Source organism: Dendrobates tinctorius, unplaced genomic scaffold (assembly GCF_039654945.1).
Source record: "Dendrobates tinctorius isolate UK_male_01 unplaced genomic scaffold, ASM3965494v1 ptg000214l, whole genome shotgun sequence".
Taxonomy (NCBI): Eukaryota; Metazoa; Chordata; class Amphibia; order Anura; family Dendrobatidae; genus Dendrobates; species Dendrobates tinctorius.
The window spans coordinates 9,101,739-9,670,000 of NW_027361881.1; the positions used below are offsets into that span (position 1 = coordinate 9,101,739).

At 44.1% G+C, this 568,262-nt stretch overlaps 2 protein-coding genes and 2 long non-coding RNA genes across 11 annotated transcripts in view; 3 read left to right on the top strand and 1 right to left on the bottom strand.

Moving 5' to 3' along the window:
* The first annotated feature begins 133,589 nt into the window (after nt 1-133,589).
* Nucleotides 133,590-234,520, top strand: LOC141058798 (uncharacterized). Of its 2 annotated transcripts, none has more exons than XR_012222318.1 (4): nt 133,590-133,710; nt 135,757-135,834; nt 233,963-234,003; nt 234,157-234,520. It is a non-coding gene; the product is annotated as an uncharacterized lncRNA (long non-coding RNA). The 2 variants fall into 2 exon arrangements; XR_012222319.1 differs by lacking the exon at nt 133,590-133,710 and adding an exon at nt 135,254-135,495.
* LOC141058796 (uncharacterized) lies at nt 138,331-140,861 on the top strand. Its single transcript, XM_073555018.1, has 2 exons — nt 138,331-139,784; nt 139,879-140,861. Exons 1-2 carry the CDS (start codon nt 139,148-139,150, stop codon nt 140,859-140,861), a joined length of 1,620 nt encoding a protein of 539 aa, XP_073411119.1. The 5' UTR covers nt 138,331-139,147.
* A 9,142-nt stretch (nt 234,521-243,662) lies between the features above and the next one.
* Nucleotides 243,663-484,230, top strand: LOC141058800 (uncharacterized). Its single transcript, XR_012222320.1, has 3 exons — nt 243,663-243,876; nt 333,695-333,792; nt 483,422-484,230. It is a non-coding gene; the product is annotated as an uncharacterized lncRNA (long non-coding RNA).
* A 28,572-nt stretch (nt 484,231-512,802) lies between these two features.
* Nucleotides 512,803-568,262, bottom strand: part of ZNF536 (zinc finger protein 536) — a 467,918-nt gene continuing 412,458 nt past the window's right edge. For 5 of the 7 annotated variants that reach the window (XM_073555023.1, XM_073555019.1, XM_073555020.1 and 2 more), the window contains 3 exons: nt 538,203-538,355; nt 522,941-524,503; nt 512,803-514,431 (listed from right to left, as the gene is read on the bottom strand). In XM_073555023.1, coding sequence (XP_073411124.1) covers nt 514,394-514,431; nt 522,941-524,503; nt 538,203-538,355 — 1,754 coding nt within the window. In that variant the 3' untranslated portion in view covers nt 512,803-514,393. Of the gene's footprint in view, nt 514,432-522,932; nt 524,504-538,202; nt 538,356-568,262 lie in introns of those variants that run through there. The other 2 variants (XM_073555025.1, XM_073555024.1) reach the window with 2 other exon arrangements.

Sequence of the window (568,262 nt, forward strand, 5' to 3'; positions counted from 1 at the left end):
TATGTTGAAATACTTAGTGGTGCCATTATATTCTTTGTACAGTGCAATGGAATGTGAAAGAGCCAAAAAAAGTAGATAAAAATACATAATTATTGTGTTTTAATTTGGTTTATGTCATTTAGGCTGTGGCTCCATTATAATCATGGCATCAGTCATCATTAAGGTGCCAGATTGTGGACAGACTCCACTGATTCATAATCAGGTCTCCAAAGAAAGTTTCTGTATGTCTGAAGGAAAAACAAAACAGTCATAGAATGGCAATAATGCTAGTGTCAAAACAGCCTTAACCATTTGTGTGTAATAGATATAATACTGTATATATATTGTGAATTTTATATATTTATTTTTTCCTTTCCAGTAACTGAAATTCATCCGGCAATATCCCCTTTTGTAGCAGAAGAGCCATTTTTCTGTACATAAGCAGCTTGCATTTAAGAGTATCCCGCTCATCCATCTTCATTTGAGCAGTAGGTTAAAAAATAAAACTAATGATTGCTATCAGGGAGAAGATGAGCGGCTTCACCACTGAAAAGTAGTTCTGCCACTTTTTCCCAAGGCTGACATTTTTCACTGGTTGGATATGGCTGGATATACTTGTAAACATTATTAAAAATAATAACGTAATGTTTCCTTCCTGTGACTGGCTGGCATTAGCTAGGTATTGCCAATTAGTACTTCCTTGAAGCAATATCAGCCATTTATTTTATTTTGTTTAAAATGCTATTTGTTCTCTAATTTTGCAGCTGTTTTTTGCCAATTAGAGCGTACGGCCGCTCTGTTATTTCATGGGTTGATGAGGTGACTGTCTGTGGGTCATGGTCTAAGAACTAACCTTTCTGATCCTCCCAGCAGATGCTCAGTGCATGGCAGATAGATCGTCATGATCACAGGAATGCATTGGTATAATATAGAAGAAAATTAGGTGAACCATTATATCTCATAGTACTAAAGATATAAATATATTAGTATGCTCATATCTCCATGTATATTGTGCAGCTTTCAGAAACCAGAATCCTAGTACCCATACAAATATAAATAACAATTTACAAATATATACATATATAGAAACATAAACATTCACTCCTCAACATTGAAACTGCATCACCAAAAAGTCGTTGAGTTATGGAAATCACAGGATGATAATTTGCTGATCAGTAACAAGACTATGAAAAAATGTAAACAAAATTTTGAAAACATCTCAGTTTACGCATGATATGCCAAAAAGCACACTTATACGCCTTGTCTATCAGTTAAACTAATTGTTGCCTGAGAAATGCTCTGCCGCACTGAATGCACTTGGGAAAATCATCAAGATCCGCTACTGGCAGCTCCCTTAGCACTTGTCGACCAATGACAGTCCCAGATGTGGGATAGGACACAAGTCCAGAGATGCTGCAGGCCAAGGCAGCATGTTTAGGTACCACAGGCCGCTCACAGTAGAGTGAGCAATATGCAGCCTTTGTATAGTCATGTTGAAAAACAGTTCGTGGGAAAACTTTGGGGAAATTGCCGCACCACTGGTTTCACAACGAAATCAAATGATACAAAGAGCTGTTAGTACACCTTGAATGAAGACTAGAGGTGCACAACTGCTACATATTATGCCACCCCACATCATAATCTGGAGAGTAGACAGGTGTGATTTTCCTTCATGGAGGCCTATTCGCGTTGCTGAAGAGGATAGGCTTTTATGTCAGCCTCATATGTTATACTTTCTGGCTGATAAGGCACTGTAGCCAAGTCTGTCATGTAAGATACGGTCTGGTGATGCACTGTATCTACGCCAATAAGATGTAATACTGTTGGATGACTTGTTGTATCTAAATGTTGAAAGTTTTATCCCCCAACTGATATCTGGCCACTGTGGTTCTAGCATTTTGTAGAACATCATGGTAAGTTCTCAGGCCATTGAACCTTTCAGACCATTTTGCGATAAATGTTTCCTGTTAACTAGGTGCATCTAAGCATATTACATATGGTATGGTCTCACATAAGCACATGGCTTCTCGCTCCTTATCATCAGGTACTACTGATTTACTAATTTCATTAGACAATGCTGTAAATCTCTCATCCATCCATAAATGAATGCCAGGTTAGCAGGCTACATCCGCCTTTACTCAGATTGCATTGCCAATATATAGAGTCTGAAAGATCATTGTGCAGACATCCACTACATTAAATTTCCTATTAAACCCGACAAAACTGAAAAAAGGTTTAAGTTCCAAACTGATGAAAATGATGGGCGCTGTCATTCAAGGGTGGCATAAAAGAATTGCAAAAGAAATAAAGGAACAAGACAATAAAACAACACAGTCTTATGCTCTCTGAGTCTGGAAAGTTTTGTTCCATGGGTAATGCTTATTTTAGGGCTGCAGTAAACAACAATTCTTGTTATTTACTGGTAAAGTGTGAAAATTTTTTATGGAGCCAATAAAGATCGTCTGCTTGCATGTGCTCTTACTGAAAGCCCGGGACAAATATGTTTACTAATGGAAGTCTAACTGAAAGGAGCCATAAATTTGTCACGGGGCGAGATTAATACATTTCGATTTAGCAATGTGGCTCAATAAGTATAAAGGGTACATGGTTGAGTAGCAGAAATTTGCAAAGAATGTTTTAATTTGTGCAGAAATGAAACCTTCCAGTGGCTAAAGGCCAAACATTTATACACTATATTATCAATTCAAGAAGATCTATCAACTTCACACAGGCTGCAGGCAGCAAACTTTGGATAAGAAATTGAAAAACGTCATAAATTTTACAAAAGACATCTGAAGAAAAAGCGTTTAAAAAAAGAACAACATGTTTTACGTTTGGCAGTAAATTGCCATTTACGGATTTGATTAATTTGTCGTGCAAGCAAAAGTCAGCAATATTTTCCAAATTTAAAATGATCAATTCTTAGAATAACCTAATAAGTGAAGCAAATCCGGACTCTATCACTCTGTGAGTAAAACATATGTCTTCACTCTCAAAACAGACACAAAGTATCAAGAGCTCGTGATGGATCGGAATTTATAAAGTAAGCAGACATGGAGGGATTAATGGGCACTTGTTTAGAACATGTCAACGAGAATGATTTGTACGGACAATCAACTGAGAAAGTATAAAAATGACATAAAACAAAAGGACATAGCTGTACTGACCAGACGGGCGGCTTTTTATTGGGGGCTTGTGGGAAACTGACTGGCAAAACAATGACTCCAGAGGCTTTTTATGAATTGTCTTCAGAAGAAATAAAGCATGAATTATACATATGGTATGTACTAAATTCAGTGGCGGATTAAGTGGACTATGGGCCCGGGGCTGTTCATAAAACCTGGGCCCCTGTACCCCACTTCCCAGGAAAACATTTTCTGTCAAAATGTTGTGGCTCTTCTCACAAAAACACTGCATATGCTGATTTTTAGGTATACAAATTGTAACATTTATTAGACCATAAAAACAAAGAAAAATTACTTTTTCTCACAAGAAATTGTATTGTATGGTCAAACAATATAAATAATATTAAATCGGCTGTTCCCAAATTTGGCGCCCCCCCGGGCGGTGAATGGCCTGCTCGGATGCGGGGTCTGGAAAGGAATAAAATGGCCGCGCTTGGGAGGGGGTACCGGCCTGGCCGGCTAGTGGTTAGGGATGTTAATGATTAATCACACAGTCACAGACAGACATTCATTTCTGACACACTGCCTGCGACAGTGCTCCCAGGCAGCACAGACAGTAATGTGCAGGCTCAGCTCCACCTCCTCTGCCCCTGGCCGCAGTATAAGTTACACTTTTATATATATATATATATATATATATATATATATATATATATATATATGTATATAAAACAATACCAAATGGACCAATTCGCAATGTACCCCAGGCGAGTCACCATTTGTAAAATTATGACTCAAAGGGGATCGATAATGGACACTCCCACATAACATGTTAACACAAAAAAATGGAGTGAAAGTCCAAAATATTTTAGAAACGTAAGAAATTTATTATACATAAAAATCGTACTGACAATTATAAACAACATCTACAAGGAAGGAATCAGGTAATATCAGCTGCTAATTGTCCTGTCCATATAATATTAAGTAGAGTTGAGCGACTTTTGGTTTTTTAAGGTCGCGTTTCGTTTCGTGAAACCCGACTTTTCCAAAAGTCGGGTCGAGCAAGATCGTCCGATTATAGGGAAAAGTCGGGGTCGTCCCGAAACACGAAACCCAATGTAAGTCAATGGGGAATAAAAGTCGGCAGTGAGAGGAGGACAGGAAACACACCTACAGTGCCCATTTGAATGCCAAAAGCATCAATTCTTCTTACTTAAGCTTGTCAACCTTAATTAACTTCATAATATAAGTTACGCATAGAGTTGAGCGAAACGGGTCGAAAAAATTCAAAAGTCGCCGACTTTTGGCAAAGTCGGGTTTCATGAAACGAAACCCGACCCTAGGATGAGGTCGGCCACGAGGTCGGCGACTTACGCGCCAAAGTCGCGTTTCAAAAGTTTGTTTTGCGCTCTTTTTCAGCCAATCAGGATCCACAGACACTGTGGGCAACGTGATGACCTAGGCACGGGTCACCACCATCTTTCAGAAGGGCATGCAAGTGATTGGCTTGCTTTGGTGGGCGTCACAGGGGGTATAAAAGGGCATGCACGCCGACCGCCATCTTACTTCTGCCGATCTTAGTATAGGGAGAGGTTGCTGCTGATTCTGTAGGGAGAGCGTTAGGCAGGGAAGAAGACAAAAAAACTGCTTCTGCTGCTAGCGATTTGGCCTGCACAACACACAAGTCACTGTGTGTGCAGTGCAAGGGGAGGCAATATATAGTGGTGTATCAGTGGTGTTGGTTGTTGGGCTGCCTTTTAAGGCTTCCAGACACGCTGGCATTGCTGTTTACCCACTGCTCCGCAAACTGCTTTTTTAAAAGCAATCCAATCTCCCTTATCCTCTAGTCACTTTTGTCACAGCTGTGCCATCGAGCGTGTCACATAGCGCTCAGATATCAGTGGGCCTCACACAATCCACAAGTGTCCAGTGTCCAAAAGTGTGCGCAGAGATTCAAAATCTCCATTATCCTCTCGTCACTTTGGTCACAGGCAGCTGTGCCATCGAGCGTGTCACATAGCGCTCAGATATCAGTGGGCCTCACACAATCCACAAGTGTCCAGTGTCCAAAAGTGTGCGCAGAGATTCAAAATCTCCATTATCCTCTCGTCACTTTGGTCACAGGCAGCTGTGCCATCGAGCGTGTCACATAGCGCTCAGATATCAGTGGGCCTCACACAATCCACAAGTGTCCAGTGTCCAAAAGTGTGCGCAGAGATTCAAAATCTCCATTATCCTCTCGTCACTTTGGTCACAGGCAGCTGTGCCATCGAGCGTGTCACATAGCGCTCAGATATCAGTGGACCTCACACAATCCACAAGTGTCCAGTGTCCAAAAGTGTGCGCAGAGATTCAAAATCTCCATTATCCTCTCGTCACTTTGGTCACAGGCAGCTGTGCCATCGAGCGTGTCACATAGCGCTCAGATATCAGTGGGCCTCACACAATCCACAAGTGTCCAGTGTCCAAAAGTGTGCGCAGAGATTCAAAATCTCCATTATCCTCTCGTCACTTTGGTCACAGGCATCTGTGCCATCGAGCGTGTCACATAGCGCTCAGATATCAGTGGGCCTCACACAATTCACAAGTGTCCAGTGTCCAAAAGTGTGCGCAGAGATTCAAAATCTCCATTATCCTCTCGTCACTTTGGTCACAGGCAGCTGTGCCATCGAGCGTGTCACATAGCGCTCAGATATCAGTGGGCCTCACACAATCCACAAGTGTCCAGTGTCCAAAAGTGTGCGCAGAGATTCAAAATCTCCATTATCCTCTCGTCACTTTGGTCACAGGCAGCTGTGCCATCGAGCGTGTCACATAGCGCTCAGATATCAGTGGGCCTCACACAATCCACAAGTGTCCAGTGTCCAAAAGTGTGCGCAGAGATTCAAAATCTCCATTATCCTCTCGTCACTTTGGTCACAGGCAGCTTTGCCATCGAGCGTGTCACATAGCACTCAGATATCCGTGGGCCTCACACAATCCACAAGTGTCCAGTGTCCAAAAGTGTGCGCAGAGATTCAAAATCTCCATTATCCTCTCGTCACTTTGGTCACAGGCAGCTGTGCCATCGAGCGTGTCACATAGCGCTCAGATATCAGTGGGCCTCACACAATCCACAAGTGTCCAGTGTCCAAAAGTTTGCGCAGAGATTCAAAATCTCCATTATCCTCTCGTCACTTTGGTCACAGGCAGCTGTGCCATCGAGCGTGTCACATAGCGCTCAGATATCAGTGGGCCTCACACAATCCACAAGTGTCCAGTGTCCAAAAGTGTGCGCAGAGATTCAAAATCTCCATTATCCTCTCGTCACTTTGGTCACAGGCAGCTGTGCCATCGAGCGTGTCACATAGCGCTCAGATATCAGTGGGCCTCACACAATCCACAAGTGTCCAGTGTCCAAAAGTGTGCGCAGAGATTCAAAATCTCCATTATCCTCTCGTCACTTTGGTCACAGGCAGCTGTGCCATCGAGCGTGTCACATAGCGCTCAGATATCAGTGGGCCTCACACAATCCACAAGTGTCCAGTGTCCAAAAGTTTGAGCAGAGATTCAAAATCTCCATTATCCTCTCGTCACTTTGGTCACAGGCAGCTGTGCCATCGAGCGTGTCACATAGCGCTCAGATATCAGTGGGCCTCACACAATCCACAAGTGTCCAGTGTCCAAAAGTGTGCGCAGAGATTCAAAATCTCCATTATCCTCTCGTCACTTTGGTCACAGGCAGCTGTGCCATCGAGCGTGTCACATAGCGCTCAGATATCAGTGGGCCTCACACAATCCACAAGTGTCCAGTGTCCAAAAGTTTGCGCAGAGATTCAAAATCTCCATTATCCTCTCGTCACTTTGGTCACAGGCAGCTGTGCCATCGAGCGTGTCACATAGCGCTCAGATATCAGTGGGCCTCACACAATCCACAAGTGTCCAAAAGTGTGCGCAGAGATTCAAAATCTCCATTATCCTCTCGTCACTTTGGTCACAGGCAGCTGTGCCATCGAGCCTGTCACATAGCGCTCAGATATCAGTGGGCCTCACACAATCCACAAGTGTCCAGTGTCCAAAAGTGTGCGCAGAGATTCAAAATCTCCATTATCCTCTCGTCACTTTGGTCACAGGCAGCTGTGCCATCGAGCGTGTCACATAGCGCTCAGATATCAGTGGGCCTCACACAATCCACAAGTGTCCAGTGTCCAAAAGTGTGCGCAGAGATTCAAAATCTCCATTATCCTCTCGTCACTTTGGTCACAGGCAGCTGTGCCATCAAGCCTGTCACATAGCGCTCAGATATCAGTGGGCCTCACACAATCCACAAGTGTCCAGTGTCCAAAAGTGTGCGCAGAGATTCAAAATCTCCATTATCCTCTCGTCACTTTGGTCACAGGCAGCTGTGCCATCGAGCATGTCACATAGCGCTCAGATATCAGTGGGCCTCACACAATCCACAAGTGTCCAGTGTCCAAAAGTGTGCGCAGAGATTCAAAATCTCCATTATCCTCTCGTCACTTTGGTCACAGGCAGCTGTGCCATCGAGCGTGTCACATAGCGCTCAGATATCAGTGGGCCTCACACAATTCACAAGTGTCCAGTGTCCAAAAGTGTGCGCAGAGATTCAAAATCTCCAGTATTCTCTCGTCACTTTGGTCACAGGCAGCTGTGCCATCGAGCGTGTCACATAGCGCTCAGATATCAGTGGGCCTCACACAATTCACAAGTGTCCAGTGTCCAAAAGTGTGCGCAGAGATTCAAAATCTCCATTATCCTCTCGTCACTTTGGTCACAGGCAGCTGTGCCATCGAGCGTGTCACATAGCGCTCAGATATCAGTGGGCCTCACACAATCCACAAGTGTCCAGTGTCCAAAAGTGTGCGCAGAGATTCAAAATCTCCATTATCCTCTCGTCACTTTGGTCACAGGCAGCTTTGCCATCGAGCGTGTCACATAGCGCTCAGATATCAGTGGGCCTCACACAATCCACAAGTGTCCAGTGTCCAAAAGTTTGCGCAGAGATTCAAAATCTCCATTATCCTCTCGTCACTTTGGTCACAGGCAGCTGTGCCATCGAGCGTGTCACATAGCGCTCAGATATCAGTGGGCCTCACACAATCCACAAGTGTCCAGTGTCCAAAAGTGTGCGCAGAGATTCAAAATCTCCATTATCCTCTCGTCACTTTGGTCACAGGCAGCTGTGCCATCGAGCGTGTCACATAGCGCTCAGATATCAGTGGGCCTCACACAATCCACAAGTGTCCAGTGTCCAAAAGTGTGCGCAGAGATTCAAAATCTCCATTATCCTCTCGTCACTTTGGTCACAGGCAGCTGTGCCATCGAGCTTGTCACATAGCGCTCAGATATCAGTGGGCCTCACACAATCCACAAGTGTCCAGTGTCCAAAAGTGTGCGCAGAGATTCAAAATCTCCATTATCCTCTCGTCACTTTGGTCACAGGCAGCTGTGCCATCGAGCGTGTCACATAGCGCTCAGATATCAGTGGGCCTCACACAATTCACAAGTGTCCAGTGTCCAAAAGTGTGCGCAGAGATTCAAAATCTCCATTATTCTCTCGTCACTTTGGTCACAGGCAGCTGTGCCATCGAGCGTGTCACATAGCGCTTAGATATCAGTGGGCCTCACACAATTCACAAGTGTCCAGTGTCCAAAAGTGTGCGCAGAGATTCAAAATCTCCATTATCCTCTCGTCACTTTGGTCACAGGCAGCTGTGCCATCGAGCGTGTCACATAGCACTCAGATATCAGTGGGCCTCACACAATCCACAAGTGTCCAGTGGCCAAAAGTGTGCGCAGAGATTCAAAATCTCCATTATCCTCTCGTCACTTTGGTCAAAGGCAGCTGTGCCATCGAGCGTGTCACATAGCGCTCAGATATCAGTGGGCCTCACACAATCCACAAGTGTCCAGTGTCCAAAAGTGTGCGCAGAGATTCAAAATCTCCATTATCCTCTCGTCACTTTGGTCACAGGCAGCTTTGCCATCGAGCGTGTCACATAGCTCTCAGATATCAGTGGGCCTCACACAATCCACAAGTGTCCAGTGTCCAAAAGTGTGCGCAGAGATTCAAAATCTCCATTATCCTCTCGTCACTTTGGTCACAGGCAGCTGTGCCATCGAGCGTGTCACATAGCGCTCAGATATCAGTGGGCCTCACACAATCCACAAGTGTCCAGTGTCCAAAAGTGTGCGCAGAGATTCAAAATCTCCATTATTCTCTCGTCACTTTGGTCACAGGCAGCTGTGCCATCGAGCGTGTCACATAGCGCTCAGATATCAGTGGGCCTCACACAATTCACAAGTGTCCAGTGTCCAAAAGTGTGCGCAGAGATTCAAAATCTCCATTATCCTCTCGTCACTTTGGTCACAGGCAGCTGTGCCATCGAGCGTGTCACATAGCGCTCAGATATCAGTGGGCCTCACACAATCCACAAGTGTCCAGTGTCCAAAAGTGTGCGCAGAGATTCAAAATCTCCATTATTCTCTCGTCACTTTGGTCACAGGCAGCTGTGCCATCGAGCGTGTCACATAGCGCTCAGATATCAGTGGGCCTCACACAATTCACAAGTGTCCAGTGTCCAAAAGTGTGCGCAGAGATTCAAAATCTCCATTATCCTCTCGTCACTTTGGTCACAGGCAGCTGTGCCATCGAGCGTGTCACATAGCGCTCAGATATCAGTGGGCCTCACACAATCCACAAGTGTCCAGTGTCCAAAAGTGTGCGCAGAGATTCAAAATCTCCATTATCCTCTCGTCACTTTGGTCACAGGCAGCTGTGCCATCGAGCGTGTCACATAGCGCTCAGATATCAGTGGGCCTCACACAATCCACAAGTGTCCAGTGTCCAAAAGTGTGCGCAGAGATTCAAAATCTCCATTATCCTCTCGTCACTTTGGTCACAGGCAGCTTTGCCATCGAGCGTGTCACATAGCGCTCAGATATCAGTGGGCCTCACACAATCCACAAGTGTCCAGTGTCCAAAAGTGTGCGCAGAGATTCAAAATCTCCATTATCCTCTCGTCACTTTGGTCACAGGCAGCTGTGCCATCGAGCGTGTCACATAGCGCTCAGATATCAGTGGGCCTCACACAATCCACAAGTGTCCAGTGTCCAAAAGTTTGCGCAGAGATTCAAAATCTCCATTATCCTCTCGTCACTTTGGTCACAGGCAGCTGTGCCATCGAGCGTGTCACATAGCGCTCAGATATCAGTGGGCCTCACACAATCCACAAGTGTCCAGTGTCCAAAAGTGTGCGCAGAGATTCAAAATCTCCATTATCCTCTCGTCACTTTGGTCACAGGCAGCTGTGCCATCGAGCGTGTCACATAGCGCTCAGATATCAGTGGGCCTCACACAATCCACAAGTGTCCAGTGTCCAAAAGTGTGCGCAGAGATTCAAAATCTCCATTATCCTCTCGTCACTTTGGTCACAGGCAGCTGTGCCATCGAGCGTGTCACATAGCGCTCAGATATCAGTGGGCCTCACACAATCAACAAGTGTCCAGTGTCCAAAAGTGTGCGCAGAGATTCAAAATCTCCATTATCCTCTCGTCACTTTGGTCACAGGCAGCTGTGCCATCGAGCGTGTCACATAGCGCTCAGATATCAGTGGGCCTCACACAATCCACAAGTGTCCAGTGTCCAAAAGTGTGCGCAGAGATTCAAAATCTCCATTATCCTCTCGTCACTTTGGTCACAGGCAGCTGTGCCATCGAGCGTGTCACATAGCGCTCAGATATCAGTGGGCCTCACACAATCCACAAGTGTCCAGTGTCCAAAAGTGTGCGCAGAGATTCAAAATCTCCATTATCCTCTCGTCACTTTGGTCACAGGCAGCTGTGCCATTGAGCGTGTCACATAGCGCTCAGATATCAGTGGGCCTCACACAATCCACAAGTGTCCAGTGTCCAAAAGTGTGCGCAGAGATTCAAAATCTCCATTATCCTCTTGTCACTTTGGTCACAGGCAGCTGTGCCATCGAGCGTGTCACATAGCGCTCAGATATCAGTGGGCCTCACACAATTCACAAGTGTCCAGTGTCCAAAAGTGTGCGCAGAGATTCAAAATCTCCATTATCCTCTCGTCACTTTGGTCACAGGCAGCTGTGCCATCGAGCGTGTCACATAGCGCTCAGATATCAGTGGGCCTCACACAATCCACAAGTGTCCAGTGTCCAAAAGTGTGCGCAGAGATTCAAAATCTCCATTATCCTCTCGTCACTTTGGTCACAGGCAGCTGTGCCATTGAGCGTGTCACATAGCGCTCAGATATCAGTGGGCCTCACACAATCCACAAGTGTCCAGTGTCCAAAAGTGTGCGCAGAGATTCAAAATCTCCATTATCCTCTCGTCACTTTGGTCACAGGCAGCTTTGCCATCGAGCGTGTCACATAGCGCTCAGATATCAGTGGGCCTCACACAATCCACAAGTGTCCAGTGTCCAAAAGTGTGCGCAGAGATTCAAAATCTCCATTATCCTCTCGTCACTTTGGTCACAGGCAGCTGTGCCATCGAGCGTGTCACATAGCGCTCAGATATCAGTGGGCCTCACACAATCCACAAGTGTCCAGTGTCCAAAAGTGTGCGCAGAGATTCAAAATCTCCATTATCCTCTCGTCACTTTGGTCACAGGCAGCTGTGCCATCGAGCGTGTCACATAGCGCTCAGATATCAGTGGGCCTCACACAATCCACAAGTGTCCAGTGTCCAAAAGTGTGCGCAGAGATTCAAAATCTCCATTATCCTCTCGTCACTTTGGTCACAGGCAGCTGTTCCATCGAGCGTGTCACATAGCGCTCAGATTTCAGTGGGCCTCACACAATCCACAAGTGTCCAGTGTCCAAAAGTGTGCGCAGAGATTCAAAATCTCCATTATCCTCTCGTCACTTTGGTCACAGGCAGCTGTGCCATCGAGCGTGTCACATAGCGCTCAGATATCAGTGGGCCTCACACAATTCACAAGTGTCCAGTGTCCAAAAGTGTGCGCAGAGATTCAAAATCTCCATTATTCTCTCGTCACTTTGGTCACAGGCAGCTGTGCCATCGAGCGTGTCACATAGCGCTCAGATATCAGTGGGCCTCACACAATCCACAAGTGTCCAGTGTCCAAAAGTGTGCGCAGAGATTCAAAATCTCCATTATCCTCTCGTCACTTTGGTCACAGGCAGCTGTGCCATCGAGCGTGTCACATAGCGCTCAGATATCAGTGGGCCTCACACAATTCACAAGTGTCCAGTGTCCAAAAGTGTGCGCAGAGATTCAAAATCTCCATTATTCTCTCGTCACTTTGGTCACAGGCAGCTGTGCCATCGAGCGTGTCACATAGCGCTCATATATCAGTGGGCCTCACACAATCCACAAGTGTCCAGTGTCCAAAAGTGTGCGCAGAGATTCAATATCTCCATTATCCTCTCGTCACTTTGGTCACAGGCAGCTGTGCCATCGAGCGTGTCACATAGCGCTCAGATATCAGTGGGCCTCACACAATCCACAAGTGTCCAGTGTCCAAAAGTTTGCGCAGAGATTCAAAATCTCCATTATCCTCTCGTCACTTTGGTCACAGGCAGCTGTGCCATCGAGCGTGTCACATAGCGCTCAGATATCAGTGGGCCTCACACAATCCACAAGTGTCCAGTGTCCAAAAGTGTGCGCAGAGATTCAAAATCTCCATTATCCTCTCGTCACTTTGGTCACAGGCAGCTGTGCCATCGAGCGTGTCACATAGCGCTCAGATATCAGTGGGCCTCACACAATCCACAAGTGTCCAGTGTCCAAAAGTTTGCGCAGAGATTCAAAATCTCCATTATCCTCTCGTCACTTTGGTCACAGGCAGCTGTGCCATCGAGCGTGTCACATAGCGCTCAGATATCATTGGGCCTCACACAATCCACAAGTGTCCAGTGTCCAAAAGTGTGCGCAGAGATTCAAAATCTCCATTATCCTCTCGTCACTTTGGTCACAGGCAGCTGTGCCATCGAGCGTGTCACATAGCGCTCAGATATCAGTGGCCTCACACAATCCACAAGTGTCCAGTGTCCAAAAGTGTGCGCAGAGATTCAAAATCTCCATTATCCTCTCGTCACTTTGGTCACAGGCAGCTGTGCCATCGAGCGTGTCACATAGCGCTCAGATATCAGTGGGCCTCACACAATCCACAAGTGTCCAGTGTCCAAAAGTTTGCGCAGAGATTCAAAATCTCCATTATCCTCTCGTCACTTTGGTCACAGGCAGCTGTGCCATCGAGCGTGTCACATAGCGCTCAGATATCAGTGGGCCTCACACAATCCACAAGTGTCCAGTGTCCAAAAGTGTGCGCAGAGATTCAAAATCTCCATTATCCTCTCGTCACTTTGGTCACAGGCAGCTGTGCCATCGAGCGTGTCACATAGCGCTCAGATATCAGTGGGCCTCACACAATCCACAAGTGTCCAGTGTCCAAAAGTGTGCGCAGAGATTCAAAATCTCCATTATCCTCTCGTCACTTTGGTCACAGGCAGCTGTGCCATCGAGCGTGTCACATAGCGCTCAGATATCAGTGGGCCTCACACAATCCAAAAGTGTCCACTGTCCACAAGTGTGTGCAGAAATTCTAAATCTCCCCGGTCCTATAGACACCTTGTACCTTGTTTTACATTACTATATAGTTTGTTGGATTTTGTCTACATTTCTACCAAAAATGAGGAAGGCTGGTGGAAGAGGCCGTGGAATTGGGCGGGGGTTGGCAGCTGGTAATGATGGTGTTGGTGGTGGATCTGATGGTAGTGGCAAGAGCAAAATAGGACCGAATGCAGGAGGTGCTGACCCTGCGTCATCGTCTGTCTACATAAGGCCTCGAACGCTTAGTTTTCTAGGAGTTGGCAAACCGCTTTTAAAGGCAGAGCATCAGGAAAAAGTTATGTCTTACATTGCTGACTCAGCCTCCAGCTCTATCGCCTCCTCTTCTTCAGTTGTAAAAAGTAAAAGCACTGAGTCGTCATTGGAGGCTCATGTTCATGAACCACACCTTTCCTTGTGTCCTTCACCCCAACCAAGATTGAAGGATGACGCAGGCCATACTACTGATTACTCCATGGAGCTGTTTTCACATACCATGCCTGGATTATCAAGTCAAATGGTGAATTACCCAGGCCAAGATGAATCTGACATGGAGTGCACTGATGCACAGCCGCTGATGGATGATTCTGCTGGTACATTCACTCAGAGCACTACATTGTCCTCGCAGTGTACAGAGCCAGATTTTGACCCTGATGAGACTCAGGTGCCCCTTCCCGCACACTATAACAGAGAAAGGTGCACATGACATAGAAGAGGAGGTGATGGATGACCCAGTTGTTGACCCAGATTGGCATCCATTGGGGGAAGAAGGTGCTGCTTCCAATAGCTCAGATGAGGAGCATCCACAGCAGACATCGACATCGCAACAGCTGTTATCTGGCAGGCCCGGAGCACTCCAAAGACAGGTTCCAAACATCAAAAGAGTTGCTGGACAGCTTGTCCAGAGGGTCAAAAGATCACAGCGTGCTAGGCCGCAAAATGTCTGCCAAAGTAGGAAGAGTGCAGTGTGGCACTTTTTTGAACAAAATCCTCATGATCAGGCCAAGGTTATCTGTAAGAAGTGCGCAAAGACCTTTAGCCGAGGGAAAAATCTGAAAAATTTGAATACCAGTTGCATGCTTAGACATTTAACCAGCATGCACTTGCAAGCGTGGACACAACACCAAACCTCAAGTGCCACATGTGCAACTGATCACAACGAAGGTAGTCAGCAACGCTACATTGTTTCCCCCACTGTAAGCCCACTGGTTAGCACAGCAGCAAATGTTGAGGTGTCGTTGCAAGGCCACAGCAGTCAGGGAATCCCACTGTTATATCAACGAAAGACTGATTCTAGGCCATCAGAAAGAACACCAACTCCATCACCATCATCAACCCTCTCTCAGTCCGCCCTGTCCACCGCTACTTCCACCATATGCAGCTCTCAAGTCCAGCTCACCCTCCCAGACACTATGAGTAGGTCAAGAAAGTACTCAGTCTCTCATCCGCGTACACTGGGTTTGAACGCCCACATTGCCAAACTAATCTCGTTTGAGATGATGCCCTTTCGGTTGGTGGAAAGCACAGCTTTCCGCGAACTCATGGCCTATGCAGTACCACGCTATGACTTACCCAGTCGCCACTTCTTCTCTCGCAAAGCCATCCCAGCCCTCCACCATCATGTGAAAGACCGCATTGTCCATGCACTCAAGCAGTCAGTGAGCGGAAAGGTGCACCTCACAACTGATGCATGGTCCAGTCGGCATGGCCAGGGCCGTTACGTGTCCATCACTGCGCACTGGGTTAATGTGGTGGATGCAGGGTCCACAGGGGACAGCGGTGGTGGGACAGTGCTGCCTAGCCCACGGTATAGGAAACAGTTGGCTGTAGGCGTTCGACCCTCCTCCTCCTCCTCCTCCTCCTCCAGAAGCGAAAGCTCGTCCACAGAGCGCAGTTGTACGAGCACTCCATCTGCAGCTGCCACTGTTGCACACGATGTGTCCCCCTATCGAGCAGCTAGTGGAAAGCGTCAGCAGGCTGTGTTGCAGATGATGTGTTTGGGCGACAGACACACCGCCGAGGTGCTGGCCGAGTACTTGAAGCGACAAACTGAGTCATGGCTGGGCAGTGTACATCTTGAGGCAGGCAAGGTAGTTAGTGATAACGGGCGTAATTTTGTGGCAGCCATAGCCCTTTCAAAACTCAGCCACATACCTTGCTTGGCTCACACCTTGAACCTGGTGGTGCAGTGCTTCCTCAAAAATTATCCGGAGTTAACAGCCCTGCTCCAGAAGGTGCGAAGACTGTGCGCGCACATCCGCCGGTCGCCTGTACACTCCGTTCGTATGCAGAAGCTGCAGCGATTGCTCCACCTTCCCAACCACCGCCTCATTATCGACATTGCAACAAGGTGGAACTCCACCCTGCACATGGTGGAGCGGCTGTGCGAGCAGAGGCAGGCCATAATGCATTTGTGGGAGGATACACGGCCAGGCACTTTGAGAGCAGACATGGAGTTGACAGGCGTGCAGTGGTCGAAGCTGAAAGACCTTTGTAAAGTCCTTCAGTGTTTTGAAGAATGCACACGGCTGGTAAGCGCAGACGACGCCATCCTAAGCATGAGCATCCCACTTATGCGTCTGCTCATGCAAACTTTGACGCACCTTAAGGAGCAGGCGTCTGCAGCCACTGTTGATGAGGAAGAGAGGGAATCCTTGATGACATTCAGCGATTGTCTGCTCAGGGACCTCTCCTGGACGAGGTGGGAGGAAGAAGAGGAGGAGGAGGAGGATGATGGGGATGATTACTTAGGGGAGGAGGATGCATCTCATGGGGCAAGTGAAAATGTTGGCGTGGCAAGGTCTGGTACAGGGTTTGTGCGTGACTGGAGGGATGTGGATTTGCCAGAAAGTGCTCCTCCACCCAGCACTCGCAGTGCATCATTGACACCGGGAACATTGGCCCACATGTCAGATTATGCCTTGCGGATCCTAAAAAGGGACCCCCGCATTGCCAAAATGATGAACGATGACGACTACTGGTTGGCCAGCATCCTGGATCCACGCTATAAAGGCAAATTACAAAACATCATGCCACAGGAGAACCTTGACCTAATATTGGCTAATAAACAAGCAACTCTGGTAAATCGGTTGCTTGAGGCATTCCCAGCACACAGCAGCGGTGATGGTTCTCACACGAGCCGTACGGGCCGGGGGCAGCTTGGCAGAGGTGTTCGTGGTGCACACAGCAGAAGTGGCGTTGGAGACAGGGGTTTCATGACAATGTTGTGGACTGATTTTTCAAATACCGCTCACACAACTGGTAATACTGCATCGATGGAAAGTGACAGGAGACAGCAGTTGTCAACTATGGTTACAAACTACTTTTCCTCCCATATCGATGTTCTCCCACACAGGTCATTCCCCTTTGACTATTGGGCCGCTAAACTGGACACCTGGCCTGAATTGGCCCAATATGCCTTACAGGAGCTCGCTTGCCCAGCTGCAAGTGTGCTATCGGAAAGAGTCTTCAGTGCAGCTGGATCAATCCTGACAGAAAAAAGGACCAGTCTGTCAACCCAAAATGTGGATGATCTAACCTTCATTAAAATGAACCACGCATGGGTTTCCAAGGATTTTGTCCCACCTTCCCCTGATGACACATAGGGTGACAGAAAAATGGCTTGCTTTGGTCCACCTCTTCCTGGTACTTCACCTATTTCGCCTTTTGCATCAGCTGAATGTCCAACATCAACATATGCCACTTTCTAAAACTCCCTAACTGTGCTGCCTCCCCCCCCATGGCCGGGGTCACCACCTAGCGCACGACACCGTGCGAGTGCCGTTGCCCTGGACAGGTGGGTAGGCCGACTCTTGGGCACGGGCACTGGCACAGGGTCCCTCATAGTGCAATCAAGTGTCTCTGACGGTGGTGGTGCACACCCGCCGTCAGACACACCGCTGTACTATGAGGGGCCCAGTGCCAGTACCGACGCCCACGAGTGGGACCCCCTTGCTTGGGCAGGGCCCCAGCATTTGCAATCTTTACCTCTCCCTGCTCCTCCGCTGTGTAATCTGGGCCGTCAAATCCATACTGTGCCTGACACCGTCTGAGCCTGCCTCCTGAGACATATATTTTGAATGTGTACGCTATCCATACATGTTATCCGGGGATACGGTACCCTTTCTAACCTTTGTGCAATCACGTGCAATCCATACTGGGCCTAACACCGTCTGAGCCTGCCTCCTGAGACATATATTTTGAATGTGTACGCTATCCATACATGTTATCCGGGGATACGGTACCCTTTCTAACCTTTGTGCAATCACGTGCAATCCATACTGGGCCTAACACCGTCTGAGCCTGCCTCCTGAGACATATATTTTGAATGTGTACGCTATCCATACATGTTATCCGGGGATACGGTACCCTTTCTAACCTTTGTGCAGTCACGTTCAATCCATACTGGGCCTACCACCGTCAGAGCCTGCCGCCTGAGACATATATTTTGAATGTGTACGCTATCCATACATGTTATCCAGGGATACGGTACCCTTTCTAACCTTTGTGCAATCACGTGCAATCCATACTGGGCCTGACACCGTCTGAGCCTGCCTCCTGAGACATATATTTTGAATGTGTACGCTATCCATACATGTTATCCGGGGATACGGTACCCTTTCTAACCTTTGTGCAATCACGTGCAATCCATACTGGGCCTAACACCGTCTGAGCCTGCCTCCTGAGACATATATTTTGAATGTGTACGCTATCCATACATGTTATCCAGGGATACGGTACCCTTTCTAACCTTTGTGCAATCACGTGCAATCCATACTGGGCGTGAGAACGGCTGGCGAGCTGTTAAGCAAGCTACAGCACCTGTCCAGACAAGTACAGGGATTCCCTAGCGAGGAGACTTATTTGATTGTTTTCAATGTTGGGACAGCAATTTTTGGGGAGCACTATACTCTGGAGAATGATAGATGGGGCCCACCATACACTGGAACATTCCAAAGGTGGACATCAGACACTGGAGCAGCATTTACAGGGCCCATTATACACTAGAGCATTGGAAATGGGGCCCATTATGTTTGGAGCATTATTTGGGCCCATAAGACAGTGGAGCTTCATCCATGGGGACCAACATATACTGTAGCATTATGTGGAGCTCATCATATACTGTTTCAAACATTATATGGGACCAATGATTCTGTATGGAGAAATAGATGGGCCTCGTCATGAGATGTAAAAAGTGAGGTATTTTTAATTGTACTATACCGCTATTTATCTGCCGTATCGGAGCATGATGAGTTGTGGTATGTGTTAAAGGGGCGCTCTTTCGCCCAGGGCACATGAAAACCTGCAGCCAGCCCTCCCCCCCCCACAACTTTAGCCAAATAACCCCCATTTATCAGTGCGTAACTTATATTATGAAGTTAATTAAGGTTGACAAGCTTAAGTAAGAAGAATTGATGCTTTTGGCATTCAAATGGGCACTGTAGGTGTGTTTCCTGTCCTCCTCTCACTGCCGACTTTTATTCCCCATTGACTTACATTGGGTTTCGTGTTTCGGGACGACCCCGACTTTTCCCTATAATCGGACGATCTTGCTTGACCCGACTTTTGGAAAAGTCGGGTTTCACGAAACGAAACGCGACCCTAAAAAACCAAAAGTCGCTCAACTCTAGTTACGCACTGAAAAATGGGGGTTATTTGGCTAAAGTTGTGGGGGGGGAGGGCTGGCTGCAGGTTTTCATGTGCCCTGGGCGAAAGAGCGCCCCTTTAACACATACCACAACTCATCATGCTCCGATACGGCAGATAAATAGCGGTATAGTACAATGAAAAATACCTCACTTTTTACATCTCATGACGAGGCCCATCTATTTCTCCATACAGAATTATTGGTCCCATATAATGTTTGAAACAGTATATGATGAGCTCCACATAATGCTACAGTATATGTTGGTCCCCATGGATGAAGCCCCACTGTCTTATGGGCCCAAATAATGCTCCAAACATAATGGGCCCCATTTCTAATGCTCTAGTGTATAATGGGCCCTGTAAATGCTGCTCCAGTGTCTGATGTCCACCTTTGGAATGTTCCAGTGTATGGTGGGCCCCATCTATCATTCTCCAGAGTATAGTGCTCCCCAAAAATTGCTGTCCCAACATTGAAAACAATCAAATAAGTCTCCTCGCTAGGGAATCCCTGTACTTGTCTGGACAGGTGCTGTAGCTTGCTTAACAGCTCGCCAGCCGTTCTCACGCCCAGTATGGATTGCACATGATTGCACAAAGGTTAGAAAGGGTACCGTATCCCTGGATAACATGTATGGATAGCGTACACATTCAAAATATATGTCTCAGGAGGCAGGCTCAGACGGTGTCAGGCCCAGTATGGATTGCACGTGATTGCACAAAGGTTAGAAAGGGTACCGTATCCCCGGATAACATGTATGGATAGCGTACACATTCAAAATATATGTCTCAGGAGGCAGGCTCAGACGGTGGTAGGCCCAGTATGGATTGCACGTGATTGCACAAAGGTTAGAAAGGGTACCGTATCCCCGGATAACATGTATGGATAGCGTACACATTCAAAATATATGTCTCAGGAGGCAGGCTCAGACGGTGGTAGGCCCAGTATGGATTGCACGTGATTGCACAAAGGTTAGAAAGGGTACCGTATCCCCGGATAACATGTATGGATAGCGTACACATTCAAAATATATGTCTCAGGAGGCAGGCTCAGACGGTGTTAGGCCCAGTATGGATTGCACGTGATTGCACAAAGGTTAGAAAGGGTACCGTATCCCCGGATAACATGTATGGATAGCGTACACATTCAAAATATATGTCTCAGGAGGCAGGCTCAGACGGTGTCAGGCACAGTATGGATTTGACGGCCCAGATTACACAGCGGAGGAGCAGGGAGGTAAAGATTGCAAATGCTGGGGCCCTGCCCAAGCAAGGGGGTCCCACTCGTGGGCGTCGGTACTGGCACTGGGCCCCTCATAGTACAGCGGTGTGTCTGACGGCGGGTGTGCACCACCACCGTCAGAGACACTTGATTGCACTATGAGGGACCCTGTGCCAGTGCCCACGCCCAAGAGTCGGCCTACCCACCTGTCCAGGGCAACGGCACTCGCACGGTGTCATGCGCTAGGTGGTGACCCCGGCCATGGGGGGGGGAGGCAGCACAGTTAGGGAGTTTTAGAAAGTGGCATATGTTGATGTTGGACATTCAGCTGATGCAAAAGGCGAAATAGGTGAAGTACCAGGAAGAGGTGGACCAAAGCAAGCCATTTTTCTGTCACCCTATGTGTCATCAGGGGAAGGTGGGACAAAATCCTTGGAAACCCATGCGTGGTTCATTTTAATGAAGGTTAGATCATCCACATTTTGGGTTGACAGACGGGTCCTTTTTTCTGTCAGGATTGATCCAGCTGCACTGAAGACTCTTTCCGATAGCACACTTGCAGCTGGGCAAGCGAGCTCCTGTAAGGCATATTGGGCCAATTCAGGCCAGGTGTCCAGTTTAGCGGCCCAATAGTCAAAGGGGAATGACCTGTGTGGGAGAACATCGATATGGGAGGAAAAGTAGTTTGTAACCATAGTTGACAACTGCTGTCTCCTGTCACTTTCCATCGATGCAGTATTACCAGTTGTGTGAGCGGTATTTGAAAAATCAGTCCACAACATTGTCATGAAACCCCTGTCTCCAACGCCACTTCTGCTGTGTGCACCACGAACACCTCTGCCAATCTGCCCCCGGCCCGTACGGCTCGTGTGAGAACCATCACCGCTGCTGTGTGCTGGGAATGCCTCAAGCAACCGATTTACCAGAGTTGCTTGTTTATTAGCCAATATTAGGTCAAGGTTCTCCTGTGGCATGATGTTTTGTAATTTGCCTTTATAGCGTGGATCCAGGATGCTGGCCAACCAGTAGTCGTCATCGTTCATCATTTTGGCAATGCGGGGGTCCCTTTTTAGGATCCGCAAGGCATAATCTGACATGTGGGCCAATGTTCCCGGTGTCAATGATGCACTGCGAGTGCTGGGTGGAGGAGCACTTTCTGGCAAATCCACATCCCTCCAGTCACGCACAAACCCTGTACCAGACCTTGCCACGCCAACATTTTCACTTGCCCCACGAGATGCATCCTCCTCCCCTAAGTAATCATCCCCATCATCCTCCTCCTCCTCCTCTTCTTCCTCCACCTCGTCCAGGAGAGGTCCCTGAGCAGACAATGGCTGAATGTCATCAAGGATTCCCTCCTCCTCTTCCTCCTCATCAACATTGGCTGCAGACGCCTGCTCCTTAAGGTGCGTCAAAGTTTGCATGAGCAGACGCATAAGTGGGATGCTCATGCTTAGGATGGCGTCGTCTGCGCTTACCAGCCGTGTTCATTCCTCAAAACACTGAAGGACTTTACAAAGGTCTTTCAGCTTCGACCACTGCACGCCTGTCAACTCCATGTCTGCTCTCAAAGTGCCTGGCCGTGTATCCTCCCACAAATGCATTATGGCCTGCCTCTGCTCGCACAGCCGCTCCACCATGTGCAGGGTGGAGTTCCACCTTGTTGCAATGTCGATAATGAGGCGGTGGTTGGGAAGGTGGAGCAATCGCTGCAGCTTCTGCATACGAACGGAGTGTACAGGCGACCGGCGGATGTGCGCGCACAGTCTTCGCACCTTCTGGAGCAGGGCTGTTAACTCCGGATAATTTTTGAGGAAGCACTGCACCACCAGGTTCAAGGTGTGAGCCAAGCAAGGTATGTGGCTGAGTTTTGAAAGGGCTATGGCTGCCACAAAATTACGCCCGTTATCACTAACTACCTTGCCTGCCTCAAGATGTACACTGCCCAGCCATGACTCAGTTTGTCGCTTCAAGTACTCGGCCAGCACCTCGGCGGTGTGTCTGTCGCCCAAACACATCATCTGCAACACAGCCTGCTGACGCTTTCCACTAGCTGCTCGATAGGGGGACACATCGTGTGCAACAGTGGCAGCTGCAGATGGAGTGCTCGTACGACTGCGCTCTGTGGACGAGCTTTCGCTTCTGGAGGAGGAGGAGGAGGGTTGAACGCCTACAGCCAACTGTTTCCTATACCGTGGGCTAGGCAGCACTGTCCCACCACCGCTGTCCCCTGTGGACCCTGCATCCACCACATTAACCCAGTGCGCAGTGATGGACACGTAACGGCCCTGGCCATGCCGACTGGACCATGCATCAGTTGTGAGGTGCACCTTTCCGCTCACTGACTGCTTGAGTGCATGGACAATGCGGTCTTTCACATGATGGTGGAGGGCTGGGATGGCTTTGCGAGAGAAGAAGTGGCGACTGGGTAGGTCATAGCGTGGTACTGCATAGGCCATGAGTTCGCGGAAAGCTGTGCTTTCCACCAACCGAAAGGGCATCATCTCAAACGAGATTAGTTTGGCAATGTGGGCGTTCAAACCCAGTGTACGCGGATGAGAGACTGAGTACTTTCTTGACCTACTCATAGTGTCTGGGAGGGTGAGCTGGACTTGAGAGCTGCATATGGTGGAAGTAGCGGTGGACAGGGCGGACTGAGAGATGGTTGATGATGGTGATGGAGTTGGTGTTCTTTCTGATGGCCTAGAATCAGTCTTTCGTTGATATAACAGTGGGATTCCCTGACTGCTGTGGCCTTGCAACGACACCTCAACATTTGCTGCTGTGCTAACCAGTGGGCTTACAGTGGGGGAAACAATGTAGCGTTGCTGACTACCTTCGTTGTGATCAGTTGCACATGTGGCACTTGAGGTTTGGTGTTGTGTCCACGCTTGCAAGTGCATGCTGGTTAAATGTCTAAGCATGCAACTGGTATTCAAATTTTTCAGATTTTTCCCTCGGCTAAAGGTCTTTGCGCACTTCTTACAGATAACCTTGGCCTGATCATGAGGATTTTGTTCAAAAAAGTGCCACACTGCACTCTTCCTACTTTGGCAGACATTTTGCGGCCTAGCACGCTGTGATCTTTTGACCCTCTGGACAAGCTGTCCAGCAACTCTTTTGATGTTTGGAACCTGTCTTTGGAGTGCTCCGGGCCTGCCAGATAACAGCTGTTGCGATGTCGATGTCTGCTGTGGATGCTCCTCATCTGAGCTATTGGAAGCAGCACCCTCTTCCCCCAATGGATGCCAATCTGGGTCAACAACTGGGTCATCCATCACCTCCTCTTCTATGTCATGTGCACCTTTCTCTGTGTCACCGTGTATGGTGGTATAGTGTGCGGGAAGGGGCACCCGAGTCTCATCAGGTTCAAAATCTGGCTCTGTACACTGCGAGGACAATGTAGTGCTCTGAGTGAATGTACCAGCAGAATCATCCATCAGCGGCAGTGCATCAGTGCACTCCATGTCAGATTCATCTTGGCCTGGGTAATTCACCATTTGACTTGATAATCCAGGCATGGTATGTGAAAACAGCTCCATGGAGTAATCAGTAGTATGGCCTGCGTCATCCTTCAATCTTGGTTGGGGTGAAGGACACAAGGAAAGGTGTGGTTCATGAACATGAGCCTCCAATGACGACTCAGTGCTTTTACTTTTTACAACTGAAGAAGAGGAGGCGATAGAGCTGGAGGCTGAGTCAGCAATGTAAGACAAAACTTTTTCCTGATGCTCTGCCTTTAAAAGCGGTTTGCCAACTCCTAGAAAACTAAGCGTTCGAGGCCTTATGTAGACAGACGATGACGCAGGGTCAGCACCTCCTGCATTCGGTCCTATTTTGCTCTTGCCACTACCATCAGATCCACCACCAACACCATCATTACCAGCTGCCAACCCCCGCCCAATTCCACGGCCTCTTCCACCAGCCTTCCTCATTTTTGGTAGAAATGTAGACAAAATCCAACAAACTATATAGTAATGTAAAACAAGGTACAAGGTGTCTATAGGACAGGGGAGATTTAGAATTTCTGCACACGCTTGTGGACAGTGGACACTTTTGGATTGTGTGAGGCCCACTGATATCTGAGTGCTATGTGACACGCTCGATGGCACAGCTGCCTGTGACCAAAGTGACGAGAGGATAATGGAGATTTTGAATCTCTGCGCACACTTTTGGACACTGGACACTTGTGGATTGTGTGAGGCCCACTGATATCTGAGCGCTATGTGACACGCTCGATGGCACAGCTGCCTGTGACCAAAGTGACGAGAGGATAATGGAGATTTTGAATCTCTGCGCAAACTTTTGGACACTGGACACTTGTGGATTGTGTGAGGCCCACTGATATCTGAGCGCTATGTGACACGCTCGATGGCACAGCTGCCTGTGACCAAAGTGACGAGAGGATAATGGAGATTTTGAATCTCTGCGCACACTTTTGGACACTAGACACTTGTGGATTGTGTGAGGCCCACTGATATCTGAGCGCTATGTGACACGCTCGATGGCACAGCTGCCTGTGACCAAAGTGACGAGAGGATAATGGAGATTTTGAATCTCTGCGCAAACTTTTGGACACTGGACACTTGTGGATTGTGTGAGGCCCACTGATATCTGAGCGCTATGTGACACGCTCGATGGCACAGCTGCCTGTGACCAAAGTGACGAGAGGATAATGGAGATTTTGAATCTGTGCGCAAACTTTTGGACACTGGACACTTGTGGATTGTGTGAGGCCCACTGATATCTGAGCGCTATGTGACAGGCTCGATGGCACAGCTGCCTGTGACCAAAGTGACGAGAGGATAATGGAGATTTTGAATCTCTGCGCACACTTTTGGACACTGGACACTTGTGGATTGTGTGAGGCCCACTGATATCTGAGCGCTATGTGACACGCTCGATGGCACAGCTGCCTGTGACCAAAGTGACGAGAGGATAATGGAGATTTTGAATCTCTGCGCACACTTTTGGACACTGGACACTTGTGGATTGTGTGAGGCCCACTGATATCTGAGCGCTATGTGACACGCTCGATGGCACAGCTGCCTGTGACCAAAGTGACGAGAGGATAATGGAGATTTTGAATCTCTGCGCACACTTTTGGACACTGGACACTTGTGGATTGTGTGAGGCCCACTGATATCTGAGCGCTATGTGACACGCTCGATGGCACAGCTGCCTGTGACCAAAGTGACGAGAGGATAATGGAGATTTTGAATCTCTGCGCACACTTTTGGACACTGGACACTTGTGGATTGTGTGAGGCCCACTGATATCTGAGCGCTATGTGACACGCTCGATGGCACAGCTGCCTGTGACCAAAGTGACAAGAGGATAATGGAGATTTTGAATCTCTGCGCACACTTTTGGACACTGGACACTTGTGGATTGTGTGAGGCCCACTGATATCTGAGCGCTATGTGACAGGCTCGATGGCACAGCTGCCTGTGACCAAAGTGACGAGAGGATAATGGAGATTTTGAATCTCTGCACACACTTTTGGACACTGGACACTTGTGGATTGTGTGAGGCCCACTGATATCTGAGCGCTATGTGACACGCTCGATGGCACAGCTGCCTGTGACCAAAGTGACGAGAGAATAATGGAGATTTTGAATCTCTGCGCACACTTTTGGACACTGGACACTTGTGGATTGTGTGAGGCCCACTGATATCTGAGCGCTATGTGACACGCTCGATGGCACAGCTGCCTGTGACCAAAGTGACGAGAGGATAATGGAGATTTTGAATCTCTGCGCACACTTTTGGACACTGGACACTTGTGGATTGTGTGAGGCCCACTGATATCTGAGCGCTATGTGACACGCTCGATGGCACAGCTGTGACAAAAGTGACTAGAGGATAAGGGAGATTGGATTGCTTTTAAAAAAGCAGTTTGCGGAGCAGTGGGTAAACAGCAATGCCAGCGTGTCAGGAAGCCTTAAAAGGCAGCCCAACAACCAACACCACTGATACACCACTATATAGCCTCCCCTTGCACTGCACACACAGTGACTTGTGTGTTGTGCAGGCCAAATCGCTAGCAGCAGAAGCAGTTTTTTTGTCTTCTTCCCTGCCTAACGGTCTCCCTACAGAATCAGCAGCAACCTCTCCCTATACTAAGATCGGCAGAAGTAAGATGGCGGTCGGCGTGCACGCCCTTTTATACCCCCTGTGACGCCCACCAAAGCAAGCCAATCACTTGCATGCCCTTCTGAAAGATGGTGGTGACCCGTGCCTAGGTCATCACGTTGCCCACAGTGTCCGTGGATCCTGATTGGCTGAAAAAGAGCGCAAAACAAACTTTTGAAACGAGACTTTGGCGCGTAAGTCGCCGACCTCGTGGCCGACCTCATCCTAGGGTCGGGTTTCGTTTCATGAAACCCGACTTTGCCAAAAGTCGGCGACTTTTGAATTTTTTCGACCCGTTTCGCTCAACTCTAATATTAAGTGAAAAGGAGCCAAGTGCTTCTTGTAATGATGGGCCATAAAACCGGGACACAAAGTGTAGGGAAGAACCCAGGTGCGCACCCTGAGGAACAACCCCGTTATCCCATGCTAAAGTGCTTACCCATCATGTGCTCCAGCCTCCAGGACAAGTGCAGCGCCGCCACGCTGCACTTGCGCTGGTGGCGGCGCTGCACTTGTCCTGGAGCACATAATGGGTAAGCACTTTAGCACGGGATAACGGGGTTGTTCCTCAATTAAATTTCTTACGTTTCTAAAATATTTTGGACTTTCACTCCATTTTTATGTGTTAACATATAAGTTACACTTAGGCTGTGTGCACACGCTACGGATTAGGTGCGGATTCATCCGCGCGGATTTTGTAAAATCCGCAGGTCCAAATACCTGCGGTTTTACCTGCGGATTGCTCTGCGGTTTTGCCCTGCGGTTTTTCATCTCCTCAATAGAGGAGATGGCAAACCGCAGGAGAATCCGCAGAAAGAATTGACATGTCAAAAACCGCTGCGGAAACGCAGCAAAATCCGCAGTGTGTGCACACAGCCTTACACAGGCTGCCTGCGACTGCCTGGCTGCTGTGTGTGTGAGTGACTCTGTGTGACACTGAGGAAGGAAGCCGCCCGCAGGGAGAGCTCAGCAGCTGACTGAGCATGGAGGGAGGCTGGGGAGAGGCAGAGAGCATCCTCCTCCCAAATGGTGAGTGACCTGTGACCCACCTGCGCTAGCCGCTGCCAAAATCTCCTGCTAATACTCAGTCCTCTTCTCTCCTCACTGTGCCTCGGCCGGCCGCCTCCACGCTTCTCTCCCGAGTCCCACAGAACAGAGAGGAGGAATTTCTGCTCCTGCCGTGCCGTGCCGCCCCCACACACGTGCCGCCTGGGGCGGCCCGCCCCCCCGCAACCCCCTTCCTACGCCACTGGGCGGCGGCGGCGGCTCACACAGATGCCGACCGGATTGGCCCCTGCCCTGGGCCCCCAAAAAACCTTGGGCCCGGGGCGACCGCCCCATCCGCCCCTATTAAGATCCGCCACTGACTAAATTTATTGGTTTCGAGAGTAATTCCACCTGTAATTAGGTTTGCTACTACGATATGATTAGGCGGGTTCAAAAAGGAATATAATATTATAGGAATCACCTGGGGGCCCCAAAGAGGATCCCATTTTCCATCTGACATGAGATTGGGTTCAGACGAGCATATGAAAAATCAACTGAGAAAAGTCTGACAATTTTCAACCATATTGTCATCTATATGTCCGTACTTTACGTCCATGTGACATCCGTATTTATACATTAACATTTTAAAATGTGCATGATTAAACACGGTTTTTTAGGTTAATAACTTTTTTAGCACACCAATGTAGGCGAGTCTCATTCCCAAAGCCTACAAAAGTATGCTTTATGGCCATGTGAACATGCATTTATATGCTGCATGTGTACCAACTCAAACCAAGCTCAATTTTTGAGTCTCATTCCCAGAAGAGACTAGTGCATATTGAAATGTTATTCACTCGGATACTCCGTCATCTGAATGACCCTGAAGAACTTGTGCAAATCACTATTGAGTGACAGGTAGCGAAGATGTTAGTTCCATAGAAATGAATGGACACTACTGCATATTAGCTGGTCTCCCTGGAGGGAAGATGTAATCAGAAAATACCTATTATTTAAATAAGTTTTTCTGTTTCGTACTTCTTTTTGCCAATGTTTTCTTCTCTATCACAATCTGTAGTAAAAAAAGAAAAATATAGCAATTTTCTCATTTGGACTTACTTAAATTATGACTTCCTGTTGTTTCAGGGAAACCACATGAACGTTAGCAGCAATTAGCAGATTTTGGCCTTATATTTTGTATTGAAGGATCTAAAGAAATGTCAGGGTCCTGACAGCGCCGGCGTACAGCCTCCGCTAAACAGGGACTCACCCGCACCGGTAGGGACCCCTGGGGACAAGAACAGCCGGAAAATAAAGATGCACAGGACCTGAATGTAGAAGTTTAGCAAGCCGGCACAGGACCTACGGTCATGTGAACGGTCATGTGACTGCAAGGGGGCAGGGCTTAGCATCCTGCTTTCAAAGAAGGTAGAAAACTCAAAGTCAGGCAAAGCGGGGGTCATGCACAGTACAGGCAAGTGAGGTACAAGAGGGATAAACAGAAGGGAGGTCAGACAAAGCCAAAGGTCATACACAAGATATCAGTAAAGTACCAGGGATGAGACAGAACGGATAGTCAGGGCCAAGCAGAGATCAAAAACAAACAGACGTAGAAGGTACCAGGCAGAATCCAAAGCAAAATCCAGAGAACAGACCGAGTCGTACACAAAGAATCAAGCAACCAGAACACAGCACTAACAAACTCAGGGGTCACCACACAATGCCAAGGGCGAAAGTATAACTGACGGGGGATGGGAGCTTCCTGAGGCTATAAGAAGCCTCCCCAGAACCAACGAGAGGCCACCATGATAGGTCCCAGGTGTGCAGGTGAGAGTCTGCACTGAGGTCAGAACATTAACCCCAGCAGTGCCGGTCACCCAGCACTGGTGGTATGACAGTACCCCCCTCTCAACGGGGGGCCTCTGGACCCCCAGGCTTGCCCGGGTATCTAGCAAGAAAAGCCCGAACCAGACGATCCGCATGCATCAACCGGGCCGGCACCCAGGACCTGTCCTCCGGCCCATACCCCTTCCAATAAACTAGGTACTGTACTGACCGCCGTACCAACCTAGAATCTACGATGTGACCAATCTCATATTCCTCATGTCCCTCAACCGAAATCGGAGGAGCAGCGGACTCGGATTCTCCACGGACTGCTTCAAACGGTTTCAGTAGAGATCTATGGAAGATGTTAGGGATCTTGAAAGAGGGTGGAAGGCACAGCCTGTAAGCTACTGGGTTGATTTTTTCCACAATCTCTTGTACGGGCCAATGAATTTGGGGCCCAACTTGGCTGACGGAATCTTTAACTTAATGTTTCGCATGGAGAGCCAAACTTTCTCTCCAACCTGAAACATGGGACCAGGTGTTCGTTTCCTGTCCGTGAAAAATTTATACCTGCCTTGAGACCTAGATATACGCCGCTGGACTTCTGCCCATGTCTCTTTTAACCGCTGAACAGAGTCCTCAGCCCCGGGGCACCCCGTATCCAGACGAGAAAACTCACCAAAATGAGGACTGAACCCATAGTTGATCAAGAAAGGGGACATAGCAGTGGATTGACTCACCCGACTATTGAAGGCAAATTCAGCCAACGGCAGTATATCACACCAGTCACTCTGTCTAGCAGAAGTCAGACATCTGAGGATCTGTTCTAGAGACTGATTAGTGCATTCCGCCTGACCATTACTCTCAGGATGGTATGCAGACGAAAAGGACAGAGATATCCCTAATTTTTTGCAGAAAGCACGCCAAAACTTAGCCACAAACTGCACACCACGATCAGACACCACATTCAGGGGTACCCCATGCAAGCGGACCACATGCTGCACAAACAATCTTGATAAGGTCTCAGCAGAAGGTAATGCGGACAGGGGTACAAAATGAGCCTGCTTTGAAAATCTGTCCACCACTACCCATACTACCGTATTACCCCTGGAAGAGGGAAGATTGGTAATAAAATCCATGGACAGATGGGTCCACGGTCTTTCGGGAACTTCCAAGGGCATCAGCTCCCCCGCCGGCCGGCTATGGGAGCTTTTAGAACGAGCGCAGACCCCACAACCAGAAATGAACTTCTTTATATCAGAACCAAGAGTAGGCCACCAGAAGATCCTAGCCACCGCCAGTCGTGTGGCTGATATAGCAGGGTGAGCACACAACTTGGATTCGTGGAACTCTTGCAAGAGTTTAAGGCGAAGTTGATCTGGGACAAACAACTTGCCCCATGGCTTGGCCGCAGGAGCCAGCGACTGGGCCCCCTCAATTTCCCGTTCCAATTCAGACGAGATCCCTGCTAACACAACCCCAGGGTGCAGGATGGAGGACGGTGGCTCAGGGGCAGACACAGGGTGAAAACTACGAGATAAGGCGTCAGCCTTGACATTCTTTGACCCTGGACGGAATGTAATAGTAAACTGGAGACGAGAAAAAAAAAGTCACCAACGGGCCTGTCTGGGCGTTAATCTTTTAGCAGACTCAATGTATGACAAATTTTTGTGATTGATCAGTGATCACAGTAACCGGGTGACTGGCCCCCTCCAAAAAGTGCCTCCATTCCTCAAACGCCAACTTGACCGCAAGAAGCTCTTTATTGCCTACATCATAATTTCTTTCAGCACCAGAGAACTTCCTGGAAAAGAAAGCACATGGCCTGAGGTTGGTTAGAGTGGCAGACCCTTGGGATAACACTGCCCCCACCCCCACCTCGGAGTCATCCACCTCCACCACAATTGGTTTGGAAGGATCTGGCTGTACCAAGACAGGAGCAGACATAAAACATTTTTTCAGCGTCGCAAAGGCCTCTTTTGCGAGTGAGGACCAATTTCTCACATCCGCACCTTTGCATGTTAGAGAGGTTTGACCACTTGCGAAAACCCCCGGATAAATTTGCGGTAATAATTGGCGAACCCCAAGAAGCGCTGAAGACCTTTAAGATCTCGGGGTTGCACCCAATCCGCAATGGCCTGCACCTTCTTGGGGTCCATGCGAAAACCCTCACCGGATACAATTAATCCCAAAAAAGACAATTCTTGCACACAGATTACACATTTCTCCAATTTGGCATACAGATGATTTTCTCTCAGTCTTTGGAGAACAGTTTGTACGTGTTCCAAATGAGAATGCTTGTCGGAGGAGTATATCAAAATATCATCTAAGTAGATAACGACAAAATGACCAATGAGATCGGAGAATACCACGTTGATGAAATTCTGAAATATGGCAGGGGCGTTGGTAAGACCAAACGGCATGCCTAAATTTTCAAACAGTCCCTCGGTTGTGAGGAACGTGGTTTTCCATTTATCCCCCTCTCGGACCCGTATCAAATTATATGCCCCCCGAAGATCCAGTTTAGAAAACCACTTTGCCCCTGACACCTGGAAATCCTATTCTGACTAATGTGGATGCATTTTTTTCAAGCTTTGGGGTTGTTGTATGATGAACCTAATGCTATTGATCACGCTGAGAAAACCCTACTTGCATTAAACCAGGGTCAGGATTCTGCAGAGTTATACTGTCAAAAATTCCAAAAGTGGGTGGTCCTTACTACATGGAATGATGGTGCCTTAGCAGCTCTCTTTCGGAAGGGTTTATCAGAAACCATAAAAGATGTAATGGTGGGATTTCCTGTTCCCTCCGGTCTTGATGATTCTATGTCATTAGCCATTCAAGTTGATTGGCATTTACGTGAACGTAAAACTACACGAGAGGCGTTGCCGCCTTTTGAACAAACGTCTGAACCCATGCAATGTGATAGGGTTTTGTCTAGGGTGCAACGTCAGGAGTTTAGAAGGTGTAATAAGCTGTGTTTTTTCTGTGGAGATGCCTCTCATACTATTTCTGTCTGTCCTAAACGAGAGAGACGTTTTGCACACACGTTTGCAGTGGGCAGTGTTGTGAGTTCATTTTTCCCTTCACCAGTGAGGTCTGATGAACTCCCTCTTCTGGCGAAGGAAGGTAGTGAGGCTGATTACCAAACAGCTGAGCAGGTAGATGATGATTGGGTCACAGGAACTGATGACTGGATATAAGGCAGCCGACGCCCTGATGCCTTGCTGGTGATTTTCCTGCTGGATTCTTGGAGACCAGTCTGATTTCTGCTTCTCAAAGCTAAGTTTTGCGCTGCCTTTTGTACACTTTAGTTCTGGTTTTGTTTGCCTTGGTTTTTTGGAGTTCAGCCATCCTCGGCCGGGGGTGAGCTGAATTCCATTTTTGTCTCTGATTTGTGGATCTCTGGCTCTGTCTTCAGAATATACCTGAGTGCTGATATAGTCTTTTGAAAGCGACTTCAGGGCCTGTTTCTCCTATCAGTCTGTTGGTACATTTTTGGATAGGGTTTTTTGGGATTGCAGACAGCAGCTTTTCTATCCTGTCCTATTTAGTTAGCTTGGGCCCCATCATTTGCTCAACCTATCTTTCTATCTGTGTTAGTGTTTTTCATCTTGCTTCACAGTCATTTTATGTTGGGGGCTGCCTATTGCTTTGGGGTCTGCTCTGGGGGAGTTTAGATTTCCCCTTTCTGTCTTTAGGCTAATTTAGTTCTCCGGCTCTGATCGAGGGGTCTAGGGCACCGTAGGAACCCCCCACGGCTACTGCTAGTTGTTGTGGATAGGTTCAGGGGTCTGCAATCCGATAGCTGCCAACTTCTCTGGTTTTCTGGACTTAGCTATTATTTTTGTTTTTTCCTCCTTCAGTGACTCATCCATAACAGAATCACCGGCCATACTGCAGATCCTAGGGTAGTCAATAGCAGGAAAGAATTGTAAGAAAAAAAAAAAGGTGTCAGAATTTCTTTGTGTATATTTTTTCCTCTATATCTCTGAGGCCGTAGGGGGAATTTTTTTTTCTCTCAATGGAGATGAAGCAATTGTCTGATCGTGTGGAGCAGCTCGCTGAGGAAGTGCGGCGAATTTCCACCTATCTTACTCATTCACATGCTGCTGAACCAAAGATCCCTACTCCTGATGTGTTTTTTGGGGATCGGTCTAAATTTTTGAATTTCAAGAATAATTGTAAATTATTTTTTGCCTTGAAGCCTAACTCATCGGGGAGCTCCGCGCAGCGGGTTAAAATTGTCATCTCTTTGCTGCGCGGCGATCCCCAGGATTGGGCGTTTTCTTTGAAACCTGATGATCCTATTCTAAATAATGTGGATGCATTTTTTCAAGCCTTGGGGTTGTTGTATGATGAACCTAATGCTATTGAACCGGCTGAAAAGGCCCTGTTGGCATTGAGCCAAGGTCGGGATTCTGCAGAGTTGTACTGTCAAAAATTCCGAAAGTGGGCGGTCCTTACTACCTGGAATGATGATGCCTTGGCAGCTCTCTTTTGGAAAGGTTTGTCAGAAACTGTAAAAGATACTATGGTGGGATTTCCTGTTCCCTCTGGTCTTGACGATTCTATGTCATTAGCCATTCAGGTTGATCGGCGTTTGCGTGAACGCAAGACCGCACGAGAGGTGTTGCCACCCGTTGAACAAATGTCTGAATCTATGCAATGTGATAGAGTTTTGTCCAGGGCGCAACGTCAGGAGTTCAGAAGGCATAATAAGCTGTGTTTTTTTGTGGAGATGCCTCGCATATTATTTCTGTCTGCCCTAAACGAGAGAAACGTTGTGCTCACACGTTTTCTGTGGGTGGTGTTCAACCTAAGTTTCTTCTGGCAATTACTCTGATCTGCTCCCTGTCCACATTTTCCGCCAAGGCTTTTGTGGATTCGGGAGCAGCTCTGAACCTGATGGACTTGGATTTTGCTAAACGTTGTGGATTTCCTATGACGCCTTTGCGGACGTCTATCCCTTTGAGGGGTATTGATGCGACTCCTTTGGCGAAAAATAAACCTCAGTTTTGGACCCAGGTGGTAATGCGGGTCGCCCCAGACCATCAAGAAAATTGCAGATTTTTGGTGTTGCATAATTTGCATGATACCATTGTTCTGGGGTTTCCCTGGTTGCAAATCCATAATCCAGTTTTGGATTGGAAATCTGTGTCTGTGGTGAGTTGGGGTTGTCGGTGTGCCCATAGTGATGCTCCTGTTTTCTCCACCTCTCCCCAGTCGCACGATGTTCCTGACTATTTGGCTGACTTTTATGATGTATTTAGTGAGAATGAGTCTGCGTCTTTGCCTCCTCATATGAGTTATGACTGTGCAATTGAGCTGAGCCCGGGGTGTAAATTTCCCAAGGGTCGGCTTTTCAATTTATATGTACCTGAGCATGAGGCTATGCGATCCTATATTAAGGAGTCATTGGAGAAGGGTCATATTTGACCATCCTCTTCACCCTTAGGTGCTGGGTTTTTTTTGTGGCTAAAAAAGATGGTTCATTAAGGCCTTGTATTGACTATCGTGCCCTCAACAAAATTACTGTTAAATATCAGTATCCGTTACCCCTGATTTCTGATCTATTCTCCAGAGTTAAAGGTGCTTGCTGGTTTACCAGGCTTGACCTCAGGGGGGCGTATAATCTTGTTCGCATTAAGCATGGGGATGAATGGAAGATGGCGTTTAATGCTCCGGAGGGACATTTTGAGTACCTGGTGATGCCTTTTGGGCTCACTAATGCCCCTTCTGTCTTCCAATCCTTCGTGAATGATATTTTCTGAGACTTTGTGGATAAATTTTTGATTATCTATTTGGATGATATTTTGATCTTTTCCAAGGATTGGGACTCCCATGTGGAACATGTTCGGACTGTGTTCCGGATTTTGAGGGAGAATTCCCTGTATGTCAAGGGATCGAAATGTCTTTTTGGGGTACAGAGGATTTCATTTTTGGGATTCATTTTGTCTCCGTCAACTATTGAAATGGACCCGGCCAAGGTACAGGCCATTTATGATTGGGTTCAGCCCACTTCTTTGAAGGCCCTCCAGAAGTTTTTGGGTTTTGCTAATTTTTATCGGAAATTTATAGCTAATTTTTCTAGTATTGCCAAGCCATTGACTGATTTGACTAAGAAGGGTGCTGATGTGCTGAACTGGTCTCCGGAGGCTGTTTCTTCTTTTCAGGAGCTGAAGCGAAGATTCACTTCTGCTCCGGTTCTGCAGCAGCCTGATGTCTCACTCCCGTTTCAGGTAGAGGTGGACGCCTCTGAGATTGGTGCAGGAGCTGTTTTGTCCCAAAAAGATCCTGTGACATCTAAAATGAATCCCTGTGCTTTCTTTTCCCGAAAGTTCTCCCCATCCGAACGTAACTATGATGTGGGGAATCGGGAACTGTTGGCCATGAAATGGGCATTTGAGGAGTGGAGACATTGGTTGGAGGGAGCTAAACACCAGGTCGTGGTCGAATTTGATTTACCTGGAGTCGGCCAAACGCTTGAATCCTAGACAGGCTAGGTGGGCCTTGTTTTTCACACGTTTTGATTTTGTGGTCTCTTTTCTTCCTGGCACTAAGAATGTCAAGGCAGACGCCCTCTCTAGGAGTTTCTTTGCTGATTCTCCTGTGGTGACCAAGCCTGCTACCATCTTAGGCGAGGGGGTAGTTCTTTCTGCCATCTCGCCCGATTTGAGACGTGCTCTGGAAGAGTTTCAGGAGGACAAACCTGAGCGTTGTCCCAGTGGAAAGTTGTATGTTCCTGACCAGTGGAGGAAGAGAGTGATGGCTGAAGTTCATTGCTCTGCATTGGCTGGTCATCCAGGTATTTTTGGTACTAGAGATCTGGTGAGTCGGTCTTTTTGGTGGCCCGCCTTGTCTCGTGATGTCAGGAATTTTGTGCAGTCCTGTGGGACTTGCTCCCGGTCTAAACCTTGTTCTCGCTCTAGTGGGTTATTGATGCCTTTGCCGGTGCCCAAGAGGCCATGGACCCATATTTCAATGGATTTTATCTCTGATATGCCTGTCTCTCAGAGAATGACCGTTATTTGGGTGATTTGTGATAGATTCTCTAAGATGGTCCATCTTGTACCACTCCCTAAGTTGCCATCTTCCTCTGAGTTGGTGCCCTTGTTTTTGCAACAGGTAGTTCGCTTGCACGGGATTCCTGAGAACATTGTGTCTGACAGAGGAGTTCAGTTTGTGTCTAGATTTTGGAGGACTTTCTGTTCCAAGCTGGGAATTCAGTTGTCCTTCTCTGTGTTTCACCCTCAGTCCAAGGGGCAGACGGAGAGAACAAACCAGACTTTGGAGGCGTATTTGAGATGTTTTATTTCGGCTGATCAGGATGCTTGGGTTTCATTTTTGCCCTTGGCCGAATTTGCTTTAAATAATAGAGCTAGTTCTGCCACTTTGATGTCACCTTTTTTTTGTAACTTTGGGTTTCATCCTCGATTTTCTTCAGGGCAGGTGGAGCCTTCTGCCTGCCCAGGTGTTGACACTGTGGTGGAGAGAATGCACCAGATCTGGGACCAAGTGGTGGATAAGTTGTCTCTCTCCCAGGAAAAGGCCCAGCGGTTTTCCAACCGGCATAGGACCATTGGTCCCCAGTTTAAGGTGGGTGATATGGTTTGGTTGTCATCAAAAAATATCGCTATGAAGGTGGCTTCTCCTAAGTTTAAGCCTAGATTTATTGGACCTTACAAGATTTTGGAGATTATTAATCCGGTCTCTTTTCGGTTGGCTCTTCCTGTCACGTTTAAGATTCATAATGTGTTCCATAAGTCCTTGTTGAAGAGGTTTGTTGAACCAGTAGTTCCTGGGGTGGCACCTCCTGACCCTGTGTTCGTTGAAGGTAACATGGAATATGAGGTAGAGAAGATACTGGATTCCCGTCTGGCTAGACGGAGACTCCAGTATTTGGTTAAGTGCAAGGGTTATGGTCAGGAGGATAATTCCTGGGTCTCTGCCTCTGATATTCATGCCGAAAGATTGGTGCGTGCCTTTCATCGGGCTCACCCTGATCGCCCTGGTGGCATGGATGAGGGTTCGGTGACCCCTCCTCAAGGGGGAGGTACTGTTGTGAGTTCATTTTTCCCTTCACCAGTGAGGTCTGATTAACTCCCTCTTCTGGTGAAGGAAGGTAGTGAGGCTGATTACCAAACAGCTGAGCAGGTAGATGATGACTGGGTCACAGGAACTGATGACTGGATATAAGGCAGCCGACGCCCTGCTGCCTTGCCGGTGATTTTCCTGCTGGATTCTTGGAGACCAGTCTGATTTCTGCTTCTCAAAGCTAAGTTTTGCGCTGCCTTTTGTACACTTTAGTTCTGGTTTTGTTTGCTTTGTTTTTTTGGAGTTCAGCCATCCCCGGCTGGGGGTGAGCTGAATTCCATTTTTGTCTCTGATCTGTTGATCTCTGGCTCTGTCTTCAGAATATACCTGAGTGCTGATATAGTCTTTTGAAGCCTAGCGACTTCAGGGCCTGTTTCTCCTATCAGTCTGTTGGTACATTTTTGGATAGGGTTTTTTCGGATTGCAGACAGCAGCTTTTCTATCCTGTCCTATTTAGTTAGCTTGGGCCCCATCATTTGCTCAACCTATCTTTCTATCTGTGTTAGTGTTTTTCATCTTGCTTCACAGTCATTATATGTTGGGGGCTGCCTATTGCTTTGGGGGTCTGCTCTGGGGCAGTTTAGATTTCCCCTTTCTGTCTTTAGGCTAATTTAGTTCTCCGGCTGTGATCGAGGGGTCTAGGGCACCGTAGGAACCCCCCACGGCTACTGCTAGTTGTTGTGGATAGGTTCAGGGGTCTGCAATCCGATAGCTGCCAACTTCTCTGGTTTTCTGGACTTAGCTATTATTTTTGTTTTTTCCTCCTTTGGTGACTCATCCATAACAGGGGACCCTCTTAACAAAGACATAATGACCCCAACCTTCTGACTTTCGTCCCCAGAGGAACGTGGTCTCAAACTAAAAAAGAGTTTGCACCCCTCCATGAAGACCCTGAACTCCTTTTTGCTTCCAGAAAAAAAGTCAGGCAGTTTAACAGGTGGTTCTCGGGACACCAAAACAACATCACTCGCCCCAGCCCCCAGAGACCCAGCAGCTAGAGCTCCCCGCACTGTCTCAGAAACCAGCTGCTGAGAACGAGCCAGAGCTTGCTGCTCCAGAGATAAACCCTGAAACATCTGACTCAGACTTTTCATCTGGTCAGTCAGAGACTGTATGGGATCCATAACTCTCTGCATAAAAACGACCCAAAAAACTTAATGGTCAGTTATAATGTCAGGGTCCAGACAGCGCTGGCATACAGCCTCCGCTAAGCAGGGACTCACCTGCACCGTAGGGACCCCTGGGGACAAGAACAGCCGGAAAATAAAGATGCACAGGACCTGAATGTAGAAGTTTAGCAAGCCGGTACAGGGCCTACGGTCATGCGAACGGTCATGTGACTGCAAGGGGGCGGTGCTTAGCATCCTGCTTTCAAAGAAGGTAGAAAACTCAAAGTCGGGCAAAGCGGGGGTCATGCACAGTACAGGCAAGCAAGGTACAGGAGGGATAAACAGACGGGAGGTCAGACAAAGCCAAAGGTCAAACCCAAGATATCAGTAAAGTACCAGGGATGAGACAGAACGGATAGTCAGGGCCAAGCAGAGATCAAAAACAAACAGACGTAGAAGGTACCAGGCAGAATCCAAAGCAAAGTCCAGAGAACAGACCGAGTCGTGCACAGAGAAACAAGCAACCAGAACACAGCACTAACACACTCAGGGGTCACCACACAATGCCAAAGGCGAAAGTATAACTGACGGGGGATGGGAGCTTCCTGAGGCTATAAGAAGCCTCCCCAGAACCAACGAGAGGCCACCATGATAGGTCCCAGGTGTGCAGGTGAGAGTCTGCACTGAGGTCAGAACATTAACCCCAGCAGTGCCGGTCACCCAGCACTGGTATCATGACAAGAACACTCGCAAAGGTTATTGTGGAAGGAGAAACTGAGCTGTGACATCACCTATAGTGATTGGTGGATCCTGTGTTATTAACTGTGTATAGAGGTGTTATCAGTAATTGTAACCCTGTCTCTGATCACAAGAAGCCTGCTGAACACTTTTCTTTACAGGACAGGAAGTGTAAATATAAAAAAGCCCCAGTGGCCAGTGAGAAAATTGCAAGATTGCTAGATCACCAATTTTTTTTTCAATAAAGATTGTACTACAAATAAACAAAAAGTTGCCAGAATTTATTTTGTACAATGGATATTATTTTCTGACTATAGCTTTCCTTTAAAGCACCACTCCAGTGTTTTATTTTCTAATGTTAACACTGAAGTAGTGTTTTGAATCTAAAGTCCATGCACTCAGTCTCATACTGACCTGCTGCTGTCTTCACCTTCTATCGACACTGATTCTGTTGCTCTCCAGCACTTTGTGATCTACAAGATCTCTCCAGTGTGTCATGGAGTGAGCCGGATTTAACTCTTCAATGCAAGTCTATGAGAGCCTCATTCTGGCGCTCTCATATACTTGCATTGAGAGCTTGTGACTTAAGTTCTGAATTCCAACCAGTCAGAAGATGCAGTCACAAGATGGTGTTGCGGGACCGGAGTGGTGCTGAAAAAATGTGAAGACACTGGAGAGAATGAGGATAAGATCGGGGGCAGGGATCTTACATTAAAAGCACGACTCCAGCGCTGTCAAAAGTAACAAGCAAAAAAAACACTGGAGTGGTGGCTTTAAGGATAACCAGTTTCGCCTAAGCTGCATCCAGGCTATGCCAGCCAAACCCTGCTCCACACCGGTAAAGTTCAAGCACCCCAAAAGGCTCTCTGGATTGGCTAATATCCCTATGTTGAAGAACTCCTTTTTGCTTTGGACATTGCTTTATAGGTCTACAATATAAAAGTCCCAGACAACCCTTTTAAGTGGAATTAACAGCATAGTTTCTTTCCTTCAGAGATCTTGTTTACATACTTTAACTTCCCACTGTCATAAGTACTCTCCTTAAATAGAGCCTTCATCAAGCAGTAATGCTTCTTTCAAAGAGAACTTTAGGAGATAAGGTTCTCATGATTGGCCAAATCTTTAGTATTTAGTTAAAATAAACCCTGGTAATTTTGGGCAACCACATTTTAGAACAATGGTTTATAAACTGTCTATATCTAATTAGTGCTAAAATTCTATAGAAAAGTTCCAGTAGAGAAAAGAAGTTTGATTGATGCAGCGCTCGTCCTCTCCGTGTACATACACATATTTTTATAACGGCCAGAGCACGTTACATCACTTTTATAAGTTCTCTACTGGATGGATAATGTTTATAATGATTTGTTGGACAGTCCACGATTATTGTAAGACAAGTTTTACGCTGGACAAGGTCAGCGTCTGAATCCTGATTATATTTTCCCCCCTGAGCCAGAAAACATTGATTTGTGCAGAGAGTCAACCTTGTCGCCTTTCCTGTTTCGGAAACATGACAACAGTTTGTTCTAAAGAAAAGGAAAAAAAAAAAAGCCACATAAATAAATTACAACTTCACGTCCACACACAAGGTTTCATTTTGTATTTGGCATTTGAATATTAAGAAAAAGACAGATATAATGTTTTCTCCAGCCGACACGACGGATGATTCTGATAATGCTGTCATGTGTAATGGAGCAGAGGCACGCCATTAATCAAAACAGCCGATCAAATAACTAATTTTGCCCATATTCTTTATCGCTGGACAGTAAAAAATGTATTAAAATATCTATGGATCAATAATATACACTTGGGATTCCGTTTACAAGAGGAGATTGTACTTAATGACAGTAACAGCTCATGCTTAAAGAACATTATGTTTTGTAATGTAATCCTGACAAGCAATGCATGAACTTCTGTAGATAAAAAAGCTCTCGCCTGCAGAGCTAACAGTCAGATTTGTAGTTTGCGGGTTGTTAGATTGGACCTTTGAGTCTAAAGGTCGAGTTACATTTAGCGATGCACCAGCAATCCCGACAAAGATACGACCCGGTCAGGATCGCAGGTGCAGCTGCCAAACAGGCAGATCTCACCAGCGACGCAGCGATGCTCGGCGGTCGTTACTTACCTGTCACACGCAGCGATGATGACGTCTTCCGCCTGCGTCCATCATCGGCGCCAGCGGGACGCCAGCGAGAAGAAAACGGCCCAGGATGTTCTCGCGCGATCAGCGATATCCAGCGGGGGGGCCGATCGGAGGTAAGTGTCACATGTAGCGAGAGCGCTAGCGATATCGCTGTTGGGTCACAAAATCAGTGACGCTATAGTGATATCGCAAGCAATATCGCTATGTGTAAAAGGCCCTTAAGGCTTTTAATGGTTGACACCTCAAGAAAGGAATAAAGACCAATATGACTCAGTCGTAAAGGGCTTGTCTGGTCCAAAACAATAAGTCTGAAGTCACTGAGTGTGACTGCAGACTTATGAATTCCCCCAGCCCACGCACCCTGCACTGCGAGGATTCGCCAGTTTCTGAGCCTGGACCGGAGGGCATGTGTGAAGCGAGTACTGGACGGGCTCTGGACAGGATGTACGGTATATATAACTCATACAAACCATCCGCTCCCAGCTTAGAAACCTGCAAATTCCCACAGCGCACAGTGCATGCACTGGGGGGATTCATAATTCTGCAGTAAATACAGAGTGACTGCAGACTTACTGATTTGAACTGGACAACCCCTTTAATTTTAGCTCACCCCTGGAACAGTGGAAATGCTACATCTAAAGCAACCGATCATCAGTGAAGCCATAAGACAAAAGCCTTAAAAACCGTAAGCAGGCCTGTGCCGAACTAACATCTCACAATATGTCTTGTATCTTAGAAAATTGTGGCATTATGGCATCAATTAACTGCACAGTTTCCATCAAACTTATGTGCAACTTGATTTTTGCAAGATCAATGTCTTATCGGTGGGGATGCTGCACCGGGCACCCTGCTGATCAGCTGTTCCCGCTGTCGGTTGCTGCTGGAACTGCTCAGTTACGGAGCTGCACAGCTCCGTTGATGGAATAGTGGCAGAGTACTGCACATCCACCCCCTTTTAAATTTAATAGATGTGCAGTACCCGGCCGTGGCCACTGTACAGTCAACAGAGCTATGCTGTGTAGCTCAGTAACTGAGCAGTTCCAGCCATAACTAACACAACAGGGGTGCCATGTGTCGCACCCCCATTGATCAGATATTGATGATCTATTCTAAAGCGAGAGTCAAGGTACTGTCACACTTAGCGATGCACCAGCGATCCCGACCAGCAATATGACGCCGTCAGGATCGCTGGTGCATCGCTAAGTGGTCGCTAGTGAGCTGCCACACAGACAGATCTCACTAGCGACATCGCTGGGGACTGGGGTCGCTACTTACCTGTCACACCAGGCGATCCTGCGTCCTCCCGCCCGCGTCCACATGTCACTCGTCGTCACAGCAGGAAGCGCCCGACGAGAAACAGTCCAGCCTGTTCTCGCGCGTTCAGCGATAAGCAGCGGGGGAGCGGGTTGTAGGTAAGTATCACACATAGCGATATCGCTAGCAATATCGCTATAACGTCACAAGTTATAGCGATATTGCTAGCGATATCTCTTAGTGTGACATGCCCTTCACACACAGCACTCTTGCAAGCGATATCGCTGCTGAGTCACAACTTTTGTGACGTAACAGAAATCTCACGAGCGAGATCGCTGTGTGTGACAGCGATCAGTGAGCGGCCCTCCTGCCGGTATCGCTGATCGCTGTAAGAAACCTCTGGACATTTTTTTGGTCGCTGGTCTCCCGCTGGCCAGCACGCATCGCTGCGTGTGACAGGCGGGAGACCAGTGATCAGCTGTTAAAAATAGAATTAAAATAAAAAATATTGTTATTCTCACCTTCCGACGTCCCGCGCAGCCTTCCTCTCTCCACGCTCCGGTCCCAGTGATCCTTTGCACGAATGACCGTGAGACTTCACGCTCCCGCGAGACCGTGACGTCTCGTGGTCATTCTCGCAAAGGATTACTGGGACCGGAGCGTGGAGAGAGGCGGGATGGCTGCGCGGGACGTCGGAAGGTGAGAATAACAATATTTTTAATTTTAATTCTATTTTTTTACAGGGATGGCAAGCGATGCCGGGCGCTCGGCATCGCTGTGCTGATCGCTGGTGAAGCTGTCTGTGTGACAGCTCACCAGCGATCACATAGCGACTTACCAGCGATCCTGACACCTTGATATCGGTGTCGGTATCGCTGGTAAGTCGCTATGTGTGACTCCAGCTTAAGGATATGATGAGAAAATAGAGACGGTCTTAGGAAACCTGATGAAGACGGATTCTCCGTCGAAACGCGTTGTGGTTTAACCCCATCTCTTGTCTGAGTCTCTTTCCTGCGCTCCTAAGACTGTTTCCATTTTCTCATTGCTCCTATCCTCCATTGGAGGTTTTCGGCTGGAGCTGCGGTGGAGACCTGACATTTTTGTCTGCCCCTGGGTTGCTTCCTAAGCGCTCCTCTATGACCGCTTATCACTGACTCTTATCCAGCTTAAGGATAGGCCCAGACAACCCCTTTAAACAAACACATCCTAAAATTGAACTAGAACCTCAATTTATACAGCAATCCATTACCATTAGGGCTTAGTCTATCCAAAATAAGATTAAAGATCAGAATGTAGCCCCTGGGGTGATGATCAGTTGATCTCCCTGGGTCCAAATCCAAATTTTCGCTGCAATCAGTGTAGCTCTTTTTTTCAGACAGAAGCCTTGATGACTGCAGCAGCGGAACTCTAGTAGTGCATGGCAGTCATTCAGCTGACTGTAGATTCTTGAAATGCTTTAGTCAAACACAACATGAGCTACATGTATGGAGCCACTCTCTTTTCTGGCTTAGGAGTGAACTGACCTCTATACTGTCCATATATCCTAGGGAAAAAAAAATGTTAATAATCATCTCCATATCAATGCTTAATTGTTCTTTTGCTACATTGATGTCCCTTCACGTAGCAGAAAAGCTTTCTCTCTGTGCCCCCTATTTATCCTATAGTTTCAAAAGTTACAAAAAGGCACAGGTCCATTAAGTTCAACCTAAAACCTAATGTTTTAAATTCTAGGAAGGAAAAAAAAAGAAGAAGCAGATGATAAATTGCCCATGTTAGGCGAAGATTCCTTACCAAATCCACAAATAGCAAACGCACTATGTCCCATCTTTACAATCTAGCACCCATTACCTATGATATATTTTCCAAGAAAGGCATCCATGCCCTCTCGCACATGAGACTTGACAGGTGCCAGATTAAAGGGAATCGGTCACCCCTTTTTTGAGATATCGTATAATGATATCATTCAATTGTGTGTCACGTAAGGATTCTCTTAGTACTTTTGCTTCCCCCTGACCCCGCACCTTTCATGTATAAATACCTTTTTTATATCGGTTCAGATGTATGTAAACTGCCTCTGTCCGGTCCGCTGGGCGGGGCTTATTCACCTGCTCCCTCCCTGTCTTGTTCTACGCATTTCTTCTTGTGTAGAGCAAGACAGGGAGGGGGGAGCAGTTGAATAAGCCCCGCCCATCGGACTGGACCGTGGCAGTTTACATACATCTGAACCGATATAAAAAAGGTATTTATGCATGAAAGGTGCGGAGTCAGGGGGAAGCAAAAGTACTAAGAGAATCCTTATGTGACACACAATTGAATGATATCATTATATGATATCTCAAAAAAGGGGTGACAGTTTCCCTTCATTCAGTATCAATTAATAAAATAGAAAAGTATAAAAATAATAAACCTTCATGAACAATAAATGCAAGGTTAATTTGATGCCATCAAGTGGTTTTCTCATTTTCCAATTGGTGTTCACTCATCTATTTCTGGTCTTGGATAAATCTATATTGTATAGCGGTAATGCGGTAAAAACAAATGCTAAAATGCCGGATTATCAGATGCAGAATAATAAAAATGAATACACAATCTGATTAATCCCTAAACCTGAAAAGAATCGGCTGAGGCTTTATGGGAAAGAAAAATGGCCGCTTACTGCTTTTGAAACATTTGAAAATTACAACTATGGCACTGGAGTAAAAGGCTGCATGGATCTGAAAAAATAAAAAGAAAGCAATTAAGCTTTATTTAATTTTCTGTATCTTTCCACTCTTTAAGTAATGTCTTTCCGTAATGCAGAAGTCCTAGCAGTGAAATTAATGAAGGTCTTCTAGAACAGCACAGCAGCTTGTTATAAAGGGCCCGGCGAGGCCGCGTTTTACAGGTTACTCCCCGGAATGACTCTGGGTTTTTTTTTAACACTAAATAAGTAAAGTTTAATGGTATCCACCGTATAACTGCAGATGAATTCAAAAGTTAAAATTACATTAAAAATGACCTCTATCTATTTTATGTTGATCGTTAACTGAGGATATTTCACACTGGAGATTTGTCATATTAAGGAGAATTGAAATCGCTTATATCAATTAACTATATTATATCTACAGTAATCTCTTCATAGATTACTGAAATACGTTTGATACTTACAAAAGGCAATATAATTCACGTCTAAACAGGTCTGCTGAAAAAAAAAAAAAAAGCAAACAGCCACAACCCACGTTGCCATTTTTTCTCTGCTTTTTCTTTGTAATTAGTTACATCTAGTTTAAATAGTAATTACAAAGGCAGAGATGTAATATAATGGTAATAATAAAAGAGTAATTACAATTCATAGGCCTAAGTCATGAGATGTACGGGTGAATTAAAATATGCAGCCCAAGGATAACCTGTTCAATGTTTAGGCTACGTCAAGCTGGGGCACATTAAGGAATCCAACCTCTCTGCCTTAGTACATTATTTTAAGAATGTAAGTAGTGTTGAGCATTCCGATACCGCAAGTATCGGGTATCGGCCGATACTTGCTGTATCGGAATTCCGATACCGACTTCCGATATTTTTTCAATATCGGAATTCGGCATCGGAATCGGAAGTTCAGTTGATTGACGGCCTGACGTCATCATGATGCGCGGTGTGTGCGCATCATGATGCGCCGTCATTTCGGGCCTTCCGGGGGTCTCTGCCGGCCTGCCGGGGGGCTGTGCCGGCCTGCCGGGGGGCTGTGTGGACTGCCCGGGGTCTGTACCGGCCTGCCGGGGGGCTGTGCCGGCCTGCCGGTGGTCTGTGCACCCTGTGGGGGTCTGTACCGGCCTGCCGGGGGGCTGTGCCGGCCTGCCGGGGGGCTGTGCTGATGTCCGGGGGTCTGTGCAAGCATCGTCCGATGGGACAACAAGTCCCATCTGGCGATGCCTGCTACCATGACAGTGATTGACACATTAGCCAATGATGGGACAGTAGTAGTCCCATCATCCGGCTAATGTGTTAAATGTTAAAAAAAAAAAAAAAAAAAAAAAAATACTACATACATACTACATGCATGCTACATACATACTACATGCTACATACATACTACATATATACTACATGCATGCTACATACATACTACATGCTACATACATACTACATATATACTACATACATACTACATACATACTACATACATACTACATGCTACATACATACTACATGCTACATACATACTACATACATACTACATGCTACATACATACCACATATATACTACATACATACAATACATTCATACAATACATACATAGACATACAGTACATATAACATAGAGTAACATACTTACCAATACTTGTCACATTGTTCCCCGAAGCCATTGTCGTCTACGGAATAAATATTAACATAACAAACCACAAAAATACTCACCCACGATCCGAAGCAGTCCACGAGTGTGTCCCACGACGATCTTGGGTAGAGAACTGCAGCATCAGATGATGCTGCCGTTCTCTACGGGCTGCAGGAATCCAATGACGGAAGGTAGGTATCCTTCCGCACTGTATTCCTCCGCCACTTAAAAAAAAAAAGTCCCTAGTCTCACTTTATGCCATTGCTGTGTGGGAAATTCCCACACAGCAATGGCATAAAGTGAGACTAGGGACTTTTTTTTTTTAAGTGGCGGAGGAATACAGTGCGGAAGGATACCTACCTTCCGTCATTGGATTCCTGCAGCCCGTAGAGAACGGCAGCATCATCTGATGCTGCAGTTCTCTACCCAAGATCGTCGTGGGACACACTCGTGGACTGCTTCGGATCGTGGGTGAGTATTTTTGTGGTTTGTTATGTTAATATTTATTCCGTAGACGACAATGGCTTCGGGGAACAATGTGACAAGTATTGGTAAGTATGTTACTCTATGTTATATGTACTGTATGTCTATGTATGTATTGTATGAATGTATTGTATGTATGTAGTATATATGTGGTATGTATGTAGCATGTAGTATGTATGTAGTATGTATGTAGCATGCATGTAGCATGTAGTATGTATGTAGCATGCATGTAGTATATATGTAGTATGTATGTAGCATGTAGTATGTAGTATGTATGTAGTATGTATGTAGTATGTATGTGGTATGTATGTAGCATGTAGTATGTATGTAGTATGTATGTAGCATGCATGTAGCATGTAGTATGTATGTAGCATGCATGTAGTATATATGTAGTATGTATGTAGTATATATGTGGTATGTATGTAGCATGTAGTATGTATGTAGTATGTATGTAGCATGTAGTATGTATGTAGTATGTATGTAGTATATATGTGGTATGTATGTAGCATGTAGTATGTATGTAGTATGTATGTAGCATGCATGTAGCATGTAGTATGTATGTAGCATGCATGTAGTATATATGTAGTATGTATGTAGCATGTAGTATGTATGTAGCATGTAGTATGTATGTAGTATGTATGTAGTATGTATGTGGTATGTATGTAGCATGTAGTATGTATGTAGCATGCATGTAGTATATATGTAGTATGAATGTAGCATGTATGTAGTATGAATGTAGCATGTATGTAGCATGTATGTAGTATGTATGTAGCATGTATGTAGCATGTAATTTTTTTTTTTTTTTTTTACATTCAACACATTAGCCGGATGATGGGACTACTACTGTCCCATCATTGGCTAATGTGTCAATCACTGTCATGGTAGCAGGCATCGCCCGATGGGACTTGTAGTCCCATCGGACGATGCCTGCACAGACCCCCGGAGCCTGCACAGCCCCCCGGCAGGCCGGCACAGCCCCCCGGCAGGCCGGCACAGCCCCCCGGAGCCGGCACAGCCCCCCGGCAGGCCGGCACAGCCCCCCGGCAGGCCGGCACAGCCCCCCGGAGCCTGCACAGACCACCGGCAGGCCGGCACAGACCACCGGAGCCTGCACAGACCCCCTGGCAGGCCGGCACAGCCCCCCGAAAGGCCCGTACAGACCCCAGAGAGGCTGTACAAGGGCAGGAAAGGGTTTTTCTTATTCCGATACCGGAAGTCCCATAGACTTGAATGGGACTTCCGGTATCGGAATCGGCGATACCGATACTTTTTTTAAAGATCGGCCGATACCATCCGATACGATACTTTGAAGTATCGGACGGTATCGCTCAACTCTAAATGTAAGAGATTAATTACTCCAAATAAACATTTTAGTGGAAATGTACAGTATGGTACAAGATCTTACCTGATACCTTAAAGCGTGCATGTCAATTCATGTGACTTTTATGTGTATAAGATAACTGGATGTGTATTTCCTGAAGGAAGTACAGATAGTGCTTTGAAATGGTGCCTGGGCTGCCCCTTTAAGAGAGACTTGCCTGCTGCCCCTGCAAGACTTTCAACTCAGGATCCGTTTTAACTGTGGGTGCATCTCAGGGGCCACTTTGGCCTGTGGGGCCCCTCAGGGTCTGATTTGGTGGGTGGGGCCCCTCAGGATCCGATTCAGTGGCCTGGGCTCCTCAGGGCTTGAGTTGGTGGACGGGATCCCTCAGGGTCTGATTTTGTGGTCGGGGCCCCTCAGGGTCCGATTTTGTGGGCAGGGCCCCTCAGAGTCCGATTTGGAGACCGGGGTCGATCAGCCTCCGATTTAAAGGCCGGGGTCGATCAGCCTCCGATTTAGAGGCCGGGGTCGATCAGCCTCCGATTTAGAGGCCGGGGTCGATCAGCCTCCGATTTAGAGGCCGGGGTCAATCAGCCTCCGATTTAGAGGCCGGGGTGGCTCAGCCTCCGATTTGGAGCCTGGGGTCACTCAGCTTTCAATTTGGCGTGCCGGCCCTTTAAGACTCACTTTGGTGCGCTGGCCCTTTAAGAATCACCTCCTGTGTGAACAGGTCCCTACCTATTCCATACACCACTCCTTCCTGCCCGAGTCCCTGTGCCTTCCCAGTCAGCTGTGCCCGCCTGCCAGTGTCTCAGCCGTGCCTGCCTGCCAGTGTCTCAGCTGTGCCCATCTGCCAGTGTCTCAGCCATGCCCACCTGCGAGAGTACCAGCTCTGCCTGCCATGCTCACCTGCTTGTCCTAGCTCACCTATTTGGTGTCTTGAGATACTGCATGTAGATCCCATCCCTGGATCACTCCATTCTTCTTTCCATTCAGTTTGCTGCAAAGATCTGGGAACTAGTAAGAGCAGTGGACAGTGCTTTCATAGGCTATAACACTTGGTGAATGTTTTTTCTAGCAATATACGCTCCTGAAGGATGATGGTGGAACTTGATATTCAGATTCAAGGATGATTTTTATTTTTAATTCAAACTAGAACACAACCGGTTTTGACTTCTTAGAGTCTTCCTCAGGTATAATGTCAAGCACCAAGTGTTAAAGCTTATAATCGGGTCAGAAAGCAACACCAGGTAGCGTATAAGTACTAGACGGACTCACGGACATGAGAAATCGGGTTTTGAGATAAAAGAGCAAGCCAAAATTAATTGATATTTTAATTGCCGAAAGGTGCACTAGATAATTCAAATATACAGTATACAGAGTAATATACAGATATTACAGCCAGAAGTACAGAAAAAGGTAGGGTACAGGTATGGGAATGCAGTTAGCTGTATGTGTCACGTTACCGTTCCGTATACCTTGTGGGTCCCAGGGAAGCGCTCAAGTCCACAGGTACCTTCTTAGTTTCTGGTCTGTCTCCATGCGTGATGTGATGCGGCTTCCATGGCAGAACAGTGACTCTGGCTAAAGGTGTGAGGCTAGCTTTTATCTAGAGTTGAGCGACTTTTGGTTTTTTAGGGTCGAGTTTCGTTTCGTGAAACCCGACTTTTCCAAAAGTCGGGTCGAGCAAGATCGGCCGACTATAGGGAAAAGTCGGGGTCGTCCCGAAACACGAAACCCAATGTAAGTCAATGGGGAATAAAAGTCGGCAGTGAGAGGACAGGAAACACACCTACAGTGCCCATTTGAATGCCAAAAGCATCAATTCTTCTTACTTAAGCTTGTCAACCTTAATTAACTTCATAATACTAGTTACGCACTGAAAAACGCACGCTCAGTACCTCAGCAGGACAAAAAAAAAATTGGGATTGCTTTTAAAAAAGCAGTTTGCAGAGCAGTGAGTAAACAGCAATGCAGCCGTCAGGAAGCCTTAGAAGGCAGCCTAACAACCAACACCGCTGATCCAGCAAAATATAGCCTCCCCTTGCACTGCACACACAGTGACTGGTGTGTTGTACAGGCAAAATCGCTAGCAGCAGAAGCAGTTTTTGGTGTCTTCTTACCTGCCTAACGCTCTCCCTACAGAATCAGCAGCAGCAGCTCTCCCTATTCTGAGATCAGCATGAGGAACATGGCGGTCGGCGTGCACGCCCTTTTATACCCCCTGTGACGCCCACCAAAGCAAGCCAATCACTTGCATGCCCTTCTGAAAGATGGTGGTGACCCCTGCCTATGTCATCACGTTGCCCACAGTGTCCGTGGATCCTGATTGGCTGAAAAAGAGCGCAAAACAAACTTTTGAAACACGACTTTGGCACGTAAGTCGCCGAACTCGTGGCCGACCTCATCCTAGGGTCGGGTTTCGTTTCATGAAACCCGACTTTGCCAAAAGTCGGCGACTTTTGAAATTTTTCGACCCGTTTCGCTCAACTCTACTTTTATCCCCTAGCTCGCCCACTCCCATATTCCTTATAGTTCGACTGAAATTTCTTCCCTTGACCTTCTAGCTGAAATAATTCCCAATATCTAGGATGGGTCATAACTTCCTAGTGGACAGTCCAAACGGGACATCTGATGTCTTAACAGGTTCGTTGGGGTTCGACCAATATGGAGAGTTCAAACTTGGGTCAGCTAAGCGGTTCTGGAGAGCAAGCCTCGATAACTCGGTATCTGGGACAGCTAGAGAATGAGGAAACACAGGTGTGTGTATGGAGGGCTCCCAGGATTCTGGTGGTGTATTGGACTCAACCCTGAGATTCACAGTACTCTCATAATTCATCTCTCAATGTGTAGGTGCCCAAATGTCTACACCTTCCAGTGATAGCCTGATTGATGTTGGCCGCCTTGCACAAAAGACAGCAGAGGTCCCAGTTCTGTTCCCCCTTGCCTTAATAAACACGTAGCCTTTAATTCTCTGGCCATATGACATGTTCCTGTTCTTTTGGGAATTTGTGTACTTATCCCATGGGTGGGGGGGGTCACAGTTCCAGGGGCAGAAGGAGATCTCTGGATAATCTATTGGGCCTGAATTAATAAATCCAAAATGGAGTCTCCCTCATCCCTAACAATTTGCCATTAAAAATCCTGTATGTTCTTAAGAATGGTTAATGACAGCCCTTTCTGCTGTTCATCAGCAGTGGCAAATCTTCTAAGGCAGGAGAGCAGCACTTGCAAGCTCTTTGCTATAGAGCTCACAAATGCTGTGGTGAATCTGGCTGGATTACTGGATCCCAGTTTTATTTCCCCTGTGCTCCCCCAGAGCTGAAGGGGCAAAGTTTCCTCTGCTAGCAGCATTGGAAAATGCAGTTTGGGCCAGCAGTTCAACCATTTCAACAGCCAGACTTTCTTCTGCGCTCCTCAAGATTGATCTTGAGAAATCCCCCGTTAGAGAGATTCTCTTTAAGAAAGTCAGTAGCCCTTACTTCTACTAAAAACAAGGCAGTGTCCAGACAGGTTAAAGACATTTGTGCCAATAACAGCATCTTCATCACATTACAATCACATTTACTACTGCACAATTAATAAATTCTAGACTGCATTCACAATTCTGATTGGCGGCAATACAATGGTACCATAACTTGCATGCAGGGCACAATGTCTCTTGCTTAAAACTCTAGACACTGGCCTATATTTTCAGAGAACGCAAGAGCCCCAACTAAATGGAGTTACTACTCTTGATATGTGTTCCTCTATGACTGAGTGAGCATTTCCTTCTTTTCTTCATGCCTGTACTGAATCTGGAGAGGAGAGTGATCAGCCAATGACTGATCATTTCCCAGTTTCTTGTGACTTTTGGAGGATACAGGACATTTTTTAGCCAGTCTGAATTCAACTCAGACTAGAAAGATCAGACTTTATGAGATAATCATCGCATTTTGTTGATTATGCATATTAAAAGATAGGACCTCTGTACTCTATCCCATGGTGGACCTTCACTTTAAGCCACTGAAATGAGCTAAATTAATATATACACTGTATATTGAGGCCTCTTGGTGAAGTAAGCTACAATAACTGTAGATGTAACAGTTTTTTAATACACTTCTGTTTCCCAAAAACAAGGGGGAATCTAATTCTCCTTCACCCCATGGTATATGTAGGCAGTAGAACAAGGTGTTTTATCTTTACCGGGTAGAACACTGTTACATGCAGCCTATGACGGAAATCTATGGTATTTTTGTAAAACACACTAGTTTCTCTAGAATCCTTGCCTCTTTTTTTGTCCTATCCTATCTGCAGGGTATTGACAGCTCTGACAAGACTTTGATTATCTAGTCAGCGGGAGGCTGCAGCTTGTCACTTGTCAGGTGTTAGCAGACAGTCCTGTAGTTGATGAAACAATTGGAAGGAGATAGGCTGAGCATGAGGAATATCAGGGGTCATCAGGCCTGAAATACTCAGCTGTCTCTATGAGGGTTACTATACACCCTCATTAAAAGCTTCGATCAGTCACACAAAGGATGGGCAATGCACCCAAATTTTAGAAGGTGAGAAAACCTGCATGGCGTACATGCAATGTATGAGATAATTGATTATAAAAGGTTGGGAGGAGGGGGTCTAGGCCTCAGATGACAGAAAAAGAATAAATAACAGTTTTAACATTTGAGATATTAAGTGTCATATATGCAAATAAAATAAAGCAAAACCATAAATAATATTATATGATGGCATACAGAAAACACAAAGACTGGAAATTTTATATAAGTTCTATTAACAAATCATGATTTTTGCCTTCTTGGTTGTATAGTACCAGACTACTTTAATATAGATATCATTCACAATAACTGTGCAAATACTTACCGTAGTTTGACTTATGCAGTCTTATACTCCAACCACAACCAAAGCTGCATTCAAAATTAGAAATTATATAAACTAAGCAATGAGATGATGGCAGTGTGAAACAATTATGCTGACTGATCATCTGAGAATCAATCGTGTTGACCCAAAAGTGTTCCACCTCGCTAATAGTTTCTGGAAAACATCTTGTAGGGGCAGTAATCTTCTTTAGAAAACTGTGGCTTTGCACATTAGATGGATATCAGCTGAATCCACTGATTTTGTAGGAACTGGACAGTCCTATAATATTATTTGGGTTATCCTGACTGCCTCTGTACAAGAAATACAAGGGTCAGGCATATTGGATGATTAAGGATATTTTCTGGTCTGTAAGACTTGGGAAACAATGTTATGCTTGCAATTATTGTGAGTGTCAATTTTCATATGGAGTAAAAGTTTTTTAATATTTTCAATCAATAATCAGCTGAAAAATCTTCTATTTGGTATACATGATGGAAGTCAACATTTTTTTTTTCTATATGGTAGTAAGCAGGCATCAGGAGTGTCTATCAGTAGCTTAAGGTTCATTCAGAAGAGATACTAATCGTGAACGAGCATTCGGCTTTTGTAAATATGCCATCAATAACTCAATAAATAAGTAAAATACTTTTTCATTGAGTGATTGAATTGTTCATGCCAATAATAAAATTATCGCTCTCGTCAGCTCATCGCCTACAGGATAAGTGCTGCCAATGAAAATCATTCTATGGCAAAGAATAAAACATGTAACAAGTTCTAGTACATGGACATCAGGTCAGCCGAACTAAATTGATTGCCTGGCATGTATCAACTAGCAATCGACTCTTAATTGGCCCTTATTCACTCTCTCCCAAATTGGCCAAAATTCACTCTCTTACAAATTTAGTTGAGTTGAAAGTTCATGCAAATATGGATCAGGGGAAATAGCAGTCTACCAAACAAACAGCTATGAAAAGTTTATGCGCACCATATGACCCGACATAAACAGTGTAACTCTGGTGATGGCCATCTGTCAAGCAGAACTTCAGAGGCCCATATTGAGTAGAAGCAGTCGTGATCATGTACGCGGTCAAGCTCTCTAGATTAAACAAAATGTAGAGCAGTCACCCATAGCAGTCAATTAGTTTGCACTTTGTATGTTACAAAAGCAAGCTGGATAGGTTTTTTTTTCCATTTTCCTATATTATCTAGTTAATAGGGTCGACCAGGACTAAAATATTGATGACTCATTCTTAGAAGTCATCAATACTTTAGTCCTGTGGCCGCTCATGGTCCAGTCTACGTGGCCAGAACATCACAGCTCCTCACATTTTGATCATTCACAAGTACTGCAGCTCGGATTCTACTTAAATGAATGGGAGCTGAGAACAACCATTATAAAGTTAACAGAGTGGTGGTCTTCTGGGTCTGTACATTGTGCATTTTGGATGGACGCAGCTTGAGTTATCAACTGATAGTGGGTGTTCCGGGTGTTGGACCCCACCATTCTAATATTGACCAGGACAATCAATTTAATACACTCCTAATAATTTATCACTAGTAAAAGGAGGACCTATAGTTTCCTATCCTGTTGGCACTCTGTGCTAGCATATGGTGGTGAGGCTCTGTAATCAGGCTGCTAATGTACACTCCAGCTATCCTGAAACTATCCCTGGGTTTGCAATTGAACATGTCACAATTTTACATGGATTTTTACTGCAAAAAAAAACATTTCTCAATATTGTCAAACTGTAGTTCAGTTAAATGCCAACAGCATGCTATGAGAAGAACTTGCAGTCTTCACTGGCCCCTATCTCCTCCCTCTCATGTCCTGATTCTGCACTGAAGCATTACAATGAAACACTTCACTTGCCCTGGATGATTTTGCACCTCCTATAGATAGAACAACACGACAAAGACAGCGACAACCCTGGCACACCCTGCAAACACGTTTCCTGCAGCGGTGCTCTAGGTGTGCTGAACGTCTATGGAGAAAATCCAATCTACACGAAGATTTCATCCATTATAAGTTCATGCTTAAAACATACAACACTGCCCTTCACCTCTCCAAACAAACCTATTTCAACACCCTCATCACCTCACTGTCCAATAACCCGAAACGTCTCTTTGACACTTTTCATTCCCTGCTCAACCCTAGAGTGCAGGCCCCAACCACGGAGCTCCGAGCTGACGATCTGGCCAATTACTTCAAAGAAAAAATTGACCAGATCCGACAGGAAATTATCTCCCAATCCCCTCATACCATGCACTGTCCTCCCTCCCCCACTGCATCTAGCTCACTCTCTGAGTTTGAACCAGTCACAGAAGAAGAAGTAAGCAGGCTCCTTGCATCTTCTCGCCCAACCACTTGCACCAGTGACCCATTTCCGTCACATCTCCTCCAGTCCCTTTCCCCTGCTGTCACCCCTCACCTAACTAAAATATTTAACCCCTCTCTTCTGGTATCTTTCCCTCCTTATTTAAGCATGCCATCATACATCCACTATTTAAAAACCCATCCCTCGACCAAAACTGTGCCGCTAACTATAGATCTGTCTCTAATCTTCCCTTCATCTCTAAACTCCTGGAACGCCTGGTCCACTCCCATCTGATCCGCTATCTCTCTGATAACTCTCTTCTCGACCCTCTTGAATCCGGTTTCCGCTCTCTACACTCTACTGAAACTGCCCTCACTAAAGTCTCTAATGATCTACTAACAGCTAAATCTAATGGTCACTACTCCATGCTAATTCTCTTGGATCTCTCTGCAGTGTTCGACATGGTGGATCATCAGCTCCTCCTCACTATGCTCTGATCCATCGGCATCAAGGACACCGTTCTCTCCTGGTTTTCCTCCTATCTCTCTGACCGCTCCTTACTGTATCTTTTGCTGGCTCCTCCTCCTCTCACCTTCCCCTTACTGTTGGGGTTCCTCATGGATCGGTTCTAGGCCCCCTCCTCTTCTCCTTGTACACTGCCCCTATTGGTCAAACAATCAGTAGATTTGGTTTCCAGTACCATCTCTATGCTGATGACACCCAATTATACGCTTCTTCTCCTGACATCACGCTAGCCTTTCTAGAAAACACCGGCGATTGTCTAACCATGTGTCTAACATCATGTCCTCACTATATCTGAAACTGAACCTGTCAAAGACTGAACTCCTTGTGTTTCCTCCCTTTACTAATGCACCTATACCCGACACTGCCATTTCCGTGTGTGGTTCCACTATTACTCCCCAGCAACATGCCCGCTGTCTTGGGGTCATACTTGACTCCGAGCTTTCATTCACCCCCCACATCCAATCATTGGCTCGCTCTTGTCATCTGCACCTCAAAAACATTTATAGAATTCGCCCTTTTCTTACCTTTGACTCTGCAAAAATTCTTACTATTTCTCTTATTCTTTCTCGTCTGGACTATTGTAACTCTCTTCTACCAAACTTTCCCACCTCCAATCTGTCTTGAATGCTGCAGCCAGGATCATATTCCTCACCAATCGTTACACCGATGCCTCTACCTTGTGCCAGTCCTTACACTGGCTACCCATCCACTCCAGAATCCAGTACAAACTTATTGCCCTCACCCACAAAGGACTCCATGGCTCAGCACCACCCTACATCTCCTCCCTTGTTTCAGTCTACCACCCTACCCGTGCCCTCCATTCTGCTGATGACCTGAGGTTAGCATCCTCGATAATCAGAACCTCCCACTCCCATCTCCAAGACTATACTTGTGCTGCGCCAATTCTTTGGAATGCACTTCCCAGGTCAATACGAGTAGTCCCCAATCCCTACAATTTTAAGCGTGTCCTGAAAACTCATTTATTCAGACTGGCCTATCACCTCAACACATTAACCTAATCTATCCCTGTGTGGCACATCCAAAAGTTTTACCATAACCATGTTCCCCGTTTCATGTTCTCACATGCTTTATGCATCTATTAGCCCTCTGTGTCCGTACTGTTACACACTTAACATTATGGCTGGTCCAAACAATCAGGGCAATTGTTACCAGCCACCTTTCGTGTCACCCCTTTTTCCCTCATAGATTGTAAGCTTGCGAGCAGGGCCCTCATTCCTCTTGGTATCTGTTATGATCTATGTGATTATTGTTATGCTGTAATGTCTATCGTCTGTACAAGTCCCCTCTGAAATGTAAAGTGCTGCGGAATATGTCGGCGCTATAGAAATAAAATGTATTATTAGTATATTATTATTATTATTATTATTATTATTATTATGATATCCAAGATACAACCATGTGCATTAGCTCTACATCAAAACTGAAGAGGTAAAACTCAGACCACAGTTTTGCAAGGAATATAATGAATTTTAGTAAAAATGTATTTCCTATAACAGAATATTTTTTCTACAGTTTCTATCACAATAATCAGATTCTTAATTTTTCTAGTCAACTGCCTGAACCCAGCATGCTCTAAGAAAAGAACATTTCAGGACAAGTCACTGACCACGAGCATCCAGAATCACACTTAACTCATCGAGCGAGATCCCAGCAGATGAGACCATTACTTGGCAAGGCAATTGAATAGTTCCTACATGTTATTTGCTGGTTTCCAATCAATGATGCAGCATAGATGGATATGTGATTCTGGTGGTGCCATAAATAAAACTCTCTGCAGAGAGTCCAGGGAGGGGGGGATAGAGATGAATGACACAAAGCGATCAATGGGCTATCAGTGATGGTTTCAATCTATTTTATTGTTATTCAAGTCATCATGCAATCTAAAGTATTAAAACAAATGACTGTAAGCTATTGATGTTTTTCTAGACAGTTGATTTACTTCTTTCAAAATGACTGATTAAGGAGTTTATGTTAAGACATAGACCCACGAGTCTTGTTAATGTCCTGACAATATATGCAAAACTGCTGCAGTATCACCTGCCAGTTTATAGTACAGCACATCCTTATAGAAATGGAACAGAAACATGAAAATTTGTAAACTTAAGAATAAGACGTAATTGCATTTACAGAGAATAGCAAAAGATGAGCAGTAATATAGTAGTCATATTCTTAGGCTTCTTTTACACATACCATGTTTTTGCGGCCCCAATAGATTTCTATGGAGCCACAAAATTGGCCCGCAAAAATTTCACGGTGCGCCGTATGGCCGTATTTGCAGCAGTGAAAAAAGATCGAGCCTGCTCAATCTTTTTCACGGCATACAGACACGGCCCCCATTGAAAATCAATGGGGCTGCAAAAACAAAGTTTATTTTTGCGGTGCACCATCACTTCCGGTTTTGCGGAACGACGTTTTTTTTCTCCAATACTTCTTCCACAGAATTGAAAAATGGAGATCCGCAAGTTTTTTGCGGGCCGTTATTGTGGCAGACTGCCTTTTCTGCGGCGATACGGCCCGCAAAAACGGGCCGTAATAGCAGGCCCCAAAAACCCGGTAAGTGTAAAAGAAGCCTTAGACATAGGGAGCAGTATTATGGTAGTTATATTCTTGTACATAGGGAACAGTATTATAGTAGTTATATTCTTGTACATAGGGGCAGTATTATAGTAGTCATATTCTTGTACATAGGGGCAGTATTATAGTAGTTATATTCGTGTACTTAGGGGGCAGTATTATAGTAGTTATATTCTTGTACATAGGGGCAGTATTATAGTAGTTATATTCGTGTACTTAGGGGGCAGTATTATAGTAGTTTTATTCTTGTACATAGGAGCAGTATTATAGTAGTTATATTCTTGTATATAGGGAGTTGTGCTCAAAAGTTTACAGAATTTTTGCTTTCTTGGGCTTTTTCCATAGAATATGAAGGATAACACCAAAACTTTTTTTCCACTCATTTGTGTCAACTTCTGTGCATGTCATCATTCATATTCTCTGAAAAAAGGCCAAGAAAGCAAAATTCTGCTGAGGTATGAAAATTTTTCAGCACAACTGTATTCTTGTACATAGGGGCAGTATTATAGTAGTTATATTCTTGTCTATAGGGAGCAGTATTATAGTATTTATATTCTTGTACATAGGGGCAGTATTATAGTAGTTATATTCTTGTACATAGGGGCAGTATTATAGTAGTTGTATTCTTGTACATAGAGGCAGCATTATAGCAGTTATATTCTTGTACATAGGAGCAGAATTATATTAGTTGTACTCTTGTGCATAGGGGGCAGTATTATAGTAGTTAAATCCTTTGTAGGGATTCACGCTCTCAGGTAGTCTTTATATAGCATTCACACAGGCGCTGGATTCTTGTGTCAAAACAAGGTGACGTTTATTTCCACAGATTACACAGCAATAAAAAAAAAAACATAACCACAAAATCCCTAGCCTTGTCCAGGTGCTAACTAAACAAAACAGACCCTGGCTACTCATACACGGCTGTGGTAGTCCCACTTTGGTCAAACAAAAACCAGTTATTGTCCATAGCAATCACTGATACTTGTGGTTTGGTCCACACAGCATTATATCTCTCCAGTTGCAATACAATCTATTCTGGTCAGCTTACCCCAGCTGACTGACCAAAGTGAACACTTAGGGTACCGTTACACATAGCGACGCTCCAGCGATCCCAACAACGATATGACCTGGTAAGGATCGCAGGTACGTCGCTACATGGTCGCTAGTAAGCTGTCAAACAGGCAGATCTACTCAATGACGCAGCAATGATACGGCGATCCGTATAACGACCTCGGCGGTTGTTGGGACCTTGTCACACAGCAGCTATTCTGACGACTCACGCCTGCGTCCCTGAGTTCTGAGTCGCCCACGAGGTCGCTCGTCGTTGTTATGGCGTGTCAAACACAGCGATGCGTGCTGGCCAGCGGGACACCAACGATCAAAAAATGGTCTGGGACATTCAAGCACTATCAGCGATATCGCAGCGGGGGGCCAGTCGCTGCTATGCGTCACATATAGTGAGATTGCTGGTGAGGTCGCTATGTGTAACGGGGCCTTTAACCTGTTTATATGCAGTCAGACAGGTGAACCTAATCAGATCCTGTAGTGCTAGCCTACCTGGCTTTGCTACATCTTGTACATAGGAGCAGTATTATAGTATATATATTCTTGTACATAGGGGGGGAAGTATTATAGCAGTTATATTCTTGTACATAGAGGCAGTATTATAGTAGTTATATTCTTGTACATAGGGGCAGTATTATAGTAGTTATAGTTTTGTACATAGGGGCATTATAGTAGTTATATTCTTGTACATAGGAGCAGTATTATAGTAGATCTATTCTTGTACTTAGGGGCAGTATTATAGTAGTTATATTCTTGTACATAGGAGCAGTATTATAGTAGTTATATTCTTGTACATAGGGGCAGTATTATAGTAGTTATATTCTTGTACATAGGGGCAGTATTATAGTAGTTATATTCTTCAACATAGGGGCAATATTATAGTAGTTATATTCTTGTACATAGGGGCAGTATTATAGTAGTTATATTCTTGTACATAGGAGCAGTATTATAGTAGTTATATTCTTGTACATAGGGGGCAGTATTCTAGTAGTTATATTTTTGTACATACGGGCATTATAGTAGTCATATTCTTGTACATAGGAGCAGTATTATAGTAGATCTATTCTTGTACTTAGGGGCAGTATTATAGTAGTTATATTCTTGTACATAGGAGCAGTATTATAGTAGTTATATTCTTGTACATAGGGGCAGTATTATAGTAGTTATATTCTTGTACATAGGGGCAGTATTATAGTAGTTATATTCTTCAACATAGGGGCAATATTATAGTAGTTATATTCTTGTACATAGGGGCAGTATTATAGTAGTTATATTCTTGTACATAGGGGCAGTATTATAGTAGTCATATTCTTGTACATAGGAGCAGTATTATAGTAGCCATATTCTTATACATAGGGGCAGTATTATAGTAGATATATTCTTGTACATAGGGGCAGTATTATAGTAGTTATATTCCTGTATATACAGGGTTGTATTATGATTGGGTCACCGAGGAGGAAAGAAAGACCAAGCTAAGCCACAGAAAACCAGAGAGGTTGGTAACTAAGCGGATTGCAGACCCCTGATCCTATCCACACAGCTAGCAGTAGCCGTGGAGCGTACCTACGATGATCCTAGATGCCTCGACACAGCCGGAGAGCTAAATAAGCCTAAAGCAAGAAATGGGAAATTTAAACTGCCCCAGAGCAGACCCCAAAGGAATAGATAGCCCCCAAACATATATTGTCGGTGAGACAAGATGAAAACACAAACGCAGGTAGGAAAATAGACTGAGCAAACAATGGGGCCCACACTAACTAGACAGGAAAGGAAAGACACTGTCTGCAATCATGCAAAAAGCCCTGCAAAAAATGTCCAACACGTCTGATAGAAAAATACTGAAGTCGCACGACTTCGCCCACTATATCAGCACTCTGGTATATTCTGAAAGCAGAGCAAAAAGAGGCCAATCTAATAAGGGACAAAAACAAACTGGCACAAGCAGTAACATATGGATGGAAATTCAGCACAGCTCCAGCCGGAGCTGGCAGACCACACAAAATTGATATAGACAAAACCAGATCAAATGTGAACAATAGCAAAAGAACACTTAGCTGAGCATGCAGGGACTGAGCTGGAAACTAAGACCTCAGGAGGCAGTAAAAAATCACCAGCAGGGATAGAGGGAGTCGGCTGTCTTAAATCCAGTCAGAAACTCCAGATCTCCAATCGTCCTCCCCATTATCAGGTGGCAAGCCTCTGTTAATCAGATCAGCTCCATTACCTCCAGTAACCACCAGAGGGAGCCCAGAAAGAGAACTCGCAACCTCTCTGTCAATATAACCAGCTCCACTAACTTCACTAATAACCAGAGGTAGGTCAGAAAGCAAATTCACAACAGGGTTGTATTATATTATAGTAGTCATATTTTTTAATACCGATGGCAGTATTATAATTGTTATATTTCTTTTTTTAGTGGGCAACAATATAAAATTATATTATTGTCCATACATACATACAAAATCATGGCCAAAAGTGTTGGCACTCTTGAAGATGTTCCAGAAAATGAAGTTCCGTATTTCACCCAGAAAATTTTTGCAATTACACACGTTTTGTTATACACGTTTATTTCCTTTGCGTGCATTTGAACAACACAAAAAAAGAAAAAAAAGGCAAATTGGACAGAATTTCACACAAAAGTACAAAAATAATCCAGACAAAATTGTTGGCAATATTTGGTTACACACCCTTTGGAATAAATAACTGCAATCAATCGCTTCTTATAACCATCAACAAGCTCCTTACACCTCTCAACTGGAAATTTCGACCACTCATATTTTGCAAAATACTATAGGTCTCTCATATTTGAAAGGCGCTGTCATGATCCCAGTGCAGGTTTTTGAGCTGCACACTGGGGGTTAATGTCTGGAGCTCTGTGCAGGTTTTGACCTGCACACTTGGGGTTAATGATTGTGGCCTCTTTCTGGTTCTGGGAGAGCTTCATATACCCCTGGGTAGCTTCAATCCCTGCCAGTTATACTTTTGCCTTTGGCCTAGTGTGCTGACCCCCGTGTGCCTGTTTGTTGCTATAGCTTGTTTATATGGTTCTGACCCGATTCTGTTTCCCGTTGTGAGTTTGCCTGTTGATTCTGTACTGCGTTATTATCTGTGTATGACTCATTGCCTGTGACTTGACTACTCTCTGCTCGCCCCTCTTGTACCTTGCAACTATCTGTGTATGACTCATTGCCTGTGACCTGACTACTCTCTGCTCGCCCCTCTGGTACCTTGCAGCTATCTCTGTGTGTGACTCATTGGCTACGTCCTGACTATTCTCACTGTCTATGCCCCTTGGTAACTTTGTCTCGCAGTTACTCTGCTAGGAATTGTCTTGCAGCTCCTAGCTCTGTGGAGTTTAGGCCACGCCTCTAGCAGTCACGTGCTTCAGGTCCTGCGGGTGTGAAGTACACATCTACTTGGTTGCTGCCCGCTCCACAGGTAGCTTTGAGCACTGTTCGCTTTACTCAGGACACGCGCACTGGCTCAGTGAGCAAGTTCAGTGCGGTGTCTCTGACAGGCGCCTTCTCTCAACAACAATTTTAAGATTTTTTCACAGGTGTTCAGTAGGATTTAAATCCGGACTCAATGCTGTCCACTTGACAACTATCCAGTGCTTTATTTTCATCCATTCCTGGGTGCTTCTTGAAGTGTGTTTGGGGTCATTGTCTTGCTAGAAAATACATGACCTAGGATGCAAACCCAGCTTTCTAACACAGGGCACAACACTGTGACCTAAAATCCTTTGGTAAACTTCAAATTTCATGATGCCTTGCAAATAGTCAGGGCACCCAGTGTCAGTCAGCAAAACATCTCCAAAATATGTTTGAAACACCACCATATTTGACTGTAGGCATGGTGTTTTCTTTGTAGGCCTCATTCAATTTTCAGTCAACAGTAGAATGATGTGCTTTACTAAAAATCCTTATCTTGGTCTCACCTGTCCACAAGACACTTTCTCGGAAGGATTCTGGCTTACTCCCATACATCTTGGCAAATTGAAGTTTAGCTTTATTTATGTCTCTGTGTCAGCAGAGGGGTTCTCCTGGGTTTCCTGCCATAGCATTTAATTTAATTAAAATGTCGAAGGACAGTTTACACTGACACTAATGCACCCTGAGCCTGCAGGGCAGCTTGAATTTTTTTTAACTTTATTTGGGCTGCTTATCCACCATCCGGACTATCCTGCATTGCCACCTTTCATCATTTTTTCTCTGTCGCCCACCTCCAGTGAGATTAGCTACAGTGCCATGGGTTGTAAACTGCTTGATTACAGTGAAGAACAAAAGGGTAACAATGTTTTAAACTTTTGACTTTCATGCTCCATTTCTCACCATCCATTACTGCTTTGATCATGAGACTATCATCACTTTATCGACAATTGGCTATCTCATACATAAATTTGACTTTCAACTATTTAGCATATGATTAGTTATGCATATTCTTGTCATGTGACTGCATTGTTACTATTTTGCTCATTGTGGTAGAAAAAATATTTTTGATCCTGAATACTACAAAATACAACCTGTTCTCACATTCCCTAATAGCCCAGAGTATTATTAGGTTGATTCGCAAGTGAAAGGTCATTGGTTCCAATCGAGAAGCAGCCATGAAGATGATTCCCAAGAAAAGAGAAACTGCATCATCCAACTTATCTTTAGCAGATTCTTGGCCAAGAAAATTGTCACACTGCACCATGTGAGAGTCATGACAGTTGGAATAATACGAAATGAAGTCCGTCCATCCATTCAGAATCCAAAAGGTGGCCATCTAGGCAAAATATTGTGGTCAACAAATCAGCTCCTCCCAAGGTCTATCAGTTCTGGTATGACAAACGCGGCAGTGGAGGTGGCTCGTATGCTTCATAACAGTGAGATCACAGACGTTGATGCAAGCACCGTGCAATGCCCATTACACAAGTCTGGAATGGTGGCCCAAAAAAAGTTGAAGAAGCCTCAACTTTAATATTGTCATAAGAAGCAATTATTTGAGTATGCAAAAAAGTACGAAGTACTAAAGATTTGAAATGGGTGACTTGGCACGATGACATGAAAGTCAATAGACGAGGCTCTGATAGGTGCAAATGGGTCTGAAAGAAACAAGGGAAAAAGTGGTGGAAGCCTGATGATATGGTGTTGTTTCACAGCCAAAGGCATTGGATACTTGACTAGGATTGATAATGGTCTCTATATTGAGCTATATTTGAGTATCCTACAGGATGAGTTACGTTGTACACTCAAGTGCTATGGGTATGAAAAAGATGACGTAGTGTTCCAACATGACAACAACACGAAGCATACGTCGAGATTGACGAAGAAATGGTTCAATGACAATTAAGTAGAGGTGCTGCAATGGCTCCTGCAGTTCCCAGATCTCAACCTAATCAAACACTTGTGGGTAGAATTGAAGAAGAAAAACTGCATACATACCCAAGTGAGTCAGCTAGTATGCACAAACTTTGGGAACATGCAGAAAAGAACGGAGATCAAATTTCCATCTAGACATTTTTAAATCTGATAGAGAGCATGGTCAGAAGAATTCAGGCAGTGTTGAAAGGTGGATTTACAAAACACTAACAAAATAATAACAATTCAAATTTAAGTATGAGATATCGAAGATGATTGTGTATAAAATTATGGCAGTCTCAAGTTCAAAACAGAAGTGGATAGTGAGATATGGACCCTAAAAGTCAAAAGTTCAAAACATTGTTACCCTTTTGCTCTTCACTGTAATTAAGTTTACAACTCATGGCACTGTAGCTAATCTCCCTGGATGTGGACGGCAGAAAAAATTGATGAAAGGTTGCAACGCAAGATAGTCTAGTCTGTATGGTGGATAAGCAGCCCAAATCAAGTTCCAAAGAAATTCAAGCTGTCCTGCAGGCTCAGGATGCATCAGTGTCAGCGCGAACTATCTGTTGACATTTGAATAAAATTAAATTCTATGGCAGGAGACCCAGGAGGACCAATACTGACACAGACATAAACTAGACTGCAATTTGCCAAAATGTAATGTTAACATTTTGTCTTCACTGTATGTTGCGCACCGTGGACAAAGGAACATCAATATTTCTAGAGATAGATTTTGTAACCTTGAGATTGTTGATATTGTTGAATAATTTTTGTTCTCAAGTCCTCAGAGAGTGCTCTTCTCCTCTTTAAATTCTCCATGCTTAGTGTGACAAACACAGACATAAAATGTAAAGATTGAGTCAACTTCTCCCCATTTCATCTAGTTTCAGGTGTGATTTTCATATTCCCCATACCTGTTACTTGGAAATTATGTCCAGTTTACCTTTTATTCTATTTTTTTTTGGCATTGTTCAAATACACACGAAGGAAATAAACATCTGCATAACAAAACATGTGTTATTGCAATAATTCTCTGGGTGAAATACTTCATTTTGCGGAACGAATTCAAGGGGGGGGCAACATTTTCAGTCATGATCATATAATATATATATATATACAGTGGGGCAAAAAAGTATTTAGTCAGTCAGCAATAGTGCAAGTTCCACCACTTAAAAAGATGAGAGGCGGCTGTAATTTACATCATAGGTAGACCTCAACTATGGGAGACAAACTGAGAAAAAAAAATCCAGAAAATCACATTGTCTGTTTTTTTTTCATTTTATTTGCATATTATGGTGGAAAATAAGTATTTGGTCAGAAACAAGCAATCAAGATTTCTGGCTCTCACAGACCTGTAACTTCTTCTTTAAGAGTCTCCTCTTTCCTCCACTCATTACCTGTAGTAATGGCACCTGTTTAAACTTGTTATCAGTATAAAAAGACACCTGTGCACACCCTCAAACAGTCTGACTCCAAACTCCACTCTGGTGAAGACCAAAGAGCTGTCAAAGGACAAGAGAAACAAAATTGTAGCCCTGCACCAGGCTGGGAAGACTGAATCTGCAATAGCCAACCAGCTTGGAGTGAAGAAATCAACTGTGGGAGCAATAATTAGAAAATGGAAGACATACAAGACCACTGATAATCTCCCTCGATCTGGTGCTCCACGCAAAATCCCACCCCGTGGGGTCAGAATGATCACAAGAACGGTGAGCAAAAATCCCCGAACCATGCGGGGGGACCTAGTGAATGAACTGCAGAGAGCTGGGACCAATGTAACAAGGCCTACCATAAGTAACACACTACGCCACCATGGACTCAGATCCTGCAGTGCCAGACGTGTCCCACTGCTTAAGCCTGTACATGTCCGGGCCCGTCTGAAGTTTGCTAGAGAGCATTTGGATGATCCAGAGGAGTTTTGGGAGAATGTCCTATGGTCTGATGAAACCAAACTGGAACTGTTTGGTAGAAACACAACTTGTCGTGTTTGGAGGAAAAAGAATACTGAGTTGCATCCATCAAACACCATACCTACTGTAAAGCATCGTGGTGGAAACATCATGCTTTGGGGCTGTTTCTCTGCAAAGGGGCCAGGACGACTGATCCGGGTACATGAAAGAGTGAATGGGGCCATGTATCGTGAGATTTTGAGTGCAAACCTCCTTCCATCAGCAAGGGCATTGAAGATGAAACGTGGCTGGGTCTTTCAACATGACAATGATCCAAAGCACACCGCCAGGGCAACGAAGGAGTGGCTTCGTAAGAAGCATTTCAAGGTCCTGGAGTGGCCTAGCCAGTCTCCAGATCTCAACCCTATAGAAAACCTTTGGAGGGAGTTGAAAGTCTGTGTTGCCAAGCGAAAAGCCAAAAACATCACTGCTCTAGAGGAGATCTGCATGGAGGAATGGGCCAACATACCAACAACAGTGTGTGGCAACCTTGTGAAGACTTACAGAAAACGTTTGACCTCTGTCATTGCCAACAAAGGATATATCACAAAGTATTGAGATGAAATTTTGTTTCTGACCAAATACTTATTTTCCACCGTAATATGCAACTAAAATGAAAAAAAAACAGACAATGTGATTTTCTGGATTTTTTTTTCTCAGTTTGTCTCCCATAGTTGAGGTCTACCTATGATGTAAATTACAGACGCCTCTCATCTTTTTAAGTGGTGGAACTTGCACTATTGCTGACTGACTAAATACTTTTTTGCCCCACTATATATATATATATATATATATATATATATATATACATACATACCGTATATATATTCACTTGGCTGTTATATATTAATAAATAGGGCTCATTCATGTTTGGTCGCATCCCTTAGTCTACTGGGTGTTGAGATTTGTATTCTGAAATAATAAGTTGTTGAAGAATTGGTGTAGGGAGAGGAAATATATTCTTCAGACCTTCTAATCTGGGTGGCTTAATTTTATTAAGACACTGGTTTTGGTCTCTGCGGTAAATCATTCTCTTTCTGGTTATTGAAGGACCTTTTAGTTTCTTGTACTCACACTTTAAGGGGCCATTTTTTCCTTAGGTCCCAATATTAGTTACCAGTATACTCCTTTGAACCAGGTTTTAGTGGGACCCTGGTTCTCCAAACTTTAAAGACCCCTGACATTTTCCCCTGGACTAGTAAAAGTCTTAATGTTCGGTTAATGAATATTCTCTTCTTTAGTAAAATAAATAAATGGGACCTGTATGTGAATTATGAGGCTTTTTCCTTTTTGTTTAATCCTGTGTAGGAGTGATTTTGCATGTGTCAGCCAGCTTGTTAGTATGGAGGCAAGGAGGAACGAGAATGTCAACCCCACACAATGCTTATGAGCGAGGGAGGTTGTCACAGTCCGAGTGACCTTCAGGTGATCTAGGAAAAGATTTCCATTATTTCCTCTTACTCCTCTCCAACATACAGAACCCTCCTTGAAACATTGCAGGAAATGCCTGGCAAATTAAAGATAGTGGTTATTGAGTCCAAAAATACTCTTGCTGTCGGCAAAATACATTTTTAATTATTTTCTTACTAGCTGTCATTTTACATAAAGCTGCCTGAAATGTCTGAGACAAGCCAAGCAAAAAAAATGCTTCAAACTAAGTGGTATCAAAGATCAAAGGCTGCTCGCCGCATGGTTTTCATACGTGGACTTAAACCAAGCGTTAACCATTGACATGGAAAAAAAAACAACAGTTAGAAGAGTCTATTGTGGCAGTAGGCCTTTAAATTGGAACTTGATTGTGGAGTTGCATGCTATATTAAAGAAATTGTCCAGGGTTAAAAAAAAAAAAAAAAAGTGCGCCTTTTTCTGAAAACAGTGCCACACCTGTCCATAGGTTGCATCTGGTACTGCAGTTCAGTGTAGCAATCCATGAAAGGGTGGTGAGGTTTTTTTTTGCAAAAAGCAGAACATGTGTGTTTGGGATCTATGCAATGGTGGATAACAATTGTTCAAAGTATTTGTCAAAATCTACTCTAAATTGAAAAGGATCAGAGTCTGGGGAAAACACAGAAATAGTACTGTCATTTACCATGGTTCAGAAGGTTCCTAGCAATGGAGTTAGGTAACATAAAAATCTAAGAGGTTATTTTAGAAAAAAAGGGGTTCTATGTATTATATCTAATATATAAAGCTCAATGTGGGTGTGTGTGTATATACGTGTGTGTATGTCCGGGATTGGCATCCGCACCGTCGCAGCTACAGCCACAAAATTTGGCACAGTCACAAGTCTGGACCCCGAGAGCATCATAGGCTATGTTGTGAGGTGAAATTTTAACCCCGCTCGTTCCAATTCACCAAACAATTTTGCCCCTATCTACATAATGGGGAAAAAGTGTATATGTATTGGCATCTGAACCGTTGTAGCTACAGCCACAAAATTTTGCACAGCCACACGTCTGGACCCCGAGAGCATCATAGGCTATGTTGTGAGGTGAAATTTTAACCCCGCATGTTCCAATTCACCAAATAATTTTGCCCCTATCTACATAATGGGGAAAAAGTGAAAGGAAAAGTGTTGGAGGCAAATTGACAGCTGCCAGATGTGAACAAGTGGGACTTAAAGAATGAGAGCGATGGCGCCAAAGAGTATATACCGTACAGTTGCTAAGGTGGGGCCCTGACATGGGATACTCACCACACACGGGGATATGAACACACACACAAAATGCGCCACACACTACCACGTGCTTCAACACATATACCACCCTCAGCACACATTTCACCACACATACACCAACCTCGCCACATAAAATTCAAAACACAAAAGTCGCCACTCAAAACTCACCACGCTATCCCAGAGCTGTATAAAAGATGAAAAATGAGCTGTGATTGGTTGCTATCAGCAACAGTTTTCTTTGTAGACAGTTGTGGTAACTGAGGCCGATTATTCTTATCATTTCTATGGTGTTATCGTCTATTAGATACACGGCTCAGCAGACAGTATCACACAGAACAGGATTAGATACACAGCTCAGCAGTCAGTATCACACAGGATAGGGTTAGATACACGGCTCAGCATACGTTATTACACAGGATAGGATTAGATACACTGCTCAGTGTCAGGAACACCGCACTGCACTTGCTCACTGAGGCAGTGCGCGTGTCCTGAGTACAACAACAGTGCTCAAAGATACCTGTGGAGCAGGGCAGCAGCGGTGATGATGCGTGCTTCAGACTATCAGGACCTGAAGCACGTGACTGCTGGGGGCGTGGCCTAAACTCCACAGAGCTAGGAGCTGCAGGGAGACTCCTAGAAAGGTAACTACGGGACAAGTTACCAAGGGGCATAGACAGGGATGAAAACCAGATCAAGCCGGGGTCAATGCATGAGATAGCAGGACAGTACCAAAGGGTTAACCAGAGCGGATAGTCAGGAGTCCGTATCAATAGATCAGAAAACCAGAACGGGCAATAGACGGTACAAAAGGGGCAAACGGTAACAGAGAAACAATAGCCAAGCCAGGAGGTCAGAACCAGTGAAGACAATAGTACCAAAACGTGAGACAGAGAACAGAGTAAAGGGGGTTTTACACTAAGCGATATCGCTAGCAATATCGCTAAAACGTCACTGGTTTTGTGACGTTATAGCGATATTGCTAGCGACATCGCTATGTGTGATACTTACCTCCGACCGGCTCCCCCGCTGTCCATCGCTGATCTCGCGAGAATGCCCGGCTCCATTTCTCGTCGGGCGCTTCCTGCTGAGACTTCCTGCTGTGTGAGACGAGCGACGCTGGACGCGGGCGGGAGGACGCCAGGATCGCTGTGTGTGAAAGGTGAGTATCGTGCGCTGCGTCGCTGCTGCATCGCTGTGAGATCTTTCTGTATGAAAGCTCACTAGCGATCATTTAGCGATGCACCAGCGATCCTGACCGGGTCGGATCACTGGTCGGATCGCTGGTGCATCGCTAAATGTAAAAGGGCCTTTAGGGGACAGACCGGGTCATACACGGGAATCAAACAAGCAATGCAGTTTACCAGCACACCAGGGGGGGTCAGACACACAGCCAGAATAACAGTATAGCTGACAGGGAATCCTAGTCTGGAGTGAGTATAAATACCCCTCCCAGATCCAAAGGGAGGCCAGCAAAATTAACCCTGAGAAACCAGGACATTAACCATGTCCCAACCATGACACTCAGCAATCAGTATCACACAGGATAGGATTAGATACACGGCTGAGCAGTCAGTAACACATGATAGGATTAGATACACAGCTCAGCAGAAAGTATCACACAAAAGAGGATACTTGGGTTATCGTTTAGTTAATTTGTGTTGCAAATCTGTAGTGTTGAATATATGATGTGAAATGTTTTTATGTGCAATATAATCATAATAATTTGTTATAACTAACCACAGTTGGTTACTATGCCCAGGCAACGCCGGTCTCTTCAGCTAGTTATTAATAAAGACACAGTAATGACCTTCTTATGAAATGGCTGGTAATATGGATTAGTCCAACATGTTGTTCAGTGGTCTTTAGGAATCTGTTTTACCTCTAACCTATTGGTAGGTTTAGATGGTGATTTTAGTTCATACATCCCAATAAACTGTGATTAGAAGATCAATAGACACAATTTTCAAGGTTAGTTACATTAATCTGGAGATTAAATGGTCCTTGCTGTTTAAACCAACTTTTCATAAAGCAATAGGGAATATAAAAAGCTTTGTAATATGTTGCTAGGAGGGTAATACAACCATATTTACTCTCATCCGAGAAAATCGGTCTGATTATGCTAATCATACTCTGATCAGAGTTTAAACCGAGCGTGATCATACTGTGATCCGATTCTCCCGGATGAGAAGATGGAATAAAAAAATCTCTACCTTTTCCATGCAGTCAGGCCACACTCGGATGTCTGTTAACAGGTACGCTGATGCAACATGCGGAAGATGAGGAGACAGTGGTACTTAAACCAACAACTAAGTGGTACTTAAACCAACACCTATTTATTAAATTACACAATTAAAGGGGTACCCTGGGCCAATAAATGGGGTCAATGTAAGGAAACAATGATACAAGGATAAAACAGCAAATTGCAAAAACAGGATATTGACACGATGCAATTTACACACTATAGCTCTATTATTACAGATAAACAACTGTAATAGTCAGTGAGGCCCTAGTCTTAGTAACTTAGCCAAAAGGGCGTCGCTATCACTACCGGGCTTGTCACAGTCGTCACTCTCTAGGTAACATAAAACGTTATATGGGCCTTAATGGGGGGTCGATGATACTATTTGCTAGGCGGCAAATGCCAGATTGGTGAGTTACTCTGCACACTCGTCACGCTGGCTGCCTTCATTCCCTAAAGTACGGCCCCCAGTTTGTACCGTACGTCTACTCTGAAAGTGATGGCTCAAACGAACATCCCTTCACTGTGGCCTAGTTGTCTCTCTTTCGGCCCTGGCTTTGTTTACTCTGCTCAGCTCCCACAGCTTTGGTTTCTCTTGGTTCCTTTACTCAGATCTTGTCAGTTGGGTCTCCACTCGGGTTCGGTCTCTCGGTTCCTTTACTCAGTACTGGTCTCTTGCAATGATGGCTAAAAACCAATTATGCTGCTCACACAACCATCCTGCTACAGGTCCAGGTGCCGGTTCCTCCCCTTCTTGGTCTTCCTGGGCCTTTTATAATTATCAACTGCATCACAGCTGTCATCTAACCTAGCATCTCCTCAAATCTCTTCCCTCAGGACACGTCTACTTGGCTCTTCAGTTCCTATTGATGTAGTTCTCTCTGTCTTCTTCTTTCTTATGTTTTGTCAGCAGATGGTGATGTTGACTTGTAGATAGGGATGAGTGTTATGAATGGGAAACCGAGGAGGAAAAAAAAAAAAGACAACAAGCTAAGTCTCAGAAAACCAGAGAAGTTGGTAACTATGCAGATTGCAGATAACTGATCTTAACCGCACAACTAGCAGCAGTCGTGGAGCGTTCCTACGTTGGTCCTAGACGCCTCGTCACAACCAGAGAACTACATAAGCCTAAAGCAGGAAAAGAGGAAAACTAACTGCCCCAAAGCAGACCCCAAAGGAAAGACAGCCCCCCACATGTATTGACAGTGAAACAAGATGAAAATACAAACAAAGGCAGGAAAATAGGCTGAGCAAACGATGGGGCCCGGCTAACTAAAAAGGACAGAAAAGGAAAGACACTGTCTGCAATCTGCCAAAAAAAACCTACAAAAATATTGTCCAACATCTCTGATAGCAAAATTAACCCTGAAGTCACTAGACTTCTAAACCTATATCAGCACTCTGAAATATTCTGAGACAGAGCAAAAAAGAGGCCAATCTAATAAGGGACAAAAAGCAGATTGGCAAATACTGATTAATAGGAGTGGAATTTCAGCATAGCCCCAGCAGGGGCAGGCTGATTACACAAAAAACTGAATTGACCAACAAGCGCAAGTGTGAACATTAGCAAAAAACAAACTTAACTTGAGAAGACTGGAAGAGAGCTGAAGTCCAAGACCTGAGAAGCAGACGGAATCACCAGCACCCGGATAGAGCGTCGGCTGTCTTATATCCAGTCTGATACTCCAGAGATCCAATCGTTATCTTCCTCATCAGGTGGCAGATCACTACCACTTAAACCAACCGCACTACCTCCTGTCAGCACCAGAGGGAGAACGAAAGGGGAACTCTCAACTGGTGGAGCAGAAAATGAGTTCATGACAGTGCCCCCCCCTTGAGGAGGGGTCACCGAACCCTCATCCATGCCACCAGGCCGATCAGGATGGGCCCGGTGAAAAGCACGAACCAATTTATTGGCATGAATATCAGAAGCAGAGACCCATGAATTATCCTCCTGGACATAACCCTTCCATTTGACCAAATACAGGAGTCTCCGTCTAACCAAACGAGATCCAATATTTTCTCTACCTCATATTCCACATTGCCTTTAACCAATACAGGATCAGGAGGTGCCGCCACAGGAACTACTGGCTCAACAAACCTCTTCAACAGTGACTTGTGAAATACGTTATGGATTTTGAACGTAACTGGAAGAGCCAATCGAAAAGAAACAGGATTAAGAATCTCCAAAATCTTATAAGGTCCAATAAATCTTGGCTTAAATTTTGGAGATGAAATCTTCATAGGAATATTCTTAGACGACAGCCAAACCATATCACCCACTTTAAACCGGGGACCAATGCTCCTACGCCGGTTGGAAAAACGCTGGGCCTTTTCCTGAGAGAGTGACAACTTATCCACCACTTGGTCCCATATCTGCTGCATTCTCACAACCACAGTGTCCACACCTGGGCAGGACGAAGATTCCACTTGCCCTGAAGAGAATCGAGGATGAAACCCAAAGTTACAGAAAAAGGGTGACATCAGAGTGTCAGAACTAGCTCTATTGTTCAGCGCACATTCGACCAAGGGCAAAATGAGACCCAATCATCTTGATCAGCAGATATAAAACATCTTAAATAAGACTCCAGGGTCTGGTTTGTTCTCTCAGTCTGCCCATTGGTCTGGGGATGAAACGCGGAGGAGAAGGATAACTGAATTCCCAGATTGGAACAAAAGGCTTTCCAGAATCTGGAAACAAACTGGACCCCACTATCGGACACAATGTTCTCAGGAATCCCGTGTAACCAAGCCACCTGTTGTAAAAACAAGGTCACCAACTCAGCGGAAGATGGCAACTTTGGGAGTGGTACAAGATGGACCATCTTCGAAAATCTATCACAAATCACCCAGATAACAGTCATTCTCTGAGAGACAGGAAGATCAGAAATAAAATCCATTGAGATATGGGTCCATGGCCTCTTGGGCACCGGCAGGGGCATCAGCAACCCACTAGAACGAGAACAGGGTTTAGACCGAGAACAAGTCCCACAGGACTGTACAAAATTCCTGACATCACGAGATAAGGCGGGCCACCAAAACGACCGACTCACCAAATCTCTGGTACCAAAAATACCCGGATGACCAGCCAATGCGGAGCAATGGACTTCAGACATCACTCTCTTTCTCCACTGGTCAGGAACATACAATCTTCCCATAGGGCAACGCTCAGGCTTATCCTCCTGAAATTCCTCCAGGGCGCATCTCAAATCGGGCGAAATGGCAGAAAGAACTACCCCCTCACCTAGGATAGTAGTAGGTTCGGTCACATTAAGAGAATCAGCAAAGAAACTCCTAGAAAGGGCATCTGCCTTAACATTCTTAGTGCCCGGAAGAAAAGAGACCACAAAATTAAAACGCGTGAAAAACAAGGCCCATCTAGCCTGTCTAGGATTCAAGCGTTTGGCTGACTCCAGATAAATCAGATTCTTGTGATCGGTGAGGACCACAAATTGATGTCTAGCTCCCTCCAACCAATGTCGCCACTCCTCAAATGCCCATTTCATGGCCAACAATTCCCGATTCCCCATGTCATAGTTGCGTTCAGATGGGGAAAACTTTCGAGAAAAGAAGGCACAGGGATTCATCTTAGAAGTCACAGGGTCTTTTTGGGACAACACAGCTCCTGCACCAATCTCAGAAGCGTCCACCTCCACTTGAAATGGAAGTGAGACATCAGGTTGCCGTAAAACTGGAGCTGAAGTAAATCTCTGCTTAAGCTCCTGAAATGCTGAGACAGCCTCAGGAGACCAATTCAGCACATCAGCTCCCTTCTTGGTCAGATCAGTCAGTGGTTTGACAATACTAGAAAAATTACCTATAAATTTATGATAGAAATTAGAAAAACCCAAAAACTTCTGGAGAGCCTTCAAAGAAGTAGGCTGAACCCAATCATAAATGGCCTGTACCTTGGCCGGGTCCATTTCAATAGTCGATGGAGATAAGATAAATCCCAAAAATGAAATCCTCTGTACACCAAAGAGGCACTTCGATCCCTTAACAAACAGGGAATTCTCCCTCAAAATCCGGAACACAGTCCGGACATGTTCCACATGGGAATCCCAATCACTAGAAAAGATCAAAATATCATCCAGATAGATGATCAAAAACTTATCCACAAAGTCTCGGAAAATATCATTCATAAAGGATTGGAAGACAGAAGGGACATTAGAGAGCCCAAAAGGCATCACCAGGTACTCAAAATGTCCCTCCGGAGTATTAAACGGCGTCTTCCATTCATCCCCGTGCTTGATGCATATAAGATTATACGCCCCCTGAGGTCAAGCTTAGTAAACCAGCAGGCACTCTTAACTCTGGAGAATAAATCAGACATCAGAGGTAACGGGTACTGATATCTAACCGTCATCTTGTTAAGGGAACGGTAATCAATACACAGTCTTAATGAACCATCTTTCTTGGTCACAAAAAAAAAACCAGCGCCTAACAGTGACGAGGATGGTCTAATATGACCCTTCTCCAACGACTCCTTAATATAGAATCGCATAGCATCATGTTCGGGTACAGATAAGTTGAAACGCCGACCCTTGGGAAATTTACACCCAGGCATCAACTCAATTGCACAGTCATAACTAATATGAGGAGGCAAAGATGCAGACTTACTCTCACTAAAAACATCAGAGAAATCAGCCAGATAATCAGGAATATCATGAGACTGAGGAGAGGTGGAGAAAACAGGAGTGTCCCTAAGAACACAATGACAACCCCAACTCACCACAGACACAGATTTCCAATCTAAAACTGGGTTATGAGTTTGCAACCAGGGGAACCCCAGAACAATAGTATCATGCAAATTATGCAGCACCAAAAATTTACAATTTTCTTGGTGGTCTGGGGCAACTCGCATTATCACCTGGGATAAAAACTGAGGTTTATTCTCCGCCAAAGGAGTGACATCAATACCCCTCAAAGGAATGGGCATCTGCAGAGGCGTCATGGACAAACCACAACGTTTAGCAAAGTCCAAATCCATCAGATTCAGAGCTGCTCCTGAATCCACAAAAGCCTTAGTGGAAAATGTGGACAAGGAGCAGATCAGAGTAATTGCCAAAAGGAACTTAGGTTGTATACTGCCCACAGCAAATGTGTGTGCAAAACGTTTCTCTCGTTTAGGGCAGACAGAAATAGTATGAGAGGCGTCTCCACAGAAAAAAACACAGCATATTATGCCTTCTAAACTCCCGACGTTGTGCCCTAGACAAAACCCCATCACATTGCATAGATTCAGACATTTGTTCAAAAGGTGGCAGCGCCTCCCATGTAGTTTTACGTTCACGTAAACGCCGATCAACTTGAATGGCTAATGACATAGAGCCATCCAGACCAGAGGGAACAGGAAATCCCACCATAACATCTTTTACGGTCTCTGACAAACCTTTCCGAAAGAGAGCTGCCAATACACTATCATTCCATGTAGTAAGGACCGCCCACTTTTGGAATTTTTGACAGTACAACTCTGAAGGATCCTGACCCTGGTTTAATGCCAACAGGGTTCTCTCAGCTTTGATCAACGGCATTAGGTTCATCATGCAACAACCCCAAGGCCTGAAAAAATGCATCCACATTAGTCAGAATAGGATTTTCAGGTGTCAGAGAAAAAGCCCAATCTTGGGGATCGCCGCGCAGCAAGGAGATGACAATTTTAACCTGCTGCACAGAGCTCCCCAATGAGTTAGGCTTCAAAGCAAGAAATAATTTACAATTATTCTTAAAATTCAGAAATTTAGACCGATCCCCAGAAAACACATCAGGAGTAGGAATCTTGGGTTCAGCAGCATGTGACTGAATAAGGTAGGTGGAAATTCCCTGCACTTCAGCAGCAAGCTGCTCCACACGATCAGACAGTTGCTTAATCTCCATTAGGAAAAAAATCCTCCTACGGCCCCAGAGAAAAAGAGGAAAAAATACATAATAAAAAAAAAAAATTCTGTCACTTTTTTTGTTCCTTTTTTATTTTTTCTTTCGCTAACAATTCTTTCCTGCTTTTGAGTACCCTAGAATCTGCGGTATGGCTGGTGATTTTGTTATGAATGGGAAACCGAGGAGGAAAAAAAAAAAAGACAACAAGCTAAGTCTCAGAAAACCAGAGAAGTTGGTAACTATGCAGATTGCACACTCTGATTCCGTGCTCTGTTTTATACTCAGTTGTGCCTCCTGGCACACACTCGGACCCTGTGCTTTGACTCATACTCAGTTGTGCCTCATGGCACATGCTCTGATCCTGTACTCAGTCTCTTACTCTGTTGTGCCTCCTTGCACACGTACCAATCCTGCGCTCTGTCTTATGCTCAGTTGTGCCCTCTGGCACACACCCTGCTCCTGTTCTCTGTTACACCTCCTGGCACACCTGCTGCTTGACTCAGTGCTCTGACGTGCTCCTTGCACGCATCCTGCTTCACTCACACCCGGACGAAGTCTCTGTATACCACGTGTTCCCGTGTCCACGCTTTACACGTTCCTGCAGACACACTCACCCACTCGTGTCTCCTGTGAGCCGGCTGCCTGGTGCCAGCAGTCGTGGTGCCTCACCTCCTGGGGCTTGCCCCTGACACTCCCTGTATAGGGGGTGGTCTTCACTAGATCAGCTCGCCCTGGGAGGGTTGGTGTCACGACCCAGAGGGTCCACTCCAGGAGTCGTCACACATTCCTTCTTCTTACTTGTATTTTGTTTGTCTATTTATCTATGATATGAACTTACTAATAACATTTATTTATGATATATCTCTCTTTGTGAGTGGTGTGTTTAGTATACTTTGTATTCACTTTTTGGCCTTAAACCTCAGGGCAGTTTTTTGTGCTGCTGCCGTGCTGCATTCACAGCGAATAGCACGCACGGTACTGCACAACTGACACGCAGCCAGCACCGCTGTCTTGTGTAGTGTCTGGGGTGCGTATTCTTGCCTTAAACCTCAGGGCAGTTTTTTGTGCTGCTACCGTGCTGCGTTCACATCATAACAGCAAATAGTACGCACGCACGGTACTGCGCAATTAACACGCAGGCAGCACCACTGTCTTGTGTGGTGTCTGGGCAGCGTATTCTTGCCTTAAACCTCAGGTACAAAAATGTCCAAAAACATACTAATGCGGTAGGGGAACCTTCACCATAAAGGACTTCCCAGCATGCATAAAGAACAGGGGCGTGTGAAATACATAGACCAAAAAGTGGATACAAAGTATCCTGAACACACCACTCAATTCTGTGAACAGGCGATTAAATGGGTATGTGCTCATGTTATATGTGATCACCAGCATAGGGATTTTTTCCTCTATATGGCACTTTGCACTTTACAGACCACGATGGGTCTAGGTGGATATATGCTCATATGCTGATATATTTTTGCACTTTACCATTACCTGTATCCATTCCTTTATTCCTTCCTTTTACTTGTATTTTGTTTGTCTATTTATCTATGATATGAACTTACTAATAACATTTATTTTTTATTTATGATATATCTCTCTTTGTGAGTGGTGTGTTTAGCATACTTTGTATCCACTTTTTGGCCTTAAACCTCAGGGCAGTTTTTTGTGCTGCTGCCGTGCTGCGTTCACAGCGAATAGCACGCACAGTACTGCACAACTGACACGCAGCCAGCACCGCTGTCTTGTGTAGTGTCTGGAGTGCGTATTCTTGCCTTAAACCTCAGGGCAGTTTTTTTGTGCTGCTGCCGTGCTGCGTTCATATAATAACAGAAAATAGTACGCACGCACGGTACTGCACAACTAACACGCAGGCAGCACCACTGTCTTGTGTGGTGCCTGGGCGGCGTATTCTTGCCTTAAACCTCAGGGCAGTTTTTTTGTGCTGCTGTCATGCTGCGTTCACAGCAAATAGCACGCATGGTACTGCACAACTGACACACAGCCAGCACCGTTGTGTGGTGTCTGGGGTGCGTATTCTTGCCTTAAACCTCAGGGCAGTTTTTTTGTGCTGCTGCCGTGCTGCGTTCACATAATAACAGCAAATAGTATGCACGCACGCTACTGCACAACTAACACGCAGGCAGCACCACAGTCTCGTGTGGTATCTGGGCTGCGTATTCTTGCCTTAAACCTCAGGGCAGTTTTTTTGTGCTGCTGCCGTGCTGCATTCACAGCGAACAGCACGCATGGTACTGCATAACTAACACGCAGGCAGCACCACTGTCTTGTGTGGTGTCTGGGCTGCGTATTCTTGCCTTAAACCTCAGGGCAGTTTTTTTGTGCTGCTGCCGTGCTGCGTTCACAGCGAATAGCACGCACGGTACTGCACAACTGGCACGCAGCCAGCACCGCTGTCTTGTGTGGTGTCTGGGGTGCGTATTCTTGCCTTAAACCTCAGGGCAGTTTTTTTGTGCTGCTGCCGTGTTGCGTTCACATAATAACAGCAAATAGTACGTACGCACGCACGGTACTGTACAACTGACACGCAGGCAGCACCGCTGTCTTGTGTGGTGTCTGGGGTGCGTAATCTCACCTTAGACCTCAGGGCAATTGTTTTCTGCTGCTGCGGTGCTGTTTGTAAAACACAAAGTAGTGCTAGGCTGTAGTGCTACCTTCCACAAAGCTCTAACTGCTCCTTGTTCCCCAATATCTGCATCTGAACATCTGCAACTATGGCAGAAAAATCCAAAATTCCTAAAAAGGCTGTTGTGAAGGGACAGGGACGTGGACGTGGGGTCGTTGGTACCCAACAAGGCACAGAGTCTGGGAGATTGAAGAAGGTTGATGCATCTAGCTTCCTGGCAAAATTTCCCTGTCTGGAACATAAACGGGCCTGGAAGCCAGAAGAACAAGAGCATATACTGTCTTGGATGGCTGACAAGGCCTCCACAAAATGTTCCAGCAGCACCCAATCGTCCATGACAAAACAGTCTACTGTCCATACAGATAACGCTGGGTCATCCTATTCTCAACCTGTTCCTAGTTCATCACCCAGTCAGGAGTCACAGGAAACATTTGACCCCAACCTTGGTCACTCCGAGGATTTGTTTGGTCCATTTTCTTTCGTCGCCTCTGGCCTCTCACCGCGCGACATTGAAGAGGAACGTGAGGGGGTATCGCCTGTTGAAGATGGCCAAATATTTGAAACCCCACGTCCATAAGAAAGCCACTTTCATTCACGTGATATACCGGGTGAAGAGGTGGAGGCTGATGATGATGACACACAGTTGTCATCTGTCCAGTCGCCAATATCAACACGGAAGGAGGATGACATGGACAACGAGGTGGTCGATGATGAGACCACCGATCTGACCTGGGCCGTTGGCACGTATAGCCAGCACAGCAGCACAGAGGATGAAGGTGGATACGTAGTACCAACAAAGGCACCAAGGGCTACTAGTTTGAGCAGAGTGCGAAGTGTGTCAACTGTTGCCAGGAGCAATCCCTCTGTGCCCCAAGTCAAGGCAAGGGTGCGTTCAGCCGCTGTCTGGAAATTTTTTTCCGATAGTCCTTCTGAACCAAATGTCATCTGTAGCATCTGCCATAGGAAGCTGAGCAGAGGCCAGGGCAAAGGCAACCAAAGCACCACCAGTATGCGGAAACACATGGCAGCCAAGCACCTTAGTCAGTGGGCTGATCAACAGGGTACCAAATCAGTGTCTGCGACTGCGGGTCAAACCACTGCCATGTCGCCTGTGATCCGACCTCACCAATCTGCTGGGCAGGAAGCAGGTGATCATCATACAGTACCTCTTGCACACAAGCTGCGGTTGCACAGACACAGGCCACAACAAGCTCATCCACTTGTTTGCCCCAGGAAAGCGTCTAATTGTCCGTGCCCCAGATGTATGAAAGGAGGTGTAAATACCAAGCCACGCACCCACAAGCACAAATACTGAACACGCACATTGCCAAGTTGTTAGCCGTGGAGATGTTGCTGTTTAGGCTTGTGGGGACACAGTCTTTCCGTGAACTTTTGGCTGTGGCTGCCCCACGATACTCAGTTCCCAGTCGGCACAATTTTTCCCGGTGTGCTGTCCCTGCGTTACACCAGCACCTCTTAAACAATCTAAAGCATGCTCTCACTAACGCCGTAACAGGGAAGGTCCATCTTACAACAGACACGTGGAGAAGTACTTGTGGCCAGGGACCATACATCTCTGTCACGGCACACTGGCTGAACCTGGTGGAGGGTGGGACAAAGTCTCAAACAGGACCATCAACACATATCCTACCCACGCCACGAATAGCGGGCCCAACCTCAATCAGGGTTTCCGCCTCATCATATACGTCCAGTCTCCCCTCTTCCACCTCCTCCGCCTCGTCATCCTATGCTGAATTACCCTCCACATGACTCCCAAGTTGGGAGCTGTGCAGCAGCGCATAGGCAAGGCGGCAAAATGCTCTGCTGAAGCTGATCTGCTTAGGTGACACACCACACACTGCAGCAGAGCTTTGGCAAGGAATAAAACAACAGACCGATCAGTGGCTCTCCCCACTGCAACTCCAACCTGGTCTGGTTGTCTGTGACAATGGGCGTAACCTGGTGGCGGCTTTAAAGCTCGGGAAGCTGGTACACGTGCCATGCAGGGCTCACGTGCTGAACCTGGTGGTGCAGAAATTTATAAAAACACACCCTGACTTGCCGTACCTACTTGAGAAGGTGCACCGTATTTGCGCCCATTTCCGCCACTCCTCAAGTGCTGTTGCCGGTCTTGCAGTGCTTCAAAAGCAATTTAATTTGCCAAACCACAGACGGATTTACGACATGCCAACACGGTGGAACTCAACATATCATATGTTGGCAAGGGTAAGTGAGCAGCAGAGGGCACTTTCTGAATTCCAGCTTAAACATGCCCGTCACACTAAGACTCAGCCAAGACACAGAACCACTGTTGAGTGGGTGTGGATCGCTGATATTTGTGAGGTGCTTGATAACTTTGAGTGCTGCACCAAGCTTGTGAGCGGGTATCAGGCTATTATCAGCGTAACCATCCCTATGCTATGTACAGTTGTGGCCAAAAGTATTGACACCCCTGCAATTCTGTCTGATAATACTCAGTTTCTTCCTGAAAATGATTGCAATCGCAAATTCTTTGGTATTATTATCTTCATTTAATTTGCCTTAAATGAAAAAACACAAAAGAGAATGAAGCAAAAAGCAAAACATTGATCATTTCACCCAAAACTCCAAAAATGGGCCAGACAAAAGTATTGGCACCCTCAGCCTAATACTTGGTTGCACAACCTTTAGCCAAAATAACTGCGACCAACCGCTTCCGGAAACCATCAATGAGTTTCTTACAATAGTCAGTCAAAGAAAAAAGGAACATCCGGCACTGTCCCTGAGAAAGAAATACCCGCAAAGTCACTTATAACCGCTATCAGTGTGACACCTGTAACCCTTGCTGAACGGGGGCTCTATCCATGTTAAGAAAAAACATGAAATATCATAGTAGAAAAAGACAACAGGATGGCACTCACCGTTCTCTTGAAACGATTCACTTTATTTCATATTAATAAAGCATAGGCAATGGCACGGGAGAAATGCAAAAAGACGGACGACAGCCGTTTCGTGCACAATGCACTTCAACAGTTTCTTACAATGCTCTGCTGCAATTTTGGACCATTCTTCTTTGGCAAACTGCTCCAGGTCCCTGATATTTGAAGGGTGCCTTCTCCAAACTGCCATTTTTAGATCTCTCCACAGGTGTTCTATGGGATTAAGGTCTGGACTCATTGCTGGCCACCTTAGTAGTCTCCAGTGCTTTCTCTGAAACCATTTTCTAGTGCTTTTTGAAGTGTGTTTTGGGTCATTGTCCTGCTGGAAGACCCATGACCTCTGAGGGAGACCCAGCTTTCTCACACTGGGCCCTACATTATGCTGCAAAATTTGTTGGTAGTCTTCAGACTTCATAATGCCATGCACGCGGTCAAGCAGTCCAGTGCCAGAGGCAGCAAAGCAACCCCAAAACATCAGGGAACCTCCGCCATGTTTGACTGTAGGGACCGTGTTCTTTTCTTTGAATGCCTCTTTTTTTCTCCTGTAAACTGTATGTTGATGCCTTTGCCCAAAAAGCTCTACTTTTGTCTCATCTGACCAGAGAACATTCTTCCAAAACATTTTAGGCTTTTTCAGGTAAGTTTTGGCAAACTCCAGCCTGGCTTTTTTATGTCTCGGGGTAAGAAGTGGGGTCTTCCTGGGTCTCCTACCATACAGTCCCTTTTCATTCAGACGCCGACGGATAGTACGGGTTGACACTGTTGTACCTCGGACTGCATGGCAGCTTGAACTTGTTTGGATGTTAGTCGAGGTTCTTTATCCAACATCTGCACAATCTTGCGTTGAAATCTCTTGTCAATTTTTCTTTTCCGTCCACATCTAGGGAGGTTAGCCACAGTGCCATGGGCTTTACACTTCTTGATGACACTGCGTACGGTAGACACAGGAACATTCAGGTCTTTGGAGATGGACTTGTAGCCTTGAGATTGCTCATGCTTCCTCACAATTTGGTTTCTCAAGTCCTCAGACAGTTCTTTGGTCTTCTTTCTTTTCTCCATGCTCAATGTGGTACACACAAGGACACAGGACAGAGGTTGAGTCAACTTTAATCCATGTCAACTGGCTGCAAGTGTGATTTAGTTATTGCCAACACCTGTTAGGTGCCACAGGTAAGTTACAGGTGCTGTTAATTACACAAATTAGAGAAGCATCACATGATTTTTTGAACAGTGTCAATACTTTTGTCCACCCTCTTTTTTATGTTTGGTGTGGAATTATATCCAATTTTGGCTTTAGGACAATTCTTTTTGTGTTTTTTCATTTAAGACAAATTAAATGAAGATAATAATACCAAAGTATATGTGTTTGCAATCATTTTCAGGAAGAAACTGAGTATTATCTGACAGAATTGCAGGGGTGTCAATACTTTTGGCCACAACTGTATGCTGAAAAAAATCGCTGCAGAATCAAAGAATGGAATCTTTGCGTGCCCTGCAGCTGGGTATGGAGCAAGATTTCACAATATCATCAGGTAACATTGGGGGATGAAGAGGATGATGAAAATGAGGAGGGAGAGGACTTCTTTTTCAGTGGTACCGAGGGGACACGTCATGCTACAGAGGGGAATCCAAACCCCAGCTTCATGTCTGTCCAGCATGGGTGGGCTGAAGAGGAGGAGGTGGAGGATGGGTATTGTTCTTCCTTCAAGGGTCACAGAAAATTTGCCTCTGTACAGCTTGGCACACATGGCACACTTCATATCTGACTGTCTGTGCCAAGACCCTCGTGTAATCCACATTTTCAATAGCAACCTATACTGGTTGGCCACCTTTCTAGACCCACGGTACAAGGACAAATTTCCTTCGCTACTGTTGCAGTCACTAAGGGGTTTCACAATGGAATCCTTCAAGAAGGCCGTTGTCGATAATTTGATGGCAACAGCAACCTCAAACACCACTGCTAGCAGAGATACCAGCTCTGTGCAACAGCATGCATTAATGGGGATACACCAAGGAGGTCCAAAAGAGGTGGTGGTAAAATGTCCACAAACTGGGCCATCTTCAATAAACCGGTTCACCACCAAGGACTAGCTGCAACAGTAGCAATGTCAAGGAGGGAGAAGTTGAACTAGATGGTCAACGACTAAGTGACCATACCTGCGTCCTTCCTGATGCTTCTGTACCGTTTAATTACTGGGTATCCAAGCTGCATAGTTGGCCCGATCTCTCCTTCTATGCCTTGGAGGTGCTGGCCTGCCCTGTTGCTAGTTTGATGTCAGAGCGTGTTTTCAGTGCTGCTGGGGCAATCATCACAGATACACGCACACAGTTGACTACAGAGAATGCAGACAGGCTGACACTGATAAAAATTTAACAAGGACTGGATTTCGCAACAGTATTTAAGCCCTCCAGATGACAGTATCCGAACCTAAAGTCACCCAACACGTTTTTTTTAAAAAATTGGTGATCACATCCATCCCATTCCCTTCCCATACAAGCCCCTTTTCTTCTTCTTACACATGTTTTCAAAACCTGCTTCTGACACATGCACCTCATGGTCAATAAGCTAAAAACAATGTTAATTAATATTTCCCATCGGAGGCACTTGTGATGAGAGTGAGACCCTTCTAACTTCATCAACCATGCTATCATGCCCCTTGGGCTAATTTTTGGAGACACTATTGCTATGCCTGGACACTGGGCACGGCCACCTCTATGCTAGTAGTCCGACTCCTAGTTTCATCATAATTGTTTGGCCCTTCAGACCTGCCTTGCTTCTTCATCAACCATGATACAGCCCCTTGGGCTAATTTTTGGAGACACTATTGCTATGCCTGGACACTGGGCACGGCCACCTCTATGCTAGTAGTCCAACTCCTAGCTTCATCATAATTGTTAGGCCCTTCAGACCTGCCTTGCTTCCTTCTTCAACCCTAGGGCTAATGTTTTGAAAACACTAAATCTATGCCTACACATTGGGCAGTGGCACAGCAAGGACAGTAGTCCAAGCTTTATAATTGTGAATCCCTTGTGAAGATGATGATGATGATGATGGGTGGCTTCTTCCTGCGTTAACCATAACACAGCCCCTACCCCTAGGGCAGATTGCTCTCCTTACCCCACTTACACACTTAGGTGTCAGTAGATTGCCTCCATCATCACTCACTCTTACGGTACTTTTTCTGATATATCACTGGCACTGCGTAAGTGGCGTACAAGTCCTGCTCTTCCAGCAAAAACCAAAGGACTTAAAATAGTGTTTGTAGATTCTAGTGAAGCAGTGGTGTAAAAACAATCGTGCAGCCCTTGACCAAGTGCCCCATGTTATATACATTTGTTTACAGCATACATTGTTTAACATTTACACGTTTTTTAGCGCTTTCCTCAGTCCGCTTTGAAGGGTCCAGCAGACAATTACTCGCATTTTCCATTGACTATCATTGGACTCGCTATTTGTACCGAATACCCAAGTATTAGGGTATACTCGGTACGAGTATAGCAAGTCCGAATACTTCAGTACTCGCTCATCCCTACTTGTAGACTCTCGATTTAGGCATTAATGTGTGTATATTCTCACTCATTCATCTCCTTACATATATTCCAAATGAGACTTGATTTTTTTGATGGACCCATCGACTTGCATGGCCAAGTGTGATCTGATTTAACGATGCAACTTGTGCAAGCTGCAATTTTCTCATCAGGCAGACTTAGTCCGGGGAAAAAAATTAGACATGTGCATGACCCTGTAGAATAAAATTGGTCCGAGTGCAATCCGATGTTTTGTTAGTCTCTCTTGGACTGAAAATATGGTCGTCTACAGGAGCCAAAAAGAGAGAAAGAGAAACAAACTAACAGTGAAGTTGCTATTTACTAGTAAGTGTTTGCATTCCCCAATGCTAGGTTCACGTTTAGACTATTTAGTACTACTGATAAAATTGTTCTCCATGCTATTGCGAATTCTGAACATGTACTACATAGAGGCATGAATCCTTTGTGTCTGTGTGTGCTGTGTATGGGAGACATCACAGCAGCTAGTCTCTATCCACTATCTTGGAGAAAACTGAAAACTAGAAAGAGAGCTTGCTGAGGAGAAAACTAGTAGAAAATATAAATGGCCAGAAATGGTGTTCTGACCCTCATGTACATGGCAGTTAATTCTGTAATTTTACCTGAAATAAAAAGAACACTAACTGCTGTGACCTAAAATTTGCGGTAAATCAAGATTGTAGAGCAATTTAGTGTTCAGCTGATAATTTTCCTATCGATAGGGCCAAAGATACACATCTAAGGACATTATCAAACCCCCATCTTTAAAGGTTACTCATATATACGGTAACTATTTCCAGATACCATTTCAGTTTAGCTCATGGGATGAACACAGCTAGAAATATTTTCTAATACATAATCCAGTCTGCTCTTGTGTAGAACAGAAATTTGTACAAACAGGGTGCAACAATCAATGAGGAGGAGATCTGACTGTTTGGAGAACCTTGGTTTGTTTGTTAGAAATCAATGTCCAACATTTAAATTGATATAATTGTTATAATTGACTGTTAATTAATTCCCATGGCAGGGAACTTTCTCGGCCTATACTGTTTACAAGTATCCTATCCTGTAGAGATGAATAATTTATAGTGTGTTCTGATGACTGCGATGCAAGGATGTCTGTGCAACATAGTGCATGGTGGATGATAAAACAGTTAACCCCTACAGTCCTGGGAACTTGTACTGCCAACTATAAAAACAAGAGGTCTTTAAAAACTAAAGTCATTTTCTTGTTTCCTGATAGGATATGCTTCATAGGTCATTTACTTATTTTTTTTTTCCATTTTCTCTTCCAAAATAATATAGTATAAATATTTATGTACGCAGGTTAATTAAAAAATACATATTACCAGGGATTTTGCTTGCATATTGAGTTTATTAGGTTTATTGTCATGCTCAGTCATGTGGCTGACATTTTTATTATCCTAATGAATGAGAGACATGAGATAATAATGCGTTCAATTCAGCCAGTCAAAAGAATGGAAAAAAATTGCAGCTCATTGTGAGATTATAACCTTGTTGATCAAACCTGCGTTGTTGCTAATATTCCAGTTAATAAGGAACCAAATCATTTCATCACTGTTTTATTGACGTTAATATTTTATTGTTTTGCATGGGTCTTTATGATGGGGGGTACATACAGCAATAAGCACTTTTGCCTTACAAATATCCAGTTAGCAGTAAGTAAAAGATTGCTTCTGCTGGGGATGCTGGCCTTTTCCCTCCACCGATATCTACTGATCGATAAAATAAAAGGAGTAATGAGCAAGTGGCTTTTTTATGATGCCTGTTTGTAACCTTTAGCTTTCCATTAAGGAGGGAAAACATTGCTGGAGTATGGAGATAATAAATGATATGGCTGGCACAGGTATGAAAGCATTTTGGTTTGAAAAATGACGTATCTGCATGTAATGAGAGTGATATATAAAAACCTTCTGTTCATTGCAAACTATGGAAAGTGTATGTATCCTTTTAGTTCCATGTTCCTTTAAGGGAATGACCGAGGTGTGCTATTATTGGTACTGTGTATTTCAACATACACTGTAGATGGTCTGTTGCATCATACATATGTTCTTATTTTGCAGAACCTGCATAAAGACCGTTTTTGTTGACCTATTGTGACATCTGAATTGGTGCCTGCCTTTCCTGTTGTGAGTTCATTTTCCCCTTCACCGTCGATGTCTGATGAACTCCCTCTTCTGGTGAAGGAAGGTAGTGAGGCTGATTACCAAACACCTGAACTGGTAGATGATGACTGGGTAACCGGAGCTTCTGACTGGATATAAGGCAGCCGACGCCCTTCTGAGTCGCTGGTGATTTCTCTGCTGGATTCTTGGAGACCAGTCGGATTCCTGCTTCCCAAAGATAAGTTTTTGCTCTGCTATTGAACTTATTAGTTTTGTTTTGTTTACTTTGTTTTTTGGAGTTCAGCCATCCCTGGTCGGGGGTGTGTTGAGTTCCATTTTTGTCTCTGATCAGTTTGTCTCTTTGCTTTGTCTTCAGAATTTACCTGAGTGCTGATATAGTCATTTTGAAGTCCTAGCGACTTCAGGGCCTGTTTTTCCTATCAGACGGTTGGGACATTTTTTGGTAGGGTTTTTTACGGATTACAGACAGCAGCTTTTCTATCCTGTCCTTTTTAGTTAGCTTGGGCCCCATCGTTTTCTCAACCTATCTTTCTATCTGTGTTAGTGTTTTCATCTTGCTTCACCGTCATTATATGTGGGGGGCTGCCTATTGCTTTGGGGTCTGCTCTGGGGCAGTTTAGATTTCCCCTTTCTTTCTTTAGGCCTATTTAGTTCTCCGGCTGTGATCGAGGGGTCTAGGGCATCGTAGGAACCCCCCACGGCTACTGTTAGTTGTTGTGGATAGGATCAGGGGTCTGCAATCCGATAGCTACCAACCTCTCCGGTTTTCTGGACTTAGCTTGTATTTTTGTTTTTCCTCCTTCGGTGACTCATTCATAACACTTTCTTATATCTGTTTCTGTCACCAGACGGCGCACGCTGTAACAACCTTGCTGGCGTCACTGCATGGCCTCCCATTCCCCGCACACCAACTTACTTTCTGCTTCAAGCCATGCTGTGAAATCTGTCTGTTGCCAGCCCTGAGCTCCATGTGCTATGCCTCTTGTTTTCCTGCTTGCTCTCCATGTTTCCTGACTGTGTGTATAGGGGGGCGGCGCCTGAACTCTCTGGTTCTTATGCAGTCTGGGTGCACCTGGGTAATCTGTCCCTGACCAATCACCTGGAGCCCTTGACTATTTAGTTTCACCACTCCCACTGAAACATTGCCTGTGCAATGTCTAAACTCAGTTAGCTCCTTGCTGCTGAACTAGCCAGGCCCTGTTCTGTGTATCTCCTTCTCTGTAGGAATACTCTGTCTCGCTTTGTACCTTGTCCACCTGCCAGGAGGCAGAATATCCTGGCCCTTGAGTCTTGTTCCCTGTACCTTGTCCGTACTCTGTCTGCCTGCCAGGAGACAGAATATCCTGGTCCTTGTGTCTTTGTCCCTGTGTCTCTGTCTGAACTCAGTCTTACCTCTGTCTGTCAGTCTCCTTGTTTGTGGTTCCTTCCTTGCTGTGTTTTTCCTTGTGTCCTCCCTGTCTGTGCATCTGCACTCTCGCAGCTTTATCTGTGTTCCGCACTCCTGCGGCTCCGCCTGCTCCGCACTCCTGCGGCTCCGCCTGTTCCGCTCTCCTGCGGCTCCGCCTGTTCCGCTCTCCTGCGGCTCCGCCTGCTCCGCACTCCTGGGGCTCCGCCTCCTCCGCACTCCTGCGGCTCCGCCTGCTCCGCACTCCTGCGGCTCCCCACTCCTGCGGCTCTGCCGGCTCCACACTCCTGCGAATCTGCCTACCTGCATCTCCTGTGTGAACAGGTCCAAACCTGTTCTCTCATATACCACACCTTCCTGCCTATATCCATACCTGCATCTCCTGTGTGAACAGGTCCAAACCTGTTCTCTCATATACCACACCTTCCTGCCTATATCCATACCTGCATCTCCTGTGTGAACAGGTCCAAACCTGTTCTCTCATGTACCACACCTTCCTGCCTATATCCATACCTGCATCTCCTGTGTGAACAGGTCCAAACCTGTTCTCTCATATACCACACCTTCCTGCCTATATCCATACCTGCATCTCCTGTGTGAACAGGTCCCAACCTGTTCTCTCATATACCACTCCTGCTTGCCCTGTGTCTCCAAGCCGTGTCCGCTTGCCCTGTGTCTCCAAGCCGTGTCCAGTGTCTCCAAGCCGTGCCCGCTTGCCCAGTGTCTCCAAGCCGTGTCCGCTTGCCCAGTGTCTCCAAGCCGTGTCCAGTGTCTCCAAGCCGTGCCCGCTTGCCCAGTGTCTCCAAGCCGTGCCCGCTTGCCCAGTGTCTCCAAGGCATGCCCGCTTGCCCAGTGTCTCCAAGCCGTGTCTCCAAGCCGTGCCTGCCTGCCAGTGTACCAAGCCGTGCCTGCTTGCCCAGTGTCTCAGCCTGCTTGTCACTCGCACCTGTACAGGTGTCCTGTTCCCGAGTGGGATCAGCAGCCACAGCCAGACACCACCCTGGAGTGGCACCCGGCAGCTACCTGCCGCACAAGCCTGACCTCACCTTCAGAGGCTCCAGTGAAGACCAAGGTAGCTGTCGCAGTCACGCCCCTTCCAGGGTAGTCTGGTCTGTGGCACAGTGGGGCCACAACCCCCGGCTCGTGCCACTCAGCCACACGCTCTCGTTGCAGGTGATGTAGGGCGACAGTTCTAGTTTTGTGTCGTCTGGGGCTTGAAGTCCCAATCACACTGGGAAACAGAGTTAACTGCTGTGTGGTTTGAGTATAGGTGCAAGCTATTTAAGATCCTGAAATCTTGCTGACCACTGACAGTTATAATCTGACCTGTTTCTGTGTAACTTGTTCCTTGCTATTCTCTCAGTGGATAGTCTTGATTTTTGGCCTCTGCTTGCTTTTTGATTATTCTCATTTTTAACGGTTTTGTCCCTGCACCAACTTCCTGATTCTGACCCAGCTACCAGATTATTCTTTTGCTTCTGGTTCCCTCTTCCAGACAGAAGCCCTTCCATGGAAGCAATCCAGTGGACCCTGTTTAAGTCCAGATCCCTGTACAGGGGGATAAATGGTGAAGGCCGGTGGTGTTCCTCTAAAATCTGCCAGACAGAGTGGCTCGCACCAAGTCTGTCCGAGGTAGCCTTTTTGAGCCTGTGACTTTTGACAAATTTAACACCCATGTATTGTTCTCAGATGACTAAAAAGCTTCTGGGGGACAATCAAATAGGGAGGCAATTTGTCCTACCTAAACCAAGGAAAAGCCTGGTGCTGACCAATGTGCCAGAGCATGGCAAGACCAAAATGCATCAGTGTACTTGTAGGAGGACTAAAGGGAAATTGTCAATAGGTAAAGATTGGCACTATTAAAGGGTGCGTAGAGTCTACCACATGTGGCGCTACACAGGGGAACAGTTGTGTTGAGCAATTCATGAAACAGGACTGTGGTCACTGGGACTGGAAACTGGTCTCTGTGATGAAGCAAAAAATCAATGGATAGGTTGCTGGACTGGAACAATTGGAGAAATAAAACAGAAATTTTGAGCAGAGTGTTCATGCGTTTAAAGGAGTAGGAAGTTATAGTGGCCATCTTACTAATGGTCATGGTGATACATCAGGCCTGTTTCACACTTCAGTTTTTGACGTCAATCAAAATCCGCCACTTTTAGAAAAAAACGGATCCGCCCATTTTTTCCCCCATAGACTTGCATTAGCGGCGGATTTTGACTGATGTTCGTCTGTCAGATCCATTTTTTGACGGATCGGTGAAAATTTCAGCGTGTCCCGGGCGGAAGAGACGGACGATGCAACTTTTTTTGCAGCGACGGTCTGCTATTTTATTGTGCGCATGCCTGGCTGATTTCTCCTGACGAGCATATTAACCCTAAATACTGTTCTGGAAGCGGCGGAAAAAAATCTCTCTCTCTCCCTCCCGGACTGCGGTTCCTTTAAATTTCGCCCACATGCCGACTCCAGCGGATCCGTGCACAACACGGATCCAGTGACGACCGTTTGACCCACAACGGCAGCAGATCTGTTTTTAACAGCTCTGGCGGATTTGGCCTTCCGTCAAGAAACCGAAATGTGTGCTAGTATTTTATCAGTCAGCATTAGATTAAGTTCAGATCTTCCTGTATAGAAATCTGAATCAATCCTCCTACAACAATTAAAAGGATTTAGTATAAGAATCCAGAAATCAGACACAAAACTAGTAAGAATCTTAACAACTTTTTAGATTACAACAGCAAGCCTCATAGGGTTGTTATGAGTTTTGCAGAATTTGTTATTATTATTGCTATTACTGTTGTTTTTGTTAAACTGTAGCAATAAACACCTTAACATGTGACACAAATATTACACTTCATTTAAATATATATTTACGGGTATCTTCAGTTCAGAAAAGGATAATCCGGACTCCCAACTGGATTTATTTTTACCTCTTGATTTTCTTTTTGTCGCGTTATTTATTTACAGCTCACTCAACTACTTTTTTTTTCTCCATGTAAACTCTACCCCATCATTCTTTTCTTACATAAATGATATATTCAAAGATCCAGCAATTTCACATTCTCGGAGCCATCACTGAGAACTGACTTTCAATCAATCTGACAGCTATGTCAGTGGCCTCAGGATTTCTGGCTGATTGACAGCACGCAGATGGTGGACGTATGAAGCTGTCACTCCAGTTGATGTTCGTCTTTGAGCTGTGTGCAATCACAGTTAAGGAAGAATTGCAGCCCAAGGTGATCTCTCTTGTTTCATTAAAAGACTTTTTAAGTCGTCTCACTGATGGCCGTGTCAGAAACTTGCCAAAAGGCCACTAAACTGAACAAAAAAAACCTAAATTACTCTGCCCTTAAGAGAAGAAACACTAAATGTGAAGTTCATTGGTAAGAAACTTCACGGAAAATAAGCAAAGTCTTTGGGTAATACAGACAGATCGGCTAAAAGTTATTTTTCCTGCTCCATGTACAAGACTGGCCTCAATGTACAAAACTGGCCACAAAGCTCAGTCAACACGCTCCAGGCAGTATGAAGCAACACAACTTTTATAGGCTTCGAGATCTTATTTAATAACTGGTCTACAAGAAAAAGATATTGGTTCAAACAGGGTTACAGAGAATGTAATGAAAAACAGAAACCCAAACCAAAAAATACAGCGGATGTTAAAACTCAAGGATGGATTAATAATATACCAATTAAAAAGAAAGTTGAGGATCTCTAAGCTAATAGTAGGATACGTTCTACACAAGTATAAACAATATATGGACACCTATGGGGGGGTCTTTTAATGAAAATTAAATGCATGAATGATTGGTTTAAAAAAAAAATTACAAATATGGTTTCAGAAAAAAAAACAAACATTGGCTACTAGAGGACTCTGTGCATAACTGTACAAAGAAATCTACAGAATGAGTTACCAATGGATGAATTAGTCAGAGAGATTATTCCTGGTGGACAGGTCTATAACCCTTATAACTTTTGTCCTGAACCATCTTCTCAACGTTTAAGTAAGAAAACAACATACAAACCCAAAAGTGTCCATGTGTTATGCTTGAGTAGCAACTCATTCAGCGTAATAGGTAAAGCTAAAAACGGCAACTGACCTTTCCAGTTCCCGCACAGACTAGAGATCCTCCTGACCATGCAGTCCCTAGTGGGTTCTGCATGTGCTGAGATAGCCATAACCACAGATTAGAAGATGGCAACTTGGACTCATGCTGCCTGAAAGGCCGTAGAGTGCTTCACGTACCTCCTTAAGAACCAGAGGGCAAAGCAGAGTGTGAATTACCAAGAGAAGGGAAAGTGTGCTGAAAGGGGAAAGATTCCACAGCAAGTAGAATAACCATGAAAAACAAAATAAAGTATAATGTATGTACTGTTAGAGAATATGCCACCTACTTCCTAAAAAGAAACAGAAGATAGGTGCAGAGTCAGCGTCGGACTGGAACACCTTGGGCCCACCAGAGAAAATCATTCTTGGGGCCCACTATGTAGCTGCATAGAGTTAAATACCAGACCACCAATTATGCGGTAAAACACGCTAATATCCGGGTATAATATAAGGTTGTACATGTCTTAATTATGTAGCAGGAGTTGGGGTAGCCCCCTCATAGAATATAAAGCAGCCCCCTCACATAGTATAATGCAGCCATCTCATAGAATATAATACTGCCCCCCTCATAGGGTATAATACTGCCCCCCTCATAGGGAATAATGCACCCCCTCATAGGGAATAATGCACCCCCTCATAGGGTATAATACTGCCCCCCCCTCATAGGGTATAATACTGCCCCCCTCATAGGGAATAATGCACCCCCTCATAGGGTATAATACTGCCCCCCTCATAGGGTATAATACTGCCTCCTCATAGGGTATAATGCTGCCCCCTCATAGGGTATAATACTGCCCCCCTCATAGGGAATAATGCACCCCCTCATAGGGTATAATGCTGCCCCCCTCATAGGGTATAATACTGCCTCCTCATAGGGTATAATGCTGCCCCCTCATAGGGTATAATACTGCCCCCCTCATAGGAAATAATGCACCCCCTCATAGGGTATAATACTGCCTCCTCATAGGGTATAATGCTGCCCCCTCATAGGGTATAATACTGCCCCCCTCATAGGGAATAATGCACCCCCTCATAGGGTATAATGCTGCCCCCCTCATAGGGTATAATACTGCCTCCTCATAGGGTATAATGCTGCCCCCTCATAGGGTATAATACTGCCCCCCTCATAGGGAATAATGCACCCCCTCATAGGGTATAATACTGCCTCCTCATAGGGTATAATGCTGCCCCCTCATAGGGTATAATGCTGCCCCCCTCATAGGGTATAATACTGCCCCCCTCATAGGGAATAATGCACCCCCTCATAGGGTATAATGCTGCCCCCCTCATAGGGTATAATACTGCCTCCTCATAGGGTATAATGCTGCCCCCTCATAGGGTATAATACTGCCCCCCTCATAGGGAATAATGCACCCCCTCATAGGGTATAATACTGCCTCCTCATAGGGTATAATGCTGCCCCCTCATAGGGAATAATGCTGCCCCCTCATAGGGTATAATACTGCCCCCCTCATAGGGAATAATGCACCCCCTCATAGGGTATAATGCTATATAGATATACTGTATAGATATAGAGTTAGATAGATATAGATAGAAAGATAGATTTAGAAATAGATAGATATAGAGATAGATAGTAGATAATGGATAGAAAGTAGATAATGGATAGATATAGATAGAAAGATTCATAGAGATAGATAGAGATAGATAGAGATAGATATAAAGATAGATATAGAAAGAAATATAGATAGATAGATCGATAGGTAGATAGATATAGAGATAGATAGAAAATAGATAATGGATAGATAGATATAGAGATAGATAGCTATAGATAGAAAGATATAGAGATAGATATATAGATAGAGATACATAATAGATAGAGATAGATAATAGATAGAGATATACAGATATAATAATAATAATATAGACATATATAGATAGATATAGAGATAAATATATATAGATAGATGGCTATAAATAAAAATAGATATAGAGATATATATATAGAGATAGATAGATAGATATAGAGATAATAGATATAGAGATAGATAGATAGATATAGAGATAGATATAGAGATAATAGCTAGATCTAGAGATATGTATAGAGATAGATATAGAGTTAGAAAGATAGACAGATATAGAGAGATATAGAGATAGAGATAGCTAGATAGATAGATGGATAGATAGATATAGATAATAGAGATAATAGATAGATATAGAGATAGATGGATAGATCAATAGATAGATAGATAAAGAGAGAGAGATAGAGATAGATAGATAATGAGATATAGAGATAGATACAGAGATATAGTGTTAGATAGAAAGATAGATATAGAGATAGATAGATATAGAGATAGATAGATATAGAGATAGATATGGATATAGAGATAGATAGATAGATAGATAGATATAGAGATAGATAGATATAGAGATAATATATAGATAGATAGATATAGAGATAATATATAGATAGCTATAGAGAGAGAGATATAGAGATAGATATAGAGATAGATAGGTAGATAGATATAGAGATAATAGATAGATATAGAGATAGATAGATATAGATATAAAGATAGATAGAGATAGAGAGAGCGGTAGATAGAGAGAGAGAGATATAGAGAGAGATAGATACAGAGATCGATAAATAGATAGAGAGATAGATATAGATAATAGATAGAGATAGATAAAGATAGATAATAAATATAGAGATAACAGATAGATATAGAGATAGAGTAAGATAGAAAGATATAGAGATAGGTAGATATAGATAATAGAGATAGCTAGATAGATAGACATAATAGATAGATATAGATATAGATAGATATAGAGATAGATAGCAAGATAGATATAGAGATAGATGTAGAGATAGAAAGATAGATATAGAGATAGAGCGATAGATAGATAGAGATAGATAATAGAGATAAATAGATAGATAGATAGAGAAAGATAGATAGATATAGAGATAGATATAGAGATAGAAAGATAGAAAGATATACAGAGAGATAGATATAGAGATAGAGATAAATAGATAGATATAGAGAGAGATATAGAGAGAAATAGATATAGATATAGAGATAATAGATATATATAGAGATAGATAGATAGATATAGATATAGAGAGAGATAGATACAGAGAAAAGATATAGAGATAAATAGATAGAGAAAGATAGATAGATATATAGATATAGAGATAGAAAGATATAGAGATAGAGCGATAGATAGATATACGGGGAGATAGATATAGAGATAGATAGATAGATATATAGATAGATAGCTATAGAGAGATATAGAGATAGAGCGATAGATAGCGAGAGATATAGATATAGAGATAGATAGATACAGAGAAAAGATATAGAGATAGATAACGGATAGATAAATAGATAGATAGGTATAGAGATAGATAGATATAGATATTAGATAGAGATATATATAGATAAAGATAGATAGATATAGATGGTAGCTAGATAGATAATAAATATAGAGATAATAGATATAGAGATAGATAGAGTAAGATAGATAGATATAGAGATAGATAGATAGATAGATAGATAGATAGACATAATAGAAAGATATAGTGATAGATAGATAGATAGATAGATAGATATAAAGATAGAGCGATAGATAGAGATAGAAATAGATAGATATAGATAATAGATAGAGATAGAGATAGATAGATATAGATAATAGATAGAGATAGAAAGATAGATATAAGAGAGATAGAGAGAGAGATATATATATAGAGATAGATAGATAGAGACAGATAGAGAGAGTGAGAGAGATATATATAAAAAAAAACAAAACACAATACTCACCTCTCCTCCTCGCTCCCACTCTGATCCCGGCTTCAGTGTCAGGAGCTGCCCCCTCTGCCAGACACACAGCGGGTGCGCGATGTAGTGACGTCATCGCCCACTGGCTGTGAGTCAGGAGCAGAGAGGACTGAGGGCGGCGCCGGCCCTGATGCAGAGCAGCTTACTGGGCTGGGGGCGGGGCCTCTGGGGGTGGAGACTGTGAAATGAGATTCACTGCTTCGCAGTGAATATTCATTTCTCTTTAGCAGCGGGGACAGGGGCTCCTGACACCCGCTGCTGCTCCGCTGGCAGGGGCCCCCATAGCAGCTGCATGGTGTGCGACACACCACTGGCTGGGGGCCCCTGGAGCAGCGGGGGCCCTAGGCAACTGCTGGCCCTGTATGCCAGCAGGTGCCAGGGCCCACCAGATGCCAGGGCCCACCGGAGAATCCTCCGGTTCTCCGGTGGGCCAGTCCGACGCTGTGCAGAGTAAAGAACAAAAACAGCAATGAGACAAACCCTAGCTGGAGTTTCACTGACTGTCATTAAACTACAGCAGACGGGCTGGACTTCCAAATGAAACTATCACCAGCAGTGAACTCCAACTAGCAGGGGGACAGAATATAAGCCGCACCTGAAAGGTGATAGGGCAGACAAATGAAAACAACTGTGTTATGGTAAACAGACTGAAGCCAGTAAGAATTGCAGAACCTAAGATGAGCTACACCAGAGCTGTGACCCCTTTATATTCAGGATCAATAGGGATCCCAAAGATTGTACTGATCACTGAACGTAAAGGGATTACAAAACCTAGCGCTATCAAAATGGCAGAAAGATCCCTGAAAGCATCACAGTATTGAGATATATATGATTCTACGTGGTTACACACAGCTTGTGTGTGCCAAAATCTACGTAGTAGTTAATCCACTAATATTGTGGAATATATAATTCAGGTCAACACCATGTGACACCTCTCATTTTTATTACAGAACAGAGACCTTAAAAAATGTTCTATTTTTCAATTGAAGATAAACTTATGTTAATTAAAAAAAACTAGAAAAACTATTTTATCCCAGCAATATTATTTTTATATTCAGGTCATCAGGCTTACTAAAGCTACAAGGGTTAAGTGGCAACTAGATTATGTCTTGCAAATTGTATTTTCATAATTTAAATAACGGATGATGAGATTTATTCCTTTTATCAACCGTCTATGTAACCAAACACAAAGCAGATCTCTCTAGGCTGTAAGAAATGTCTCAATACCGGTATTAATTAAATATTTTTTTTTCCATTCATGTGCATTAATGGCAACCAGGCTTCCACAGAGAATGGTGATTATTACAGACAGCAAAGGAGACATAAATTTCCTGATAATGAAAATGTCAATTGGGTAAGAGTCTATCACAGTGCATGCTGATAAGTACGACCTTTCCCTCTGTCTACAATCTAAGTCATGTTTCAAAAAGAGTAACATGTAAGGTTAAGTCTTCATATTTATGATGGGGTTTGAAACAAAAGCCTTTAAATGACAGATATCACATTCATCGTACCTTGGTTTGGCATTGAAACTTCCTCCTTAAAACTTACAAGGTCAAAAACAGTCAATAATTTCCATGTCTTTCATTCACAATGGCCAGAAATCAACAGCTGTCATATTGAGCAGAGTGTTCTACAAAAACATTGGGGCACCATTACTGTGACACAAGAGCATAAAAATGACCATGTTTGTTTTAATAATTGATTTGTCTTCTTCTGTTATATTCTTATGAAGTCGAATAGGTGTTCCATGGTGACAAAAAATCTTGCTGCCATTTGTGCCTGTCATCCAGCTCTTATGTCTGACAAGTTATGTTGTTTAAATGTATGGTGATGGGGATATATTTCTACACCAGTTACAGTTAGTTGCATTTTCACCCTTGGGGGGAAGACAGTCATCCTACTTAGAGAAAGACCCATTCAATTTGCTGTTGTCCTTATTAAATGACAAGGACTAGAATCTGCAAATATGATCTTCACAAGTGCCACAAAGAAAATAGGATACGCTGCAGGATGAGTCTCGGTGGTCTATTTCAAGGGGACCTTTCTGCCTTGACAGATTACAGGATGTGCAGGTTTCGAACTGTTGCGTGAATGTGCTCAGATAAGGTGTTAACAGAGTAACAGAGGTGCTAACAGAGTATCTTCGGCTTACTCAAATAATATGTTCGTGTTCCCGAGCCTGCACGTCTCGCGGTTGTTCGACAGCCGCAACACATGCAGGGATTGCCAAACAGGCAATCCCTGTATCTGCTTTACGGCTGTCGAACAGCCGTAAGACATGCAGCTGCGGCGACTCGAACATAGTATTACAGCACTCTGAAGAGACTCTGTTAGCACCCTAGCATGCTCGGATAACACTTTCTCCAAGCACATTCACGCAAAACTAGGTTTCAGCTCTCTGATAGCTACATGGATACGCACAGGCACAGGGTTTTTAGAATTAAAACAGTAAAGTTTATTGTCCTTCATAAAGTTTACAACTCCAAAATGAAAACAGCCTTTCTTTAGAACAAATAAATGACAAAACAGTCCTTTCTCTGGGTAAGGCAAAGTAAATAATATGGTCTCACCAATGTGGTATTACAAAAACCAGCTCTGCTTTTCTCCAGCCTTAGCACACTACTACCTGAGCTAGACCAAGTGCTTTTTATTAGGCCAGTAAGACCAAGACTGAAATATGGGAGCAACCTTTCCCACCCAGGCTCTTTTGGTTGTTCCTAAATCTTGAAACGAAAATCCAGACAAAAATAAAACCATATCAGTAACGCAAACCTGCCATCCAGGGCTATTAAGTATATGAAAATAATGACCGTTACACAAACAGTGTAGCACAGACTATGATTTCCTCATCCCAACCTCTCCTCTACTGATGAAATTCAGAATATATTCCTGACTTTCCTACAGTTTATTCAGAACACCAGCAATGCTACGGAGGAGGAGCAAGGGATCAGTATGCAAGTAAAAATGTTTATTTTTGTATATAGACCAAACCGTGGCAGTTTTTTTTTAATTTGGTCAATAATCCCTTTAAGGCAAATAGCTGTGCTTCTTCTCCATGTTTTATACAAAATATGCAATAATAATTCACAAGTTATTTATGCGTTTTTCCAGGCTTCTAATTAAAGTCTATATGAAAAAAAACTTGCACCATTTTCCAGTGTCTTTACCAGCACAGTATACTATACATAAACCTTCATGAAATTTGGTCCACTTTGGTTTAGCTGTTAAACACGGCAAATCTTCCACACAAAAAATACAACGGGCATTTTGTAGCATTTACACTACACAGGAATGTGGCCTAACTGTGACAGAGATCTTTTCGCCTTTGCACCTCACTATAGCCAGTTCAATCGGTTGTGACCTAGAGATCCACATTCTGGGGTGAATGTAACTTTTTGAGTAAAGAAAGTATGACATTTTTTGAGGCATGGGAATAACATGGAGTCCAGAAAAAATTAATTTACGTAAATTTAAGTTTCCATATCTAATTTAGGAATATTGATTTAGTTATGGATATTAAGATAAATTGTGGCTGAAAAAGCCCACTAAACATCAATGGATTATGCCTAAACCCAGGTCAAAAAAGGCAAATAAAACTAGAAAATGTAACACGTACAACTTGACTGTTATGTGCACATATCTAATTTTATTTAGAGTGATCTCGCACTGACAAAGCCGCAATATTTCAGCTTGAAGTTTAAGAATGCCATGTTTCTTTCTGGGTAAACTGCGATTTCCGATGTTGAGCGCTAAAAGGTTGAGTTCATAGGAGTAGTTAAATTATTCAAATTCTTTTCTAATCTAGCGTTCAGTCGCAAACAGAATGCTGAAGGCACAATGCATTTTCTATTCAGCGCAGATTAAACTACGCGATTTTATACTTTCATTAAAAAGACATAACAATGTGTGGGATTGAGGATGAACAGACCCTGATTTCAGTGCTTGAGAAAATAAAGACTCACATAAATTCTTGTTGTAAAACTTGAAATTGTTCTCTCACTATTCCTCCGAAAAAGTATAATTTTTACAAATGATACCTATAAATTCATCCCACGTGGAAGTATGCATAACATACTGCCTAATATATAAAAGGCATCTGAGAGTAGATGGGGAGGGGGGAGACTAAACCTCTCTGCTGGAGTAATAGAAAATTGGGTTTTTACTCAATGGTAAAGGTTTTATTTCATAGAACACCAGGCAAATGGAAAACAATGAGTGGCCCACAGCGCTACTGTGAGTGCAAACTCACCACTGATACTCACCCTGTACATTAGCCACCCACTGTAGAGATGCAAGGAGACTTATAAAATGTGTATGTAGCATGGGCTCACATGTCGCATCACGGATTACTGTACACCTGATGCACATGTGCTGTGTCACAAGGTACGCAAATATTGGACGCAATTTATTTATTTTTTTCAAACTGGCATATTTTGAACATCTTTTAGCCAAAAAAAAAGAAAACACGACAGATAACATCATTGTAAAATGGTCGTTTACAGTAAAATGTTTTGTCGAAAAGCGCTCCATCACTAATGGTAAACCCAACCTCAAACTGCAGCTCCAAGTCAAGTTAATGCATTGCATTTATTGCACCTTTTAAGCGTTACAGAATATAGTATCATATTAAACATTATTGCTGCTCATATTGACCTATGAATGTTATTTTTAAAGGTCAACAATTTTGAATTGCAAAAAAAGATCTTGAAAGATTGAAACCTAAAATTGTGGGTAGTTAAAACAAGATGCACATATGCTATTTCAAGCAACCGCATAGGATAACATTAGTGTCAATAAAGCACAACATCTAATAACCTTTAAACTATGAATATTGCTGCAGAGTATTGGGCTTAAAGGGTTCTTCCCGTCTTCAAAAATGGGTATTGTCAGATAGAGACTGGACTGTAAAAACTAGCACTTTTGCAATTTACTGCTTATTCAAATTTGCAGTCGTTCTTGAGATATTAATACTTTTCTTTTGTTCACAACTTATTGCCTAGGAGGCCATCCATCGCTACTGTCTAGCTTATAAGCACTACTCTGAAGCAGACTGGGATTAGGGGGTAAGAGCGTGCCAATCAGATACAAGAGTCCAAACAACAGACAGTGCACATATGTACGGGTCCAGCGTATTCAGAATAAAGATATCCTAATAGGATTGAGTCAGTATATCAACAGTAAAGTCTGGATTATCAATTTCGTCACAATGACATGTACCAACTACATCCTGGGGAGTGATAGGTACTAAAAAGAAAAAAAATAGTGTAATGAACAACTTAAGTTCATGAGACAAGGCCTCTTGTCATTTTTTATAGTACTCTTTATTGGATCACATTATGTTGGAACCCATTTACTGCATGGGCCACTAAACATTTATAATCATATCTTGTTTCCTTTCTCCCATTGTATTTTCAGTATCTGGCCCATCTTTGATGTGATTACAGACTTTGAGGGGTGTTTATTTTTCTTGACCAGTCTTCATATAGTATCATTGTGAAAAGAAAAGGGGGAGACAGGGCGCTTCCAATGCGTAGGTCTGTATGGAAAGTAGATGAGTGCACAGCAAGTGTTAGGCTCACCTGATAGGGTTGTGAGAGTCACAACACCTATAATCGCATAAAACAGCTGCAGCAGTCTGCACGAGGTCCAAGGACTTGGTACAAAGAGAAGGCTGGTAGAGCAATAAGAGACTGCGCTGCTGTGGTAGAGTTCAAGGTATCTTTATTGCCAACGCGTTTCCTGAGCCAGTCCCAGCTCACTTCATCAGGGCCTTCTCTTTATAGTATCATTGTGGCATTTTATTGTCAAGGATGATTTAGCTAATAATTTTGTTACACTTCTGTATTTACGTCCATTTTATTTTTATACAAATATATTGGCATGTTTTGCTTAGTGTTACATATTTGTCTATGCAATATCTAATAAGAAAGGAGACAGAGGGATACGGTGTGGACATTGCTAGCAACTCCCCACAACATCCAACTGGTGCGACAAAGGCTTCCCTGACTCCCTGCCCTGAATCTGGTCTTTATGTGTCACACACGTACCTAGTAATTGTCATGATCACCAGAGAAGTGACATCACTTTCCCCTCCTTTTTTAAACACTCACGGAGTCTTAAGGTACTGTCACACTTAGCGATGTACCAGCGTTCCCGACCAGCGATATGACACGGTCAGGATCGCTGGTACATCGCTAAGTGGTCGCTAGTGAGCTGCCACATAGGCAGTTCTCACCAGCAACATTGCAGGGGTCGGGGGTCGCTACTTACGTCTCAGACGAGGCGATGAAGACGTCCTCCCGCCCGCGTCGCTCGCCGGCACAGCAGGAAGCCCCAGCAGGAAGCTGACGACGAGAAACAGCCCAGGACGTTCTCGCGCGATCAGCGATAACCAGCGGGGGAGCGGTCAGAGGTAAGTATCACACATAGCGATATCGCTATAACGTCACAAAAACCAGTGACGTTATTGCGATATTGCTAGCGATATCGCTTAGTGTGACAGGCTCTTTAGGACGCGCGCTGTGTTCCATTAATCCTTTCCGCAACCACAGGAGTGATATAACGTGAACTACCAGCGGCAACCATTTTTTATTCCTCTTCTCCACATGGTGAATGTCCAAGTTATGAGAGGAAATGCGTTGGAGCGATGGCCTGATAAGTTATAGCTTAATTTCCCACTGGGGATTTTGGTATCTCTTACTATTGTCTTCTGGCCTGAGAGGTCAGTTATATTAGTGTTTCTAATTGGGGAAATATTTAGTTTTTTTCCATTGTTCTTAGTATCTGCTCACTGGGAAATTCTTTCTAATATCTAAAGCTAATTTTGATTGGATCTCTCTCGATTTGATGTCTAGTGAATACTTGTTTTTTTATTTTTGACAGTGTCATTTTGATGTAGTTGACACCAGACCCGGACTGGCCCACTTGAGTACAGGAGAATCCCCCGGTAGGCCCCTGTGAAGGAGTGATAATAAGTAATGCCATTACACTTGATTCAGAATTTGCAGAAAAGGTGGGGACCTAGTGAATGACCTGCACAGAGCTGGGACCACCGTAACAAAGGCTACCAGCAGTAACACACTACGCCGCCAGAGACTCAGATCCTGCAGTGCCAGACGTGTCCCCCTGCTTAAGCCAGTACATGTCCGGGCCTGTCTGAAGTTTGCTAGAGAGCATTTGGATTATCCAGAAGAGTATTGGGAGAATGTCATATGGTCGGATGAAACCAAAGTAGAACTGTTTGCTAGAAACAAAACTTGTCGTGTTTGGAGGAGACAGAATGCTGAGTTGCATCCAAAGAACACCATACCTACAAAGCATGGGGGTGGCAACATCATGCTTTGGGGCTCTTTCTCTGCAAAGGGATCAGGACGACTGATCCGTGTACATGAACGAATGAATGGGGCCATGTATAGTGAGATTTTGAGTGCAAACCTCCTTCCATTAGCAAGGGCATTGAAGATGAAATGTGGATGGGTCTTTCAGCATGATAATAATCCCAAGTACACTGCCAGGGCAACAAAGGAGTGGCTTCATAAGAAACATATTGTGGTGTAGTGACCACTGTGTCCACTAGGGGTCGCTGTGTGGGTGTCCCAGGAGAGAGGATGAGTGGCAGGATGTTGAATGACCGTTATGTATCTCAAGGTGGGTAGCCTTGGGATGGAAGCTTGAACATGTGTGTTGGTCAGCAGAGGTACTGCTGAGCTTCTGTTACACTGTGTCAGGGAAAGCGTTCCAGGTAGCTGGTGAGACGGGCAGACCCAGCTACCTACGAATCCACCCAGGGGTGTGTATAGAACGCCATAATAAAGAATGTATGAATGCTTGTAGGACATGTGATGAGGTCATAGCCATGTGACCCGGTGGGCGTGGCTACGGACCATATAAGGTGGCCAGGGTAGGTCACATGAGTGAATGCTTGGACCTGGTTGGTCCATATGGAAGGTCTCACCTGGCTGATGTGCTGAGTGCACGTGGAGACGCTGTGAGTAATGACTGCAAGTGTCTGACAGTTCCCAGGGAGAGAGAATGAACGTCTGAAGTATGAAGCAGCTATGAGGTATCCCTGCCATGGGGTGAACATTGTATAACCTGTGTGACCACAGGGTTAACAGAGGGAAGCTCTGTTATGGACGCCATGCTGTTTAATATGAACTTTCAGTTGCATATGGCTTTGGTTTATATTGCATAATAAACCGAATGGACTGAGTTTATGTTGAGAAACCTGTGCCGAACATGGTTTTCTACAGCAAAGCGAGAGTCCCCAACACATGTAACAAGTGCTACCTTACAATATGAAGGTCCTGGAGTGGCATAGCCAGTCTCCAGATCTTAACCCATAGAAAACCTTTGGAGGGATTTGAAAATCCATGTTGCCCTGCGACAGGAACAAGACATCACTGCTCTAGAGGAGATCTGCATGGAGGAATGGGCCAACATACCACCAACAGTGTGTGCCAACCGTGTGAAGACTTACAGAAAATGGTTAACCTCTGTCATTGCCAACAAAGGATATATAACAAAATATTGAGATGAACTTTTGTTAATGACCAAATACTTATTTTCCACCATAATTTGACAAATAAATCTTGCCAAATCAGACAAGGTGATTTTCTGGATTTGTTTTTTTTTTCATTTTGACTCTCATAGTTGTGGTCTACCTATGATGTCAATTACAGGCCTCTCTCATCTTTTTAAGTGGGAGAACGTGCACAATTGGTGGCTGACTAAATACTTTTTTCCACACTGTAATTGAGATTCATAGTGAATTAAATTTGGGGGAACATTCAGCTAATTCAAATTTCATACAGTTCAATCATCTTTACTGCTAAACCTTTTCTAGTTGTAGGTCAACAATTTTGTAGCCCCTGAGAACCAATTCAAGAGAGTTGATGAGCTTTTCCAACCTAGTCAAGATAAGAAACACTCAGTCCAAGGATTCAAAGGGGCGGGGAAGTAAAGATTTATTTTTGCTATTGGTCATGCCAAAATAGACTGCTATTGTAGAGACATGTACATCTTTAACTATATTAAGTAATATTTATTTCTGTATAGTTTAAAAAATTTCATACCTTTAATGTATTTAAAACAGCAAGAGTGGATAACTTGCTTAGATATTTTTCTTTTAAACTACTTAATAGATGAAGAATTTCCTATGTCTAATGAACTACACACAGTTGTAATTGCATATGTTATCCACACGAAGAAAGAAGTCACCGAAATAAGAAACTACTTATGAGCAATGACAATTTCAATTTCTTAAATGAGACACCACCCCATAAAATAAAAGATATTGGAAATAACTCTACGTCTGTAGTGTGGAATGATCCTCAGGTCATCTGTAATGTATTCCAAATTTGCTTGAAACAGAACAGTTGAGTTAACCTATGCTGCATAAATCCGCAGGGGCACTTTCCATGATACAATTTAATAAAATTGGTCTATGCATTATATTGCACTGTCATAACTTATAGAGGGACTAGTGTGTGCGATTCAGCGGATGGCTGCAGACTCTTCCAGTACAAAAGAATGATGTCATTTTCTCCACTCTTACAAAATATTATTCCTTATACTTTCAAAGGGCGATTTCATAGAAAAGTTTCTGAGGTTCAAAGTTTTGTATTTGCATTTTCCGTTTCTTTAATTCCATGTCTATGCAGAAGATTCAAAGGTTTACATACCTCGGCAGAATTTTTGCTTTCTTGGCCTGTTTTCAGAGAATATGAATGATGACACCAAAACTTTTTCTCTAATTATGGTTAGTGGTTGGGTGAAACCATTTATTGTCAAGCTACTGTGTTTTCTGTTTTTAAATCATAATGACAATTCAAAACATCCAAATGACCCTGATTAAAAGTTTACATGCCCTGGTGATTTTGGCCTGATAACATGTACAAAAGTTGAAACAAGTGGGTTTTGGTGTTATTCATATTCTCTGAAAAAAAGGCCAAGAAAGCAAAAATTCTGCCGGGGTATGTAAACTTTTGAGCACAACTGTAAATGTAAACTACTGATAAAACACATGCACATTGATGAAAGAACTACAGTAATACCGCACGTCACAGCAAATGACAAACTCTTCTTTGATTAGTCAACCAAATACTACAAGCATAAATCTAAGGCTATGTACCCACGCTAGCGTTTTTAAATGCTCCGGAATCGCATCCCCTTTCCCAGAAAACGTGCGTCTTTTTCCGCGCGATTCTTGCGCGGCTTTTACCAAAAAGCCGTGCGTTTTTGAAGCATTTTTTGACACGCATTTTCTGGGAACATTGGGGGAATGCTAAAAACGCTCAGCTATGCGGAAATTAATGAGCATGCTGCGTTTTTAGCCGCTAAGCGATTCCTGAGCGGTTAAAAACGCATGCATTGGCACAAAAAGCCAAAAATGCATGCAAATTAATTGGAAGCATCTTGTAAGCATTTCTGCAGCGTCTGATCCGGCACAAACGCTGCGGAAACACATACAAAAACGCAACGTGGGCATACAGCTTAAATATAATATAGCAATAATATTCAGTGGACGGATAGATATTATGTTATGATAGTTGACATGTGATCACTCAGGGTACCATCACTGGGACCCCCAGCTATCATGAGGGGTTTTTTGTCTGTTGTTGGAAAAAAAAGTGGCTGCCATGCACACATCTTTGTAACGTTGGTGGGTGTGGATCCAATGTGCCACTATCCGCACTTACCCTGGAGGGGAGTGACTAAGTGGCATCCTGGTCTTCACTAGCCCCTCTGATGCTGAGGATAAGCTTTGACTGCAGGATAGTTACCAGGTGCCACTCCAGGGCAGTGTCTGAACCTGCAACAGATATGCAAGGTATAGAGTGGCAAAACAGAAATGTAGTCAGATGGTCTGAGGTTGGGACAGGTAGCACAGGTTCACAAACAAAGCCGGGATCAAGAACAGAGAGATCAGATTAGACGAGTAGACAAGCCGGGTCTATAACAGAAGACTAAACAAAGGTACACCTCAGCAATAAGCTAGAGACAAAAGACACTAGAACCTAAGCTCAAACAAGGTGTGAAGGGCGGCGATGCCTGATAAATTCCTACAGGGTCTGGCTGTGCCCCCTATTGCCAAATTGAGATTAAGGATATGCAGAAGTGCTGCATGAGGATAAGCAGAGCGTCGAATACAGTGAGTAAGCCAGCCCTGGGAATATTGCTACATCACTAAATGTCTATGGGACTGATTCACAAGAGCCAAGAATAATATTAAGCTGTGTGTTGGTCATTCAGGCATTGAATGGAGCAATAGTGTGCATACATGGCTAACAGAATAGGGACGCACATTCTAGTATTCAGTAGGGACAACCTGAAGATGTATTGTGCTATTATTTTTGAAAGAAGATATCCATGTTTTTTCTCATCATAGACAATCCGTTTCAGACTGCACATACACATCAGTTGTAGGCAGAGATGAGAGACCCTGATCCAGCAACTAAGTCAGTATTTCATGTCCACTGGTCACCTCCCACCTGTCGGCATATGCAACTCCTCTTTTGATTACCTGGCATGTGATCACATTGTGTGTGTCACACAACAACAATGATGTCGCACAAGGTCGGCCAACCAAAAGATGCTGGCATGTATGAGGTGTCTTGTAAAGCTCCTGTCAAATGGCCATGAAATTCTGACGTACCTGGCGACTGGACCAGAGTCCGAGGAATAGATTTTCTCATCTTTAGTTGTTCATGTGCATGAATCCTTTACATGGAGTGCTTATGTAAGAAGATGGACCAGACCGGGGATACCTCTCTTGCGCTGTTACGGAACTGTCAGGGCTGTCACCATTGCTGTCTGGGGGAAAGCCTTCTCACCCAAACCGACCTTTGAACTTGACAGCAGGGGGCCTGACGAAGATAAAAGAGCCTGGATGTAGGAAAGGAGAGGCAGACATGGCGGGAAGACAGAGCGCGTGGCAGGGGAAGTTTGGTGCTCCGTCCTCTGAGCATCGGGACAGTGCCAGGCTTGCGCTATAGATTCCCTGCGGCCAGGTACAGTGACTTTGAACAGAGATCTGCCCTGTGCCTGTTGGCTCCTGCTACCAAAGGTGCCAAACGTTCTGGGCCAGTTGTTACTGCGTGCGTGTCGACTAAGACAGACCAGGTAACTCAACTAGAACTGTGTCCGTCCTTACCCGTACACTAACACTACCGCCGAACTCAGTCACGCTCTGACAAGTGTGACAGACTACACTGCACTCTGCACGACAAATCCTGGACCCTGGAGTCTGCACAAGTCAGCAAGGACTCTTCGCCACCGCCGGGAACCAGATCCTCAACTTCTTCAGGATGACACCAGATTCATCACGCGCCAGTTGCGTAGGCGCCACCGTTGTAACTTAATACTCTGCAGTCAGGAAGCCGTCGGACTGATATGTTAACCCTTCATGAACAGTTGCTTTACTTATTACGATTGTTACTTCACTCCGCACCTGTACTGTGCTAATATCACTTGACATACCTCCATTTAATCATTACCTCCCTGCGTGGAATATTCCCCTGTTAATAAATCTGTTAACTCTAGCTCTGCCTCCTGTCCGTCACTGCATCCAGTAACCTGCTCACACTTACAGTAAAGCAAGGATTTCAGTCAGTATGCTGTTCGTACACTTGACATACAGCACACTGATCCAATAATAACCTGTATGCCTTTGCACACCAGCTATTTTTTTCACAGTGACTTATGGTCTGTGTGGAAAAAAATAAAATAACTGGATGCACTAGTTAATGCAAATGCAGGCATCTCCTGCACCCGTCTACTATGCTGACAAGCACATGGAGCTGCACAGAGAGCAAGTCACCTCCACAATATGCAGACGAGACTGGCCCAGTTTTCTCATATGGCCATCTGAAACTGGCCTTAGGGAGCCGTAACAAATTTGTGGTTCTGTAGGGCACCATACGCTACTCTAGAAGCCATATTTCTAGGAAAGAATAACTCGTAAAACAAGCCATCACATTCTGTATGAATCCTTAAAAAGAAAAAAAAAACATACATACACACACAGTATATATATATATATATATATATATATATATATATATATATATATATATATATATATATAAAATCAGGGGCATACAGTGATATAGTACAGTATGCAGCCATAGATTTCTTTGGGTACCATATTACAGAACTATACCATGGCAGTGTACACAAGCACTTAGAGACGCAAAATAATGCAACAAACCATTGGACAGCTTGGTGGTAATATCTCTGCATGTATCCCTCCGGCACGTGCAGATTCCCATATTATGCATCAAGGATAGATAGACAATAATTAACATAATAAAATCTCAGCATGATGCCCAGGTGAGAAAAAAAAAGTGAAATTGGAATTTGCTCAGATTTAATGTACGGCATTTCTGTGCCTTGTTTTAATTCCTTATCTTTACAATTCCTGTACCTAATTAAGTCTTGCTCTAGACGTTCATCTTGTCTGGAAAAAAATAAATCTATTGCTGGTGTATAAACAGTGACATCCGCTGGACGGTCGTCCCCTTGTGGGCAATATCCATCCCCATCTCCAGTCATATGTTGAGCACATCTGGAATCTAAAAGGGTCAGGATCTATTGTAATACCACACTGTCTCATCCTTCTGTCTCTTTGATGATCAACAGATAGACATTGAGGGCGATCCAGCCTCCTTTCTGCTCCATCGAGCCCTTCTTATTTCCTAGGCCTTGATTACGCAGACCAGGCCATTTAGAAATCTATGTATCATTATTCTGAGCTCATATATAAAACATCAGCAGTATGGCGATATAATATTTTCATATCCGACTCACAAAAGAATGTTGCGGCCAAGTCTCGCAAAAAAAAAAAAATGCTGTAAATGTAAGCCTTAATAAGTCTTGTTCCGTTGAAAGGAAATAAAACCTGAGTATTAATGAGGTATAATTATATATTTAAAATCTTTTTCCCTTGTGCAGTATATAGGATTAATGCCAGTAAACTCATAAACTGCAGCATTCTAGTCCATTACATCTGCAATGATTAGAGATAGTTTGAACATCTGGCATATAATCTGTGATAGAAAACAGCATTCCACTCTTTTAATGGACGTCTGGAGGCTACACGTATCTGGTTTTATCTTTTTTCTTTTAACTCTTTATACAGAGGAAGGATTGAGCTCTCTGGTCGGCTTTTGTTTTGTGGGTTTATTTTTTTTTTTTACGAGCTGCTGCATCTTGATATACAGAGAGTGGAGGCTGGTTGTTTTTTTGGGTATATTTTAGAGTAAATTTCAAATGAATCCCAAGGGAACCATAGATGTAGTCATGAAAAAATTTATTTCTAAGCCTATTGTGTAGTGCTGCAGTTTTTAGGTTCCCAGAAAGTCCCCAGTCTCTGCATTTCTCAAGACTGTACACCTACTCCAGCAGCTGTGACAAGGCTTGGAGGGAAACCAGAAGGATAAGAGAGAGACACTGTATCCCTCATTGTGTGGGCTGAACTGATGTGTTTCATTCAAACACAAAGTTACATCTAGAAAAGATCGATCTGTGAGTCATTTAGGAGGTGAGGTTACTGGAAACTCATGGGTCCCAGCGCTTCAGCCCCTTGTCTGCTTCATTACCATAATTTTGGCAAATGATAAAAATGACAGATGTTCATGCGGCAACTAGTATACATCAACAATGCTGTAGAAGTGGCTAATATACAAAACAGGACAATGCAGGGGTTGCTATCTAGCACACTGTGAAGACAGGTGGCAGCAAACAAGTTCAAGTCTTTTCGTTAGCACAAAACACAAAGCCTAGTGTAAGGGCTAAACTCACACAGAGGGATATAGATGACATACAAAGCATGGCTGCCTGATGGAAGGAATTAAAGTTTAAAACCAGTTGTTAAGTACAATGTAAAAGATGGGAGCTCAGTCTAAAGGCTAATGTAATGCACACGACCTATAGTAGTCTGGTGGCCACAAGAATGAAGCACAATAACAGAACACTACAAAGTATGGTAAACAGGGTCTAGTTTAAGAAGTTCTAGAACCCCAACAAACAACACTATATATCTAAGCTTCCAGGTATGACTCGGGAGTTTTGTGATGTACTATATTTGAAAGAAGTATTGAACCCGTCACCAATTTTCTAAGTAAATATATTTCTAAAGGTGCTATTGACATTAAATTCTGTGTGTGTATGTACTTTATTTATTAAAACTATGTTCTTTTCCTTTCCAGATTATGGCCCCAACAGTGCCAACCCTCAGTAGTTTAGAAATTCTTCTGTAACAAATGCCATTAGTATGATTTGCAACAATAAGGTTGTTAAGGTGTTGAGACAGCTCCATGGTTTTACCCATCATAAGATGTTTCTTGTGTGGCACCTTGGTAATAAAACAACTTTTTATACGCCATCAGTTGAACCAGATGATACTGCTATTATTTTTCACTAAGTGGAAGGATTGCTTTCTGATTACTGATAGTTTTCAGCTGGTGTCATTACTTTTCCGGACTTTTAATACTGCTCTTTCTTCAGGTGTTCAATACTATTTCCCTCTGTCACTTCTCATTATTACACAAAATTTAGGGACAACTACATTTTGATTTCTTTACCAAATGTATTGGATGGGTGGTTACTGACATCTGGTGAAAAATTAATGTCAATAGCACATTTAGAAATATTTACATGTAGAAAATTGGCAACATGTTTAACTTACCTCGCCCAGAGTGTATTTTGTTTACACTTATCTTCGTTAAATTTAGATTGTTGAGTCTCGTCTCTAACTTAAAATGCTGTGTAATAACTAGTTTTTGGTTAAGGCTATATGCACACTGTGCGGATTCTGCTGCGGATCCGCAGCGTTTCAGGCTCTGCGGGTCCGCAGCAGATTTAGGTGCGTTGTACAGTACCATTGTTTTCAATGGTAATGTGAAAAACGCTGTGCACATGCTGCGGAATCTGCTGCGGAATCTGCTGCAGTTTCACACCTTCTCCATTGTAGAGGTGTGAAACCGCAGGGCTAAACCGCAGGTAAACCGCAGGTCTTTTGACCTGCGGATTTACCTGCGGATTTTCCGAAATCCTCAGGGATAAATCCGCAGCACCTAAATCTACGTGTGCACATAGCCTTAGGTATTGCTGTGTCCTAATGCTCTGAGCGGTTGCACCACAAGCACCGGTTTACAACACCACAATCTAAAAAAAACTGATAACAAGAACTAGTGAATAAATTATAGCTTTGAGCATAACGAGTTCCAGGATTCTGATCCAGTGGCTAGGCAGGTAGTCTGTGGCCCCTGGATCAGAGCCCTGCAAACCTCCTCCTTTCTTCAACCATGATATCACAGCAGTCCTACTAATCAGAAAAGCTTTTGTGGATGCTGGCAGACAGAAGGAGGTTTCTAAAGATCTGGTCCAGCACCACTGAGCATCAACGTGGCAGCCGTAACAGGGTCCTGTGAATTCTTTTCCTCATCTCTAATAGACGGAATTTAATGGCACAACAGATTTAGTAGATAGGTTGAAAAAAAAGCCACAGGTCCATCTAGTTTAAACTTTTTCCTTTCTAAAACCAATTTACTGATTATTATACTTTTATCTATTTCTAAAGAATCAACATACCCCAATAATTGTGAATGCAACTGAATATTCCCCAAAGAGAAATGCTTTTGAAATACAATATATTTGTTTTTATATTGACTCGACCAAGAGAAAAAAAAAACACTCTGCAAAATGATAATCATGTTTCCTGTGCAGTAATTAACTTCTGATAAGGACACATTAATTATATCGAGTGATGAGAGTTTGGGGATATTACACGGCTTCACATGGGTATGTAATATAATTTATCACAAATCACAGAGCAATAGGTAATTATATTTGAACATAACAATACCTCCAGTGTATGAAGAGGCGAAACACAGCAGAAGACCTGGGCGCTAAACAAACAGTTTACAATCCAATTTGTAGTGAGCGCAGACTATGGAGGAAACATGGGGCATTACTTTATTTTATTAGAGCACCAAGTTGAATGCACGTGATTCAAAACGACTAATCTACTTTCATCACATAAGCGTTATTTTCTGAATACTTCAGTAAATGACGTGTTTCATTTTTATCTTGACTTTGCTTGTGATGTAATAGTTGGTCAAATATTCCATGTGTACATATGGTCAAACAGCAGTATACAATCCTATAAGATGGCACATGGAGCCCCACGAGTTGATATTAGGAATCCATTGTACTGCCATATAGATGCGCGGCAATCTACCCTAGACGTAAACCATAAAGTAGTCAAAACCATAAAAAGGTCATGCGAGACAATACGGTGACAATTATGTTGAGTCTCACTTTTAGAGAACATATTCTCCCGACCCCGTCCCCTGCCATTCTACTGAACAGAAGTTGCAGTACAGTAAGGGTACAGGTAAAATGTCTTGGATGTGTTTATGGTACTCGATTTACACGAGGATTATAGAATCATAGAATCATAGAATCGTAGCGTTGGAAGGGACCTCCTGGGCCATCTGGTCCAACCCCCTGCTCAAAGCAGGATTCGCTAAATCATCCCAGTCAGATGTCTGTCCAGCCTCTGTTATTATCACCATTGTCATTCAATAACAGCAATACGAGGCTTTTCTGGATGATCACTACAGGCCGGTGTTCATAGGATCTCTCATGACAAACTATCAGCACCTGTCATGTGCAGGGAAAAATGCAGGCTCCGCTCCGGAGCCTGAATCAAATGCAGAGAACCTTGGACGGACTTATACATACAAGGTCGTAAAGGGGTTGAACTACGTTCTTGTCCGACACTTTAGCGTTTCAGGCTCAATAATTGGCTGAAATCGTGCAGCCAGTATTGGATACATGATCAGACTTTGATCAGAGTGTGGTCAGAATGTCATCTGAATGGAAAAGAAAAAATAAAGTTTCTCCACCTTCTCCTTTCTGACAGTCCATGAAAATCAGACTGAGTACGGACCAATTTTTTCACAGACCCACAGACTTGCATTTCCTATTTTGATCCAACACGCAGATCAAAATTGGCCATGTACCTGCGATTTTGCATGGACCACTCGGTCTTCAATAAATCACGAATATGTGAATGGCCCCATAGACTATCACAGGTATGAGTGCCTTACGTGCAAACCACGGATATCACACGTGCAAGCATATCGGACGTCTGAACGAGGCCTGATGGACAGAGCAACCTAGAATGATATAAGTGAATAGGATATAATACAAGGCAAATTATTCACTATGATATAACCCAACAAATAAATACAAGAAAGAAGAGAAAGGTAAATACTTAGAGATGCCACGGAGGATGAGTAGAGGGAAAAAAAGCCCCACCTGCCTCGCTAATGAGCACACCAGCTTCCTCAGAATAAATGAAAATATTCATTTATTTGCAAAGGTTGTATATTTCATATTTCATTTATAGAAATGTGTCCAGTTAAATGGCTCTTTAGGCGACTGTGACATGTAAAATACAAAGCTTACACGTTTCAGGGTTGAGAATCCATTTTTTTTAAAAATTCAGAGTATATTGTTCTGGAAGCGGCTTTGTTGACAAGTTTTTGCTCTTGTATAAAACACAGCTAAATAGAATAGAAATATACAGCACTAGACATGGGGTGCATGATGTGTTGTACTCGTCACGCTTCGAGTATTTGACTACGGGGTAATGATCCTATTGTCAAATTTGTATTTTGAGAACACAGTTTTAGGTATTCCTCTATACTTACGCCTCTGAGTTGTGCTAGCTCTACAGCTATGCAAGAGTCGGAAACAAAGAAAAAAAATAATTGGATATAAAAATGAAACTGAATGTAAATGTCCATTCAAATGCAGACCCAAGTAGAGAAAACGACTTGAGATTTCATTAATTAATACATCACCAGATTCCAGCACAAAAATACCATGTCTAGTTATCTGGCGTCTCAGATGCAGAACACGGGCTCATTAGTCTTATGTACATCAAGCAAGAAATGCTATTTATTATTTTTAAAATAATGATTTGCTTTATGTTAAGCATGCGGCTATGTAACATGGTTCCTAAAATTGTGAGGAAAAAACCCCCCATATAATTGCAAATTTACCATAAGTAAAAAAAAAACAAAACAACAACAAAAATGAAAACAAAACAAGACAGGAGCAAAATTCAATACAGTTATATGCCGCAATTATAAGACAAGGATTCTACAATGCGTAAATTCAGATCATGTACATGGATGCTCCCGGCAAACCCCAGAGAAAAAAGATTGAGTATGCTAAATTTCAACATGCCTGTACCCTTCTTCTTGGACTATGCCCCACGGTTAGTAATCTGCAGCGCTTTGGACACAGCACATGTCTGCTGCGTCCATAGCGCTGATGGCTTTTGAACGCTGGTCATTACGCATGTGTTCACTGAACCGCGCGGAATTACCGTGTCCAATACATTGTACAGGTGTATTTTATCTTGCGGAGACTCGCGTCTCCCCAAGATAAATTGACATTTGCGGTCTGGAAAAACGCACCGCATGTCCGTCTCCGCAGGGAAGCCGCGGGCGTCGGTGCATGTGTAAGGGGGGTAAGATATGATGTCTCTTACGTTTCCCTTCCCTCGTACTGTCTTCCAGTTTCTAATGTTTATAGATGTGTTTTTGTGATTATTGTCTACGGTACTGCTACATGCATAACGATGTATTACCGCTCCTTAGTTATGGTATTGCCACTTGAATGTGTTACCATTGTATAGATAATTGTATATATTCCCTCATGTTTTTGTAAGATAATATTGCATGTATATTATGTGCCATTTGTGTATGAACGGTTAAGGAAAGTTAGTGCATCCTTTATTGGGATATTAGAGGAGGGCACTTTGAGTATATAGTTTCCCCCATAGGTTGGGCAGTTCTAATTATGTTGCGGGCCACTAGGTGGAGGTATAGTAGGTTCATAGAGGGTTAATTGTAGGTGGGGCTGCCCAGAGTAAGGTTAGTGAGGAAGGGTGGTTTAGTCAGACGGGGCCAGGGCGCCCAAGAGTTCACATGGGCTATAGGCCCAGACAGCTTGGCAGTCACGTAACGTTAAGTTGTTATTTCCCATATTACCTACAGCCACTGCAGGTCTTAGCAGTGGGTCAGAACAGGAAAAGGAAGATGTGGCGCCTTACCGCCTGGGCCAATGCTTTTAGGGCAGAAGTTGGCTGGACTAAGGAGATGAAAGGAGTTGGCACTTCAACGAGATCGGTACAAGAGGGCCAGATGTTTCACCGGGTGTCACCACATGTAGTGATTGATGAATTCATGTCTGGGGTGAAACAGGCTGAAGGAAATGTCATTGTAGTGAGGTCAGACCTGGAAAGAACTGGGAAGCAGTCTAGTACAGTCCGGTCCGGGCGTGTACTGCACAGAAGTGACAGCAAGCAAGGGAAAGATCAGAAAGCAAGAGAATGTGATGCTGTACCAACTGTGGATGTAACGTGTGAAATGCTATGTAAAGAAAGTATTAAAGTTGTCTCGGACTGTGTCTCCATTGATGTGCCTAGAAGAGGGACCGTTATGGCCTGGGAAGTGCCCGGATGAAGATGTATCTAGAGATGCAGGTATGCCGAGGGCCATAGCATTGTTTCATGTAGGGGAAGGGCTGGACGCAGCTGCCATCAGACTACAGGTCACGACTAGGGTCCTGGCCCTCCCTTACACATGCATAGTGGAGATGGGATTTCTTGAAATCCCATCCACTATGCTGTAACATCTGGACGCTGCGGGTTGGACGCTGCAGATGTACGCAGCATCCAACCCGCAACGTTTACTGACCGTGGGAACATACCCTCACAAGAGATAAGCAGCTGCTAGTGGTATCCCTAATATTTGACAATTTTGGTAAATTTAGACATGTCCGAAAAGAGGCATGTTTTACAAAAAACCTGCCCAAAAAATTAACATTACCTCTCAGTTTGGGCAGTCCTAAGGAGTGAAGCTGTAATAGCACTATTTTAGCAACTGTGATGTCGGCAGGAATGGTGGTAAGAATAGAGGGGATAGGGGTGTTCGACAGTAGTTTATTCCTTTCTTCATGTTGAAAGCTAGCTGAGCCATATTTGCACTCGGAGTGGTACATAGGGGAACAGGAGCATCCGCCGGTGGGTCCCCATGAAGGAATAGGCTCTCCACTTCACTGATACGAAAAGTAGTTGGCACAATACATTTGTTTTGCTTTGTTCAGAAAAGAGCATCAACTCAAAATTCAATTAACAAACTAGTAGTTAAATTTGGAAATGAGAGTAATGTGATATTTGCATGTAGATGAACAGTGGAGCACCAGAGTCAATGTTTCTTGTGGGCCCATGGCACCCCAGTCAGACGCTGTGTTTTTGAGGATGTTGAATTCTTAACTGTCAGTTTATAATGCAATTATAATGCAATTTCAATCAAGCAGTTTATGTATAATTTAATTCACGCAACTTTACTATAGCACAGATTCAGAGTGACATTTACTTTTTCCTGTTGGGCTGGCCCTATAAAAAGGGCCTCTTACACCTAATGGAAATTCCAGCCCTGATAATGCCACCATTCCTAAATCATCTTCTCAAATCTGCTCCTTTTTTCTTCTTACTCTATGCCAATATGGTCACAACAACATAGTGGGACTCAATGGCAAATAAACTTTTACTGATGGAAGAAGTACAAAACTTCTTTGGTAGTGTTGATGTCCCTTTCTTTGTCTGGATCAGTGATGGTCTCTCTATCAAACCATAAAAATCTCAAAAACTACACTTTTTTTCCTTTTCCCAACAAGGCGGTTGCAGTTCCTCCTTTTTCACTCAAAAAACTGCATATCATACATGAAACAGATCTTTTTTTACATGTGGTAGTCCAATCTGCGTTCCCTAGGACTGCTTTAAAAAAAAAAAAAAAAAAAAGATGCATGAAAACAAACCATTCTGCCAAGACAGTCCTCAATTAGTTCCACCTGGTGGACATTAGCAGTACTGCAGAAATTATATCACAGGACAAAATGTGACAATTTCGTACACAGTATGTTTTAGGGTATGTGCACACGTTGTGGATTCTGCTGCGAATCCGCAGCAGATTTGCAGCAGTTCCGCAGGCATTGTACAGTACAATGCAAAGCAATGGGATTTCAAAACCGCAGTGCAGATGCTGCAGATTTTTCCACGCGGATTTAAATCCACAGCATGTCAATTCTTTCTGCGGATTCCGCAGGGGTTTTGCACCTGTTCCATTGTCCAGGTTTCAAACCGCAGGCAAATCCGCAGATAAACCGCAGGTCACTTTATCTACGGTTTTACCTGCAAATCCGCGCAGAAAAAATCCGCAGCTGAATCCGCACTGTGTGCACTCACCCTTATTGCTTTTTCATTACATTTTCAAAGCTGTTAAAAGTGTAACTTTAGCATGATACTCATTATGTTAAATGTCAAATTAAAGTTGCCACACCTGTACCCACACATTATATACATTAATATATTTTTTCCACCCACACCATCAAGATCCCAATGGTCCTTACCAAACAACACTGTCTCAACCAGAAAAACAGCAGGTCACCTGACCGCCTAATGATAACATCACTACAGATGACGTGACTAAGGCCTCTTTCACACTCCAGTTTTTTACAATCAGTCACAATCCGCCAGGTTTTGAAAAAAAACGGATCCTCAATTTTTTTTTGCTGTCCGTTGCATCCGTTTTTTTTGAGGATCCGCCAAAAGTTGCTGTCCATCACCATCCTCAAAGATTTCAAAACGGAGCTTGTAACGTTTTTTTCTCTGGCGCATCCTCCAGTCAGTCTCTCTCTCTCTCTCTCTCGGTTCGGATCCGCTTGTCTGACTTTTTGGCGGATTTGAACTGATGCAAAAAACTGAAGTGTGAAAGAGGCCTTAGGTCATATGGAATGACATTACTACCACCATCCTCCCGTCATCGACTGTCAACAAGTAGCGTAGAAAAGGATTTTTTTTATATAGTAAAAAAAAAAATGAACATACCATAAAAAACACTTCTAAGTAAAATAATATGGGCCCAGATTCATCATTTGAATTTTTTTTTATTTTAAGGTCACTTTTCTGTATCTGTCTTGTGGTATTTGTTAAGTTTTCTTGATCCAAATTTCTCAACATACGGAAAAAAAATCTAAAACCAGGAGTAGGCGCTTCCACCGAGATGGATAGGGACTCCAAATAATACAGAAATAAAGCATGGAATAAAAAAATGGATTGACTTGCTCCTAAAATATATTTTTATTAAAAACCAATATGGTTAAAGGGAACCTGTCACCTCTTTTGGCTACTATAAGATGCGGCCAAAGCCTTTCAGGGCTTATCTACAGCATTCTATAATGCTATAGATAAGCACCCAGGACCGACCTGAAAGATAAGAAAAATAAGTTTTATTATACTCACCGGGGGGGTGGGGTGGGTTCTGCGCATGCATACTTCTATGCCCTGTTGAGGGCAGAGCAAAGTACTGCACTGCACAGGCGCTGGGTCTCTCTGACCTTTCCCGGGGCCTGTGCACTGTAGTACTTGCTCTGCCCTCAACAGGGCAGAGAAGTGCGTCTGAGAACGAGTGGGATGCCGGGGAGCGATGATGCAAGCAGGAGGACGGCATCGCAAGAAGATGGGAGTCGCCGGACCCGGACCTGCGACACGCATCGGACCGCTCCCCGGGTGAGTATAATAAAACTTTTTTTTTTATCTTTCAGGTCGGACTGGGGGCTTATTTACAGCATTATAGAATGCTGTAGATAAGCCCTGAAAGGCAGTGGCCACATCTTATAGCGGCCAAAAGAGGTGACAGGTTCCCTTCGAAAACACAACGCGTTTTGTCTGACATGCCTTCATCAAGTATCATTCTTCAAAGTAACGCCTGTGGTTTATTAATTTTACACAAATTCAAGAATGATCTTTCTTTTGTAATAATTATTTTATTAGACTTTTTTTTTTTAACTGCACATAGATTCATGTTACAAAATGATTTGAGTAAAAAGTTCAGATGTACATAAGGCCCAATTCATCACTGCATTTTTTGACATTTTTTTTTCAGTTGCAGGTACCAGGTCAAAAGGTGCTTCTAGAATAGCAGATTTAATCAAATTACCCAAAAAGTACCAGGAGAAAAAAATAAAATAAAATAAAAACGTATTCAAAAACACAACACGTTACGGTTGTACACAGCCTTCTTCAGGTGTCTTTTTTGGAGGATCATGCAACTTTTTGCTCTAAAAAACGTTGAAGATAAAAATAAAGATTATTTTTTACTGTGCTCATGTAATTTTAATTATTTGGTGTTGAAACAGCAACACATACCATAAGACAAAAAAGAAAAGTGATTAAAAAAAACAAACAAAAAAACAAAAACATGATGAATTTAGAGCCATAAAATTACTATTTCCACTAAAGTTTTTCGACTTTTTTAAAAGTTGCACAAGAATAAAAAAAAAAAAAATCTGCAAACCACAAAACTCGCGAATAATAGCAAAACTTTTAAGAGAAAAAAACAGTCAAACATAAAATAGACTTTAAAAAATGAACAAATGTAAAGAAGAGTAATGAACTAATGAAAAACAGGTAAAAACTAGCGATGAGCAAACGTGCTCGGATAAGGTGGTATCTTAGCATGCTCGGGTGCTAACTGAGTGTCTTTGGTGTGTTAGAAACATGGATTTTTGTGAGTACTCACCGTAAAATCCTTTTCTCCGAGACACTCATTGGGGGACACAGAGACTGTGGGTGTATGCTACTGCCGTCTGGAGGCCGACACTAAGTATACAAAAAACAAGTTAGCTCCTCCTCCGCCACATACACCCTCGCCCCGATAGCGGGCGGAAACCAGTTTAGTGCAAAAGCAGTAGGAGAACATAAAAGCGAATTAGCCTTACCACAGAAAATCATATGTCTGAAAAAAGGACCACCCAATAATAAACCAAGAATTACACTAATCAAATAAACAAGAGTCAACTGGCTATTAGGGTGGGTGCTGTGTCCCCCAATGAGCGTCTCGGAGAAAAGGATTTTACGGTGAGTACTCACAAAAATCCATGTTTCTCCTTCGTCTCATTGGGGGACACAGAGACTGTGGGACGTCCTAAAGCAGTCCCTGGGTGGGAGGACAACTCACCGATCCAAACCGCATGCCCCCCTATTTAAAGGTGTGCCACTGCTGCCTGGAGAATTTTCCTACCCAGGCTCGCATCTGACGAGGCCTGAGTATGCACATTATAATGTTTCAAAAACGTGTGCAGGCTTGATCAGGCTGCTGCTTTGCATACTTGCTCTGCCGAAGCCTGGTGCCGAAGTGCCCAAGAGGCGCCCACTGCCCGAGTAGAGTGCGCCCCTATCCCTGTTGGAATCGGTGCGCCTCTAATACGGTAAGCCTCCTGAATAGTTAGGCGAATCCATCTGGCTATGGTCGACCGTGAGGCTGCGAGCCCCTTCCTGCGCCCTTCGGGAATCACAAACAACGAGTCTGTCTGGTGAAAAGGTGCTGTCCTTGACACATACCTCCTGAGGGCCCTTACTAGGTCCAACGTGTGGAGCGCCTTTTCCACTCTGTGTACTGGAGCTGGACAAAACGAAGGCAAAACAATGTCCTCATTAATATGGAAAGAGGACACAACCTTCGGCAGAAATGGCGGAGGTGGTCTAAGGACTACCTTATCCTTAAAAAAAGTCAGAAACGGAGCTCTACAAGATAGGGCTGCCAACTCAGAGACCCGCCTAATGGAAGTTATGGCTACCAAAAATACGACCTTTCTGGAAAGGTATGACAATGAGACTTCTTGCAATGGCTCAAAAGGAGTTTCCTGCAAGACACCCAGAACCAGGTTAAGGTCCCAAGCGTCTATGGGCGCCCGAAAGGGGGGCACCAAATGAGAGACCCCCTGAATAAATGTCTTGACCTGCATATTGGTAGCGATCTTTCGCTGGAAAAGGACAGACAAGGCCGATATCTGCCTCCTCAGGGAACTCGGGGCCAAACCTGCGTCTAGGCCTGACTGCAAAAAAGCCAGGATGTTGGGAACCGAGAAGGACAAAGGCGCAACCCCCGTGCTCTCGACACCAGAGAAAGAAAACCTTCCAAGTGTTATGATAAACCCTCGTCGAGGCCGGCTTCCGGGCGCTAACCATTATAGCAACCACCTCACGCCCAAACCCCGCCTGGGTCAGAATCCAAGATTCAACGGCCATGCCGTCAAACACAGGGCCCCTAAGGTCAGGTGGCAGATCGGCCCCTGAGACAGTAAGTCTGGCCGTTCCGGTAGATGCTACGGCACGTCTGTGAGGAGCTGTACTAGATCCGCGTACCAAGCTCGACGGGGCCAGTCTGGGGCCAGTAGAATTGCCGGGACCCTCTCTGTCTTGATCTTTCTGATGACCCTCGGGAGAAGCGGCAGAGGAGGAAACAGGTATGGGAGCCGAAACTGGTTCCACGGAAGGACCAATGCGTCCACTGCGATTGCTCGCGGGTCCTGGGACCGAGCGACAAACATGCCCACTTTGGCGTTCTCCCTGGAGGCCATCAGATCCATGTCCGGAGTCCCCCACCGTTGGCAAATCTGCTGGAAGACCTCGGGGTGCAGGGACCATTCCCCGGCCACGACACCCTGCCGACTTAGGAAATCTGCTGCCCAATTTTCCACGCCTGGTATGTGAACTGCTGAGATTACCGAGTGGTGCCTCTCGGCCCAACGGAGTACATGCTCTATCTCGCGCATGGCTGCCCTGCCGCGCGTGCCTCCCTGGTGATTCACGTACGCCACTGCCGTGGCGTTGTCTGACTGAACCCGGACTGGGCGTCCTGCTAGCCAGTGCTGAAAATGTTGCAACGCCAACCGCACCGCTCGAATCTCCAACAAGTTGATTGGGAGACGAGCTTCTTGGGGCGACCACTGCCCCTGGGCCATGTGATGGCGAAACACCGCTCCCCAACCGAGAAGACTCGCGTCGGTCGTGATCACCAACCATTGGTCTGGGGGAAAGTGTTCCCCTGAAGAAGAGAGGAGTCGCGCGACCACCACTGAAGTGCTCATCGGACTTGAGAGGACAACCTGCACTGATGACCGAGGGAGAACGGACTCCTGTCTCAAGCTGTCAAGAGAGCGTGCTGCAGGGGACGAAGATGAAATTGAGCAAACGGAATCGCTTCTATTGCCGCTACCATCCTCCCTAGAACCCTCATCCCGTATCGAATAGTGTGAGGGCCTGGTTGTTGAAGACTCCGAACTCCCTGCCGGAGCACCCGAGCCTTGTCCTGAGGGAGAATTACCAACCCTCGGGAAGTGTCGAAAATCATCCCTAGGAATAGAATCCTCTGAGCTGGGGTAAGGGATGACTTCTTCCCGTTGATCAACCATACTAGGCGAGATAGGGTATCCAGCGTGATGCTGACATTTTCCTCGCACGCCCGAAAAGACGGACCCTTTACCAAGAGGTCGTCTAAGTACGGCAAAACCATTATGCCCCGAGAATGAAGAATGGCCATGATGACCGCTATTACCTTCGTGAATATCCTGGGAGCCGTGGCTAACCCGAACGGCAGAGCCACAAATTGGAAATGCCGACCATCTATTGCAAACCGAAGGAACTTTTGATGCGGGGGGAAAAATAGGGATGTGCAGGTAGGCATCCTGGACATCGATTGAGGCCAAATATTCTCCCTACTCCATGGCCGATATCACTGACCGGAGGGATTCCATCCGAAAGTGCCTGACTCTGATGAACCTGTTCAGGAGCTTTAGGTCCAGAACCGGTCTCACTGTTCCGTCCTTCTTGGGGACCGCGAACAGATTGGAATAAAATCCCTGAGTCCTTTCACCCTCTGGTACCGGGACAATGACCCCGTTGCATTGAAGACTCCTGATGGCCCCTAGCAACGCCTCTGCCTGGGATTCCGATTTGGGAAGCCGGGAAGGAAAAAATCGTCTTGGAGGATGTCCGATAAACTTTATTTTGTACCCGGATTAGACTAATTCCGCCACCCATGCGTCGTGTGCCACCTTGACCCAGACGTGGCGGAACCTGAGCAGACGTCCGCCTACTCTGCTGTCTTCGGGTACCTGATGCCTCGCGTCATTTTGCTGAGGGCCTCTGGAACCTGGCCCCCCTTGACCTGGGCGGTCAGCCCCGCATCCTACCCAGCGGGTTGGCTTTATACGTGACCTGACGCTCTCTGTCTTGGTTGTAGCGAGCTGGGGTGGCAGAACTGGCTCCTGTTGCCCATCCGGGAGTGCGAAATGCTCGAAAGCGCGCCTGCGGTTGACGAAAAGGCAGTCTAATCTTCTGCTGTGGGAGAAAAATGCTCTTTCCCCCTGTGGCATCCGAAATGAGTTTGTCTAATCCCTCTCCAAATAGTCGGTTACCCTGATACGGCAGGGAAGTTAACGATTTCTTAGAAATTGAATCAGCCCGCTATAGGCTTAGCCACAAGGCTCTCATAATGGCGACAGCGTTTGCCGCCGCTAGTGCCGCGCAATTAGCTGCATCCAAGGATGCATTAATTAGATAGTCACCCGCCATCGCGATCTGATTTGCTATCTCAGACACCTCTATCGGCAAGTCTCTATCCTGTAGGACTCTATTCAAAGACTCTGACCATGACATCATGGCTTTGGCCACCCATGTTGCCGCAAATGAAGGCAAAAGCGCTGACCCCGATGCCTCATACACCGAGCGTGCTAAACCTTCTATGAGCCGATCCGTGGGGTCCTTAATGGAAGAACCACTAGGCACTGACAACACTGATCTTGAGGCCAGGCGTGACACTGGGGGATCCACAATCGGAGATTCCGCCCATCTCTTACAGAGCTCTGGTGCAAACGGGTATCTCGTCTCTAGCGTTCTTTGTCCTGAAAAATGCTTGTCTGGACGTTCCCTGTGCCGCTGCACCATGTCTTCGAACTCTGGATGAGTGCTAAACACTTTATGTGGTCGCCTGGCCTTTTTAAAAGATATTTTATGCCCTGCGGTTAGGGAGACATCCTCCTCAATACCCAGAGTCTGATTGACAGCTTCAATGACACTGTCTACCGTTTCCCGACACCCCGGGGTATCCAGGTCCAAGGATTCCTGCATGTCCTCATCCGAACTCTGCTCGCTCCCAGAAAATGGTGACGGTGAGCGAGACGCCGCACTCACGGATGCCGAAGCACCGGAGGGGCCCGGAGACGCCATATGGGTTTTCTCCCTGTACGTCTGCTTAGAGAGAGTGTGGCGCCTGCAGGCCGGCGGCCCTTGTGAGGTGGATGAACCCTCCCAAACAGGCGAGCAGTCATCTCTACCCCTATCCGGGGCCTGAAGGGTCTCAATCGCCTTCGTAAGCGAAGCCATAGACCGAGAAAGTGATAACGCCCATTCCGGGGGATCCGGACCTCTGGGCTCCGTTGGGAGGGGAGGGGAGGGCTCCTGGGCGCGTTCGGAACTACAGGCTTCACATAACTTAATAGACTGCGCTCGCGGGAACACAACCCCACAGGAAACGCATGCGGTATAAAAGGACGTGTGCTTTTTCCCTTTCCCAGACATACTGCTGAAAAAGGCCAATTTTCTCACTCTCCCTTTTTTTTTTTTTCTAAGGCTTAAGGGAAAATGAGGAGAAGGAGGGTAACCTGCCCTAGTGTGGCTCCGGGACGGGGGTGGCACTTACCCAGCTCCTCGTGTCTCCCCGCGCTCCTGATTCTGGCTGTTACTTCCTCTCTGGGTAGGCTGCGAATGCTGGCCTACCCTGTTCTGAAGCCGGGGCCTCAATTTTATCCAGCGCCCGCCCCGGACGTGGGGGCGGCGCCAGATATGACGTCACTTCGGGGGGGCGGGCCTTCCCCCCCGCGGCCTAGGCCGAAGCCGCGGGCTAAATTTGGACACTGCCCGCCCGCCCGTGCATGGGCGCGCCATCCTGGCGATCCCGCCGGTACCCCCCTGAAGCACTCTCCCTGCCACCGCTGGCATCTCCCCTGGCGCGGGATCTCCACGCATACCGGCTACAGGTGAGGGAGGAAGGAGGGAAGAGGAGGGGGAGAAGGGAGGACGGAGGGAAATGGCTGCTGATCACAGTCCTATGCAAACTCTGCGGCTCCAGCACCTGAGTTGCTGGGGCATACGGACTGCGCTGACCTGCTCTTTCCCTAAGCAGGCGCTAGCCTGGAGCCTCTCGCTGCCCAGGGGCCCTCCCCACATGTCCATACCTGCCCTGAGGTCATGAGGTATCCATCTTTGGACGGTGCACGCACCCTAGCTCCGTCCGCCTTGTGTGGGCGAGGAGAGGGACTGTCCGCCGCCACGCAGCACTGCCGTCATGCGTTGGTGGAGCAGTGGGGGCCGCACAGACTAGTCTTGTGCCTCTGTGCAAGCCCATGGTTTCGATACCTAGGGGTGGACAGGGCTAAGTCTGGCATAATGTCCCACGTCGTAGGAGAGGAAACGTGGAGGGACACTCGCACGTGGTTGCCCGTTGCTGGTTTGGGGAAATTGGATCCTTTCAATAGGATGCGTTGCCCCTGTCTTATCTTCACAAAATAAAAAAGAAAAATAGATGTCTGGGGAAAAGTCCCAGAGATGTCCCTCGGTGCGGGAAAGGATACGCGGAGGCGATACTCGCACGTGCTCGCCCGATGATGGTTTGGGGAGATCGGACCCTTTCAATAGGGTCTGTCACCCCTGTCTCCTCTTTATAGCGAGAAAAAAATTTAAAAAAAAAATAGTCTGGAGAGATCCAGACTGCGTGTGCCTCCATCAGACACTAAGCAAAAACTGGTTTCCGCCCGCTATCGGGGCGAGGGGTGTATGCGGCGGAGGAGGAGCTAACTTGTTTTTTGAATACTTAGTGTCGGCCTCCAGACGGCAGTAGCATACACCCACAGTCTCTGTGTCCCCCAATGAGACGAAGGAGAAAAATATGGTCGAGTCCCTGCGGTTGCATGTTTGACAGCCGCAACACATGAATGGAGGACCTAACAAACCGCAAATCCCTGCATGTGTTGCCGTTGTCGAACATCTGTGGGACATGCAGGCACGGGGACTTGAACATATTATTCGAGCACGCCGAAGACCCTCGGTTTGTACCCGAGCATGCTCAGATAACACCTTATCCTAGCACGTACGCTCATTACTAGTTGAAACTAGACAAAAAAGGTACCGATACAATAACGAATCGTATGCTTGGATTTTGACGTGGTTTTATATGGATGAGCGCCTTTTCTGGTGCAATTTTGATGAGTTTTTTTCTTACGTGATTTTTCGATGCTTTTTAGGGTATGTGTACATGTTGCGGATTTGGCTGCGGATCCGCAGCGGATTTGGCTCTGTGGATGCGCAGCAGTTTTCCATGCGGTATACAGTACCATGTAACCCTATGGAAAACCAAATCCGCTGTGCACATGCTGCGGAAAATTCCACGCAGATTTGCTGCGGTTTATTTTCCGGGGCACGTCAATTCTTTGTGTGGAATCCGCAGCGTTTTTACATCTCTTCCATTATAGGAATCCGCAGGTGTAAAAACGCAGGCGAAATCAGCACAAAATCTGCATTAAATCTGCACTAAATCCGCAGGTAAAATATAAGACGATTTACCTGCGGATTCAGCCAAATCCGTGCGAAACATTCCACAGCCAAATCAGCAACGCGTACACATCCCCTTAATCATAATTTGTGTTTTGTTTTTTTTTGCAGTGTTTCCTCAGAAAAAAAAAAAAACTTTGACAAACCACTGCAAAAATGTGTGTTTTATGTGCAAGATATGCTCAAAAGAATCGACATGATGCCTTCTTATACAACATACTCAAAACGCAAGGCACTATGGACGTGTTTTCTTAGTCAAATTAACAAAAAACTTATTAGAAGTTAATTTGAAGTGTTTTGGCTTTAAAAAAAAAAAAATCCACAGCAAAAATCAAGTAAAAAACTTTTATGTGAACAAAAGCAAAGCATTTTTGCGTGTTTTTTATGAATCCAAATAAAAAATACTTCAAAATGCTCCGTGTGAACATAGCATTACAAAACCTCAATTTTTCTAGTTTTTTTTAAGCATTTTTGTCTCTTTTTATGAATTTACATAAAAAAACACTTGAAAAAGCTTTGTGTGAATATACCATTACAAAACCACAATTTTCTAGATTTTTTAAGCATTTTTTTTTGTGTTTTTTATGAACCCACATTAAAAAAAAACTGAAAAAAGCTCCGTGTGAACATACCATTACAAAACCACAATTTTTCTGTTTTTTTTAAAGGATTTTTTTGTTTTTTTCTATGAATCCAAATAAAAAAATAAAACACTTAAAAAAAACTGTGTGAACATACCGTTACAAAACCACGCTTTTTTAAGGCTTTTTTAGGCTTTAGGGAAAAAAAAAAAAAACATAGATTTTATAGTGTAATACATATTATGTGACTTACATTGGTTTTCTCTCACGTCCTCATAGGATCCCACACGTTCATGTCAGCAATATTCTCTGTAATTGGGAAAATTTTAAAAATTACCTCAATATTATATCAATATTATGTCAAAAATATTTTTTTACCTCAGGTCATTGAGTTTTGATATAATGTTCCCTTCATTTTACCTCAGAATTGAAGCTCGAGCCTGACAGGAATTCATCCAGCATCAAAAGGGGCAAGCGTGACCAATAACAACCAATCAGATTCTAGATGTTATTCTGTTGCATGGTAGGAAAATTAATGATGAATTCTGATTGGTTGCTATGTGCTATTTATACACATTCTGTGGTAATAGTACCTACATACAAAAGAACTGCCAGCCACAGCAACCAATCGAAGAACAGCTTTCCTTTCATTTAGAGCTGTGGAAAAATGAATGCCGTGCTGTCATTGGTTGCTGTGGGCAGTGTAAGAACCTCTTCTCTGGGTGAGACTGAGACCGAGAAGATGTCTGTAGCCACCAGTCCACTAGTTAAGTATAGCTATAATTTCCTTACACATGAGGCTGGGACTTGTAGTTTACCCTCACATACAGCAGACTACTTAAGAGGGCTGCAGCTGTATCGGCATATGTTAAATGGGTGCCTGACCACAGCATGCATCACCCATAGTCTTCTGTGTTAATGTATACAGCAGAATATATATATATATATATATATATATATATATATATATACACACACACACACATACATACATTAGATAAATATATATATTTTTTTTTTTTACTATATGCCGCCATCATTTGCAGTTGCACTGATTAAAAAATAAAGCGAAAAGTAATAAAAATACATTAAAAAATAATAATTACACCCATTTTTTCCTCTAAAAAAATAAGTAGGTTAAATATATATACACTGTACATATACACTATATATATATATATATATATATATATATATATATATATATATATTTATTAAGGTCTGGCCTATCAAAAATATAAAATTACTTAACCTATGAGGTAAAAAAAATTGCTGGTTGTCAGTCACTGTTCCTCTACCCTACAAATCCAATAAAACCATCATATTTATCCCATAAATGGCATCAATAAGATTGTCAGCTCATCATGCAAAAAAACAAGCCCTCACATGGCTCCATCTAAGGCCAGTTTCACACGTCCAGATAATTCTGGTACCGGAGCTGTCCGTGTGGATACGTAGGCCATCCGTGTGCTGGAAAAATTAGTTTCAATGTTAACCCTTTGACTTTTAAAAACGCACACGGACAGCATCCGTGTGCGGTACGTGTTTACACGGACCCATTGACTTGTATGGGTCCGTGTGATCCGTGCTGTTGCACAAAAACGGACATGTCAGCGTGTTTTGAACACGGACACACGGTCCGTGAAAACACGCTGACATCTGCATTAGACTGGGTCCACGTGTGTCAGTGTCTCCGGTACATGAGAAAACCGTCACTACACGTACCGGAGACACTGACGTGTGAAACCGGCCTAAGGAAAAATAACAAAGTTGGGGGCAATAATGGTGTCACAAGCCAAAATGTATAATATATATATATATATATATATATATATATATATATATATATATATATATATATATATTTTACAATACTCACAATTGTTTTAACCACTAAAATAATAATAAAAATTCCATAAAAGACCCAAGTTTGGTATTGCCGCAATTGGACCGACCGGGAGGATCACGTTACCAGGTCATTGATACCGCATAATGAATGTCGTTGAAAGGAAACCCCCCAAAAAATGTAAAAATGTTGAAACTGCGGGTTTTTTTCCACATCACTTGGATTTTTTTCCCCCATTTTCCAGCATATTATATTGTAAAATGAATGGTGCCATTCCAAACTACAACTCGTCCTGCAAATAAAAACAACAACAATTCCTTTATGGGGATGAAAAAAATAAAAGGGGAAGATAAAAAAAAAGCGCAAAAATGAAAATTTTGTATGTTACCTTAGGGGGTTAAAAATGAATATGAGGACAAAGAGAAAAAAAAAAAGCGCCACCAATCCTAAAAAAAATTACACATCTGTAATATAGACTTCACAATATTACCCAAGCCTGGTGCTCATGAGGCATGCTGACTGCTGAGACTTGTAGTTCCACTTGCATAAGGGTTCTGCACGGTTTTAGGTAGAATTTTACAGACAATACGCAAATGTTTTCTATATGGGCCACCGCCATGTCCCAATCCAGGGCTTGTGGCCATTGCTGATCCGACCTCGGCTGCTCCTGTCTGGTACTGACACTCAGTTGGTTGCAATATTACTGACACCTGTATGGAGGTTTTTGCAGTTTGCTTGGTTGTGTTGTGGAGATGAGGAGTCTGTTCCTCCTGCACTGAAGTAAGTGCTCCATCCATCATATAATGCATGGAAAACCTTCAGAAATATTGTGCCCTATTGGCCAAGAAGAGAAACCTAGTGATGTTTCATTTAGCACCATACAGACGGTCATTTTATTCCTCCATGCAACCACTCTAAATGTGTATGGACTCCGACCATACAGAGACTTATTGACACTCATCATTGCAGTTTTTCCGCTTTTCTGTAGTAATTTGATCCTTTTTAGTGGCTTTAGTATTTGCGTCTTAGGCCGGGATCACACTTGCGTGCGCAATGCGAGAAACTCGCGCATCAATACCCAGCACTGCCGCCTGCACTCGGGACCGGAGTGTGCGGCTACATGTATTTCTATACAGCCGCACACTCCGGTCTCGAGTGCCGGCGGCATTGCCGGGTATTGATGCCAGAGACTCGCATCACAGTCGCAAGTATGACCCCGGCCAAACAGCCGAAGTCCAACCTGGGCACATTATTACACCCGATATCGGAAAGGGGTTACGGTAAATAACTTTAATTTTTTGGTGTTGAAAAGTCGCAAGAAAACAGTTAAAAGCAAAAATAGTTTTTTTTTGTTATTTTGCACCAGATTCATGAACCGCGTGCACCACTTTAAAAAAAATTGGCGCAAAACACATTAGTGATCTTTTGCATATTGCTTGTTGCGGTGCATTCAGTGAGACCCCGTTCACCAGCATTACACTGTAATGTAGGAGCGTCATAAAGCGATCATTGTCCATGTGGCTAAAATCACTGTGTAGCCGTAGCCTAAGGGGAGGGTCACATGATCAATTTTCTTGCATCCAAAAAAATCGGTCCGATAATGCTACTCACTATGAACAGACTCTGATCTGAGTAGGATATGATTTTCTGGGATGAGAAGACAAAAAAAAATCCATCTGCTCCATTCTGTCTGTCTGTGAAAATCAAACTGCACTCGGATGTACGATTTTTTATTTTTTTACATGGACACGAATGTCTGGGTGCAATCCAATAATTATAAGATGCAAGTCGGGCATGCTATGATTTTTTTTCCCTGTGTCCGAGGAAATAATCAGATATCTTCCTGACTGCATAGAATAACATGGGGACTTGTGCTATCTATCAAAATAACGGATAGCACTTGACCAATTCTTACGGTTGTGTGCATGAGCCCTAAGAGTAAATTTCCAGGCTGCAAATTTTGCTGCATTCATTTTGTATTTCAAAGAATGGGATAGTTGCAGTACTTTCAGCAACAAAATCCACAGCATGTAAATTCAACTTTATAGTTGTAGACTTCAGTTTTTTGTGCAGGTGGTATTTTCTAATGCACACCCATATTAATTCAGCTAGTTACACTGGTACAGAAGAGACTGAGACTTTCCCTTAGAACTAGAGTTTGAGCGACTTTGGTCGGATCGGGTTTCATGAAACAAAATTTGTTTCAGGTGAAACTGGTCCGACTAGGGCAAAAAAAGTCGGAGTTTCGTCCGAAACCCGACCCCAATGCAAGTCAATGGGAAATAAAAGTCTGCATTGAGCGGATGACATTCATCCACTCAATGCCGACTTTAATTCCCCATTGACTTGCATTGGGGTCGGGTTTCAAACGAAACTCCGACTTTTTTTGCCCTAGTCGGACCAGTTTCACCTGAAACAAATTTTGTTTCATGAAACCCGATCCGACCGAAGTTGCTCAACTCTACTAGAACATTTTGTCTGGCCAGGTTATGAAGATATGCTAATGCCCTGATACCATCGGGGAACACTGTAGCGAGTTTGGAGGACTGGCGCTGGCCAAAAAAGGTAAATATACAATTTTTTTTTTCCCTTTTATCGCACTCTCAACCCATTGAGAATAACTTTTGAAGTAGGGTACAATCCATGTAACTCATTTAACTCATTCTGCTGCTAACAATAGATCATGCAGCACAAAGGGAAACCTTACAAAATATTTAACGTAAACTATTTTTTGTCAACACATTTATTTACCGTAAGTAAAAAAAAAAATTAAAATGTCATGTTAAGTGAAGAAAGTAATTAATCTTTATTTTTTTCCAATTACAGTCAGTCTTTTTTTCTCACTGGTACCAGAGGATGGTGACATTCACAAACTTCCTCAGAAGTGGCAGAGTCCATGCCAAGGTAGGCGATATCATTATGGGATCGAACACCACACTCCATTTGTGTATTTTGACATTTTGTTAGTTGGACCCTCATTGTTTGTCATGAAAATGCAGGATGCAAAAGGAAAGTATAGATAGCATGTATTTGTATTATAATATCTTGCGTGTCTATATATTGTAAGGTGACGGAGGGACAGGTCCTGATATGTATCACCATGGTTCTTAGCCTCAGTGATGTGAATCATGGAAAAAAAAAGCCCCAGCACTGATAGTGCTGAGGGTTTTTTTTAATAGTCCAGGTTTTAGTAATGACCAGAAGAGCTGGGTAGGACTGTTCATTCCCATATCTCCACTCCGGGGCCTATTTAACCACTCTACCTCTAGAAATTTTCAGGGTTTTTTTCCCCGCTTCCTTCTTCAAAGAGCCGTAACTTTTTTTTTTTTTTGCGCCAATATAGCCATATGAGGGCTTGTTGTTTGTGGGACAAGTTGTACTTTTGAAATACACCATTGATTTTCCCATATAGTGTACTGGAAAATAAGAAAAAAATCCCAAGTGCAGTAAAACTGTAAGGCTGGTGTCACATTAACCAGCGCAAAATACGGTCAGTATTTTACATGCGTAATACGGATGACAGACCCCTAAATAGTGCTCCGTATGTCATCCGTAATCAAGGTGTAGTCGCGTATTTTGCGCATGTCAGCATCCGTATGCAATCCGTATGGCGAGATTTTCTCGCAGGCTTGCAAAATGGACATATAATGGAGCCCTATGACAGGGTTTCTAAAAGACACCGGGTGCGTATTTCTCGCAAGTCACATGTGTGGTCCGTGTGTAATCCGTATTTTTTGCGCACCCATAGACTTGCATTGGCGTACTACGGGCGTAGTACGCTGACAATCGCAGCATGCTGCGAGTGGCACGGAGCGTAGGATACTGAGGAGAAATATACGGCTGGTGCGAGTGACCCCATAGAAAATCATTTGTCCGTGTCTAATGCGTGCTTTTTGCGCCTCTCACTCTCCCGTATTCCTCGCCAGTATGACTCTGGCCTAAAACAAAGTGCAGTTGTTTTTCGGGTTATTTATTTACCATTGTTCACTGTTAGGAGTCGGGTTCCTGCGTCTGCTCTGCAGGAATCCAGACCCTTACATTCTGCGGTCTCTTGCTCTTTATCTACCGCAGAGGAGATTGCCTTGCAGCAAATCTCTCCAGGGGCTAAGTCTCTCTGTCCTCCTACTGAGCATGCTCATGAGACGGTTTCCCATTGGAGATCGGGAGTCATGTGCTCAGGTCCTGCTCCAGATCTCATCTCGGAGATCGGGAAGCTTCCGGAAGGTCCCGGCTGCTATAATAAGCGCGCATGGCTATTCCGCCATGTGCTAGTATAGACTATACTGCTATGTGTGTATGGTGACGGATATATGATTCTGGTGACTGACTTATTATGAAACCCCTTCCCTCTGATTTTACGCATGTGGTTAGGGAATTAGTTCAGTAGTCTGCGCCAGTCTGTGGCAAGCCTTGGGCCACTGTGCACACCGCACCTCTGCGCTAGCGTCCGACATAGCGCCTGCTTTGTAGCTGTGTCGTCCAGCGGCAGTGTCGTGCGCCGCGCTGCATCCCTTCTTGGCATTCGCAGTAGCGACGCCGCACACACGGTAGGTCTAGATGGACGCAGCCCCTCTGTCTTAGTTCCTGCTCCTGTGACCTTATACCGTGTGTGCATTTACCTGAGGCCTGTGACTCTTAACAGGCTCAGCGTTTTTGCATGTTTATGTTGCGGCGCCTCTGTGTGTGAACAGAGCCCGCTCTGCGCACTTTGGGTGAAGTTGAACCCGTGCGCATTATATTGCCATATTTTGCTTGTCTGCCATTACTCAGCAGCCGTTGTAACACCTACTGCACGGTGGACCCTGAGCGGCGAACGCCCTTTATTATTTTTATTTAGTGCGTTCCGCCGTTCCTAACAGTTCACTATTTGGTAAAGCTAACCTGGCAATATGATTCCCCAGGTCAGTGCGAGTATGCAGATACCAAATATATTTAGTTTATTTTTTATTTAAATGGTGAAAAAAAGTTTATATGTAAAAAAGTTCTTGCGTTTGTCCACATTTTCTGAGACCTGTGACTTCTCCATTTTTACTCTTCGCCACGACAGCACCCACTGGAGGTATCGGATCCGCCCATTTGGAACAGGAAACCCTACAGGAAAGATAAAAGGGGCGGTCCGCCTTTCCTCCTCAGTTTTGGTTTCCTGTTCCAAATGGAGCAGGATCCTGCAGGATCTTACCTGGACCATGCATCCGCCTGTGCGGTCTCTTCGGGAACGGCAGGGGCTGCGGTCCGGAAGCAGCGTCGGGGGAGACTCCGTTTGACGGCTCCCCCCTCGTCTGGTGGCATAGTGGTAATGGCCGGGTCCGGGGAGGGCCGCCCGGTCTTACCAGGGAGCGGGCCGGTCTGGCATCCGGGGGATCCCCCCCCCATCGGTGGGGGTATAGCGTGGATGGTGAGGCCATGAGCGCGCAAGCCGCGCGTGTCAGTAGCGGTGGCGCGGGAGCGGGCCGGCGCCCGACGCTCCTATACCCCGGAAGTAATGGTTGAACTTCCGGGGTAAGATGGCGATGACGCGGCGCATGCGCCCTGTGACAGGGCGACTTCCGGGGGTACGATAAGTGTATAGATAAAACAGCGCTGCAGCGCTGCAACGTTGGAACCATGTCGTCCCCCGCAGAGTCGCAGACCCCAGCAGGGGATTCAGCTGGGGGCAACTCCACCAGGGACCGCAGCGCCAGGACAGAGACTGCCCGCAGGAGCGAGGCAGCAGAAACCCGATCCAAACCGTCTCAGCCATCCGAACCGGTATTAAGCTTCACTGGGTGAGTGTGCAAAGTATATGCTCTACCTATTAAGCTAACCTCCTCTCCTCCCCCCCCTCCCCCCTCTCTTTACCTTTGACCTCCCACTTCAGTCAAAGAAAAAAGGAAAAACAAAACATAAAGAATGCGCATTATGTTCAGAGCCTCTCCCTGACTCCTACCCCAAAAAACTCTGCAAACAATGCATTAAAGAGACCAGGCAGGGGTCGACGATATCTTCTAAGGATATCCGAGCCATAATTAGGGAGGAAATACAAGCCATCAACCGCGCCAGCACTCCCGCAGAGTCCAGTCATAGAAAACAGGTCATTGTTAGTTCAGAATCAGAGGAAGAACAGGAGTTAAACTCAGGCTCCGCATCCACGTCCTCATCATCATCCTCGGAGGTGGAAGGACGCGCATGTTTTCCACTGGACAGCGTAGATAACCTGGTAAAAGCGGTTAGAAATACTATGGGGTGTGAAGAGGAAAGGGGAGCCCAGACCGCGCAGGACATTATGTTTGCGGGATTGGCAGAGAAAAAGAGGAGATCATTTCCAGTGATACCGGCAATTAAAGATCTCATCAAAAGGGACTGGGAAAAACACGACCAGAGGGGTTTTCTCCCATCCGCTTCAAAACGGAAGTACCCATTCACTGATGAAGATCTATTAAAATGGACTAAAATACCAAAGGTGGACGCTGTCATATCCTCCACTTCCAAACAGACCTCGATCCCGGTCGAGGACGCAGGATTGTTAGCAGACCCATTGGACCGAAAGGCTGAATCTTCGCTCAAAAGGTCCTGGGAATCCACCACCGGGGTATTCAAACCCGCAATAGCCAGCACATGTACTGCTAGGTCAATGCTGGTATGGCTAGATCAATTAGACCAGCAGATTGAGCAAAGAGTGTCAAGGGAGAAACTGCGTGCAGCCATCCCGTTGATAAGAGGGGCAGCTGCCTTTATGGCAGACGCTTCAGCGGACACCCTAAGACTGGCAGCAAGGTCGGCAGCCCTGGTGAATAACGCCAGACGCGCGCTGTGGATAAAGAGCTGGAAAGGGGATGCACAGTCAAAATCCAAAATTAGTGCAACCCCATGCGAGGGTGAGTTCCTCTTCGGAAAAGCCTTAGACGAAATTCTCGCCAAGGCAAAAGAAAGGAAAAAGGCCTTCAGTGATTCTCCCATTCCGTTTTATAGGAAAACCTTTAAGAGACGGCCATTCGGGAGAAGAAGACAATCGGACAGAACGAATAGATGGGCCACGAAAGACGAAAAGCAGAAGGGTACCATCTTCAGAGGGCCAACATATAGGAGAGATAAAAATTAAAAGTTTAGACCCACCAGTTGGGGGTAGATTAAAATTTTTTTTTACCAAGTGGGAACAAATTACGTTAAACCCATGGATTTTGAACATAATCAAGGAAGGAATAAAGATTGAATTCCTTCGGATCCGCTATGAGTTCTTTATTATAACTCGCCTTAATTCCTCACTTCAGCAAAAGGCTCTCGAAGACGAGATTCGAGTCCTGCTAGCTAAAAAAGTTTTAGTTGATGTCCCTGAGGAACAACAGGGTAGAGGCTTTTACTCTCCCCTGTTTTTGGTGTCTAAACCAGACGGTACATTTAGAACCATTATTAATTTAAAGAAGCTAAATTCATTTATGAAAAATTATAAGTTCAAAATGGAATCAATTAGATCCACTATAAAGCTTCTTTTCCCAAATTGCGTAATGGCAGGGATTGATTTAAAAGATGCTTATTATCATCTCCCTATACACAACAGATTCCAGAAATACCTAAGAGTCGCAGTGGAAGTCGAGGGAAGGATTCATCATTTCCAATACGCGGCAATGCCCTTCGGGCTTTCCACGGCACCAAGAATATTTACCAAGGTGATGGCAGAAGTGATGGCCTACCTTCGCCAAAAGGACACACTAATTGTGCCATATCTAGACGACTTCCTAGTAATTGGGAATTCAGTCAAACAATGTACTGAACGCGTGACTGACGCAATCTCCTCTTTTCAGAGCCTTGGCTGGATCATCCATATCCAAAAGTCCAGACTCGATCCGCAATCTCTCCAGACATTTCTAGGATTTCAACTAGATTCCTTGACCCAGAGATGTCTACTACCCCAGGTAAAAATCATCCTCACAAAAAATACAAGCAGCTATAGATAAACCACGTGTATCCTTAAGAGGAGCAATGTCACTATTAGGATCACTAAATTCTTGCACCCCGGCAGTCCGGTGGGCCCAGTACCATGTCCGTACGCTACAACACCAGATCCTCCAGGAGGATAAGCGACATAGTGGTCATTTACAGAGCAAAATAACCCTGTCACAAGAAGTCTTGACTTCCCTAGAGTGGTGGTTAGACGATGACCATTTATGTTCAGGAGTTCCATGGGTTATAGTTCCATCCTGTATCGTAACCACCGATGCCAGTCCCCAGGGCTGGGGAGCCCACATGGAGAATGGGTTTTATCAGGGAAGGTGGAGTAAAGAGGAATGTGATTACTCATCTAATTTAAAAGAACTGACTGCAGTGTTCTATGCTCTATACAACTTCCTTCCGCAGCTCCAACAGAAGCATGTAAGGATCCTGTCGGACAATACCACCACAGTGGCATATATAAACAGACAAGGAGGAACTCGATCAGAGACTCTGATGTCTTCAGCGGCAAGAATTTTAAACTTAGCAGAAAACTATTTTTTGTCCCTCTCGGCCCTTCATATCAGAGGCGAGAGCAATCAAAAGGCAGACTTCCTAAGCCGTCACACTCTACGACAAGGAGAGTGGTGCCTCAATCGGAAGGTCTTCAGGGACATAGTAGCCGCATGGGGACAACCCGAGGTGGATCTTTTCGCCACAAGGGAGAACAGGCAGATAAAAACATTTGCCTCCCTATCTCCGTCAGATCACCCAGACATACTGGACGCCTTTCTAGTTCCATGGAATTTCAACCTGGCGTATGCGTTCCCTCCATTGATCCTCCTACCTCAAGTAATTCGGAAGATCAGAGACGACAAAGCAAGAATAATCTTAATAGCACCGTTCTGGCCAAAAAGACCGTGGTTTTCGTGGCTGCAGATTATGTCAATAACAGATCCTTGGATCCTTCCGACTACCAATCTACTCTCCCAAGGCCCCTTTTTCCACCCTCAAGTGCTCAGCTTGCACTTGACGGCGTGGAATTTGAGAGGCAGTTATTGAGGACAAGAGGATTCTCGGAGTCCTTAATTACTACACTACTACAAAGTAGAAAACAGTCCACAACCCAAATTTACACTAGAATATGGAAAAAATGTCTTCAATTCCATACAGTACCTCATACAGCAGAAGTTCCGATAATCCCAATCTTGGAATTTCTGCAGAAGGGGAAAGACTTAGGCTTAGCAGTAAATACACTGAGAGTACAAATATCGGCATTAGGAGCACTATATGGCCATAATATAGCAGGCAACAAGTGGATAACTCGTTTTATTACAGCATGTGAACGAATAGCTCCAATCCACATACCCTCCGTCCCTACATGGGATCTAAATCTGGTCTTAGACGCCCTAACGGTAGACCCCTTTGAGCCGATCGACACAATACCCTTCAAATACTTAGCACTTAAAATGGCCCTCTTAGTATCACTAACCTCAGCTAGGAGAGTGGGTGATATCCAAGCCTTGTCAATAGATCCACCTTTTTTCCAAGAATACCAAGACAGATTAGTATTAAAACCAGACCCTGCCTACCTGCCAAAAGTGGCAACAAAATACCATAGATCTCAGGAGATACTCCTCCCAACCTTCTATAAAAATCCCTTTACTCCGGAAGAGCAGAAGTTCCATACTCTGGACGTTAAAAGAACTGTCCTAAAATGTATTGAGAGGTCCAACAGTTGGAGGCAGAGTAGGGCCCTATTTGTTTCATTTCAGGGCTGTAAGAAGGGGTATGGAGTCACGAAGAGCACCATTTCCCGGTGGATCAGAGAGGCCATTCGTTTAGCCTACTCCGCAAAAAACGAAGATCCTCCAGGGAACATCAGGGCGCATTCCACCAGGGCAATGGCAACCTCTTGGGCGGAAAAGGGAGATGTTCCGATTGAAACTATATGTAAGGCGGCAGTTTGGTCATCCCCTTCTACCTTCTATAAGCACTACAGACTTGATCTTTCATCAACCTCTGACTTAAGCTTTGGCAGGACTATCCTTGGCACGGTGGTCCCACCCAGGTGATGGTCTCTGGAATCTCTCCAGTGGGTGCTGTCGTGGCGAAGAGTAAAAAGCCGGATTACTTACCGGTAATGCTCTTTTAATGAGTCCACGACAGCACCCGCTCACTTCCCCCCCTAAGGATATCAATAGTTAAAGTATATTAACCAAATAATGGATAAGAAAGATGTTAAAATAAGAGAACATTGCCTAATCCTTGGCGGTCCTTCTGGTACTCTGAAACGTAAAACTGAGGAGGAAAGGCGGACCGCCCCTTTTATCTTTCCTGTAGGGTTTCCTGTTCCAAATGGGCGGATCCGATACCTCCAGTGGGTGCTGTCGTGGACTCATTAAAAGAGCATTACCGGTAAGTAATCCGGCTTTTTCAAGATCTGGGGCTGGGTGAGGGCTCATTTTTTTGAGCCATGAGCTGATGTTTTTATTGATAACATTTTGGGGTAGATACAATGTTTTAATTGTCTTTAATTGCAATGTTGTGGTGGCTGAAAAAACCTAAATTTGAAGGTTTTTTTTTTTTCTTTTCGCAGTTTACTGATCTGATTAATTTACTTTATATTGATATTTGTGAACACAGCGACTGTCTATTCTTTTAAAAATTGTTTTATTTTCAATGGGGCAGAAGGTGGTTGATTTGAACTCTTGTGTTGTTTTTTTTTTTTTAATATTTTTATACACTTTTTTTTCCACTTTTTACTTTATTTAATAGCCCCTTTAGGAAACCTGAAGCTGCGATCGTCCAATCACCTGTGCTATACATGGCAGAGTTTCAGCACTGCTATGTATAGCTAAGATCACCGTCTCCTATGAATGCCGGTCACAAGCTGGCGTTCAAAGGAGATTCACAATGACCGGCACGGGGGTCTTCTGCAGACCCTCGACTGTTATGACAATCCATTGGCACTTCCTGATCATGTGACAGGAGCTGATGGGCGGGATTTGTGATGCGCTTCTGGCATGTTAAATCCAGCTGTTAGAGAGTGGGACAGTGGGATTTAACTGGTTACCAGTCATGGGTGGAAATCCACCCAGAGCTGTTAAAGGGGCATGACAGCTGGTTAAATCTGTTTGTTTGCTGTAGGTTTATAACCTGCGATAAACCTTTTCGTTTGCCATGAAGACTTTGCACCTGTGTGTATCGATGCCAGAAAGCGAGGATCCCTACTAATATATACAGGTGCGTCTCACAAAATTTCAATATCATACAAGTGTTATTTATTTATTTGCAAAAAGTGAAACTCATGTATTATTTATTTTTACATCAATTACTGCATCAATGCAGAGTGGCATGGAGGCGATCAGCCTGTGGCATTGCTGAGGGGTTATGGAAGCCCAGGTTGCCTTGATAGCAGCCCAGCTCGTCTGCATTGTTGAGTCTGGTGTCTTTCATCTTCCTCTTGACAATAACCAATAGATTCCCAAAGGGATTAAGGTGAGGCGAGTTTGCTGGCTGATCAAACACAGTGATACTGTTTTTAAACCAGGTATTGTTACTTTTGGCAGTGTGAACAGGTACCAAATCCTGCTGGAGAATGAAATTTCCATCTCCAAAAAGCTTGTCGGCAGAGGGAAGCATGGAGTGGTCTAAAATGTCCTAGTAGACGGCTGCGCTGACTTTGGTCTTGATAAAACACAGTGGAGCTACACCAGCAGATGACATGGCTCCCCAAACCATCACTGATTGTGGAGACTTCACACCAGACCTCCAGCAGCTTGGATTGTGGCCTCTCCACTCTTCCTCCAGACTCTGGGACCGCGATTTCCAAATAAAATTCAAAATTTTCTTTCATCTGAAAACAACACCTTGGATCACTGAGCAACAATCCAGTTCTTTTTCTTCTTGGCCTGGGTAAGACGCTTCTGACAATTGTAGCCCATGTCCTGGATACGTCTGTGTGTGGTGGCTCTTGAAGCAATGACTCCAGCAGCATTCCACTCCTTGTGAATCTCCCCCCAATGTCCTTTTATTAACAATCCTTTCCAGGCTGCGGTTATCCCGGTGGCTTGTGCACCTTTTTCTATCACACATTTTACTTCCACTCAACTTTCCATTAATATGCTTGGATGCAGAACTCTGTGAACAGCCGGCTTCTTTAGCAATGACCTTTTGTAGCTTCCCCGCCTTGTGGTGTGTGTCCATTAACAGAAATATAATTTATATATAATATATGAGCTTCACTTTTTGTATTGAAGAACTGAAATAAATTAACTTTCTAATTTAGTGAGAAGCACCTGTATGTATACTTATATTGTGGTAGAATAGCTCACTCGGCTGCACGCAAAGGTAGTCAATGGAACACTGCGCCTTTAAGTATGCACTTGGTTTATAAGTACAGCATAAACCAAGGTTTTAAGCACAAAAATAAACACGGCCCTCTGGGCAAAACAAAATGTTAGCACTATGTGCAGTCCTTACACTAGTGGGGATCAACCCACTCAGGGTTATCAATGTCCTTGAAAAAGCACTATGGACACAAACACTCTCCTGGAGTCTTCCTCTCCAGGCCCTCAACAGCCTAGACCAGGGGCGGGCTGGGCCAGGTGGCAGAGAGGCATTTGCCCCCCCGGGCCGGATAATTAGTATCAGACAGGGCTGCGCCGCTTGCCCGCCCAGCAGCCGCACCGTGTACATACATGATTGAAAAAAACATGACCGCGGCCCATGGTAGTGGAGAGGAGAGTGAGCGGCCGGCCACACACAGAGCAGACACAGCGCGGGGCAGGACTCAGTCACTGCACTGACTGCAGGCTGAGACCGCGTTGCCATGGCAGCCGGCGGCACGCTGGGATTGGAGCAGTAGTGTAGCTCTCTAATCTCTTCTGTGCAAAGGACCTGTGATGAGGTCACAGGAGGGGTGGAGTCAGGGGTCACATGATGAGGGCCCTCAGTGACTGCAGGACGCTGCTGTGCTGCTTGTCATCCTGTAGAATGAGGTAAAGTTTGTGTGTGGGGTGAGGAGAGGTTTACAGGGTGGAAGTAGCAGAGCCGCGTGTGTACAGGGTGTATGGAGCGGAGCTGCGTGTGCGCGAGGTGTATGGAGCGGAGCCGCGTGTGCGCGAGGTGTATGGAGCGGAGCCATATGTATACAGAGCAGAGTCGTGTGTATGAGGGGTACGGAGCAGAGATGCGTTTGTACAAGGTGTACGGAGCGGAGCCACGTGTGTACGAGGTGTACGGAGCGGAGCCACGTGTGTACGAGGTGTACGGAGTGGAGCCACGTGTGTACGCGGTGTACAGAGCGGAGCCACGTGTGTACGAGGTGTACAGAGTGGAGCCATGTGTACGCGGTGTACAGAGCAGAGGCGCGTGTGTACGAGGCTGAGCCGTGTGTGTATGTATGGGGTGTGCGGAGTGGAGCCGCGTGCGTACGGAGCGGAGCCATGTGTATGGGTTGTCCGGAGCCACGTATGTACGGGGTTTATGAATTGGAGCCGTGTGTGTACGGAGCAGAGTAGAGCTATGTGTGTACCAGGTGGATCCGCATGTGTATGGAGCGGAGCCGCCTGTGTACGAGGTGTACGGAGTAGAGCCGCATGTGTACGAGGTTTACAGAGTGAAGCCGTGTGTGTATGAGTCATAGAAAGCGGAACGTGTGTGTATGAGAAGTGCGGAGCCATGTGTGTACAAGGTGTCTAGTGGGGAGCATTTATACCTCCCAACCATTCCAGATCCAGCGGGACAGTCCCGATTTTGAGAGAGAATCTTCCCCGGCTGGGAGCTTTTCCCATGGACACAGGAGTACACGGCGGAGTCCCGAGGAACACTTTAAAATTTGCACGTGATGTTCCACGGAAATGACGTGCTAGAAGCTGACCAGAAATTAGGTAATTTCGGGAGGAGATTGTGACGGAACCATGGAGGCACTTCAGGGAATGCTTCAGATCCATCACTGTGTCCTCCGACAGCGCGGACAGCGGGGATGTCGGCCATGACATGTCCTGCATCGGGAGGCTCAAGTGGGCATTACGATGGGAGCTGGGCTGTTATAGTATCTTTATAGAATCTTTCTTTATCTTTCTGTTTCTTTCTCTCTCAGTTCTTTCTTTCTCTCTCTAATCTTTCTTTTTTCTTTCTCTCTCTGTTTCTTTCTCTGTTCTTTCTTGCTTTCCCCTCTTCCTTTCTCTCTCTGTTCTTTTTTTTTTCCCCTTTCTCTCTCTAATCTTTCTTTATTTCTTTCTTTGTCTCTCTAATCTTTCTTTTTTATTTCTCTCTCTGTTCTCTTTCTTTCCCATCTTCTTTTCTCTCGCTCTGTTCTTTCATTCGCTCTGTTCTTTCTTTCTTTACCCTCTTTCTTTCTTTTTTCTCTGTTCGTTCTTTCTCTCTCTCTCTGTTCTTTCTTTCCTTTCTTTCTCTCTCCACATTTTAGAGGGTCACATCCCCATTTTAGATAGTCATATCTACATTTTAGAGGGTCACATCACAATGTGGATGTGACCCTCCATAATGTGGATGTGACCCTCCATAATGTGGATGTGACCCTCCATAATGTGGATGTGACCCTCCATAATGTGGATGTGACCCTCCATAATGTGGATGTGACCCTCCATAACAGGGGTGGGCAATTAATTTTCCTGAGGGGCCACATGAGAGACCATGACTGTCGTGGAGGGCCGAACCAATAGGCCAAAATTAATTCTTCTCAATATTAGCATTGATATTTTATAATTATTATATTATTGATAATTTTATTAATATTAATTGTATCAGAATTGTATATTGAGCAGAATTAAGAATGCCAACACCCCCTTATATATCGTTTGAACCCGAGCACAGCCCCTTCAGTATATTGTATGAGTGCCCCCAACAGCCCCTTATATGCGGCATGAGACCCACACAGCCTCCCCATATACTGCATGAGACCCACACAGCCTCCCCATATACTGCATGAGACCCACACAGCCTCCCCATATATATACTGCATGAGCCCCACACATCCTCCCTATATACACCATGTGCAGCACCACCACCATATCACCCCCTCATGTCACCCCAGGTGTGCAGCACCATGTCGTCACCCACCCCAGGTGTGCAGCACCATGTTGTCAACCCCATAGCCTCCCCATGCCCACCCAAATGGCCCATACACATAAGGAAAAAAACACTACATACTCTCTTCGTCCTGTTCCCTGTCACAGTGCTTCTCTCCCTTCCTCCGGTTCGTGTGCTTTCACACCTCAAATAATGCGAAGAAAACAAGTTCATAATCATTTCGAAATAACAATACTAATGTTTTACCTCAGGAAGAGTTCAGAAATCAATATTTTGTGGAATAACCATGATTTCCAGGACGTCCACCTGACAGCACTATGGAGGACGTCCTCCTCCTCCTTACAGGGACAGGAAAGCACACGAGAGGTTAAAAGGCCATGTCCCACCCCCTTTCCCTCAGTGTTTTTCCTGTCCCTGCACGGAGGGACACGCGAGAGCTTACCGGAGGGGCCCAGGGGATCGTGCGGCCGGTCCAATCCTTCCCCTGTCAAGAGGTCCCGGGGCCGAAACTTCCCGGTGGGGAGTCCCTCGGCTCCAAAGGCCAGGAGCAGGACGACGCTCCTGGAAGGAGCCGTTCCTCCCGGTGGGGGGGCTCTCGGCTCCAGGACGGGTCGGCTCCCCGCAGGCGGCTGGCCGTGCGGGCACCGACAGAAGTGGGCGCAATAGGCCGCGGCGGGCCGAGTACCCGCAGGACGATGCCGACGGCTGGGCAGTGGAGGCCGGAGCGCCATAGCAGGAATGGAGGCGGCTCCCTGCACGCGCCGAGCGCGGTCGCGCGCAGATGCCCGGCAGGAAGTGGAGGCGCGGCTTACCAGCGTCACATCCGGTGACGTCAGACGCCGGTTTCAAATCCAAGGCGCACGCGCTCCTGGACCAAAGCGTTCTCCAGAGTCGTCACAGGTCGTTCCAGGCTGTGTGACTGCATCGGACGCCAGGGGATGGAAGGCAACACTGCATCTGGTGGAGGGGTAAGTGCGCATAGCGCAGACCACCCTCCCCACCCGTCCCCACAGCCCAGATCTGATGAGGTGCCCCTTATGTTATCAGGAAAAGGGAACCCCGGCTGAGTCCCCCTCGGGGAAGGACCCGGCGAAAGCCACCTCCAAATCAGTCAGATGTCCGGTGTGCAGAGTAAAGCTGCCAGACACCTATAGCAAGACCCTATGCGGTCCCTGTACCTCCAGGGTCATAGGCGAGGAACAGCCATCTCTACTTTCCGAAATGAGGTCGCTGATAAGGGAAGAGATTCAGGCCTCTACAACCCGGCGTCGATCCCCCAGCCCTGGGCCAGGTCGCAAGCGTCCGAGGTGGGAACCAGTCCCAGTATCAGAGGCGAGCCCTAGCGAGGAATCCGATTTCCGGGACTCAGATCAGGAGGAAGAAGGCGAGATCCTGGGGGATAGTCAGGAGCAGAACAGAAAGTACCTATTCAGACTGGAGGATACGGACGAGCTGGTACACACGGTCAGAAATACCATGCAGATGGAAGAAGTCCTTAAGCCACAGTCCAGACAGGACTTAATGTTTGGAGGACTGGTGTCCCGCAAACAGGTGGTGTTCCCTGTGAGCGAGCACATCAAAGCAATGATCCTGGAGGAGTGGAAAGAAGCAGAGCGTCGGTTGACACTCTCCCGAAACTTTAAAAATAGACTGCCCTTCGATCCCGAGGAAACTCGGGCGTGGGAAGAAGTCCCTAAGATCGACGTCCCGGTCGCCAAGGTTACTAAGAAGTCGGCTATCCCAGCCGAGGACTCATCCGGTCTTCGAGACCCGATGGATAGAAAGGCGGACGTCTTGTTAAAAAGAGCATGGGAGACGTCGGCGGCCCTGATTAGAGCCAACATAGCAGCCACCTCGGTGGCTAGGTCTATGTTCCTGTGGTTGGGGCAGTTGGAAGAACACCTAACCAACAAGACCCCGAGGTCAGAGATACTAGCATCTCTTCCTCTCTTGAAATCAGCCACGGCGTTCCTGTCGGATACGTCGGCGGAATCAGTTAGGTTTGCGGCCAGAAACAGCTCCCTCTCTAATGCGGCCCGGAGAGCAGTCTGGCTTAGATCCTGGTCGGGGGATAACTTTGCCTTAGAAGGGTTATGTGCCATCCCTTTCTCGGGTCTGAGGGTGTTTGGTCCAGCCCTGGATAATATCCTTGAGCTGGTGTCCGATAAGAATAAGGGATTCCCGGAAGAAAAGCCCAGGCGGTCCCAGTCCTTTCGGAGAGGCTCCTTCTTCAGAGGACAGTCAGAGTTTAGGGGCCGGGCGAGGTCTAATAGAAGCTCCTACAAAGGCTCCTTCAGCCAAAGTGGGAGGAACAGAGGTCCCCCATTTGCATCGACATCTAGATCGAGGAGACAATGACGCCATAGGCATTGGGGGGAGACTTCGCCACTTTGCAGCAAACTGGTCACGAGTCACCAACAATCAGTGGGTCCTCAGAACCATCAGAGAAGGTTACAGGATAGAGCTCTATTCTCCTCCCCCCGACAGATATATTGCCCCCACTGTCGTCCAGGAGGACTCCGCAATGTGGTCGGATCTTCAGGACATGTTAGACTCAGGGGTCATAATACCAGTTTCACCGTCAGAAAGAGGGAAAGGGCACTACTCTTCCCTGTTTGCAATCACAAAGAAATCCGGCGAGGCCCGCACCATCATAAACCTGAAGCCACTAAATGCTTGGGTCAGATACAGGAGGTTCCGGATGGAATCAATCCGATCCGCAATTCCTCTGATAGACAGGGACGCAGTTATGTGCACCCTAGACCTAAAAAAGGCATACTATCAGGTTCCTATTCATCCCTCATCCCAAGGCCTACTAAGGTTCGCGATCAGTTCACCAGCCCGGACCTGCCATTTCCAGTTCCAGGGTCTTCCATTCGGGCTGGCCTCAGCTCCCAGGATCTTTACAAAGCTGGTGGTAGAGGTGGTGGCCTACCTGAGAGATCAGGGTATTGTGATTGTGCCATACCTGGACGACTTCTTACTGGTGGCAAGATCCAAAGAAGCGCTCATCCGAGACAGGATCCGAACAACTACTGTGATGGAGTTCCTGGGCTGGGTGATCAACTGGGAGAAGTCGGACCTCACACCAGACACCAGAAAGGTATTCCTGGGAGTCCTCCTAGACTCAGCCGACAGAATATCCTGGCTACCCGAGCAGAAGCAGAAGTCCATTCAGGCCAGAACCAGAGGCCTGTTGAAGCATCAATGCTCCATAAGGGAAGCAATGGAGGTCCTGGGCCTCATGACGGCCTGCATCCAGTGTGTCCGTTGGGCCCAATTCCACTCGCGGTTGTTACAAAGAGAGATTCTCGCGAGGTGGGACAGGAGTCAGGCGTCGCTAGACAAACCCCTAAGGCTCTCAGGACGAGTAAAGGAGTCCCTTCGCTGGTGGTTACAGGCCAGGAACCTTCAGGTGGGCGTGCATTGGACAACCTCTCCATACGTGGTAGTCACCACAGACGCAAGTGCGTGGGGATGGGGAGCCCACATAGAAGGGAAGATCTTCCAGGGGAAGTGGCCAGCAAGCATCAAGGCCAGATCCTCCAATTTCAAGGAACTCTTCGCGGTCTGGGAAGCGTTGCGGAGAAACCGGTCGGTACTAAAGAGTCGTCATGTTCGCATTTTATCCGACAATACAACGACAGTGGCATTCCTGAAACACCAAGGAGGAACCAGACATCAACCACTACAGGCACTGGCGGAAAAGATATTCACATGGGCAGAACGGACAGTTCGATCCGTGACCGCGGTACATCTAGAGGGTTCCCAAAACGAAGTGGCAGACTACCTGAGCAGACAACAGATCCACCCGACAGAGTGGGAATTGAACGTAGAGATCTTCGACCAGCTTTGTCAGCGCTGGGGGAACCCCAGTATAGATCTCTTCGCAAGCCGGAAGAACTCGAAGGTTCCCAGATTCTACTCCCTAAATCCGATGGACCATCCAGAGGGCGTAGACGCCCTGAGTCAGACTTGGGGAGAATCCCTCTCTTATGCGTTCCCACCACTGGCCCTCATACCGGCAGTGCTCAGAAAGATCCGCCAGGACCACGCAAGAGTGATATTGATAGTGCCATACTGGCCGAGGAGAAGCTGGTTTTCCCTTCTGGGAGCCATGGCAGTAGAAGATCCAGTCGAGCTGCCCTTGTGGGAGAACATCATCCACCAGGGCCCGATCCACCACCCGGACCCAGCAAGACTCCATTTATCGGCTTGGATCCTGAGAGGGACATCCTGAAGGCAAAAGGATTGTCGGAGCAGGTCATATCCACCCTACAGGCCAGCATTAAGCCGGTGACGTCGGCAATTTATCTTGCTGCAGATGGTGTCACTGTGCATCGGTCAACAATACAGCGCATGCATAACGCCTTTTTGTATGACCAAACAACTCAATCTTTGTTTCATCAGTCCACAGGACCTTCTTCCACAATGTAACTGGCTTGTCCAAATGTGCTTTTGCAGACCTCAGGCGACTCTGTTTGTGGCGTGCTTGCAGAAACGGCTTCTTTCGCATCACTCTCCCATACAGCTTCTCCTTGTGCAAAGTGCGCTGTATTGATGACCGATGCACAGTGACACCATCTGCAGCAAGATGATGCTGCAGGTCTTTGGAGGTGGTCTGTGGATTGTCCTTGACTGTTCTCACCATTCTTCTTCTCTGCCTTTCTGATATTTTTCTTGGCCTGCCACTTCTGGGCTTAACAAGAACTGTACCTGTGTTCTTCCATTTCCTTACTATGTTCCTCACAGTGGAAACTGACAGGTTAAATCTCTGAGACAGCTTTTTGTATCCTTCCCCTGAAAAGCTATGTTGAATAATCTTTGTTTTCAGATCATTTGAGAGTTGTTTTGAGGAGCCCATGATGCCACTCTTCATAGGAGAATCAAATTGGAGAACTACTTGCAAGTGGCCACTTTAAATACCTTTTCTCATGATTTGATACACCTGGCTATGAAGTTCAAAGCTCAATGAGGTTACAAAACCAATTTAGTGCTTCAGGAAGTCAGTAAAAAGTAGTTAGGAGTGTTCAAATCAAGAAAATGATAAGGGTGCCCATACTTTTGCATCGGTCAAATTTTGTTTAAATGCAGATTGCACATTTTCTGTTAGTACAATAAACCTCATTTGAATCCAGAAATATAACTGAGTCCATCAGTTATTAGATATATGAAACTGAAATACCTGTTGCAAAAATCAAAATTGTTATAAAGAAAAAAGGTTAACATTAATAGGGGTGCCCAAACTTTTACATATGACTGTATGTTATGGAATTTTCTATAACTTTTCAATATGCAGTGTTTCCGGTACATACTCACCTGAAGTACTGCCACATAGGTCAGGGTAACACATTTCCAAGTATACCTACTCAGTCATCATCCAGCTTAGTTGCAGCAAATATATATATTATACAAATAAAGCATTCCAAGTACCGAGAATTACATGTTTAAAAGTAGTTTCTTCATCGGCACAGAGTATTTCAGGAGTGTAGTATACTAATGTAATGAAGGGCATTGATTTGCACTGCCATGCATGATGTTATTAAGGATGTGGCTGCATGTCATAGAGTAAGAGTTGAACAATAATACTTAAAAAAAAAAAAAAAAAAAAGTGACTCTAGCAGCACAGAGTATTTCAGCAGAAGACTGTGCTGACTTAACACACTGATCTCTCCACTCATGGTATTGAAGGCTCATTATAACCGTGGTGGGGGGGGGGGCATAATCAAGATGTGAGAGGAGAATAGAGACAAGTGAGGGATGACAGGCTATAGAAGCAGCAGGGTTCTCAGCAACACAGAGTATTTCAGAAGTCTTTGAACCCTTCCTGGGATAATTGGTCTGTTCTCTGATGTGTTGGTAGTGAGGACAGGGCTGCATGTGATTGGGGCAGGGTTATGATATTGGGATACGTCATACATGGATTATTGCCGTCACAGCTATTTATTCAGTATGTATACAGCTGTGAATAATATACATATTATCTGCCATGAGGACACAGCGGGGGCCACACTAGTGACATGTGATGAGCCGCGAGCTCGGCTTATGTCAGGATTCATTCTCATGTTCTGAGATTGAGGGATAACAGCGGCGATCGGAGGATGCTACGAGCACACTACCTGCGTCTCTGTGGAAATTATCACACATCTTGGACTGGCACCTACATTCTACACTTGGCTAAATGCTGCCGAAAATGTTCTGACCTTTGTGAACTGCACTTGATAATTGATTATGGCATGTATCACTGACCAGCAGAGCCATCACACAGCTGTCACCATCCATGAACAGCCCGACATCTGAGAACGTTTGGAGGAAAGTGATTTCCGGACTGATGCTTCTTCGCTAGGAAAATATTATTGAGTGTTGTATGTTGGATGATACAGAACAATTGGTACCCGTACTTTCAGACTTCTACATTTAGACAATTTGCAAATCACTTAATTTTTGAATAATGTTGTCTTAATGTGGCATGCGTAACACTCAGTATATGAATGCGATGCAAAGGAAGCGAGTTATTTTTTGGAATCTTGGGGAAATCTTACTCAAGGTGACCATTAATTATAATTCTTTACAGCAGAGGGGAGGTAATGGTTTACAGGCACACAGCTATGACACAGTTCTGAGCTGAATTTGATCACAGATGTTTTATTCATGCTTCTTTTCATCACACAGAAACACATCTTTTCAAGTAATGCTTCATCAAAATATATTGAAGTGTCTTCACAGATAACTTCTCTTCACAAGTTTCTTAACTTAAGCAGAACTGTACCTTCCTCATGCAGTGAGGTGGGGCGGGGGTTGAGTACAGTGCTGTAGCTCTCTCACTTTTATCTTGAGGTAATAAAGATTCTCCTGGCTGTCCTGACTGCTTCTATGATTATAGCATTTGCTTTCCAGAAAGAACTGGTCTGTATAGCTTGTCTAATTTCAGTTTGAGTGGACACTCTTTGTGCAAGGAGGAACAGGAGGAGCACTGCCAGAGCCCTGCAAAATGACCTAGAGCAGGCCACAAATGTGCATGTGTCTGCACAAACGTTTAGAAACCAAACTCCATGAGGATGGTCTGAGGACCCGACGTCCACAGATGGGGGTTGTGCTCACAGCCTAACACCATGCAGGACGCTTGGCAATTGCCACAGAACACCAGGATTGGCAAATTTGCCACTGGCGCTATGTGCTCTTCACAGAGGAAAGCAGGTTCACACTGAGCACATGTGACAGACGTGACAGAGTCTGGAGACGCCGTGGAGAGCGATCTGCTGCCTGCAGCATCCTTCAGCATGACCGGTTTGGCAGTGGGTCAGTAATGGTGTGAGGTGGCATTTCTTTGGAGGGCTGCACAGCCCTCCATGTGCTCGCCAGAGGTAGCCTGACTGCCATTAGGTACTGAGATGAGATCCTCAGACCCCTTGTGAGACCATATGCTGGTGCGGTTGGCCCTGGGTTCCTCCTAATGCAGGACAATGCCAGACCTCATGTGGCTGGAGTGTGTCAGCAGTTGCTGCAAGATGAAGGCATTGAATTCTATGGACTGGCCCGCCCATTCCCCAGACCTCTATCCGATTGTGCACATCTGGGACATCATGTCTCGCTCCATCCACCAACGTCATATTGCACCACAGATTGTCCAGGAGTTGGCGGATGCTTTAGTCCAGGTCTGGGAGGAGATCCCTCAGGAGACCATCCGCCACCTCATTAGGAGCATGCCCAGGCGTTGTAGGGAGGTCATACAGGCATGTGGAGGCCACACACACTACTGAGCATCATTTTGACTTGTTTTAAGGACATTATATTCCACTTTAATTTTGTGTGTGACTCCAAATCCAGGCCTCCATTGGTTAATAAATTTGATTTCCATTGATGATTTTTGTGTGATTTTGTTGTCAGCAAATTCAACTTTGTACAGCACAAAGTATTCAATGAGAATATTTCATTCATTCAGATCTAGGATGTGTTATTTGAGTGTTCCCTTTATTTTTTTGAGCAGTGTATTTCATGATAGTGGTAAAAAAAAATTTCAATATGACTTGTGTTTGTTTCTGAAAAAAAAAACAGATATTTGGCGAAAAATTCAAACTTCAAATTCAAAATATTAATTTTTATGCCCTTACATCAGAGCATTATGTCACACAAAATAGTTAAATAACATTTCACACATGTCTACTTTGCATCAGCACAATTTTTTAAACATAATTTTTTTGCAAGGAAGTTAGAAGGGTTAAAAGTTGACCAGTGATTTCTCATTTTTCCAACAAAATTTTCAAAAACATTTTTTAGGGGCTACATCACATTTTCATAGAATCGTAGAGTTGGAAGGGACCTCCTGGGCCATCTGGTCCAACCCCCTGCTCAAAGCAGGATTCGCTAAATCATCCCAGTCAGATGTCTGTCCAGCCTCTGTTTGAAGACTTCCATTGAAGGAGAACTCACCACTTCTCGTGGCAGCCTGTTCCACTCATTGATCACTCTAACTGTCAAAAAGTTTTTTCTAATATCTAATCTGTGTCTCCTCCCATTCAGTTTCATCCCATTGCTTCTAGTCTTTCCTTGTGCAAATGAGAATAAAGTTGATCCTTCTACAATGTGTCAGCCCTTGAGATATTTGTAGACAGCTATTAAGTCTCCTCTCAGTCTTCTCTTTTGCAAACTAAACATTCCCAAATCCTGCAACCTTTCCTCATAAGACAGGGTTTGCAGACCGGTGACCATTCTGGTCGCTCTTTTCTGAACTTGCTCCAGTTTGTTGATGTCTTTTTTAAAATGTGGTGCCCAAAACTGGACACAATATTCCAGATGAGGTCTGACCAAAGAGGAGTAGAGGGAAATAATGACTTCACATGATCTAGACTGTATGCTTCTGTTAATACATCCTAGAATTGCATTTGCCTTTTTTGCTGCTGCATCACACTGTTGACTCATATTCAGTCTGTGATCTATTAGTATACCCAAGTCTTTTTCACATGTGCTGTCACTTAGCCCTATTCCTCCCATTCTATATATGCTTTTTTCATTTTTATTGCCCAGATGTAGTACTTTGCATTTCTCCCTGTTAAAAACCATTCTGTTAGTTGCTGCCCACTTCTCCAGTTTATTTAAATCTTTTTGAATCCTCTCTCTCTCTCTTCTATAGTATTAGCTATCCCTCCTAGCTTTGTGTCATCAGCAAATTTAATAATCAGTTTACCCTCAATTCCTTCATCTAAATCGTTGATAAAGATGTTGAACAATACAGGGCCCAGGACAGAGCCCTGTGGTACCCCACTTGAGACATTCTTCCAACTGGATGTGCAGCCATTTACGACCACTCTTTGGGTCCGATCACTAAGCCAGTTATGAATCCACCTAACAGTTGCCTTGTCCATTCCATACTTATTCATTTTTTCAATAAGGATTGTATGAGAGACTTTGTCAAATGCTTTGCTGAAGTCAAGATACACTATATCTACAGCATTTCCTTGATCCACCCAATCAGTGATACCGTCATAGAAGGAAATTAAGTTAGTCTGACATGACTTATTAGTTAGAAACCCATGCTGACTCTGTTTAATCACTTCATTCTTATCCAGGTATTGACATACATGTTGTTTAATAATTTGTTCAAAGATCTTTCCTGGTATAGAAGTCAGACTCACCGGCCTATAGTTGCCTGGGTCCACCTTCTTCCCCTTTTTGAAGATAGGAACAACATTTGCTCTTCTCCAGTCTTCTGGCACTTCTCCTGTTCTCCAAGAATTTTCAAAGATTATGGAGAGGGGTTCAAAAATTTCTTCTGCTATCTCCTTCAGTACTCTGGGGTGTAATTCATCTGGACCTGGAGACTTGAATTCATTTAGGTTAGCTAAGTGTTTCCTCACTATCTTTCTGTTTATAGATATCCTGGATTCTTCTATTCCCTTAATAGGACAGTGAATAACAGTTGATGTTACATTTCCTTTCTGAGAGAAAACAGATGCAAAATAGGAATTTAAAAGTTCCGCCTTCTCAACATCCTGTCTTACCATTTCATCATTTTCATCCTGTAAAAATCCTATAGCATCTTTAACTTTTCTTTTACTTTTGACATACCCCCAAAATCCTTTATTATTGCTTTTGACATCTCTTGCAAGCCTCAATTCATTTTCAGCTTTAGATAATCTGATTTGTGTCCTGCAGGTTCTGCAGACAGCATTATATTCTTCTTTAGATATGCCTTCCTCTTTCCATTTTATAAACATTTTTTTTCTTCCTTTTTAGCATGTTCTTAAGTTCTGTGTTCATCCATCCTGGTTTCCTTAAATGCTTCCTATTCTTCCCTCTTTTCGGAATTGTTAACAACTGTGCTTTGAGAATTTCATTTTTCAAGATTTCCCATCCTTCCTGGACATTTTTGTCTTTAAGGATATCCAGCCATTGGATCCCTCCAATTCTCTTTCTGAATCCCTTAAAATCTGCCTTTCTGAAATCTAACCTTGACGTCTGAGTCTTCACAGGTCTTCCGCCTCTAGTTATCCAAAATTCTAAAATAGCATGGTCGCTACCTCCTAGGGTCCCAGCCACTTTTACCTCCTCAACCATTTCCTCCCTGTTTATAAGGATTAGATCCAAGGTAGCAGTTCCCCTTGTTTTTTCCCTTACCTTTTGGAAGATAAAGTTGTCGGCAAGAGAGGATAAGAATTTCCTTGACTTCTTAGTTTTGCCTGAGAGAGATTCCCAACAAATGTCTGGATAGTTGAAATCTCCCATGACAACTATGTCATATTTTTTGGAGAACTTGGCCATTTGATGCATAAAGAGTTCATCCATATCTTCAGCTTGCACAGGCGGCCTGTAGTAAATGCCTACAATAGTGTCCTTTCCATTGTTCTGTCCTTGTATTCTTACCCAAACAGTTTCCACAGAACTCCCAGTCTCTGAAGCTTCAATCTCTGTGCAGATATACGCATTTCTAACATACAATGCGACACCCCCTCCTCGTTTATCAAGTCTGTTTCTTGCAAATAAGTTGTATCCTTCTAGTCTTGTATTCCAATCATGTGTATTGTCCTACCAAGTTTCAGTGATTCCAATGACATCATATTTCTTTTCCTGTGTTAGTAGTTCCAATTCTCCTTGTTTGTTGCCCATGCTTTGTGCATTAGTATAGAAACATTTTAGTTTGTGATTGTTTTCTCTTTCTCCAATATTTTTATTAATTAGATTCTTTCGTCTTTGTTCTTCCTTTCCACTTCTAATAGCAGAGTTCTCAATAGCATTTGTCAGGTGTTTGGCTTTTTCTGGTCTTTTGCTTCCCTTCCCATGTTGCTCTAGTTTAAAGCTCTCCTTACAAGTGTAGCAAGGCGACTTCCAAATACATGCTTTCCAGTCTTCGTAAGGTGCACCCCATCTCTAGCAAGTAGTCCATCGAATAAGTAGTTCACTCCGTGATCCAGAAATCCAAATAGTTGCTGACGGCACCATCGACGTAGCCAGTTGTTTACCTGCAGAATCTTATTCCACCTCCTTGTTCCATGGCCATCCACTGGGAGGATGGAAGAGAAGACCACCTGCGCTCCCAGTTCTTTCACTTTCTTGCCTAAGTCTTCAAAGTCTCTGCAGATGGTTTCCAGGTCGTTTCTTGCGGTGTCATTTGTCCCCACATGTAGTAGCAGGAATGGGTAGTCATCTGTAGGTCTGAAGAGTCCTGATATCCTGTCAGACACATCTTTAATTTTTGCACCTGGAAGACAGCACATTTCTCTTGACGTTATATCCGGTCTGCAGATAGCGGCCTCTGTTCCTCTCAACAGGGAATCCCCCATGACCACCACTCTCCGTTTCTTCTTCACAACATTTTTCTTTCTCCATCCAGGAGGACTCTGAAGGCATACAAGGTTGCTGTTTGTTGGCAAAGTCTTATCCTGATGTATTTCTTCATCGTTTTCCTGCGTGAGAGCCTGGTACTGGTTTCTGAGCAGTATGGGTGCTGACTGCCTCCTGATCCTCCTGCTTCTCTGGGTCACATGTCTCCATTCCTCTGTTTCTTCAGGTGCACTTCGAATTTCTTCTTTTTCTGTAACATGAAGAGATAATTCTGCTCTGTCCAAGAACTCTTCACCTTCCTTAATGATCTTCAACGTAGCTAACCTCTCTTCGAGATTTTGCAACTTTTCCTCCAACAGGGACACAAGCTTGCATTTGTGGCATGTGAATTTTGGCTTTTCCACTGGTAAATCTGTGAACATGTAGCAAGAAATGCAGCTCACCAAATGGCTCCTGGCCTCTTCCAGCTTGAGATTTCTTAAACGATGAAAGATGAGCCAAAATCTTCCCCTGGTTTTTCCGATTTCCTCTTTTCAGCTGCAACGGCCAAAACCCAGTGATCGTTGAGCTCGCGGAGAATCTTCACTTATCCCAGAAGGCACTGGGAATATGCAAATGATCTCCTCAAGACTCTTCCCCTGGTTTTCCGATTTCCTCTTTTCAGCTGCAACGGCCAAAACCCAGTGATCGTTGAGCTCGCGGAGACTCTTCACTTATCCCAGAAGGCACTGGGAATATGCAAATGATCTCCTCAAGACTCTTCCCCTGGTTTTGAGTTTGAATTTTAAGTGACTTTGAGGTGTCTATATGACAGAAAATACCCCAAATTAACACAATTCTAAAAACTGCACCCCTCAAGGTGTTAAAAGCCACATTAAGGAAGTTTATTAACCCTTCAGGTATTTTGCAATGTGGAAGGAAAAAATGAACACTTTAACTTTTCTTTTTTTTTACAAAAATGTTATTTTAGCTCCAATTTTTTATTTTTACAAGGGTAACAGGAGAGATTTTGCCATACAATTTGTTGTGCAGTTTCTCCTAAGTACACCGATACCCCTTATGTGGGAAAACTACTGTTTGGGCTCACGGCAGAGCTTGAAAGAGAAGCGGCCTTTTGACTTTTTGAACGCAAAATTTGCTTGAATCATTAGCGGATGCCATGTCCTTTTTGGAGAGCCCCTCATGCCCAGGGCTGCCACCAGGGCATAACTGCCCTTACTGCTGTATGGGGCATGGTGAGCAGAAGGTAAGAGCGGGAGTTTGGACCCAGTCCAGGCCCCCTTTCTTGTTTTTCTACTCCCCAGTGTATCATGTGCCAATGGCGGTGTACTTCTTGGCACAGGGAGGCTTGGACCTCTCACGGCCGTCAAAATGGCCATGCAGCTCCAAGGGAATCCCTTCACCTCCTCTATGACGCGCTGCTGATGGCGTGTATGTGATGACATCATCGCGTATGCGCCATTATGTAAGAACGCAAGGATGCCAGTACAGAAGTGGAGCTGCTGGGGATCCTATGAGAGTTAAGTATTTAAAACTTTTTTTAAGAGTATTAATTAAATGGTCTTGAGGAACAGCAAGAGATGAATTGGGAGTGGTGTGTCTGGAGAGCGAATGATTAATTGAAAGTGCGAGGGCAGAACAAATGACGTATTGGGAGATGGTGGAAGCAAATGATAAATTGGGAGTGGGGGCGAATGACGAATTGGAAGTGGAGGGATGGGGAGAGCAAATGATGAATTGGGGGTGGGAGAGAGTAAATGATGAACAGAAGATGGGAGAGAGAGGACATGACAATTTATTGGGAAAGAGGGGTTCATGTAAATAAAATGAATCGGGGGAGCTGGAGGTGCAGAGTGGGGGCATTGAGGATGACATAGTGTGACTGGTAATGAATTGGGGGAAATAGTCCAGGTGCTCCTGTATATACTGTAGAGTCACTGATGATGATTGTTTTACCTATACACTATATACAGAGCTCATTGTTCTTGTGTATGTCACTGGTGATCACTATTTTATCTGTACACTGACACTATAAACAGAGCTCCTTTGTCTATTGGCACTTATGGTAATATTAGTATTGTGTTTTTTTTATTAATGATCAGTATTGTAGAAATCGGTCACTTTGTGGTGGTAATATGTGGTCTGGTCATGGTGTAGTGGTGTTTCTCTTTTGTATGTGTTAATATTCAGTCACTATGTGGTGGTAATATGTGGTCTGGTCATAGTGTGACAGTAGTTCTCCCTTGTATGTAGTGTTATTGGTCATTTAAAAAAAAATGTATGTGGCACATTCCCTTAAAGAAAAATAAACTAAAAATATACCTAAAAAAGTATTGGGTATTTTAAGACATATTTAGTAGGTAGAGTACAGTAGAGTAAGACCCGGCCTAAAAAGTCTAACTTGTCGTGGTGGGGGCTTAAAAAAATCTTTTGGCCAAAGCTGATGGCTATGTATGTGATCTGGAGTTCAATGAGAATTGTTAGTTTGTGATTGGTGAGGGTGTGGTGCAGAAGAGGGGGCGATGGTATTGTGGAGGCGGAGCTGGGGTGGAGACTGGATGGAATCTTAAAGGGGTCCAAAAATGTTGCCAGTGTGCAGCTCTGAAATTCCTAGTGGCAGCCCTGTATGTGCCTAAACAGTGGAAAATTCCCCATAAGTGACCTCATTTTGGAAATTAGACCCCTTCAGGAATGTATCTATATGTGTAGTGAGCTGTTACGAATGGGTCACTGAGGAGTAAAACAAGACCCAGCCAAGTCAAAGAATTGTCTTCTGCCTTGTTTTCCTGGCACCGCTGGAGTGGCAGCCTGTTACAGTAGCTCCTTCTTTGCTCTCCTTTTTTCTATTTTCTATTTTTCCTTTCTCTTTTTTTTTTTTATTGTTACTCCAAAGGGACATTGCACTATGGAGAACCATAAGAGGACCTGGACCTTTGATGGACTTTTTACCTCATTTTTACTTGGATCTATTGTGTTGGGAAATCCAGGAACTGAACAAGACCCTATTGTCTACTCCAGAGAAGCTATACTGCTGCTTAGGGATACAGCAAGGCAGCATGCTGCTAATAGACCAGAGGACATTCCACCAGAAATAAGGAAGACTAAGAGAAGAGGTTGCAGAGCTGGAGCCCTCAGTAAAGCTAGAAGAAGGCGCTATAGACCTGCTCTTCCCTCCGTCATTATGGGCAATGTGAGATCACTCGGGAATAAGATGGACGAACTGTCGGCGCTGACCAGACATCATCGGGAATTAAGGGAGAGCAGCATGTTGCTGTTTACAGAGACCTGGCTCACCGAAGGTACTCCGGACACTGTTGTCTCGCTGGATGGCTTTAAACTCATTCGCGCGGACAGGACAAGGGAGAGCGGTAAGAGGAAAGGCGGAGGGCTGGCGATATTTGTGAATGATAGATGGTGTGACTCTAGGCACATCGTGGTCAAAGAGCAAACATGCTGTAAGGACATTGAGCTATTAGCTGTGGGCATGAGACCTTTTTATTTACCGAGGGAACTATCGCATGTAATCATGATAGCTGCATATGTCCCTCCTTCTGCGAAAGCTGATGCCGCCACTGAGGTCCTACAATCCACAGTGAGCGTGATGCAGTCCCTTCACCCCCAAGCACTCCTTCTGGTTCGGGAGACTTCAATCATGTGTCTCCAGCATCCATACTACCCAGTTGCACACAGTATGTTACCTGCCTCACTAGAGACAACAAAACATTGGACTTGTTCTTTGCCAATGTGAGAGGGGCATATGCCTCGTCAGCCCTACCGCCCCTTGGAAGATCGGATCACAACCTTGTGCACCTCCAACCCGTGTACAAGCCACTTGTACAGAGAGAACCTGCTGTCACTCGCACAGTAAGGATATGGACTGAGGAGAGTGATGATGCTCTGAGAGACTGCTTTGAAACAACCACTTGGGAAGTGCTGCAAGATTCCTATGGTGATGACATGGATGGTCTCACACACTGTATAACGGACTACATTAATTTCTGTGTAGACAACATGGTAACCACAAAAGTAGTGAGGTGCTTCTCTAACAACAAACCATGGATCAGCCCCGGAATAAAGGCTCTTCTCAAAGAGAAGAAGTTGGCCTTCAGATCAGGTGACCAGGGCAGGCTGAGAGAGGTTCAGAAGGATCTGAAGTATCTAATCAGGCAGGGAAAGGCTAATTATAAGAGAAGGATTGAACTGAAATTGTCACAGAAAAGGATCCATGAAGTCTGGGAGGGTCTGAAGTCTATATCTGGGCATAGACAGACTGTCTCCAGGATGGTTGTAGATAAAGAGGGGCTTAATGAACTTAATCTATTCTTTAACAGATTTAATCACACACTGGCTGCTCCTGCCCCTGCATACCATTCACACCTCTCTGCTACAATAACCTCACCCCCTGCTGCAACTTGTCAACTGAGCCAGGGTCTGTTCTTCACAAGTACCCAGGTTGCAAAAGAACTGAAAAAGATCAAAGTTTTGAAGGCTGCAGGTCCTGACGGCATCAGTGCAAGGCTAATCAAAACCTGAAGGCACCAGCTGAGTGAGATCATTACATATCTGTTCAATATGAGCATGAGAATGAGTATAGTACCACAATAGTACCACAACTGTGGAAATTATAGTGTGTGGTACCAGTTCCGAAGAAACCTTATCCGAAAGACCTTAATGACTATAGACCTGTAGCATTGACATCACACCTGATGAAGGTATTAGAGAGATTGGTTCTCACACGTCTCCGTCCTCTAGTGAACTCGGATATGGACCCTCTCCAGTTTGCCTACAGGCCGGGCATTGGTGTGGATGATGCCATTATCCACCTTCTAGATAGGACTCTCTCTCACCTGGAGAAACCTGGGAACACTGTGAGAATAATGTTCTTCCATTTCTCTAGTGCTTTTAACACCATACAGCCAGGTCTACTGAGAGACAAGCTGGGCCTTGTTGGTGTGGACCTCCAACTCTCCACCTGGATCCTTAACTAACTCACGAACCGACCTCAGTTTGTAAAGGTTCGGGACAGTGTCAGACACGGTGATCTGCAATACAGGGGCACCTCAAGGTACAGTTCTTGCCCCTTTTCTCTTCACACTGTACACTGCGGATTTTAGGTGCAACTCGTCTAGCTGCTACTTGCAGAAGTATTCTGATGACTCTGCAATAGTAGGCCTCATCACAGGAGGAGATGAAAGAGAGTACAGAGATACTAACCAAGCTTTTGTGGAGTGGTGTCAGAGGAACCACCTTAGGATTAATTCCGGGAAGACCAAGGAATTGGTGGTGGACTTTCGCAAGGGCAAAAATCCACCAGTAGTTGTGAACATTCAGGGAAATGACATTGAGATAGTCGACACCTATAAGTACCTTGGTGTGATCCTCAATAATAAGCTTGACTGGGCCCATCACTTGGATGCAGTGTACAAGAAGGGCCAAAGCAGGCTTTATCTGCTCAGAAGGCTGAGAGCCTTCGGAGTTAGAGGGGCACTCCTTGCATCCTTCTTCAGCTCTGTTGTGGCATCAGTCATCTTCTTTGGTGTGGCGTGCTGGGGTAGTGGCATATCAACCAGGGACAGGAATAGGCTGGACTAACTGATTAGAAGGGCCAGCTCTGTCCTGGGATGCCCCCTTGACCCAGTTCAGGAAGTAGGCGACAGGAGGATACTGGCCAAGGTGAGCTACATGGTGCAGAATGATTCCCATCCCATGCATGAGACCGTGACAAAGATGTGCAGTACTGTCAGTGACCGGCTACTTCATCCTAAATGTGAGAGGGAGCGCTATCGAAAGTCCTTCCTTCCTGCTGCAGTTAGGCTGTATAACCAGCACTGTCCAAAACGGAGAACGACCCAAACAGAGAACTGATAGATCCAAAGTTGTGACAGTGCGGTTACATTTTTTTTTTTTTTTTTTTTGTATATGTACCTACCTACTGTCTATGTAATGCCTTTATGCATCTGTATCTGTACTTGTTCCTGCCTTGCTGCTGTAATGCTCTGAATTTCCCCATGGTGGGACGATTAAAGGATTATCTTATCTTAAAACCAGAGAGATTGGTAACTACGCTGATTGCAGACCCCTGATCCTAACTACACAACTAACAGCAGCCGTGGAGCGTACCTACGATGATTCTAGACGCCTCGTCGTCACAGCCGGAGGACTAAATAAGCCTAAAGCAAGAAAAGGGAAAATCTAAAACTGCCCCAAAGCAGACCCCAAAGGAACAGACAGCCCCCACACATGTATTGATGGTGAGACAAGATGAAAACACGAACACAGGTAGGAAAATAGGCTGAGCAAATGATGGGGGCCCACACTAGCTAGAAAGGACAGGAAAGGAAAAATACTGTATGCAATCACGCCAAAAAACCCTGCAAAAATATCCAACACTTCTGATAGCAAAAAATACCCTTAAGTCACTAGACTTCTCCCACTATATCTGCACTCTGGCATATTCTGAGAACAGAGCAAAAAGAGGCCAATCTAATAAGGGACAAAAAGCAAACTGGCACATACAGTGACATAAGAGTGGAAATTCAGCACAGCCCCAGCCGGGCCTGGCTGATCACACAAAAAACTGAATAGACCAAACCAAATCAAATGTGAACATTAGCAAAGACAACTTGGCTTGAGAAGACAGGAACTGAGCTGGAGATTAAGACCTCAGGAGGCAGGAAAAAATCTCCAGCATGGGAATAGGGAGTCGGCCATCTTAAATCCAGTCTGAGACTCCAGATGTCCACTCCTCCTCCTCATTATCAGGTGGCAGGTCTCTGTTAATTAGATCAGCTTCACTACCTCCTGCCACCACCAGAGGGAGCCCGGAAAGAGAACTCACAACTCCTCTGTCAGCACAACCAGCTCCCTCACCAGAAACCAGAGGCAGCCCAGAAAATGAGTTCACAACAGTGAGCACCTTAAACCCCCTATGTGCTTCACAGAAGTTTATGACTTTACTCTGTGAAAATAAAAAAAGCTCATTTTTCCCCAAAAAATGTTATGCAAGCCTTATTTCTCTAGCAACCTTCCACGACAGCATAGGAGGATGTCTCCACACCCTAATGGAGGACAGGAAGCACGAGAGGTTAAAAGGTCCCACCCACCTCCCTCTCACCAGTGACTTTCCTGTCCCCCATGGAGCATGGAGAGGTCTGGTATGCTGTGTGGGCCGGCTGCCGCAGCGTACCTGAAAGATCCAAAAGCCGGGCAGTGGTGGTTGGTGGCGCTGCCTCCCCTCCTCCGATCTGCTCCCGTCTTCTCCTGAACTCGGGACCGTTCCTGGCCCTCCCGCGCTCCCCTATGGTGAGTAATGCGGGCCAGTGATCCCTGACCGGAGGCCTCCCGCAGCTCTCCGGTCTCTCCTCCTGCGCGTGCTGTGCGATACCCGGAAGTGACGTCATGCGCGGGTCATTTACGGGGTATGTGGAGGTCGAGCTGTCATGGCGGCCCCCATCCAGATGCAGGCACGTGGAGCTCGCCAGGACCTGCTGTTCCTGCTCCGGGACCCGGGGAGGAGGAGGGGGAATGAAAAATGACTGCGCTGAGGGCGGGGTTAACCTGTTATTACCCCGCCGGAAGACGCTGACAGGTAAGATAAAATCCCCTGTTAGCATGGACGGTTCTTCCTGCCCTGCGTCTGCAGAGCCCAGCGCTGCCCCAGCCACAGTAAGTGTCCCGGGGTGGGTCCTAGTGGTGCGGTCCAGGGTATAGGTCCTCCAAATACTTCTCCCCCTTGTTCCATAGGGAGAAAAGTCTGCCCATAAGAACACCAATACATCCAGCAAGTCGGCCAAATGTGCCATATGCAGCACAAAACTTCCCTCAAATTGGGAGAAGAAGCTATGTCAAGCTTGCACGGATAAGGTGGTTAGGGCTGAGCACCCGTCATTGATCGACGAAATCTGCAGCTTGGTTACCCATCAGGTTCAAACCTCTTTAGCTGCCCTGCCCCCCCCCTCCACCACCTCCACTCACTAAGATTGTGGGCTCACCACCCGCAAAGAAACGGAAAATTCAGATAGAGGATTCGGAGTCCGAATCAGAAAGATCATACAATTCGGGATCCGAGAATTGGGAACAACCAGGAACCTCTAGGTCAGCCGACACTAGGAAGTACCTCCTTTCCACGGAATATGTGGAGGAGCTGGTCTGTGCAGTACGTGCCACTATGGGCCTAGAGGACGAACCCGTCACGCAGACAGCACAGGATCGCATGTTCGGTGGATATGAGGGGCCTAAACGAACAGGTTTTCAAGTTCACAGGAGCGTAGCAGATATGATTTCCCAGGAATGGGAGTATCCAGAAAAACGCTACTCGGCCCCTTCAGAACTCCGACATAGATTTCCCCTGGAGGGAGAAGAATTTAAATGGGACATCTCGAAAGTTGATGTCCAGGTGGCAAGGGTGTTAAAAAAGACGGTTCTGTTATTTGATGCATCCCAGCGTAGAGACCCGATGGACCGTAAAGCAGAAAGCCTCCTAAGAAAAGCCTTGGAAACCTCGGCCTTTGCTTTAAAATCAGGAATCGCGTCCACTTGTGTCTCTAGATCCCTCTTCCAATGGATTGAGGAGCTAGAGAGCCATATTTCTTGTGGTACCTCAAGGAGTGACCTCCTTAACTCCCTTCCTATCTTGCAGAGAGCTACGGGTTTCCTGGCAGATGTATCAATGGATATGATCCGTGCCTCTGCCAGGGCTATGGTCCAGTAAAATTCCGCCAGGCGGGCCCTCTGGCTTAAAACGTGGAGCGGGGACATTACATCCAAAGTTAAACTCTGCTCTTTACCCTTCAAAGGCGAACATGTCTTCGGCCTGGCCTTAGATGACATTCTAGAAAAGGCCACAGATAATAAGAAGATGCTTCCAGAGCAGAGGACCACAAGAAAGCATCTTTTTCGAGCCCCCCAGAGTCAGTCATCCCAACCGCGAGGAAAGGGAAAGACTGGAAGATGGAGCTACGCTAAAGGGAGAGGAAGGAACATCCTGGTCCCCAAGCAGCAGCAGCCACAAGAAAAACAATGACTCGACCCCGGTCGGGGGAAGGCTTTCGAGGTTTTTTCTTGCTTGGCAGTTGATTTCCAACAGCCCCTGGGTCCTCAGTGTGATCAGAGAGGGCCTACTGCTAGAGCTCGAATCCTCCCCCCCACGGGGTATAAGAGTTACCTCCCTACCACCTCGGGAGACCCCAGCACTAAAATCCGGCATTCGCCTTCTTCTACTTTTAAATGACATCTCTCGGGTCCCTGTGGAGGAACAAGGAAGGGGGCATTATTCCAGATTGCTCCTAGTAAAAAAGCCCACAGGGGAGGCAAGAATAATAAATCTGAAGGGCCTCAACCGACACATTGCATACCGCAAATTCAAGATGGAGTCAGTAAAGACAGCCATTCCTCTGATAGGGCCGTCTTACTTCATGGCAACCATAGATCTGAAGGATGCTTATTTCCACATCCCCATACATCCTTCCCACAGGAAGTATCTGAGGTTTGCGATTCGTCAGGGTCCGAAAGTCAAGCACTTTCAATACAATGTGCTTCCCTTCGGAATATCCTCTGCCCCTCGAGTGTTTTCCAAAATTATGACAGAAGCCGTGTCATACATCAGAAGCCGGGGTATATGTATTGTACCTAACCTGGATGACCTACTGATAATAGGGTCCTCCTACCAGACCCTGGAAGAGCAGGTAGCTCAGACTCTGGACATTCTCCTATCATTGGGGTGGATCCCAAATATAAAGAAATCATAAATTCAACCCTCTCAGGAGGTAAAATTCTTAGGAATCCTACTAGATTCAAAGAATCAAATGTCCTTCCTCCCGGAGGAATATCAGAGATCCATAATGTCAAGAGTCTCAGATTTCAGGTGACAGAGGTCCCCGGCCCTCAGGTCAGCCATGTCCATACTAGGGTTAATGACCTCCTGCATCCAGTCAGTGCCCTGGGCGCAGGCCCACTCCTGAACACTCCAGTTCCATATCTTAAGAAACTGGAGCAGGGATCACACCTGCCTGAACAAAAGAGTCCAGACCCCAGTAATAGTGAGGGCTTTGCTAGCATGGTGGATGGACCGCAAAAACCTGTGCAGGGGAATCAACTGGTCCCAGATCCCCTTGGTTACGGTAATGACAGACGCCAGCGAAAAAGGCTGGGGAGCGATAGTGTCTCGACAGCCATTCCAAGGGTTATGGAGCCAGAAAATGAGTGCAAGATCCTCAAACTTCAGGGAGCTGAAAGCAGTGGAGGAAGCTCTCCTGGCAGCAAGACACCTGGTCCAAGACCAACATATCAGAGTCTACTCGGACAAACAGTGGCACATCTCAGGCACCAGGGCGGCACAAGATCCAGCAACCTGGAGGGTCTCTCAGGCCGAATATTTTGCTGGGCCGAAAGACACCTCTGTTCCCTGACGGCGGTCCACCTGAAGGATACTGCCAATCTTCAGGCAGATTTCCTGAGCAGAAAAGGCATCCAGCCCGGCGAGTGGACCCTGAATGGAAGAATCTTTCAAACACTAGTCAGCAGGTGGGGCCTCCCAGAGGTGGACCTACTAGCCTCAGGAGAGAATGCTCAAGTGAGAGACTACTTCTCCCTGAACCCCAGGGACAGATTCCTGGGAGTGGACGCCTTCGCCCACAAGTGGAGGTTCCATCTAGCATATGCCTTCCCGCCAGTTCCAATCCTTGCTGCAACCCTGAGGAAAATCCGGGAGGATCAAACCCCGACCATCTTAGTAGCTCCGCTATGGCCAAAGAGGAGCTGGTATTCGCTAATCACAGGACGGGCCACTCATCCTACCGATAGAAGACGGCCTTCTCTTGCAGAGCCCTCTATATCACCCATCACCCTCCAGGGAATGAGGTTAGTGGCCTGGTTTTTGAAGCCCAGATCTTGAGGGCCAAGGGGCTATCAGAGGCGGTAATTAAAACCCTCCAGAAATCTCGGAAGCCGGTCACCATTGCCATATATAATAAAATATGGAAAAAGTTCTCCTCATGGTGTCTGCCAGACCTGCCCGACCCAGAGAACCCTAACATTTCCCGTATCCTAGATTTCTTACAGAGGGGGCTGGAATTGGTCTAAAACCTAGCACACTAAAAGTACAAGTATCAGCATTAAGCTCTATGTTTGACTGTGACTTGGCTAACCACAGGTGGATAAGAAGATTCATGACATCAGCCGCTAGGCTGCATCCAAAAAAACTAGTTTCTGTTCCGCCATGGGATTTGAATGTGGTACTTACGGGACTCACTCAATCACCCTTTGAGCCTCTGTCATCCTGTACTTCTCAGCTCCTCACCTATAAAGTTGCCTTCCTTATAGCAATAACCACAGCAAGGCGAGTAGGAGAACTCCAAGCTCTCTGTCAGGGAACCCTACCTAACATTTAGAGACGATTCCATAGTTCTCTCCCTTGATCCATCTTTTCTACCAAAGGTTGTGTCTGACTTTCATAGGTCTCAGAATATAATTCTTCCTTCATTCTGTCAGAACCCAGCAAACCTCAAAGAGGAGTTGTTCCACATGCTAGACGTAAAACGCATAATTCTCCACTACTTGGAGTGTACCAAATCCTATAGAATCGACCACAACCTATTTGTCCATACCTCTGGTCTAAACAAAGGAAAGAAAACACCATTGCCAATTGGATTAAAAAGGCTATCTCTGAAGCATACCTGGCCCAAAACATCACTCCCCCTGTAGGGATCAAAGCGCATTCAACACGATCTACCTCTACTTCATGGGCTGAGAGGGCAGGCGCATCTTCCGAGCAGATTTGTAAGGCAGCAACCTGGTCCTCCTTACATACCTTTACTAAACACTATAGATTAGACCTTGTGTCCAACAAGGATTTAGTCTTTGACCGAAAAGTTCTTCAGGCTGTTGTCCCCCACCTAGTGTAGTATAGGTTGTTATGCCTCCTATGCTGTCGTGGAAGCTTGCTAGAGAAAATAGAATTAGACTTATCGGTAATTTGGTTTCTAGAAACCTTCCACGAAACCACTATTTCCCTCCCTGCATTCTTGGACAAATTCTGAGTCTTAAGGTAACCGGAGCTATGGTAATCAGTTATAAGTCACTGGTGAGAGGGAGGTGGGTGGGACCTTTTAACCTCTCGTGCTTCCTGTCCCCCATTAGGGCATGGAGACATCCTCCTATGCTGTCGTGGAAGGTTTCTAGAAACCGAATTACCGGTAAGTTTAATTCTAATTTTTTTATTTTCCCAAGGGTAACAAGAGAAATTGCACCATACAATTTGTTTTGCAATTTCTCCTGAGTATACATACCCTATATATGGGAAAAAAATACAGTTTGGGCGCACGGCAGGGCATAGAAAGAAGGTAATGTCATTTTAGAACGCAAACTTTGATGGAATGGTGTGAGGGTGTCATGTCACATTTGGAGAGCCCCTGATGTGCCTAAGCAGTGGAACCCCTCACAAGTGACCTCATTGTGGAAACTAGACCGCAAGGAATTTATCTAGACTTGTGATGAGCACCTTGAATCCAAATTTTACAACCTTGATCTGTGAAAATTAAAAAAAAGCTTCCCACAAAACTGTTTTTAGCCCTAATTTTTTCATGAGGATAGCAGGAGAAATGGACCCCAAAATTTGTTGTTCAATTTCTTCTGAGTACACCGATAGCTTATATGTGCTCGAAAACTAGTTTTGAGGCACAGTGCAAGAAGCGCCGTATTGGAGTTCAGATTTTGCTGGAATGGTTTGAGGGTACCATGTCATATGGCAGAGCCCCTGAGGTGCCAGAACATCAGAAACCCCCCCCCCCCCCATATATGACCTCAATTTACAAACTACATCCCCCATTAAATTCAGCTAGGGGTGCAGTTATCATATTGACAGTACATGTGCCTCACAGAATTTTATACCATTGGGCAGTGAAGAAAAAATAATTACATTTTTACCACTAAAATGTTTTGGCCCCAAGTTTTTATTTTTTTAAGGGATAATAAGAAAAAATGCACCTCTCAGTTTGTTGTAAAAATTTCTCCTGAGTACACCAATACCATACATGTAAAAGGGAAATATATTTCAGGCACACTGCAAAGCTCAGAAGGGAAAGACTCCATATTATAGTGCAGATTTCACTGTTATGGTGCCAGGACCCACTGGGAGAGCCCCTGAAGTGGCAGAACACCTGATAAGTGACGTCATTTTCCAAACTACACCTCTTTATGAATTAATCTAGGGGATCAGTGATTATATTGACATCACAGGTGTGTCACAGAATTTTATACCATTGGGCAGTGAAGAAAAAATAATTACGTTTTTACCACCAAAATTGGGTTTTAGCCCCAGATTTTACATTTTCACACAAGAAGTAGGTAAAAATGGCACCATAATTTGGAAATAACCTTTATGTGGCTGCACAGTACTGCTTAGACACAAGCCGAGACTAAGGCGGGATGGAGCACTATTTGTCTCCTGGAGCTCAGATTTACCTAGAATAGTTTGTGGACTCCTCCCTCAAGTAACCCCTTTTTGGAAATTATGCCCCTTTGGGAATTTATCTACACGTGAAGTAACCATTTTAACTCCATGGGTGTTTTCCAGGAACAAGAATCTGTGGATGTTGCTAAGTGAAAATTGCTAATTGCAGTGCCCAGTATTTTATAGTGCCCAGTACATTGTAGTGCACAGCTCATGCTTCTGGAGACAATGACCTGTAAATTTGGTGGACTCACAGCTACAGAAATGTCAAACATGTGGACTCTAAATGTGGTTTAGGCACACTGGGGCTCAGGAGGAATGGGGGGGATTTGGTTTTGGGAGCTCAGAATTTGCTGATTTTCTTTTGGGGGGCAAGAAGTCATTTAGCTTTTCCAGGACCTTTGCGCTACTAGTAACGTGGAAACCCCTTATATTTCCACTGACAGATGAGGGACCTGAGAGGGGACTTTGTGTTGTGGATTGATTTGAATCTTTTATTGGGAACACATTTATCCATCACTCTAAAACTTAAATCTGTGTTTCCATCTAAATCTCCGAGTGACGTGATTCATGACGACATAGGGTCACCATGTGAACAATTGGACCACTGTTTAACCCTCTAAATACTCTGATCAATATTGATTGCGGCATTTAGAAGGCAGCCTTCCCTCTACCTACCTTGTAAATGCTATGATTGATATCGATCAGCGAATTTAGGGGGTCAATCAGTGTCGAGTGTCAGGTGTGAGAATCGCTGAACACCCGGTGGCGATTGTGTGAGCACAGCTCCTGTGTGCGCAAAATCGCATTGATGTATCCATATGTCGAAGGTCGGTAAATACATACCGTATGGATACGTCCAAGGCCATGAAGGGATTAAAGGGAATGTCCTTTCCAGATGAGTTTTCAGCAGTCTTCTTCTCTTCAGAGACAAGAATACAATGACTTAGGCTGTGTGCACACGCTGCGGATTAGGTGCGGATTCATCCGCGCGGATTTTGTAAAATCCGCAGGTTAAACCGCAGGTCAAAATACCTGCGGTTTTACCTGCGGATTGCTCTGCGGTTTTGCCCTGCGGTTTTTCATCTCCTCAATGGAGGAGATGGCAAACCGCAGGGGAATCTGCAGAAAGAATTGACAAGTCAATTCTTTCTGCGGATTGAAAACCGCAGATAATCCGCGCTGAAAATTCCGCACCATCTGCATTGCGGTTTTTGATTCCCATAGGGAATCATGCTACTGTACAGCGCAGCAAAAACTGCTGCGGGTCCGCAGCGGCCAAAACCGCTGCGGAACCGCAGCAAAATCCGCAGCGTGTGCACACAGCCTAACACCTCTGTATCACAGCTGATGACCCAGGAGCCATCAATCACAATAGGCGAGATCAAACCTCACCTTCTTTCACATTGACCTTTGCACACTCTCATTAGATGCCTCAATATAAAAGATAAGTCATTTCTGCTAATGTACATGTGAATTTTCTGAAAGAGTACCTAAAAAGTTGAATTGGTGAGTGTTAAAATTGTTTAATATAGTTTGTGGTTATAAATAAAAAATGCCGCGTGAAAAAGAACTTGATTTATACAATAAGCCATTTTCTAATGACACATTCCCTTAAATTTCCAAATAGTCACTTTTGTACTGGTTTTGCAGCTACATTAGTAAGTGTGGCGCCCCTAAGGCTCAGTCGCCACAGAGGTACTGCACCTTCTCCTAAGGTGTGGTGCCCCACCATCCAGGTAAGGTGGGAACTCCTTGCCACACTCCAACATCTGCATCCCAAACACAGGATAGTTCAGCAGAGGACCAGATTGCGGCTCAATGCTTAGTGGGTAGCAGAGCACCTTTCGTGGATCCTTGCTTCGTAACACGAGATGTGCTGGGAGGTGGGTGGAGTTAGTATAAAAGAAGGGGAAAGATAGGATTTAGAGGTCAGTTGAGTCTTAGAGGAGTCTGACAGAAGGTCGGCGGAGTAGGAAGCCACTCAGTGAGGAGTGGGGGATCCCTGGAAGAAGGGATGGAGGAAGGAGTACTGCAGCTGCCTCAGTGACCTGAGCCAGCTGGCACGGGAAAGGAAAGAGGAGAGACGTAGAACTGTAACCTGCATTTCCATAAGAGAGAGAAAGACAAGTACGGAAAGAAGAGGAGAGAGAACAGAGAGGAGTGGGTTGGATAGGAACCCTGCCTATAGGTTCTCAGCGCAAGGCCGGGGCCCAGTCCCCAAGGTTGTATGGACACTTATGGTTCTGCAGCAGACACCGGTGGAGTAGTTGGCTGTAAATGCACTACTCCCATCAAAGACTTGGGATGCAACAGCAAACGAATAGAGAGCCGGGATTCAGGAGAAGGGAGTCCCCGAAGCAGGCTACAGCTGTCTGTCATACAAGTAGAGTTGTTAGGAACATCTGACAGGAGGAACTTCAGGGAACCACGGTACTGGAGTTCTTCACATTAAAAGGCGCAATAGAGGAGTCGTTCAGGAAAGTCACATGTTGGTGGGGTGCTGGCAGGGAGAGTCCTATCTCGCCTGGAGGTTGGCTGGGCCTCTGCCCCGGAGGACATGGTACTGAAGCGGGCACCTGTGTGCACTACGAACTGTGAGTAAAGCTTTGATACTGCAAGCTCTGGTGTCCTCCATTCATTCATCACTAACACCTTCAGCTCCGCTACATCTGGGTACCAACATCTATACCCGTCTGCGCCTCTCCTCATCCATTGCACCCACACTGCCCTGGGACTACAGCTCCACCTGTGGGGAGCTATACCATCTTTGCTGCATCACACCATCAGTCCCAGTGGATCTGCAAGCAGCGTTGGCTTACCATCTTACTTGCCAAACACCACGGGTGGCAAAATTGGGTCGCCCTCCCAGAGCGGTGGGGTACTCGGTACCGGGCCGGTGTCAGGGGGATGAGGTGTCACAGCAGTGGTGACCCGGTCTGTAGCCCTGGGCGCCCAATATCAATGGTTGTTTTTGTTGTTTAATGTAATAGTAGTTCGTTACGCCACCTCTGTATGGCAGACAGCTGTAGCCTCTCTCTGGGACTCCCTTCTCCGGAGTCCTAGCTCTCTATTCAGTTGCTGTTGTGCCCCAAGTCTTAAATGGGAGTAGTGCATTTACAGCCAACTACTCCACCAGTGTCTGCTGCAGAACCATAAGTGTCCATACAACCTCGGGGACTGGGCCCCGGCCTTGCGCTGAGAACCTATAGGCAGGGTTCCTATCCAACCCACTCCTCCTCTCTGTTCTCTCTCCTCTTCGTTCCGTACTTGTCTTTCTCTCTTTTCTGGAAATGCAGGTTACAGTTCTACGTCTCCCCACCTTTCTTACTTTCCCGTGCCAGCTGGCTCAGGTCACTGAGGCAGCTGCAGCACTCCTTCCTCCATCCCTTCTTTCAGGGATCCCCCACTCCTCACTGAGTGGCTTCCTACTCCGCCGACCTTCTGTCAGACTCCTCTAAGACTCAACTGACCTCTAAATCCTATCTTTTACTCTTCGCCACGACAGCACCCACTTGGAGAGAGGGATCCGCCCATAGGAACAGGAAACCTACAGAGATAAAAGAGGGCGGTCCGCCTCTCCTCCTCAGTTGGTTTCCTGTTCCTATCGGAACCACAGGATCTCTACAGAAGACATACCTGGGCCAAGGAACCGCCTGTGCAGTGTCTGTGCGAACGGCAGGGGTTCCGGTCCAGAAGCAGCGTCGGGGGAGTGCTGGAATCCGGCTCCCCCCTCGTCTGAGACGGTGGCAGCGCAAAAAGAAACACCGGTACCGGGTGGAGCCGACCGGGGGTTTTCTTATATGGATACACGTCACCGGGATCTTGGAGGCAGCCATCCCGGTCCGTGTGGGAGTGCGGAGCCGAGATAGAGAAGCTATCTCTGGCGTTCTGAAACAGCGAGGACGCAGGTACAGCGCTGGGAAGAGGTAAGGAGGAACTTCCGGGTTACCGGAGGTTCCTCAGCGTACAGCGCATGCGCGGTCTTTCACAGCCGCGCGATACCAGCAGAGGAGCACTCCCCGCCCCCTCCAGGAAAAAAAAAAAAGGGACATGATTTAATATAGCGGCGCCGGACGGTGTTTCCAGGCCGGGCGCAGGCTAAATGAATGCACCGGAAGCAGGCGCACCTGGCAGGGGGAGGTACCAGGTATTGAAGGGTGGCATAAAAAACCGAGGGGGATAGTGATAGAGCGTGCAGACATGTCTTCCCCAAGACAGGACACCGCATTCCCAGGCAGGTGATACAGCGGCAGCAGAACGGCGAGGCTCCTCGGATAGGAGCCACAGAAGTCATGCCAAAAGAACCCCTTCTCAGCCTCCTGAACCGGTACCTACAGCTTCTCTGGGTGAGTGGACGACTCTCTGCCTATCAAGCTGTTAAAGAATCTCTCTCTCTCTCTCTCTCTCTCGCTCTCCCTCTCTCTCTCTCCTCTGCTATGTCCACCATAGGCTAAAAGGAAGGAAAAATCAAAAAACAAGGAATGTGCCCTCTGTACACGTCCTTTACCGGACTCTTATACAAAGAGGCTGTGCAAAAAATGCATTTCTGAAAATACAAAACAGGCTTCAACATCAGCCACAGATATTAGGGCTATAATAAGGGAGGAACTACAGGCCCTAACCCAGTCTAGCGGCATATCTAAGAAAACTAAGGCTAACAAACCAACGGCAGTTAGCTTAGATACAGATGAAGACGAAGCAGTAGTCTCTGACAGCTCCAATACGTCTACATCATCCTCTTCCTCTGATGTGGAGGGTCGTTCATATTTTCCGTTAGAGAACATGGACAACTTGGTGAAATCTGTAAGAAACACCATGGGTTGCACAGACACTAAGGAGCCGCAAACGACCCAAGAGATTATGTTTGCGGGATTGACAGATAGGAGGAGGAGGGTTTTTCCCGTTATACCGGCAATAAAGGCCTTAGTGAAAAAGGAATGGGAGAAGCAGGATCAGAGAGGTTATCTTCCCTCGGCTTCAAAAAGCGACGAGGAATTGTTAACGTGGTCTAAGGTCCCGAAGGTCGACGCGGCAGTTGCCTCAGCCTCAAAGCAGTCGGCCTTACCAGTAGAAGACGCAGGGATTCTAAAAGACCCACTGGACCGGAAAGCGGATGCCTCACTAAAGAGAGCATGGGAGGCAGCCACGGGCACGTTTAAGCCGGCAATAGCCAGTACGTGCACAGCTCGCTCTATGCTGGTCTGGATTGATCAGCTAGACCAACAAGTGGAACAAAAAGTCTCCAGAGACAAGCTACGAGCAGCCATACCACTGATTCGTGGCGCAGCGGCATACATAGCAGACGCATCAGCCGATTCACTACGCATGGCAGCCAGAACAGCAGGCTTGCTTAATAACGCCAGACGAAGCCTATGGCTTAAAAGCTGGAGAAGTGACACCCAATCCAAGGCAAAGCTCTGTGCCATACCTTGTGAGGGTGAGTTTTTGTTTGGAAAAGCGTTGGACGAAATCCTTGCTAAAGCAAAAGAAAGGAAAAAAGGGTTCCCTAACCCCTCTCTCCCATTTTATAGGAGAGCGTTCAGGAGACGACCATTTGGTAGGGGAAGAACAGCAGAGAATCAGAACCGCTGGGCCACGAAAGAAGGAAAAGGTGCTATGTTTAGGGGATCCTCCTTCCGCAGAGATCGGAGCTAAAGAACCAGTCCCTCCAGTAGGAGGGAGACTAAAATTTTTCCTTCAGGAATGGGAGAAAATCACGACCAGCCCTTGGGTCCTGGGCATTATTAGAGAAGGACTAAAATTAGAGTTCCATCATGTGCCCCGTAACTCAGTGATCGTAACATCCCTTAACTCCCCAGTCCAACAGCGGGCCTTAGAGACTGAAATTTTCAGTCTTCTGGACAAAAAAGTCTTGGTCCAGGTGCCAAAAGGACAGGAAGGGAGAGGATTTTACTCCCCTCTCTTTCTGATACCTAAACCCAATGGCTCCTTCAGGACGATAATTAACCTGAAGAAACTGAATACTTTTGTAATAAATCATAAATTTAAGATGGAGTCTATTAGATCCGCAATTAAGCTCCTTTTTCCCAATTGTATGATGGCAGGCCTGGATCTGAAAGATGCCTATTATCATCTTCCCATCCATTACAGATTTCAGAAATACCTCAGAGTGGCGGTCTTCCTCGAGGGCACCATAAAACACCTTCAGTTCACAGCCATGCCATTCGGCCTTTCCATCGCTCCAAGAGTCTTTACAAAGGTGATGCTGGAAGTGATGGCTTTCTTACGCCAGAAGGACACGCTGATAGTACCCTATTTGGATGATTTTTTGATAATAGGTAACTCAACTAAACAATGAACGAGTGGCTGATGCAATCTTATCCCTACAGGCTCTTGGTTGGGTAATAAATTTCAAGAAATCCAGGATCGAACCACAATCAGTTCAGTCCTTCCTGGGTCTTCAGCTAGACTCCATAAGCCAAAAATGTATGCTACCACAGGTAAAGATTACAACTATTAAAACGAAGGTCAGATTAGCGATAAACGAACCACACATGTCGTTAAGGGATGCAATGTCCCTCCTGGGGTCCCTTACTTCCTGCATCCTGGCTGTTCGGTGGGCCCAATTCCATACAAGAGATTTACAGCATCAAATCCTCTTGGAGGAGATTCAGGACCAGGGGAATTTAAGTAAAAAAATCACTTTATCTCAGATAGTCCTAACCTCCCTAACATGGTGGCTAGACGAGAATAACTTATCGGGAGGAGTACCATGGGTAGTAACACCCTCCCGTATAATTACTACTGACGCCAGCCCCACAGGATGGGGAGCCCACATGGGAAGCACCTTCACCCAAGGCTTATGGGATATAAGGGAAGAGCACGATTCATCAAACTTGAAAGAGTTAAAAGCAGTGGGTCATGCATTATATCATTTTCTCCCACAGTTACAAGGAGAGAACGTAAGAATCCTGTCAGACAACACCACAGTGGTCGCATATTTGAACAGGCAAGGCGGGACTCGATCAGTCGCATTAATGTCTTCCGCAAGGAAGATCTTGTCTTTAGCCGAAAAACATTTTTCATCTCTCTCAGCCCTCCACATAAGAGGAGAAGACAATGCGGAAGTGGATTTTCTAAGCCGCCACACACTGCGGCAAGGAGAGTGGTGCCTGAGTCGGCAAATATTCACAAACATCGTGTCACTATAGGCCTTCCCCAGATAGATCTCTTCGCCACCAGGAAAAACAAACAAGTGTGAAGATTCGCCTCTCTGAATGTGACAGACAGCCCAGAAATCCTGGATGCCCTCCAGGCCCCATGGCGGTTCAAACTGGCATATGCCTTCCCCCCAATCATACTACTACCGCAGGTGATCAGGAAGATCAGGGCAGAGAAGGCACGAATAATCTTAATAGCACCATTCTGGCCCAGGAGACCGTGGTTTTCATGCCTGCGGGCAATGTCAGTGACCGACCCTTGGGTGCTTCCTTCAACCCCCAGGCTACTCTCGCAGGGGCCATTCTTCCATCCTCAAGTGGACGATCTCCACTTGACGGCTTGGAACTTGAAAGGGAAATGTTGAGGGCAAGAGGTTTTTCGGAAGGGCTAGTCAACACTCTCCTACAATGTCGGAAATTGTCTACAACAAAAATTTACACCAGGGTGTGGAGAAAATTCCTAGAGTTTCACACAGCCCCTGATTCTAGAGAAATTCCAATAACAGCAATCCTAGAATTTCTACAAAAGGGAAAAAATTTAGGACTATCTGTTAACACTCTAAAAGTCCAGGTGTCGGCTCTAGGGGCCCTCTATAGTTATAATGTGGCAGGGAATAGATGGATTACCAGATTTATCTTGGCCTGTGAGCAGAGCGAACCGGTACACATACCTAGGGTCCCTCCTTGGGACTTGAATTTGGTGCTGGAGGCCCTTACACGTGCTCCGTTTGAACCATTAGACTCAATATCCCTTAAACACCTATCTCTCAAAACAGTACTGCTAGTTGCACTAACCTCAGCCAGAAGGGTTAGCGACATACAAGCACTATCGATAGAACCCCCTTTCCTATTAACATTCCAGGATCAGCTAATATTAAAACCAGACCCCTCATACTTACCAAAGGTAGCAGGGAAGTTCCATAGATCACAAGAAATCCACCTCCCCTCATTTTTTAGTAACCCTTCTACTCCAGAGGAAGAGAAATTTCATACGCTAGATGTTAGAAGAGCAGTATTACAATACATCGAGAGATCTAGCAGCTGGAGGAAGAGTAGGGCTCTATTTATTTCCTTCTAGGGCCAAAAGAAGGGATATGAGGTCACAAGGGGTACCCTGTCACGATGGATCAGAGATGCGATCAGCCTGGCATACTCCGCAAGCAATGAAGATCCCCCGGAAGGTATCAAGGCACACTCCACCAGAGCAATGGCTTCTTCTTGGGCAGAGAGGGGAGATGTCGCAATCGAGTCTATATGTAAGGCTGCTACTTGGTCAACGCCCTCTACCTTTTATAACCACTATAGACTGGAGTTATCATGCTCATCCGACCTAACCTTTGGTAGAGCGGTCCTCGGCACGGTGGTCCCTCCCAGGTGAAGGTCTCTGAAAGTCTCTCCAAGTGGGTGCTGTCGTGGCGAAGAGTAAAAAGCAGGATTACTTACCGGTAATGCTCTTTTAATGAGTCCACGACAGCACCCGTTCACTAACCCTCCCTAGAAGTTAACATAATAAATATATATATATATATATATATATATATATATATATATATATATATATATATATATATATATATACATACACCATCTTAGTTATAGAAATAGAATGAGCATATAGAATAATATAATGGCCTAATAATTGGCGGTCCTCCGGGTACTCTGAAATCCAACTGAGGAGGAGAGGCGGACCGCCCTCTTTTATCTCTGTAGGTTTCCTGTTCCTATGGGCGGATCCCTCTCTCCAAGTGGGTGCTGTCGTGGACTCATTAAAAGAGCATTACCGGTAACCCGGCTTTTCCCCTTCTTTTATACTAACTCCACCCACCTCCCAGCACATCTCGGAGAAGGTGCAGTACCTCTGTGGCGACTGAACCTCAGGGGCGGCACATAAGCAATATAGGGAATTGATTTGAAAGGTGGCGTCGTATGACAGACCCAAGTCACGTGTCTTCGGTGTAACCCATTCTACTCATAATATTTGTCTATGGCGATTGGATGTCTTGGTATTTGCTTCTGCTAGCAATGGGTATAACTGAGATGGTGGAACCTACTTCTTAGAAGGTGTCCCCCATACTGCGGATCTTGTAGTCTTCTGTATGTGCTGTATATTGAGTCGTGAAGTTATACCCTTTATAGACTTATACCTCAGGGCATTAGATCTTTCTCTTCTAGTTCATTTTTCTTGCCCAGAGCCTAGTAGTAAATATACAGCAATGAATGAGATAATTAGCAAAATTTTGATCAAAACCTCTTCAGCCCGAATCTTTTTTTTTTTTCTATGCATGGTTACATTGCAATGCCTATTATATGCATATTACCCATTAAACAAAATGTATAGCCAAGTCATCATTTTTATACTCCAGCCATAAATTTTAAAGTACGAGATTTCTTTTTTAATTCCCATGCTAAAAAATTTATCAGAACGAAATGATGAGCATAAAACTGGTAACAAGCCAATCAAAAAAGTGACTCAATGGAATGTGTAATTACCAAAAAAGTGATTATTTTGATAAAAGCTAAAGCCGGTTATAACTATTAAATCCTCAAACTTCTTTTATGCTGTTAAAGTTTACCTCTCGGTCATAAACATCACGACACTAAAATATGTTTCTGTTTTAGCAATTGATTGACATTAGAAGGTGAAAAGGAAATGTTTCCTCCTTATGTGCTTGCAGCTATAACCATTCATAAATTGCAATAAATTCCTTTATCAAGGTCCCTAAAAAGAAATTCTAATACATATTGATGTCATATTGTTATGGTGAAGGTAGGAGAGTGACAACCATTTTGGGAACCACAATGTGGTTCACAAAATGACCATATCTACTGTATATTAAAAAAAAAAAAAAAAAAAAAGGGTCACCTTGCCGTGGTTGATGGGCTTACATGAATTGGCCAATTTGTGCACTAAGAACCTTCATTTTCATCTTACTGTAAGTTTTAAAAAAATTTTTTGAAAAAAATATTTTTTAGGTTTATTATCCAAATTGAATGGTTTTAATGTGTTTCTGTGTTTTCACATGGCCTAGATTCATGCACAGGTGCTGCTGTATTCTTTTTGTCTCTACTGTATAGTAAACTGTACCAGTCACAAAAAAAAAATCAGATCTGGTATTCGGCATCTTCTCATCTGCTTGTAATTCTTTGAAAAAAAGGAAGAGTTAGGGTCCCGTTTCACTTGTGACGATGATCAATGAGTGGAACAGGCTGCCATGAGAGGTGGTGAGCTCTCCCTCAATGGCAGTCTTTGAACAGAGGCTGCACAGTCATCTGTCTGAGATTGTTTTGTGAATCCTTCATTGAGCAGGGGGTTGGACATGATGTCTTTTGAGTAGAGATGAGCGAATTTGTTCGAATTTTGTCCCCCAAATCTGATCTTGACATGTCTTATGATCGGTTCCGGTAATTTCTACTCTCATTGACTCTAACATTCGGCTGTGTTCGACGAATATTGCAAAAACAATATTCGATTCCGATTGTATTCGGAACCGAATCTGAACAAATTCGCTCATCTCTACTCTTGAGGTCCTTTCCAATGCTAGCATTCTATTATTCAGTGTTACTTTGCATCTCCAGGTGTACCAATTTCTGTTGCCTCTTCTTTTGTGACCAACCTCAAAAACACCATAGTACTACCATGCAACCTTAACTTTTTTGATTTGGGAGGCAAGATTGCCAGCAATTTTGATTTTCTTGGCCATTGCCATAATTTTTAAGTATATATACTGTCTGTGAAAAAGGTTGTCTGAAGCGCCCAAAGCAGATGATCAAATTTCCTCAGCTAGCCCCAATCTTGTTGAAGACAATGTCCTCAACTTCCATCCCCGTGTCAAGCTCAATTGGACTTCCGATGCTCTTTCCAGTGATGGAGTATTAATTAAGTATCCATTAAGCACAGTCTTTGGGTAAAGCTTGTTTCCGGGTCGTTTCTGTGTGCTTTAGATGGTATTTTGAAGATTTGCTTACTTCTCCAGGAGTCTGGGAATTCTCCCCTTTTCCCTAGGAGTTTTGTCAAGTATGGTCATGCCATTATTTTACTCTGAAAGACACCATAGCCGCATATTTATAGGAAAATGCTTGGCATAGAAATGAATGGAGGGTGCCACCCATCTGCAGCCACCATTCCATCACTATTGACATGGGAGATGATGGAGCCTCAGTCTATCAGACTTTGACATATCCCATTGATATGCGATAAGTAGTCTAGGTGGGATAACCACTTTAAGGCAAATGGATGCAGCATAGTCTTATGGGGTACGGCTTTCTTTGCCTTTTTTTGGAAGATGAACATTGTCACGTACATCGAGCCCTGCAAAATCCATTGTGTGCCTATACCCCAGCAGTTTCTACTGTGTAAATAACACTGTGTATGCAGACTGTGCTGCATGAAATATAATGCACTATACATTTACTTATGGCTAACAATCTGAGAAAGATTGCTTTTTCAGCGCCGCTGTGTTTCCTTGCACAGAGCGAGTCGGCTCCATACCATTATGCGAAGATCTTTTTTCATTTGGTTGGTCACACTTGAACTATACTTAGCAAATTGATAAGGTTCCACTGTTAAACTTTATTATCAGTGACACGAGCCTATGACACTTTATAAAAAGAATAATCCAGAACAATCTCTAGGTAATTAACACCTAGATAAACAAGCATAAATTTCGATATTGCCTTTATTTGGACTAGCACTCAAATATGCGTGAACCATGCTTTTTTTAATTAAAAGATAAATCCATATGACACTTTGCCTCAAACTTAATTATTCAGCATAGTATAATAAAAAAGAGAGCCCATTAAACGTGTCTTGTTCCGTGTGCCTGTATTAACAGAAAACAGTTCAGTCTGGGTCATTTACATTTCCTCCGCCTTTAGAAGGTGCACATCTAGCAACACCAACAGGTAAATAGCAGCACGGCTTGTAAAAATCCCTTCCCTCTGCTGCTGCTTTCTTTCTCTATTTTTTACCATCCCCTTGGATATTTCTGAATATTATGACTATTCTGGCGTTTCCTGCTTGTGCGAAAGCTTAGGAAATAATGAAATACAGAGCAATTTCACTAGTGTTTACACAGCAGCCGCTCGACATTGGCCAACAGCCAAGACTCAGTGGATTGAATGGAAGTCGGATCTCCCACAGCAAAGGCAAAAATTGTGACTAAAATCCAACACAAACCTTGTAATATCCTACAAATGTGTTGCAAAAAAATGACCTGATATAGTCGGGTATAACTATTCAAAAATATAAGGCATATAGGCTTAAAGTTTGCTTTTGAATTCTCCTTGAGATCGTAATGAGTGTTGGAACTTTTGGCGTTGTCACACCAACTTGCTACTTTGCGCCCATTTAGTCAAGTGTTTGAACAATGCCCTTATGAAGTATCGAGACATAAAGTCTGAAAGGAACTAGCGAGCCATATGCCTTTTTATTTTTTTTATGTTGCATCTGACTGATCTGAAATAATTGTGAACCGGTTCCTACACCACTGAAAGGGGTAGTTATTGATTCTGTATGCTCCAATCTTGAAAAAGAGGTTGTTGAGGCTTAGGGGGAGGCCCCTGCTGCCTGTCTGTTGTGGAAACTGTTTGTACCTGTGAATCTCTGTCTGAGAGTTTTTAGTGAATGATTTAGTCTTGAAAGGACATCCCACAAATAAAGCCACCACAGATCTTCTTACTTAGCGTTTTTAGTGGTCAGGGGTACATCAGAATGTCTGGGACTATGTAGCAATATCAAATACTGGGCACACTCATTGATGTTGATGTGAGAAAAATAAATTTAAATTTTTATATATACAGTAGCCACTAGTAACAAACGTTTCGGTCAAGTGAGACCTTCATCAGTGTACTGCAAAGGAAACATAAATTCATAATAAAAAAAGTGCTCAAAATACATAATAACCAAAGAATATACAAATTCATATAATAAAGATAGGTCAGGGTGCGATTTATAATAATCAATAATTGTAGAGGCAATCCAAATTACATATATCCATATCATATTTTCAAACGACCTGGAAACCATCTGCAGAGGCTTTGAAGACTTAGGCAAGAAAGTGAAAGAACTGGGAGCACAGGTGGTCTTCTCTTCCATCCTCCCAGTGGATGGCCATGGAACGAGGAGGTGGAATAAGATTCTGCAGGTGAACAACTGGCTACGTCGATGGTGCCGTCAGCAACGATTTGGATTTCTGGATCACGGAGTGAATTACTTTTATGATGGACTACTTGCTAGAGATGGGGTGCACCTTACGAAGACTGGAAAGCATGTATTTGGAAGTCACCTTGCTACACTTGTAAGGAGAGCTTTAAACTAGAACAACATGGGAAGGGAAGCAAAAGACCAGAAAAAGCCATACACCTGACAAATGCTATTGAGAACTCTGCTATTAGAAGTGGAAAGGAAGAACAAAGACGAAATAATCTAATTAATAAAAATATTGGAGAAAGAGAAACCAATCACAAACTAAAATGTTTCTATACTAATGCACAAAGCATGGGCAACAAACAAGGAGAATTGGAACTACTAACACAGGAAAAGAAATATGATGTCATTGGAATCACTGAAACTTGGTGGGACAATACACATGATTGGAATACAAGACTAGAAGGATACAACTTATTTGCAAGAAACAGACTTGATAAACGAGGAGGGGGTGTCGCATTGTATGTTAGAAACGCGTATATCTGCACAGAGATTGAAGCTTCAGAGACTGGGAGTTCTGTGGAAACTGTTTGGGTAAGAATACAAGGACAGAACAATGGAAAGGACACCATTGTAGGCATTTACTACAGGCCGCCTGTGCAAGCTGAAGATATGGATGAACTCTTTATGCATCAAATGGCCAAGTTCTCCAAAAAATATGACATAGTTGTCATGGGAGATTTCAACTATCCAGACATTTGTTGGGAATCTCTCTCAGGCAAAACTAACAGGTCAAGGAAATTCTTATCCTCTCTTGCTGACAACTTTATCTTCCAAAAGGTAAGGGAGAAAACAAGGGGAACTGCTACCTTGGATCTAATCCTTATAAACAGGGAGGAAATGGTTGAGGAGGTAAAAGTGGCTGGGACCCTAGGAGGTAGCGACCATGCTTTTTTAGAATTTTGGATAACTAGAGGAGGAAGACCTGTGAAGACTCAGACGTCAAGGTTAGATTTCAGAAAGGCAGATTTTAAGGGATTCAGAAAGCGAATTGGAGGGATCCAATGGCTGGATATCCTTAAAGACAAAAATGTCCAGGAAGGATGGGAAATCTTGAAAAATGAAATTCTCAAAGCACAGTTGTTAACAATTCCGAAAAGAGGGAAGAATAGGAAGCATTTAAGGAAACCAGGATGGATGAACACAGAACTTAAGCACATGCTAAAAAGGAAGAAAAAAATGTTTATAAAATGGAAAGAGGGAGGCATATCTAAAGAAGAATATAATGCTGTCTGCAGAACCTGCAGGGCACAAATCATATTATCTAAAGCTGAAAATGAATTGAGGCTTGCAAGAGATGTCAAAAGCAATAATAAAGGATTTTGGGGATATGTCAAAAGTAAAAGAAAAGTCAAAGATGCAATAGGATTTTTACAGGATGAAAATGATGAAATGGTAAGACAGGATGTTGAGAAGGCTGAACTTTTAAATTCCTATTTGGCATCTGTTTTCTCTCAGAAAGGAAATGTAACATCAACTGTTCTTCACTGTCCTATTAAGGGAATAGAAGAATCCAGGATATCTATAAACAGAAAGATAGTGAGGAAACACTTAGCTAACCTAAATGAATTCAAGTCTCCAGGTCCAGATGAATTACACCCCAGAGTACTGAAGGAGATAGCAGAAGAAATTTTTGAACCCCTCTCCATAATCTTTGAAAATTCTTGGAGAACAGGAGAAGTGCCAGAAGACTGGAGAAGAGCAAATGTTGTTCCTATCTTCAAAAAGGGGAAGAAGGTGGACCCAGGCAACTATAGGCCGGTGAGTCTGACTTCTATACCAGGAAAGATCTTAGAACAAATTATTAAACAACATGTATGTCAATACCTGGATAAGAATGAAGTGATTAAACAGAGTCAGCATGGGTTTGTAACTAATAAGTCATGTCAGACTAACTTAATTTCCTTCTATGACGGTATCACTGATTGGGTGGATCAAGGAAATGCTGTAGATATAGTATATTTTGACTTCAGCAAAGCATTTGACAAAGTCTCTCATACAATCCTTATTGAAAAAATGAATAAGTATGGAATGGACAAGGCAACTGTTAGGTGGATTCATAACTGGCTTAGTGATCGGACCCAAAGAGTGGTCGTAAATGGCTGCACATCCAGTTGGAAGAATGTCTCAAGTGGGGTACCACAGGGCTCTGTCCTGGGCCCTGTATTGTTCAACATCTTTATCAACGATTTAGATGAAGGAATTGAGGGCAAACTGATTAAATTTGCTGATGACACAAAGCTAGGAGGGATAGCTAATACTAGAGAAGAGTATTATTTCCCTCTACTCCTCTTTGGTCAGACCTCATCTGGAATATTGTGTCCAGTTTTGGGCACCACATTTTAAAAAAGACATCAACAAACTGGAGCAAGTTCAGAAAAGAGCGACCAGAATGGTGACCGGTCTGCAAACCCTGTCTTATGAGGAAAGGTTGCAGGATTTGGGAATGCTTAGTTTGCAAAAGAGAAGACTGAGAGGAGACTTAATAGCTGTCTACAAATATCTAAAGGGCTGTCACATTGTAGAAGGATCAACTTTATTCTCATTTGCACAAGGAAAGACTAGAAGCAATGGGATGAAACTGAATGGGAGGAGACACAGATTAGATATTAGAAAAAACTTTTTGACAGAGTGATCAATGAGTGGAACAGGCTGCCACGAGAAGTGGTGAGTTCTCCTTCAATGGAAGTCTTCAAACAGAGGCTGGACAGACATCTGACTGGGATGATTTAGCGAATCCTGCCTTGAGCAGGGGGTTGGACCAGATGGCCCAGGAGGTCCCTTCCAACTCTACGATTCTATGATTCTAAATGCCGTGCCAACGTACCTAGGGTGAATGCAAATTCGTGTGAAATCTCACATAAGATATCGCAGTGATAGAGGGGAAATCTGTGGCAAAAAGAGGGCATAAGTTGCTTGACTATAGTAAAAAATCAATATTGTAATTATATAGGTGGTATTCTACCACCTATATACTTACCTTACTGATTTTTTACTATATACCACCTATATACTTACCTTATTGGTTTTTTACTTTATACCACCTATATACTTATTGATTTTTTACTATAGTCAAGCAACTTATGACCTCTTTCTGCCACAGATTACCCCTCTATCACTGAGATATCTTATGTGAGATTTCACATGAATTTGCATTCACCCTAGGTACGTTGGCACGGCATTTGAGAATATGATATGGATATATGTAATTTTGATTGCCTCTACAATGATTGATTATTATAAATCGCACCCTGACCTAACTTTATAATATATAGATTTATATATACTTTGGTTATTATGTATTTTGAGCACTTTTTTATTATGAATTTGTTTCTTTTGCAGTACACTGATGAAGGGCTTACTTGACCGAAACGTTTGTTACTAGTGGCTACTGTATGTATAAAAATTAAAATTTATTTTTCCCATATCAAAATCAATGATATTTATACTTGAGGTTTGGGAACCTACTGCTGGCACCTTTCTTCACATTGGCTGTGCTAACATCTATCTGGATTTGGACTATGTAGCCACCTGCAGTGTCTGTGCATCTTGTAAAACCTCTCATTCTCGTCCGTCTGGGTCTCTCCATCGATTGGCGATTCACCGGACTCATTTATTGGTCGATTTTATCACTGATCTACCCGTGTCGGCAGGTAATACTGTAATTTTGGTGGTGATGGACAGATTCAGTGAAATGTCACATTTTATTGCACTACCCACTTTACCTAACGCCAAGACCTTTTCGCAAATCTTCATCAGAGATTATAAAATTACGTGGGATCCATACCAATATTGTTTGACCAAGGGGTCTATTTCCAAATTTTGGAAGGCGTTTTGCACCCTCTTGGGAATCCATCTGTTGTTCTCTTCAGCAATCCACCTGCAGTCTAATGGGCTAACTGAACGGGTTAACCAGAATCTTGAGACTTATCTTAGGTGTTTTGTGCCTGAGAATCAGGAGGATTGGGTTACCTACTTACCTCTTGCTGAATTTGCGGTAAATAATCGTTGTCATGAGTCTTACAGGTAAGTCTCCGTTTTTCAGGACATACAGGTTTGTTTTGTAAGGGGTTCCAATGGATTGTAACGAATAAGAAAATGCTCACACAAGAATTGAATTTACTTAAATTGATTTGCTTAGTAAATGATAAGATTAAATAAAAAACAATATAAAACTATAAATACATATGCATCAATCAGAAACAAACATTATTCATACGTTACATTATTCAGATAAACGTCGACCAGTCATCCTCCAGGAGCCAAAAGAGTGAGCACATGTGTCCTGGTTCTTTTAATGTCCAGCTAAAAGGTGCGTCCAGCCCCACCATGTGGGGAATGATGTCACAAGTCTATTGTCCATTGGCTATAAACACATCCCCTCAATACCTGTTTTACCAGTACATAATACAGGAAGCTAGAGGAGGGGGCCTCATGTGTGCCACATGGCAGAAATACAGCAAGCTGGAGGAGGGGCTTCGGAGCACATGTGGGGGAATTATATATATATATATATATATATATATATATATATATATATATGTGTGTAAAATAATTAATTGGAGTGTTGAAACCATTAAAAATAACTTGTACTATACATTCCACCCCGTATGACTGTGAATTTCACTTTCCCACAGTGCAGGTTGTGTCTTGTGTGTAGACTGAAGATGTCCAATTGAGCGATGAGACTGAGCCCAGATGCTGCTAAAGCGTCACCAGCGTGAATAAGGCCCTGAACAGTGGCAGCAATAGAAGATGAAGGTACTCTTATGCTCAGCCATGGAAACCTGCACTCCCCTCACCCATTGCTTTGGAGAAACGATGGGTTAATGTCATGAAGGGCAGGGACAGATTGCTCTTTAGAGTCTGTTCTTTTGCCAACCAGGGAAAGTAGTGAAGTCACCCCAAAATGATGAGGGCATAATACTCCCCGTGCTTCCCTGCAACAGAGACCCATTTAAAAATTGCAGTCAAGAAGATCCGAAGAAAGAAGATTTCTACAGACATTTGATATTTCAGCACCTGCTGGTAAAGTGTTGTTTTTGTTTTGATTTTCTCCATTTTAAGCCCAGTATGTTGTTTTTTACCAAAGCGGTTTTTTATTAGTAGCATATATATATAAATTTATATATAGGAACAATGCAATAAATGATAAATGGTATAGTTTAGTGGCAGGTTAATTAATTAAAGTGATTGAAACCAGGGGTGGAATGTATAGTACAAGTTATTTTTAATGGTTTCAACACTCCAATTAATTATTTTACTAATACATATATATCTATATATAATTCCCCCACATGTGCTCCGAAGCCCCTCCTCCAGCTTGCTGTATTTCTGCCATGTGGCACACATGAGGCCCCCTCCTCTAGCTTTCTGTATTATGTACTGGTAAAACGGGTATTGAGGGGATGTGTTAATAGCCAATGGACAATAGACTTGTGACATCATTCCCCACATGGTGGGGCTGGACACACTTTTTAGCTGGACATTAAAAGAACCAGGACACATGTACTCAGGCTCTTTTGTCTCCTGGAGGATGAGTGGTCGACGTCTATCTGAATAATGTAACGTATGAATAATGTTTGTTTCTGATTGATGCATATGTATTTATAGTTTTATATTGTTATTTAATCTTATCATTTATTAAGTAAATCAATTTACGTAAACTCAATTCTTGTGTGAGCATTTTCTTATTCATTACAATCCATTGGAACCCCTTATAAAACAGGGTTCCATCCTCAGTGTCAAGTACCCTCTTCTCAGCACGTGACTTGGGGTTGCGCCTGCAAGGGTTAATATGGACGCTGGTTTCCAAGGTAAACAGCGGGTTTCCAAGAGCCGCGCGGCTCTTAGATACCCGCTGTTTACATTGGAAACCAGCGTCCAGCTTCCAGCGTCGCTGATCGCTGGTCTCTCGCTGCCACACGCAGCGATGCATGCTGGCCAGCGGGAGACCAACGATCAAACGGCCCAGGACGATGGAGCGCGATCAGCGATACCCGGCAGGGAGGTCGGTCGCTGATCCCCGTCACACACAGCGATCTCGCTGGCGAGATCGCTGTGTGTGACTGGGCCTTAAGGGGTGTGAAATGTTACCACTGTGTGGTTCTCCATAAAGCCCCCTGCTGAGATTGGAGACAGGAGACTGCCTTCTCCGGATAACATGAGGTCATGACCTGTGTGGAGAGCTGCAGTGTAAGGACAGATGTTAATTTACTGCTGGTCATACATATACATATTTCACTACTGTACACACAGTTAAGCTCGTTTAATAGGAATCATTCTTCTGGAATACCTGAAGAGGAACGATTTTCATCATCTATTATGTCTGTGTGGCAAGGGGTTCTTGATAATTTGAGGAAGATGGGGTCCAAATATAAGTGTGGCTGATCGGAGATGTTTGTTGGGTCTGGACTTGTGAGGGTGACTTGGTGTGGTTGTCCTCAAGGAACATTAAGTTGAAGGTTCCCTCTTGGAAACTGGGTACGAGATTCATCGTTCCTTATAAGATTGTGCCTGTCGCCAATCCCATAGCATTCCGCCTTGCTTTGCTGCCCATTTTTAGAATCCATTATGTGTTTCATCGTTTGCTACACAAAAAATATGTTGCATCCTTTGTACCATCACCACTACCGCCATCTCCAGTCATTGTGGATTGAAATTTGGAATTTCAAATAACCAAGATCATTGATTCTCGCTTAGTTCATTGGTCGCTTCAGTATCTGGTACACAGGAAGTGATACAGTCCTGAAGAAAGGATGTGAGCAGAGGTGTATCTAGGCTTTCTGGCACCTGGGGCAAGAATTCGGTTCGGCGCCCCCCCCCCCCCAAGCACACATGCGATTTGCACACTTAGTCATGTACCGACGAGGTGCTCTCCCTATTGCTCTCAATGTTCAGTGAAAAACTGAGAGAAGCAGGAAAAGAAGCTCGTGGTCACAGGACCATAAGTATGAATATCGCATATGAGTGAAGTGTCCATGTGATGACTGCTGGAACCTGCAGAGCTGAATCCTGACATTGCAGCTTCTGAATTCTCACAACTAATGCACTGCACACATTTAGGATTCTCCCTTGCCGATGTACAGTCATGTCAGCACAAGTATGTGATTTGTATACTTCTGGCCACATTCTGACTAGACATGTCTGACCTCGCTCAGTTCATTTTCATTGAGTGAGGCCACACATGTCTAGTCATCACGTGACTGCATGTATGTAAATTACCGGCATGAGAGATCCTGATAGCATTCAGTGAGCACTGTGAGAATTCAGAAGTCTGCCGTCACATAGAATGACTGCAGACTCAGCACAAAACTTGGACAACCCCTTTAATGTTCCTAACATAAATTAAAAAATGAGAATTAGTCAGTATCATAAATATTATTTACATCCAGGTACCTTATAGATGACGTAGTCTCTGGAGTCTTTCTCCTCCTTTTCTTCATCTTGTCCAGACCCCATGATGAGTTTTCTCATCCACAGCCATCTCTGCAGACTTCCCTGCAAACTTCCATCTTCTCCGGTCTTCTGCAGCAAATCTCCACACGATACCCTCAAAGATAGAAGTGTCATTATAATGCTCCTAAATAAAAATATATGCAGTACACTGAGCCCCTGAATAAATAATTGCCCCTCACTATATTCCCTGCACAAAATATGACCCCACACTGTCCCTCTTATGGTACATGCTCTTTACACTGACCTCTTCTTTCCATACTGGCCCCTCTACACACTGTCCTTTCACATTGTGTCTCCCCTATAGTGCCCACTCACTATACTGTACTGTGTCATCACACTCCCCCTCCTTGGTATACTGTCCCCTCCTGGCTGTACCCTTACACTGTCTCACCATGCTATTCCCCCACTACTCGGTCTGTATTCTGTGCCCACTCACTTTTCTCCCCCGATACTGTCGCCTCATACTATTCCCCTCCCTCATACTGTCTCACATCCTCCTGTTCACCATACTGTCTCTTCGTGTATTTATCCCCTATAGAGTTGAGCGAAACGGGGCGGTCAAATTCAAAAGTCGACGACTTACGGTGAAGTCGGGTTTCCCCGAGCGAAACCCAACCATAGCGTGAGGTCGGCCATGCAGTCGCTGACCCGAGCGCCAAAGTTGGATTTCCCAGAATGCTTGCACGTGACTTTTTTTCAACCACTGAGCAAGGACGTACACTGTGGGCAACGAGATGACGTGCAGCGTCCAGGGAGAGAGAGTTTTCGCGCACTTTAAAAAAGCGGTCCGGCATGTAGGTGTGTTTACTGTCCTCCACTCCCTGCCGACTTTGCTTCCCCCATTGACTTGCATTGGGTTTCGTGTTTCAGTCGGACCTTCAACTTTTCACGATAGTCGGCCGATTTCGTTCGACTTGACTTTTGAGAAAGTCGGCTTTCATTAAACCTGACTTGACCCTAAAAAAGGCAAAGTCGCTCATCTCTAATTCCCTACTTTCTATACTGTCTGCTCACACATACCCCCACTCTGTCTGCACACATCCATCACCCTCACTCCCGTACTCTGTCCACATACATTTTTCACATCACTACTCATACTGTCTCCACATACATTCCCCTGTTCGCTCCCCATTACTGTCTGCACCCATCCCCACTCACCATACTGTGCCTGCACCCATCCTCCTATACTGTTTCCTCATACATGCCCCCCATTCTGCCATACTGTTTCCTCATATATGTCCTGCATCTCCCCCTTTGCTCCTCATTTTGTGTCCTCAAATCTCCCCACACACATTAAATCCCCCCTTTCCCCACACAGCCCATCATCTCCCCCACATCACTCCTTCTCAACACAGCCCCTCATTACCCCCTAATCCCCACACAGCACCTCATCATCCCCCTAATCCCCACACAGCACCTCATCATCCCCCTAATCCCCACACAGCGCCTCATCATCCCCCTAATCCACACACAGCGCCTCATCATCCCCCTAATCCCCACACAGCACCTCATTATCCTCCAAATCCCCACACAGCACCTCATCATCCTCCTAATCCTCACGCAGCACCTCATCATCCTCCTAATCCCCACGCAGCACCTCATCATCCCCCTAATCCCCACGCAGCACCTCATCATCCCCCTAATCCCCACGCAGCACCTCATCATCCCCCCTAATCCCCACGCAGCACCTCATCATCCCCCCTAATCCCCACACAGCACCTCATCATCCCCCCTAATCCCCACACAGCACCTCATCATCCCCCCTAATCCCCACACAGCACCTCATCATCCCCCCTAATCCACACACAGCACCTCATCATCCTCCTCATCACCCAATTCTCCACACAGACCCTCATCATCCTCCCATTCCCCACACAGCACCTCATCATAATTTTCCCTATGCAGCCCCACTCAAGCAACAGCAACCCCTTTCCAAAATCCATCCTCAGAGTACTCGCACTGAGTCTTGGGTCCTCATTCCCATTTGTACAAGGGGCCATGGTGCAACCCCTCGGTCTTCTCCTCACACAGCTCCAGCCCCTCGGTCTTCTCCTCACACAGCTCCATGATGTAGCTCCCTCATTTCCTGCATCTCCAGCAGCCTAGCTCAGCTTCCTGCTATCGGAGCTTCACTGGACTGAAGGAGGCCCTGCCCCTTCCGGTAACATCATAACTCTATTCTGGGAGCCGAGGCACAGCAGCTTTCTGTGTGGGCTGTCAGCTTGACAGCCGACATACAGAACACCCGACTCCAGGTCTGGGGGGCAGCAGATCAGCCGCCGGGGGAGGCACTGCAGACCACCGCATTAGGTGGCCCGACTGCGCCCCCTGTCGGCTGCGCCTGTGGCAAATGCCCCAGCTGCCCCCCCCTAGATACACCTCTGGATGTGAGTACCAGCATCTGACGTCCATGCGGCCAGGCTGATAGGGTCTTTTCATGTGGCACACCCCAATAAACCCGGTTCTGAGGTTCCAGGGGACCTTTGTTGAAGGGGAATAATGTCACAGGTTTACTGCGACAGAGCGGCGCCAGAAGACCAGAGCGTCTAATTTCTCCTACTCCTGCACTGAATAGAAGCACTTCATCTTCATATTAAACGGTATAAATTTTTTTTTGCAGGGCATTAGTTAATCTGCTCAGTTGAGAGCCCCTGGGTTAGCTGTGCACTGTTAGCCAATCCTATCGTCTATATAAACTGAGCCCTGGTTTGCACTCATTGTCAGAGTTAGCTTATGTTGCATGGCTGGAGGTTGTTTGTGGTTGTTATTGAAGAAGGCATTTGGTGGATTTATCTGTGACTGTTGCTAGTTTTTGAGTATGTGATATTTCCCTTTCTTCTTGTTTGGTTTTACCCCATACCCCACTCCCAGGTGTTTACCTTTGTTGTTAATTTGTGTATATTTTTATGTTTGATATTTTCCTTTATCCCTATTCGCATTACCTTGTTAGTGTGGTTGCTGTATTATGGTACACTACTACTCCCCCATTCCCTGGGTGGGGGAAGGGTACAGACTGAGGGCGGATTCAGGAACACAGGCAAGGTACGTGTGCGCCTTCAACTTCTGTGCGCCACCGGCAGAAATATTACTTGAGTACATTTCTCTCATAACTTTTGCTACCTTGGTGGTGTGAATGATAATAAATTAGTTGGTTACACTTGTTCACACCCTAGGTGGCTAAGCTGCACTTTGGTGGTATAACAAAAACACCAAAAGTTGAAAATATTTTTGACCACCTTTAAGCTGTGCAAACATTTTGAGACATTTCAAAGTGTTTTACGCTGGAATTTTGGCAAAAATAGTATGCCCAACTTTTTTGCCTGGCCCCCCAAAGAAGGCTAGCAACTGGATAAGTTATTTTCAAACCGTTGAAGTCTATGGAAAATGGATCATAATGGATGGTCATCCATTTTGTCATCAGTTATCTTTTCCGTTTTGTTAGTACAAACACTAGTGAAAACGGATCCGTTAAAAAAAAGATTAAAATGGATGCAAAATGTAAACCAAAGTGTCAATTTAAAATGGATCCGTTCAAACGCAGAAATTTTTAGTTTCTATTTTGCATCCGTTTTTGCTCCATTTTATAAGAGATCCAGTTTTGTTTTTAGTACTCGATCCATTACAAATGGATAATGACTAGACATGTGAAAAGAGCCTTAGACCCTTGTCCCAATAATCTCTCAAAAAATGATATTTTTAGTAAATGTCGTAAATTTTTAAAAGAAAATATTTGATTTTTCAAGTAGCTCCTTTAATTACTGAAATCTCTAATGGTATGTGCACACTAGGGTGACCGCAAAAAATCGATGTCGGAATTTTGTCCGTCTGGACCCCACAAAACGATTACCCTTTCCAGATATTGAGAGAGCCAAAATTTGAGCTCGATCAAACGACGTTAACCCGTGCCGCTCGTCGCTCAAAGTTTGAAAAAATCCAAATTGAGGTATTTTAAGATTTAGGTATTTTGCATAGTCTGTTAGACGATAAAGAATGTGACAACAACATTGCAGAAATAGCCCTGACCAAATTTTCGAACCATTTGTGGTATTTGAATGCAGAGTTGGTGGGATTATCGTTTTTTGATCCCACCATTACAGACAATGAAAAGTTGTTAATGGCTAATAAATTGCTCAGTAGCACAGATGAACCATCAGAGCACGCTAACCTACATGAGATGATAATTTTACATAGTTATCTAATCTATTCTAGAGCTTTTGTTAAAGTAGTTTTTGAAACGTCAGAATATAATGCTCGGCATTTGCTTACAACTTGCAGGACATATTGCTTTTGTTCTTCATCTTTTGTCAGAAGGTCGTTAAAGTCGGTTACTTCCTACCTCTTTTAATTTTTCTTTCCTAACTTTTGGCTTTACAACCCTAGCGTGCTCTGATGGTTCATCTGTGCTACTGAGGAATTTATTAGCCATTAACAACTTTTCATTGTCTGTAATGGTGGGATCAAAAAACGATAATCCCACCAACTCTGCATTCAAATACCACAAATGGTTCGAAAATTTGGTCAGGGCTATTTCTGCAATGTTGTTGTCACATTCTTTATAGTCTAACAGACTATGCAAAATACCTAAATCTTAAAATACCTCAATTTGGATTTTTTCAAACTTTGAGCGACGAGCGGCACGGGTTAACGTCGTTTGATCGAGCTCAAATTTTGGCTATCGCAATATCTGGAAAGGGGAATTGTTTTGTGGGGTCCAGACGGACAAAATTCTGACATTTTTTCCCCCCCATATGAGATCCGGTCACCCTAGTGTACACGGATTAACCAATGTAAAATGAAAAACGCTGTGCACATGCTGCGGATTTTTCCGCACAGATTTGTTTTGACACCTGCTCCATTATAGAAATCCGCAGGTGTAAAACGCAGGGGAAATTCGCACAAAATCTGCACTAAATCCACAGGTAATTTTACCTGCGGATTTAGCAAAATCCGAACTGAAAAATCCGAAGCAGAATCTTCAATGTGTGCACATACCCTAAACAACGGTAATACCACAAATAAAAGTTCTGTTCGGAACGGTCAGTAAGTAATAAAACTGTTGTTTGTGTTTCGTCTTCAGAGGTAGAGGTTTTATTGTGTAAACCACAGAATAAACTGTACTGCTTCAAAGACATTTTATTCTAATAAGAGAAAATAAAACAGTCATTGCTGGAAAAAAAAAAAATTTAATACTTTTTGTACCAGAATAAAGTTATGTCAACTGATGTATCTCTTAATAAATAATGACCAAGAATAAAGTTAAATACAAAGTCTTCTACTCGTTACAAGCATAGCAACAGATGCCTCTACTCTATCATTCTCCGATATTCTCCAAGATGGGAAAAAATGTTCATTTCTCTGCGTAGGAATGTAGACAATATTATTCTGACCAGAACTACAGACAACAGGCATTACAGAGGGAAAAACATGACATGTTTATATATGAAGAGCATGATAATGTTCAGAAACTGACAATGTATCACTGCCGCTGTCACTTGCCGGGACTACAATTTACAAATGATCTTCTGAAAAAATAATAAAAAATAAAAAAAAGGAAGCTTGTCGAACCAGAATGTGGGGACTGCAAGAACAATTACACGGGGGGCCGTAGCACTGGACTATGGGCTCAACGTACACGCACGTCACAAGTAACAGATTTATCCAGTGTCGCAAACAAAATTATTGCCTGTCATCTGAAAATTTTCAAAAGACACAAAAATACTGAAGTCGATAAAAAGTGCAAAAAATTGAATTTTTTTTTACATTTTGTTTAATTTTTTCCTTTTTCTTTTGTTAATATATTGAAGGCAGCGGCACAAACACACAAAGCAAGCGACTGACGTTGTCACCAAACACAATAGTGCACTTAAAATCCTAAAGCTTACTACAATAATTTAGAAAAAAAATTATTTTAATCCTTTTTTTTTTTAGGATTTCTGCATTTTTTTTTTTTCCACAACTCGATATAAGTAAGGCAGTGAGAACTATCGTAGAAGATAAAAATAAAAAATGAAACAGAGTAAGCAGCTTGCTCTATGTGAAGCGAGTCCATTACATTATGACCTCCCTGAAGAAAAAAAAAAAAAAAAAAAATTCACTAGGGTGTCTTTTCTTTCAGGCAGTGTATGTAAATTGTACTCTTCAATCTCCTGAGATATGTTTCCAGTCTCAGAGCAGAGCATACAGAATTCTATTTACATTGATTGCAGCTCAGTACTTTTGCAAAACTGCTTTAGGCAGAGTTAAAACTTTTGTTTTGTTTTTTTTTCTGTTTTTTTATTTTATTTATTTTTTAAGGCTGTTGGGATGAACACCCTGCTCTCAGCCTTCTTGAGAAAACTCTGTTCTACCGAGTCATCTCTTTATTATTATTTTCAAGACATTCCTGCAGTAGTTCTAACAGTTTTAATACAAAGCACCAGTTCTGTTTGTCTTACCAAAGAGCGTAATTAAAATCTGAAGAGCTGCGACTGAATCCTTTTAATTAAAATGTAACAATAAGAAACTAGAATAAATATAACAGAAGAAGGAAAAAAAAAAAAAAAAGACGAACAATGAAACAAAACAAACTAAAATTTTGAAAAAATATGAACTATTTTTGAACAATGCCGAACGTTCCGCTAGAAACTTAAAACTTTTTTTTTTTTTTTTAACATAGCTTCGGATTATGTCTGAACCAATTTTGACTCTTTCCGTAAGTTTTATTTTTAAATAAAAGAAAACAAAAGTAAAATATTTCTTTAATAATCGTGACCGGTCTATTAAAAATATAAAACAAAAACTTTTTAGAAATTAAAAAAAAAAAAAAATGAATGCAAAGTGCTGGAAAAGGCCAGTGGATTATACTGCGTGCACTGCATTTGGTTGTATACTATGGATTCTGCGAATCTTCAGGATTATTTGTTTGGTTGAATCTGAAGAGACACAGAAAATGGAATATTATTTTTTTTTTTCCTTTCCAATATACTGTAGGTCAGTCGTGACCTCAGCTTGTGGGCTGTCTTAGATTTCTCTTACAGTGCGGTTGCAACACCACTTCAATTGATTTCTTCCCTGTAATGACAGCTCCAGTCAGACTGGCACCATGGCAATCTACCAACTCATCTCATTACTATGCTCGGATAATGACAGAAGCTGGTGTCATATTATAAAGGTGTTTTCGACGATGAAAACACAGTGCCGCTCCCTTTTCTCTCTCTCTCTCTTCTTCAAGGCAGCGTTGAATCATTTAGACAGTATCATTTTTCTGATAAAAGCATTTTGCACTGGACAAACATTACTCAAAAAGTCTTATGATGCCATAGCAGTCCTCTGGTTACATATACAATCCAAATTACAAGGCTTGGAAGTTTTTTGTTGCTAGTTAACAGTCCCGCAGCCGTTTCGTAAAAGGCGGGGGAGCGGGTTTGTAGGTTGTGACATTCAAAATCTCTTGAACGTGTTCGAGGTTTCCCATCCGACAATGGTAAGAGGTCCAACACAAAAAGTCATATTGCAACATACAGGTCGACTTGATTCCACAGGTTAATCCTGAGGTTTACTGCCTTCTGCTGAAAGTTGCGTAGAACTCCCAGGTTTGGGAGGTACAAGTTCTTCAGAATTCCCAGTAGTCTCTGTTAGTTCAACCCTGGAGCGCTTGAACCTTCTGTCTGGGTATTGACTGTTGTCGAAAGGCATTCGATGGACACAAAGAACATGAGTCTTCAGGTTTCCCTTTTGAGAGGCACTGTATGGGCAGTATCTGCACTGAAAAGGCCGATGACCTGTGGGAAGAAACAAAATAAATATACTTAATTTAACAATATGTATAGATTTACATTGTACCTGTCATTTTCAAAATAAGCTGTTGTGTGGGTACTTGAGTAATAAGTGTCTCTGGCCATTATAGTTTCCCATACAAGCTCTATTTCTTATTTTCAGTTGTCTCCCAGCTAGTGAATAGAGGCTAACCGCTATAATCTTCTCTCATACACTGACACGCAGACATGAGGGATTCTTTCTTGCCAATCTCTATATAGAAAATGTTAAAACGAAGCATGGAGGACATTATTCAGCAGGAAGGAGCAATTTAGCTGTGAATCCCAGCTCTTAAACACTTGATAAAAAGCAGGTGTGTGTCTGTGCCTGCAGCTCTTTCCTCTCCACAGACTTCAATAGGCAGCTATAGCCTGCTCCCTCAGTGAACTGGCAGTCCATCTTGTTTTGAACAAGGTGGATTCAGTATTCAGTCAGTATTTTACATCAGTATTTGTAAGCCAAAATCAGTAGATGAAAAATGCAAAAGTGGTACATTTGTTTCTGTTAGTTTTCCTCTGATTGCTCCACTCCTGATTTTGGCTTACAAATTCGGATGTAAAATGCCGACCAAATGCCGAATGCCAGAATGTGTGCCTTAAAGAGAGAATTATGATTTTTTTCAAGGCAAGGGAGTGAAAAAGTGACTCATAAGTGGAGAAATAAGTATATTTATATGATAAAATATTGAAAAGGAAACTGGAGTATCGGGATGAAATGAATGCAAATCCTAGAGAGCATATAAAATCCATGCAGATGTTACTTCTATATAAATAAGATGGTTACTCCTGAGGAAGTACTCATGAAACGTGCGTCGGGGCTGAGGGGAGCGCGAACATACCCTGCTGCAGTCCACAGCATGTTCATTCCACCCTATCACCCATAAGTAATGTAAAAATCTTTTATATAGCATTATGTCAGTCTCCGTATTGATCTCATAACAGCCACTGGGCTTGTATAAGGGGAGAAATTAAAATCCATACGTATATATGCACTTTCACCTTAAATTTAAAATATATATATATATGGAATTTCACTTTAAATACATTCATTCTTAGACTGGCTAATGCTATAATCCTAAAAATATGTACCATGGCATGATTGGTTGTTCTTTTTTTTCTAGTTGGGTCAGATCCTTACAATAAGCAGATACAGTATATTCAGGGGAATTATACCCCCCTATTTGGAGGTAATTATGATATAGTTCTTTCAGACCCAGTATAGTGTTTTGAACAAATGGATGCATAATATTATTGGTACTATGTGCAGGGGTTATTTACTGTACAGTCCCTCACACAAGAGGCACTAGTTTTATGAAATATGTTGTTTTTTCTTTAAAAATAATTTTGTTAATAAAATATATTAGTTTTTAAATAAATCCCATTGTGGTCACTTCTGATTGCCTGCTCCCCTAAATTTAAAGTATGTATGGGTAGAGATGAGCGAATTTGTTCGGATTCGGTTCCGAATACAATCGGCATCGAATATTGTTTTTGCAATATTCATCGAACACAGCCGAACATCAGACATACATTTGGCACGAATAGTGTTCAAATATGGCACGAACATGTCAAAATCAGATTCGGAGACAAAAACTTAACAAATTCGCTCATCTCTACATATGGGCAACTATTTGATTTCAATTTCTGCTTGTGGTACTATATCAAAGGACACAACTTTCTTGATCTTATAGATGCACCTCTTAGGCTAGTTTCACAGTTTGGCGCGCATGCGTCCTTTTGACGGTGCGCCGACCTGCGCCAAACGCAACCTGCTGCAGTTTGGTTGCACTCGGCGCACCGTCAAAAAGGCGCATGCGCCGCCAAACGCATACTGCACACGGCCTGCACCCCCAGTGATAAAGATAGGGGACGCATGCAGCGTCATGCGCCAATAGGCGGAGCTACCGGCGGAGACGCGGCAGGGGGCGGGGCTTAGCGGCGGCCGTGCACAGGCCGTCGCTGCGCTCAAAAGCGCTAGTGTGAAACTAGCCTAAGTTAGATTATAACTTCGGATGTCAGTGTGGCAAGACAGCATTGCTAACCACTCCACCCCTCTGATAGGCATTGTTTTTATTTATAAGCTGGATCTCATGAACATGGCAAAAAATAATGATCTCTATGTTATGACTATGTGATTCCCACACTTTACTTTGCATACGGATGCGAAACCTGGATGATAAAGTAACAAGACAGAAGAAGAATGGATGCCTTGGAAATGTGGTGCTGGAGAAGGAAGTTATCAATACCATGGATGGCAAGAAGATCAAACGAATCAAGTTTGAAACAAATGAACCAGACATGACACTTGAAGAAAGTATCACCAAGCTACGACTTGCCTACTTTAGATACATCGTACGAAGAGAGCAATCGATGGAGAAGGAGATCATGGACGGAAGACTAGAAGGAACAAGACAAAGAGGAAGACCAGCCACTCGATGGTTTGATACAATCACGATAATGGCAGAGAAGACCTGGTGGACCTATCTAGGCCCAAGATCGATCTTCCAACAGAGCCTTCATCCAGGAAGGTGCCATGGCTCGAGATTGAGCTGAAGACCTCTAATAATAATAATTATAATAATATGGAGGTATACTTCCAGGGTTTGGCACCATGTAGCAGAACACTTTGCATCATTTACAAAAATGAAAACTTAGTCCGGCTACTCCAAACATGTGCCCAGTATATCCCACCGTGTGTGGTGCATTTGGGGTCAACTCGCTACAAGTTAGACACAAGTTATAAGGGAAATCCTACAATAAAATGCCTCATTTGGAAAGTCTTTCCTGTATCATTAGCAATCACATAAGATCTAGAACATAAGCAAATGTCTGATAACGACATGAATACAGATGAGGAACATTTTCTGAAAGAGTCCCCCGAGTGAGCCTGATCCAAAACAATTTCACCTGACAGCCCTATTTAGAAAATGGGGCACAATGCTAATTACAAAGACATCGTCAGTTTCTTAAATGAGAAATAGGAAACAATACTTTGCACTGATTTTTAATAAGACACAAGAGATTTTCTCGAATAAGCCTCAAGGTCCAGTAAAATGCTAAAGACATCAAGACATACCTTATTAAAATGTCAGGCATTTCTACTGGGCTATACAGACATGATTCTAAGGAAGGAAATATGCCAGCTCTTGTTGGATACATATCATGCGATAATGCAGCAAGTTGGCCTAAGTCTTTGTGATATGGTACCCTGGAAGAATGTCCCTGTCACATCAAGCTGACCATAATGGACATTGGTAAAGGCATTAGATACTTTGCACATGTCAATGAGTTTCTGCTGCATTTAGCGGGCATATTATTTCCTATGCAGACTCCTGGTCGGCCCAATCAAAATGTATTCCAGAGGCTTTAATGGAGGCTTTACAGTGAATGTCCAACCCTTTGCAATTTTTTGGGGCATTCAAAATTGATTATTCTCTGAGAATTCCTGAGGTCGGAGCACTGTCTGCCCAAGTCAGCAGATATCTGCAGATGCATCAGGGGCTGGTGAAGGATGCTGCGGATAGTTGAGATAGCTTTTGGGGTTCCAAGACCAAAATTTGCATCCGCTAAACTTGTCAATTTCAGTGGAGGCTGTCAACCATCTAATGTGTATGAGGGGTCTCAACTCTCCCAAACAGCAGTTTCCAAAGGAAGATTGTGCATGTTGGATTTCAATATGCCCAATCTTTTACTTTTCATTCAGGCAGTGTTCTATTACCCTGTCCCATTGAGAAAGGAAGGATTAACATTTGGTCAACTTCAAACCAATTTTTCTGGGCTACTGAATGATAAACAGCACTTAAAAATGTATTCTTCTGGTAACCACATTGTGCAAAACAATCTGTCAAGTTTGAGGACTAGTTTGATAAATGCAGTGCCATATTGGCTACAGCTGTAATGAAGTTTTTTCTGATAAAACAATATAATCAGACAATTTAAACTACTAATTCATAATCCCGACTTCAAGCAAAAGCAGAAAAGTATTCCTGGCACTCTAAGGCTAGATGCAGACGATCGTGTATTCTCTCATCCAAGAACATCGGGTGGATTATGCGAATGTCCCTCTGATCAGAGTCTGATCATAGTATCATCATGCGTTCCGATGTTTTCTACAAGCACATTGATTTACATTGCTGAGTGTGATCAGAATATAACTGGGACATGCAGTGATTTCTTTCCTCGGATTGGACTGGCCCGGGTAAAAAAATCAGACGTGCACGGCCCCATAGAATATCATTCATCCAGGTGCGATCCAATGTTTTGCAAGATCGCACTTGTATAAGGGGGTGGCGTTTCTATGGACAGTAGAGACAATTTGCCACTTTAAGAGACAGCACCCCCTTGGCTAGAGCAATGGGACATTCGGCTCTCCCCTGCAATAAGACTGTTTTGTTTTATTCTGCCAGCAATGGAGAGGGGAGGGGCTGTCTTCCTGTGTGTTCTGAGCTGAGAGTCTGAATCCACTGTTTCTAAGAGCAGGCTCGGGATCTTCACACAAGGACAAGGCCACGTTGCACAGAGCTTCCAGGAGGACATCGCATCATTTGCAGAGAACTGCAGGGGGCCCCCGGGAAGGAACTGAGACCCCAACGTTACTGTAAGTGTTAACCCCGTGTGCGCACATGTTAGGGAATAGGATAGACTGCAATAGATAGAGCACGGTAGCCGTGCGGCTGGAGTAGCAGAGGCCAGATAGGCTACAGTTAGAGTAGCAGCATACTGTACTTTATTGTGTTGTTTTGCCTTTTGGAGAAAATACACTGATCTGTAATAGTTGGTGCACCATGCTATTTGACGACCCAGCTAGAGAATATCACTTTTGTATATTGTTTTATGTCATTGCATACCTCTGCTTACACCCTCTTAACACTGCATTCCTTGCCTGTAAATAAATTAACCCTTTGATGTTTGCACCTCATCTTGCATACTGTAGTCTCCCTGCACTATGGTGGTCTCTCGGCCATCTCTTCACTTGGACCAGGAATATGGCTGTATGCACGAGTCCTTACTTTGCTATAAAAGCATTGTTAAAATTGTGATCTTCAAGTGTTGATTTTAGGGGACTGCTGCACAGGATGGTTGGTGGTTAGTGGGGAGTGGTCTTTAGAATACACATTATCTATTTGGACTGCTTTAGGTCTTCCTAGATTTAAAAGGGGTTTTCCAGCTTCTTCAAATGTATTTTATTCCTTGATGTATAATGTAATTTTCCAATATACTTTTCTCTTATTTCTTGACTTTCCTCTATAAGTCAGAACACATAGCCAATCTGTAAAACGAGCTGTTGTCCTGGGAGTCTTGGTCCTTTGACTACGCCCCGCCCAAACGTTAGTTCCTATCCTGAATACATTCCTCTGTATTCCGCTTCCCATTAATGACCTGGTTTGTTTACCTATCCCGTCTGACCTCTCTGCTCCTGACCTTGGCTGTGTTTACTGATCATCTGCAGCCTGCCCCCACGTCAGACCACCTAACTACGCCTCTGTCTCGGCCCTCTGCACCTCGCACCTGTGCCTCTGACTTTACTGTCAGCTGCTGCAGACTCGGGGACTGCCATGGAATAGTGCATGGTGATTACCGGCGGCAAAGTCTATCCTCAAGTCTATCCTCAACATCAGAGGCTGTAGTGAGTGGGTTAGTCACTTAGTTACACCCCTCCAAGGTAAGTCCGGCCATTGGCACAGTGGGTCCACACCCACCAACATTACACCAATTACATGATACAAACCTGCCTTAGTCGTTTCTATTTAAAGGGTTATTCACCTAATCATAGAGGTGCAGATTGTTAAGGGTCTGACCTTTGTGATCCCAAGAATGGGGCTCTAAAATGCCTCACTGGACTGGAGGGGTGACCAGACTTGTGCGCTACCACATCATCTATATGGGACGTCTGAGCACTTTCTCTGGCAGTCCCATAAAGAATGAATTGAGCCCCAGCCTGAGTGGACACTTCAGAGCCCTGTAAGTCATCACCTATTCTTTTGATAGGTGAAAACTTTTAATAAAGGGGATAACTCTTTAATTAATTTCTGTATAAATTATTTTTTTAATACATCAAAATTAATAATCCCAAATAATCCTTTCAATGGTTCTAATATATAACACTGTAAAAGAAAAGAAAACAGACTATCTAGGCCACCATATTACCCACTTTTTAAATATATATATATATAATATATATTCTAAAACTGAGGTTTTCCCAACAGCTGTCTTGTTAATTGAAAGTTTTTAAAGTTAATTACCTTGAGAAATTTTGATCCGTCAGACAGCGTGTCAAGATGTATCAGACACATTATAGCCAAGATATGACACCATTCGTGGTGCCAATACTGCTCTCCAGCTCTGTTTTGAAAACAGTTATGGTGACAACCATTTATACAGTGCTAATTAGGTTTGTATTGGCTTAAATAATGATTTATGCAAGCACTCATGTTGAAGTTGGCATGTTATCACCATGTAAAAGGCTGTCTGCATGATGGGGCTCAATGAAAAATAGAATTAAAAGTGCAATATTTTATAAAATGCACCAATGTATAGAATGGATATTACAGCACTTTATACAATTTTTAAAGATTTTGGTGAACTTTTAACCAGGCTCCTAGAGGGTTGGGCTTACACTGGAGGAGTTTAATGCCCAGTGATTGGAGTTTAACTCCACCCCATCCACTGGTCACACTTTCTAATAAAGAGAATTTGATAGTTTAGCATCATCATTTTGGATGCTAATACTATAATAAAAACTGTGATCAGTGTCTGCCCAAATCATGTTGCTTCATGTACTTTGTGGCAGCTGACTCTCTTCTATTTCTAAGTAAACTTTGCATTTTGCCATCAATGTGAGTAAACTGGAGGAAAGAATAAAAGCCATTCAACCTGGCACTATACATTTGTCATGTATAGTTACCCAACTTTTGTGCCCTCTGTTTGGCTCTCGAAATCTCCTTTGCTGAGACTGGTTTTCCAATTGTAGATGACTGCTGCAATGGCATGGAGGAATGCATGGGTAATTTTAAACCACGGCACAGGAAAGGTAGAAGAGACCATTTCTGACCTTCCATTGCTCTCCCCATATCACTACAGTAGACAATCTCAACAGGAGAGGCTGTGGGAGGCAAACTGAGGGCAACGGACAGTGTGACTATACAAGACAAATGTATAGTCACTTCTGAGTGACAGGGTGGAGGGTCACCTTAACAGTAGATTCCTATAGATCTGATACAGCAATACAAGTATACACTCACTGGCCACTTTATTAGGTACACCTGTCCAACTGTGTGTTAAGACTTAATTTCTAATCAGCCAATCACATGGCGGCAACTCAGTGCATTTAGGCATGTAGACATGGTCAAGACAATCTCCTGCAGTTCAAACCGAGCATCAGTATGGGGAAGAAAGGTGATTTGAGTGCCTTTGAATGTGGCATGATTGTTGGTGCCAGAAGGGCTGGTCTGAGTATTTCAGAAACTGCTGATCTACTGGGATTTTCACGCACAACCATCTCTAGGGTTTACAGAGAATAGTCCGAAAAAGAAAAAAAATCCAGTGAGCGGCAGTTCTGTGGCCGGAAATGCCTTGTTGATGCCAGAGGTCAGAGGAGAATGGGCAGACTGGTTCGAGCTGATAGAAAGGCAACAGTGACTCAAATTGCCACCCGTTACAACCAAGGTAGGCAGAAGAGCATCTCTGAACGCACAGTGCGTCGAACTTTGAGGCAGATGGGCTACAGCAGCAGAAGACCACACCGGGTACCACTCCTCTCAGCTAAGAACAGGAAACTGAGGCTACAATTTGCACAAGCTCATCGAAATTGGACAGTAGAAGATTGGAAAAACGTTGCCTGGTCTGATGAGTCTCGATTTCTGCTGCGACATTCGGATGGTAGGGTCAGAATTTGGCGTAAACAACATGAAAGCATGGATCCATCCTGCCTTGTATCAACGGTTCAGGCTGGTGGTGGTGGTGTCATGGTGTGGGGAATTTTTTCTTGGCACTCTTTGGGCCCCTTGGTACCAATTGAGCATCGTTGCAACGCCACAGCCTACCTGAGTATTGTTGCTGACCATGTCCATCCCTTTATGACCACAATGTACCCAACATCTGATGGCTACTTTCAGCAGGATAATGCGCCATGTCATAAAGCTCGAATCATCTCAGATTGGTTTCTTGAACATGACAATGAGTTCACTGTACTCAAATGGCCTCCTCAGTCACCAGATCTCAATCCAATAGAGCATCTTTGGGATGTGGTGGAACGGGAGATTCGCATCAGGGATGTGCAGCCGACAAATCTGCGCCAACTGTGTGATGCCATCATGTCAATATGGTCCAAAATCTCTGAGGAATGCTTCCAGCACCTTGTTGAATCTCTGCCACGAAGAATTGAGGCAGTTCTGAAGGCAAAAGGGGGTCCAACCCGTTACTAGCATGGTGTACCTAATAAAGTGGCCAGTGAGTGTATATCTTGAGCAGTTTAACCAGGCTCTTCAATCCTATGTCACTATTTAAGGTGGTGGTATTGTCCTTAATGGATTAGGAAGCTGGAGCCAATCAATTAATGCCACTTTGTGGTGTAAATTATGGTGATTGTCAGGTACGCTTAGCTGCACCCTATCCCACCAGAGCTCTTCCCACTTCCCTAAAAGTAGGTGGAACTGACCAGGTCTGGCGTAAAAATGGCAAAAGTCTCAATTTTTACCCAACTAAATGTTTGAGACATTTCAAGCAATTTTATGACAGGATACTGACTGTCAAAAACTGTTTGATGAATTGGCGTTACCCTGAAAGTCCCTTCAAAATGTGGCATTTTGCTTTATTTTTCGTTAATAAGTAACTGTATTTTTACAAAAATATTGCATGTTTTTTCAAATCTAACATTTTAGCCACATCATAAATAATGTTGAAACCTTAAAAATTTACTCTTCACGCCAAAAAATTCCTCCTAATAGGTCTGTTTTCTTTGCTAACGTCCCCTCCCCCACCCAGTGATCATTGCATCTTAACCTCAGGGCTCTCAGCCACCTCCGACTATAGAGACTCTCTGAGTAATTCACGCACGGTCCATTTGTTTTATTGCCAAATTATTCCTGATGATTCCAAGTCTGTAATGATGTAACATATAGGAAATTTCGGACTGACGGCGGATGGAGTCAGTGCAGATCATAATAACTATTCCTCCGTACCTATTAAAGAGAGATTACAGACTAGAGCACACGGGGCAGGCTCACAACTGCAAATAATTACTTATATTAATGATTAAACAATGTAAATAAGGCAACCCCCTGACAAGGGAATTTGGAAGAAGTGAAATAAAATCCCTTTATGGAAGGTTAACATTTCGAGCTCCTCTATGTCTGGGATCAGTAGAATAGATAATGTCAGGATTTTCTATATAATCCTATTAGTCAGGCATCCTTGGATAATGTCAAGTGTAATACATTCTAATGTAAAACCTTAAGACATGAATCTAACTCTGTGGTACGTACATAGTGCAGCTAGCTACTTTTGATGGTTGGGTATGTCCGATATGAAGGACCATAACCATAATTCAACCATCGTAGTCGGTGAAAATTATTTCCAAAGCTAAAAACACTTAAGGACAACAGGTATACGAAGATTGTAGAAAGTAATAAAGTATCTGTAGGACATAGAAAATATGTTTGAAATGTTTGACCCCCAGCTTTTGGGTACCTGGAGCTCCAATACATCGTCCAAAATGGCCATCAATGGCTAAGAAAGGGAGGAACAGAGAGTAGGCCCAATTTTTGGGCTGTATTGCTCTCTACGAGAGTTAAGGGAATCACCATGTTAAATGGAAAAAATACCTTCAAGACAACCACTTTGTATGTGCATTATCAGTGTTGTAGAGTTGACATCCTCTTCTCGGGAAGCTCCATTGATGACCTAGCTACAGTAGACATGGCAAGGCAGTATTATAGGTTCATCCATTGTTTGAACAGTGGGTGTGTAAGGCCTAATTTAGATAGCTATAACCCAATGCATTTTATTTCACCCATATTACCAACACAAGTCCCAGTCCAGTGAGTGTTTATGACTTGAACTAGTAGACAGTATCCTAGAGATCAAGACTCTCAACCAGGCCATGACTTTTGAATGCTAAAATGCTCCTGTATTATGGTCCGCTAAATGGGGTCTAATACTAAATGTCTACTTCAATTTCCAAATGGAACTTACCTATATATTAATTACTTATTGATGAGGGGGCTTCATTTTTGGATCCAATTAGTAAACTCCTTTTGAAAGATCATGAACATGGTTGATTTGTTTCCAAAACATCACCACATTTTTCTACTGCTCACCCTACAAAACCTACAAAACCTACAAAAGACAAAATGAAAAAAACCCTGCTATATTTAAATAAGTAAAAGCAAAAGTGCATTTAAATCATACAGAGTTCTTAGTAATACTGTATTTGATCAAACATAGCATAAAAGCCGTCCCACCATCGACAAGGTGACTCTATGGTCGGAGCGGTCCTACACTGTCTAGTATTAATAACCTTATCATGTGTCAAAGTTGACATCAGTGTGAATAATACTAGACAGTGTAGGACCGCCCCGACCACAGAGTCACCTTGTCGATGGTGGGACGGCTTTTATGCTATGTTTGATCAAATACAGTATTACTAAGAAGTCTGTATGATTTAAATGCACTTTTACTTTTTACTTATTTAATTATAGCAGGGGTTTTTTCATTTTGTCTTTTGTATGCTTTTTGGCCATATGAACATGCATTTATATGCTGCATGTGTACCAACTCAAACCAAGCTCAAATTTTTGTGTTTTTACTGCTCACCCTAAAATAGTGACGGGGACGGGCCATGACACCAATGTACTTTCACAGTTTAGCCTCATTGACTACAAAGGAGTCGACTTACAATACCAAAGTGAAGAAGCCTGGAGAAACACGGTCATGGAGAATAATAGGGTGCGAGGTTGAGGTTGCGTGAAACACAACTACTGTAGTAGCTCAGAAATGTCAACTGCTGCAAGCCCAAGATGGAAATCCGACGAATAACAGTAATAGATTTAAGTGGGTTGACTGTGCTGCTGATGATGACCAAAAGAACAATCCAGGAGACTAAAGATTTTTTTATGCCGTTCATTAACAACGTGTTTTAAAGTATCTGACTTCTTTATCAGGAAAAGGCACTTGAGGTTTTTCTGATGAAGAAGTTTGATAATAAACCGCATCGGAAATTCTTCAGTCTCCTGGTTCACCTATTTGTCATCATCAGCAGCGCAGTTAACCCACTTCTTTCCAGTACTGCTCTTCGTCAGACCTGCAATGCCAGACGCAACCAATGGACAGGTATAGTGCTGTTTCTTGAAGAAAGCAGCTATGTTTTTGTAATCTTGTACAAGCCCGTGATAATTACAGCACAGTTGCACATTTTTAGTGTGAGTTTTTGGTTTGTAGGTTTTCGATTTTCTTTTTTTTTTTTTTGTTAATTTGACTATAGAGAAGATTTCCTACCATTGTTCAGTCTTGTAGGTCAAATAGATAACATTTCTGCAGACACTGAAGAAGTTGTGTCTATCGGCAGTAAAGTGTCAGATTCCCGGTGGCTCGGTCACGCAAGATACAAATTGGTTCCATCCTCTCCAGTTTGCGGACAGCTGTACTCCTGTGTGGCACTTGCAGTTTATGATGTTTCACTGGACATATTTTATATTAAGTCATAAAAGAACGTTCTTCCATTCTCTCCTTGCCTCTCGCTCTTTTTTTCTACACCCACCAAGATATTCTCTAAATTGAAAGGTGTCAAGTTTTTTTTTTTTTTTGCCTTCCCGCCGCATCATCTAGAATGAATGGCTGAGAAGATGACAGATGTTCACAAACGGCCGCAATGAGGCATGCCAATGCTCCAGTCTAATCCATTCATTTCACCACCGTCACATAAACCAAAACAAATGGGCGCAGGCTACTATTATCTGGGAATACGGCAGGATCTACTTTGTTTCATTATTTACTTCGATGATCGTTGTCTTTTAGTAGGGTGACGATGATAAGACGGTTTAACCTCTTTACCGCCGAGGATTCAATAATTGTGATTTGTCCTGTCTGTCGCTTTCAACAGCGGAGGGTAAATGATTCATGAAGAATAGGGATGATGATGCTGAGAAATAATGGTTTCTTTCAAACGCTATCATTATTTGTAGATTGGATCCTAAATTTGTGGCTTTATTTTTCTGCATCCTTTAATGTGAATGAGGATGAATTTCAGTATCAGACACAAACAATGGCTAAGAACACTGCTGTTTTTGGGGAATAATAGCAGATATTATTTTTCTAATGCCATACAAACGCTTTGACTTGAAATTATACTGGTTTTCAGTTAACACTCAGGACCTGGCGCTTAAGTCTAGTTCGAAATCTCTAGGGCAACAAGGTGGCTCAGTGGTTAGTATGGTTTGTTTGCACCACTTTTACGTGGGTCTCCTCCTAAACTCCAAAAATATGTATAGGGAATTTAGATTGTGAGCCCCAATGGGACAGTGATGATAATGTCTGGAAAGCGCTGTTGAATTTGATGGCCAAGGGAGTAACTATAGTAGGTGCAGGGGCTATAGTCGCACCCAGATCCTAGAGAGGCCCAAGGTCCTTTTGGGCCATACATAAGGCCAATATTTTTAAAGACTTGTGATAGGTTGGGGCCCAGTTAGTGATTTTGCAAGGGGGCCCACGAGTTTCAAGTTACGCCATTAATGGCACAGAAAATAAATACTGAGCACATTCTATGAGGTGACGTGCTTATGATAGCGACTGTACAGTAGTACCAAAATATGTTTCTGTAGTGTGCAGAGCATGATAGAGGCTTTCATGTGGAAGAATGTGGATTTCTAACTTGTGGACACTTAAAAGAAAATGATCAGAAATGTTTAAAATCATAAACTAAATAAGACCAATGCCCTGCTGACAATGTTTTGATGTTTCCTGGGTCTCCCGTTGGTCTCTGTACTTTTTGCTCTGTCGTGATAGACACATGACCTATGCAGCCAAATACTGCTCCGATAAAGCAGGGTGTACAGTCGCCGATACTATACTTTCTTCTGTGTCTTGGCAGACATGTGACTACTGTAGCCAATCATTTGCTGTATTAGTGATATAATGGTGTTGGTTAGACTTATGAAGGCTCCAGGAGCATCAAAACAGTAACTACATGGAATTGGTAAGATGAGAATTATTTTTTTTACTATTTTACGCCATGTGTTAACGAAAGGTGTTAAACAGTGATGTACTGACGTAAATTGGGTGCATTCAAGCAAATTATTCAAATCACCAAAATATCTCATGGTTGTCAGCAGACGCCGCAAGTGATCTCCCCTACTTTTGGCTTCATATTGAGCTTCCACAGCTTCGGAGTCAGATTTAGACCGGTTTCACACATTTGATTTATATAATCTGAGTATCGACCACGATGTCCTATATAAGGCTGTTGAGTTATTAATATTATTATCATCATTTATTTATATAGCACCATTGGTTCCATGGTGCTGTACACGAGAAGGGGCTACGTACAAATTACAGATATCACTTACAGTAAACAAACTAACAATCACAGACTGATACAGAGGGGAGAGGACCCTGCCTTTGTGGGCTTACATTCTACAGGATGGTGGGGAAGGAGACAGTAGGTTGGGGGGGTTGCAGCAGCTTCGGTGTTGGTGAGGCGGTAGCTCTGGTAGTGGCAAGGAGGCAGTGGTGTCATTGAAGGCTGTAGGCTTTCTTTGTGTTAGAAGACCCTTGGCCCATCTGGGCTTTGCACTGTGTGAGTTTGGGTTAGCAGACCCTTGGCCTGTCTGGGAATGTAGTTTGTGAGTTTGGGTTAGCAGACCCTTTGGCCTTATGATCATGGAGTATGTGAGTTTGGGTTAGCAGACCCAGGGTCCGTCTGGGCATGCAGTGTGTGAGTTTGGGGTAGCAGACCCTTGGCCCATATGGGCTTTGTAGTGTGTGTTTTGTTGTAGCAGACCCTTGGCCCATCTGGGCTTTGTAGTCTGTGAATGGTAGAAGTGTGAGTCCAACCAAACGTACAGTTTTGTACTGCTCCAAACCAACCTTGACCTTTATCAGGCAGACTGGTAGTATCATACTAATCCACATCTGCTAGAAATCACTGCACCATGATAGACAATGCCATCATGCAAACCCAAAAGTTGCAGCAGAATTCCGGACTCATTTTGTGTAAATAAAAGTGCCGAAAAGAAAAAAAATCTTTTCTCTTTTAACTTTTTCCCCCCTTCATAAATGAAATCTTATATGAATCCTACAACTCTCTCTACGCCTTTAACGTGCCGCAGTCATAAACCATAGCATCTCTTTAATTCTGTGATTTTGGTGATAAACACCAACGAAATTGCAAATCTGCATATGAAAAAATATAGACAGGAAACATTAAGTTTTAAAAAAATAATTAAACCTATCGTTTCTGTAAGTATATTTCCTCTGTAATTACTAACCCCATGGTGTGCCTGCACGCCATAAATACGGGAGGATATAAAAAGTAACATGTTTAACCGCGACTTTAATGAGATCTAAAACACTTTTATTGCAGAGGCTTGGAACTTGGTGACGTCGCTGAAAGGGTTAATGCTGTTGCAGAGCTTTCCGCTAAAGGGGTTAATTAATCCGCTCGGAGCGAAGCTTCTCAAACTGTCTCTTATGTGCAATCGTCTCATTTGATTCCTAATCTCACTTTTTTTTTTTTAGGCTAATAGGTAATGCATTTTTAATGGCAAATAAAATGGCAAATATCATAAAAGCTTTTAACGGCCTTTAGTCCCTCCTCCTTTTTATATGTGATTTTAACTGAACAGCCGCCTGCATGAAATATAAAGAGTTTGACGATGATGCATCCTTTCATGTCGAAAAAGCAGATCATTCCGACATATTGCTCGGACGCTCGATTTAAAGTATAGTAGGGAAAAGTTCACGCTCTTTATTTCTGCCGCAGACGTCATCCTGCTCGCCAGCGATCCTGCTGCACGCGCTCATCCTAACACTGCAGTGGCGTACATATTAATTCCATAAATAAGTAGTTTTAATTAAGGTGTCTAGATGCAGGACTATTATAGAAACTGGAAACCAGGAATCCATGAGGAGAGAATTCTGGCTCAAATGGTACATTACCCTGTCTGCGAAGGGGCAGCCTTTTGGCTTATTTATAAAGCACCCTTGCAGTTCTTCTTTGGGAGATAAGTCATTTAATTTGTAGTGTTGTTTTGCCTCTGGCAGGTAAAAGGCTAGCTGCAACATGGCTGGCGAATCACTAGGGGAACCAAGGCTAAGGGTAACTACCTGGTGGTGTAGAATGGATGGTCAGGCAATATCTACTTAAAGGGAATCTGTCAGATTTTTTTCTACCTCATCTGAAAGCATGATGTAGGCAAAGAAAATCTGAATCCAACGATGTATCACTTAGTTTACTGGGTACAGCAACTCTGACACAGTCAGAACTTTTAGATTTGGCATGAAGCAGAGCTGAGAAAGCTAACCCCTCCCACATCAGACTAGGTATGCACAAAGTTTATAGACAGTAAGCTGCTTATCACAGAATGGGGCGTTGCCAGATTAATCCGACAATGTTAATCTTTTAGTGATAAATCCTTCACAATTAGTAAACAGCATGCACCTTGACAAGTGACATATCCCTGAATTTTGTGTTGCAGCCTCTATTTCCTGCTGTATTCAGATTAGATAGCAAAAACCTGCGGACAGAGACCCTTTAAACAAATTGGAAACAAAAAGAATTGCCTAGAACAGGAAAAAGGTGTGTTTTTCTATATTTTTTTTAATGTGGGTCATATCTGCCAATGAACTGTTTAAGGTACTGCAGTTCAGACCCATTCCCCTTAAAGGGAAACTGTCACCCCTTTTTTGAGATATCATATAATGATATCATTCAATTGTGCATCACATAAGGATTCTCTTAGTACATTTGCTTCCCCCTGACCCCGCACCTTTCATGCATAAATACCTTTTTAATATCGGTTCAGATGTATGTAAACTGCCGCTGTCCAGTCCGCTGGGCGGGGCTTATAAACCTGCTCCCCCCTCCCTGTCTTGCTCTACGCATTTCTTCTTGTGTAGAGCAAGACAGGGGGGGGGAGCAGGTGAATAAGCCCCACCCATCGGATCGGACCGTGGCAGTTTACATACATCTGAACAGATATAAAAAAGGTATTTATGCATGAAAGGTGCGGGGTCAGGGGGAAGCAAAATTACTAAGAGAATCCTTATGTGACACACAATTGAATGATATCATTATATGATATCTCAAAAAAGGGGTGACAGATTCCCTTTAAGACGAATCTGTCACTAGGTTTTTTCCAACTAATCAGAGTGCAGTATAACGTACATACAGAGACCCTGATTATAGCAATGTGTCCCTTACTATCAGTAGAAGATTATCACTAGAGTACTAGTAAACCTGCTGCTATCTAGTCCTCCATATTCATGAGCTTTGTATAACCCTGTCCAGAGCTCTAATTGGTAGCTTGCTGCCTATGTACAGTGTACAAAGAAGCCTGCCAATCAGTGTTGTGGGCGGGGTTATACAGAGCTCAGCATTCTGAGACCGGTACATCTGCAACAGATAAAGCAGTTTTTATTCAAAACTACAGCACCCAGTAAAGTATGAGATACAACATTGGAATCAGAGTCTCTGCCCCTACATTATGGGGTAGCAAAAACTTGGTGACAGATTCCATTAAATGGGAATGACCTGCAATACCACACACTGGCAATAGACAGAAATGATAGGGTTTTCAGGAAACAGTCAGACATTTTGTTGTAATCCCCTTTGGAGGACCTAACACTTATGAATTCACCAAACAGCAGAGTTTCTACTTCCCCGATATGGTAACCTTCCATGGACCGATACAAATATCAGTAGATATAAAACAGCAATCACCTGCAAACTTGATATTAACTGGGAACAAAAACTTTTCATCTGTTTTTGCTCCATTTGTAATGATTCCAGTTTGTTTTCATACTAGACATGTGAATCGAGACACAATGTGGCTATATTATGTGTTTGACAACACAGTACATGGTGTGATTCTGCACACTGTGACAATTCTAAAAAGATGCAGTGTGCGTTTGATTCTTAACTGGTTAAGAAAAAAGTTTTTATAATGACTCCACATAGGAATGAAAGGTATGTACAGATTGAATATGTTGTACGCTCTTACTAATGCCTTATATAAACAGTCTCATACTTAAGCCATGATAAATGGCTTCCTCACTTTGAAATACTTTGCTGTACTATCTACAAGCTTCTTGTGTGGATGTGTTTTTGCATTTGAAGTACAAGAAAAATTGATTTGCAAATATGGTGTTAGTAAATCCACTTACTTTTGTGTAGAAAGCTACTATATCTGAGCAGTGTCATGAAATACCATACACAGTCTTGAATCATAATTGCAAATTACAGAAATAAAAGTCACTACTATAATACTGCTCCTATGTACAAGAATATAACTACTATAATACTGCCCCTATGTACAAGAATATAACTACTATAACAATGCCACTATGTACAAGACTGTAACTACTATAATACTGCCCTCTATGTACAAGAATATAACTACTATAGTACTGCCCCCTATGTACAAGAATATAACTACTATAATACTGCCCCTATGTACAAGAATATAACTACTATAATACTGCTCCCTATGTACAAGAATATAACTACTATAATACTGCCCCCTATGTACAGGAATATAACTACTATAATACTGCCCCTAAGTACAAGAATATAACAACAATAATACTGCTCCTATGTACAAGAATATAACTACTATAATACTGCTCCTATGTACAAGAATATAACTACTATAATACTGCTCCCATGTACAAGAATATAACTACAATAATACTGCTCCTATGTACAAGAATATAACTACTATAATACTGCTCCTATGTACAAGAATATAACTACTATAATACTGCCCCCTATGTACAAGAATATAACTACTATAATACTGCCTCTTTGTACAAGAATATAACTACTATAATACTGCCTCTATGTACAAGAATATAACTACTATAATACTGCCTCTATGTACAAGAATATAACTACTATAATACTGCCTCTATGTACAAGAATATAACTACTATAATACTGCCTCTATGTACAAGAATATAACTACTATAATCTGCCCCTATGTACAAGAATATAACTACTATAGTACTGCCCCCTATATACAAGAATATAACTACTATAATACAGCCCCCCATGTACAAGAATATAACTACTATAATATTGCCTCTATGTACAAGAATATAACTACTATAATACTGCTCCTATGTACAAGAATATAACTACTATAATACTGCCCCTATGTACAAGAATATAACTACTATAATACTGCCCCTGTTTACAAGAATATAGGGTAACTACTATAATACTGCTCCTATGTACAAGAATATAACTACTATAATACTGCTCCTATGTACAAGAATATAACTACTATAATACTGCCCCCTATGTACAAGAATATAACTACTATAATACTGCCCCTATGTACAAGAATATAACTACTATAATACTGCCCCTATGTACAAGAATATAACTACTATAATACTGCCCCTATGTACAAGAATATAACTACTATAATACTGCCCCCTATATACAAGAATATAACTACTATAATACTGCTCCTATATACAAGAATATAACTACTATAATACTGCCCCCTATGTACAAGAATATAACTACTATAATACTGCCCCCTATGTACAAGAATATAACTACTATAATACTGCTCCCTATGTACAAGAATATAACTACTATAATACTGCTCCTATATAATGTGAAGAATGTGAAGGAAAACAGTAACATAGTTAGTTAATGCCAGAATTGTGTAGGAAATAAAAGTAACATTTTAATGGACTAACAATATAGAGATTTTATCTTACAAGTGGATGTACCATTTTTCCTTCAGTTCTTAATTGTATACTACAGGTCAGATGTTGAAACGGGACACACAAACATTTAAAACAGAGCATTTGACATCCTGATAAGTTCAATAAAAGTAGAGAATTAATTCCTGCCTATCAGAATGTGTGTGCGTCTCCCTCATTCCTATTACTTGATAACATGTCCTTTTTTTGCCTTTTATGAACATTATACGTTTCTCCCCTTTGGTCTCTGACTGGCGGCCGGAGGTTGATTCCTAAATGGTTAACATAAATGATCACAGGCAATGACTTCCTAAGAGCGCGACCCCATGACATATTAGGATGTTAATGCATCAGCTCAGGTAACCTTTCCTCCTGTAATGTGTGCACTGGGAGTGAGAGGAAGGAGAGGCTTGTACTCGGCTCCATGACCGAGCTCTCCACAGCTGTGTAGCATTATTCATAACAACTTATAAAAAAAACACACACACACACACACGAGAAGAAAAAAAAAAAAGCGAGACGTGTTGAATTTCGCCTATGGCGGAATAACGTTACAATTACTGGCCCTTCAGGCTAAAACAATAAAGGCATATAGGAAAATTGGAGATTTCCCCCTTAAAGCTTCACAACAAACCTCAGCAAAACCACATGACTGCCTCGCACCATATCCCTGGTGTGTTCAACGCAGCTTTGGCAGAAGATCAAAATTACACTTATATAAATTCCATCTGATGCCAGAGCTACCATCTGTGAGCAAAACTGCTTCACCTCCGTCTGCACACAAAGCCACTCTCCCATAGACAAGGGGAAAGGAGGGAGAAAAAAAAATTTGATTAATTTGCAGAATGCTCCTGATTCGCTCATATTTTATTATAACTGCTCATCAGCACATGACAAATTCCCAACACTCGGCATAGGAGCCCGACCGGTTTCAGCAGTTTTTTTTTGAGCCGGCACCTGACAGGCTGCAGAGCCACTAATGACTTTCAGATGCTTACAAACAGTAATTCTATCTTCAGAATGAAGAAGGAAAAAAAATACATAAAGAAAAAAAGAAAAGACTAGAGTTATGGTCAATCTTACTCACCGGCGGCAAAGCAGACAGGCTTTTAACTCTTTCTGGTAAACTGGGTCTTGCAAGACATGCGATTATTAATAGGAACACCCATGGGAGATGTGATTGCACTGTGCTATTAGTACTAACAGGCGTTATCTAGATAGTCATACACAAGCTCGGTCTGGCCCATTGGAGAACAGGAAAATTCACCGGTAGGCCCCTGTGAAGGCGTTCCAATTAGTGAAGAACGAACGTGCTCGGATAACATGTAATCCGCACATGTTCGGGTGTTATCCAAGTATCTTCGGTGTGCTTGAATAATATGTTCAAGACCCATCGGCTGCATGATTCGTGGCTGTTAGACAGTCGCAACACATGCAGGGATTGCATGTTTGTTAGGGAATCCCCACATGTGTTGTGGCTGTCGAACAGCTGAAAAACATAGAGCTGCGGGGACTCGATCATATTATTTGAGCACGCCCAAAATACTCGGAAAACATGTTATCCGAGCACGTTCACTCATTACTAGTGCTAATGAGTAGATATTTTTGCATTTAACTGAACACTGGGCCCCAAGAATCAATGTTCCTGTCTGGCCTTTGCCAATCCAGTCTGACCCTGGTCATACTATAGGGAACATGGTAGATACATTGTATTACATTGGATGACACATAAAGATAATGTTTCCTGCGGTTCCATTAATTGCTAAATTTACTGGATTAGATGGGATGTGAATTATTAGACTACGTCAGATTAGGGCTTGTCCACATGGACCATTGAAGTATCCAATGTTGAATAGAGAGTACTTGAATGAATACTGGTCCAATAACTCCAAAGGGTTAATCAATATGTTGAATTTTTCTCATAAGCCATCAGTCAGTGTAGAAAAAAATAGCAGCATGCACTACATTTGGTCAGATTTGGCTCAATGGGAGGCTAGCATCCCCTGTTTAAAGTCAGTGGGGGAAATTGCAAAATTTGTTGCAAGTAGAATTTGCAGTTCATTTTCCGTTTTTGTTTTTTTTCCTGTTTTACACAATATTTACAACTTTTTCAAAAAGTTTGTGGGGTGTAGTAAAGGGGACATTGCCCCCTACTTACTATAATCTCTGCCAGAAAACTGGTGGACATTGTGGCTGAAATCTACATCTACACCAGCAGATGAGTTCATTTTATGGCATACTGACAGCCCAAAGATGCACCACATTTACTAAGAGGCGTGCGCCTGGCAAACTACTTACTCTAGGGGAGAATTTATTTCTGAAGGCTGTAAAATTTAGGATGATGCACAAAATCTATGATGGCAGTAATATAATGTACAAAGAATTACCCCTCCATAAATCACTGATTTCTGGAAAATAATGAAAAAGACTGACTTAATTGTGCAGAATGTTGCACTTTTTTTGCCTGGTATGGTGCCTGTTGTCATGGTGGAGACCTGAGGGGAGAACCAATATAGTAAATGGGGTACTACAGGTGCCCTTTGTGTCCAACATACGAGGGATTTGACCCTAGTGATGTTCAATCATGTAAGTGATAGAGGAGGAAGCCTAGGAGACCACGGACGGTTCATACTGCTCTTGAGAGGCCAACACTAGTGAAGAGAAAAATTATTATTGTGCAGTCTCCAGCAATTTTACCATCTTTGGTGGAGATTGAGGCGAGGACTATCAGTACACTTTACGTTCTGTTCACACCTGCCATGTTCATATCTGTTTTAATTTCTCCTTCATAGGAATAGAAAGGGATAATGACAGCAGTGCAAGATCCTCACCCTATTCTGTTACTTTACTGGATAAAATAGCACAGCATGCTTTGTTATTTTGTCCAATGCTTTTGACGTAGGCTTCTAAATGATCGGATTATTAAAAACAAAAAGGTAATTTCTGCAGCTACTTACTAGCATCATCACATAAGAGGACAGGTCACTGCTGCCCACAAGATAAGCACACACTTCTGCTACTGGTTTGAAATGTCCCAATATCTGATTGGTCAGAGGTTCACTCTAGCCACACCCACATTTAAAGCACAGAACACCCACCTACTATTAAAACCCCACCCTCCTTTAAAGCACAGAACTGACAGGAAGTGAAGACTTATGTCAAAAGTTCAATCAAACAGACTAATAAACCAAAAAACATTGTCAATATATATATACAGCCTTTCCCCATGATAAAATATCCCCAGTTATATTTATATAACCTGCACATTATTGATCTTTCCATCGCATTGTAGTTAAAATAGAATTATGCTGTGCAGCAGAATTATGCCCACAAGACAATGAATACGCCGAACCTCTGGTGTCCACGCTGAGACAGGCAGAGCGCCCTGACAATTATCCTGTAACATAAACACTTGGCCAGCGGGTGCAATAATGCTGGTGACATCGATGCAGCAGATAATGGCGGAAAGTTAAGGTGACCCAGCTTGCCCTTTTAAAGCTCAACATGTGAAGATTTATGCATTTTTCATGTTTCCCAAATTAAAGCAGCCCCATGACCGCAGCACGAGAGAAGTTTCCACTCTCTCCTCCGAGACATTCATAAAATGTGAACTAACTAATGGCATGCAAACCACCACAATAAATATCACACTGCTGTCTACTAATGTATAGTATCGATTAAAAACATATATAGGTGTATATGTGTGTCTGTGTGTGTGTGTGTGTGTGTGTGTGTATGTGTAATATATATATATTAGTACTGTGCATAAACTTTAAGTGGATGTGGAAAAAACCTGCAAAGTAAAAATGCTTGAAAAGAAATAGAAGTGTGCAATACTTAGGGTTTTGTTAACTGATAAAAATAAAGTGTATGAACAAAAGATAAATTTAGCTTGTATTATTATTTGGTGTGACCGCGTATTTTCTTCTGAACACTTGAACAAAGTCAGTGATTCTTGTAGGACTACAGTCAGGTGTATAAGTAACCAAGTATACCAAATAAGTGATAATAATCATCATTTTAAGGTATAGATTGAAACACCTTTATTAACGGAGACAGAAATAGTTGTGGAGGAGGCTTGAAACTGGGTGAGACATAGCCGAACTCTGCTACGAAGTTGAGGTAGTTGAAGACATTTTCTTGTCACAGGTCATACACTCTGGCAAGACTGCTCACAGCAACAAGACGCAAGGTAGTTATACTGCATCAGCAAAGTATTTCCCAGGCAAAGATTTTAAAGGAATCTGGGTTTCATGATATACTGTTCATGTATTGAAGAATCCCCAAGAAATAGACAACAGTAAGAACCGTACAGTGGTTGATCAAGGAATCTTTATGCATCCGATGAAAGTCACAACGTAGTTACTTCATTCAAAATCGGAAGATGTCCAGCAGTGACATCAGCTCAGAACTGGCAACGACCAGTGGGACCTGGCTACACCCATCTACTGTTCTGAGATGTCTGGCCAGAAGTGGTCTTCATGAAAGAAATTACAACCAAAAAAACAGACCTTCAGTATGGACTAAATTATGCACAAAAACATAGGAACCAGGGGTGCAGAAGCCTGACCGCAGGTGCTCTAGACTGATGAGTCAAAATGTAAAATACTTGGCTATAACAGAAGGCAGCTTGTTGGTGAAGGGCTAGAGAGTGCCACAATAATGAGAGTACAGTGAATCATGCAGGAACATTGATGCATGGTGGAGGGGCCTGCAAGTTTGGGGCTTCTTTTCAGCAAATGGAGTTGGGGATTTGGACATACCGCAGGATTAATGATATTCTCAATGCTGAGAAATACAAGGAGATAATGGACTATCATGCAATATGTTCAGGGAGGCATTTCATTGGTTCGAATTTTATTCTGCAGCAGGACAACAACCCCAAACATATCATTGAAAACAATCCTCAGTGTAAAGAAGAACAAGAGAACTTGGAAGTGATGATCCGGCCTCCATAGAGCCCTGATCTCACATCATCCATTCTGTCTGGCATCACATGAAGAGACAGGTGGATCCGCACAAGCCTTATACATAGAAGATCTGGGATCAGTTCTCCAAGATGTTTGGAACAACCTTCTGCCAAGTTCCTTCAAAAATTTTTCAGCTGAGAAGCGTACCTAGAAGAACTGATGAATGCGACAGAGGAACACCAAATACTTGAGGATTTAGATTTGTCTTTTGTTCATTCTCTTTGCATTGTATTAATTTATAAAAAAAATTAAACTATAAACACTTTTATTTTAAAGCATTCTTACTTTGCAGCATTTTTTCCACACCAGCCTAAAATGTAGCACAACACTGTTGACACTGTGTGTAGTCCATACTACATTTTCACTTAACATGTCATAGGTACAGGTGTCAATTTTCAAGGGGCTGAAATGCTCCATTGAGTGCTTTCCTCCAAAACGAAAGCCTGAGGATTTTTTCTGTGCACACATTTAGTCCCTCACTTAATTGTTAAATCATTTTGGGGTTGGGATATACCATAATGACTACTGGTGTGATATTAAATAAATAGACTTAAGTTGGGCCAATTTTAGGTAACCAACCCTTTGAGGAGCCTAAGTAATGCTCCTTCACCAAAAAGTCATTTCAACGTTCATAATTATGTTATAGGGGAATCAGCCTGAAAATCATGTCAGTTTTTTCTCCTAGAAAGGATGGAAAAGCAAGAAGTTAAATTAGCACTATTCCAAATTGTAGGAAAGAGCATAAAGGGTTATCACCATCTTCATAGATGGGTGTTGTCAGAAAGTGCCTGTAAAAACAAGCACTTTTGCAATTTACTGCTTATTAAAATTTGAAGCCTTTCTAGAGAAGTTAACACTTTTTTTGATGCAGGCTCTGGTGCTAAGCCCGCATTTTTCCCAACCCATGACAGCTGATCTGATCAGCTGTCATGTGCCTCTAACAGCCGCAGGTGGATCCACGATCCACCCGTGGCTGTTAACATGTTAAATGCCGCTGTCAATCACTGCAGAAGACCCTCATACTTGTCATTGCACAGTTCCTATGGATGATGGCCAGTGGTTGGCTTTCATAAGAAATGATGAGTTCTGCAACACATAGCAGGGCTGAAGCACAACGACTGGATGAGTGGAGCTTCAAGTCTCCTTAAGAGACTATTGAAGCGAGTAAAATGTAAAACAAAATATATAAAGGTTCAAATAGCCCCCTTCTTTGCCCCATTCAAAATAAAACAATAAGGGTATGTTCCCACGGTCAGTAAACGCTGAAGGTAGGACGCTACTTTCATCCGCAGCGTCCAGATGTTACAGCATAGTGGATGGGATTTCATTAAATCCCATTCTACTATGCGTACAGGGACGCCGCCGGCTTTCCTGCGTACACGCACATGCGACCCGTCTTTCCCGACCATAGCATATCTATTTATCTTGTGGAGATGCTCAGTCTCCACAAGATAAGTTAAAGTCACCCATACAATGTATAGAACGCTGTGATTCTGCATGGTTCAATGAACACATGCGGAATCACCTGCGTTCAAAAGCCGGAAGCACTTTGGACGGAGTGGACATGTGCTGCGTCCAAAGTGCTGCCTAATACTGACCTTGGGAACATACCCTAAGGGTATGTGCACACGATCAGGAATGGCTCAGTATTTGTTCAGGATTTGACGCAGGTGAAATCTGCACCAATTCTGCATCTTAGGTCACTGGCAGGTTACCTACGTTTTTGATGTGTTTTTTTACATGCATTTTTTATGCATTTTTGATGTGTTTTTTTCATTGCATGTGTTTTTTTGTCACTTGAAATTAAGCTAATTGAAAGTTGACTTCTGGGATGGAAAAAAGTGATTTCCTGTTTGCAGATATATTGGGGTATGTTCCCACGGTCAGTAAACACTGCGGTTTGGACGCTGCGTACGTCTGCAGCTTCAAACCCGCAGCATCCAGCTGCTATAGCACAGTGGATGGGATTTCAAGAAATCCCATGCCCACTATGCCTGCACCAATGCCCGCAGCTCACCCGCAGAGACGGACATGTGGCGCGTCTTTCCAGACCATCGGGGAGATAACCCTGTCCCCGATGGTAAAGTGCACAGCTCATCGCAAGAACTACAGTTAGAACTTCCGGCTAAAACAAGGTACACCTTTTATGTAAATTAGTACACATGCATAGTAAGCTGCGTTCCCACACTTAATATGCATGTGACTAGAAAGACAATGTGGTTTTACTGCATCTAATGATAGTGAATGGGTAATTTATGCAGCGGAGACGGAGCGTCTCCGCTACATAAATTGACATGCTGCGGTCTGTAAAGACGCGCCGCATGTCCGTTTCCGCAAGTTAGCCGGAGGCGTCTGTGCACGTGTAGTGGGCATGGGATTTCAAGAAATCCCATCCACTATGCTGTAACATCTGGCCACTGCAGGTTTGACGCTGCGGTGGCACGGAGCAGCCAACCCGCAGCATTTACTGACCGTGGAAACATACCCTAAAAGAATACACATTTGGTATCGCTAATGGCACGATTTTGTACTGTATTTTCTTACAAACTTGGTATTTTTTTCTCATCACTTTCAGAAAAAAGAACCTAGACCTGTTTGGTATCTGGAAACTCAGAATGACCCTGAGAATCATAATGTCAGGTCAATTTTAGCATTTAGTGAACATAGTAAAAAGAGATGGTAGAATTGCACTTTTTTCCCCATTTTCCAGTACACTACATGGTAAAATCAATGGGGTAGTTCAAAAGTACAATTAGTCCTGCAAAAAACAAGCCCTTGATAGGCCATATTGATGGAACAATTTAAAAAATGTATGTCTCTGGGAAGAACGGGGAGCAAAAAAACAAAAACGCAAAATTGGAAAATCGCAAAGTCGTGAAAGGGTTAATTATAGTAGGTACAGAATCTAAAAGATGCCCAAAGTCTAATATTCTAAATGATATGTGGTAGGTGAGGGTTGCGGAGTCTGGTTACTGATTTTGCACTGGGGCCCAAGAAGCTCATCTTATACCTATGACTGATGGTGTGGTGGTTAGTATCACTTCTAGTATGGGGCATCTTTTAGATAGTTATCAAAGCTTAAGTAGCAGTAATATGTCAATTTCTATTTTTCACTAGGTACAAGGACTCATATGGTCGATTGACATATTTATAATTGAGAACTTTTCAGTTTTTTTTTGGCCCCAAAATGTTCCAAATTTTGGCTTGAAATTTTAAAGAAAAAACAATCCCAGAAAAATTAAAACAATATTGTTGTCATCTCGGAAATGGAACTTTTACAACTCTGATGCAATCACTGAGCACTGTAAAGACTCTTTTCTCTTATTTCTTGTTTCCAAGCAAAAAAGGCAAAAACGGCCCTGAATACTCCTAACCGGTTTCCTTCCGCCCTTCTCCAATACTTAAGACTCTTCTTTATTTTCCAATAGTCACATCTGGCCTAAGATCCTGCTTTCCTGGGCGCTCTTTCTTGTGCTCCAATGCCTGTTTCACATAACCATTTTTTTTTTTCGGGAGCGAGAAAAAAGATTTCCAAAAAAGCACATCGGTCTACATCTGAAAATTCACAGAAGGAACAGGCAATAAACTGTGATGCGCCATCTGTCCGTAGACAATAATCTGCGTGTTCTCAATGCTTACAAATTACTTAGCAGGCAGCCCAACCAAATTATCGAGCCCCTTAAATAGAGCGGCAATTTCGGAACAGGAACCTTTTTTTTTTTTTTTTTCTTTTGATGTCCATTTATGTTTTACAAATCTCTTAAATTGATGGGTGTTTCTCAATGACAAAGTAAGAGTGCAGGACGCTTTCTTTTTGTAATTTTTTACGAGCTAGATTTAGTGCGCAGTTATGGTAGAATTGACTTCCCACCTGAGAGCCTTAACGGAGAATCTTCACCTCCCACCGTAACCTGTAATCACAGTCGCCAAAGGTGCGAACGTTGTTTCACATTTACTGCGTAAAAGAAACAGCCTTTTTTTTTTGTCTCCAGATTATTCTTTCCAATGTAAGCCGTAAATAGACAAATAAAACTGCAGGCAGGATGGAAAGCGATAAAAAGAAATTCCAACATAGTAGTAACCGAGGCTCGCTTAACAGGCGCTTAGACCCAATTTCACTTAGAGTAAAAAAAAAGAAGAGTATATATCTACGATTGTTCTCTATGCTTTAAAAGCAATCAGAATTTATTTTGGGATATGAAATTTTACACCCACATATTCTAAAGCAGAGATTTAGAAAACACAGCTTGAAAAAAAAAAATCGAAAGAGAAGCTTTATTTTTACGTACGTTTTGCCAAAGGCCATAAATACCTGTTGTGTGTGGTTTATTCAGCTGTGTGTATTTACATACTTAAAGAAACACTCCAGGAAAAACTGATACTGCTTTTAAATAATGTAGGTGTAAGGCGATGGACATATTTAACTCACGTTCCCCCCCCTTGAAAAAATGTTAATTATCGTAGTGTATAATGCGAATTGTGATGTATGTTAAATATGTTAATAATGTTCATAATGAGAACTGCCTGACAGTAGGGATAGTGAGAGTTAATGTTTGGGACTAGCCCAGAGTGGGAGTATGTAGAGTGAAGGGAAAGTGACAGTTTCCTGTCAAGAATACTGGGCCTGGAGTGCTTAGAGAAAGGAGCTAAGGTGCAATGTGAGCAGTGCCGCATTTTTGGGTGACCAAGTAAGAGACCGAAAGGAAGAGAGAGAGAGATTTGGAGCAGAAGTGATGAGAGACTGAGTAATTTTTCAGAGATGGGACCTAGCAGAGTATGCCTTGCACTAAGACCCAGAGTTTATAACTCCTGAAGGTATCGGACCTAGACAGGACTGAGTACGTGAAATGACTAGAGCGCCCCGCTTAGGAGTTCCAGAGTGTCAGCACTAGAGAAGATAATTACCATCCACAGTGGCCCCATAAATCCCCTAATGGGAAAGGAGACACGGAACCGCGGGTGGAGTTTAGGACTCTTGAAAAGCTGAACTGTAGTGTTGAGCTGGATTGTGGTGAAGTAATGGGAAACGGTGAATATAGAGGACAAGTAAAGATAAAAGTGAAAACAAAGGACAAGAAAGAGAAGAGAGGAAGGAATTTGTGTGAGAAAAATGCTCTTTGAGCTGAAAGAAATATCCATCAAGATATGTGCACGCTATCTCCTGTATACTCGTATAATCCTTTCCCAGTTATCGTTGAGTAAAAAGCTTATCTTTAACTGGTGGTATTCCTTGTTGAACTGCCAAACACCCGGTCCTGGCAATTCAGAGACTGTTTCATGCGGTCTGCACAGGGGTAGCGCCCTCACAGCACAAGTTCACACACCCAACCAAGACCTCAACTTTCATATAACCTTCTGAGTAGCAAGAGATGAGTACCTTGCCCACAGCTACCGCCCCGCATCACGTTACTTTGGGACTTGGGGGTGGAGCATGACCCAATGATTTGTCCCTTTGGTGTTACATTTCTACTTCATGCTCCTCCAACTTACACCCGACTTCTGTGTTATCAAAGATCTGTATCCTATGTGGAATACCATAGTTTTTTCAGCCTTTACTACATTTAGAAGACCTCGGTAAAGTAAAGTGCATTCTAATAGATACAATGCAAAAAATATTAAAGACAGTCTAGGTTCCACCATTCAATTACATTTGCAGCATTTTTTGTTAATGGCTCTCTAAGATTGGGAAAAGGTAGGTTTTATTCTAATCATGTTATATGGGCAGTGCCTTGACCATTGTGGAGGCAATACTTTTTTTCATCTGCAGAATCGGGCACCCATTGGCCTCTTGTTATGGGTTTAGTTTGAGCTGCTTGCTCCAGGCACACACCACAGTACACCATAGTCCAAGGATTTCCTTAGTTATATTCCACAAAATGTGGTATTTTTGGCCTACTAGAAATTATTTACATGGTCATCATAAACTTCCCATGAATTAGTAAAAAAACCTCCGCTACTTGCAGATATCCATCCCTTTTTAGCAGGTGCACGGACTCCGCTTTCTAGCACACCAATTCTCATATTCAAAGTATCAACTTTTATTCCCACATTCAGCCTCGATTGTTCTTGATGCTTCAGCTTTACTATAACTTTGTCACGGGGTTACCGCGGCATTGTGGAGCCAGAGGACCGCAGTGTCTGATTGCATCTACTCCGGCGTGGAGAAGAATCACTTCTCCATCATATTGAATATGTTTATTTCTTCTGGCAGAACAGGGGTTAATCGGCCATGTTGGAAATCCCTGTGCTCGGTTAGCTGCTCCTTTTTCCTTATAATCTGGGCTCTATTATTAATCCTCATCAGAGCTAGCTTTGTTCCTGCATGGCTAACGGAGGGAAGGGAGTTGGTATGAGAAGGAGAGTTGGAGGAGTTATTAGTGACTATTGCTTGGTTTGTACACGCGGTAATTCCTTATCCTTCTCTATTTTAATTTTTTTTCCCTTCCTGCACACCCTGGTGGATTCCTCTGTTATATGTGAGTCAATATTTTGTATGCCTGAAATTTTCTGTTAACTCTTGTCTGTGTTGCCTTGTTTGTCGGGTTGGTGTACTAAGGTGCACAGTAGCACTCCCTCTTCCCTGGGTGGGGGAAGAGAACAGACGGAGGGATAACTTAAGAGATAAGGCAAGGGCGGAGGCCCCAGCATCTTCGCCAGCTGAAGAATAACGGGGAGCAGGGTGAGCTAGGGCGCCCCCTAGTGTTAGGGACAGGAAAAGAGCCCCTGGTCCTGGGTCACCCAACAGCTGTGTCGTGACAAAACTTCAATAAAACAACAAATTCATATCTAACATTTTTCAATCACTTGATGCCATGAATAAGCACATGTAATAATTAGCAATGCGTTCGATACAGATTTAAAGCTGAAGCAACGAGTATGATTTTGGCCGTGTGCTTTATTAAAGTTTGCAATTCCATCATAAACTGACCATCTTGAGATAGGTTTGCCATCTTCTGTACCAAGCTATAGTTGGGTCCCATTATTACGTCAGAATTTAGGTCTGTCAAAAGGTGAGACCATACAACTCGTGAACAGTGTATGCATAGCTAGATGGACTGAAAACTAGAATAGTGTCCTTTTGTCCATTGGATCAGTGAGGACCCAGTGGGCACAGATCACATTTTTATAGTTTGTCTAGTAGGCATGCCAAAGATATAAAACTCCTCCCGTACAAATCTACTCTTGGCCAAACTGAAGAAGAAGAGTTGAAGTTGCCATTTTCCTTACCCAATTGCAGTCCTGATGTGGACTGGAGCTCTGTGATTTTTGGTAACTTGGCAGCCAAGATCATCAATTCTAACTATTTCTAATTGATGGCCAATAATTAGTCATGTTCTTTCCCAACTGCCAAAATACAGTCAACATGATTTGCCATCATTTTGGGATTTCCCACCAGTAGTTGGTTCTCTTTAGCTTGTAATCGATCAGATGTTAGACCAGCACAACCACAGTGGTGACTTATCTTTTCATTTTCATGGTCGTGTATGTTGATCATGCTATGGACCACAACCGACAGCTGGCAACTGGTTTCCACCTTATGTCTACAGTAAACTTTAGAGGAAGATACATCAAGGTCCAGAGAAGGTTTAACTGTGTCTTCTCTCCCCACAGCGTCGTGGTGCCGAATGTTGCAATCTTAAAAATTGGTGCACAAATGCATGATTAACGTCAATGTTTAATTGAGGTGAATTTTTTCCAGTTTATTAGATTAAAAAAAAAATGAAATTGCGTTGAGTTCAGTATTTTATCTGTGGCTTTAGAAGACTGATGTTGAAAGAAGCTGGATATCAAACTGATAGACAGCTGCGCGAACCTCAACAAAACGCTGTTATTTGTTTGCGACACTTAGATGGAACCGACTCAATGTACAAAACACTTTCTGTCTTTTTCTTTTCTCTTGTGAAGTTCCAAAAGACTCTTATAATCTTCGGTTCAGGTCTAAACCTTTTAAGCAAGTAAAAATAGACTATGGGTCTATGAAGTATTGGGCTTTGAAACATCTTTCTTGCGCGGAGAAAAGGGCATCGAGCAGACGGAAGACAAAATGTCAAATGACAATAATCCATTTGTTAAAATACCATGACAGGTTCACTATATACATGTTTCCACCATATGTCCGACAGAAATAGCTGTCTGCAGGAGTGGAATCAGCACGTTTGTGGAGACGTGCAGAGCGATGCCCGGGCGGATTTCATTTTGTTTTTGTAAAAGCTTAGAGAAAAAAAATGTATAAAAGAAGGAAATGATCTTGAATAAACCCATAAAGGAACAGATTGTTTAAAGGCATTTTTTTGTCTTTCTAGCTCATAAAGGACATCAAATGCTGTTATAAAGCAGACTTCAGGTAAAGATAACACAAATATGTTCTTAAGCAAGCCCGCCATTAAAGTTTTTATCCTCAAATAAATTGTAATCATCATATTACATAGCACTGTGTACTTACAATTGCTCATTTTGCCTTTCTACCCAGCTAAATCTCCGCTTTACTCCGTTATAGGTAATAACAGGAAGTCTATTGTACCTGCCTTTATCATCCCCCTCTTCAACTCCTGATACAGCTACTCCGTTCCTCCCACTGCCCAGGACTTTTGCAATGACTTATGACTCATACTGGGAAAACTGACCTCCTGTTTCTATGTAGAGTATAGAAAGATTGAGCTTGTCAGTTTTTAATCACCTGATGTAATAAACCTAATGGAAAAGAGAAGAATTAGCTTGGTAGAAAGGCAAAATGAGCAACTGTAAGTGCCCAGTGCTGAATAATATGATGACTGCAATATATTAAGAAGATAAACATTTTGATGGGAGAAGGAGGAGTGCTTCTTTAAAGGGCTTTTCCCCAATAAATACCGTATTCATTTTGCTATGTTCTAATATCTTATAAATAGGAGCTGGCCACAGACATGACATATTTATCTGCAGATCATTAGTGGATCTATAAATGTGGCAACCTCCAACTGGATGGCTGCGGCATGCTACAGAGATATCGTAACGCAATGGCCAATTAAAATGATTTGGAAAGGAAGGAGTATGAGAGAAGTGTAGAGCGCTACACCATTACCGTACTGTGATGATGCCGGCTAAATTTGGTAAAATTTGATAACTATCTCTACAGTCTTTTTGTGGTCAAACACACAAGATTATTTGCTGATGCAACTAAAATAAGTGTGACCTACCAATGATCTAAGGATAAATATCTCCGTTGTACAGGCAGGATTAATCCAAGGAAACGTCTCAAGGTGACCATATACATTAGATAATTGATGGCCAACTGCTCATTCTGTAAAAATGCTACAAACTAATATTTCGAAAAAGTTTTTATCTATATTGGCTGGACTATCTGTATTCGGTCTACCGTGCATCGTTACAAGTAAGTGCCATGGATCAAACCAAGCCTCTGAATTACATGAGCGTTTTTTCCTCTTACCGTTTCTTCGATTGCTCAGTTACCCTGTAGCTGTTCCTCGGGAAACCTTCATGCACATTCTTGCTAATTTTGCTGAGCATACATATTTTCCCAATATGAAGAGGAGAATTAACCACTACAAGACGACTCTGGGAGGTGATTTTACTGAAAACAATGGACTGGACATGCTGAAATCCAGCTGCCCGATACCTTTGACGTCTCTAGATGGCGAGGGGAGAATAACACCTTACACATTACATGGTCTCGTAGTCAGGCCGAAACGAGGAATGTATCCAACATATGTATGCTTTAAATCATTACCTTCTGCCCAGGATTTTGGTCTTTGTTAATTTTACATGCTGTTGCAGATTTTTGCTGAATTATCAGGCCTCCTGGATTTCAGATATAAGGAATTTTGCTGTAAATTAAGGACTACTGTAGATGAATTTTTCCAATGTGCTGTACTGCAGTCAATGACACACAAGCAGATGTGCTATAATAGGTATATATAGGATAGACGCCACATGTGCCCTGTGGCATCTAAAAACCTATTAATTAGTCCCCCATTGGCCTCTACAGTAAATACAGTCTTGATGGCACATCATTAAAAAGGATACGCAGGAAAACCAAAACCCCTAGTCTATGCATCTACATTCTTTCCTAATGAAATAAATGCCAGGACTGAGCGGCGTTTAATTTAACATAACATCGTAAAAGTCACTTTAGGATGAAAACCTTTTTAAAACGGAAAACTAAAGAAATTGTAGTGGTTAATATCCTGTATCTAGGGTATCTCCTGAGCCAGTTGGCTACCGGCACCTTACCACAGAACTTTCTAAGGTTTGAGAATTCCTGGAAGCAACTGATACCTTCTACTGCCAACAACATAGTTATGGTTTTCATCAATTCAAGCTAATGCGCACCAAATCGTGTCTTACATGATGGTCGGGATCTCTTTCCAGTTTTACATTATTCTTGAAATATTAAGTTCAAAGGTTCCAGAATGAAAAATTTAAATTTCAGGCTCCAGAAGTCCAGCAAGACAAGAAAATGTAGAAGCAGATGTTTGCTTAGTTTACATTGAAAAGGTCCGCAACTTTTAAGATGTCCACCTGCTGTCGATCTATCTAAAATCTAAAAACCCATCACAGACAGTGTAATGTTATAAAAACACACATGTGACATGCACAAATGTGAACACGCCGATCAGACAATGCTCACACCACCCACTAACTGAGCTACAACAAGAAAACACAGAATGACAGATTTACAAAAATACTCTGCAATAAAAAAATGGCAGTAATCAGCAAGTGCTGGATAACAAATACAGGGTATTTAGTCGATACGTTTTTTTGCGCAAAAAATGTACACCAAGCTGCTCCACCATGTTAAGGTAACCCCTATTGAAGCAGTCCCTATCTAATGTATTAAAAACCTGAACATGTGAACAGTGTCTAATATGAACAGGATTCAGACAGGCCGCTCCCTAGTATGGGCTTGTGGTCTGAGACAGCTCTTATGTGCATGTCACATGAGAGGGGTGGGTTCTCCCAAACCATGGGACCAGACCCCACCCCTCTCTTGTGTGATGTGCACATAAGAGCTCTCTCAGACCACAAGCCCATACTTGGGAGCGGCCTGTCTGAATCCTGTTCATATTAGACACTGTTCACATGTTCAGGTTTTTAATACATTAGATAGGGACTGCTTCAATAGGGGTTACCTTGACGTGGTGGAGCAGCTTGGTGTACATTTTTTTGCGCAAAAAAAGTATCGACTAAATACCCTGTATTTGTTATCCAGCACTTGCTGATTACTGCCATTTTTTATTGCAGAGTATTTTTGCAAATCTGTCATTCTGTGTTTTCTTGTTGTATCTCAGTGTAATGTTATAGCAGGCATAGCTAATGATATGGTGGAGTACCGGGTGCCAGGGTAGGCAACAACAAGTCATTTTGTTCTGGCTAGTTTATTTATGGACATATCTAATCTTGCCCCCGAGTTTTAAAAACCTAGAAACATCTCACATACCACTGTTTGTTTCAGTCATTATCTTGGGGTCTACGACTTTTAGAATTATTTGAAGGGGTTGCTCCTGTTTGCTTTTCTACAAAAAGTCTTGTCTTTGGGCCGTGTGAAGAATTGCAACTCACTTGTATTCAAGTGAATGGAACTGACACAAGGACAAAAATGTTTTCGGTTTGCTCTTAAACTCCCTTTTTTTTGCTGTTGCTGTTTTTTGTAGCCCCTTTAAATAAAAATTCTGTGCATCTGAGTTGAACTGGCTGACAATCAATATGGACATCATCGGAGAAGTTGTCCCTTAGTTTTCCAATACCTTGAGTACAAGAAATTCAGCTCTACAAAGCTAGGCATATCTAAGATTAAATAGTAGCCATTATGGTTTGTCCCGCAGACTTTTGAGAAACGGCTAAAGATAATATTTTACCAATGAGAGAGGACGAGCACTTGAAGATACTACTGGAGAAATAAAATCCGAAGAGATCTCTTTGCAGAGCACGTCAATATAAGGAGATAATATATTACTCATAATGTGCATTCTTTGATCTGTTGGTGACCGGGCTGCGATGCTGCCTACAATTAATTTACCTTTTGCTAAACCTTCGGAAGGAATGCATGTCCTTGAATTCACACTGAACAGTGACGGTGATTATTCCTAATAAAGGACTCCACCGTCTTCCTCTCCATGTTGAACTGAAAGGACTTCATCAACAGCCGGTGCTTTGGTAAACCGCTTCAACACGACACATTTCTTAATAAAGTTCACTTATCCTCTTGTGTCAAAAAATGAGGAATGTCTTGAGACAGCAATGCTAAACATCATACATTAAAGGCTGCAAAGCTTAAAGAAGTATTCCAAGTAAAAAAATAATTTTGCCAATGTGAGAGTAAGAGAGAGAGGCATTTGTAGTTTAGCCTCCTTGCCTCTTTTTTTTTGTCTTCAGCTCAAGGGTAAAATTGGCCATATCTTCATTAGATAGTAGATCATAAAGAGAGGGGAAGTATGTAGGACAATGTGCTTAGGACTGTTGCCATATGTCATGTGTTTTCCATAAACACAACCACCACAATGATTTGGGAATGATTGTCAGCAACTGGCAATGTTTGATGCTGAGCCTTTGCCGAGAGGAGAGCAGTCTATGTGAGAAAGGGGGCCATGGGGAGCAGTCTGTGACAAAGGGCAATGGGGAGCAGTCTGTGTGAGAATGGGGGCGATGGGGGGCAGTCTGTGTGAGAAAGGGGGCCATAGAGAGCAGTCTGTGTGAGAAAGGGGGTCATGAGGAGCAATTTGTGAGAATGGCGTCAATGGGGGGCAGTCTGTGTGAGAATGGGGGCCATGGGGGGCAGTCTGTGTGAGAAAGGGGGCCATAGGGAGCAGCCTGTGTGAGAAAGGGGGTCATGAGCAATTTGTGAGAATGGCATCCATGGGGGGCAGTCTGTGTGAGAATGGGGGCCATGGGGAGCAGTCTGTGTGAAAAATGGGGACCATGTGAAGCAGTCTGTGTAAGAATGGGGGCCATGGGGAGCAGTGTGTGTGAGAAAAGGGGCAATGGGGAGCAGTCTGTGTTAGGGGGCCAAGTGGATCAATGTTTGTTAATAAGGTGGCCATGGGGAGCAATATGTGTGAGAAAGGAAGTCATGGGGAGCAGTCTGTTTGACCAAAGGGTCATGGGTAGCAGTTTGTGTGAGAAAGGGGCTCACGAGGAGCAAACGGTGTGAGAACGGGGGTCATGTGTAGCAGTTTGTCTTAGAAGGGGTGCCATAGGTAGCAGTATGTATGAAAAAGTAGGCCAAGGAGCGCAGTCTGCAGGAAAGAGGAACACGGGGAGCAGTCTGCACAATAGAAGGGGACAATAAGAAGCAATTTGTGCAAGAGCGGAGGGTAGTGTGGAACTGTCTGTTTGAGAGATGGAGGCCATGCAAGAGATGTCTGTGAAAGGGTGGAATGAAGAGCATCTTGTGGAAAGGAAGAGGAGGCATGAAGAGCATTCGGTAAGAGATATAGGCATGAGGAGCAGTCTATTTAAGAGGAAAGGGTATGGATAACAGTGAGAGTGAGACCTCATGAGTAGCCGGCGGTTAGAAAGAGATGTTGTAGTCAGATAACAATATGCTTTTTGTTAAAATGGTTTCTAAATTCAGATATTTTTTCCCTCTGTAAATATGCAGTCCTATAGAAAATATTTTTTTTTTACATATTTATGGAGGATGCCGTTGATCCTATTAAAGAAGGTGCTGTAGAACCTCCACAGACTAGGTGGCAGTGGGCGTAGTTGGAGGCTAGGCTTAAAGTAAAAAATAATCTGCTGCTGTACACATTGAATTGGGCTGTAATTTTTCCTTGCTCTGAAAGTTGGCTGGCATACTATTATATAATACGGAATGTAAATATTGATAATTCTTTCAGCGCTGGTGAGAAGTCACTTCTGATGTGTTGATTCTTATAAGCTACAATGCACAACACCAGAAATAATTGATCATACAGGACCACCAGCACTGGACACAACAGCAGAATATTCTGAGGGAAAGACAGCAGAGCACCAGGGGGAAGCATAACAAGTATATTTCAGGAATTTCTACACACAGATATTTTTTATTAATTTATGCCTATAAAATATGTTGTTTTTTTTTTATATTATGTAATACTGCATTAACTCCTTCAGAAAAATCTTTCAGTGAACAGAACCACACAAAAAAAAGATCAACTGAAGCAAACACAGATTCAGTTGCTAAGTTTGCATTCCAACAGGGTCCGACATATTGGTGCAAGCTGTGCAACCATATAGGGACCCAAGAGGTAAGGGGGCCATAAAAGCAGGAGACGGTCTGTAAAAATTAATAAAGCAGCGCTTCCTAGTTTAAGCGATGTGCTGGGATCGTGCAAACATCCCTAGTTCTCATGATGGTGTATATAGCTATTTATACAATATGTTATATATTTGTGTGTTACTGGTGTTTTGTACATTCACTGTTAAGTAGAGAAAGTGAGTTACCCTGGGTCGGCCACTAGATGGGGGTATAATGCTAAAGGGGAGTATTACCTCAGATTGGCCACTAGATGGGGCATAGAGACCATAGTTCTGTATGTAGTATAGTAGACATAAGGGAACCATGGTGTAGATGGTTAAATATAGGAGGGGCACAGTGGGATAAGTTAGGAGGGACTTCCTGATAGCAGGCAGTCGGGACGTGGGCGCCCATTAGCTCAGGAGGGCTGGCTTGCCCTGGGCAACACAGTGTCTCACAACGTTCAGCTCAAGCCAAAGGCCCAGCATATAATATCCGTGACCAGGATTATTACAAAGGGAACTACAACAGCAGTACTGGCAGCACAGTATACATGGGTCTGTAGTTGCTAGTGAAGACTAAGCAGTATGGGCACATCTCTTAACATGTGGCAGCTTATCTCGTGGGCTGATGCCCTCAGAGCTGGGGCGAAATGGCTGAGAAAACACCCGACTGGAGTGTGGCTGGGCACTGAAGATGCTGTGGGACCGTTCGGCACAGCCCGCCCCGGAAGTGGTCTTAGTGACAGAGAGAGAGGGAAAGGGACAGAAGAGAAGTTGTATGTTGAGAACCCTGATGATGATGGAAAGAATATGAATATGCTGTATACAAGTCTCAGTAAAGTTGCTACGTTTAAAGTTGAACTGGACTGTGACTCCGTTATTTCTCAAGTGGAACCTGAAGTCCTCCAGAAATGTACAGAGGACCCTGATGGAGCTGTGGAAGGCGCTGCAGGTATGCTGAGTGATGGTCAGAGCGTTTGTGATGGGAGGCCAAGGCACACTGTTGCAGATGTTGGTGGCCACGACTGCAGCCCTGTCCGTCCCTCACACTAGTGCAATTACTTCAAAATTAGTTTGTAACCACAGGCTGGTACCAAGCCACCACAGAGTTGGTCTCTTTGGTGCAAAGTAGCAGAATCCAGTGATGTAGCAGTGCTGGGTATGTCAAGATCCACAGGATAACAATATAGCAGAACTGAGTATGTAAAAATCCACAGAGTAACACTATAGCAGAGCTGGGTATGTCAGGAGCCAGAGTGATAACGTGGCAGAGAAACGTGTTGTATGCCGAGTATGTTAGGGGGCACAGCATAGTCAGAGCGGAGTAGTGGCAGACCCCAACTACCTAAGTTTTCAGGTGGTATCTCGCCACCTGATAAGCAATAAGCGACTTGGGTGAGTGATATCACAGAAGAGCATCAGATTGCCATGTCAACCTGTCGTGCAGACAGCCGATGCCTGTAGAGGGAGGATGGATGTCTTGTCACTAGATCCAGAAGACATGAGCAACAATACCTCAAATTTTTGCCCGTTTCTTAGGGGTTTTTTTTAGACTTTTAAGTAATATTTTAATAATAAAATACTCTTTGGATTTACATCCTGCTGGATCCACCTTGTATTTTATCCAAGTCTTTCATCCATTGATCAGTATTTTCTTCTGGACTTTGTTAGGCATAAAAGCAATCTCACAATCGCGTGTTAAAAAGAGCATAATATATTTAAATATACTATAAAAAAACTTTCTGTAAATCCCCCGGCTGTGCCCTGTGTACATTTGCGGGATTATAGTTTACCTACCTCTAAGCTGAAGGGCCTATTTGTCTGCTTTAAGTGAAATCACTCAATTCTCAAAAGTCAGTGGAGGACTTTGGACGGGGGGGAGGGTGGAGAGAGGCCACTTCAAATAAGTTCCATTAATCAAAAGGCACAGTCTAATGTAAGTAATACTTTACAATTAGAGTAGACAAGATGGAAGCAAAAACCATCTATCTCTCTTACACCACACGATCATCGATTCATAATCAGAAGACTGGGAGTCTCACAAAGATGCATTTACAGGGCTGGGGGGAGGCGAAAGGTGGGGGGGATTGGTCTGAGCTGGAGATAATGAACACAAGGAGAGGGAGCAGGCGCTGGGGGCTGCGAAAAGATGACAGATTGGTTCAATGGTGACGGATGACATACAGATGAGTACTGATACCTGACAGGCAGGCGAGTGATGACTGCAGCCCTTTTCTACCATTATGATCCTCAATTATCTCAGTAAGGACTAAAGAGGGGAGGAAAAAATAAAAGGATTGGCGCAGCCCAGTCGCTCAGTCCTGACCCCCCACCCCTCCAGAAAAGACAGAACTGTGCCAGCCTGAATTTCTTTAATTTTTTTTTTTTTTTTTACAGTTTTATTACCATTTTGCCAGTCGTTTACATTTTCCTTCCTGATCACAATATTCATGTATTGGAAAAGAACGGGGGGGGGGATGAGAATATTGTAAAATTGCAAAGTACGTCCATCTGTTTTGCAATAAAATTCTTAATCTTCAGGGAGAGGGGGTAGGGGGTGTTTGGATTGTATTTTTTTTTTTTAAAGGAGGTGGGGTGGGGGTCTTTTTATTTTTTCTTCTACTGCCACCTCTAGGAAAAAGGAAAGTTGCCAAGATAAATCTACTCTTTGAATTACCTCATTTTGGAGTCTATTCTTCTTTCCACAAGCAGGAATTAGAAGTTCGGAAGTGACTCAGCCTGTTTAATGATTCGCCTGTGAGGATGAAATCTGGGGGTAAAATCAGTCCACATTTTACAGGCTGCTTTTTTTTTTGTTTTGTTTTTTTTCTTAAGACCACAGGAAACTTTATAAATGGGATATTTTCTGTCCTGAACAATAATACTATTTTCTCAGCGCCCACAATATTTTCATTACTCAACAGAGACCGCGCTCCAAATGTTTAACCCTGCAAAGGAGGAGAGATGAGGAAACGAGAGGGAAGTGCAGACCTAACAGAGACAAGGCAGATGTCATAGTTGTGAATGGGAAAACGTTGCCATTCACATTTATCTGAACCTGACTCTCAAGTCGCTGATGTATACGAGTGCACTGATGGCCAAATTAGTCACCAACTACTCCTGCCGGCGATCTAGCTGATCTACGTCAACAGAGCAGCTCTTCTTCTTCTGGGCTGCTGTGTCGACAGGAAGTGACTATTGATGTCATGGTGGCAGCCGGCTCTCCACAGTCAGCAGTCATGCTCTGTCAACAGAGCAGAGCAAATGAGATGTCACTGCTCTGTTGAAGCGACGTCAAAAGAAGTCGCTAAGTCGTTGGCAGGAGTAGCCCGTGACCACTCTGTCCCAGCAGAGATCAGAGCACAACAGGCAGGTACCGGCAGAGGTTAGAGAACAACAGGCAGGTACCGGTTGAGATCAAAGCACAACAAGCAGGTACCTGCCATGATCAGAGCACAACAGGCAGGTACCGGCGTAGAGCAGAGAACAACAGACAAGTACCGACAGAGATCAGAGCAAACAGGCAGGTAGTTAGCAACCACCTTCCTGTTAGTTCTTAGACCCATAGTAAAAAATTACATAGTCCTGGATAACCCCTTTAAGGAGAAAGAAGGTGAAGCATGACACAGACCTGAGATTTCTGATTTCGGAATAAATTCTTGGACTTCTGTGCGCTAACAGATAAAATCACTAATCCAGTATTTTGGAGAAAGATTAATCCATTTATTTCCCAACGCGTTTCGAAATGTATACCATTTCTTCTTCAGGGGATGACATATATGTCATCCCCTGAAGAAGAAATGGTATACATTTCGAAACGCGTTGGGAAATAAATGGATTAATCTTTCTCCAAAATACTGGATTAGTGATTTTATCTGTTAGCGCACAGAAGTCCAAGAATTTATTCCGAAATCAGATGTTGAAGCGGCCACAGAGTTGACCTTTGGACGTGCAGCAAGCAGATTACTGATCCTACATGCCTTAATCTCTCCTAAAAAGGGTGAGTAAATTTTAATTTACTTTTTCTACAATAACCCGGATAAGACCCTATTGCGCTTTTTCTGTTCCTTCAGCTATATCACAGACCTGAGATTAACACCAAGACTCTGTCATTAGACTCTACACATTAATTTTGTGTAGTTCAACATTAAGCATAATGATCCAAATATATTAGTAAATGATTGTATATTTATAATCCATGTCACTTTTTTTCTGGGAAGGATGCAGGAATGATAGTACATATGTATGGAGATGGATATATTGCCTGCTTTCCTCTTTTAAGACATGAGTACTGTTATGATGCATAAAGTGTATAGTTGTAGTGTATAATGTGAATGGTGATATGCATTATTAGTGACGGTGTTGTAGTTTGCCCGACAGCAAGGAGAGTTGGTTAATGGTCGGAACTAGCCCAGAGTGTGGGAGTCTGAGGTGAAGGGACTGAGACTATTCCTGTCAGGACGTCAGATAGGGCCCAGTGTGCGTCAGAAGCAGACCTAAAGACCTAAAGTCTGGACAAGACAGTGGCTAGTGTGAACTGGAGTAAAGAAAAAAAGGGAAAACTGCCAGGAGGACAGAATGATCAAATGGAGACGGGTCTTGGAAAAGGACGACTAGCAGAATGGCTACAAGTTTGTAACTCGGAGAGGTAAAGGGTCAGGACAGGACAGAGAATAAGAGAAGAGGAGAGTGCCCCAAGCAGGAGTTCCAAGGTGTCAATAGCAGAGAAGCCAAGTGTCAGCCATATTGGCAAACTAGTTCCATTGAGGGGAAAGAAGACGCAAAATCGCGGGTTGAGCATAGGACTGTCCCTAACTGGACTGTAGTACTGAGCTGGCTTGTGGTGAAGGAAAGTGATACAAACGTGTAATGAGAAAGGAACTGAGACTGTGTGTGAAAATGTTTCACATTGTGAAGGAAACATTCATAAAATTGTGTTCTTGCTACCTACCGTGCAAAACTCCCACAATGTTATCATTAAGTAAATAGTTTATTTTCAACTGATGGTCTCCCTCTTTGAAATTCTCAACATCTAATCCTGGCCAACCAAAGTCATTTGTAACATGTGGCAAGTGACGGTGTAGTGCCCCCTCAGCACAAGTCCACACACCCAGCCAGGACCACACCTTCATGCAACGTGCCTGGGTGTAAGAGAGGAGTACCTCGCCCACAGCTCCCACCCTGCGCGAAGTTACACATAGACCCCGTAATCATGCCATTCTTACAATGACATATACATCAATGCTTCTTCTGTATGCGTCTATAGGAAAAAAACTTTTGGAAGTTTTGGTCTCCAGGAGGTTAGTAGTGTGCTCAGGAGAATTGTCAAGCCCTCTGGGAGGGCCCAACATTTTGTGAAATGTCAATATAATAATGATCAAACTAGTAATAAAAAAAAGTATAAATTAAAGGCAGTGGATACTGCAGTTGGCTCATTTACTACCATAAAAGCCATAGTTATTAGGATCCAGTTCACTGAAAATTACATCAAAGCCCCAAAAAATCACAGTAAAAAAACATATTTATACCTGGTCACAATACTAATATTTTGCAGGATGCAGCAGACAACTGCCGCACCAACCATGCAGCGATTGACATCTTGTACAAGCCTTATCTATGCACATCTCTAATACTAATCATCCACCTTCCTCATGGAGGATAGTGGTGTGAGCGGTTGTTTATCAGTATTTTGCACTTGTGCTATCTCCTCTTTCTGCTCATTCTTGAGTCATGGCGACTTAATGGATGAATGATCTATAGGAAGAATGAGTGTGATGCTAGTCACTACTCATGGACTAGCCATGAGGCAGAGTGGTCAAGAGGTCCAAGGTCAAAAACCAGGAAGGTACATCAAAGACAGAGGGGTGAGACAAACGATAGGAAGGGGCAAAGTCCGGGGTCCGGTAATGAAGGTCAGAATACGTCAAAGGCAAAAGGGGTTATATAAACGAGTAGTTGAAAGGCAAATCCAAGGTCCGGCAACCAAAGATCAGAATTCAGAGCACAGAGTAAGCGCACCACTGAGCCGAAACTACAATTGGCACTGCTCTAATATTATTGCCAGTTAAATATCCTGGCAATTATCTCTAAAGGAAGACGCCTGGAGTAAACCCAAACTTAACAATGACAACCTGACGCCCCTGCTATCCATAGGGCGGCTGAGCTGTCACTCACAGCGTCCCTAGGTTACAGTGAGTGGTGGAATCATGACATTAATATTGTACAAGGTTCACCAGGGTCTTCTCTGCCATTGTCTTGATAGTATCAACACATCGGTTAGTGGTCTTCCTCTTCGCCTTGAGTTATTAGGATCCGCTTAAAATCATTTTATGATGCACAAATACAGGGTAATGTATCAGTATTAGTGTTGAGCATTCCGATACCGCAAGTATCGGGTATCGGCCGATACTTGCTGTATCGGAATTCCGATACCGACTTCCGATATTTTTTCAATATCGGAATTCGGCATCGGAATCGGAAGTTCAGTTGATTGACGGCCTGACGTCATCATGATGCGCGGTGTGTGCGCATCATGATGCGCCGTCATTTCGGGCCTTCCGGGGGTCTCTGCCGGCCTGCCGGGGGGCTGTGCCGGCCTGCCGGGGGGCTGTGTGGACTGCCCGGGGTCTGTACCGGCCTGCCGGGGGGCTGTGCACCCTGTGGGGGTCTGTACCGGCCTGCCGGGGGGCTGTGCCGGCCTGCCGGGGGGCTGTGCTGATGTCCGGGGGTCTGTGCAAGCATCGTCCGATGGGACTACAAGTCCCATCGGGCGATGCCTGCTACCATGACAGTGATTGACACATTAGCCAATGATGGGACAGTAGTAGTCCCATCATCCGGCTAATGTGTTAAATGTTAAAAAAAAAAAAAAAATACTACATACATACTACATGCTACATACATACTACATATATACTACATACATACTACATACATGCTACATACATACTACATGCATGCTACATACATACTACATATATACTACATACATACTACATACATACTGCATGCTACATACATACTACATACATACTACATACATACTACATGCATGCTACATATATACTACATGCTACATACATACCACATACATACTACATGCATGCTACATATATACTACATGCTACATACATACCACATACATACTACATACATGCTACATATATACTACATGCTACATACATACCACATACATACTACATACATGCTACATACATACTACATACATACTACATGCATGCTACATACATACTACATACATACTACATGCATGCTACATACATACTACATATATACTACATGCATGCTACATACATACTACATGCTACATACATACTACATATATACTACATACATACTACATATATACTACATACATACTACATACATACCACATATATACTACATACATACTACATGCATGCTACATACATACTACATGCTACATACATACCACATACATACTACATACATGCTACATATATACTACATGCATGCTACATACATACTACATATATACTACATGCATGCTACATACATACTACATGCTACATGCATGCTACATACATACTACATACATACTACATGCTACATACATACCACATATATACTACATACATACAATACATTCATACAATACATACATAGACATACAGTACATATAACATAGAGTAACATACTTACCAATACTTGTCACATTGTTCCCCGAAGCCATTGTCTTTCCGGAATAAATATTAACATAACAAACCACAAAAATACTCACCCACGATCCGAAGCAGTCCACGAGTGTGTCCCACGACGATCTTGGGTAGAGAACTGCAGCATCAGATGATGCTGCCGTTCTCTACGGGCTGCAGGAATCCAATGACGGAAGGTAGGTATCCTTCCGCACTGTATTCCTCCGCCACTTAAAAAAAAAAAAGTCCCTAGTCTCACTTTATGCCATTGCTGTGTGGGAAATTCCCACACAGCAATGGCATAAAGTGAGACTAGGGACTTTTTTTTTTTTAAGTGGCGGAGGAATACAGTGCGGAAGGATACCTACCTTCCGTCATTGGATTCCTGCAGCCCGTAGAGAACGGCAGCAACAGCTGATGCTGCAGTTCTCTACCCAAGATCGTCGTGGGACACACTCGTGGACTGCTTCGGATCGTGGGTGAGTATTTTTGTGGTTTGTTATGTTAATATTTATTCCGTAGACGACAATGGCTTCGGGGAACAATGTGACAAGTATTGGTAAGTATGTTACTCTATGTTATATGTACTGTATGTCTATGTATGTATTGTATGAATGTATTGTATGTATGTAGTATATATGTGGTATGTATGTAGCATGTAGTATGTATGTAGTATGTATGTAGCATGCATGTAGCATGCAGTATGTATGTAGCATGCATGTAGTATATATGTAGTATGTATGTAGCATGCATGTAGTATATATGTAGCATGTATGTGGTATGTATGTAGCATGTAGTATGTATGTAGCATGCATGTAGTATGTATGTAGCATGTATGTAGTATATATGTAGTATGTATGTAGTATGTATGTAGCATGTAGTATGTATGTAGCATGCATGTAGTATATATGTAGTATGTATGTAGCATGCATGTAGTATATATGTAGTATGTATGTGGTATGTATGTAGCATGTAGTATGTATGTAGCATGCATGTAGTATATATGTAGTATGTATGTAGCATGTAGTATGCAGTATGTATGTAGCATGCATGTAGTATATATGTAGTATGTATGTTGCATGTAGTATGAATGTAGCATGTATGTAGTATGTAGTATGAATGTAGCATGTATGTAGTATGCATGTTGTATGTATGTAGCATGTAATTTTTTTTTTTATTTTTTTTTTACATTTAACACATTAGCCGGATGATGGGACTACTACTGTCCCATCATTGGCTAATGTGTCAATCACTGTCATGGTAGCAGGCATCGCCCGATGGGACTCGTAGTCCCATCGGACGATGCCTGCACAGACCCCCGGAGCCTGCACAGACCACCGGCAGGCCGGCACAGCCCCCCGGCAGGCCGGCACAGCCCCCCGGCAGGCCGGCACAGCCCCCCGGCAGGCCGGCACAGCCCCCCGGAGCCTGCACAGTCCCCCGGCAGGCCGGCACAGCCCCCCGGCAGGCCGGCACAGCCCCCCGGCAGGCCGGCACAGCCCCCCGGAGCCTGCACAGACCACCGGCAGGCCGGCACAGACCACCGGAGCCTGCACAGACCCCCTGGCAGGCCGGCACAGCCCCCCGAAAGGCCCGTACAGACCCCAGAGAGGCTGTACAAGGGCAGGAAAGGGTTTTTCTTATTCCGATACCGGAAGTCCCATAGACTTGAATGGGACTTCCGGTATCGGAATCGGCGATACCGATACTTTTTTTAAAGATCGGCCGATACCATCCGATACGATACTTTGAAGTATCGGATGGTATCGCTCAACTCTAATCAGTATGTATGTTGGTAAAATTGGTTTGAAAGACCAGCTCACCCACGTCTGACCTCACTGCACCTCAGACTCGGATCCGACCCTGCCCTGGCCGCACAGCAGTAATAAAATTGGTTATGATTAAGGGCGTCTAGCCAGAAACGCATAAACAATGTTCTGTTGTCTGAACAGCACTCAATAAATCACCAGAGCACTTCAGCTGGATCATTTCTTCTTTTATTAATGTTGGTAAAATAGTTGTACGGGTGATACTTAAAAAAAAAAAAAAAAAAACTTCATGTACAAGTAGGATATTTTCATCTTTCACATCTCAACAATATGTCTGGCCATGCCTCTTAAAAAAAGTTGAATTCCTGTGTAGATCGTAGCACTGAGGTCAAAGTTTGAATCAACCATTTGCATTTTTCCTTTTTACCAGATTGGAAGGAGTCATAATTTCTGGTATTTACTGTATATTTCTTTCATTCTGTAAGTCCCTGTGCACACAGCCATATTTGGGGTCTAGTACAGTGGTACTGATTTAAATGGATCCTTGCCTACCTCTATAAACCATAATGGAGATTATTATCATGGAGAAAAAAAATGAAGAATATTTTCAACATATTCCTAGGATGCCATACAATATACAGAGCATTCCCCACAAGTCCCTGTGATCTGTGATTTTGGATCCTACATCAAAAAACAATGCGTTCAATATTGCACACTACATCTACCTGTAAAGGATTAATAAAACCCAGAAATCACTCAAAAAACAAAATTAATGGAAACATCAGGATTTTTCATGTTTTGTAGAGAGAGGAAAGTGTTAAAAACGTCTTCCTGTTGTTTACAGAACCGTAATTTCTAGACCCAGATCCCACTACTCATTACCAGAGCAAGTTTACACAGTTATCACTTACTTATAGGACAAATGCGCAGTGTAAACCCCTGTGTTTTACTGGTTACATTGATTGATTGATGATGTTCCACTAGGTATGGGAGACAACTGGGGATTAGCAAACTGCTGAACACTACTATATAGAGACTGCAGCAGCTGAACCGATCAGCATGGCAGAGACCAGAGCTCATCACTACGCTCCATGGCCTCAGTGGCCCCAGTCATGTTGACAGTAATTTACAAGTTAAAGAGCAATTCCATTCACAGCTGATATTATCATCAATGATACAGTAAATAGGTCTACGCCACTCGGTATAAAAGCAAAGTTAGCGAACACTCCATTCTCTAATTATAGATCTTACTACTATCATGCATCAGGGTGGAGCTTAGGTTTACCTTCTGCTAGGCTAGGAATGTGGGAACTGTTTTGAAAGCATAACTACTATAGTACTATCTCTTATGTAAAATAATCTAAATATAGCAATACTGGTCTTATGAAAAGGAATATAACTATTAAAATACTTCATCCAGTGCACAAGAATATATCCACCATAGTACTGCCCCTATGTACAGGAATATAACTACTATAGTACTGCCCCCTATGTACAAGAAAATAACTACTATAATACTGCTCCTATGTACAAGAATATAACTACTATAATACTGCCTCCTATGTACAAGAATATAACTACTATAATACTGCCCCCTATATATAAGAATATAACTACTATAATACTGCCCCTATGTACAAGAATATAACTACTATAATACTGCCCCTATGTACAAGAATATAACTACTATAATACTGCTCCTATGTACAAGAATATAACTACTATAATACTGCTCCTATGTACAAGAATATAACTACTATAATACTGCCCCCTGTGTACAAGAATATAACTACTATAATACTGCTTCCTATGTACAAGAATATAACTACTATAATACTGCTTCCTATGTACAAGAATATAACTACTATAATACTGCCCCCTATGAACAAGAATATAACTACTATAATACTGCTCCCTATGTACAAGAATATAACTACTATAATACTGCCCCCTGTGTACAAGAATATAACTACTATAATACTGCCCCCTATGTACAAGAATATAACTACTATAATACTAGTAGCAAAAAAGGCAAAAAACACACCGGCGCTGCAAATGCACAGTCAATTGATATGCTGCTGGCACACCTGGCAAATTAAGTGTGCTATCTGCCACTGGAAAAAACAACTACAACGAAACTGAAGGTGGCCGCGCTTATACCGCTGTGTAATGAATGTATCACTCAAACTGAAAGTAGCAGTCAAACTGAAAACAGGCACTACTCACTGTTGCGAAGACTAGTTATAGCTGATCATGTCGATCTTGTGTTCACAATAATTGGAAAGGAAAAATTCTTGAACTGAAGCAAAAACGGGGAGCGTCCTCCCGTTTGCAAAAAGGAACAGCTCCCCGCAAGAGAGCGCGTCCCCCTGGCGGCAGACAGCCACGGCCGATGGCGCCGCCGAACAGTAGCGTGGTGAGCAGGGGGAGTGACTGGTGGGGGGCGTGAATTGTGGGTGGTGACGTCACCGTGCAAGAACCAATCCTGACGCATTTCGGGGAAGCCGTCCCCCTTCCTCAAAGGTATGGAACATACACTGCCACCCACACTCTATATACCCCCGCCTGCAAAAGAAAATGACGCACACTTAACCCATTATGTGGCGCAACCTCCTTAAACTAAATACTAAATACATAAAAAGCTGAACTTTATTCAAACAAAAACTAATGAATGGGACAATTAATTACAAAAATGCTTATAAACAGTTGTGATAAAAATAAAAATAAAACAAACTCCACCCCCCAAAATATTTTGATTGGTTGTTGTAATTCCAACAATAAATAATAAATGATATCCAAAGAGACGGTCCTTCTTATCTACAAGGATACTTATTTATGTGGGTCACAAAGCATAAAGTTCGATTTCATGATTAAGCCCATTTGGCACCAAACTATCCAATGTAAAAATCCACCTGGATTCGACCCTCGACATACTCTTAATAAAGTCACCACCCCTCGGATTTTTTCGGACCTTTTGAATGCCAAAAAAAGTGGACCCCACACATGTCTTGCCATGTTTCTCCACAAAATGGCGAGACAGTGGATGTCCTAAAAATCCCTTAGAGATATTGTTCAAATGTTCTTTTATTCTCTCTTTAAGTTTTCTTTTTGTACGACCAACATAGAACTTATTGCAGGGGCATTTTACTATATAAATAATCCCCGTAGAGTGGCATGTTAAATTGTCCCTAATATGGAACATCTCAGTTTTATCCATATTCCAAAAAGTGGTCTGCGTGATTCTCTTGCTTTTCACCTGCACACAACATGAACAATTACCACACGGGGTAAAGCCCCCAATAATGTTGGAATATTTCCCATTTAATGTGTTACTACCATTTAATAAACCTTTCTTCTGGGTGGGTGCTAGCAAATTGCCAATATTTTGAGCCCTTCTATAAACAAACCTGGGTTTCTCAGGTAAAAGCTCACCTACCAATTTATCTCTCTTTAAAATAGGCCAATATTTCTGGATGATCTTAGTAAAAGCTCTAGGATTATTATGAAATTGAGTGATAAAGGGTAATTTACCAATCTCTTGTTTAATATTCGGAATACCCAAGGCCTGTTTCTCTCCATTGATCAACCTGCTCCTAGAAGCAGATTTTGCTACATGTCTAGCTCGATCTACAATGGATACATCATACCCTTTCTCCACAAATTGAGCTTGTAAAAAACTGGCTTCAATATCAAAATCACTATCTTTAGTACAATTGCGTCTAATGCGCATGAATTGGCTCTTTGGGATGTTTGAAAGCCACAAAGGGAGATGACAACTGTTCATATGAATATAACTATTACAGTCCACATCCTTATGATAACATTTAGTATAAATGGAGTTATTTTCCACAAAAATATTAAGATCCAAAAAATTGATATTAGTGAGACTAATACTAGAAGTAAATTCTAAACCAAATGAATTATCATTAATCTCCTTCAAAAAGGAGTCTAAACTGGTCTGGGACCCCTGCCAAATGAAGAGCACATCATCAATGAAGCGCCGCCAATAAATTAATCCCTCTCTCAAATGGTCATTGTAAAAAATATTGGACTCCTCCCACCTTCCAACAAATAAATTTGCATAACTTGGGGCAAATTTTGTACCCATGGCCGTGCCCCAAGTCTGCAAATAGAACTGATTGCAATAAATAAAATAATTATGTTTTAAAATGAATCTCATACTATCTACTATAAATGATATTTGAAGGGGGTTAAGAATTTTGGATTTATGAAGAAAATACTTAGCAGCATCACACCCTTTTTCTTGATTAATAACAGTGTACAAGGACTTGATATCCAGAGTACCCAAAAAACAATTAGGAGCCCACTTCACCAATTCCAAGCTTTTTATAGTATCTCTGGTGTTCTTTTTAATAAGCCGGAAGCCCAGACACACAAAGTTGTAGATGCGTGTCTACATATTCCGACAGATTTGCAGTAAGACAATTGATCCCAGAGACTATCGGTCTTCCTGGTGGATGGCTGGGATTTTTGTGGTTCTTAGGGATATGATAAAAAACCGCTAAACTCGGTGTCCTATTATTAATAAAACAAAATTCTTTTTTATTTAAAATACCCAAAGCTTTGCCTCTTTGGGCTAAAACATCCAGTTTTTTGACAAAATGAGAAGTGGGGTCACCAAATAATTTTTTGTACGTGATATTGTCACTGAGAAGTCTTAATGACTCCTCATGATACTCTTTGCGATCCAAAACTACAATGCCTCCCCTTTGTCCGCCCCTTGAATGACAATATCATTGTTATCTTGAAGGCTAATTAAGGCCCTCTTTTCTTCTCCAGAAAGATTCTGAGGAGCAAATCTACGGTTCCTGTTCTTTATTTTTCTAATATCCATAGAGACCAGTGTCTCAAATGTATAAAAAGCATTAGAATACTCACTGATGGGATTGAACACTGAAGGATTTGCTAATGATGTATGAATGTACTTACTAGGGGCCGAGCCAGATGGATGGAAGCCGGCCATTTGTTTTTTTTAAAAAATATTTTTTAAAAGCCAAATTCCGAAGAAATTTTTTCATGCTCACATATAAGTTAAACGGGACAGGCTCAGTGGTTGGAGCAAATTTTAAACCTTTTTGGAGGAGGGCTTTTTCTTTAGAAGACAAAATGTGTGAACTGAGATTAAAATTTTTTTGACTGTGACCACTTATGTTCGTTTTCTTTTTGGTGAGTTTCCTCCCTCCTCTCTTACCACGCTTGACTTTGTATTTCGGACCTGAAAAAAATTTGAATTGATTTTGGAGGTACCTCCCTTTTTAGAAAACATTGATCCTTTATTCAAATTCTTTAAAGGTTGAGTTTTCTTGCTCCCATTACCCAGATTCCTAGATACCACATTTTTAGAATTCAAAAATCTTGAAAATGGTCTTTGTGTTGAAGTGTTATGATTCACAGAATTCCTCACAAGAAAATAACTACTATAATGCTGCCCCTATGTACAAGAATATAACTACTATAATACTGCTCCTATGTACAAGAATATAACTACTGTGACGTTTCTGGAGCGGACAACGTCCAAGAGTGGATCCTCTGGATCGCGGATCTGGAGCCCCTGGGCAGAGCGCACCAGGTGATAACCGACCCCTATACAGGGATCGTTAGGGGCAGGACCTCAGGGGTCAGAACCGCGACAGCCGGAACCAAGAGGGACGGCTCAAGGACAGATAAGGATACAGACGGACTGGAATGCAGGACAGAGACTAGGGTACCTGAGCAGAGGGTACCGGAGGAGGAGGGATACCAAAAGGGCAGCAGGAGGAAGGCACGGAAGGTGAGGAAAGGCAGGCGTAGAGAACCCAGAAGCAGGAATAACAACGGGCGGATAGAGGATGGGAACCAGCAAGACAGGGACCAGGCAAGACAGTTCTTTGGTCTTCTTTCTTTTCTCCATGCTCAATGTGGTACACACAAGGACACAGGACAGAGGATGAGTTAATTTTAATCCATGTCAACTGGCTGCAAGTGTGATTTACTTATTGCCAACACCTGTTAGGTGCCACAGGTAAGTTACAGGTACTGTTAATTACACAAATTAGAGAAGCATCACATGATTTTTCGAACAGTGCCAATACTTTTGTCCACCCTCTTTTTTATGTTTGGTGTGGAATTATATCCAATTTGGCTTTAGGACAATTCTTTTTGTGTTTTTTCATTTAAGACAAATTAAATGAAGATAATAATACCAAAGAATTTGTGTTTGCTATCATTTTCAGGAAGAAACTGAGTATTATCTGACAAAATTGCAGGGGTGTCAATACTTTTGGCCACAACTGTAACTACTACAATACTGCCCCTATGTACAAGAATATAACTACTATAATACTGCTCCTATGTACAAGAAAATAACTACTATAATACTGCCCCTATGTACAAGAATATGACTACTATAATACTCCCCCCTATGTACAAGAATATAACTACTATAATACTGCCCCTATGTGCAAAAATATAACTACTATAATACTGCCCCTATGTACAAGAATATGACTACTATAATACTCCCCCTATGTATAAGAATATGACTACTATAATACTGCCCCTATGTACAAGAATATGACTACTATATCACTGCACCTATGTACAAGAATATAACTACTATAATACTGCCCCCTATGTACAAGAATATAACTACTATAATACTCCCCCTATGTACAAGAATATAACTACTATAATACTGCTCCTATGTACAAGAATATAACTACTATAATACTGCCCCTATGTGCAAAAATATAACTACTATAATACTGCCCCTATGTACAAGAATATGACTACTATAATACTCCCCCCATGTACAAGAATATAACTACTTCAATACTGCCCCATGTACAAGAATGACTACTATAATACTGCTCCTATGTACAAGAATATAGCTACTATAATACTGCCCCTATGTACAAGAATATAACTACTATAATACTGCCCCTATGTACAAGAATATAACTACTATAATACTGCCCCTATGTACAAGAATATAACTACTATAATACTGCCCCTATGTGCAAAAATATAGCTACTATAATACTGCCCCTATGTACAAGAATATGACTACTATAATACACCCCCCCATGTACAAGAATATAACTACTATAATACTGCCCCTATGTACAAGAATATGAGAAAGGAATAGAAGAATCCAGGATACCTATAAACAGAAAGATAGTGAGGAAACACTTAGCTAACCTAAATTAATTCAAGTCTCCAGGTCCAGATGAATTACACCCCAGAGTACTGGAGATAGCAGAAGAAATTTTTGAACCCCTCTCCATAATCTTTGAAAATTCTTGGAGAACAGGAGAAGTCCCAGAAGACTGGAGAAGAGCAAACGTTGTTCCTATCTTCAAAAAGGGGAAGAAGGTGGACCCAGGCAACTATAGGCCGGTGAGTCTGACTTCTATACCAGGAAAGATCTTTGAACAAATAATTAAACAACATGTATGTCAGTACCTGGATAAGAACGAAGTGATTAAACAGAGTCAGCATGGGCTTGTAACTAATAAGTCATGTCAGACTAACTTAATTTCCTTCTATGACGGAATCACTGATTGGGTGGATCAAGGAAATGCTGTAGATATAGTATATCTTGACTTCAGCAAAGCATTTGACAAAGTATCTCATACAATCCTTATTGAAAAAATGGCTAAGTATGGAATGGACAAGGCAACTGTTAGGTGGATTCATAACTGGCTTAGTGATCGAACCCAAAGAGTGGTCGTAAATGGCTGCACATCCAGTTGGAAGAATGTCTCAAGTGGGGTACCACAGGGCTCTGTCCTGGGCCCTGTATTGTTCAACATCTTTATCAACGATTTAGATGAGGGAATTGAGGGTAAACTGCTTAGATTTGCTGATGACACAAAGCTAGGAGGGATAGCTAATACTAGAGAAGAGAGAGAGAGGATTCAAAAAGATATAAATAAACTGGAGCAGTGGGCAGCAACTAACAGAATGGTTTTTAACAGGGAAAAATGCAAAGTACTACATCTGGGCAATAAAAATGAAAAAAGCATGTACAGAATGGGAGGAATAGGGCTAAGCAACAGCACATGTGAAAAAGACTTGGGTATACTAATAGATCACAGACTGAATATGAGTCAACAGTGTGATGCAGCAGCAAAAAAGGCAAATGCAATTCTAGGATGTATTAACAGAAGCATACAGTCTAGATCACGTGAAGTCATTTCCCTCTACTCCTCTTTGGTCAGACCTCATCTGGAATATTGTGTCCAGTTTTGGGCACCACATTTTAAAAAAGACATCAACAAACTGGAGCAAGTTCAGGAAAGAGCGACCAGAATGGTGACGGGTCTGCAAACCCTGTCTTATGAGGAAAGGTTGCAGGATTTGGGAATGTTTAGTTTGCAAAAGAGAAGACTGAGAGGAGACTTAATAGCTGTCTACAAATATCTAAAGGGCTGTTACATTGTAGAAGGATCAACTTTATTCTCATTTGCACAAGGAAAGACTAGAAGCAATGGGATGAAACTGAATGGGAGGAGACAGATTAGATATTAGAAAAAACTTTTTGACAGAGTTATCAATGAGTGGAACAGGCTGCCACGAGAAGTAGTGAGTTCTCCTTCAATGGAAGTCTTCAAACAGAGGCTGGACAGACATCTGACTGGGATGATTTAGCGAATCCTGCTTTGAGCAGGGGGTTGCACCATATGGCCCAGGAGGTCCCTAACAATTCTACGATTCTATGACTACTATAATACTGCTCCTATGTACAAGAATATAGCTACTATAATACTGCCCTATGTACAAGAATATAACTACTATAATACTGCCCCTATGTGCAAGAATATAACTACTATAATACTGCCCCTATGTACAAGAATATAACTACAATAATACTGCCTCTATATACAAAAATATAACTACTACAGTATAATACTGCTTCTATATACAAGAATATGACTACTATTATACTGCCCTATGTACACGAATATAACTACTATAATACTGCTCCTATGTCCAACAATATAACTACTATAATACTGCCCCTATGTGCAAAAATATAACTACTATAATACTGCCCCTATGTACAAGAATATGACTACTATAATACTCCCCCCATGTACAAGAATATAACTACTATAATACTGCCCCTATGTACAAGAATATGACTACTATAATACTGCTCCTATGTACAAGAATATAGCTACTATAATACTGCCACTATGTACAAGAATATAACTACTATAATACTGCCCCTATGTACAAGAATATGACTACTATAATACTGCCCCTATGTACAAGAATATGACTACTACAATACTGCCCTATGTACAAGAATATAACCACTATAATACTTCTCCTATGTACAAGAATATAACTACTATAATACTGCTCCCTATGTACAAGAATATAACTACAATAATACTGCCCCTTTATACAAGAATATAACTTGAATAATAGTCCCTCCCTATGTAAAGAGAATATGATCCTACTTATTGATTCTTTCCAGGTAGAAACATATTTTATTGTTTGAAAATACCAAAGTTTAACATATCTAATGTATTGCGGGTGAAATAAGCATTGAACACGTCACCAATTAATTAAGGAAATATATTTCTAGTGATGCTATTGACATGAAATTCTCACCAGATGTTGGTAACTCACATAGACAAAAAAAATAAAATCATAGATGTCCATAAATTATGTTTAATAATGAGAAATGACACAGGAAAAAATATTCAACACGTGAAGAGAGGTGCAAAAAGCCTTGGAAAGTCCATGACACCAGCTGAAAGGTATGTGTAATTAGAAAGCAATCCTGCTACTTATTAAAAAAATTAGCTGGTTCAGCTGATGGCCTGTAAAAAGGTGTCTCATTACTAAGGTAAAACCAATAAGCTATCTCAAGACCTTCTCAACCTTATTGTTGCAAAACATACTGGTGGCATTAACAGAGTGTTTTTACTCAAGGTTCCAGTGAGCACTGTTGGGGTGATAATCCAGAAGAGGAAAGAACATAATTTCACCATAAACTGGCCATGACTAGGTGTTTTCCACAAGATTTTAGACAGAGGAGTGAAAATAATTATCAGAAAAGTTATCCAAGAGTCAATCTGTAGAGACCTACAGAAAGTCCTGGAATCAGCAGGTACAATTGTTTCAAAGAAAACTATATGTAAAGCACGCAACCTCAATGGCCGGTATGCACGCTCACCACGCAAGACTCCATTGCTAAGCAAAATGCATGTTCAAGCACAAAGAAACTTTGCTCCACAACATTTAGACAAGCCTATAAAATACTGGTAGAATATAGTCTGATCAGATGAGACCAATTTTGAAATCTTTGGATGCCATAATGCACATCATGTTTGGAGGCCAAAAGGCACTGCGTACCACCCCAAAAACACCATAACAACAGTAAAGTTTGAAGGTGGGAATGTTATGGTGTGGGGATGTTTTTCAGCATACGGCACTGGCGAACTTTATGTAATTCACGGAAGGATGAATGGACAAATGTCTTGATAAAAGTCTGCTGCCATCCACGAGGATGATGAAGGTGAAATGAGGGTGGACAATGATGCCAAGCACAAAGCCAAATAAACTCTCAATTGGTTTCAGAGAAAAAAAATAAAGCTGCTAGAATGGCTGAGCCGAACACTGGACCTGGATCCAATAGAAAATGTATGGAAGAAAGTAAAGCTCAGAGTTCACAGAAGTAGCAAACGGATGTCTGACGAGTGTTTTAGTGGAAAAATGGGCCAAAATCTTACCTGAGCAATGCCTGCGACTAGCTTCTCCATACAGGAGGCGTCTTGAAGTTTCATCATCAACAAAGGCTTTTGTACAAAGTATTAAATAAATATCAGTAAGCGTGTTTAACAATCTTTCCCTATGTCATTTGTCATTATTACACATAATTTGTGGACCTCTATGGTGATGTATTTGCTTGTGTGGATAGGATGGGTAGTTACCAACATCTAGTGATAATTTCATGTCAATAGCACTGTTTGAAATATACTTAGAAAATTCATGACATGTTCAATACTTATTTCATCCGCTGTATGTAGTATCCAGGTGTACATTTTTATTATGTTTAACATCTCAGACCAAATATTTCAGGATAGGTCAGGTTTAGAGACAAGTTAAGGAAAAACATCTTTACTAATTTAATAATTGATAACAAAGTTCCAAGCCCGATTCTACATCTAAATATTCATCTTAATTCGTATTTTTGATCTTTAATTTTATTATTGAGCAACTCCAGGGCTATTGGTCAATCCATGAGGTTAATGTATCTGAAAGCTGAATATGTGACGGTCACTTGACCCAGGATACACCGCCTCCAGTAGGGCGAATTTAAATAATATAACGTGCAGCTGGATACACCGCCTCCAGCAGGGCGAATTTAAATAATAAAGGGAAACACCAGGGAAACCGATACAATGGAGGGCCCTGCTATAGGGAACGGGGATGTGGAGACCTCCTTGTTGTGAGTTCATTTTCCCCTCCGTCACTGAGGCCTGGTGAACTCCCTATTCTAGTGAAGGAAGGTAGTGAGCCTGATTTATCAGGCAACTGGGACTGATGAGGACGATTGGCTGAGTGGAGTCACTGACTGGATTTAGGGCAGCCTACGCCCTTTCTGCCCTGCGGGTGATTTCTCTGTGGACTCTTGGACACCAGTCTGATTCCTGCTCTCCTAAAGCTAAGTTTTCTGTTTTGCCTTTTTGCATTTAAGATTTGTTTTTGTTTTTCTTGCTTTTTGGATTCTGCCACTCCCTGCTGGAGTGTGCAGTGTTCCGTTAGCTCTGTCTTCTGAAAGTACCTGAGTGCTGATTTAGTTTTTGAAGCTTAGTTGCTTCAGGGCCATTTTTATATCAGCTTTTTGGCTTTTGTCTCTGATAGGGTTTTGGCAGATTGCAGACAGCAGCCTTCCTATCCGTTCCTATCTAGGTAGTTTTTGGGCCCCGTCTTTGCTCAGCCTGTCTCTCTGTCTGTGTGTGTTTTCATCTTGCTTCACTGTCATTATATGTGGGGGGATGCCTATTGCTTTGGGGTCTGCTCTGGGGCAGTTAGATTTCCCCTTTCCTTCTTTAGGCCTATGTATCTCTCCGGCTGTGATCGAGGGGTCTAGGTCATCGTAGGAACCCCCCACGGCTACTGCTAGTTGTGTTGATAGGTTCAGGGGTCTGCAATCTGATAGTTGCCAACTTCTCTGGTTTTCTGGACTTAGCTAGCATTTCTGTTTTTGCCTCCTACGGTGACTCAATCATAACACCTCCTGCACTCCCCTGAGTCAGTGTCTCTACACTCCTGACGATCCCTATGCAGGTTCCGCACCTGGCGATGAGCAGGATACCTAAAAACCCTAGCTCGCCCTGCACCTAGCCCTTTCTAGTGAAATGGATGGTGCAGAAACTAATCCCACCACTGCACTGAAACACACAAAAGGAAAGGTACAAACAGGGATAACACCACTTAGCTTTGCTCTGTTGCTCTTGCTCCCAGCAACAGAGTACGACATCCGAATTCAGCTTCCACCTGAAGCTACTACACCAGAGCTCTGACTGAGCTGCAAGGAACTCCTCTCAATAGCGCCTTTCTTCACCAGACTTGGTTGGAAATGACCAATATCACCAACAGTGTGTGAGAGCACATGACACACCTTTTATAGTTAAGCCAGAGGAATCACACCTGTTAGTGATTCTCGTGTAATAACGCTAACCACCGCCGGGGGCAAACTACAACAAGACACCACTGTGTAATGACCCTAATGGCCACCGGGGGCAAAACTAACTTTAAGCAACCAGCTTAAAGAAGAAAAAAAGGTTACAAGTGCCTTTATCTGTCACAATCCAGCATGGATCATGACAGAATATTTAAGAAAGTATAAATAAGGTTTTGCCTTTTTTAGGAGAAAATCTTTTCATCTGTCTAAGTGAGAATAACCAAACAACACAAAGAAGAAAAATACATTTCTGTCATTTAAAAAATATATATATTAGTGACCGATATAGCCACTATTGTTTACAAGAACAGTCATAAGCTCCTTGGACTCAGTTAATTTCTTAATCTGTTTATGGTCAACTTTTTGGGCATTATAATCCACAGCCCCAGAAACTGCTTTCTGGGGTGACTGTTTTCCTTCACCATAAATCTCCCGTTTAAGGAAGGATCCACAAGTTCGCAATACGTTTAGGTCGGGAGATGAAGGGCCGTCTTATTATTCTTTCATCCTTTAGGTCTTCACTGGTTATCAAAGGAGTGATAAAGCATTGTACTGTATACAATTCACAGACTTTTTCCGGCTACACTGCTTGAAGAAAGTGTCTTCTAAAAACTGTCAGCAGGTTTGTGAGTTGATTTTGAGTCCGTTTTCAACCCAAAAAGCCCCAATTAGCTCCTCTTTAACAATACTAGCCCACAGCAGTATGCACCTCCCATCGTGCTGGTGTCTGAGTGTTAGTGGAGGAAAATACTCGTTAGTGATCTGACCCATGTATCTGGTCTGTCAAGAGTCACTCTCATCTCATCAGTCCATAAAACTTTTGATAAACCTGTTTTGAGATATTTCTTTGCCCAGTCTAGGTGTTTTCACTTCTGTGTCTTGCTCAGTGGTGGTCCGGCTCAGCCTCCTCACTTTGGCCGTGTCTCTGAGCACTGAACACCTTGTACTTCTGTGTCTAGCTCAGTGGCTTAGCCTCCTCACCTTGGCAGTGTCTGAGCAATGAACCCCTTGTCTTTTGTGTCTCGCTCAGTGGTGGTCAGGCTCAGCCTCCTCACCTCGGCCGTGTATATGAGCACTGAACACCTTGTACTTCTCTTTCTTGCTCAATGGTGGTCGGGCTCAGCCTCCTCACCTTGGCCGTGTCTCTGAGCACCTTGTACTTCTGTGTCTTGCTCAATGGTGGTCGGGCTTAGTCTCCTCACCTTGACCGTGTCTCTGAGCACCTTGTACTTCTGTGTCTTGCTCAGTGGTGGTCGGGCTTAGCCTCCTCACCTCAGCCGTGTCTCTGAGCACCTTGTACTTCTGTGTCTTGCTCAGTGGTGGTCGGGCTTAGCCTCCTCACCTCAGCCATGTCTCTGAGCACTGAGCACCTTGTACTTATGTGTCTTGCTCAGTGGTGGTCGGTCTCAGTCTCCTCACCTCGGCCGTGTCTCTGAGCACTAAACACCTTGTACATCTCTGTCTTCCTCAGTAGTGGTCAGGCTCAGGCTCCTCACCTTGGCCTTGTCTCTGAGCACTGAACACCTTGCACCTTGTCCGTGTCTCTGAGCACTACCTACAGAAGTACACATCACCTGATCTGCTTTATCCAATAAGCATTGATGTCTAGACAGCTCGAAGGTGGAAAATCTGCGTAAAAATTATGATATACAGTATATGGTAAAAAAAAATGTAAACAGCTTCAATGTAGTCATATCAGTCTCCATGGCTACAGAAAACAAACCGTGTAATCTGATATTAAAGTATTTTTCTTATTTTAGTCAAATTCTTGCAAATTGTAAGATTTTTCTATGGCTTGTGCATGTTTATCCCCAAAAATAGCAATCTTTCCCTTCTACGGGTGAGTTCACACAGGGGGTTTTTTTTGTGTTTTTTTTACCTGCAGGTAAACCGCGAGGTACATGATGTGAATTTTTTTGTTTTTTGTAATGCGTTTTTAGCTGCGTTTTACCTTTTTGGTGTTCATTTGAATGGGTGGAAACCGGTGCAAACACACTAAAAGAACTGACATGATGCCGTAATAAAAAAAAATAACCACAGATCTAAAAAAAAAAAAATGCCAGGAAAACAAATGTTGCAGATGAGATTTGAGAAATCTCATTTATTTTGCTGCTGCTGTAAAACGCTGCATTTTCTTTTTATCACGGAAAAAAAAATGCAGCAAAAAACGCAACATGTGAATATACCCTTACTGTTAATATCATTACCTTTGGAGCGCAGACCTTTCATTACCGCAGACTGTTCAGTTTCACATTACTTCTAAACTAAAAATAAAATACTTTCAAATAATTTTGCAAATCAGTGTTGAAGTACGCTCCGCTCCTGAAATACTCTGTGCTGCTGTAGCCGCTTTCTCCCCCTTGAAGCCGACAGTTTGCAACATCCCTATTATCTGTATTCCCTTTTTCACATGTAATACTGTTTCTGCCGATGCCTTTCACAACACGTCCTGCGGTTGTTAACATTACTGTGAAGATTACAGTATTATTTTATTTTTACGTTTTCCTCCTTTTTGTTACTTTTGATATTTCTTCTCTTTACACTGTTGTTAACACTGTGTGTCAGATCAAAATTCTGTTATACTGATTATATTTTTCTTTATTGGCTCAATTTGTAAGCCTGAATAATGAAAGCAAATATTATTTTTATTTACTCTCCCTCTCTCTCGATAAAGATATAAATATATATGCATTTTTTTTTTCTTTTTTACAAGATAGAACTTAAATAATAAAAAATTATTAGGAAATGAATCCCTCTAATCGACATTATAAATTGCAAGCATCAGAATAAAAACATTGCCACTTTAAGAACATTTTTCTCTATTAATAATTAATTTATTTTTTTTCACAATTATCTCATTCTTCTACAATTGTTTATAAGTTTAATTAAGTTAAAATTAATGTTTAAATTAAAAATGTAAATAATTTTAAATATTCCGCTTTGCGTATAGTGATAGTATTTTGTAAACCTATATTTAAAAAAATAAATAAATGCTTATTTGTGCACATATATGTGTAAATTCATATTTCCCTTATCTACCAACAAATTGAACACATCTTATACATTTTATATATTTTTAGATATATTTAATTTTTAAATTAAATATATAAAAAATAATATATAAAAATTATATATATATATATATATATATAAAATATATATAAAAATAATATATAAAAATGATATATAAAAAATATATACAAAAATATATAAAACATTTTTTTAAGAAGTGCATATTTTTGAAAAAAATGAAAAATAAATAAAATTGTATATTTAAAAGAAATTTATTTTTATTCTTGCTCCTCGCTGTTTTTTTTTATTACATTAGTAAATAGAAAGAAAAAAAAAACACACCAAGTTTTAAATGAATTCAATCCTAAGTAATAAATATACTTTATCGTATTTCACAGTAACAGATTCAGAATTTTCCTACAATGAAAAATCACATTAATTTCAATATTCTCTCTCTAGGTAGTGATCTAAAAAAAATGAAAGATTTAAATAATCATAAACACAAATATCAGACACAAAATCTATAAAAAGGCTCATTGAAATGTAAATTACTTAAAAGCTGTTTACCAATTCATGTATAATAATGTCAAAATTGTCATTTTTCACATCATTCGATATTAAACTCGACCATTGTTCAAAGTTGGGGAATTCTACGTCTCATCAACATATGCAATGGAGTCGTACAGAGAATTTTTTTTCTGTTTTTATTTATTTTATTTTTTAAATCTTGCATTTATTTGAATTTAATATTTGGAAAAAAAAATGGTCTTCGGCGCCATCTAGAGTTTGAATGGAGGAATGCCAGCTGAGCCTGGATGAGAAAAAATGGAGTGCAGCTGAATAATTGAATGAGAGGGCAAGTTCAATCAGGGGTCACCATCTGCCTGACTAGGAACTGTTGGCGCATTTCAACTAAGCCTCAGTCGCATCATAAACACGCTTATCATGGCTCCGAAAATAAAATAAAATCACTCTTACAATAATCTAATTATAAAGGATAAAGAAAGTAGCCATGGATACAGGATGAAGTTGACAAAATTAGTGAGATATTGGAAGATGTATCAGCGCACAGACGGAGAGGCAATGAACACACAACGATGACATTAAAACCTCATAGACGCTCTGTCTATTCTTAACCCTGGTAATGGGCCCAGTTAATGGTCTGTTTGTTAAGGAGACTTGGGAGGCTCAATATAAAGGACCAACGTAGAAGACAACGGCCGGACATTAATCCTAATTACACGTTACTTGATATGGCTGTGTGTGGCAGTCCAGGGGCTAATTTCACATTTCAAATGCAGATGTAAATATAAATCCTAATTTTTATGTGGCCATTTCTTTCCATTAAGCACCTAGTGGTACGTTTTATCAGTTCTGCTAAATTTCAACTCTCACAATATGTTAGGACATCAAGAAATATCTATCTATCTAGTATCTATCGATTATTTATCTTATCTATTTATCAATTATATATCTAGCTATTATCTATCTATTATCTAAGTATTATTATTTATTTATATAGCGCCATTGGTTCCATGGTGCTGTACATGGGAAGGGGTTACATACAAATTACAGATATCACTTACAGTAAACAAACTAACAATGACAGACTGATACAGAGGGGAGAGAGGACCCTGCCCTTTCGGGCTTACATGCTACAGGATGGTGGGGAAGGAGACAGTAGGTTGGTGGGTTGCAGCAGTTCCGGTGTTGGTTGAGGTGATATCACCGGTAGTGGTGAGAGAGAAGGCGGTAGCGGGGTCATTGCAGGCTGTAAGCTTTCTTGAAGAGGTGGGTTTTCAGGTTCCGTCTTAAGGATCCAAATGTGGTTGATAGTCAGACTTGTTAGGGCAAAGAATTCCAGAGGATAGAGGCTATTCGAGAGAAGTCTTGGAGGCGGTTGGGTGAGGAGCGAATTAGTGTGGAGGAGAGTAGGAGGTCTTGGGAGGACCAGAGATTACATGAGGGAAGGTATCGGGAGATTAGTTCAGAGACATATGGGGGAGACAGGTTGTAGATGGCCTTCTAAGTATCTATCTATTATCTATCATCTATCTAGTATTTTCTATTATCTATCTATCATCTATAATCCATATATCTAGGATCTATCTATTTATCTAATATCTATTATCTGTCTATTATCTATTTATTATCTATCTAGTATCTATCAATCATCTATTATCTATCATCTATCTATATATTATCTATCTATTATCTATCTAGTATCTATATTATCTATCTATCGCTCTCATATCTATATCTGTCTATGCACTGGAAGGTCTCCTCGTTTCCTAATAGCCTCTTTTCAGCACCTTTTGAGAATCTCATTAATCTCAAGCAAAGGCAATGGCTTTCCAGGTGTAGTTCTGTGGGTCTGGGTCTTGCGGCCATGCTTCAGTCATTTCATGGCCATGTAAAATCAGCCTTAAACGGTGGATTGTTGGATGGAAAGTAGAAGAACCATGTGAAAGGCTAGCCTAACCAAAAATAGGCATTAGACCTACTGGTAATTGTTTCCAGGAGTCCATCCTGACAGCACCAGGGAGGACATCCCTCGCCTCCTTGCAGGGACAGGAAGAGCACACAAGAGGTTGAAAACAGTCTCCACCCCCATTCCCTCAGTGTTTTTCCAAGTACCACACCGTGGATGATGCAACTGAACACTTTATTTATAGAATCATATTACGACATATGACATTATTTCGGGAAGGGAACTATCCGTGCTGCCAGGATGGACTCCTGGAAACATAATTACCGGTAGTCTAATGCCTATTTTCCAGGACAGCACCAGGGAGAATACCAAAGTATCCCCTTAGGGTGGGATGACTGCCTGGAGAACCATTCTCCCGAAAGCAGTCTGTTGATTAGATAATACATCTAATTTGTAATGTTTACAGAATGTGTCCAACCTGGACCAGGTTGCGGCCCTACAGATTTGGTTTACTGAAGCCCCTGCCCTTTCTGCCCAGGAAACTGATCATGCTCGTGTTGAGTGAGCTTTTAACCCTTCTGGGGGAGGAACCCCCTGAGAGACGTAGGCTAAACTGATTAGCGATGTTATCCATCTCGCGATGGAGGCTTTTAGGGCTTTCCTCCTTTTGTTTTTCCCCCCAAAGAGTAGAAATAGGTTATGGTCCTGTCTCCAACCCTGCGTGGTCTTGATGTAATCAATAACTGCCTAGCGTACATCTAATTCGTGCAGGGCCCTTTCTTTGTCATTTGAGGGGTTCTCGCAAAAGGAAGGCAAAATTATTTCCTGGTTTAAGTTCTGGACTGACACAACTTTGGGCAAAAAGGTGGGGTCCAGTCTTATGATTAAACGATCCTCCCAGATTCAGAGATATGGGTCTCGGATAGATAGCACCTGTATCTCACTTATCCGTTTCGCGGTGGTGATCGCCACTAAAAATGCTACCTTCATGGTTCGATGTGAAATGTGCATCTCCTGGCTCTGGATAAAGAGATCTAAGCAAAGGGACCACTGGACAAGACTAAGATCCCATGGGGGGACTGACCTCCTGATTGTGGGACGTAACCTCTGAATTGCCCTGATAAATCTTATTACCCGGGCATGGGAGGCCAAGGGGTAATCAAGAAAGGCGCTTAATGCCGAGATCTGGACATCCAGCATGCTAGGCCTAAGTCCTTTATTAAAGCCTGCCTGAAGGAAATCTAGTATCTTTGGGATGTCTGGTTTTCCTTCCGCTGAGTCGGGCCTGCCACAATCTAGACAGAATCTTTTCCAAATTTTGTGGTGTATCACAGAAGTTACGGGCTTTCTGCTGGCCTGAATAGTCGATATGACCTGGTCTGACAGGCCTCGAGCCCTCAGGATCTGCCTTTCAGGATCCAGGCTGACAGGTGATGTCTTCCCTCTGTGGAAGCAGAAGTGGTCAATCTTCTGCCATAATCCCCAGGAGTGGAAACCAGCTCCTTTTTGGCCAATAAGGTGCTATCAGTAGCACTCTTGCCTGATCCTCCTGAATCTTCCTGAGGATGGCTGGAATGAGGGCTATCGGGGGAAATGCGTATGAGAGAGTCTGCTCCCACTTCTGGCTTAGGGCGTCTACCCCTTCTGGATTGTCCAGCGGATTCAGAGAGAAAAACCTGTACGTCTTGGTATTCTTTCTGGTTGCGAAGAGGTCTATGTGCGGACTTCCCCCAGTGCTGGCATAGGTTTTGGAAAATCTCTGTTCAGCTCCCACTCCATGGGACAGATCTTCTGTCTGATTAAATAATCTGCCACCGTATTTTGTGATCCTTCGAGATGGACGGCTGTTACTGACAGAACCGTATTTTCTACCCAGGAAAAAATCTTTTTTGCCAGGTCCTGGAGTGCCCAATGCCTTGTTCCTCCTTGATGCCGGAGGAAGGATACTGCCGTCACATTGTCTGATAGAATCTTGAGGTGTTGGTTTTTTAGTCGGTCCTGATTTCTTCTTCGGGCCTCCCATGTGGCATAAAGTTCCTAGTAGTTGGAGGACGTGGACCGCATGTTTGCCAGCCATTCTCCCTGAAGAATTCTGCCTTCTAGATGAGCTCCCCCAGCCCCATTTGCTGGCGTCTGTAGTGATTATGACGCATGGGGAGGTGATCCAGGGGACACCTTTCCTTAGGTTTTGTCGCTGCACCCACCACACCAGAGATCTTTTTACTGCTGGAGATAAGGCCATTTTCTTGTCTAGGGAGGTCTGGTGACGATCCCAGGCGGCAAGTACTTCTTTTGGAAGGGTTCTCGAATGGAACTGTGCCCATCGGACACAAGGGATGCAGGATGTCATGAGGCCCAGAACGCGCATTGCTGCTCTGATGGAAACGCGGCCTTTTTAAAGTTCCTTCATGCTGTCTCGTATCTTTGTCTGTTTCTGGTGGTAAGAAGGAAGTTCTGCTTCTGGAGTCCAGTAGTACTCCCAAAAAAAATTTCCTTTTTTCTGGTACTAGGTCCGATTTTTCTGTTTATGATCCAGCCCAGGAACTCTAGAACCTCTACTGTCTTCTCCTTGTGCCACCGCAGTTCCTCTGTTGATCTCGTCACCAGGAGGAAGTCGTCTAGGTATGGAATGATGATCATTCCCCGATTTCTTAGGAACGCCACCACTTCCGCAATTAGCTTCTTAAAGATTCGAGGCGCCGAGGCCAGACCAAACAGAAGACACTGAAATTGAAAGTGGCAGGTCCGATTCTGAAGTCTTACTGCAAACCTCAGGAATCTGTGACATTGGGTGAATTGTTACCTGATAGTAGGCACTTTTCAGGTCCAGGGTACACATCAGGGCATTCTTGTCTATCAGATGAACTGTGGATCTGATTGACTCCATTCGGAATTTTTTGTATGTTACCCAGGCATTTAAGGGTTTCAGGTTTATAATTGTACGTGATTCTCCGGATGGCTTCGCGATGGCAAATAGGGACGAATAGTTGCCAGCCCCAATTTCAGCGCGGGGAATCGGAATTATCACCCCAGAGTTTGCCAGTTCTGTCACGTCGACCCGCATCTGGGAGTAGTCTTTTATTCTGCGGGGAGAAATGGACCTTTCGGGGGGAGGGGATGAAAATTCTACTTGGCAACCCTCTGCTATTGTTCTCAGTACCCACTGATTTTTTGTGATCTGAGACCACTGGGAACTGATTCTCTGAGTCGACTCCCTATGTTGGTATAGTCATGTTCTTCTGAATCTAGTGCGAGATCCAGAAGGGGGGGTTCTAGATCTTCCAGCTCTAGAGTGGGTGATACCGTAGGAACCCCTCTGAGAGCTCCCCTGGTATCTATAGTACTGCTGTCTTCTATATCCCCCGGGTCTACGAAAGGGCTGGTCCCTAGGTTTCTTTTCCTCTGGGAACCCTTTCTTTACATCAGTTGCTTTTTCTAATATATCGTCTAATGCTGGGCCAAAGACTTTTAACCCAGAGAAGGGAAGGGCACAGAGCTTGTTTTTAGAGGCTCTGTCACCCATCCAGGTCTTTAACCAGATGGCTCTGTGTGCCGAATTTGACAAAGAGCCATTCCGGGCAGAAATTCTAACGGATTCTGCCGATGCATCGGCTAGGAAGGCTGTGGCTGACTTCATTATCGGAAGTGAATCTATAATTTCCTCCCTTGGGGTTTTATTAGTTAAGTGTTCCTCTAACTGCCCCAACCATAAACACATAGACCTTGCTACCGAAGTAGCTGCTACGTTTGTTTTAATTAAGGCTGCTGATGTTTCCCAGGCCCGCTGTCATGGTTTGAACAGGGTTCTTGCACTGCAATCACAGGGTTAAGTGTTCGTGGCCTCTTTCTGGATCTGGGAGGGGTATTTATACTCACTCTTTACCAGGGTTCTCTGTCAGCTATAATGTCAGGAACACCGCACTGCACTTGCTCACTGTGTCAGTGCGGGTGTCCTGAGTACAAAGACAGTACTCACAGATACATGTGGAGCAGGGCAGCAGCGGTGACTATGCGTGCTTCAGAGTATCAGGACCTGAAGCACATGACTGCTGGGGGCGTGGCCTAAGCTCCACAGATCTAGGAGCTGCAGGGAAACTCCTAGAAAGGTAACTACGGGGCAATGTTACCAAGGGGCATAGACAGAGACAGAAACCAGACGAAGCCAGGGTCAAAGCACCAGATAGCAATACAGTACCACGGGGTTTAGACAGAAAGGATAGTCAGGACGTAGCAATAGGTCAGAAAACCAGAACGGGCAATAGACGGTACAATAGGGACAAACTGTAACGGAGTAACGATAGCCAAGCCAGGAGGTCAGAACCGGAGAAGACAGTAGTACCAAAGCGAGAGACGGAGTACAGAGTGAGGGAACAGGCCGGGTCATACACGGGAATCAAACAAGCAACGCAGAATACACGCACACCAGGGGTCAGACACACCAGAACAACAGTATAGCTGACAGAGAACCCTGGTAAAGAGTGAGTATAAATACCCCTCCCAGATCCAGAAAGAGGCCATGAACACTTAACCCTGTGAGTGCAGGGCAAGAACCCTGTTCAAACCATGACAGTACCCCCCTCTTAATGGGGGGCCACTGGACCCCCAGGCTTGTCTGGGTATCTGGCGTGGAAAGCCCGCACCAGACGATCGGCATGCACCGAACTGGCCGGAACCCATGACCGATGCTCCAGAGAGTACCCCTTCCAGTGTATCAGATACTGGAGTCTCCGGCGCACCCACCGGGAGTCAACAATGCGCCCTACTTCATACTCCAGCTGCCCCTCTACCAGCACTGGCAGAGCATTTGATGAGGGATCCTCTCTCACCGTCCCAACAGGCTCTAACAGGGACCTGTGGAAGACATTAGAAATTTTAAAGGAGGTGGGCAGCTGCAGTCGGTAGGCTACTGGGTTAACAACCTCCACAACTTTGTATGGGCCAATAAACTTGGGGCCCAGCTTTATAGAAGGTATCCTAAGCTTGATATTGCGGGTGGATAGCCACACCTTCTCCCCTACTGCAAATGCTGGACCTGGCCCCCTCCTCCTGTCAGCAAACCGCTTATAGTTTTCCTGGGCCTTGGAAATATTCCTCTGAACCTCCCTCCAAAGAATTCTAAGACGTTGTGTCACATCCTCAGCACCAGGACAACCTGAATCCATACGGGAAAACTCTCCAAAATGTGGGTTAAAGCCATAGTTGACCTGAAAAGGAGACTTCCCAGTAGACTGACTCACACGACCGTTGAATGCAAACTTTGCCATGGGCAATACCTCACACCAGTCCTCCTGCCTGGAAGAGGCCAAGCATCTCAGAATCTGCTCCAACGATTGGTTCGTGCGCTCCGTCTGTCCATTAGACTCTGGGTGGTAGGCAGAGGAGAAGGACAACGAAATCCCCAGCTTTTTGCAAAAAGCCCTCCAGAACCTGGCTACAAACTGTACCCCTCTGTCTGACACCACATTCATAGGCACTCCATGTAACCTAATTATATGCTGCATAAATAAGCGGGCCAGGGTTTCAGCAGATGGTAACGCGGGGAGAGGTACAAAGTGAGCTTGTTTTGAAAACCTATCCACCACCACCCATATCACCGAGTTGCCCCTGGAAGGGGGAAGATTTGTGATAAAATCCATGGACAAATGTGTCCATGGTCTATCCGGAATTGGCAAAGGCACCAATTCCCCGGCCGGCCGGACCTGAGAGCTTTTAGAACGAGCGCACACCCCACATGCAGTCACAAACTTTTTAATATCTGTTACCATAGAGGGCCACCAGAAATCCCTCGCAATTGCCCCCCGGGTAGCTGCAATCCCAGGATGAGCACTCAACACAGAATCATGAAATTCCTGCATAAGTCCGAGACGGAAACGTTCCGGTACAAACAATTTACCAGGGGGTTTACCACCAGGAGCCCGAGCCTGGGCCTCCAAAATCCCTCTCTGTAACTCAGATGAGATTTCGGCCACCACTACTCCTGGCTGAAGAATGGAGGAGGGAGGTTCTGGAGGGGACACCGAATCAAAGCTTCGGGATAAGGCATCAGCCTTGATGTTTTTAGATCCCGGGCGGAATGTGATGGTAAACTGAAAACGAGAAAAAAAAAGTGCCCACCGAGCCTGTCTGGGGGTCAGTCTCTTGGCAGACTCGATATAGGCCAAATTTTTGTGATCAGTGAATGCCTCCATGCTTCAAAAGCCAACTTTACCGCCAACAACTCTCTATTGCTGACATCGTAATTTCTCTCAGCAGAGGAAAATTTTTTAGAGAAGAAGGCACAAGGCCTCAGGTTAGTAAGGGTAGGAGGGCCCTGAGACAAAACTGCCCCCACCCCCACTTCCGAGGCGTCAACCTCCACGACAAAAGGTCTTGACGGGTCGGGTTGTACCAATACAGGGGCTGAAGAAAAGCACTTTTTTAATGTCATGAAAGAGTTTTTTGCAGCTACAGACCAATTTTTTACATCAGCTCCCTTGAGAGTGAGGTCCGTTAGAGGCTTTACCACCTGCGAAAAGCCCTTAATAAATTTCCTATAAAAGTTGGCAAAGCCCAAAAATCGTTGCAACCCTTTCAAGTCATGAGGTTGCACCCACTCCGTAACAGCCTGGACTTTCTTAGGATCCATGCGGAACCCCTCTCCTGACACAATCAACCCCAGAAAGGATACTTCTTGCATGAAAAATGAGCATTTTTCTAGCTTGGCATACAAATGATTCTCCCTCAGTCTCATGAGAACCATCCGCAAATGGTGCAAGTGAGATTGACTGTCCACCGAGTACACCAGAATGTCATCCAAATAGATAACCACAAAACGACCGATTAAATCAGAGAAAATTACATTAATAAAATTCTGAAAAACAGCAGGAGCGTTGGTGAGACCAAAGGGCATAACCAAGTTTTCGAACAGCCCTTCAGTCGTCAGGAATGCTGTTTTCCATTCGTCCCCTTCACGGACTATTATAAGGTTATATGCCCCACGTAAATCCAGTTTAGAGAACCACTTGGCCCCGGTGAGTTGGTTACATAAATCAGGAATTAGGGGGAGAGGGTATGTATTTTTCACAGTAATTTTGTTTAATTCCCGAAAGTCGAGGCACGGCCGCAAACCACCATCTTTTTTCTTAACAAAAAAGAAACCCGCTGCCACAGGTGAAACAGAAGGCCTAATATGCCCTTTGCGGAGACTCTCAGTAATGTACTCCTTCATGGCTAGACGTTCGGGCCCGGACAAATTGAACAGGCGAGCCTTGGGTAACTTGGCTCCAGGGACTAGATTAATGGCACAATCAAAGGGTCTATGTGGTGGTAGCGCCTCAGCCTCACTTTCAGAAAATACGTCTTGAAAATCTTTCAGGCACTCCGGAATACCTTCCAGATCGACAGACGACACTGACACAGATTTTACTGGGGTGACAAGGGTTGTCAAGTTACAACATAGACCATTAGCCATACAACCCCACTGAATGATCTCCCCTGTGACCCAGTCAATAGTAGGATTGTGACGTTGAAGCCAAGGCATACCCAGTATCAGTCCAGCCGGCAGATTATTTATGACAAAACATCTTAATTTTTCCACGTGAGTGGAACCCACTTTCAGAGAAAAGGTATCAGTCATGAAACAAATTCCCTCCTGGGTGATAGGAAAAGAATCAATTGCCACGATTTTAACAGGATCTTTTAACCTGACTGTCCCTATCTTATGAAAAGTCACAACTTTGGCATCGATCAGATTAATAGAAGAACCACAGTCAACAAAGACAGTAGTACCAAAGCGAGAGACGGAGTACAGAGTGAGGGAACAGGCCGGGTCATACACGGGAATCAAACAAGCAACGCAGAATACACGCACACCAGGGGTCAGACACACCAGAACAACAGTATAGCTGACAGAGAACCCTGGTAAAGAGTGAGTATAAATACCCCTCCCAGATCCAGAAAGAGGCCACGAACACTTAACCCTGTGAGTGCAGGGCAAGAACCCTGTTCAAACCATGACACCCGCCTTAGTAGGTTATCCGCCTTCCTATCCATGGGGTCCCTCAGACTAGGCACATCCTCAAAGGGGATCACTGTTTTCTTGGCCACTTTTGCCACTGGGACATCAATTTTGGGAACTACCTCCCATTCTTTAATGTCCTCGGGGTCTAAGGGGAGACGTCTCTTAAAGTCCCGAGATATCACGAGACGCTTTTGAAGGGTTTTGATCTTTATCTCTCAACGGGAGATCTTTAGATATACCGGATGGTAGCCAGATTGATAGCGTGTTGCCCGGGCAAGGTGACAGATCGACACAGAGACAGAGTATGTATCTGCAAGATGCCACGCTACGCCTGGCCAATTTTAATCAGGTCAAGCTGAAAAGAGGTTAATACTGGTGTTGGTTATACAACATCCTGTTATTACTCTCATTAACCTGTCTTACTAAGGGTTCATAGCCCCTTTATCTACCTATTTCGAGGACTTTCGTACTCATTAGGGCTACGTGGATCTGCTGATGCATGAATCATAAGTGTCATAGAGGTGAGAGCACAGAATAACAGGATCAGGAGAGAGATGATTTCTTCTTTGTCAGCTAATATCATATAAGTATGGAGTGTGAGACCCTAAGAATGTATGAAGGGACCCCACAGAATCATGGTTTCCCTATCACTTTTCCGCCTTCTCCCATTCCTCCAGGACCATGGCTCGCACATGGTCCTTCACTGGGAATACTACTTTCCTCTGTGCCCTAAGGCCCCCGAACATCATGTCCTGTTTGGACTGAGACTTCTGGACCTCCTCAATCTGCATTGTGTCTCTGACCGCATGTACCAGATTGTCTGCATCATCTGAGGAAAAGAGGTATCTTTTCCCATACTCTGGATCGCTAGTGCCCAGCTCACCTTCTTCCTGATCCGACTCCGAAGAGTAGGAACCTTCCTCTGAACTAGGCTCCATCTCTTGTCTGGTTCACTTAGCACTGGGGCCTGGACTGGCTGGCTTTGGCTGGGACAGGGTGGCCACGGAAGCCTGGACCTCCTCTTGAATCAGCGATCTCATCTCCGATAGGAGGGACGGCTGTTCGCCCTTCATTACTTTGGCCGTACAGGTGTCGCACAGCAACTTCTTGTGCTTGCTGGGGAGCTTAACCCTGCATACGGGACACTTATTGGGCTTCTCTGGGTCTTTCTCCGCCTGCTTGGTCGTGGGAGTGGGCGCTGTCGGTTGTGCCTTTTCCTGCATAGTGCAAGAGAGGGACAGTCAGGCTCTAATCTGGGCAGTCCGGGTCTCGGTCGGTCGGTCTGCGCTATGCGCATTTACCCCATCCGGGTCGATTCTGCCCTGATTCTCCATCCTTGCTGTGAGCCTCTGCGAGGTCAGGACAGACGGGTGCTGCCTGTCTCGCTGATGCCGTGCTCTGCTCCTTCAGAGCGCCCGCCGGCGGCCTGTATTTCCGGCGCTCTGACATCACCGGAAGTGCGCCATGGTCTCTGCACGCGACTTCCGGTCCCCGCGCTTCTGCCGGCGTTGGAGCTGAGAGCCTACGCTGCGGGAAGAAGCAGCTCTACCCAGGGGGCTCGTCACTCCCCTGGTCTCTGCGGCTGAGGGACCCCCACCCAGGAGGGTTTCAGCGCCGGGGCCGGTTCACCAGAGGAAGGATTGGCAGGGCCGCCCGATCCCCCTGGACCCCTCCGGTAAGCCGACTCCTCTTGTGCGTCCCTCCGTGCAGGGACAGGAAGAAAACACTGAGGGAATGGGGGTGGAGACTGTTTTTAACCTCTTGTGTGCTCTTCCTGTAAGGAGGCGAGGGACGTCCTCCCTGGTGCTGTCAGGAGGGACGTCCTGGAAAGCGCTGTTCTGTCTCTCCATCTTGTACTGTACATTTGCTTTGACACTTTGTAGTAATCCATACTTCTTGTCACCCACTATTCACTGATACAATTACAGATAAGAACTTCTATGTACCGGTGGTGGTTTTTTTTATGAAAGTTAGGGATAAGGTGTCTTATAGGAAAAGCTATGGCCTCTATGTCATGATTAAAGGGACACTGTCATGTAAAAAAAAACATTAACTTGCAGATATGTGGTTAATCTGCAGGTTAATAGCGTTTTGAAGCTGCCCGCACCGATAGCCCCGCTGCCAGGAGGAAATAAAGCTTATTTGGTATACTCGGGCTTTCAGTCATAAGGGTGGGCTGGCGCAGCTTCAATCGCCAGTGAGCGGCAGCTGCTACTTTGCCCCCGGCACTGACGGACTGCTGCATGTAATCTGATCCCTCAGTGAGCTGACAGTCAGTATTTTCTTGAACAGACTGGATTTTAGCAGTTTCTCAGAGTGAATGATGAGTTCAGGAGGAACGGGGAAGAGAAGAGGCTCATACGTGGAGAAAATAGCAGATTTGACTGATGAAATATATGATAAAGGTTCTTATATTCGCTTCTATTATTGATTTATAAAAAGTTTGACAAAATAACCAGGACAACTAGAGCATTTTATGATATCCAAGTAAATTTTCCTCTTTATTTGTACTACCTTCTAATAAATGAATCATCCTGAAAACAGAGAAAACATTTCATTTCTAGATCTGAGAATTATTTATTTTCAAGCATGACAAAATATATATATTTTTTATTCTTCTCTTAATTTTAAACAAAACGGATTTCTGAAAACATTGTTTTTAGAATAAACTTTGCGGGATATATTCCCTAATTACCTCCGGAAATGTAATAAAGTTCTCCAAAAATTTATTAAAAATCATATTTAAAGCTTTCTCATAAAAGCCACGTTCAGAGGAGACACATTCGAATCCTCTAAGGCTCCTTTATTGAGGAAAATATTAATATTTGCTCAGCCTCTAAATTGGAATAAAATTACAAAGAGGCATAGATATCCTATATCACATTTTATAAACGAGTTGGAAATGTGAGCGCAAACACGGCAACGGATTGGAGGCAACGTAAATAATCGGGTTACAATGATTTTTAATCGCATTTCCTTACGATCTTCATTTATTAAGTGCATCTATGGGAAAACGCTTACAGAGCCGCAGCCGGAATGAAGATATTGATAAGGCGGCTGAACTCTTCCAATAAACAATTAGCTCACCTGTTTGTTAATGGGGTTTGGTTGTAACCGTTGTGTCTTAGACGGGCGCTGATTAAATGATCCTGGCGCACATGGGAAATTGGTTGTTTTCTCTGATCACTGTTTGACCAGGAACAGGTTGATGAAAGTCATTTGTCCTTTTTTGCTATGATCTATATTTTCTTACTAAATTATTAAGGGATATTTTACAGTTTTTAAGATATATAATATTATTGTTTTTTTCAATGGCAGTTAGACAGGGCAGGAGACAGGTAAGACACATAAATAAATCTCTTCCCTGCACATTTGGGCAACCCCAAATATTTACCATATTCATTTGTATAATTTATATCCTGGCCGCTGCATTTACACACATCCACCACCCTGGTATTAACTCTCTACACTTCGTCCATATCGGCCCCTCGCTCCTTTCCTCTCCTATATATAGCACTCACGCTCTTTTCACATTGCTAAATTGCACAGATCCATTCAGTCCCACCATTCAACATCAGAGACGCTCTCACAAATCACTTAACCATCTGCTCACTCTTTCTATCCTCCTTCTCCTAGTCGCAGGAGACATTGCTCCCAACCCTCGTCCCCCATGTTATAGAAAGTCAAACCCCCCCAACTGCTACACTCAGAAACCCCTCTAATCTTATTAATGTTCCCTGCATGCCTTCTGTCTCTCTTAATTGTGCACTTTGGAATTCTCGCTCAGTGTGTAACAAACTCTCCTTCACTCATGACTTTTTCCTTTCTAATTCCCTTAACCTCCTGGCTCTTACTGAAACCTGGATCCAGCAGTCAGACACTACCGCTGCTGCTGCTCTTTCATACGGGGGACTACACTTCTCTCATACCCCAATATCAGACAATAGAGCAAGTGGAGGCGTTTGTCTGCTCCTATCATCAAAATGTACCTTTCAGGTTATCCCTCAAGTACCGTCACTTGTCTTTCCTTCTTTTGAGGTCCATGCCGTCAGACTCTACACCCCCTTCTTCATGCGAGTGGCGGTGGTGTGTCGTCCTCCCGGCCCCTCCCATCAGTTCCTGGATCATTTTGCCACTTGGCTTCCACATTTTCTCTCCTGTGACATCCCTACCTTCATCATGGGCAATTTCAACATCCCCATTGCTCTTCCCCTCTCCCCATCTGCTACTCACCTTTTATCTCTAACCTCCTCGTTTGGCCTTTTGCAGCTTACTAATTCTCCAACGCATGAAGACGGGAACTCCCTCGACTTGATCTTCTCTCAGCTTTGTGCAGTGGATGATTTTGCAAACTCCCCTCTCCCACTCTCTGACCACAACCTTCTTTCATTCTCTATCAAGAACTGCCAGGCTGCTCAGGTCACCCCCACTGTCCATATTTATAGAAAGATACAGGCCATTAACACCCAGAAACTTATGAAGAACTTGCAGTCTTCATTGGCCCCTATCTCCTCCCTCTCATGTCCTGATTCTGCATTGAAGCATTACAATGAAACACTTCAAAGTGCCCTGGATGAATTTGCTCCTGCTATACATAGAACACCACAACACAGACGGCGACAACCCTGGCACACCCTGCAAACACGTTTCCTGCAGCGGTGCTCCAGGTGCGCCGAACGTCTGTGGAGAAAATCCAACCTACCCAAAGATTTCATCCATTATAAGTTTATGCTTCGGACATACAACACTGCCCTTTACCTCTCAAAACAAACCTATTTCAACACCCTCATCACTTCACTGTCCAATAACCCTAAACATCTCTTTGACACTTTTCATTCTCTACTCAACCCAAGAGTACAGGCCCCTACCACGGAGCTTCGAGCTGACCAATTACTTCAAAGAAAAAATTGACCAGATCCGACAGGAAATTATCTCCCAATCACCTCATACCATGCACTGTCCTCCCTCCCCCACTGCATCTAGCTCACGCTCTGACTTTGAACCAGTCACAGAAGAAGAAGTAAGCAGGCTCCTTGCATCTTCCGGCCCAACCACTTGCACCAGTGACCCATTTCCATCACATCTACTCCAGATCCTTTCCCCTGCTGTCACCCCTCACCTAACTAAAATATTTAACCTCTCTCTCTCTTCTGGTATCTTTCCCTCCTCATTTAAGCATGCCATTATACATCCACTACTTAAAAAACCATCCCTCGACCAAAACTGTGCAGCTAACTATAGACCTGTCTCTAATCTTCCCTTTATCTCTAAACTCCTGGAACGCCTGGTCCACTTCCGTTTTATCCGCTATCTCTCAGAAAACTCTCTTCTCGACCCTCTCCTATCCGGTTTCCGCTCTTTACATTCTACTGAAACTGCCCTCACTAAAGTCTCTAAAAATCTACTAACAGCTAAAGCAAATGGTCATTACTCCATGCTAATTCTCTTGGATCTCTCTGCAGCATTTGACACTGTGGATCATCAGCTCCTCCTCACTATGCTCTGTTCCATTGGCCTCAAGGACACCGTTCTCTCCTGGTTCTCCTCCTATCTCTCTGACCGCTCCTTTACTGTATCTTTTGCTGGCTCCTCCTCCTCTCATCTTCCCCTTACTGTTGGGGTTCCTCAAGGATCAGTCCTAGGCCCCCTCCTCTTCTCTTTGTATACTGTCCCTATTGGTCAAACAATCAGTAGATTTGGTTTCCAGTACCATCTCTATGCTGACGACACCCAATTATACGCTTCTTCTCCTGACATCACGCCAGCCTTTCTAGAAAACACCGGTAATTGTCTAAACGCTGTGTCTAACATCATGTCCTCACTATATCTGAAACTGAACCTGTCAAAGACTGAACTCCTTGTGTTTCCTCCCGCAACTAATGTACCTATACCCGACATTGCCATTTCCATGTGTGGTTCTTCTATTACTCCCCAGCAACATGCCCACTGTCTTGGGGTCATACTTGACTCCGAGCTTTCCTTTGTCCCCCACATCCGATCACTGGCTCACTCTTGTTAGCTGCTCCTCAAAAACATTTCTAGAATTCGACCTTTTCTTACTTTTGACTCAGCATAAACTCTGACTGTTTCTCTTCATTCTCGTCTCGACTATTGTAACTCCCTTCTAATCGGTCTCCCTCTTACCAAACTCTCCCCCCTCCAATCTGTCTTGAATGCAGCTGCCAGGATCATATTCCTCGCCAATCGTTACACCGATGCCTCTACCTTGTGCCAGTCATTACACTGGCTACCCATCCACTCCAGAATCCAGTAAAAACTTATTACCCTCACCCACAAAGCTCTTCATTGCTTAGCACCACCCTACATCTCCTCCCTTGTTTCATTATACCATCCTACCCGTGCCCTCCGTTCTGCTGATGACCTGAGGTTAGCATCCTCAATAATTAGAACCTCCCACTCCCGTCTTCAAGACTATACACGTGCTGCGCCAATTCTTTGGAATGCACTTCCCAGGTCAATACGATTAGTCCCCAATCCCCACAATTTTAAGCGTGCCCTGAAAACTCATTTATTCAAACTGGCCTATCGCCTCAACACATTAACCTAATCTATCCCTATGTGGCACAGCCAAAAGTTTTTTACCATATCCAGTTCCCACATACTTTATGCATCCATTAGCCCTCTGTGTCTGTACTGTTACACACTTAACATTATGGCTGGTCCATACAATCAGGGCAACTGTTAACACCCACCTTTCGTGTCTTCCCTTTTTTCCTCATAGATTGTAAGCTTGCGAGCAGGGCCCTCATTCCTCTTGGTATCTGTTATGATCTATGTGATTATTGTTATGCTGTAATGTATATTGTCTGTACAAGTCCCCTCTTAAATGTAAAGTGCTGCGGAATATGTCAGCGCTATAGAAATAAAATTTATTATTAATGCTGGGTGGCAGCACTGAGCATGTTCTGTATCCCTTTAAAGGGGTTGTCAACTCCTCAGACAACCTCTTATGAATGTCTGTTTCCCCTTAGTAATTTTATACTCTCCTCCGGTGCTGTTGCCTTTCTATCGGTGTTGACACTAGCCTTCCAGGGGCTCACGTGACAATATGTCATACGATCCCTGCGGCCAATCAGCGCTGGCTTCACTCTTCCCTTCTTCGGACAAATGAAGACATGCTAAGTAAGAGCTGAGAAGGCAGCACGGTAGCTCAGTGGTTAGCACTGTACAGTGGTTAGCACTGCACGGTGGCTTAGTGGTTAGCACGGCTGCCTTGCAGCCCTGGGGTCCTGCAAGGAGTTTGTATGTTTTCCCCATGTTTGCTCGGTTTTCCTCCGGGTTCTTCAGTTTCCTTCCACACTCCAAAGACATACTGATAGGGAATTTTAATTGTGAGCCCCAATGGGGACAGTGCCGATAATGTATGTAAAGTGCTGTACAATTAATGGTGCTATATCAGTGAATAAAATAAATAAATAATATATGGATTACGTCCGTAGGAGAGGTGACGGTAATCGTCATCTGCTGCATAACTACAGTCCTCTTAATGCCCCTATGGACAGGGTCGGACTTGCCCACAGTAGAACCGGAGAATCCATGGGTGGGCCCCAGTGCCGGAGTGAGCCACTTACTTCCCTACATGAGAAACGCTTGGCCCAATACATTTACATTATGTAAAGACCAAAGCAGCATCTCCTCATTCATTCAACAAGCTACCTAGTTTATTATTTTATAGAAACCGAGGTACATTTGTGAGAGTAATGTAATACAGTATATGCATGTAGCTGAGGAGTGTGCCTCCAGAGTAAAGGTTACTGGTGGGTCCTTGTCACCCCAGTCCGACACTGTCTATGGATATTTGACTAGGCTAAAAAGCGCCGATATCTACGGGTTTGGCTCATGGTCTAATGTTTGCTGGCTCCTGGCAGATGATTGTCAACAGAGTTAAGGATCCGGCATGCCCAGTTTCAGACTACCAGTCCTTACGCTCACTTCAAGATATGCTGCCATCAAAGATGTCTAGTAGAGAGCACAAGAGTGTTCAGCAGGGTGATCGTACCGGTGTGTGGCAGAGTCTGGCGAGATAGCCACCGGCCAATAGTTCAGACGACAGATATCTAATGTATTCGGGGGCTTTAGGCTAACTGTAAATATCTCAGATCTGCCTTTATGAAATCCATTATTTACACGAAGATGCATGGAGAAATCCGAGACTGACGCACATTTCTACCTTGGATATGCCGGTGATGTGTCCACTATCATTCAGAAGGGTCCATGTGAGGCTTTTCCATGAGGAATTTGCAAAAAATAATATACAGTGGGGCAAAAAAGTATTTAGTCAGTCAGCAATAGTGCAAGTTCCACCACTTAAAAAGATGAGAGGCGTCTGTAATTTACATCATAGGTAGACCTCAACTATGGGAGACAAACTGAGAAAAAAAAATCCAGAAAATCACATTGTCTGTTTTTTTTTCATTTTATTTGCATATTATGGTGGAAAATAAGTATTTGGTCAGAAACAAAATTTCATCTCAATACTTTGTGATATATCCTTTGTTGGCAATGACAGAGGTCAAACGTTTTCTGTAAGTCTTCACAAGGTTGCCACACACTGTTGTTGGTATGTTGGCCCATTCCTCCATGCAGATCTCCTCTAGAGCAGTGATGTTTTTGGCTTTTCGCTTGGCAACACGGACTTTCAACTCCCTCCAAAGGTTTTCTATAGGGTTGAGATCTGGAGACTGGCTAGGCCACTCCAGGACCTTGAAATGCTTCTTACGAAGCCACTCCTTCGTTGCCCTGGCGGTGTGCTTTGGATCATTGTCATGTTGAAAGACCCAACCACGTTTCATCTTCAATGCCCTTGCTGATGGATGGAGGTTTGCACTCAAAATCTCACGATACATGGCCCCATTCATTCTTTCATGTACCCGGATCAGTCGTCCTGGCCCCTTTGCAGAGAAACAGCCCCAAAGCATGATGTTTCCACCACCATGCTTTACAGTAGGTATGGTGTTTGATGGATGCAACTCAGTATTCTTTTTCCTCCAAACACGACAAGTTGTGTTTCTACCAAACAGTTCCAGTTTGGTTTCATCAGACCATAGGACATTCTCCCAAAACTTCTCTGGATCATCCAAATGCTCTCTAGCAAACTTCAGACGGGCCCGGACATGTACAGGCTTAAGCAGTGGGACACGTCTGGCACTGCAGGATCTGAGTCCATGGTGGCGTAGTGTGTTACTTATGGTAGGCCTTGTTACATTGGTCCCAGCTCTCTGCAGTTCATTCACTAGGTCCCCCCGCGTGGTTCTGGGATTTTTGCTCACCGTTCTTGTGATCATTCTGACCCCACGGGGTGGGATTTTGCGTGGAGCACCAGATCGAGGGAGATTATCAGTGGTCTTGTATGTCTTCCATTTTCTAATTATTGCTCCCACAGTTGATTTCTTCACTCCAAGCTGGTTGGCTATTGCAGATTCAGTCTTCCCAGCCGGGTGCAGGGCTACAATTTTGTTTCTGGTGTCCTTTGACAGCTCTTTGGTCTTCACCATAGTGGAGTTTGGAGTCAGACTGTTTGAGGGTGTGCACAGGTGTCTTTTTATACTGATAACAAGTTTAAACAGGTGCCATTACTACAGGTAATGAGTGGAGGAAAGAGGAGACTCTTAAAGAAGAAGTTACAGGTCTGTGAGAGCCAGAAATCTTGATTGCTTGTTTCTGACCAAATACTTATTTTCCACCATAATATGCAAATAAAATGAAAAAAAAACAGACAATGTGATTTTCTGGATTTTTTTTTCTCAGTTTGTCTCCCATAGTTGAGGTCTACCTATGATGTAAATTACAGACGCCTCTCATCTTTTTAAGTGGTGGAACTTGCACTATTGCTGACTGACTAAATACTTTTTTGCCCCACTGTATGTGCTCATCATTCTAAATTTTTACCCCAAACCAGACAAAGATCTGCCAGATTTTTTCTTCGCATGTGAAAGCAGTTGCATCAATCCAATTTTATGTTCTGGCTGTGGAATGTTAGCAGATTTTATCACGATTTGAGTATGAATTCTGGTGTAGCTGGTGAACATAGAATTAGATTGCATCCTTTTGTGGATACTATTTGGCCCCTAGTATTGTGGAATTTGCTTTGCTATGTAATTACTTGCATCAGTCCCTGTTACCCTTGCTAGATTTGTTGTTCCATTTCAAAAAACTTTTCTTTGTAGATTCAGTTCGTTGGAAAACCAGAAAGATTGCCCTTCTTCCTCTCTGGGGTCCAACTCTGTTTTTCCACTGGTCTGTGTTGTTTGACTGCAGCGGTGATGCAATGGCAACAGTGCTGAGCTCCGTGGCTTGTGCCTTCTTCACTGGCAAAGCCACTCAGCTCAAAGATTGGCTGCAGCTGTGACGTCACCACTGCAGCCAAACAGACCGGGGCATAGAGCTGGGCCTCAAGAGGTTAAGTAAAGAACAGTTTGTCATTTTACAATGAACTGAACCCATGGAGAAAGGCTTTCTGACCATAGTCGTAGCTTTTCTTTCATTCACCTTTGTTTTACAATGGAGCAGTTATATTTTTCAGCGATACAAAATTTTCAAAAATTTTTGGGATTGTTCCTTAACGACCAAGCCATTTTGTAGGTTAAAGACCAGGCCTTAATTTTGAAATCGGACCATTGTCACTTTATGTGCTTATAACTCTGGAACGCTTCAACGGATCCTGTTGATGACTTTTTTTTTTCGTGACATATTGTACTTCATGTTAGTGGTAAAATTTCTTCGATATGACTTGCGTTTATTTATGGAAAAAACAGAAATATGGCAAAAAAATTTAAATTTTGCAATTTTCAAAATTTTAATTTTTATGCCCTTAAATCCAAGAGATATGTCACAAAAAATAGTCAATAAATAAAATTTCCCACATGTTTACTTTACATTAGCACAATTTTGGAAACAAATTTTTTTTTTGTTAGGAAGTTATAAGGGTTAAAACTTTACCAGCGATTTATCATTTTTACAACAAAATTTACAAAACCATTTTTTAACAGACCACATCACATTTGAAGTCACTTTGAGGGGTCTATATGACAGAAAATACCCATAAGTGACACCATTCTAAAAACTGCACCCCTCAAGGTGTTCAAAACCACATTCAAGAAGTTTATTAACCCTTTAGGTACTTCACAAGAATTGAAGCAATGTGGAAGGAAAAAATGAACATTTAACTTTTTCACCCAAATTTATCTTTGAATACAATTTTTTTTATTTTGTCAAGGGTTTCAGGAGAAAATGAACAACAATATTTGTTGTGCAATTTCTCCTGAGTGCACTGATACCCCATGTCTGAAGGAAGACCAATCTTTAGGCGCACAACAGTGCTCAGAATGGAAGGAGCATCATTTGAGATTTTGAATGTCAAATTGGCTGCAATCGCGTTTGGAGAGCCCCTGATGTGCCTAAACAGTGGAAACCCCACACAAGTGACCCCATTTTGGAAACTAGACCCCCCCAAGGAACTTATCTAAATGTGTGGTGAGCACTTTGAACCCCCAAGGGCATCACAGAAGGTTATAATGTAGAGCCGTAAAATTAAAAAATCATATTTTGTCCACAAAAATGATCTTTTCACCCCCAATTTTTATTTTCCCAAGGGTAACAGGACCCCAAGAGTTTTTGTGCAATTTGTCCTGAGTATGCTGATGCCCCATTTGTGGGGGTAAACCACTATTTGGGCGCATGGCAGAGCTCGGAAGGGAAGCAGCGCCATTTGACTTTTTTGGCTGGAATTGAGATCGGACGCCATGTCGCATTTGGAGAGCCCCTGATGTGCCTAAACAGTGAAAACCCCACACAAGTGACACCATTTTGGAAACTAGATCCCCTAAAGAGCTCATCTACATGTGCGGTGAGAACTTTGAACCCCCAAGTGCTTCACAGAGGTTTATAACATAGAGCCGTGAAAATAAAATAATCATATTTTTTCCACAAAAATGATCTTTTTGCCTCAAAATTTTTATTTTCACAAGGGTAACAGGAAAAACAGGATCCCAAAAGTTGTTGTGCAATTTGTCCTGAGTACGCTGATATTCCATATGTGGGGTGGAAACACTATTTGGGCGCATGGCAGAGCTCAGAAGGGAAGGAGCGCTGTTTTGGAATGCAGACTTTGATGGAATGGTCTGCGGGCGTCATGTTGCATTTGCAGAGCCCCTGATGTACCTAAACAGTGGAAACCCCCCACAAGTAACATCATTTTGGAGACTAGACCCCCAAGGAGCTTATCTAGATGTGTGTTGAGCACTTTGAACCCCCAAGTGCTTCACAGCAGTTTATAACGTAGGGCCGTGAAAATAAAGAAAAAATCATATTTTTTTTCCACAAAAATGATCTTTATTTTCACAAGGGTAACAGGACCCCAAAAGTTGTTGTGCAATTTGTCCTGATTAAGCTGATACCCCATATGTGGGGGTAAACCACTGTGATCGCCTTACTGCGATCCTTGGGAGGCAGAATGCACAAATCCACAAAAGGTGAAGAATTGGTTTTATTTTTTTACGCCATTCCTCGTGCGGTATTAGTGATTAGGCAACTTTATTCCTCGGGTCGGTGCGATTACAGTGACACCAGATTTATACCTTTTTTCATGTTTAGCTTCTGTCACACACTAAAAGACGCTGTTTTTTGGAAGAATTTTTTGTAAGAAATTTTTCCATCGCCGTATTTTGAGAGCTATAATTTTTCTATATTCCATCCGACAGAGTCATGTGCAGGCTTGTTTTTTTCTAGACAAGCTGACGTTTTTATTGGTACCATTTTGAGGCACATAACTTTTTTTGATCGCTTTCTATTCCGATTTTTGTGGAGGCAGAATGAACAAAAATCAGCAATTCAGGAATAGTTTTTTTTATTTCATCGTTCCGCGTGTGTTAAAATTAGTGTGGCAGCTTTATTCTTCAGGTCACTACGATTACAGCGATACCTCATTTATATTGTCAGAAAACAGGTGAGTTCCAGCAGGATGCACAAGAAATATTGTTCACTTAAAAAAAAACTTTTATTGATTATCATAAAAATATGAACAAATATGATGTTCAATGCAAAAATAGCACTAGCAGCACAACACATGTAGCAGCATAATCCTACGCGTTTCGACTCTAGGTCTTAATCATATTTGTTCATATTTTTATGATAATCAATCCAAGTTATTTTTTAAGTGAACAAGATTTCCTGTGGATCCTGCTGGAACTCACCTGTTTTCTGATTATCTCTTCTGAGGCTGCCCAGCCCAGTCCGTGCAGGATCAAGCACTTGGAACTACAGCAAATATGGGTGAGCTGATGAACTTTTTATTTTTCCTCATTTATATTGTGTTTTTATGCTTTGGTGTTTTCTACACAATAAAAACTTTTATCGAAAAAATAATTATTTTTGCATCCCTTTATTCTGTGAGCTATAACTTTTATTTTTCTGCTGAATGGCGGCTTGTTTTTTGCGGGACAAGATGACGTTTTCAGCTGTACCATATTTATTAATATCTGTCTTTTTGATCGCGTGTTATTGCACTTTTTCCAAGTGGTATGATGATACCACTTGGAAAAAGTATAATTTGCTACTTTTTTGTGTTTTTTTTTATGGTGTTCACTGAAGGGGTTAACTAGGGTGACACTTTTATAGATGGGATTTTTACGGACGTGGTGATACCAAACGTGTATTTTTTGTTTATTTTTATTTTTTTTACATAAAAATGTGTATTTTTAGGGGGCTTTTTAGGGTTTTTTTTTATTTTAATATTTCTTTGCATATTTTTTTTTTTTAATTTTTTTTTCCTAGTCCCTTTATGGGACTTTCACTTTCATTTCAGGTATAATACATTGCAGTGCTCCAGCATTGCATTGTGTTATTCCTTATGCTGAAAGCTGCTGACACCATGCTATGAGCATGGTCTCAGCAGCTTTCCGTAGCCGAATGACCCGGAGGTTGTCATGACAACCCACGGGTCATCATGGCACAGGTCGGGCCCCGCAATTACATCACGGGGACGCCGACCTGAGGCAGAGGGAGCCCCCGACCCTCTGCCTCCTCCCCCGAACGCTCCGATCGCGCTAGATCATAGCACTTAGGGGGTTAACAGCCAGGGGCGACGGGGGCGCCGCTCCTGGCTGTCAGTGCAGGCAGCTCAGCCACTGCAGCGCTGAGCTCCTGCACTGATCAATCACAGCGCTTGGGGTGCAGGACCGACTGCAAGGGTCCCTGCACCCCTTGCCATGCCTCTCAGCTGTCTATAACAGCTGTCGGCACTGAACTGTTACTGCGTGTTTACATGCAGTGACAGTTCAAAGGCATGACGTGCACAGTCCGTCCTGGTGCAGTAAGTTACAACCGCCCATGACTGACTGTGCACGTCAATGGACATTAAGAGGTTAACTATATTTTATGTTGTTTGTTACCCGAGTACTAACCGTATGAATGAATCTTTTAAGCTATTATGGTCATATGAATAGTTATTCGTCTTTGTGATGAATTTGCAATATTACCATATTACATACATAATGGCTTTTTTTAAGGACGTGCTTGCTTCTATTTCTTTTTTAGATTTGACGTTTAAAAACATTTGCTACATAACATTTATCCCATAGGGTGAAAAATTTCCTCCAGGAAACATTAATTTTTTTTCCAGTTCTTATTTTTTCCCTGTAACTGGACCAGTTTTATGAGCCATAGTTACAGGGATATACATCATTTCACTTTGCCAGAAGTCACTTGTAGGCTGATCTGAGTTTGGCAAGACTTAGGGTCTGTGCTATACCTGGAAGACCCTCACACATAATTAGCCCCAACTTTGCTAACGATTGAGACAACTTTTTGCTTGGCGGTTTAATATTCTCAGCACGGCCATGGATGGTGGGTCACAGTCGCTAATGACAGTCACTGGAGTGTCTGCTTGTGTCAGTCTTCACTGTGTTTCTGGCATTCTATTCACAATCCACAATGAACTGCGCCTTTATGGGGAGCCCAGCAGAACCCAGTAACAGATGGGAAAAACAAAAAATATATAGAGCAATTACAATAAAATGTATAGGGATTCTGAGTAAATGTTTCTATGGCTGTAATCTCCCGGAGCATCACTTTAAGGTGCATGGAGAGGTCTCCTTCTCCCCCATATTGAGCTATTTGCTTGCTCTATAGACAAAAAGCTAAGTCAAATTAATATCCCGGTATGAACGATGCTAGTAAAATCTGATCTAGCATCCTAAAATTTGATTAATAAGTGTACACTTAATGTATGCAAATGTATCGACCTTTGTCTGTAATCAGGACTGCTGACCACAAAGTACGGTCAGTGGCAAGCAACTAAATATACAGCATGTCATAAGCAAATCAGCCAGTCAGCACATTGATGGGAAAGCTGATATTATATCCTCAGCTTTCATCTGTCTGCAACGCTCAGGTTGTCTGGATGTGTAAAGGTAAAGAATATAGGATTTGGGGGAGATGGCTCACCTTATGGAGACTAGCCGATTATGGAGTCTTATTGGCAATGCTCCATGGGAAAACCGTGCAAATTATCTCTAGAAGGAAAGAAAACTAAATCCCTACTGCCACCTACTGGAGGTTGCTGCCTTCTAAGTCCATGTCTGACCTTATAATGAGTCCTGTAACATATATAGGGATTATTCATGAGCGAACATGCTCGGGTGCTAATCGAGTGTCGTCGGCGTGCTTGAAAAATATGTTCAAGTCCCCGCAGTTGCATGTATTGTGGCTGTTCAACAGTTGCAACACATGTGGGGATTGCCTGTTTGTTAGGCAATCACTGCATGTGTTGTGTCCAATAACCGCAATACATGCAACTGCGGAAACTCGAACATATTTTTCAAGCACGCCGACGGCATCTAGTTAGCATGCTCAGATAACATCTTGTCCAAGCACGTTCGCCCATCACTAGTAGGGATAGCTGTTTAGGGGTAGATGGTTTTCTGGCCTGACACATAACCTTGATCATACTGTGAAGTTTGTTAAAGGGTCAGACTTTGACCTATAGGGCAACTTATTATAGTTGGGTGGATCGATTCATGGGACTCCGGGCAACAGCTCAGTAGTCTATGCCCACTGGATGGGAAGCTTGCAAATCTCTCACCTTTCGGGATCCACAGCACGGCTCTTGATTAACCGGACCTGAGCAACGTCCTCATTGCAGCATGACACACGGATGATGTTCCGCTAGCTGCTCAAAAACCGCATCGGGGATCCCGGAAAGTAAGAGATTTGCAGAGCTCTCACCCAGCGGTGACAGAGTAATGATATAGCCAATGGACCGGAGTCCTGCAAATCCATCCACCCAAGTCTAGTATCTTGTCTTTGCACATATTTTTTTTCCTTCCATGGGGTGGCTAGTTAGCCTAGGAAAACTATTTTTAGAACACTCTGCAAAAGTTTTATGTAGATGTGGAAAAAAAATGGGGCTCATGATTAAGGGAGCTTGGTCTCCAGAAACGCGTCCATCTGACTACTTGTAAGTTGTCACGCTGATGTTTTATTCTCTCTTTGGAATGTGTCCGTGGTGAATAAAACTTTGCTTTTCACTACGCTGATGAGCTGGACATTCTACTTCATTTAGACAGCAGTGAAGCATAGTGGAGGGTCCTGCATATTCATATCAATGAGTTGCCTGTATAATGCAGGACAGCCCATGTCCATGGCGCTGCAGCCAATCGGTGATCTCAGCAACTCGTGCCATTGACTGGAGGAGAGCCACTGAGCTCAGTTACAGGCTGCAAACATGACATCAGAGTTGCAAACTATAGCCGACAACAAGGGCAGGAACTGAGATTTAGTGCTGGACCCGGGGAGGGTGAGGTCTGTTCAATTTGTTTTTTCAAAGCAAGCTGCATTTTCCAAAACCGAAAAAATCACGTTTAAAGCATACCTGTCAATTCAGGTGACTTCTCAGAATAAATGGTCTTGTGGTTGTAAGTAGGAAATAACACTATTACTGGCCTTATGTTTTGCCTTTTCCCCAGTGAATCTCTACTTTTTTTTCCTTTTTCTCTGAGCTAGTGGGTGAAGAATTGCTGCTATGATAACTCTTGCACATATTACACATAGAAAAAAAGATATTGCTCTTCTGTCTGTAGCACAAGTTCAGAAATAGAAGCATTGGGGACATTCTACAAAGGTACTAAGCAGTGTAGATGTAAATCCAGCTCTGCGGTGAGATAAACACTTGCTAGAAAGCTGCAGTAGGGATTTATTTGTCTCTGCCTTTCTTTGCCCTTCCTTCCTTCCTTCTCCTTTAGATGCCGTAGTAATCTAACATTGTAGTGAGCTGCTAGTCTGTCTTACGTACTTTGGCCAACAGTTTTTCAGAGTTAATAATGAGTTCAGAAGGGAAGATAAGTGGCTCATAAGTGGAGAAAGAAGCATATTCGTCTGATAAGATATATTACAAAGTTTATAACGCACCTTTGTATTATTGATTTATGCAAAGTTTGTTGAAGCCGCAGTGACAACGTCAGTGACTGTCATTTACTAACATTATGCATATTCTGATGAGATACTTAGTAGCCGATCCACTGATGTCACAGCAGCTCTGTAAAGCTGAACATGTGGAAAAATAATTGGATTTCTTTTTTCTTTGCACGGTTGTAAATGAAGGTCTGCTTAGCAATAAATGACATATTATACCTTTTATATGTCCTTTTTTTCATTGCTTTTAATATTAATACAGAGAGAGGAGGGGTGTCTTGGGTCCCTAATACAGTTCACTGTACAATGGATCCTTATCAGGAGCCCCATTCTAGGTAACGGGAGCATCCAGGATGTGTCTATGTAAGCAGGAGCTATTTAAAACACACATTGAATTACGCATTATTTAATTTAGCACTGCGGCAATGCAGGGTGGACATCTCATAGCAGCGCTCTTTAAGATGCACGCGACCTTTCCCTTTCTTCCGCCCAAAACTTAATTTTGGTGATTAATGAAATAACCTCCCAAGCATTAATCTGCCTATATGAAGGATTCAAATGAGGAATTATTGACAGCTGATAGCCTAGAAATGTCGAGATTAAGCACATTTTCTCATCTGTCCATCCGAATGTTGGAAAATCTATTGATTGGAATATGACATTGTGTAGAAAGTATCATAAATCTAAACTCCATTAGATTAACAGTGGCATTCAATTAACATAAAATGATATTCTAAGGAAAGGCAGTGCCTGCTGATCCATACTCTGTATACTCATGTATGCTGCTTTATCGTGTCGCTTTGGGGTTGGGCTGCAGCTACTACTTCACTACCAAATTATATTTATTACCCCTAAACTCTATCTGCCAAAGTATTCCTCGGTCTGTGGATCCTACATTCACACCATGGATTCTTCTGCACATTGCAGGCACATGATTGGCTTGCAGAATGTGGTCCTGGGCAGGGGCGAACATATCATTGATGCAACATGGGCTCAAGAGCACCTACTTTCACCTGGAAATAAGCAAGCAACTTCTGTCACCAACATAAATAGGGGCCCATAAACTGTTGTTGCACATGGGCTCTTTTCTGTCTGAGACAGGGCAATTGGCTTCTTATAAACAGAGAGATGGTGAGGGAACATTTAGCTAATTTAAATGAATTTAAATCTCTTGGTCCAGATGAATTACATCCTAGGGTACTGAAAGAGTTAGCAGAGGAAATTGCAGAACCATTAGCCAGAATATTTGACAAATCCTGCAGGACAGGAGAAGTCCCAAAAGACTGGAGAAGAGCATATGTTGTCCCTAGCTTCAAAAAAGGACAGAAGATGGAGGCAAGAAATAACGGGTCAGAGAGCCTTAGGGCCCCGTCACACATAGCGACTCACCAGTGATCCCAACAATGATATCAACTTGTCAGGATTGCTGGTGAGTCGCTACATGATCGCTGGTGAGCTATCAAACAGACAGCTTCACCAGCGATCAGCACCAGCGACGCCGAGCGCACGGCGTCGCTGTGTACTTTAGTTACCAGCGTGCTGATGTAGGGAGCTGGTAGCTAAAGGTACACATTGGGTTTCTAAGGGGCGTGCATCACTTAGAAACCCGATGTGTACCCTGGTTACCAGCTCCCTGCATCAGTGCGCTGGTAACTAAGGTACACATCGGGTTTCTAAGCACCGCCCGGTGCTTAGAAACCCTGTTTACCTTAGTTACCAGCGCGCTGATCGCTGGTCTCCCGCCTGTCATACGCAGCGATGCGTGCTGGCCAGCGGGAGACCAGCGATCAAGAAAATGTCCTGGCTATTCCAGGACGATCAGCGATAACCGGCAGGGGGGCCGGTCGCTGGTCAGTGTCACACACAGCGATCTCGCTGGTGAGATCGCTGTTACGTCACAAAATTTGTGACTCAGCAGCTATCTCGCTAGCAAGATCGCTGTGTGTGATGGTGGCTTTACTTCTATACCAGGAAAGATCTTTGATCAAATGACTAAACAGAATTTCCTTCTATGATGGAATCACTGACTGGATGGATCAGAGAAATGCGGTAGACATAAAAGGTCTCAACTTCAGCAAAGCATTTGATAAAGCATTTGGGAAAGTATCTCCTTATTGAAAAAAGTGGTACTAAATATCTGCACTTCCAATTGGAAGAGTGTTTCAAGTGGGGTACCACAAGGCTCTGTCCTGGCCCCAGTGTTGTTAAACAATTTTATAAATGATCTAGAAAAGGGAATTGAAGGTAAACTAATCAAATTTGCAGACACTGCAAAACTAGGAGGAATAGCTAACATTAGAGAAGAAAGAGAGGATTCAGAAGGATCTAGAGAAGCTTGAACAATGGGCAGCGACTAATAGAATGGTATTTAACAGGGAGAAATGCAAGACTTTACATCTGGGCAAGAAAAATGAAAATTACATCTACAGAATGGGAGGAATAGAACTAAGTACATGTGAACAAGACTTGGGTATACTAATAGATCACAGACTGCACGTCCGTCAACAGTATAATGCAGCAGCAAAAAAGGTAAAAGCAGTTCTAGGATGTATTAAGAGAAGCACAGAGTCTAGATCACAAGAAGTAATTATCACCCTCTACTCCTCCTTGGTCAGGCCTCATCTGGAATCCTGTGTCCAGTTCTGGGCACTACATTTTAAAAAAATAGATTGAAAAACTGGAGCAAGTTCAGAGAAGAGCTACCAGGATGGTGAGCGGACTGCAAAGTATGTCCTAAGAGGAACGATTAAAGGATCTTGGGAATGTTTAGCTTGCAAAAAATAAGGTGAAGAGGAGACTTAATGGCTGTCTACAAATATCTGAACCGCTGCCACAGTGTAAAGGGATCATCATTATTCTCATATGCACAAGGAAAGACTAGAAGCAATGGAATGAAACTGAAAGGAGAAGATACAGATTAGATCATGGAAAAACTTTTTGACAGTGAGGGTGATCAATGAGTGGAACAGGCGGCCACAAGAGGTGGTGAGTTCTCCTTCAATGGAAGTCTTCAAACAGAGACTGGACAGACATCTGTCTGAGATGGTTTAGTGAGTCCTGCATTGAGCAGGGGGTTGAGCACTATGACCCTGGAGGTCCCTTCCAACTGTAACATTCTAGGATTCTATGAAACCCAGCCCATCACCAGGTCAAAAGTGGTCAATTTTTGTTCTTTTATTCCCATTATTATCCTCAGCAATCAGTTTTTCTGTTGGGCTTTAATAAGAGGCAGAGCTCACAGGATCCTCCGGGACAGAGGTGTCAAGATCTTTAGGGCATGCATTAAGGTAGCTCTGCCTAATTACCTTGAAAGAAAAAACCCCTTGGTAAAGACTATAAAAGTCTATTCTAAATAAAAGGCCACTGGAACCAGAACTAAAAAAGAAATAAAAAAAAAAAAAACCTGAATACTCAGGGGAGAAGAGGGTGTAAAATGAGAGCAAAAATGGCCATTTTTGACCAACTGACAGGTCCTCTTTTAATATTTCTGGAGATAATGACCATACATGCTGGATAATTCTCTGTGTAGGGGGGTTGCACAGCAAATCCTTGATGTCAGTCAGAGGAAAGGGGGATTGACATGTTGGATTACAGCATGCACCATAACATATTTTTGGATGATAAGCGGTGCTCTATTTCTCTAGAAGACCGGTATCACCTTGTTCATATAACAGTATAAACCTGCATGCATGAATCAGCTGCTCATGTACCTAAACCCCGACTCTCCGACGTTTATTGTCCAAGGCACTACTACTGCAGTCTGTGTATTATTATACACTACCGTTAAAAAGTTTTGGGGTCACTTAGAAATTTACTTATTTTTGAAAGAAAAGCACAGTATTTTCTTATGAAACTAACATTAAATGATTCAGAAATGCACTCTAGATCTATACATTGTTAATGTGGTAAATCACTATTCTAGCTGCAAACATCTGGTTTGTAATGCAATATCTTCATAGGTATATAGAGGCCCATTTCCAACAACCATCACTCCAGTGCTCTTATGGTACTTTGTGTTTGCTAACTGTGTAAGAAGGCTAATGAATGGTTAGAATACCCTTGAAAACCCTTGTGCAAGTATGTTAGCACAGCTGAAAACAGTTTGGCTGATTAGAGAAGCTATAAACCTGACCTTCCTTTGAGCTAGTTGAGAATCTGGTGCATTACATTTGTTGGTTCCATTAAACTTTTAAAATGGCCAGAAAAAAAGAACTTTCGTGTGAAACTCGACAGTCTATTCTTGTTCTTAGAAATGAAGGCTATTCCATGTGAGAAATTGCCAAGAAACTGAAGATTTCCTACAACAGTGTGTACTACTCCCTTCAGAGGAGAGCACAAACAGGCTCTAACCAGAGTAGAAAGAGCAGTGGGAGGCCCCGCTGCACAACTGAGCAACAAGACAAGTACATTAGAGTCTGTAGTTTGAGAAATCGACGCCTCACAGGTCCTCAACTGGCAGCTTCATTAAATAGTACACGCAAAACGCCAGTGTCAACATCTACAGTGAAGAGGCGACTCCGGGATGCTGGCTTTCAGGGCAGAGAAGCAAAGAAAAAGCCATATCTGAGACTGGCTAATAAAAGGAAAAGATTAATATGGGTAAAAGAACACAGACATTGAACAGAGGAAGATAGGTAAAAAGTGTTTGGAAAAAGTTTGAGGTGTTTGGATCACACAGAAGAACATTTGTGAGACGCAGAACAACTGAAAAGATGCTGGAAGAGTGCCTGATGCCATCTGTCAAGCATGGTGGAGGTAATGTGATGGTCTGGGGTTGCTTTGGTGCTGGTAAAGTGGGAGATTTGTACAAGGTAAAAGGGATTTTGAATAAGGAAGGCATTTTGCAACACCATACCATACCCTGTGGACAGCGCTTGTTTGGAGCCAATTTCATCCTACAACAGGACAATGACCCAAAGCACATCTCCAAATTATGCAAGAACTATTTAGGGAAGAAGCAGGCAGCTGGTATTCTATCTGTAATGGAGTGGCCAGCACAGTCACCAGATCTCAACCCCATTGAGCTGTTGTGGGAGCAGCTTGACTGTATGGTACGCAAAAAGTGCCCATCAAGCCAAACCAACTTGTGGGAGGGCTTCTGGAAATATGGGGTGAAATTTCTCCAGATTACGTCAGCAAATTAACTCCTAGAATGCCAAAGGTCTGCAATGCTGGAATTGCTGCAAGGAGAGCATTCTGTGATGAAAGCAAAGTCTGAAAATTATTATTTCGAATAAAAATCTTTTTTTCTAACCTTGTCAATGTCTGGACGAGATTTTACATTCATTTGGCAACTCATTTGATTAATAAAAGTATGAGTTTTCATAGAAAACACAAAATTGTCTGGGTGACCCCAAACTTTTGAACGGTAGTGTATATACTGTGCACACAAAGGAGACCCACCGTAATCTGACAATCATGACCAAGGATTAGGGTACATACCCAATGTCTGCTTCCCCCTCACCTCCCAGATGACACCATAAAGTGTAAAAACTCAACATATTTCATTTTCCAGTGTATGTGTGTGTATATAGAAATATCACTATTTTTACTCTAGTCAGCAGCAATAAATATATTACTACTAATATTATAGTTTTCATCCAAGATAAGACAATCAGGATTATAGGTTACGTCATTATTTTACTAGTTTCTGCTTCCACTTATTTTATGGTCGCAGAGCTCCCTCTTGTGGTAGAAAATGATATCTACACAGTTTGTTGTTGGGTGGATTTTCTTTGCTGTTGTTTTAGTTATTTAAAAAATATACTGTATATTTTGTGCGTCAAATGAAAATCAGATAGAAGTTATAATATAATGAACAAATACCAAATGAACCAAATAACTAATCAAGAATTAAGTTGTCATATAGTGAAGACTGGGGACATGCAGTTTGCATTTAATGAAAGATGGTTAGTTTGCACATTTTCTCAAAAGGAAGAAAACTGATGCAATTGTTAGGGCTTAAAAATAATCTGAAAAGTCTATGGGTATTATGGATTACAGACAGCCATGTAAATAAGGACTGATTACGTTTTATAATGATATATATCATCCAGGTTATAAGCTCAGAACAAAAGTTTAGGGGGAAACCAAGTGTACATATGAAGCAATGCAAGCTGCATAATTTATTTTGACCCCTTCCTTAATGTAGCAGCTCCATACCCACCAAAGCCCATATGACTAGATTAGTATATAGTGCTAGTTTTCTACCCTTCCTATATTTATACCTATACTAACAGTTACTCTTTTTAGGCTCCTTCTCCTTGTTTGCTAGTGCCATAGTCCTATGACGTAAATGAGGCCTTTCAGGTTTCCACATCAAAAAGTAAAGAAGTCAGAACATAAGGCGTGACTACAAGCACTTCCAAAAGACTTAAAACTTCCCACTGAGATGTGTCCGAAGTTTCGATCTGTGTTGGTTCACATGCTGATACCTCCAATTTCCCAAACTATAGACTTCCTCTTCACTTCAAGAGAAGAGCGGTGAACTTAATCCCCACCACTTAAAACATCCGATATGTCAAAAGTTTTCTGAAACTTTTCTGCACTGTAAAGCTTCGATCTCATTTGTGGAGAATCAATCACTCATGTTCACGATTAGTAATATCTTATATACAATATGCAGATAATTGTATATTATCGCCTCATATAAAATCAGTAATGGAGTCTGTAACTGTCACATTCTGTTTATATAAATGGTTGGCTTTTTTTGGGACGCAGGGAATATGAGCCAGCTCCGGCTGCAGGGTTATTATTGATATCACTATAGTTACACCCCTGACACTGATCTGTAGTTCTTTGCTGCAGTGATTCTCTGCAGGCCGTAATTGTTTCCAATTAAATGAATGGGAGTTACAGAAATTGAAATTACCGATCTTTTGCACACAGTGACGTAACTAGAGTCTGATGGGCACCGGTGCAAGATTTGGACCTTGTGAAATGTTGGTCAGATGTATGGGCACTTGTAGCGTTCTAAATTCTATAAGGACATACAAGTTGCACCTCCTCACCTATTAATGTCCCCCATCTTGGGCTCCTTTCTAGTATTTATGTCCCTCATCCTGGTATACATGTCCCCTATCCTAATATACATATGTCCCTGATCCTGGCCCCATCCTGATATATATATGTCCCCCATCCTGGTATATATGCCCCCCATCCTGGTATATATGATCCCCTTCCTGGGCCCAATTGGTATACAGTGGGGAAAAAAAGTATTTAGTCAGTCAGCAATAGTGCAAGTTCCACCACTTAAAAAGATGAGAGGCGTCTGTAATTTACATCATAGGTAGACCTCAACTATGGGAGACAAACTGAGAAAAAAAAATCCAGAAAATCACATTGTCTGTTTTTTTTTCATTTTATTTGCATATTATGGTGGAAAATAAGTATTTGGTCAGAAACAAAATTTCATCTCAATACTTTGTGATATATATTTTGTTGGCATTGACAGAGGTCAAACGTTTTCTGTAAGTCTTCACAAGGTTGCCACACACTGTTGTTGGTATGTTGGCCCATTCCTCCATGCAGATCTCCTCTAGAGCAGTGATGTTTTTGGCTTTTCGCTTGGCAACACGGACTTTCAACTCCCTCCAAAGGTTTTCTATAGGGTTGAGATCTGGAGACTGGCTAGGCCACTCCAGGACCTTGAAATGCTTCTTACGAAGCCACTCCTTCGTTGCCCTGGCGGTGTGCTTTGGATCATTGTCATGTTGAAAGACCCAGCCACGTTTCATCTTCAATGCCCTTGCTGATGGAAGGAGGTTTGCACTCAAAATCTCACGATACATGGCCCCATTCATTCTTTCATGTACCCGGATCAGTCGTCCTGGCCCCTTTGCAGAGAAACAGCCCCAAAGCATGATGTTTCCACCACCATGCTTTACAGTAGGTATGGTGTTTGATGGATGCAACTCAGTATTCTTTTTCCTCCAAACACGACAAGCTGTGTTTCTACCAAACAGTTCCAGTTTGGTTTCATCAGACCATAGGACATTCTCCCAAAACTCCTCTGGATCATCCAAATGCTCTCTAGCAAACTTCAGATGGGCCCGGACATGTACAGGCTTAAGCAGTGGGACACGTCTGGCACTGCAGGATCGGAGTCCATGGTGGCGTAGTGTGTTACTTATGGTAGGCCTTGTTACATTGGTCCCAGCTCTCTGCAGTTCATTCACTAGGTCCCCCCGCGTGGTTCTGGGATTTTTGCTCACCGTTCTTTTGATCATTCTGACCCCACGGGGTGGGATTTTGCGTGGAGCACCAGATCGAGGGAGATTATCAGTGGTCTTGTATGTCTTCCATTTTCTAATTATTGCTCCCACAGTTGATTTCTTCACTCCAAGCTGGTTGGCTATTGCAGATTCAGTCTTCCCAGCCTGGTGCAGGGCTACAATTTTGTTTCTGGTGTCCTTTGACAGCTCTTTGGTCTTCACCATAGTGGAGTTTGGAGTCAGACTGTTTGAGGGTGTGCACAGATGTCTTTTTATGCTGATAACAAGTTTAAACAGGTGGCATTACTACAGGTAATGAGTGGAGGAAAGAGGAGACTCTTAAAGAAGAAGTTACAGGTCTGTGAGAGCCAGAAATCTTGATTGCTTGTTTCTGACCAAATACTTATTTTCCACCATAATATGCAAATAAAATGAAAAAAAACCAGACAATGTGATTTTCTGGATTTTTTTTTCTCAGTTTGTCTCCCATAGTTGAGGTCTACCTATGATGTAAATTACAGATGCCTCTCATCTTTTTAAGTGGTGGAACTTGCACTATTGCTGACTGACTAAATACTTTTTTTCCCCACTGTATATAACCCCCATCCTGGTATATGTCCTTTTTCCTGGGTCCCGTCCTGATATATACAGTATATATACAGCTCTGGCAAAAACTAAGAGACCACTTTCAAATGTTAAGTTTGTCTGATTTTCCTCTTTATAGGTATATTTTTGAGTAAAATGTAAATTGCTCTTTTAGTCAAAAAAACTTCAGTGCTTTCAGACCTCAAATACTGCAAAGAAAAAAACAAGTTCATAATCATTTAGAAACAACAATACTAATGTTTTAACTCTGGAAGGGTTCAGAAATCCATATTTTGTGGAATAACTATGATTTTTAATCACAGCTTTCATGTGTCTTGTCTGCTTGCCACCAATCTTTCACACTGCTTCTGGCGCAAAAATTTAAGCTGTTTTTCTTTGTTTGATGGCTTGTGACTATCCATCTTCCTCTTGATTACATTCCAGAGGTTTTCAATGGGGTTCAGGTCTGGAGATTGGGCTGCCCATGACAGGGTTTTGATGTGGTGGTCTCTTAATTTTTGCCAGAGCTGTATATCCCCCATCCTGGCATATATGTCGCTTATATTGGGCCCCATCCTGTTCTATATGTCCTTGATCCTGGTATATATGTCCCTTATCTTGGGACCCATCCTGGTATTTATACACTGCTCAAAAAAATAAAGGGAACACTAAAATACCACATCCTAGATATCTCTGAATTAAATATTCCAGTTTCAAATTTTTATTCATTGCATAGTGAAATGTGTTCAGAACAATAAAACATAACAATTATCAATGTATATCAAAATGAATATCCAATGGATGTCTGGATTTGGAATGATACTCAAAATCTAAGTGGAAAATCAAATTACAGGCTGATCCAACTTCAGTGGAAATGCGTCATGACAAGGAAAAGATGCTCAGCATTGTGTGTGGCCTCCAAGTGCCTGTATGACCTCCCTACTGTACAACGCCTGGGCTTGCTCCTGATGAGGCAGCGGATGGTCTCCTGAGTGATCGCCTTCAAGACCTGGACTAAAGCATCCACCAACTCCTGGACAGTCTGTGGTGCAACGTGACGTTGGTGGATGGAGCAAGACATGATGTCCCAGATGTACTCAGCCGGATTCAGATCTGGGGAATGGGCGGGCCAATTCATAGCTTCAATGCCCTCATCTTGCAGGAACTGCTGACACACTCCAGCCACATGAGGTCTGGCATTGTCCTGCATTAGGAGGAACCCAGGGCCAACCGCACCAGCATATGGTCTCACAAGGGGTCTGAGGATCTCATCTCGGTACCTAATGGCAGTCAGGCTACCTTTGGCGAGCATATAGAGGGCTGTGCGGCCCTCCAAAGAAATGCCACCCCACACCATTACTGACCCACTGCCAAACCGTTCATGCTGAAGGATGTTGCAGGCAGCAGATCACTCTCCACAGTGTCTCCAGACTCTGTCACGTCTTTCACATGTGTTCAGTGTGAACCTGCTTTCATCTATGAAGGGCACAGGGCGCCAGTGGGAATTTGCCAATCCTGGTGTTCTGTGGCAAATGCCAAGCGTCCTGCATGGCGTTGGGCTGTGAGCACAACCCACATCTGTGGTCTTTTGGGCCCTCAGACGATCCTCATTGAGTCGGTTTCTTACCGTTTGTGCAGACACATGCACATTTGAGGCCTATTGGAGGTCATTTTGCAGGGCTCTGGCAGTGCTCCTCCTGTTCCACCTTGCACAAAGGCTGAGGTAGCTGTCCTTCTGCTGGGTTGTTGCCCTCCTACGGCCCCCTCCACATCTCCTGGTGTACTGGCCTATCTCCTGGTAGCGCCTCCAGCCTCTGGACACTACGCTGACAGACACAGCAAACCTCCTTGCCACAGCTCGCATTGATGTGCCATCCTGGATGAGCTGCACTACCTGAGCCACTTGTGTGGGTTGTAGAGTCCGTCTCATGCTACCACGAGTGTGAAAGCACAACCAACATTCAAGTGACCAAAACATCAGCCAGAAAGCATTGGTACTGAGATGTGGTCTGTGGTCCCCACCTGCAGAACCACTCCTTTATTGAGGGTATCTAGATAATTGCCAATAATTTCCATCTGTTGTCTATTCCATTTGCACAACAGAATGTGAAATTGATTGTCAATCAGTGTTGCTTCCTAAGTGGACAGTTTGATTTCACAGAAGTTTGATTTACTTGGAGTTATATTCTGTTGTTTAAGTGTTCCCTTTATTTTTTTGAGCAGTGTATATATACCCCATGGTATAGATATCCCTTATTTTGCTGCTGATATTTAATTCATAGAAAAAAAAAAAATGATTCTACTCACCTTCCCTCCGCTCCCCCACCGCGTGATGTCTTCTTCTGAAGCCGGCAGCTGACTTTAGTGTGCAAGCAATGGGAGCACATGACATCACTTTTATGCGCACCAGTCATGTGCACGCCGACGTCAGCTGCTGGCCTCTGATTGGCCGGCAGTGTGTATTGCAGTGCATGAACTTGACTGGTATCTGCGCTGTAATACACTTCAGCTGAATGTGCGTCCGAGGATGCACATCCAATTGATGTTTGCGCTAGTGTCGGTGGGCCCCTTACCATCGTGGTAAACGCTGCAGTAATTCACATGCATCGTGATCATGTTGGCTTTACTGAATAATTTGCAATCAAGTGAAGAAAAAGCAGACCAGGTCCGGCCCATAATTGTCATATGCATCAGTGTTCCCTACACATTTATACTGATCAACAGTATATGAATCTAACAGGATATATTATCTACGGAGATATTGGGGAGACTCGGTTGCTGGGGCAGATGCTTACACATATCGGTCCGCTGACATCAATAACATGTATATCCTATACTGAGGTTGGTGATACATATTATATATAATGTTTACAAAATATAAGGTTTTTTTCTTTTAACGAGTGATGTGGCAGCCTCATGTTATATACTGGTGAGACTCCCATTATCATGACTTTATCATTACTAAGGACTACACATTGCTAGGCGGCTCGGCACATACTTTGCTTCCCCTGTCAATCACCCGACAGCTAACTCCGATTCCACCATTCATGCTGTCTGAATAGATGTCATTTCTATGGTGGGAAACAGGATAAGCAGTGACCGGACGCTGCAACATGAAGCACGACTGGATGAAATCGAATCTATTTTGTATCAATTGATGATAGTTTGTAAGACTAAACAAAAATGTTGCTAACATGCTGTATCATCCTCACACTGGGCACAGACTGTTCTGAATGCAGAAATAAATTGCCGAAACATCTCCCAACAGAGTATCACAAAATCATGTTTGTTTTTTTAAAAGCTGGTTATCTTGCATCATTCATCTCAAGACAAAGAAAGGAAAGAGACATCTGTACTGTCTGTAGGTGAGATGACAGTGTAAGAATGTCCCAAGTGACCACGTTCCTGAAACCTGTCTGTTGCTTTTATGGCCTCCTAGCATGGTTCTCTCTTCTGTTTACCTCCCTTTTTTGTACTTCTCTGTCCTCCTTTTAACCTGCTTTTGCCAGAGTTCTATGGCTCTACCCTTCCTGCATGTGGAAGGATCTTGCTTCACATGCTGGGAAGCAGATGTACAGAATCAGTCTGTCTTATCACTATATTACCCCATGTCTTCTAGGGGCATGCAGGCTGCTGTCAATAGACTGCCAGTATGAGGGAAGAAGGATAATGGGATCTGTAGTCCTTTACATTGGTAATCCCATCCACAGCCAAAAAATTTACTTTATGGCACAGAGATGGGCATAATAATGTGGAAAATAATTCGTTCTAAGCTGTTGTAACCTCTGGGTTCTTGATAAATTGCTTCATCTAGGGAGCTATGTGTCATGACTCTGTTGTTGGGTGTTCCGGTACCAGGGGGCTCCTTCCCTGTGCCTACTGCTAGGGGTGCCCTAGCTCGCCCTGTTCCCTGGATTACTTCTGATAGTGAAGATGACGGGGCCACGTACCTTGCCTTAGTTCCTGAATCCGCCCTCAGTCTGTACCTTTCCCCCCCACCCAGGGAAGAGGGGAGTAGTAGTGTACTGTAGTATACCAACCAGACTAACAAAGTCATAAGAAAGGGATAAAGGAAAATATCAATCATGCAAATAAACTCACACAAACAACAGAGGTAAATACCAGAGAGTGGAGGATGGGGTTAAACCAAAGTAGGAGAAGAAAAGGAATTATTACACTTTCCAAACAACAACCAACAACAACCTCCAGCCATGCAGCATAAGCTACTCTGACAATGAGTGCTAGCCAGGGCCTAGATTATATAGGAGATGGGAGTGGATAACCGTGCACAGCTGAGAGCCTTAATGCAGGAATGCTTCCAGGAGAACTCAACTGAGCAGATTAACCTTTGCACTGCTAAAAGAAATTTGCACGGTTTAATATGAAAGTGAAGTGCTTCTAGTCAGTGCAGGAGTAGGAGAAATCAGACGCTGCAGTCTTCTAGCTCCTTTCTGTTGCGATGACACTGTGAATTGAGCAAGTGGTAGATACTGGGCACGAACCATTGCTGCACTTTCATGATAATTAAGTAATATATTACATTTCCTTCTCATTTTACACCACAGAAAGATTTTATTGCTGTTGGGGGTCTATGGAAGTAACATGTAGACTGAACTGTGGGACAATTCCAGTGTCGGACTGGATTCTCAAAGGCCCACCAGTAACAGTGATTCTTGGATCTCACTGTTCAACGACATTCTCTTCCTAGTGCACAAATTTACTTTTGCTTCTGTGTAATGGCTAGCTTGCTTATTCACAGGGGCCCACCGGAGGATTCTCCTGTTCTCCAGTGGGCCAGTCCAACCCTATGCATTTGCCCAAAGGCCTGCCCTTTGGTCCACAGAGATAAAAGGGAGTCCGTATTAGACCTGAGGTCCGACTATTCATCACTCAGATCAAAGCAAATCTCGCGGATCTGCCTCATTTTTGCTTCTTGCATATTTAGTTGTTTTGTTTTTTTTTCTCATTTCTGTCCCTTATCTGTGCTGAAATACAAATTCCCACATGCATTGAATCATGTACTAGACTTGTGCTGAAACAGCTGTAGTATAAAGCATAGTGGACACAGCAGCAGACCCATGCCGGTGTTGGGACAGAAGGAATACTTGGCAAAAGATCTAACCCCGGCACACTACAAAAATATGAAGAGAGAACTTGTTGCTTTTAGAGTTTTATTAATTTGTCTTGTGCAAAATAGAGTGGTTTCCAAACAACGTTTCGGCTCAGGCACGAGCCTTCGTCAGGAAATCAATCATACAGAGAGCTGTAGCTGGCATGTTACTGCCACCTGTGTCCTTATTTGTGATCGCTTCAGTGTGGAGGCAGGGAGGCTCGCTCTATTTTGCACAAGACAAATTAATAAAACTCTAAAAGCAAAAAGTTCTCTACTCATATTTTTGGAATGTGCCGGGGGTTAGATCTTTTGTCTTGTCTTAAAGGGAACCTGTCACCCCCTCCAGGTGTTTTTAACTAAAAGAGCCACCTTGTGCAGCACTAATGCTGCATTCTGTCAAGGTGGCTCTTTTATTTGGCGTCCCTTCCACCTCAGAAAGAAGCATTTTTAAAATTTGTCACTCATACCTGAAGCTTGTCTGGGGGACAGGTCTTTCCCCTCGTACACAGACACCTCACATCCATAAGTCATTTCCTCTTGGCGCCGCTCCCGCAGCGGTCACTTATTTTCCTGGCGCCTGCACTGTTATTTTTTTTCTTGGGCATGCGCAGTTAGCGCTGCCCGTCCGCTGACATCACATGATGTCTTCCTTATCACCCCTGCGTGGACGCGCGGCCCGAGATCCCGACCCGCAGTGTGAATAAATCAGAAGAGACTGCGGGGTGGGATCTAGGGCCGCGTGTCCACGCAGGTGCGATAAGAAAGACATCATGTGATGTCAGTGGACGGGCAGTGCTAACTGCGCATGCCCAAGAAAAAAAATAGCGCAGTCGCCAGGAAAATAAATGGCCGCTGCGGAGGTGGCGCCAAGAGGAAATGACTGATGGATGTGAGGTGTCTGTGTCCGGGGGGAAAGACCTGCCCCCTGGACAAACTTCCGGTATGAGTGACAAATCTTAAAAATGCTTCTTTCTGCGGTGGAAAGGGCGCCAAATAAAAGAGCCACCTTGACAGAATGCAGCATTAGTGCTGCACAAGGTGGCTCTTTTAGTTAAAACCGCCTGGAGGGGGTGACAGGTTCCCTTTAAGGCCCCGTTACACACAACGATATTGTGAACGATATTGTTGCAACGTCACCAGTTTGGTGACGTTGCAGCGATGTCGAAACGACATTGTTGTGTGTGACACATAGCAACGATCAACGATCAGTTAGCTGTCGTTAATCGTTGCCTAATGATCTGGGCCATAAATCTATCGTTGGTCTACCACTGGGCAGCACACATCGCTGCGTGTGACAGCGAGAGACCAATGATCAGCGAGCTCCCAGCGCCATACAACAGACGCTGCGAGCTGGTATCCAGAGTAAACAGCAGGTAACTAAGCGCCGCACGGCGCTTAGATACCCGCTATTTACCCTGGATACCAGCGTGCTCTCTGGTCCTGATCGGGTATCCAGGGTAAACAGCGAGTAACTAAGAGCCGTGCGGCGCTTAGTTACCCGCTGTTTACCCTGGATACCTGCGTGCTCGTTGGTCCTGATCGCTGGTGAGTCTGCTTAAGTGACAGCTCACCAGCGATCAGCTAACTATGTCCCAGCGATCCCACCCACGTCGGGTCGTGGGTGGGATCACTGGGACATTGAAGCGTGTAACGGGACCCTTACTGTTTTATCCCTGAGCACCTAACAGTGGTCGAGCTTGATCCTATCCACTTTTAGAAGGAATACTTTGGGCTCCAGTAGACAGTGCAGCAAAACTATGGTCAACTATTATAGCTCAGATCAAAGGCTAAATAGCAGTAAATTGGCAAGACCGGAAAAACCTACAGAGCAGCAATGGACAAAAGTAGTGATCCATATTAGGACCAGTGTTGGCAGCCCATCTTAAAGGGGTTGTCCAGAACTGATGGCAGCTCATCAATATCAGATTGATAGGGTTCGACATCGAACAGCACAGCTCCTGCTTACACTGTCTAGTGGTCCTTCTCTGGTTCTGCAGCTCAGAGCACACTCTCATCAATAGGAGCTCAACTGCAGTACCCAAGATTGGCCACTGCACGGAGTGATGCTATACTAGCTCTGTATATAGTATACATCCAGCTGTAGTACCCAAGATTGGCCACTGCACAGAGCAGTGCTATACCAGCTCTGCATATAGTATACATTCAGCTGCACCACCCAAGATTGGCCACAGCACAGAGCAGTGCTATACCAGCTCTGTATATAGTATACATCTAGCTGCACCACCCAAGATTGGCCACTGCATGGAGCTGTGCTATACCAGCTCTGTATATAGTATACATCCAGCTGCAGTGAACAGCACTTTCAAGGGTGTACTGGGTGTCGGACCCCCATCATTCTGATATTTCTTTATTGTAAAGCTTGGTCATGAATAGCTAAGCCTAATACAGCCCCTTTAAGTGACAAACCCCTACAAGTACACTAACACACTCTTTATTTTCTTTGCAACACTCCAGCTTATGTTGGCGCTACGAACATGATTGCGCTGCTGTAGTTATTATCCTTTACACTGAAACCTAAAACTTTCCTAAATGACCATAAATGATGAAACTCATCAGGATGAGGCCTCGGGAACAACATAAAGTTTAACAACCGCTTTGTCCCTCCCCCTCCCTTGCGCGATCAGCAGAAGACGGTCATCAGCGGGGAGGCGTTGCTGCAAGCGCCGAAGTTAATCCCAACCTCTAATACTTCTGTTCCCATTTAAAGCATAGCACTTGCACAAGCTTCACGCTCCCCATGTTAACTATAGTATAACAATAACCTCATTTGTTGGACACAGATGACACAAAAAAAAACAAAAATAGGTTTGAAAAGCTTCAAAAGGACGACGTAATCATGTGCAGGCTTTTGGCTTAATCAGGATAAACTATACGTCCAATCCTACAAGACTATAGTCTAAGCTTTCACCCCAGCTGAGCTATTTGGAAAGATATTGGCCAGACCACAAAAACCATTTTGGTCAATAGTCTGCTGTTCTCCTCTCTCCAGGCAACGCGTTTCGGAGCCTCCTCTACCGAGCTTTATTCCTGTACTCATCAAACTCTTTCTCCCCCTCCCAAATCTCATCGCTTCCCCCTTCCAAAAAAAAAAAAAAAGAATCACAATATAAAGAATTTACAAGTTAAAAATAACCCCCCTGCACAGCACCGGCTATTGTCGCCCGCTTACGTGCAATCCAAGAGCTATTGTTGCTTAACATTTTCAACATTAATAGAAGTAACCTAGCTCGGAGCCGGGGAGTCACATACTGTTTCTTTGGCATGTCTAAACGTTAGGCCCATCTGTCAACGTGGCATCGTGCCCATCATCAAGGTGGTTTTATTTTCCTCTGGGCAAAGGTGCCAAACAAAGATGGATTAAAAAGAAAGGACCATGTTCTTTTCAGGGGGAGGGAGAGAGAAATATTAAAAAAAGATGAAAATATAAAAATAGCCAGAGGTTATTACAGTTCATGATTTATATAAAACACCTTTATATCGCTCGTTGCGAGGACCTGATGGGATACAATGTAACGAGACGCAGGGGTTTTTTTTATTTTGTAATTTTGATTTTTGGAGCAGTCACGTTGGCTGGGGATCAAACTCTTACAAATTACAGTACGGGGATTGGAGTTCAGATGAATGGAAGGATATGCTCGACGAGCAATGCTGCAGAATATTGTGATGCCACACAAGTAAAATCTCCTTCCATATTCAATTATCGTTATTTTGATATTTAGTGCTATCATTTCTTAGCTGCAGCAGTTTTTGGAAACGCTGATTAACATCTAATGGTTGCGACGTGCTGCCACTTGGCTTTCCCAGAACCCTCAATGGAATTTCTGACTTGTTACACTTCCATTTATATTCCACCTAAGCCCAGGTGGGACCACAAAAGAGGCTGGGCTTACAAAAAAAAAGACACCCAAAATGGCCATTTTGGGGGACATACCCACACATTTTGGAAGGGCGTTCCTGATCGTTTCTGAACACAAGACTTAAATCCTGTTTTTTGCATTTCTATACCCCTTGTTGACAACCCAACCAAGTGTCCTGAGAGCCCATAGCAAACATGGAAAAGGAAAGGACCAGTCAGACTATATGTGTGTGAAAATCTCCAACAGGGCTCCATACCTGTCGGGTTATTTTTTTTATATTGCTACTAGTCGTGAGCGAACGTGCTCGGATGAGGTGTTAGCTGAGCATGCTCGGGTGCTAACAGAGTGGTTTGGGCGTGCTAGAAAAATATATCCCCACGCCTGCGCGTCTTGCGGCTGTTTGACAGCTGCAACACATGCAAGGATTGCCTAACAATCAAGCAATCCATGCATGTGTTGCTGATGTCAAACAGCCGCAAGACACGCAGGCGCGGGGACTTGAACTTATTTTTTTAGCACACCAAAGTCACTACGTTAGCACCCGAGCATGCTTGGATAACACCTCATACGAGCAAGTTCGCTCATCACTAATTGCTACATCAATGGGTAGACTTGCCCTCTAAGGCCGGTTTCACATTAGCGCTTTTTCAGCGCGCGCACGGCCGGGGGTAGCTCCGCCCCCGAGCCGGCTCTCTGCCCGGCGTGCCCGCCCCTTGCTTGTAGCGCCGCCTACTAGCGGACAGCGGCGCCTGCGATCGGCGCACCCTATCTTTAGCATAGGGTGCGCAGATCGTGCGCAGGCCGTGCGCTAGTTGCGCTTTGACCTGCGCTGCGCACTTTTGACGGTGCGCCGTGCGCGCCAAAATCAAACTTTTCGGATTTTGGCGCGCACGGCGCACTGTCAAAAGTGCGCAGCGCAGGTCAAAGCGCAACTAGCGCACGGCCTGCGCACGATCTGCGCACCCTATGCTAAAGATAGGGTGCGCCGATCGCAGGCGCCGCTGTCCGCTAGTAGGCGGCGCTACAAGCAAGGGGCGGGCACGCCGGGCAGAGAGCCGGCTCGGGGGCGGAGCTACCCCCGGCCGTGCGCGCGCTGAAAAAGCGCTAATGTGAAACCGGCCTAAGAGTCTGGGAGAGACCCCTCTGCCATATAAGAAGATGCCATAGTAAATGTGGGGGAAACCTAGATTGTACTCTGAGAATTGTGAGGCATGTATTCAAGCTCCTTGTAAAAAAAATATTTCCATTATTCCAGATAAATATTAAAAATTACATCCAAGGTGAAAGGATGGGAAGCCACTCATTTTGAATGTACTCCAATGTTCTTTGTCTAGCTTTGTCAAAGAACGATGGCATACGTTTGAAACGCGTGGCTTTCCATCCCTTCACCTTGGATGTAATTTTTTATATTTATATGGAATAGTGAAAATATTTTTTACCAGGAGCTCAAAATGTTCATGTTTACCACACGAAGGGTCAGATCATGCTTTCCGTGCATACTGGACTACAATCACTGGTGAGCTTGCCTACGTCTCCTTTCTATTTTCCAGTTTTAAAAAGGACCCGCCACCAAGACAAAAGTGCCAGTTTTTGCTCTTCGTTTATTTCCACTACTCCTTTCAGGATGCTTTTGTTGTTTTTTTTTGTTTTTGTTTTTTGTTTTTTTTTAAATCCATCATGCGGTTCCATAAATGTGGGCTATTTTACTTAGCGCTTAGTTTTATGGTCTTTACCTTGGGGGCGGTGCTCGCAGGGTAATATCACAGAGCACACTAAAGTCATGCCCCCAAGGAACCTGGTAATCCACACCCCTTTGTAAAGAACATAAAAATGACCGATAATTAAAAAGACATATATCTATGGAACCGCATGGAGCAGGGGAAATCCAAGAAGCAAAAATTGTCCTCTTTTATCCTGGTGACAGATCCACTTAAACCTCGGACCATGTTACTTCATAAGTGGGGAAATTTGCCTTTGAGAGTCTGTGTAGCACCCCCTTAGATGTCCAAACTGGTTGTTCCACAGCTTTTCTGGAATAAGGCTGGTTTCACATTTGCGTTTTTTTCGCGGTATTTTAGCGCTAAATAGTGCATGCGTTTTTTTTTCCTATACTTTGCATGGGATGCGCTTATGTGCGCATACACATGCGTTTGTACGCGTTTTTCCGCGCATGCGTTTTTTTGCGGTATGCGCTCGGGCGCACAAAATGCAACCTGTTGCATTTTTTGGGCGTCCGACTTGCCTCAAAAAAACGCATGCGCGCGCAATGCGTTTTTTTACAGCAAGACACCCATTATAAGTCTATGGTGAGCATATGTGCGCATTGGCATGCTTATGTATGCGTTTTTTTGCACATGCGGTTTTTTTTTACCATTAGTTTAGACAATGGAATTTAGGGGTTTGGGTTAAGTTAGGGTTAGTTAAGGGGGTTTAGGGTTAGGGTCAGGGTCAGGGTTAGGGTTAGGATCAGGGTATGGTTTGGTTAAGGGTTAGGGTTAGGGTCAGGGTTAGGGTTAGGATCAGGGTATGGTTTGGTTAAGGGTTGGGGTTAGGGTTAGGGTTAGGGTATGGTTTGGTTAAGGGTTAGGGTCAGGGTCAAGGTTAGGGTTAGGATCAGGGTATGGTTTGGTTAAGGGTTAGGGTTAGGGTCAGGGTTAGGGTATGGTTTGGTTAAGGGTTAGGGTTAGGGTCAGGGTCAAGGTTAGGGTTAGGATCAGGGTATGGTTTGGTTAAGGGTTAGGGTTAGGGTCAGGGTTAGGGTTAGGGTATGGTTTGGTTAAGGGTTAGGGTTAGGGTATGGTTTGGTTAAGGGTTAGGGTCAGGGTTAGGGTTAGGGTTGGGGTTAGGGTTAGGGTATGGTTTGGTTAAGGGTTAGGGTCAGGGTTAGGGTTAGGGTATGGTTTGGTTAAGGGTTAGGGTTAGGGTCAGGGTCAAGGTTAGGGTTAGGATCAGGGTATGGTTTGGTTAAGGGTTAGGGTTAGGGTATGGTTTGGTTAAGGGTTAGGGTTAGGGTCAGGGTCAAGGTTAGGGTTAGGATCAGGGTATGGTTTGGTTAAGGGTTAGGGTTAGGGTCAGGGTTAGGGTTAGTAAAGTCATGGTTTGGGTTAGTGTGAGGGGCCACCTAATGTTTGGAAAAAACGCAAACGCGGTAAAAACGCACTAAAAACGCATACAAACGCATAAAAACGCTGCGTTTTTTTCATGCATGCTCATAAAAATGCTTGAAAAAAACGCAGCAGTTGTATGCTTTTGTATGCGTTTTTTCAATGCGTTTTTTTGCGGGAAAAACGCGCTGCAAAAAAAAGCAAGTGTGAAACTAGCCTAAGATACTTGAAAAACCTTGAAAAGAAGGAGAAAACTGAAAAGGAAATTGCCTGATAAAGAAAGTGATCACCTCTTGTCCAACTTGGGTGTGTGTAGACCCTCACAACTCTGATCAGGATCGTCTGGACTATCGGAGACTGGATTTCTAGTCTTTATCATGTGGTGCCCCTGAGGCTCAGTCGCCACAGAGGTACTGCACCTCCGGCTGACGTGTGGTACCCCACCATCCAGGTAAGTTGGAGGCTCCTGACCACGCTCCAACACCTGCATCCCACACAACACGATAGTTCAGCAAAGCCACATTACGGCTCCCTGCTTGAAGTGTAGCAGAGCACCTTTGGTGGCTCCCTGCTTGGAATACGAAACGTGCTGGGAGGCGGGTGGAGTTAGAATATATAAAAGAGCTGGAAGGTTTAGGATTAGAGGTCGGTCAGTGGAGAGGAGTGAGGAAAGACGATCCCTGGGAGAGGGATGGAGGAAGGAGGTGCTGCAGCAGCAAATCTCAGTGACCTGGGTCTGCTGGTACAGGAAAGGAAAGCAGGAGAAAGACATTGAACTGAAACCTGATCTATCATAAGAAGGAAAGACTAGTACGGAACAGAGGAGTAAAAGGGAACAGAGGACGTGGGTTAGAGGAAGAACCCTGCCTAGAAGTTCTAAGTGCAAGGCCGGCGCCCGGTCCCCGAGGTTGTATGGGTACTAATGGTCCTACAGCAGACACCGGTGGAGTAGTGGGCTGTAAATGCACTACTCCCATCTAAGACTTGGAGGCACAACAGCAACATTGATAGTGAGCCGGGACTCAGGAGTAAGGAGTCCCCGAAGCAGGCTACAGCTGTCTGCCGTACAAGTAGCGTTCTTGGGAACATCTGTCAGGAGCCACTCCAGTGTAACTCAGTACTGGGAGTACTTCACCCTTAAAGGCGCTATAAGAGGAGACGTTCAGAAAGGCACATGTTGGCGGAGTGTTGGAAGGGAGCATTCCATCTGGCCTGGAGGTTGATTGAGTCCCTGACCCGGAGGACACAGCACGGAGGCCGGCACCTGTGTGTACTACAGACTGTGAGTAAAGCTTTGGAACTACAAGCCTGGTGTCCTCCATTCATTCTTGTGCCAACGCACCTAGCATCGCTACATCTGGGTACCAGCTTCTTCACCGCTTGTGCCTCTCCTCTACCCCTACATCTACACTGCCCTGGGACTACAGCTCCACCTGTGGGGAGCTTCACCATCTTGGCTGCAACACACCACCAGCCCCAGAGGATCTGCACTCAGCGTCGGCTCAACATCTCACTTGCCGAACACCACAGGTGGCGTCACGAACTATTCCATTAACTACTTTCCACCATTCAATCTCCCCTAATACTTGGGCGCCCAGGGCCACGGACCGGGTCACCACTGCTGTGACACATACCGCCGACACCGGCCCGGTACCGAGTACCCCAAGGCCCTTGGAGGGTGACCCAATCCCATGAAGCCTCAGTAATGCTTGGGTGCAGACAGGGAATTATCTAGGTTCAGGGTAATATTTATAGCACCCTAATCCAGAGGAATTAACCAGATTCAAGTTCCTGAAAGTTTAAAGGGAGAGAAAATCCAATGTCATGTGACCTGCAAACTAAACTTTTAGAGTTTTTTCTTGGGAGCGGAGTGAGGGGAAGATGTACATAATGTCTGATGATATTACTTTAATCATAAATTATTTGCTATGTGTTGTTTGCTCTGTTCACCCCAGTCTACTAGTGTGCAGTAATGCGGAATTCACACCAATCCTATATATTCAAGGATGTGTGAATGGCTAGAACATTGTGCCAGTGCAGTCCATACAGACCCGTTACTGTGTCTGAATATTACTGCGTGGTTGGACCTATTGCTTCAATTTTTCACTTTCTAGCTATATATCATACCGTTTTGCGTTTACAGATGGTTTACAACTGGACACGTTTACGTGCGGTGTAGGACGCAAAATAAATTTCCAAAATAAATGTAAAGGTATTTTCGAGTTTTAGCATGTCAACATCCATAGACTAGCAGAGGGTCAAAACCTTTCTCTGCTCTAGTGGTTGTAAGGAAACTGGCATATTGCCCACGTTCCCCTTTAAAAACACAAGTACTCTTATGGGGAATAATGTGATTTGTGACATGTCATTATTGATAATGCTGTGTTCTACCCGACAATAGAGAAAGTTAGGGTTAATGTTTGGGACAGACCCAGAGTGGGATAGGTTAAGGTGAAGGGACAGAGACAGTTTCCTGTCAGGAGTTTAGAAAAGGCCTAGCTTGCAGTTAGAGCAGACCAAGAGTCTGGACGGCGAGCAGAGCTGCGTGATGGGGATGCCCTGAAATGAGAGGAGACAGACATTAGATAGCGAGATCTGGATTAAAGAGGAAGGAAAACTGAAAGAAGGACAGAATGATTGATCAGAGACAGGTCCTGTCTGGCTGTATGGCACCGAGTTTGCAAGTCAGAGAGGTATCCGGATAGGACGGAACAGGAAATGTGAGATGAAGAGAGTGCCCCAGGCGGGAGTTACAGGGCATCAGAAGCAGAGAAGCTAAGTAACGGCCATACTGGCAAACTGATTACTTTAAAAGGAAGAGAGGATGCAGAGCCGCAGTTTGAGAAATGGGACTTTCACTAACTGGACTGTAGCATCGTGATGGGTTGTGGTAAAGGAAACAGGACTAGTTGAGGCAGCAACAAGTCATTTTGGAAAAAGTAAAGAGACTGTATGTGAAAATGCTCTGTGTTGTAAAGGAAGCGTTTGTGAAGTTAAGCAACTGCTATCTATTGTCCATGGCTCCCAACAAGAGTCTGTTTAGTAAAAGACTGTTTATTTTGGACTGGTGGTCTCCCTCATTGAACTGTCCAACACCTGGTCCTGGCCATCCCAAGTCATCGGTAGCACGCGGCCTGCAAGGGACTAGTGTCCTCATAGACGACTCCGACACACCCAGCCAGGACCCCCGTCTTCATGTATTGTGCACAGGGCTGTTGAGGTGGAGTCGGAGTCTGAACCCATTTTGGTGGAGTCAGAGTTGGTGTTATAGAAATTGAGTAGTTGGAGGTTTGGCTTACCGACTCCAAAGCCCTGGTATGAGGGAGTCGGAGTCATGGAAATTGAGGAGTTGGAGTTGGAGGTTTGGCTTACCGACTCCACAGCCCTGATTGTGCAGGGCATGAAAGACAAGTACCTTGCCCACTGCTACCACCCTGCACCTACTTACACTGTGTCTCTCCGTAACCGCTGCGACCTCTGCTTACAGGCTGCAGCGGTGACACCACAACTACAGTGCATATCAGTGCTGCAGCCAATCACTGAGCTCAGCCGCACGACCAATGTAGACGACACAAGCAGCTGAGGTCAGCTATTGGCTGCAGCTGTGATGTGCTCAGTAATCAAGGCGCCATTGCTGAAGCCTGTAAACTGAGACTAGAGCAGCGGAGAGCCGCCTCTGGAGCAAGGAAAAGGAGCTTTTGCCCTCTCGCTCCTCCCCCACAAAAAAAGGTATCTTCTCAGATCATGTAGAACCAATTCTGCGCTGCAAATCCGCACTTAGTGAAAGGCAATCAGGATCTGTACAAGGCTCCAAATTTTTGTGGATTTTCACTTTTTTTTGCAAAGCATAGGGTGAACTCTGCTGTGAATATACAGATTCTGCCATCAATTCTGGAGATCTCTCTATAGTCAGGAGCTTCATTATTTATTATTTTTTCATCCCTCTGTTTTGTATACCTGGCCCTTCCAGAACCAGCGCTGCCATCCTCCTTCCAAACCGAGACCCCGAAGCCTGTATTTCAGATTTAAACACCCATGAAGGAATCTTGTCGCTGGCGTGTAGTGGAATCATAATTTGTACTAATGGGGCTCTCAATTAACACGCGATTAAGTAATTATGGCTATCAAAGATTTAATTTAATAATTTAAGACAGGTCACGGATTCCGCATCCTACAAACCGTTCGTGATTTTCATTTTTTTTTTTTTTTTGCTCTACCTCGGACACTCTCGTCAATTTCTCTGGTGCCTTGGCAAACAAATTATTCTTCTCTGGGAAAAAAAAAAAAGCTTTTTATAAGCTGTACCAGGCCTTTTGCTGGACAGCTATGACTAACAAAAACAGCTGCAGATTTTAAAGGGCAGGAGCTGAGATGATGCTTTAAAGATAGCATTTTAATATTGTTTGTGTTATGGGGAGATAGAAGGCCCGGCGACTTATTTTTTGAATTAACCATGAACTTAAATGAACTCCGGGTGCTTACGACGAGCTTTTACCATATAATACATTTTGCAGCTGCTGAAATACAGAATTTCTCTTTTGAAAGCTGTTTATTACAGATCCCGACCAAAAAAAATAAAAAAATCTCAAATGATATTGGCATCCAAACCTAACCATATGTTCATTTGACCTAGGATACATAAACCTGTTGTTTAATCCAGAGAAAGGATTACAGTCCTATTTTTTTTATTTTTTTTTTAGTACGTTCCTTTCATATGGAAATGTCTTTTTCGCTGCACAGATTCGTATTTAATGATACAAACATAAAAAAAAATAAGAAAAATAAAAAAAACATTTCTTCATGTTTTTTAATTTCATCTCGGTGAATGTATAGGTTTTGCTGAGTGTCTACAAGCATACATTAATGTTAATTTCATCAATCTCTTTTGTATTGTGTTAATGTCACAATCTGCTCCCGGATCTTGCCAAGTTTCTTAACTGTCATGTTAATTCCGAGACCTATTCTGCGCTCTTTGACATTTCAGGACAGAACATGGCAGTAAAAATAGATTAAAAACAGCTTAGATGTATTATAAAATCCAGAACTTTGCAGATGGTGGCATTAGATTTGCAGAATAAAAAAAAACACACACACACATACACCAAGCAGCTTGGTACAATATAATAACACAGTAGTCCATTGATTTCTAGAGTAAATATCTCAAAGGCAGTAAAAATCATTATGGTCTGAGCAAACTGACGAGAAACAGCAAAGAGATCAGAGGTGGAGGTGGGGGGGACCAAATTAATTTACCAGATATTGCCAGTCATAACTTATATTAATATCATTGTTAAAGTCATCACTTGTTTTACAATATAGGTTTCATTGAATTTATGTATATTTTATTTTGTATCTTGCATCTATCAAATGTCAAAAAGTAATAAGATAAAGGACATAAAATAGTCAGCTAGTAACAAAAGTTGCACTATAAATATAATACTCCCACCTATGCATAAAAGTATAACTACTATAGTACTCCCCCTATGTACAAGAATATAACTACTATAATACTGCCCCTATGTGCAAGAATATAACTACTATAATACTGCCCCTATGTACAAGAATATATCTACTATAATACTGCTCCTATGTACAAGAATATAACTACTATTACACTGCTCCCTATATACAAGAATATAACTACTATAATACTGCCCCCTATGTACAAGAATATAACTACTATAATACTGCCCCCTATGTACAAGAATATATCTACTATAATACTGCTCCCTATGTACAAGAATATAACTACTATAATACTGCCCCTATGTACAAGAATATAACTACTATAATACTGCTCCTATGTACAAGAATATAACTACTATAATACTGCCCCTATGTACAAGAATATAACTACTATAATACTGCTCCTATGTACAAGAATATAACTACTATAATACTGCCCCTATGTACAAGAATACAACTACTATAATACTGCCCCCTATGTACAAGAATATATCTACTATAATACTGCCTCTATGTACAAGAATATAACTACTATAATACTGCCCCTATGTACAAGAATATATCTACTATAATACTGCTCCTATGTACAAGAATATAACTACTATAATACTGCCCCTATGTACAAGAATATAACTACTATAATACTGCTCCTATGTACAAGAATATAACTACTATTACACTGCTCCCTATATACAAGAATATAACTACTATAATACTGCCCCCATGTACAAGAATATAACTACTATAATACTGCCCCCTATGTACAAGAATATATCTACTATAATACTGCTCCCTATGTACAAGAATATAACTACTATAATACTGCTCCTATGTACAAGAATATAACTACTATAATACTGCCCCTATGTACAAGAATATAACTACTATAATACTGCCCCTATGTACAAGAATATAACTACTATAATACTGCTCCTATATACAAGAATATAACTACTATAATACTGCCCCTATGTACAAGAATATAACTACTATAATACTTGTGACGGACTCAGCTTCTGCTGAGACGATTTTTTGAGTGGACCCTCTGGGTCGTGGCACCCACCCACCGAGGGCGAGCTGACCTTGTGAGGAACCACCCCCTATACAAGGAGTGTCAGGGGCAAGGCCAAGGGGGTGAGCCACCACGACTGCTGGGACCAGACGGCCGGCTCAGGGGGACACTAGTGAGTGTCTAACAACAGGAATGAGCAGGATGCAAAACATAAAGCGAGGTCACTGGGTTTCTTCAATAAACGTGGTTTCAAGCTTTGGAAGGCATAAACCGTGAAACACAGCAAAGTGCATGCAGGGGCACGCCAAATGTTCAAGACATAACACGTGCTAGAAAACATACCAGGGTCCAAGGCAGGGTACGTGCTAGGAGACACACCAGGGTTTCAAGGCAGGAGGCCTGCTAGGAGACACGCCAGAGTTCAAGAGAGATGTGTGCTAGGAGACACGCCAGAGTAGAAGAGAGGAGGCCTGCTAGGAGACACGCCAGAGTTCTAGAGAGATGCGTGCTAGGAGACACGCCAGAGTTGAAGAGAGGATGCGTGATAGGGGACACGCCAGAGTCCAAGACAGGGTGTGTGCTAGAAGACACGCCAGGGTCCAAGGCAGGGTGCGATGGCATCGGACTCCTGGCAACGACCGACAGGATCCAGGCATCAGGCTGCGGAAATCCGCTCCGGACATCAGGCCGCAGTCATCTGGTTCTGGACCTCTGGCAGTGGTCGGCAGGATTCGGGAATCCGGCAGGCAAGCCAGGGTTCAAGGCAGGGTGCATGCTAGGAGCCACGTCAGGGTTCGAGGCAGGGTGCGTGCTAGGAGCCACGCCAGGGTTCGAGGCAGGGTGCGTGCTAGGAGCCACGCCAGGGTTCAAGGCAGGGTGCGTGCTAGGAGCCACGCCAGGGTTCGAGGCAGGGTGCGTGCTAGGAGCCATGCCAGGGTTCGAGGCAGGGTGCGTGCTAGGAGCCACTCCAGGGTTCGAGGCAGGGTGCGTGCTAGGAGCCACGCCAGGGTTCGAGGCAGGGTGCGTGCTAGGAGCTACGCCAGGGTTCGAGGCAGGGTGCGAGCTAGGAGCCACGACAGGGTTCAAGGCTGGAGACACGCCTCACTGGCCAGTGCACACGGCTGAGACACAAGCAAGCGGCACGACTAAGGCACAGGAGGCGGGCAAGGGGCAATCTTGTCACGTATGCCTGTCCTGTGTGACATGACCCAAAGGCCGGTAACTAAAACAAGACTGACACGTGACACTGTCCTGTGTGACGCGACCAACAGGTGGGTACTGAAACAACAAGACAAGTGGAAGGGAATACCAGACAGGACAAGGAAAAGACAAAGCAAGAAGCGGAACCTAGGCAGAAGCACAGAGCGGGGTCAGAGAGAGTACAGGAAAAGAGAGTGTGCCAGGAGGCACCACAAAGCAAGGCAGAATACAGAGCTAGCAGTGGATCGTAGGTTGAAGCCTAGAGCCGGGTCAAGGAAGAACCTTGAGACTAGCCTGGAAATGTGCTTGAGAAGCACCATAGCTCAGAGCAGGAATGGTGTGTGTGCCAGGAGGCACAACAGAGCACCTGGCAGAGAACAGGGCTAGCAGCGGAGAGTAGGCCGAAGCCCAGAGCCGGGTCAAGGAAGAACCTTGAGACTAGCCTGGAAATGTGCTTGAGAAGCACCATAGGTCAGAGCAGGAATGGTGCGTGTGCCAGGAGGCACAACAGAGCACCAAGCAGAGCAAAGGCAAGACATGGCAAAGCAGGCAAAGGCAGAGAACACAGGAAGGACTACAAGTCAAAGCATAGCAAAAGCAAGACATGGCAAAACGGGCAAGGCAGAGAACACAGGAAGGACTACAAGTCAAAGCATGACAGAGACAAAACATGGCACAAAGGACAACACAAGACATGGCACAGGACAAGAGGAAGAATACAAGCACAGAGCGTGTGCAGAGATGCACGACAGGGCAGAGTGCAGGGGCACAGAATACGGGGAGCGACCGAGCAGACCAAGCAGCCATGCAGGGAAGCAACACGGTAATCAGGCCCCGACCATGGGAAGGGGTGGTCTGATATAGGGCATTAGCACCTGCACTTCTGGGTCAGGACCAGGAGGGGACTTCCGGTTCAGTTCCTCCAGGATCATAGAGAGCATTGCTAGATCAGACTGGGCTGGACCATAGAGAAGGTCACATGATCAGGGGCTCCAGAAACACAGAGAGGACTGCTGCATCAGACAGCGCTGGAAAGGTCACATGATCAGGGTCTTCAGGAACACAGAGGATTGCCGCAGGCAGAGCAGAGACAGCTGGTCACACAGCCACGGCATGCAGCCACGAGGTGAGGTGCGCATGCACACTGCTCCAGGCATCTTGCAGCACAACAGTCACGAGGTGCATGTGCACACTGCTCCAGGGATCTTGCAGCATAAGACATGAGAGACCTCCAGGGCGCCTGCAGAGACCCGGCACTGGGGCAACGCGGCATGACAGGCATGGCAGGCATGACAATACTGCTCCTATGTACAAGAATATAAATACTATAATACTGCCCCCTATGTACAAGAATATAGCTACTATAATACTGTTCCCTATGTACAAGAATATAACTACTATAATACTGCCCCTATGTAGAAGAATATAACTACTATAATACTGCTCCTTATGTACAAGAATATAATTACTATAATACTGCTCCTATGTACAAGAATATAACTACTATGATACTGCCCCCTATGTACAGAAATATATCTACTATAATACTGCCCCCTATGTACAAGAACATAACTACCATACTATAATACTGTCCCTATGTACAAGACTTTAGCTACTATTACTGCTCCTATGTACAACAATATAACTACTATAATACTTCCTCTATGTGCAAGAAAAAAAAACTACTACATTACTGCCCGTATGTACAAGAACATAACTACTATAATACTGCTCCCTATATACAAGAATATAACTACTATAATACTCCTCCTATGTACAAGAATATAACTACTATAATACTGCTGCTTTGTACAAGAATATAACAACTATAATACTGTCCCTATATACAAGAATATAACTACCATACTATAATACTGCGCCTATGTACAAGAATATAACTACTATAATACTGCTCCTATGTACAATAATATAACTACTATAATACTGCTCCTATGTACAAGAATATAACTACTACAATAATGCTCCTATGTACAAGAATATAACTACTATAATAATGCTCCTATGTACAAGAATATAACTACTACAATAATGCTCCTATGTACAAGAATATAACTACTATAATACTTCTCCTATGTACAAGAATATAACTACTATAATACTGCCCCTATGTACAAGAATATAACTACTATAATACTTCTCCCTATGTACAAGAATATAACTACTATAATACTGCTCCTGTGTACAAGAATATAACTACTATAATACTGCGCCTATGTACAAGAATATAACTACTATAATACTGCTCCTATGTACAAGAATATAACTACTATAATACTGCTCCTTTGTACAAGAATATAACTACTATAATACTGCTCCTTTGTACAAGAATATAACTACTATAATAATGCTCCTGTGTACAAGAATATAACTTCTATAATACTGCCCCTTATGTACAAGAATATAACTACTATAATACTGCTCCCATGTACAAGAGTATAACTACTATAATACTGCCCCTATGTACAAGAATAAAACTACTATAATACTGCCCCTATGTACAAGAATATAACTACTATAATACTGCCCCTATGTACAAGAATATAACTACTATAATACTGCTCCTTTGTACAAGAATATAACTACTATAATAATGCTCCTGTGTACAAGAATATAACTTCTATAATACTGCCCCTTATGTACAAGAATATAACTACTATAATACTGCTCCCATGTACAAGAGTATAACCACTATAATACTGCCCCTATGTACAAGAATAAAACTACTATAATACTGCCCCTATGTACAAGAATATAACTACTATAATACTGCTCCTTTGTACAAGAATATAACTACTATAATAATGCTCCTGTTTACAAGAATATAACTTCTATAATACTGCCCCTTATGTACAAGAATATAACTACTATAATACTGCTCCCATGTACAAGAGTATAACTACTATAATACTGCCCCTATGTACAAGAATAAAACTACTATAATACTGCCCTTGGCAAAAATTATGCAATCACCGGCCTTGGAGGATGTTCATTCAGTTGCTTAATTTTGTAGAAAAAAAAGCAGATCACAGACATGGCACAAAACTAAAATCATTTCAAATGGCAACTTTCTGGCTTTAAGAAACACTAAAAGAAATCAAGAATAAAATGTGGTTGACAGTAATTCTTACTTTTTTAAACCAAGCATAGGGGAAAAATTATGGAGTCACTCAATTCTGAGGGAAAAAATTATGGAATCACCCTGTAAATTTTCATTCCCAAAACTAACACCTGCATCAAATTAGATCTGCTCGTTAGTCTGCATCTAAAAAGGAGTGATCACACCTTGGAGAGCTGTTGCACCAAGTGGACTGACATGATTCTTGGCTCCAACATGAGAGATGTCAATTGAAACAAAGGAGAGGATTATCAAACTCTTAAAAGAGGGCAAATCACGCAATGTTGCAAAAGATGTTGGTTGTTCACAGTCAGCTGTGTCTAAAATCTGGACCAAATACAAACAACATGGAAGGTTGTTAAAGGCAAACATACTGGTATACCAAGGAAGACATCAAAGCATCAAGACCGGAAACTTAAAGCAATATGTTTCCAAAACAGGAAATGCAAAACAAAACAAATGAAGAACGAATGGGAGGAAACTCGAGTCAACGTCTGTGACCGAACTGTAAGAAACCGCCTAAAGGAAATGGGATTTACATACAGAAAAGCTAAACGAAAGCCATCATTAACAACTAAACAGAGAAAAACAAGGTTACAATGGGCTAAGGAAAAGCAATCGTGGACTGTGGATGACTGGATGAAAGTCATATTCAGTGATTAATCGCGAATCTGCATTGGGCAAGGTGATGATGCTGGAACTTTTGTTTGGTGCCGTTCCAATGAGATTTATAAAGATGACTTCCTGAAGAGAACATGCAAATTTTCACAGTCATTGATGATATGGGGCTGCATGTCAGGTAAAGGCACTGGGGAGATGGCTGTCATTACATCTTCAATAAATACACAAGTTTATGTTGATATTTTGGACACTCTTCTTATCCCATCAATTGAAAGGATGTTTGGGGATGATGAAATCATTTTTCAAGATGATAATGCATCTTGAAATTATGAAATTATCATTAGAATTAGAAGAATTAGAAGAATTAGAATTATAATTATAATTAGAATTATCATTAGAATTTTGGATAACTAGAGGCGGAAGACCTGTGAAGACTCAGACGTCAAGGTTAGATTTCAGAAAGGCAGATTTTAAGGGATTCAGAAAGATAATTGGAGGGATCCAATGGCTGGATATCCTTAAAGACAAAAATGTCCAGGAAGGATGGGAAATCTTGAAAAATGAAATTCTCAAAGCACAGTTGTTAACAATTCCGAAAAGAGGGAAGAATAGGAAGCATTTAAGGAAATCAGGATGGGTGAACACAGAACTTAAGCACATGCTAAAAAGGAAGAAAAAAATGTTTATAAAATGGAAAGAGGGAGGCATATCTAAAGAAGAATATAATGCTGTCTGCAGAACCTGCAGGGCACAAATCAGATTATCTAAAGCTGAAAATGAATTGAGGCTTGCAAGAGATGTCAAAAGCAATAATAAAGGATTTTGGGGATATGTCAAAAGTAAAAGAAAAGTCAAAGATGCTATAGGATTTTTACAGGATGAAAATGATGAAATGGTAAGACAGGATGTTGAGAAGGCTGAACTTTTAAATTCCTATTTTGCATCTGTTTTCTCTCAGAAAGGAAATGTAACACCAACTGTTATTCACTGTCCTATTAAGGGAATAGAAGAATCCAGGATATCTATAAACAGAAAGATAGTGAGGAAACACTTAGCTAACCTAAATGAATTCAAGTCTCCAGGTCCAGATGAATTACACCCCAGAGTACTGAAGGAGATAGCAGAAGAAATTTTTGAACCCCTCTCCATAATCTTTGAAAATTCTTGGAGAACAGGAGAAGTCCCAGAAGACTGGAGAAGAGCAAATGTTGTTCCTATCTTCAAAAAGGGGAAGAAGGTGGACCCAGGCAACTATAGGCCGGTGAGTCTGACTTCTATACCAGGAAAGATCTTTGAACAAATTATTAAACAACATGTATGTCAATACCTGGATAAGAATGAAGTGATCAAACAGAGTCAGCATGGGTTTGTAACTAATAAGTCATGTCAGACTAACTTAATTTCCTTCTATGACGGTATCACTGATTGGGTGGATCAAGGAAATGCTGTAGATATAGTATATCTTGACTTCAGCAAAGCATTTGACAAAGTCTCTCATACAATCCTTATTGAAAAAATGACTAAGTATGGAATGGACAAGGCAACTGTTAGGTGGGTTCATAACTGGCTTAGTGATCGGACCCAAAGAGTGGTCGTAAATGGCTGCACATCCAGTTGGAAGAATGTCTCAAGTGGGGTACCACAGGGCTCTGTCCTGGGCCCTGTATTGTTCAACATCTTTATCAACGATTTAGATGAAGGAATTGAGGGTAATCTGATTAAATTTGCTGATGACACAAAGCTAGGAGGGATAGCTAATACTAGAGAAGAGAGAGAGAGGATTCAAAAAGATTTAAATAAACTGGAGAAGTGGGCAGCAACTAACAGAATGGTTTTTAACAGGGAGAAATGCAAAGTACTACATCTGGGCAATAAAAATGAAAAAAGCATATATAGAATGGGAGGAATAGGGCTAAGTGACAGCACATGTGAAAAAGACTTGGGTATACTAATAGATCACAGACTGAATATGAGTCAACAGTGTGATGCAGCAGCAAAAAAGGCAAATGCAATTCTAGGATGTATTAACAGAAGCATACAGTCTAGATCACGTGAAGTCATTATTTCCCTCTACTCCTCTTTGGTCAGACCTCATCTGGAATATTGTGTCCAGTTTTGGGCACCACATTTTAAAAAAGACATCAACAAACTGGAGCAAGTTCTTAAAAGAGCGACCAGAATGGTGACCGGTCTGCAAACCCTGTCTTATGAGGAAAGGTTGCAGGATTTGGGAATGTTTAGTTTGCAAAAGAGAAGACTGAGAGGAGACTTAATAGCTGTCTACAAATATCTAAAGGGCTGTCACATTGTAGAAGGATCAACTTTATTCTCATTTGCACAAGGAAAGACTAGAAGCAATGGGATGAAACTGAATGGGAGGAGACACAGATTAGATATTAGAAAAAACTTTTTGACAGTGTGATCAATGAGTGGAACAGGCTGCCACGAGAAGTGGTGAGTTCTCCTTCAATGGAAGTCTTCAAACAGAGGCTGGACAGACATCTGACTGGGATGATTTAGCGAATCCTGCTTTGAGCAGGGGGTTGGACCAGATGGCCCAGGAGGTCCCTTCCAACTCTACGATTCTATGATTCTATGATTCTGCCATAGAGCAAAAACTGTGCAAACATTCCTTGAAAAAAGACACATAAGGTCAATGTCATGGCCTGCAAATAGTCCGGATCTCAATCCAATGGAAAATCTTTGGTGGACGTTGAAGAAAATGGTCCATGACAAGGCCCCCAACCTGCAAAGCTGATCTGGCAACAGCAATCAGAGAAAGTTGGAGCCAGATTGATAATAAAGTGTGCTCTGTGACACTCATTAAGTCCATGTCTCAGAGACTGCAAGCTGTTAGAAAAGAGATGGTGCAACAAATACTAGTGATGTGTTGGAGTGTTTTTTTGATTGTTTGTTTTTCATGATTCCATAATTTTTTCCCTCAGAACTGAGTGATTCCATAATTTTTCCCAAATGCTTGGTTTAATAAAAGTAACCATTACTGACAACCACATTTTTTGCTCTTGATTTCTTTTAGTGTTTATTAAAACTAGAAAGTTGCCATTTGAAATGGCTTTAGTTTTGTGCCATGTCTGTGATCTGCTTTTTTTCTACAAAATTAAACAACTGAATGAACATCCTCCAAGGCCGGTGATTACATAATTTTTGCCAGGGGTTGCACTGCTCCCTATGTACAAAAATAAAACTACTATAATACTGGCCCTATGTACAAGAATATAACTACTATAATACTGCCCCTATGTACAAAAATAAAACTACTATAATACTGCCCCCTATGTACAAGAATATAACTACTATAATACTGCTCCCTATGTACAAAAATAAAACTACTATAATACTACCCCTATGTACAAGAATATAACTACTATAATACGGCCCCTATGTACAAAAATAAAATTACTATAATACTGCCCCCTATGTACAAGAATATAACTACTATAATACTGCCTCCTATGTACAAGAATATAACTGCTATAATACTGCTCCTATGTACAAGAATATAACTACTATAATACTGCCCCTATGTACAAGAATAGAACTACTATAATACTGCTCCTATGTACAAGAATATAACTACTATAATACTGCTCCTATGTACAAGAATATAACTACTATAATACTGCCCCCTATGTACAAGAATATAACTACTATAATACTGCCCCCTATGTACAAGAATATAACTACTATAATACTGCTCCCTATGTACAAAAATAAAACTACTATAATACTGGCCCTATGTACAAGAATATAACTACTATAATACTGCCCCTATGTACAAAAATAAAACTACTATAATACTGCCCCCTATGTACAAGAATATAACTACTATAATACTGCTCCCTATGTACAAAAATAAAACTACTATAATACTACCCCTATGTACAAGAATATAACTACTATAATACTGCCCCTATGTACAAAAATAAAACTACTATAATACTGCCCCCTATGTACAAGAATATAACTACTATAATACTGCTCCCTATGTACAAGAATATAACTACTATAATACTGCTCCTTATGTACAAGAATATAACTACTATAATACTGCTCCCTATGTACAAGAATATAACTACTATAATACTGCCCCTATGTACAAGAATATAACTACTATAATACTGCTCCTTATGTACAAGAATACAACTACTATAATACTGCTCCTTATGTACAAGAATATAACTACTATAAAACTGCCCCTATGTACAAGAATATAACTACTATAATACTGCTCCCTATGTACAAGAATATAACTACTATAATACTGCCCCTATGTACAAGAATATAACTACTATAATACTGCTCCTTATGTACAAGAATATAACTACTATAATACTGCTCCTTATGTACAAGAATATAACTACTATAATACTGCTCCTATATACAAGAATATAACTACTATAATACTGCTCCTATGTACAAGAATATAACTACTATAATACTGCCCCTATGTACAAGAATATAACTACTATAATACTGCTCCTATGTACAAGAATATAACTACTATAATACTGCTCCTATGTACAAGAATATAACTACTATAATACTGCTCTTATGTACAAGAAAATACCTACTATAATACTGCCCCCTGTGTACATGGAGCGCCCGTCAGGGCCGTGGGGCACTCGGTACCGGGCCGCTTCTTAAATAGGCAGTGTCACAGCGGCGGTGACCTGGTCCGTGGCCCGAGGCATCCAATAAAAAGGGAATATTTACAAGGGATGATAAAGAGTTTTTGTAATAAGTGTTTGTGACGCCACCTGTGGTTTCTGGTCAGGAGTGACCAGCTCTGCGGTGCAGATCCTTTGGGACTGATGGTGTGATGCAACAGATTCGGAATAGCTCTCCACAGGCAGAGTTGTTGTCCCAGGGCAGATGCTTGCAATTAAAGGTGTTATGTTTGCTGATGGTAGATGTAGCAGTACTGAGTAAGTGTTAAAGCAAGAATTCAGAGGACACAGTTGGGTGCAGTTCCAAAGCTTTACTCACATTCTGTCTGCAGTACAGATGCCCGCTTGGTACCATGTCCTTCAGGTGAGGTACTCAGTCAACTCCCAGGCAGGGAGTACACCTTTCCAGCACTCCCTTCAGTATATGCCTTTCCTGACCATCTCACTGTGCTGCCTTCTCGCCTCTTCTTACGCAACACCTCACAGTTAGTGTCCCAAGACAGCAGCTGCGGACCTTGTCGGATAACGTGCTCAGTTCATTTCCTTGCTCCCTTTTGGCTGTCTTTCCGGCGAAGATAACTGTGGTTAGTGGCTGTGGCCCCTAAAGTTGCCACAGCTGTCGGCTTTCTAGCTGAGTCCTGTTGTCCACTAGGCTAGGGGCCGAGACCCTTCTGCGACCGGATCCCTCCACCTGACAGCCGTCAGCATGGAACGAGCCCCACGGGTGGACTACGCCCAGCCCGTGCCTCTGGGTTCCCTTCCCTCTACAGGGAGCTTCCTTCAGTATCTACTCCATCCAGCAGCTCCTCCCAACCAGGAGCTGCTCTATCTACATCCTTACATTTCTCCCCCTAAGGGAGAACTGCTCCTGACTTCCTTACAATTCTCCCGCTCTAACCCTCAAGCTCCACCCACCTCCCAACACCCTTTCCTATCCAGCAGGGATGAGATTATCCTCCCTTAGGGTCCATCCAGGGTGCCCTGCTGTACTAAGTGTGTGTTGGATGTAGGTGTAAAAGTGCAGTCAGGTGCCTCCACCTTACCTGGGAAGTGGGACACCACATCTCTGGTTGAGGTGCAGTACCTCTGTGGCGACTGAACTCTCAGGGGTGCCACATACAAGAATATAACTGCTATAATACTGCTCCTATGTACAAGAGTAGAACGATTCTTCATATATACTGTATATATAGTGATATATTTTGTATACATTTATACAGATTAAATAGGAAGCATGAAACAGTTTATATGTAAGCAAAAAGGCAGATTACATTTTAGAATGCATACTATAAAAATGAGAGAGACTTTATTCCATCCTGTAGCATGTAAACCCGAAAGGGCAGGGTCCTCTCCCCTCTGTATCAGTCTGTCATTGTTAGTTTGTTTACTGTAAGTGACATCTGTAATTTGTATGTAACCCCTTCTCATGTACAGCACCATGGAAGCAATGGCGCTTTATAAATAAATAATAATTTATATCATTATTTGCATTTTTTTTCATTCCAAAATAATAAAAATAAATATATAGTTCTTTCTTTAAATCCTTTCATATAAAACTGTTTAAAAAAAAAAGATTTTTAAGGTTCCTTTGGGGAAAATCAGAAGTTCAAGTTTTCAATTTCAGTTGCTTTTTTAATTATCTTAAAATCTTTGGGGGGGGTTTCTCAAAAAATTGCAAATTCCCAACCATTGGTTGGATGCTCACATCAGCTGCCAAGCCAAACCCTGCTTTTTTATGATATTTTTATTCCCATTACTTCCCCAGCTCTGTTCCCACACTTTAGACAGCTTGTCACAGCAGCTTAAATACAAGTGTACGGCGACGAGGAAATGCCATTCAGTCCCAATTCATCTCCTAATATTCTATGTTGAAATGATAATTGGTAGGGTCTTCATTGGGAATGGAAAAAAAAAGGGAAAAAGAAACAAAAGTTCATTTCAGTCACCGACGGCATTATCTCTGGTGATGTGTTCAAATGAACAGATACATTAAAAAAAAAAAAAAAAAGCCTGTGCTATATATCCCCCATCTGCTGGAGCCGGCCGTCCACAATTCTTTTCAGCTGACATAATCCAGATTGATTCGTTCAGCAGATAAAATTCAGAACCCTTCTGCCCTTTATAGGCGCAACATAATACTGCTCTTTATTCTGTAACAATGTAGCATAATGGGATCAGAATGTACAAGATGACTGTACTTAAATGACTGTGACATACAAGGTCCTAACACAAATCGTGGTTTACAAGAAAAAAAAAAGTAATTATTAAAATTTTCCTTCGCTAACAAGGTCTAAAAATCCGAACTTTTTAAAGGATCTGATCACTCTGGATAGAGTAAAAGAAAAGCAAAGTAACTGCAAACTTCAGACTTAAATACTGTGAACGACATTAATATTGCAAGTCAGATCCAACATGAATGGATAAGATTTACAAATACTCTTAGGGAGTTCTGAGTCAATAGGACAGGGGGTGCACCTATTTTCAACCGGCTCCCCACCATTATTAGCCAAGTAGGCAGAGGGATAGGGCATCTTTATGCACTACGTGGATAGATCATTCACCTGATTAAGAGATGTGAAATACTTCATTTCTCCTGGGGTGGCGCTGCAGTTAGATTAAACATTCCGTATCAGGTTCAATCACAGATCTTCGCTGAAAACTGGCGCTCTCGGTTGTGTGATTACATGTGATCAGCTTTTTCCAAAAATGTCCAAAGCAAAAAAAAAAATTCAAACTGTGAGTTTAAAGAGGTTTTCATGAAACTGCAAGTTATCGTCCCCTGGTGGCGCATAGATTGGGGCCAACTTGCGGATCCCGAGAACAGTGCTCTGGAGTCCCAAGTACAGGGCTATACAGAGCGCTGTCCTGTATGCTCGACCTCCGCTTCATTCATTGTCTATTGAGCTGTTGGAGAAACCCAAGCACAGAATTTTTCTGTTTCCTGCAGTGCCATAGACAATGAATGGAGTGGGAGCCAAGAATTCACACCTCCACTCAATTGAAAATAGGGGGGTCTCACTGGTCACCCCCCCCCGCCATCAGTAAGTTATTACCTATCATGTAGATAGAGAATAATGTTTGAATTTGGGAAAACTCGTTTAACTTTTAAAACTAAAAAGCAGAGAACCCTATTTTTTCCACAAACCACATATAGGGCGGGCTGTACGGAAGTTTGGACACCTGTTACTGAAGCTCTATGGAAACGGGGCAGCCATGACTCCGTTACCAGAGATTGAGTCCCTCCAAGTAGTAAGGGTCTTGTAGCTATACCGTCATGTCATATCCCTCGGGTATGCCGTCTACCTATGATCAATGGGGGTCCGGCCTCTGGACCAATGTACTCATTTTAAGTTTTTCCTAAAAAACCGCACTCCCAATCACATGGCTAGGAACCGCAGCTCACCCTACTAACTGCACAGTGGGTGGATGGTTCACCACCGTGATGGGGGAATGCACTGCTAAACCAATAATGTGGCCTCATCCATTTTTGGATCAGGTATTTGAGGGGGGTCTGTTGGTCCTAGAATGGCTGTTTTTATTTGATGGAAATACCTTTATTATTGAAAGCTTACAGCTTAATAAATATTCTACAGAAACGAGGTAGACCCTATTAATGACATGCATCCAGTATTGGCCAAAGGACAAAGTTCTTGTACACTTTGGCCACCTTTAAAATGGATGTGCCTCTTCTAAAGAAACACGATTTATACAGGCATCTAGTCACCTGTAGAGGTCGGTCTGGATTGGTGGCTGATTTCTGTATCCTTTCTATTGTCTTTTAGACCTTTCTCCGACATCACAGCTTGTGGAGCTGCAAGCTTTGTTTAATGGCTGTTTCCTGTGAAGTTGCGCTGTTTTTGCCAAGCCCAAAAAGAGAAAGGTAGGATTTTATTTTGGGGGACAAAATATCTCTTTTTTAATTTTAGATTCCCATTCAATTTAAATTGGCAGCCAGCTACAGAAAATCGGAATCTGTTGGTGGATTTTGCACAGCGCACCACAGACCTCAATACGACGGCTGCTACGATTGTCATCCAGTGTTCACACCATACACTTCTTTTACACTCACGTTTCTGCTTGCCATCAGGAATTGGAAACCTTTATGTTTACATCTAGAGTTATTTAATCCATATATTTGTATCCAGCCAGGACGACAATGCTCCAGGAGTCGGAGAATCCTTATTCTGTCCTTATACATTTTACCTGTTGCTCAGCTCACAGGGGATTGAGCAGACTGAATAAAACTGTAACAAATCCTCAGCTGTGAGAGGATTTTAGCTCTGTACAGGTTTCCAACTGTACTGGGCCCATTTACTAAAATTCATCTTGAGAATTGGGAAGGATAGACGTTAAGCGTCCCATGAAGTTACAGAACTTGTCCAATACTCAAGGATCACTCGCATAAAACTGGAAAACTTTTAGAGAAGTTTCCTAGATGCGGTATGGATATTATATCAGGGTTGTGGAAGGGGTTAAGGGGCATGTAATAGTATACAGACATTCCTAGAGTTAAAAAAAAATAGCCCCAAAGAAATTGCACTCAACAAAGACCTGCTTTTATCCCTTTCCTTGGTCCACAGATGAGAATTAAGAAATAGCTGAGGACTAATCCTTTTGGAGTAGCTCTCTGCTATTCAGGCCATGGCAAATCATACATTCTTTTTGTGACAGGGCTTGAGTGACATTTGATCAGACAAACCCCAGTTTCAATGGAGACGCACAATGTTCAAAAACACACAGAGCAGATTGCCAGGTAGAACACTGTGCGGCCGGCAAGGGTCTTAGAGCCGCTGAATGCAACTTTTCATGTTAAGACACAAACTAGCAGCGACTCGGTGACACTGTGACTGCTCTCTCACAGAATCCCCGGCTCAAAAGACGCAACATGCAGAAATGTGTTTGTGTGTTTTCCGTCAGGCCAATCTCTCTCTTTCTTGGACGCAAGAAATATTAGAACAAGCGTCAATTCATGTAAAAATTTTGAAGGGGCGTATAATCATCAAAAAGGAACTGGAACAAAGGGACGGTTGTGCGACTCGCAGGGACAAAAGTTTAACAATGCTGGAAAGTCTGTCATAGGAATTATGCCGATCGAGGATGGGACATGTGAAACGTGGTGGCCATCACAAAGACCGTCGTCCCAGGGAATACTGGGCCAGAAGTGTAACATAGAACACAGTATTACAAGGGCAGATCTTGTTTGGTTTGTTGACATAGTGAAATTCTGTTCATACATCATCAAGTGTGAGGGCAGAATGGAGAAATTGTACATTTCTGGATGCTTTAAAGAGGATCTATCACGTGACATAAATGCATACTTGGTTACCTGGTATAAATGCCTTTCTTCTCTTGAATCCAGCACTGCCTTTCTATTTATTCCTGCACCGCTCCATTCCTGAGATATGGCGCCCTTTTCCCCATCTCGTCTTCTTAGCCTATTGGGCATAGTTCTCAGCAAGACTCCCATAAGGCTGGGGTCGCATGAGCATAGATTCTCTCATCCGAGAGAATCGGGTCCAATATGCTAATGAGACACTGATCAACTCCGCTCCGAGTGTGATCTGAGTGTCAATGTAGTGTGATCCCAGTGTCAGCATAGTGTCATCGAGTGTCAACGTAGCGTGATCCATGTGTCAGAATTGTCTGATCCAGGTGTCAGCATAGTGTGATCCGATTGTCAGCGTAGTGTCATCGAGTGTCAACGTAGCGTGATCCAAGTGTCGGCATAGTGTGATCCAAGTGTCAGCGTAGTCTGATCCAAATGTCATCACAGTGTGATCCGAGTGTCAGCGTAGTGTCATCGAGTGTTGGCATAGTGTGATTCGAGTATCAGCGCAGTGTGATCCCATTGTCGGCATAGTGTGATTCAAGTGTCGGCGTAGTGTGATCCATATGCCAGAGTAGTTTGATCCGCATGTCAGCATAGTTAGATCATAGTGTGATCCAAGTGTCAGCATAGTGTGATTCTCTCAGATAAAAGAATTGAAGCACACTTTGAGGAGAAGATGGAGAACAAAATTTCCCCATCTTCTACATTGTGAGTGCACAAAAATCAGAGTGCACTTGGATATTATCAGCGTGCAGTCTGATGATTTCCACGCACCCAATGGGTGAGTGTTGTCCGATATATGCGTCAAATTACACTACGCTGTGATGGTTTTCTCACGCCGAATCGGTATGTGGAAAAAAAACATTGATCACCACTGCCCATTACATGTCATTGGTCTGTGTGCTATCCAATAAAAAAAAATCAGATAGCACCCGTCCGATTAATAAGGAGGTGTGAGCGAGCAGTAAAGAACACTTTAGGACCACAGCCACTAGGATAACAAGACAAGATTTCATATAGGGAAGAGGGGGGCAATATCTCATTTAAAGAGAAACAATGCCAAATCCAGCATAACAGAGGCATTTACACAACGTAGGGGGAAAAAAAATGATTTTTGGCAAATGACAGGTCCTCTTTAAAGGGTGTGTCCACTTTTGGCCTGAGTTTTGCTCATTTAAAGAAATATAAAGTATTATGCTGGGGCCTCAGATTCTAAACAAAATATCTGCTGAATATGGAGAACAAGCAGATTTCTGAATACAGTTTCTATGTGTAACAAAAGAAAGTCATTAATAGCTATGGACCCATTTTACATATCTTCGTGGTGACCTTAAGTTCATAAAGTTGCTCTAAGTGTCGTTCTGCAATCTTTATCCTTTCATTTTAAGATTTCATGATGTGCAGTTTGCATCCTGCCTCTAGTGTCAGACTTTTCTCATGCGGATCGCTCTCTCCCAGTAATACATGCTGGATGTAAGTTCTGTGTGATTAAAATGCTGTTGTCTTCACTAGTTCCCATTCATCAGCACAGCTTCATTCCTGGAATGATTGACTCTCCCCAGTTACAGCCTCTTTTCTTTGCCTTCCCTGACGTTTCCTCATTCTTCACACTCTGATTTGTGCCCAGCCCTCTTCTTCCCTGCTCTTATATCCAAAACTGAGAGAATGGAGGAGGCGGAGAGTAGAGACATCCTTCAAAGCCAGGAGCAGAATTACACTTCTCAATATTGAAATTGCAACAAAAGAAAGGTAAAGTCATGGAATTATGGAATCACCGGATGAATAGAAATGTTAATGATCTGCAATTCCTACAAAAAAAGTCCGGTCTTCGGCTACATGTCTGCAGTCACTCTGTGCACACAGCACAAATCTAGTTGGTGTGTGATCGCATATATGCAAATTACATAGTTTAGGTCACGCGCCCGCCTCCGGCACTGGATAATCCTCAATGCGTGCAGTGTGCGCGATGTGAGGATTCACAAATCTGCAGCCGCATAGAGTGACTGCAGACTTGCCACCCTAAAGGGCCCGTTACACATAGCGATATCGCTAGCAATATCGCTGTAACGTCACTGGTTTTGTGACGCAGCAGCGATATTGCTAGCGATATCGCTACATGTGATACTTACCCCCGACCGGCTCCCCCGCTGGTTATTGCTGATCGTGCGAGAACGGCCTGGACCATTTCTCGTCGGGCGCTTCCTGTGGCGACGAGCGACGCGTGGACGTGGGCGGGAGGACGTCAGGATCGCCTCGTCTGACAGGTAAGTAGCGACCCCCGACTCCTGCTATGTCGCTGGTGAGATCTGCCTGTGTAGCAGCTCACTAGCGACCACTTAGCGATGCACCAGCGATCCATATCGTTGTCGGGATCGCTGGTGCATTGCTTAGTGTAACGGTACCCTAAGGCCGGACAACCCCTTTAATGGTAGTTTGAGGAATTTTTTGATGCGCTCAATGCACATGGGCAAATCATCAAGATCTGCTGCTGGCAGCCCCCTGTGCAAATGCTGACCAATGACATCCTAGGAGTGCTCGAAGGAAATAAGTCTCTACATATTAAAAAAAAAAAACTGACCAGCACCTACCAACAGAATAAAGCAAGTGTGAACAGGTTCTAGCTGCAATGATTCCATAATATCCAATCAAAAGAATACAGAAGCCTCTGCAAATGCTGCAAGATGTGAGATGTATACAAACATGTAAACTACACTACAGCTATATAGAATATACTGATAAAATGAGGGTAATTGCCGCACAAAGTGGCCTGTTCATGTGTGCCCACCAGCCACTACATAGATGCTGAGTGCCGCTGTATTCTTGGGTATGTGTATATTTGTAACAGTATTATACAATATCGATACAGTAACAGAAATAAAGTATATAAGCCATGGCACTGCGCGCAGCCTTCACCCGACTCTGCTATATGTCTCAATACAGGCTAAATATATAACTAGATAGTCACGTAATCTATTGTGAAAACCAATAAATGCGCGCTTGATGGAAATTTGTCCACTACTTACATTTTTTTTTCAGTAAGATTAAAAAAAAACAAAAAACTGCTAAAGCCGTATTATCCCATCAGTGCGAAAGAATAGACAAGGTGATAATATAGTTGTGTTAAAGCCTCCCTGTATTTACTCATGTGTGAAACAGTTATGTCTGGTCACATAATTGGCACAGTTCTGCGGAATATTTCACATTTTATAATGAACATTAAAAGAGTTTGTGGATCATTACTTTATATGAGTTTCAAAGTTATTACATAAAAACCCAACAGGAAGGGTTATAAATTACTTCATCTGCAAGCCTGGACTTGGTAAACAGAGTTCGGGCTCCACAGCCCAGCGGGCAGATGCCAGGCAATAGGTAATAGACTTTAATATACTGCAAAAAAGGGGAAAAAAATCTTAAGATGTTTGTGCCATTTCCCTGAAAGGACTCTCCATAACTGGCTAATGCATCGCCTATCCTTGCGGGTCACTGGGGAACCAACTGCTCGGACAATCACCACCAATCCTGAGCACCAAATTCTGAAATTCTCCACCACAATGGTGCGCTGGCCCACAGTGGGCGCGACGAAGTCATCTGCGGGTATCTGCGCCTGCTATAGAGGAGAAAATGTTAATGTGTTAGAGAAAATCATTGAACATTATTACAGGATGCACCAAGGAGGGGGGATATTATACCAGGATGGGGGACATTATTACTGGTAAGGACCCAAGATAAGGGACATTATTTCAGGATGGAGGAAATTGCACCAGAAAGGGGCCCAGGATGGGTAACACATATAACTGGAAGCAGCCAGGATGGGGACATTGTACTAGGATGGGTGACATTGTTACTGAAAGTTGCCCATGAATGATGGAGGACATTATTACTGTAAGGGGCGTAAGACGGGTGACATATATTACTGGAAGGGGCCAGGATGGGGACATTACATCAAGATGGGGGACATTTTTAATGGAAAGGACCCAGGATGGGGTGCATAATGTCAGGAAGGGGATCATGATAAGGGACATTAAAGCATTATTACCGGAAGGGACCCAGGATGGAGGACATTATACCAATGAAGGAGCCAACGATGGGTGACATTAGTACAGGATGAGGGACGTTATTACATTATGTGGAGGACAACACGATAGGATTTAGAACACTGCAAGGGCCCATACATCAGACCAACATGCAGGTAGTGTCCGAGGTCCAAATTTTGCACCAGGGCCCATCAGACTCCAGATACACCATTGTCTCCTGACATGTATGTTTTCCTAATTACGGTACTCATATACCCCATTAAAAAAATTCATTTTTGGGCTAACACTGTGTTTTTCTGTTCCTCTGTTTTTCCTCCTGGAAATGTATGAGTTTAATTGACAAGTGGGTGTTACCATTCCCTTTGTCAAAGGGGTATGTTCCTACACTGTCTGCATGATTGGCCATTATCAGACTGTGCAGAGTCACAACTACAACTCGTAATGCCAAATGACCAATTATTCCTATATTTCTGGGAAGAATAATAGAGGAATGTATTAATGCAGAATCATAAGACAAGCTGTTCCAGAATTAGAATTTCAAGGAGAATATATCAGGAGTGGCATCTAGTCTAATTATAACCTTTAGACTGCCAGCAGCCACCACTAGGGGGAGCCACTGTTTTTTACATTTGCGTAGTGTGTAGTAATGGGTGATAATTTGGCCATTTTACTCTGTCTACACAGCAGATTTGGAACTGTGACCGATATAAAACTAAATTAAGACATTTATCAGAACAGTTTTGGTCCCTTTTAGATATAATAAGCAAAAGGGTTAGATATTCACATCAAAGCTCAACAAAAGCCGGAGCAGAGAAGGCATATTACTCCACAGTGAAATGCGACAATTCTAACAATTTCCAGCAATAAACGGGAAAACAAAAGATTCTGTTACTTCTGCCGAGAATACAATGCCCTTTGATTTAGCCGGAGCTTTAAACTCAAGTGTTGTTTTTTTGTTTTTTTTTCTTCCTCTTCTGTTCTGTTTTTTTTCTTTTTTGTTAGCAGCCCATCAATTATAGTTTTTATACTGAAACACGTAAGGAAAGCTAAGTATGAAAAAAAAAAAGAAGCTTTAACAAATGTATAAAGTAAAACAAACGTTGAATATGATATAATCGCTATAAAGAGATCACGGTAAAATGTAGTTGATGACAGTGGTTTTTAGTTATTGCGGAGAAGGGGATTGCTGGTGCGGGGTGACATTTCCTAGGCAATGGCTGCGCTGGTTCATAATTAGGTGGTAATTATATTGATACAGATGTGGGTGCCACATGCAACATTAAAGGTTACGTTGAAATGCGAGCCGGAACTTATTTCTTTTGTTGTTCTTTATTTCCCTTTCTTATGTATTGTTAAGGGCGTATCATTGGTACAACATGCACTTTTGGGGCCACCACTACCTCCAAAGCAGGTGGGATTGTGCATTATTAGGACCTATTTGATTGCAAAGGTCCCACATGTTGTTCTTACACAGGGGCCCTTTTTCTGTCTGTGTCCGCCAGTGATACAATCCATAGGGGAAGCCCACATGGGGCACTTGCAGAGGATGTGCCAAATCCTAGTCCTGGTTGACTCCAAGGGGTGAGGAAGTTGCACAAGGATCATTGGAAAGAGGTTGATTGGGGAATCAAACAACCCGGGTAGCAAAATAAACCATCAAGAAGTACTCGGCTTTGTAGTTTTCTTTTTTTCCCCCCATCTCTTCTGATATTGTCGGAGGGTGCTTATCTTGTATTCTTCTCTAGTTGCGACTAACGTAAATGGTATTGGTACCTTCAAAAAACAATACAAACTTTGTAACCATGTCAGGTTACATAAAGCACCTAGTATAGTCTATAGAGGGATTAGAGTTTATCTATCCAAGATGGTTAAGTAAATCCTGCATTCACCAGGGGGTTGGACACGATGACCCTGGAGGTCCCTTCCAACTCTAACATTCTATGATTCTATGAAAAGGGACTGAGGAGCAGAGGGAGAGACACAGACAGATTGTGCTGAGCTTTCTAACAAGTCTTTCGACTCACCCCAGAGGTGGATTCACATCTACACTGATCACTACTGCCGTATAATGTCCTCCATACTGTTGCTGATTGTCTTTGTGGCTAAGTAATAAGAAGCAGGACACTTCTTCACGTTCTACACAGTGTATGGGAGACATCATAACAGCTTCTCTCCATCCACTAGCTCAGACTCCAATGCAAATTCAGACACTCCTGAGGGGAAAACTGGTGAAAACACGCACTAGAATGAATCATATAATGGCCAGAGATAGTTTTCGCTCTCATGTACACACACGACAGCTTATTGTAAAAAGTGACTTGAAAGTATTCTTTCTGTTTCAAGTATCAGAACACAGCTTGAAGATGGAGGGATTAGTGTTCTCCAGCAGCACAGAGTGTTTAAGGGGAACACTGTGTTGGTCTTTGTGGGGAACAGTGGTCTGTTCTTTTATGTAAAAAATGTTATTTAGGACAGGGTTGCATTTTAAGTCATAAACCGAGAGGTGAGTAATAGCAGGAGATAGGATGGGTCCACAGCAGAACAAAGTATTTCAGGACAGAAGCGTGTTTATCTTGGGATAACAGAGAACTGCGTGTAACTTGGACAGAACTATGAAAAGAAAAGTGAGTTACATAGTGAAAAAATCAGCATCTCCAGCTGCACAGAGTATTTCAGAAGGGAACCCACTCCTCCTGTGGTAGGTTAAAGGCTAAGATTTACATAAAGAAAGGATCAGGGACCCCCAGCGCAAAGAGAATTGTACGGGGTGGTCACTGTCTGAGAGTTATATAGTGAAAGAGTCGGGGTCCACCTAACAACAGAGTATTTCAGGAAAGGGGTGAGCTCCTCTTTTGGAAAGTTACAGTCTAACGGTTACACTTTAATCCTTTTTTACACCTCTCTGAACTGACAGATATGAATATTTTTACTAAAAAAAAAATCTTCTTAATGCATTATATAGCAGATACCAGGCAGAAATTTCTGATAATATCTCTGCTATAATTTGGATGCATCCATTTACCCTCCCCCTGTGTCTCGCCCTGCACTCCTGAAATGGGATCAATCACTTGAAATTCTATTAAAAATATTATTTTCTTCACAACACTCCAGGTTCCCCCCATCTGTGCTGCCCGCATCTGACTGACTGCTCATTTGCTGCTTGATAAATCTTGAGTATTCTACAGAAGTCTCACTTGTGAATTGACGTGAGGAAAACACTGTTTTTGGCCTCCGTTTACGCCGCTTCCCCCGCGCTGAAGGACGGTAAAAGATCTGCAAGTTACTTAAAGAGGCAATTGCCAAAGTGACTTATTCTTGAGAATTAGAATATTTTCCATTCTGATGTACAAATGTAATATTCACGTCTGTGACTTCCATCTCCATGAAAAGGTTCCACACTTGGAAGGCAATAACAAAAACAGGCAATTGGTACCGTTTGTTTTTAATGTCTGCCGCCTGCAAACGACCCGTCTAGTGTTTTATCTGATGGCGAGTGCAATCCCAAGTACAATGTGGTTTTCATATCAAACTTAGATTGGTTTCCTCCATCATATTCCACCATGAGCATAACTATTACAGCGATGATTATTGGGGCCGTCCCCGGACATTACACTAATCACAGTGTGTCCTGAGGCTGAGACCCCCACTGTAATTTAGGGGGGAACCCAGCTGCACTAAGTGTCAAACTCCATATGGGAAATTGGGTATTACATAGCTATCAGTAAAATGCCCGGACATGCACGATACCTCAGAGAGGAAGGTTCTCTTTGTAGAGATAAACTGAAAAAGTTTTCAGCTGGAAAACCTTTAGCGCTCCGAGTACAGTATTTCTATCACTGGCGAACACAGACAGAAGGGGGCACCTGTCCAAGAACAGTATATGAGCCCAATAATTCATAAGAATGCAAAATTCCACCTGCTTTGGAGCTGGTTGTGGCCCCCTTACCTTTTGGGACCCTGTGTGGTCACCCCAATGATATGTCCTCCCCTGATCTCCGTAGGTTCCCATGGAGAGTAAAGGCACAGCCACCTCTGCCCACCAAGGATTCTGCAGCATCGGTGGTCTTAGTGATCAAACTTTTATGTTAAATCTATAAGTAGGGTCTACAAGACGACCTATCAAGGGGCCACAATAACACCCCATTAAAGTCCATGTGATCAGGATTGGGGTAAGTATTGGCATTTTGTATTTTACACAGCTGCTGATACTCACCAGAAACATTTTTTCATGCGCAATTAGCAGACAATAAGTAGCAAGATACATATTTTTGCAGCAAATTTTTTTTCCCCCCCCCCGATTCCAAAAAATGTGAACTGGATTCTGAAAATCCCATTCAGATACATGGATTAGGACTTCATGCCGGTTCTGGCGTGGAATTCGGATGAATAAGCGTTTTGTGCACGCACCCTTACACAAACCCTTTCGGAGCATGTGGATGTAATAGAGGGGTTCTCAGGTTTGGATTAGGACAGTGCCCCCTCTCAAGGATCCTAGCCAAGTACCTACAGGAGAAACGATGGATCTCACGACTGCAGCAGATGATTTCGGAGGGTCCAGACAGTAGGACAGTCCACCACCACCAGCCCATTGTTGGGGGATGACGGTCTCGAAGCTTCACAACCCATATAAAGATGATGTACTATGAATAATCTAAATGATTCATAATTAATCAATGGCTACTGATAATCTCTTCCTACTGTCATGGATTTCAGAAGGAGGAAAAGTATTCTTCTTTTTGATTTGACTTAATTTACTTCTTCACCATTCCCAAAGTTCCTCCATAGAAAACAAACCGCAGATCCAAAGGCAAAGGGGATTCTCCATAGAGCGAGTCCTCCCTACTCAAGTCATTGGGGGAAGACTTGGAATCAGAAGGTTACGGTTTAGCAGCACCTTAGACTTTTGGTCCTTTGGTCTCCAGAGCTTTAAATTTCCTCTTCTGAGAGAGACAATACAGGGGGACTCTTGTGCAACCTATTGGAGGCAGCAATCCTAAAAGTCAATATTGAAACTTTAAAGGGCGCCCCACATTACTTAGAATAGGAAGTCCTATGGCAAGGCCTTTTAAAGGGTCAATATTGATTTATAGGCTCTCGAGTCTCTGTCCTCTTCCTCTCTGAAGACGCTACTTACATATTCCAATTCCTAGGGGAGCATTGTAAGTAGAAACTATAACTTAATACAACTTTCGTTTTGTGATCTGTATAAAATAGAAAGTTGGGTACTATATGTGGAAATCGCTCCCCGTGTCAACATCTTTCGTCCTTGCATCTCCATAGCTTTAGTTTTGAAATGAATCTGAACTCGGTATGATCATTCTGGCGCCGGCAGTCGGTTTTTTACTCCTGCGGGTTTGCGCCTCTAGGTGGCGCTCCGGTCGCACAACTTTGTCTCTTCCCAAGTACAATGAAAACATTAATTTGCTATGAGATAATTTTTGACGTAGATGTAAAATGGTGCCCATTCGAACTCAGTAATGAAGCATGGTGCATTTCTACTGCTCCTAATTTGACTAGTTAAATGACTCCATTACGTGTCTAACAGACAGAAGCAAATAATTTCTGGTCAGTTGATGCTCAGTTATCCATGTTATTTTCCTCTTAAAATAAAAGTCTGTTCCCCTCAGTTTCTTTGTCTTTATCATTAATACAATTAAGGCAGAGGATGCAGGATACAATGTATATGTATAATGTGTGTGTGTGTATATATATATATATAATGAGAGCCCCTTTGCCACACATTATATGCTGGTTTACCGTCTGATCAATCTCTTATATGTTATGAGACATTTTGCCATTAGGAGCCAATTTGATAAAAAAAAGCTGGATCCCATCATATCCTAATATTGTAGAGACCATCGCTCGGATCCATATTGTAGCATCAGTTCTATTACATTTACTTTGAAAATGTCATAAGGCAATTTACTTACCACTAAGAAATAATAATTATTGCCATTATGCTCCATAAATGTTTCTTTCCCTTCCTGAAACAAGCAGCGATACAATGTATCATTTTACACACATCGCAGGCATATTAGGGGGGCACAGCTGTTTTCGTCCTTCTCTTAAGAGCCATGTGATTAAGTTAAGGGATATCGGATAATCTGAGGCTCTCGTTCTATTGGTTTTCCCGCAGACACAGCGGCTTTTAAGTTTTAAGTTCATGTAATGACATAGTTTATGAATCTGCCGCTAATTATTCCCGAACACCTGTGGTCTGGCCTCTTTAAATGCATAATAAAATAAGAAAATGGCTGCGAGTACTCATCTGCCTAAGTATGATAATGTGTCTGTACGTCTACACACATGCAACGCCGTGTGTCCCACATGAAATATTGATGGAGTCCTAAGCAGACAGACAAGGATACAGACAGATTCATGGATGGATGGACAAATAGATGGAAATTTGATATATACAGAGAGAGAGGGAGAAAAGAAGAGCAACGAGAAAGAAAGATATGTAGATATATGAGAGAGACATGCAATAGATTCATATCTATGAGGATAGATCACAAGAGAGAGAAAGATAGATATGAGAGAGAGAAATGGAACATATAGATAATAGATGATAGATAATAGATCATAGATAATAGATGGATAGTAGTAGGGTAGAAAGATTGATAATAGATAGAGATAGGTAGATAATAGAGAGATAGAGAGGTGGATAGATAGATATGATAGATAATGATAGAGCGATAGATAATGATAGATGGATAGAAATGAGATATAGAATAGTTAGAAATTAGATAGATATGACTTGGAAAAATGGATAACAAATGAAAAACGTAGGCAGCACTCCAATAGTAACCAAAGCCAACGGACTTTATTTAGCCCATGCTGTGTGGCAACGTTTTTTGGTCCATTGCAGTGAGCCCTACCTTTTCAATTTTTATATAACCTGGCAAAATCTGGATATTTTGTTTGTAAGGCATGTGTACCCATCATTTGTTAAATGTGCTGTTCCATTTTTTTTTTATCATTTTTAGGTAGATGCTAGATACTACTTGCCATGTGAGAGGCATTTTTGATAAAAAAAAAATTAAGTTAGGGTCACATTAAAGAGAGGTCACCTTGTTGTGGCTGGTGGGCACACATGAATTGCCCTATTTCTGCCATAACTACCTCAGTTTTATTAATATTGTTGTTGGCATTATTGCTGTTTTATGTATTAGTTCATGTATTGGAAGTTTGCATATATCTTGGCGCACACAGCGGCTGCGGCGCTCTCAGGTCTGTATATATTGCGGTCACAGCAGCTCGCACCTGATCACAGTAGCTTCTTTCTATTAAGAGGTACTGGTCGGTTTTCGGGGGGATTTTTGTGGACAGATAGTGTAAAGATGAAATAAATACAGATATGAGATCTACATAGAGCGATATAAGATGCAAATATTGTAATAGAGAATCAAGAAATGCATATGTGCTGTATGGATAGAATAGAAAGATACAGAGAACCAGTAATAAGACCTCCATATATAAATACATGCACATATTAGATAGATATGAGAGATATATACAGAGCATATAGAGCTAAAGATTTACAACAGATAGGTTTGGATATTAGATATGAAGAGGTGAATATGAGAGATAATCTGCAGTAGATAGAAGCTATAGACACATATGATTCGGATTTATGAGAGAAACAGGTGTAATAGACTTATATATGAGCGTTATATAGATGTGTGATAGGTATGACGCAGGACTCAGAGATACAATTTTCATATATAAAGATCAGAAACCTGATACATTGGAATAAATAGTTTATAAACTTTCTTTACATAGTCCTCCATGAGTTATTATTACAATGTGTGCAATATTGTGACACTAGATATAAAACCTCACTACTAGGCGCCATCTCACCTGAGCTTGTGTCACAGCATAGAACGTCCTGCATGACAGCAGCCACATCGACCATGAGAAAAGATTGACTAGAAATACTCATTGACTTCTATGGGAGAGTGTTAAAGGCATGGTTTGTGACTTGTGCAGTGGTCGAGGGTGAGCGTCACTAGTGTGTGGAAGGTGTCACTAATGTGGGAGTGGGCTTTGGATATCCCTAGTGTCAAAGGATGGGCCTTAGATGTCCTTACTGTGGGGTAATGGGGGGTAGGGTGTGCTGAATCTCCTTACTGATTGGGGTGCTGGATCTCCCTACTGTTTGGGGTGCTGGATCTCTCTACTGATTGGGGTGCTGGATCTTCCTACTGTTTACGGTGCTGGATCTCCATACTGTTTGAGGTGTTGGATCTCTCTACTGTTTGAGGTGTTGGATCTCTCTACTGTTTTGGGTGTTGGATGTCATTACTGTGGGAGTGAGCTATGGATATCCCTAGTGTGGGAGTATGGGCACTGGATTTCTCTACTAGGGGATAGGGAAGGGTGCTGGATCTCCCTACTGTTTGGGGTGCTGGAAGTCCCTACTGTTTGGGGTGCTGGTTCTCCCTACTGTTTGGGGTGCTGGATCTCCCTATTTTTGAGGTGCTGGATCTCCCTTCTATTTTGGGTGCTGGATGTCATTACTGTGGGAGTGGGCTATGGACATCCCTAGTGTGAGAGTATGGGCACTGGATTTCTCTACTAGTGGGTAGGGAAGGCTGCTGGATCCCCCAACTGTTTGGTATGCTTAATCTCCCTACTGTTTGGGGTGCTGGATCTCCCTACTGTTTGGAGTGCTGGTTCTCCCTACTGTTTGGAGTGCTGAATCTCCCTACTGTTTGGAGCTTTGAATCGCCCTACTTTTTGGGGTATTGGATCTCTCTACTGTTTGAGGTGCTGGATCTCCCTACTGATTGGGGTGCTGGATCTCCCTACTGATGGAGGTGCTTGATCTCCCTACTGATCTCCCTACTGATTGGGGTGCTGGATCTCCCTACTGTTTCGTGTGCTGGATCTCCCTACTGTTTGAGGTGCTGGACCTACTTACTAATTGGGCTGCTGGATCTCCCTACTGTTTGGGCTGCTGTATTTCCCTACTGTTTGGGGTGCTGGATCTCCCTAATGTTTCATGTGCTGGATCTCACTTCTGATTGGGGTGCTGGATCTCCCTACTGTTTGGGGTGCTGGATCTCTCTACTGTTTGGGGTGCTGGATCTCCCTACTGTTTGGGGTGCTGGATCTCTCTACTGTTTGAGGTGCTGGATCTCTCTACTGTTTGAGGTGCTGGATCTTCCTACTGATGGAGGTGCTGGATCTCCCTACTGTTTGGATTGCTGGATCTCCATACTGTTTGGGCTGCTGGATCTCCCTACTGTTTACCGTGCTTGATCTCCATACTGTTTGAGGTGCTGGATCTCTCTACTGTTTTAGGTGCTGGATGTCGTTACTGTGAGAGTGAGCTATGGACATCCCTAGTGTGATGGGCACTGGATTTCTCTACTAGGGGATAGGGATGGGTGCTGGATCTCCCTACTGTTTGGGGTGCTGGATCTCCCTACTGTTTGGGGTGCTGGATCTCCCTACTGTTTGGGGTGCTGGATCTCCGTACTGTTTGGGGTGCTGGTTCTCCCTACTGTTTAGGATGCTGGTTCTCCCTACTTTTTAGGGTGCTGGATCTCCCTACTTTTTGAGGTGCTGGATCTCCCTACTATTTTGGGTGCTGGATGTCATTACTGTGGGAGTGGGCTATGGACATCCCTAGTATGGGCACTGGATTTCTCTACTAGGGGGTAGGGAAGGCTGCTGGATCTCCCTACTGTTTGGTATGCTTAATCTCCCTACCGTTTGGGGTGCTGGATCTCCCTACTGTTTGGAGTGCTGGATCTCTTTACTGTTTGCGGTGTTTGATCTCCCTACTTTTTGGGGTGTTGGATCTCCCTACTTTTTGGGGTGTTGGATCTCCCTACTGTTTGGGGTGCTGGATCTCCCTACTGATTGGGGTGCTGGATCTCCCTACTGATTGAGGTGCTGGATCTCCCTTCTATTTTGGGTGCTGGATGTTATTACTATGGGAGTGGGCTACGGACATTCCTAGTGTGAGAGTATGGGCACTGGATTTCTCTACTAGGGGGTAGGGAAGGCGGCTGGATCTCTCCCTATTGTTTTGGGTGCTGTATTTACCTACTGTTTGGAGTACTGGATCTCCCTACTCTTTGGGGTGTAGGATCTCCCTACTCTTTGGGGTGCTGGATGTTATTACTGTGGGATGGTGCTGGATGCTCCTACTGTGGGAGTGAGCTATGGACATCCCTAGTGTGGGAGCTTGGTGTGCTTGATCTCACTACTGTTTGTGGTGGGGAGCCGAATCTCCCTACTGTTTGGAGTGCTGGTTCTCCCTACTGTTTGAGGTGTTGGATCTTCCTACTTTTTGGGGTGTTGGATCTCCCGACTTTTTGGGGGTATTAGATCTCCCTACTGATTGGGGTGTTGGATCTCCCTACTGACTGGGGTGCTGGATCTCCCTATTGTTTGGAGTGCTGGATGTCATTACTGTGGGAGTGGGCAAAGGACATCCCTAGTGTGGGAGTATGGGCACTGGATTTCTCTACAAGGGGGTGCTGGATGTCACTACTGTAGGTGGTGTTAGTTGTTCTTAACGTGGTGATGGCTGTGAATACTCCCAGAGTAAGGGTGAGTAGTGCCAGATCTCACTACTCTGGGTGATGCTGAATGTCCCTAATTTTGTGACTTGTGAGGTCTCTGGATATCCCATCGTGTGTGTGTGTGTGTTGGATGTCTCCACTGTAGTGAGAGATATCTCATTGACTCATACTGGTTGTCTCTACTGTGGGGAGGGCTTTGGATGTCCCAAGCGTGGGGGTGCTGGATGTCACTGCCATGGGCAAAGAGATGTTGGATGTCCCTACTGTAGCTGGTACTGGATGTTGAATATCACTACCATGAGGGGTAGTTGCTGGATATCTCTACCTGTGCAGGAGAGCAATGCTGGATGTCAGTACTGGGGGTTAATGGGGACAGGTGGTTGGATGTCACAAATATGGGGAATGGGGCACTGGATGTGGCTCACAACCATTTCTCATAGTTGAATATTGTTCTCAAGGTAAGAAAAATTGGGGTTGGGGACCAGTGATATGAATAATCTGTAATTAAGACTATCCTGGAAGAAAGCAGGCTCGGCACTGGAGAGCTGGGAATCACAAATGCTGCTAATTATAATACAAATGGGGTTCAGGAAGGGGTTAACACTCCATACTTCTGTCTATGCACCTGTATTGGCTGGAATTAAATCATCCTCCACTTAATATTCTCAATTCCATAAATACTCATTGCACAAATGGATAAAGCGGCGGCCATTTATTTTACTCTGATACACATTTATGCTTTTGAATCCCAGGCACTAAATTTAAACCCGAGCATAAAGACTTTCTGACTTAGTAAGTGAAATCGGAAGTAAATCACAAGTGCATACAAGACACAAAATAACAAGGACTTAATTATGACCACTGCAGGGTAAGAGAATCATTAAACTGTGCGGGGTGCAAGGACTATCTCAGCTGCTGCAGGCTGCGCTGAAGAGAGCCGACAAAATGACCCTGAGCTCGGGAAGTCTTATTCCGCACCTGAGAGCTACTTGGCAGCTTTTCTTTAGTGCACCATCTGAATATCGTATTATTCCTCAACAGCAGGACCAGGCAACCTGTGATGCCAGCTGTTGTCGAACCACAACTCCCAGCATGTTCTGTGAACCAACACACACCCAAACCTTTCAGAAGTAAATTGATTTTCTCCTTGCAGATTATCCTTGTTATAAATGTCTCGTATAGAATTATCACATCTATATATGTCGATTTATCTTGCTATCCATCACAGATCTATCTAATCAATTAAATCTGTCCATCTAGCCATTTCATGTCTGGCTGTCTGCATACCTACTGCAGTATTTCTCTATATAGACCGTGTGTGTGTGTGTGTGTGTGTGTGTGTGTGTGTGTGTGTGTGTGTGTGTGTGTGTGTGTGTGTGTAAATAATGTATCTACAGTTAGGTCTAGAAATATTTGAACAGTGACACAAGCTTTGGCATTTTAGCTGTTTACTAAAACATATTCAAGATCCAGTTCTATAATCAATATGGGCTTAAAGTGACGACTTTTTGCTTTAATTTAAAGGTATTCATATCCTGATTTGAGTAAGGGATTAGTATTTACATCTCTTTAATATGTAGCTGCCTCTTTAAAAAGGGACCAAAAGTAATTGGACAATTAGCTCAAAAGCTCGCTAATGGGCTATGCCTTCATTAATCTATCATCAATTAAGCAGGTAAAAGGTCTAAATCTGATTCCAATTGTGACATTTGCAATTGAAAGCTGCTGCTGTGAACCCACAACATGCTGTCAAAGGAGCTCTCAATAGAAGAGAAACATATAAACAGACCATCATTAGGCTGAAAAAAAAAAAAAAAATCCATCAGAGAGAAAGAAGAAATATTAGGAGCGGCCAAATCAATAGTTTGGTACATTCTGAAAAATGAGAGTGCACTGGTGAGCATGGGAACTCAAAAAGGCCTGGACGTCGACGGAAGACAGTGGTGGGTGACAGCAGAATCCTTTCCATGGTGAAATAAAAACTCTTCAGAACATCCACCCAAGTGAAGAAAACTCTCCAGGAAGTCGGTGTCGCAGTTTCTAACTCTATCACAAAGAGAAGACTTCATAAGAGCAGATGCAAAATGGTTGCCACAAGGTGCAAACCGTTAATCAGCCTTAAAAATAGAAAGGCCAGATCAGACTTTGCCAAAAAAACATCTACAGAAGCCTTCCAGTTTTGGAAAAGCAACACTAAGATCAACCTGTACCAGAATGATAGGAACAAGAAAGTAAGGAGAAGGCTCATGGTCCAAAGCACAGCACATCCTACGAAATAGATGGTGGAGTTGGTTTGATTGCACAGGCATGCATGGCTTCCAATGGCACCAAGTCACTAGTGGTTTTTAATGATATGACTGAAGACAGAAGCAGCTGGATGAATCCTGTGTGCACAGGGTGATACATTCTGGTCAGATTCAACCAAATTCAGTAAAGCTGATTGAATGACCCTTCACAAGACAGATGGACAATTACCCAAGACATCCAAGCAAAGAAGTGGAATATTCTGCAATGTCCGAGTCCTCACCAGATCTCAGCCCCATCGAGCTGCATTTCACAGGCTGAAGATAAAACTTAAAGCAGAAAGAGCCACAAACAAGCAACAACTGAAGTCACTGCAGTGAAGGCTGCAAAGCCTCTGACCGGAGGAGACCAGCGATGGTGACGGCCATGGCCTCCAGACTTCAGGCCATCATTACTGCAAAGCCTCATACCGGAGGACACCAGTGATGGTGACAGCCATGGCCTCCAGACTTCAGGCCATCATTGCTGCAAAGCCTCATACCGGAGGACACCAGTGATGGTGACAGCCATGGCCTCCAGACTTAAGGCCATCATTGCTGCAAAGCCTCATACCGGAGGACACCAGTGATGGTGACAGCCATGGCCTCCAGACTTCAGGCCATCATTGCTGCAAAGCCTCATACCGGAGGACACCAGTGATGGTGACAGCCATGGCCTCCAGACTTAAGGCCATCATTGCTGCAAAGCCTCATACCGGAGGACACCAGTGATGGTGACAGCCATGGCCTCCAGACTTAAGGCCATCATTGCTGCAAAGCCTCATACCGGAGGACACCAGTGATGGTGACAGCCATGGCCTCCAGACTTCAGGCCATCGTTGCTGCAAAGCCTCATACCTAAGGACACCAGTAATGGTGACGGACATGGCCTCCAAACTTGAGGTTGTTATTGTCTGCAAAGAATTCTCTACAAAGTGTTAAAAATGAACATTTTATTTATGGTATATAATTTTTTAGCCCCTGAAATGAGGAGGCTTTGTAGAAAAACGGTTGCAATTCCTAAATGTTTCACGGGAGTTTTTTCTTCAGCCCTTTTAATTAAACCTGAAACTAAACTTCAATTGCATCTCAGTTGCTTAATTTTTTTAAAATAAAAAATAGTGGCCTGCAGAGCTGAAATCATGAGGATTAGGTCACTGGCCAAATATTTCTGGATCTAACTGTACTTCACCATCAAAAGGTGTCCTGTGTCTGACAGATGGGTAAAGCCTAAAGGGGTTATCTATCCCTTTCTTTTATTGTAGGTGTGGTCTGAGCGTGCTACGAAAAGGGGCGGAAAACCTGTCAAATAAAAAATGTTGTCCCTGATCTAGAGCAGTAAGAACTGAGCAGAGGGATGTATAATATTATTGGCTAAGATTCAGCCTAACTTTTAGCTTATTGACCTAAACCTCTGCTCTTTCTATGGTTAGGAGTCCACTGGGTGGTCCTATTGACAACCATAACCTTATACCAAGAAGGTTGAGATAGGACCGCCTACTTGACTCCTAAGTGTAGAAAAAGCAGTGCTTTAGATCAATAAAATGCAAGTTTTGTAAAATTGAGTCTTTCCCATTAAATCTATATATTAATCTGCTCAGTTCCTCCACTTTACATTTTCAATGTGACAGGTTCCCTTTAACACCAGGTTATGTGTATGGATAGGAGTCAGTAGGTCAGATTTACAAATGTGTTCACACCCAGACCTTGGTGGAAAAATGCACAAAAATTTGGCTCGTTTTGGCCACGCAATGCTTAAACCAATATAGACAATCTGTGCGGCTCATGTGTTATGGGCGCCTGGCCCAAAAAGGCACTTACTGTACATTCAGTTATTATTGTGTTAGTTTGACGACTGAAGGCGGCATTATTTTATTTTATTTTTTTTTCATTAGTGAAAGGGTTAAACAGAATATTTCTAGAATAAAAATGTGGAAGTAATAATACCTGTCCGTATTTTCTCTTGAACGCCGGTCACTGAGAACCATCTGCCGGTGAGAGAGAACCAGTTACCATGTTGTAGAATAGGGTGATACACCGTAATACTAAATGTCACACAATATGTTACATACGGGAGACCCCCCAGTACTGAGCTGGTGCACGGCGGGGTAATATTTACACTAACAAGTTTGGCGTGTTTGTAGTGCGGATATGACCCGAGATGATAGACGAGCATATTGGAACCACGTAACAACGTTTTTATTTTTAACACCACAACATGTGACGGTACCATGTGTCAGGGAAGGTCACATCTGTACGTTACATGCTAGAACTCGTCTGACATATGATGAGAGAACGTAAATATCACCAGATCCGTGAGACGGCAGAACGTACAAGTAGTTTCCATGGAAGATTGTCACGCAGAAACACTGACACTATCCGTGAATGGAGCTTGTGCCTGGATATAATGATTACCATGTCTTTTCAGGATGGAGGAGATATCATACTTTAGTATTTTATTTAAAAAAAAAAAATCACAAGAAAAGAAAGTTGGGAAATCTCGAGCGGTTTTCCAATTTCCCACAGTATTGATTGTTCCTGCTACGGAAATCCAAGGTTTCCCAACAGAACATTGCCTGATAACTCTGCCACCGTCCTTGTTTTCTTATCATAGTGCATGGATAGGGGTTCAGCTTTATCAATAGGACTGATCGGTGCCTAAACAGCCCCACAGACAGGAAACTTGGATGTTCTGACACATTTCTGTTATAGCCAGCAGGAGTTTTTTTCAATAATTTGTGCCACAATAACTCGCTGATCAGTAAGATATGGGGGCTCATGATCCTGTCACGGGTTTTCTAGCCATCCTTTATCGGACCTTTTTTCATAGGTACTGTTTCACTCAATACTGGGAGGATCCCACAAGACCTGCCATCTACTGGGTGCACCCCCACAAACCCTCCTGTACTTTGGATACTCCCTATAAGACCTGCCATATACTGGATGCACCCCACAAAACCCTGCTGTCCTCTGGGTACACCTTATAAGACCTGCCATCTACTGGATGCACCCCACAAACCGTCCTGTACTCTGGGTAGACCATATACTGGATGCACCCCACAAACCCTGCCATACTATGGGTACACCCTGTAACACCTACCCAATACTGGATGCACCCCACAAACCCTGCCGTCCTCTGGTTACACCCTATAAGACCTGCCATCTACTGGATGAACCCCAGAAACCATCCTGTACTCTGGATACATCCTATAAGACCTGCCATCTACTGGATGCACCCCACAAACCCTCTTGTACTCTGGGTACACCCTATAAGACCTGCCATCTACTGGATGCACCCCACAAACCCTCTTGTACTCTGGGTACACCCTATAAGACCTGCCATCTACTGGATGACTCCCATAAACCCTTCTGTACTCTGGATACATCCTATAAGACCTGCCATCTACTGGATGCACCCCACAAACCCTCTTGTACTCTGGGTACACCCTATAAGACCTGCCATCTACTGGATGACTCCCACAAACCCTTCTGTACTCTGGATACATCCTATAAGACCTGCCATCTACTGGATGCACCCCACAAACCCTCTTGTACTCTGGGTACACCCTATAAGATGTGTCATCTATTGGATGCACCCCCAAACCCTTCCTTTCTCTGGGTACACCCTATAAGACCTGCCAGCTACTGGATGCACCCCACTAACATTGACATACTCTAGGTACACCCTATAAGACCTGCCATCTACTCAGTGCATCCCACAAGACCGTTCATATATAGGGTGCACTTCGCAAGACTGACCATATTCTGAGAACATCCCACACGTCCATCCTTATATTGGAAGTACCCCACAAGCCTTGTCATAGCCTTGGAACACCCACAAAATCTGCTGCAAACCAGGAACAGCCTTCAAACTCTGAAAACGTTACCAAACCCTACGCATTCGGAGATTGCCCCGAGAAACTGCCATATGCTGGGGAATTACCCACAACGCCTGCAAACCAGGTACAGACCAGATGACCCGCTGTACAGGAGATGCTCTGTCCCAGACGCCTAGACTTCGCCGTGTGGCCGCTATTACAGTCTCTCAGATTTTTACTCTTGCACATTTTTCTTGCTGTCAACAGATAAACTTTAACATCTGACTCACTCTCTGCCCAATAAATCCCACCCCTGACTGGTCCCATTTTATCACTGTATAATTAGTGGTATTTACTTTACTTTCCTGATCAGCACACCACTTCTTCCATGATGAAATTGGTGGTCATAGTAGAGAAAAGCTGTAAATGAATTAGTGGACCAGAGAGAGTCCTTAAAGGAATTTTCCAGCTTTAAAAAACCCTCTTCCCCCGACTGCAGTTTGTCTTAAAAAGAAACAAACTGACTTTACTCGCCCTCCCCAGGTCCAGCGCTGAGTCTCCACCGCTACTTCCAAAGCCTTTTCTTGTGTGCAGCGCTGACATCACATCGACGGCGCTGGGGTCAAATACTCAGCTGAGTGGCTCTTGAAGGGTTTGTGCTGATAACTTGGGGTCAGCAATTGAGCTCAGATATTGGCTGTAGCGTGGTCAGACAATATCAGACACCGGAAGATGCAGCGGAGACTCTGCACTGGACCCAGGGAGGGTGAGTAAGGCTCAGACTTTTTTTTTTTAATTTTTTTTATATATATATGCAAACTGCATCTGATTTTCCAATACTGAAAATGCTCGTAAACTTTTCTTTTTTTTTCACAATATTTTTTGCATTTTAAATACGCAAAGCAAATAATCAGGGATCATAATCAGTAGTAGATTTTTTATTGAAGTAGCATTCCCCTTATCTCTAAATGACCTTATTGGAATGACGAAGAATGTTCTGTGTGAAATGAAAAACAAAAAAAAAACTGCCAGGTGTGTATACACCCTAACATATATTATGATGATTTTTCTTATTTTATCATAATTTCACTTGAGAATTCACACACACACAAGAAAAAAATCTAAATATGAGTTAGTTTCTAGGCTCTTTACATATCCTCCAGGCATGCAAGAGGTTAATGATTCGCCAGTAATGCAGAGCACAGAAAATATGTTTCTGTCATCAGTAACACTTCCATATAAGAGTTACAATTCAATTCAGCTGCTGCCAAAAAAATATTAATATGCTTTAAAAAAAAAACCTACGTACTGTTTCCATTAGAATTCTATAACTATGTAACAGAGATCTGCAGGGATTTCTACTTATTTTTCCAAAAGCAAGAGGCAGCAAAACAAAAGTTACAGCGAGAAAGCTTCCGTCTTGGTTCTTCTGATTGGGTTTATCAAAACTGATCCGAGCCAGACCCCCCACAGCAATCCGAATCTGGAAAAGCGTGCAAGTGCTCCAAGGCCGACCCACCGATAATACGATGATCTATACTTCTGCTCTGCTAATATGTGGAAATTGGTCTGGGTGGTGGAATCACTGTGCCGTGGCCCAAGGAAAGCCTGGCGGGGCAGAACTACGTGCCTCTCCAAGTCCAACCTCAGATACTCAGTGGCTGATGACACGGTGAAACGAGGTGCTACACCAGGACTGACCTCGGGTGGATGGCAGCTGACCCCCAAGGGACTGGAGGCTGGGATGGCGGACTGGGAAAGTCCAGACAGGTTCAGGTGGAACACTAGCAGGCACAACTGACACACGGACTGATACTGGCAGACACAACATGCGTCTTTGTTCAAAGGTGCCGGAGGGCACAGGCAAGCAGGCGAGCGCGGCTGATAGGCAGGTGGGCATGGCTGATAGGCAGGCGGGCACAGCTGAAGAGCATGACAGGTATACAGGATACTAGAACTAGGACCTGAGAACTAGCAAGTGTGTTAGACATGAAAACAATGTTGCTCATGCACCTCCATCCCGGAGTAGGTGCCTGAAATAGTAGGAGTCCTCCAGCAATTGGCTGGGGACATTTTACAATAGCACGTGTGGCCCTTTTAAGAGAGGGGAAGCTTGCGTGCACACCCTAAGCACAGTGCACGAGGATCTGCGCACAGTACGCGCACCCCGGGCAGCCGCTGGAGCCAGAAGGAGGATACAGAGTGGGACGGGGGGCCGCAGTGGTGATTAAAACGGCGTATTTGCCAGGGAAGGGGGAAAGAAGGCAGAGACACCGGAGCTACAATATCCTTTGCACCCATAAACGTGACTTGAGACATTAATAGGACTGGCTATCTGTGAGGGTGGACAGCACTTATGTAATTTTATACACCAATCTGATTCCTTTAAAAAATAATTTTTATCTACTGGTTAATCCCTTTGAGGTGAAACATAGCTTGGCCTTCTTTTTATCTTTTTTTTTTTTTTTTTATCTTTTTCACCCTCTGTTTTTACTTCTGATGTCTGTACTCTGATTTTTCCCCTGACTTTAATTCCATGTATCATACTTCAAATTGACTGTATGCATATTGATATACACATGGTCCTCACACCTAGTCTTATCTGCCCATCCTGTCCTACCTCTTTCTTCAACTCTGATGCTAGTCAAATGTCCCATTAACTGCAGTCTGTTAATTGCCCCCTGCTGTGAACCTTCCTCCAGCCCCTTCTCCTCCCTCCCTCACTCACCTGGCTTCATTTCATGGACATTTGAATGGTATAAGTTGAAGAGAGCAGGTCAGATATGACCTTGGTCAGATGTGACATCATTTGAAGTGTTAGATGAGAAATATACCAGAAATAGTGCAGAAATCGGTCAGACCGTAAGACTAACCACTGCTTTCTTACTTGCTTTTTTTTTTACCCTGCTCTTCAACCATGCTCACATTTGCCATCACCGTTTTTGCTCCACTAATCTTCACTCTCCTTCGCTATCCCCAAACCCCTGCAACCTTGAACCAAATAACAATCTCCCCCTCTCTCTTACCCCCCACCTCGCTTCATCTGCAGACATACTCCTTAACCTCAGACCTCTCCTACTAAAATAAAATACAAGACGATCACTCTCCTTCACCCACCTGCTTTCCCTTTCTCTGCTTCTTCTCACTGCTGGTGACATATCCCCCAATCCTGCCCCCCCCTGCCTCATACATCCCACTAATCCTCACCCCTATCTTTCTCACACTAAAGGGGGTTTTACACTAAGCGATATCGCTAGCAATATCGCTAAAACGTCACTGGTTTTGTGACGTTATAGCGATATTGCTAGCGATATCGCTATGTGTGATACTTACCTCCGACCGGCTCCCCCGCTGTCCATCGCTGATCGCGCGAGAATGTCCGGGTCCATTTCTCGTCGGGCGCTTCCTGCTGAGACTTCCTGCTGTGACGACGAGCGACGCGTGGAGGCGGGCGGGAGGACGTCAGGATCGCTGTGTGTGAAAGGTGAGTATCGTGCGCTGCGTCGCTGCTGCATCGCTGTGAGATCTTTCTGTATGAAAGCTCACTAGCGATCCTGACCGGGTCGGATCGCTGGTCGGATCGCTGGTGCATCGCTAAATGTAAAAGGGCCTTTAGAGAAACTACTGCAATCCCTCAAACTTAAAACCTGGGCCACTGACCCCCTCCCTCCCGCACCCTCTTTCTGGAGCACTTTGGAATGCTCGCTCCATCTGCAACAAGCTCCACGTGATCCACGACCTCTTTACCTCCCGCACACTTTCCTTCCTGGCCCTCACTGAGACCTGGCTGACACCCCCTGACACGGCCTCCCCGGCCGCACTGAGTTATGGCGGCCTCCAGTTTACCCACACTCCTCGCCCTGGCAACAGACAAGGTGGAGGAGTGGGTTTCCTCCTTTCTAAAAACTGCTCATTCAACCCTATCCAACCCCCCCACACTCCCTTATCCTCCCTTCTTTCAAGGTTCACTCTGTCCGTATTTACTCTCCCTCTAATCTCCAAATGGCTGTCATATACCGACCACCGGGCTCAGCCACTGCCTTCATCGACCAATTCTCCACCTGGCTCCTCCACTTTCTCTCTTCTGACATCCCCACCATCATCATGGGGGACTTCAACATCCCCATTGACACCCACCAGCCTCCAAACTCCTGTCACTTACCTCATCCTTTGGACTTACTCAGTGGTCCTCCACAGCCACCCACACAGATGGACATACATTAGACCTCATCTCCACCTGCCTCTGTTCCCTATCTAATCTCACAACCTCTCCCTTCCCCCTATCTGACCACCATCTACTCACCTTCTCATCCTTGTCCTCCTCACCTGCCCCCCATGTCCAGCCACTAGCACATCCTCGCAGAAACCTCGCACACCTAGACATCCACAGACTCTCAGACTCTCTTCTACCTCTGTCCTCCATATCTTCACTCCACAACACGGACAGTGCCACGGCTTTCTACAACGCCACCCTCACATCAGCCATAGACTCAGTCGCTCCTCTCATGCATGGCAAAGTGCGACAAACCAATAGGCAACCCTGGCACAACAACCTCACCAAAAAACTTCGACAAACATCCATGGTCGCGGAGCAGCGTTGGTAGAAAACAAGCCTGCCAGACGACTTCACTGCTTTCAAACAAGCTACACTTGCCTTTAAATCATCCCTCACCTCTGCTAAACAGACCTATTTCACAAACCTTGTATCTTCATTATCCCACAACCTAAAACAACTGTTCAGTACATTTAACTCTCTCCTCCGCCCACCACTGCCACCGCCAACTCCCCTCATCTCTGCTGAGGACTTTGCCACCTACTTCAAAAACAAAATCGCCCAAACAAGGCAAACCTTTACAGTTCCACCACCCCAACCGCTCCACATACCAGACCTCTGCCCTTCCCTAATAACCTCCCTCTCCGACATCACTGAAGGAGAGCTTACTCATCTCCTTTCCAAATCACACCTCACCACCTGTGCACTTGACCCCATCCCTTCCCATCTGCTCCCCAACCTCACTAACATGATCATTCCAGCCCTAGCCCATCTCTTCAACCAATCCCGAACTTGTGGTACCTTCCCCTCTGCCTTCAAACATGCCACCATCACACCCATCCTCAAAAAATCAAACCTTGACCCAACTGCTATGTCCAGCTATCGCCCCATATCACTGCTCCCGTTTGCTTCCAAACTCCTCGAACAGCATGTCCATGCTCAACTTTCCTCCCACCTCTCATCTATCTCCCTCCTTGACATCCTGCAATCTGGCTTCCGCCCCCACCACTCCACTGAAACTGCCCTGACCAAAATTACTAATGACTTACTCACAGCCAAAGCTAACAGACAGTTCTCCATCCTCCTCCTTCTTGACCTGTCCTCTGCCTTTGACACAGTTGACCATTGCCTACTGCTACAGATTCTTTCTTCCCTTGGCATAAAAGACCTTGCCCTGTCTTGGATTTCCTCATACCTTTCTGACCGCACATTCAGCGTTTCCTACTCCCACACTACCTCCTCATCCCGCCCCCTCTCTGTTGGAGTCCCCCAAGGCTCTGTCCTGGGTCCCCTACTTTTTTCCATCTATACTCTTGGCCTAGGACAACTCATAAAGTCCCTTGGCTTCCAGTACCACCTGTATGCAGATGACACTCAGATCTACCTCTCTGCTGTCCAGAATCCCGGAGTGTCTATCAGCCATATCCTCCTTTTTCACCTCTCGCTTCCTAAAACTCAACGTAGACAAAACTGAACTCATTATCTTTCCTCCATCTCACGTATCTTCCCTACCCGATCTATCTATTATGGTAAATGGCATCACGCTCTCTCCCGCACCTGAAATCCGCTGCCTCGGAGTAACTGCCCTGTCCTTCAAACCACACGTCCAAACACTTGCCACCTCCTGTCGCCTCCAACTCAACCAACTCAAAAATATTTCCAGAATCCGTCCCTTCCTCTGTCCTCAATCTACTAAAACTCTTGTACATGCCCTCATCATCTCCCACCTTGACTACTGCAACACTCTCCTCTGTGGCCACCCTGCCAACTCTTGCACCACTCCAGTCTGTCCTCAATTCTGCTGCCCGACTAATCCACCTCTCGCCTCGCTACTCCCCTGTCTCTCCCCTCTGCAAATCCCTCCATTGGCTCCCAATTCCCCAACGAATCCAATTCAAACTACTAACACTAACCTACAAACCCATCCACAACCTTTCCCCTCCCTATAGCTCTGAACTAATCTCCCAATATCTTCCCTCACGTAATCTTCGATCCTCCCAAGACCTCCTACTCTCCTCCACACTTATTCGTTCCTCACACAACCGCCTCCAAGATTTCTCCCGAATATCCCCTATCCTCTGGAATACCATGCCTCAACACGATTATCCACCACCCTCGGATCCTTCAAACGGAACCTGAAAACCCATCTTTTCAGGAAAGCTTACAGCCTGCAATAACCATTCTGCCGCTGTACCCCCGACCTTCTGTCTCTTCCCCGCTATCCCGTAGAATGTAAGTTCGCAAGGACAGGGTCCTCTCCCCTCTGTACCAGTCCGTTATTGTAAATTTGTTTACTGTTAATGATATCTATAACTTTGTATGTAACGATATCTATAACTTTGTATGTAACACCCCCCTTCCCATGTACAGCACCATGGAATTAATGGCACTATATAAATAAATAATAATAATAATAATCCCATGTCATGCTGCTCTAGTCTGATATTCAAATACCCAGGCAAAATGAAGATTAGCTTTTTGCCACAACCCATCATCAGGACACTCCGGAAGCCTTGGTTACATCCCTGGAACCCCAGAAGGGATGGTCTGTATGACTTTGAATTGTAAGAAAGCAGGAGGTAACATTACTGAGATGGATGGGTCCGGGATTTAGGAGCGACCAAAAGAGCCTGGGTAGGAGAAGTTGCTCCCATACTCCCATCCGGGTCTTACAAGTCTAATAACAGCTGTGTTAGCTCAGCAGAGTGAGTAGTGCTGCAGCTGAACAGAGGCGTTTGTTGGTGAGAGTGTTTAAACCCACTTGAGCTGCTACTACCTGTGATACCAAGATTGGTGAGACCATTACAGTTACTTTGTGCTGAATAGAGGACTGTTTGTCATTTGTGAAGATCTGAGTTTGCGGGTTGTAATAATCACCTAGGCAGGTTAACAATGGAACAATTTTTTATTACTTACATTCATGGTCTTACAGCAATTCCGGGTAAATGATCACAATGCAATCTCCCAAGTCCACAAGATCCCATCGTGGGGCCAATAGTTCATGGATGGATGCATGAGACTGGTGACTGACTCATTAAGACTCCTCTCCCTTGGATACGCATGTTATAGGGCTATAGAGTTAGAGTCAGCGCCTGTCAGTGGCTTGGTCTGCACCATGGTGCTTCCTCGTCTCAGCACCACATGGTGCCGTCCAGCTCTGGGAACCTTCAGTATCGCATTTAGCGGCTGCATCCGCCAGTGCGACGCCGTGCGCGAGTCTAGCGCTTTCCTCCCTTGTCCGGGTGGTTAGTGGCATCCGCCAGAGCGGTGCAGTTCGCATATAGTGCGCTTTATTTAGTAATTTAGGTTCTTCCTGGCACCACAGTTGCGTTGCTGAGCACTAGTGTGGCTAGAGGGTCTCTAACCCAGTGTCTCAGGGGTAGAGTCCTGTGTCTATACACCAGTGCTCACACTCCCGTGCTCTGTGAGCATAAACAGGCTGCGGCATTTGTGCTTGGCGGTCGGGCGGCTCTGTGAGGTAACAGAGTCCACCTCTGTACACACTAGGTGGAGTTAACCCCGTGTGTTCCAAAATTGTACCGCCATATAACATCCGCCATTACCGAGCAGCAGTTACCATCTCTGCACGGTGGACCCCGGGCTGCGAACGCACCTTATACCTTCTTTATTACTTGGTGCGTTCCGCCATACCGTAACACTTGGGACTGCATATGAAACCCCAAGTGCCAACAGCTCCGCTGGTTCTACTATCCCCATCCACACATTGTGAATAGTGGATGGGAGAACAATGGCTTGAGGCCCCTGAGACACTAACGAGAGTAATGGAATGATTGCTTTCCTTGATTATCAATCTTGGGTCAGGCCTTATGTCCATTATGCACAAGATCCAGCCTGCACACTGCACACTGAATGGAAACATTGGTTCCTGAGGCTGAATTGACGAGCAAGCAAATCTCTAATAAAACACAGAAAGCAAATCTCTAAAAGAACACAACAATAAGATTGACGTAACCAGTGCTTTGCGCTGGAAAGTCTGCATCCCTTAGAGCCGTGGATTCGGTTTACATCCATTGGACCAATAACTTTAGAACAAGGCCAATATCTCACATTATGCATTTGGGCTGAAGAAAGGCTGTTTTCAGTTTTTAAAGTTATAAGGTTTATAAAGGGCAACAGACTTTATGCTGTTTTGATATAAATACCCTGTGACTGTGCGTATCCAAGCGACTACCAAGAGCTGAAACCCCTACAGAATATATAATTTGATGTTTTCTGCCTACATTTGTATTGATAAATGTGTCCTTGCGGATCGAGGCTCAAAATGCCTCAATGATGCCATTAAATTATTGCAGACCTGCTAATACATGTAACTGGACCAACCCAAACCAGGCTTGTCATATTTCTACATATAATCGGCTACATTTGAGGTTTCCATTCCTCCTGAAGATAAAGTTAATTTAGTTACAGTTCTAAACTGCAGAAATCACATTTTCCAGCACTTACAAGGACATTAGAGACGTGATCATTGTGTCTGGATTCGGCTGCATCAGTCAGAGAGTCCTGGCAAAGCACATGTCAATAAGGACACATTAGTGGCTGTCAGATACAAGCTTTTTGCGGTGTCCAGTTCTCATGGGTGGAAGAAATACACAAGATACATATAGCGCAGGTTATGTCAATAATTACTAAGGAGTATCCTAGGATCCAAAATGGAGGGCAAAGGATAGCAAAGCTAAAGCACTGGGGACGCTTATCCATTGGTGTCTTTGGAGATATTTGCCATCAGACAAAGTGAAAGGTGATACTGATAATTTAACAGGAAATGACAAAGTATCATGGTTGCCTTTTCAAAAAAACGGAATAAATCAAGTACCTTTGCTATATATCTGTCCAGAGAAATATGCTTCTTTCTCCCTTTATAAGCCACTTCTCCTCCTCCCCCTGCCTCCTGAACTCATTCAATCTGAAAAACTATTAAAATCTCTCCTGCTCAAAAACAAGATTGACAGCTGCTCACTGAGGGATCTGATTACAGCTGCCAATTGAAGTCAATGCAGAAAGGAAAGGAGAGGAGAAGGTCAAAGACGCACCTAGATGGTGGTGGTGTTGCTTTCTAGTGCGTGGTTCTCTCACCCCAATTATGGATTCCCATCTACACTGCTCAGTAACTGCTGTATAATGTCCTCCATGCTGCTGCAACTGCTTTTTAGTAAGTATTTTATCTCACCCCAGTGCTAGATTAACAGCTACGCTGTTGAATATTGGAGTACAGTGTCTTTCACGCTGTTGCTGCTTCTGGACACATGCTACATAGGGACAGGAGAGCAGGAATACCATGTCTGGGGGTGCTGTCTACTGGAAACATTAGAGCAGCTTGTTTCCACCCACTAGCTCAAAGACAACTGAAAATTAGCAATGTAGACTGCAGATGGGAAACTGGTGAAAAATGCAGGATACAAAATACCTATTGGCCAGGAATAGTGTTATTCTTCCTGTACCTGCACAGGAGGCTTAGCGTCTCCTTAAATGAGTCAAGTATAAATGACTCCACGTCTTCCCTTTTGGAACGATGCGTTTTCTGCTGGGGTCATTGGCATTTTTAAGTAATTTGTTTTGGACAATGTTCACTGACTATCTTCTATGGAATTCATTGTCTTGATAACTCATGTAAGAACTCACCATTGTATGTATTTTTTCCCCTGCAAAATCAATGGGAATGTAATGGCACAAAAAAGCCAGAAATAGGAAAATGTATAAAAGGTAGCAATTCCTCCGACACCTGCTGACTGCTGGGAGCAGCATTCTTTAAAACCCTATTTACCTATATGGGACATACTCGTTCAATATCGTGAACCCCACCAACATAGGGATGTCCTAATACCAACCAGGGAATGCCCATTGTAATGCGAGGGCTCATATTCTCTGCCATTTTTTGGTCCAGTTTGCTGGACTGTAACATGAGGATTGGCCAGGACATAAGACCCCAGTATAACCGTGCCAAAATCTCCCTGTGTTCTCTTATATTTCCTTCTTCTAAACTCCTCACATTTCATCATTTCTCGACATTTCTTTAATCAAAAATCTGCGGCGTAATTGAACATTAATTGCCAAAAATTAAAATTCAAATGAGTTCTTGGCTTTGTGCTTTGGGGTGACGTTACCTGCTAAAAGCGGCATGTTCTCCATGATAAATACTTTTTAAATAATGCTTATTTCTACCTTGCCGCAGCCGTGCCAGGGGCTGCCAGCTTCTCTATAGATGCACGCGCCTGTCCAAGGTCTATACGTTGCAGCCCGTCTGTTTTTGCACCTTCGTCACGCTCAGTAAACAGTCTCCACCTTTAATTCCTAGGAATTAGCAAGACAAAATGTAATTTTCAAGTCTTGTTCTCCATCATGATATGTTTCTCTTTCAGAACACGGCGCTGTCATATTTTCCTACTGTGCCAGCTGTTCGTGTTCCTGCCACCATAGCAACCGCTGTGAGTTGGTTGAGTGTAGTGCCAGCCAATTGGGCACCTGTGCTAGCCCGCACCCCCTACACCCCCTCCACCTGCCGAACCTGCTAGTCCTTTCTAACGCTTTTCTTTTATTTAGGTGTGATGAGTATATCGGGTGTACTGGGTAGATTTGCCCCCCGATAACATCAGGAACCCTGCAATATGCAGCTGTGGTGGCGAGACTGGCTATCTCCCGGGCAGAGGAGCTATCCGAAAAGGTCAGCCAGGATTAAATGCACCACAGTGGCCACGGAGGAGCCCCCAATAAGGGGGTAGGGCTTTGTTCAAATCTAAATGTCATGAAGGACGGACGGCTGAGATCACAGCTCCGCTGCTTGTATAGGCTGCTGATATTAATGTAGCGATCAAAACATCATCTGCCTCAATGTAGCAGCCTTCCAACCTATCGATTTACCACTGAAGCCATGTTTTATAGGAGACGGATGTCAAGAAAAGTTTATGCACTCTGCTATGATCTGGGGAGACAGGGTATATAGTAGATAATACATATATACTGTGCGGATATAGAGATATATGGCAGACGGACGAGTGATGTATAGTGTGACTACATCATAGAGGCAGAAGAATGTAACCGCTATGAGGCCGCAGGAATGTGGGAGCCCGAATAAGGTTTTAATAGGATGTGTACATGGGATTCCCTCTTCAAAGAGCCACTGGAGTAAACTGATAAGGGTGCGTTCACATTGCGCTTGGGGACACGCTCGGTGGTCCCATCGAGGCATACATTCGGATCCCCACAAAACAGGATCTGGACATAAGCACTGACAGAGCCATAGGCTGCAACGGTGGCGGCAGAGTGAATGTGCGCTATGACTTACATTATTTTTGGGATTGTACACCTGCGGAAGGCAGACACTCAAACAGTCTACTACCTCTGAGCGTCCGCCTCCAGTAGGTGTACACACTCGAAAATTATGCACGTCTGAGCTCACGTTCACGCTGTCTGCACCATATTGCTATGTGCCCATGTTCCAAATGAAGCAGCGTTTTGGACACAGCATGTTTTCGCTGCATCCAAAATACTGACTTCTATTGAACGCAGGTACATCTGCATGTGTTCACTGAACCGTGCACATTTACCAAGTTCAATACATTCTATTTATGTAATTTCTGTTGCGGTGACTAGTGTCTGTACAAGAAAAATTGACATTCTGCGTTCATGAAAGAAGCGCCCCATGTCCGAGGGTGAGCTGCAGGTGCACATAGTCACATAGTGGACATGGGATTTCTAGAAATCCCATTCACTATGCTGTAACATCTGGCCTCTACGGCTTTGATGCTGCATAAATACACAAAGTCAAAACCGCAGTAATTCCTGAATGTGGGAACGTACCCTTCAAGTCTGTGGCCCCATCGTTTTGGGGGGCATGGGGGCAACGTATGCCCCTACGTGGCCACCCAACATGTAACTAAGCGCAATGTGGAAGTACCTTAAGGGCCAAATTTTCTCAGGTCATATCCGCAACATATTACTGAAGAGGTAAAGTAATGGAGATTTACAAATTGACCCATGCGCTGCCATTTTATTTTTTTGTTACAAGCAAATAACAAGTGCTTTAAAATTTTCAAAATACCATTGTGGATTTTCAGCAAGGATTTCACCCATTTCAATGTACATTAACGGGTGAAATCGGCTGCAGATCCACATACAAAAATCACACCTGACAATTTTTCAGATGGTGGGGATCCTCCTCGACATTCTTAGACGGATTGGATCCTCCTCGACATTATTAGATGGTTGGGATCCTTCTCGACATTATTAGATGGTTGAGATACTCCTCGACATTCTTAGATGTTTGGGATCCTCCTCGACATTCTTAGATGGTTGGGATCCTCCTCAACATTATTAGATGGTAGGGATCCTCCTCGACATTCTTAGATGGTAGGGATCCTCCTCGACATTCTTAGATAGTTGGGATCCTCCTCGACATTATTAGATGATTAAGATCCTCCTCAACATTCTTAGATGGTTGGGATCCTCCTCAACATTATTAGATGGTAGGGATCCTCCTCGACATTCTTAGATAGTTGGGATTCTTCTCAACATTCTTAGATGGTTGGGATCCTCCTCAACATTATTAGATGCTAGGGATCCTCCTCGACATTCTTAGATGGTTTGGGATCCTCCTCGACATTATTAGATGGTTGGGATCCTCCTCGACATTATTAGATGGTTGAGATACTCCTCGACATTCTTAGATGTTTGAGATCCTCTTTAACATTATTAGATGGTTGGGATTCTCCTCGACATTATTAGATGGTTGGGATCCTCCTCGACATTATTAGATGGTTGAGATACTCCTCGACATTCTTAGATGTTTGGGATCCTCCTCGACATTATTAGCTGGTTGGGATCCTCCTCGACATTATTAGATGATTAAGATCCTCCTCAACATTCTTAGATGGTTGGGATCCTCCTCAACATTATTAGATGGTAGGGATCCTCCTCGACATTCTTAGATAGTTGGGATTCTTCTCAACATTCTTAGATGGTTGGGATCCTCCTCAACATTCTTAGATGCTAGGGATCCTCCTCGACATTCTTAGATGGTTGGGATCCTCCTCGACATTATTAGATGGTTGGGATCCTCCTCGACATTATTAGATGGTTGGGATCCTCAACGACATTATTAGATGGTTGGGATCCTCTTCGACATTATTAGATGGTTGGGATGCTCCTAGACATTATTAAATTGTTGGCAGGTAATAGTGGACACCCATAATGTTAGCAAAAAAAAGTGTGCCTAAGAGATTATCTTAAGGGTCATGGAAAGAATATAGGGGTAAAGAAGCCCTCATCTTGGGGTTAGGGGGTCCAGACATGATTGAAGTTTTTCTAGTAAATTTGGGAATCATTGCAAACCCCAAAAGTATTTAATTGCCTGAGATCAAGTAGAGTATTAAGCCCTTTGTGATGGCATTTTGTCAAGCCTTGCCCCTGGTAATGCCATGCACGTCCCCCTCTGCAGGCATGTATAGATTGCTTATTTCATGTCAACTGCACTACAGGGAAAATAATAATTGTGCTCTTCTAATGAGCTACAAACTCATCCCTGCTTCACCTTACCACCATGCTCTATCTGTAAATACAGGAGCTATAGACCATACGTGTCCGATTGTGTTGGCTGCATCTTATGGTAACAGTTGTGTGCTAGCCGCTGCCCTATCTTGTTGACCACAACATACAAATATATTTAATAGAGCTGCGTCTATTCGTGCACAATGAGCTTGTTATCTATAGTTTTTGACGGGGCTGCAGATAAAGTTGCAGAATTTAGTAAGTTAATGCAAAACAAAAGAAACAGTTCAATGGCAAATCCGTCTCTGCTTCATATGTTGGGTTCTATGTATAGCTTGTACAGTAAATGCATTAGTTACGCCATCTACTCCACATGCTGTCCATTAGGAATGCTTCTCTGAAGAGGTTAATAGTGTATGGCAAGGATTTTATTCTTTCTGTATGGGAATGTTGTCAAGTGTACCCATGGGTCATCAGACACTTACAAAAACAGGTTCATTCACAATGATCATTCATGCATGTAGTCTGGGACACAGACCATAAGATGCAGCCACGTGACCTCCTCGCTATAGACGCTGAGCCCTAAGTAACACTAAAACACCCACAGCACCAGAGGATGATTGTGCGGCATGAGTGTGCCAGCTGTACATACATACTGCTCGAAAGTTTGTCAACCATTCAAATGTCCCATATTGTTGCATAAATTTGACCTAAAACTACATCAGATTTTCAAAGAAGTCCTAAATGCAGATAAAGACCCAAATCAAACAAATAAGGTAAAAATGTTAGACGTCATTTTTAGAGGAAAATTATCCAGTATCACATGTTTGTGAAGCTTTAGAATAGCAGATCATTTGCAGGAAAAATTAGGCTGGTTATTTAAATCAATGGGATGACAATTAGGTGTGAGTGGGCGACTGTTGGGTGGGCAGGATGGAGACGTATTGGGGGGCAGGATGGAGACATGGGAGGGCAGGATGGAAACATGGGGGAGGCAGGATTGAGCCAGATGGGGGTCAGAATGGAAACATATGGGGTCAGGATGAGAGGACATATTTTGGGAGCATGATGGAGACATATGGGGGGGCAGGATGGAGACACATATGGGGGCTAGGATGGGAAGACACATGGGACCAGGATGGGAGAACATATGGGGCCAGGATGGGAGGACATATGGGGCCAGGATGGAGACACATGGGGCCATGATGGGAGGACATATGGGAGCAGGATGGAGACACATGGGACCAGGATTGAGACACATGGGGGCCAGGATAGAAGACATTATTACAAAAAAGTGTCAGGATGTGGGACATTATTACTATATGGGCTAATTAAGGGATATTATTACTACTGCAATGTGTTTTATTTTTGTGGATACTGTTTTCAGTGGGGGGGTGGGCTGTTAATGTGCAGGATGACACTGACACTTTTTTTCTTCATCTTGCGTAGTGTAGAAGTTGTGGAAAAATTGGGGAATGTTCTCTAGATAACTGTTATTTTCTGCAGAGATGACTCCTGGCTGGAAGAAATGATAGCAGTCTGAACTGCATGAAAAAGGAAAGTAAAGATGAATATCTTCAACTAGAGAGGTCAGTTGAAAGTCAGTGTGTTACTTGTACACTTGCACTATATGCTATATACAGAGCTCCAGTGTATGTCACCGGTGATCCCTGTATTACTTGTACACTGACAGTATATACAGAGCTCTTTTGTATAATGCCACTGGTGATCACTGTATTATCTGTACACTGACACTATATACAGAGCTCCTGTGTATAATGTCACTGGTGATCACTATATTATCTGTACACTATACATTATATACAGAGCTCCTGTGCATAATCTCACTGGTGATCACTGTATTACCTGTACACCATACACTATACAGAGCTCCTGCATGTAATGTCACCAGTGATCCTTGTATTACCTGTACACTGACACTATATAAAGCGCTCCTGTCAGTGGTGATCACTGGATTATACACTATATACAGAGCTCCTGTGTATAATGTCACCGGTGATCCCTGTATTACCTGTACACTATACATTATATATAGAGCTCCTGTGCATAATGTCACTGGTGATCACTGTATTACCTGTAGAATATACACTATACAGAGCTCCTGCATATAATGTCCTTGGTGATCCCTGTATGACCTGTACACTGACACTATATACAGAGCTCCTGTGTATAATGTCACCGGTGATCCCTGTATTACCTGTACACTATTCATCATACACAGTGCTCCTGTGTATAATGTCACTGGTGATCACTGTATTATCTATACACTATACAGAGCTCCTGCATATAATATCACCGATGATCCCTGTATTACCTGTACACTATACATTATGCACAGTGGTTGTAATATGTGATCTGGTCATGGTGTGGCGGGATTCGTTCCTTGTATGTGGTATTATTCGGTCTCTATGGGTAGTAATATGTGATCTGGTCATGGTGTGGTGACATTTTTCCATGTATGTGAGATTATTCGGTCACTATGTGGTGGTAATATGTGGTCTGGTCATGGTGTGACGGTATTTGTCCCTTGTATGCGGTGGTATTGGTCATTTTAGAAAATGTATGTGACTCATTCCCTTAAAGAAAAATATACCTAAAAAGAGTAATGGGTATTTTAACAAATGTTTAATAGGCTAGAATAGAGTAGGGCCCTGCCAGAGGAGTCTACCTTGTCGTGGTGGCGGCTTTAAAAAATCTTTTGGCCAAAACAAAAGCTGCTGGCTATGTATGTGATATGGTGTTCGATGGGAACTGTTAATGTGTGATTGGTGAGGACGTGGTTTTAAAGTAGAGTTTTTCCTAGAGTGGGCCGTGGGACTATGGAAGTTTGGCGGGGTTGAGGCGAAGCTGGTGTGGAGCCTGGGTGGAGTCTCAAAGGGACTCAAAAATTTTGCCAGTATGGGGCCCTGAAATTCCTGGTGGCAGCCCTGTATACAAAAGGGGAGCCAGTTATACCATCAAACTCTGTATCACTATAGAGAAAGTGTATATAACTTATACCAGCTGTGCATACATATGGTTGGTGTCAATGTGATGTCATTAGAGTTGAGCGATACCGTCCGATACTTCAAAGTATCGTATCGGATGGTATCGGACGATCTTTAAAAAAAGTATCGGTATCGCCGATTCCGATACCGGAAGTCCCATTCAAGTCTATGGGACTTCCGGTATCGGAATAAGAAAAACCCTTTCCTGCCCTTGTACAGCCTCTCTGGGGTCTGTACGGGCCTTTCGGGGGGCTGTGCCGGCCTGCCAGGGGGTCTGTGCAGGCTCCGGTGGTCTGTGCCGGCCTGCCGGTGGTCTGTGCAGGCTCCGGGGGGCTGTGCCGGCCTGCCGGGGGGCTGTGCCGGCCTGCCGGGGGGCTGTGCCGGCCTGCCGGTGGTCTGTGCAGGCTCCGGGGGTCTGTGCAGGCATCGTCCGATGGGACTACAAGTCCCATCGGGCGATGCCTGCTACCATGACAGTGATTGACACATTAGCCAATGATGGGACAGTAGTAGTCCCATCATCCGGCTAATGTGTTAAATGTAAAAAAAAAAAAAAAAATTACATGCTACATACATACAACATGCATACTACATACATGCTACATTCATACTACATAAATACTACATGCAACATACATACTACATATATACTACATGCATGCTACATACATACTGCATGCTACATACATACCACATATATACTACATACATACTACATGCATGCTACATGCATGCTACATGCTACATACATAACACATACATACTACATGCTACATACTACATATATACTACATGCATGCTACATACTACATGCTACATACATACTACATATATACTACATGCATGCTACATACATACTACATACATACTACATACATACTACATGCTACATACATACTACATATATACTACATACATACTACATACATACTACATGCATGCTACATGTAGCATGCATGTAGTATGTATGTAGCATGCATGTAGTATGTATGTAGCATGTATGTAGTATGTATGTAGTATATATGTAGTATGTATGTAGCATGCATGTAGTATGTATGTAGTATTTTTTTATTTTTTTTTTAACATTTAACACATTAGCCGGATGATGGGACTACTACTGTCCCATCATTGGCTAATGTGTCAATCACTGTCATGGTAGCAGGCATCGCCCGATGGGACTTGTAGTCCCATCGGACGATGCTTGCACAGACCCCCGGACATCAGCACAGCCCCCCGGCAGGCCGGTACAGACCCCCACAGGGTGCACAGACCACCGGCAGGCCGGCACAGCCCCCCGGCAGGCCGGTACAGACCCCCACAGGGTGCACAGACCACCGGCAGGCCGGCACAGCCCCCCGGCAGGCCGGTACAGACCCCCACAGGGTGCACAGACCACCGGCAGGCCGGCACAGCCCCCCGGCAGGCCGGTACAGACCCCGGGCAGTCCACACAGCCCCCCGGCAGGCCGGCACAGCCCCCCGGCAGGCCGGCAGAGACCCCCGGAAGGCCCGAAATGACGGCGCATCATGATGCGCACACACCGCGCATCATGATGACGTCAGTCTGTCAATCAACTTTGAACTTCCGATTCCGATGCCGAATTCCGATATTGAAAAAATATCGGAAGTCGGTATCGGAATTCCGATACAGCAGGTATCGGAATGCTCAACACTAGATGTCATGCACTGTAGGCACAGTGTCTGCCCTGTCCTAGAAGCCCCCACTTGGATGATATGCACCCCCTTTCGAATTGCAGCCAATTAACTCATCTATATCATCAATAGAGCAACAGTAAAACAGTAATTATCTGTGTGGTGGCTGTTACCGACCTGGATTTCACTGTCGAAATGTACATTTATTGTCACGGCACGCGTAATTTCAGCTGTTGAAAACACAAGTAGAAAGCCTTTGTTTATGGCGCCTGGTTCAGTGTGAATTAATTTCAAGGTTACTGGCGCCTTTTTGTCATCTCTCTATTACCAAAATAAATTTGGTTTTAATTATCTTGCTTATTTTCTAGAAATGCACCAACCCGGAGTGATAAATGTCACGTTCCAGAGCCGTAATTCTACATTTAGTCTTTATTCCTGCCTCTCACCTAGCAGTCGTATTCCCAGAACACATAACTATGCTATTATCCACATAGACTCATCTGTTTAGCCTTAAGGCTTCCTTAAACTATGCTTGATCAGAAAAAACGGATTGCTGGCAGCCACCATGGCATATGCAGCGGCGATATGCATCACTTGAATGTATTTTAAGGCGTTCTCGGCAATAAATTCATCTTGGAATTTGCTTACATGAGAATGTCTTGTGAAGAACGTATGTGCTGTAACAGAACTACAAAATAGGCAAAAGATGAATGTGACTCATTCTGAATATCAGAGTACATCAACTTTTACACACCAAAATATAATTTATACACAAATATTCTATGTATTGTAGCAAGTGAATTCACTGTAAAGTACACATTTTCTTAAACTACAGAGCTGCACTTACTATTTTGCTGCTGCAGTCACTACATTACTGATTCTGTACAGATCCTGAGTTACATCCTGTATTATACTCCAGAGCGGCACTCACTATTCTGCTGGTGCAATCACTGTGTACATACATTACATTACTGATCCTGAGTTACATCCTGTAGTATACTCCAGAGCTGCACTCACTATTCTGCTGGTGCAGTCACTGTGTACATACATTACATTACTGATCCTGAGTTACATCCTGTATTATACCCCAGAGCTGCACTCACTATTCTGCTGGTGCAATCACTGTGGACATACATTACATTACTGATCCTGAGTTACATCCTGTATTATACTCCAGAGCCGCACTCACTATTCTGCAGGTGCAGTCACTGTGTACATACATTACATTACTGATCCTGAGTTACATCCTGTATTATACTCCAGAGCTGCACTCACTATTCTGCTGGTGCAGTCACTGTGTACATACATTACATTACTGATCCTGAGTTACATCCTGTATTATACCCCAGAGCTGCACTCACTATTCTGCTGGTGCAGTCACTGTGTACATACATTACTGAGCCCGAGTTACATCCTGTATTATACTCCAGAGCTGCACTCACTATTCTACAGGTGCAGTCACTGTGTACATACATTACATTACTGATCCTGACTTACATCCTGTATTATGCCCCAGAGCTGCACTCACTATTCTGCTGGTGCAGTCACTGTGCACATACATTACTGATCCTGTACTGATCCTGAGTTACATCCTGTATTATACTCTACAGCTGCAATCACTATTCTGCTGGTGTAGTTGTGGGAGAGAGGGTCCCCGCCGAGTGTCTGGGTCGGAACCAAGGGTACCGTCACCTGGGTTCCGGGGGCAACTGTTTCCGGGGGACAGAGGACAGAGTTAAGGGATGGACCGTGGAGACTGACAGGTGGGCTGGGGGAGGAACCAATATAAAAGGGGCGGGAAACGCGAGTCACAGTGAGTCGTCAGAACGAGAAAGAAGGAGCAGGAGATCGTGGGGGCGACTGAGAGCCAGAGCGACTTACCAGAGCCAGGAAGGAGGCCAGAGACAGGAGAGATACTCCCCCTGGTCATCAGTGGGATGGCGCCGAGACGACCGTCCGAGGACCACTGCCCCGCGTCGACCAGCGGCCACCGCCACCTTCCTCCAGCCCGCGGCTGCGGCCTGCCCGCGGTCACACGTGGCCGTTGCCGCCTCGCTCCTGCCCGCGGCTGTGGCCTGACCGCGGACACCAGCGGCTGCTGCCGCCTCACTTCAGCCCGAGGCTGCGGCCTGTCTCCCGCCGCCCGCAGCCGCCCCGCTTCTACCCGTGGCCGCGGCTAGTTCTGTTCCATCGGTGGCCACCACTGTCCCGCTCCAGCCCGCGGCAAGGGCCGGGCTGTTGCCGCGGGTCCTCCGTTGCAGTCGCTGGCTGCGCAGGTGGCCTGCCAGCCGCCACCCCGCATTGCCGCTGCTTGACCCTATTCGGGGGCTGCGGCCCACCTGTCCAAGGACTCCTCCTGAGCCTGTTGTGCCCCTGCTTCACCGAAGCGTTGGAACGCTCGAAGACTACAAAAGATCTTCAGCGGCTGGGCCCAGCGGCTGCTACGCAGAGGAACTATCATCCAGGACACCGAGGGACGTAGAGCCGGTTAAGTGACACTGTATAGTTAAGGACTTGTAGTCGGCCATACCGCGGCCCTATAGTGACCCGCTCTGCTGGACTTAGTCGTGTTCTTAGATTTCCGTGTTGGCTTGTATTGAGTCCCTGCAAGGACAATTCCTGTTATTTGTTTGGTTGCTTAGACTACCCCTGCGGATAGTTACCTATAAAAGTTATTACTATAAACACCAGACCGTCTCGCGTCTCGTCACGGCATCCTGCATACCTGCTTTACCACATTGTCACTGTGTACATTGTCACGGGTCAGTAGGGGGAAAACAGGAGATGTGGAACCTGGGCCCCTGAACTGCCCCTCAGGCTAAGGGGGTGCCCTGACTTTCCTTAACTTGGGGGTACACTTGATGGTAGTGAGGCCCAAGTGCTCGACCTGTCCCTATCTCCTATTTAGACCTGAGCTAAACCCCCAACCCCCTCCCCAGGAGGTGAGACAGGGAAAACGTGTACTGCACCAAATAACAAACAAGGAAAGATAAGACAGACACCTAGGGGTAAAATAAACTAAAAAACAAGACTTAAGGGCCCGTCACACTAAGCGATACCGCTAGCAATATCGCTATAACATCACTGGTTTTGTGACGCAGCAACGATATTGCTAGCGATATCGCCAAGTGTGATACTTACCTCCGACCGGCTCCCCCGCTGGTTATCGCTGATCGGGCGAGAACGGCCTGGGCTGTTTCTCGTCGTCAGCTTCCTGCTGGGCTTCCTGCTGTGGCAACGAGCGACGTGTGGATGCGAGCGGGAGGATGTCTTCATCGCCTCGTCTGACAGGTAAGTAGCGACCGACGACAGCTGCTATGTCGCTGGTGAGATCTGCCTGTTTGGCAGCTCACTAGCAACCACTTAGTGATGCACCAGCGATCCTGACCGGGTCATATCGTTGTCGGGATCGCTGGTGCATCGCTTAGTGTGACAGTACCTTTAGCTTCTCTCTGCTGCTAATGCTCCGAGCAGCAGAGTAAGGCACCAGAACAAGGGGATAGCTGGACCCCACTGCAACACAGCCTGCTCCTGAGCCCAGCTTGGTTGGTGTCCAAATGAATAATATCATCAACAGTGGGTTGCAACACCTGATGACCCTTTATAGGAAGGAGGGAGTGGTCTCACCTGCTGACTGACTAAACATGTAGTAAAACCAGTGGCCACCGGGGGGGAGAACCCAGCAGCAGACTCACCAAACTTGTAGTAACACCAACAGCCACCGGGGGCAAAAGCCCATATTAATCCCCGAGGGCCAGAAAGGAAAAAGGTTTATATAAGAGAGTCCAGACTCTGACACAGATCCAAAAACGGATCGTGACATACACACATTACATTACTGATCCTGAGTTACATCCTGTATTATACTCCATAGCTGCACTCACTATTCTGCTGGTGCAGTCACTGTGTACATACATTACAATACTGATCCTGAGTTACATCCTGTATTATACTCCAGAGCTGCACTCACTATTCTGCTGGTGCAGTCACTGTGTACATACATTACTGAGCCCGAGTTACATCCTGTATTATACTCCAGAGCTGCACTCACTATTCTACAGGTGCAGTCACTGTGTACATACATTACATTACTGATCCTGACTTACATCCTGTATTATGCCCCAGAGCTGCACTCACTATTCTGCTGGTGCAGTCACTGTGCACATACATTACTGATCCTGTACTGATCCTGAGTTACATCCTGTATTATACTCTACAGCTGCAATCACTATTCTGCTGGTGTAGTTGTGGGAGAGAGGGTCCCCGCCGAGTGTCTGGGTCGGAACCAAGGGTACCGTCACCTGGGTTCCGGGGGCAACTGTTTCCGGGGGACAGAGGACAGAGTTAAGGGATGGACCGTGGAGACTGACAGGTGGGCTGGGGGAGGAACCAATATAAAAGGGGCGGGAAACGCGAGTCACAGTGAGTCGTCAGAACGAGAAAGAAGGAGCAGGAGATCGTGGGGGCGACTGAGAGCCAGAGCGACTTACCAGAGCCAGGAAGGAGGCCAGAGACAGGAGAGATACTCCCCCTGGTCATCAGTGGGATGGCGCCGAGACGACCGTCCGAGGACCACTGCCCCGCGTCGACCAGCGGCCACCGCCACCTTCCTCCAGCCCGCGGCTGCGGCCTGCCCGCGGTCACACGTGGCCGTTGCCGCCTCGCTCCTGCCCGCGGCTGTGGCCTGACCGCGGACACCAGCGGCTGCTGCCGCCTCACTTCAGCCCGAGGCTGCGGCCTGTCTCCCGCCGCCCGCAGCCGCCCCGCTTCTACCCGTGGCCGCGGCTAGTTCTGTTCCATCGGTGGCCACCACTGTCCCGCTCCAGCCCGCGGCAAGGGCCGGGCTGTTGCCGCGGGTCCTCCGTTGCAGTCGCTGGCTGCGCAGGTGGCCTGCCAGCCGCCACCCCGCATTGCCGCTGCTTGACCCTATTCGGGGGCTGCGGCCCACCTGTCCAAGGACTCCTCCTGAGCCTGTTGTGCCCCTGCTTCACCGAAGCGTTGGAACGCTCGAAGACTACGAAAGATCTTCAGCGGCTGGGCCCAGCGGCTGCTACGCAGAGGAACTATCATCCAGGACACCGAGGGACGTAGAGCCGGTTAAGTGACACTGTATAGTTAAGGACTTGTAGTCGGCCATACCGCGGCCCTATAGTGACCCGCTCTGCTGGACTTAGTCGTGTTCTTAGATTTCCGTGTTGGCTTGTATTGAGTCCCTGCAAGGACAATTCCTGTTATTTGTTTGGTTGCTTAGACTACCCCTGCGGATAGTTACCTATAAAAGTTATTACTATAAACACCAGACCGTCTCGCGTCTCGTCACGGCATCCTGCATACCTGCTTTACCACATTGTCACTGTGTACATTGTCACGGGTCAGTAGGGGGAAAACAGGAGATGTGGAACCTGGGCCCCTGAACTGCCCCTCAGGCTAAGGGGGTGCCCTGACTTTCCTTAACTTGGGGGTACACTTGATGGTAGTGAGGCCCAAGTGCTCGACCTGTCCCTATCTCCTATTTAGACCTGAGCTAAACCCCCAACCCCCTCCCCAGGAGGTGAGACAGGGAAAACGTGTACTGCACCAAATAACAAACAAGGAAAGATAAGACAGACACCTAGGGGTAAAATAAACTAAAAAACAAGACTTAAGGGCCCGTCACACTAAGCGATACCGCTAGCAATATCGCTATAACATCACTGGTTTTGTGACGCAGCAACGATATTGCTAGCGATATTGCCAAGTGTGATACTTACCTCCGACCGGCTCCCCCGCTGGTTATCGCTGATCGCGCGAGAACGGCCTGGGCTGTTTCTCGTCGTCAGCTTCCTGCTGGGCTTCCTGCTGTGGCAACGAGCGACGTGTGGATGCGAGCGGGAGGATGTCTTCATCGCCTCGTCTGACAGGTAAGTAGCGACCGACGACAGCTGCTATGTCGCTGGTGAGATCTGCCTGTTTGGCAGCTCACTAGCAACCACTTAGTGATGCACCAGCGATCCTGACCGGGTCATATCGTTGTCGGGATCGCTGGTGCATCGCTTAGTGTGACAGTACCTTTAGCTTCTCTCTGCTGCTAATGCTCCGAGCAGCAGAGTAAGGCACCAGAACAAGGGGATAGCTGGACCCCACTGCAACACAGCCTGCTCCTGAGCCCAGCTTGGTTGGTGTCCAAATGAATAATATCATCAACAGTGGGTTGCAACACCTGATGACCCTTTATAGGAAGGAGGGAGTGGTCACACCTGCTGACTGACTAAACATGTAGTAAAACCAGTGGCCACCGGGGGGGAGAACCCAGCAGCAGACTCACCAAACTTGTAGTAACACCAACAGCCACCGGGGGCAAAAGCCCATATTAATCCCCGAGGGCCAGAAAGGAAAAAGGTTTATATAAGAGAGTCCAGACTCTGACACAGATCCAAAAACGGATCGTGACATACACACATTACATTACTGATCCTGAGTTACATCCTGTATTATACTCCATAGCTGCACTCACTATTCTGCTGGTGCAGTCACTGTGTACATACATTACAATACTGATCCTGAGTTACATCCTGTATTATACTCCAGAGCTGCACTCACTATTCTGCTGGTGCAGTCACTGTGTACATACATTACTGATCCTGAGTTACATCCTGTATTATACCCCAGAGCTGCACTCACTATTCTGCTGGTGGAGTCTCTGTGTACATACTTTACATTACTGATCCTGAGTTACATCCTGTATTATACTCCAGAGCTGCACTCACTATTCTGCTGGTGCAGTCACTGTGTACATACATTACATTACTGATCCTGAGTTACATCCTGTATTATGCTCCAGAGCTGCACTCACTATTCTGCTGCTGCAGTCACTGTGTACATACATTACAATACTGATCCTGAGTTACATCCTGTATTATACTCCAGAGCTGCACTCACTATTCTGCTGGTGCAGTCACTGTGTACATACATTATGTTACTGATCCTGAGTTACATCCTGTAATATACTCCAGAGCTGCACTCACTATTCTGCTGGTGCAGTCACTGTGTACATATATTATATTACTGATCCTGAGTTACATCCTGTATTATACTCCAGAGCTGCACTCACTATTCTGTTGGTGCAGTCACTGTGCACATACATTTTTTTTTGTCATGCACTGATATTGTCTTGTAGTCTGTATTCTTCTCCAGCGATACACCTGATTATTTTCCAAACTTCAGAGCTGAAATTTTCCAGCATTCTCTGCTTCTTTTGATAACTGTCTTCTGGAAAGTGAATAGTTCCTGCTGTAAAGGCTACGGTCAACAAAAGGTGGTAAAAATAATTTAATGTTGACTGTTTCCTCTGAAAACCAGCAGCATGCAGCTCTGGAGTATAATACAAGCTGTAATACTGAACTAGGGCTTGATAAATATAGCAGCAATGTATTTCTAGATTTTGACCTCATGCACTTTGCTGTATGATTGATCCCTGGTGATAAATTTGCAGCATGGCGCCCATTTCCCCCTATAGCCTCATGGTTACCGGTACATGTCCCCGCCATGTTATTCATGCAGCTTCCCGATATACAGAGGTGCGAGTTTGATGTAAGTGACTCCTACTAACCATAATGGCTGCAGACCTATGTATTGGAATATACCTCATTCCTGCTGTGAATCCCCCACATTAGGTCCATAGTCTTGTCTACGTCTGCTAGGCACACAAGCTGCCACCAGGGAAACGTAGCCCGCTTTCTGTTCAACCTCATTAGTTTTGCTGACTGGATTCTCGCTGTGCCAAGTGCTTACAATTAAGTTTTTGAAAGCACAACTGGTGAGTGGATGGTAAGATTTCCTCTTTTTTTTCCGTATTATGCCATCCAAGAACCATTTGTCCATCAATTTTGAAAATGAATAGTGATGTTTTCCTTTTTTCAGCAAAATTGCAACATTTCCCAGTAATTAAATTGCTGAAAATATCCCCCATTCTTTTACCGCCAACAGAATGAAAGCTTTGTATGAGATGTCACGCTTAACGTAAAGTTTTTGTAGGATGCAGAAAAGTGGTGCTTATCGTCTTTTTACTGCTGGGGGAAAAAAATTCTGCCCGCAGGTCTGTGGCAAAGAAAGGGTTAAATAGGAATATTTGGCAGCCTGCAGGAAAATACTGTAATGGGGGTAGTTTGCTCCCTGTCTCTGATTTTGTTCTCTCATACCCTTTCAAACATTTTTTAGTATTTGATCACTTTCATGTAGTTTCTTTGCTTTCCCACAGCTCTTTTAGTTGCCAAAATTATTTCTATCACTTCAATTTCTGCAAATGTTCTTAAAAACATAACTTCATATGTGGAAAGATTCTCTTGGGGTATGATAAGTTATATGATTATTGCACACTAGAGGTGTGCCCGATGCTACCACATCGGGAGGTAAGTGTGTGTGTGTATGTGAGTATGTATGTGAATACGTGTGTGTGTACGTGTATGTGAGTATGTGGGTACGTGTGTATGTGAGTGTGTGGGTACGTGTGTGTATGTGAATACGTTTATGTGAGTGTGTGTGTGTACAGTATGTGAATACGAGTGTGTGTGTATGTGAGTACGTGTGTGTATGTGAATACGTGTATGTGAGTATGTGTGTGTGTATGTGAATACGTGTACATGTGTGTATGTGAGTATGTGGGTACATGTGTGTGTACGTGTATGTGGGTACGTGTGTATGTGAGTACGTGTGTGTGTATGTGAATACGTGTACGTGTGTGTATGTGAGTGTATATGTGAGTATGTGGGTACGTGTGTGTGTACGTGTATGTGAGTATGTGGGTACGTGTGTATGTGAGTACGTGTGTGTGTATGTGAATACGTTTATGTGAGTGTGTGGGTACGTGTGTATGTGAGTACGTTTATGTGAGTGTGTGGGTACGTGTGTATGTGAGTACGTGTATGTGAGTATGTGGGTACGTGTGTATGTGAGTACGTGTGTGTGTATGTGAATACGTTTATGTGAGTGTGTGGGTACGTGTGTAAGTGAGTACGTTTATGTGAGTGTGTGTGTATGTGAGTACGTGTATGTGAGTATGTGGGTACGTGTGTATGTGAGTACGTGTATGTAAGTATGTGGGTACGTGTGTATGTGAGTACGTTTATGTGAGTGTGTGGGTACGTGTGTATGTGAGTATGTGTATGTGAGTATGTGGGTACGTGTGTATGTGAGTACGTGTATGTGAGTGTGTGGGTACGTGTGTGTATGTGAATACGTTTATGTGAGTGTGTGTGTGTACAGTATGTGAATACGAGTGTGTGTGTATGTGAGTACGTGTATGTGAGTATGTGTGTGTGTATGTGAATACGTGTACGTGTGTGTATGTGGGTACGTGTGTGTGTATGTGAATACGTGTACGTGTGTGTATGTGAGTATGTGGGTACGTGTGTGTACGTGTATGTGAGTATGTGGGTACGTGTGTATGTGAGTACGTGTGTGTGTATGTGAATACGTTTATGTGAGTGTGTGTACAGCATGTGAATACGTGTGTGTATGTGGGTACGTGTGTATGTGAATACGTGTGTGCGTGGGTATGTGAGTACAGGCGGCGGTGGGGGGGGTTCAGCGGCGGCAGGTCCAGCGGTGGGGGGGGTCGTGGCAGCTGCCACCCGGCAGGAAAGACCGCTGCTTGCGGCCTGTGCACAGGCCGCAAGCTGCTGTCTTTCCTGGCGGCTGTGAAGGAGGTGGGTGGGCAGGCAGCAGCTGGGGGGGTCCATCGACTGCAGGTCCTTAGGCGGGGGGGTCCATCGGCTGCGGGTTCGGCAGCGGGGGGGTCCCGTCGGTGTCCCGCTGGTGGTCCTGGTACCACCAGCGGGCGCCATATTGGAACACCCATCACTGGGGTATTTCAATATGGCGGTTGGCATACTTCCGGTCGGCGTGGTCAATTGTGGGATTCGGGGACATCCAAACGGAAGTGGATGACAGACAAGTTAAGGTAATTATATATATATATATAGAGAGAGAGAGAGAGAGAAAGTCACCTTTTAAATACTTACACTGATCTTTATGTACATCCTGTATTATACTCTAGAGCTGCGCTCACTATTCTGCTGCTGCAGTCACTGTGTGCATACATTACATTACTGATCCTGAGTTACATCCTGTATTATACTCCAGAGCTGCACTCACTATTCTCCTGGCGCAGTCACTGTGTACATACATCACATTACTGATCCTGAGTTACATCCTGTATTATACTCCAGAGCTGCACTCACTATTCTGCTGGTGCAGTCACTGTGTACATACATTACATTACTGATCCTGAGATACATCCTCTATTATACCCAAGAGCTGCACTCACTATTCTGCTGGTGCTGTCACTGTGTACATTGCATTACTGATCCTGAGTTACATCCTGTATTATACTCCAGAGCTGCACTTACTATTCTCCTGGTGCAGTCACTGTGTACATACATCACATTACTGATCCTGAGTTACATCCTGTATTATACTCCAGAGCTGCACTCACTATTCTGCTGGTGCAGTCACTGTGTACATGCATTACATTACTGATCCTGAGTTACATCCTGTATTATACTCCAGAGCTGCACTCACTATTCTGCTGGTGCAGTCACTGTGTACATACATTACATTACTGATCCTGAGTTACATCCTGTATTATACCCAAGAGCTGCACTCACTATTCTGCTGGTGCAGTCACTGTGTGGCGCCCCTGAGGCTCAGTCGCCACAGAGGTACTGCACCTTTCTCTCTCCTAAGGTGTGGTGCCCCACCACCCAGGTAAGTTGGGGGCTCCTGACCACGCTCCAACGCTCGCACCCCATACAACAGGGTAGTTCTGCACAACCACATTGCGGCTCAGTGCTTAGAGAGTAGCAGAGCACCTTTGGTGGTTCCCTGCTTGGAACACTGGATGTGCTGGGAGGTGGGTGGAGTTAAGATACATGAAAGAGTGGGAAAGTGTAGGAGGACAGGTCAGTCTGACAGAAGGTCAGTCGGATAGGAAGTCACTCAGACAGGAGTGAGGATCCCTGGAAGAAGGGATGGAGGAAGAAGTGCTGCAGCTGCCTCAGTGATCTGAGCCAGCTGGCACGGGAAAGGAAAAGAAGGAGAAAGACGTAGAACTGAAACCTAAGCTTCCATAAGAAAGAGAGACAAGTACGGAACGAAGGAGTAGAGAGAACAGAGAGGACGTGGGTTAGAAGAGGAACCCTGCCTATAGGTTCTCAGCGTAAGGCCGGGGCCCGGTCCCCGAGGTTGTATGGACACTTATGGTTCTGCAGCAGACACCGTTGGAGTAGTGGACTGTAAATGCACTACTCCCATCTAAGACTTGATGGCACAACAGCAATACGTATAGAGAGCCGGGACTCAGGAATAAAGAGTCCCCGAAGAAGGCTACAGCTGTCTGCCGTACAAGTAGAGTTATTGGGAACATCAGTCAGGAGGAACTCCAGCGTATCACGGTACTGGAGATCTTCACAATTAAAGGCGCTATAGAGGAGACGTTCAGGAAAGGCACATAAGTTGGCAGAGTGTGGAGGGGAGCTTTCCATCTTGCCTGGAGGTTGACTGAGTCCCTGACTCGGAGGACACGGCACAGAAGCGGGCACTACTGACTGTGAGTAAAGCGTTGGAACTGCATGCCCTGGTATCCTCCATTCCTTCCTGCGTCCGTCTGCCTGACATTGCTACATCCCCCGCGCCGGACACTACACCACCTAAGTGTCCCCACATCTACACTGCCCTGGGACATCAGCCCTGCCTGTGGAGGGCTATACCATCATTGCTGCAGCACACCATCTGTCCCAGAGGATCTGTCTGCAGCATCGGCTTAACACCTCCCTTGCCGAGCACCACAGGTGGCGTCACAAACTATTCCACCATTAACACATCGCCTTTACTTGGGCGCCCAGGGCCACGATCCGGGTCACCGCTGCTGTGACACATCCCGCTGACACCGGCCCGGTACCAAGTACCCCGCAGCCCTGGGAGGGCGACCCAACTGTGTACATTACTGATCCTGAGTTACATCCTGTATTATTCTCCAGAGCTGCACTCAGTATTCTGCTGGTGCAGTCACTGTGCACATACAATACATTACTGATCCTGAGTTACATCCTGTATTATACCCCAGAGCTGCACTCACTATTCTGCTGGTGCAGTCACTGTGTACATTACATTACTGATCCTGAGTTACATCCTGTATTATACTCCAGAGCTGAACTCACTATTCTGCTGGTGCAGTCACTGTGTACATACATTACATTACTGATCCTGAGTTACATCCTGTATTATACTCCAGAGCTGCACTCACTATTCTGCTGGAGCAGTCACTGTGTGCATACTTTACATTACTGATCCCGAGTTACCTCCTGTATTATACTCCAAAGCTGCACTCACTATTCTGCTGGTGCAGTCACTGTGTACATACATTACATTACTGATCCTGAGTTACATCCTGTATTATACTCCAGAGCTGCACTCACTATTCTGCTGGTGCAGTCACTGTGTACATACATTACTGATCTTGAGTTACATCCTGTTTATACCCCAGAGCTGCACTCACTATTCTGCTGGTGCAGTCACTGTGTACATACATTACATTACTGATCCCGAGTTACATCCTGTATTATACCCCAGAGCGGCACTCACTATTCTACTGGTGCAGTCACTGTGTACATACATTACATTACTGATCCTGAGTTACATCCTGTATTATACTCCAGAGCTGCACTCACTATTCTGCTGGTGCAGTCACTGTGTGCATACATTACATTACTGATCCTGTGTTACATCCTGTATTATACTCCAGAGCTGCACTCACTATTCTGCTGGTGCAGTCACTGTGTACATACATTACTGATCCTGAGTTACATCCTGTATTATACTCCAGAGCTGCACTCACTATTCTGCTGGTGCAGTCACTGTGTACATACATTACTGATCCTGAGTTACCTCCTGTATTATACCCCAGAGATGCACTCACTATTCTGCTGGTGAAATTACTATAAATGTATGTAAAGTAAGTGTGGTTTGTAAGGAAACACATAATATGTGATGATGACTGTGGCTTCCTAGAATGTAGATCACCCTGCACAGAAACTGCATTTCATTGGGGACTTGACTTTCAGGGAATTGCTTTACAGAAGAGCTGCACTATAATTTCAGCTGGAGTTACCAAGTAACTTAATCCTGTATCAGTGCAATGTGAATAAAAGCAGTTAGTCCTATCCAGCCATAGAGTTGGCTGCGCAGTGAGAATCCTGTATATATGATGGGATGATAATTACTTTGCCTTTTTTGTATAGTTTGTATATTGTATGTAGTTTCATCACTCACATTAAGAGAAAATTTCCAAAGTTTATTTATAGAAGCATCCGCACATAAAGATACAACATTAAACAGATGTGTCTGCACATTGTATAATGGAGTCAATTAGCCACAATGTATCAAAGACGATGGAAGGAGGAGGCTGCAGCCCTGCCCTAGTGAGGAAGGACCAAGTCATGGATGATCCATAGGCTACACAAAGCATAATGAATGTCTGAGGTCAGAAGAGGACCCATGCAAGGTCACGTAGATTGCAGGTCATAGCAGACTTTATATAAAGTTTCTGTTTAGTTTCAGCTCTTTACTTATAGGCTTTATACACTTTTCTTTAGCTCTCTGATCATCCAGAATATTTGACAGTCCAGCTGCGATCAGCTCCTGTCTGTGCCAAATTAAAGGTGATGTCTTATGAGAAAAACTTCAGCTCTGATATCGGCCACACGGTTGACCGGCGCTGGTGTCTCCAGTGGTAAATATTTGCAGGGATCATAAGGATAAATCCACAAGTTGCAAAGCAGAATCCAGAGAAAAGTCGATAATGCGTCGTAAAGATTTGCCTCTGTAGATTTTCCTGTCAATTTCTAACAAAAAATTGCAGAAATATTTGCAAGAATAGATTGCTGCAGGATTTGATTGCAGATTTTTATTTTTTCCTATTGACGTCAATGGAGAAAATCTGCATTGTACCTGTGCACTATCAGCAACAGAAATTGACACAATGCAGAATTTACAATCCAAACCGCGTTTCAGTATCCACAAGGAAAGAGCTTGCAATATGTGAATATGTCCCCTACTAAGGTGTGTGCAAAGAGGTGGTCTTTACCCTTAAAGATTACCTATAATTTCCATTCACTTTCTTATGGACACAATAGCCTTAACTGTTGTGTGTGAACATGAATAACAACACTAATTACAGCCATTGTCTCTGAAGGAGTGGGTGGCTACTAGCTGCTCAGATGTCTCACAGAGACATGAGGGATTCTTGCTCTCAAATCTCTATGTAGCATTTGTTCAGAAGCAGCAGCATGGAGGATATTATCCAGTAGTACTGAGCAGTGTAGTTATGAATCCAGCTCTGTGGTGACACATAACACTTCAATATTCATTTTGTGCTGTTGCACCCTGGTAAGATTTTTTTTTCAAGCTGCCTTTACCTTTTTTCTACATTGGAAATCACTGAGGTCACTCACATGCCCAATTTGTGATGAAGTTGTGTCACCATGGAGGCTGAGTCTTCATCTGTGTGGTAATTATTAGGACCGTTAACAGAAACAGTTAACAAAAACTAAAAACAATGCAATCTCTATGTAGCATTTGTGTCGAAGCATCCTAATTATGTAAATTGTCTCTTCAGAGAGGAAGAGGACTAGAACTCTAGTGCCACCTATTGGAAGTAGCAATCCTAAAAGTCAATGTCGGCCTTTAACGAGCCTTGTTACATGACTTAGGATAAAAGCCAAGCCAGAATCTCAATTTGCAGTCACTGTGTTTCAGGGTACTGCCCCTGGTCAGTGCAAAGTGTGAGATCTGATTTGGCTGTCTGAGAGGCGTCTGACCAGTATCCTAGAAGTATAATTTCTCCTTGCGGAGAATGACATGCTAAGCATGTCGAGATGAGGAGACTTAAAGCCGCAATGGTCCTCTGGGAAATATGTTAATTATGCAAATTGTCTCTTCAGAGAGGAAGAGGATTAGAACTCTAGTGCCACTGTCATGTCGGACACTGTTCACACCAGGGTGTCCGGCAGACAGCGGTAATACCCTGTTGGGTATTCTGTTCCAGTCGGGATAGGGTTAACCATGTTGTTATGCTGGCTGAGGGCTGGGCCACGCCCTTGGTCTTTAAATAGTTCGTCCTGACTATGGGCGTCGCCGACTACAGCTTTTGCCTAGTGCTAGCAATACCGGTCAGCAGTGGTGGTGTTGGAGCGTCTGATATCTGGTGCAGTATATCCCTCAGTGGTTCTTTCTCCAATCTGTTATATATATATATTTGGTTGCCCTTGCACATTATTGTATTCCCTTGTGTATTAACTGTGTGGTGTTTCTTTTACCCCTGTCCATACGTATTTGTGTTGTCTGGTGTCTGGTCCCCTCACTGGGTGGAGGGTGGTGGGTTCAGCTTAGGGCTGGACAGGAGACAGGGACAGGGTGGAGGCTCTGGCAGGCACACCTTCAGTGCAAACCCTGGGTAGAGGGACAGATAGGGTTCCCCTAGTCTGAGGGACATCGCAGGGGTCCCGGGGTTTTTGCCTAAAGTAACTTAGGCATACCATGACATTATAGTCGGCCCAAATAATAAAGTGAGAAAAAAAAAAAAAAAGAAACAAAAAAAAAAAAAAGAGGTATAGATAGGGAATATAGGGGTTACTTACTATGGATCCTATACTTTCCCTAACCAAGCAGCTGGAGGCTCTTTCCATACAGGTCACTGAACTTAGGGGGGCGGTCCAGCAACAAGGCCTGTCAGCTCCTGCAGTACCTGCTGAGGCTGCAGCCAGGGCAGCTGAGCCCAAGTTTCCCCTTCCGGAACGATTTGCTGGTGATCGTGGTAAGTTCACGGTGTTTCGTGAGTCATGCAAATTGTATTTCCGTATGCGTCCACATTCCTCAGGTAATGAGGATCAACGCGTGGGCTTGGTGATTTCTTTGCTGAGTGGTGACCCACAGGCTTGGGCCTTTTCACTCCCTTCTGACTCACCGGCATTTGAATCTGTAGATTTTTTTTTCTCTGCTCTGGGTTTGATCTATGACGATCCGGATAGATTAAACTTAGCAGAGTCTAAGATACGCTCACTGCTACAGGGTGATCGACCAGCTGAGGATTACTGCAAGGAATTCCGGCGCTGGGCGGTGGACACGCAGTGGAATGACCCTGCGCTTAGAAGTCAATTTTTGCATGGGGTTTCTGGAAGGGTTAAACAGACTCTCCTAATGTACGAGACTCCCGCCTCTCTGGAGGCTGCGATGGCACTTGTAGTACGCATAGACCGACGTCTCCGTCAGGGGGCGCTGGTTTCGTTGCCTCCTGGAGGTGGGGGAGTGGTCGGTGAGGTTGCCGCGGGTGAATCCGTGGAACCCATGCAGATCGCTGGTATAGCACAGTCACCGAGTAACAAGCCTAAACGTCCTTGGCACAGAAGGCAGGGGCTCTGTTTTTTTTTGTGGCAAAGGAGGACATTTTATTAACGCTTGCCCCCTGGTACCTAAGAAGGGCGCACCGGCGGAAAACTGATAGGCTCAGAGGGTTTGGAGGAGTCTAGTCTGAGCCTTTGTGTATCCTCCGTCATGGTTTCCCAGTGTATGCTCCCTGCTAGGGTAGCACTTGGGGGGCAAATGCTCTCTATTACAGTGTTTGTTGATAGTGGCTCAGCTGCCAATCTCATTGATGAGAAGTTCGCGCATACAGCGGGATTTCCGGTGGAGAAATTGCCGAACCCCATCCGGGTGGTTACCATCAATGCTTCCCCGTTGTCTCAAGGGGAGATCACAGAGTGTGTGTTGGATATACAACTCCACATTGGAGTATTACACTCAGAGCGGGTAACTTGTAAGGTGCTTAGTAACTTACCGGCTCAGATGGTTCTGGGCTTTCCATGGTTGTCAATGCATAATCCTGTTATTGATTGGAAGAACCAGGACATAATTCAGTGGAGCAGGGAGTGTCAGGAGAAGTGCCTGGCTACATGTATTTCCGCTTTGACCCCCAGTATCCCGGAGCCGTTGCTGGACTATGCGGATGTATTTTCTGAGAAGGGTTGTTCAGAACTACCACCGCATCGCCCCTATGACTGTGCTATTAGGTTGAAACCAGGGGCCAAGTTACCTAAAGCTAGAATGTTTAATATCTCAGGTCCCGAGAGGCTAGCTCTCAAGGAATACATTGCAGATAGCCTGAGCAAGGGTCATATTAGACCTTCCTCTTCTCCTCTGGCTGCTGGTTTCTTCTTTGTTAAAAAGAAGGATGGCGGTTTACGCCCGTGTCTGGATTTCAGAGAACTCAACCAGATTACGGTCCGTGATCCTTACCCTATGCCACTTATACCCGATTTATTCAACCAAGTGGTTGGTGCCAGGTGGTTCTCCAAACTGGACCTCAGGGGGGCGTACAATCTTATAAGAGTCCGTCAGGGGGATGAGTGGAAGACGGCGTTCAATACCCCTGAGGGTCACTTTGAGAGTTTGGTAATGCCGTTTGGGTTGACTATGGCACCGGCGGTCTTTCAACACTTCATTAATGATGTCTTCTCTCAGCTGTTGGGGAGGTTCGTTATAATTTATCTTGACGACATCCTCATTTTCTCTCGCGACCATGATACACATATAGAGCATGTTAGACAGGTTCTGCAGTTGCTCAGAGAGAACAGGCTCTATGTCAAGCTTGAAAAATGTGTGTTTTTCGTACAGGAGCTACCGTTCTTGGGTTATATAATCTCCGCCTCAGGTTTTAAGATGGACACCGCAAAGGTGCAGGCGGTACTACATTGGGATCGGCCTGATAATCTTAAGGCGCTTCAGCGATTTCTTGGCTTCTCCAATTACTATAGGAAATTTATTAAGAACTTCTCTATGATTGCCAAACCACTGACTGACATGACTAAGAAGGGTACCGACTTTTCTGACTGGTCTGAGCCTGCGGTACAGGCGTTTGAATTCCTCAAGAATAGTTTTGCCTCAGCACCCATTCTGGTGCAGCCCGATGTCTCCTTACCGTTTGTCGTGGAGGTGGATGCGTCGGAGGTTGGAGTGGGGGCTGTACTGTCTCAGGGCCCTTCTTGGGCCAAGTTGCATCCGTGTGCCTTCTTCTCCAAGAAGCTGTCGCCTGCGGAGCGTAATTATGATATTGGCAACAGGGAATTATTGGCCATCAAATTGGCATTTGAGGAGTGGCGACACTTCTTGGAGGGGGCTGTTCATCAGATTACTGTGATAACCGACCATAAGAATTTGCTTTATTTAGAATCTGCTAAGCGCCTGTCCTCCAGACAGGCTCGCTGGGCATTATTCTTCACCCGGTTCAACTTCATTGTTACCTATCGACCTGGGTCGAAAAATGTTAAGGCAGACGCTTTATCCAGGTGTTTTCCTGGGGGAGAGTTATGTGAAGAGCCGGTGCCTATTCTCCAAAAGGGTGTGGTGGTATCTGCCATCACGACAGAGATTGAGGCAGAGATTGCGGAGGCTCAGGAGGTGGTACCGCCGGGGTTGCCTGCTAATAAATCCTTTGTGCCGCTACATCTACGCTCTAGAGTGTTGGGCGAACATCACGACACGGTACTGGCAGGTCATCCAGGGGTTAAGAGCACTCTGGAACTGGTATCGCGTCGTTTTTGGTGGCCTAAAATCCGGCAGGATGTGGCCTCATATGTGGCTGCCTGTACCACGTGCGCACGGGCCAAGACTCCTCGTTCCCATCCCGCTGGTAGCTTGCAGCCTCTCGGGGTGCCCAGTAAGCCATGGACTGAGATTTCCATGGATTTTATTACTGACTTGCCCGCCTCGGCAGGGAACTCGGTTATTTTGGTAATTGTTGATAGGTTCTCCAAAATGTCACATTTCGTTGCTTTACCGTCTTTGCCCAATGCTAAGACTCTTGCTCAGATATTTATTCGCGAGGTGGTCAGATTTCATGGTGTCCCGTCTGACATTGTGTCTGATCGAGGTACGCAGTTTGTGGCAAAATTTTGGAGAGCTTTTTGTTCTCGCCTTGGAATCAAATTATCTTATTCATCGGCTTTCCACCCTCAGTCGAATGGACAGACTGAGCGGATGAACCAAAACCTGGAGCAATACTTGCGCTGCTTTATTTCCGACAATCAGGAAGAGTGGTCAGCGTTTCTTCCTCTGGCAGAATTCGCAATAAACAACCATTGCCAGGAATCGTCTGGGGAATCTCCTTTTTTTTGTGTGTATGGTCAACATCCTCAATTTTGCACCTTGCGTCAGGGGTGCTCAGTTGGCGTCCCTGAGGAGGACCAGTTGGGAGCTCAATTGTCGTCTGTTTGGAGGAGAGTCAAGCAGCGCTTGTTGAAGGTGGTTCCAGGTACAAACGGGTGGCTGACTGCAGACGTGTGCCAGGTCCGGACCTGTGTGTCGGTGATTGGGTGTGGTTATCTACTAGGAACATTAAGCTCAAGATACCGTCACTTAAGTTGGGTCCCAGGTTCATTGGCCCATTTAGAATCTCCGCAGTGATCAACCCGGTGGCATTTCGTTTGGAGTTGCCGGCTGTGTATAAGATTCATAATGTATTTCACAAAGTATTGCTAAAGAAGGTCGTGGGTTTGGTGGATGGTTCCCCCGGGCCACCACCTCCCGTCTTGGTGGATGGCGCGTTGGAATTTGAGGTGTCCAAAGTGGTGGACTCTAGGGTTGTGCGTCGCACTCTACAGTACCTGGTCCACTGGCGTGGCTATGGTCCTGAGGAGAGGACATGGGTGCCGGCCTCTGACATTCATGCTGATCGACTGGTTACTATGTTCCATCGTCGCCATCCGGACAAGCCAGGTCCTCGACATGGTGAGGTTCCGGAGGTCCCTCGTAGAAGGCGGGGTACTGTCATGTCGGACACTGTTCACACCAGGGTGTCCGGCAGACAGCGGTAATACCCTGTTGGGTATTCTGTTCCAGTCGGGATAGGGTTAACCATGTTGTCATGCTGGCTGAGGGCTGGGCCACGCCCTTGGTCTTTAAATAGTTCGTCCTGACTATGGGCGTCGCCGACTATAGCTTTTGCCTAGTGCTAGCAATACCGGTCAGCAGTGGTGGTGTTGGAGCGTCTGATATCTGGTGCAGTATATCCCTCAGTGGTTCTTTCTCCAATCTGTTATATATATATTTGGTTGCCCTTGCACATTATTGTATTCCCTTGTGTATTAACTGTGTGGTGTTTCTTTTACCCCTGTCCATACGTATTTGTGGGGTCTGGTGTCTGGTCCCCTCACTGGGTGGAGGGTGGTGAGTTCAGCTTAGGGCTGGACAGGAGACAGGGACAGGGTGGAGGCTCAGGCAGGCACACCTTCAGTGCAAACCCTGGGTAGAGGGACAGATAGGGTTCCCCTAGTCTGAGGGACATCGCAGGGGTCCCGGGGTTTTTGCCTAAAGTAACTTAGGCATACCATGACAGCCACCTATTGGAAGTAGCAATCCTAAAAGTCAATGTCGACCCTTTAACGAGCCTTGTTACATGATTTAGGATAAAAGCCAAGCCAGAATTTCAATTTGCAGACACTGTGTTTTGGGGTACTGTCCCTCATCAGTGCAAAGTGTGAGATCTGGTTTGGCTGTGTGACAGGCGTCTGACCAATATCCAGAAGCATCAGCATGGAAGACATTTCTACAACAGTACTGAGCAGTGTAGTTGTGAATCCAGCTCTGTGGAGACACAAAACACTTAAATATTTATTAAATATACAAAAAAACCTATAAACAATGCAATTAGATAGATAACATATGTGATCCCACTGTTCTGCTTCCTATTGTTCTGCCCACTGCATTGTAAGTTCTTATCCCGCTGTCCCATGTATTATTGCTACTGGAGTCCGATTCAGCAGTTTTCTGTAAACCTGACAAGTTTCTGAACCACAGGCGTTGCCAGCATTTCCTCATTTTTGCCAACTGAATTGCAAGGGAACAGCTTGTATCTCAATGAAAACCAATGGACGGAACAAATTGCATTAAATTATGTAGAAATGGGACTGTGGACGGCTATCAAACACCCGAGAAGACAGCGAGGTTCATCCTGACAAATATAAGGATGCCAGGTAAGGTGGTGGAGACGGGGAGACTGATTTTAAGGTGATGACGTCTTGGGTAGACATTCTTCAGGGGTCAGGGCTTGCTCCGAGTAGTTTTCCAGCAGTGCCAGGATCGTGTCTATGTAATGATGCAGAATGAAGAGTTACCCAACCACACACATGGGTAAATGTAAATGGAGAGGGTGCCAAGTGCATTCTATTTGTACCGTCCTCTTGTATGCCAGTCACATGCCAAAAATATTGACATCGACAAAGTGTAGATGAGACTATGAATGTATTTTTGACCCTCAGTGCAAAGTTGTCAATTGGTCTATATATGTTTCTATATCACTCAGCAGAGTTAATGTAATTTTTCTGTAATAGGATAGCAGCTTTACAGTGTGCATCTAAAAACCCAACATTTATGTGGAATAAAATCTTACAGAAAAGATTATTAAATTGCAAAATAAAAGTTCCTACAGGTCTTGCATATTCCAATCACACTTGTGGTTGAACAGTCCTCCCTTAACTAATTTTGGACTGCCCAAATACTATAGTCCAGGCAGTCCACACACTACTCTTCACTGACGCTCTTAAACATCAATGTAGCGTAAGCAGCTTGCAGAAATTGGGCAGCAGTGGGAGTAGGGAGCTTTATGTCAGACACAGCCAGACTCCCCACAGAGAAGATAAATATGGTTTGTCTTCTCGATGGTAGTATTTGCAAGCTGAAGCTGTGCTTGTGTGCACAGATTAGGATGCACTGACAGTGCTTCCTCCTCCAGACCCAAAGGTCTTGTGATTGCTGGGGGTAGGGAGGGAGCAGGAGCTCCACAATCCATGAAGTTCCTGTCAACTCTGCTATGCAGGCAGGAAGTTGAAGCTCCACTGTAAGGATAGGTGCAGACAGCCGTATAATTTTTCATCTGACAGATTCAGGACAATTATGCAAATGACACTCTGATCAGTGTGTGAGCATAGTGGACTCTAATTCTCTTGGATGAGGAGAAGGTTGGGAAAAAAATTGTCTATTTTCTCCATTCTGTGAGAGAGTGGAAATCTGGCTGCACTCAGATGTCATCCGAGTGCAGTCCAATGTTTTCAATGCACTAATTGATTTGCATGGCCGAGTGCAATCCAAATATATGATCAAACTAGGAATGCAGTGATTTTGTTCCTATGACAGAGACTGAAAAAAAATCGGAGATGTGTGTGGCCGCAAATATTCGTCCACATGTGATCCAATGTTTCGTTGGACTGAAAATGGACTCATCTTCTCTTGCCTTTACTATGAAAATTTGTTGTAAAAGGGGAAGTCGGCAATAAAAATATTGTATTAATATATGTTATAATACCTTTCACGAGTCTTTTATGAGCTTTTGGGGGAACATAGTGTGCAAAATAAATTAAAAATAAACAAAAGTTAAAATAAAATAAAAAAATAAGAAAACAAACAAAAAACACAAAAACTTCCAGTCTGAATCGTTTTCTGTACCTCGCCTCCATAAAAATGTTTTGTATATCAAAATATTTTCTACCAAAAGGGAACGCAATTTTAAGTGTGTTTAGCGGCCCTTTGTAATTGTAACAACAAATTACATTTCTTCCCAATATCAGCTCCCCCCCCAAAAAGAAATATAAAAATGACATATTCAAAAAAAAAGCCCCAAATTATTTGCATTATGTGAAGGAGAAAATATCTTCGAGTCAATAAAATTGGATGCAATGTACGGAATGGGGGGAAAATGGCCCAGTCCTGAACTGTTTGCGTATGGACCCCATCAGGGAATATTTTTTTTTTTACTTTAAATGCATGCAGTTTTAGGCTAAAAACAAACAAACATGTTTGCTGTTGGGATTTATTAAAAATATTGCACTGTTAGGATTTTCTAGGCTCTCTTTTTTCCCAGCAAATTGCTGGCTGTGCATTAAGGGAACTCATTCTGATGAGGATGTCTGTGGGTTTTCACTTCTCTTTTTCCAAACTCCTCTGTGTTCATTTATGAACAGAGACCACATAAAAGTTGAGCTAAAATTTGATGTGGTCATAAATCAACCAAGAGGAGCTTAGAAAAGGTCAGATAAAGCAGCTACAAATGTCCAATCAGAACGGGTTCACTGACTGATTCTTAGTCAACTCATTCTGCAGCCAGCATTGTACAGGGAAACAGAAGCCCAATTTAATATACACTGCTCAAAAAAATAAAGGGAACACGTTAACAACAGAATATAACTCCAAGTAAATCAAACTTCTGTGAAATCATACTGTCCACTTAGGAAGCAACACTGATTGACAATCAATTTCACATGCTGTTGTGCAAATGGAATAGACAATAGATGGAAATTATTAGCAATTATCAAGACACCCTCAAAAAAGGAGTGGTTCTGCAGGTGGGGACCACAGACCACATCTCAGTACCAATGCTTTCTGGCTGATGTTTTGGTCACTTTTGAATGTTGGTTGTTCTTTCACACTAGTGGTAGTATAAGATGGACTCTACAACCCACACAAGTGGCTCAGGTAGTGCAGCTCATCCAGGATGGCACATCAATGCGAGCTGTGGCAAGAAGGTTTGCTGTGTCTGTCAGCGTAGTGTTCAGAGGCTGGAGGCGCTACCAGGAGACAGGCCAGTACACCAGATGTGGAGGGGGCCGTAGGAGGGCAACAACCCAGCAGCAGGACCGTTACCTCAGCCTTTGTGCAAGGAGGAACAGGAGGAGCACTGCCAGAGCCCTGCAAAATGACCTCCAGCAGGCCACAAATGTGCATGTGTCTGCACAAACGGTTAGAAACAGACTCCATGAGGATGGTCTGAGGGTCCGCCATCCACAGATGGTGGTTGTGCTCACAGCCCAACACCATGCAGGACACTTGGCATTTGTCACAGAACACCAGGATTGGCAAATTCACCACTGGCACCCTGTGCTCTTCACAGATGAAAGCAGGTTCACACTGAGCACATGTGGCAGACATGACAGAGTCTGGAGACACCGTGGAGACCATTTTGGCAGTGGGTCAGTAATGGTGTGGGTTGGCATTTCTTTGGAGGGCCGCACGGTGTTGGGCTGTGAGCACAAACCCCCATCTGTGGACGTTGGGCCCTCAGACCATCCTCATGGAGTCGGTTTCTAACCGTTTGTGCAGATACATGCACATTTGTGGCCTGCTGGAGGTCATTTTGCAGGGCTCTGGTAGTGCTCCTCCTATTCCTCCTTGCACAAAGGCGGAGGTAGCGGTCCTGCTGCTGGGGTGTTGCCCTCCTACGGTCCCCTCCATATCTCCGGGTGTACTAGCCTGTCTCCTGGTAGTGCCTCCAGCCTCTGGACACTACGCTGAAAGACACAGCAAACCTTATTGCCACAGCTCGCATTGATGTGCCATCCTGGATGAGCTGCACTACCTGAGCCACTTGTATGGGTTGTAGAGTCTGTCTCATGCTACCACGAGTGTGAAAGCGCAACCAACATTCAAAAATGACCAAAACATCAGCCAAAAAGCATTGGTAAGGAGATGTGGTCTGTGGTCCCCACCTGTAGGACCACTCCTGTATTGAGGGTGTCTTGACAATTGCCAATAATTTCCATCTGTTGTCTATTCCATTTGCACAACAGCATGTGATATTGATTGTCAATCAGTGTTGCTTCCTAACTGGACAGTTTGATTTCACAGAAGTTTGGTTTACTTGGAGTCATATTCTGTTGTATAAGTATTCCCTTTATTTTTTTGAGCAGTGTGTGTGTGTGTGTGTGTGTGTGTGTGTATATAATATATATGTTTAGTAAAAAAATGAGACATTAAACAATATCATCTGTAGCTATAATCTCTCCACCTCAATTCATTAATCGCAAAATCTTTCCAATCGTGTTAAAGTCACTCAACATTTCAAGATCTCTTCTTGCTATTCATAAATAATAAAAAAAATATTTTTTACACTGAAACAAAGCCTATGCTGAGTATTTTTTTTTACATTGCTATCCAGTGTAGAAACACCTTTGCCTGGACTCCATACACTGATACACTGTAGCAAACAATTAAAGTATCTCCGATATTTAAGTATCTAGACTGTATATCATCGCAGCAAACAATCCCAGCTGTTCTGACTTTCAGTCTCTGGGTTTGTTCCTATTTACTAACCATAAGCAGAGATATGAATGTAATGGCCAAAAAGTCTATTAGAAGGTTGCAGAGATTTCCATCACACAATGTATACGCCACGTTTATCACATTTATGGATAAAATACATGGGGTGGCGCAACCCTTTAAGATCATCAGACACAGATCTTTTACGTCCCACTCGGTTCTTATTTCTCTGGATCTTGTGAACTATTTTGACAACTTTAAATAGCGAGATTCCTATTCCCTCACATCTCAAAGCGCACATCAAAACACTGTGTTCTCAGGAGCGCACCGCGATCTGGGGGGCGTAATTGTCTCACTGCATGCGTGCGAGCAGATAGCTTAAAAAGAAACAGAATTACGCTTCATTCCTAAATATGTCGCATTCACCGCAGGTGTACACAGACAGCGACAGGCTCCATGTGACGTCATGCAGGATAAAAGGGAAAAAGTGTGACTGGGTAAAAGGACAACGTGATCCTCAACCACAGCGGAGAGTCATCAGGGGGTGGAAAAAAATAAAAATAAACTCTTTTAAAAGGTCTTTAACAAATAAGTCATATGAAGAAATGTACTGGGACACATGTCCTAATCGTTGACTCTAGGTTTTTTTTAACTAAGTCCCATTGGCACAGATGTATCACATCCAACCCCCATCCTCAGAATATAACATCCGGCCCCCCATCCTCAGAGTATAACATCCGGCCCCCCATCCTCAGAGTATAACATCCGGCCCCTCATCCTCAGAGTATAACATCCGGCCCCTCATCCTCAGTGTATAACATCCAACACCCATCCTCAGAGTATAACATCCGGCCCCTCATCCTCAGAGTATAACATCCGGCCCCTCATCCTCAGAGTATAACATCCGGCCCCTCATCCTCAGAGTATAACATCCGGCCCCTCATCCTCAGAGTATAACATCCAACCCCCATCCTCAGAGTATAACATCCGGCCCCTCATCCTCAGTGTATAACATCCAACCCCCATCCTCAGAGTATAACATCCGGCCCCCCATCCTCAGTGTATAACATCCAGCCCCTCATCCTTAGTGTATAACATCCAGCCATTCGCCCTCCAGTATATAACACCAGCCCCCCATCCTCAGTGTATAACACCCGGCTATTCGGCCCTTCGCCCTATGGTGTATACCATCCAGACAGCCATCCTCTGTGTATAACATCTGTTCCTCTGCACCCAAGTGTATAACACAGGCCTTTCATTGCCTGGTGTATAACATCCGGCCCCCCACCATGCCGTCTCCTTTTAATAACATGTGACAGATTGGACGGTGGTCCAGTGCTCACTGATATCGGCACTGTCTTGTGATAGAAGCCACCGGGGGTAACAAGTCCGTTAATGACATTTCTTCCTCCTGAATCTTCCCCCATCACTTGTGTGTGATATTATAGAGAAGTGCAACTCAGCCATGAAGTGGAGACCCCATATCGTTATAGAGTGGGGGGCCGAGTGCTAAGGAGCAGAGGGTAGAAAAGTCACCAACGCTCTGCTGACCCCATAACTGCAGAGTTCAGACCTCCTCTGGTATCAGCACAAACACTGCGCCCCCCCGCCAGCAGCCTCATGGTCGAGCAGCCGTATATCACCAAGCACAATGCCGAGCATCGGATGCAGTGTTGTAAAACACTTACAAATGCTTTTCTGGATGGATTGGCAGAAATTTCCACAGACACCTTTAAAATCTTGTAGAAAATCATTACAAGGGAGTAGGAGCTGTAAAGAGGGGCATGTTGACAGCCTGCAGCCAATTACTGATCTCAGCAGTTCTATGTGATGTCAGAGCTAAATACCAGGGACAATGGCGGAGGCTCAGTGCTGGACCCTGGGTGGGGGAGTAAAGCCCAATCTGTTGCCAGTGAAGTGGATTTCTGAGCCCGGAAAACAATTTTAATGCCTATTGGATGTTGAATGAGAGATCAAAAAAGCTCCTGTACGTGGAGTATGGAGGGGGCACAATAGTAACTCACACGTTGGAGGCTGGGTCATTCCATATGTACGGGCAGAACCTTGCTTCCTGCACCATGGGGTCCTCATGCCACCATTACAGATCTTTCATCCTCTGGAAGTAAACAATGACATTTCTTATCAATGACTAGAAGCCAAGTTTTTAAAACTGTGAATAAAAGATATCTTCTGCAATTTTCTTTATTACCTTTCTGACTACATAAACTAGTACTGCCCCTTTAAGTAATTATCTAATCATTGCAAACAATAATATGTGAGTAGTGTGATTCCAAAAACCGACACATAAATCGGAGACTGTTGCCCTGTGATAGGGATGAATGACAGCAGGGACTTGTCTGTGTTGGACAGAGGTCAGGCCCTGGTTTTATGTTATCAGTATGAAATGCAAGTTTTTATGGGGAGTGAAACAAAACCCGAAATCTGGTGCAATGAAAAACTGATGTCGCTACGTTCCTGGGATGGTTTTATTGGGAGAAAGGGGCAGAAATAATGATTCTGTTACAACGTAATGGCCATAGATGACAGAGTATTGCAAACAACGGTCATACATTTTCATTATTGTTTTCAACACTTTCAGGATCTCTGCTTGTTGTCAGTGGGATCATCATGTGTTCCCCCGGAGACCCCGGCCATACACACCGAAAACTGAGTCTGCTGTAAGGCTCTGTTCACACGTTGCGTTTTTTAATGCAAATTTTAAGCTGCATTTTACAGTATAAGCAAAAGCTGTGAGATTTCCGAAATCTCATGCACACTTTGTTTTTTTTTTTCTGACTGAATTTGAAAACTGCAGCGTGTCGCCTTCTTTCAGCGATTTTGCAGCATTTTTTCACACATAGAAGCACATAGGTAAGTGCTGGATTTTTGTGCAAAAACCTCAGGAAGTTGCATCATGTGTTTTGGGGGGGCACTAACCTTTATCAGCATGCACAAGAGTCAATAAATACACAGCAAAACACCTGCTGTTTATAAGCAGCGTCTTTACTGCCAAGAGAGCAGGTTTTGCCAGCAGCAAAAACGCAACATGTGAACATAGCCGATGTGAGACTGGACTACAGACTGATACATTTTACTGCTCTGATGCATTGTAACAAACATCTCAGGACAGAAGTGAGATTTATTATCTCATCAGAGACCCCCCCGACAAACCACTAATATTATGGTGAAAACTATGGCCGGTCAGACTGACCTTCCAGCAGCAGGGAATATGCAGCATTATATGGGGACCATTCATTGATGGTGCGAGACTCTTACACAGAGCGGATCTTGACACCCCCAACAACATCTGTTTGTTTTTTGGAGGGTGCAAACCATGCAGAATGCCCTAAAATATTTAAACAAAGTTTATTCACCTTACTGATTCCCTTCTAAAGTTGCCCACATCTCACTGCTTCTTAATATGGCTGGACGAGCATGTGACCACTGCAGCCAATCACTGGCCAGAGCGGTGCCCAAACTGTCAAAACGGTCTCAAACCCCAATGGAGCCACTGACCGTAGGCTGAAACAAAATGTGAACGTAGCCTAATGATGCCGAAAATGACCATAAAACTGAGGGGATAGAACCAGTGGTGACCATTTCTGGCTGAAGATTTACTGGATACATTGGAAAAGTTTTTGCTTCTTCAAACCCTCATAAACAAAAAAATTTAAAGTTTTGCTGTCGCCCCCTCTCCCCCAATCTAGCCATGAAGTGAAAGCCTGTCCCACGCGTTTCAGAAAAAGACAAAAAGTCCTGATTATACGAGTTTGCCTGAGAAGCCCGGATTGACTCGGTTGGAGGGAAAAGTATAATTTTCCCCTCGTGTTTTGACTGTAGGGAGATTGATAAAAAGTTGAATGTTTTTCAAAAATGGCTGAGTCAACAAGAAAACCCCTCTCCGACTCCGCAGCGAGACTGCCGCTGCATTGTGCGGCGTAGCGACGCTGTCAACAAAGAATACTAGTATCTGACAAGATGCTATTTTTACAGGTCGGCTCCATCCGTTAGCGTGTCACCAGCGCAAATCGGAGCGGCGCAGCTTTTCTTCTAAAACACAATGGAAAATGAAGAGTTGGCAATTTGCAGCCCCTCCCCCGCCCTCCGCGCGCTGCCCTTTGTCGTCACTCACTGGAACATATTTGATCTTTCACTAAATTGTCTTTTATTTAAATGGCGGCCCAAAATAGCATCGGCGGTGCGAGAGACACGATGTCCCATAGACAGTTCTTATCTGAGCCCTGATGGGAATTCAGCGATGAAGCCATCGCTAAGAATACATTCTCCTCGACATATGATGTCTATGCCGAGATGGTGGAAAAACAAAAAAACACAAGAAGTGGAAATTACGACCTGTTTTCCTGCAAAATATTTATTGAATATATCCATAATTCCGCCGACCTTCTTCTACCTCCCCCACCTTGTTAACTACCGCCGAGCCCCCGGAATGGTCTGTCTAGTATATTAAAACTTTCTACAGTATCCTAACGCACATATAAAGCTCCAGAATCACTTGTCACTATGCATTTGCAATCATAATTGTTTTTTTCCCTGACTTCAATACAAGGAGCAGTCTTCAGCGGCCACCTGAATATGGTATCCAGCCTCAGACAATAGCAGGGATGGGGGATGCAGGCGAGTGGACGCAATATAATTTATTATCTGTCAGCATCCATGAACTGGATTGTATCTCCCCGAAGAAAATATAAACTGTGATTTCGATACAACTTGGTTAATTTGTCAGTAAAGGAGAGAGCGCCACATGTAGCTGGGTATATTCCTGTGACAACCCGGGCTGGGGAGGTGCAGCCCCTGAAGGTTACTACTTTACCGAACAGTCTGAGTAAAAGTGTCGGCTAGAGCAAGGAATGAGGGGCCAACAATGACACGGGTATAAAGGACCACGAGGACAGAAACCCTGTGTCATGATTTCCCCGTATACAGTTCTGGAGTATAACACAAGATCAATAATGTAATGTATGTACACAGTGACTGCACCAGCAGAATACTGAGTGCAGCTCTGGAGTATAATACAGTCATGGCCAAAAGTTTTGAGAATGACACAAATATATTTTCACATGATCTGCTGGCCTCTGGTTTTTATGTGTGTTTGTCAGATGTTTTTATCACATACAGAAATATAATTGCAATCATATTATGAGTAACAAAAGGTTATATTGACAGTTAGAATGAGTTAATGCAGCAAGTCAATATTTGCAGTGTTGACCCTTCTTCTTCAGGACCTCAGCAATTCTCCCTGGCATGCTCTCAATCAACTTCTGGATCAAATCCTGACTGATAGCAGTCCATTCTTGCAAAATCAATGCTTTTATTTTGTCTGAATTTGAAGGTTTTTGTTTGTCCACCCGTCTCTTGATGATTGACCACAAGTTCTCAATAGGATTAAGATCTGGGGAGTTTCCAGGCCATGGTCCCAAAATCTCTCTGTTTTGCTCCCTGAGCCATTTAGTTATCACCTTTGCTTTATGGCAAGGTGCTCCATCATGTTGAAAAAGGCATTGTTGATCGCCAAACTGCTCTTGGACGGTTGGGAGAAGTTGCTCTTGGAGGACATTCTGGTACCATTCTTTATTCATGGCTGTGTTTTTAGGCAAGACTGAGAGAGAGAGCCCATTCCCTTGGCTGAGATGCAACCCCACACATGAATGGTTTCAGGATGTTTGACAGTTGGCATGAGACAAGACTGGGTGGTAGCGCTCACCTGGTCTTCTCCGAATAAGCCGTTTTCCAGATGTCCCAAACAATCGAAAAGGGGATTCATCAGAGAAAATGACTTTACCCCAGTCCTCAGCAGTCCACTCGCTGTACCTCTTGCAGAATATCAGTCTGTCCATGATGTTTTTCCTGGAGAGAAGTGGCTTCTTTGCTGCCCTCCTTGAGACCAGGCCTTGCTCCAAGAGTCTCCGCCTCACAGTGCGTGCAGATGCACTCATACCTGCCTGCTGCCATTCCTGAGCAAGCTCTGCACTCTGGTAGCCCGATCCCGCAGCTGAAACACTTTTAAGAGATGGTCCTGGAGCTTGCTGGTCTTTCTTGGGCGCCCTGGAGCCTTTTTGGCAACAAGGGAACCTCTCTCATTGAAGTTCTTGATGATGCGATAGATTGTTGACTGAGGTGCAATCTTTCTAGCTGCGATACTCTTCCCTGTTAGGCCATTTTTGTGCAGTGCAATGATGACTGCACGTGTTTCTTTAGAGATAACCATGGTTAACAGAAGAGAAGCAATGATGCCAAGCACCAGCCTCCTTTTAAAGTGTCCAGTGGTGTCATTCTTACTTAATCTTGACAGATTGATCTCCAGCCCTGTCCTCATCAACACCCACACCTGTGTTAATGGAGCAATCACTGAAACGATGTTAGCTGGTCCTTTTAAGGCAGGGCTGCAATGATGTTGAAATGTGTTTTGGGGGATAAAGTTAATTTTCTAGGCAAATATTGACTTTGCAAGTAATTGCTGTTAAGCTGATAACTCTTTATAACATTCTGGAGTATATGCAAATTGCCATTAGAAAAAAATGAAGCAGTAGACTTTGTAAAAATTAATATTTGTGTCATTCTCAAAACTTTTGGCCATGACTGTACAGGAGGTAACTCAGGATCAGTAATGTAATGTATGTACACAGTGACTGCACCAGCAGAATAGTGAGTGCAGCTCTGGAGAATAATACAGGATGTAACTCAGGATCAGTAATGTAATGTATGTACACAGTGACTGCACCAGCAGAATAGTGAGTGCAGCTCTGGAGAATAATACAGGAGGTAACTCAGGATCAGTAATGTAATGTATGTACACAGTGACTGCACCAGCAGAATAGTGAGTGCAGCTCTGGAGTATAATACAGGATGTAACTCAGGAGCAGTAATGTATGTACACAGTGACTGCACCAGCAGAATAGTGAGTGCAGCTCTGGGGTATAATACAGGAGGTAACTCAGGATCAGTAATGTATGTACACAGTGACTGCACCAGCAGAATAGTGAGTGCAGCTCTGGGGTATAATACAGGATGTAACTCAGGATCAGTAATGTAATGTATGTACACAGCGACTGCACCAGCAGAATAGTGAGTGCAGCTCTGGAGTATAATACAGGATGTAACTCAGGATCAGTAATGTAATGTATGTACACAGTGACTGCACCAGCAGAATAGTGAGTGCAGCTCTGGAGTATAATACAGGATGTAACTCAGGATCAGTAATGTAATGTATGTACACAGTGACTGCACCAGCAGAATAGTGAGTGCAGCTCTGGAGTATAATACAGGATGTAACTCAGGATCAGTAATGTAATGTATGTGCACAGTGACTGCACCAGCAGAATAGTGAGTGCAGCTCTGGAGTATACTACAGGATGTAACTCAGGATCAGTAATGTAATGTATGTACACAGTGATTGCACCAGCAGAATAGTGAGTGCAGCTCTGGAGAATAATACAGGAGGTAACTCAGGATCAGTAATGTAATGTATGTACACAGTGACTGCACCAGCAGAATAGTGAGTGCAGCTCTGGAGTATAATACAGGATGTAACTCAGGAGCAGTAATGTATGTACACAGTGACTGCACCAGCAGAATAGTGACTGCACCTCTGGGGTATAATACAGGAGGTAACTCAGGATCAGTAATGTATGTACACAGTGACTGCACCAGCAGAAAAGTGAGTGCAGCTCTGGGGTATAATACAGGATGTAACTCAGGATCAGTAATGTAATGTATGTACACAGCGACTGCACCAGCAGAATAGTGAGTGCAGCTCTGGAGTATAATACAGGATGTAACTCAGGATCAGTAATGTAATGTATGTACACAGTGACTGCACCAGCAGAATAGTGAGTGCAGCTCTGGAGTATAATACAGGATGTAACTCAGGATCAGTAATGTAATGTATGTGCACAGTGACTGCACCAGCAGAATAGTGAGTGCAGCTCTGGAGTATAATACAGGATGTAACTCAGGATCAGTAATGTAATGTCTGTACACAGTGACTGCACCAGCAGCATACTGAGTGCAGCTCTGTACACACCCAGGAAGAGGAGGAGCGTCACAGCTGAGCCTCTGCAGGCTGGGGTTTTGCTAAGCTCCTGGGAAGGGAGGTTTTCCTGCAAGGACTTTCCATCTGCCCCCTTCCCGGGAAAGCGGACTCTACCTGGGACTGAGCGCCAGGGCTGTGCCCCTGGCTCCCACCCTCCGGCAAGCCAGCTGGGGGTGGGGGGCCTCATCCACCACCAGGAGGCCCAAGGCACAGCCAGCCAGTCCCAGGGATGGGGAAAAAGCGGACCCCAGGGGGCCGCAAGGCTCCAGGGTCCGGGACCCCCGAAGTGAAGGCTGTGGTGGGCCCTTCCCCCGGAGGTGCAGCAGCCGGCAGAGGTGAGGCGGGGCCCCCCCTTAACATCTGGGGCTCCAAGGTTGCGGGAGAGCCAGCTACCACCTACGCCTCCCGCATTCATGCCCACCTCTCCGAGTACGAGGAGGCCGGCAAGCAGCTCAGGAGTCTCCGGGGGGAGTTGGAGGGAGCCCGGGTCATCAGTAAAAACAGGCTCCCTGCCTCAAAGAGAGCGGAGGTCACCGCCACAGTAAAGCGGCTGAAAGGGGAGATTCGGGCCCTGGAGGACCGGCGAAGTACCATCATGGCCGGCAGCGGCCCCTTCCAGGAAAAGCTGCAGAACGAGGACCGGTTCAGGGCCATGGCCGGTGGGTCTCCTGGGGGGTCAGGAGTCCCCATCCAGGTGGAGGAAAGCGAAGAGGAGGAAGAGCAAGATGGCGCCCACACCACACCCGGGCCGCCTCCACCTGAAGACCTGGCGGACACCAGCGTGAGCCAGGTAACATGCAGCGAGATAGCCCCTGAGCAGGTGGCCCTCCCGCTGGACTCCAGTAACGCGGAGGAAAGCGGGAGCGAGGGGGAGGATGGAGGGAGCGGGAGTAGTTCTGAGGGGGGCTGCCTCATCCTTAAACAAGTACGGCAGACTGAATCCCCAGCACGGTTTGGCACGCTGTTGTTTGGGTATGAAGTCTGCCCGGAGGATGAGGCAACCGGGAAGAGGAGAAACAGGAGGCGCAGGCGTAAGGCCTCTGAAGGCGTGGAGGAACAACTGGTTTTTGCTCCTCTTCCCGGGGCCCCTCTGTCCCGCTGTGTGGAACCCGCTACCCACCCCGGCTCGGGCCCTGTGGTGGGTCCGCAGCGAGGGAGCGGGGAGAGAGATGACTGTTGTGACCTGACTGTCGCATCTGGTGACAGTTCAGACCAGGGCAGCGACATGGAGGTCGGTGCTGGTTGTGGTGTTGGTGGTGGTGTCCAGGCTCAGCCCTCGGTGGCAGGGGGGGCTGGCCTGGCACCAGGCAAAGTTGGTAAAGCCAGGGCCGCACCTCCGGCGGCGAGTGCTGGGGCTTCTGGACCCCCCACGTACGGATCCGCTAAGTCTGGATCGCTAGTGGGGGTCCAGAAGCCTAGGAAGGGCGAACAGAACATCAAGCAGCAGCTGAGGCGGTGCAAAGTGCTGGTCGCTCCCATGTCGGCGCCTGTGGTGAGAGCGGGGTCTCCGGCACGTCGACCCAAAAAGGGGTCCGTGCAGGGGGCTCCGCCGCCGCTGGGCGACGAGGGGGAGTGGCCGGCCTTGCCCGTCTCAAGTGGTGGGCATAGGGTGGCGGCGGTGGTCCGTGAGGGGGGCGTGGCCTCCCCGAGTGTTGCCCGGCCTGCAAAGGCTGCGGCGTGCGGGGGGGGCATGTCCTCCTCAGCCGTCGTCCCACCCGCTGCGTCTGCGTCGCCCGGGGGGGGGGCGTGGCCTCGCAAGGGGTCGCTGCTCTGCCCGTGGTGGCTGTGACTGGCGGGGGGGGCGTGGCCTCAGCGGTCGCGGCTCCGCCCGCTGTGCTCGCGTCACCCGGGGGGGCCGTGGCCTCGCAGGGGGCCGCGGCTCTGCCTGGGGTGGCTGCGACCGGCGGGGGGGGCGTGGCCGCTGCGGGCCCGCTGCCCTCTGTCCCACCCACCCTTCTAAGTAATGCTGTGCTGCCCCCAAAAGCTGGCGGAGAGTTGTCGGGGTCCCCGGCCCACCTACCTTCATCTGGGGGTGCGGGGACTCTGGCGCTCCCTGGCAAGCCGGCGGCGGGGGTGAAGAAAAGTGCAGGGCAGGGAGCGGTGCCAGTGGCCGTCCCTGCCCAGAGCAAGGAAACCTTAGAAAAAGGAAAAAAAATGGAGCTGAAACCAGGAGCTGCTGTTGCTCCTAGGCCCAGCCAGGGCAGGGTGCATGATGTCATCTGCACTGAGGCATTTAAAGGGGCAGCAGCGCTCCTGGACAGGAGCTGGAGTAGCTCCCAGCAAGAGAGCTCAGGGCCCCCAGCAGGCAAAGAGAGGAACTGCACTGGTTCGGGAAATGTAAATAATGTAAATAATGTTGCTATGTTCACCAATTGTGCAAGTGAGAGTGAGTACGAAAGTGGAGTGGACATATTTGAGGAGATGTTTGCTGAAGTGAATGGTGATATGAGTGACATGGATGAAGGAGTGAGTGCTACTGTGAATGTGGGTGAGTGTGCTGGAGTGAATGCTGGGGTGAATGCAAATAATAAGAGTGAATGGGAGAGTGAGTGGGAGGACGAATGAGGGTGCTGGCACAAGTGGTGGTAGTGGTGGGAGGGCTGGCCCGTCTGCCCCCCTGGCCGCAAGACCCCAACATAGTTATGCGGGGGCCGCGGCTGGGGGTCGGGGTGGTCCTCGGGGTGGTCCTGGGGGGGTCTCCTCGCCTCCGGGCTCCAGGGACGGCGCTTTGCACCACCGTTTCCTGGAGGCCCTCAAAAAAGGAGAAAGGTCGATAGTGGTAGAGGGGAGGACAGTGGACTTGTCTTTCTGGATAGAGAGACACGGCCTTGCTGCCTTCCAAAACCAAAGGGAGGGAGGGACTGTTTGGTCTCTCCCCACAGCCGGGCAGGGGCCGCAAAGGAGGAATGTTGTCCGTCTTAGGTGGGGGGGCAGTGAAGCTTGTCCACCTAGGAGCAAGGTGGTGGAGCTCCTCCTTAAGATGGGCTTTGGGGCGAATGACATCTTTGCCCTGATACATCCTTCGGCGTCCCGCTTCTTCGACGTCAGCTTTGTGCGGCCAGAGGGGCTTGAGCTCTTCTGGTCTAACTATGAGCTGGTGCGGGAAGAGCCCGGATGGCGAGACTTCGTTGCGCAAGCGGTGTCTCGCCAAAATTCCGTCAAGCGAGTGACCGTGGTCACTTGTAACGAGTCACTTGCCGGCATGGACATTATGACGTGGCTTTCCCGTTACGGGGAAGTCACCGAGGTCCCCAAAAAGAACAGGGACGAATTCGGCATCTGGTCGGGGGGCTGGACCTTCATGGTTAAACTGAAGGTTTCCGGCGGCACGGTCACCCACATCCCTTCCTCGGCGTTCCTGGGAAGGGACAGGATCCTGGTCTTCTACCAGGGGCAACCGAAGGTCTGCCACAAGTGCGGCGACCCCACTCACTTCAGCGCTAGCTGCAAGGTACAGAAATGTGCCTTGTGTGGTGGGGTAGGTCATCTGGCCGCCTCGTGTAAGGACATTCGGTGTCACTTGTGTGGTGACCTAGGTCACCCTCTCAGCCGCTGCCCTCGCTCCTTTTCTAATGCCGCTGCAGGCCCGGTGGGAGGAGTCCGTGAGGGAGAAACCTCTGGCGGCGCTCCTGCAGCTGTGGCAGGTGGTGGCGGAGGGGAAGGGGCTGAGGGACCGGTGAGGAAGGGCAATGCCAAGGTGAGGGGCCCCGCGTATGTGCGGAGGCAAGAAAAACGCCATGGGGGTGGGGGGCAGGTGAAGTCTCGGGCAACCGGGTCGATGCCTGCTCCTCCCTCCAGGCCCGTGGCAAAAGCCTCTGAGGTCCTGAGGGAGAGTGTGGTGAGAGAGGAGATCAGGAGGATGGAGAGGGAGGATAAAGCGGCTGACTCGGACGGGTCCTCACAGTATGAAAGTGTTGATGAGGAGGTCCAGGAGCAGCCTACAGCAGCGGGTGGCAAAAGTAAACGTGCCAATCGTAACAAATCGGGGGGGAAGAAGGCTGGCAAGCCTTCAAAATCTCCCCCGCCCCCGACCACCAGGGTGCGCACGGAAGGGCCCGCTGACCCCCCTCTGATTGATCTCTCCAACCGGTTCAGCGTCCTCGGAGGCTCGGATGATGGGCCGCAAGACGAGGATGCTGGGCCGGGGGTACCACCGGAGGGTCCTTCGGGGGATGGTGGGGTCCGTCCCTCAGGGGGCAGTGTTCCTCCTGGGGGGGGACAGACCTGGAACCCGGGGGCGAGGACACCGGGGGGGGTGGGATGGACACAACGGGAGCTTCCCTGAAAAGGAAGGTGTCCGACCCCTCCCCAGGTGGAGGTGATAGCAGTGGTAAGAAGTTGGCCATCCAACTTGATCACCCATGATGGCGGAACTCGCCCCGTTGACGCTGGCATCTATTAATGTTGCCAGCATAAAGTCAGATGCGGCTCGTTTCACGGCCTTTGATTTTTTTCTCCCGGATTGAGGCAGAAATTTTATTCTTGCAAGAGACCAGACTAACAGACATGGGGGCCATCTATAAAGCACGGAGGGAGTGGAGGTGCGGGCCCTCATACTGGTCTCTTGCGGCCGAGCCGTATAGCGGGGTGGCAGTCCTTTTTAAGACTGCAGCTGTTGAATGCCGACGGGTTACTGAGTTGGAAATGGGGAGGTGCCTGATCCTAGATGTCTTCATGAGGGGACAAGAGCTCCGGCTCATCAACATCTACGGCCCGCAGTCCAAGTGGGACCGCAAATGTCTCTTCCTGAGGATCAAGCCCTTTCTTTTTACGAGCCGACAGGTGGTCTTCGGTGGGGACTTCAACACCATTACGAGGTCCCGTGACCGGGGGGGTCCCGGAGATCGCCTGGCTTATGATAGCGTTGCGTTGAATAGCATAGCCAGCGAAGCTCGCCTGGTGGATGTCCACATCCGGCACACCCCAGGTCACGGAGGTTTCACCTACCATAGGGGTAGCTGTAGGTCTAGAATAGACAGGTTTTTTTTGAAGGAGGACGCCATCTTTTCTGCTGTGTCCGCCGTTGAGGTGGAGTTCTCCGATCACTGTCTAATTTTCTTTTCTCTGAATGTTGCAGAGACTCATCGGATGGGAAGAGGGCTGTGGAAGCTCAATTCGTCCCTGCAGGAAGAAGCGGAGGTGAGACAATCCTTCGAGGACTTTCTTCAGAGCCAGGTACTGCTGTTGGATCTCTGTAGTAGTAAGTCAGAGTGGTGGGAGATCTTCAAAAAGCGGGTGGCGGGGTTCTTCCGTCAGCTCTCGAGCCTCAGGAGTCTGAACAGGCACCGCTTGTACCAGGCCCTGGGGAGGAAACTCGAGCAGCTTGTCTCGACTGGAGGTGACCGTGAGGAAATCTCCAGAGTGAAATCTTTGCTCAAGAGGTGTCAGTATGATAGACACACATCTTTAGTTTTTGAGAGGGACTTCGGGAAGTACCGCTCACCCGACCCTTACAGAAACTGTAAGATGTCAGTGAATTGTAAGATGGTGACAGGACTGATCGACAGTACGGGGTCCCTGAACAGATCCAAATCAGGGATCCTGGAGGTGGTCAGATCCTTCTACTCACACCTCTTGGAAAAGAAGGATCTGGATCGAGACAGGATGTCGGCTTTCCTGGCTGAAACCGTCCCTGAGCCAGGGGGTGATCCCTCTCTTGGTGTTTTGGCAGAGGAAATCAGGGAAGAGGAAGTGAGACTGGCCATTGATGGGCTTCGGCCCAAGAAATCGCCAGGTCCGGATGGCTTAACATCCGAGTTCTGTAAGACTTTTAGGGACTCCTTGGTCCCCCTCTTGACAGGGGTATTTAATGAGTGTCTCTCCTCGGGCACTCTTCCCGACTCAATGAGGAAGTCAGCCCTCATTATTCTGTCAAAGGGTAAGGATCCGTCCCGTATCGAGAATTGGCGTCCCATAGCGCTTCTCGATACGGACCGGAAGGTTCTGGCCAAGGTGCTGTTTAATCGGCTGGTGAAGTTTGCACCCCGGCTCCTTTCAGGGGCCCAGCATTGCTCTGTTCCGGGCCGCAGTACTTTTAGTGCTGTGCTCGGTGACCGAGAGGCAGTGGAGCAGGGTAGGGCAGGTCACTGGAGGGGGTACTTGCTGTCATTAGATCAAGCGAAAGCCTTTGACCGGGTCAACCACGAGTACCTCTGGTCCGTCCTTTTGAGGTATGGTCTGCCTGGGAGGTTTGTAAAATGGTTAGAGATCTTGTACCAAGGGGCTGAGACTTTTCCGCTGGTGAACGGTTGGTCAGGTCGCCCTTTTGAGGTGGGTTCTGGGGTCCGTCAGGGCTGTCCGCTGAGCCCGCTTTTATACGTGTTCGCGATCGATCCCTTCCTAAGGAGGGTAGATCGTGGACCGTTGGCGGGAGTCGGGATGGACCAGGCGGGCTCTGGGTCCTCTCTGAGGGTGGTGGCGTATGCCGATGATGTTTCCCTTTTCGTGTCCTCGAGAAGGGAGGCGGATTGGGTCATGTCGGAGGTAGTGCGCTACTCGGAGGCATCCGGGTCCATGATCAACCGGGATAAGTGTGAAAGTCTCTGGCTGGGAGGGGGAGATCCCAGGTTTGTTCTCCCGGACACCCTTCCAGGGCCCCAGGCCACCGCCAAAAATCTAGGCATCGAATTTGGCCCCGGGGATTACCCCCAGCAAAATTGGGAGGGCAGACTTAAGATCGCTGCCCAAAAGGTGGACCAATGGAAGGGTTGGTCTTTAACCCTGAGGGAAAGGGTTGCCCTGGCTAAAGGCTTTCTGCTACCTTTATTAATATACCTGGGCAGTGTGTGCATCTTGCCGGAACCTCTCTGGACACGGGTCTATAGCCTGTTCTTCCAATTGTTATGGGGGAATAGGCTTAACCTAATCAAGAGGGAGGTTACATACCGTACGAGGAGACTAGGCGGGTTGGGTATGGTAAACCCGGTGGTGTTTCTAGTAAACACCTTTCTTAAGACTAACATCTCCAACCTCTGGCTAGAGAGGGCTCCTCCGTGGGTAGTCTCCTGCAAGGGTTGGCTTTGGCCTTTCTTCCAGGAATGGGAGACAGGAGGGCAGGTGAAGGACCTACGCACACCTCATGGGCATCTCCCGGCTTACGCTACCCCGGTTCTGAAGGTGATCCGCCGGTGGGGTCTGGGAATGTGGGAAATCAGGACCATGTCGAGGCAATGCCTTGACAGGAGGGTCCTGTTGACCCATTTCCAGAAGCCCCTGGCCCTTAAGGATTGCCCAGGCCGGGATCTGGAGGTCGGGCTGGGGCTTTTAAATTCTAAGCGGATCCCCATGAAGTTTTGGGACTTGACCTGGCGTTGCTTCCACGGGAGGCTGTATGTAAAGGATAACCTGAAGTGCAGGAAATCCGATGATCGGGGTTGTCCCCGTGAGGAGTGTGGCGACGTGCTGGAAAGCATGGAGCACTTCCTGCTTCAGTGTCCCTTTAATGCAGAGGTGTACAACAGGGTGGGTGCTTCCATACGTTGGCCGCGGCTGGCGTCCCTCTCCTACGCTGAGTGGGTTTATGGAGCGTTCAGATCCCTGGGTGGCCGGGACCCGTGCACTTTATTTCTAGTCAGTGTAGTGGTTAGGTTCTACACTTGGAATGCACGGTGCCTAGTTTCGACGCGGAAAAAAACCCTCCCAAGGGATGAGGTGGTAGGAAACATCTTGGGTGACCTGGTGAAGGTCCGTTCTTTGGAGTTCGAAAGGTTGGGTGTGAGGAAGGCCTCTTGGCTTTGGAGAGGCCTCTCCTTTTAAAAACGCACTCAAGGGAGAGCTAGCTCCGTGTGAATGAGGGTAGGGATAGCATAAGTTTCACTGGGTGTGCTAGGGACAGAAGTAGGGGCAGATAGGGACAGGGAGGGACAGGCACTGAGGGACAGATAGAGTTAGTTATGTTAAGTTAGGTGGAGTAGGGACAGGAAGGGACAGATAGGGACAGTTTCTTTAGGCAAAGAAGCAGGGACAGTCTTAGTTGTTGAGGGACAGGGTGAATGAGTTAGTGAGGGACGGGGCCTTGAGAACTCCTTTTCCTGGTGGTGGGCTAAAGCATGCCACTCTAGACTTTTGTTTTGGAAACATAGAGCATTAATGGATATTGGGCTTGCAGGCACTGATCTTGGGTCTGCAAAGGAAAGTGTGTGGTGGCAAGCCAAAACAAATATGGTAATAATGTTATGTGGTGTATATGTAGATATATATTGTATATTTGTATTTTTGTGTATTATACATACTTTCTTTTGTTTTAGTTAGGAGTGCATGGGAGGGTGTAGTGAGGTTGGGAGGGGGGTGAATGGGGGGTGAGAATGGGAAAAGAGGACCTTTATCTGAAGGGAAAGTGGATGGACAAATCGTGGAAAGGAAAAGAAGAATGGACCACGTGGTAAATAGCATAGGTTTTGGGTGGAGCCGGGTGAGGGTTTTCCTCTTGGAGCATAAACTGTTTTTGCCAAGAGATAGATGTGATAGGCCATGAACATTGATGGACCTTGTGTGTTTCGTGTAATGGGCCATGGACTTTTGGACCTTGGGTGTGGTGGGGGGATGATAAATAAAAAAAAAAAAAAAGGAAAAAAAATTATTAAAATTTAAAAAAAAAAAAAAAAAATTTTCGTAGAGGTGTTAGGCTGGTGCTGGGGTTTTGCCAGTATAAGTGGCTATGGTTTTTTTTAAGGCAGAAGGGCCGGAATATGTTTTTTTTTTCTTTATTACTTGTATATAGGTATGGGTGCAAAGCGCGAATGGAGTGTGAAAGGGTGTGCGTAGGGGATGAATGTGTTACATAGGGGTTTCTTTATTTCAAGTTGTATAGGGGTGGAGGGATCCTGCTGGGGCCCTCTAGGCTGGAAAGCCTGGGGGATCAGGTAAAATTGCGAGGTTTGCACAAATATTTATGTCGGGAGCATTGTTTGTCTGCTATGTATTGTGTTTTGTATTATGTAGTCTGTTATGTATTGTGTTTTGATACTTTTATAATAAAAAAGAGCTACAGGATGTAACTCAGGAGCAGTAATGTATGTACACAGTGACTGCACCAGCAGAATAGTGAGTGCAGCTCTGGGGTATAATACAGGAGGTAACTCAGGATCAGTAATGTATGTACACAGTGACTGCACCAGCAGAAAAGTGAGTGCAGCTCTGGGGTATAATACAGGATGTAACTCAGGATCAGTAATGTAATGTATGTACACAGCGACTGCACCAGCAGAATAGTGAGTGCAGCTCTGGAGTATAATACAGGATGTAACTCAGGATCAGTAATGTAATGTATGTACACAGTGACTGCACCAGCAGAATAGTGAGTGCAGCTCTGGAGTATAATACAGGATGTAACTCAGGATCAGTAATGTAATGTATGTACACAGTGACTGCACCAGCAGAATAGTGAGTGCAGCTCTGGAGTATAATACAGGATGTAACTCAGGATCAGTAATGTAATGTATGTGCACAGTGACTGCACCAGCAGAATAGTGAGTGCAGCTCTGGAGTATAATACAGGATGTAACTCAGGATCAGTAATGTAATGTCTGTACACAGTGACTGCACCAGCAGCATACTGAGTGCAGCTCTGTACACACCCAGGAAGAGGAGGAGCGTCACAGCTGAGCGTCTGCAGGCTGGGGTTTTGCTAAGCTCCTGGGAAGGGAGGTTTTCCTGCAAGGACTTTCCATCTGCCCCCTTCCCGGGAAAGAGGACTCTACCTGGGACTGAGCGCCAGGGCTGTGCCCCTGGCTCCCACCCTCCGGCAAGCCAGCTGGGGGTGGGGGGCCTCATCCACCACCAGGAGGCCCAAGGCACAGCCAGCCAGTCCCAGGGATGGGGAAAAAGCGGACCCCAGGGGGCCGCAAGGCTCCAGGGTCCGGGACCCCCGAAGTGAAGGCTGTGGTGGGCCCTTCCCCCGGAGGTGCAGCAGCCGGCAGAGGTGAGGCGGGGCCCCCCCTTAACATCTGGGGCTCCAAGGTTGCGGGAGAGCCAGCTACCACCTACGCCTCCCGCATTCATGCCCACCTCTCCGAGTACGAGGAGGCCGGCAAGCAGCTCAGGAGTCTCCGGGGGGAGTTGGAGGGAGCCCGGGTCATCAGTAAAAACAGGCTCCCTGCCTCAAAGAGAGCGGAGGTCACCGCCACAGTAAAGCGGCTGAAAGGGGAGATTCGGGCCCTGGAGGACCAGCGAAGTACCATCATGGCCGGCAGCGGCCCCTTCCAGGAAAAGCTGCAGAACGAGGACCGGTTCAGGGCCATGGCCGGTGGGTCTCCTGGGGGGTCAGGAGTCCCCATCCAGGTGGAGGAAAGCGAAGAGGAGGAAGAGCAAGATGGCGCCCACACCACACCCGGGCCGCCTCCACCTGAAGACCTGGCGGACACCAGCGTGAGCCAGGTAACATGCAGCGAGATAGCCCCTGAGCAGGTGGCCCTCCCGCTGGACTCCAGTAACGCGGAGGAAAGCGGGAGCGAGGGGGAGGATGGAGGGAGCGGGAATAGTTCTGAGGGGGGCTGCCTCATCCTTAAACAAGTACGGCAGACTAAATCCCCAGCACGGTTTGGCACGCTGTTGTTTGGGTATGAAGTCTGCCCGGAGGATGAGGCAACTGGGAAGAGGAGAAACAGGAGGCGCAGGCGTAAGGCCTCTGAAGGCGTGGAGGAACAACTGGTTTTTGCTCCTCTTCCCGGGGCCCCTCTGTCCCGCTGTGTGGAACCCGCTACCCACCCCGGCTCGGGCCCTGTGGTGGGTCCGCAGCGAGGGAGCGGGGAGAGAGATGACTGTTGTGACCTGACTGTCGCATCTGGTGACAGTTCAGACCAGGGCAGCGACATGGAGGTCGGTGCTGGTTGTGGTGTTGGTGGTGGTGTCCAGGCTCAGCCCTCGGTGGCAGGGGGGGCTGGCCTGGCACCAGGTAAAGTTGGTAAAGCCAGGGCCGCACCTCCGGCGGCGAGTGCTGGGGCTTCTGGACCCCCCACGTACGGATCCGCTAAGTCTGGATCGCTAGTGGGGGTCCAGAAGCCTAGGAAGGGCGAACAGAACATCAAGCAGCAGCTGAGGCGGTGCAAAGTGCTGGTCGCTCCCATGTCGGCGCCTGTGGTGAGAGCGGGGTCTCCGGCACGTCGACCCAAAAAGGGGTCCGTGCAGGGGGCTCCGCCGCCGCTGGGCGACGAGGGGGAGTGGCCGGCCTTGCCCGTCTCAAGTGGTGGGCATAGGGTGGCGGCGGTGGTCCGTGAGGGGGGCGTGGCCTCCCCGAGTGTTGCCCGGCCTGCAAAGGCTGCGGCTTGCAGGGGGGCATGTCCTCCTCGGCCGTCGTCCCACCTGCTGCGTCTGCGTCGCCCGGGGGGGCGTGGCCTCGCAAGGGGTCGCTGCTCTGCCCGTGGTGGCTGTGACTGGTGGGGGGGCGTGGCCTCAGCGGTCGCGGCTCCGCCCGTTGTGCTCGCGTCACCCGGGGGGGCCATGGCCTCGCAGGGGGCCGTGGCTCTGCCTGGGATGGCTGCGACCGGTGGGGGGGCGTGGCCATGGCGGGCCCGCTGCCCTCTGTCCCACCCACCCTTCCAAGTAATGCTGTGCTGCCCCAAAAGCTGGCGGGGAGTTGTCGGGGTCCCCGGCCCACCTACCTTCATCTGAGGGTGCGGGGACTCTGGCGCTCCCTGGCAAGCCGGCGGCGGCGGTGAAGAAAAGTGCAGGGCAGGGAGCGGTGCCAGAGGCCGTCCCTGCCCAGAGTAATGAAACCTCAGTAAAAGGAAAAAAAATGGAGCTGAAACCAGGAGCTGCTGTTGCTCCTAGGCCCAGCCAGGTCAGTGTGCATGATGTCATCTGCACTGAGGCATTTAAAGGGGCAGCGGCGCTCCTGGACAGGAGCTGGAGTAGCTCCCAGCAAGAGAGCTCAGGGCCCCCAGCAGGCAAAGAGAGGAACTGCACAGGTTCAGGAAATGTAAATAATGTAAAAAATGTAAATAATTTTGCTATGTACACCAATTGTGCGAGTGAGAGTGAGTACGAAAGCGGAGTGGACATATTTGAGGAGATGTTTGCTGAAGTGAATGGTGACATGAGTGACATGGATGAGGGAGTGAGTGCTACTGTGAATGTGGGTGAAAGTGCTGGGGTGAATGCAAATAATAAAAGAGTGAATGGGAGGACGAATGAGGGTGCTGGCACAAGTGGTGGTAGTGGTGGGAGGGCTGGCCCATCTGCCACTCCGGCCGCGAGACCTCAACGCAATTATGCGGGGGCCGCGGCTGGGGGTCGGGGTGGTCCTGGGGGGTCTCCTCGCCTCCGGGCTCCAGGGACGGCGTTTCGTTTCCTAGAGGCTCTCAAAAGGGGAGATAGATCAATAGTGGTAGAGGGGAGGACAGTGGACTTGTCTTTCTGGATAGAGAGACACGGCCTTGCCGCCTTCCAAAATCAAAGGGAGGGAGGGACTGTTTGGTCTCTCCCCACAGCCGGGCAGGGGCCGCCAAGAAGGAATGTGGTCCGTCTTAGGTGGGGGGGCAGTGAAGCTTGTCCACCTAGGAGCAAGGTGGTGGAGCTCCTCCTTAAGATGGGCTTCGGGGCGAATGACATCTTTGCCCTGATACATCCTTCGGCGTCCCGCTTCTTCGACGTCAGCTTCGTGCGGCCCGAGGGGCTTGAGCTCTTCTGGTCGAATTACGAGCTGGTGCGAGAAGAGCCCGGATGGCGAGACTTCGTGGCTCAAGCGGTGTCTCGCCAAAATTCCGTCAAGCGAGTGACCGTGGTTACATGTAAAGAGTCACTCGCAGGCGTGGACATCATGACATGGCTTTCCCGTTACGGGGAGGTCACCGAGGTCCCAAAAAAGAACAGGGACGAATTCGGCATCTGGTCGGGGGGCTGGACTTTCATGGTTAAATTGAAGGTTTCTGGCGGCACGGTCACCCACATCCCTTCCTCGGCTTTCCTGGGAAGGGACAGGATCCTGGTCTTCTACCAGGGGCAACCGAAGGTCTGCCACAGGTGCGGCGACCCCACCCACTTCAGCGCCAACTGCAAGGTGCAGAAATGTGCCTTGTGTGGTGGGGTGGGTCATCTGGCCGCCTTGTGTAAGGATATTCGGTGCCACCTGTGTGGTGACCTAGGTCACCCTCTCAGCCGCTGCCCTCGCTCTTTCTCTAATGCCGCCGCAGGCCCGGTGGGGGGAGACCGTGGGGGGGCAACCCCCGGTGGCGCTTCTTCTGCTGTGACAGGTGGTGGCGGAGGAGGAAGGGCTGAGGGGCCAGTGAGGAAGGGCAATGCTGCAAGGGGCCCCGCGTACCAGCGGAGGCAGGAAAAGCGCCAGGGTGGTAGGGGACAGGTGGAGCCTCGGGCAACCGGGGTGATGCCTGCTCCTCCCTCCAGGCCCGTGGCCAAAGCCTCTGAGGCCCTGGGGGAGAGAGTGGTGAGTGAGGAGATCAGGAGGATGGAGAGAGAGGAGAAAGCCGCTGACTCAGACGACTCCTCTCGTTATGAAAGTGTCGACGAGGATGTCAGAGAGCAGCCTACAGCATCAGGTGGCAAAACCAGGCGTGCCAAGTGCAAAACGGGGGGGAAGAAGGCTGACAAGCCTTCAAAGTCTTCCCCGCCCCCGACCACCAGGGTGCACACGGAAGGGCCCGCTGACCCCCCTCTGATCAGACTCTCCAACCGGTTCAGCGCCCTCGGAGGTTCAGATGATGAGCCGCCAGACGAGGGTGCTGGGCCGGGGGCAACACTGGAGGGTCCTTCAGGGGATGGCGGAGTCCGTCCCTCAGGGGGCACTGTTCCTCCTGAGGGGGGGACAGACCTGGAACCCGGGGGCGAGGACACCGGGGGGGGTGGGATGGACACGTCGGGAGCTTCCCTGAAAAGGAAGGTGTCTGACCCCTCCCCAGGTGGAGGTGATAGCGGGGCAGGAAAGAAACTGGCCATCCAACTCGATCACCCATGATGGCTGAACTCGCCCCGTTGACGCTGGCGTCCATTAATGTCGCCAGCATTAAGTCAGATGCGGTTCACTTCACGGCCTTTGATTTTTTTCTCCCGGATTGAGGCAGAAATTTTATTCTTGCAAGAGACCAGACTAACGGCCATCTATAAAGCACGGAGGGAGTGGAGGTGCGGGCCCTCATACTGGTCTCTTGCGGCCGAGCCGTATAGCGGGGTGGCAGTCCTTTTTAAGACTGCAGCTGTTGAATGCCGACGGGTTACTGAGTTGGAAATGGGGAGGTGCCTGATCCTAGATGTCTTCATGAGGGGACAAGAGCTCCGGCTCATCAACATCTATGGCCCACAATCCAAGTGGGACCGCAAATGTCTCTTCCTGAGGATCAAGCCCTTTCTTTTTACGAGCCGGCAGGTGGTCTTCGGTGGGGACTTCAACACCATTACGAGGTCCCGTGACCGGGGGGGTCCCGGAGATCGCCTGGCTTATGATAGCGTCGCGTTGAATAGCATAGCCAGCGAAGCTCGCCCGGTGGATGTCCACATCCGGCACACCCCAGGTCACGGGGGTTTCACCTACCATAGGAGTAGCAGCAGGTTTAGAATAGACAGGTTTTTTTTGAAGGAGGACGCCATCTTTTCTGCTGTGTCCGCAGTTGAGGTGGAGTTCTCCGACAACTGTTTAATTTTCTTTTCTCTGAATGTTGCAGAGACTCATCGGATGGGAAGAGGGCTGTGGAAGCTCAATTCGTCCCTGCTGGAAGAAGCGGAGGTGAGACAATCCTTCGAGGATTTTCTTCAGAGCCAGGTACCGCTGTTGGATCTCTGTAGTAGTAAGTCAGAGTGGTGGGAGATCTTCAAAAAGCGGGCGGCGGGGTTCTTCCGTCAGCTCTCGAGCCTCAGGAGTCTGAACAGGCACCGCTTGTACCAGGCCCTGGGGAGGAAACTCGAGCAGCTTGTCTCGACTGGAGGTGACCGTGAGGAAATCTCCAGAGTGAAATCTTTGCTCAAGAGAGGTGTCAGTATGATAGACACACATCTTTAGTTTTTGAGAGGGACTTCGGGAAGTACCGCTCGCCCGACCCTTACAGAAACTGTAAGATGTCAGTGAATTGTAAGATGGTGACAGAACTGATCGACAGTACGGGGTCCCTGAACAGATCCAAATCAGGGATCCTGGAGGTGGTCAGATCCTTCTACTCACACCTCTTGGAAAAGAAGGATCTGGATCGGGACAGGATGTCGGCTTTCCTGGCTGAAACCGTCCCTGAGCCAGGGGGTGATCCCTCTCTTGGTGTTTTGGCAGAAGAAATCAGGGAAGAGGAAGTGAGACTGGCCATTGATGGGCTTCGGCCCAAGAAATCGCCAGGTCCGGATGGCTTAACATCCGAGTTCTATAAGACTTTTAGGGACTCCTTGGTCCCCCTCTTGACAGGGGTATTTAATGAGTGTCTCTCCTCGGGCACTCTTCCCGACTCAATGAGGAAGTCAGCCCTCATTATTCTGTCAAAGGGTAAGGATCCGTCCCGTATTGAGAATTGGCGTCCCATAGCGCTTCTCGATACGGACCGGAAGGTTCTGGCCAAGGTGCTGTTTAATCGGCTGGTGAAGTTTGCACCCCGGCTCCTTTCAGGGGCCCAGCATTGCTCTGTTCCAGGCCGCAGTACTTTTAGTGCTGTGCTCAGTGTCCGAGAGGCAGTGGAGCAGGGTAGGGCAGGTCACTGGGGGGGGTACTTGCTGTCATTAGATCAAGCGAAAGCCTTTGACCGGGTCAACCACGAGTACCTCTGGTCCGTTCTTTTGAGGTATGGTCTGCCTGGGAGGTTTGTAAAATGGTTAGAGATCTTGTACCAAGGGGCTGAGACTTTTCCGCTGGTGAACGGTTGGTCAGGTCGCCCTTTTGAGGTGGGTTCTGGGGTCCGTCAGGGCTGTCCGCTGAGCCCGCTTTTATACGTGTTTGCGATCGATCCCTTCCTAAGGAGGGTAGATCGTGGACCGTTGGCGGAAGTCGGGATGGACCAGGCGGGCTCTGGGTCCTCTCTGAGGGTGGTGGCATATGCTGATGATGTTTCCCTTTTCGTGTCCTCGAGAGGGGAGGCGGATTGGGTCATGTCGGAGGTAGTGCGCTACTCGGAGGCATCCGGGTCCATGATCAACCGGGATAAGTGTGAAAGTCTCTGGCTGGGAGGGGGAGATCCCAGGTTTGATCTCCCGGACACTCTTCCAGGGCCCCAGGCCACCGCCAAAATTCTAGGCATCGAATTTGGCCCCGGGGATTACCCCCAGCAAAATTGGGAGGGCAGACTTAAGATCGCCGCCCAAAAGGTGGACCAATGGAAGGGTTGGTCTTTAACCCTGAGGGAAAGGGTTGCCCTGGCTAAAGGCTTTCTGCTACCTTTATTAATATACCTGGGCAGTGTGTGCATCTTGCCGGAACCTCTCTGGACACAGGTCTATAGCCTGTTCTTCCAATTGTTATGGGAGAATAGGCTTAACCTAATCAAGAGGGAGGTTACATACCGTACGAGGAGACTAGGCGGGTTGGGTATGGTCAACCCGGTGGTGTTTCTAGTAAACACCTTTCTTAAGACTAACATCTCCAACCTCTGGCTAGAGAGGGCTCCTCCGTGGGTAGTCTCCTGCAAGGGTTGGCTTTGGCCTTTCTTCCAGGAATGGGAGACAGGAGGGCAGTTGAAGGACCTACGCACACCTCATGGGCATCTCCCGGCTTACGCTACCCCGGTTCTGAAGGTGATCCGCCGGTGGGGTCTGGGAATGTGGGAGATCAGGACCATGTCGAGGCAATGCCTTGACAGGAGGGTCCTGTTGACCCATTTCCAGAAGCCCCTGGCCCTTAAGGATTGCCCAGGCCGGGATCTGGAGGTCGGGCTGGGGCTTTTAAATTCTAAGCGGATCCCCATGAAGTTTTGGGACTTGACCTGGCGTTGCTTCCACGGGAGGCTGTATGTAAAGGATAACCTGAAGTGCAGGAAATCCGATGATCGGGGTTGTCCCCGTGAGGAGTGTGGCGACGTGCTGGAAAGCATGGAGCACTTCCTGCTTCAGTGTCCCTTTAATGCAGAGGTGTACAACAGGGTAGGTGCTTCCATACGTTGGCCGCGGCTGGCGTCCCTCTCCTACGCTGAGTGGGCCTATGGAGCGTTCAGATCCCTGGGTGGCCGGGACCCGTGCACTTTATTACTAGTCAGTGTAGTGGTTAGGTTCTACACTTGGAATGCACGGTGCCTAGTTTCGACGCGGAAAAAAACCCTCCCAAGGGATGAGGTGGTAGGAAACATCTTGGGCGACCTGGTGAAGGTCCGTTCTTTGGAGTTCGAAAGGTTGGGTGTGAGGAAGGCCTCTTGGCTTTGGAGAGGCCTCTCCTTTTAAAAACGCACTCAAGGGAGAGCTAGCTCCGTGTGAATGAGGGTAGGGATAGCATAAGTTTCACTGGGTGTGTTAGGGACAGAAGTAGGGGCAGATAGGGACAGGGAGGGACAGGCACTGAGGGACAGATAGAGAGTTAGTTATGTTAAGTTAGGTGGAGTAGGGACAGGAAGGGACAGATAGGGACAGTTTCTTTAGGGACAGAAGCAGGGACAGTCTTAGTTGTTAAGGGACAGGGTGAATGAGTTAGTGAGGGACGGGGCCTCGAGAACTCCTTTTCCTGGTGGTGGGCTAAAAGCATGCCACTCTAGTCTTTTGTTTTGGAAACATAGAGCATTAATGATATTGGGCTTGCAGGCACTGAACTTGGGCCTGTAAGAAACGTTTTGAAGGGTATGGTGTATTTAGTGTTATATTGCATTATGTATTGTATTGTATTGTATGTTATTATGTGCTGTGTATGTGTTATTATTTTCTTTTAGTTAGAGGGGTTGGGAGGGGGGTGAATGGGGGAGGTGAGAATGGATAAATCAAAGGACCCCAAGTCAAGGGAAGTGGCAAGTGGAGATATACCATGGACCATGGAGGAAAAAGGCATGCTGGAGCACATCGGAGGCAAATGGTGGAGGGTTTTTTTTTCTTGAGGGGCATAAAACTTTCGTGCTCCTCAAGTAGATGTGATAGGCCACGAACTGTTATGGACCTTGTGGAGTGATAGGCCATGGACGTATATGGACCTGTGGTGAGGAAAAAAGGTGGGGGGAAAAAATTAAAAAAAAAAAAAATTATAAAAAAAAAATCTATAATAAAAAAAAAATTAAAAAAAAAAAAAAGGATAGGGGTGGTAAGCTCGGTGGCGGTTCTTTTTGCCAAGTTAATGGCTAAGGCTAGTTTTGAGGCAGTATGGGCCGGAAGTATTTCTTTAGTTATTTGTATATAGGTATGGGTGGGAAACGTGAATGGGGTGTGAACGGGTATGCATGAGGATGAATGGATTATATCTGGGGTTTTTTATTTTTATTTTTTATTTTTTAAATTGTATAGTGTTGTTGGAGAGTTCCTGCTGGGGGCCTTCCAAGCTGGAAAGCTTGAGGACCACAAAGGACATTGCAAGTTTTGCACAGGCGTTGTATGTTTCTGTATGGTTTTGTCTTGTTTTTTAGTTCTGGAATGTTGTTTTTGTCTGTCTTATGTATTATGTATTGTGTTTTTGATATTTTTATAATAAAAGAGATACAGGATGTAACTCAGGATCAGTAATGTAATGTATGTACACAGTGACTGCACCAGCAGAATAGTGAGTGCAGCTCTGGGGTATAATACAGGAGGTAACTCAGGATGAGTAATGTAATGTATGTACACACTGACTCCACCAGCAGAATAGTGAGTGCAGCTCTGGAGTATAATACACGAGGTAACTCAGGATCAGTAATGTATGTACACAGTGACTGCACCAGCAGAATAGTGAGTGCAGCTCTGCGGTATAATACAGGATGTAACTCAGGATCAGTAATGTAATGTATGCACACAGTGACTGCACCAGCAGAATAGTGAGTGCAGCTCTGGGGTATAATACAGGATGTAACTCAGGATCAGTAATGTAATGTATGTACACAGTGACTGCACCAGCAGAATAGTGAGTGCAGCTCTGAAGTATAATACAGGATGTAACTCAGGATCAGTAATGTAATGTATGTACACAGTGACTGCACCAGCAGAATAGTGAATGCAGCTCTGGAGTATAATACAGGATGTAACTCGGGATCAGTAATGTAATGTATGTACACAGTGATTGCACCAGCAGAATAGTGAGTGCAGCTCTGGGGTATAATACAGGATGTAACTCAGGATCAGTAATGTAATGTATGTACACAGTGATTGCACCAGCAGAATAGTGAGTGCAGCTCTGGAGTATAATACAGGATGTAACTCAGGATCAGTAATGTAATGTATGCACACAGTGACTGCACCAGCAGGATACTGAGTGCAGCTCTGGACACACCCCAGAAGAGGAGGAGCGTCGCAGCTGAGCCTCTGCAGGCTGGGGTTTTGCTAAGCTCCTGGGAAGGGAGGTTTTTTTTCCTGCAAGGACTTTCCATCTGCCCCCTTCCCAGGAAAGAGGACTCTCCCTGGGACTGAGCGCCGGGGCTGTGCCCCTGGCTCCCACCCTCCGGCAAGCCAGCTGGGGGTGGGGGGCCTCATCCACCACCAGGAGGCCCAAGGCACAGCCAGACAGTCCCAGGGATGGGGGAAAAGCGGACCCCAGGGGGCCGCAAGGCTCCAGGGTCCGGGACCCCCGAAGTGAAGGCTGTGGAGGGCCCTTCCCCCGGAGGTGCAGCAGCCGGCAGAGGTGAGGCGGGGCCCCCCCTTAACATCTGGGGCTCCAAGGTTGCGGGAGAGCCAGCTACCACCTACGCCTCCCGCATTCATGCCCACCTCTCCGAGTACGAGGAGGCCGGCAAGCAGCTCAGGAGTCTCCGGGGGGAGTTGGAGGGAGCCCGGGTCATCAGTAAAAACAGGCTCCCTGCCTCAAAGAGAGCGGAGGTCACCGCCACGGTCAAGCGGCTGAAAGGGGAGATTCGGGCCCTGGAGGACCGGCGAAGTACCATCATGGCCGGCAGCGGCCCCTTCCAGGAGAAGCTGCAGAACGAGGACCGGTTCAGGGCCATGGCCGGTGGGTCTCCTGGGGGGTCAGGAGTCCCCATCCAGGTGGAGGAAAGCGAGGAGGAGGAAGAGCAAGATGGCGCCCACACCACATCCGGGCCAACTCCACCTGAAGACCTGGCGGACACCAGCGTGAGTCAGGTAACATGCAGCGGGATAGCCCCCAAGCAGGTGGCCCTCCCGCTGGACTCCAGTAACGTGGAGGAAAGCGGGAGCGAGGGGGAGGATGGAGGGAGCGGGAGTAGTTCTGAGGGGGGGCTGCCTCATCCTTAAACAAGTACGGCAGACTGAATCCCCAGCACGGTTTGGCACGCTGTTGTTTGGGTATGAGGTCTGCCCGGAGGATGAGGCAACCGGGAGGAGGAGAGACAGGAGGCGCAGGCGTAAGGCCTCTGAAGGCGTGGAGGAACAACTGGTTTTTGCTCCTCTTCCCGGGGCCCCTCTGTCCCGCTGTGTGGAACCCGCTACCCACCCCGGCTCGGGCCCTGTGGTGGGTCCGCAGCGAGGGAGCGGGGAGAGAGATGACTGTTGTGACCTGACTGTCGCATCTGGTGACAGTTCAGACCAGAGCAGTGACATGGAGGTCGGTGCTGGTTGTGGTGTTGGTGGTGGTGTCCAGGCTCAGCCCTCGGTGGCAGGGGGGCCTGGCCTGGCACCAGGTAAAATTGGTACAGCCAGGGCCGCACCTCCGGCGGCGAGTGCTGGGGCTTCTGGGCCCCCCACGTACGGATCCGTTAGGTCTGGATCGCTGGTGGGGGTCCAGAAGCCAAGAAAGGGCGATCCAGCAATTAAATCGCAGCTCAAGCGGTGCAAGGTATTGGTAGCTCCCCTATCGGCGCCCGCGGTGAGAGCGGGGTCTCCGGCACGTCGACCCAAAAAGGGGTCCGTGCAGGGGGCTCCGCCACCATTGGGTGACGAGGGGGAGTGGCCGGCCTTGCCCGTGTCGAGCGGTGGGCACAGGATGGCGGCGGTGGTCCGTGAGGGGGGCGAGGCCTCCCCGAGTGTTGCCCGGCCTGCAAAGGCTGCGGCATGCGGCGGGGGAGTGTCCTCCTCGGCCATAGTCCCACCCGCTACGTCCGTGTCACCCGGGGGGGCGTGGCCTCGCAAGGGGCTGCTGCTCTGCCCGTGGTGGCTGTGGCTGGCGGGGGGGAATGGCCTCGGCGGTCGTGGCTCCGCCCACTGTGCTTGCGTCACCCGGGGGGGCTTGGCCTCGCAAGAGGTCACTGCCCAGCCTGGAGTGACTGCGACCGGCGGGGGGGGCGTGGCCACGGCGGGCCCGCTGCCCTCTGTCCCACCCACCCTTCCCAGCAATGTAGCACGGCCCCCAGAAACTGGTGGGAAGTTGTCGGGGTCCCCGGCCCTCCTACCGTCATCTGGGGGTGCGGGGGCTCCGGCTCTTCCTGGGATACCAGTGGCGGGGGCGGAGAGAGGAGATGCAGGGCAGGGAGCGGTGCCAGTGGCGGTCCCTGCCCAGAGAGTACAGACAGGAAAGGACGACTGTGGTGCTTGGGACAAAAGAAAAAAAAATGAGCTGGGGAAACCAGGAGCTGCTGCTCCCAGGCCCAGCCAGAGTAACATGCAGGTTAACATGGAGGCCCTTAAAGGAGCAGCAGCACTCCTGGCCAGCAGCACTGTCCAGGCCAGACCAGGAGCACCGGGCAGCCAGAGAGGGCCCCCAGCAGGTGGGAGGGAGAACTGCGGGGAAAAAAGTGGCAATATTGTAAATATTAATGCTAAGGTAATTTATGTAAATAATGCAAGCACCATTTGTGTGAGTGATAGTGAGTATGAGAGTGGCGTGGATATTTTTGAAGAGATGTTTGCAGAGGTGAATGGAGATATGAGTGACATGGATGAGGGAGTGAGTGCGGGTGTGAATGGGTCTGAAAGTGCTGGAATAAATGCCAATAATAAGAGTGAATGGGAGAGTGAGTGGGGGCGGATAAATGAGGGTGCAAGTACAACTGGTGGTGGGAGGGCTGGCCCGTCTGCCCCCCCGGCCGCAAGACCCCAACATAGTTATGCGGGGGCCGTGGCTGGGGGTCGGGGTGGTCCTCGGGGTGGTCCTGGGGGGGTCTCCTCGCCTCCGGGCTCCAGGGACGGCGCTTTGCACCACCGTTTCTTGGAGGCCCTCAAAAAAGGAGAAAGGTCGATAGTGGTAGAGGGGAGGACAGTAGACTTGTCTTTCTGGATAGAGAGACACGGCCTTGCTGCCTTCCAAAACCAAAGGGAGGGAGGGACTGTTTGGTCTCTCCCCACAGCTGGGCAGGGGCCGCAAAGGAGGAATGTGGTCCGTCTTAGGTGGGGGGGCAGTGAAGCTTGTCCACCTAGGAGCAAGGTGGTGGAGCTCCTCCTTAAGATGGGCTTCGGGGCGAATGACATCTTTGCCCTGATACATCCTTCGGCGTCCCGCTTCTTCGACGTCAGCTTTGTGCGGCCAGAGGGGCTTGAGCTCTTCTGGTCTAACTATGAGCTGGTGCGGGAAGAGCCCGGATGGCGAGACTTCGTTGCGCAAGCGGTGTCTCGCCAAAATTCCGTCAAGCGAGTGACCGTGGTCACTTGTAACGAGTCACTTGCCGGCGTGGACATTATGACGTGGCTTTCCCGTTACGGGGAAGTCACCGAGGTCCCCAAAAAGAACAGGGACGAATTCGGCATCTGGTCGGGGGGCTGGACCTTCATGGCTAAATTGAAGGTTTCCGGCGGCACGGTCACCCACATCCCTTCCTCGGCGTTCCTGGGAAGGGACAGGATCCTGGTCTTCTACCAGGGGCAACCGAAGGTCTGCCACAAGTGCGGCGACCCCACTCACTTCAGCGCTAGCTGCAAGGTACAGAAATGTGCCTTGTGTGGTGGGGTAGGTCATCTGGCCGCCTCGTGTAAAGACATTCGGTGTCACCTGTGTGGTGACCTAGGTCACCCTCTCAGCCGCTGCCCTCGCTCCTTTTCTAATGCCGCTGCAGGCCCGGCGGGAGGAGTCCGTGAGGGAGAAACCTCTGGCGGTGCTCCTGCAGCTGTGGCAGGTGGTGGCGGAGGGGAAGGGGCTGAGGGACCGGTGAGGAAGGGCAATGCCAAGGTGAGGGGCCCCGCGTACGTGCGGAGGCAAGAAAAACGCCATGGGGGTGGGGGGCAGGTGAAGTCTCGGGCAACCGGGTCGATGCCTGCTCCTCCCTCCAGGCCCACGGCAAAAGCCTCTGAGGTCCTGAGGGAGAGTGTGGTGAGAGAGGAGATCAGGAGGATGGAGAGGGAGGATAAAGCGGCTGACTCGGACGGGTCCTCACAGTATGAAAGTGTTGATCAGGAGGTTCAGGGGCAGCCTACAGCAGCGGGTGGCAAAAGCAAACGTGCCAATCGTAACAAATCGGGGGGGAAGAAGGCTGGAAAGCCTTCAAAATCTCCCCCGCCCCCGACCACCAGGGTGCGCACGGAAGGGCCCGCTGACCCCCCTCTGATTGATCTCTCCAACCGGTTCAGCGTCCTCGGAGGCTCGGATGATGGGCCGCAAGACGAGGATGCTGGGCCGGGGGTACCACCGGAGGGTCCTTCGGGGGATGGTGGGGTCCGTCCCTCAGGGGGCAGTGTTCCTCCTGGGGGGGGGACAGACCTGGAACCTGGGGGCGAGGACACCGGGGGGGGTGGGATGGACACAACAGGAGCTTCCCTGAAAAGGAAGGTGTCCGACCCCTCCCCAGGTGGAGGTGATAGCAGTGGTAAGAAGTTGGCCATCCAACTTGATCACCCATGATGGCGGAACTCGCCCCGTTGACGCTGGCATCTATTAATGTTGCCAGCATAAAGTCAGATGCGGCTCGCTTCACGGCCTTTGATTTTTTCTCCCGAATTGAGGCAGAAATTTTATTCTTGCAAGAGACCAGACTAACAGACTTGGGGGCCATCTATAAAGCACGGAGGGAGTGGAGGTGCGGGCCCTCATACTGGTCTCTTGCGGCCGAGCCGTATAGCAGGGTGGCAGTCCTTTTTAAGACTGCAGCTGTTGAATGCCGACGGGTTACTGAGTTGGAAATGGGGAGGTGCCTGATCCTAGATGTCTTCATGAGGGGACAAGAGCTCCGGCTCATCAACATCTACGGCCCGCAGTCCAAGTGGGACCGCAAATGTCTCTTCCTGAGGATCAAGCCCTTTCTTTTTACGAGCCGGCAGGTGGTCTTCGGTGGGGACTTCAACACCATTATGAGGTCCCGTGACCGGGGGGGTCCCGGAGATCGCCTGGCTTATGATAGCGTCGCGTTGAATAGCATAGCCAGTGAAGCTCGCTTGGTGGATGTCCACATCCGGCACACCCCAGGTCACTGGGGTTTCACCTACCATAGGGGTAGCAGTAGGTATAGAATAGACAGGTTTTTTTTGAAGGAGGACGCCATCTTTTCTGCTGTGTCCGCCGTTGAGGTGGAGTTCTCCTATCACTGTCTAATTTTCTTTTCTCTGAATGTTGCAGAGACGCCTCGGATGGGAAGAGGGCTGTGGAAGCTCAATTCGTCCCTGCTGGAAGAAGCGGAGGTGAGACAATCCTTCGAGGATTTTCTTCAGAGCCAGGTACCGCTGTTGGATCTCTGTAGTAGTAAGTCAGAGTGGTGGGAGATCTTCAAAAAGCGGGTGGCGGGGTTCTTCCGTCAGCTCTCGAGCCTCAGGAGTCTGAACAGGCACCGCTTGTACCAGGCCCTGGGGAGGAAACTCGAGCAGCTTGTCTCGACTGGAGGTGACCGTGAGGAAATCTCCAGAGTGAAATCTTTACTCAAGAGGTGTCAGTATGATAGACACACATCTTTGGTTTTTGAGAGGGACTTCGGGAAGTACCGCTCGCCCGACCCTTACAGAAACTGTAAGATGTCAGTGAATTGTAAGATGGTGACAGGACTGATCGACAGTACGGGGTCCCTGAACAGATCCAAATCAGGGATCCTGGAGGTGGTCAGATCCTTCTACTCACACCTCTTGGAAAAGAAGGATCTGGATCGGGACAGGATGTCGGCTTTCCTGGCTGAAACCGTCCCTGAGCCAGGGGGTGATCCCTCTCTTGGTGTTTTGGCAGAAGAAATCAGGGAAGAGGAAGTGAGACTGGCCATTGATGGGCTTCGGCCCAAGAAATCGCCAGGTCCGGATGGCTTAACATCCGAGTTCTATAAGATTTTTAGGGACTCCTTGGTCCCCCTCTTGACAGGGGTATTTAATGAGTGTCTCTCCTCGGGCACTCTTCCCGACTCAATGAGGAAGTCAGCCCTCATTATTCTGTCAAAGGGTAAGGATCCGTCCCGTATTGAGAATTGGCGTCCCATAGCGCTTCTCGATACGGACCGGAAGGTTCTGGCCAAGGTGCTGTTTAATCGGCTGGTGAAGTTTGCACCCCAGCTCCTTTCAGGGGACCAGCATTGCTCTGTACCAGGCCGCAGTACTTTTAGTGCTGTGCTCGGTGTCCGAGAGGCAGTGGAGCAGGGTAGGGCAGGTCACTGGAAGGGGTACTTGCTGTCATTAGATCAAGCGAAAGCCTTTGACCGGGTCAACCACGAGTACCTCTGGTCCGTCCTTTTGAGGTATGGTCTGCCTGGGAGGTTTGTAAAATGGTTAGAGATCTTGTACCAAGGGGCTGAGACTTTTCCGCTGGTGAACGGTTGGTCAGGTCGCCCTTTTGAGGTGGGTTCTGGGGTCCGTCAGGGCTGTCCGCTGAGCCCGCTTTTATACGCGTTCGCGATCGATCCCTTCCTAAGAAGGGTAGATCGTGGACCGTTGGCGGGAGTCAGGATGGACCAGGCGGGCTCTGGGTCCTCTCTGAGGGTGGTGGCGTACACCGATGTTGTTTCCCTTTTCGTGTCCTCAAGAGGGGAGGTGGATTGGGTCATGTCGGAGGTAGTGCGCTACTCGGAGGCATCCGGGTCCATGATCAACCGGGATAAGTGTGAATGTCTCTGGCTGGGAGGGGGAGATCCCAGGTTTGATCTCCCGGACACCCTTCCAGGGCCCCAGGCCACCGCCAAAATTCTAGGCATCGAATTTGGCCCCGGGGATTACCCCCAGCAAAATTGGGAGGGCAGACTTAAGATCGCCGCCCAAAAGGTGGACCAATGGAAGCGTTGGTCTTTAACCCTGAGGGAAAGGGTTGACCTGGCTAAAGGCTTTCTGCTACCTTTATTAATATACCTGGGCAGTGTGTGCATCTTGCCGGAACCTCTCTGGACACGGGTCTATAGCCTGTTCTTCCAATTGTTATGGGAGAATAGGCTTAACCTAATCAAGAGGGAGGTTACATACCGTACGAGGAGACTAGGCGGGTTGGGTATGGTCAACCCGGTGGTGTTTCTAGTAAACACCTTTCTTAAGACTAACATCTCCAACCTCTGGCTAGAGAGGGCTCCTCCGTGGGTAGTCTCCTGCAAGGGTTGGCTTTGGCCTTTCTTCCAGGAATGGGAGACAGGAGGACAGGTGAAAGACCTACGCACACCTTATGGGCATCTGCCGGCTTACGCTACCCCGGTTCTGAAGGTGATCCGCCGGTGGGGTCTGGGAATGTGGGAAATCAGGACCATGTCAAGGCAATGCCTTGACAGGAGGGTCCTGTTGACCCATTTCCAGAAGCCCCTGGCCCTTAAGGATTGCCCAGGCCGGGATCTGGAGGTCGGGCTGGGGCTTTTAAATTCTAAGCGGATTCCCATGAAGTTTTGGGACTTGACCTGGCGTTGCTTCCACGGGAGGCTGTATGTAAAGGATAACCTGAAGTGCAGGAAATCCGATGATCGGGGTTGTCCCCGTGAGGAGTGTGGCGACGTGCTGGAAAGCATGGAGCACTTCCTGCTTCAGTGTCCCTTTAATGCAGAGGTGTACAACAGGGTGGGTGCTTCCATACGTTGGCCGCGGCTGGCGTCCCTCTCCTACGCTGAGTGGGTTTATGGAGCGTTCAGATCCCTGGGTGGCCGGGACCCGTGCACTTTATTCCTAGTCAGTGTAGTGGTTAGGTTCTACACTTGGAATGCATGGTGCCTAGTTTCGACGCGGAAAAAAACCCTCCCAAGGGATGAGGTGGTAGGAAACATCTTGGGTGACCTGGTGAAGGTCCGTTCTTTGGAGTTCGAAAGGTTGGGTGTGAGGAAGGCCTCTTGGCTTTGGAGAGGCCTCTCCTTTTAAAAACGCACTCAAGGGAGAGCTAGCTCCGTGTGAATGAGGGTAGGGATAGCATAAGTTTCACTGGGTGTGCTAGGGACAGAAGTAGGGGCAGATAGGGACAGGGAGGGACAGGCACTGAGGGACAGATAGAGAGTTAGTTATGTTAAGTTAGGTGGAGTAGGGACAGGAAGGGACAGATAGGGACAGTTTCTTTAGGGACAGAAGCAGGGACAGTCTTAGTTGTTGAGGGACAGGGTGAATGAGTTAGTGAGGGACGGGGCCTCGAGAACTCCTTTTCCTGGTGGTGGGCTAAAGCATGCCACTCTAGTCTTTTGTTTTGGAAACATAGAGCATTAATGGATATTGGGCTTGCAGGCACTGATCTTGGGTCTGCAAAGCAAAGTGTGTGGTGGCAAGCCAAAACAAATATGGTAATAATGTTATGTGGTGTATATGTAGATATATATTGTATATTTGTATTATTTTTGTGTATTATACATACTTTCTTTTGTTTTAGTTAGGAGTGCATGGGAGGGTGTAGTGAGGTTGGGAGGGGGGTGAATGGGGGGTGAGAATGGGAAATGAGGACCTTTATCCGAAGGGAAAGTGGATGGACAAATCGTGGAAAGGAAAAGAAGAATGGACCACGTGGTAAATAGCATAGGTTTTGGGTGGAGCCGGGTGAGGGTTTTCCTCTTGGAGCATAAACTGTTGTTGCCAAGAGATAGATGTGATAGGCCATGAACATTGATGGACCTTGTGTGTTTCGTGTAATGGACCATGGACTTTTGGACCTTGGGTGTGGTGGGGGGATGATAAATAAAAAAAAGAAAAAAAAAATTATTAAAATTTAACCCCTTACCTACAATTGACGTAATATTCCGTCCATGTGACCATGGACCTAATTACCATGGACGGAATATTACGTCATCGCGATCAGCGGCGCCCACGTGGTGAGCGCCGCTGATCGTGGCCGAGTGTCAGCTAATTATCATAGCTGACACCCGGCACAATGTGTCAGGGGCGGTCACGGACCGCCCCCGACACGTTAACCCCTTGCACACCGCGATCAAACGCGATCGCGGTGTACCGGGGGTTAAAGGGAAGCATCGGCAGGGAGGGGGCTCCCTCTGTGCTTCCCTGAGCCCCCCACGGCAGCGCAATGTGCAGCGCTGCTGCGGGGGACTCCTTTCCTCCAGGCCCCCGAATCCAAGATGGCGACGGGGGCCTTCGGGGGACTGAGGAAGCTGGCTTCCTCAGTGCCTGCAAAGCGCAGGCATGAGGAAGTCTGCAGCAGTGCCTGTGACAGATCGCTGATCTGTCACAGTGATCTGTGATGTGACAGATCAGCGATCTGTCACAGGACAGTGATGTCCCACCTGGGACAAGGTAATAAAGTGTAAAAAAAAAAAAGTGTTAAAAATAATTTAAAAAAAATCGCTAAATAAATTAGTAAAAAAAAAAAAAAAAAAAATATTCCCCAATAAATCCATTTTTTCAAAATGAAAAAAAACAAAAACAATAAAAGTACACATATTTGGTATCACCGCGTCCGTAATGACCTGCCCTATAAAACTGTCCCATTAGTTAACCCCTTTAGCAAACCCCTTAAAAAATAAAAATAAAAAACAAAGCAAAAAATAATGATTTATTATCATACCACCGAACAAAAAGTGCAATAACGCGCGATCAAAAAGACGCATATAAATATCCATGGTACCGCTGAAAACGTCATCTTGTCCCGCAAAAAACGAGCTGCCATACAGCATCATCCGCAAAAAAATAAAAAAGTTATAGCTCGCAGAATAAAGCGAAGCAAAAATAATTATTTTTTATATAAAATTGTTTTCATTGCAAAAAACCAACAAAACATAAAAAACGACCTAAATGAGGTATCGCTGTAACCGTACTGACCCGAAGAATAAAACCGCTTTATCAATTTTACCGCACGCGGAACTGTGTAAACGCACCCCCCCCAAAAGAAATTCATGAAACGCTGGTTTTTGTTCATTCTGCGTCCCAAAAATCGAAATAAAAAGCGATCAAAAAATGTCACGTGCCCGAAAATGGTACCAATAAAAACGTCAACTCGTCCCGCAAAAAATAAGACCTCACATGACTCGGTGGGTCAAAATACGGAAAAATTATAGCTCTCAATATGTGGTGATGCAAAAACTATTTTTACAATAAAAAGCGTCTTTTAGGGTGCGACAGCTGCCAAACATAAAAACCGCCATAAATCGTAAATCAAACCCCCCGTTATCACCCCCTTAGTTAGGGAAAAATAATAAAACTAAAAGAAAATGTATTTATTTCCATTTTCCCGCTAGGGTTAGGGTTAGGGTAGGGTTAGGGTTAGGGCTAGGGTTAGGGCTAGGGTTAGGGCTAGGGTTAGGGCTAGGGCTCAGATTAGGGTTAGGGGTGTGTTGAGGTTAGGGTTGGAGTTATAATTGGGGGGTTTCCACTGTTTGGGCACATCAGGTGCTCTCCAAAGGCAACATGGCTTCTGATCTCAATTCCAGCCAATTCTGCGTTGAAAAAGTCAAATGGTGCTCCTTCCCTTCCAAGCTCTGCCATGCGCCCAAACAGTGTTTTACCCCCACATGTAGGGTATCAGCCTACTCAGGAGAAATTGGACCCCAAAAGTTGTTTTGTAATTTGTCCTGTTACCCTTAGGAAAATAAAAAATTGGGGGCAAAAATATAATTTTGCGGAAAAAAATTTTTTTTTTTATTTTCACGCCCAGGTGTTATAAACTTCTGTGAAGCACTTGGGGGTTCAAAGTGCTCTCCACACATCTAGATAAGCTCCGTGGGGGGTCTAGTTTCCAAAATGGGGTCACTTGTGGGGAGTTTCAATAGTTTAGGTACATCAGGGGCTCTCCAAACGCATATGACACCCGCAGACCAATCCATCAAAGTCTGCATTCCAAAACGTCACTACTTCCCTTCCGAGCCCCGACGTGTCCTCATACAGTAGTTTTCTCCCACATATGAGGTATCAGCGTACTCAGGACAAATTGGACAACAACTTTTGGGTCCAATTTCTCCTGTTACCCTTGGGAAAATAAAAAAAATTGGGGACTAATTGATCATGTTTGTGGAAAAAATACGATTTTTTTATTTTCATGCCTGGGCATTATAAACTTCTGTGAAGCCCTTGGGGGTTCAAAGTGCTCACCACACATCTAGATAAGTTCCTCAGGGGGTCTAGTTTCCAAAATGGGATCATTTGTGGGGGGTTTCCACTGTTTAGGTACATTAGGGGCTCTCCAAAGGCAACATGACACCCGCAGACCATTCCATCAAAGTCTGCATTCCAAAACGTCACTACTTCCCTTCCGAGCCCCGACGTGTCCTCATACAGAAGTTTTCTCCCACATATGGGGTGTCAGCATACTCAGGACAAATTGGACAACAACTTTTGGGGTCCAATTTCTCCTGTTACCCTTGGGAAAATAAAAAAATGGGGACTAAAAGATGATGTTTGTGGAAAAAATACGATTTTTTTATTTTCACGCCCGGACGTTATAAACTTCAGTGAAGCACTGGGGGGTTCAAAGTGCTCACCACACATCTAGATAAGTTCCTTGGGGGGTCTAGTTTCCAAAATGGTGTCATTTGTGGGGGGTTTCTACTGTTTTGGTACATCAGAGGCTTTCCTAACGCGACATGGTGTCCGATCTCAATTCCAGCCAAAAACGTCAAATGGCGCTGCTTCCCTTCCGAGCTCTGCCATGCGCCCAAATAGTGGTTTACCCCCACATGTGGGGTATCAGCGTACTCAGGATAAATTGCACAATATCTTTTAGGGTCCTGTTACTTTTGGAAAAATAAGAATTGAGGGTGAAAAGATCATTTTTTTGGAAAAAATATGATTTTTTAATTGTACTGCTGTACGTTATAAACTTCTGTGAAGCCCTTGGGGGTTCAAAGTTCTCACCACACATCTAGATAAGTTCCTTGGGGGGTCTAGATTCCAAAATGGTGTCATTTGTGGGGGGTTTCCACTGTTTTGGTACATCAGGGGTTTTCCAATCGCGACATGGTGTCCGATCTCAAATCTAGCCAAAAACGTCAAATGGCGCTGCTTCCCTTCCGAGCTCTGCTATGCGCCCAAATCGTCATTTACACCCACATGTGGGGTATCAGCGTACTCAGGACAAATTGCACAATAACTTTTGCAGTCCAATTTCTCCTGTTACCCTTGGTAAAATAAAGAAAATTGAACCTGAAGTATTTTTTTTGTGAAAAAAAGTTAAATGTTCATTTTTTTTTTAATATTCAAAAAATTCCTGTGACGCACCTAAAGGGTTAATAAACTTCTTGAATGTGGTTTTAAGCATCTTAAGGGGTGCAGTTTTTAGAATGGTGTCACTTTTGGGTATTTTCTATCATATAGACCCCTCAAAGTGGCTTTAAATGTGAAGTGGTCCCTAAAAATAAAATGGTGTTGCAAAAATGAGAAATCGCTGGTCAATTTTTAACCCTTATAACTTCCTAACAAAAAAAAATTTTGGTTCCAAAATTGTGCTGATGTAAAGTAAGCATGTGGGAAATGTTATGTATTAAGTTTGTTGTGTGCCGTATCGCTGTGATTTAAGGGCATAAAAATTCAAAGTTGGAAAATTGCGAAATTTTCAACATTTTTGACAAATTTCCGTTTTTTTCACAAATAAACGCAAGTTATTTGAATGCAATTTTACCACTAACATGAAGTACAATATGTCACGAGAAAACAATGTCAGAATCACCGGGATCCATGGAAGCGTTTCAGAGTTATGACCTCATAAAGGGACAGTGGTCAGAATTGTAAAAACTGGCCCGGGAGTTAACGTGCAAACCACCCTTGGTAGTGAAGGGGTTAAAAAAAAAAAAAAAAAAATTTCGTAGAGGTGTTAGGCTGGTGCTGGGGTTTTGCCAGTATAAGTGGCTATGGTTTTTTTTTTTTAAGGGCAGAAGGGCCGGAATATGTTTTTTTTTCTCTATTACTTGTATATAGGTATGGGTGCAAAGTGCGAATGGAGTGTGAAAGGGTGTGCGTAGGGGATGAATGTGTTACATCGGGGTTTCTTTATTTCAAGTTGTATAGGGGTGGAGGGATCCTGCTGGGGCCCTCTAGGCTGGAAAGCCTGGGGGATCAGGTAAAATTGTGAGGTTTGCACAAATATTTATGTCGGGAACATTGTTTGTCTGCTATGTATTGTGTTTTGTATTATGTAGTCTGTTATGTATTGTGTTTTGATACTTTTATAATAAAAAAGAGCTACAGGATGTAACTCAGGATCAGTAATGTAATGTATGTACACAGTGACTGCACCAGCAGAATAGTGAGTGCAGCTCTGGAGTATAATACAGGAGGTAACTCAGGATCAGTAATGTAATGTATGTACACAGTGACTGCACCAGCAGAATAGTTTGTGCAGATCAGGGGTATAATACAGGATGTAACTCAGGATCAGTAATGTAATGTATGTACACAGTGACTGCACCAGCAGAATAGTGAGTGCAGCTCTGGGGTATAATGCAGGATGTAACTCAGGATCAGTAATGTAATGTATGTACACAGTGACTGCACCAGCAGAATAGTGAGTGCAGCTCAGGGGTATAATACAGGATGTAACTCAGGATCAGTAATGTAATGTATGTACACAGTGACTGCACCAGCAGAATAGTGAGTGCAGCTCTGGAGGATAATACAGGATGTAACTCAGGATCAGTAATGTAATGTATGTACACAGTGACTGCACCAGCAGAATAGTGAATGCAGCTCTGGGGTATAATACAGGATGTAACTCAGGATCAGTAATGTAATGGATGTACACAGTGACTGCACCAGCATAATAGTGAGTGCAGCTCTGGGGTATAATACAGGATGTAACTCAGGAGCAGTAATGTATGTACACAGTGACTGCACCAGCAGAATAGTGAGTGCAGCTCTGCGGTATAATACAAGATGTAACTCAGGATCAGTAATGTAATGTATGCACACAGTGACTGCACCAGCAGAATAGTGAGTGCAGCTCTGGGGTATAATACAGGATGTAACTCAGGATCAGTAATGTAATGTATGTACACAGTGACTGCACCAGCAGAATAGTGAGTGCAGCTCTGCGGTATAATACAAGATGTAACTCAGGATCAGTAATGTAATGTATGCACACAGTGACTGCACCAGCAGAATAGTGAGTGCAGCTCTGGGGTATAATACAGGATGTAACTCAGGATCAGTAATGTAATGTATGTACACAGTGACTGCACTAGCAGAATAGTGAGTGCAGCTCTGAAGTATAATACAGGATGTAACAACTCAGGATCAGTAATGTAATGTATGTACACAGTGACTGCACCAGCAGAATAGTGAGTGCAGCTCTGGAGTATAATACAGGATGTAACTCAGGATCAGTAATGTAATGTATGTACACAGTGACTGCACCAGCAGAATAGTGAGTGCAGCTCTGGGGTATAATACAGGATATTACGCAGGATCAGTAATGTAATGTATGTACACAGTGACTGCACCAGCAGAATAGTGACTGCAGCTCTTCTCAGCTGCTGCTCATTGTGGCGATTGTGGGTGCGGTCGACACTGATCCTGCTGTGTGTTCCTGAGCTCCAGAGAACCAACACCTCTTCACCCAGGCACCTGCTCTCTCTCTTACCCAGGGAGGAGTGGGTTTCCTGGGATGAGTGAAGGAGCCAAGTCCCAGGCTTTTGTTTCCCGGTCCAGGCCGGTGGGGAACAGAAGAAACCAACAACCGGCCTGCACATCAGAGGACTCGGGGGTGAGACGCTCCACCAGGAGTTGCAGCAATGTGGCTCCTACTCCCCCCCCCCCCCCAAGTCTGCAGAGACCCAGAGAAGCCACAAGGCTTCCAACATGGAGGAGAAGCCTGCTAGCAGTGTGCAAGATGGCGGTCCTTCCGGAGGAAAGCTGTGTGCTCACGGAGGTAAGGCAGGCCTCACGGAGGAAGGTTGGGGGCTGCAAAAAACAAACTAGTCTGTGTCCACCTATGCCTCCCGGGTCATGAGCCACCTCCGTGAATAAGAAGAGGCGAGTAAGACCATCAGGAGGCTCCGGGAGGAGCTGCGCTGCACAAGCGCCAAAGCTGCAGGTTCCTCCAGAACCAGGAAGACCCAACTCCAGGTGGAGGTAAAGCAACTGAAGCTTAAAATTAATGAGCTGGAGGTGAGGAAAGCGTTCCTAAGAGAAAAAATCAGACCATTTAAAGAAAAACGAATAAATGAGGACAGATTTAGAGAAATGGCTGATAACAGAGAGCAAAGGCAGAAGGGGCTGCAGCCTGAGAGCCAGGTGGATAATGATGATGACGAGGAGGATGACCAGCAGAAAGCACCACCTGGTAGCCTGCAAAGTCACCTGCAGGCCTTGTGCAAAGAGCTCCCTGCCGGACGGGCGACATTGGCATCTGGTCGCAGTTCTGCTGGCTCTGGGGAGGACAGTGACAACAGCGGCCAGGGAGGGGCTCTAATGGCGGAGATCAAGCTCCTGGAGTCCCCAGTGTGCCTTCAGAACTTCCATCTTGGTGATGATTTACCAGAGGAGGCACCTGGGGACCAGAAGAAAAAGGTAAAGAATAACAAGCTGAAGCTCCAGGAAGCGGTGAGTTTTGTATATGCCCCCCTCCCTGTACCCCCTGAGTCAGCTGCAGGGTCAGCTCGCTGCATAAGCCCCGTTGCTCAGCCCGGGTTCTGCTGTGGATCCGGTGCAAAGGCGCGGGGAGAGTACAGAGCTTGGTAGTGAGGCGCAGAGCTCCGTCTCTGCTTGTAGTAACGGGGACGTAGCAGCAGGTGCATCAACCGAGAGTCTGGACAGTGAGGGCGGCCTGGCGGCAGGTATACGGTTAGGCCACAAAGCTGTGGTGCGCTCCTCAGTGGGAGGGGGGAGCGGCCCAGTGTCAGGGGCAGCTCCGGTAGCCTCGGCGCACCTGAATACTGTTGCCGCTGATCACTTAGTTGAGAAGCGGCTGCAGTGTGAGGGGGCTGTTGGGGCTGGGCGTTCCAATCCTCCCAAGATCCTGTTCTGCATTGGCGCTGCTGGTCAGCAAGATCCTGATGTAAAGGATCAGCGGCGCCTCACAGCAGCAAAAGTTCAGCGGCGCCTAATGAAGCAAAGAATCTTACCAACTGATGATGCGGAGGGAACCCGTAAGTCCGGGGGTGAGGTCTCCTCCAGTTCTGTGGAGGAGACTGAGCCCCTTGTGCCTGATGATGCGGAGGTCAAAATGCCACCACCTGTTGTCACTGGTCCAGCAGGAGTGAATGTGGTTGGAGGTGTGGATGAGGAAATTTCTTTGTCTAGTGGTGTGGTTGCTGGTTTGGTGGAGAGTGAGGGTGTTATGGAGGTGGGTAATAGTGATACTTTTGGTGTTGAGGTGGTCACTGGTCCGGTTGCCCCCCTGGTGGTGGCAGTACCCGTTAGTAGTTATGCCGCTGTCACCTCCGGGGGAAATAGGGCGTCCTCCTCGTCTCTGGGCTCTGGGGACGGCATGTTGCAGCGGCGTCTCCTGGAGGTTCTAAAGAAGGGGGAGAGATCAGTAATGGTAGAGGGTCGAGAGGTTGATCTATCCTTCTGGATAGAGAGGCATGGCCTCGGGGCCTTCCGAGAGCAAAATGGGGTAAATACAGTGTGGTCCCTTCCGACAGCCGGGCCAGGTAGTGTGCGTAGGAATGTGGTCCGTCTTCGGTGGAGGGGCAGTAATGCGTGTCCTCCAAGGTCTAAGGTTGTGGAGCTCCTGCTGAAGATGGGCTTCAAGGCTGTTGACATCTACGCCTTGATACATCCCTATTCCACGCCTGAGTTTAATGTTAGCTTTGTTCGGCCAGAGGGGCTTGAGCTCTTCTGGTTGAATTATGAGTTGGCAAAAAATGAGCCCGGCTGGCGAGACTTTGCCATCCAGGCGGTGTCTCGCCAAAATCAAGTCAAGAAAGTGACCGTGATGACTTGTAACGAGTCGCTTTCTTGTTATGACATCATGACGTGGCTTGGCACATATGGAGAAGTGGTGGAAATGCCAAAGAATAACCGCGATGAGTATGGTATCTGGTTAGGGGCCTGGACGTTTATGGTAAAACTTAAGCGTTCAGGTGGTATGGTTGCCCACATTCCATCATCTGCCTTCCTGGGTAGAGATCGTATCCAGGTCTTCTACCAGGGGCAGCCGAAGCTCGGTCACAAGTGCGGCAACCCCACACACTTCAGTGCAAACTGCACTGTGCAGAAATGTGCATTGTGTGGGGCTATCGGCCATCTTGCTGCATCTTGTGTGGAGATTAGGTGCCACCTGTGTGGTGACTTAGGTCACCCATTCAGCCGTTGTCCTCGCTCCTTCGCTAATGCAGTCGTGACCCTGGTGGGAGAAAGCCGTGAGACTGATTCTGCTGGGGAAGGGACTAGCAGGGGTAAGGGAGCTGAGGGGCCAAGGAGGAAAAGCAATAAAAAGACGCCTGCCCAGCTGAGGCGTCTAGACAAGCGCAGACAGGAGAGGGAGCTGGGCTAGCCCCGAGCTACTGCGGTGACCCCTGTCCTGGATGCCAGTCTTGCTGCTGAGGCCCCGAGGGATGATGAGTTGGATGAGGAGGTCAGGAGGATCCACAGGGAGGAAACTGCCACTGCCTCCGAATCCTCCCATTATGAAAGTATGGATGAGGATAATAGGCAGTGGCTAGAGAACAAGCGTAAGCTCGGCACCAAAAATAAGAGAAAGAAGGGAGATAAAACATCTTCTCCCACTCTGACCAAGGTACCTAAGGAAGGAAAAACTGACTCCCCTCTGGTTGGTCTTTCTAACTGGTTCCAAGCCCTTGAGAACATCTCTTCCTCCGAGGAGGAAGCTGAGGGTGAGGTTCCGGCTTCGGCGGAGCTTACAGGGGGTGCCGAGTCTCCTTCTTCTGGGAATGTAAGGTCCCTGGAGGGAGGGACTGGCCCAGAGTCCGGAGACGAGGACGACAAAAAGAAAAATCAAGTGGGAATGGACACCTGTGTGTCATTAAAGAGGGGGAAGGATTCCTCCTCTGAGGCAGAGGATAAGGGGAGTGGGAAGAAGAAAGCCATCTAACTCAATCACCAATGATGGCGGTACCCACTGCGTTGACGCTGGCGTCCATTAATGTCGCCAGCATAAAGTCAAATACAGCCAGATTTGCAGCCTTTGATTTTCTCAGCCGTGTTGAAGCTGACATTTTCTTTTTGCAAGAGACCAGACTGCCAAACATGGCAGATGTGTTCAAAGCCAAGAGGGAGAGGAGACTCGGGCCCTCCTATTGGTCTCTTGCGGCCGAGCCGTATAGTGGAGTGGAGGTCCTTTTTACCGCACCGGTGGAATGACGACGGGTTATTGAGTTAGAAATGGGGAGGTGCCTGATCTTAGATGTCCTCATGAAGGGACAAGAGCTCCGGCTTATTAACATCTATGGTCCCCAATCTAAATAGAACCGGAAGTGTCACTTTATGAGGATCAAGCCCTACCTTTTTACAAGTCGGCAGGTTGCCTTTGGAGGGGACTTCAATACTGTCACGAGGCCCCGAGATAGTGGAGGTTCCAGAGACAAGCTGACTTATGATAGCGTCGCCCTTAATTGTATAGCTAGTGAGGCTCGCCTGGTGGATGTCCACATTCGGCACACCCCAGGCCACGAGGGGTTCACCTATCATAGAGGTAACTGTAGGTCCAGAATAGATAGGTTTTATTTAAAGGAGGAAGCTGTCTCTTCAGCAGTGTCTGTTGTTGAGGTGGAGTTCTCCGACCACTGTTTAATTTTGTTTTCTCTGAATGTTACTGAGACCCTCCGGATGGGAAGAGGCTTTTGGAGGCTCAATTCATCTCTCTTGGAAGAAGCGGATATAAGACAGTCCTTTGAGGATTTTCTTCAGAGCCAGGTACCCTTACTGGATCTTTGTAGTAGTAAGTTAGAGTGGTGGGAAATGTTCAAGAAAAGGGTGGCGAGATTCTTCCGCCAGCTCTCGAGCCTCAGGAGTCTGAACAGGTACCGCCTGTATCAGGGTCTGAGGAGGAAACTCGAGCATCTTGTCTCAACTGGAGTTAGCCACGAGGAAATCTCCAGAGTGAAATCTTTGCTCATGAGGTGTCAGTACGATAGACACGCATCTTTGGTTTTTGAGAGGGATTACGGGAAGTATCGCTCGCCCGACCCTTACAGAAACTGCAAGATGTCAGTGAATAGTAAAGTGGTTACAGGACTGGTCGACACTACGGGGTCCCAGAGGCGATCCAGATCAGGGATCCTGGAGGTTGTCAGATCCTTCTACTCTCACCTCTCGGGGAAGAGGGATCTTAATTTGGATAAGATGTCGGCTTTTCTGGCTGAAGCTGTTCCCGAACCAGGGGTAGACCCCTCTCTTGACGTTTTGACAGAGATGATCAGGGAAGAGGAAGTTAAGTTGGCGATTGAAGGGCTTGCCCCAAAAAAAATCGCCCGGTCCAGATGGCTTAACATCTGAGTTTTATAAGATCTTTAAGGACGCTTTAGTTCCCCTCTTGACTGAGGTATTCAATGAGTGTCTTTCCTCGGGCACTCTGCCAAAGTCAATGAGGAGGTCTGCCCTGATCATCTTGTCAAAGGGTAAGGACCCATCGTGCATTGAGAATTGGCGTCCCATAGCGGTTCTCAATGCAGACAGGAAGGTTCTGGCAAAGGTGCTGTTTAATCGGCTGGTGAAATTTGCACCCCGACTCCTTTCGGGGCCCAGCATTGCTCTGTTCCAGGTCGCAGCACATTTAGTGCTGTGCTCGGTGTCCGGGAGGCGGTGGAGCAAGGTAGGGCTGGACACTGGAAGGGGTACGTGCTGTCACTGGACCAGGCAAAAGCATTTGATCGGGTTAATCATGAGTACCTCTGGTCTGTCCTTCTGAGATAAAGCCTGCCAGGGGGGTTTGTTGATTGGCTTAAAACCTTGTATGGTGAGGCAGAGAGTTTCCCGCTTGTGAACGGTTGGATTGGCAGCTCTTTTGAGGTTGGATCTGGTGTTCGCCAGGGTTGTCCCTTGAGCCCGCTGCTGTACGTGTTTGCGATTGACCCACTTCTTAGGAGGGTGGAGCGTGGACCGTTGGCCGGGATCGGGATGGACCAGGCAGCACCAGAAGCCACTCTGAGGGTGGTGGCGTATGCCGATGATGTCACTGTTTTTGTTTCCTCTCATGAGGAGGCAAGGTGTCTGATGTCAGAGGTAGATCGCTACTCGGAGGCAACCGTGTCCAAGATCAACCGGGATAAGTGTGAGAGTCTCTGGCTGGGAGGAGGAGATCCTGGTTTTGATCTCCCGGACACCCTTCCAGGACCCAAAGTCTCTGCAAAAGTCCTTGGCATCGAATTTGGCCAGGGGGATTACCCCAAACAAAATTGGGACAGCAGGCCAGAGATTGCCACTCAGAAGGTGAACCAATGGAAGGGTTGGTCTTTGACCCTCAGGGAAAGGGTAAACCTGATCAAAACTTACCTGCTCCCTTTACTGATTTATCTGGGCCGTGTGTGCATCTTTCGGAAGTCTCTCTGGACTCGGGTCTACAGTTTGTTCTTCCAACTGTTATGGGGGAATAGACTGAACCTGGTCAAGAGGGAGGTTACTTAACGTACGAGACTAGGAGGGTTGGGTATGGTCAACCCTGTGGTATTCCTTGTGGATACCTTCATTAAGATCAATATTGCAAACCTCTGGGAAGAGAGGGCTCCTCCGTGGGTATTGTCCTGTAGGGGATGGTTTCAGCCTTTCTTCCAGGAATGGGAGACAGGAGGGCAAGTGAAGGATCTTCGCACACCACATGGACATCTTCCAGCTTACGCTATCTTGGTTCTGAAGGTAATTCGCCGGTGGGGTCTGGGAATGTGGGAGATCAGGACTCTGCCAAGGAAACTCCTTGACAATAGGGTTCCTTGACAAGAGGGTTCTGTTGACCAATTTCCAGAGGCCTTTGGTGCTCAGGGATTGCCCAAGTCGGGACCTTGGGGTGGGTTTGCATTTTTTGAATTCTATCAGGATCCCCTTGAAGTTTTGGGGCTTGGCGCTGCTTCCATGGGAAACTGTGTGTGAGGGACAATCTGAAGTGTAGGAGCTCTGAGGACAGGAACTGTCCTCCGGAGCATTGTGGTACCGTGCTGGAAAGCATCGACCATTTCCTGCTTCATTGTCCCTTTAACACAGAGGTGTACAACAGGGTGGGCTCCTCCATTGGCTGGTCTCGCCTGGCCGGTCTCTCCAATGTGGAGTGGGCCTATGGAGCATTCAGAGACCTTGGTGGCTGGGACCGCTGCACATTATTTCTAGTCAGCGCAGTGGTTAGGTATTACACGTGGAGCGCACGGTGCTTAGTATCGACGCAACGGAAAATCCTCCCAGTGGACGATGTGTTTAGGACCATACTCGGTGAACTGGTGAAGGTGCGCTCTCTGGAGTATGAGACTGGGCACACGCAGGGCCACTCTCTGGAGGGGCTTTTATTTTAGTGTGCCCTAGTTTGGTCATCTCCTTTCTTGGTGGTGGGCTGCCGCTGACACTGTAGATTTTTGTTTTGTGATCGGTATACAGTGATGTTGGGCTTTGTCATTTGTGGGTGTTGTAGTGTTTATATCTGTATATAGGGATATAGATTTGGGTGTAGGTGTTAGGTTGGGTGGTGGGAAAAGGGGGGAGGTGGGTTTATCTTGTGGGACTATGGGACACTGGAGTGTTTGGGGAAACATTGGCACTGCCTGATCTGGCCTGTGGACGTTGGACATGGACTGAGGCATGAGACGCAGGACCAGCTCTCAGGTCAGTGCGGGGGTTGGCAATAGTGGGCTTGTGTGTGGGGTGTTTAGTTTAGTCTTGTATATATTTGTATAGTTTGTGGTTATTTTATTTAAAAAAAAAAAAAAAGTATGTATACAATTTTTGTTTGCTATTCTTTATTTTATTTTATTAGTTTGTTGGTGACCGGACCAGAAGGTGTAAGTACTTAATATTAGTTATTATTCTGTATATACGTATAATATGTGTGACAGGAGAGAATGAGCGGCCGGACCAGTGTTCTGGCTGATATTCCTGTTATGTTTCTGTTATTATTATTGTTATGTTTTTCATTTTTATAATAAAAGATCTACAGGATGTTACTCAGGATCAGTAATGTAATGTATGTACACAGTGACTGCACCAGCAGAATAGTGAGTGCAGCTCTGGGGTATAATACAGGAGGTAACTGAAGATCAGTAATGTATGTACACAGTGACTGCACCAGCAGAATAGTGAGTGCAGCTCTGGGGTATAATGCAGGAGGTAACTCGGGATCAGTAATTTAATGTATGTACACAGTGACTGCACCGGCAGACTAGTGAGTGCAGCTCTGGAGCATAATACAGGAGGTAACTCAGGATCAGTAATGTATGTACACAGTGACTGCAGCAGCAGAATAGTGAGTGCAGCTCTGGGGTATAATACAGGAGGTAACTCAGGATCAGTAATGTAATGTATGTACACAGTTACTGCACCAGCAGAATAGTGAGTGCAGCTCTGGGGTATAATACAGGAGGTAACTCAGGATCAGTAATGTATATACACAGTGACTGTACCAGCAGAATAGTGAGTGCAGCTCTGGAGCATAATACAGGAGGTAACTCAGGATCAGTAATGTAATGTATGTACACAGTGACTGCAGCAGCAGAATAGTGAGTGCAGCTCTGGGGTATAATACAGGATGTAACTCAGGATCAGTAATGTAATGTATGTACACAGTGACTGCACCAGCAGAATAATGAGTGCAGCTCTGGGGTACAATATAGGATGTAACTCTGGATCTGTAATGTATGTACACAGTGACTGCACCAGCAGACTAGTGAGTGCAGCTCTGGAGCATAATACAGGAGGTAACTCAGGATCAGTAATGTAATGTATGTACACAGTGACTGCACCAGCAGAATAGTGAGTGCAGCTCTGGAGTATAATACAGGATGTAACTCAGGATCAGTAATGTATGTACACAGTGACTGCACCAGCAGAATAGTGAGTGCAGCTCTGGAGTATAATACAGGATGTAACTCAGGATCAGTAATGTAATGTATGTACACAGTAACTGCACCAGCAGAATAGTGAGTGCAGCTCTGGGGTATAATACAGGATGTAACTCAGGATCAGTAATGTAATGTATGTACACAGTATCTGCACCAGCAGAATAGTGAGTGCAGCTCTGGGGTATAATACAGGATGTAACTCTGGATCTGTAATGTATGTACACAGTGACTGCACCAGCAGACTAGTGAGTGCAGCTCTGGAGCATAATACAGGAGGTAACTCAGGATCAGTAATGTATGTACACAGTGACTGCACCAGCAGAATAGTGAGTGCAGCTCTGGAGTATAATACAGGATGTAACTCAGGATCAGTAATGTAATGTATGTACACAGTGACTGCACCAGCAGAATAGTGAGTGCAGCTCTGGGGTATAATACAGGATGTAACTCAGGATCAGTAATGTAATGTATGTACACAGTAACTGCACCAGCAGAATAGTGAGTGCAGCTCTGGGGTATAATACAGGATGTAACTCTGGATCTGTAATGTATGTACACAGTGACTGCACCAGCAGACTAGTGAGTGCAGCTCTGGAGCATAATACAGGAGGTAACTCAGGATCAGTAATGTAATGTATGTATACAGTGACTGCACCAGCAGAATAGTGAGTGCAGCTCTGGAGTATAATACAGGATGTAACTCAGGATCAGTAATGTATGTACACAGTGACTGCACCAGCAGAATAGTGAGTGCAGCTCTGGAGTATAATACAGGATGTAACTCAGGATCAGTAATGTAATGTATGTACACAGTAACTGCACCAGCAGAATAGTGAGTGCAGCTCTGGGGTATAATACAGGATGTAACTCAGGATCAGTAATGTAATGTATGTACACAGTGACTGCACCAGCAGAATAGTGAGTGCAGCTCTGGAGTATAATACAGGATGTAACTCTGGATCAGTGCAGGGTAAGTTATGTAATGTATGTATGTCCAAGTCCCATGTCCTTCCTTATAAGACTTGTGGTGTTCTGCCACATGCAGCCCGTGTCCTGTCGCCAGGCCCTTATTCTCCAGCACAGGATCTGACTCTTCAGGATGTTTTGCTGATTATTGAAGCTGTTGTATTTGGCTGTGGGGATGGGGGAGCTGCTGATAATGACATCGCTGGACAAACATCTATTTCATCATTTTATAGCTTAGCTTTATAGAGTGATAAAAATAAACCATCTGTCTTCGGCTGTACCAAGGCAAAAAAGGGGGTCTTTGTGCGCTCCTAATGAATATAAACACATAGGGATATTATAAAGGGACGGAGATGCCGAGTACAAAGAACATGTCATAAGCCTCGTGCAGTAAGTTGCATTCTGTCCCGTTCTGTGCATCCTGCAGCAATAAGTGACCCATTATAGCTAGAAATTCCCTCCAGACCTTGCATTTCTCATCTCCTTTTATATCTGCGCTCACATCCACCTGACGCCCCTCTGTGTCTTTATGCCCACAGCAAAAAAGCTGTAAAAAGCCAGAAAGTCCCTCTCTTAGGATCAGCAGGTAATGTATTAGACATAATTAATTAGCACATCACATACTTCAATACACAATGTTCAGACAGACTTGTAATCACCGAATCTTTATAGAAGCTGATTTCATGATGCATCGGCCTCCCCGGACTAGTTAAGGATGTATAGAATGCACAGGCTGTTAGCGGGGTGGAAATGTATCATTGCAGCTATAGGGAAAGGTGATCTGCCTGCATTTCTTTGTCTTTTTTTAATAATCTCACTAATTAGGTTTTGCAATTAAAGGAACAGAACTAGAAACTTTATTCTTATCACTGAATGCTCACTCTTAACACCATTCCAAAAAAGTCTAGAATTCTGTGCAGATTAATTTATATATTATCTTTTGTAGCAAACAGAACTCCAATTTAATGATACAGAGCTCCAAATACTGAGAAAAGTGTTACCTGATGAAATTCTTTCTGCCTACTGCTACCACTAGGGGGAGCTCACTGCATACATTGAATACGATGATTAAAATATTCGTCAGTATGCTCCCTCTACTGGCCACTGTATATTAGGGGCTCTGTCCGATTGGAGGGCAGCACTGCTCGTAATAGCACTTAGATTGATATTGTTTGCTGCCACAGATCTTACACGAGGGCCCAGTAGCTTCTTAGACCTGTCCCTTTCTTTGCATCTAGTTAAAGGGATTGTTATTAACATACTTGTATTACCAAAGGTGCCTCAAACATCAGATCTTAGAATTGGTCATCTTCCCAGCAGGACTACTTCTGGCTTGTGGTCAAGACGAGATTGAGTTTCCTGTGTTATCAGTGCTGATTGGAGGAGGCAGGCTGACCACTCATTTCAGTAGCTAAGCCAGCCTCCTCCTCTGTCTATACATCGGCTGTAACACAGGAGGGGGCTAACTCCACTATTGAAATGATACAGTCACATAGCTCACTTTATACATTGCTCCAGTCCAATGCCAGCCCGCAAAAAACTCACCTGTGTCAAACCCAAGTTGAATGGGACCTTGAAGTACCCCACTGACGATGTCGGACTGGGATGCCAAGGGACCAACAGTAACCAAGTCCAGGGCTCCATTTTTCAGCTACATGCAAATGTGACATTATCCTCAATCACAAATAACAATGAACTGGATACATTGATAAATGAACACGACGCTGCCTTTGTCTGGACATAGTAATTTAAGCTTACTGTGCCAAGTCCTGCTCATATCAGAGGGTGGTCGGTCACTCTTGCACAGCGCCCACCCCCGAAGGATTCTCATGTTTTCCCATGGGCCAGTCCAAACTTGCTCACTGCTATCTGATTAGGACATCTTTGATAATATAAGTATTATGGAACAGTTTTATTTTATTTCTTAACTAGAAAAATATCTAAACACCCCTTTCAATGGGTTAACCGGGGTGTTATGAATGAGTCAACGGAGGAGGTGAAAACAAAAATACAAGCTAAGTCCAGAAAACCGGAGAGGTTGGTAGCTATCGGATTGCAGACCCCTGATCCTATACACCACAACTAACAGTAGCCGTGGGGGGTTCCTACGGTGCCCTAGACCCCTCGTCACAGCCGGAGAACTACATAAGCCTAAAGAAGGAAAGGGGAAATCTAAACTGCCCCAGAGCAGACCCCAAAGCAATAGACAGCCCCAAAACATGTATTGTCAGTGAAAAACAGATGAAAACACAAACACAGACAGAAAGACAGGCTGAGCAAACGATGGGGCCCAACTAACTAGATAGGACAGGACAGAAAAGATGCTGTCTGCAATCCGCAAAAAACCCTACCAAAAATGTCTCATCCGTCTGATAGGGAAAAAGGCCCTGAAGTCGCTAGACTTCAAAATCACTATATCAGCACTCAGGTATATTCTGAAAACAGACCAAAGAGATCAACTGATCAGAGACAAAAATGGAATTCAGCCAGTCCCAACCAGGACTGGCTGAATACAAACACTAAGGAAACCAGACAAAATCTCATGGAATAATAGCAGGGCAAAAACTTAGCTTTTAGTAGGCAGGAACTAAGCTGGATGCAAGAGCTCAGAGCAGAAAGGATCACCAGCAGCCCTGCAGGGCGTCGGCTGCCTTATATCCACTCAGAAATTCCAGATGTCCAATCACACTCCGCCTGTTCAGATGACAGGTTCTTCCCATCCCAATCAATTTCACTACCTCTCTTCACCAGCAGAGGGAGTTCATCAGACATCAAAGGTGAAGGGGAGAATGAACTCACAACACCGGGGTCTTTTACTATCGCATCAGCAAACGAGAGGCAATGCAAGATGGCGTCTATTGGCGCCTGTGAGGCATCATGCAGAAATCCTATTCTATCTACCAGAACACGTGCATGGTATCTGGCGATCGGCTGATGGAAATGATGTGCGCAGCAATTCTTACCTTCTGAGGCAGCAGTGAGGGGCACTGAGAAGCTCTGATTGGTCATCACTAGTGATAAGCGAACGTGCTGGGATAAGCTGCTATCCGAGCATTCTCAGGTGATTACCGAGTAACTTCGGCGTGCTTGAATACTATGTTCGAGTCGCCGCGGCTGCATGTCTCGCGGCTGTTTGACACCACAACACATGCAGGGGTTACCTCTTTGTTAGTCAATCCCTGCATATGTTGCGGCTGTCGAACAGCTGCAAGACATACAGCTGCGGAGTCTCAAACATATTTTTCGAGCACGCCGAAGACACTCTGTTATCACCTGAGCATGTTCGGATAGCACCTTATTCCAGCACGTGCACTCATCACTTAATGTATCTGTATTCTGTCCCCAAAGTTTTGGTAAAAAAAAATGTCAGTGAAACTGAAGACATCGGGCATCTTCATTTTATGTTAGAAATCTCACAGTGCTCAGTAAATTATAAAATATAAAAAGTTAAAATTCCGGCTAAGGCCACTGTCTTTTCACCCCCATTACCAGAAAATGACCTAATAAAAGGCAGGCTAATGAGGCATTATTAAAAATGCAATGAGCTATATTTTGGGCTAATCTTGGTCCACTTTCAAGGGGTGAGATAGGATATGTCTGTTTAAATAGAATTAATCGTTTCAAACAGATGAAGGACGATAAATAAATAGAAAATGTCGAAATACGACTTAAAATAGAAACTTCTGAAGAGATGGATGTTTCCATTCTGAACACAGAAAACCGGACAGTTCTAACTTATCTGGGTGAAAATTAGGAAAGATATTCTGGACTCCATGAGAAATTCAATTTACAGCTGACGATTCAGAGGCAGTGATGTCACCGGACCCTCGTTTTAGTGATTCTCTGCTCACAAATTTTTGCATAAAATATACACATGAATAGAATGGGTGCAGGAATATGACCATGGCTGGAAGTAGATTTGTTGCAACAGTTACATCCCACAAAAACAATACGAATAGTGTAAAATTGGGGAAAAAAAGTCTTGTGTCTCAAGTTGAACATAACAGTAGTCGCCTGGTTCAAAGTGATAGGTTATTCCCAAATTTCTTGTGCTGCAGATATAAACCCAGGCCCCCGGTACTGAAGATATAAACTCAGGACCCTGTAGCTGCAGATATAAACCCAGGTGTCACGGGGTTACTGCGCGATAGAGGAGCCAGAAGACTTCAGCATCTTATTTCTCCAACTCCTGCACTGAAAAGAAGCACTTCACCTTCTTTTTAAACAGTGTAAAATTCATTCTTTCAGTACAGGGGTTAATCGGCCATGTTGAGTCCTCTGGGAGCAAGGGAACTCAGCTGAGCATAGTTAGACACTCTTATCTGCTATATAATCTGGGTCCTGACTGACACTCATTGTCAGAGATAGTGTCACGGGGCAGTAGTGGGAAAACTGAACTGCCCCTAAGACTAAGGGGGTGCCCTGACTTTCCTTAACTTGGGGGTACACTTAAAGGTAGTGAGGCCCAAGTCTCTGACCTGTCCCTATCTCTTGTTCAGCCCTGAGCTAAACACCCAACCCCCTCCCCAGGAGGTGAGATAGGGAATAAAGTAAATTGCACCAAAAACCAGGGAAAATGAAGCAGACACCACGGGGTTAAAGCAACTAAAAATCCAAACTTAGCTTTATCTGCTGCCAATGCTCCAAGCAGCAGAGAAAGGCACCTGATCAGCATCCAGCAGCAACTCCACTGCTCCAGATAAGCTGAACCCCCTCTCCACCAGGTAGGTTCAGTCTTCACCAAGGTTGGTTAGCAAATGACCAATATTACCAGCAGGGAGCAGCAGCAGCTGATGTCCTTTTATAGGAAGGAGGGGGGAAGTCACCACCTGCTGACTAATTAAACATGTAGTAACACCAGCGGCCACCAGGGGCAAAAACCCAGCAGCCGACCAACTACAGTTGTAGTAACACCAGCGTCCACCGTGGGCAAAAACCCAGCAGCCGACCAACTACAGTTGTAGTAACACCAGCGGCCACCGGGTGCAAAACTCCATATTAACCCCCCGGGGCCAGAAAGGAAAAAGGTTTATACAAGAGAGTCCAGACTCTGACACAGATCCAAAAATGGATCGTGACAGCTAGCTTTTGCTGCATACCTGGGAGGTTAGAAGTTGGTGGTTATATGAGAAGGCGTTTGGTGGGTTTATCTGTGACTATTGCTTTGTTTGACATCACGAAACAATCACTGACCTCAGGGAGACCAGTCAAAGAAAACACTGCGGCAGCCGGCAAAGGCGCTCAATCAGTGAAATCTTAGGTGCAATGCTCCCTGGGAAATAAGAATATGCAAATATATATATGATTGAGCGCCTTTGCTGGCTGCCGCAGTGTTTTCTTTGACTGGTCTCCCTGAGGTCAGTGATTGTTTTGTGATGTTGGGCTACTAGGCATTGCTCCCACCTAGCCAGAATCCTACTCCACACTGATGAGGGGCAACACCCCGAAACAGCTGTCTGTGGATGGATACCTGGCCTTGGTATTTCCCTTATATCTGTAAACTCGTAAAGAGCTGGATATTGACTTAAAGGGCCACTTAATATGGTGGTAATGGTGGTTTCCGAAAGGAGCCACCCCTTGGCTGGGTCCTTCCCTGGAGGAAGATCTGGCTAGTCCCGTGTTTGAGACTCTTGAATGAGGCTCCACGGACTTTATTTGCATATTGCTTTGTTTTATAATTCCCTTTCCTTTTCCTACCTTGGTTTTTCCCCATCATCCACTCCCCGATGCATTCTTCTGTTATATGTGAGTATATTTGTATGTCTGCTAGTTTCCCCTGTTCGTATTAACCTTGTTCGTCTGGTTGGTATACTATGGTGCACAACTAGTCTTCTCTTCCCTGGGTGGAGGAAGGGTACAGACGGAGGGTGGATTCAGGAGATAAGGCAAGGTATTCACCTTCAGAAGTAACTCAGGGAACAGAGTGAGCTAGGGTGCCCCCTAGTGTTAGGGACAGGGGTCCCGGGTCACCCAATAACAGAATTGTAACACCAGGTGCCTGGTACTGCAGATATAAGCCCAGGAGCCCATTAGTGTAGATATAAACCCAGGACCCCAATGCTGTTCACTGAGGCCAGGACAGAGCCTTGTGGACCCCCCACTTGAAACACTCTTCCAATTGGATGTGAAACTATTTATCACCACTCTTTGAGTACGATCAGGGAGCCAGTTATAAATTCACCTAACCGTAGCCTTGTCCATTCCATACCTGGTCATTTTTTCAATAAGGATAGTATAAGATACTTTATTAAATGATTTGCTGAAGTCGAGATATACTATATCTACAGCATTTCCCTGAGCCACCAATATCTACTATCCAATGTTTTATTCCCGAGAAAGCCACATTTTTCTTAATATGTAAATGAGCTGCTGAGATCTGTGGGCAGAACACAGATATGCATGACAATTTGCCTCTAGAGCTTAGGTTAAATGAATGGGGGCATCACCTGTGTGAGACAAGTAGATCAGGAGAGCAGACTGTCAGTCATTACCTGTCTCACACAGGTAACGCCCCTTTTCATTTAACATTATCTCTGGAGGCAGATTTCCAGTGAGATCTCTGTCCTGTCCACAGATCTTAACAACTCATTTATATATTAAAAAAAAAAAACCTGTGGATTTCTCAGGAGTAAATGTTGGATCACAGATAGCAAGGTATCATTATATTCGACTTTCTATGACCTATATGCCCATATAGATGGATTAGGAGGGTTGATCCTTTGACAGAATCCCTTTAATGACTGAGGGGACCCAAATGCTTTCTCTCTGCATCACTCATTTGGTGGAATCCACTCATTAACTCTTCTGCTCAAATTGGTCAGTGAAATGGATTATTTGTCATCTTTCCTTACTGGTCCTCTTTCCACATGAACAGCGCCACCTTGGACTCCAGGTTGTGCCTGGTATAGCCCCATGCATTTCAAAATATCATCTTTGTAAACTGATGTCCTTTAGTAACATTAGGTCAAATCATACGAGAGAGGGCGGAAGTGTTATGCTTCGAATATCATGAAAAAATCTTTTCAAACTCAAATGGAAATTCTTGTATGGAAATTAAAAATGTAAGGTATATTGTAAACAATGTATATCTGGGAAAAAAAAAATCACAAAAAAATGTACAAAGCCGAAATAAAATTCCTTTGAGTGAATCTGGAACACTAACGCCCCAGTGAATAATAGCGCTTCCCGCTGTCATGTTTAAATAAAGGTTATTAGATTCAAGGACAACTTTGTTTCTTTTTTAAGTGTCAGAACACGTACGTTTTCCAAGACAATGATACTTTAATTTAAATATGTATAAATATTCAGGTGCTTGCCAAACCAGCGCGGCTCCATTGTAATTTTCGCTTATATAATGAGCATGACAACACAAGTTTGCAAAGCGAGGAGATCTCAAAAACTTCACACTTTTCATAGCAAAAGCTTCACGTCTAATCTCCCGCATTATTTAAATACAGTGTATAGACGCTACGCCGGGAAATATAACACTCGGATATTAGCCGGGGTTCCAGTGTAGTCAAGGCAACGATTCCTGGGCCAATGCGAACACATAAATATTTGTATTATATTTATCCTGTAAAATAAATGTTGATATTGGGCGACTAGTGATGTCATCGCTGATGTACCGGGAAGCGCTCTGACTCCCCTGTATCCTGCGTTCAGGTTTCGCCATGTGACTTTGTGTTCCAGAATGGAAGTATGGAGGTGATAAAAATCCATTATAACTATGGGAACCTCATATCAATAAAACCCTGGGTACAGTGAAGAGTCAGCAGTAGATGAATTTAAAGGGATGTTCCAGAAATTGGGTCAGCTACAAGATTAAAAGTGATGGCGAGAGACGTCATTCGGATAGCGGTTGACCAGGCAGTATTACATTGTCAGAAGCTTCTCCACCAAAGCTCCTTGGCAGGAAAGTCTTCTCCAATCCTACAACACTCTGGGCAACGTGTGCTATCTACTCTCACCCTATATTCACATGAATAACTTTTTTCTTGAAGTTACAGCTTAAGAACTGCAAAAAATCCGATGTAATCTCCTTATGACAATCCTACCTACTTATATAGGTGTGCCATCCACTCCATTGGTGCAACCTGGTGGCCTAGAAGATCAGGCGGCCCACTGCTCCCTCCACAGTAGGTGGAATTGGGCATTGGAGCTATTGGATGGCAGTGGGCCCATATACTGTTCTGACACAGGTCTCTAACATCTGTGTCCGCTCCCGATCTGCTGTTCAACTGTTTGAAGTCCATAGGCTTGCAGATTGGTAAAACTGAGCTTTTACTTATCCTCCTTGGGTTCAACAATGCTTCTCCGCGCTTTTTTGATTGGCTGCAGTGCTGATATAACTACAATGCTTGTAACCACTGCAGCCAATCACTGGACTCAATGACTTATGCCATCTACATCAGTTATTGGCCGCAGCGGTTAAGAGCAGCAAATCGACGGCAGAATTAGTGTTTAAATGTATACCATGAATTTAGCTGTTGATGAACTGCAGAAAGAATTTACTCCTATGTCCCTATGGGAACCTTTACTGCTTTTGTAGGAAAGTTTTCTGGTGTCCTGCAGATTTCTAACCAATTAGACCATCCATTCTGAACTAGAATTGGTCTTCAAATTAACACAATAACTTCTGAGTCCGGTTACTGCTCACCAAGTGCACAACATCTACCCCATGTCCCTATGACAACCCTTCCTGCTTGATCGTTGTGTGCATTCAATAAACCAACTCGAATCCCATAGATCTGTGTGGCGAGGGTGCATACATGTTCAGTTTTTGTCTGCATATTTGGGTGCAGAACGGGATTCAAGGGTCTCGATTTTATCTATCTCTATGGGACCCCCACCCATAAGACATTTAGCCTGTCCTACTGAAGACATTTGTTAAAACAAAATAAAGTTAACGTTATGAAGAAAGGACTGCGAGAGTTAATCATGATGAGGGGGTCAAACATTTTATGATTCCCCCCCCTAAACAAGCATGGTTTTCTTTTCAGATTCCTATGACTTAGCCCAAGCTCTTATCAACCCATTGTTATCCCAGGAATGTATGGGCCGTATACAAGTCCATGACTATACAATGCACAAGTCATGGAGATCTCGCATTGTGCAGAAAATGTGCTCGACAATAGAGCAGTGTTCTTACCAACAGGAATATTTATGGCCGCTTCCATTACAGATATTATCCACAGAAGAATCTGCAATTAATAGGAAGGGCCCATTATGAAAAGGGGAATCCTATAGACTGTATTTCCCTGGTTTTAGATCATTGTATCCAGCTATAAGACGATCCATAGAGGAGTGTCATCGATGATGTTGTATGTACAGAGACCTGTAGATATGTCCGGCAAAATACTCAAGTAATAGCAACAGTCCTAACGACACCCGGCACTCACATCTTCATAACAGAATACGCTTTAATGATCCAGTAAAGTAAAAGGCATAAAAAATGTTGAACGCAACAGCACAAAAATTATAAAGGCAGAAAATAAATATCCGCTGCGCTCTAAGGCGACATGTTTCAGACCTACATTGGTTTTTGTCAAGCCTTAACAAAGGACCGTGTAGGTCTGAAACATGTCGCCTGGGAGCGCAGCGGATATTTATTTTCTGCCTTTTAATTTTTGTGCTGTTGCGTTCAAAATTTTTTATGCCTTTTACTTTACTGGATCATTAAAGCATTTTAACACTTAGCCTTTTTTTAGTCAAAATAAATATATTTGCTGACACTCCTTTAATTGACGAGAGATAAGGAAAATTCCACAATTTAGCACAAATTTATTGCAAGTTATACCGTATTTTGTAAGGTTTTTTTTTTTGTTTTTTTTAGCACAGTTTACACCAAAAAGTGCCACAGACTGGAAGGTGTGAGTTACTGGCTCCTAAACAGTACCTGGGTGTCTTCTAGGACCAGCTGTAACATATGAGCAGCACTATATGTAAGCAGTGTGAAGAAAGAAAGACACATGGTAGCCGCACAGACACGTCACCTTGCTTCCCTTAGTATAGCCCATAGGATTTTTTTTTATAGCTGTAACTCACGGGAAGATTTGTTATCATTTTTGGTCCCATACAACTACACCTCTATGAGCCAAAATATGGCGTTTCCTTCTTTGCAAAAGCTTGACAATTGCATCTTGATACATTTTGAAACATTGTCACCTGTTCTTTCCATCTTCTTTCTGTCATTCCTGGGAGAAACTTCTGTCAAAAGGAAGAAATTCTAATTTATGAAAAATGAAATCGCCAAACGGCGAGAATTTAAAAGTCCCTGTAGGTGGCGCGGACCCAGAGGAGGCTCCAATCACGGTGCGATCCGTGAGATTTGTCTGTGAGGAATGTGTCAAAATGAACATATGCCTGACAGAAGTATTTGTTTCACCACTGAGAGAAGACTACAGATTTCTTTTTACATAATTAGAACTCGATACATAAGAAAGATTATGTCTCCTCTGTAGGATACCCAAGATGCACAAATTGCTTCCCGCACTGCGCGTAAGGCAGAGAGTAAATACACAGATGAAATTGGGAGTTCTGGTTCAGAAATTGTAGACTACAGGCAGGGAAATTCTTGGCGCGCTTTATTACAGTGCACTCGATATGAAGCTAGTGGGCGTCTGTCAGATGGGGCTGGAGTGAAAAAGATCTCACAGACTCCACAAAAGCTTCACACAATTTACAGGAAAATGTTGTTTAAAACTGAAAAAAATGCACCGAATGAGATATGACGGCTCTAGGAGTCGCAGATCCAGATTCTTGAGTCCTTGTGGCAATGTAAGATAGTTCACCTATATGTGCATAACATGTGAAGCTCAAAGCAAAAATCCACCCTCAGGTATATAAAGCCCTCCATATACACAATCTATAGGAGAGAGCTGCCCACAATCACTGCTTCATTCAAAAGAAGGACATTGGACCCCTATTCTTGAGATGAGTGGCAGTGCCAATGATAGGATCTAAATCGGACTGGCCGACAGGTAAGCAGGAGAATTCTCTGGTAGGCCACTGTGAAAGAGTGCTAAGATTCTTAGCCTAAGAAGTAGTTATATTACACTTGATACCTTTTTCTGCAAATTGTGAATTATCTGAACATTCTTGAGAGAAGTGGCGGTGCCAATGCTAGGATCTGAATCGGACTGGCCGACAGGTAAGCAGGAGAATTCTCTGGTAGGCCACTGTGAAAGAGTGCTAAGATTCTTAGCCTAAGAAGTAGTTATATTACACTTGATACCTTTTTCTGCAAATTGTGAATTATCTGAACATTCTTGAGAGAAGTGGCAGTGCCAATGCTAGGATCAGAATCGGACTGGCCGACAGGGAAGCCGGAGATTCCTCCGGAAGGCCACTGTGAAAGAGAGCTAAAAAGTAGATACATTTTTATGCAAATTGTGACTTATCTAATCATTTATTTAAACAAGCTAGCCAAATTAATATTACATAGAAGCAAAAGTACATTTTTGTACTAGGGTCATGGTATTTTTGCATGTAGCTAAACAGTGGACCCCAATAATCGATGTTAAGGCACCGTCACACACAGCGAGATCGCCAGTGATATCGCTGTGTGTGATATGGATCAGCGACCGGCCCCCCTGATCGCGCTGGAACGTCCTGGGCCGTTTTTTGATCGTTGGTCTCCCACTGGCCAGCGCGCATCGCTGCGTGCGGCAGCGAGAGACCAGCAATCAGCGACGCTGGACACTGGTTTCCAATGTAAACAGCAGGTATCTAAGAGCCGCGCGTGTTATGAATGAGTCACCGAAGGAGGAAAAAACAAAAATACAAGCTAAGTCCAGAAAACCGGAGAGGTTGGTAGCTATCGGATTGCAGACCCCTGATCCTATCCACAACAACTAACAGTAGCCGTGGGGGTTCCTACGATGCCCTAGACCCCTCAAACACAGCCGGAGAACTAAATAGGCCTAAAGAAAGAAAGGGGAAATCTAAACTGCCCCAGAGCAGACCCCAAAGCAAAAGGCAGCCCCCAACATATAATGATGGTGAAGCAAGATGAAAACACTAACACAGATAGAAAGATAGGTTGAGCAAACGATGGGGCCCAAGCTAAATGAAAAGGACAGGATAGAAAAGCTGCTGTCTGCAATCCATAAAAAACCCTAACAAAAAATGTCCCAACCGTCTGAAAGGAAAAACAGGCCCTGAAGTCGCTAGGACTTCAAAAAGACTATATCAGCACTCAGGTAAATTCTGAAGACAGAGCAAAGAGACAAACTGATCAGAGACAAAAATGGAACTCAGCACACCCCCGACCGGGGATGGCTGAACTCCAAAAAACAAGGTAAACAAAACTAATAAGTTCAATAGCAGAGCAAAAACTTATCTTTGGGAAGCAGGAATCAGACTGGTCTCCAAGAATCCAGCAGAGAAATTACCAGCGACTCAGAAGGGCGTCGGCTGCCTTATATCCAGTCAGAATTTCCTGTTACCCAGTCATCATCTACCAGATCAGGTGTTTGGTAATCAGCCTCACTACCTTCCTTTACCAGAAGAGGGAGTTCATCAGACATCGATGGTGAAGGGGAAAATGAACTCACAACAGTACCTCCCCTTGAGGAGGGGTCACCGAACCCTCATCCACGCCACCAGGGCGATCAGGATGGGCCCGATGAAAGGCACGAACCAATCTTTCGGCATGAATATCGGATGCAGGGACCCAAGAATTATCCTCCTGGCCATAACCCTTCCATTTAACCAAATACTGGAGTCTCTGTCTAGCCAGGCGAGAATCCAGTATCTTCTCAACCTCATATTCCACATTACCTTCAACCAATACCGGGTCAGGAGGTGCCACCACAGGAACTACTGGCTCAACAAACCTCTTTAACAGAGACTTATGAAACACGTTATGGATCTTAAATGTAACAGGAAGAGCCAATCGAAAAGAGACTGGATTAAGAATCTCCAAAATCTTGTAAGGTCCAATAAATCTAGGTTTAAACTTTGGAGAAGCCACCTTCATAGCGATATTCTTTGATGACAACCAAACCATATCACCCACCTTAAACTGGGGACCAATGGTCCTATGCCGGTTGGAGAACCGCTGGGCCTTTTCCTGGGAGAGAGACAACTTATCCACCACCCAGATCTGGTGCATTCTCTCCACCACAGTGTCAACACCTGGGCAGGCAGAAGGCTCCACCTGCCCTGAAGAGAATCGAGGATGAAACCCAAAGTTACAAAAAAGGTGACATCAAAGTGGCAGAACTAGCTCTATTATTTAAAGCAAATTCGGCCAATGGCAAAAATGAAACCCAATCATCCTGATCAGCAGAAATAAAACATCTCAAATACGACTCCAAAGTCTGGTTTGTTCTCTCCGTCTGCCCATTGGTCTGAGGGTGAAACGCAGAGGAGAAGGACAACTGAATTCCCAGCTTGGAACAGAAAGTCCTCCAAAATCTAGACACAAACTGAACTCCTCTGTCAGATACAATGTTCTCAGGAATCCCGTGCAAGCGAACTACCTGTTGCAAAAAAAAGGGCACCAACTCTGAGGAAGATGGCAACTTAGGGAGTGGTACAAGATGGACCATCTTAGAGAATCTATCACAAATCACCCAAATAACAGTCATTCTCTGAGAGACAGGCATATCAGAGATAAAATCCATTGAAATATGGGTCCATGGCCTCCTAGGCACCGGCAAAGGCATCAACAACCCACTAGAGCGAGAACAAGGTTTAGACCGAGAGCAAGTCCCACAGGACTGCACCAAATTCCTGACATCACGAGACAAGGCGGGCCACCAAAAAGACCGACTCACCAAAGCTCTAGTACCAAAAATGCCTGGATGACCAGCCAATGCAGAGCAATGAACTTCAGACATCACTCTCTTCCTCCACTGGTCAGGAACATTCAATTTTCCAATGGGACAACGCTCAGGTTTGTCCTCCTGAAACTCTTCCAGAGCACGTCTCAAATCAGGCAAGATGGCAGAAAGAACTACCCCCTCACCTAAGATGGTAGCAGGCTTGGTCACAACAGGAGAATCAGCAAAGAAACTCCTAGAGAGGGCGTCTGCCTTGACATTCTTAGTGCCCGGAAGAAAAGAGACCACAAAATCAAAATGTGTGAAAAACAAGGCCCACCTAGCCTGTCTAGGATTCAAGCGTTTGGCCGACTCCAGGTAAATCAAATTTTTGTGGTCAGTAAGGACCACGACTTGATGTTTAGCTCCCTCCAACCAATGTCTCCACTCCTCAAATGCCCATTTCATGGCTAACAGTTCCCGATTCCCCACATCATAGTTACGTTCGGATGGGGAGAACTTTCGGGAAAAGAAAGCACAGGGACTCATTTTAGATGTTACAGGATCTTTTTGGGACAAAACAGCTCCTGCACCAATCTCAGAAGCGTCCACCTCTACCTGAAACGGGAGTGAGACTTCAGGTTGCTGCAAAACCGGAGCAGAAGTGAACCTTCACTTCAGCTCCTGAAAGGAAGAAACATCCTCCGGAGACCAAATCAGCACATCAGCACCCTTCTTAGTCAGATCAGTCAATGGTTTGGCAATACCAGAAAAATTAGCTATAAATTTACGATAAAAATTAGCAAAACCCAAAAACTTCTGGAGGGCCTTCAAAGAAGTGGGCTGAACCCAATCATAAATGGCCTGTACCTTGGCCGGGTCCATTTCAATAGTTGACGGAGACAAAATAAATCCCAAAAATGAAATCCTCTGTACCCCAAAAAGGCATTTCGATCCTTTGACATACAGGGAATTCTCCCTCAAAATCCGGAACACAGACCGAATATGTTCCACATGAGAGTCCCAATCCTTGGAAAAGATCAAAATATCATCTAGATAGATGATCAAAAATTTATCCACCAAGTCTCGGAAAATATCATTCATGAAGCACTGGAAGACAGAAGGGGCATTAGTGAGCCCAAAAGGCATCACCAGGTACTCAAAATGTCCCTCCGGAGTATTAAACGTCGTCTTCCATTCATCCCCATGCTTAATGCGAATAAGATTATACGCCCCCCTGAGGTCAAGCTTTGTAAACCAGCAAGCACCTTTAACTCTGGAGAATAGATCAGAAATCAGGGGTAACGGATACTGATATTTAACAGTAATTTTGTTGAGGGAACGATAGTCAATACAAGGCCTTAATGACCCATCTTTCTTAGCCACGAAAAAAAACCAGCACCTAAGGGTGAAGAGGATGGTCTAATATGAACCTTGTCCAATGACTCCTTAATATAGGATCGCATAGCCTCGTGCTCGGGTACAGATAAATTGAAAAGTCGACCCTTGGGAAATTTACACCCAGGGCTCAGCTCAATTGCACAGTCATAACTCCTATGAGGAGGCAAAGACGCAGACTCATTCTCACTAAATACATCATAATAATCAGCCAAATAGTCAGGAACATCATGCGACTGGGGAGAGGTGGAGAAAACATCACTAAGGGCACACCGACAACCCCAACTCACCACAGACACAGATTTCCAATCCAAAACTGGATTATGGATTTGCAACCAAGGAAACCCCAGAACAATGGTATCATGCAAATTATGCAACACCAAAAATCTGCAATTTTCTTGATGGTCTGGGGCGACCCGCATTACCACCTGGGTCCAAAACTGAGGTTTATTCTTCGCCAAAGGAGTAGCATCAATACCCCTCAAAGGGATAGGCGTCTGCAGAGGTGTCATAGGAAATCCACAATGTTTAGCAAAATCCAAGTCCATCAGGTTCAGAGCTGCTCCCGAATCCACAAAAGCCTTAGCGGAAAATGTGGACAGGGAGCAGATCAGAGTAATTGCCAGAAGAAACTTAGGTTGAACACCACCCACAGCAAATGTGTGTGCAAAATGTTTCTCTCGTTTAGGGCAGACAGAAATAATATGCGAGGCATCACCACAGAAGAAACACAGCTTATTACGCCTTCTGAACTCCTGACGTTGCGCCCTAGACAAAACTCTATCACATTGCATAGGTTCAGACATTTGTTCAACAGGTGGCAACACCTCTCGTACGGTTTTGCGTTCACGCAAACGCCGATCAACCTGAATGGCTAATGACATAGAATTGTCAAGACCAGAGGGAACAGGAAATCCCACCATAGTATCTTTTACGGTTTCTGACAAACCCTTCCGAAAGAGAGCTGCCAAGGCACCATCATTCCAGGTAGTAAGGACCGCCCACTTTCGGAATTTTTGACAGTACAATTCTGCAGAATCCCGACCCTGGCTCAATGCCAACAGGGCCTTTTCAGCCTGATCAATAGCATTAGGTTCATCATACAACAACCCCAAGGCTTGAAAAAATGCGTTCACCTTAGTAAGAAAAGGATCATCAGGTTTCAAAGAAAACGCCCAATCCTGGGGATCGCCGCGCAGCAAAGAGATGACAATTTTAACCTGCTGCGCGGAGCTCCCCGATGAGTTAGACTTCAAGGCAAAAAATAATTTACAATTATTCTTAAAATTCAAAAATATAGACCGATCCCAAAAAAACACATCAGGAGTAGAGATCTTTGGTTCAGCAGCATGTGAATGAGCAAGATAGGTGGAAATTCCCCGCACTTCAGCAGTGAGCTGCTCCACACGATCAGACAATTGCTTCATCTCCATTGAGAAAGAAAAAAAAAATTCCCCCTACGGCCTCAGAGACATAGAGGAAAAAATATACACAAAAAAAAAAATTTCTGACAAACTTTTTTTTTTTTTTTTTTTTTTTACAATTCTTTCCTGCTATTGAGTACCCTAGGATCTGCGGTATGGCTGGTGATTCTGTTATGAATGAGTCACCGAAGGAGGAAAAAACAAAAATACAAGCTAAGTCCAGAAAACCGGAGAGGTTGGTAGCTATCGGATTGCAAACCCCTGATCCTATCCACAACAACTAACAGTAGCCGTGGGGGGTTCCTACGATGCCCTAGACTCCTCGAACACAGCCGGAGAACTAAATAGGCCTAAAGAAAGAAAGGGGAAATCTAAACTGCCCCAGAGCAGACCCCAAAGCAAAAGGCAGCCCCCAACATATAATGACGGTGAAGCAAGATGAAAACACTAACACAGATAGAAAGATAGGTTGAGCAAACGATGGGGCACAAGCTAACTAAAAAGGACAGGAAAGAAAAGCTGCTGTCTGCAATCCATAAAAAACCCTACCAAAAAATGTCCCAACCGTCTGATAGGAAAAACAGGCTAACTACATAGGACAGGATAGAAAAGCTGCTGTCTGTAATCCGCCAAAACCCTATCAAAACAAGAGCCAACAGCTGATAGGGAAAAAAGCCCTGAAGACGCTAGGACTTCAAAAAGACTATATCAGCACTCAGGTAAATTCTGAAGACAGAGCAAAGAGACAAACTGATCAGAGACAAAAATGGAACTCAGCACACCCCCGACCGGGGATGGCTGAACTCCAAAAAACAAGGTAAACAAAACAAAACTAATAAGTTCAATAGCAGAGCAACAACTTATCTTTGGGAAGCAGGAATCAGACTGGTCTCCAAGAATCCAGCAGAGAAATCACCAGCAACTCAGAAGGGCGTCGGCTGCCTTATATCCAGTCAGAATTTCCTGTTACCCAGTCATCATCTACCAGATCAGGTGTTTGGTAATCAGCCTCACTACCTTCCTTCACTAGAAGAGGGAGTTCATCAGACATCGACGGTGAAGGGGAAAATGAACTCACAACACGCGCGGCTCTTAGATATCCGCTGTTTACATTGGAAACCAGCTTGCTCGTTGTTCCTGATCGCTGGTGGGTCTGTCTATGTGACAGCTCACCAGCGATCAGCTAACTATGTCCCAGCGATCGTTGGTGGGATCGCTGGGACATTGATACGTGTAACGGGGCCTTTACTGGTGGGACTTTGCCAATCTAGTCCAACACTAGCTGGGACCCTCAGCCGTCAGACATTATCTTGCCAGACTGCCTATTGCTGGTTTCCAGATATTTTATGTTGCATAGGGCAGGCCCAGAGGTTTATTTGCAGGATGTCTGATCCCTGAGGAACCCAATGCTGGTAGTTTTACTTGGAGGGTGTCCTGATGATTACAACTGTCAAGCTTGTCAATCATAGGAATGGTCCCACTTGTACACAGAGTGATTAATGTTAATAACTGTAACTTCTTTAAGACAGAATATAACTGAATCCTTAAAGGGATGTTTCAGACTTCAGTTATAACTGACATATTTACGATAATTATGCCAGAGTCTGACCTAAATGAGAGCTGAAATCATAGCAGGTTTAGCTTATCCATACGTGGTTCTCACGCTTCCAAGATGACACGTATCTATTAAAGAAGTTGTCCAAGACATTGATGGACTATCTGTAGGACAGATCATTAATATCAGACTGGTGGGGATCTAACCAATTGGCACCAGACAAAAATAGTGTGTGGAACCAGAAAAGCACAGCTCCGTATACAGTGTAGTGGCTATTCTTGGGTACTGCAGCTCAATTCCTATAGAAGTGAGTGCTATCTGAGCCGCAGTACAGTGATCAGACCTATCCTTCTCAGAGTCCAACACCTTCAATTTTCATAATAAATTTGGCACATTTTAACCCCTTAACGACCAGGGGTATTTCCGTTTTTTGCATTTTTATTTTTTGCTCCCCTTCTTCCCAGAGCCATAACTTTTTTTTTTTTTTATTTGTTGGTCAATATGGCCACGTAAGGGCTTCTCTTTTGCGGGACGAGTTGTACTTTTGAACGACACCATTGGTTTTAGCATGTCATGTACTCAAAAACGGGGGGGAAAAAATCCAAGTGCGGTGAAATTGCAAAAAAAAAGTGCAATCCCACAGTTGTTTTTTTTTTTACCATGTTCACTAAATGCTAAAACTGAGCTGCTATTATGATTCTCCAGGTCATTACGAGTTCATAGACACCAAACATGTTTAGGTTCTTTTTTTATTTAAGTGGTAAAAAAAAATTCAAAAGTTTCTTAAAAAAAAAATCGCCATCTTTCGAGACCGTAGCGTCTCCATTTTTCGTGAACTCAGGTCGGGTGAGGGCTTATTTTTTGCGCACCGAGCTGATGTTTTAATGATACCATTTTGGTGCAGGTACGATCTTTTGATCGCCCGTTATTGCATTTTATTGCAATGTAACAGCGACCAAAAAACAAAATTTTGGCGCTTTGACTTTTATTCTCATTACACCGTTTATCAATTGAGTTATTTCTTTTTTTTATTGATAGATCCAGTAATTCTGAATTCAGCGATACCAAATAGGTGTATGCTTGGTTTTTTATTGTTTTATTTTGAATGGGGCGAAAGGGGTGTGATTTGAACTTTTATTTATTTTTTTATTTTATTAACATTTTTAAAAAAAATTTCTAACTTTTGGCATGCTTCAATAGTCTCCATGGGAGACAAGAAGCTGCCATAACCCGATCAGCTCTGCTACGTACAGGCGATGATCAGATCGCCTGTATGTAGCAGAATTACTCACTTGCTATGAGCGTCGACCACTGGGGCGACGCTCATAGCAATCTGGCATTGACAACCATAAAGGTCTGCTGGAGACCTCTGGTTGTCTTGATAACCCATCGGTGACTCACGATGGGCGTGTTTTCCGTCGCGCGTGCCTGAAGCACGAGTTAAATGTCGCTGTCAGAGTTTGACAGCGGCATTTAATGGGCTAACAGCTGCAAGTGGATCGTGATTCCACCCGCGGCTGTTAGAGGCACATGTCAGCTGGTTTGTACAGGAAAGATGTGAGTCCGACATCGGCGCACTATTACGCCCGATGTCGGAAAGGGGTTAAAGAGAATGTGTCACCAGTAAATTACCTAGTGTTTAAATCAGGATTTTGTGTTAAATGTAATAAAACAAAAATTGGCTTTTTTTTCATATCGCAATGTTTATTTTAAATAAAATTTGAAATCTTGCAATTTTCAAATTGGCCACTGGGGCTTTTTTAGGTTCCTACTTCCTGTTGTTTCAGGAAATCCACGTGCGCAATAGCCTCAATGGATAAACTCTGACCTTATGATTTACCTTCAAGCATCTAATGAGCGGCTGCAAGGGTCATTGTGAAGGGAGGGGAGGAGGTGAGATGTGACATCGTATTTGATAAATGATGGTTCCTGGGTTATCAGCTGTGCGTTGAGGTGTTATCTGTCATTGTACAGGAAGGAGAGGAGGTGAGCTGTGACACTGCCTATGGTAAATTATGAATCCTGGGATATGAGCTGTGCATTGAGAACTTTTAATTATAATCCTGCCTCTGCTGATACTGAGCCTGCTGAAAACTGTAGCGGGAAAAAAGAGAATGTATGAGACTAAAAGGCCCTGGTAGTCAATGAGGAAATTGCAAGATTACTAATATGGTTTTTTTTCATGAAGATCGTGATATGAAAAAAAATTGTGCCCCCAAAAACTACATCAGGTCATTTTCTGATGACACATTCCCTTTTAACTAGCAGTTTAGATATTAAGACTAGCGTTTTGAAAAGCTGCTTGTAAAGTGGATATCTGGGACTTTGTGAAAAACAAAAAATGTGCTTAATGGGCTTCAGCCCTAACAGAGAGGTAGTTGCTAATTACACAGGTCAACGAAAAAAAAATTTTTTTCTGGTGTCCAAAATATTTTAATGAATTTGGGGTATTTTTGGGGTGCTGATTCTGAATATGTCATCAGTTTTGCCAGATTGGCTCAAGTTTTTGAGATTTTTGGTATCTTATTTATAGCACTTGTTGGTAAATGCGACGCATCATCTCATTAATTTCTTTGGATTAGTACTTGAACTGAGCAGTTCTCAATATAGTTTTGTGTTAATTAGTGTTCTAAAAGTTTGTTCATAGCTTGATTTTTGCACTAACTTTATGTTGTTGTCTGTTTTCCAGTGAAAAGCATGAACTCATCATGAAGAAGTTGTCTTAACGATCCAGACTCATTCTGTTACATTTGTGGTGAATATACACTGCCAAAACATAGAAGAAACATAACACACTTCGTAAAAAAAGTGTATTTTGCCTATTTTGGGGTTATGCTTGGGGACCAAGACAAGTTTTGGGCACCACACATAGTGTGCAAAGCATGTATCGAATTATTACGAAAATGGAGCAAAGGACAAAGAAAAAGCTTCAAATTTGGTGTTCCAATGGTGTGGAGAGAGCCAAAAAATCATCATGATGACTGTTATTTCTGTGCAGTGCAAGTGCAAGGATTCAATAAGCATAAGAAACGAAAATGGGAGTAACATGGAATCTGCAAGAAGGCCTGTCCCTCATTGTGAAGATGTGCCTGTACCTGTGTTTACCATAAATAACAGTCATCATGATGATTTTTTGGCTCTCTCCACACCATTGGAACACCAAATTTGAAGCTTTTTCTTTGTCCTTTGCTCCATTTTCGTAATAATTCGATACATGCTTTGCACACTATGTGTGGTGCCCAAAACTTGTCTTGGTCCCCAAGCATAACCCCAAAATAGGCAAAATACACTTTTTTTACGAAGTCTGTTATGTTTCTTCTATGTTTTGGCAGTGTGTATTCACCACAAATGTAACAGAATGAGTCTGGATCGTTAAGACAACTTCTTCTTGATGAGTTCATGCTTTTCACTGGAAAACAGACAACAACATAAAGTTAGTGCAAAAATCAAGCTATGAACAAACTTTTAGAACACTAATTAACACAAAACTATATTGAGAACTGCTCAGTTCAAGTACTAATCCAAAGAAATTAATGAGATGATGCGTCGCATTTACCAACAAGTGCTATAAATAAGATACCAAAAATCTCAAAAACTTGAGCCAATCTGGCAAAACTGATGACATATTCAGAATCAGCACCCCAAAAATACCCTAAATTCGATGAAATATCTTTGGCACCAAAAATGCTGTTGACCAGTGTTATCTGCTTGTTGTGCCCGGTGCCTGAACACAGACCGCTCCTGCTTACATCACTTCGACAGAATGGTGGATTCTTTTCCACCCTGCTCTGTTGATGGGACGTGACTTTTGACGTCATGCTGATTGACAGTCAGCTCCCCCAGTTAGATTTAGGGAAAAGAATTTTTGGATTAAACGTGCGCTGCTAGACAAATGACTCCTTCCAGATTGCGTACTTTAAACTTTTAATTCCCAACGCGTTTCGAAGTTAACACTTCTTCCCCAGTTAGGCAGTGGGAACCTGGCTGTCAATCAGAATGAAGTCAGAAGTCCCGCTCTGTAAACAGAGCGAAGCGGAAAAGGATCCATCGCTATATGTGATGTCAGCAGAGGCAACCGGATTGCCAGCTGGAGCAGTCTGTGACTGCTCTGTTCTGGCGAAGATTGGTGGCGGGCAGACACAACAGGCAGGTAGGTAGCAACATCCTCCCTGTTAGTGATGAGGCGCATTTTTGTTTTCACAAAGTCCCATATATGCCCTTTAAGTAAATCTACTCCTATATGTGAAGGAAACCTGAAGGTGGCTCTGATTCCCCCTGACCTCTTCCCTCTATAAGGCACCTTCTCCTATCACACAGAAAGTCATAAATGACTCGTTGTAACCTAAAGAGTCAGTGAACTCTTCGCTCAAGGCTTTTAAGGAGGAAACATAAAAAAGTTTTTTCTTTTCTCCATCTACTCTACGATCCCAGCTCTCCGAGAGCCGAGGCTCAACCCTTGAACTCCCGAACAACAATTTTATTTAGAAAGTTGATTTATTCATAAGCAAATAGGATACAGTGTGGATAAAGAACAAGGATCAGGAGGCAGTTATTAGATTAGGCAAGTACAAAGGCCCCACTGTTGCGGCCGGCGGAGTCTCAGCAGTTACTGTACCTTTCAAAACTAATATGTAACCATATCGCTTTTAAAAGACTGATTCATATTACTCCCAAACCATGAGAAGTTCTGTCTCATCCCCACCACAGGAAACTCGAGTCTGATTTTAATGAGCCTCATTTGGAATGTGGCCTTTGAAAAGTAGTACATTGGAAAAGATGGAACATTAAATTTTGTAATGATGTAAAACATCTTCAGTTTTTGACAGGACAATGGCGCTTATTGTGCTTTATAGCCCCAGTGGTGATTCAAAGGTCACTTTGTATATGACTCCATAGACAGGGGCAGCAGTGAATGAAAATTAGGTTACTTGTGATCAACTTTATTATTAATCAGATGAAAATGGATTTTTAACATTTTTCTAATGAGCAAGAGAGAGAAAGGGAAAAGTGGAAAATACCAGGATTAGAGGCGGGCAGGACGGTAAAGACCAGAAGTGTTTAGTGAATTACCGGGGAGGGGGACCCGGCGCTAATGTGAATTTACTGGCTAAAATTAAGCTGGAGATACAACATTAAAAAATGTGCAAGGAAAGGCTGGAGGTTTTACTCTGCAATTTGCTATCTGCTGCTTTTTTTTTTCAGTTTTTTTTTTTGTTTGCAATTATACTATGTCATGTTCAACAAGTACAGCGCTTGCACATGTCCAATTACAAGGAAATATTCCATCGGGATCTAGCCAGGTCCCCCGCTTCTTCTTGTAGTGTCTGGCCTGGAGTTATCTCTGTTTCACTTGGGGAAAAATATAGAACTGGTGTTAAAGGGACAAGACTTACTATACTTGGGCATCCGTAAGATCAGCTGGGGAACACGATGGGAATTTGGTAAGTTTGGTAAGGGAAGGTCCCTTTGCTTGTCAGTTTCCCCAACCATGAGGTCTCACAGTGGAGTCATATATGCGCACTGGTGGACACAGGCAGGAGAGGTCCATGTGCAAGAACAATATATGGCGTCTTTACAGTGCAGTGTCTTCTCATAATGCAGAATTTCACCTACTTTGGAGGTGGTGTGGTTGCACCAGTAATATGTTCATTCCTGTGTGTGCCACTATGATATACTTGTACATCGGCCCTACTGGTCTGCTTTATGGCCACGTTCATGAGGCCAAACTCCTAGCTTATCTAGCAGCAATAGGGTGTCTGCGAGATGACCATGTTTTAAGTTGGACATCTACTTTTAGTACATGTCAGCCGAACCTCTGTTGGGAAAGAGAGCCCGTCCTTACAAACTCCCCCCCCCCCCCCCCCCGGCCACCATACATATGAGTGTGCATGTGTTCTAAATAGGAAGAAGGGAACATCCTGCTGCCAGACACCACTGTCCCCTCCAGATTCTTCCCTCCTTTAAGGTCCAACTCCAGTATTTTTTTTTTATTTGATTTCCTCAGTCGCTGGTCATCAGTAATGTGTGTGTATCGAATGCATTAAAATACTTACTGGTCGCTGTCTTCTGCCGTTTCCAGCGCTGCGCCATTCCTCTCCTGCATCATATGAACGTAGTCATTCACACATGTGTGGACTGCAAGCCACTTAATAATGTAAGTCTATGAGACTTAGGTCTAGGAAATCTCATTCTACTTTAAGAAAGGGTGTGGGGGGCCACAATTGCCCCTGGGATCTTCAGGAGGTATACAGCCTTACGTATGGTAACTTCCATTTGTATGATTCATATTTCTACAATATATACATCTCAGCTAATCATCAGCTATTCTGCTTTGATATTAATACGTCCTTTGACTATATGTGACTGAACTAGACGTAGATTTACATTTATTATACGCTGGGCAGTTTTAGCACTTTTTCTACAATAGATACATATACTTTTTATATATTCGCCTATGGTGAGTGTAAACATTGTACTTATACTTTCTTACCTTCATTGGTTCCCTTTGCACTTGACACTTTTTATACCTGTTTTTTTATTACTGTGTGTGTGGGCCTGTCTTCTGTATTGCCACCACACACCCATCTAAGGCCTGTTTCACACATCAGTTTTTGAAATCCGTCAAAATCCGCCATTGTGCAAAAAAAACGGATCCGCCTTTTTGCTTGGCGGATCCGTTTTTTTTCCCATTGAGTTGCATTACCGGCGGATCTTCCGTTCGATCCGTTTTTTTTGCGGATCCGCCAAAATTTTGACGTCCGCCGACATGCCAGAACGGACCATGCAATGTTTTTTCGGCGGCCGGATCCGCATTTGACATTGCGCATGCCCGGAGGATTTGGCTCGCTTGGAAATTTAACCCTAAACTCTGTTCTGGCGGTGAAAAAATTCTCTCTCTCTCTCCCTTCCTTCCTCCCTTCCTCGGATCCGTTAAAATAACGGTCCGGTGACAAACATTGTCATCAGTCCAAGAACGGATCTGTTGTCCGCCATTTTAGCGGATTTTAACTGAAGCAAAAAACTGATGTGTGAAACAGGCCTAAGCCTATTATTGGCCATTTGATCTGGCTTCTTTATTGATTTTATATGCCTTTTAGTGATGAGCGAACGTGCTTGGATAAGGCGTTTTGGAGCATGCTCGGGTGCTAACCGGGTGTATTCGGCGCGCTTGAAAAATATGATCGAGTCCCCACGGCTGCATGTCTTGCGGCTGTATGACAGCCTAACAAGCAGGCAATCCCTGCAGGTGTTGTGGTGTCGAACAGCCATGAGACATGCAAGTGCGGGGTCTCGAACATATTATTCAAGCACGCCGAAGACCCTTGGTTAGCACCCGAGCACGTTCGCTCATCACTAATGCCTATCTTTACCGATTGGTCTAGAGACTTCTCCAGCAGATATATGTGTAGGTAGCATTCTGCCTTTCATGTATATGCATTGTTATAGATATTTCTATTTACACTCACGTATACACATATATCATCTGGTCATTCCTTATCCCCTTTGTATATTCGTTTAAGAAAGGAAGCGATAGTCTCCTATGTGAGCAAGCAAGGAAAAGCTAAGGTGACAAGATGCAGCAGAGGAACCATAGCAGCACTGGAAACAGCAGAAGACAGCAACTGGGAATTATTTCAATGCGTACACTGAACATACATTATCAGTGGCTAATTAAAAAAAATTGCTGGGGTTATACTGTACGAACAAATGATCAGCCATATGGAAAGTCCAATTTTTCCATAGACATAGGCCAATCAAACAGGTCATACACATTAGATAGTTGACCGATCCCACAAAACCGAGAGGTTCGGCTGACCTCAGAATAATGTGTATGACCGCCAAGACCCTAATTACGATGCCTTGTTAGTGATGTGAATAAGGGCAACGCCACAGAAATTCAGAATAATCCTCAATCACTATTATTTTTTTCTTTTCACCGTTTTTACGAAATGAAATGTTCCTACATTGGCTTCTGCTGGAAACTTAGAACTGGAGCACTGCCGGAAAAAAGAAAAGTACTTGTGGTTTTCACATAAAGTTTTCTTTGCCACATTATTTCCCTCTACTGTCATCTGGGTGAAAAAGTCAAACGAGTGTCAAAGAAGTTTTTTTGGCCCCTTGACATGTTGACTCCTCCACCATAAGTAGTAGCACTTGAGAGACCGTCACTTGTATTTATAACTTTTATTACACCCCACTTTTGCTTTCACTAAACTTTATTAGATCAAATTTGAATGTCAAAGTTTCGGCACCCCACTCTATGCCAAATGTGTAAAAGATATGGAGTGCAAAAAGAGAAAGCAAAGCCTTCAAGGGATAGAATATGTCTTACTCCTGCATCATTTTTAGCTTGGTCTGCCCCTTTAAGAGTAGAGAATTATTTCTTTGTGAACCTTATTTGTTCTTTACAATATTAAGAGATGGAAGGAAATTCCCAGAAGATCTGCAAGCGATTTGGAGCTGATTAAAACTCACTAATACACCACTAAACCTTCCAATGCTCAAGGAACCAAAAACGCAATCAAACAAAATACTTCACTTATCTCAAAACATTGGAAATTGTAACCTAATTCATTTAGAAATAAGTGTTCGCTATTTGTTTCCTCTGAGCTTGGAACAGTCAGAACAGAATCAGCAGTGTAAGTGTTGTCTTCATCAGGTTATTGAGAGTGGTTTGATTGCAAGCTTTTACGACTAATTGGCAGCCCCTATCCATGTTTTGAACACCCCCATCCATGATGAGATGCAGAAGTGTACAGAACAAACTTTACTTCTCTTCTCAGCTTCCTTTGGTGATTTTATTCAAACTGCAAATTTCTATAAGTATTAATTCTGTCATTTAGATCCATATTATTGTCCATATGGAATAGAATTTCAATAGTTACCGTATATTCTTGTACTTGGGGGCAGTATTATAGTAGTTATATTCTTGTACATAGGGGGCAGTATTATAGTAGTTAAATTCTTGTACATAGGAGCAGTATTATAGTAGTTATATTCTTATACATAGGAGGCAGTATTATAGTAGTTATATTCTTGTACATAGGGGCAGTATTATAGTAGTTATATTCTTGTACATAAGGGCAGTATTATAGTAGTTATATTCTTGTACATAGGGGGCAGTATTATAGTAGTTATATTCTTGTACATAGGGGGCAGTATTATAGTAGTTATATTCTTGTACATAGGGGCAGTATTATAGTAGTTATATTCTTGTACATAGGGGCAGTATTATAGTAGTTATATTCTTGTACATAGGGGGCAGTATTATAGTAGTTATATTCTTGTACATAGGGGGCAGTATTATAGTAGTATAGTAGTTATATTCTTGTACATAGGGGCAGTATTATAGTAGTTATATTCTTGTACATAGGGGCAGTATTATAGTAGATATATTCTTGTACATAGGGGGCAGTATTATAGTAGTTATATTCTTGTACATACGGGCAGTATTATAGTAGTTATATTCTTGTACATAGGAGCAGTATTATAGTAGTTATGTTCTTGTACTTAGGGGCAGTATTATAGTAGTTATATTCTTGTACATAGGGGGCAGTATTACAGTAGTTATATTCTTGTATATAGGGGGCAGTATTATAGTAGTTATGTTCTTGTACTTAGGGGCAGTATTATAGTAGTTATATTCTTGTACATAGGGGGCAGTATTATAGTAGTTATATTCTTGTACATAGGGGACAGTATTATAGTAGTTATATTCTTGTATATAGGGGGCAGTATTATAGTAGTTATGTTCTTGTACTTAGGGGCAGTATTATAGTAGTTATATTCTTGTACATAGGGGCAGTATTATAGTAGTTATGTTCTTGTACATAGGGGGCAGTATTATAGTAGTTATATTCTTGTACATAGGGGGCAGTATTATAGTAGTTATATTCTTGTACATAGGGGACAGTATTATAGTAGTTATATTCTTGTACATAGGGGGCAGTATTATAGTAGTTATATTCTTGTACATATGAGCAGTATTATAGTAGTTATATTCTTGTACATAGGAGCAGTATTATAGTAGTTATATTCTTGTATATAGGGGCAGTATTATAGTAGTTATATTCTTGTACATAGGAGCAGTATTATAGTAGTTATATTCTTGTACATAGGGGCAGTATTATAGTAGTTATGTTCTTGTACATAGGGGGCAGTATTATAGTAGTTATATTCTTGTATATAGGGGGCAGTATTATAGTAGTTATGTTCTTGTACTTAGGGGCAGTATTATAGTAGTTATATTCTTGTACATAGGAGCAGTATAATAGCAGTTATGTTCTTGTACTTAGGGGCAGTATTATAGTAGTTATATTCTTGTACATAGGGGCAGTATTATAGTATTTATATTCTTGTACTTAGGGTCAGTATTATAGTAGTTATATTCTTGTATATAGGAGCAGTATTATAGTAGTTATATTCTTGTACATAGGGGCAGTATCATAGTAGTTATATTCTTGTACATAAGGGCAGTATTATAGTAGTTATATTCTTGTATATAGGGGCAGTATTATAGTAGTTATATTCTTGAATAAAGGGGCAGTATTATAGTAGTTATATTCTTGTACATAGGAGCAGTATTATAGTAGATATATTCTTGTATATAGGGGCAGTATTATAGTAGTTATATTCTTGAATAAAGGGGCAGTATTATAGTAGTTATATTCTTGTACATAGGAGCAGTATTATAGTAGATATATTCTTGTACATAGGGAGCAGTATTATAGTAGTTATATTCTTGTACATAGGGGCAGTATTATAGTAGTTATATTCTTGTACATAGGAGCAGTATTACTGTAGTTATATTCTTGTATATAGGAGCAGTATTACAGTAGTTATATTCTTGTATATAGGGGCAGTATTATAGTAGTTATATTCTTGTACATAGGGGGCAGTATTAGAGTAGTTATATTCTTGTACATAGGGGCAGTTGTCATGTCGGACGCTGTTCACACCACAGCGTCCGGCAGGCAGAGGTAGTTCCACCTCCAGCCACTATAGCCTCAGTGGCGCCGGCTTGATCTTCAGGCTCTCGGGGGTTAATCCTGCTGGAGACCAGGTTGGAAGGTTAGTCACGCCCACGGTCTTTAAATAGTCATACTGGCATATGGGCGTCGCCGATTATAGCTTGTGTTTCATACCAAGTGGTTCCGGTCTGGAGTGGAGGTGTTCAAGAGAGAGAGATTCATATCTGGTGTCGTATGATCCGTCGTTATCCTTTCTCCTTCCCATATTTGTGTTTAGTTGTGCCCTGTTCACATTACTGTTTATTCCTGTGTGTGTGCGGTGCAGTGCAGTTTAAGTTCTCCCTGTCTGTCATTATTTGTGTGGGAGCTTTGGTGGTGTGTCTCCTCACTGGGTGGAGGGTGGAGGGTTAAGTGCAGGGCTGAGCAGGAGATAAGGAAAGGTCGGAGGCTCAGGCATTTGCACCTTCAGCAAAAACCCTGGGTTGAGGGTCAGACAGGGTTTCCCCTAGTAAAAGGGACACCACAGGGGCCCCGGGTATTTCAGCCTTAGTTGAACTAAGCCCCCGTGACAGCAGTATTATAGTAGTTATATTCTTGTACATAGGGGGCAGTATTATAGTAGTTATATTCTTGTACATAGGGGCAGTATTATAGTAGTTATATTCTTGTACATAGGGGCAGTATTATAGTAGTTATATTCTTGTACATAGGGGCAGTATTATAGTAGTTATATTCTTGTACATAGGGGCAGTATTATAGTAGTTATATTCTTGCACAAAGGGGCAGTATTATAGTAGTTATATTCTTGTACATAGGGGCAGTATTATAGTAGTTATGTTCTTGTACATAGGAGCAGTATTATAGTAGTTATATTCTTGTACATACTGTAGGGGGCAGTGTTATAGCAATTATATTCTTTTACTTAGGAGCAGTATTATAGTAGTTATATTCTTGCACATAGGGGGCAGTATTATAGTAGTTATGTTCTTGTACATAGGGGCAGTATTATAGTAGTTATATTCTTGTACATAGGGGCAGTATTATAGTAGTTATATTCTTGTATATAGGGGCAGTATTATAGTAGTTATATTCTTGTACATAGGGGCAGTATTATAGTAGTTAAATTCTTGTATATAGGGGCAGTATTATAGTAGTTATATTCTTGTATATAGAGGCAGTATTATAGTAGTTATATTCTTGTATATAGGGGCAGTATTATAGTGCAGTATTATAGTAGTTATATTCTTGTACATAGGGGCAGTATTATTGTAGTTATATTCTTGTATTTAGGGGCAGTATTATAGTTGTTATATTCTTGTACATAGGAGCAGTATTATAGTAGTTTTATTCTTGTACATAGGGGCAGTATTATAGTTATATTCTTGTACATAGGGGCAGTATTATAGTAGTTATATTCTTGTACATAGGAGCAGTATTATAGTAGTTATATTCTTGTACATAGGGGCAGTATTGTAGTTATATTGTATATAGGAGCAGTATTATAGTAATTATATTCTTGTACTTAGGGGCAGTATTATAGTAGTTATATTCTTGTACATAGGGGGCAGAATTATAGTAGTTATATTCTTGTACATAGGAGGCAGTATTATAGTAGTTATATTCTTGTATATAGGGGCAGTATTATAGTAGTTATATTCTTGTACATAGGAGGCAGTATTATAGTAGTTATATTCTTGTATATAGGGGCAGTATTATAGTAGTTATATTCTTGTATATAGGGGCAGTATTATAGTAATTATATTCTTGTACTTAGGGGCAGTATTATAGTAGTTATATTCTTGCATATATTTCCACCTTACTTTAGAAATTGAAAAATGAGAAAACAAATCCTGAAAATCACCTTGTCTGATTTGGCAAGATTTTTTTTTTTCAACTTATGGTGGAAAATAAGTATTTGGTCAGAAACAAAATTTCATCTCAGTACTTTGTGATATATCCTTTGGTGGCAATGACAGAGGTCAAACGTTTTCGGTAAGTCTTCACAAGGTTGGCACACACTGTTGGTGGTATGTTGGCCCATTCCTCCTTGCAGATCTCCTCTAGAGCAGGGATGATTTTCAAATCCCTCCAAAGTTTTTCTATGGGGTTGAGATCTGGAGACTGGCTAGGTCACTCCAGGACCTTCATATATTTCCTACGAAGCCTCTTCTTTGTTGCCCTGGCGGTGTGCTTAGGATCATTATCATGCTGAAAGAGCCATCCACTTTAGTCTTTAATGCCCTTGCTGATGGAAGGAGGTTTGCACTCAAAATCTCACGATACATGGCCCATTCATTCTTTCATGTGCATGGATCAGTCATCCTGGTACCTTTGTAGACAAAAAGCCCCAAAGCATGATGTTGCCACCCCCATGCTTCACAGTAGGTATGGTGTTCTTTGGATGCAACTCAGCATTCTGTCTCCTCCAAACACGACGAGTTTTGTTTCTACCAAACAATTCTACTTTGGGTTTATCAGACCATATGACATTTTCCCAATACTCTTCTGGATAATCCAAATGCTCTCTAGCAAACTTCAAAAGGCCCTGGACATGAACTGGCTTAAGCATGGGGACACTTCTAGCACTGCAGGATCTGAGTCCCTGCGACGTAGTGTGTTACTGATGGAAGCCTTTGTTAGGGTGGTCCCAGCGCTATGCAGGTCATTCACTAGGTTCCCCCGTGTGGTTCTGGGATTTTTGCTCACCGTTCTTGTGATCATTTTGACCCCACGGGGTGAGATCTTGCGTAGAGCCCCAGATCGAGCGAGATTATCGGTGTCTTGTATGTCTTATATTTTCTTATTATTGCTCCCACAGTTGATTTCATCTCACCAAGCTGCTTGCCTATTGCAGAGTCAGTTTCCCTAGCCTGGTGCAGGGCTCCAATTTTGTTTCTTGTGTCCTTCGACAGCTCTTTGGTCTTCACCTTAGTGGAGTTTGGAGTGTGACTGTTTGAGGCTGTGGACAGGTGTCTTTTATACTGATAAGTTCAAACAGGCACCATTACTACAGGTAATGAGTGGAGGACAGAGGAACCTCTTAAAGAAGAAGTTACAGGTCTGTGAGAGCGAGAAATCTTGCATGTTTTTAGGTGACCAAATACTTATTTTCCACCATAATTTGCAAAATAAATCTTACCAAATCAGACAAGGTGATTTTCTGGATTTCTTTTCTCATTTTGACTCTCATAGTTGTGGTCTACCTATAATGTCAATTACAGGCCTCTCATCTTTTAAGTGGGAGAACTTGCATAATTGGTGGCTGACTAAATACTTCTTTCCCCCACTGTATGTTTCCTCGGTGCTTTTACAAAAATGGCCCAAAGATAGCCCCGAAGTGTCCAGTCAGCTGTATGCCCTAGGCTACTTCTCTAAGTTGCTCACTCCCATGGAGAAATGATTAATTCTGTGCATGAAGCACCTACTGGACTATTAATCAAGTGAAACACATAGTGGGATTTGTTTTCTTAATTTTACAGACCCCACTGGCAATCCTACAGGTCTAAATTTGTTAAAGAAGCTTAGGTTATGGTTAAAAATTTCAGAAAGATGGGACCCTGAGAAGCTGATTGAGACGATACCTTTGTTGTTACTCAGATCATTGGCCTCACAGTTTTAGCAATAGCAGGGTTAACAAATAAACCTACAAAGGTGTTAAAATTGTTCATCTTGATCATTGTAAGCTTCTTAGTTATCTTCCTGAGATTTCTGGTAAGGACTGATACTCCACTTTTTTCTCTTCTCCCCAGGTCAGCTGAAGATTTTCATATTCGACTCCTGGGACCTTGAACCTACTGTATGATCGGGAGAAGATGTTTCACACTATACAGTGGGATAGTGAGAGAGGGGGAGAAGATCGGGAAAATCCGGAAACCAAAGAAAGAGAAGAAAAAGACAAAACCAAAAGACTTAAATATTATGCAACTCATAATGTATATAAATATGACCTGCGCTCAAGGGTAGGTCATATTTATATACATTATACATTTTGCAACTGTATTTTAGTTTGGGTGGACACCTGCCCCTACTTGACCTTAGCAGCCGAGGACATAACCTCATTTACTGTTAAGTAAGCGCTTGTGTGTTTTTCGTTTACTATGCAACTTATTTTTTTGGGGGGGACTAATATTTTAATGACTTTTTATTCTGTATTGTGCAATTTTTAGGGATTTTTGCCCTTACGCACACGCGCGCATAAAACGATGAATTACGTAGATAATCTTATTTTCAATAATTCACCCATGAATTTTAGAGCATTGCATGTTGTACTCTTGTTATAGAATGGTCAGTCATAATATACTGAACAGCCATGTTGGTTCTAGCAGTCATCTTGTGCAAAGTTTTAAACTAACTAATTCTTTTTCTAAAAAGCTAATAAAACGTACTTATGAAAGTCATAAACAGACTGGAGATCATGGCCATTAGCAGGTATAGCTGGCATACACAAGGGTTAATTGAATAGAAAAAGGGTAACCTATGGTAATAAGTGTATTTGTTGTTGGAAAATAGACATGTGATTAATTGCAACCGCTAAAGGGCCTGTCACACTAAGCTATATCGCTAGCAATATCGCTGTAACTAGTGACGTTATAGCGATATTGCTAGCGATATCGCTGTGTGATACTTACCTACGACCGGCTCCCCCCGCTGGTTATCGCTTATTGCGCGAGAAAGTCCTGGACCGTTTCTTGTCGTCAGCTTCGTGCTGGGCTTCCTGTGGAGAGATGAGCATGGAGCCGGGCGGGAGGACGTCAGGATCGCCTACTGTGACAGGTAAGTAGCGACCACCGTCCCCAGCGATGTCGCTGGTGAGATCTGCCTGTGTGGCAGCTCACTAGCGACCACTTAGCGATGCACCAGCGATCCTGACCGCGTCATATCGCTGGTCGGGATCGCTGGTGCATCGCTAAGTGTGACCTTACTGACTTACTGACCTTACTGACTTTACTTACCTTACTGACCTTAAGAGGAACATGGAGATATATGAGTTCTAATGGAGTTTGGCGTAAAGAGTGTCAAAGTCATTACATTTAACCATTGTTTTGTCCTTGCATATATGTATGCTTTTCTCCGTAGCATGTTATCATGTATACACCCTTTTTGTCGCAATGTGGTTTCTTTGTCTGTATCATGTATAAAAAGCCCCTGTTACTGTTGTTCGGGGCCATTATATCGCCATTCTGCCACCGTGCCACACCATGGCCAGGCTAGGGCCAGTCCATCGCCAGATGTCCCAGCGTCACTTTGTCTCTCTGGACACCTGTTCATGCCTACATACTTTGTGTCACTGACTTTCCATGTGCTCTTCTGCTGCAAAATCTCCGAATAAACTTCAGTCTCAGCTTGATAAGAGGATTGTATACATATATTTCCCGGCTCTTCCAGCTCTCGGTAAGGACTTTCTTAAATCTCTCTCTGTTTCATTGAAGCATCAATGCCATCTGCGATTAAACCTCCTCTTTGGGACAGACAAAACAACAAGTTCTTCCACTCCTTTATAAAAATGCCAGGAGTTAAATCCTCAGCTTGTAACTTTTTAGTCACTGTAAATGGGTGATGAAGCAATCCCTTCAATTCAGCCACCTGTGTCCATTCACCTTCATGTAGTGTTACCTGAGGGTCGGCCATATCTACAAGGAAGGGTTTCAGCTCAAGCAATCACTCAATCATTAATTAGGTGCTACCTCACCGAGTGGCTTGATCCACAATTGCCCCTTTTCCAGCACGTCACTTCAAGATGGAATCAGTTTTATAGGTTCTGACAGAAATAGCCAATTTCCTCACTTTGCTATTCAGAGTTCCAGCATGTCCCTCTTGCAGACTCTCTCTTATGGCAAGCTGCAGCGTGTGCACAACACAGCGCATGTGACGAATAGGAAAGAGGTGTGAAGCAGCTTCAACAAGATCATCTCCGTCAGTCATGTTCATGCCCAGCGGTGCCAAGAGAAGCAAAGAGAAACTGGTATAAATGTATGTGGGAGAAAGGGGGACGAACCGGCCCTGAGAGATGACAGTCGAGTCTTCTACAACCGCACTTGGCTCCGTAAGATGGATGGCTGATAGATGATGTAGATGGGGTGATGGAAGCATTATGGATAGATAGGATTGAAGCAGAGATTATATGAGAAAGCTACAGAACTTTTGACATCACAGCAATCAAACAAGTAAATCGGTATTCCTTCCCAGTTTACCATTTTTGTCATTTTTGTCACGCAAATGCATATGTATGATGCCATATACAAAGCGCTGTGCTCTGCGGCCGCCTGTCACGGTGTGTAGCGACCCCACAGGGAGTAGCTCAGCGGACGGCACGACACACACACAACGGGATGGAAATGGGGAGATGAAGGCCCTACTGATAGGAAAATGAGGGATGGACACCTCCTACTCAAACCTGAGACTGACCCTACACTCCCCTAAGGCCCTAAGTGGGTCTTTCCCTCTCCGCAGTTAAGAACCTCGTCCCTCGCTGTCAGCTAGCACTGCCCTGGCTATAGTGCACTGACCGGCAAGGGCGCTAGTCTCATCATTGTAGATGGAACGACACAGGGGACAGTGACAAACATGAGACAGACGAAGACAAAACACCAAGCTTAGCTTAGCCCTGCACAGCAGATGAAATGCTCCCAGACCACAAAACCAGCTGAAAAACCACATCAACCAGAGCGCTCCTTCCTCCAGGCTTAATACAAAAAGGGTGGGGGAACAAGAGGTGCAATAGTGCCCTATCACTAGTGACACTACGATGTGAGTGGTGTAATGCAGTTCCACTCACCTATTCCGGTTGTGTGACCCACAACTGGCTTGAAGACATAACACAGTATCAGCTGCTGCAGGACCTCCACCGACCACTCCAAAGTGGAAAAACTGCCAGAGAATATGGGAAGCAAGATGTGCCACAGTCCGCGCTGCTGAATCCACAAAATCACCTGGGATGCAAGATGTAGTAACAAAGTACTGCTTTATTCCTTCCTACGCGTTTCGGCGCCCTTCCTGGCACCTTCCTCAGGGATATCCCTGAGGAAGGTGCCAGGAAGGGCGCCGAAACGCGTAGGAAGGAATAAAGCAGTACTTTGTTACTACATCTTGCATCCCAGGTGATTTTGTGGATTCAGCAGCGCGGACTGTGGCACATCTTGCTTCCCATATTCTCTGGCTTCCTCCAGGCTTGGTCAGTATAGAATGCTCTATCACCGACAGTCAGCTGATGCATCAGGCGACTATTTAAGGCCTTTCTGACATTTGATGTACTATCCATCCATGTGCCGTGGGCCTTAATGCCCATGGACGGGATAGTACATCATACACGTTCAGCCGAGCTCACAGGGGGAGTACGGCTGATTGTGGCCAGGTTTCAGCTGATCCTCACAGCTGACACCCGGCACTAAGTGCCAGGAGCGGTCACAGACCCCTCCCGGCACTTTAACCTCCGAAACACTGCGATCAAACATGATTGCAGCGTTCCGGGAGCAGGCAGAGGGGCTGTCAGCTCTGACAGCCCCTCTGCCTTTGGATCGGAGACCCCACGGCATGACGCAGGGTCCCGATTGCTGCCATGGAGACCCGATGTCGTTATGACAACATCCGGGTCTCCAAAGCTGAGAGACTTCCTGTCATGCGCAGTGCATGTCATGAAGTCTCTCAGGTTAGTGCATAGAAGATGCAGCGCTGCATGCTATAGATGCTATCAGCCTGTACAAAATGAGTGTCCCATAGTGGGACAAGGTGTAAAAGTAAGAATTAAATTTAAAAAAAAATTTAAATTGTATAAATATTTTAAAAATTAATAATAAAAAAATCTATTTATTCCATCAATAAATATTTAAATAAAAAATCTAAACAATAAAAGTACATATTTAGTATTGCTGCGTCCGTAACGACCCGACCTATAAAACTGTCCCACTAATTAACCCCTTTATTGAACATCATTAAAAAGGCAAAAAAAACAATGCTTTATCATCATACCGCCGAACAAAAAGTGGAATAACACAGGATCAAAAAGACGGATATAAATAAATGGTACCGCTGAAAACGTCATCTTGTCCCGCAAAAAACAAAACGCCATACAGCATCATCAGCAAAAAAATAAAAAAGTTATAGCTCTCAGAATAAAGCGATGCAAAAATAATTCTTTTTTTATATAAAATAGTTTTCATTGTATAAAAGCGCCAAAACACAAAAAAATAGGAATTTGGTATCGCTGTCATCGTACTGACACGAAGAATACAACTGCTTTATCAATTTTACCAAACGCCGAACAGTATAAACGCCCTCTCCCAAAAGAAATTCATGAATTGCTGGTTTTTGTTCATTCTGCCGCCCAAAAATTGGAATAAAAAGCGATCAAAAAATGTCACGTGCCCGAAAATGGTACCAATAAAAACGTCAACTCATCCCGCAAAAAAAAAAAGACCTCACATGACTCTGTTTGCCAAAATATGGAAAAATTATAGCTTTCAAAATGTGGTGATGTAAAAACTTTTTTGCAATAAAAAGCGTCTTTTAGTGTGTGACAGCTGCCAAACATAAAAACCCGCTGTAAAATCCCGCTATAAATAGTAAATCAAACCCCCTTTATCACCCCCTTAGTTAGGGGAAAAATAATAAAAATAATAAAAAAAAAATGTATTTATTTCCATTTTTTTATTAGGGTTAGGGTTGGGGCTTAAGTTAGGGTTGGGGCTAAAGTTAGGATTAGGGTTAAGATTAAAGTTGGGATTAGGGTTAGGATTGGGATTAGGGGTGTGTTAGGGTTAGGGTTGGAATTAGGGGTGTGTTGTGGTTAGGGTTGGAGTTAGAATCGGGGGGTTTCCACTGTTTAGGCACATCAGGGGCTCTACAAATGCTACATGTGTCTGATCTCAATTCCAGACAATTTTGCATTGAAAAGTCAAACGGCGCTCCTTCCCTTCCGAGCTCTGCCATGTGCCCAAACGGTGGTTTACCCCACATATAGGGTATCAGCATACTCAGGACAAATTGTACAACAACATCTAGATAAGTTCCTTAGGGGTCTACTTTCCAAAATGGTGTCACTTATGGGGGGGTGTCCACTGTTTAGGAACATCAGGAGCTCTCCAAATGTGACATGACATCTGATCTCAATACCAGCCAATTTTGCATTGAAAAGTCAAATGGCGCTCCTTCCCTTCTGAGCTGTGCCATGCGCCCAAGCAGTGGTTTACCTGCATATATGGGGTATCAGCGTACTCAGGACAAATTGTACAACATTTGAGTACAATTTCTCCTGTTACCCTTGGTAAAATAAAACAAATTGAATCTGAAGTGAATTTTTTGTGAAAAAAGTTACATGTTCATTTTTTTTTAAACATTCCAAAAATTTCTGTGACGCACCTCAAGGGTTATTAAACTTCTTGAGTGTGGTTTTGAGCACCTTGAGGGGTGTAGTTTTTAGAATGGGGTCACTTTTGCATATTTTCTATCATATAGACCCCTCAAAGTGACTTCAAATGTGATGTGGTCCCTAAAAAAAAATGGTTTTGTAAATTTTGTTGTAAAAATGAGAAATCGCTGGTCAACTTGTAACCCTTATAACTTCCTAACAAAACAATTTTGGTTCCAAAATGTTGCTGTTGTAAAGCAGATTCAAAGAAGGAATTTTTATGGATTAGCCGTGCGCTGCCAGACCATCACTCCTCACAAGTTGTGTGCTTTAAAACATTTATTTTCCAACGCGTTTCAAAGTTAAAAACTTCTTCCTCAGGGGATGAGATGTACAGACAGGTATAGACATTGCCGGTTTTGTATACACACAGTTCAAAAAACTGTGTGTATACAAAACCGTCAATGTCTATACCTGTCTGTACATGTCATCCCCTGAGGAAGAAGTTTTTAACTTTGAAACGCGTTGGGAAATAAATGTTTTAAAGCACACAACTTGTGAGGAGTGATGGTCTGGCAGCGCACGGCTAATCCATAAAAATTCCTTCTTTGAATCTGATGATTTATGGCCACGGCGTGGTCATTTGGATGTGCAGCAAGCTGACTTTGTTCCTTTATGCTTAATACTCTCCTACACAGGGTGAGTATAACTTATTGTTTTACTTTCTCATTTTCTCGGGTAAGACCCTATTGCACTCTTTTTCTTTCAGCTGTTGTAAAGCAGACATGTGGGAAAAGTTACATTAAGTATTTTGTGTGACATATCTCTGTGATTTAAGGGCATGAAAATCCAAAGTTGGAAAATTGCAAAATTTTCAATATTTTCGCCAAATTTCCATTTTTTTTCACAAATAAACGCAAAATAAATTTTTACCACTGTCATGAAGTTCAATATGTCATGAGAAAACAGTGTCAGAATCATCGGGATCCATGGAAGAGTTCCAGAGTTATTACCTCATAAAGGGACAGTGGTCAGAATTGTAAAAATTGGCCTGGTCATTAACATGCAAACCACCCTTGGGGGTAAAGGGGTTAAAGGATGGTGGGAGTGGACACCACCCACATCAGCTGACCTTGCCACTCCGCAGTTGCAGCAGGGTTCCAGCAAGGGAAACTGACATTAACCCCCGCTGGCCCTGAAAGGAAGAAAGCTCCATTTAAATCAAAGTAGAACCAGAGCTGCCACAAATCCAAAAATTGATTGTGACACCGCCTTATCCTGGCACTGGGTCAGTGGACGGTTCACCACCGTGTCCGGCCGGTCCCATATCTTTATTCTCCAGTGCAGGTTTTGTATGTGAGCTGAGGTTATATACTACATATTGTTATAGTAGATAATTTTCTGGACTGCAGGACAGTATAGATCTCGACCTAGTATAAATATCACACCTCAAAAAAAATTGTCTTCATTTAGATTGTTGATAATTGTTATCATTGGGCAAAGAGGAGATGATCACATCATCTGCATGACCGGTTCCAGGATGAGCATAAACCACAGAGAAGAAAAATCAGAAGATTCACCATGCTTAACCAGTATGGGGAGGTACAAACAGCGAGATGCAATGTAGCTTCATTCTTCACTCAGGGTTATTGTCACTAATGGATGATGAGAACTAGATGAATATCCAGCCAGAAAGAGGAGAACCCCAAGTTTCAGTGTCATTATCATATATCCCAAGAATCAGTGCGTGATTATTCTGTTCTGTAATTGTCAGCATCATTACTCCCTATTCAAGGTATCAGTGTCATCACCCTGTGTGTTATGAATGAGTCACCGTAGGAGGCAAAAACAGAAATACTAGCTAAGTCCAGAAAACCAGAGAAGTTGGCAGCTATCGGATTGCAGACCCCTGAACCTATCAACAACAACTAGCAGTAGCCGTGGGGGGTTCCTACGGTGCCCTAGACCCCTTCGATCACAGCTGGAGAACTAAATAGCCTAAAGACAGATGGGGAAATCTAAACTGCCCCAGAGCAGACCCCAAAGCAATAGGCAGCCCCCAACATATAATGATGGTGAAGCAAGATGAAAAAACACACAGATAGAAAGATAGGCTGAGCAAATGATGGGGCCCAAGCTAGCTAAATAGGACAGGATAGAAAAGCTGCTGTCTGCAATCCGCCAAAACCCTATCAAAACAAGAGCCAACAGACTGACAGGGAAAAAAGCCCTGAAGACGCTAGGCTTCAAAAAGACTATATCAGTACTCAGGTATTTTCTGAAGACAGAGCAAAAAGGAATTCAGCTCACCCCAGCAGGGAATGGCAGAAATCCAGAAAAACAAGGCAAAACAAAACCAAAACACAAATGCAAAAAGCAGAGCAGAAAACTTAGCTTTTGAGGAGCAGGAATCAGACTGGTCTCCTAGAATCCCTCAGAGAGATCACCAGCAAGGCAGAAGGGCGTTGGCTGCCTTATATCCAGTCAGCAATTCCAGTCATCATCATCCTGCACAGGTGCTTGGTAATCAGCCTCACTACCTTCCTTCAGAGGGAGTTCATCAGACCTCAATGGTGAAGGGGAAAATGAACTCACAACACCTGTGCCCAAAATGTTAGTGTCATTATGCTGTAACCCAAGTGTCAGTGTCATTATATACTGTTTGGAGGAGAGAAAATGAAGCATACACTGAAAGGAACACCCTGCCTACAGTGAAGCATGCCGGGGGGGCTTGGGAATGTCTACAGTGAAGCATAGTGGGAGCTTATTGATTCCTACAGTGATGCATGGTAGTGGCCTAGTAATGCTTATAGTGTAGAACAGTGGTAGTTGCTGGGTAATACACTGTCTGTTGCCAGCTAGTACAGTGGCTCAGTGGCTAGAACTGGAGTGATTGGTTCAACTCTAACCAACAATAATGAGATTCCACCTCTCAGGTACACTTCAGAAATTAAAATCAATTAACTGATTTGATGCCTTGGGCATCTAGCTTTCTCTTTTATGATCTTGCCATTGCTGCTGGTAGTCATATTGATAACCTACCTATAAATAATCTCCTGGGCAGCATGATGGCTCAGTGGTTATTAATGTTGTTGAAGTCATGAGTTCAACTCGGACAGAGCACACTGAGATTCCACCTCAGGCATACTTTAAAAATTGAAGTGAGTGGCTGTAATGGGAACTAGTTTCTCTTCTCACACCCTTCTCATAGGTGTTAGAAGTCATTTTCATCACTTAGCCGGTAAACAGCTCTTGGACAGCACGGTGGCTGGGTGGTTATGTTGGCAGTGGATTAGTCTGTCTACAGTCCAGCTGTTCAACAGTGAAGATATATTTATTCATGAACTAAGATAACGCAGCTTACAACTGGTATTTCTTACAGCTCGGGATCTTAGCATCTCGTCTGCCAGCTTGTAAAGTGAAAGCAGAACGTGCTCCAGCTACACACAGTGTGAACAGTGAGCAGGAACGTCCTGGGGCTTTTATTTTTTTTTATTTTTTTTTAGACAATGTATTATTGACAATATAACACTAACTACTGTTGGAGACAGAGACTCCTGCACCAATAAGCAGTAGTACATAGTAGGTGTAATATATGCAATAATAAACATTATTCTGGCAGGTTAGCATTGTAGATTTCCATTGCGCAGGTTATTGGTTCAAATCTAACCAAGGACAACCACTTTCCGGTGTTTCCACCTCACTTTAGAAATTGAAATCAATGAACAGATTGGTTAGATGTGTTGGGCAGCTATATCTATTTTTCCTGACCTTCACATAGGTGCTGGGAGTCATATTGATGACTTACCCAGAGTTTAGTTCTCAGGCAGCATGATGGCCCAGTGGTTAGCACTGCTGCTGTCCAATTCTGGTTCCCTGAGTTCACCTCAGACTGAGGACAATGAAGTTCCTCTTCTCTTGTGTATTTTAGAAATTGTAATCAGTGACTGCCAATGGGACCTGCTCTAGTTTCTTCTGACCTTCTCATAAGTGCTGCGAGTTGATGACTTACCCTTGAGGTTAGCACTTGTGCAGTGGTTAGCACTGCTGCTATCCAATGCTGGTATCCTGGGTTCAACTCTGAGGACAATGAGATTCTTCCTCTCAGGTGTGTTCTACAAATTGTAGTCAGTGATTGTAATGGGACCTGATCTAGTTTTTTCTGACCTTCCCATAAATGCTGAGAGTCCTATTGACGATCTGGCCAGAGTTACACTCTCAAGCAGCATGGTGGCTCAGTGGTTACCTCCATTGCCATTGTACACTTGGGTCCTTAGTTCAACTCTGACTAAGCTCAATGAGATTTCTCCTCTCAGACACATCTTAGAAAATAAAGTCAGCTCCCTCAAATGAAACCTTCTCTTATTTTTCATGACCTATTGGTGGATATTGATAGGCATATTAATGATCTAGACATTAGGTAATACTTCGGTGGCTCAGTGGTTAGCTTAATTACGTTTCAATGCTTGGGTCCTTGGTTTGATTTTTGGCTAAGGTCGGAGTAATTCTACTTCTCAGTTCTACTTTAGAAATTGCAGATGGACCTGCTCTAGTTTTTCATGACCTGTCGGTGGGTACTGATAGACATATTGATGACCTAGTCATCAGATGACATTCAGGCATCATGGTGGCCCAGTGGTTAGCTGGGTTGCCTTTCAATAATTGGTTCCTTGGTTTGACTCTGAGTAATTCTACTTCTCAGTTCTATTTTAGAAATTGCAGATGGACCTGCTCTAGTTTTTCATGACCTGTCGGTGGTCACTGATAGACATATTGATGACCTAGCCATCAGCTAATCCTCAGGCATCATGGTAGCTCAGTGGTTAGCTGGGTTACCTTTCAATGTGTGGGTCCTTGGTTTGATTCTGAGTAATTGTACCTCTCAGTTGTACTTTAGAAATTGCAAATGGACCTGCCCTAGTTTTTCCTGAGCCTCCCATTGGTGCTGGTAGTAATACCAATGACTTTGCCAAAGGTTATCTTCTGAGCAGCACGGTAGCCCAGTGGAAAGTGCTGGTGCTTTGCAGCATGGGAGTCCAGGGTTCAAATCCCACCATGGATGACGTCTGCAAGGAGTTTGTATGTTCTCCCTGTGCTCAGGTGGCCTACCACCCTTGCTCCAAAGACATACAGGTAGGGGCCAGAGATGTTGTTACCTGTGCAGCATCCAGGAGGGCTGCTTGCCCCTTTCTTTGGGCAAGTAGTCCCAGTACTTATTGGATGAATGTGCTCATACAAGTGATTGGCTTGTATATAGACAGCTCAGTCGCTAGCGACTGAGCTGGTGTCTTTTTGGATGTAAAATCCTTTTGAGCTGCTGCCAAGTTCAAAAAGACACCAACTCAGTTGCTAGCGACTGAGCTGTCTATATACAAGCCAATCACTTGTATGAGCACATTCATCCAATAAATACTGGGACTACTTGCCCAAAGAAGGGGGAAAGCAGCCCTCCTGGATGCTGCACAGGTAACACCATCTCTGGCCCCTACCTGTATGTCTCTGGAGCAAGGATGGCAGGCCACCTGAGCACAGGGAAAACATACAAACTCCTTGCAGATGTCATCCATGGTGGGAACTGAACCCTGGACTCCCATGCTGCAAAGCATCAGCACTTTCCACTGGGCTACCGTGCTGCTCGGAAGATAACCTTTGACAAAGTCATTGGTATTACTACCAGCACCAATGGGAAGATCAGGAAAAACTAGAGCAGGTCCATTTGCAGTTTCTAAAGTACAACTGAGAGGTACAATAACTCAGAATCAAACCAAGGACCCAAGCATTGAAACGTAACCCAGCTAACCATTGAGCTACCATGATGCCTGAGGATTAGCTGATGGCTAGGTCATCGATATGTCTATCAGTGACCACCGACAGGTCATGAAAAACTAGAGTGGGACCATTTGCAATTTCTAAAGTACAACTGAGCGGTAGAATTACTCAGAATCAAACCAAGGACCCAAGCATTGAAAGGTAACCCAGCTTACCACTGAGCTACCATGTTGCCTGATGACTAGGTCATCAATATGTCTTTCAGTACCCACCGACCGGTCATGAAAAACAAGAGCAAGTCATTTGCAACTTCTAAAGTACAACTGAGAGGTAGAATTACTTAGAATCAAACCAAGGACCCAAGCGTTGAAAAGTAATCAAGCTAACCACTGAGCTACCATGCTGCCTGAGAAATACCTGATCGCTAGGTCATCAATATGTCTATCAGTGACCATGAAAAACTAGAGGAGGACCAATTGCAATTTCTAAAGTAGAACTGAGGAATAGAATTACTCAGAATCGAACCAAGGACCCAAGTATTGAAAAGCAACCCAGCTAACCACTGAGCTACCATGATGCTGCATTGTTTCTTGATGGCTAGGTCATCAGTATGTCCATCAGTGACCACCGACAGGTCATGAAAAGGAATTGCAGGTTTCCTTGTTGTCACTGATTTCATTTTCTAAGATGTGTCTGAGGAGGAATCTCATTGTTCTTGGTGAGAGATGAACCAATGAAAACAGCAACAAGAAAAAGAAAGCCCCAGTGTTACCATGCTGCTCCATGGGTGCTTAACCACCAGCACCAGCAGGCTGTGCACCGATCTATGGGATGGGAACAAAGGGCTTTTAGTCTGTGTTCTCAGCGAGGGCAGACGTTCACTGTTGGACATTTTTGACACGTCCACGTACTAGAAATCATCACGTAATAATCTCCATGACATGGTCTCCAGAGCTCAAGTGCCCTAGATCTATCCCATTCTTGAATGGAGCAGAGGTGTGTGGGATTATCGTTCATTGCATTCATTGTCTATGGGACTGTCTGGAAATAATGGAGCTCTGCTTTCCCAGATGGTCCCATAAACAATGAATGGAGCAGAGGTGCGCAGGCTTATCCTCCACTGCATTCATTGTCTATGGGACTGTATGGAAATAATGGCCCCCTGCGTTCTCAGACGGTCCCATAAACAATGAATGGAGCAGAGTATGAGCAGCTCCACTTTCAAAGGCATACTGATAGGATGTGAGTCCTGACGGGGCAATAATGTCTGCAAAGTGAGACCGTTCTTATGAAGCATAATAAATAAGCCTATTGATTGTACAGCACTTTACAGCCATCACTGCACCCATCAGGGTTCATATCTCCTACAGGTCTGTCTTCAGAATATGGGAGGAAACCCCCACAGTCACACAAAATCAGGGCTGTGGAGTCGGTAAGCCAAACCTCCGACTCCCTCATACAGGGCTCATGTTTAAGTTTAAGTGATAAATTCCCTGTAGTGAAATGGTGACATCAGGCTTTTAATCATTATTATGATACAATAATGAAGCCATTTAGATAGAACATAAAATATAGTTATTGGAATACAACTTTAGAACAAAAAACTTTTTGCATATTTACCATTTATTATACACTATGCAGTAAGTGGGAAAAACAGTTTTCAACAAAGCCGTCCTGAATAACATCTGTGCAGTCTGAATTTGTTCTGAGGAATAGTATCGCCTCCATCAGATCCTCCTTCATAAATGACCTCACATCTGACCTCATTACTTTAAGTGGAGTCACACTTAACGTATAAAAAATTGGTTCGATTTTGACGGCCAAGATTCACACAAATGTTCCCTGAACAGTGATTCATATGTAATCCGTTTGCAATGCGAGGATGTGATTTCCTCGCATCTAGTAACAGTGTGACATCCGTATGCAATGCAATTTGTAACATGAGCTTTTACATACAGCAGTTCTCTCTATGCAAAAGCTCATGTTAAAATCGCATTGTAAAACAAAACTGTAAACATCGCTTTAATGCCAAATAATCTTCAAAAGATATATATATATATATATATATATACAGCATATATCGATAGATAAAAAGCCGGCAAATGATTTGCCGCATACAGTATAGAATAGGGTAGAATAGAATAGATATATACACATAGAATAGATATATATATATATATATATATATATATATACAGTGTATATATTTATGTCAGTGACACACATATATATATATATCTTTATTTTTCATAGAGATATAGATGGCAGAATGGCCAATAATTCATTTGTCGGCTTCTGTAAAATCTGCAGAAGCCGACAGGATAGGAGACATGGTTTACATACAGTAAACCCATGCAGAACAGTTAGATTTTTATATGTCAGTGACTAATACTGTTAGTAGTATGTGTGTGTGTAAAATTTGGGACCTGTATGTATTTAATAAAAGAATGTATTCACGGAAAAAACTGGCGTGGGCTCCCGCGCAATTTTGTGCAACAGAGAGGGAAAGCCAGTGACTGAGGGCAGATATTAATAGCCTAGAAAGGGACCAAAGTATTGCCCCCCCTGGCTAAAAACATCTGCCCCCAGCCACCCCAGAAAAGGTGCATCTGTAATCGCTTGGATTAGCAGAAGAATAAAGATGGCAAAACTGTGTGCTCTTTCATTTCATTAAAATACTTTATTCTGCCTGTATGTTTATTTAACTCTTTACAAACTTTATGATTAGTAAATGGATGGGTGTCTTATTGACACCTCTTCATTACTAAGCCAAGCTTAATGTCATCTTATAATACAAAGGTGACATTAACCCCTTATTACCCCATATGCCACCCGCTACTGGGCAGTAGGAAAAGAGAGGCTAAGTGCTGGAATTGGCGCACCTTACAGATGCGCCTTTTCTGGGGTGGCTGGGGGCAGATGTTTTTAGCCGGGGTGGGGGGCAATAACCATGGTCCCTTTCTAGGCTATTAATACCTGCCCTCAGTCACTGGCTTTCCCTCTCTGTTGCAGAAAATTGCGCAAGAGCCCACGCCAGTTTTTTCCGTGAATACATTCTTTTATTAAATACATACAGGTCCCAAATTTTACACACACATACTACTAACAGTTATAGACACTGACATATCTAAATCTAACTGTTCTGCATGGGTTTACTGTATGTAAACTATGTCTCCTATCCAGTTGGGTTCTGAAATGATTTTACAGAAGCCGACAAATGAATTATCGGCTATTCTGCTATCTACAGTGTGTTCGTAAAGTCATGGTGCACTTTTGACCAGTCACAGGAAAGCAACAAAAGCCGACAGAAATGTGAAATCTGCACCAATTAAAAGGAAAACCCTTCCAGTTTCTGTAGGATGATGTGGTAGCATGTGCACATGCACAGATGACGTAACACCGTGTATACAGCGGCAGCAGCCCATACCAGTCACGATGAGGATGGTACAGAGGAGAGTTCAGAGTATTCTGTGGCTCGCCAAAGTGCTACGTGAATATCGGCACGTTTATAATGAAGCGCCACCACATAGGAATAACATTACTCGGTGGGATAAGCAGTTGAAGGAAGCCGGCAGTTTGGTAGAGAAACCCCGTTCTGGTAGGCCATCAGTCAGTGATGAGTCTGTAGAGGTTATACAGAATAGCTAGCTAAGGAGCCCTAAAAAATCTGTGGGTGCGAGTGCTCAAAAATTACACCTAAGCAAGAAGATTGTGTTTAGCGAAGAGGCGACCTTCCATATCTGTGGACATGTTCATCACCATAACGTCTGAATATGGGCTGCTGAACATCCTCATGCCTACGCTGAGTATGAACGTAACACCCCTAAAGTGAACGTGTGGTGTGGCCTGATGCATGATAAGGTGATAGGCCCATTATTTTTCGCGGAGCAGTCTGTGACGGCAAATACGTATCTTGACATGTTGGAATTGTATGCAGTGCCACAATTTCCAGAAGGTGTCATCTTTCAACAGGATGGCGCTCCTCCACACTATGCCACCATTGTTTGTGAATTTCAAGATAGAACATTCCCCCAGCTGTGGATCGGCAGGGGTTCTGTCAAGCTATGGCCACCACGATCCCCGGATGTGACACCCTTAGACTTTTACTTTTGTGGATATGTGAAGCAACGTGTGTACATTGAATGTATCAATGACATTAATCACTTAAAGCAGAGAATCAGAGACGTTATTCACTCTGTTACACCAGACATCCTTACCTGTGTGTGGCAAGAACTTCACTATCGTTTGGATGTGTGTAGGCCAACAAATGGAGCCCACATCGAACTGCACTGAATAGGTATGAAACTGGGAGAGGTTTTCTTTTATTTGGAGCAGATTTCACATTTCGTCTTTTGTTGCTTTCCAGTAACTGGTCACCATGACTTTACGGACACACTGTATATCTCTATGAAATATAAAGATATATATATATGTATATATGTGTGTGTCTCAATTACACACACATATATATATATATATATATATATACACCTATACTACGTGTATATTTCTATTCTATCTATTCTATTGTAAGCTGTCAGTGTGATTTTACTGTACACTGCACTGAATTGCCGGCTTTCAAAGGACACCGGTGGGCATTTCTCGCAAGTCATACTGATGGTCCGTGTGGTGCATTGACTTGCATTGGCGAGTCTCAGCCGATTTCAGTCACACGTATAGTACGGCCGAGAAGAAATACGGTGATGGGAGCTGCCTAATAGATTAACAGTGGTACGAGTGCTATGCAATTTTTTCTCGCATATCACTCGTCCGTATTTCTCTAGTGTGACGCCGGCCTAAGGCGAGAGAACAACCTCTCTACAGTAACTTGGGTTGGTGGCAAAGCAGTAACCACATGGGAACATCTCTAACAATTTCAGGGTATAAAGGAATTGCCTCGAGCACAGACAGTTTTGATGAACGATTGAACTCTTCTACTTCTTTGAGAGCAAGTGAAAAATTTTGCTGAACTCTGGTCAATCTGTTTTCTATGGGAGTGGAATCTTTTTCCCTGTGGCAACGCTTTGCCTGCTCCATGTCATCCAAATACTTTTCTAGTTCAAACTCCTCATCTGATGATGATGAAGAAATGGCAGCAGCAGCACTGGCAGGACCCGAGTCCTCTGCTCTTGGCTGTCCTGTAGCCCACTCATCCTAACTGCTCCCTCAATCAGAGCTTCTTTTCCTTTAATAAGCTGCTGATCACATCCAGCAATATACGATGACTCGGGTCCACATAAACAGCTGCCAGAAGAATTTTATTTTCTAATAGCCATGTCTCTCTCCATTTCATTGAAGCAGCAATGCCATCTGCGATTAAGCCTTCTCTTTGGGACAGGCAAAACATCAAGTTCTTCCACTCCTTTATAAAAATGCCAGGAGTTAAATCCTGAGCTTGTAACTTTTTAGTCACTGTAAATGGGTGATGAAGCAATCCCTTCAATTCAGCCACCTGTGTCCATTGACCTTCATGTAGTGTTACCTGAGGGTTGGCCATATCTAGAAGCAAGGGTTTCAGCTCAAGCAATCGCTCAATCATTCAATAGGTGCTGCCCCACCGAGTGGCTTGATCCACAATTGCCCCTTGGAATCAATTTTAGGGGTTCTGGCAGCAATAGCCAATTTCCTCACTTTGCTAATCAGAGTTCCAGCATGTTCGTCTTGAAGACTATATCTTATTGCCAGCTGCAGCGTGTGCACAACACAGCCAGTGCATGTGATGAATAGGAAAGAGGTGTGAAGCAGCTTCAACAAGATCGTCTCCATCAGTCGTGTTCATGCCCAGCGGTGCCAAGAGAAGCAAAGAGAAACTGTATAAATGAATGTGGGAGAAAGAGGGACGAAACGGGTCCCGAGAGACGACAGTCAGGTCCTCTACAGCCGCACTGGGCTCCATAAGATGGATGGCTGATAGATGATGTAGATGGGTGATGGAAGCATTATGGATAGATAGGAATGAAGCAGAGATTATAAAAGAAAGCTACATAATTATTGTGACATCAAAAGTGAAATGATTAAATTGGTATTCCTTCCCAGTTTGCCATATTTATGTCAAGCAATCCAATCCTGCAAATACATATGTATGATGCCATATACAAAGCGCTGTGGCCTGCGGCCGCCTGTCACGATATGTAGCGACCCCACAGGGAGTAGCTCAGTGGACGGCACGACGCACACACAACGGGATGAAAATGGGGAGAAGGCCCTACTGATAGGGAAATGAGGGATGGTCACCTCCTGCTCAAACCTGAGACTGACCCTGCACTCCCCTAACACCCTAAGTGGGTCCTTCCCCCCACCACCATCAGGAACCTCTTCCCTCACTGTCACCTAGCACTGCCCTGGCTAGTGCACTGGCCGGCAAGGGAGCTAGCAACATCACTGCAGATGAAACAACACAGGACAGTGACAAACATGAAACACACGAGGACAAAAACACCAAACTTAGATTAATAGCCTTCTATGCTGCAAAGCACGGCACAGCAGAAGAAAGGCACCCGGACCAGGAAACCAGCTGCTATGCCACAGTAGCCAGAGAAGCGCCTTCCTCCAGGCTTGGTCACTATAGAATGCTCTATCACCAACAGTCAGCTGATGCACCAGGTGACTATGTAAAGGATATGGGAGCAGTCACCACCCACATCAGCTGACCTAGACACTCTGCAGTTGCAGCAGGGTTCCAGCAAGGGAAACTGACATTAACCCCCGCTGGTCCTGAAAGGAAAAAAGCTACATTTAAATCAAAGTGGAATCAGAGCTGCCAAGAATCCAAAAATGGATGGTGAAACCGCCTTATCCGGCACTGGGTCAGTGGACGGTTCACCACAGTGTCCGGCCGGTCCCATATCTTTATTCTCTAGTGCAGGTCATGTATGTGAGCTGCGGTTATATACTACATATTGTTATAGTAGATAATTTTCTGGACTGCAGGACTGTATAGATCTCAACCTCATATAAATATCACACCTCAAAAAAAAATTGTCTACATTTAGATTGTTGATAATTGTTATCGTGCAAAGAGGAGACGATCACATCATCAGCATGACCGGCTCCAGGATGAGCATAAACTACAGAGAAGAAAAATCAGAAGATTCACCATGCTTAACCCAGTATGGGGAGGTACAAACAACGAGATGCAATGTAGATTCATTCTTCACTCAGGGTTATTGTCACTAATGGATGATGAGAACTAGATGAACATCCAGCCAGAAAGAGGAGAACCCCAAGTTTCAGTGTCATTATCATATATCCCAAGAATCTGTGTGTGATTATTCTGTTCCGTAATTGTCAGCATCATTACTCCCTCTTCAAGGTATCAGTGTCACTACCCTGTGCCCAAAGTGTTAGTGCCATTATATTTTGCTACTTCCAATAGGTGGCACTAGAGTTCTAGTCCTCTTCCTCTCTGAAGAAACAATTTGCATATTGCCCAGAGGAGCATTGCGGCTTTAAGTCTCCTCATCTCGGCATGCTTAACATGTCACTCTCTGCAAGGAGAAATGATACTTCTTGGATCCCGGTCAGACACCTCTCATACAGCCAATCAAGATCTCACACTTTGCACTGATGAGGGGCAGTACCCCCCGAAACACAGTGTCTCCAAATTGAGATTCTGGTTTTTCCTTTTATCCAGGTATGGGCTGGGGCGGAATCCTGGCATTTGAAATGACACAGGTCCATGTTGTCCCCGTCCCCATGAATCAGATGTGATATATTACTAATATCACCCTGGATGGAGGAAAGGAAGATTTCTACAAGACCAATATGTCTAATTATAGCCAGTCTGGCCCTGCATACGGGGCAGTATTATAGTAATTATATTATTGTATATAGGGGCAGTATTATAGTAGTTATATTCTTGTACATAGGGGCAGTATTATAGTAGTTATATTCTTTTACATAAGAGCAGTAAGGCCAGGGTCACACTTGCAAGCGTGATGCGAGAAATTTGCATCAATACCCGGCACTCCCGTTGGCATTTGGGACCGGAGTGTGCGGCTGAATCTATTTCTAGTCCGAGTGCCGGCGGCAGTGCCAGGTATCGATGCGAGAGACTCATGCGATTTTCTCATATCACACTCGCAAGTGTGACCCCAGCCTTATAGTTTTTATATTCTTGTACATAGGGGCAGTATTATAGTAGTTATATTCCTGTACATAGGAGCAGTATTATAGTAGTTATATTCTTGTACATAGGAGCAGTATTATAGTAGTTATATTCTTGTACATAGGGGGCAGTATTATAATAGTTATATTCTTGTACATAGGGGCAGTATTATAGTAGTTCTATTCTTGTACATAGGGGCAGTATTATAGTAGTTCTATTCTTGTACATAGGGGCAGTATTACAGTAGTTATATTCTTGTACATAGGAGCAGTATTATAGTAGTTATATTCTTGTACATAGGGGGCAGTATTATAATAGTTATATTCTTGTACATAGGGGCAGTATTATAGTAGTTATATTCTTGTACATAGGGGCAGTATTATAGTAGTTCTATTCTTGTACATAGGGGCAGTATTATAGTAGTTCTATTCTTGTACATAGGGCCAGTATTATAGTAGTTCTATTCTTGTACATAGGGGCAGTATTATAGTAGTTCTATTCTTGTACATAGGGGCAGTATTATAGTAGTTATATTCTTGTACATAGGGGCAGCATTATAGTAGTTATATTCTTGTACATAGGGGCAGTATTATAGTAGTTATATTCTTGTACATAGGATCAGTATTATAGTAGTTATATTCTTGTACATAGGGGCAGCATTATAGTAGTTATATTCTTGTATATAGGGGGCAGTATTATAGTAGTTATATTCTTGTACATAGGGGCAGTATTATAGTAGTTATATTCTTGTACATAGGGGCAGTATTATAGTAGTTATATTCTTGTACATAGGAGCAGTATTATAGTAGTTATATTCTTGTACATAGGGGCAGTATTATAATAGTTCTATTCTTGTACATAGGGGCAGTATTATAGTAGTTCTATTCTTGTACATAGGGGCAGTATTATAGTAGTTCTATTCTTGTACATAGGGGCAGTATTATAGTAGTTCTATTCTTGTACATAGGGGCAGTATTATAGTAGTTCTATTCTTGTACATAGGGGCAGTATTATAGTAGTTCTATTCTTGTACATAGGGGCAGTATTATAGTAGTTATATTCTTGTACATAGGGGCAGTATTATATTAGTTATATTCTTGTACATAGGATCAGTATTATAGTAGTTATATTCTTGTACATAGGGGCAGCATTATAGTAGTTATATTCTTGTATATAGGGGGCAGTATTATAGTAGTTATATTCTTGTACATAGGGGCAGTATTATAGTAGTTATATTCTTGTACATAGGGGCAGTATTATAGTAGTTATATTCTTGTACATAGGGGCAGTATTATTTTAGTTATATTCTTGTACATAGGGGCAGTATTATAGTAGTTATATTCTTGTACATAGGAGCAGTATTATAGTAGTTATATTCTTGTACATAGGGGGCAGTATTATAGTAGTTATATTCTTGTACATAGGATCAGTATTATAGTAGTTATATTCTTGTACATAGGGGCAGCATTATAGTAGTTATATTCTTGTATATAGGGGGCAGTATTATAGTAGTTATATTCTTGTACATAGGGGCAGTATTATAGTAGTTATATTCTTGTACATAGGAGCAGTATTATAGTAGTTATATTCTTGTACATAGGGGGCAGTATTATAATAGTTATATTCTTGTACATAGGGGCAGTATTATAGTAGTTCTATTCTTGTACATAGGGGCAGTATTATAGTAGTTCTATTCTTGTACATAGGGGCAGTATTATAGTAGTTCTATTCTTGTACATAGGGGCAGTATTATAGTAGTTCTATTCTTGTACATAGGGGCAGTATTATAGTAGTTCTATTCTTGTACATAGGGGCAGTATTATAGTAGTTATATTCTTGTACATAGGGGCAGTATTATAGTAGTTATATTCTTGTACATAGGGGCAGTATTATAGTAGTTATATTCTTGTACATAGGATCAGTATTATAGTAGTTATATTCTTGTACATAGGGGCAGCATTATAGTAGTTATATTCTTGTATATAGGGGGCAGTATTATAGTAGTTATATTCTTGTACATAGGGGCAGTATTATAGTAGTTATATTCTTGTACATAGGGGCAGTATTATAGTAGTTATATTCTTGTACATAGGGGCAGTATTATAGTAGTTATATTCTTGTACATAGGGGCAGTATTATAGTAGTTATATTCTTGTACATAGGAGCAGTATTATAGTAGTTATATTCTTGTACATAGGGGGCAGTATTATAGTAGTTATATTCTTGTACATAGGGGCAGTATTATAGTAGTTATATTCTTGTACATAGGGGCAGTATTATAGTAGTTATATTCTTGTACATAGGAGCAGTATTATAGTAGTTATATTCTTGTACATAGGGGGCAGTATTATAGTAGTTATATTCTTGTACATAGGGGCAGTATTATAGTAGTTATATTCTTGTACATAGGAGCAGTATTATAGTAGTTATATTCTTGTACATAGGGGGCAGTATTATAGTAGTTATATTCTTGTACATAGGATCAGTATTATAGTAGTTATATTCTTGTACATAGGGGCAGCATTATAGTAGTTATATTCTTGTATATAGGGGGCAGTATTATAGTAGTTATATTCTTGTACATAGGGGCAGTATTATAGTAGTTATATTCTTGTACATAGGAGCAGTATTATAGTAGTTATATTCTTGTACATAGGGGGCAGTATTATAATAGTTATATTCTTGTACATAGGGGCAGTATTATAGTAGTTCTATTCTTGTACATAGGGGCAGTATTATAGTAGTTCTATTCTTGTACATAGGGGCAGTATTATAGTAGTTCTATTCTTGTACATAGGGGCAGTATTATAGTAGTTCTATTCTTGTACATAGGGGCAGTATTATAGTAGTTCTATTCTTGTACATAGGGGCAGTATTATAGTAGTTATATTCTTGTACATAGGGGCAGTATTATAGTAGTTATATTCTTGTACATAGGGGCAGTATTATAGTAGTTATATTCTTGTACATAGGATCAGTATTATAGTAGTTATATTCTTGTACATAGGGGCAGCATTATAGTAGTTATATTCTTGTATATAGGGGGCAGTATTATAGTAGTTATATTCTTGTACATAGGGGCAGTATTATAGTAGTTATATTCTTGTACATAGGGGCAGTATTATAGTAGTTATATTCTTGTACATAGGGGCAGTATTATAGTAGTTATATTCTTGTACATAGGGGCAGTATTATAGTAGTTATATTCTTGTACATAGGAGCAGTATTATAGTAGTTATATTCTTGTACATAGGGGGCAGTATTATAGTAGTTATATTCTTGTACATAGGGGCAGTATTATAGTAGTTATATTCTTGTACATAGGGGCAGTATTATAGTAGTTATATTCTTGTACATAGGAGCAGTATTATAGTAGTTATATTCTTGTACATAGGGGGCAGTATTATAGTAGTTATATTCTTGTACATAGGGGGCAGTATTATAGTAGTTCTATTCTTGTACATAGGGGCAGTATTATAGTAGTTCTATTCTTGTACATAGGGGCAGTATTATAGTAGTTATATTCTTGTACATAGGGGGCAGTATTATAGTAGTTATATTCTTGTACATAGGGGGCAGTATTATAGTAGTTCTATTCTTGTACATAGGGGGCAGTATTATAGTAGTTCTATTCTTGTACATAGGGGCAGTATTATAGTAGTTCTATTCTTGTACATAGGGGCAGTATTATAGTAGTTCTATTCTTGTACATAGGGGCAGTATTATAGTAGTTCTATTCTTGTACATAGGGGCAGTATTATAGTAGTTCTATTCTTGTACATAGGGGCAGTATTATAGTAGTTATATTCTTGTACATAGGAGCAGTAGTATAGTAGCTATATTCTTGTACATAGGGGCAGTATTATAGTAGTTATATTCTTGTACATAGGAGCAGTATTATAGTAGTTATATTCTTGTACATAGGGGGCAGTATTATAGTAGTTATATTCTTGTACATAGGGGCAGTATTATAGTAGTTATATTCTTGTACATAGGGGCAGTATTATAGTAGTTATATTCTTGTACATAGGAGCAGTATTAGTTATATTCTTGTACATAGGGGGCAGTATTATAGTAGTTCTATTCTTGTACATAGGGGCAGTATTATAGTAGTTCTATTCTTGTACATAGGGGCAGTATTATAGTAGTTCTATTCTTGTACATAGGGGCAGTATTATAGTAGTTATATTCTTGTACATAGGAGCAGTATTATAGTAGTTATATTCTTGTACATAGGGGCAGTATTATAATAGTTATATTCTTGTACATAGGGGCAGTATTATAGTAGTTCTATTCTTGTACATAGGGGCAGTATTATAGTAGTTCTATTCTTGTACATAGGGGCAGTATTATAGTAGTTCTATTCTTGTACATAGGGGCAGTATTATAGTAGTTCTATTCTTGTACATAGGAGCAGTATTATAGTAGTTATATTCTTGTACATAGGGGGCAGTATTATAGTAGTTATATTCTTGTACATAGGATCAGTATTATAGTAGTTATATTCTTGTACATAGGGGCAGCATTATAGTAGTTATATTCTTGTATATAGGGGGCAGTATTATAGTAGTTATATTCTTGTACATAGGGGCAGTATTATAGTAGTTATATTCTTGTACATAGGAGCAGTATTATAGTAGTTATATTCTTGTACATAGGGGGCAGTATTATAATAGTTATATTCTTGTACATAGGGGCAGTATTATAGTAGTTCTATTCTTGTACATAGGGGCAGTATTATAGTAGTTCTATTCTTGTACATAGGGGCAGTATTATAGTAGTTATATTCTTGTACATATGGGGCAGTATTATAGTAGTTATATTCTTGTATATAGGGGGCAGTATTATAGTAGTTATATTCTTGTACATAGGGGCAGTATTATAGTAGTTATATTCTTGTACATAGGGGCAGTATTATTTTAGTTATATTCTTGTACATAGGGGCAGTATTATAGTAGTTATATTCTTGTACATATGGGGCAGTATTATAGTAGTTATATTCTTGTACATAGGGAGCAGTATTATAGTAGTTATATCCTTGGACTTAGGAGCAGTATTATAGTATAGCTATATTACAATCTGCTAATATATATCCATGCTGTGGTAGAGAAAAGGATGAGCTTTTTATCTCTTAATGTGGTTCTGCAGTAGCTAGGGTATTCATTCTCCCAATGACATAAGGGTATTTTTTATTCCACTTAAGAATTAGATTCTACAACAGCTCAGGTGTGTAATATAGATCTGTATAAAGTCTGTTCAGTGAATGATAAGAATCTGATATACTCTATGGCTGTGGCATTTCCAGCGGTCTTTACAGTAGGGTTGGTATTGTCCCATATAGACATCACATCACCATGGCATTGTATACAGTATACACACGGACCCTCTCTGAAGTCACTATTCTATATTATTTCTCAGAAGAGGAGACAGTGAAATGTCATCCGGATTCTGCATCAATCAAATTTTAATACAATTCATTATTTAATAAATATAATCCTCTTATCCTATGCAAGAAAACATCATGAAAAATTCAGAGGCCTTCATAGACGCATACAATGTGGCTGGATGTATTTGCTCCATAAATACTACATTACTATGTGTCACTTATTCTTTATTCCTCCTGAGGTAATGGTGACGTTCCCCTCCTTTCATTATTATGTTAATCAATCTAGAAACAAATCCCCCCATGTGGGAACTTTGTTATTTTACTCATTTTCTTCTTTGAATCTTAGATTATTTTTAAAGAAAAAAAGGTGAGAAATTAAAAAAATATAAAAATCCACATTCTCTACATAACTCGTAATCTGTGAATCTGAGCTTTCTGTGTCTGGTGGTCGCACCATATGCTTTTAATTAAAATAAGGGTTGTAGTGAGCCTGCTGTATGGATGAGGCTTATCAGATCTTTATTTCACAGCATCATAGCTGCTTCCTTCTATAAAGAGCGCCACCTCTGTTTGCAGGATGTGTGGGGTATTACAGCTCATGTTAGCGGAGTTGTAACATCATACATTGACAATAGCTGGGTGTAGCGCTGTTTTTAGAAGACTATGGTCAGGTTTTTCTACTCCTTTATTAATTACGGTGCCTATAGGAGTTGAAATTAAGGTGAGGAGGTGTAAATGCCAACTGGGGTGTGGAATCAGTGTGTGGTTGACACATCTTTGTAGCGGGGCATAGCGGCTGTACCTTACCTGCACGTTCTACTCCATGTTTTTGCTGTTACAATATGGTATCCACATTGTAGCAACTGATGGCTTACCCTAAAAAAGAAACATTCTTCCACACCAGCATTCTTGGACTGGCCCACTGGAGAACAAGAGAATCCTCCGGTGGGCCACCATACTCTTTGCACAATACACTTGATTCACTATGTACAGACAAAGCCAGCATCTTAGTCATTTAACAATCTATTACTATAGAATTTTGTGAATGAGGATACAGTCATATTTGCATGGAGCTGACAAGTGGGGCCCAGGAGTTCATGTTATGGGTGGGTCCTTGGCATCCCAGTCTGAAACTTCACACCAGAAAAAAAAAACAATTCTACCCCAAACCTCTTCTTTAATGTTCTTGTTTTTTAAACAGGTGATAAGAATCACTAAGCTTCTCGGAAAGATGGGAAATATCTTGCAAAGGTCAAAAAACTATGCACCATGGAACTATATGGAAATTGAAAATATAGAACAAAATCATTTTGTATTTCAATTTTGATTACCTCTGGTCCCATAGCTGACACAATCCGCTTTCTGTATTCTCTACTAGACATTTCACTTTTGGGGAACTTTTGTTTTCGGCTGGGACAGACTGGCTCTGATGGATCTTGCTCTTCATCTAGTTGATGTCCTATTAGGGGTGGACTGGCCCACCAGAGAATCCTCTGGTAGGCCCTAGCTGCTCCTTCAGGAGAGTTTGTAGTGCAAACCTTGCAGCTGCCATGGGACTCGTGAGCTCCAACATCTGGATTTCAACAGTATCTGAACAATCATGTGATAACTAGTCTTATCAGCAAGCAGAGCCGAATCCTAACATTGTGTATCTTATGGCTGTACTACCTGATACCGTGCCTGATGAACGTTAGTCTAGGTCTGAAAAACCACTTTAATGGTAATACATTGGTTTTGTATACATGAAAGGTGGACCTTCAGAATCAAGTCCTCTGGGAGGCCCAATGTTCTTCAGTCTGACACTGTCTCCTGTTATAGCTTCCTGAAGCTGGACCCATAGAGGTCTGCTAACTACTGGATCTGTTTTCTCCATGAAGGACATTTATCAACTATCTACAGGATGAATGATAAATAGTTAAAGGGAATCTGTCACCCTTCTTTTGGACTATGAGCTGCCGTTACCAAACATCAGGGGTTTATCTACAGCATTCTGTAATGCTGTAGATAAGCCCCCAAAGCAACCTGAAAGATAAGATAAAAGAGGGGGCTGTTGTGAGTTCATTCTCTGGTTCACCAGTTGTGAGTTCCCCTTCTGGACTCCCTCTGGTGGTGACGGGAGGTGGTGCGGCTGGGTTGATCGGTGGAGATCTGCCACCTGAGAATGAGGATGACGATTGGATCTCAGGATTCTCAGATTGAATTTAAGACAGCCGACGCCCTATTCAGTTGCTGGTGATTCCTTTTGGCTTGTCAGCTCTTGGTTTTCAGCTCTGTTCCAGTCATCTGAAGCTAAGTTTTTCTGCTAATGTTCACACTTGATTTTGTTGGCCTATTCAGCTTTTTGTGTGGTCAGCCAGCCCCCGGCTGGGGACTGTGCTGAATTTCCACTCTTATTTATCAGTATTTTGCCAATTGGCTTTTTGTCCCTTACTAGTTCGGTCTCTTTTTGCTCTGTCTCAGAATATTTCAGAGTGCTGATATAGTGGGAGAAGTCTAGTGACTTCAGGGTTAATTTTGCTATCAGAAGTGTTGGACATTATTTTTGTAGGGTTTTTTGCAGGTTGCAGAGAGTGTCTTCCCTTTCCTTTCCTGTCTAGTTAGTTTGGGCCCCATCATTTGCTCAGCCTATTTTCCTGCCTGTGTTTGTGCCTTCATCTTGTTTCACTGTCAATACATGTGTGGGGGCTATCTATTCCTTTGGGGTCTGCTCTGGGGCAGTTAGTTTTTCTTGCTTTAGGCTTATGTAGTCCTCCGGCCGTGATGAGGCGTCTAGGTTCATCGTAGGCACGCTCCACGGCTACTGCTAGTTGTGTGGTAAGATCAGGGATCTGCAATCTGCATAGTTACCAACCACTCTGGTTTTCTGTGGCTTAGCGTGTTTTGCTTTTTTTCTCCTCGGTGACCCATTCATAACAGGGGGCGGTCCGGTCCGATTGGTGTCACGGTCCGGCGCCTCCCATTTTCATACTATGCCGTCCTCTTTTCTTCCTGTCGTGGCGCTGGCGCCTGTGCATTGCAGTATTCTGCTCTGCCCTCAACAGGGCAGAGCAGTGCGGCTGCGCCAGAGCCACGACAGGAAGAAAAGAAGAGGACGGCATCGTATGAAGATGGGAGGCGCCGGACCGGACGGCGACACCCATCGGACTGAAACGGATGCTGGGGTGAGTATAATCTAACTCTTTTTTCTTAACTTTCAGGTTACATTGGGGGCTTATCTACAGCATTACAGAATGCTGTAGATAAGCCCCTGATGTTGGTGACGGCAGCTCATAGTCCAAAAAAAGGGTGACAGATTCCCTTTAATCACTGGGATCCCCATGATTACTAGACAGGAGGTTCCAAACTCTCATTTTTTTTCACTGTGGTCAAAAATAAGATGGTGGCGCATGCGCACTTGCTGCTCCATTCCCTGACTGAGTACAGTATAGCTCTCTGACCTTTGTCAGTCCCAGATAAGGGGATTCAGGATCTCTGATTCAGTGGTCCATATATGCCAAAAAGCTGGAGCCCTCAGTTATCTGAAATGAATCACTTACCCTATTAAAGAAGTTTTTTGTCTTCATGAGATAAACATGTTTAATGAATTATGATGATGTTTTGAGAGGGAACCAACTAGTGCCCACGCTGCATGATTCAGTCTCACTCTATAGTAATGGTCCCCAACTTTTCTTACCTGAGAGCCGCATTCAGCTCTGAGAGATGGACGCCAGCCACATTCAGCGTCTGGGACACACAGAGCCCCCCCATTACCCCCATGATTTTCACCTAGAATGTGTAACCCGGGCCTTTAAGGCCCAGTAGCTTACCGTACTTTTTTTTTTGCTATTTTCTGCAAAATTACTTTTATGCATTTTTTTCCATATTTTACTTTGCAATTTTGAAATAAACTTGTAAAAGTTATTTATTTGAGTTCCACCATATGATTTGCACAAGGGCCTAAAAGCCGGGTTATGTGAAAGTGTATATTTCAGACGCCACGCATTAAATGTGCACACAATGGGGGGAGAGTATCAAAAATTGGCTAATAGTAAAACCGGCTTAGCAAAATGTAAATATTAATTATGAAATACTAATTGTAACAAAATATGCACAACACTTAAATGTTAACATTTTGTGGTTGCGTTGAACTTGTATAGATTTTTTGCCATATATATATATATATATATAAATATATATACGGTATATTTTTATATATATATTTTTTTTTTAATTGTATGTATTATTTACATATATATACCATATATATTATACGAATAAATATAAATCTATAAATAATATATATATACAATTTATTTTATTTATTTTCATCATGGATATAAATATAAAAGAGATATATATATATATATAGATATATATATATATATATATATATATATATATATAGTAAAATAAAACATTTATTTACACTTTATAGTAGCTGGTTGGTGTTGGCCTTGTATGCTCATCTGACAATTTGGTTGTGGGCTTTCTGCTGCAAATAATTGCTGTTTGGATGTTAAAATAATGAGAAGATCAACAACCAGGCTGAATATCAAAGCACTTTATACAACAAAAACACAAACAGGTAGTAGCTTACACATAGAAATGTACAAATGTGCTACTCCATTTGTTGGATGGAGAAAGCGAAGACCGGTAGAAGTCAGCATGCACGAGTCAGAAAGTCCCAGGGTGGCTATGTTCTTGACGGGGATAACGGAAGCTTCCGGTCACATTGCTATGATGACAATAGCTGGAAATCGTTGACATCAAGGACTTATGCTCCACCCGATCTTCCAGCTCATTAATGCTGGTCTGTGCAGCGCATCATATAGGAGGACATCATTGATAGGAACCCCATCTCAGTCTTAATGTGTTTCATGCTATTTTCCCCTCCTCAGAAGACCATGATTGTTCATGTTCCTTCTGACTATACATACCCCTTCTAGGATAGCTCTATGTATCGCCACCGATAAACTTTATAATACATAATAATATACAATAAAAATACAAATACATCATAATATACAAACAGCAACACATTGATCTAAAAAAAAGGTGTAATATCAAAATCACCTCTCAGACCTCCAGGAAACTTAGCCAGGGTATAAGACTCCACTACTGTCCATTGAAGAGATTTCAACCATCGGTCGTTCGGCTATAACCACGTCTGTGGGTTTGGCCACCCACAATCGTTATACTCAAGGCTTCTGGTTGGTGCACACATCGTCTTTTCCATTAGCTATTACTTTAAATAATATAATACTCTGGTTCCAGTTTCCTTTTGGTTATTCTGATGTAATATAGATTACACATACAGCAACCAAGGTGAACAACAGCAAGTTTATTATTACCACTACAGGAACCATGTATTGTATATTTTCTAAAATGGACCATCAAATTATTATTTTTTTTTTATGCATTAGTGTAATAAATTGATATTTCTCACAATTAGTTACATTGTTAGTAGGTCTTACGGGATTATCAGGATGTGCAATTTTTAGCTAAAATTGAAATATTTTTAATATTTTCTTTAACTACAAGACAGGCAATAAAATCTGGAGAATTCGATTTTTTAAAACAGAGAAATATAACCCCCCCAAAAAATATCCATCTCTGTGTACTAATAATACCCTAATTCAACATCTACACAATGTTCCTAAATCGTTAAGATTTTTGTCATTTGCGAACAGTGATGTAGAACCGTAAACACTGTATATCCGAAAAACCCTTGATCAGTGTATATCCAAAGAGGAAAAAAAACGCTAATAATTTAAGAAAGTCTGCCTGCTTAAAGACGTCTCAAGTGTCTGTTACCGTATTTATTGAAGAATAGCAGCGGGTTAAGTTTATTTACGAAGGTTCGGAATTACAGAGTCCGATGAGAGTTACCATTAGCGAATAATAAAAGCCATCACAAGTGATTCATCTCTGACACCGAGGTCTAAATGTAAGCTTGAGAATGGTAGGAATTAGGAGATTCTAAGGAAGGAGCATAAGACTCCTCGGGTTGTATTATTTTTGCTTTGCCACACAGCAGAAGAAAATCGTCGATGTACCTCTGCCACAGAACCCTATGAGACGGAGGTACATCAAAGAGACAAACCATCTCTCACAGTCCAATATACAGAATAGCAAAACTAGGTGCAATCAGGGTCCCCATGGCCGTCCTGGTTGTCTGCAAAAAGAAAACAGAATCAAAAAAATAAATATGCTGTCAAATTAAAAAAACAAAACAATGTAACAAAATACCTAAAATATTTATGATTTGCATGAAACACATCAAAACTGGGGTCATATGATGTCGTCCTTTGTGACAGAGATACACAGGCAAGCAATAATAAGTAATCAAACATGGTACAGAGGCAGACATCTAGTCCTTCGAGGTCCGGAAATCCCTATCCCCAATCTATGTTAGATTTTTTTTCTTTTCTACACAGTATAACCTCATACAAATCTATTTAGTATCTTAATGTATCTTCCAGGTATTTCACTGGATTTCTTGCATTATCGTTTTTCGATTCTGCGGTGGAAACCCATGAAACCAATGGTGATGTAAGAACCTGTCTACAGTTGTGGCCAAAAGTATTGACACCCCTGCAATTCTGTCAGATAATACTAAGTTTCTTCCTGAAAATGATTGCAAACACAAATTCTTTGGTATTATCTTCATTTAATTTGTCTTAAATGAAAAAAACACAAAAGAGAATGAAGCAAAAAGCAAAACATTGATCATTTCACACAAAACTCCAAAAATGGGCCAGACAAAAGTATTGGCACCCTCAGCCTAATACTTGGTTGCACAACCTTTATCCAAAATAACTGCGACCAACCGCTTCCGGTAACCATCAATGAGTTTCTTACAATGCTCTGCTGGAACTTTAGACCATTCTTCTTTGGCAAACTGCTCCAGGTCCCTGATATTAGAAGGGTGCCTTCTCCAAACTGCCATTTTTAGATCTCTCCATAGGTGTTCTATGGGATTCAGGTGTGGACTCATTGCTGGCCACCTTAGAAGTCTCCAGTGCTTTCTCTCAAACCATTTTCTAGTGCTTTTTGAAGTGTGTTTTGGGTCATTGTCCTGCTGGACGACCCATGACCTCTGAGGGAGACCCAGCTTTCTCACACTGGGCCCTACATTATGCTCCAAAATTTGTTTGTAGTCTTCAGACTTCATAATGCCATGCACACGGTCAAGCAGTCCAGTGCCAGAGGCAGCAAAGCAACCCCAAAACATCAGGGAACCTCCGCCATGTTTGACTGTAGGGACCGTGTTCTTTTCTTTGAATGCCTCTTTTTTTCTCCTGTAAACTCTATGTTGATGCCTTTGGCCAAAAAGCTCTACTTTTGTCTCATCTGACCAGAGAACATTCTTCCAAAATGTTTTAGGCTTTTTCAGGTAAGTTTTGGCAAACTCCAGCCTGGCTTTTTTATGTCTCAGGGTAAGAAGTGGGGTCTTCCTGGGTCTCCTACCATACAGTCCCTTTTCATTCAGACACCGACGGATAGTACGGGTTGACACTGTTGTACACTCGGACTGCAGGGCAGCTTGAACTTGTTTGGATGTTAGTCGAGGTTCTTTATCCAACATCTGCACAATCTTGCGTTGAAATCTCTTGTCAATTTTTCTTTTCCGTCCACATCTAGGGAGGTTAGCCACAGTGCCATGGGCTTTAAACTTCTTGATTACACTGCGCACGGTGGACACAGGAACATTCAGGTCTTTGGAGATGGACTTGTAGCCTTGAGATTGCTCATGATTACTCACAATTTGGTTTCTCAAGTCCTCAGACAGTTCTTTGGTCTTCTTTCTTTTCTCCATGCTCAATGTGGTACACACAAGAACACAGGACAGAGGTTGAGTCAACTTTAATCCATGTCAACTGGCTGCAAGTGTGATTTAGTTATTGCCAACACCTGTTAGGTGCCACAGGTAAGTTACAGGTGCTGCTAATTACACAAATTAGAGAAGCATCACATGATTTTTCGAACAGTGCCAATACTTTTGTCCACCCTCTTTTATGTTTGGTGTGGAATTATATCCAATTTGGCTTTAGGACAATTCTTTTTGTGTTTTTTTCATTTAAGACAAATTAAATGAAGATAATAATACCAAAGAATTTGTGTTTGCAATCATTTTCAGGAAGAAACTGAGTATTATCTGACAGAATTGCAGGGGTGTCAATACTTTTGGCCACAACTGTATGTACTGTGTCTATGTGCTATGTATTTTTGCTATGCTTTAAACTGCAGGTGTGTCTTTTCAATATGTTAGCAGGTAATGAAATATTAAGGGTAGGGTCAGATAGGGCGGTGGCAGAACGTCTGAAGCACCTTCGGCAGGCGAAACAAAATTGTGCGGAAATTGGCCATTGTAGTGGATGGAGTTTTGGCAGCACAATGTGGACCTACCCTTAATGGGTAGAAGTTAAAGAGGTTTTTGTCCACTACGTTTGATTGAAGACCTATCCATGGGATAAGTCATCAATGCCTGATCGACCAAGGTCGGACATCCAGCACCTCTGCCGTTCAGCTGTCATCTGTGGCGCCGGCTGGAAATACTTCAGGAGCTCGCTGACTTTTCATAGTAGCCACGGCAGGCTACTACACATCTGCCACCTATTTATTTGACTTAGTCCCTTTCAAACTACTGGGTACAAGGTGCTGGGGCAAAAGACCACCATATATAACCGTGTAATGTAGGACAATTATGGCAAATGGACGGGCAATTTTTTGAGTTCCCAGAGAAATGAGTAGAGAGAGCTGTGAATGAATGGCCATGGTCACATTTTCATTCATGTCAATGACCCATTAGTCCTCATTATCAAGAAAAAATGTTAGTCCCAGTCTTGGGAAACAAGCCCCAATGTGCACTGCCACGGTTGGAGAGGTGATCACTCTTGTCTTTAATTCTTTTATCACTCCAAAAACTGTCACACAGATAATTATCCCAAATGGGATATCACATTTTGCCCTTGACACGCAAAATCTCCTGGAAGACGACACAACAGGTTTTCTTTCCCAACGTAAAATCAGAATGAGTCTGTAAGATCCTCACCGAGAATTACGACCCAACATCACAAACAAATGTAAGATGAATGCAAATATCTCCCAAGTTTCACACAACTGAATCCGATAGTGGAAAAACTCAGGAAGGAGTAAAAATAAGGGCTACATTTGCAAGTGCAAAACAAAGACTTGGTGTCGTCTTTATAAATTGCACCACTTGGGTGAGATAAAAGAGCGCGGTGCTTTATTCTGTGTTACGACCGCGCTGCGCAGACAGCACCGGGACCTGAGGAGGATGATGAGGATGATGTTCCACTATCAGCATAGTGATAAGCTTGTCCTGACTATTCAGTCATCTCATTGTCTATTTCCTGGAGACAGTAAATACATAAATAATGACTGCTAATAAGCTGCTATTATTATCTCCTGCGGCAGAGAGAAATCTAACACTGCGCTCCGATTGTGCGGAGTCTGTTATAATGTGACACACCTGACAGCTGACCTCTGATCCTGGAACCTGCCACCAAAAGGTTATCTCTGACCTATCTATCCATCTGACTTTCTATCCAAACATTTATCTAGATTTCTTTCTTTCCGTCCATCCTTCCATCCATTAACATCCATACATTATCCATCCGTCAATTCATCCATATATCCGTCCATCCATCCACCTATCCATTCATCCATCTATCCGTTCGTCCATCCATCTATCCATTCAATCATCCATTTATCCATCAATTCATTCATCCATCCATCCACCCACCCATCTGCCAAAGAAAAGAAGCAGCGCTGGAAGGTTGTAGGTGGAAAAAAAGTGAGGTTTATTCACCAAGACGTATGTCCCTGTTTTCATCCTTGGAGTGCTTCCACTTTTTGGGGTTTGGAGGATACAAGCTGGTTTCCTTAGCAGTATTGCACCCAATGCAGACACTATGCTGCTATTTTTCTTTATCTATCTATCCATCTGTTTATCTTTCTGTCCGTCTATCTTTCCATCTGTCAAATCAGTGTAAAATAAATTGCAAAATGTTCCGTTCCATGGCACAATACTGGGGTTTCTAGCACCCAATGGCGGCGCACAGTGTATGAAGTCATCTATGGCTTAGCTTGAGGTCCCTCCCTTCGCCGTCCATCTCTCTCATACTTATCTATTTGATATCTATTCTTATATATTTGTGTCAGATTGGCCACAGGGTCCTGGAAGACACGAGGAGCCAGGTGTGATTACTGCCTTAGCCCCCCCAATCTACCAAGGCATATCTGTAATTCCCACGCCCCTCTGGCCATCTCCCACCGCTCCAGGTGTGATAAATGTCCCTTGTAACTGGTAAGACATGCCGGGTGGCAGCACGGAGCACTTTCCATTTAAGAATCACTTTACCAGGGGAACAAATGTTCCTTTGGAAAATGTTAATCATAGATTTGTTTTAATTATTTAGTGGCCTATTTCAGCATATCTAGGGCGAAACTCCAGCGCTGTCATTGAGATACTGATCGAGGTGAGGTGTGTGCGTGATGGCCGTACCTGCACATGCCTGCTGCTCACCAGTACACACACATGGATGATCACACCATGGAGCCGCACGCTCACCTGTACATGCACATAGATGATCACGCCATGTAGCTGCACGCTCTCCTGTGCACACATATGGATGATCACGCCATGGAGCTGCACGCTCACCTGTAAACGCACATGGATGATCACGCCAAGGAGCTGCATGCTCACCTGTAAACGCACATGGATGATCACGCCCAGGAGCTGCACGCTCACCTGTACACGCACATGGATGATCACACCATGAAGCTGCACGCTCACCTGTACACGCACATGGATGATCACGCCATGGAGCTGCACACTCACCTGTACACGCACATGGATGATCATACCATGGAGCTGCACGCTCCGTTCATTATTCGTGTTACCATCATAGGATTAAAAATGGTGGCATTCTCCATTGGACACAATATTTTACTAGTATAAAACCCTTAAAAGTACTGTTGACATTGTGCTGCAAAGAGGCACCATACTAAGGCGTGGTAGCACCATTAGGGAGCCATAAAGCTATAGGCATGTGAACTGGTCCCAGTCCCAAACATGCAGTGCAAAAGATAGCTAGCACCCTATCTGCAGTGTTTTTCTTTTTCCATATCACCATTTTTATTAAAAATCAAAATTATAAATAGTGCAATTCTCACACCGCCGCTTGTTTTTTTGGGGTTTTTTTTAACGCTCTAATTTGCTTTAGTTTCAGGAAATTAACATGCACATTAGCAGCAATGAGCTTTTGTACTAAGGCATCTAATGAACGTGTGCAAATGTCATTGCGGAGGGCAGGGAGCAGGGTCAACTCAGTCCTCCTGTGCTGGCTGGGACTGGTTCACAGGGAAACTGGAGAATCCGCCGGTGGGCCCCTGTGAAGGAGTGCTAATAAGCAGTGATATTACACTTGATTCATAATTTGCAGAAAAAGGTATAATGTAGTCATTCATTAAACAAGCTAGCCAAATTAATAATACATGAAAGCAAAATTAAATTTGTGTACTAGGGTCAGGTTATTTTAGGATGTAGCTGAACAGTGCCCAAGAATCACTGTTACTGGTGAGCCCTTTGCCAAGTCAGTCCGACACTGCTCCTGTGTTATCAGCTGTGTGCACAAGTGTTAACAGTCATTGTAATCCTGACTTTGATGATAAGGAAACTGCTGAAAACTCGTCCTGAAAGAACAGGAAGACTGAGCCCTAGTGTCTTGTAGTAGAGACTGTATATTAACGATTAAAGTGTTGGCGACACCAAAGCCTGCTCCGTAAGCGAATAATCACCGCCATATAGGTGTTTGTTTTTCATTAAGCAAGCAGTCCCTTCCTGTGCAAGCGGCTCATTGAGACGGAGCGCACCCTGTTTGACTAACAAGCTAAAAAAAATAAATCTTCATTTCATATAGAATAAATGGTGACTGTGAAGATTGAGGCAAAAAAACAGGAACAAAATCCCCTCTAAAAAATATAATATATAATTCCGAGACAAAGGAACAAATACCATCTCTCTTCTAAACATTCTTACATCTCCTTTTATATTGCACGATCTGCCTTCGTCATACTAATGAGAAAAATATAATTTTATGACTTTTTTTTTTATTATGCAATCAGCATAATAATAGGATTTTTTTTATTTTTTTTTTTACAGAAAGGCAAAAATATTCTCCAGAAAAAAATATATATTTAGGAAAAAGCAAACGTTATTTGCAATGAAGTCATCAATAAAAATAAAATTAAATTGATTTAAAAATATATCTTCTTTTTATAGGCAACGTCGACGTTTTGTCTTAATGGTGAGAATTTTTTTTCTCTTAAATGAATATTAATGCCACGGCTCGAAAACATCTGTTTCTATTGATAAATGAAGGCCATAAGGTCTGTACAGTATAGACTAATCTGCAATATAATAAAACGGTGCAGGATCCATTTATCACAAATTTCACATGACCAGATTGCTGGTTCATCGATGTACCATTTGACAGATGTGTCTCTTACAGTCAATGTATTTAGAGTCAATACTTCAACGTAACAGCTGCTCGCATCAGTAAGTGATTTTACTGGTGTCAATAGTGGGAGTTTGGAGGGAATTAGCTGCTACAGATAATCTAGTTAGATGCTATCAGTATCTCTCTAGGCCATTAAGTGTCTCTACATTATTTTTTTGTAGATGCTTCGAATCTGGCAGGATTTTTTTTTTCCAGTATAAATCTCCTGGTTTAGGACCTCATGCACACAGCTGTTGTGTGGCGCCATCATTCTGCACCTAATGTCTACTGTGGACCCGATTTCATCACAGCTCCTTCTATCGGCACCACAATTGGGCATTAATTTTGGTCTGAGTCCTTACGGTCCTGAGCGGTCCATGGCATGTGGTGTAAACAGGACCTTCACTGGCTTCAAAAGGGTTTTTCATTATTTTGGACAAAAAAAATACCCTAATTTAAGGAATGGTATAAAATTAAGACTAATCAACTCTCATTGCTCCAGGGACACCACTCCAGTGGTCCCTATAGGGACCAGAATTGAATACGTCCAGGCTCAGACTGGCCCAAAGGAGAACAGGAGGATCCTCTGGTGGGCCCCCATGTAGGAATGGGCTCTGGGTATATAATTAATAATAAGCTTCCCTCACTGCTCCAGTGACACCACTCCAGTGGTCCCTATAGGGACCAGAATTGAATACGTCCAGGCTCAGACTGGCCCAAAGGAGAACAGGAGGATCCTCTGGTGGGCCCCCATGTAGGAATGGGCTCTGGGTATATAATTAATAATAAGCTTCCCTCACTGCTCCAGTGACACCACTCCAGTGGTCCCTATAGGGACCAGAATTGAATACGTCCAGGCTCAGACTGGCCCAAAGGAGAACAGGAGGATCCTCTGGTGGGCCCCCATGTGGGAATGGGCTCTGGGTATATAATTAATAATAAGCTTCCCTCACTGCTCCAGTGACACCACTCCAGTGGTCACTATAGGGACCAGAATTGAATACGTCCAGGCTCAGACTGGCACAAAGGAGAACAGGAGAATCCTCTGGTGGGCCCCCATGTAGGAATGGGCTCTGGGTATATTAAGAATAAGCTTCCCTCACTGCTCCAGTGATACCACTCCAGTGGTCCCTATAGGGACCAGAATTGAATAAGTCCAGGCTCAGACTGGCCCAAAGGAGAATCCTCCGGTGGGCCTCCATGTAGGAATGAGCTCTTGGTATAATTTGAAGAATAAGCATCCCTCAATGGTCTAGTGACCCAAATCAGTGGTCCCTATAGGGACCAGAACCATTGATGTCTAAGCTCAGACTGGACCACAGGAGAAAAGGAGAATCCTCCGGTGGGCCCCCATGTTTGAATAGGCTCTCCACTCCATCTATAAGTGGTTAGCACAATACATTTGTTGCACTATGTATAGACGAGGGCATCAGCTCATCATTTGTTTAACAAACTACCGCATTAATTATTATATAGAAACAAAGACAAAATTGTGAATGAAGGTAATGTGATATTTTCATGTAGCTGAACAGTGGTCACCAGAGTCAATGTTACCGGTGGGCCCTTGCCATCCCATCTGACAATAGCCTGACCACTGCAGATAAACACTGGCCCCACTAGTCATATGCCAAATATACATATGAGAGCACTTAGACTAGAGATTAATTGACTGTAGTGGTCAGGTGACATCATCACATGTGGTACCTAAAAGAACCGCAGATGGTTCAACCTACCCCCTCCCTCAAACCATACCCTAAATGATAGTAGTTAAAAAAAAAATCACTAAAAATCCCTTTAAAGTTAATATGGTCTTAAAATGTTTCTTCAGACTATACGAAAAGTAGGGACCATGAGTCCTTAAAGTTTTAAAGTTTACCTTGGCGTACATAAGAAGGTGGAGGTGTAGGTAACATGCCATTTGTGTGCACCCCTGTTTCAAAGCATGATGGCAATGGTGAACTCAATCTAACCTTGTCACATAGGTAGCTGGTTTGTTTCTAAGGGTAACATGAGAGAACCATACAGTGATGACACATATTAAAGATATATTGTAATTTATGGAGGTATATGACCTAGTTATCTGGAGTATTAAAAAAAACAAACAAACCTTGGGATCCCTATCCATCATCTATATCTTGCTCTATTATGTCTACTTACCACATAGGTCAGGTCTCTTCATACATCCGCTGTTTGCTGTGTTGCTTCCAAGTCCATTAAAAGCAGCCATACCCTCGGAGCTGTAAGCTCGGAGAACGGAGAGCATATTAACTTGCTTATCCAAAGCATCAGGGGCTGGTGCTTGCTCAAGTTTTGCAGAGTTTTGTGGAACATCATGGGGTAATGGAAGATTTGGATGCCATTGCTTCTCCATCAGTTGCGATGTTGGAGACACCATATTTTCTGAAGATCTTAGAGGACTTGAATTTGACTCGGCTTCTTCCATATCATTTTCATCTTTGTTCGGCTCATCGGTCGTATTCATGTTTTCGGGTTCTGTTTCAACTTCCTCGTCTTCATCTTCTTTGCACGTCTCCATATCTTCGGAGGAGGATTCATCGGAGAGATCATCAGTAGCAACTGTATTTACAGAATCACACTGCAACACATGCGAGTCATCGTCAGGTGGAGCCTGAGAGTCAATGTCCATGTTTTGCATGTTGGTTCCTCCTGAACCCGGGTAGACACCAAACTGTTTATAGAATTCGGATGGGAAGTTACTAAACATTGCATCCATATGACTGGGCCATGAAATACCTTTATGTTCTGGTAAGGCTTCCTTGGTGTTGCCTTGTAGAACTTTTTCAGAAGTTTGTAGTGGGCTCATTTTCGAGGTCATCATTTCTTTACTACCTTGGACAGAAGAAGATGAGGCCATAACTTTATTCACTATGCCCAATGACTCCCTTAAATGATCTTTAGTGTGCCCTTGCCCTCCCATCGTACAGTCTTTACGTTTTGCTTTTCCGAGATGGTTGGCTTGGAGATGAAGGGCCATCAGCTCCATTGATGATGTTGTAAACGAACAAAACAAGCAGCCATGCCAAGCAATGTTATCTTGGAATGTGATTGATGAACCTGGAAGAGATTGGGCATCTGGCCTCACAGACAAGTCCAGAGGTTCATACTGAGATTTCTCCGTTTTCTTATGAGGTGTTTTGTTTTCTGATTTATCTTCGCCACTGTCGGATCTGGAAGCCTTTAGAGGAAGCGAGTCAAGCAAAGCCTTCTCTTTCATTTCTTTTTCTTTCTTAAGGGAATTTAAAACAAAACTGTCCATGAAAGCCTGCAATGACCCTTGGAAGTTCACACCATTGCCGGCAATATTAGGGTATGTTCTCACAAATTCTGCAAGGCTAGGTGTTTTTGAAGACATCTCTTTTTTCAAAGCTTCTGAGAAAGACTCAGAATTAATACCGCTTGATTGGCCCTGACGGTCTCCAGAAGACATCAACCCTGCCTGCCACTGTTGGGACATCATTCCGCTTCTGAAGTCTATTCCGGGAAAGCCTTTAAATGCACCTCGTAATATGTCTGGTCTCATAAAGAGGGAGCTCTTACTTGCTGTGTCATCCTTGTGGTCCTGGTTTGGAGGATGTCCATGGATAGGAAGTGGGCCAGAGCCATTTTGCCTTTCCCTGTGGTGGCGCTCAAGGTGGTACTTCAGAGATGCTGACTGGGTGCCAGCATAGTCACAGTGGGGACATTTGTAAGGCTTCTCACCTAAAGATAAAAAAAGAAAATAAAGGTTTAAAAGTTTGGTATAATCACAAGTTTTTGAGAAAAACAGACTTGAAATAATAATAAAAAAAAGTACCTAAAATGACTGCTTTTCTCCAAAAACAGCACAATCACGTTGAACTGGTTGGGTGTGGTATTGTAGCTCAACCTCATTCACTTCAATGGAGATGAGCTGCAATACCACACCTAGCTCATGGACAGGTGTGGCGCTATTCTTGGAATAACTTAGCCATACATTGTTTTTTGTTTTGTTTTTTTTAACCTGAACCACCCCATTACATTTCATTTCTTTCACCTAATAATTGACCAGCCGTCAGAGGACCTTTTTATTTTTCTAACAAGGTGTTTATGACCTCTAAAAGGTGTTCAAATTAACCCTTAGATATTATTTATTTCAGCTGCTCATACGGTTTTTTCCTTTTCAGTATCTCTACTTTGTTTTCTTTTTTTATATAGTGCACTTTTTACTATTTCATATTTATATGCAGAATGTACATTTTAAATTTCACTTTAGCAATAGTCTATTTTGGATGGATTGTTTAATTCAGAAAAATAAATATATATTCCAGTTATTTCCTCCTTTCCGGAATGAACTAATTGATAAATTCCCACGTCGTCTCTTTTGTTACCAAATAAGAAAAGTTTAATATTCTAGACCTGTGGATTAAACGTAGGTGAAATAAATGTTAATGAGATGATCGACTCAGACTTTCTATCTCCGTAATTGTTGTGAAATTTGTTTAATTTATACACATGGAAACCATTTTTAAAACCGAAAAAATTTTTATGGCACTGTTACGCAAGGCTGAAATAAATGATTTAAGTCGTGCTCTGCAGTAAATCATGGATATAATTAGCAAATGGCATACTGCACGAGTAATTTATCATTATTTAGAGGGCAGCATTCCAGAAGAATTCTGAGATCTGCAGACCCTCGGCATTGTTACTAAATACGGATCTATAAACACAGATTCTCTGAAATATTAAGGCCATTACCACTGCGGTGCAAAAGGACGTATAGGTGAGATTACACCGTGCCAATAAAAATTATATAAAATCCTCGCTAATGAATTAATGCAACATATATTACGCTCCTCTCGGTTACAGTGTAATTATCTGCAGAGGCTTTGTCGTTTCCATATGTACTGCTGGTTTTTCTGTAACGTGCCTGTAATGTATATGTGATTATTGAGGGGAGGGGGGGGGCAGACGCTTAGATTCTGATGTAAAAGTAAAACATAAGCATCAAAACAGTTTATTTTTTTGTTTTTGATGATTAAAACAATCCTCACATTTTTAGCATTGGTATTAATTCAAGCCGTAGTCAGGAACACATTATACACATTTTGATAAAACTAATAATGAAGAAAAAACATTAAAGTGAAAGAGAACCCGTATTACCCAGAGAATAAGCCCAGGCATGATTTTACAGGATTTTTGGAGTATGCTTATAATATAAGTCCTACTCCTAAAATATGCCCTAGTTACAGTCAGATCCGGTGTTAGAGGGTAGATATTGGGTGATTGTCCAGGGTTTCCCCTCTCTTAGGGGCTGCCTGCTGTTTTATTCTGAGTTTAAGACTACTTAGGAAGCTTTGGTGACATCACGGTCATTTTACTATCATGTCACCAAAGGTCCTTTAAGTGCTGGAATCTAGAGAAACTGAAGAGGAAACAAGCTGGTATGCACTCTGTATGTGCAGTGTGTGTATATACATGTGTATGTGCAGTGTGTATATACATGTGTATGTATGTGCAGTGTGTATATACATGTGTATGTATGTGCAGTGTGTATATACATGTGTATGTATGTATTTATGTGCAGTGTGTGTATATACACATGTGTATGTATATGCAGTGTGTATATATGTGTATGTATGTGCATTGTGTGCATATACATGTGTATGTATGTGCAGTGTGTATATATACATGTGTAAGTATGTGCAGTGTTTATATATACATGTGTATGTATGTGCAGTGTGTGTATATACATGTGTATGAATGTGCAGTGTGTGTATATACATGTGTATGAATGTGCAGTGTGTGTATATACATGTGTTTGTATGGGCAGTGTGTGTATATACATGTGTATGTATGTGCAGTGTGTGTATATACATGTGTATGTATGTGCAGTGTGTGTATATACATGTGTATGTATGGGCAGTGTGTGTATATACATGTGTATGTATGGGCAGTGTGTGTATATACATGTGTTTGTATGGGCAGTGTGTGTATATACATGTGTATGTATGTGCAGTGTGTGTATATACATGTGTATGTATGGGCAGTGTGTGTATATACATGTGTATGTATGGGCAGTGTGTGTATATACATGTGTATGTATGTGCAGTGTGTGTATATACATGTGTATGTATGGGCAGTGTGTGTATATACATGTGTATGTATGTGCAGTGTGTATATACATGTGTATGTATGTGCAGTGTGTATATACATGTGTATGTATGTGCAGTGTGTATATATGTGTATGTATGTGCATTGTGTGCATATACATGTGTATGTATGTGCAGTGTGTATATATACATGTGTATGTATGTGCAGTGTGTATATATACATGTGTATGTATGTGCAGTGTGTGTATATACATGTGTATGAATGTGCAGTGTGTGTATATACATGTGTATGAATGTGCAGTGTGTGTATATACATGTGTATGTATGGGCAGTGTGTGTATATACATGTGTATGTATGTGCAGTGTGTGTATATACATGTGTATGTATGGGCAGTGTGTGTATATACATGTGTATGTATGTGCAGTGTGTATATACATGTGTATGTATGGGCAGTGTGTGTATATACATGTGTATGTATGTGCAGTGTGTATATACATGTGTATGTATGTGCAGTGTGTATATATGTGTATGTATGTGCATTGTGTGCATATACATGTGTATGTATGTGCAGTGTGTATATATACATGTGTCTGTATGTGCAGTGTGTATATACACATGTGTATGTATGTGCAGTGTGTATATATACATGTGTATGTATGTGCAGTGTGTGTATATACACATGTGTATGTATGTGCAGTGTGTGTATATACATGTGAATGTATGGGCAGTGTGTGTATATACATATGTATGTGCAGTGTGTGTATATACATGTGTTTGTATGGGCAGTGTGTGTATATACATGTGTATGTATGTGCAGTGTGTGTATATGCACATGTGTATGTATGTGCAGTGTGTGTATATACATGTGTATGTATGGGCAGTGTGTGCATATACATGTGTATGTATGTGCAGTGTGTATATATACATGTGTATGTATGTGCAGTGTGTATATATACATGTGTATGTATGGGCAGTGTGTGTATATACATGTGTATGTATGGGCAGTGTGTATATACATGTGTATGTATGTGCAGTGTGTATATACATGTGTATGTATGTGCAGTGTGTGTATATACATGTGTATGAATGTGCAGTGTGTGTATATACATGTGTATGTATGTGCAGTGTGTATATACATGTGTATGAATGTGCAGTGTGTGTATATACATGTGTATGTATGGGCAGTGTGTGTATATACATGTGTATGTATGTGCAGTGTGTGTATATACCTGTGTATGTATGTGCAGTGTGTGTATATACATGTGTATGTATGGGCAGTGTGTGTATATGTGTATGTATGTGCAGTGTGTGTATATACATGTGTATGTATGTGCAGTGTGTATATATACATGTGTATGTATGTGCAGTGTGTATATATACATGTGTATGTATGTACAGTGTGTGTATATACACATGTGTATGAATGTGCAGTGTGTGTATATACATGTGTATGAATGTGCAGTGTGTGTATATACATGTGTATGAATGTGCAGTGTGTGTATATACATGTGTTTGTATGGGCAGTGTGTGTATATACATGTGTATGTATGTGCAGTGTGTGTATATACATGTGTTTGTATGGGCAGTGTGTGTATATACATGTGTATGTATGTGCAGTGTGTGTATATACATGTGTATGTATGGGCAGTGTGTGTATATACATGTGTATGTATGTGCAGTGTGTGTATATACATGTGTATGTATGTGCAGTGTGTGTATATACACGTGTATGTATGTGCAGTGTGTGTATATACACATGTGTATGTATGTGCAGTGTGTGTATATACATGTGAATGTATGGGCAGTGTGTATATACATATGTGCAGTGTGTGTATATACATGTGTTTGTATGGGCAGTGTGTGTATATACATGTGTATGTATGTGCAGTGTGTGTATATGCACATGTGTATGTATGTGCAGTGTGTGTACTGTATAGACACGTGTATGTATGTGCAGTGTGTGTATATACATGTGTATGCATGTGCAGTGTGTGTATATGCACATGTGTATGTATGTGCAGTGTGTGTACTGTATAGACATGTGTATGTATGTGCAGTGTGTGTATATACATGTGTATGTATGTGCAGTGTGTGTATATACACGTGTATGTATGTGCAGTGTGTGTATATACACGTGTATGTATGTGCAGTGTGTGTATATACACGTGTATGTATGTGCAGTGTGTGTATATACACGTGTATGTATGTGCAGTGTGTGTATATACACGTGTATGTATGTGCAGTGTGTGTATATACACGTGTATGTATGTGCAGTGTGTGTATATACATGTGTATGTATGTGCAGTGTGTATATACACATGTGTATGTATGTGCAGTGTGTGTATATACAGTCATGGCCAAAAGTATTGACACCCCTGCAATTCTGTCAGATAATATTCAGTTTCTTCCTGAAAATGATTGCAAACACAAATTCTTTGGTATTATCTTCATTTAATTTGTCTTAAATGAAAAAACCCAAAAGAGAATGAAGCAAAAAGCAAAACATTGATCATTTTACACAAAACTCCAAAAATGGGCCGGACAAAAGTATTGGCACCCTCAGCCTAATACTTGGTTGCACAACCTTTAGCCAAAATAACTGCGACCAACCGCTTCCGGTAACCATCAATGAGTTTCTTACAATGCTCTGCTGGAATTTTAGACCATTCTTCTTTGGCAAACTGCTCCAGGTCCCTGATATTAGAAGGGTGCCTTCTCCAAACTGCCATTTTTAGATTTCTCCACAGGTGTTCTATGGGATTCAGGTCTGGACTCATTGTTGGCCACCTTAGAAGTCTCCAGTGCTTTCTCTCAAACCATTTTCTAGTGCTTTTTGAAGTGTGTTTTGGGTTATTGTCCTGCTGGAAGACCCATGACCTCTGAGGGAGACCCAGCTTTCTCACACTGGGCCCTAAATTATGCTGCAAAATTTGTTGGTAGTCTTCTGACTTCATAATGCCATGCACACGGTCAAGCAGTCCAGTGCCAGAGGCAGCAAAGCAACCCCAAAACATCAGGGAACCTCCGCCATGTTTGACTGTAGGGACCGTGTACTTTTCTTTGAATGCCTCTTTTTTCTCCTGTAAACTCTATGTTGATGCTTTTGCCCTAAAAGCTCTACTTTTGTCTCATCTGACCAGAGAACATTCTTCCAAAATGTTTTAGGCTTTTTCAGGTATGTTTTGGCAAACTCCAGCTTGGCTTTTTTATGTCTCGGGGTAAGAAGTGGAGTCTTCCTGGGTCTCCTACCATACAGTCCCTTTTCATTCAGATGCCGACGGATAGTACGGGTTGACACTGTTGTACCCTCGGACTGCAGGGCAGCTTGAACTTGTTTGGATGTTAGTGGAGGTTCTTTATCCAACATCCGCACAATCTTGCGTTGAAATTTCTTGTCAATTTTTCTTTTCCGTCCACATCTAGGGAGGTTAGCCACAGTGCCATGGGCTTTAAACTTCTTGATGACATTGCACACGGTAGACACAGGAACATTCAGGTCTTTGGAGATGGACTTGTAGCCTTGAGATTGCTCATGATTCCTCACAATTTGGTTTCTCAAGTCCTCAGACAGTTCTTTGGTCTTCTTTCTTTTCTCCATGCTCAATGTGGTACACACAAGGACACAGGACAGAGGTTGAGTCAACTTTAATCCATGTCACCTGGCTGCAAGTGTGATTTAGTTATTGCCAACACCTGTTAGGTGCAACAGGTAAGTTATAGGTGCTGTTAATTACACAAATTAGAGAAGCATCACATGATTTTTCGAACAGTGCCAATACTTTTGTCCACCCTCTTTGTTAGGTTTGGTGTGGAATTATATCCAATTTGGCTTTAGGAAAATTCTTTTTGTGTTTTTTCATTTAAGACAAATTAAATGAAGATAATAATACCAAAGAATTTGTGTTTGCAATCATTTTCAGGAAGAAACTGAGTATTATCTGACAGAATTGCAGGGGTGTCAATACTTTTGGCCATGACTGTACATGTGTATGTATGTGCAGTGTGTGTATATACATGTGTATGTATGTGCAGTGTGTGTATATACACGTGTATGTATGTGCAGTGTGTGTATATACACGTGTATGTATGTGCAGTGTGTGTATATACATGTGTATGTATGTGCAGTGTGTGTATATACATGTGTATGCGTTATTATATTTGAATAAACGTTGATTTTTTTTCTTGTTCAAGCCAAATGTGGATTGTTGTTCATGAAAAAGAAAAAAAAAAAAATCCCCTGAAAATAAACCTTAACCCATTCTTTCGGGGCAAAAAAAAATTTAAGAACCTGTCTTATTTTCGGGGAAACACAGTCATGGTTTGGCTCTATAGGCTTTGGTCTCCCAATAAAAATTCTACCTTTTTTGTACAGATCAGATGTGCCAGTTATGAGAAATCTTGTATAAAAACCATATGCAAATCAGGCGAGAAGTGCACTGGGGGTGTGTCAATGCACTTGGACTGCTTCTTCTTGACGCTTCCAGTGAACTCCCAGCCTGAAATGCGTATGGTTTCTACACTAGATTTCTCATGAACGGCACACTGGATCTGTACAAAAAAGGTATTATTTTAATTAGCACTAAACCGCCTATATAGCTAAACCACTGCTGCCATGTAAAAAAAATGTGCCGACAAGTTCCTTTTAATGGATGATGCTCACAAAAATTGTACAGCACTAACTTGAAATTCCATGCACAGTGTTTAGTCAAAAATAGCACAGTGCGGGGAAAGTCTGTGTACTGGCCGCAACGTTGATTCTCAATAGTTAGGGTTCCCAGAAGTTTGACACCCCCCATGGTCATAGAGTAATGACACAACCTAGCGCTATTCTATCATTCCATGAGATGAACATACTCCTTTAAGCTACTTCCCCTGGTACGTTACATTTGGCACCTGTGTAGGTAGTAACATTATGAATTCACGTCATCTGTATCTTTCTTAGATCTTATATTTAGGCAGTGGTCAATTAAAGTGGTCAGGGATTAAGGCCTAGAATCTAGGCCTTAATCTTTTGCTATCTGCCGGCACAAACTGCAAATTAAAGATGGGAAAACCAGTCGCCTATTATAAAGCACCCACCATTTCAGGATATGACTTCTACTCTGCAAGGATGGCACACAATTAGTGATGAGCAAACATGCTCGGATAAGGCCTCTTTCACACTTCAGTTTTTTGCATCAGTCATAATCCGCCAAAAGGACGGATGGCGGATCCGTTGTAGAACTGATGACAACGGATGCCACCCGTCCGTTTTTTTTGACGGATCCGACAAATGCAGATTTTTAAAGGAATCGCAGCCTGGAAAAGGAGAGAGAGAGGAGAGAGAGAGGAGAGAGAGAGAGGGGAGAGAGAGAGAGAGGAGAGAGAGAGAGAGGAGAGAGAGAGAGGAGAGAGAGAGAGGAGAGAGAGGAGAGAGAGAAGAGAGAGAGAGGAGAGAGAGAGAGGAGAGAGAGAAGAGAGAGAAGAGAGAGAGAAGAGAGAGAGAGAGGAGAGAGAGAGAGGAGAGAGAGAGAATTTTTTTTTTTTTTTTTTTTTTGTCTGGCAGCCAGAAAGAATTTCGGGTTAAAACAGTGTCTGGAGGATGCGCCAGAAAAAAAAAAAGTTGCAAGCTCCGTTTTGAAATCTTTGAGGATGGTAACGGACAGCAACTTTTGGCAGATCCGCAAAAAAAACGGATGCAACGGACGGCAATCCGTCACAATCCGCCAATAATGGAAGTCAATGGGGGAAAAAACGGATCCTCAAAAAAAAATTGCGGATCCGTTTTTTTCAAAACCTGGCGGATTGTGACTGATTGTAAAAAACTGAAGTGTGAAAGAGGCCTAAGGTGTTACCCGAGCAAGCTCATGTGCTAACCAAGTGTCTTAGGCATGCTCAAAAAATATATTTGAGTCCCCGCGCCTGTATGTCTCGACAGCCGCAACACATGCACGGATTGCCTAACAAAGAGCACGTTCGAGCATGCTGAAGACATTAGCATGCTCGGATACGACTTTATCCGAGCACGTTCGCTCATCAGTAATCCCAACCCAAAAAGTTACTTACATTCAGCACCGCCCCTCATCTTTCCTAGTGCATTCTGCTAAGCAAAGTAGCTACCCCTCTAGACGTTACCATATAGAACTTGGATCAGTTTTCACTCTAATTGTTCCCCCAATGTAATGGGGGAGGAGTTAAAAATATCCGAATAGCTAGTGACTGTCCCCCTGTGGCTTCCCGCTTGCCTGAATGGAGAGGATGTACAAACTCTGGGGATTGATGTGATGTCACCCTTTGGGCTCAGATCCTCCATTCACTCAGTCTCACCTTGGGGAGCAGCCGACTCTTAAGTAGCAGTGACGTCCATCGGCACGTCTGATGCCAGGATTACAAAAGTGGCTTTGAAAAAAGGATGTTAAGGTGGAGCATAGATATTTAGTCCTTTTGACAGTCGTTTTAGGACAAGGGTTACATGGGTATTCCTCTTCCCTTTTTGGCTAATTTTTCCATTAGACTACAGACTCCAGTTTAGTTCCATTGTCTACTGGAGTGTGGGGTAATAGGACATCCACCTCATCCTAGTAGATGAGGACATCATCCCAATGTATGGGTTGTGCTGCAGTAAATGAGAAGCCTTTTGTGTTCCAAATCGGTTCTTTATTGCACCAACGCATTTTGGCACTGAACGCGCACTCTTACCCATCAGATCCCACAGCGGTCCTAATGAATACAGTGTATGAAGTGTAAAAAGCACCGGTCCTTTCACTGGGCAGTGGCTTTTCTTGGGTACCATCTTCACTTCAATAGGAGATGAGTTCCAGAACCCGAAAACATCCATCACACAGAAAAAGGAGCTGGGAGCTGCACTGTTTTGCACCGTACACTGTTTACATCTAGTCATTTCTGGAGCTGAAATCAGCTGAGTAGTTGGACCCCCACCAATATGATATTGATGACCTGTTCTAAAAATAGTTGAACAGCCCCTTTATGGATGAAATTATTTAAAAACTTGACTAAAAACTACAGAAAGCTCTAAATCACAATTGAAAACTCTTAGATTGAGGCATTAGAATAATGGAGGAAAATTAAGGAACTTTAACAACTCAAAATAAAGATTTTGCATTTTGTTAGACAAAATATGAAAATAACACAAAAAATCCTCTATAAAAGGAGAAAAAAAATGTAAAAATAGGTGAAAATAACGTTTTACTGTCCAAAAAGTCTTTACAATCACAAATTCTCTTTTTATTCATTACCACTTAGTACACATTTTGCTTTTATTTTCCTTGTATAATATTTATATTGTATTGAATTTACAGTACAAAAAAATGCTAAAATTTTCAAATCTCTTCTAATATTAACACCCCAAAAGATTCCTCTGAATTCAATGTGTCCGACGTTTCTAGGATAAGATCAATATCAAAAGTAGTGGAGAAAATTATTAAAAACAAAAAAAAGCTCTAAACCATCAGTAAGAATTCTTAGACTGGAATTAAAATAATGGAGGAGACTGGAAATTTAGAGATACCCATAGTGCAGATTTTGCATTTTGTTATGTAACATCCTCCCCCCCAAAAAAAAATCCATTCTAAAAGCTAAAAAAAAAAATTTTTAAAGACAGGTTAGGATTAGTGATGAGCAAAGTGCATGGATACGGCGTCATCAGAGTAGGCTTGGGTGCTGAGTGTCTTCTGCGTGCTCGAAAACTATGTTTGAGTCCCCACGGCTGCATGTCTCGCAGACAAGGAATCCCTGCATGTGTTGGGGCTGTCGAACACATGCAGCCGCGGGGACGCAAACATATTTTTCGAGCATGCCAAAGACACTCAGTTAGCACCCGAGCATGGTTAGATAACACCTTATCTGAGCACGCTCGCTCATCACTAGCTAGGATGTTTTTTTACTATCTATTTAAGAAGGCAAAATTGTGGTGTTTTTCCGCGCTGCTTAAGATTGAAGACAATCCAGAACCAAGAGATATTATAATGCCTTTTTTATTCGACGCGTTTCGAAACTCTCTCACAAATCTTCTTCAGGAAGAAACCACATAAGATCACACTTACATAAACATAGGTTCTTTATCTCAATGTGTTCTTATGTGGTTACTTCCTGAATTAGTGTGCTATACCTCAAAACGTGTCGAATAGAAACCTCACTAATATCTCTTCGTACTGGATTGTCTTCAATCTTCAGCAGCGTAGAAAATCACTACAAGTTTTCCTTCTTAAATCTCCTATTGGTCTGGTGACCCGTGGATCTGCAGTAGTTGATTACCTGTTTTCAAAGCGATTTTTTAACTATTTTAATATAAATCAAGTCTGTCGGATAAGACCCTATTTGCACTCTTTTGCCCTCCAACTTCTTTTTTCACTATCTGTAAAGTCTATACAATCGCAGATTTTCTTGTGATGGTTATTGCTTTGTATATTTTGCTTTCATTTTATTTGTATTACACTATACTGAATTTGAAAAATAAAAAATAAAAAATTCCTAACCCCCCCCCCCCCAAAGACTCTTCTAATGAATGAAGATTACCCTCCCCAAAAAAAGATTCCTCGGTATTAAATGTGTCTGAAGTTTCTAGGGATTTTACGAGTTATTTTCGGCCTCACTTGTTTTATTTATTTAGACTTTTCTTTACATAAGCGGGGTCGGACGAGATCGATGACCGACGCGGATGAACTGAAGTTTTGGAACATTGATATAAATTGTATACTAATTTCCCCCCAAAGCCTATATACATATATATATATATAAGTTGTAAACCTGGAGATCTTTAACGCAGCTGCTTATTGCTAAACAGTGCCTTGTCCAGAAGGGGACAATCTGTGCCTCTAATTGCTGTCACTGAAGCCGAGATTCATTATGTGACTTTCCCATTAAAATGTGAGCATTAATTTGTATAATGAAATATCACCCGCTGCAGTGTTCATTAGCCATGCCCTACTGTATACTGAACATTGTTAGCTACCTAGAAACTGTAGTTAATTTTGCTAATGGATATTTCTCTACTTAGTGTTTTGCTATGAAATTTATACTGTAACATTACCTCTTAAACTTTTAAAGAAATTTAAATTCAATCAATTATTCCAAACAAAAGTTTTGGGATGTCATTAAGCCCAAAATTGCTACCACTGCAATGTTACAAAAAAAAAAAAGAAAAGAAAAAGAAATTAACAAAAAAAATAACAGAAAAGCAAAAAATAAACTGTTTAGCAAAAAAGAGATGAGTTTGATTCTTACTCCCAACTAAGAATAAAGAGTTTAATGGAAAGTCAACGGCGAGATGTTTCACTTTTTTTTTTTAATTTGCGCTGTTTTGGACTATTAATTTTTTATAAATCATGAAATTTAGTTATAATATTTTTAAATCGTGAAGTTGAAATATATAATAAGAAATAGAGAAAAGTTAACCAATGACAAGGTCCAAACCGGTCAACCCTTTCTATTCAAGTTGATCAGCTTCTCAAATCAGGAAGAGATGGAATGAGGTTATTCCGGTTTCCAAATATCATCATCTATCCAATGTATATAAGATAACTGGTGGTACTGATGAAGATAGTCACTCCTGCAGGCAAACAGTTGAATAACTAGCTACACCACTCAACTCCTCTTGATCTGACCATGCTTCCAAGAGAAACAGGGAGCATAGGTTCCCTTGGGTAGACTTGAATACCTCGACCTGGTAACTAGAGATGAGCAAATTTGATCGGAAACAATCATCTAATCAGAATTTTCCATATTTGTGCCAAATTTATGCCTGACGATCGTTTTTAAACATATTCGCCCATCTCTTGTCCCATTGACTCCAATGGCGTTCGGCGAATATTGCAAATAAAATATTCGCCGGCGATCGTAAACCGAACCGAATATAGAAAAATTTGCTCAACTCTACTGGTACCCACTGCCGAAGCCTTACTCTAAAGGCTCCTTGCTCTGGCTCATGGAGTAGGGTCATATGCCCTAAGAGGTTGTATGGACAGGGGTTGTCAAGAAAGGACAACTCTTTTAGTACAACGCTTTAACAACCCAAGATCTGACGTTTACACATTTGGAGAGTGTAACCGATATGGAACCTATGAATGAACTTTCCTTGAAGATGCAATATACCGTGTATGAAAAATTATCCTTAGATGCATGCATATTTCAAGTTGTTCAACTTCTTTTTTAAGTTTACAATGGGGGATCTACTTTTCTAGAGCACTCTAGAATCTATAGCCTCGATTATACTGGAGCATAGAAAAGATGCCACCCTTGAAGGCTCTGGAATCTATGGCAATTCATTTGTAGAATTGACATCTATAGCGCTAGATGCTTTAGAATCTACAGTAGAGCTGACCTAGGACCTTCTAAAACATATAGTACCAACCCCCTATAAGTTTGATCACCCAATATATTGAAGTTAATGTTTAATAACATCACATAGTCGCAGTATTGGACTCCATACGAGCCAGTAGCTCGTGGGGTAACAGCACAAGGGTTACAAAAATAGGCAGATGTGTTGATGACCATCAGTGTAACATCTGTCCATTAATGGCTATGGTCATCTTTAAGGAGATGAGCTACCCTTGTCATAAAAGCTACTTCATGGGTTAGTAATCAGGGTTCGGATGATTTTGAGAATTTGGGCTTATTTTGGCTGAAGCCAATGGGCTAGCTGAAGAAAAATAGCTACTTAAAGTCAAACTCATAATTTCATGAACAACTAGCCATAGAATTGAGAGAGTTCATTTCCTATAAGATACTTCTCAAGTTACTGAAAACATTCCCTAAACATGGAGGGCTCAGATTAAGTAGCCATAGTGTGGGCATACTATACGTACGTTGTCCAGATCATAAATCTTCATCCATGAAATCGAGGGTGGTCACAAAGTCTATCCATGTTAAATCCATCTATATATGGCCTAACTACGATATCTGATACAATAACTAGGCTGGGACTTAAGTTGGGGAGAGCCACCGATTACTTACAAAAAACAAAAGTGATCAATGACACCCGGGGATGCGATGTGCACCATCATAAGGATGATGTTCATGGCTCAGGGTCAAAAGGATAGGCAAATGTCTCAATGTTGGTGAGACACTTCGCTAATTCCAATTGTCAACCATAACTGAGCCAAAATTAATGATTTTCTGAGCTGGGGCACTATGACCATCTCTTTTCATCAGAAGCCAGATGAAAACTTTTTGGGTATGGAGGTGGTCTACAACAGGAGGACTCTCTTGTGCGATGGAGACCTTCCATTGCACAATAACTGGTGGAAACTCTACTTCTAGCATGGACATGAGACCTCACATAAAAACCAGATTCAAGGTAATGCTACGTTCTCGTCCTGGGTTCAGGTCTTACCTGTATGTATCCTCAAATGCACCTTTAGGTGATGTGAAGTCCTAAAGGTTTTCCCACAGTAAGGACAGTCCTTCATAGCTGAGCCAAGGTTTCTGTCCCTCATCATAGCTTGTTGTTGTGCTCCTGTACATCTTCCAGTGTCGTCCCCCATATCTGTAACACAGAGACGATCACTTCTAACATCACTTCAGCCAGACGCTGGTTAATTATAGCAGGGACGGTATCAGTACTCTGTCTGTCTGTTTCATTTGTTCTGTCAATTCTTGTGATTGTGATTCTTGGGGATAATTTCATCTTTTTAATCATTATTTTAAGCAGCATATGGTATCTTAATAGTGAACGGAGTTTTAGAAGAAAAGAACCAGCTGTGGAGGCAGATGCTGGGATTTTTTTTTTCAAGGCACCAAAAACCCAAAAGTTTGAAATTAGAAGAACTCCGACAATCATGTACATTATTTTTACCTTACATGATTGTGATCAATTACTCCCTTGGATCTAATCAAAGTGAGGGGAAGGCCTAGATGCGAAACACTAAATATGTGCATCTATACTTAAACTCGATCACCCCTAATGTTACTGTGATATTTATTTGCCCAATTTGGAAAATCTCAGAACTAAAATAGAACTCATCAAAGACACGAGCTCTACTGCATAAGCGTTTCTAAAAGTTTTGAAAGTATTTCTTTTCTACAATTATAATTTTATATTTCCTATTGTGCACAATATATATATGTTCCTGGAAATGCCTACCACCCAGGGTTGCTTCACGTATCTCCTCAAGATAAAGACCGGACAGGCTTTCTTGTGGAGGCCATCCGTGCAAGAAATCACAGGTTGCTGAGCATACAATTGACAGAAGATTGCTGATGCATGCATCCCTTCACAGGCCAGAAGGACACTTTTGACCATCGATGGGTGAAAGTAGCCCTATTGCTACAGTAAATGTGTGGCTCCGATGCATTGCATACAAGTCTTCCTTGCCATATTGGGTAGTCAGTTGACCGGCAGCTTTCTCCAAGGAGCCCTTCTTGTTATGTGATAGGTTTATAAAGTACAACTGGATCTTTTTAGGAGAAAAATAATTAAAATGTAAAAATTCCTGATGAATGGGCAACTTGAATCCCAATCCAGCTGCAAATTTAGACAGCCATATTCCTATTATACCCGAGCATGAATTGTACAGTGGGTACGGAAAGTATTCAGACCCCTTTAAAGCTTTCACTCTGTTTCATTGCAGCCATTTGGTAAATTCAAAAAAGTTCATTTTTTTTCTCATTAATGTACACTCCCCGCACCCCATCGTAACTGAAAAAACAGAAATGTAGACATTTTTGAAAATGTATTAAAAAAGAAAAACTGAAATATCGCATGGTCATAAGTATTCAGACGCTTTGCTCAGACACTCATATTTAAGGCACATACAGTCCATTTCCTTGTGATCCTCCTTGAGATGGTTCTACTCCTTCATTGGAGTCCAGCTGTGTTTAATTTAACTGATAGGACTTGATTTGTAAAGGCGCACACCTGTCTATATAAGAGCTCACAGCTCACAGTGCATGTCACACCAAATAAGAATCATGAGGTCAAAGGAACTGGCCAAGGAGCTCAGAGACAGAATTGTGGCAAGGCACACATCTGGCCAAGGTTACAAAAGAATTTCTGCAGTACTCAAGGTTTCTAAGAGCACAGTGGCCTCCATAATCCTAAAATGGAAGAGGTTTGGGATCACCAGAAGTCTTCCTAGACCTGGCCGTCCAGTCAAACTGAGCATTCGTGGGAGAAGAGCCTTGGTGATAGAGGTAAATAAGAACCCCAAGATCACTGTGGCTGAGCTCCACAGATGCAGTAGGGAGATGGGAGAAAGTTCCACAAAGTCAACTATCACTGCAGCCCTCCACCAGTCGGACCTTTATGGCAGAGTAGCACGACGGAAGCCTCTCCTCAGTGCCAGACATGTGAAAGCCCGCATAGAGTTTGCTAAAAAAGAAAACACATGAAGGACTCTCAGACTATGAGAAATAAGATTCTCTGGTCTGATGAGACGAAGATAGAACTTTTTGGTGATAATTCTAAGCGGTATGTGTGGAGAAAACCAGGCACTGCTCATCACCTGCCCAATACAATCCCAACAGTGAAACATGGTGGTGGCAGCCTAATGCTATGGGGGTGTTTTTCAGCTGCAGGGACAGGACGATTGGTTTCAACCGAAGGAAACATGAATGTGGCCAAGTACAGAGATATTCTGGATGAAAATCTCTTCCACAGCGCTCTGGACCTCAGACTTGGCCGAAGGTTCACCTTCCAACAAGACAATGACCCTAAGCACACAGCTAAAATAACAAAGGAGTGGCTTCAGGACAACTCTGTGACTATTCTTGAATGGCCAAGCCAGAGACCTGACCTAAACCCAATTGAGCATCTCTGGAGAGACCTGAAAATGGCTGTCTACCAACGTTCACCATCCAACCTGACGGAACTGGAGAGGATCTGCAAGGAAGAATGGCAGAGGATCCCCAAATCCAGGGGTGAAAAACTTGTTGCATCATTCCCAAGACGACTCATGGCTGTACTAGCTCAAAAGGTGCTTCTACTCAATACTGAGCAAAGGGTCTGAATACTTATGACCATGTGATATTTCAGTTTTTCTTTTTTAATAAATTTGCAAAAATGTTTCAATTTTTGCTTTTTCCAGTCAAGATGGGGTGCAGAGTGTACATTGAGAAAAAAAACGAACTTTTTTGAATTTACCAAATGGCTGCAATGAAACAAAGTGAAAAATTTAAAGGGGTCTGAACACTTTCCGTACCTACTGTATATGTTTGCTGTCCTCAAAATTTTGCAATGATCCCCAGTAGCGATGAGCGAACGTGCTTGGATATGCTGTTATCGGACCATACTCGGGTGTTAACTGAGTGTCTTCGGCGTGCTCGACTAATATGTTTGAGTCCCCACAGTTATATGTCTTGCCGCTGTTAGACAGCAGCAACACATGCAGGGATTGCCGAACAAATAAGCAATTCCTGCATGTGTTGAGGGTTTCGAACAGTCTTGATATATGCAACCTCGAGGACTCGAACATGTCTTTTGAGGACACCGAAGATTAGCACACGAGCATGCTTGGATAACACCCTATCCGAGCACGTTTGCTCATCACTAATCCTCAGCTAAAATTATTTTTAAAAATTATTATTTTTTTTTTTTTACATGAAATCCATTCCAGGTTGAAGCTTTCTCTATTTAAGTTAACTGGGGAGAGAAGATGTGGAGGGAGCGCACTGCTAATGTACAGTATGTATAAATGTATGTGTGTGTGTGTGTGTGTGTGTGTGTGTGTATCTATCAGGCCTCAAATGGTTAAAAAATATTAAGGGAAATACGAAGAAACCAATAAGCGGCTAAATATCCAATAAAAAATAGCCTTTTTGTATTTCTATTGAAAGGACTTCCATCTTCATTCTGCACGGCATATTATAAATGGGATTCGCCTTTATTCTCATTCCCTTCTTTTTTTTTTTAACATACATTTTTAAATAGAGCAGCTGCCTTCACTGTGCGCTCGCCGGCGATTTCTCTATGCAAAGAGTATTTGGCACTAAATGCATATAAATGCACACTGGTATACGTCCGCTCCATAGCCGGTATTGATCATTAATAGCTTTCGAATGCTAGCATTTTAATTAATGCGAGCACGGGAACATTACTTCATTGAATTGTCTCAGCCATATGTGTCGGGAACAAATTCTATTGTTATCTTATCAATATTTACACAGCTGGAAAATTAACTAGGACCCGTTCAAGAAAAAAAAAAAAAAAAAATCTTTCATGCACGGATGGCGTAAAACACTCCCTGCTCCAAGAATCGCTCATAAATGACAATGTAGCTGTATAGAATGGGAAAAAAAAAAATAATAAAAAAAATAATAAATAGATGATTCTGGGTTTACGGGCAGACTTTCCAAGCTGGAAATTTAAAGAGGCTTTATAAAAAAAAAAAAAAAAAAAAGTTTATTTAAAAAATACCTTAAAGGTAATGAAGGATAGAAATGTTGTGATCCGTAGAATATCTGCATGAAAAAAGAGTAATAAATGAAATTCTAGGACTTGGGATGATTTCAAAATACCTTGAAATTACTGAAGCAATTAGATTTCATCTTCTGTGATTTTTTTTTTTTCCAAAATGCCAGAGACACTTTTCATCTGGCTTGAACTGGCCCACGGGAGAACAGGAGAATCCTCCGGTGGGCCCCATTGTATGGGTTGTACAGGATTAGCAAACATGTCAGCTTTCTTCCAAAAACAGCGCCACCACACCTATTCAATGGTTGTGTGTGGTATTGCAACTCAGTCCCATTCTTTGCACTGTTGAGCTGCAATACCAGCCACAAACTGTGGACTGAAGTGGAGCTATTTTTAGAAGAAATCTCAGCCATTTTTTTCTTCTCTATAAATGGAAGACATGTAGATTTCCCTTTACTGAATCGTAGTTAAATCTATATCTATATATAAGGGTATTGAGGTAGGCAAATCTGACAACCATCACTAGGCACAGGATGTTTTCTGACAACCTTTGACTGTTCACCATAAACAGCACCTTCTTCTGGCAGACACGGGCAATAAAAAATTACTTTCCTACCACCGCCTTCTCCATACTGCACTCAAATAATTACCATTATCTCATGGGTGGTACCACCGCACCCACGAGATCTGAGGCAATAGCACCGCCGTGCCCTTTCTGCAACAGCCAGGATCAGAGGTGAAGCCGATTCCAGCAGTTTAAAGGGGCTGCCTCAATTAAAATGGGTACAATTGTAAAATGTTTGTAAAAATGAGCATCTTTGCAATATATCTTTTATTAAAAATCTGCTCCGTCCCAAAAATAGAGGGATTTTTAACTGTATTGTTTATTGCTTGTTGCATAGGTTACTGGCCACCTCTGCAGTCTATCAGCAGTGGCCAGTTTCTTAGGCAAAGAGCTCAATGCTTGAAATTAATCTTCTATACAGTTTTCAAGAACTATCCAACCAGTTTCGGCCCAGAGGCAAAACGGTCTCTGTCCACAGCACACATTTTGGGCCAGTGGTGTTATTCCGAACTGTCAGTCATCAGGAACGAGGGACCAAGAATCCACGAGGCAGGGAAGCAGTGTGCTCCTAAAGACAAAACATGGGACAAACCCTTTAACTTTTACTTGCCAAGTCTCTGAAAACATCCTGGATTCATCCAGAAATGAGAAGAGCTCCAGAACTTCAGGAAGAGTTGTCAAACCTGAAACTTTCCGGAAAACTTCTGGCAATCAGTGCTTTCTTGGTGAACAAAAAGATCAGAAAATGTGGAACAGAAGATGCTTAGATGGGGCATGGAAGACACAAAACCGATAAGAGGACATAGTTATGGGAAAACCTTCCAGATGGCCAACTCTAAAACTTGTTAAGTATGGTTTGCCCTTACCATTAACCATAGCATCTACAGACAGTCCAACCGGAAGATAGAAAGTGTCCAAGTGTTTACTAAAGTATAGAGAATGGGGTAAGAAGCATTGAACATGACATTCTGTCGACTGACTCCATGCAAGCCAAAAGTGTTGGGAAACTTTGGATGCCTCACAAAGCAAGAACTTGGGTTACCATTGTTCGGTAATGGCTACTTATGTTCTCTTATGTTGTTCGAACGGGGACATCAAGAGTCAGGGACTGCGAGTAGGATAATGAGGGTTGTATGCCCGAGAAAACCACCAAACCTCATAAGGATCCCCTCTCCCTCTGTAAGGAGAGATGTTTAGATAGATTCAATTTGCAGTAATAAAATTACATAAATACGACATAAACATTTTAAATCTGCCTTTGACATGGTTTACAAATAGATATGACACAAAAAGCCGTACATCATGGGGTAATTTAAGTGTTTGTAGAACTGTTTACGAAATTGGCTTGTTAAAGTTTAACTTATTCATGGCCCCTAAAAGAACAAAAAAAAAAAATAGACTTTAGTTAAATATTTTTTAAGAAAAATTTTAATGGATATTTTTTCAACTTACAAGGAAACGAACCCTGTAAATTTTTCCTTGGCATCAAAGGAGATTTTGAGGAGGAACAGCTTGAAGATGTAAAGCGAAAATTTAATAGAGCGGGACAAAACATAATTCCTATGTGGGTTTTTTTGTATGTGTGTGTTTTTTATAAAGCTATGTAGATATGGTAATGACCTAGTGAGACAATTGAGAAGGCTTTATAAGAATCAACAAAGGCACAAGACACACACAGAGGTATGTGGGTGGCCAGGAGATGTGGCCTTTAAGATATTCCATGCTATAAGCTTCTTAAGGAGAACAAGTTCTTCTAACGCTCATGAATAAAGAACCATTGGTGTCTTGGGTACAATACGAAGCTGCAGGTCGCCATTTTTATCACTTAAAAGAGGTGTAAGCTGCATCTTATCTAATGTCTGGGGATATTTGGCGACTTAACACTCAGCCTATAGAACCTTCTTTGAGTTGTAGATAAATTTTTAAGGGACTTCTTCTAGTATGGTCGTTGACTTTACTTTAACGCACATTGCCACTGAAGGTTATTAATGCTAAAGGAATTAGTCCACCTGATAGGTATTTTGGGGCTATAGGTGTTGAGTTACAGAGCAGAAGATATTTTCAGTGCCCAAATGTGGTGCGGGAAACATTTTTGGAAGGCTCATCTGGCAACAATCATATCACTTGACTATATAGCTAGTGTCAACGTGTAAAAGCATCATTGTTTGTCCTCCAGCCCTACAATATAGTAAGTATTCACCTAAGGCTGGGGTCACACCAACTTACATTCTTTCATCTGAAAGAATCAGGCCGATCATGCTAATGACACTGTGATCAGAGTGTGTGCGGGATTAGAGTGTGAGCACGATCAGAGTGTGATCAGTGTGTGCCATCAGAGTGTAATCAGTATAATCAGTGTGTCAACTCTGCCTGATCAGTGTGTGTGATCAGTGTGTGAACTCTGCGCAATTAGAGAGTGCACTCAGAGTATGTGCGCGATCAGTATGTGCGATCAGAGTGTAAGGCCGATTATACTAATCATACTGTGATCAGAGTGTGTGCGATCAGAGTGTAAGGCAGTTCTCTTGAATGAAGAGAAGATGGAAGAAAAAATCACGTCAAAACCAAACAGCACTTAGATGTCGAACCAAACTTGGGAAGGCTGCAATTACTGTCACAGTAGTTCTCTGTAAAACATGCAAATATCTCAGAAAACTATCAGATAGTAAAAAAATAAACCAAAACGGGTAATTGTTCAGTGGTTTAGAAATGGTCTTTTGGTGAAATGTGGATAACTGAGTCTCTGGAAAAATGTGGATGATATTCCAGGTCTTGGTAAAAATCACTTTAATAGAAAATGTTAAAAAGTCATCTAAAATTACATGATGTACAAAGCGACGCGTTTCGGTTCTTTGTCAGAGTTTAAGCTGGCGATTTTTACCAGGAGCTGGAATATCATCCCCATTTTTCGATTAGGAACCACGATTAGGTTGGATCCTGGCTCTGTGCACACTGGACTTTTACTCCAAGTAATTGGTGAGCTGGCACCCTCTTTTTCAATTGACTTTCTTGGCTGAGATTGTGAGCAGCAAAAGTTTTCCAGGATCGATTTTAAGTAAAGTAAAAAGAAAAAAATAATAAATATAGCAACTACTTTTTGGAATTTTTGTCCTTTCTGGATTTTCTATTTTCCAACACTCCATCTGCTAAACTTCCAACCCCATCAGACAACAGCTAACATCTCCAATCATCCAGCATCTTAGTGGCCCCCTGCGTGCCAGTGTTTTACTGTATATTCGCATATTTTCTCAGATTTTTTATTTTTTTTTCTGCAAGACCAAGACGGTAATTCCACCAGAACTGAATCTATAACAACAAATTACTTGCATTTACACCGGTGGAAAAGTCAATGATTAATTTCAAGTATTGAATTTATTTCAATATATTTCATTAAATTTATTAACTTTTCCAGAAAAAGGAAAAATAAAAGAAAAACAAATCTGCGGCAGCATTTATTGCTAAAAAGCAAATATTAAATAAGCTCATAAAAAAAAAAGAAAATAACTGAATCTCAAAGTCTCCCCGGCTTGTTAGTGTCTGAATTAGCCATGTGAAATGAAGGCATTTTGTAAAAGATGTATTCTGAGGGCTACAAATAGGGGCCTGGTAGCTGGGAGGCAGGAAATCTGCACTTAGTGGGTCCGGACAAATCCTAATCCTTTCTTTATTTCTCGACCTGCATTTTTTTAAAGCATTCAAAGTGAAGGGTGGTTACAATCCACAGCGCATTCTGTCTCTGTATGTTCTCCAACTGGGGAAGAAAATAGAGTTTTAAAAAATTGTGAGCTTCGAAATATGTGATGTCAAAAAAAGGACAAAATTAATTGCATGGAGGGGACAATACATCATAGAATAAAGTTAAATTAAAGAGGCTTTTCAGGACTACTATATTGATGTTACAATATCTATAGGGGTCTGACATTAGGAGCCCCTCTGATCATGTCCAGAGGCTGGCGCCAGTTCATGGCGAACGGAGCCGGGCATCATAGCTCTTTACATTGTGTAGTGGCTGTAGCTCTTATTGAAATGAATGTGACTGCAGTACCCAAGAATTGCCACTGCATGGTGTGCAGATCTATGGCTTTGTGTACTTCCGCTCATGCGGGACCTCTTAATTGCTGGTCGATGTGGATGCCAGATGTCTGACCCCCAATTGATCTCATATTGTGAACATATTAAGGTTAGCTCATCAATTTTATAGTATAGGACTTCCCCTTTAAATTTCATAGAATCGTAGAGTTGGAAGGGACCTCCTGGGCCATCTGGTCCAACCCCCTGCTCAAAGCAGGATTCGCTAAATCATCCCAGACAGATGTCTGTCCAGCCTCTGTTTGAAGACTTCCATTTAAGGAGAACTCACCACTTCTCGTGGCAGCCTGTTCCACTCATTGATCACTCTGTCAAAAAGTTTTTTCTAATATCTAATCTGTGTCTCCTCCCATTCAGTTTCATCCCATTGTAGTGGGATGTAGTACTTTGCATTTTTCCCTGTTAAAAACCATTCTGTTAGTTGCTGCCCACTTCTCCAGTTTATTTATATCTTTTTGAATCCTCTCTCTCTTCTCTAGTATTAGCTATCCCTCCTAGCTTTGTGTCATCAGCAAATTTAATCAGTTTACCCTCAATTCCCTCATCTAAATCGTTGATAAAGATGTTGAACAATACAGGGCCCAGGACAGAGCCCTGTGGTACCCCACTTGAGACATTCTTCCAACTGGATGTGCAGCCATTTACGACCACTCTTTGGATCCGATCACTAAGCCAGTTATGAATCCACCTAACAGTTGCCTTGTCCATTCCATACTTAGTCATTTTTTCAATAAGGATTGTGTGAGATACTTTGTCAAATGCTTTGCTGAAGTCAAGATATACTGTATCTACAGCATTTCCTTGATCCACCCAATCAGTGATTCCATCATAGAAGGAAATCAAGTTAGTCTGACATGACTTATTAGTTACAAACCCATGCTGACTCTGTTTAATCACTTTATTCTTATCCAGAAAGGTATACTTATTTATAGGGTAATACCATTTTTCTGGAAATGGGGTAAGGTATAGCTAAGACCTCACACCTCGAAGGTCTAGGTTCACATATCAAAAATTCCACGTTTCCGGGAGAAGCCCACAACTAGGTCAAAAAGAAAGAGAACTTACCCAAATTTTGCCCAAAACCATCATGTTCGGTGTTTCTGCGTGCTTTTGTGGTGTTTTTAGGCCTTAAAAAAAAAATCTTGATTTTGCACTTTAAAGGGTTTGTGTCCCATGATGTCTTTCCAGGAAAGCACTGCTCTACTGCTTTCTGTGGGCAGTGAGCTCCTGCTTACTTGACAGTTCGGACCAGTGGCTTCATTGTGCTGCGATCTGTGTGCTTCCCGATGCTGCGCTCCCATATCAAAGGGACACAGAAGCACTAAAGCTGTCCCTGATTGGGCGCTAATAATATGTGGCTGCGATCTAGCTTCATAGCAGAACTTACAACTCTTTGAAAAGAGCTTGTAAGCATGGCAAATGTTGGAAAACTGCTGCTAGACTGCAGAGGTAACTGGATCCCTCCTCAACAAGCCATAAAAAATAAAATATTTTAAAAAATTTAACAAGTAAATTGTGAAGTTGCTTATATTTACAAGCACTTTGCAATTTTTCCCATCTAGAAAGATGGGAATAACACGTTAATAAATTGGTGCATATGACACACAGCAGTGTTCAGCTCCCTCTTTCTGCACCAATCTCTGCAATTCGGGTAAAGTAGAACAAAGGAGATGACAGCCTTTCCTATATACTCAGCAGCCTAGGAAAGGTTCCTATACTACTGTACTGTATATAACACCAATTCACTTCATATACATAATAATTTAGAAATATTAATGTCTTTTTTCCACATTTCCACAAGGATTTTGGCGACTTCATGTATTAGGAAAAATAATTACAGTAAATTACATTTTTTGCCACTTTTACATAAACTATAGCACTAAATGTCATAAATCACTACAAATCCCAGCAGTCACAGTCCACAATGCTTCCCCATGACACACATGTACTACTTCACTAAATCATTTTCTGCATCAATCGAGGATTTTTCATTCTCGCCGTGCCCATATAAGGTCGCGTTAAACATCTCTGTTATTAGGAATTGGCAACAAATGTGTTTAAGGGAAGGACTATTTTAAGAAGAAAAAAAAAAAACAGAAGGAAATCGCTAATCAGAATCAAACACCACTGATTTCTCGCTGCTTACTATAAACCATGCCAAAAATCTGTGTGGCAGCAAAATTAAAAAAAAAAAAAAAAAATTAAAAAAAAAAAAAAATCACAAACAGACTTTTGACAGCATTGCATGGGCCTGTGAGCGGCTGACACTGAGCAGGCGGAGAACACAGGCCTGGGAGCAGCTCTTTAATGTCAGCTAATATGCTGGAGAGAGGAGGGGTCCAGGCCACAGATTGAGTTAGAGGGCAGGTGCGTGCCTTACATAAGATGCCGAATGTGGAGGAACCCTCAACTCTGCACAAGGCGTAAAACGGCCATTTATGACTTGTGGCAGTACAGGGGTTAAAAGGAAGTCAGCATTGTTGCATTTTTACTATTTGAAGTTTCAAAAACATTTTTTTTGTGTGTGAGGTAGCGCTGTCATCTAAGTAGGGGATCACTCGCTTGCAGCCACAAAACCAGATCCAGCACAGATTTTCTATCAAATCAATACAGTCCTTGCGGTTTATTCACCATCATAAACTATCACAGCAACAGACAGTTCACTTAACAGCATAATCCGCATAGCATCCATTACAGAGTTTCCCTCTGTTAGCAATGTCCTATAGTCATATAGGCTATGCAGTATTCAATGTGCAGGCTTCCTAGCCCCAAGTTATCTCACCCACGTCCGGGTAACCTCATGGTTCCTTTATCATGCAGCCGACATTCATTCCCTCCAGGGAACTAACAGGTGCTGGCAGCCATTACACACAGCCACTCCACAGGCTGTTAGCCAGGAGATCCTTCTCCTAGCGGGACCTTTCACACTGGACCAACCAGGTCCCAGCATTCAGTACATGTGACCTACCCTGGCCACACTATATGGTCTATAGCCATGCCCACCGGGTCACATGACTATGACCTCATCACAGGTCCTTCACACACTCACATAGTCTTTTACTACAGGCGTTTTCAGACCCACCCCTGGGTGGGTTTATAGGTAACCAGACCCGCCCATCTCTCTAGTTACCTGGAGACTTCTCCCTCACATATTAACGCAGCACCTCAGCAATGTCCTTGCTGATCACACATACACAAGTCTCCATCTCAAAGCCACCCACTTTGAGATACGCAACAGCCACTCAATACTCTGCCATTCATCCTTTCCCCTGGGACCTCCACACAGCGCCCCTTAGCGGACACAGTGGTTACTACACCACATACCTCCCCCCTCTGTTCAAACTTGTGGGGTTGAACACACAACATTACATCAGGCTCTTGAGACCGGGCACTCATCACACTTTGCCCCACAGGTCGAGAGAACCTTTTCCATCTGTCATACGGCCTCCTCTCTACGTTAGACCTCCCCCGCCCCCAGCGGTCAGAATATCGGTCCTGATCTTTGACCCTCCAGTTACAGTCTGTCTGCATCATCAGACACTGTCTAGTGACCATCTTCGTCTCTCTATTTGTTCCGTTCCCCGACCAGCTCCATCGGTTGGTACGGTCATCCGTCTTACTTGAGTCTACTGTCTGGCCTGAGTCTGACCCACTCAGCGTCCCAAGGAACTAATGTCTCTCAGCCTCGTATGGCCCGTCGAACTGCCCCTCACTGACATTCTTCGGCCACCTGCCCTGTCACTTCTTGGTGGAACCCTTCGGGTCCTTACATCTTGTTGGGTTGGAGGCGGCCGCCACCTGGTATTCCATACTTCATTAATTCGCCGGCGGTCCAGCCTCAACTGCTCAATTTCTTGCAGGTACCCCACTCGATACTCCACGAGCATTCAAAAGTCTCAGGCTTTCCACGGAGCCAACCACCATGATGGGAATCTTATCCACTTCACTGGACACCTGGTCATCATCAGGAGGGATCCTCACCCTCACCACACTGGAGATATTCACAAGGTCTTGCATTACCTTCCCGGATCTTCCAATGATTCTTCCAATCAGAGCTTTGGGTACCAGAACCACATCTTTCCGCAAATCCAGCCGACCAATAGCCTCCCTTGCTAACTCTAGGTGTCGAGCACCTTTCACATTACTCTGCCTGACCAACTGTTTGGCGTGGAGACACTGCAAATGCATCTGTTTCAAGACAGCTACTCGGTTTGATGTATCTTCTCTGACTGATCTTCTCATCAACTGCCGAGTCTCAAGTGCCCAGTGCACCTTACATGCTTTGACCGCCTCTTTGAAAGCCTCATGCACACCTTCCTCAGCACAGGCCCCTTGCATGTCTTCTGGTACATCTATCACAGACTGGAAGGTCGTGGTCTTGCTCTCTTCCTGGCCAGGAGGCTCTGGCTTTACCACGGACACTTCCCTACAGTTGACCCGACCGGGTGACTGTCTTCTTCAGTTTTTTGTTCACCAACTTCAGGAGATCTCATGTCTTCACTACGCTCTGCCAAGATGGGTACCGGCAGTTCCATCTTGTTATCACTCAGACCCGGCCGATCTACATCTCCGTCCAAGCTCTTCTCCCGCAGTAGACCTTTTACTACTCCTCTGAGTTCATCCATCTCTTCCCTAAGGGTATTGTTCACATTTTGCCACATTGACAGGTGACCTCTGAGCTCCAAGACTTCTTTCTCAAGCCCTTCCACATCCTCTCAAGATGTTGTTCATACTGTGCCACGTTGACAGGTGAACTCTGAGCTTCAGGACTTCTTTCTCGAGCTCCTCCACTCTGTGCTCGGCAGTTTGTCTCATCACTCTTTCTCGTTCGAGATGTTCCTTCACTGTCTCTTTTATTAACTATCTCCTGCTCTTGTTCTCTTTTGGCCAGCATGTGTTGCACCACTATTTCTTTAATTATATCGTGAAAGGGTACCCCTGGGTTAGTCCCGTCAGTCGAGCCCCTGTTACCCTCTGACCGTGTTTCTACTTCCGTTATCTTCTCGATCAGGTTACCATCAGTCCTGTCACGAGTTTCAGTCAGCACAGCACTAGATTCTGTCCTAGTGGTGGCTACTGGCAACAACACATCACAGTCACACCACACCGGTACAGTGAACTCCCAAGGCACTCTCTATCCGTGTGTCAGCTCTGCTCTTTTTGTTTACCACACCCTTCTCATTCATACTGTGGTACCCTTCAGGTGACGTCAGGTCAGTAAATTCGTCCGACGCCATTCTTTCTCCGGTCGCCCCTACGTCTGGCCTGTCCACGTTAGGGGGCGTCAGCGTCTCAGTGTCTGCTAGCCCCACAGTAGAAACGTCTCTATCCTCCTGCCCCACATCATCAAATATCACAAAGTTCGGGCGCCTCTCAAAGGTATGCACCAAGTTTGGTGGCATACTACCACCTTGGCAGTCCCCCTTTTTCATCTCAATCAGGACTCTGTCCACCTTATAATTCACAATGACCCCGTGGACGCAGCGAACTCTGACGTTTATCTCGGTCAGAGATAAAACAAGCGGAGTTCCTGTCAGAGTTACTTGACTCTTTGAATCCAGCTTACCAGGGACTCCTTCCTGGTACAGCATCACGGTACACACCTGCAGCCCATCGTTACTATCCGGAAAGGATATCCCACATTCTGACCAAGACGTACACACACACTGCGGTACTCCAGACATACCCACTGAGTCACCCAGTGCTGTCATTTCTTCAAACTTGGCCCCTTTCTGGACACCACCCCACTTTGGGTTGCCGCCCCCTCCCGAGACTCCACTCCTTTTTGGGTTACCACCCCGATTTGGGTCACCGCCCGCTTCTGGCACACCACCCCCTTTCGGGATCTCCCCATGTCCATTATACCGGTCTTCTTAGACCACAGTTCACACAACACAGTTTATGTTTTAACGATACCACACAAGTCCTTGTTGGCACCACCACAGCTCCTGCGGTCACCGATCACCGACACTACACCAGTTCCTTCTGGTGCTGCCACAGCTCCTGCTGCGCCGTCTTCGTGGACACGCCGATCCACCGGAAGCCGCTTGTCCCCTTCGTAACCTCGCCGAGTTACCGGAAGCCGCTTGTCCCCTTCGTAACCCCGCCGAGTTATCGGAAGCCGCTTGTCCCCTTCGTGACTCCTACTGAGCCACCGCAGGCTGAGTTGAGAAAAGAAGTAAAAAAAAAGAAACACAAAAAACTCACGTGTCCTGTCTGTGTGCTATTCAGGACGTACCATCTCCGCCTGAGACCGTCCAACACACAGGGCGCACCGGGTGCTATTCAGGGAGCCGACCCTCCTCCCAGGGTTTCCTAATACACCGGCCACACCAACACACCACTCAAAACTCACGTGTCCTGTCTGTGTGCTATTCAGGACGTTCCGTCTCCGCCTGAGACCGTCCACCACACAAGGCGCACCGAGTGCTATTCAGGGAGCAGCCCTCCTCCCAGGGTTTCCCAACACACCGGCCTCACCAGGTCCAGGGGCTTAGCGGGTGCTCTTCAGGACATCCATCTTCTCCTGAGACTGCCCAACACTCACGCCTCACCAGGTCCAAGGTCATACCACGTGCTCCAGGGATCCGAATCTTCTCCCAGAACCTCCCAACACTGACCCTCCAGTACCTTTCTCACTGAACCCTCCAGGTACACTGTCTTTCCCATTGACCCAGGTCAGTACAACACGGCTTTCATGGCCGTCACCTGCTGGCCGCGCAGGTTCTTAGACCCCTCTATCGCAGAGGTATCCTATAAGTCTTTTCTCCTGGGGAAACGGATGCACTGGGCTCACCGATCCGGAGAGTGCCTTACTCACTAGGCCGCCCCTCGGTTCCAGAACGACAGCCGGACAGTGGTTCCCCAACCGTCAGCCCTCCTGGCTCAGCGTTGCCCTTAGCAACCGACTTTGCAGTCCTCTTCCGTTGCTCCCAGCAACAAGGCTACAACAATGCCCATAGCATTCTCCACCAAATGTGAGGTAGCGCTGTCATCTAAGTAGGGGATCACTCGCTTGCAGCCACAAAACCAGATCCGGCACAGATTTTCTATTATCAAATCAATACAGTCCTTGCGGATTATTCACCATCATAAACCATCACAGCAACAAACAGTTCACTTAACAGCATAATCAGCATAGCGTCCATTACAGAGTTTCCCTCTGTTAGCAATGTCCTATAGTCATATAGGTTATACAGTATTCAATGTGCAGGCTTCCTAGCCCCAAGTTATCTCACCCACGTCTGGGTAACCTCACGGTTCCTTTATCATGCAGCCGACATTCATTCCCTCCAGGGAACAGGTGCTGGCAGCCATTACACACAGCCACTCCACAGGCTGTTAGCCAGGAGATCCTTCTCCTAGCGGGACCTTTCACACTGGACCAACCAGGTCCCAGCATTCAGTACATGTGACCTACCCTGGCCACACTATATGGTCTATAGCCATACCCACCGGGTCACATGACTATGACCTCATCACAGGTCCTTAACACACTCACATAGCCTTTTACTACAGGCGTTTTCAGACCCACCCCTGGGTGGGTTTATAGGTAACCAGACCCGCCCATCTCTCTAGTTACCTGGAGACTTCTCCCTCACATATTAACGCAGCACCTCAGCAATGTCCTTGCTGATCACACATACACAAGTCTCCATCTCAAAGCCACCCACTTTGAGATACACAAAGGTCACTCAATACTCTGCCATTCATCCTTTCCCCTGGGACCTCCACACAGCACCCCCTAGCGGACACAGTGGTTACTACTCCACATGTGTTAATGCAACTAAACTGGCGATGGAACATTGCAGGTAGAACTAGATTGTAAGCTCTGCAGACACTAGGACTGAATTATCTGCATCGCTCTGGATTGCACCTTTTCAATGCAAAGAAGTTCTGCAGCAGTTAATCCTGTAGGGTGTGCCGTTAAAGGGACACTGTGGACACATCTGATACATTGTCTCATGTATGACCAGGGATGGAGAATGTGAGACTCTCTGCTGGGCATCCCTCGGCTTCTCTCCCATGGGGGTGTAACTAGGTGCAGGGGTTGCAGTCACCCCCTGGCCCTGTGGGAGTCCAACAGGTCCCTTTGGCCCATATGATGAGACTAACGCTATTATAGACTGTTTTTGCACTGGCTCCATCCCTTAAATCATAAGGTATAACACAGCGCTACAGATTTACTAATCCTGCCTTCATAGCTGCTGCAGAACCTCATATTACACACACCAGCTGCTAGAATAATATTTCCAGAAGAGCAAAAGTCGATTCTTATCAATATTAAAGATTGCTCTTGTATTTATAAAGAAGTTTTGCAGCAGCTGTGTGTGTGTATGTGTAGACCTAGAGCACTGAACAAAAATGAAAGACAAGTGTGGGAAAAAATGCTACAAAGTAACAATGTTTTCAAAGATAGAAGTGAAAATAGTTTAACTTTATCAATTAATAAAATGCAAAGTGAATGAACAAAAGAGAAATGTAAATCCCAATAGTATTTGATGACCGCCCGTCGCCTCTATCACTTCTTCTAGTCACTTGCACACAGTTTTTTTAAGGAACCCGGCAGTAGGGAGACATCTTGGGAGACCTGACCACAGATCTTCTGCGTATGAGGCTTGTGCTGATCCTTCTGTGTCTTCATGTGATCCCAGACAGAATGGATGATGTGAGATCAGGGTCGGACCTTGACCCTCAGAAGACCTCGTTATTAATGACATTGGCTCCAAATTTATTCTGTAGACAGACATTGACCCCCAGCATCTAGCCAATCAGACACCTCCCTGATGGTGTTACATGATGGATAAGTATCTGCCTGGATTTCTCAGCATTAAGGACACCATTAGTCCTGACAAATTTCCCAACACCGTTTGCTGAAATGCAGCAACAAAACTTGCAGGACCCTCCACCATGCGTCAATGGTTCCTACAGACCCTCCTTTTTATGCCACTCTCCAGATCTTTGGAAACAAACACCCTTCTGTTACAGTCAAATATTTCACATTTGACTCGTCGGTACAGAGCACCTGCTGCCATTTTTCTGCACCTGTTTCTATGTTTTCATGCATAGTTGGGTCACTTGGCTTTGTTTCCATGTAGAAGATTTGTTTTTCTATTTCAGTTCTTGAATGAAGGCGACTTCTGGCCAGATTTCTGTGAACAAGTAGATAGATGTAGATGGTTCCGACTGGCTGCTGCCATTTCTGAACTGATGGCACTGCTGGACATCTTCCAACTTTGAAAGAAAGTAGCCATGAGGAGTCTTTCATCTGCTGCACTAAGTTTCCTTGGATGACCACTGCATCTACAATCCTCAACACTGCCTATTTCTTAGTGTCTTCAAGCCTGAGAAATACAGGCAGATACTTATCCATCATGTAATACCATGAGGAAGCATCTGTTTGGCTCCAAATTTATTCTGCAGCCGGTCAACAACCACAAGCATAAAGCCAATACAGTTAAGAACGAGGAGTCCTGGAGGTGATGTTCCAGCCATACAGATCCCTGATCTCACATCATCCAGTCTGTCTGGGGTCAAATGAAGAGACAGAAGGATCTGCACAAGCCTTAGACACAGAAGATCTGGGGTCAGGTCTCCAAGATGTTTGGCACAACCTTCTGCTGAGTTGCTTCATAAACTGTGTGTAAGTGACAAGTGTATCTAGAATATAGATTAGATTTTCTTTTTCTTTTGTTCAATCACTTTGGATTTTGTTAATTGATAAAAAATAAACTACAAACACTTCTATTTTTGGAAGCATTCTGACTTTGCAGTATTTTTTTCACACCCTTAATGTTCCTCTTTAATTGACATATCCTAAAATGAGTTGCGTGAGCTTAGAAAATAACCCATAATTTTGTGATACTCTGTAGAGAGATGTTTACGTGGTATTTATCTATGTGTGACCACCAAGTGTGTCCATGGTTTGGAGAAAATTACAATAATGCACTGAATTTGCTTTGTGAGATATTTTGAAACTTGCAGATCTATAAGGTGGACACATCTGTATATTGTGTCCTGGGTTTCTTTGATCGAAGCATTTGAGTAGATTACAGGAGCTCAGACGGCTTTTTCCAAGCAATGTTATAGCTCTCCAGATTTCTTATACCTATTCCTGTTTCGAGTGGCTAATTCAGCTCTGCTACCTCTGTATGTGGCAGCTACGTGTTTTTCTAAATCCTTAACCTTATGGAGGGAGATTCGTTCTAAAGTTACCTGTACCTTTAAGGAAATGAATCTGCCCCCTTATAGCCCTTTCGCAGGTGAGGACGGCCGGCATATAAGGATGGCGTTTCAGGCACCTTGTAATATTTTTCATTTAGAAATTGGCAGACATGGATTCCCAGAAGAACCTTGGCCTGTGTGTGTCTCTTTAACCAGCTGAGTGATCCCGGCTTTTAATATAGCTGTACCAATTATTGTAAAAGTCATCTAGACCCTTATAACCACAAATATTGACAGTTTATTGCTCGACGCTTTCATGACATTTGAAGGTCACATCATACATAATACATAGTCTTTTATAAAAGTGTCTGGGACACAGATACATGATCAGCAATTACTTCTGCTATTTGTGCTGTATCGATTCCGATCTTATTCAATGCGAAGTGGAAGGCGGTATCGAGGAAGAGCAGGCGATTAACATAGAAGCAAAAACGCGGCTCAACACTGACCGTAATATACAGTAATGAAAGGAGGCTGTCCAGGAGCGAGAATAGAGAGGCTGCCTGTAATCCAGAAAGAGCACCACTCTGGTCCACAGGGTGTGTCTGGTATTGCAGTTTCATTCAGCTGAATAAAAAAGCATTATCAAAACACAACTCTATCATCTAGCTATCTATTATCTATATGTCTATTAGCTATTATATATCATCTATCTTTTATCTATGAGAGAAAATGTTGCCCTGATATGGGTTAATTACCCCTCTTATCCTTTTTTTTTTTTCTTGGGGGGGGGGGGTGCCTGTTCATTACTGGGCATTACAGAGGCGCCCACAGTTGTGGCCCCGGGTCTTACGCTCTCACTTTCCACAGTCATGGTCTTATCTGTCTCTCTGGGTTTCCACGTTTCCGCCTTCTCTCTGATAACCATCATAGATCTCCCGGCCTGTATACAGCATATACGTACAGATGATACATATATACTACTGTAGCGTTCCGTACGTCGTTTACCACACTGCGTGCACACAACATAAATTTGTGCCTGAAGTTTATTACTTGATTCGTCTACTTCCCAACAACACATATGTGGTCCATAAAATAAATATTCTGATGAATTTATTATTGGATGTTGAGGTTTTTATCTTTTCGGGAGCATAAAATACACAATCTGTTAAAAAGAAGGCATATTTTGCTTGCCTCTCACTGTATTTTTTAACTGGTAATTGTACGTACATATTTCTGTTTTATTGTTTAAATCTTTTTTCTCCAAATTGAGTCGTTAACACACCAGCGGAGAAAAAAAAACACAGAAGCAAAACAGAAAATTACCTTTTTATGTACATTGCAAATAGTATTTATTATGCTTAACATCCATCCTCGGCGGCTGCTGCTCTTTCCTCGGGATTTCGCTAGCCCTTTATAATGAGGTCTATAAGCTCTGGAGACGACGTATGGTGGTACCGGGGTATCCAGGGTAATCATCCTATGTACCATATGTGTCATCTTCTGCTGCACAGTGATGTTGGGAGACCTACACATAGGGCCACTCAGCATACTTCATCCCCAACTGGTATAATGATATCCACTTTATATCAAGCAGAAAAGAGCCTCGAAGTTCACTTATACTTTCTAAAATTAGATAAAGAATATTTTTTATAGGAACAGCGCCACTATGGATCATAGGCTGTATCTGGTATGGCAGCACAATCTCATCCATCGGAATACCATACACTATGCCGAGCTGTAGCTAATCTTTGGTTTGGTTTGCTTCCCCATCCATTTATCTAAATATCTGATCTGGTTAGGTAGCCTCTGATACTTAGTACCCAAAGGACATGGCCGTCTTCTAGCTATCCCATGTACAGCTAACATAGGTGTTAACAGTATTAGCCATTAGGGATTAAGAAGACCGTCCCATGAATCCATGGATTCAGTCTGGCAAAGGTCTACTTTGAAACATCTCTAATCGGGTGTGGGTGCTCCATCTGGTCTAGAAGTTGTCTCCATATAACTAGTGATCAGATGAGCTGACATGGGAAACTATCCTTCATGGCCTGCACAATATGATGGCCAACTTCATTCTTGGCTAGAATTGCTCTTAGGATGCATCAAAAATACTTTTCGAGGTTGCCCAGTTTTGGACACAAGCTTGGACCAACTTTCTAATTGGGAGCTTTGTATCTATACTGATAATTCACTGTTCTTATAAGCAAGGATTGGCTTTACGTTGTATGTCTCACTACAGTCAATGCCCATTTTAGATGTTATTGGGATACAAAAAATTTGTTCCGGATGTTTATTACTTGACTCATCTGCTTCCCAACTACACCTACATGGTCCAACAATGACTTAAGGACTCCCATATATATTTCACTCGTGTCAGCTGAGCCGGCTGATATCGACGCCTTCAGCCATCATATTAATGTCCATGGTGGCATCGGCCAACTGATGATCGGGAAAGGTGGGATAGCGCATGTCTGATTTTGGCTGCTGTCCGACGAGTCAGTCGGTGACTTTCTCATAAAGATCACAAGAGCACTTGGCCGAGCGAGTATTCCTGTGCATGGGAGTGTTGGCTGAGAGCAATCATCGGAAGCACCATTCGGCCAATAGCCATTTAATGTGTATGGTCAGCTTACAAGGCCATCCATAACTTGTCCCCTCCATACATTTGTGAACTAATCTCCATAATTAACTCCCTACATGTACTTCTCCCAAGACCTCGTCTCCTCTCCTCTTGTCTGCACATCATACAACTGTCTCTCAGATTTCTCTAATGCTTCCCCTGTACTCCATTCTCTTCCCCAACCAATCAGACTTGCTTTGAGGTCTTCAAACGTAACCTGAAAACCCAGAATGTCTATTTCCTGCAATAACCCTGCTTTCACCGAACTCGCCATATCAGCAGCTCTTACTCTCACCTAGTGTATCCTTCATTATTTCCTTGTAGATAGCAAGCCCTTGTGGGCAGGGTTCTTGCTCCCATTGGACTTGTCTGAGGGTACAAATAAGTTTAAATATGGCTATGTAATACTAAATAATTGCTATGTAGGGTAAACCTGTATTCTATATAGTGCGTACTGGAATTAAGGGAGCGATAAAGTAAATATAGTCCTTCAAGATGAGTAAGTTCAACCAAATGTATGATTAGTCAACGCAAATGTGGGATATCTGCTTTTAGGGCCATTAGACAAAATTTGGCCAAAAGTTGTCCAGTCTTTTACCAAAAGTGCAGATGTGTCCTTGCTTACCTTTCCTGACAGCTCACCCCCTACTCAAGAGGAGGTGCCCAAAATTATTAGCTTTGACAAAAAGTCATATATTCATGATACTCTGTTGGGAAATGTCTGTTGTATGTGTCTATATATGGACACCCAATGGTTGTGGTGTGGACTGCAGCCTGCCATCGACTTTCCTTGCATGTTTCGATACTATATTGTATCCTTAAAAAAAAAATTGCCAGTAGGCTTCCTTTAATATCCCCAATTCTTGGCTAATTTAAAGCAATGATTTGGTAATTTACAAAACATTGAAATAATTATTGTCAATCCCAAGAGTTTCTGAAGCCGGACTTTTGTTTTGATGGAACCCAAACCCACCTTGAAGTTCCAACTTGGCATGTCACTGGTCTTGCCAACTGGTTGAGTTGCCCGCCCTCCACTATAAATCGATACTGTAAATTAAGACACCATTGGAATAATGAGCCAACTCATCCTTATATAGGGTATTGTGTGTACATGCTTCATTTTGTCCTTCAACTGACAAGAAGCCAATGCAGATGCTTCAACAAACAAATGAAAAAAAATCGCCTAATTCTTGTTATCGCCGAGGACGCCTTTGTGTTAACAGCTGTTGGATCTTCAGAATTACTTTTAAAGAGAGTTTTGCGGAATTACAGTAGTATAATGATCAGACCCGGACTATTGTTTTAAGACATCTTGAGGAAAAATAGTTGTCTTTAGAGTATATTGTGATTAACCCATTCAAATTTACTTTTCCCTAAAGATTGTTGTCTTCCAGAATTTAGCCCTATTTTCATTTCATTGCCTTTGATATACATTAGGTTGTGGCGGGGGTGGTTCGGAGATGTCCCAGGCCACATATGCACAAGCAGGAGATGGTGGAAAGAGCGGGAGCTTCTTACCTCATTGCCTAAATCACAGGAGAGGTTTTGTTTTTTATTCTGGAGAAACAGATGCTGAAAGTCTTTGATGACATTTAGACTTTATCCATAACTTTTTATAGATTTCTCTTATGTAGATGTGATGTATATGAAAAGTAGGAGCAAAAATATCTCATCCTAAAGGCTCCCATACACCGTAAAGTCGGATAAACCCACCAATTTCGATGGACTCGGCCAATAGTCAACATGCATGGGAGCCTCCTGACAGATTGTGGCAGGGGATGGAAAAATCGGACAGTTTGATCTAAAAATGCCGGATCCTTCTGTTCTCCAGGCAGATAAGCTGCTGTCAGATGGCTCTGGCAATGGATTATTCTGCTCTTCCATGGAGAATACATGAAGCTGAAGAAAGAGGTCATCTATGACGAATGAATTACCATGTTTTTGAGTTGAGCAAAACGATTTGGTTACCAGGAAGGATTGGACTGGACTAGCAAGATCTCACATGGCTTCATGACTCTTGGGAAGTACAAGAACAGCCCAGGATTCCAGGCTGAGGATGCCGGTCAGAGAAGTGAAGACTGCCACAGAGGACCGAACTAGACACTGGACCAGGCAATGCAAGTCTTTTTGCTCAACTCTACCATTTCTATAATATTTGAAGTGGTCATACACCTAAAATAATGTTTGGCCAACCTCATCTGTTAGCATTTTATCTCTTGCAGATTCAAAACAATTGGACTTCGTAACTCAACATGCCTGATCCTTCTTTCACCTTACGTCACTTTTCAGGGGACAGAGACCAATATACACATAAGCTAGTACCACCAACATCAGCTTTTGTGTGAAGGCATTTGGTCTGCTGTTCTGATCTGTTATCATCTGGAAACCTCATTAAATGGCTTCATTGACCTTACAGGTTTATTGATTCCCATTTTCTTCTAATCATTTTACATAAGGAATAAATCTGCATAACTATTTCCCAAAGAATCAACACCTTTGAAATGTTGTGCTGGAGAAGGAGGTTATCAATACCATGGATGGCAAGAACAACAAACAATTTTGGAACAAATCAGGCCAGACATGACACTCAAAACAAGGATCACCAAACTACGAGTTGCCTACTTTGGACACATCATATGAAGAGAGCAATCACTGGTGAAGGAACTCATGGTCAGAAGAACAGAAGGAACAAGACCAAGAAGACAACCAGCACCCGAAGGCTTGATACCATCAAGATAATGGCAGAGAAGACCCTGATGGACCTATCTAGGCTTGTACAAGATCCATCTTCCTACAGAGCCTTTATCCATCAAGTCGACATGGCTTGAGATAGAGCTGAACGCCCTTAAATAAATAAATAAAACTATTCCCCTGCAAGATGGCAGCTTTTTTAACCATTTAGGCGTAGGTCAGAGTTGTAAATGCAGCTCTGGAGTATAATATAGTCAGTCCATTGTCATGTAGAATATATTTAGGTTGAAAATTTAATTCATGGGGAAGAACATTCAGGCATCATGGATTTCAACATGCCCGACCTCTATTGTTGGCCAATATCTACTTATGCCATTGCCTAAGTGACCTGGGGGCCACTTGTTCAGCAAGCTTACAGTACATGTCTCTGGCAATGCGTTTGAGATTGACCACTGTCAGCAAAACGAGTGTTATGTGTGGCCAGTTTATAATTTGCGCCATTGGTAGACGGAATACACGTGGAGGGTAGGGGAAAAAAAGTGGAAAAAAAGGTCAGCTCACTAGTCTCAGAAGAAATCCAATGTTCATTCATGCACGGAGCCACCCTTGATCAGAGATGTTGTCCGTGTGAGAAGAGAATGATCTAGATTTTCATGGAATTAAAATAATTTTATTGGAGACATGCTTTAAAACCAATGTTGGGCTATATGCATGGTGAAAAAGAGGGTCCCTGGTGGTCCAAACCAACACGTTTCGACCATTCAGGTCTTATTCATGGAATGAATATGAAGGTATATAGCCCAACATTGGTTTTAAAGCAGGTCTCCAATAAAATTGTTATTTTAATTCCATGAAAATCTATGCTGGAGATCACTCTCTTCTCACATTGGTAGACAGAACTTTCTGCGAATATTCTCCATTTGGTCAATACCTTCTAACAACTGCATTGCCTCTTTTTGAGATGTGCAGCAATAGTGACAGGTGTGTGACCACCATTAGTTAGTTTAGGACTGGACGGTATATGATTAGATTCTGTGTGTGTGAAGGGTTTATGGATAATTTAGTTTTGTACAGTGTCTCGTGGGCATTTAACTCTTGGGGTGGCGAGAGACAGCTTCTCATTGTTTTGTGCTGGTTTGAGATGAAACCTCTGCCGCCTTTTCCTCTATGTATGAAATGATGAAAGGTGGTCTCCTGAGTGGTTACATTGTCTCGCTCTGTGCCATACATTGTACAGGTGACCCACTCCTAATTAGTCATTTACCGCTGCGATATAAAGCCCCCCTCTGCTCACCTAGGACTGCCCCTACGTCAGAATGGGAACTACTATGAAACAAGCCAATTACGTAATCGCCCGTAGACTACACACATTACTGAAGGGTGGACGGAGGTCTACTCTAGTTGATACAAAAACAACTGGGGACCCCTACCTAAATATCACGTCCTTATCTGGATAAAACAACTATGAATCTTAGTAACTCATTGTGATATCTGTAAAAGCCTGAAATTAACCCCCAAATCTCCCTTATCATTCACATAGGAGTCCAGGACGCTGAGATATGGGAAGTTATTTGATGGAGGCCTCACACTTTAGATTGCCTAGAGCGTCTCTATTTAGAGTTGTCATTCCAGCTCTTTAGATTAAATTACGGTAATCAATAAAAAGTTCCAGTCGGGACGCACAAGTGTTGTAGCTGTACGTGCATTTTTAGTTAATTTTATTTCAGGAAGACGATCCAAATCTGAGACATTCTTATAGCCAGCGCAGGATGCAATTATAAATTAATGCTACACATTAAACCATATATTTCAAATCAATCGCTTGCTCTAAAATAAAATGCAATACCCGTCAAAAATGATTTATATTTTTGGTCAAAAAAGCTACAAAAATAATTTACTAAAAGCACATTATGTTCAGCAGATGAATATATTTGGACTTTACCATTGTCACTACTGGGAAAGGTCAAAAGTGACTGCGGTTTACTAATGGTGGGTGTCAACAGAAAGTGGCTTGAGACAAAAATGTGGTGGCGACAAACTCTACCCTTTCAAGACTGGCTAAAAGTTAGGGCCATCAATGGTGCACTTTGCTCACTAATGTCCCTATTATCTAAGTTTCCAAAATCTAGCCGCCATAAGAAGTGCAGTCCATCTAAAGTGGCTTGCGAAAGTATTCAACCCCTTGGCATTTTTTCGTGCTTTGCTACCTCACAACCTGGAATTTCATTGTGGTTTTTTTTTTAGGGTTTGCATCAGTTCATGTAAAGAACATTCCGACAACTGTGAACATTTGGTTTTCTTTTTTTTGTGAAGCAAAGAATAAATAGGACAAAACATCTGAAAACTTAAGGGTGCATAGCTATTCACCCCCCCTAAAGTCAGTACTTTGTAGAGCCTCCTTTAGCGGTAATTATAGCTGTAAGTCACTACAGATAAGTCTCTATGAGCTTTCCACATCTGGCCACTGGGTTTTTTGCCCATTCCTCAAGGCAAACCTTTTCCTGCTCCTTTAGGTTTGATGGTTTCCTCTGGTGAACTACAGATTCTCCATTGGACTAAGGTCTGGCCTTAACTAGGGCACTCCAGAACATTTACACATTTCCTCTTAAATCACTGGAGCGTGGCTTTAGCAGTATGCTTTGGGTCAATGTCTTGTTGGAAGGTGAATCTCCGTCACTGTCTCAAATCACTGACAGACAAACAGGTCTTGCTCAAGAATATTCCTGTTTTTAGCACAATCCATCTCCCCCTCGACTCAGACTGTTTTCCCTGTCCCTGCAGCCGAAAAACTTTTGGACAGCATGCTGCTGCCACCACCATGTTTCACTGTGGGGATGATATTCTTGGGGTGATGAGCTGTGTTGGTTTGGCACTAGATGGAGTTTACCATAGTGGTCACAAAATTTAATTTTGGTCTCATGTGACCACAGCACCTTCCTCCACACATTTGGGGAATCTCCCACATGTCTTTTGGCAAACTCAAAATGAACCTTACAACTTTTCTGTGTAAGTCTTTTTTCTGCCCCCTCTTTCATAAAGGCCACCTCTGTGGAGTGTATGACTTATTGTGGTTGCATGGACCAGTCTCTGCTTGGGAACTCTGCAGGTCTTTCTTGGCTACTTTTGGTCTCTGTGCTGCCTGATTAATGCCCTCCTTGCCTGGGCTGAGAGTTTTGGTGGGCGGCCCTCTCTTGGCAGGTTTGTGGTGGTACCATGTTCTTTCCATTTGATCATAACGGATTTCATGGTGCTCTGGGGGATCATCAGAGATTGGGATTTTTTTTTTTTTTTTTAGAACCCATCCCTGACTTGTACTTCTCAACAATTTTGTCCCTGACTTGTTTGGAGATCTTGATCTTCATGGTGGTGTATGGAGATCTCTTCGGTCTTCATTGTGTTGTTTGGAGATCTCCTTGGTCTTCATAGTGTTGTTTGGAGATCTCCTTGGTCTTCATAGTGTTGTTTGGAGATCTCCTTGGTCTTCATAGTGTTGTTTGGAGATCTCTTTGGTCTTCATAGTGTTGTTTGGAGATCTCCTTGGTGTTCATGGTGTTGCTTGGTTAATGGTGGCTCTTGTTAATGGTGTTGCAGCCTTTGTGACCTTTCAGAAAAGTTAAAGTGTATATACTGACCGACATGTCACACTTAACATTTCACACAGGGGTCATCCTGTCACTAAGCATGTGACTTATGAAGAGAATTGCTTGCACCAGATAATTTTAGGGGCTTCATCGCAAAATGGGTGAATACATAAGCACATGCCAATATTTTAGTTATTTGATCGAATAAATTTAAGCTATGCCTATATTCTTCTTACATCACCAACTTAGACTATTTAGTGCTGATACATCACAAACAAATCGGATTACAAGAAAATTTAAACACGTCGCAATGTAACAAAATAGGTAAAAAGCCACTGTATATTTTCTCATTAGACTCTAAGCCAAAATATACTGACATGCTTAACCAAATTTACAGTAAACTGAGCTAATATCTTTATGGACATCACTAGAAAAATTCACAACTCAGATTAACTTAAAATATTTTCACACCTTCATATTGCACACTTAGGGTCCCGTTACACTAAGCGACAGCACCAGCGATCCCGTCAAAGATATGACCTGGTCAGGATCACTGGTGCGTCGCTACATGATCGCTGGTGAGCTGTCAAACAGGCAGACTCACCAGAGATCAGGACCAGCGAGGACGCGGGTAACTAAGCGCGTGCGTCGCTTAGTTACCCGCTGTGTACCCTGGATACCAGCTCCCAGCATCTGCATAGAGCTGGGAGCTCGCTGATCGTTGGTCTCCCGCTGCCACGCACAGCGATGCCAGCGGGAGACCAACGATCAAAAAATGGCCCAGGACATTCCTGCACGATCAGTGATACCCGGCGGGGGGCGGTCGATGATGCGTGCCACACACAGCGAGATCGCTGTTGTGTCACAAAATCGGTGACGCATCAGCGATCTCGCTAGCGATCTCGCTTAGTGTGAAGTACCCCTTACTGTGCTAGTGCGACCATTATGTTTACTAAGCCTACTCTGTAGAATGCTACAAAGCTTTCATTATCAAATAGGCTGAATCCCTTGTGACATTCACCGTCCCCGACCCCCATTGAAAGTCCAGTGGGTACACATATACTACAAGACCAAGTGAAGAAATAGCGTACTGAAAAGTCCCCAATACACATTAGGCTAATACTGGTCGAACACGCCAATACCAACAGGTTTTGGACGACAGTCTAATGTGAATGGGAATCCCAGACGGTTTATATCGTTCCGGTATATTCGATTTCAGAATGCCAATTGTGTTTTCTCCGGGAGTTAAACCGCCAACAGACATGTCTGGAGGCAGCTCAAACACAGAAGCACACCTTCAAACAAAGGGTTCTGTGCACGATAGAGACGTTTGAGATGAGACTGTTTTACCAGCAGCTATCGGCCATATAATGTATATAGAATCATAGATATATGATATAGCGGGCTTTAGATTTAAAAATGGGTATTATGGAAGAGTCAAATGGCCATATAACTTGGACGATGATCACAGTGCAATGCTCGTACTGCCTGGCGGCTCTCCCAACCTGAGCATGCCTGCATGTATTTCTATGCAGCAATCATGCTCGGGTCAGGAGAGCCGCCGGATAGTCCAAGCATTGCGTTGCGATCTCCGTCCGAGTTATACGGCTATCTGACTCTTCCTTTAGAGTGATTTCAGGGGAGCGGCTCGGTAGTTTTTTTTCACACCTGTCCTCAAGGTTTTTATGGTATTGCTCTATTAAAGCGAAGGAGCTTGAGCTATATAAGAATGCAGCTGGGAAGGTGCTGGATGGAGCGAATGTGTCACATAAATGCCTAGTTTCTGTGATGTGAAGCCCGGAGAAGAAGTCTCCAGCACAATAAGTGCTGAATTGATTGTTAAGTGGTCCGGGTTAAAGGAAAGAATGATAGAGCTGGGCGGGATTGGTCGTTCCCATCTTCCAATCCAGGAGGTGCAGCTGGGTTAAAAGGGCAGCTGATCTGCCTCAGGAGTTGACTGGGAGGAAGGTTGAAACTTGGCTCCATAAAGGTGAAAGGACCTGTGATTCTTGGCAGACATGAATGGACGTAATTGTAAACAGGTAACCCTGTACTTGCTGAGGACATTGTTTTACTTCTAGTATATGAAACCCTATAGCTTCTTACCTTGTATAACATGTGGACAGATGTCTCACTATGTTTGACAGGAAGCGGTCATGTTTTCTGATCCTCTAGAGCACTTTCAAGTACCTGGTATTGGTTATACATTGCCCAACTCAATAGGTTGTCTCACTAAAACATCCTCTTTAAAATTGGAGCATATAGATGTAATATCAGGGCACCCCACTCGCACATAGGGCCCTGCCTTGTATTGCATTTGTATGGTCTGG

Coding starts and splice junctions, on each gene's coding strand:
- LOC141058796 (XM_073555018.1), top strand. CDS start 139,148: ATGGGGTGTGAAGAGGAAAGGGGAGCCCAGACCGCGCAGGACATTATG. Junction 139,785..139,878: donor TAGTGCAACCCCATGCGAGG/GTGAGTTCCTCT, acceptor TCCGTTTTATAG/GAAAACCTTTAAGAGACGGC.